The 498,557-nt window shown below is 38.7% G+C and overlaps 18 protein-coding genes across 36 annotated transcripts; 11 read left to right on the forward strand and 7 right to left on the reverse strand.

Annotated features, from left to right (window-relative positions):
• Nucleotides 1-2,238: 2,238 nt before the first annotated feature.
• LOC306987790 (stonustoxin subunit beta) lies at nt 2,239-8,183 on the reverse strand. The gene is made up of 4 exons (XM_079592353.1): nt 8,046-8,183; nt 6,521-6,687; nt 4,629-4,694; nt 2,239-4,410 (listed from the first exon to the last, which is right to left on the reverse strand). The coding sequence occupies exons 3-4, from the start codon at nt 4,684-4,686 to the stop codon at nt 3,863-3,865; spliced, it is 606 nt and encodes a 201-aa protein (XP_079448479.1). The 5' UTR covers nt 4,687-4,694; nt 6,521-6,687; nt 8,046-8,183; the 3' UTR covers nt 2,239-3,862.
• Nucleotides 8,184-35,368: 27,185 nt separating this feature from the next.
• Nucleotides 35,369-41,018, forward strand: dusp5 (dual specificity phosphatase 5). Its single transcript, XM_079592272.1, has 4 exons — nt 35,369-35,914; nt 36,957-37,099; nt 37,466-37,685; nt 40,306-41,018. Exons 1-4 carry the CDS (start codon nt 35,551-35,553, stop codon nt 40,698-40,700), a joined length of 1,122 nt encoding a protein of 373 aa, XP_079448398.1. The 5' UTR covers nt 35,369-35,550; the 3' UTR covers nt 40,701-41,018.
• Nucleotides 41,019-42,994: 1,976 nt separating this feature from the next.
• smc3 (structural maintenance of chromosomes 3) lies at nt 42,995-64,757 on the forward strand. Its single transcript, XM_079593204.1, has 29 exons — nt 42,995-43,235; nt 43,769-43,844; nt 43,967-44,005; nt 44,510-44,577; nt 44,725-44,796; nt 46,464-46,543; nt 46,634-46,712; nt 46,959-47,076; nt 48,840-49,015; nt 49,171-49,251; nt 49,704-49,868; nt 51,680-51,801; nt 52,106-52,319; nt 52,435-52,538; nt 52,800-52,899; nt 54,999-55,159; nt 55,256-55,397; nt 56,126-56,276; nt 57,887-58,039; nt 58,608-58,759; nt 58,851-59,009; nt 60,546-60,653; nt 60,741-60,849; nt 60,934-61,181; nt 61,895-62,107; nt 63,030-63,218; nt 63,301-63,478; nt 63,769-63,875; nt 64,048-64,757. The coding sequence occupies exons 1-29, from the start codon at nt 43,221-43,223 to the stop codon at nt 64,117-64,119; spliced, it is 3,651 nt and encodes a 1,216-aa protein (XP_079449330.1). The 5' UTR covers nt 42,995-43,220; the 3' UTR covers nt 64,120-64,757.
• A 6,885-nt stretch (nt 64,758-71,642) lies between these two features.
• On the forward strand, nt 71,643-140,182 carry rbm20 (RNA binding motif protein 20). Of its 3 annotated transcripts, none has more exons than XM_079593655.1 (14): nt 71,643-71,867; nt 114,798-115,812; nt 116,614-116,675; nt 117,083-117,180; nt 118,161-118,246; nt 125,853-125,996; nt 127,495-127,626; nt 127,703-127,782; nt 128,918-129,539; nt 130,267-130,347; nt 133,002-133,551; nt 134,411-134,518; nt 134,894-135,015; nt 137,764-140,182. In XM_079593655.1, exons 1-14 carry the CDS (start codon nt 71,776-71,778, stop codon nt 137,830-137,832), a joined length of 3,261 nt encoding a protein of 1,086 aa, XP_079449781.1. In that variant the 5' UTR covers nt 71,643-71,775; the 3' UTR covers nt 137,833-140,182. The 3 variants fall into 3 exon arrangements, with proteins under 3 accessions (XP_079449781.1, XP_079449782.1, XP_079449783.1); XM_079593656.1 differs by lacking the exon at nt 71,643-71,867 and adding an exon at nt 74,662-74,690; XM_079593657.1 differs by lacking the exon at nt 71,643-71,867 and adding an exon at nt 106,401-106,529.
• Nucleotides 140,183-140,295: 113 nt separating this feature from the next.
• Nucleotides 140,296-152,236, forward strand: pdcd4b (programmed cell death 4b). Its single transcript, XM_079593658.1, has 12 exons — nt 140,296-140,565; nt 141,008-141,086; nt 141,373-141,675; nt 146,404-146,501; nt 146,584-146,697; nt 146,867-147,088; nt 149,728-149,825; nt 149,912-150,029; nt 150,133-150,240; nt 150,311-150,421; nt 150,501-150,640; nt 151,447-152,236. Exons 1-12 carry the CDS (start codon nt 140,314-140,316, stop codon nt 151,505-151,507), a joined length of 1,704 nt encoding a protein of 567 aa, XP_079449784.1. The 5' UTR covers nt 140,296-140,313; the 3' UTR covers nt 151,508-152,236.
• bbip1 (BBSome interacting protein 1) lies at nt 152,095-153,550 on the reverse strand. The gene is made up of 3 exons (XM_079593659.1): nt 153,480-153,550; nt 153,329-153,392; nt 152,095-153,113 (listed from the first exon to the last, which is right to left on the reverse strand). Exons 2-3 carry the CDS (start codon nt 153,372-153,374, stop codon nt 152,941-152,943), a joined length of 219 nt encoding a protein of 72 aa, XP_079449785.1. The 5' UTR covers nt 153,375-153,392; nt 153,480-153,550; the 3' UTR covers nt 152,095-152,940.
• A 1,332-nt stretch (nt 153,551-154,882) lies between these two features.
• Nucleotides 154,883-183,356, forward strand: shoc2 (SHOC2 leucine rich repeat scaffold protein). Of its 3 annotated transcripts, none has more exons than XM_079592358.1 (9): nt 154,883-154,960; nt 173,305-174,281; nt 175,217-175,354; nt 176,972-177,102; nt 177,212-177,400; nt 177,602-177,724; nt 177,835-177,972; nt 180,174-180,291; nt 180,410-183,356. In XM_079592358.1, the coding sequence occupies exons 2-9, from the start codon at nt 173,642-173,644 to the stop codon at nt 180,616-180,618; spliced, it is 1,686 nt and encodes a 561-aa protein (XP_079448484.1). In that variant the 5' UTR covers nt 154,883-154,960; nt 173,305-173,641; the 3' UTR covers nt 180,619-183,356. The 3 variants fall into 3 exon arrangements, with proteins under 3 accessions (XP_079448484.1, XP_079448483.1, XP_079448485.1); XM_079592357.1 differs by lacking the exon at nt 154,883-154,960 and adding an exon at nt 157,082-157,235; XM_079592359.1 differs by lacking the exon at nt 154,883-154,960 and adding an exon at nt 157,097-157,246.
• A 773-nt stretch (nt 183,357-184,129) lies between these two features.
• Nucleotides 184,130-296,552, forward strand: pdgfba (platelet-derived growth factor beta polypeptide a; the record flags this gene model as incomplete). Of its 4 annotated transcripts, none has more annotated exons than XM_079592362.1 (7): nt 184,130-184,297; nt 289,463-289,559; nt 291,131-291,202; nt 291,756-291,949; nt 293,640-294,522; nt 294,800-294,923; nt 295,156-296,552. In XM_079592362.1, the coding sequence occupies exons 2-7, from the start codon at nt 289,499-289,501 to the stop codon at nt 295,166-295,168; spliced, it is 1,347 nt and encodes a 448-aa protein (XP_079448488.1). In that variant the 5' UTR covers nt 184,130-184,297; nt 289,463-289,498. The 4 variants fall into 4 exon arrangements, with proteins under 4 accessions (XP_079448488.1, XP_079448486.1, XP_079448487.1 ...); XM_079592360.1 differs by lacking the exon at nt 184,130-184,297 and adding an exon at nt 281,721-282,203; XM_079592363.1 differs by lacking the exon at nt 184,130-184,297 and adding an exon at nt 282,180-282,203 and having other exon boundaries at nt 289,463-289,555.
• Nucleotides 184,736-187,702, forward strand: adra2a (adrenoceptor alpha 2A). Its single transcript, XM_079592777.1, has 2 exons — nt 184,736-185,124; nt 185,305-187,702. Exon 2 carries the CDS (start codon nt 185,413-185,415, stop codon nt 186,568-186,570), a length of 1,158 nt encoding a protein of 385 aa, XP_079448903.1. The 5' UTR covers nt 184,736-185,124; nt 185,305-185,412; the 3' UTR covers nt 186,571-187,702.
• Nucleotides 296,553-320,688: 24,136 nt separating the features above from the next.
• Nucleotides 320,689-328,271, reverse strand: LOC306988255 (uncharacterized protein). 4 transcript variants are annotated; one of them, XM_079593058.1, is made up of 14 exons: nt 328,137-328,271; nt 327,938-328,044; nt 327,484-327,604; nt 326,536-326,699; nt 326,325-326,422; nt 325,208-325,340; nt 324,977-325,112; nt 324,751-324,902; nt 324,487-324,617; nt 323,087-323,276; nt 322,902-323,007; nt 322,762-322,828; nt 321,607-321,704; nt 320,689-321,489 (listed from the first exon to the last, which is right to left on the reverse strand). In XM_079593058.1, exons 2-14 carry the CDS (start codon nt 328,026-328,028, stop codon nt 321,126-321,128), a joined length of 1,851 nt encoding a protein of 616 aa, XP_079449184.1. In that variant the 5' UTR covers nt 328,029-328,044; nt 328,137-328,271; the 3' UTR covers nt 320,689-321,125. The 4 variants fall into 4 exon arrangements, with proteins under 4 accessions (XP_079449184.1, XP_079449183.1, XP_079449186.1 ...); XM_079593057.1 differs by having other exon boundaries at nt 326,325-326,425; XM_079593060.1 differs by having other exon boundaries at nt 320,692-321,489; nt 325,022-325,112; nt 326,325-326,425.
• Nucleotides 328,272-329,029: 758 nt separating this feature from the next.
• ncf4 (neutrophil cytosolic factor 4) lies at nt 329,030-357,358 on the reverse strand. Of its 2 annotated transcripts, XM_079592176.1 has the most exons (11): nt 357,242-357,358; nt 356,762-356,775; nt 355,820-355,904; nt 355,346-355,499; nt 351,237-351,307; nt 350,554-350,681; nt 349,092-349,140; nt 337,306-337,404; nt 334,139-334,314; nt 333,889-333,954; nt 329,030-331,713 (listed from the first exon to the last, which is right to left on the reverse strand). In XM_079592176.1, exons 1-11 carry the CDS (start codon nt 357,344-357,346, stop codon nt 331,506-331,508), a joined length of 1,155 nt encoding a protein of 384 aa, XP_079448302.1. In that variant the 5' UTR covers nt 357,347-357,358; the 3' UTR covers nt 329,030-331,505. The 2 variants fall into 2 exon arrangements, with proteins under 2 accessions (XP_079448302.1, XP_079448303.1); XM_079592177.1 differs by lacking the exon at nt 357,242-357,358 and having other exon boundaries at nt 356,762-357,156.
• A 691-nt stretch (nt 357,359-358,049) lies between these two features.
• Nucleotides 358,050-370,343, forward strand: pvalb7 (parvalbumin 7). 2 transcript variants are annotated; one of them, XM_079592184.1, is made up of 5 exons: nt 358,050-358,119; nt 365,828-365,896; nt 367,786-367,918; nt 368,945-369,054; nt 369,208-370,343. In XM_079592184.1, exons 2-5 carry the CDS (start codon nt 365,836-365,838, stop codon nt 369,231-369,233), a joined length of 330 nt encoding a protein of 109 aa, XP_079448310.1. In that variant the 5' UTR covers nt 358,050-358,119; nt 365,828-365,835; the 3' UTR covers nt 369,234-370,343. The 2 variants fall into 2 exon arrangements, with proteins under 2 accessions (XP_079448310.1, XP_079448309.1); XM_079592183.1 differs by lacking the exon at nt 358,050-358,119 and adding an exon at nt 363,669-363,795.
• Nucleotides 369,677-381,455, reverse strand: baiap2l2b (BAR/IMD domain containing adaptor protein 2 like 2b). The gene is made up of 15 exons (XM_079592181.1): nt 381,318-381,455; nt 381,132-381,192; nt 380,668-380,743; nt 379,182-379,268; nt 377,868-377,929; nt 377,717-377,788; nt 377,528-377,617; nt 375,550-375,681; nt 375,321-375,425; nt 374,272-374,353; nt 373,417-373,624; nt 373,272-373,334; nt 372,797-373,199; nt 371,030-371,076; nt 369,677-370,716 (listed from the first exon to the last, which is right to left on the reverse strand). Exons 2-15 carry the CDS (start codon nt 381,183-381,185, stop codon nt 370,641-370,643), a joined length of 1,557 nt encoding a protein of 518 aa, XP_079448307.1. The 5' UTR covers nt 381,186-381,192; nt 381,318-381,455; the 3' UTR covers nt 369,677-370,640.
• Nucleotides 381,456-381,978: 523 nt separating this feature from the next.
• On the reverse strand, nt 381,979-400,648 carry pla2g6 (phospholipase A2, group VI (cytosolic, calcium-independent)). Of its 3 annotated transcripts, XM_079592178.1 has the most exons (18): nt 400,541-400,648; nt 398,684-398,898; nt 398,141-398,356; nt 396,532-396,712; nt 396,260-396,447; nt 396,073-396,169; nt 394,032-394,214; nt 392,706-392,814; nt 391,330-391,446; nt 390,238-390,328; nt 389,995-390,158; nt 389,680-389,830; nt 386,841-386,977; nt 386,603-386,677; nt 386,258-386,412; nt 384,488-384,655; nt 384,328-384,401; nt 381,979-383,126 (listed from the first exon to the last, which is right to left on the reverse strand). In XM_079592178.1, the coding sequence occupies exons 2-18, from the start codon at nt 398,890-398,892 to the stop codon at nt 382,982-382,984; spliced, it is 2,460 nt and encodes an 819-aa protein (XP_079448304.1). In that variant the 5' UTR covers nt 398,893-398,898; nt 400,541-400,648; the 3' UTR covers nt 381,979-382,981. The 3 variants fall into 3 exon arrangements, with proteins under 3 accessions (XP_079448304.1, XP_079448305.1, XP_079448306.1); XM_079592179.1 differs by lacking the exon at nt 386,603-386,677; XM_079592180.1 differs by lacking the exons at nt 386,603-386,677; nt 391,330-391,446.
• Nucleotides 400,649-400,922: 274 nt separating this feature from the next.
• On the forward strand, nt 400,923-410,463 carry cbx6a (chromobox homolog 6a). Of its 3 annotated transcripts, XM_079592780.1 has the most exons (10): nt 400,923-400,972; nt 402,456-402,532; nt 402,639-402,733; nt 402,838-402,872; nt 402,949-403,146; nt 403,758-403,801; nt 405,039-405,104; nt 405,475-405,541; nt 405,692-406,687; nt 407,172-410,463. In XM_079592780.1, exons 5-10 carry the CDS (start codon nt 403,072-403,074, stop codon nt 407,172-407,174), a joined length of 1,251 nt encoding a protein of 416 aa, XP_079448906.1. In that variant the 5' UTR covers nt 400,923-400,972; nt 402,456-402,532; nt 402,639-402,733; nt 402,838-402,872; nt 402,949-403,071; the 3' UTR covers nt 407,175-410,463. The 3 variants fall into 3 exon arrangements, with proteins under 3 accessions (XP_079448906.1, XP_079448904.1, XP_079448905.1); XM_079592778.1 differs by having other exon boundaries at nt 400,924-400,972; nt 405,692-410,463; XM_079592779.1 differs by lacking the exon at nt 400,923-400,972 and having other exon boundaries at nt 402,448-402,532; nt 405,692-410,463.
• A 7,696-nt stretch (nt 410,464-418,159) lies between these two features.
• On the forward strand, nt 418,160-433,034 carry gtpbp2b (GTP binding protein 2b). Its single transcript, XM_079594014.1, has 12 exons — nt 418,160-418,583; nt 419,300-419,326; nt 419,430-419,614; nt 420,458-420,563; nt 422,326-422,523; nt 422,679-422,853; nt 423,010-423,229; nt 424,612-424,747; nt 424,837-424,895; nt 426,602-426,773; nt 426,860-427,024; nt 429,430-433,034. Exons 1-12 carry the CDS (start codon nt 418,407-418,409, stop codon nt 429,616-429,618), a joined length of 1,809 nt encoding a protein of 602 aa, XP_079450140.1. The 5' UTR covers nt 418,160-418,406; the 3' UTR covers nt 429,619-433,034.
• A 164-nt stretch (nt 433,035-433,198) lies between these two features.
• tp53bp2b (tumor protein p53 binding protein, 2b) lies at nt 433,199-476,173 on the reverse strand. Of its 3 annotated transcripts, none has more exons than XM_079594012.1 (19): nt 476,073-476,173; nt 474,386-474,601; nt 448,409-448,556; nt 447,864-447,977; nt 444,244-444,320; nt 443,605-443,706; nt 442,983-443,160; nt 441,981-442,165; nt 441,531-441,695; nt 441,248-441,422; nt 440,598-440,726; nt 440,210-440,289; nt 439,712-440,105; nt 437,941-438,686; nt 435,590-435,727; nt 435,336-435,469; nt 435,084-435,250; nt 434,785-434,984; nt 433,199-433,796 (listed from the first exon to the last, which is right to left on the reverse strand). In XM_079594012.1, the coding sequence occupies exons 1-19, from the start codon at nt 476,145-476,147 to the stop codon at nt 433,755-433,757; spliced, it is 3,465 nt and encodes a 1,154-aa protein (XP_079450138.1). In that variant the 5' UTR covers nt 476,148-476,173; the 3' UTR covers nt 433,199-433,754. The 3 variants fall into 3 exon arrangements, with proteins under 3 accessions (XP_079450138.1, XP_079450137.1, XP_079450139.1); XM_079594011.1 differs by having other exon boundaries at nt 441,248-441,425; XM_079594013.1 differs by lacking the exons at nt 474,386-474,601; nt 476,073-476,173 and adding an exon at nt 458,622-459,158 and having other exon boundaries at nt 441,248-441,425.
• LOC306988847 (uncharacterized protein) lies at nt 475,896-482,798 on the forward strand. Its single transcript, XM_079594015.1, has 8 exons — nt 475,896-476,280; nt 478,470-478,538; nt 478,687-478,808; nt 479,235-479,333; nt 479,441-479,637; nt 479,952-480,015; nt 480,110-480,172; nt 481,305-482,798. The coding sequence occupies exons 1-8, from the start codon at nt 476,271-476,273 to the stop codon at nt 482,436-482,438; spliced, it is 1,758 nt and encodes a 585-aa protein (XP_079450141.1). The 5' UTR covers nt 475,896-476,270; the 3' UTR covers nt 482,439-482,798.
• The last annotated feature ends 15,759 nt before the right edge of the window (nt 482,799-498,557 follow it).

A 498,557-nucleotide genomic window follows, 5' to 3' on the forward strand; every position in this document is an offset into this window, starting at 1 on the left:
TGAGCATCCCTCAGTCCCTTACCCAATAGATCCATGACACTAACTGGTCTATCCTTTATATTATTAAATAACTGACTTCGTTGCTCGTCATATTTATTACATTTAAAAAATACATGCTCTACTGTTTCTAAAACATCACATTCATCACACATACCATTTTCATGCTTACCCATTATTGCAAGTGTTGAATTTAATCCTGTGTGTCCTAATCTTAATCTAGATATCATTACTTCTTCCTTTCTGTACCTTCCATAAAACTTTTCTTTTCCTACAAATTTTTCAATATTATAATACCATCTCCCTGTTCTGCTATTTCCCCACCTATGTTGCCATTTGTTTTTGGGTTATACAAATTTATAATTCTGATTATTTTCCTCATTCCCATTATTTGTATATATATGTATTCTGCATTACATTTTTTATATACTCTTTTATATGCAATGTTTTCTTTAATAAATGTTGCGCATCCTCCTCCTCTGCTATTTTCCCTATCTTTCCTCTCTACTACATATCCATTGATCTTAAATTCCAAGGAACTGTTTAGCCATGTCTCTTGTATACAGATAATATCTGGTGTTTTCTCCATTTCCATAATACTTTTCTTAAATTCTTGTCCATTAGCTATTAAGCTCCTGGCATTCCAATGTAGTAATAGGAAACACATAGGATTTATGTGTTATTATTCGGAGTCAAATCCAGAGCACCATTTCTCTCTTTCACGTTTAATATCTCATGGACTTCTTCTGCTGAGATTCCTGTTAGCTTTAGGAATTTATTAGCACATCCCACAATTATCTTCAACTTGTCTGACTTCCTCTCTACTTGCGTTGTACCATTTATCACTGCACATATAAATGCCACAAACCCAATTTTATTCATCACAAACAATTCATCTGACTCATTTCTTGTAGGATTTGCATTTTTCTGCTTGGAAGATTCCGCATTGATTTCTTGCACCTTTACTCTCGTAATTTCTGCTCTAGCTTTTATCTTACGGGTAGCTTCTGCATATGTTATATTTTGCACTGTTTTTATTTTTTGTATTTCCCGAGCTTCTTGTTGTATGGGGCATCCTGCATAAGCAGCGCTATGGCCTTGCGTTGGCACTTAAAACATCTCAAAGGTGGAGGTATATACTCTCGTACCGAAAAGCTTATAAATCCTAGTTTCACTTTTATTGGTAGAGTATTTCCTTCAAATTGAATCATTATGCTCATGCTATCACTCCTTTTGCTATCTTTCCACATCTGCAATCTTCTGGCAGATACGACTGTGCCACCATCCAAACTTCCTTTGATGTCATCCACACTTACATTAAGAGGTACACCTGAAATGACCCCTCGGGTTTTTCCGCCTATTTCTGTGCATTCTACCTTTCCTCCTGCTAATGTTTTCATTTTGAGAATCTTTTGTTTCTGCTTTTCATCCATGCATTTGATCATTAGTCTTCCATTAGTGAGACAAGATACAGCTTTCACTATTCCTATCTCTTTCTCAATTGCTTTTGATATTTTAACAGGATGTTTCTGTTGTTCCGTTTGTTTAGTAAAAGTAACAATAACTTTGATCTCTCTTTCCACATTCTCCTTACTGGCTTCACTTCTTATGTTTCTCATTTTACTAATTGTTTGTTCACTATCAGATACATCACCCATGCTGTTTTTCTTTTTCCTTTTATTATATCTCACTTCTTGATAATCCATGCCTTGATCTTCATCGTCGTCATCCGATTTGTCTCCCCACGCCGATTTCCCCGACGCCATTTCGACCCAGTCTACCTCCGTTCGGGAATGATACACAGCTCCCGCTCGAACTCCCAGGCAAGTTCCAAAACTGCAGCTGAAACTTCGCGTGCCGAGTCACCCACGGAACTCCATCACGTTTCCGGGTTTAATGGGCGGGATTTTTCAACTTTGTGCATGTCCACTTCCGGCGCAGTTCAACAATGGCTGAAACGAAGGCTAGATGTCACTGCTCTGTTCCACTTTGTCAATCAAACAAACAACCCCAACCTCATTCAAGTTTCCATGGATTCCCGACTGAACTGAGTCTAAGGAAGAAGTGGATTAAAGCTCTCGAAAAAGAAACCGTATCCATTGTCCACTTTGGAGCGGGCTGTGATGGAGTGTTGTTCAGTTGGTCGATGTAGGCTACGTCAGAAAAAGTTATTTTGGGTAAATTTACCAGGGATGCAGTCAGGGTGCTATTTGTGAAAAAAACAGAGAGGGGGGATTTTTTGAAACATTTTTATTCAAACAAATAAATCATGAGAACATGAACTTCATCACTGCATGTGCAGGAATTGTAAAATCTTTTTTCTTATAGCCTAAACTCATGAAGTAGGCTACGTTAGCCTAATGCAATATTTTTCTCTAATCTTTCCCCACACGAAACTGTGATCATGCAATAACGTTAACTTTACATCGCTCGCGATGCTGAGCTACAGTGAAATGATAGAAAAGACATTATCTGTGTTAGCAATTCGCATGAACTGGAGGCGGGAATGAGCCTCGCGTCTACCGCGCCGCAGGACGAATGTGTTCAAACAGCCACAAAAGACTCTCTCCGCCTACTGAACTAATGAGTAAACATTATAAGAAGTGCACTAGCCAGACGGGATTTAAACTTTGTCGGCTGAAGACACAAGTTTGGTTTGAAGATGAAAAACATACCAAGCACAATGTTCTCTCACCATTCCTGATTTCTAACACACACATTCGGCGTGATCTTGCGGCTGTCAGAGCAAAAGCAAAAGCTGACTCTCTCTGTATGTTTTCGGTTGCGTTTATGTAAATTTGCGTGACTTTATTCTGTCCATCAGATCGAAAGATATGAAAAAGCCCATCCATTTACCCGCCCATAGATCCTTCCCTCGATGAAATCAGGACAGAAGTGTTTGAAAGTGGATTGAAGAAACGGATTAAAACACCAGGTGTAAACGGGTATGTCTCCTACTTGTGCTCTGATTGACCAAAACGCATCTTAATACCAGGTGGAAACAGGGCCTGCGTCCTTTTTCATGCTGCGTCTTAGCAGAACCCCAATATTGTTTAATATCTAGAAACTTAAACCACAAGTGTACGCGAGCTATATTTCTTTAAAATAAAAGACACTTGACACTTTAACATTTTGCTATATAACATGTATACATTTTTTATTGTGTCTCAAGAGTCCACATACTTTTGGGGCCACTGGATATTAGAGGCCAACCGAATAAAACCGATCAATCGGCACCAATAACCGATTGCTGGAACTACTGGTTATAGACACAAAGTCATACGGATAGTTTTTCTAGGTTGGGTCTGTTGCTGGAGCGGCTGAGATGGGTGCGCTATCATTATACAGTACGAGAGCGGCCGCTAGAGGCCAAATAAAAAACATCAATGACGCCTTGTGCTGTTTGTTTTTACACTTACAGCTTCAGATTTAAAATGTGTCTAATTTTAATGCTATGGCCTTTGTATATATATATTTAAAGATGGCCATCTTTGAGCATGACTGTCTGTATTTATTTGAAATGGTGACACTTTACAATAAGAGTCCATTTTAACATTAACAAAGGTATTGTTCATTTGTTGATTTCAACATTTACTAACTCATTTTTACAGTTAAAGTTGTTTCTCTTAACATTAGTTAATGCACTATGAACTAACATAAATGATCAAGGTATAATTAATGTATTCATATTTCTCTATTTAAAAAGTACAGTACAGCTTCATTGTTCGGAACTATTTTTTATTTTTTGTTGTAAAGTTCAGCACAATTTTATGATTGTTTTCATTCAGAATCCATTTTAAATGTTTATCGGTTGATTAATCGGTTATAGGCCAGTGAGGTCCAACCTAGTTATGGGTAAAATCCACTATCGGTCAACCTCTGGTTCAACATCACACAGAGACACTGAATTAGTATAAAGCACAAATCCAGCATAGAGGGGTTCAGTGAATTTGGTGTTGAATGTGTGTAAGTGTCTGAGTGCGTGTGTGTCAGAGATGCTGTAGAAGGACAGAATGCCGGCCGGCTCGTCCACATACACTCCTACTCTGTTTAAGGGAGGTGATGGGGGAGGTATGTGTGTTCCCATATTATCATGCCAGGCGATCAGTTTCTCCCCAAAGCAGCTCAGAATCCAGGATTTTTCATTGGCTCCGAACCTACAGTCAGTACTTTCTCCTTTCCTGTTGATGCCTTTATATGACACTACCATATCACCCAACCCACTCCATTCAGCCTCCCAGTAACAGCGTCCAGTCAGACGCTCTTTACACAGAACCTGCGGAAGGCCGTCAAATCTCTCTGGATGATCAGGATGTGACATCGGTTCTGGATTACATACCAACTTTTTGTTGCCCTCTACAACGGAGAGACGATTGTGTACCGTGTTTGGATCCAATGTGAGATCGAAGAAATCTGCACACAAGAAAAGAAAATTAATAAGACCCCAAAATATGTTCAAGAATCAGATTGGCCTTGGATCTACTTTTCGGTTCCACATAAATATTTTGACCGCATATACACAGTCAAATAAAATTATATTTTAGACCTTATTGTAAATAATGACGTTATTAGACCTTGGTCAAATGTAAAATGGTGTCCTGTGAAGAAAAAGTATGTGTGTGTAGACCTACATTTTTGTAGTTCTGCTTTACTCATGGTCTCTCCGATATAATCCATAATCAAAGACATGATTCAGACTGTCAAAGAAAAAAAAAAGCATAATGTGCCATGTTCTATTCATCTGACTCACCAAAAATGTTGAAGAAATAACGAACAATATACAGTAAATAATCGTTAAATATAATCAATCATATTTTTCTGTCCGTCCTTTAATAGACTATTTTTGTAGTTTATTAAGGGCCAAGCACCGAAGAGGCACCTATTGTATCCGTTATATTTCTTCTTCTGCTACTGCTGTTGCTCTTGAGAGGCCCATTAAGTTATTGTGGGAAAGTTATGAAATTTGCAAACAGATAGAGGACAGTCTGAACATTAACCACAGCAAATTTTCAGTCTTTAAATCAAACCCTCTAGCGCCACCAAATCTCCAAATTTGCTCTTATGCTTGTGCTAATAACTTTTGAACTGTAAGGTTTTGAAGAAAAATTGCACCATATGGCGTCATTTTCCATAAAAAAATTAATAATAAAAAAAAACTTTTATCGAACTCATCCTAGAGGGTTGGTCCATTTTCACCAACATTGGCTCATATCATGTTCAAACCGTTCTGGCAAAAACGTATTAAAAGATTTCCGATAGACCAAACCGTTCTACAGTGCATCAACAAACTAGATGAAGAACACACCAAAATGGATGTAAAGCTATATCTGCAATACTTCAGTATATTCAGACCAAACTTGATGTGTGTAATGACAACCATGGCCTCAGGGTACTTGAACAAAGCATAGTATTTTATGTATTTTAGTATAGTAATAGTAGGCTATTGCATTAAAACTTCAGATGTCAAATCATGTTCTGATGCTCCCTGCCATGCTTGCTTAGCTCGTTACTTTGCTTCTGATGTGCTTGGCCCCCATAATTGCTGATTGCAGCTATATTTTTAATTTGATCCTAATAACCCTATTGTAATGGTGAGTCAGAGGCTTGAAGATCCATTTGTAGTATTTTATTCACACAAGTTATAAAGCAGAGAGAAGCAGACATGTACTGGTGCAGACACAGTTAAAGGGATAATCCAGAACTCGTAACGAAACACAGGCGAAGGTCGAGGCAGGCAGTCCAGGCGGGGATAAAAGGGACAGATAATAGACAGTCCAGATAAAGGGAAGATAATAATCCACAGGTGACAGTGATGAGAATGATATGACAAACTAGGCAGGGCTGGGAATAGATGATGACCGGGGGGAGAGAAGGGAATTGCAGTCCTGGAATTCCGGAGAGAGGGAGCGGATGAAACCAGAGGGAGGCGTAGCTGAGCGATTTGTGACACCTATATTAAACTTGTAATCCACAACTTTCATACATTTAGCCACATATATCTGAATAAACATGCACATTTAATTCTGATGGAAATATGGGGCCATATAGTCATAATATGACATATAGTCATAGACAATACTATCTTAAATAGCATTTGCATAGCACTTTATCTTTTATAAGGATAAGGATTTCAGCCAAATGTATTCAACGACAGGAAAAACTGAGCCCCCACATAAGCTAAAATGAACATTGTTAACCTGTACGTTGATGAAAACTAATGTGATGTACTTACTGCCTCAGATGTGGCTGGTCTAATGACAGACAAAATGCTTATCTTCTACATTAGCTGGCCAAAAACATTGTAACTAACTCCATTTGAGATTGATTTTGGTAAAATGTTAATTATATACAGTAATGGCTGACCATATGTAAAGCCACAATACCAACTTTGACAATGCAGTGTTTAATTATTTGAAAACTACAGGGTTTTTATTTTTTCTGAAAAGTAGCGGATTTGCACATACAAGGTTTCCATCTGACAGCGGAAATGTATAGTTTTAAAATGTTACTATTTTAAAATTACCTCAGCTATCTCCAGTTGGCACTTTGGACTCTTCCGTGCATCAGCTTCACTCCTGAATCTCTCAAGTTATTGTTACTCAGGTCCAGTTCCTTTAGGCAGGAGTTTGATGACTGTGGAGCTGAAGCCACACTTCACAAGACTGATCAGTGAACTTACAGATGGACAATCTGAAATAAAACAGTATATTATTACGTAATTGACCTTTATGTAAGCACCGCACCCTTAGTTACTAATACTTCACAAAACATTGCTTAAGAATTAAGCAAAGCTTTCAGCAAGAAGTGTGACTTTCAGTCAAATGTGTTCATAAAGTGGTACACATTTATTGGATATTATTCTTACTTGGACTAATGTTTCTTATTTTAGTAATTAATAATTATGCTCTAACATGATTAAAAACTATGGAGACTTAAAAAACTGGACATTAAAGTCCAAATATCAGAGTTTGATTATACATAATTGACCCTTATCTAAGCACCGCACCCTTTGGTTATTGATGCTTTACAAAATATTGCATAAGACTCAAGCAGAGCTTTTGGTGAGCAGTGTGACTTTAAGTAAAAACAAGTTTTTTTTTTATTGAATCTGAATTTGCACATCGTCATCCGTGTGTGTATCGCCTTGGATGTGTGTGTATTTTGAGACTTTCCTGGCAGCTCTCAATTCTCATGTGGGTACATCATGCTCTTCAGCCAATCAGGTGCCAGCTTATCATTAAACCAATCATAATAACAGCTGAGAGTGCAGGACTCAAGGAGCGCACCTTTTGCCTGATTATTGTTGTCAACATTCACTGCACATTATTACCATAGGCTGTAAAAAAGATGGATGTGTCTCCACTTCCACTGAAGAAAAGTGAAGCTAAAATTGGCCAAAAATGGCCACTGCCATCTAGCGCTTATGATGTCATTTGTAGCCAGAGTCTGCATAGTAGTGAACGAGTGGTGGAGCCACTGAATTGTATCAAGGTCCCACCCATACTCCCATAGACACAATCGCAACCACACAGACCCCAGAATTGTTTTAAGCAGCCTGACTGCTCCAATTTTGATGATTGTACAATCACAGTTATGGAAAATCTAAAGTTAAAGGTCAGTCTCCTCCCGAAGCTCCCAAAGAAGTATGCTGGTGCCTCTGTGACTGATACTTTGCTCAGAGAAGCTGTCAATCACAGCTGTCAATCATGACGCCACACCCCATTTTTTTGTATCAAATAGGCTAACTAAAACCAAACTTATTAGAAAAACGAACACTTGAACACACATAAGTGATAAAGAGCTAGGCTACCTAAAATGACAGAAACCATGTTGTATTACCACCACTCTTATTTGAACTTGAGAAAACTGTATCATTACAGAGAAAACTCTGTTACAGTGACAGTATTTTCTTAATTTTTGTTAGGAGGCCAAAAATCGGTTGTATTTTGACATTTTTAATATAATTATTCAGTCACGTCTGCTGAGGTTTAAAGTTCTTCACTAAACTACATCCATTATGGCTTTTAGTCCAAAAGTGATATACTTACACCACGTTTCATAATTCTTTAGACAGAATCACCACTTCTATCATCCACTGATTTGCGCGATCTGATGGGTGTGCTTCTCTTCCGCGATCGCTGTTGTATGACTCAGATAAAGATCATTCCCTGAACGTAGGCTATTCAACTCATATCACGTGTTCATAACCCCCACCCCTTTCGCTTTCTATCTCTGTAAATAACTAACCCAGAGAAACGTTTAAACATGAGACATGAAGCAAGCTACTAAACATACGATATCGAGAGTATGATTGATTTATGCACTTTGGGGTATTTTTTATTATAATAATCAACAGAAGTGCTAACAGGTGCAATTTGCGATTAGCCTTAATAACATTGGCCTAGCTATATCTACATTCGATCGCAATCGAAAGTCATAAAGACTGGCATTTAACGTTGGATAGGCTTTTTTGAGAGTTTTACCGTTTACTGCACTACAGCAATCTAATTGGAGAATGGCTTAGCTGCCTTGCAAAATAAGGTGGATCTTATGTCCATGAAGTTTAAAAGAGCCAAAAGTGTGTAATGTGCGTGTCCACCACTAGATGGCGCCCCAGCTCTATTACATTAGATTAAATGTCTGTTTACCCATCACTGAATAACACCTCCGTACGGCTCAAGTTTTTTAGCACAGTTGATTTGAACCTACAGTCCAACAGATGCTGCTGTACGATTTTCATATAGCATATTTATACATGCATTTGACATTCTGGGTTGCGTGCTTTAAGTCAGCGCAATAATATACTGGAATTGATTGACAGCTCCCCGCGTGACGTATCACTTCCTACAGAGCTCTAGTGTGATATGACTCACCGCGAATATGAGTTTAATATTCAGACGTGAGCAATATAACTGCGCGGGGCGCGTGAATCTACATGCATATATCAGTAATGCACGCGTCCTGTGAGTCATATACAGGCATTGACCCTTCACAACGCACGTGCGTGTTTGTGCTCTGACATGCTTTGAATAAATGACCCAGAAGGAAGCTAATATAATAATATATCATATTATTGTTATTATTCGGCTATTTATAATAATACTATTGGTTAGACATGTTGCACAATATCTCCTTTTGTGTTCCACAGAAAAAGCAATTTAGCCTATAGGCCTACTTGCAGTGACTGACAGATGAGATCATGCAACAAAAAAAAGTCCTGGCTCTTCCTCTTTGAAGAGCTCACCTGAGATCAAGTAGACAGCATTTTTTTCGGTCCACAAGAAAGAATCAATACCACTGATCCTGGACCAGCCACCAAAGCCCAGCCCAGGCCTGACTCACCCGCAGTGAACATGACATGAAGTGATGTGAAGGCCAAATACACTGTAAAAACAGATATGATCAATAAGTTATGAACACATGTATATTTTACATTACTTTAACTCAACAAAATAAGTTGAGCAGTTTTCTGCTATTAAAGTCAGTTGAATGTAATTTAAGTTGAAATACTTAAACAGCCAAGGTGATTGTACTTAAAAACTTTTTTTTTTTTTTTTTTTACATGTATAGTAACCAATGCTCAGAAGTTGTCCTCTGCATTTAACCCATCCAAGTTAGTGCACACACATTAGGAGCAGTGAACACACACACACTGCAACCATGTATATCTTTGGTCTGTTTTTGACTGTAAACTTTAAATGCAAAACAATTTGCATAATAAGCTCATGAAAATGTGAACAGGTAACATTGCACCACAATAAAATAAATAAATGTAACACTTTATGTTATAATGTCCTTGTTACACGTTACATGAAAAAAATAAAGTCTGTATGATTGCATGCGACTAACCTTCACCTTAAATGTATAACACCATAACAAGGATACCTTAAAATAACATGCATATATCATAAAGCACGCATCCTGTGAGTCACATGACCCTTCACAGCGCACGTGCATGTTTGTGCTCTAGAGACACTTTGAAGGACAAGACTGCTGATAAACGACAAAGAAGGAAGCTATATATGTATAAATATATAATATTATTGTTATTATTTGGCTATTTATAATAATACTATTGTTTTGTAGACACTTTGCACAATATGTACTTTTGTGTTCCACAGAAAAATCCACACTTGCAGTGACTGACAGATGAGGTCATGTGCTCATTGACGCAAAAAAAAAAAAAAAAAAAAAGTAACAAGGATACTTTAAAATAAAGTGTAACCGAAACAAATATATAATTTTAATTTCAGTTTTTAAAAAAATAGCACTTTTTTCAGCAAGGACGCAATAAATTGATTAAAAGTGACAGTAAAGATTTATTTTTCAACTAAACGCTGTTCTTTTCAAATGTTCTGTTCATCAAAGAAGCCTGAAAAAATTCATCACAAAAAAAATAAAAAGTCAAAGTCAAAATCAGAAATCTTTCTTGAGCAGCAAATCATCATATTAGAATGATTTCTTTGATCACAGGAATAAATTACAGTTTTAAAAATATATTCAAATAGAAAACATTTATTTTAAATTCCAATAATATTTCACATATAATTTATCAAATAAATCGCTTGCAGCTGCAAAAAGGGTTGCAATCGTGCTAAATTGGTAAAACATTGCTTGAAATAATAAAAAAAATAGTTTTGTTTATTTAATATACAAAATGTATTCAAATCTTATGTGTTTCTTGCGTACATAATGGTATGTATTTATTTTTTACTAATAAAACTGACCCATGTTGAAATCCATTTCTTGATCCAAAAAATGTGTCAGTCATGTGTTGTCCTTGAGACATTATTTTTTTATATTGATGTTCACCCATTTGTAACCATTCGGGAGAAAAAAACAGCTGAAATATCACAGAAAGATTAATATAATAAATATATATGCTTTTACTTTAACCCTTACTGTAGTGGTTAAGAAAAGTAACTGTAAATTGGCCAGTAAATTACTGTAATATACATTGCATCATGGGTATGACTTGGCATGAAATGGAAGTTGTGATATGCTGCGTCCGAAATCGCATGCTTCCCTACTATATAGTATGCAGAAAACAGTACGCCAACTGTACGTCCGAATACATAGTATTTGAAAAGTCTCCGGATGATCTACTACTTCCGGTGAGATTCTGAAGTGTGAAATCGATGGACACTTTACTATCCCATGAGGACTCGGGAGAGGATGCTGGTAGGTCACATGACAGTAACAACATGGCGGATGTAGTACGTCCAAATTTCATTCATATACACACTCATACTATGTAGAATAGCGTTTCTCTCAGGGGGCGTTCGAGCGGCGCTGGGAGCAATTTCTTCGAAAGCGGGACATTGAGTTGTTCTTGGGGAAGTTTGTTTAAGGCATGATTGTTGTATATCTACGAGATAACAATTTACGGTTGCGAAGAATTGTATACTTCCCTATTGTATATCTGAGTGAAACGGCTTTTTTATTTTTTTTTGTCCATGGGAAATTGATGGGATGGATGTGGTTTTCTATTGGTGGATTGCATGTGATTGACAATTTGGTGTAACAGGAAACCATTTTGTTGTCATGTGACCCTCATGGCCGAGTATCAAGGTCATGGTAACACCCATAGATATCATATACAGTAATAAAGGCTAGATGTCTCATCCGCGCTGCTGGCCAATGGAGGTCGACGTCCGTAACACTCGTTACGACGTTACGCGCTCACTCGTCGTAACATTGTGTTTTAATGTACTTTTTAAATAACCATAACTTGCTTTTTTTTCAAACGGTTTGGTTTGTTATAAACATCAGAGATGTAGTTATGACACTGCATACATATGAATAATTATATAACAATGGACTTCCATATGAAAATATCCTTGAACAGAACCAGATAGGTGCAATGAAACCAAACCGTTTGTAAATCCGTTCGTAAATCTCGCCAGAAAGCTTCCCTGTGACAAGATGGCCGCCGGTGATGCCGTTCGAGACTCCGCCTTAAGACATCTAGCCTTATATGGATTTATATTGTTACACCACTTGACTTAGAGTCACTAAATCCAAATTTTAGTTTAAAACCAGCAACATTGGTATCAATGTTTTTCAAAAACAAACATGAAGACGTTTTTGAGTTTGAATTGGAAAAGATTTCCAATTTTGACTGTCTATTTTGTCCTTTCAAGGAAGCCGTCTCTACTGTTACTGGATCCCAGAAAGGGCTATTTTTCACAAACACGACACACCATGTTCTGCATCACATGGACAGATAAATATGATGGACAGGAAATGTGTCTGTGAGGTTTTTTGCATTCAACGCACGAACCAGCCTCACACATAAACGGAGGTGCCATTTGACGTCACAAACCGAGACAGCAGTCAGCACATTCATGTTGTAAAAAAACAAGAAAAAAAACACCTCGTTCGCTTCTCTCGCTGTTTTTCCAGTTCATCAGGGACATCTTGCTAATGTGTGAAGAAACAGTGAGACTGAAAACTACTCCCAGTCTCGGCACACCGTTCTTAGACCAAACGAGAGAGGAACGTCTTTAGTTTGGATCTGTAGAATGGGATATGTGACTGTCACCCTTCTGTCCCATTACACAGCAAACAGGAAGTGACCCGTTTTCTTCATCATTACTCACAAACACACACACACACACACACACACACACAAACTGCCATTACTCACCTCTGAGGCCTCCATTACTAGCAGTGTTCAGTCTGATACCGCAGCACAGATTGTACCTTGTACTGTATTTGTAAACTTTCTGTCACCAAAAAAACATTTTTTGCTTCAAAATAGTAATAATAAAAAAAAAGGACTGTTAGTCCATGTCTGTTAGCTTTGAGGCTATAACAAATATGTGACTGAACTCCTCAAAGTTTATTGGTAAATCTCACAAATTCTTTATTTTGCTTAAAAAATGTTGTTGTTGTTTTTTGGATAATGACATTATTAAAAAACAAGCAAACTTTGTCATTACCGTAATGCTGCAAAATTTTTAAAAAATATATGTTTGGGATCGTAAGTTTATTAATCTCTAAATTGACCAATTTAGCACGATTGCAACCCTTTTTGTAGCTCAACCGCTAGCAGATGAGGTTAGCAATAGCAAGATCCTGGGTCTGATTCCCAGAAAACACATGACAAATACATGCACTGTGTAGAAAGCAGCAGGGACTGGATGTAAGATAATTGTTTTGTAATCAGAAATACAAACACACTTTTTTAAATATCTTATTATAGCCAGTAGTTTTTTGATATTATGATGATGAATGAATGATAGATAGTCTACATAAAGGATCAGTAAATGTTTGATGTGGAACTCGGTGTTGAGTCATTACAGTCCAACAGGATACAGACTCATCGAGCTCATCTCTCACAACAGGCTGTGCCATGATACTGTCAACCCACACACACACCCACACACACACACATCTGAAACGCTTCAGAGAATCAGTGTGAGCTGTCCATCTTCTACACCAACCAGAGGTTCAGGTTCACAGGTTCACTCAAAAATTAAAGAGTCTATCATCATTTACACTATTAAAAATAACGGTCCCTATAGGGAGGTTTTCGCAGCGATGCCTTAGAAGAACCATTGAAGAACTTAAGAATCTAAAGAACCTTCATCCACTATAAAGAACCTTACAGTGGAAGGGTTCCATGGAACGACAGATGCCAATAGAGAACCTTTGTTTTTAAGTGTGTACTGTAACAGATAACTTTACAGTTAATGTTAATGTTAATAGTGATGTTACATGATGTCCAGAGTGGGTTACAGAAAACATCTTAATCATCAGCAAAAGTAAAAATTAATGATACTTTATAAACTGTACTTTTGAAAAATGCTACATTTTTATCTCCTCCATATCTTCGCCCTGCTGACTCATTTTTATTCAGAAGAAATCCAAAATAACCAGTGTAATGGCCTGACAGCTATGGGAAGCGCAATGTGAGCGGGATATTTTGCATAAATCATGCAAATTTCTGTTAAAATAATTGTTTTGCTTGTTTTTCTGTCTCATTTTTACTAATTTTCCTCTCAATTCGGCCAGCTGGACGTGGAGAGTGAGTCACTGTTTCCATTCACCTATACTTTTATGCAAATTGTGGGATATTGCATAACATAGAAACGCCAAGATGTGCATTTATTCTAAAAATGCAAATAAAAAAAACGTTTTAAAAAAATTGCACCAATTTCTAAGGAAGTGACCATTTTGTTCTCTTGAACACAAGGGACGTAACTTTTGAGGGTACAGTATAGCTAGTGGGTGCTTTCTTCACAGATTTTATATCACATCTCCAGAGATTCTCAGAAAGTCTGATTTACAGTTTTTTCCAATTGCTAACACACAATTTTGCAAACTAGGCTGGTTTTATCAAAATACTTAAACAATTCACAAAACCACTCACCCAAACTGCAAAATACCTCATATATCCTGCAAAATGAAGAACTGCAACCAAAACTACATATCAAAATCAAACTTTTGCACGATATATGGCACACACTTCATTCATATTACCAGATCTTTTGTCTAAACAACACTGTTGGGCATAATGAAAATCACTCTCATCTTTAGTATGCTTTGCCATAATACTAAAATAGTTCAAATTGTAGAAAATTCTTCAGATTGTTCACATGCACAGAAATATTTGCACTTGCAGATACACACACTGTTGCAGATACACACACTGTTGCAGATACACACACTGTTGCAGATACACACACTGTTGCAGATACACACACTGTTGCAGATACACACACTGTTGTTCTTTTTTCACCAAACAAGTCAGTGCAACATATGCACAGCATATATATTTACATTGGACTGAATAGAAATATGCTCACAAAAAACAGTAAACTGAAAAAGAAAATTGCAGGGGAAAAAAGAGGCAAGAAAAATAAATGTTGTGAAAAATGTTGTGTTAACCATTAACCATTGAGGTGTTTGGCCAGGTGGCACATGTATTGGCCAATTAGCTCATGTAGTGTCATTTTGAATGGCAAACATGTGACTTTATGTCAGATTGTTGTGTCTTATGCAGAGAACCGTGTTCAGTGCATTTAAAAAGTGCCATTTTGAATGGCAAAATGTGTATAAAGCAGAAATTGTGTTTAGACTTTTGGAGACTTGAGATGAGGTTTTGCTCTCAGTTGAAATAATTGTTCAATGCATGTCATTTTAGTGTCTTAGCAATTGGAAAAAATTGTAATTAGAAATTTGTGTGTCCTGTGTATTTTTATACTTATTAGAATATCACGCCGTTAGCTAGCTTAGCAACATGCTAACGTCTGACTCCACTGAAATCAATTGTCAAGTCTCAAGTAGAAGCGTTATGAATATGAACTGACTAGCTTTACTAGCCCAACTTTGACAGCAAAGCAGCTCACTAGGTTTTGGGTCAGCGCTTGTGTATCAGCTGTGTGTGTGTGTGTGTGTGTGTGTGTGTGTGTGTGTGTGTGTGTGTGTGTGTGTGTGTGTGTGTGTGTGTGTGTGTGTGTTTGTGTGTGTGTGTGTGTGTGTGTGTGTGTGTGTGTGTGTGTGTGTGTGTGTGTGTGTGTGTGTGTGTGTTTGTGCGTTGTCTTTTAATGCTTCCGTAATTGCTGTCGTCAAATCAGTTCCCTTGTTGTCATCACACACACTTCAATTTCCACTTCCATTTCACAGTAATCTTCTAGAAAGCGGGTTTGTGTATTTGTGTGTGTGTAGTATGTCTTTGTTAATCATTCTTGTTGCGCACGCATTTGTTTATGTATCTGGGGAAAAAGCCTCAGCAAACTGACTGGAAATTGATGTTTTTCTGTAGTTTTAAGACCATTGGTCCAAATTTAAAGTACGTCAACATTTCGCTCATTTCAATCACCAGCCGTCCCACATTGCTGCTCTCTCTCTCTCTCTCTCTCAAACACACACACACACACACAAACACACACGGCACTTTATGAGATGACACAATGCTGTTATGGGGTGTGCGTCATCATTTTTGAAAATTCACACATGTCCACAACACACGTAACTGTTTGATCGGCAAGCGGGGCATGAAAATAGAGGCCCTTTCATTGACGTTTAGCCATACTGTGTGAGAAAGTGTGTGTGTTATGACTCTCCATTATTCACCTCGCATCCAGGTACTGATGCTTTTGAAGTGTTTTACCTGGAGAGTACAGGCAGTGTGACTCACATACACTGGCTCTGTTCCAGGACCTGCCAGCATTTTAAGGCATCATCGGTGCTCTCGACACAACGGAAAGTATGCAGCATATTTACGATACCTCGTTTTGACCAGTATTTTAAAGCAGCTTCGCATCAACATGGAGACAGCTATCCCAGAATACATTGCGACATGGTCAGTGAAAAAAATCAAGATGGCGGATGACGCAAGAGTTGATTAAAAAATATAGTTAATTTAATAAAGTAACGTTACTTGGATAGTTGACAAATAACATCCATACATTTTTTGTACTTAAAGTCAAGATTTTAGATACGATATATATATATATATATATATATATATGGTAAATATATGGTAAACTGAAAATTTTAATGTTGCGTTGGCAACTAACCGAAATGAAATAATTCAAATGACTAAAACTTAAACTAAAATTATGCTAAAATACTAAACTAAAAGCTAATTCAAAATGTTAATAAAATACTATAATAGTATAAAAATAAGACTAAACTAAAACTGATTTTAAATGCTGTAATTTTGTCCACCATTTTTAATCAGCTTTCAGTTTTGCAGTTTGTTAAAACAACACTGTGATGTGACAAATTAATGTTTAACAAATAAATAAATAAATACTCTAAACAATTATTTAAAATAGGTTCCTTTCATTAAAATATAACATCTATAACATATTCTAAAAATAAACATTTAAAAAATATTATTAAGTAACATATTAATGTTATAAGAAAATAAGCAGCAATTATATACAAAATTATAAATTAATTCTAATATTTATAAATGAATGTACAAAAAAAAATACATCGCATAAATATAAGCAATAACTAAGATCTCATAAAGAGAGTATATTTGAAAAAACGTTTCACTAATTTACTATTGTTATTATTTTAATCACTTATCAACATCAGTGACCTATATGGGGTCGGCCCTGATGTAGAGTGTTCCAATTCACTTTTCATGTTTCATTTCCGTTCCAATGCTGCCTCAGAAGTGCCGACGCTAGTAGACAGCAAGTCAGCTCAGAGAGCAGAGTCACTCCTGCAGGACAACGTGTTCGGATACACAAATACTGGATGGGAGGAGAAACCTAGATGACGCCACAGTGCGAACGGACCCACACACAATGGGTCAGGGTCCTTTGTAGCTCAATGTAACAACAATGGACAGACGTCAAAATGAATCAATGTGGCGCCCTTCTAAACATGTCAGTCTGCTGTTTGTCAGCAACATAAATGATTCAGAGAAACATATGAATCTTTTTGCCACTTTTATGCACAGTGATAGCGAGCCTGATATGAAATCATATTGTGAACGCAACTGCTAAGCCAATGCATTTTTCTGAAAGTCATTTCTGTTTATCTCCCTGATTTGTCTACTGTCTCTTCATGTTGCTTTTTTTATCTTTTATACGAGCAAACGTGTGTGTGTGTGTGTGTGTGTGTGTGTGTGTGTGTGTGTGTGTGTGTGTGTGTGTGTGTGTGTGTGTGTGTGTGTGTGTGTGTGTTCTCGGTGGGTAGCGGGGCGATGGGCAGGATGCTGCTGCATAAACAGTGGGCTCCAGAGCCGAGCCGTCTCTCTTGCGTTTCCTTCCCTGGCTGGGTGGTGTTGCCGGGGGACTCTTTTGCTCTTTTGACCAGCCAATGCACCATAGCACTATCCAGAACACCCTAACATCCACATATAAGTAACATGCTAAAATCACCCCCTAACAACAACGCCCTGGCAACCACTCAGAACACATTTAAACCCCTCGGAAGATCCCACCTAAACGTTCTGGCAAGGTTTTCTCAAAGTTATGAACAAACTTTCTTTCAGTAAAATTAAAATAAAGTTTGTTCGTAAGTTATCTGGTCTTTAATGATGTTCTCAAACCGTTGGGCCAAAAATATTATTTATACATCGTTCATGGAAAGTTTATTCTGAACTGTTTTTGTTGGACGTTCGTCTAACATTTTTTTAAATGTTAATGCTTGTTTCAGGATGTTCAAAGAAAATTCAAAAGTAACGTTCCCACAATGTATGCAAAATGATCAAATGGAATGTTTCGCTAATGTTTGCATAACCAAGAAAGACATTAAAGAAGTGCCTTTAAACGAGCAGCATTATTCAATGTGTTGAGGTAATTTCCACTGAAAGAGGAAGACAGGGCGGGACATATCGATCAGCTCCTCCCCTTTTTAAAAATAGCCAATAGCGTTTAGTTTATATCACAGCTCGGCCAGAGCTGTTGAGCTCAGTAAAGCCGCAGTTTCCTACTAATCTCCTCCATATCGCTTTATAATACAGCATTCTGTGCAGAATTCAAATGGGTCCGATATGTTTTGGTCAGCGGCGACTTGATCATATGATCCGCTCTGTGTATCGTGTCTCTGGACCGGAGCTGCGGGGGTTCATGTGACATTAACATGAAACCACACTTCATTCGGCCCAATGGAAAGCATATTTACACTGTATGAATCGTTCACTGTCCCCTATATAGTGCAATATGTGCCATTCACCATGTAGAAAATAGTAAATGTGTGAACAAGTGACTGATTTCAGCCGCAGCTTCAGCGTCTATTTATAATGTAGGCTTACGATTCTAGAGAGCATTTGATTGGACAGAAAATCTGATGAGATGCTAAATGCAGAGTCATGTCATCAAAATCATTGATCCATATTGGCAGAAGTGAGAGACGGTTTTGAATGCTTATATATATCTTCTCAATGCGAATTTCGTCATTGTTTTGGAGAAAAATAGCTTATAGATAACAGTAAGGCTAACATAATCATACTACAAGCCAAAAAACTTTAAAACATTTAAAAAACTGTATATTTTAAACAATCAGGGAACATTCATCAATAATGTTTTCATGACTTCATATGAACATTAGCTAAATGTTCACAAAATTAATTTGTTTTCCAAAGATGTGCTTATGTTAACAAAGTATTTGAATGCTAGCATAACATTTGAGGTCAATTAGCCTACAACAACTGCAGGAACATGTGCTAACATGTCACAGCTTTGTCAGAGAAACAGACAGCTGAGTAAAAGCTTCCCACATCACACACACACACACACACTTCGGCGAACAGATGAGAAGATTAGTCAGTGGTTCATTAGTAATAGCCACTCACAGACACACCTCAAACACACCCTGCGCACCCATGCAGTGGAATGGGGGTTTTACGCCGCGCTGGTTTCATTCTCACTCTTAATGGAAAGTGTGGTTGGACTCCCCCTTTTATATTCACACAACCTATTTTGTGTAAGATATCTACTAAGTGTGACATGACCAGTAGAATGTGATGTACAGTTAAAACGATCTCTGTTTTTGTTGAGTCCTCGAGGTATGGGATGGGCTAGCGTTGTTTACATGCCCTGAGGATGTGCATTGTTTCTGATGCCTGGTTTCGCGTAGCAGCCCCTCTTTGCCAGTCTAGATCTGCTGAGAGCTGTTCCCATTTCCTGTTAAACAGGAAGAGCCAACCCCCCTCCCCTCCCCCCTCGCCTGGTCTTTGTCACCCAGAGAGACAGGAAGAGGAAACGGCCCACAGGAAACGGCTCCCCCACTTGCTCCGAATCATCCCGCTGTTCGCTACATGAACTTACATGCACAGACCGTCCTCAGTCCGTTGCCCAACGGTAAAATACACTGTGAAAGTGAAGTGTTCAGAGCTTCTGGAAATACTTTCATTGTTGTAACACAATGCAATCAGGATGATTTAGTCGTATTAAAGAATTAGATTGACTTGAATGAAAGCAATTTATTTATATGTCGATGTAGCAACATTATAGACATCTGGAATTAAGTTCTCCCAAACTGTTGTATGAATAGTGTCAAATCTGAGCATGTGCGTGTGTGTGTGTGCGTGCGTGCGTGCGTGCGTGCGTGTGCGTGTGTGTGTGTGTGTGTGTGTGTGTGTGTGTGTGTGCGTGTGCGTGCGTGTGTGTGTATTTACAAACTTTTATGTTAGATGCAATTAATCGTGATTAATCAATCTGACAGCACTAATAAATATTTTAAACATAATATGTATATTAAATTATATAATTATATTATATAAAATTATATATATTTTATTTTCATTATTTTACACATATATATGTACACAGCTACACACACACACACACACATTGCGAAATTGCGCACATTGCGTCAGATCAACCCGAAACCTTTGAATTTATGGGACAATGCTCACTGCCAAACAATCATGTTCAGTTGTGTTTCTTAAAGTAGGGCTCATTCCTAACACACACACACACACACACATATAATTTACAAACCTTTATGTCAGGTGAGATTAATGTGAGATTAATTGTGATTAATCAATTCAACAGCACTGATATATATATATATATATATATATATATATATATATATATATAATGACAATTATACAACTGGTATATATATATATATATAAAATACTACCTACTTAAAAAATAATGACAATTATACAATTCGATATATTCATTGTCAGACATCTGTGGCTGCAGCGAGCGCACGACGATGGAGAATTCAACTCAAACAGTTTATTACAATAATGCTCAGAATCGCAGGCAATTGCAGGGGTAACCAAATTATAAACACAACCCCATCAATATAAAGACGCCGAAGAATGAACAGAAAGAACTGAGGGTTTAAATACACACTGGGATAATTAATGGAACAAAAAACAGGTGCAGCTCAATCAGAAACCATGCAGACAAAGTAGTTTCAAGAACAAAAACTGACAGGGAACAATGAAAATGAAACCAAAACACAATGAAAACTGAACATAACCCTAACACTTATATGTGTTTTATTGACTTGAGTTTTATGGGATGTAGGTAGTGGCTAATGGGGATCAAAATAAACAAATAGATCAACAAATATGCTGTTTATTATACACTCACTGGGCACTTTATTAAGTACACCTTGCTTGTACTGGTTTGGACCCCTTTTTTACCTTCAGAACTTCCTAACTCTTCGTGGCACAGATTCAACACGGTGCTTGAAACATTCCTCCGAGATTTTGGTCCATATTGACATGACAGCATCACACAGTTGCTGCAGATTTGTCATCCGTGATGTGAATCTCCCGTTCCTCCACATCCCAAATCTGCTCTACTGGATTGAGATCTGAGACTGTGTGAAGGCCATTTGAGTTTAGTGAACTCACTGTCATGTTCAAGAAGCCAGTTTGAGAGGATTTTGACGTGATCCTGCTGGAAGTAGCCATCAGAAGATGGACATAAAGGGATGGACATGGTCAGCAACAATACTCAGGTAGACTGTGGTGTGTAAATGATGTACAGTTTGTACTAAGAGGCCCAAAGTGTGCCAAGAAAATATCCCACACACCTCCCACCAGCAGCCTGAATACAGGCAGGATTGATCCACGCTTTCATGTTGTTTACGCCAGATTCTGACCCGACCATCTGAATGTTGCTGCAGAAATCAAACTCATCAGACCAGGCAACGTTTTTCCAATCGTCTGTTGTCCAATTTCGGTGAGTAAATGTGAATTGTTCCCTGTTCTCAGCTGACAGGAGTGACACCGGTGTGTTTTTCTGCTGCTATTGCCCGTCAGCTTCAAGTCTCGATGTGTTGTGTGTGTTCAGAGATGCTCTTCTGCAGACCTCGGTTGCAAAGAGTGGATATTTGAGTTGCTGTTGTCTTTCTATCACCTCAAACCAGTCTGGCCATTCTCCTCTGACCTCTGGCACCAACAAGACATTTTCTCCCACAGAACTGCCGATCAATCCCAGTAGACCAACAGTTTCTGAAATACTCAGACCAGCCCGTCTTGCACCAACACCCCTGCCACGTTTAAAGTCACTTAAATCACCTTTCTTCTCCATTCTGATGCTCGGTTTGAACTTCGGATAGTCTTGACCATGTCTGCACGCCTAAATGCAATGAGTTGCTGCCATATGATTGGCTGATTAGATAGTTGCGTCAACGAGTAGTAACGATACAGTAGTGGCCAAAAGCTATTTTGTTAGCATATTGCGTACACTCTAAAAAATAATTTTGGGTCAAATATGGACAAACCCAGCCGTTGGGTTAAATTTTTTAATTACATTTTTAACCCAACGGCTTTTAAATAAAAAAATAAAATAAAAAAGACTTTTTTTAAATTTAAGTTGAAACAACCCAGCATTTTTTAGAGTGTAGTTTTGCATGGAGTCAGTTGTTTTATATATATATATATATATATATAACAACTGACTCCATGCAAAACTACGCAATATGCTAACAAAATCACTTTTCACTTGGGGGACAAACCCCCAAAATTTAACCCAACGGCTGGGTTTGTCCATATTTGGAAACAACCCAGCATTTTTTGAGTATATATATATATATATATATATATATATATATATATATATATATATATATATATATATATATATATATATATAAGTGAAAAGTGATTTTGTTAGCATATTGCGTAGTTTTGCATGGAGTCAGTTGTTTTATATATATATATATATAAAACAACTGATATATATATGTATATATATATGAAGACTTCAGATGCAAAAGCCTCTAAGTGCCATCTGCAATTTTCTTCTAAAATTTGCATTTTTATCAAGCTTGAATATTTAAGTTCAGTATTTTCACTTTAATGACAATTAATAGGTCATTTTCATTGCCATTCAAGTGAAATAACAACATAAATTACATACAGGCTTGATAAAAATTATAATTCTAGAAGAAAATTTAAGATGGCACTTAGAGGCTTTTGCATCTGAAGTCTTCATATAGTATGACCTTGTACAAAATGAGAAATAAAAAAGACTAGAATAACCCCTATATTTGAAGAGTATTGTTCCGAAACTTATACATATACGAGTTCAGGACACCCACTGATTGCATGTTGTAATGTTTCTGTAATTTTTATACTGTCATACAGGATTCTTTCTTTTAAAGGGAAATAACACAGGTGCAGTGTCACCACAATCTGACCAGAAAGAAATGGGCACACATCTGTGAATGACGCACCCACCACCACACCGCGCCGGCAGCCGTTTCTGGACTGTGAGAGAGGGTGTTCGTGGTTCGTTTTCAAATCCACATCCCCATTTTGATCTTGAAAGCGATACTGAGGGAGAAACGAAGGTTGTTTCTGCCTCATTGTGTGTGAGGACAGAGACTGTCATTGAAACTCCTCAAACCAAATGTCAAAAATGGATCATCAACATTTGTTCTCGACATTTAGAAATAAGGAAGCGTTATTAAAATGATGGACATTCACAGATATCCTTTATCAAAATCTACATATCATCAGTTTATGTTACTGCACAGTAAAAATCATTGAGCTAATCTAATGTTTATATGGTTTACCACAAATAGCCTATAGTTAACGTGCTTTGCTACAAATTTGATTATGATTAGATCATGATCATTTGTTGTACAGGTTTATATCTGATATATGTTTGGCATTATATACAATACTATTAATACAACTTCCCCTTGGCATTTTTAAGATTTAAATATCTCAAGCGTTATCATATGTCAGCACCCTTTGTTTCAGAGAAACGAGTCTTCAAATAGGCCGTGTGTGTGTGTGTGTGTGTGTGTGTGTGTGTGTGTGTGTGTGTGTGTGTGTGTGTGTGTGTGTGTGTGTGTGTGTGTGTGTGTGTGTGTGTGTGTGTTTGCGTTTCGACAGTCACATGAGTCATCGGCATGGTACTTCCAGAAACATTATTCAAATGCTGCAAAAACTGTTTGGTCAAACACACCATGGTGTATGTTGTAAAAATAAATTCTCTATAAATGAGGGGAGGGGGGATTTGTGTATACGGCAGGCCTATCAGGTCTCAAACACCCCGCTTCATTATTCCAGTGGTGCTTTACTCATATAGCTTGTGTGATTCAGGTTTGGTATTTACTTTTAAGTGGTTGACTCATTGTAATCATACTTGCATAGTTTTAATAAGATAGCGGATTTTAGCACTTCACCAGCAGTCCTCCCACTCTGGGTCTGTCTGCACCGAGACTGTTCATCTGCCGTTTTCAGACAGTGCTGTCCTGTGATATTAATTAGCACCAAAACAATAATACGGTTATATAATCGTACACGACTCGAGCACCACAAACTGCGCTAAAAATGCTATTTTAAGTGGGTTCATTTGACTTATGATTTTCATTTATTAAAGGAAGAGTTCAGTAAAACAACAACAACCTTGTTTTACACCTGCTTTTCATTCTCTTGAACACAAATAGAGTTATTTAGCTGAATGGGGACTGTAAAAAATAACCCCACCTATTTCAACTTAAAAAGTTAAGTTCTCTAAACTACCTCAACTTCAGTTCTCAACTTAAATAGCTTCAGTTCAGTTGCTGCCTTTTTCTTTTTAAGTATAACTTTTAAAAAGTTGAAATTGCTTGAATTAGTTTGATGAGTTGATGTAAAAAAAACTACAGTATTAATAAATAAATAAATGGAGGAATAAATAAAAACAAACAAATAAATGACTCACCTCAAGCCCATGGATCCTCATACAAAAAAATACATAAAGTTAGTTTTTAATAAAAATCATTGATCAAGCTTAATTTGACCGAAATAAATGTCTAGTCATGTTAAACAATAATGCAAACACCTGGCAAAAGTTTTTTTTTTTTAAGGGGTTAAATTGATATTTCAAATTTATTCAATTGATAATTATATTCAGCAAAGCAGAAAATTTGCTGTGGAAATTTTATCTTTTATTAAATGTAATGCTACTTTTGTATAAAAATATTTCATATATTATTTCATAATCATATATATATATATATATATATATATATATGTGTGTGTGTGTGTGTATGTTAAATATGTATTTTAAAGCAAGAATAGGCTATCTGTAAGACAAAATTCAGTAGAAAAACAGATAATGTTCATGTAGCAGAAAATTACCAGTACCATTTCTGTTAAGCTGACGGAAAATTCCTTCAAACCTAAAACGCAACACAATGCAGTGAGTAATTCAAAACTGTGCCTTATTCATACAGGCTTTTCTTAGGAGTGTTCAAAAATGAACCCACTCCAGTTATTCAATATTATTGGTTTGAAATCACCACACACACAGCCTGGAGCGTAATTCATGTTTTTCTCGGTGACACACATTTGAGACTTTTACAGTTTGTCAGAGCCACCAAACTCGTTCTGAAGAATGTCATCGTCACCCAGAAACACATCCAAACACACTCGCACACAAACACACATGTGTGCGCCCACGCGCTTATCACACACACGGTGAGTCATAGCAAGAACATGCAGACGAGCAACCATCCTTTTCACTTCATCTCATGTAGGTAAAGGTCGATGCATGTTGTGTTTGGTAAAACTGTATTGCACGTTGTGCGAAGAGTGTGTTTGTGTGTATGGGGAGCCCTGTCTGGTCTAATGAAGGCACTAGGTTACGATATTTTTAGATTCTGCCTCAGAGGAGGGGAGAAAACCTCCAGCTTAGAGATGTCACTCGTCTGTTGCCTTCGCCTTTCTCCACAACACCCACTCCAGCTCTCCTTCCTCTGATTCTTCATCCCTCCTTCCCTCCCAAGGGATCTCAGATCAAGAATATAGAAAAATGAGTCATTCGCTTCATATCGTTTCTCCAGTGAATGTAGGGAGGTGGGATGCCAACTGCAAATATGAAGTATACAATCCATAACAGGCTTTCTAAAAATACACAGAAACTTGCATATGTTCAGGGTTCAAAACAAGTTCAAAACACTGTCGCCGGCATCTGTGGCATCTTGTCCCTCGGCATGTCAAAATAAATAAAAATCATGGTTACGGTAATCCGCTTACAATAGAAGGCTATGGGGAAAGACATTCTGAAGGCTTGAAAAGCAGAAATAACAATACAAAAATGTGTGTATGGTTGTCTAAATCATCCAAGTGTTGGAACTACTTTTCCGGGACGGATGGACATTTGGTTATTCATTAGCCTACTGTATATATAACAACAGAATTGGGCAGGCTATTCAGAAAATGTTGCTACCAACTGCATTTTAAAGACATCGTCTACATCGTTCTTTTAGTGGGGGAACTACTTTTCTGGGTGGATGAATGTTCGTTATTCAGAACATAAGACTGCTATTGGGCAAGCTATTCAGATTAGCTAGCTAAATTACTACTGCACAATAAAAAATTAGCAAAGATTAGCTGACAGCTTTAGCAAAAGTAGCTTAGTGGTGGGACTACTCTTCCGGGCGGATGAACGTTTGGTTATACATAATGAACATAACAACGGTATTGAGCAAAGTATTCAGATTAGCTAGCTAATCTACTAACTAAAAAGTATCTTAGGGTATGTTTACACAACAACGATGTACAAAAAATTGGAAAAGTGTTTTCTTTGTACAGATGACAGCGTTGTCAAAACCATCCCGTTAACATGGATCTGTGGAAACGACTAAAATTATTAATGCCAGGCCAGTAGATGGCGATGTCACTTCGTAAAGAAACACTACACGCCTATAGACTGAACACTTAATACGCATGATGTCACTGGATTTGTAGTTTACACAGAGACGATAACGATAACAATATCATATTCAAAAACTTGCACTTGAAACCCATTTTCGTGTAAATGATTGGCCAAGCCCTCAAAGTTTACAGTTTTTAGTTGAAAACGGTGTCATGTAAACGGCGCCTTAGATAAGCTGAAAGTTACACTTTAACAAAGTAGCTAGTTCCAGTTCAAGCTGTATGTAGCAAAACAAAAGTATCTTGCTACATGGAAGCAACTTCATAATTTTTTCATATATGATACAGTAAAAATAGAAGGCAGGATGATGAAATGCCTATTTGGTAGATATCATCTTCGGGAAAAAGGAATAAAAACATTACAATATTGTCATTTGTTGTAAACACGAGGTAACATCAACAATGCTAAAACGCTAATTCTATCGGCTCACTACTGTGAAATAACTAAACAAATGGCTAATACTAATAGCTTTACTATTTTTAGCGATGCTACTGTCCATCGCTATGCAAACACAACTTTGCCATTTCTGGTATAATTTTGCACATTGTTGCAGGTTTTTTGGCTTTAAATGGTTATTTAAATATAGTTGAGAAGTGGATAACTTTGCTCGTAAACATTTGTATCATCATAGTCTCATACATGTACTGTAGAATTGGTATATACTTTCTGACTGCAGGGTTGTGCCCCATTGACTTCCATTGTAGCCTACATACATACTGTCAACATGACTTGAGAGTGAAACGATGAAACAGTTTCTGTGGTAAATGAAAACATGACAAGGATGCTGTCAATAAAGCTTAACTTCCATTGAACCCGAAACATTCCTTCAAGCAGAGTCATTCCCTGTGAAAGTATGTCATGAAGGATTGTAAATGGTTGTCATAATAAGGGTCTTCGGGTGGAGAAAGTAGGAGGGCCGTTCAGCCCTGGCCTGCAGCAATCTCCCGCGGCATGGGGTGAGATCCCAAATCCCTCGGCCTCTCATTTTCCCTGTTTTCCTCTTTCTCTTCCCCCCTCCCGTATGTGTGGGAGTCAGAAAGCCAAATCCACTCAGCTAGAATTAAAGACGGTGATCTGCAGAGACGGACGAGGAGGAAACAAAAGACTGAATCAGCTTCATCTGTGCCAGAATCATCAAAATCGTATAGCTGTCTGCTTTCTATCGCAACTGTATAATAAAATAACAGGCTAATGAAGAAATTAAGTATTTATTGTCACCATGAAATCAAAATGGACCATTCTTTTTATTTTATGGAATATTGCAGCATTTATTATAAATGAATACTCCAGCCCGATCTCATCCCAAGGCGTCATATACTGACGCTTTTGACATATCGTCTACATCCAACGCACATGGCACCCTTTAGCGTCAATATGAGACGCAGGTAGATATGGGCCAGAAGGCGCCTCCTAGCGGTCTAACCCTAACCCTACCCCAGACCTAAACCCAACCATAACCGAACAAAGCTCGGTGTGTGTCATATTGACGCTAAAGGGTGCCATGTGCGTAGGATGTAGACGAAATGTCAAAAGTGTCCGTATATGACGCCCTAGGATGAGAATGCGTTGAATACTCACATGAGATCGACCAATAGCGAACCACAACCATCCAATCAATTCCCAATGGACAAAATCAAGTCCCGTCCTACATTTGTTCTTGTTCGAGAAGCAGTTTCACTCATGTCACAATAGGAAAGAAAAGATCGCAACTTCCGCTTAGTGCCGACTTTAAATAAGTCAATTCAACAGTGAATGACCAATAATTCTGTTTTAAGGGACATTGGCAATACTGGCTTTCTAGACACGTGAATATAAACGTGACAATCCAAGTGTCTGAGGTCAGTATGTCTGTAATGAGAACAGCTGTCATCACATTGAAACTGGACAATAAGTTCATACCAGGTAGAACAATAGGGTTTTTTTTTACATTAGAGTTTGCTCAGGGAAACCCCTGGAACCCTCGAAACTTTCCAGACTAATGTTTTTGTCATCTGCATATAGATGATTGTCTCATATGCTCATACATTTACAGTAAGGTATGAGAATGTGCTTCCGTAAACAAAAGAATGGACTTGCAGTGAGGCAATACAGAAACAACTAGATTTACAGGTGAAACTCGAAAAATTTGAATATTGTGCAAAAGTTAATTTATTTCAGTAATTCAACTTAAAAGGTGAAACTAATATATTATATAGACTCATTACATGCAAAGTGAGATATTTCAAGGCTTTATTTGTTATAATTTTGATGATTATGGCTTACATCTTATGAAAACCTTTTTACAATATTCCAATTTTGAATTTGGGGTTTTCATAAGCTGTAAGTCATAATCATCAAAATTATAATAAATAAAGGCTTGAAATATCTCACTTTGCATGTAATGAGTCTATAATATATTAGTTTCACCTTTTAAGTTGAATTACTGAAATAAATTAACTTTTGCACAATATTCTAATTTTTCGAGTTATAAGTCTTGTAATACTTTTTGGTATTGATTGAAGTATAATGATATAATGTACATATGTTCCATCACTCAAAGTCAGCAACTCTGTGCTCCAAACACAATTGAATCCAGTAGAGTTTGATGTTAGCATGCAACAACGCAAGTCTGACGTCACGCGTCACAGTTTCCGGGTCGAACAGATCCCAAAAGCAAAATGGCTGTTGAGATTAAAAGTTATATTAAAGGGGTCATGAACTGGCTTTTCATTTTTTTTATATATTGTTGTCTGAGGTCAACTTATGACATTCGCTTGGTTTTTACATTAAAAAACATCAAAATGAATAAGTAATAGGCCATTTTCTACCCTGGTTTTGAGCCTAGCTCCTGAAACGCTCGGTTTTTATGGGCGTGCCGCATTGAAGACTTGGAAGTAAACGCCCACTGCTATGATTGGATAACAGGTTTGCATATTATAATGAGTTTCATGTAATGCGTGAGTCGGTGGGCGGGGCTAAACAGGCGGTGTTGAAGTAGGCGTTGATCTTCTTCTGCGGAGGCGGTGTTTGATACCCTTTGACGTCATAGTCATTTGCTGTGCCTGGTGTCAATAAAAGCTTTCATTGGACTAACTATACAGAATATATTTTTATAGTATGATGACCACTTATATGTCAAAAGCTCAAGGAAAAAAAATTTTTCTCAGTTCATCACCCCTTTAAAGTGGTCCAGACTCCAGAACATTAAATTCAAGGCCATACGATAACTTTTGTTTGATGATCAGACCACAATTTACTTGCTTCAAATTCTTACCCTCCACTCTTGCTCTCAACCGTTGTTTAGGTAGGCTATATAAATAATAATAATAAAATGTTTTGCCTTAAATTGAGTGCAAAGTTTTACTTTAAAGTGGTCTTAATTCAATCTGCTCATATTGCATGAGTGAAGCTCAAATAAAGTCATACAGGTTTGGAACAACATGATTTGGGTTATGTGAACTATTATTTTAATTGCGACATAACAAGACACAGTTCTCCACTGTTGACACCGACTTGACCCACTGTGCCACACTCACAACAACGCGATCTGATTATATGTAATTCTTAAGCTCTGCTGGCTGCCTCATGTTTCATTCTTAAACCGTTACTTATGGTTATCTGCTTGTGCAAGTAAAAATAAACAACTGAAGCTCTTATTCTGACTTATATGATCCGGCTCTTGGCCTTAATGAAGAAATATTAGTGAGAGCCTGTGAAGAATCTTGTGACTGCATCTTCTCCACTGAGGTGGAGGTTGAGTTTTGTGCCACTTACTCATCTTGACGTCGATCCGTTTACAGCGGCCAGTCATTTTCCACCCTCCCTCGCTCAGACACACAGAGATCCTGACTGAGAGGAAGACTTTAGCTCCGATTTCAGTCAATTCCAATAGAGTTGGTTGTTAGCATGTTGGTAAGCTAACAACACAACACTAATACGCACAAATATATATATCTCACATATTGAGTCGATTTGGTCCAAAATATTACATTTGGATATTTTATAAATACTTTCCTGGTATTAATCAAATATAAGCAGATTTACACTCAACGTTTCTCTGGACTTGTCCGCCATCTTGAACACATTTTCCATTCTCTGTGACATAGTATGCTTCAAAATGATGCCAAAACACGGTAGCTATCTTAAAAATCCTTTGCATCAGGCTGTTGTTCCCTAAAAATGCATTATCAAAGAACAGATAACTTTGAACGGACCCTCTATTAACGTTATTAGAAAAGCGTTTGTTCCTAACTTTGAGAAAACCTTGCCAGGATGTTAGCCAAAAGTTATGAGAATGTTCCCTGTTAGCTAACTAGGTAATAATAATAATAAAGTAATTCTGAAAGTGTCCACCTAAATCCATGTGAGAAGACGCAGCTTTCAAAGTCTGGCTGAATATTTCCCTCACATGTGACAGAAAATAGACACATGCTGAGGCGCAGACCGCGATGTGGTTTCTCGTTCAATCAGACAGCGCCTGCGAGCACCTGGACTCTGTGCTATTTTTACTGCTCCTGACTTAGAGACGCTTTGTTCTTCTGAATAGAGAAGGCGAGGTACATTTATATATATATATTAATATCTCTCTCTCTCTTTCCATGCCCTGTAGCACTGTAACATTAGAATGATCAGTAATACAGTCAGAGGGGTGTGTTGTGTGACTCAGGCCTGTGTGTGTGTGTGTGTGTGTGTGTGTGTGTGTGTGTGTGTGTTAGGAATGAGCCCTTAAGAAACACAAATGAACATGAGTGTTTGGCAGTGAGCATTGTCCCATAAATTCAAAGGTTTCGGGTTGATCTGACGCAATGTGCGAAATTTCAAACATATGAGGCACTAAAAGCAACCAGCCATTTTAGTCTAAAAAATGTATAACGCGGTGTTCCTGGAACACTAGTTCAAGCTCCTGGAACGTTTCCATGTTTTCCGAAAGTCTTTTAACGCCTCTGCTTTTTCATCTCCGACTGTTCTTGAGTGTCTGTTATTGATCAGAGCTGAGATGCATGGTTTACTGCGTGTGTCATAATGTGACCCACTGTATTACCGGCACACAGCTGTGAGTCTAGGAATATTTACCACTGTCAACATCATCATCATCATCATCAGCGTGGGGGCGGGGCTTATACCAGGTGCCCTCCGTCCACATATATTAGATTAGTGTGAAGCTAATGGCAAAGAGCCATGACGGAAGAGTGTGTGTGCGCTGCATGGTACATCATTGACGGTATATATTAAGAAATGCATCGGTCAGCGAGGAATTTGTGTCAGGACTGCAGGAAGCACCTGCATCTGTGTCTAGAGCACAAAACTCATTGTGATTTTTTTTTTTTTTTTATCCTACAACGTGCATACATCAGGAAGGCATTTTATACACGCACACACACTCATGCTGTGGATAGAATCGGGAAGAAAGGGAATGACTCACACAGGGAGAAGATCATCAATGTACAGGAATGTTGTGTGCGGGCCTTCTAAAATGAGACAGACCCTTACATGGTACAATAACTTACCATGGTATTTTGAATATTTGAATCGTAATTATGACATAGAAATTCATCTATTCGACTTTTTATCTCATAATTTTGACCTTTTGTCTCATAATTATGACTCAGTATGTCAAAATCTCTACTTTATCTCATAGTTATGACGTAGTATATCAGTTTCAACTTTATCTCATAATTTTGACTTTCTTTCATAATTTCAGTTTTTAAATCTTATGATATAACTTAGTATTTTATAATTGACTTATGTCGTAATTTTGAGTATCTCACAAAAATGACTTAGTATGTCAATTTCGACTTTATTTCATAATTATGACTTGTCGTAACTTCAACTTTTATCTCACAACTCTGACTTAGTATGTCGGTTTCAACTTTATCGCGAAATTTTGACTTTCTGTCATAATTGTAGTTTTTTAAATCTTATGATAACTTAGTATTTCATAATTGACTTAGTTATGACGACATCATTTGGACTTTATCTCACAAAAATGACTTAGTATGTCAATTTCAAAATTCTGACATTTTATGTAATAATTCATAATGTTATTTTTTTTATCTCATATATCTTAGAATTTCAGAATTATGACTTAGTATGTCTCAAGAATGAGTTTATCTCATAATTATAACTTAGTATGTCGTAATTTTGACTTTATCTCTCAAATATGACTTAGTATATCATAATCTCGACTTAATCTCACAATTATTAGAATATCGTAACTTCTACTTTTTTATCTCACAATTATGACTTTTTATATCACAATTCAATTTTTTCTCATAATTATGACATTTTATGTCATAATGACAAAATGATGACTTAGTATGTCATAATTTCAACTTTAATCTCAAATATAATCTCATATAATTTAGAATTTCATAATTATGCCTTGGCATGTCTCATAATTATGACTTAGTATGTTGTGATGTTGACTTTTTTTCTCACAAATATGACTTAGTATGTCAATTTCAACTTTATCTTGTAATATGGACTTTTATCTCATTGTCAAGTCAAGTCACCTTTATGTATGTAGCTCTTTTTACAATACAGATTGTTTCAAAGCAAGATCTAGAAGAAAATGGCACCATAGTCCAGTTTAAGTAAGTTTAGCGATGGTTCATTTCTGTTGTAAAAAAGTTATTAATTTAGTTCATCTTAGTTCAGTTCTCCTCTGGCCAACTAATGAACAGTGTATGATTATGATCCAGGCTGCATTACAGAAGTCAGATTGGATCAAAACATTCAGAATATTATCCAGTTCCATCTGGTTGAAGATCGGATTCATCCCGCCGGTGGAGACGGGTTGAGGATCAGTGCTGATGGCTGTCGTTGCTTTGGCAACTAACTGAAAAAAGATGACTAAAACTGAAATACATGTAAATTAAAGCCATATATATATATAGCCTATATAAAAAAAATATAATAATAAAACAGACAATCCTGTTTCAGGGAATTCAGACTCTATTGATCCTCCTCATTTAACACACACTCACTCATGTGCACGCACAGTGCAATTACACGTGATTTTCGCCTCCCAGCCTTTATTGCCATTCATTTTCGAGTGTGAGTGAGAGCGGGCCGTGTGTTACCCCAACACACTGTGATGTCATCAGCCGAGAGATTACACAGGGCCATATGGGTGACGGCCTGCCACAGTAATCCTCCAACTGCCTGCTCTTCCTGTCACACACACACACACACACACACACACACACACACACACACACACACACACACACACACACACACGCACACGCACACACACACACACACACACACACACACACACACACACACACACACACACACACACACACACTCTCCTCGCTGTGGGATGCATTCTGGGAAATGTTGGGCCCTCATACCAGTAAAAACCATTACTCATAAGCTAATAAAACAATATTTTGATTATGTTGCGTAATCTGATGCAGTGTACATGTACACGGTGAGTGAAAACAAAGGTCTGTTGTATATTTCCTTGCCTGGTGATGTATAATCGCATTAGTGTGGGATTATGAAGAACGAATATAGGCCAGGTGGATAGAGTGAAGCGGAAGTTTATTACGTGTAATTTGCCGTTCACCTGCGCTGCCAAGAAAATGTTTTTCACTATATATTGATGTCTGTTTTGATACTTAATTTTGTTTATTAAACTGGTAGAGATCAAATACAAATGCAACCAATAAAGGGCCGAAAAGGACGATAACTATAACGATAATTACAATTTTAATAAGCATTATGGGAATAGGAAAGTCCACCCCACAACTGTAACGATAACGACAAAAAATAATAATTGGATGTTGGAACAAATTTTTTTCAATCAGAATCATTCTGCTTTAAAGAGCTGAAGACAAAACTGCTGCGCTCGCTTATAATAGACAGAACGATATTGTGCGCTGGTTTGTACGCTAATATAGTTATCGTTAAGGGCAATTCACACCACGACAATAACTATAAAGTTTTATTCATCTTCTAATTCTTTGAGAATACTAGGGAAGTCCATACACAACTATAACAATAAAGACAGACGATATCGGCGGAATCACTTTCAGAACGATTTATTCTAATGAACGATAATCAGCCAATCAGAATCCATATCCTGTTTAAAGAGCTCGAGCGGCAAACAGAACTTCATCATTACAGTGTAAAAAGTGATCAGTTGACTTAACTTAAAAAAAAGTGAGGAAACCCATGCCTTAAAATTATTAAGTAAATAAAGTAAACTAGAAAAATTAAGTTGGAATTGTCAAGTTCACATAACTTAATTTTTTCAATTATGCGTGAAGTTTTATTACTTAATCATTTTAAGGCAATTTTTTAAGTTAATTCAACTGACCACTTTTTACAGTGTGCTAAAGTTAGTCACTGTAAAAAAGTTGCTGCCTTAAATTTTTAAGTAATCAACTTGGATGTTTAAGTCATTTCAACTTAAATTGCAAATAAATTGGCTTTAAAAACATTTTTTATAACTTATTTAAAAAGTTAAAATTTGCTTAACTTATTTTGATGAGTTAAAGCAATGTAAAAACATATGCTGTCATAATTTATAGATACTTTTTTACGGTGTAGTTATTTATTTATGTGAAAGGGCCATAAGCCCACCAAATAGCTAAACACTTTTAAATATTTGCAAGGATATTTAAAGGATTTAAAGGAATTACAAGAAAATGACACACTGTGTGGAGAAGTGCCGTGATGAACTGATGATAAATGTTCAGAATTTGCTTCTTTCTTACTTTCAACTCAGGGCGGGTTCAGTCGACAGAACGTAGGCGCGCTCTCGTGTCGGTGTGTCCATATATGGTTCGTGACGTCAAGCGCCGGAGGTTCCATTCATATAAAACCGATCGGACGGAATCCCCTTGGAGGAAATGTAGACTCAGGCACAGTACGCAGGGCTTAGTAGGCAACCTACACCCCTGAAACATCCACATCCCAAATAAAAGCAGTCCTCCACATTTCACTTTATCGCTTCAACATGAAGGTCTCCAGCATAGACTGCCGACGCCTGCGGAAGATCATACGGAAAGAGAGTGGAAGTTGTCTTATTGTGGACTGTAGACCGTACTTCTCCTTCTCCAGCTCGAGCATCAGAGGATCCGTCAATGTCAACTTGAATTCGGTGGTGGTCCGGAGGTCCCGCGGCGGTCCGGTACCGCTACAGTTCGTCATCCCGGACGAGGAAGCTTTGTTTCGGCTCCGGGAGGGCAGCATCTCCGCGGTCGTGGCTCTGGATGACCGCACACCTCATTTACAAAAACTGAAGAAAGACAGTATCGCTCAGATTGTCATTAATTCTTTGTCGCACTTGGCGAGTAGCGCGAGCATCTGCTTCCTCAAAGGTGAGTGAAGAATGCTCGATGGTTCGACTGTTTTGTTGAAAGTTTTCTCAAGAGGACGTGTTAAAATATTTATAACTTTTATTTAATTGTTATGTATACATTTAGACTGATGTCAGGGCAAAGAAAAACCAAAAAAAAAAAAAAAAAAGAATCAATATTTTTTTATAATGATTAAATAGGCTATTAGAGATATGAATCTCTGAATATAGATATGCTCCGAATTGTACGGAAATAATAACATTTTAATACCGAAACTAATTGGCTATGTACTTTTTGGACACACACACACACACACACACACACACACACACACACACACACACACACACACACACACACACACACACACACACACACACACACACACACACATGTATACATGTATATATATATATATATATATATATATATATATATAATGTAATGTAGCCTATTTTCCGATTCAAATTAAAGCTTTTAGATCAAATAAATCAATTTAGAATCCTGACATTCTAAAAGTAATTACATATATATTTATACAGTAAAATTATATATAATAAATAATGATGAAAATTAATGTGAAATAAAACATTTTTATATAGGCTTTATTATTATTATATAACACTTTTTACATTGAAGTTCAACATTCATTGTTATGCTGTTGAATGAATAGTTGTATTTAGTTTGATACATCAGATCATGCTTTTTGTCTGGTTTTCAAGAGATAAATTCTCGTTGTGCGTCAAAGGACGGATGAGTCAGAGAGGGAAGTATGAGAACCAACACAGTAATATTTATAGCTATACCATACCATATTATTACTCCTTCCAGTGATTCAAGCGTACTCGGATTTTCAAATTGGCTTATTATACAACGTGCAGTTTAAACTAGGAGATTTTGAAGAATGAAAAGGGCTCATGAACACGCTTCCCTTTGTTGGTGGGATTTGCTTTATGCCTCTCACACTCTGATCGGCTTGATCTGCTACACGAGGCGCTCTTGATAAGGCGAACGACTCAACAATCCTTGAACGCTCATAACAACTGCGCATTTCTCATTGCAGGAGGCTACGAGAACTTCCATTCCCATTACCCCGAGCTTTGCACTGAAACCAAGTCTGCGGACCCGAGTGAAGACAAAAGCGAAAGAGGCGTCAGCAGTCACTGTGACAAATTGGCTTCTCACCACAAACCAGACTATGATCAGGTAAGAGAGAAGAAAGCACACTGTTGTTTCCTCATTTTAACCAACTTCCACCGAAACCACTTCCCCTTAACTGTGGGAATTTCTGCAACAACTCCCACTCAAATCTGAGTCGGAATACAAAGAACAGGCCATGTTGTCAATGATAATGCTTTTTATAATGTAAAATACATGTGAGGTTATCATCTGTTGACAACTATCCGTCATACCCATGAGTCAAAGTTTCAAAGACACCCAGCGGACATCTGAGGTCCTTTTATGTCTGACCTTTGCTCATGCAATTCAAACAGTGCCTGATGTGCACCACCTGTTGGTCTTCCCCCGAGAGAGTTTGAGTTCTGATATCTGTGTTTTATTGTCGTTGTTCAGGGCCGGCCGGTGGAGATCTTGCCTTTCCTGTACCTGGGCAGTGCCTATCACGCCTGTAGACAGGACTATCTCAGTGACCTCCGCATAACAGCGCTGCTGAACGTCTCACGCAGGGACTCTCGGCCCGCCAAAGGACAGTTCGACTACAAATGGATCCCGGTGGAGGACAGTCACACGGCAGACATCAGCTCACACTTCCAGGAAGCCATAGATTTTATTGGTAAATATTGTATATGTACTGTTTGATAGAGAGAGAGAGAGAGAGAGAGAGAGAGTGAGAGAGAGAGAGAACGTCAACATCTTCAGTGTTATGTAAACGTCACACGTAAAACCATTCCCAGAACTTAGCACTGACCTATAGATAGGGCAGCTTATTTCAGGTTGTTTAAAAATAAGACTTCCCCTGCCTCACTAACACATAATTTCCATAATCTGACCTGACTGTACCTTTATTTACACCTACAAATTCCATGATATGCTTGTGTTCTGGGAAATGCAATTAAGAGCAACTCTATCAGAAACAAATAAGATGAGACATGGACAGTGATAAATGGACATGTCACCGTGAGTCACGGGTTAGACTAATCCAAGATATTACGTATCATAGGCGTGGCCAGTGTGTCAGTGGATGAGTCGATGATTAGTGGTGTTAGGTGTGTGTGTGTGTGTGTTCTATATGAAGGGACTGAAATGTGTTTTGGAGGTTGTGCACTGCTTTATTATCAGGCAAATGTGTTTACACAAGGATTTGACAGCTTTTAGAATCGGAATTAAATGGAAGTTGCGATAGTCTTTTCTTCCCTTCGTGATATAAGAGTGAATTGGCTTCTCGAACAAGAACAAATGTAGGACGGGACTTGATTTTGTCCATTGGGAATTGGTTGGATGGTTGTGGTTTGCTATTGGTCGATCTCATGTGAGTGACACGTGGCCCCGCCCTCGCGCCAGTAAACGCATCATCAGAGAAGAAAAAAGATGTCGCTGAAAGCAAGCAACCAAGCAAATTTTATTTATTAAAAAAGGAGGGGAAGTTATTTTGAGTGAAGATTATGATGCCGCATGAATTAAAAAAAGAATGATGTGCACGGATAAACCATTTATAATAAATACTGCAATATTACAATAAATAAAGACAAGAATTGCCCATTTTGATTTCATGGGGATTTTAAGGCGATCTATGAGTGATTCTCAGGAAACCTGCCGAAAACATGTCCAGGTTCACCATAATAATGTATAATATATTTAATTATATCTTAATTTAATAAAAAATAAAAAATAATATAATTATATAATATGCATAATTGCTATACTGCCTTACATTTATGCTGATTTGAATAAAAAATAATCGTATTACAGTAATTTTTACTGTATATTGTAAAAAGTATAATAATAAATTGTGCAGTAATGAGGGAAATATTAGACACAATACATAATGTCTTAATGGTCCTAAAATAAGCTGATTTTGGGGTGAAATATTCTCTACACATTGGTTTTGTGAGACTCACTCTTATTATTCGTCACATATGAGTAACTTAAAACTATAAAGCTCCCTGTGCGACCTGTATTCATATTGCAGCTCCGGATGGGGCTTTAACATGTAACCAGTGTCATATAGCAACATTTCTTTTACATTTACCTGAATATAGACAATAATACGGAATAATTTGGTCTCTCGCAGGAAAGCGATCGCAGTGAAATGAAAGAATAATGCATCGAAAGCGTCGGCTAATGAGTGTGTGGTAATATTTAGGCGCATTAGCGAGTGTGATAGTCATTATGACGCCCACAGCTCGGCCCCGCTCCGCTCCAGATGGGCTTCAGGCGTGATTCACACCAGCAGGTTTTGCTTTAAAGAGACCAGCAGCGAGGGATCTCGCATGAACACGCGCAACACTTCCCCATGTGTGTGTGTCGTTGAGAGAAATAAGTCTGGTATCAGTGTTGAATTAGAAAGAAATACGCAATCTAAGCTTTCCATAATGGTGTGAGTGTGTGAATATATGGATTTATGAGTCAGAGCCTTCGAGGTGGAAATGAAACTGATATGGCATTATGATAAAAAAAGGGTCAGGGAGGAAATGAGCTGAGCGATAATGGACTGTATATCAGAAAATAACTGTGAAAAGATAACCAGATCATTATTTTACTCCATCCCACTAACAAATATGCTCAGATATGCTCGTAGGTTGTTTTCCCCCAGAAGTCTGAACATTTTTGTCTTTGGCGTATTCAAAACATTGGCTGCATCCAAAATCGCATATACTCTCTTCAGTAGGTACTTATTTTAACCGCTAAAAAAGTACACTCTATATACTATGAATGTAATCTGGACGTACAACATTCACCATGTTGTCATTATCATGTGACCTACCAGCATCAGTTACATTGCTTCACTGACATTCATAAATCCTCTCCCATGGCCTCATGGGATATTAAAGTGTCAATCGAATGCACACTTCAGAATCTCGCAGGAAATAGTAGGTCATCTGGGTATTTTTTGCCTACTCACTGTGAATTCAGACATACTTATTTGGTCACATACTGTTTTTCGCCTATAGTAGGGAAGTATGCGATTCCGGATGCAGCCAATGAGTTGTTTGTTTGAGTATTTTAACCAGCCCAGCATAGCAACACTGGCTTAACCAATGGCATCGTTTGGGGCGTGGCTTAGTTGCTTGAGTGGCAGATGAGGGGCTTGATTTGGAAACTTGTTTGTAAACTATTCTTCAAGTAGCTCTTTTGACTTGAAAAAAAGTCTGACTTGAAGCTTGACTTAAAAAAAAAACATGCTGTTTTTTCAAGAGCTTTCATAACGAATTCATGTTCTTTTCTCTCCTCAGAACGTGTGAAAGAAAAGGGAGGTAAAGTGCTGGTCCACTGCGAGGCTGGAATCTCTCGTTCTCCCACCATCTGCATGGCGTACATCATGAAAACCCAGCGGTTGCAGCTGGAGCAGGCTTTTGAGGTCATCCGAAAGCGGCGTGCCATCATCTCGCCCAATTTTAGCTTCATGGGTCAACTACTGCAGTTCGAGTCGGAGGTGGTTTCTTCCACGCCTCCATCCATGACTCCTGCCGCTGAGGAGACGCCCACCTTCTTTAGTGGTGACTTCACACTCGAAACTGAGAGCTTCAAGTCCTCGGTTTTCACCTTCCCTACCTCCTTCCTGACACCAATGCCCATCCAACCATCGGTTCACCAGTTCAAACTGAGTCCAATAACTGCGCTGCCTTAAAATGGCTGCCGACTCACTGCAGTCTCAGTGTACTTGAAAAATAAAAGGACGAACAGAACAAAGCAATGGACTGTCACAGGGAATAAAAATGTTTTCATATTTTGGAAAAAATCATGGAAGACAGTGTTAGCTTTTTGATTTTTTTTGCCTTAGAGAAAACCACTGCACAATGATTACACTGCAATACCTGCCTTAGCTTGATGATGTTCTGCCTATCAACAGCGCCTATGGGCAAATTAAATTATTGTGTTTTTTAAACAGTTTCTTTTTTATGAATTGTGGATCTGTTAATAAACAGTGTAAATTTTGTTCAAATTTTGTTTGTTTGGCTTATTATCAGCAGGTTTGATTTACTCTCTGCTACACACATGTTTTAAGCACATTCTGCAGATATTCCCCCAAAACCAGTGCCAGGTGAAAAAGACGTACTATTAAATGTATTAAAAGTGTACTTGAGTATGTTTTTAGTACAATATAATATACTATATAATTCATTTTTAATACATTTAACAGTACGTCTTTTTCACCTGGGAAAGTCATTAGTAATTCACAGAAACAAGCTTTTGTCATGAAAGGATCAATATACCTCACCATGCCATTGTTATTATACTGACAGATAGTCCTAAAATACCCTCACGAAAAAATATGAGCTTTAAAGTGTTAGTTCACCCAAAAATGAAAATTATCCCATAATTTACTCACATAATTTACCCACCTTCAAGCCATCCTATGTGTAGTTTATGACTATAATTTCAGCCAAACACAATCTGAGTTATATTAAATAATATCCTGGCTCCTTTTTGGAGTTTTTGAAGCTCCAAAAAGTGCATCCATCCATCATAAAAGTAATACATATGACTCCAGGGGGTTAATAAAGGCCCTCTGAAGCAAAGAGATGGGTTTTTGTAAAACAAAATCCATATTTATAGCTTTATAAACTATAATCACTGGCTTCCGGTAACGGCCGTACGCGAGTCGAGCTCCGGACGAAGAGTGACCTCTGACCCGATGCATGACGTATATGTAGGAGTAGCGTAAGCTTTGGTGAGAGTTGAGTGAGTGAACTATCCCTTTAAAGAGCCATAGTAAAAAAAAGACACAACAGTGACCTCTGCTGTGATAAATACTGCATCAGTATAGATGTATAAAACCTACTAAATACCTTTTAGTTGAACATAAGCCCCTTTTCAAAAAAATAAGGCACATTTAGGCCTATTTCAGCCCACATTTAAGATGCACGTCGAAAGTTGATTGCCTTACAAACATTTTCCTCAACAAAAATAATTTGCAATAAAGGCTCTTGTGATGCAATATTAAAATGTAGAGCAAATTACTCACACATTTGGGGGAAAAAATGGTAGACTGACTGGATATTAATGTAAATACAGTATAATGCAAATCTCATGTGGATCAGATCAGTCTAAAATAATGATCACCATTTTATTATTATATGTTTTAAGAGAAATACTGCAACCCCAGTAACTGTAACTGGTAGTAAACCAGAATAAATTGTCAAATTCAGTTATGCAGGAAAGTTTTGTTTGAAAGAAAGATTTTGAATTATTTCATATTCATATGACAGCTACTTAGCTAAGTACAGCTAAGTACATAAGTTGGAATTACGACATTAAAAGTGTCACAATATGAGATAAAAGTCGAAATTGTGACATAAATCATAATTATGACTAAATCATAATTATGAGATTAAAAAGTAGAAAGGTTGAATTCTTTACCATAATTATAACTGTTCATGCCTAATGTAGAGGTAATAGTTTCGACTTAGTATGTCATAATTATGACTTTGAATGTCATAGTTTTGACTTTATTTAATAATTTTGACTTTTTATGTCATTACTGTGACTGTACGATCAACTGTAATTTCATACAGTCTATCGATCATAATCAATATAATTAATTATTTTATTATGTGGTGGAAATGGGCTTCCATACTTTTCTGTGAAATAAAGAAAATTAAAATAAAGAAAAATGTAATAAAAATGAAAAAGGGAATATAAATAAATGAAACAATACAATAATATCAAGAGTTTATTCTACAGCAGCTGTCTTGGCGCCCAATCTCTTCCACGACGGACTAATCTAACTTTACAAAATGGGGGTAACGTTATGAACGAACTAGATATGAAACTAAAGTAAAGCAATGAGTTAATTAACCATTCAATTAGTAGAGATTTAATTGATTTATCTTGAAAATCTGAGGCTCGTGCGGTCCATTTACTGCTTCTTTAAACATTTATTTTAAATTATACTTATATGTCCCCCTAAAAAGTCAAATAGACTCGTCCGTTCGTCCCGCCTCTGTCGCCATTTTGATTGTTATGTCTGCTTCGTGAGGGGAGGGAAAATAAAATTTGATCGTACAGAAGAGTAAATATCGGACAAATTTATTCAGTGTGCAGACATACTTATCTTCACTCAAGCCCTTCTTCTCTCTGAGGAGGAGGGTGTTTAATTCAGCTTTGTTCGGCTGGTTTCTGAGGAGAGTTTTGTGCATAAACCGCCATGTACATTAAACAGGTGAGTGAGTGAGATGCGACTCACGCGTTGCGTGTACAATGATGATATATAGGTTGAATAATGCTATTAAACTACATATTTACATTTTTAAATATCAAATGTGCACAAACATAAGTTTTGTTAATTTTGAGCTCGATAGGTTGCAAGTTTTAGCGAGTGTATGGCCTTCAATGAAGTTAGCATAAGCTTTAGCATTAGCTGTCAAACCCCCCCAAACATTGCAATAAATATAGAATATTTTTAAACCTATCATATTGAAATCAACTTTAATTTGCTGCTGTTCATCATATGTGAGGATACTGCTAGTAGAAAAGTAAGCTATTTCTCATGTAAATACTTGAACTCCGTTATGTATTATGTAATTCATAATACATAGTGTTGTATACATAAACATCTCTAAGTTGTTGTTTAGATTGCACTCTTTATTTGAGAGCAGGGTTTACTTTCAGTATATTTGGAGGAAAAACATTCTAGCAGGTTGTATTGCTATAACACTAAATGTTGACGTTATATTTAATATAATTGTGTTTCAGGTTATTATTCAGGGGTTTCGCAGCTACAGGGATCAGACTGTGGTTGACCCCTTCAGCTCCAAGCACAATGTCATAGGTATGGTTTTCATCAGATTTATACATTTTGAATCACATTGTTTGCTTTTTACATTTATAAACTTTCAAAAAAATGTTTTAACACTTGTTTAAAACACTTTTAAATCACTTTTTTTTTCACAGTTGGAAGAAATGGATCAGGAAAGAGTAACTTCTTTTATGGTAAGTCATTATTTTTTATAAGAGTGCTCCGATCAGGATTTTTGGGGGCAATAATTGATCACTGGGAGCCATATGGACAGATACGATCACTGATATAGATCACCAAAATAAATAATAGCTACTATTCTTAACAACAATTTTAAGTATAAAAGTATCATGAATTGACAACTCTGTATTTATTGGCAAGCAACATGTTCAACATATTCCATTCCCTCTCTTAGAGGAGATTAGGAACAGCGGAGAGATTAACAAATATAGCATTCTTTATTTAATTTGCTGCAAGACTGGTGAATGTAGTGAAGCAATTTTAGCTGCGCATAGAAAAATTGTCTTGTGTGTGTGTTTTGCATCATCTGAATCAGACCACCGATCGAACTATGTAAAACTATTATCGGACAACAATGATCAGCGACTGATCATTCGGACACTTGGTAATTTAATATATCAACTGACAGTGTTGGTGAATAGTTTGTCACGAGCACTTTTCATTTGTTCCCCCATCAGCCATACAGTTTGTGCTCAGTGATGAGTTCAGCCATCTTCGACCAGAGCAACGCCTGGCTCTGCTTCACGTGAGTAACGTTATATTTTGTTTCAATAATTTAAAAACTCATAAAAACACCTTTGTATGATGATTGATCAGTTATTTTATGTAAAAACATTTTATTTTAGTACATTCACTAACCATGCTAAACCATGTATTTCCATGTATTTTTTAGGAAGGCACTGGTCCTCGAGTCATCTCAGCCTTTGTGGAAATTATATTCGACAACTCTGACAACAGGCTGCCGGTAAGAAATGTGTCCTAAATGCCCTGATATACTCAACAGCGATGCTCTTTTTCATTCTTTGTTTAGGAGTAAAAATAAGTTTTAAATACTTCTGCATAGATATATTGTTAGGCAACATCCCAACGCCGTCCACGCTGCGGAGAGTGATGTTTAGTTGAACATGTAAATATGTGATGTGCAAGAAAGCATCTGATCATAGCGACGTGGATATGTTTGCATGAGCTCTGCAATTCGACACACCAGTGAAGTATATCAGGGGTGAATGAAGCATATGATGGGACGTGGCAAGGTTTCCCGCAGCACTTTGGAACTAAGGCGGTCGTCTAAGGAACACACACCCGCCTTAACTACGTTGTCAAAATCTTTTACATAAGCGATATCCGCCGTGTTACTCTGTCCTGTTTAGAGCTTAGATTCTCTGCCCGAGCCCGATATTTCCCGCCGTTATCCTCGGGCCGGGCCTGTGATCTAGAGACGTGCGGCGCGGGCTGCGGGAGAATAAAACGATTAAATTGAAATATCTATGAATAAAACATATAAAAACTAATAAATTGTTATTCATCTGTTGCAGAAAAGCAACAAGAACAACTAAAACAAAATAGAAACGATTTACAGGCCAGAGTTTCTATTTGTAACATGTTTGCAGCGTTGAGCGATGTAGCCAATCACAGACATATGTGTTGATTTCTTGAACGCAATGGCCAATCAGAACCATTTAAGATAGATTCCCCTCACCGCTCAAAACAGACTTTTTGTTCAGTGCTGAATTCTGCATGCTGGCAAATCCTCTGATAATAACAAACAAAGTGTAGATATTATGAAAGATTCATTATGCAGTCAGCTTCATGATAATAACAGAGATGTGTGAGATCACGATGAACTGATGTCAGCTTTTTAGGAGTTATTAAGGGAGCGCGCATTCAGTCATGGCAAACCATGCACGCAGCCTGCTTGCTTTTCTGTTAAATTAAAAGTGGATTGTGAATGTTAATGCTTTAATAGCAAATAATTTATCTGGAGCATTTATGCTGATGTGCATGGTGGTGACACGTAGGTTAACTTGAAGGTATTTCATGGAGGTACAGAAAAATAGAACGTCAGTTATAACGACCCACGTATTAAAAAATGGTCGGGTTTAAATCGGGCTCGGGCTCATAATTACAGGTAATGTGTCGGGCCGGGCCGGGCTCGGACACAACGTGCTCGGGTAGGGTCGGGCTTGATTTTTTTTTTTAAACTTGTGAACTCAGAGTAACTCAGAAAAGTACTTTTACTCAAGTAAATTCCCATCTCTGCATTTTGTCAATGTTGTTTTGCACTTTCAGTGTTTTCAGTGTTTTACAGTTTGTATAGTGTTTGTTAAAATTCAGTTGTTGTTGTTTTAGTTGTTATGTTGTTTTGCACTTTGTTGCACATATTTTTAAATGTTTGTATAGTTTGTTAAAATTGCACATTGCAACTGTTATTTTGAAAAGCTGGTTATTTATAAATTAAAATTAAATTTAAATAAACTTAATATTTAGTGTTTAATAAATAATTGTTAAATTTAGTACAGAGCCTGTAGTCTAATACACAAACCCCAGCACCTTAACTAACACATTTTCTGTGGGAAACCCTGTGTGGACTGAAGTAAAGGCAGGTGAATAACATGACCTCATTGCTCTCAGATCGATAAAGAGGAAGTGTCTCTGCGCCGTGTCATCGGAGCAAAGAAAGACCAGTACTTCTTGGACAAAAAGATGGTCACGTAAGTTTATTTCTCGTAACGCATCAGAGAAGCAGCAGACTGCTAATGATTAGAGCTGTAACTGAATGCACTGTGCTCTGTGCGTTTCAGGAAGAACGACGTGATGAACCTGTTGGAGAGTGCTGGTTTCTCCCGCAGTAACCCTTACTACATCGTCAAGCAGGGAAAGGTATGCTAGAGTCTCTTGACACGTATTCATGATTTTATTTAAAGCGCATTAAGATGTTGCTGCAACAGTGTTTTCCAGCCCTCTTGGATTGTAGCAAATAACAGCATCTCTCATTAACATTAATGGTGATTTACAAACAAGAATGTGTCTCTTGGGATTAAAGTGGTGCTAATGCTGTTGCTACTCATTCTAAATGAATTTGCTCACTTTGATTTGCCCTTTTGACTGTCTCCAACATGATAATAGATCAATCAGATGGCGACAGCGCCGGACTCTCAGCGTCTGAAGCTGCTCAGAGAGGTGGCAGGCACCAGAGTCTATGATGAGCGCAAGGAGGAGAGTATCTCGCTCATGAAGGAAACAGGTAGATCCTTCTCTGAGATTTTTCTGTTTAAATGTATGATTAGAGTGAAATTACACTTTTCATTTCCAATCTGTATTTCTCTGCTAATTTTAATAGAAGGCAAAATATTTTGCAGTTTATATTTTTCTTTACGTAATTGTAGAGCCGCACGATTAATCGTAGAAAGATCGCAATCTCGATTCAAACACCCACGCGATCTTTTTTCTAAATGAAAACGATTCAGCTGTGTCTATTAAACCTTTGACATCTACGATCACAACGAACATTAAAAATCTGAGCCAGAGAGAGCAGTTGTCATGTAAACGAATGAAACGCTTCACAGTCTTTTCAACCACATGTTATCATTATTTCTGTTACAATAATTAATTTTTTTATAGTTCTTAAATACTGATGTCTATGGTAGCGATCAAAATAGAGCAGATCACCTTTTGAAAGTAACTTGATGCTACAAATAAAGATTCTATCGATTACATTTTAACAGTCTCTTGTCGACACCTACTGGTGTATTAATGCATTTTGTCATTGAATCATTCATTCAAGAGATTCATTCAAAAACGCTGATTAATCAAGTGTTAATGAGTGAGTCATTGAATCATTCTTTCATCTATTCAGAATCATGGGAGATTTGTGATCTCTATTTTAAACAAATAAAATCATGATTCTATATTTATTCAGAATTGTGCAGCTCTACTAGATATAATGGCACGCTGTAATGGCTCAATGTGGTTTTGTCAAAATAAATGTTGGTTTAAAAGATGATTTAATGGTCGAACATTAAGAAATGAAGACAGCCAGAAATATTAGCATTGTATTTGTACAGTTTTAATTTTATGTTTAATGTAAAATAAAACAATATATTTTTTTCTTAAATTGTTTTTGCAGTGAACTATTACAATAGTAATGTATTCTTGTTTTAATTTAGCAATTTTATTTTTTTACTTACTAATAATAATTTTATAGCCATATTGATATATAATCATAGCCTGGGAAAACCCAGACCACTTCCGGCAAATTTAGATTTGCTCTGCAAGTGGGTCTGGCAAAGAGCCCATTGAAACCCATTTCCAATCCGTCGAAATCGCGGCACCAATCAGAAACGTTGGGGCGGGCTTTACACGATGACGACAGAGCAGAGACGGTGACGCAGATTTTGTACATTACAAAGATGGATGTCGCCGTGGATCATCACAACATCACTCGTTCGAATCAGCTATCGCGTCTGTTTCAAGCGATTTAAAATAGTCATTTTCGTTAACACAAACAGAGAATTGCTGAGAGTCTCGAGATGTTTCTCCGTCGCTCTGCATACGTCATGTCATTCATCGCTTTGATTGGTTTTAGATCTATCCGACGTCCGTTGGTGACGCCCCTGTGGAAATGAATTGTCTATGGAGCTTTGCCAGACCCTAACTCAGTTACAACTGAGAGTGGTCTGGGTTTTCCCAGGCTAATATAATCACACAATTCTAGCCAAATTGTGCGACCCTACAAATAAGAACAGCAAACCTGGAATTTATTTTAAACCGCAATTGCAATATTTATCAGAATTTTCATTTGCTTTCCCCCTCTAAATCGTGCATCCAACGCAATATGAAAATGTGTTGTCTATTTATTATCTTTGTATTATTTAGTGGAGCCAAATCCTTTAAATGAATCACAAAAGCTGTGCAGAAAACACTGCAGTAGATGCTTTACTGTTGTTTTTTTATAGTCAAAGGTTTGTGACATGCAGATCTCTCGTGTGTGTGTGTGTGTGTGTGCAGAGGGAAAGCGAGAGAAGATTAATGAGCTGCTGAAGTACATTGAGGAGCGTCTGCACACTCTGGAGGATGAGAAAGAGGAACTGGCTCAGTACCAGAAATGGGACAAAATGAGGAGAGCTCTGGAGTACACAATCTACAACCAGGAGCTCAACGAGACCCGGGCCAAAATGGATGAGGTACACACACACACACCAATTCTTACTTGTCATCACCTTCTCGAGTTTAATTCGGTTGCGACAGTAAATAAATTAGTTTTCGACACACTGTAGTACTTTGTTGCTGATGTGTGATTAACATGATCATTTATAGAAGCTGTGATTCCCTCCTCTAGTTGTCCAGTAAGAGAGAGACCTGTGGAGACAAATCCAGACAGCTGCGAGATGCCCAACAAGATGCTCGAGACAAAGTGGAGGTAAACTGAGCATCTCTGTGCATTAATCAGTGATGTTTATTCATGTTTCTTGTTCTGTAACATCATGATGAAACGTTTTGCATGAAAATTTGCCACAATTTCTTTAGAAAATAAAAAAAAATCTAGTAGATTACAGCTTCTTTTTACCTGCCTCTGCAGTCACACATCAAAAGCCATTTCATGGAAGAATTATACAAAAAGAAACTCCCTTTTCCTTTAGATTAACATGCACTGATGATTTGTGCACAATAAACCAGGAACAATGATTGTAAATGGGGTCAATTTTGATTTCACGTTAACTTTTCTTCCAGTGTGTCGGCCCCAATAATTTATAATAAAGTAATGAATATGTGAAGATTCCCTAAAATGTGCTTTTGAAAACTGCTTTCACGCGTCACACAGCAGCTTACATTGGGTCATCTTATCTAACCTCTCTCTCTGTGTCTCTGTAGGAGACGGAGCGTGTGGTGAGGGAGCTGAAGGCTCGAATCTCCGCCATGAAGGAGGAGAAAGAACAGCTGAGCGCCGAGCGACAGGAGCAGATCAAACAGAGGACCAAACTGGAACTCAAAGCCAAAGATCTGCAGGACGAGCTGGCAGGAAACAGCGAACAGAGGGTGCGACTAGCAGACGCACACACGCTAACACATGCACACGCTACAGGCACACATATGCACACATTTAAGAAGAAGTTTTTACAGGCAAAAACACACATTTCGAAGAAGTGCAATCTTACTGTCTATAAAATATTGCTTTGATTTTGTCAAATACATTTTAAGCTGAGTTGTTTACGCTACTGTTCATTAACTAGAATATTTAGTCTTATGTTCATCAAGGCGGCATTTATTTGATCAAAAATACAATAAAACCAGAAATATTGTGAAATATTACAATTTAACAAATCTGTTTTCTATTTTATGATATGCGACCATGGACCACAAAACCAGTCACATGGGTAAAAAAAATGTTAAATTGAGGAGATATACATAATCTTTAATATAAATTGAGATTTATACATAATCTGAAAACTGAATAAATAAGCTTCCCATTGATGTAGAGTTTGTTAGAATAGGACAATATTTGGCAGAGTTACTATTTGAAAATCTGGAATCTGAGGGTGCAAAAAAATCGAAACATCGAGAAAATCCCCTTTAAAGTTGTCCATTTATGTTCACGATTGTGCAGCATTCACTCACAAAAATAAATGCTTTATATATTTACGGTAGGACATTTACAAAATATCTTCATGGAACATGATCTTTAATTAATATCCTAATGGTTTTTAGCATAAAAGAAAAATGGATAATTTTGACCCATACAATGTATTGTTGGCTATTGCCACACATATACCCGTGCGACATGTGACTGGTTTTGTGATCCAGGGTCAAATATTTTAAAATGTTTTTTTTTCAGCATCATTACTCAAGTCTTCAGTGTCACATGATCCTTCAGAAATCATTCTAATAGGATGATTTGCTGCTCAAGAAACATTTCTTATTTTAACTTCTTATTAAAAAACTAATCTGAAAAAACGAATTTCACTTTTATTCATCATAGACACATTAAATTGATCAAAAGTATTAATTTCTTTCACACACAAAAAATAATGTACCTGTAGTTATATCAGCTTAATTACATGGAGTAAAGTAAGTTAAGACAAATTATCCAATGATGTTAATTATCACAGCTCTAGTTGAAAGGGCTACATTCAATAACATGCCATTTTCTTTTTTACTTTCCTTTACTTGTGTGGAGTACATATAAACATTCATAAGTATAAGCCGCATTTCCTCAAACAAATACCCACCTGCTTGTTCTTTTCTTATTGCTGAATGCACAAACAAAGCGATGACTGAATTCACACACACACAAACACGCGGGTTTGATACACATGCTTGCAAATGCAAACACACGCATTATACACACTGAGAGCCAGAGAGCTGCAGGAAATGCTGGCAGGCACTAGTGAACAGAGGGTCTGCAGTGTCTCCGTCTGCGTCACTAACTACACACACTCACTCCAGCTCGGGCTCGCAGCCAGACGCAAACACACACATAATGCTTGTGTATCCCTGTATGTGTGAAATACACACTTTTGGTCCTCCCGCATCCCGGCTTGGCTTATAGAGGGATTAGCCCCACCTGGCCAAGTGTGTGTGTGTGTGTTTTCCTATGGAGGAGAGGCAGAAATGCGTCATTTGCCCTTTGATTGGTGGATGTAGGTTTGCTCAGATGGAGATCCCCTTTGTTCTGCTCATGACACTGAATCTACACACGTTTATGCGCATTTCATTCTTCTTCATTTAAATATAAACACCTCCTCACGCATCTGCACAAAATGTTTTTAGTCTTTCTATAAAAAGAGGAGAGAATCATGAATTGATGTCGCTACTTGTGATTAAATACGGTCTCGCTTCCTGTCCAACAGAAACGTCTGCTCAAAGAGCGCCAGAAGCTTCTGGAGAAGATTGAAGAAAAACAGAAGGAGCTGCAGGAAACAGAACCCAAGTTTAACGCCGTGAAAGAAAAAGAGGAGCGAGGAATTGCCCGGTAAACTTTTTGAAGCATTGAAAGGGCCAATGAAGTAGGAAATAATGGTTTTCCCTTCCTGTGTTGATGTATTTCCTATTAAACGGGAAGTTTGGGTGGGATGTGTTAAAGTTATTTGTGGGACATATTAGGTGCGTTTGGGACTCAACTAATATTACGTTACATCACAAAACCATAATTTATTTACTACATTATCATTTTAGAGGTTTGTGAAACCTTTGAAGGAAGACACGTGCATTACAAATGCTGTTTTGTGTTTTTAACCAATAGTTGAAGTATGATTCATTTGTTTGTGTTTTTTCAGACTGGCTCAAGCCACACAAGAGCGGACAGATCTGTATGCCAAGCAGGGCCGAGGCAGCCAGTTCACCTCTAAAGAAGAGAGGGACAAATGGATCAAGAAAGAGTTGAAGTCTCTGGATCAAGCCATCAACGACAAGAAACGGCAGATCGCCGCCATCCACAAAGATCTGGAGGACACAGAGGCCAATAAAGAGAGAAATCTGGAACAGTACACCGTAAGATTCATTAAAAGCTTATTTTGGTATTGAACAGTAGAGAAACAGAATTTCTTTTTACTTTTGCAAGATTTATGGATGGTTTTGAATGTATGCCGCTTGACTTTGGTCACAGAAACTGGACCAAGACTTGAACGAAGTGAAGACTCGAGTGGAGGAGTTGGACAAGAAGTACTACGAGGTGAAGAACCGAAAGGACGAACTTCAGAGTGAGAGAAAGTAAGACCCTCCTTTTCTTATTCACAATGCATCATGGGAAATTGTCTGGCTTTGGCCCATTTTCCAGCATCCCCACCCTTTCTTATTACCTGAACAAACCGTTCCTCTCCTCACCTGGCATTTTGGTTATTAATAATCCACGAGCCATAGGTTTCCCAGCACGATGAGGCTTGACGGATGGGCTATAGAATAGGGTCTCCTGCTGAACCCAGGTGTAGTGTTTGTGAGCCAGAGCTGATGGGTGTGTCTGTGTCCCTGCAGTTACCTGTGGAGGGAGGAGAACGCAGAACAGCAGGCGCTGGCAGCCAAGCGAGAAGACCTGGAGAAGAAACAACAGCTACTGCGAGCAGCCACCGGAAAGGTTAGAAACCAACAGACACTGATGAGTGTTGATCTGAACATTATTTTATTTTTATATACATGTGTATATATATATATATATATATATATATATATATCACCCTGCTGTTGTTGATGTAAGCCAGCCTTTATAATGAAACCTAAAATATGGCCTCAGAGTAGGGATGCACAATTTGGAGGGAAAATGTAATTTAAAATCACCCCCCCCCCCCCCACCTTATATTTTTTCTGTTGTTTTGGAATACTTTTTATTTTACAGTACAACAGTAAATTACAACTCTAATATGCATGAACTCATGACATGTCTAATTTTCTTCAATTTCAAAATTCAAACCATCAAGCTTAATTTTGCAGTTATACCCATACCTGTCAACATTTGGGTACTAAAATACGGGAGATTTTTTTTTTGGGGGGGGGGGGGGGGGGGGGGGGGTTTATTGGTTAGAAATAAAAAAATTATGTGACTACTCACGATAAAAACCTTATGTTTTTAATATATTTTATAATGTCATAATTTCACATTTAATCTCCAAATTAATGTAGAAACAACAAAGACAGTATATTTTAAATATTTGTCTAAAAGGTAGGAAATATACAGAAATTTAATAAAGTTATCAAACAGTTTGCACTGCATAAATGTTAAATTATACATAGATAAATCCTTATTAAAGTTACAAATGTTCTTTTGTCAAGAGCAGTGAGTGTTTTTCTCTGTTCCCTTTGTTCTTTGATTAACTTTACTGACAGAAAGCTTTATTTGGCTACTGTGTCTTTAAGAGCAGCCGCCGCTGACAGAGACGTGGATCTCATACGCGCCTCATTCTCTCACAACTCTTCTTTATGGTCATTTAACTGTATTCATTTAGCGGTTCATGACTTTATTTAACTCATTTAAGAGTGTTCAGTCTGCTCTTATGAGGATACTCGACAAAACTGACATTTTTGCAGAATTGCGTGTTAGTTCGGTCAACTTCAAGCCGAAAGAGAACTCGATTCTGGCACTCAATTTGTCTTTGAGTGAATGGTTTAAAAGCATTTGCAAGAATAAAAGCGCATCATATAATGTAACGCCAGCCAAAGGATGACAGAAAAAACAGATGCTGTGTTAATTACGTGAAATATTTACCACGGAGTTTTCTTCTCATTTCTACCAGTGATCGCTTTATTCAATTTCCAACGTCGATCTGCGCACGTCAACAGCGCTACTGAGTTGTAGGTTGCCAGGTTGAGCTCACAAATGGGTTGAAATGTGAATGATGTGTTGATTGCGCGAGTAGAATGGGTTTCATACAAGATCTGGCAACTGGGCAACCTTGGAATAATATATTGATGTGATTATTCATATAACAACGTTTGGGAATACAAATTACGGGAGTTTCACGGGAGAAAGGACAAAACGGGAGGGGGGCGGGAGATGGGTGTGAAATACGGGAGACTCCCGGTGAAAACGGGAGTGTTGACAGGTATGGTTATACCGTAGTGGGCCCTTAAAGCTTCTGTTTTGTTGACAACAGTCATTTTAAAAGCATTTCTAGTAATTATGGGAGGATGGTTGGTACTGGCACGTTATGTTCCCAAATGCATGTTAATAAGCAACCCCAAACTCAAAGCACATGCAGAGGTGGAGTTTGTGTGGAGCATTATTTACTGCAAACCGAGCCTCTCTGAGACGCTGAAAACACTATGATTACCGTGTAAAAGAACACAGTGCTGTGCTTAACTCTAAAACACAAGGCATTTATTTTATTTAATCTCAACCTTTGCAATTTGAAAATCATGTAATTTCTGTTTTATTGTGATTTTATCGTGCAACCCTATCTCAGAGTTCATTATATGTAACCAACATGCATATGTATTTAAAATCAAATGCCGCCCACACCGGTACACTGTGTATCGGCTGAACTGAACCGTATCTGCTAAGCTCAACTTGGCTGCTGGATCGTTTCTCATGGACTGAGTCAGTCACTAATTATAGCAGCTCTCCCACGTTACAAAAATATACATCAGTATAGATGAACTCAGATTATCGTCATCTGGGCTTGAAATGAAAATACGAACTTAGAAATGCAATGTTTTGAATGTTGTTTGCCTTTCCTCCAGGCTATCTTGAATGGTATTGACAGCATTAATAAAGTATTGGAACATTTCCGCCGGAAGGGCATCAACCAGCACGTCATCAACGGTTATCACGGCATCGTCATGAACAACTTCGAGTGCGAGCCTGCCTTCTACACCTGTGTGGAGGTGACCGCTGGCACCAGGTCAGACACACACCGTTTTATTATTAGTGTTTCCTGCTTGATGTCATGCGTCACACAGATGTTTGTGGCAGTGTGTTGACAGTTGTGTTTGTTTAGGCTGTTTTACCACATTGTGGAAACCGATGAAGTGAGCACCAAGATTCTGATGGAGTTTAATAAGATGAACTTGCCTGGAGAGGTCACCTTCCTGCCTCTCACCAAACTGGACGTCAGGGACACCGCTTACCCTGAGACTAACGTAAGCTGGCCACATGGTCACCCTACACCACTGACACGACATTTAAAATGGACCCTTAGTGTCAGCATGAAATGAACATTCAATCTGGATTCTAAATGCATGTTATTAATCTTAATGCAAGCGATTCATCCATGTACGTTTCACTTTTTTAAAGCATTTTTTGAGCTTGTAATTTAATCAACTCAACCTTCCAATGAAGAGATAGACTTCTTTCTGTTGACGTCGGTTTAAACCCCACCACTTTATGATCAACTGCAAGCTCGCATTCAGATCTGCCTCCATCTAATGAACATCCGATGGATAGAACCAAGTCCTCACCCTGCTTTATTTTCTCAATGATCCGTTTCACTCGGATGCACATCACAACACGGAATAAAAGATCCGTTGCTATGTCTGTAAACATTGCGAAATGAAAGTGACTTCAGTGTTAGCAGTGCTGCTCTATTGACAATGGGCCATTTTTGCATGCGAAATGTAGGTGAAATTATGCTAATATTCCCAACAACTAAAGTCTGGCTTCATTCTGGAATGCCCACTTTAAAATATCCAATCAACTTCAGATGGATAAAAGCTAGTCCTGTGTCTTTCTTTTTTTCTTCACATTGCGTGAAGTAATTAAAAAGGGTTTGACTTTAAAAATGAAGCTTATTCATCTTCTATTTCTTAATTATTAATTTATTGCAAGTTTTGGCTATTCTATTAAGTGGAAATATACACATTTTCTGTAGGACGCAATCCCCATGATCAGCAAGCTTCGTTACAGTCAGAACTTCGACAAGGCCTTCAAACATGTGTTTGGGAAGACTCTGATCTGCCGCAGTATGGAAGTGTCCACTCAGCTGGCTCGAGCGTTCACCATGGACTGCATCACTCTGGAGGGTAAACAGATGTGTTCCTATATTAGGGCTGGGTAAAACATTTATTTCTCGATTTTAATCGATTCTCATTTTTACGAACCGATATCGATTCTTAAATCCCAAGAATCGATTAGGCTAGTCATCCTGTTTTTTAGTTGATGAATGAATGGAACATTGTAGTGCGCGTCCCATCCAATAAATCGTTATAATCTTTGTGCTTTGTTAGTATTGATATTAAACAAAGTCTCAGATTTCAAATTATGTCCATTTTCTTACGAAATTCAAAAACATAATACCGCTTTGGCGCTGTGGTGTGAGATCACGCTGACGCAGCTCAGCTCAAGAGAAGCAGCAGCAGCACATGATCTTCTCTTCCGCCTTATACCAGTTACAGCGCAAAATAAACATGAATGAGCATCTGAAAGTGTGTTAAAAGATAGAGTACAACTTATCGAAATCTGTATCATGTCACATGGAATCGCTCAATCAGTGTTTCAATCGTGGAAAGACATCAGTAAAACAGCTTGTAAACAATGTCATGTAACATCACATTTACCTCAGAAAAACCATATCCAGTGATCATAAACTCGTTAGTCAGCTAGAAAAATTAACTCTAGAGAGGAGCATTTTGCTAAATATTTGCACCATATTACATATTGTAATGGATTTTTCCCCTAAACCTGACTATCTAGCATCTGCAAATCGACACTTTAATAAATAAATCTGTCTCGTCTAGAGCCGGGAGTTCTCGAAAATTTCTCTGAGAATCTCGACCCAACAGAAGAATACAACAGGCTTTATAGGATAAAGCCAGACACATCAAAATATAATCATCATGACTAACATGTCACGCTCTATCAATATGATTGTTAAATTGTTTAAAGCAAGCCCCCCACCCCTTTCATTAGCCGTTGTTAGTGACATCAGCAAAATATAAAAAAACATTGTAAAGGGTTAATATTTCAGTAAATCATTTTACAATACAGTCAAAGAACAGAACATTGAGTCCATTTTCAAAGTTACATTTGACCAAGGTTACATTGAATCAAAAGTTTGTTTGAAGGTTAGATCATATCGAAAGTTCGTCTGATGGCTACATCCTAAATAAAAGGAAGTAAGAATTATTTAGTTTTATTGTTAGATCTGGAATGGAAAGTTAATCACCATCACACATGAAAAAGGGAAGTGTGATGAAAGTTTATCATAAGTTCAAAATCTAAAGTCAGATTTATATGGTTAGTAACATAATTAATCTTACCTATATTAAATCCACCACAATATTCATTATCATTTTTACTGATCTTCAATATTTAATGCATATTTGATTAAATCTGCCAAGTTTTTATGACAGCCACCATTTAAATGTTTATATTTCATATAACTTTATTATAATAAAAATAAATTAGTGTAATTTAAGTGTTTGTATGCAAATCGGTTAATTTTTACCTTCAATATTATAGTAGGCTAATGATTGAATATTCGAATAGGAATCGAATTGCAAGCTTGTGAATCGAAATCAAATTAAATTGTGAAATTTATGTCAATACCCAGCCCTATTCCTGTGTGTGTGTTTTTTCTCATTCAAATTATTTCTGAGCCCTTGTCATTGTGTTGTTTTGGTATGTGTAACAGGTGATCAGGTGAGTCATCGTGGCGCTCTGACCGGTGGATACTACGACACGCGTAAGTCCCGTCTGGAGCTGCAGAAGGACATGAGGAAGGCCGAGGAGGAGCTTGGAGAACTGGAGGCCAAACTCAACGAGAACCTGCGTAGAAACATTGAACATATCCTCCACGTTTACACCTCACACACAGGGCTACTTGTGATGGAGTGGCATGAAATCCGTTGCGTTGTAAAATTCTACTTGTGTGTTTCTTGGCCAGTAGGGCTTGCTGGTCTAATCGGCCTAGATGACACAAGGTCACTGAATGAGTCAGCTAGTCATTAACGTGTATGTGGTCATGTGTGAGCTGCACACATGGTATTATATTAGTAATGGAGGGATGAGAATGTGTAGCTGGATTGGAGGATGTGATTCTTAAGGCCTCGAGTGAAATTCATTTCAATCACACTAGATTTGCGTGGCTCATACTCTGACTAATTCAGAACTAATATGATGACACAACCACCTTTTCAGCTTCAGCAAAAATAGGCCAAATAAAGTATTTAACCGTTCTTCAAAGAAACATAAAAGCATTAAGAAAATATAAAAATTAATTCAAAATATTAATAAATACTATACAAATAATACTAAAGTAACACTGTCAAGAAGCAGATTATCTCAAGTGATGCAGCTTTTCAGGATTAAACTGGATCACAAGTTCTTGTGGGCTCCTTAACTCAGTTCTTCACGTATCAATAATGAAATTGACCAGCTGATGAATCAGATGCAGCAAATCGAGACCCAGCAGAGGAAGTTCAAAGCATCCAGAGACAGTATACTGTCTGAGATGAAAATGCTGAAGGAGAAGAGACAGCAGTCAGAGAAGACGTTCATGCCCAAGGTAACGCATAGTGTATTTCCAAGCTCTAGTACTAACTACCATTGTTTCTCTATCAGGTCTTTTCATTTGGTTTCTCTACTGTTTCCCCCAGCAACGCAGTCTTCAGAGTCTGGAGGCCAGCCTGCACGCCATGGAGAGCACGCGGGAGTCTCTCAAGGCAGAGCTGGGAACGGACCTGCTCTCTCAGCTCAGTTTAGAAGACCAGCGCAGAGTGGATGACCTCAATGACGAGATCAGACAGCTGCAGCAGGTTGGGCTGCGCGATTTATGGCGAAAGTCATGAACATTTATTTTGGTCTATATTAAGATCACGATTGCATATTGACTTTGGAACCGTCATGAATTTATTGAACTTTGTAATTTAAAAAAAATATATATTAGACCAATAATAATCATTTTATCGATAATATCTTGATTTCACAATCGATGGAAGCCAAAATCATAAAATCATGAAATTTGACCAATTGCCCAGCCCTAACAACAGCATGGCTGTTTGTGTGCAAAACGCATCTTATACCAGGTGTCAACAGGGCCTCTGATTAGCAAAGTGACCAAGTGATGTTTACAAGGTCCCAGGCCACACGGAAGAACTAGTTGCTGTGACATTGCATGTGTATAATTAGAGATGCACCGATTGATCGGCCATGACCGGCGACCGACCGGCCGGCCAGTCTGACATATGCCGATTTTATGCCAGTCAAATGCACTCGGGTGCCGCATGATTAACATCGCGCAACATCAGCGTCACACGTGCACAGGAATGCACATGTAGGAAACCTCGTGAATTACGTCCGTTTCACACCGCAAGCGCGAGCAGCGCGTATTTTTCCGGCGTGCATGGTAATCAATGAGTGCATTCACACCGCGAGCAGGAGCGTCGCGTGAGCAGCAGTGAAGCGTGGGTTTCGGCTCTCACACTCAATTAAAGTAATAAAATAAATATTTATAAAATAAATGATTTTATAAAATACTTTTAAACAGTAAAATAGAAAAAATAAATATGATTTCACACAAAAAGTGTACAGAATTTGCATGTGTAGTGTGTTTTAACAAGAACTGGAGTAGCTATGTCAGAAAAGAAAATGAATTGACTCAAAAAATATTTATAGAAAATTTACCCATTTAAACTTGTTTTTATTATTCAGTTTGGGTAAAAGTATATGGTGTTTTATAAAAAAATGTATAGAAAATAAATATTTGCGTGTGCTGTAAAGTGGTAAGAAAAAATTAAATCGGAATCTGCTAAAATCGGTATCGGCAGGTCAAACTCAATGAAAAATCGGAATCGGCCAAGATCAGTGTAATCGGTGCATCTCTATGTATAATGACTCCATACAGAGGCTGTAATCTCATCTGAAAAGTTAGTCAATGTGAAGCTCTGTTCGATGTGTGCGAGAATAATCGCTGGAGCCTGAGGCCACAGCTGCAGCTCTTTACCACCTCCAGCCTGACACACGACACACACAGCAGACAATTAAAAAGCTACTTTAAATGTTATATAACCGACCCACATCATTAGCCTTTGTTTTGTTTTTTTGTATTGCCTTCCATTTGGTTTGCTAATTTGTCTGCTTTTGAATTTTCAGGCAGGCTTGGCCTTTAAACGTATGCATATAATTTTCACTTGTTCTTTTAGATGTACGTTCACGTGGCCAAAAGCCACATCATCTGTTTTTTTTAGACTTTATAATAAACGATTAAAACCGGACATGTTTCTTTTGGCCCTTCAGTCTGGGGTCAGTTATAGATGTTTGTGTTTCATGTGTGTATTGTTTTTTTGCTATAGGACAACAGACAGCTGCTGAATGAGAGAATTAAGCTGGAGGGAATCATGACCAGGGTGGAGACGTACCTCAACGAGAACCTGCGCAAGCGTCTCGACCAAGTCGAGCAGGTGAATATAGCAGTTTTCCCTTTTGGCAGTATAACCTGTAGGAAATACAATGCCATATAGTGCACTAAAAAGTGTGTGTTTGTGTAGGAATTGAATGAACTGAGAGAAACTGAAGGAGGAACCGTCCTCACTGCGACAACGTCAGAGTTGGATGGCATTAATAAACGCATAAAGGACACTTTGGCTCGCTCTGAGGGTGAGTAAAGACTCAAATCATTGTTTTTTTGTTTGTTTGTGTTTTTATTATTGAATTGTTGCATTTTGTTTCTAATTTTTTCAGATTTGGACACCCTCATTGATAAGACGGAGGTGGAAATAAAGGATCATCAGAAGAGTATGGAGCGCTGGAAGAACATTGAGAAGGAGCAGAACGAAGCCATCAACCATGACACCAAGGAGCTGGAGAAGATGACCAACAGACAGGGCATGTTACTTAAAAAGAAAGAGGAATGTATGAAGAAGATCCGCGAGCTGGGCTCCTTGCCGCAGGAGGCCTTTGAGAAGTACCAAACGCTCACCCTCAAACAGGTACACAGCCATTACAGAAAACACACTTGAAGCTTTTTTATTTTTTTAACCTGAAATACAAGATTTAAGGTCAAGTTGCTAAGAATTGTCCAGTGACTCATTCAGAGTGATATCAAACCATTTTTGTCGCAAATGTGGTCATAAACGAGTATTACATAATGAAGACCACGATTTTTCCGGATACCCTTTTACCACCTCCTCGGCTCATGTCTGGCCTTGATGTCTCCTCTCATCCCCCTCCAGTCTTGGAGCTCTCCCACCTGTCTCATATGCTCTCTCTTAGTTGATCTTCCTCCTCTCTCTCCACCTCTCCAGTCAGGGGCTTTATTGTGTGTCAGCCCTCCTACACCGAGGTGACTCATTCTTCATTACCCCATGCGTGCGCTCATGTTTTTTCACCCTGTCTTGGTGAACTTGAGTGCGTGGAGTTGAGGAGGGAGGGTGAATTGTGCCATATCTGTCGGGTTTCTTTAGCTATCTTCTCTTGTAGGTTCAGAAGTTGTAATAATGCCATAACATTTATTCAAGTGATTTTGTTCTGGAGTTTTTTTACATTCCACTGATAAACTACATTTGCTTGCAAAGAACGCTACTTTTCTTCGGTGAACGCAAAGCATTAAAATATATATTTTCCTCCCATCTCAAATTGTTTTCCATCATCATGTCCCCTCGATACTATTTCATTGGTTGCGTGTGTGTGTGTGTCTGTGTAGTTGTTCAGGAAGCTGGAGCAGTGCAACACAGAGCTGAAAAAGTACAGCCATGTGAATAAAAAGGCCTTGGACCAGTTCGTAAATTTCTCAGAGCAGAAAGAGAAGTTGATTAAGAGGCAGGAAGAGCTGGACAGAGGATACAAATCCATCATGGAGCTCATGAACGTCCTGGAGCTGCGCAAATACGAGGCGATCCAGCTCACCTTCAAACAGGTACGACCATCAGACTCACTCAAACTCAAATACCTTCTGCTGACAGGATTCTTGTATGTTGATGATCTTGATAAGTTCCTGTAAACTAGGGTTTAGCATTTCAATTTTTATTTATTTATTTAAAAAAATAATAATCTAGCCACCAATGACAATGTAGCTCTCGCCCTGCCAAAACAATTTTAATCCGCAAGTTTAACCCTCTGGTGTTCCTAACATTGTCAAAAATGACAATTTGTTTTTATTTCAATAAAATTAATGTAGTGTACTATATTTTAGTTTGATAAATGTTTTTATTTTAAGGTAATAGATTATATTTATGCAGTATTAATAATCCATTTATTACCTGTTAACCACTGTTTGAGCATAGCCCTGAAAATGAAATTTCCAACTTAAACGGTCATAAATCTTGAATGCTTTGGAGCACAGACATAAGTCTGGTCTCTTTTAAAGAAGACAATTGGCAGATAATTTATATTTTAAAAAAAAAGTGAATTTAAAGTAGTAGTTTTAAGTTTAGTGTTATAAAAAATTCACAAATATACTATAACATTTTTTTTATATGAAATGATATATATTTTCCAAAACATGTTTTAACATTTTTTGAACGTGAGGATTACAAGTGTGACTATTTTATTCTGTACCATTCAACCGTTTTGATTGAATTATATCCATGATTTTTTTTTTGTTCACATAGCAAGTGCCAAGACCTTTACCAAGTTGTGGTCAAAAATGACTGAGCACCAGAGGGTTAAAAACACGTGCAAATTATAAACTTCAGACTGATTGCACCTTTCTTGTCGAGCCATGGCTCTGTTTAAAACACATTATCAGTGATTATTTTATTTTTATTTAAATCAAAACCAGCACAAATAAAAACACACATTCTGTATCCTGTTTAATAATGTGCTCTGTCTCCCGGCAGGTGTCTAAGAATTTCAGCGAGGTGTTTCAGAAGCTGGTTCCCGGTGGTAAAGCCACTCTGGTGATGAAGAAGGGAGACACTGAGGGTGGACAGTCTCAGGACGAGGGCGAGGGAGGAGACAGCGAGAGGGGCTCTTCCTCTCAGAGCAGTGTGCCCAGTGTAGACCAGTTCACTGGCGTGGGCATCAGGGTGAGGACAGCATATGTACTGCTTATCTACGCACAGTTATTACACGCTCAAACTTGACGAACCGTGTGTGTGTGTGCGTCAGGTGTCGTTCACAGGTAAACAGGGAGAGATGAGAGAGATGCAGCAGCTCTCTGGAGGGCAGAAGTCTCTGGTCGCTCTGGCTCTCATCTTCGCCATCCAGAAATGTGACCCTGCTCCTTTCTACCTGTTTGATGAAATCGACCAGGCTCTGGATGCCCAGCACAGAAAAGCAGTGTCAGGTACCATCAGCCAATGCATTGTTGACATTAAAAATGCAGTGAAATTTCAGCCACTGAAAGGAGAATAAAAGGCAGAAAATCTGGACCAAAAATAAACCACTACATCAAAAATAAGTGATCTGGTGTTAATCAAAATAATGCTTTTTTTCTTCTTTCATTCTACCATATTGGTCGTTTGTTTTATCTTTTCACTACAAACGAAATGTTTGGTTTTGGGAGGTTACAAGCTTCTGCTTGGAGTGAATAAGTGGTTTCGCAGTGCACCAATGGTTTGTATTGCTGTCTTTCAGACATGATTGTGGAGCTGGCTGGACATGCTCAGTTCATCACTACGACCTTCAGACCTGAGCTTCTGGAGTCAGCAGACAAGTTCTACGGCGTCAAATTCAGAAACAAGGTAACGGGCATCATTAACACCCCGATGTGTGAAGTAATTAGCAAATGCAAACGAGAGTCGTGTGCATAGAAAATGAGCTATAAATGGAAGTCTTGTCAAGCTGCACAGATTATGATTTTCCTAGACTCACTCTCTCTCTCTCTCTCTGTGTGTGTGTGTGTGTGTGTGTTAGGTGAGTCACATCGATGTGATCTCGGCAGAGCAGGCCAAGGACTTTGTGGAGGACGACACCACTCACGGCTGAGAGAAACAATACCCCGCTATCACTCATTTTCCTTGTTTCTCACCACCATCTCAAGTGGTGTGTTTTTTTTTAAAACCCCTGTTGGAATGAATGAATGAAAAGCAAAAGTTTGTTTTTCTTAATCGGCTTGCATTCAGAACAGGATATGCTGACTTATTGTTGTTTTACAATTTTATATATTCTTTCCTCTTTGTTGATTCTCGTATTTCAAGGATAAAACACTGAAAACATTTTTTTTTATATTTGATGAAATGTGCCGTGCTTCACACTTGGCTTCAGCAGCCCGAGTTATTTAAAGATGAGTTCAAAGTTAAGCGTCAGTAAAGGAACAGTTGTAGTATGCTAAGACTGAATACACAGGTGTGTGTGTGTGTGTTAAAGAGCTGTGGTTTGCAGTCTCCCGTTTGACACAGTTCTCTCTTCCTCTACTAATAAACCAGCATGAGCTGTTTCATCATACGCGCCTTTTTAAGTGGCATATGAAAACGGCTCGTTTTGTAGGTTTTCCGAATGAGCCTACGTGTTTTTTTTATCATTGTTTTGTTGATGTTTCATTTATTCTTTAGGTCATTGTGATTATAGTCTTCTAATGTGTATTCTGTTACCCAAAAAGAATAAAATTACCCTGGTCTTTATCAAAGCCGATTCCACTGGTTTCTTGTCACTAGAGGGCGCCGTGTCACACATTGTACAGTTTTGACATTACATCATTATGTGGTTGCAAAGAAATCAGCGATTTGGAGGCTGCTTTTGTCATGTGCAGTGCAAGTAAGTTATTTTTATTCATAACTTATGTAAATATAATATGTAAATATATTTTATGTGTGTGTAAAATAATATATATCATTTTTTTTTAGGTTTTTTGAGAAGTTCCTTATTAAACAAATCTCAAGGTGAATTTTAAACACAGCCTACCATTTCAATAAATATTCATAATCTAATAAATATTTCTGTTGTGTAATGCTTCTGTCATTGTTTCCATCCCAGTGTCTTTCAAAGCTGAGCTTAAGCAGATCAGAGTTGAGTGAGGAGATCAGGCTTTGGGAATGATCGTGCGTGTCTGTAATAGGTTTGTAGTCGTTCTGTTGAAGGTGAGTCATGTTCACTGAAATGATCGGGGGATATTGGATCCTTTTTCCATCTGCCAGCAACACAAACACAGTTTTATCTGCCAGATCTACTCAGCTGATCACTAAACTGATCCAAGAGTGCTTTGGGCCTGTCCATCTCTCCTCTCTTAACCGCTCACGCGCTTCTCTCTGCCAGAATCGCTCTCTTGCGACCCTTAACATAATCAACAGATGAAACCACCCCATAATCACGGGGAGGCCACGATAAACCTCGCATAAATCTGTCCCTGCTTTACAGTCGTTCACCACACAAGTTAATTTGTTGTCTGACAGGTGCCGTGTCAAACCTATAACCACCATGTGCCCTTGACTCTGTGTGTCTCTGTGAATAGTGTTAGGGTCCCATTAAACTTGTCAGTTTTGTGAGCGGTGGCCTGCTGGGAGAACAGATGCTGCTGTCTCAATGGCTCTTCACACAAGTCACTTCACTGTCACGGGATGAACTTTCAGCTGCCAGTGCAATCGGCATCTTTGTTTGGGTCATTTGTTAAAAAAATGTTTAGGCTTAAAGAATTAAATAACATAATTTGTTTCATATATACATATATGGTAACACTTTATAACTGCACGCTATTAAGCATTAGCTAAGCATTAATACACCGTTAATTCATCATTTATAATGCATTAATTTAATATACATTAATAAGCAGTTTATAAATGCTTTATTCTTGCATATCTGTAATGTTTCATAATGTTAATTTCACACTTTATTAATGATCAGTTTATCATTTGTAAATGAAGTATTGCTTTATTTACAAACCAGATATTTAGGAGTTGTCAGTGGTTCATAAGACCACTTAGAAAGTGTGAGTAAATGATTAATAAACTATTTAAATGTACATTCATACATCTTAAATATTTCTGTGTTGTATCACTGTTGTGTTTGTTTCCTTTTTCTGTTTAGAGCCTTTAAATCTCCTTTATAAATGCTTTGCAAGGCATAAATAGTCCTCACTTTAGATGAGCTCACAAAAATAGTTTACTGACCAATACTAAATGCTTTATAACTACCCAAATTAACCCTTAATTACAGTGGAAATACATGTTAATAAAGCATTTATAAACGCACTTAGTAACTATTACTATTTGTCTGAATGGTAAGATATATGAATGTACATTTAAATAGTTTATTAATCATTTACTCACACTTTCTAAAGCCGCGTTTCCACCGCGGGAACTTTCCCCAGGAACTAGGAACTGTGGGCTGGTACTCGGTGTGTTTACACCGCAGGAATCAGGGTCTAAATGAAGTTCCGGGTAAATATTTCCCCCTCCGAAAGTCCCTGCTGGCGAGGTAGCACTTTTTTAAAGTTCAGGAACTTTCGGGGACTTGTGCGCTGAACATGCTGATTGGTTGTGTTCACGCCGCATTTTGATTGGATGACTCCACGGCACGCAGCATTCTATTTTAACCGTGTTTACACTGTCTATGATTTTAACCAGAATTTTTAAAAATCTATTGCGGTTCGTGGCTTTATGCAGTAGGCTAAGAGCTGTCTGTCTGCAAATATGGAATTTAATTTAAAAAAAACCCCAGCTGGACCGACGACGAGGTTCAGGCTTTATTAAGCGTATTTGTGTAACAGGAAATTTTCTGCGTGTTCGTCCCAGCCGTCTCACGGTCAGTGTCCGCATCGTTTAATTTTATAGCATTACGAGCTTTCTGAACACGCTTTAGTATCAGTGCTCGTCTCTTTCTGCCGTTTTGTTAATTACCTCGTTAGTAAACCAATACATCACAAACAACCTCAGCACAGTTTGAATCTCCTCCATATTTATTATAATGTGGCGATCAAAACTGCTTACTGTCCGTCCAGACTGGGAGGTGCAGACGCGCGCAGTTTATAATCTTCCCGGTACTTTAGACCGCGGTGTAATTTCCGTGTAATTTCGGTGGAAACGCGGCTTAAGTGATCTTATGAACCACTGACGACTCCTAAATAACTGGTTTGTAAATAATGCAATACTTCATTTAGAAATCATAAGTTGATCATTAATAAAGTATGAAAATACAATTATTAAACATATTATAGATATGCTTATAAACCAAGAATACATATTTTATAGCTGTATTCATAAACTGCTTATTAATGCTTTATAAATGATGAATTAACTGTTTACTGATCCTTAGCTAATGATTAATAGCGTGCAGTTATTATAAAGTGTTACCATAGTGTGTGTGTGTTTTCTAAAGTAAAAGCATTGTTTGAGTGTTTTTGTTTTCTTAGTGGACAAACATTTAAATTCCTATTATGAACTCGCAAGTCACTATATGTGACCAGTTATTCATAAATGCCCCACTTATTCTATCATAATTTCATGTGGTTGTTTTTTGTACATAAGAACTGAACACAAAATTAAAGCGATATATCATTATTATTTTTTGTAGCAGAATCCACCAGCAATCAAATAATATACTTCAAAAAGTAAAGTACAGAATGACTTCTTAACTTCCTCTCTGGTAATTGCCACAAGAACGTGTCTGCCAAATGTCATATAAACTTTCACATCGTTATTTGCATATTTATTTGTTTCGGTTGTTGTATTTACACTGGCTCGGCTGTAAAAATGAGGTCACACACTCTCCTCAACCGGCAGATCCTTTAAATTTGACCCAGCAACTACGAGCTCTACATATAACCACTCGCTGAGGCGTCATTGTGTCATTGCGATCCATTTTTACCCTTGTAAAGCGTAACCGTATGTGAAGAGGCATTTACAGCCCGCCGCTTTGAGTGGGAACTGCATTCGTTCCTTTTTTTAAAGCAGTTTTATGAGGTCATGCAGGAGGTTTATGGGAGCAACAGCAACAAACTGGAAGTTTTTATTATATTATATGCATATTTGAGCCTTTATTGTTTCCCTGATGAGTAATGTTTGAGCGTTTAAAACCCGTGTGGTGTAAACAGCGGGACGTATAGTGGCGAGTTATCGAGAATGGCATTCGCAGCTGTAGCTGAACCGCAATCTAGCGTTATGACTTGGCACTTAAACAGGGAGGATCGTCACATGGGTGCTGCTCTCTGCCCTTTTTCCAAAATATTCTCGTAAAATACTTTTTACACTACTAACATTGTCCATGACGGCCATTTGTGCCATATTTTTTTGTTTAGTTTTAAAAGTCATTTCCACCAGAATGTTATTTTCAACACTCCTCTAATTATGTATGGTGTTAATATTACTCTGACTTAAACATTTATAGAATATAATAACTGACTCCTTTGTCTTGCTAGGGAACATTTCACTGCTAAAATTATATTTATCTGAATTGCAGTTAAATCATATTTTTACACCTTTTTGTTTTTTTTATTGTTGAAAAACTTGTGGAAGTGATGGCACAGTTGAGGGACAGTATTTTTTCATAGTTAAGATTGAAAGTCGTTTGAAAAGTAAGAGAAATGAACGGCGGCGTGACGGAAGGTGTGTGTGATCCTCTGGATGAGGTGTTCATGCGCAGCTCCACCTGTCGCGGTGGCCTGACGGTTTCTGGGGTTTCTGTGTGCAGTTGTCCTGCTGATGTGGAACATTTTGTCCAGCGCTTGCGGGTTCAGTGCCAGTCCTTCTCTAAACAGGATCTGCTTTCCTGCAAGTCAAGAATACTCTGGGATTGGGAATGTCACACGTCTGCAGGTGGTTAATGAGCGGCTCCGCTAGAATCTAGTGGATATTTTGTGCATTTGCTGTTCATTATTTAAGTCATTAAGAGGCAAATTAAAATCTTTATGCCTACATGTATATTTTATTTAATTAAAATCGATCTGTGTCTGTCACTATATATATATATCGCTCTTATCTATCATTCTATCATCTGTCTCGCTCTATCGCTCTTATCTATCACTCTCTCTGTCTCGCTCTATCACTATCTATCACTTTATCTCTATCGCTCTATCACTCTCTCTATCGCTCTTATCTATCACTCTATCCTGTTTCGTTCTATCACTATCACTTTATCTATATCGCTCTATCACTCTCTCTATCGCTCTATCACTCTCTCTATCGCTCTATCACTCTGTCTCGCTCTATCACTATCTATCGCTCTATCGCTCTTATCTATCACTCTCTCTATCACTCTATCCTCTGTTTCGCTCTATCACTATCTATCTCTATCGCTCTATCACTCTTATCTATCACTCTCTCTATCGCTCTATCCTCTGTTTCGCTCTATTACTATCTATCTCTCTATCTCTATCGCTCTATCACTCTCTCTATCGCTCTTATCTATCACTCTCTCTATCACTCTATCCTCTGTCTCGCTCTATCACTCTATCTCTATTGCTCTATCGCTCTTATCTATCACTCTATCCTATTTCGTTCTATCACTATCACTTTATCTATATCACTCTATCGCTCTCTCTCTTTCTATCGCTCTTATCACTCTATCCTGTCTCGCTCTATCGCTCTATCTCTATTGCTCTATCACTCTTATCTATCACTCTCTCTATCGCTCTTTATCATTCTATCCTCTGTCTCGCTCTATCACTATCTATCACTTTATCTCTATCGCTCTATCACTCTCTCTATCGCTCTTATCTATCACTCTCTCTATCACTCTTATCTATCACTCTCTCTATCGCTCTTTATCATTCTATCCTCTGTCTCGCTCTATCACTATCTATCACTTTATCTCTATCGCTCTATCACTCTCTCTATCGCTCTTATCTATCACTCTCTCTATCACTCTTATCTATCACTCTCTCTATCGCTCTTTATCATTCTATCCTCTGTCTCGCTCTATCACTATCTATCACTTTATCTCTATCGCTCTATCACTCTATCCTCTGTCTCGCTCTATCACTATCTATCTCTCTATCTCTATCGCTCTATCACTCTTATCTATCACTCTCTCTATCGCTCTATCACTCTTATCTATCTCTCTATCTCTATCGCTCTATCACTCTTATCTATCACTCTCTCTATCGCTCTTAACTATCACTCTATCCTCTGTCTCGCTCTATCACTATCTATCACTTTATCTCTATCGCTCTATCACTCTATCCTCTGTCTCGCTCTATCACTATATCGCTCTATCACTTTATCTCTATCGCTCTATCACTCTATCCTCTGTCTCGCTCTATCACTTTATCTCTATCGCTCTATCACTCTATCCTCTGTCTCGCTCTATCACTATATCGCTCTATCACTATATCGCTCTATCACTATATCGCTCTATCACTCTATCCTCTGTCTCGCTCTATCACTATCTATCACTCTCTCTATCGCTCTTATCTATCACTCTATCCTCTGTCTCGCTCTATCACTATATCGCTCTATCACTATATCGCTCTATCACTATATCTCTATCGCTCTATCTGTCTATCACTTTTATCTATTATTCTCTCTCTATCTGTCTATTCATTGTCTAACTCTTTCTATTGTCTATCGCTCTGTCACTGTTGCTCTATCTGTCTATTGTCTATCTATCACTCTATCTATCTGTCTATTGTCTATCTATCACTTGTATCTATTATATCGGTCTATTCATTGTCTAACTATCTTTCTATTGTCTATCGCTCTGTCACTGTTGTTTTCACTGTCTATCACTCTATTGCTCTGTCTATCATTCTATCTGTCTATTGTCTATCACTCTATCTCTATCTAGCGCTCTGTCACTATTGCTCTATCTATAATTCTGTCTATTGTCTCTATCACTCTTATCTATCTGTTCACACAATCCATCGTTCTATCTGCCTATATATCATTCCATCTATCATGCTAGTGTACTATATATCTACCCATCCGTCATTCTATCTGTGATGTAAAATGACAGATTGGTTCATTAACTCCTTCTGTAGTGAAAATTAATTATTGCATGTGCATTAATTGTTGCATGTATTGCAATATTATTATGTGCATTTCAAGTTTCAAACAAATTGCGCCGACTCCCCAAAGTCTGTTATCCAAGCATCCAGATCTCCAATAAATCCCGTACAGTTTTGTGTCTGGGACAGACTCTCAGCCAGCAGTTAATGCTCCAGAGCGTTACACTGAGAGAATCAAAGGCTTTGCACAGAGTCGTGCAACAGGGGCCTCTTTGTGCCCCGCAAAATGTTAATGGTCGGAAATGTTAATAATATGCGCACGGGGGTCTGGCCTTTGATAATCTGTTGACGAAACTGATCCGGCACTTTTGAGTGACTGGCTAATGGCATTCCTCACACTTGCTCTATCATTGGCTGGAGAGAGAATGAAAGTGTCCGGCTGCCCTCGGGGACTCCCAAATGGTCAAGTGCCTTTAACGTCCCTCTTCCTGTCGTATTCCTCCAGCCCTCATCCCAGCTTTACCACCAGCACACTTCTTTATCTGCACTTTTTTTAGACTACTTTTGAAGGTCTGGCAGAAGCTCAGTGAGAGTGCGCGAGTGGGCTAACTTTCATTACCGCGGTTGATCCCGGATTCACTGGAGGCCGATTCGTAACTGCACAGAAAGACAGGACCTCAGTCGGGATTCACTGCAGACAAACCTCCTGCAACTTTCCGGGGAGTGACTCATTGGATTTTTCCCGTGGGTAGAAAGTTGTTTCTACCATGAACCAAACTTGGGACAAATGTGTTTTTGAGAACGGACAGTCAAAAAATCCAGGGAATGTCGGGAAAGCGTGCGCTGAGCACCTCCAGAGGTAAGGAATGTGCTGCTGTGGGAAAAGTCGTTTGTGTTGCATGGAGATGTATGAAAAATCGATTTGTTAGCGAGCGTTTCGTTCCCGTTTTGGGGGATAAATCACGCTTAAGTAGCAAGTACAGTGAGAAATCATCTAAATGCTTGAAGTGGCACGGTTCCTCAAGACACAGGGATGATGGATGGGTTTGATGAGTGTAACTTTTGAGTTCTTTGCCAAAGTGTAATTGCACTGCGATTCAGCGCTGTATTATTGTAGCCACAGATCTCCAGCATAAAGCGTCATCATTCCTCCTGCTTATTCCGTCAGGCTTGGTCTCATCACAAATATAAACATGCATTTCTATAGATTTAAAGCAATATAAATGTAATATAATCAATTGATTTTGTGATTATTACATCTTTTTTATTATTATAAATGATTGTATTTGTGTAATACTCATTTTACATTTAAACTGACTAAGTGTTATTCTTACTAAATTTACTAATACTGAAAATATATGTATTTGGTTCATATTTTCCAGCGGGTAAACCGTTTGTTAAAACAGTTAACAGGACTGTTAAGTGTTGGGGAAAAAAAAGATCTATAAATAAAAGCAAACAATAAAGGTTGTTAAATGTGATTATTGTTAGCACTCCTTACTGATAATTATAGCATAAATAATAGTATGTATTTATTTTAAAACTGACTTTTTGGGTTTGTGTTGAGAATAGTTACAGAATTTTTGTAAAATTAATTTTGCGATTTAGTTTACTGGTCCCCAAAATTTACCTTTTCATACTTTTAAAAGTCATTATATATATTTTTTTTTATTTTAGCTGTAAATCATCTTAATGAACTACTATTGTAAACGTTTTTTGAAAATACACTTAAACTCAAACTCTTTGATAAATGTTGATAAATGATTCAAACTTAAATTTCATGTCTATTGCAACATTTTAATGTTTCAAACACAGAAGTGACTTTTTAATGTTGTATAATGTAGGATATGACGGCAGATAACCATTCCCTTCATGGTGAATCAATTATGAAGAAGAAAACAAATTGAAATTGGATGAAATGCTGAACTTGGGTCTCCACAGTCAGTCAGCACGTGCGTTTGGTCCCAGTGAATGTTTCCAGCAGATGTTACTGGTGACACTGCTATTTGTTAATTGTTGATAAATGACACGGCTTGACCAGTGCTGATGTGCACATAAGTGATGACCACATTCCTGCAACATGCCTCTTTATGAAACCACTTAACACTAGTCAAAATATAATGCTAATTATGCTAGAAAAAACACTTGTATTTTATGCTGTGGGAGTTAATTTATATTTTTGATAATAAGCAGTCTTGCAAAGTCTAGATGGTTGCATTGGCAAATCGTGTGCAGAAAAGTTTTCACTGGTGTTCGTCAGTTGAAGTGCTATATAACTTGCTCTAGTACAGGCGAACAAAATTAGCCCTCTAAACGGGACGAATATGGCAGTGATCTTCAGTCTTCAGGACACCCTCGAGTGTCACCAGAGATTGACGTATAGAATCAGGCACTCTTCCGTGTGAGTTACTGACAGAAATGTGGACGCCAATTTTGTTGCAGCGTTACAAAGGTGTCCAATTATGGACATGGCGTCCACTCTTTCTATTTTAAAACATTCTCCGTTTTTGCACAACACCTCGTATGAGGAGTATGTCCACCAAATTGTGCGTACATCATTTCTTGCTAAAAATTATGAACGAATGCAAAAGTGAGTGAACCAATGAAATATTAATAATTGATTGTTGTCTGAAAAAAGCCAGATAAATACCTTAACCAAGAGTTTCGTTCTTCTTTCATATTTATATTTAAAAAAAAATTTACATCTTGACTCATATTTTTATGGTTTCATCGAACTTGTATGGTCATTTAAAAATAAATATCCCTTTTATATATATATATACACACACACACACACACACACACACGCATATATATATATATATATATATATATATATATATATATATATATATATATATATATATATATCTATCTATATATATACACTTTTTTGTTATAGATGCATATGTTGAGATAATAGAAATTAAAAAAAAAAAAAATCTGCAACAATTGGGTTTAGTAAATATGATATTTGTGTGTTTTTAAAAAAAAATAATTACGCAAAAATTGCTGTATATAATTTAAGTAAATTTTCATATACATTCCAGAAATATTTGATAAGGAAATTAAGTGTTTTTGTGCAGTTAAAGTGTATTTGTGAACACTTTTAATCGAGAGTAATCCTGCAGCATCGAGCCAATGCCTGTCACGGTGTCACTTTAACCGTTGCTATTATAACTTTGTGACTTTGTTTGAGAAATCTGTCATACGAAGTCGGCTTAATTGTTTTGCAGTCGCTTGCATGTTGGCTCCTGCATGCAACGGCGCTGTGCATGAAATCCTCAGCTGCCCGCGTGAAGCGTTTCACAGCCAGCGAAAGGTCGTGGGCTCTGACCGTGCGGTGAAAGATGGGGCATTTTTGATGGATTGTTTTTAAATAGCACAGTGGGCCACAGCATTATGACTGGTATTGTCAGGATGTGTCGGGTCTGTTGCGTTGGCCTTTTTTCCCTCTCGTCCGCCACGGTGTATCGCTCCCTCTCTCTTCTCCCAGCATATATCCCTCGTCAGCTGCTCTCTCTATATCACTCTGCCAGCCCGAGCCAGAGGGGGAAGTTTCTTTGTGCCCCCGGGGACGTGAGGCTGATGGGAGTCCCAGACGCCATTCTGGGCTACAGCGCTTCTGTTTCCCCCCCGGACACTTTGGTGTAAACGGCCGTGTGAATATGACCCTGGAAAGGTATATTGTGTTGTTCATTTTCATTGTAATATTTCACTTTTTTCCACAGCTGTCGTGGTCTTTGGTGTTGTTTGACCTTTGAACAGTTGGATCTAGATGTTTCACGCACCGTATAGAGCAGTAACCGTTTTATACTTGTTTCTTAGTGAAGGCCTGAGCGCTGTGTTGACCTTGGTTCTTCATAGCATGCGTGTTTGCTGGCATTACCAGGGATGCTTAAAGCACAGCTGGGAAATATGTTGTGAATGCCTTTGTCCCTTCAGCTCTTAAGACTACCGGCTATTCGGTTGCCTTTTGTCATTAGTTTCATGTCTATGCGCTCATGAATGACACGATGCTCTGTGGAAACATGTGTTTTGTGCGTTTTTATGTGTAGATGCGGCAACCGAGGCATGAGAAATGTCTTTGTTTTTAGTCCTGGAACAACATTTATGACAGAGTCCTAACTAAATATAAACTACCTATAAAATCTGACGTAACATGTTTTAAATGGTGTACTGACCCCCTACCTTTGTTCAATTAAAAAGGGGATGTGGGATATCCAACTGGCCTATCCAATCGAAAGCTTGGTAAGAGAACGGTAGTTTTGTTTCTTTGTACGCCATCGTACAAATGTTGAGCAACACTTTATGGAAGTTGGGAATTACTTCCAACTATAGATTTGCTCTTAATGTTCACAAAGTCTTGCCTGACAATTGTATGATTGGGTATAAAGAAGCAAAACTAGCATTGGCTTAGCAAGTTTTCAATTGTCAACAAAGATGTTGATAGTAAACCAAATAAGGGAGGATTTACACATCTGATTATTGGGGAACCAAAAAGGTTTTAGCATAAAATGCCCAGAAATAGAGCGGCAATGCTAACATTAGATTTATATTCGATTTGTAAAGTCATCAAGGAACCAAACTGTGGAAGAAAAACACTGCAATGCTAGCTTCATGCAATTTAAGAACTTCGACTCATTAATTAAGTTTATTAGTTTCAAACTATCTATGCCACCACCTTTATGTGATCCTGGCAAACCTGAAAACCAGCAAAACTCATTTAGTCATCTTCTGATATCTTTGATTTTTTAAAATTGTAATTGCCACAGCCAAATAGTTCTGACGCCATTTGTCTAAATTGTGAGTTTCAGACAGTGTGTTTGTATGTGCCTTGTTTCCTCCTGTGGCTTAGGTCACATGACAGTTTATTCAGGAAGGTGTGATCTCTCAAATATCAACACTCGCCCTTTCAGCAACCATAGCACGGGTGCTGTCAGCTCCTCTGATCGATGGACGCTGGTAAAAACTGAACGGCCATTAACTATCAAAACCAGTTTGGTTGGTTACATTTGTGAAGTGTCAGTGTTTGGAATGAAATAGGACACAAGTTGCTGTTTTCTTCACGTTCACACACAAACGTGACTAATACAGTGTGAAAATATTTGTCTACAAGGCGCCACGTGAGCCTGGTGAAGAAGTGCGAGGCTTGGCCCTCAGCGGGTGTCAACCACTATCAGCCTATTTGGTGACACTTATTTGTTTCCATCTTTGTCGAATTGTGGGTTTCCTGCTGTGCTGTTCTGGCCTCTCAGCGTGTGTTCACTGCTTTGACATGTAGAAGTAAATGGGCTAATCTTTGTTGAAAGTATGACAGTTTTAAGGAACCAGCAACTTCTGCTATTTCACAGAAAGGGAATTTCTGTATTAATTTTATCAGCTTTAAAAAAAAAAACATTTAGACTGTCCTGTCAAATGTACTTCATAAAACGGATAGTTCCAGTCCTTGATTCTGATTGGTTGAGCCGTGTTTGAAGCCGTTGTAAATTACTCTACAAACACACACCGGTGACCGCGTTACATTAGTATTACTGCACAACTGCCGTCTGTGATTCTTTGTTGCTGCATGTGTTGCTTAGCAACCTCTTTGGAACTACATTGTTTGAGGGAGGAATAAATGTGTTATAACGTTATATTTTTTTGTTACTGGTGTTTATTTTATGGATAAAATGAATATTTTTATGGAGTAACCGTTTTATAAAAGCAGTAAGTCCCGCTCCGTGCCGTTCTTAACAACGCCCCTTAGCTGTTCTAAATCCACTGTAAAACGATTGCTTTATTATAATTTTTTTATCATATTTAGTCAAACAAACAAAAAGACTGTGTCGTCACAGAGGTCGTGTAACTGCATTTATTCAGCATCAAAAATCCCAAGTATAGTCTAAAATAGATCCATGTTTGGATTTTTTACAGTTCATCACTGAGAAGGTTTGATTGTTAAGGAACAGACTGACTGAACGACACAGAAAATCTCAAATGGAGATCGCTAAACTCCAGCTTGCTTTTTTGTCAGCGTTTTCAGATCATCCGCTCTTCTTCCGCAGTTTAAAGAGTGCGCATGGTTGCCAAATTGCAAACATGAAGTAAATCGTTGAGTAGAAAACGTGTCCTTTTAACTGAAAAATTCTGTTTGATGGATTTAAATTCTTGAAATCTGGCTACCGTGAGCACGAAAGCTCCTCTTTTATTCGACAAAAACAAACAATGATGTTGGTTGTTTTTATTTTTTAAACTACATGTTAGTCTCGTCTTTTTTCGTCAACGATATTGCATGTTGATAGTCACAGTTTTTGTTTAATGACGTTGGCTTCGTCTCGTCTTAGTTATGGGGAAAAAAAGGTCATCACGAAAAATTTTTGTCATAGATTTCATTAACGAAATAAAGCGTCGCTTCACTTCCATTCATAAATCCTGTCCCGTGGCCTCATGGGATAGTAAAGTGTCCACCGAATGTGCACTTCAGAACAATTCTATTGAATTAGAATCTAGTAATTGATAATTATCATCAATTATTTATTCAATAAATCATTTACTTTGACAAAAACTGAACAGCCAGGTTCATGACCTTGAGGTCTGATGACTTCAGTGTATCAGAGCAATTTTTGCCCGCTTGTACATCCATTTATAGCTTAATCAAATAAATTGTGCCATCTCATCAGCACGAGTTCACATTGGATGTAATTAGAAATGGGAAGTCAGCCGTATGACCACCGCTTCACACCAACCCCGATGCGGTTTCCCTTTTGAGAAAGTGCTCGATCTGACGTCACCGACAGCTCTATATGTGTTTGATTGAATTATATGTAATGAGCACTGCTGTATCGGCACTGTAACGGCAGGCCCGCTGTGTGCCGGACATATGCTGAGAACACGTCGGCCAAGTGTAAAGGTCCCTGGGTAAACATGGTCTAAAATTAAAGAAGGTGTTTATCTGAGTTTAATTGGACGTCTGTCCCTGAGCAGAATCAAGGCACGAGGCAGATCTGCTTATAAACTAGATTTAGCCTTTATTTGATTGTTAAAGTACAAGGTCCTGGATTGGCCCTGGCACACACCAGCACACCCGCTTTTGGCCCAACAGTGGAAACACGGCTAATGACCGTATCTGTTTTTACCCCAACCTTTTTTCCCCTTAATATCCCAATCAATATGCTCAAGTGCCCCTTTATTCAGGTCCAAATCATTTCTTTTAACTCCATTATATTATCCTTCTTTTAAAAAGGAAATCATACAGAAGCTGTATGCTGCTATTTTACCATAGAATACAAATATTTTATTTATTTTACTCTCATTGTATAGTGCTGAGCACCGTCTTAACGGATTATATCAAGTTTACCAATCCGTTCTGAAGAATTACACAGATTTTTTCCCCAAAATTAGAAACTTTATACATAAAACAAAAATATTATACTGGATGTCATTATGGTTCATATTATTAAAGTCACCTTTAAACAAAAAAAGTCAATACTAATGGTAAAAAAAGCCACCAAATAATGGAAATTTAATCAAAATCTTACAGCGGGAGGACACTTAATGTGATAGGGACAACATTACTATCAACCAATCAGATTTTAGGCTTAGTGCTCGAGGCATATATAGTTGTGAATGATTAATTGTTCTTTCTGTGTACTAATGTATCATGCACAACACCAGAAGCATGTATAAAGACGGTAAACAGGCTCAGTTTTGAGTTCATGTTGACTTTAATGGCGTTTTGTGGCGCTCGCTCCCCCCTCTTTTCACGTAACTAACATATCACAGACCTTTGTCAACAGCCCCGTCATGCCTTAATGCCAGGAATGTGTACGGTTTCTCTCCAATGACTTTGAAATCTCTTGCTTAAAGCTCAGGGTTGCACAGATGCTGCTGCTCAGTGTAGTGCGAGTAGTTTTTGTAGCATGTGTGTTCACCATAAAGGCATTTTGCTTTCATCTATACGGTCATCTCGCGTTTAACCATCTGGCATGTTTCTTTTTACAACCTACCTCAGTTGTTCGTTTTGTGCCATTGTACAATCCTTTATGATGTCTGTAGTCATTTTATAGGCAAATGACAAGGATACAAGGCATTTTTTTTGTATAGCACCAAGGCACAGATATAATGCCATATGAGTTTCTGTATTGTAAAGCCAAAAGAGTCCTTATGTATTAATAGATGAGAACATGGTGTGGCGCGAGAGCGCCGGGGCTTGTCGGACATAGTGGCAGTAACTAAAGGGGCGGGTCTTTGCGAACGGTCAATTGTAGGTAAAGTTTTCTTTTTTTGAGGATTCCAATCAGCCCAACAGAGCAACGCTACAGCCAATAGCATGAGTTTGGGGCGGAGCTATCTCTGTTTCCCCAACCAATGGCAGACAGCCTTTGAGGAAAACCCTTTTTGAAAACAATTATTGCGATTCCATTACATTACACATTTCAACGTTTAAATTATACGATATAAGTTATATATTTACCAATGATATTTAATTACGTTTAATAATTAAAACTATTAATATAGAAACTCAAATTCTCAAGCTCGTCTGAGATTCAGGGTGATTGTGACTAAATATGATTGTGACAGTTTTAATTACAATTATCAGTAGGTTCTCTGATAAATATACTTGACACCATCACAGGTTGAGAATAACTGTTAGCCATTTTGTTTCTGCTTGAGGTGTAGATTGAATTCTCAGTAGGTAGCGGTAGGGATTTCTCAATGAAATCTTTATAGGGTGTAGTGTAGGCTCGTAAGTGTTCAGGGTGCTAAGTACTCTGGTAAATAATCCTTTCATTGATTTCAGCTTTATGGCATTTCACACATTCTTTCTTCTCAAGTCTTCAGTAAACCATAAAATGGTTCTTTAGGTCCAACTAAAACACATGTGGCCTGTTCAAAGAAAGGTCAGGGGTCACAAATGTACTTTTTTTTTTTTTTTTTTGGCAAACAACCCAAGGGAAGAAGAGAGATCTGTCAAGTTTTTAGGGAATCTATCAAGTAAAGCTTTTGAATGAGCATCAATGGGGGAAGATGCTATTTAGGCACAGATAGTGTAGTTATAAAAAGAAGAGTTTGGTATCAGTAATTGGCACATTTAAAAGGGACACCTGTCTAAATATCGACATTTTTTTTTTTCTGTCTCCGCCTGTTTCCTTATGTTCATATAAGGACCTAAATTCACGGTTTATCAATCATCTTTCCTTCAAAACGTGACGTCGAGAGTGATCTGTGGTGTATTAAGATACTGATCAACATACTATATTGGATGAGTAGCTTTCTTTTTCCATTTTGAGCCAGTATAAGGTTCAATCTCATCTGAAACGGAGACGAGTCTGCTAGCTGGTTGCACTGTGGGGTCTCGTGGCCTGGCCAGGTGCTCGGTGTATAAATTACCAGGCATGGCAATGCCCGCATTTCACCAGCAGGTGTGCTGAAGGGAAGAGAGCGGCAGGGGTCAATGTATAATTTTACTAGTCACCATTTGTAATTTTAGATGCTAACTGCTGCCGATGTTAATGGATAGCAATGCCTAATATTCCTCATGGACTAACAGCGGTGTTCGTCTCTGATCATGTGACCTGGCCCGGCCTATAGTGTGTGTGTACTGTGTGACCGACATTTTGTTGACTTGCTGACAGTTGAAAATAGGTCGCCTTTCGATCGCTGCCAAGACTGCAGTTGCTGGTAACTATTGTTCAGCAAGATAGATAAATGAGGAGGATCGAAATACCTGGAATAATTGCCCCATAATCTACTGGTGTCGGCACCTAGAAGCTTCTTTTTTTTTCCGTCATGGCCGGTCACCGTTGGACTGCTTTTATGCTCTTTAATGGAAGTTTCTTAAAGGAATTAACATCCATGGGTTAAGATCACAAAATAAATGTCCAGGCCATATTTCTATCTAAAGTGGAAAGAGAAAAACAAGAGACAAAATTAGTTTTTTTTTAAGTCTTTTGCATTGCACATTTTTCAACTGATTTGTGTAATTAAAAATATATATATTGATAAGCAATAGTTACTGAGATAGGATTGATCGGTAACATTTTTGAGTGTCTTCACAATGCAGAAACCTTAATTGTATTAAATCCTCATTTTATTTAAGCAAAATATCTTATTCTGGAGTGAAATATGATTTTGTGGGAACAATTGCACATAATTTTTTCAAGTTAACTGCTAACACAAACACAAAACCAGTTGCCACACATGCGTACAGCCTCTGAGGGCTTCAAGATTAATTTAGAGGGCACGGTGGCAACAGGCTAGGCATGTTTTACAGACACTTTACAGACCCTGTAACAGCTTGTCTTTCTCTAAGACTCCATATGATCTTCCTCGTAACACAAACCCATCCAGCCATGCCAAAAAAAACTCCTCACATTATTAGCAACAAAATTAATAGATGAAGGGATGTAGTAGTAAAGCTCTGGAAAAATAGCGGACACAACATGCTTGTCAGCTTTGCTCAAGAATAAAAGTTGTGCTAATGTTTACGTGTTTGTTTAGTCCACTGTGTAACAAGGTTCTAGATAAGGACTCCAAACACCACAAGGACTTGAGTTCATGTGCATGGCAAAGTAGCTTTAGCATAGTAGCATTATCGTTCGTGTGTTTTAGGCCTGGTTTCACAGAAGCCAGGATTAGGTCTTAGTTCAATCATGACATTTAAGTATTTTTTATAAAGTTGGAAGAGCAAGATCTGATGAATGCGGTTTCCTTTTTTTATTTAATTTTTTTAACCATTTTGATTTTACGATTCCTGGACGAAATGTCTTGCCTGAGATCAAAGACAGTGAGAGCTGATGTTGAGTATAGCCAAATTCGTGCTAAATTATTTGTGATGCAGTCAAAAACTGTCCAACTGCTTTTAAAGGGGTCATCGGATGCAAAATTCACTTTTATATGGTGTTTGCATATACATTTTTTTTTGCAGTGTGTGGACACAACCACCATACAATGAAAAAAATCCATTCACTTTTTTTTTAATCCTCAAAAAGCCAAGAAGTTGTTGCTCATTATCATTTAAAGAGACATGCACCGAAACGGGTCGCTGTGAACAGAGCTGTTTTTGAGGAGGTAAAAAGGGTGTTGTTTTACACAACCATTGAGGAATTTTAACCAAAGATGTTACAAACTTTACATGAAGACCCCAAAGAATCATACCAACCTGTGGAAAATGGGCATCCAATGACCCCTTTAAAGGTGACCGGTTTGAGCAGATTTGGAAGGCTGTCTACGATTGCCAAAATGGTTTTAATTTCCATTTGTGCTGGTCAATTATGAACAATAGGCAAAATTGAACTGCTAGCAAAAATTTAAGCGAATTTGGTGGGGCCGAGGGGCCCCTGCTGCAAATATTTGGGTGGCTCCTCCCCTAACAGATCTCTCTCCAAACTTTTGATAAAACTTGAGAGCCCTGAAAACCCATTAGAGATTTTTGCTTTCCAGATTGGCCTAAAATTATTGCTGTACTAATTGATACTATTTTTATTTTATAGAATTTTGTACTTTTCTTGGATGACATTCATGTTTAAACAAAGAAAGCCTATATTTACATTCCCACACGGTGTCCTACAGGTCTCTTCCGCAGTATTTTGCGACAGATCTTTTCTATGACACGTCTTTACTGACTCAAACTCAGTGGGCATCTGCCAAACATTGTTTGTTTCGTTTAACTCGGTGGGGAAGCCAACCCTGTGCTTCCGGTGTCATTAGCTGAACTTGATGAGATGACAAGAAACCGCTAACGTTTCCCTCTGGAGGCAGTCTGAGTGGATGACACAGCTGCAGGTTGGCGTTGATTGTCTGTGGGGTGGGACGTGTGAAGGTGCGGGGCTATTTGTGTTCATTCACAATGTAAATATCAGGCAGATTTATGAAGAGTGAGTCATGTAGACATTTTAAGGGTCGAGGTGACTCATGTCCACCCACGGCCCGTCTTACATAACACCCTAAACATCACACACTCCAACAAGAACGCAGGTAGACCTGCCGTTTCTTTCAAACACCACCGCAATGATACAACAGCAAAAGTTATGCTAATGCTTTTAAATTAAAGTTGTGACTTTATGACTCTAGTCAAGTGGTAAACATCAGACGTCAAATTAAGTTCTTTGTTTTTTCATTTTATATTTTTGAAATGTGTGGTCATTGGAAATTTGAATGTGCCAGGCTTCCTGTGTTGTTCTCTTCCAGTTTGCATATTTTACCTGTACTAAAACTATCTGTAATGCTGCAAACTTGTATTAATCATATTTTTTTAAATCATATTTTAATTCATTATCATAATCATGAACTCAATAGTTTGTAGCGCAAATAGTTTGACAGTTTACTGTACTTTGTTATTCTTAGTTATTTACTAATGCATATAAAAAATATACTAATGAATAAAAATATATAGCTAATGAATCTGAAGTCTTACACATTAAACACACACACAAAACTTATTTGTTGCAAAATAAGGTACCTTGTGCATGTTTGTTCGATCCTTGGCAGTATCCCCAAGACTTGGCGCACATAGCCTATCTATATATTATATTTATATTACGTTAAAATAACAATGCTTCTCTGCTTTTTATATTTATAAATAATGTACAAAATAATATGCCAAGAATATCAGTCTTAAGGTCCTTGCACACCGAGTCTGAAATTTTCGTATGCGTATTTTCGCATTCGTGATTCGGTGGCTCTGAATTGTCAAAACACAATTCAAATACTTGCTACGGATGCGAAAAACGCAGAAAATCTAACCTGATCCAAAAAAAAATATGACGGACGAAAGCTTCGGAGGCAGTGTGTAAGCGTGATTTGCGAAAATTACACATACAGGCACGTCTGCTTGATAATATGACATTATAAAACGATCTTTGTAGGCAAACGGGTTGCCCTTAACCTGTGGTGGCTTGGAATCACAAGGGGAATTGGATATACGCGTTTAGATGTCGGATTTGATTCTGATTTAAAAACGAATTTGAAAGTGGCTCAGAATGAATGCGAAAATCTCGTTCGAATTTTCGTATTTACACGTGTGCAACAAATTCCGATCAGTGTCAGATTGGCTAAAAAAAATCAGATTTTTTACTCGCGTGTAAACAGCCTAACGGTACTGATCCACTTGTCCGACACGAATGTCGTGTGGTGTCGCGCCGCCTCCCCGTATTTGTACGTTGATGGGCGTTCCTCTAGTTTACCGCTATGGGCGTGGTTTTGAGCCAGCGGCCAATCTAGAACAAAGGACCCGCGAGAGACTTCCCCCACCCGTCTCCATGTGCGTGCTTCTATTGGATAGCCGCGTCGCGTTCAATGGAATTCATTTGCATAAAGATGGGCATCGGCCAGCTTTTTGACGCACGGCATTTTTTTCAAATGAAAAAATGTCCTTCCCGGAATTCTTTGCGAGCGCGTCAAAGTCGCTTGACGTCACCCATATGAATATAGTGGAGTGCAGCGCGACAGAAGTGTCGCACGCACAAGTGAATCACCGCCGTAACACCATGTTTACACCAGACGCGACAATGACGCGACGCGTTGCTCTGCACCGCAACAGCTTGAAGCTGTTTACACTGGACACAACAAAACGACCGTTGCAAATCCATTTGTCCTGCCAATGAGAAGTATCGCCAGTGCTCGGAATAGGCATCAGTTTACTGTCGTAAATTTGTTGTCAAGTCGCACCACATCCAGTGTAGATACGGTGTAAGTCATTGGATCCTATTAACAAACAGTGCATGCATACGCACAATATTTCAAAAACGCCGTGTTTATTGCTTGCTTGGTAGCTCGATCCGGTTTAGCAATTATCACCTCGTTGGTACATTTTATTTAGCTATTGCATGTAATGTGCAATGCAAATCGGTGGGCGGGGCTAAACAGGCGGTGTTGAAGAAGATCATCTTCTGCTGAGGCGGTGTTTGATACCCTTTGACGTCACAGATCCCCACTTTGAAAAACCTGTCGTTCGCTGTGCCTGGTGTCAATAAAAGCTTTTATTGGACTAACAAGGAAGTTTCCAGTTTAGAGGATGGATACCCGACCCGAGCCCGACGGGACCCGCCGGTACCCGACGGGCCGGGCCGGGTTCGGACAGATATTTAGAAATGATGTTCGGGTTCGGGTCGGGCTCGGTCACATCAGCGCGATAAGGCATTGAACATTTTAAATTTAAAACAGCTTATGTAGGTAGCCGATGTGCCTGATGCTTTCACTTGATGCAAACGTTCGTTTTTGTGATTAAAATACATGTAAAATATTACCATAACATCCGTCTTCCTGTGTGCGGACATTTGTTTATGTAGCCGTGACAACGAAACGCGTGCATAATGTGCGCGCGCCAGGTGTTAAGAGCGCTTGTTGCTCCGCGCGCTGATGCGCTTGTCCTGTTGACATTTCCGATTGCCTTCCTACAGTTGCTTAATAAAAGCGGGCTTTCCACACAAACAAACGTACAATTGTCATTAGTATGTGAAAAAAATGGGATTTTAACTGTCGGGCTCGGGTCGGGCTCGAACATAAATATATTTATGCCTGTCGGGCTCGGGTCGGGTTCGGTTACTGCTCTGTCGGACGCGGGCCGGGCTCGGACTGAAAAAGTCGGCCCGATCCGCACTCTATTCCAGTTCTGAACCTTTCAAGATATTCTTATAGTATGATGACCTCTTAAATGTCAAAAGCTCAAGGAAAATTTGATTTCTCAGTTCATCACCCCTTTAAGTATTTAAATGGGAGAGCATAAGAAGAGAATAATTCAGTTCACTTGTCACTGAGTTTATGATATTAAATCAGTTATCTTACTCAGTAAACGACCCGTTGCTCGACATGTTACAAGTTCGCTCGCTCTTCTCTCAGACACTGCGCGGCAGCAGCGGGAAAACGTATTTTGGCGTGGTCAGTCTGTCACTTCGGTCCAGGGTGACCAATAGAAAAGGGCCTTTCATCCTGGTTGATAGAGACCGCCCACTGAGACACTGCTTCATTCGCTATCAAAACTTTTCAACTCGCAAGCAAAGATTTAGACCCGCAAAAAAGACAAAATTTGTGTTTGTGATGAAAAAGGTTTCGAAATGCACAAAGAAAAATAAACGTTTTCAAAGATTTACACGCACTGCAAATCATTTTATTAAAACTTCTTTATTTTTGAGCCTTAAGAAGATTTTTTTGCAATCTTTTATTTTATTTTTTTATTACAAAATAATTTGTTACGTACATTTGATTGAATAAAAAAGACACAAACTCCATAAAGAACAAAATAACGTCCTTATGCCCCTGCCGTGAATAATTTTGCGTGAAAATCGCGCTTGGGAACAGTTGTACGCAATTTAGTCAACTTACGGCTAAGAGTTTCATTCGAAATGGAGCTAACCTGATGTTGTCGATTACCATTATATCTTCTGTACTCCTTTGTTTCTTCAACCACCGGCCCAGTGTTATCAATGGAAACACACAAGCCGTCACTGCTCTATTCTCAGCTGCTGCTATCAGCTCGGCTCACGGCTATCTCATACGAGCTTTCACAGAGACATGGACAGACCGCTGGAGGACGTGTGTCTAGGAGAGGGTGTCCACTTTCATTAGCCTTTGTTGCTTGCTCGTGTCCTCTGATCAATGGGAAGAATCTGTATCTTCGCAATTTTGTGGATGATGGGAATGATGTGTGTGAATGGGACAGAATGTGTTGTGTGTTCTTCAAAAGCGTATTAATAACATCTCATAACCCGGGTGGCCATAGCACAGCGAGGTCTGGAAAGTGTACAGCTGTCATCGGCTGTAACCTCTCATCGGATGGTCTTGCTTTATCAATGGGCCCAGTGGGGAAGAAGTGATGCCGGGGCCTCTCTTAATGGCCGGTCGTAATTAAATGACTGCAAATGGGCCCCAGATGCAAAGTTAGTGTCGCCCCTCGACTGTGATGCTACATTCAATTTATTAGTTGAGCACAAGGGATCACGGTTGGATTAGATTAGCATGGACAAGTTTGCCCCTGCTGGTAGATATGATAACAACACCGTATGGCTGCAAAAAGCATCTTTCTTCATTGATGGCAATTCAGAAGTAGCTACATGCTACAAATAGAGGTTCCCAAATGGGGTTTTAACAGCAGTGCCATTTAAAAGAAACATTTTTGGTTCCCCCAAAGAACCTTTCAGTGAGCAGTTCTTTAGGGAACCGTGTTTTCTTAATGTGAAGAACATTAACCACTTTCCACTGTAAAGAATCTGTTGTGGAATGGAAAGTTTCCATGGATTATTCATGGTTCTGTTGATGCCAACAATGAACCATTATTTTAACAGTGTAGTTAACAATTAACTGTAGGCATGTACGACGCGTACTGCACAAAACCAGGGACATCCTCATTTTGTAAAAACAATATATAGATGTAAAAAACATGATTATTTACTATGTTATTTTATACATCTAAAAACAAATAAATGTATTTTCCTTTTTGTGTGTGTGTGTGTGTGTGTGTGTGTGTGTGTGTGTGTGTGTGTGTGTGTGTGTGTGTGTGTGTGTGTGTGTGTGTGTGTGTGTGTGTGTGTGTGTGTGTGTGTGTGTGTGTGTGTGTGTGTGTGTGTGTGTGTGTGTGTGTGTGTGTGTGTGTGTGTGTGTGTGTGTGTGTGTGTGTGTGTGTGTGTGTGTGTGTGTGTGTGTGTGTGTGTGTGTGTGTGTGTGTGTGTGTGTGTGTGTGTGTGTGTGTGTGTGTGTGAGAGAGAGATATTCAGATATGGCTGTTACTGGACTAAAGCAGGCGGCCTGCCAACCAGTGATATTTTCAGGCTTTACTGCTGCACTAACTTTATTTTAATATGGCTTATTTAAAGAAGTGCAAAGTGCAAGCTCATTGTGTGTATGTGTGAAGTTCACCAGCAAATATGCCTTAAAGGAATAGTTCATCCAAAAATGAAAATAATACAGTAATTGACTTGCACTCAAGCCGTCCTCCCAGCTTAATAATGGTATTGAATAATACCAAGTTTTTGAAGCTCCATAAAGTGCATCCATCCATGCAATAAATGTAATCCAAATGGCCGTACACAGAATGAATTGAGAGTTGATCTCTGGCGTAAGGGTGACCTCTGACCTGACAAATGTAGTTCTTGTCTAATATCGAAGTCCTCCAATATTTTTCTTTTAAACTTCTCGTTTTAGACTCTTCTAATTCATGACCGGCATTTAGTTTTGCTCTCTCCTCTGTGCTTCAGTGTTCGTCAGTTCTCAGCTAAGCTTACACTTATGTCATACGTCGGGTCAAAGATCACCCTTTCACCAGAACTCGATTATCTTGTGATCGTGCGTACGGCCGTTGCCGGAAGCCAGTGATCAGAGTTTATGAAGTTATAAATATGTATGGTTTTCCTTACAAAAACGCATATCTTTGCATCAGAAGGCCTTTATTAACCCACTTGAGTCGTGTGGAGCACTTTTATGATGGATGGATGCACTTTTTTGGGCTTCAAAAACTCTGGCTCTATTAAATGCCATTATAAAGCTTTGAAGAGCCTGGATATTATTTAATATAACTCTGATTGTGTATTGGCTGAAATAAGTCTTATACACCTGGGATGACTTGACAGTGAGTAAATTATGGGATCATTTTCATTTTTGCGTGAACTATTCTTTTAAAACGGAATAAAAAGGCATTTCATAAGCCAGGATGAATTCTGATTGGCTGTCAGTGTTTTTATCATTCATCCGCTTGAATAATAATTCTGAAAGTGGTTGCAACGATCTCATTCCTCAGTGCTGTTATCGTTATAGCTGTGGCGTGAAATCTGCTATTCTTTTAAATTTACAACGATTTAAAAAACCATAACCAACCATGAACGGACCTTTTAAAGGGATACATTTTACCATTTTACCCCTTCTAACCCTGTCCAACTGACTTATTCTGCATAACTCAAAAGAAGATATTTAGAAAAATGTCTCTGTGTCTTTTTGTCCATATAATTAAAGCTAATGAAGTGTCCCAAAACAACATTGTGTGGACACATTTTTTTCAAAATATCTCCTTATTGTGTTTGTCGGAAGAAACGAGCTCTTGACGCATATCCGTGATAATATGAAGTCTACTGGAGCGATCTCTGTGCCGGCTGCTTACAGCTGTGGTGTCTTGTCTTTTTGCCAGTGTGTAATGGCTCAACAGCGGAAAAGTCACAGTAGTTTCATCCTCCGCTTCCTCATTTGTCTTCTCTGATAGTCTGCATGTCTTTATTAAATCCAACAGGGATATAACACTAATGCGGCCCCTTCTTACTTTTGATTTTCACACAGATCATCCAACTTCCTTGAGTATGTGGCAGCTGTTCACAGCTTTTCTGGACTCTTCTGTATTTGCAGTCATTAATGTAATGGCTATTTGATGAACTGTTTCCGTTCTGTGGAGCGCACATGTGGCCACATGCTTCGTTATTTTTTTTTCATAATTGCATCTTGCTGAGAGAAAGTATAGAATAGATATTCTGTAATGTGGGTTTTGGATTTGCCTTTAATGCATCCAATGTTTAGAGTTAGAAATTAAGCCAGTATTTTCCCATTTTGTCTTCACTGGCAGAATTTAAACAATTACGCCAATTACAATTACTACGCCAACAATCTAAAGCTAACTTCCACCATCCCAGCCATCAAACTGCTATCATAACGCCAAAAAACTCAAAAGTTTGGGGTCTGCACGATTTAAAAACCCCCAAATTAATTTGATTCAGTGAGGATGCACTAAAGTGATCAAAAGTGACAGGAAAGACATTTATAATGTTACAGAATACTTCATAAAATGTGTTAAACATTAATAAGAAGAAATGTCTCTTGAGTATCAAATCATCATATTAGATTGATTTCTGAAGGATCATGTGAGACTAAATTACTTTTTACAATGTTCACATAGAAAACAGTTATTTGAAATTGTAGAAATATTCCAAAATATTACTGGATTTTATTAAATAAATGCAGCTATTGTGAGCATTAGAGACATCATACAAATACATAATGAATATTTATACATGCATTGCAATATTTTGTTTACCATGTTCATAACAGATTCTGCGAGGGCGGGAGATAAGCTGAAAAAATAAGTAATTAACAGAAAACAGCTGTTGCAATGGCAGATTTGGTTTAAAGGGGCGCGTGACCAATAAAGTTTGAGAATCACTGGGTTGGTTCAATATGGCGATGTACCTTTTCTACATAAATTTGATCATATAATTTCAAAGTTTATGTTTAATCAAACAACATTTGTGATGAAGTGTCAGCGAATCGTTGTAATTTGGTGCGTTTAAGTCCTCCGGCGAAGGATGTATTTTTGGAGATTTGGAAAGTCGTAATCACTGATAAAAATGATTCTGTGGTGAACTGAAAAAACAAATGGGATTTCTACCTGAATACGTCAATTCAGGCAATATTAAAAATTAAAATTCTAACTCTGTTAATTCTACAATAGTACTCATATTTAAACGGATAGAAATTAAAGCAAAAATATCAACGTTATAAAAGTAAAGTAAAACCTACTCAACTTTCTGATACTGGGGATCCCATCATGCATTGTTGTTTTTTTTGTTGTTCGGTTTAGCAACTTGCTGTTTTGTGACATTTGGAGTTCATTTTACACTCAGAATGACATTAATACTCAAAAGTGATCCAATAAATGTTACCGTTATTGTGAATTGTGTACCAAGTATTGAGACCGTTCTGGTGGATATCATATCACTTCTATCATGTAGATGCGTTGCCTATTATTCACTTAGATGTTCTAAGTAAAAAGCATGCTTACTTCAGTGTTATATTGTTTGAGTTAAATGTACTTGAAACTGAGTTTTGCCAAGTAAACTTCAACTAAGAACTTACTCAACACAAAACTTACTTATTTTTTATACTTATGTAGGCGGTATACTTACAAGTAGATTTAACTTAATTCCATATATGAAATTTACTTTAAAAATGTGACTGAAAACTTGCAAAATAAAAAATGAATGATGGTGCTGACTGTAAAGTGAATCATAATATATGCTACCGTAATTGTACAATACTATGAAATTTTGTACATAAAAAAAAATTATACGGCCACTGCGACTTTGTAGTGGTGTTAATCAAATCATAAATACGATCTTTCTGACATGACTTGAGCACACCATTTGATTAGAGTTGGATCTGAACTTTGCAGAAATGGGATTTTAAGTGTTTTTTTTTTTTCATTCAAGCTCAAAAGAAATCCGAAGAGGAACTTGCGTCTCTGAACTTGCATTTGGGCAGGCATAGATTTCCATGTGAGGACAGAGACAGGTGTATGAGGCACTGGATCCTGATTGGCGGGAGAGGACATGTTTCTAGGTAGTGCTTGGCTGCGATTGGCTGAGGAAGGCGTGTCACTGGGGAGTGACAGGGCGTGATTGGCATCCACAGGCTGGTGGTGCTGACAGATGGTAAAATGCTACGCAAGCTCGGGACAGATCTCGCTCAGGGTGGTGGTAGTTGGGGCGGTCAGGGGGCGTAGTGTTGGGTGGCGGGGGGCAAAGTATGTTGGGTATGTTGCCCTGAACTCGGATGAAATCTGCTTATGTTTGGAAACATCACCCAAGGCTTGTGAAAGTCATGCTTGTGAAGTCCACTATGAATACAGAGATGAAAATGCTCTCTTATGTCAACTTGATTCACTGTGACATTGCAATGAGCTGCATTTCAAAACCGGTTAGCCTGCAAATCGGCCAATTAATCTATTTTGGTTCTGCCTAGTCAACACGAAAATTTACACCCTGCCTCAGGGACCTCCTTTAAAGGAATCGCTCACCTAACAATTGAAATATTATTTATTCATATTTGAAAAAATCACGTGGTGCGACCAGCATGTGTAGAGCATGAGACCCTCATGACTGTGTGTCAAGGTCTCTAAAATATCAGATAATTTTACCTTTTTATAACAAAGCAAAGTTGGTCCAGGTTGTTAAATGTCAAGCGTTCCATAATTCTGTTGTATATTTTTTACTTTCTAAATTTCTATTTTAAAAAAATGTATATATATATTCTGAGGATTGATTTAGATGCATTACATTTTATTCAAAAAAAGCATGCCTAATTAATTGAAATCATAATGCTTATACAGTTTAACAACACTTTATTAAAAGTTTAACAAAATACATTTCGAAACCCAATGAAATCTGTTGTAATTTTGTTTTAATTTATTGATTCTGTTTTAATGGTTTAATTTTAACAATCAAAAAAGTATGTCTAATCAATTGAATTCATAAATCTTTAACAATCTAGTAACAATTATTATAAGTATTTAAACTTTTACAATAATAGGGCTCTAAAATAGTGTAAAAGAAATTAAATTAAATGTCTTAATTTTTCTATATAAATAATTTAATAAAAATGAATTATTAAAAATGGTGGTTTTTAAATAAAGGCACAATGTAAAAATCCTACGGTGACAAAAAAAGTTAATTGGTTTTAAGTTTCTGTACATTATACAGTAAATGTACAGTTAGATCTACAGTTATTCAATGTAATTTTATAGTTAAATACCGTTACATTTACAGTTTTTGGAAGAGAAAAAGAACTAGTAATTTTATAATTATAAAAGTTATTCTTGTGGTCACTTTTTAAAAATCATTAAAGATTTAACATCAAAATACGGAGCCCTTAAAAGGGACATGGTGAAGAAGAAATAAAATTAGATGGGAGGAAAAATGATTTTGACATTGCCTTTTGTGTTCTCTTGCAAATGTTTGTGTCCCCCTGAGAAACTGTGAAAGTTTTTGCAATTGAACGCAAAGTTTCTCCGAGGAACGCAACAGTTTTTGCGAGGGAACGCAAAGTTTCTCTGGGGAACGCAAGCGGTTTTGCGAGGGAACGCAAAGTTTATCTGGGGAACGCAAAGTTTCTCCGAGGAACGCAAGCGGTTTTGCGAGGGAACGCAAAGTTTCTCTTGGGAACGCAAAGTTTCTCTGGGGTACGCAACCGTTTTGCGAGAGAGCGCAAAGTTTTTCTGGGGTACGCAAGCGGTTTTGCGAGGGAACGCAAAGTTTCTCTGGGGAACGCAACCGGTTTTGCGAGGGAACGCAAAGATTCTCTGGGGAACACAAAGTTTCTCTGGGGAACGCAACCGGTTTTGTGAGGGAACGCAAAGTTTCTCTGGGGAACGCAAAGTTTCTCTGGGGAACGCAACCGGTTTTGCGAGGGAACACAAAGTTTCTCTGGGGAACGCAACCGGTTTTGTGAGGGAACGCAAAGATTCTCTGGGGTACGCAACCGGTTTTGTGAGGGAACGCAAAGTTTCTCTGGGGAACGCAAGCGGTTTTGCGAGGGAACGCAAAGTTTATCTGGGGAACGCAAAGTTTCTCTTGGGAACGCAAAGTTTCTCTGGGGTACGCAACCGTTTTGCGAGAGAGCGCAAAGTTTTTCTGGGGTACGCAAGCGGTTTTGCGAGGGAACGCAAAGTTTCTCTGGGGAACGCAAAGTTTCTCTGGGGAACGCAACCGGTTTTGCGAGGGAACACAAAGTTTCTCTGGGGAACGCAACCGGTTTTGCGAGGGAACACAAAGTTTCTCTGGGGAACGCAAAGTTTCTCTGGGGAACGCAACCGGTTTTGTGAGGGAACGCAAAGTTTCTCTGGGGTACGCAACCGGTTTTGTGAGGGAACGCAAAGTTTCTCTGGGGAACGCAAAGTTTCTCTGGGGAACGCAAAGTTTCTCTGGGGAACGCAAAGTTTCTCTGGGGAACGCAAAGTTTCTCTGGGGAACGCAAAGTTTCTCTGGGGAACGCAAAGTTTCTCTGGGGAACGCAAAGTTTCTCTGGGGAACGCAAAGTTTCTCTGGGGAACGCAAAGTTTCTCTGGGGAACGCAAAGTTTCTCTGGGGAACGCAAAGTTTCTCTGGGGAACGCAAAGTTTCTCTGGGGAACGCAAAGTTTCTCTGGGGAACGCAAAGTTTCTCTGGGGAACGCAAAGTTTCTCTGGGGAACGCAAAGTTTCTCTGGGGAACGCAAAGTTTCTCTGGGGAACGCAAAGTTTCTCTGGGGAACGCACAAAGTTTCTCCGGGGAACGCAAAGTGTCTCCGGGGAACGCAAAGTTTCTCTGGGGAACGCACAAAGTTTCTCTGGGGAACGCACAAAGTTTCTCTGGGGAACGCAAAGTTTCTCTGGGGAACGCAAAGTTTCTCTGGGGAACGCACAAAGTTTCTCTGGGGAACGCAAAGTTTCTCTGGGGGGGAACGCACAAAGTTTCTCTGGGGAACGCAACCGGTTTTGTGAGGGAACGCAAAGTTTCTCTGGGGAACGCAAACAATGAACTATCATTCAGACAACATGCAGTATATTTTGTATATATTCAAGCAAAGTTTTAATCACGTTGATCATTTAGAGGCCACATCAAATAGGATACAGTAGGCGTTATAGGGTTACATTTCTGCCTGTTCCAGATGTGGTCACCATGCCACATATATATTTTTTTTAGAAGCTGGTGGAAGAGCACATCCTATAAAAAGTCCATCTTTTCAGGAGAGAGAGTGAGTGTGTGTGCTGGACTTCAGAACGTGCTGAACAGATTGAAGGCCGTCTGTGTTGGCCTGAGTGTGTGAATGTTGAATGTAGTCCACATGATGATGTGCTGAGCTGGCTGGACTTAGAATATTCTTAGGCTGGTGGTCCCAGAGCCAAACGCTCTGCAATCATCTGGCCTCTGACCTCGACACGTGCTGTAACATGTACTGTCAGCAGCCTGCAGGTAGGTGGGCGTCTTTTTCCTGTGGCTGTCAGCACAGGGGTCGGAGCCAGACCTAAACCGGTGTAGTGTGTCCAAGAACACTCAGACAGAAGGGAACATTGGACATGCTGTTAGGAACTCCAGTCCAACACCTAGTGAGTACCCGCGGCGCCTACAGTATATAGGCAGCATCCTAAACTGGAACCTCACAAGTGACCGATTTAAAACCGCCTCACAAATAATCTCGCAACTGATTCCAGTGGATGCTAGCATGTTGCTAAGCTAAACAACAGTCAAATTAGAGCCAGGATTTCCACAATATGCTAAACATGGATGGAATCGCAGAATCCAGTCATAAAAATTTAATTTATCGTATAACGAGTAATGCCACAGAATTTGGAAATTAATTTCGGATTAATAAATCAAAAGTATATCTGTACACTTTTAATTTTTATTTTAAATTTACTTTTGGCATTTTTGCTATTTATTGGATTGGACAGTAGCTAGACAGGAAGTGAGGTGAGAGAGAGATAGAGGAAACGGGATTGTGAAAGGTCCACAAGCCGGGATTAGAACTCGGGTCGACCGAAGCGCGACGGCGCTACATGTGGGCACTTGCCCACGAGACTATCGGTGCCGACAGTATATCTGTATACTTAATCAAATCCCAATATAGACTAGTGTTTGTGAACGTACAGTCACTTATAGCATTTCACCATTTTATTTGGTAAAACTATCATCAAATACACACATTTGGTACACAAATAAACAAAGGCCAGATTTTCTAAACGGGGCAAATTAGCACGAGCGCGCAATCCTAAAAAAGCGCAGATGGGAGTGGAAAGTTCTGCGCGTGATCTCCTGACGACGCGCATATTGAAGAACACGGACGCAGCTGGAGCAGCGCAAATTAGCGTCTGGTTTAAGACAGGATTTTTTTGGGCAGTAAATAATGGCATAAATACCAGTAAATTGACTTGCGCAAAAAAATCACTGCAACCAGTGCAATAACCAATTCAAATTCGTAACTATTTTACTCTTTGCCGAATTGGTGGCGATTCGTATTCATACGGATTTAAACAATCTGCTTATGCCCCACTGAGGGCTCGGTTACATGTATGGACCTTCATGCTTGCTTTTTTCCTAAAATTATTACATTTCCATATGAATCACATCGTAAAAATTCATACAAAATCGCCACTTCTTAAAGTCCCCCTGTGGTGAAAATCAAGCTTTTAATGTTTTTTATATGTCTATGTAATGTTTTTAATATGCTTTAAGACAAACCATGTGTAAAGTCATAAGTCAACACCACTGCTTAGTATTTTCTCTTTAAAACCGCAGTGAACCAAAGACAATCTCAAAAATGCGTCACAAACTACCTTGTAACCAATCAGATCCAGGGACGTGCAGAGAGTTCCACAGGGGCAGGGGCTCAAATATAAAAAAGGGCATATATATATATATATATATATATATATATATATATATATATATATATATATATATATGTGTGTGTGTGTGTGTGTGTGTGTGTGTGTGTGTGTGTGTGTGTGTGTGTGCTTTGCATCACAGAAATAAATTATATTTTTAAAGTATATTAAAAATAGAAAACTATTATTTTAAATTGTAGTTTTTTTTTTCTGTATTTTTGATCAAATAAATGCAGGCTTAAAGTGCATAAGGCTTTAAGCAAAAATGTTAAAATAATAAAGTCACCATTTCGCGTGTTGTTGTCAGGCAGCCTACACTTCACATAATAGGCCTGCAGTAGGCCTGGGCTTCATTTAACAAACTATGATAGTTTCATAATGGTAAACGGTGTATCAATATAGACTAAATACAAGTGACTTGAATACTATACTTACCATTAATGCTACTTTTGGTGCTGGTTTGTAGTCAATTAACATCCATTAGGTCAACGACGGAGATTCAGATCACTTCAATGTAAATTCTGTCCATGTAATTTTTCAAATGATTTATTTATAAATGACCGTCCAATGATATTTGAACTTCTTGTGCCAGATGACGATTGGTCGGTGTATTATGCATGACAAACAGGCTTCAGCGAATTAAGTAATATTTTAAAATATGTGTTATGTGGATTTTTAATTGAATCGACACGCAACCTTTTATTATAAAAAATATATATATAATAATAAAAAAAAACTTTTTTTTTTTTTTCCTGCCGTCGAGCCATAACGTTACTCACTGAAAGACGCTCGAGAGCATCGGTTCCCAAGCAGACTGTGTGGGATACATACGTGTACACTAAATAGTACATTTTTATTTTAAAATGCATAACTTTTGCTACGATATGCCTGCCGCCCACACACTACTCCGGAGTTTTAGAGCCTCGAAAATGGAGATTGTCAGTCAAGACCGAAGCAAGACACGCACAACTTGACGCAAGTGACGCAACCCATAGCAACGCGTTATAGCAACGACACCTCAGACTGACAGAAATGTAAAAATAAACGTGAATTTAGGCTACTTTAGTCTTGTACACATTGTCATGTAAATTATAAGCTATTGGCAAATGCATTTTGTTTTATTGACCACAATATTATCAATGATATTTGTTTGAGAAGGGCACTTTTGATTCATTTTGAAAAAGGGCAGGGGCTCGAGCACCCAAAGCCCCCCCCCCCCTCTGCACGTGCCTGATCAGATCAACGCGTGTTCGTCAACGAGTGGATCTCTGAGCTGGTGTGAGTGAGTGGAGGCGGGCTAATTTGCATATTCATAGAACCACGTATACTAAATGAGGCAAGGGAGTTACATTCAAGCTATTTATAGGCATGAAAATAAAATCGTTTAAAGATGTCATTTTGGTGATCAAAGATTAGTTTTAAGGGGTGAAATTATTGACTGCAGGACTTTTAAAAAACTTGGTTTTCTCTTTAGATCGCCTTGGTTTATGAAACACAACCTGTGTTTCTTGTCCAAAGGCCGAAAGCATATAACTCTGAGAATTTAATAGGCACTAAACCAGTCTTAAAGTTTTATTTCTGTGCTGACAGTCACAGTTGCTAGGCTGTGCGCGAACACACTTACACATTTGACGCACAATTTTAACACGTTTTAGCTGTCTGATCAAGGTCAAATTTGTAGTTTACATTTATAGCTTGGTATTATTATAGAATCAGAATTTGTATGTGTGAATTACGTGATTATACATGTGACACACAATGCCCTATTTGTTCACGTCTGTTTTCTTCCTTAGGAAAAGCTTGTAAAAGTCACCATATGGTATGACTAAATGTGGACCTTTTAACAAATGCTCTGTCGGGTGGTTGTGACGCTACAGCAGAACATGAATCACATTCCAGATGCCCGTGATATGGTGCGCTCTTGCACTAGACTGTGGTTTGGGTCACACCAGACCAGGACACCGTAAATCACTCTCTCCTCAACTGGGTTTGGCTCAGACACTCCCTACAGCCCGACCGGCCAATCCCGACACTCTGATGACTTGGCTTGAGTTGACTAGGTTGTTAATGTCGGAGTGATTTATTGAAAGCTATACTTCAAAATTATTTGCGTACTTCACATTTCCATTTACTACATTTTATTTTATGCTATGGTTGTGCGTTGAACCACAATGTTTATAAAGCTAGAAATCTGATTGATTGAGCCACAGTTGAATGTATGCACAACAAATGTCAATTTAGATTTAGTAGAGAAAACTAAAAACCTTTAGGCCGTCAGGTCCAGCTTGAGAAATTAGAGAAATTAAAGTTGGTCTGTGCTTTCATCAAACATTAAAAAAGTTTAAATAATTATGTTTTTGCTTGTGGATCAATAAGCTTGCATTACATAATAGCATTATAGAATTTATCTAACTTGTGTCGCAGTTTGTTTGAAGCAAACTTAAAGGTTTTAGTTACTTTCATAAACCATAATAAGTTAAATAAATGACTTTTAAATGGAAGACATTGCACGACTTTTACAACAATATATAATCAAAAACACTACACCAACGTTAATATTTACTAAAACGCTTTTAAAAAATTGTTAATTAAAAAAGCTGATAAATATTAGATGAAAAATTTGAAAACTAGAAATTTTGCTTAAGGAAAAGAAATAAAACTGAACGAAAACTAAACTGAATAAAACCAAATTGCACAAAAGCACAGCATTATTAATTAAAATGAAAACTTAAAATATGAAAATAAAACATCTGTTTATTTTGAATAACAAATATTTGTCATCATAAGCCAATTATGCAAGTGGTCAACTGAGTTGCTCATACAGAATGGCCTAAAAATTTTTTTTAATTCATGTGTTGTCCACCTTTTCTGATTCGATAGTTCAATCACCCTTTAGCCTTAATAGTGGCAAAAACAGTGCTTGTGCTACGAACACCTCAAAATGAGGAGAGATGTGCTGTTACTTTTCTAAGCAAACAGATTTGTGATTTTAGCGATGACTTGACATAGATTTACACTGTAAAGGGGAACCTGAGCTATATAGAAGCCAGCAGTCGGTTGAAGTGTGAGATTTCTCTGTGTGTGCAGCCAGCAGATTTATCCCCCAGTACACACTGCCCTCATTAGGCCGTATGTGAGTCCTAGTTCACAACTAATGTCTCGGATGCTTTGGTGAGTGAGAAATCTGTCAGCACCATCTAGTGGATTTGCCTTTGTATCTGCTCACGGCAAAGCATGAAATCAGTCATTTTGAAATGACACTGTCAGGGATCAACTTAAACCTTGATGAATGACTCTTGCTATATTTTTATCACATGATGATCAACTCATTAAACCCACTGATCGTAAACTTTTATTGAAACACGTTTGTTTCAAAACTTGCAGTAATGTACGTAAATGAATGAATAAATATAGCCTGTACTTTTTGAGGTGTGTGCTTTAATTTCCCTCACTTACTTATTTTTGTCAAAGCATGTTGCTTTAAATCCAGTTTAGTCAACAATGGGTTGCTGGTTTACCTCCTCTCCATTGTTTTGGCATCAGAGTGAAGGTCTAGCTTTACATCAGTCGTGTTGTTCCCTGTCAGAAGGTTTTGGGAGTCACTGTGGCCCTGTGTGGCTAAAAAAGGGGAAAGAATCTGAAATGCTGGTTGTTGTGCCGTCCGTACTATGCCAACAGATGGCTGGTTGTAAATCTGTCACATTGGCACCTCGCTGGGAATTGGATGCTGGGCCACTTGTGTACAACAGGCTGTTTATGGCAGCCCATGAAGAGCATTACAAAACTACCACATAATATTATAGTGGAAAATAAGAAATAAGTGAGTTGTGAAATTATCAAAATCACCTGTAGTTTAAATTTTTTAAGAAAGTGTTTTAGTTGTCATATAAAAGTCCCCCTATAGTCAATAATTGTATCCCTTAAAACTAATCTTTGAGCACAAAAATGGCAGTTTTTCCTGAGAATTTTTTTTCATGCATTAAAATAGCTTGAATGTAACTGCAAGGATCTATGAATATGCTAATTAGCCCCGCCTCCACTCACGCCAGCTCACACACAGATTCACTCCGCCAACTTACTGAGGTAAACACTGCACAATGCAATGGTGTCGCTCTTTGCAACGTCGGACACATAACGGTAATTAATATGATTAGCCTTTTGCTTGACTATGTTATCAAACAGCTAATAATGTGTTGCTAATTTTACACAAACTATGTTCCTGTTCGCCTTCTAACAATAATCATCAGAAACGCTTTGAATAACTCAGAACGTCAGTGGTGAAAGGCATATAGTTCATCATAATATCGTAATATACAACATACACGCGCTATATTGCTAAATTTATCAGATTTTTCATATCAACAGAAAAATATACTGGTATAACCTGGCATCTCTTGAGACTTCCCTGTAACAGAGCGGTCATAGTTAATGAGATGCTAAAGCCCGCCGGCATGTTGACCTGATTGGTTACAGGGTAGTTTGTGACGTCAGAATCGTCAGCGATTTCAAACCTGTTTTTGAGACTGCAGTTTTAAGGAGGAAATACTCAGCACTGGTGTTGACTTATGTACTTGCACATGGTTTGTCTTAAAGCACATTTAACACCACATATAAACAACATTAAAAACTTGTTTTTACCACAGGGTGACTTTAATGACTAAATGATGTGAAACTATTCATTAACAAACAGTCATTATCAATTTTTTTATAATTCCAAAAGACCAGTGGTTCATGTGCTTTCACATGAATATCTATATAAAAACAGGCTAATACACTCTTAGAGGCTATTCCATTCCAATGTGCTACTTTGTTATAGGTTTTCTATGTAAACACACACTAGATGGACGTGTATTGCGCTCACGTCTTGCGTCTTTTTGCAGTGTCTCGCACGAGCGCCACGTTTTTAAGACTCTGTGTCAAGTTAAAAGAAATATCACGTTTACACGGACCTCTGCTTAATTACCCAAACATTTCTTTCCTGTCTCAAGGTCAAAATAATGCCGTTATCGCTTTTTAGACGCTGTGTGAACGGCCCCTAAGGGCTGGTTCATACAGAACACATTTTTCCATTCCACTGCGCTACTTTTCCATTGTTTTTCAATGTAAATGTGCTAGACGGACGTCTTTAACCGCTGCGTTCGCATCTCGCTCATGACACTGCGTTCTAAAAACGCAGCGCTCAAGTTAAAATAAGTTAAACTTTTAAAAACACATCTTGAGACCTTACGCTTTTTTCCCGCCATTCCTCTGCCGCCATCTCGCGTTTTTCAAAGCAAAAAAGCGTTGAGTGAATGGCCTCTTTTAGGGCTGGTTCACACAGAACGCATTTTTTCATTCCACTTTTCCATTGTTTTTCAATGTAAACACGCTAGACGGACGTCTTTAACCGCTGCGTTCACAACTCGCGTCTTTTGCAGCATCTCACGCATGACACTGTGTTCCAAAAACCCGACACTCAAGTTAAAATAAGTTTGACTTTTAAAAAAACACGTCTCTAGACCTTGCGTTTTTTTTCTTTCCACTTATCCGCATCTCTCCCCTTTAACCGCAAAAACATGTTCTGTGTGAACCGGCCCTTAGAAGAAAAGGTTCTATATAGAATCTTAAAAGGTTCCGTCAGGCGCTTCATAGAACCTTTTAGGGTTTTCCATCATGGGATCATTTTATGGATTTATAGTTTAATTACAATTTTATTTAAAATTTAGATTGAAAATTAATCATCAATTGAGCATTGATCAATTGAACAATTGACCGTTCGCAAAGACCCGCCCCCTTTAGTTACTGTTGCTATGTCCGACGAGCTACGCTGCTCTCACACACACCATGTTCTCACGCAATGAAAAATACATACACAGAGAGGAGACTGACAAAACACTGACAGACAGGACAGACCAGGTTACTTTTGGTTTACTTTTGATATTAAACAGTCTCACCTTTCAAATTTTGTCATTTTTAAAAAGAAATTTAAACAATAAAACCGTTTTGTGGCTCTTTAATGTGTCTGACAGATCTCTGTAGAGCATCAGTTAAAGCTGCTCGTGAATCGTTCATCTCTTCCTTCTAGTTCAATTATAGCATCAAATAAATATGATGAACATCAGAAGGAATGTTGTTTTAACCGTGGAAAGGCGTCAGTACACTCTGCTTTTCAAGTTCAAATCCTCTCATGTTAATCTACTAACTCCTGACTGCTTTGTCGGACAAAATGGCGGATGGCGAAGTATAATTGGTCAGATCACCTGTCAATCAAACTCCCTGCGAAGGGTCAATTGTGTTTAGAATTATCAGCAAACTTTTAAACATAAAACACAGTAACAATGATAACTGCAAATGTAACATAAAATATATGTTATTTAATATTTGTATAATTTTATAAAATGTAAAAAAAATGCACAATATAGCCTACATCCAGATTCCTGATCTAAAAATACGAGCTTGACTGTTGTCTCAATGTATGCGGTGTGATGCATACAGTAGCCTACTGTTTTACCCAACAGCAATTGCAAAAATATTATTTATGATATTAACATTTAAGTTAGGAGGACTAAATTAACTATTCTCAATCATCATGCAAAACCACTGTTAGTGAAAACAGCTTATTCATGTGTGCTTTTGACAGAATTTTTAAAAAACTATATTTTCTCTTTGCAACTGAAAGCATCTGTCTTGTGTTTGAGGGTTGAGTTTGTGATTGGCTGGACAGATCTCTCTCACTTTCCGCTCTGGTATTCAGTCCGCTGCTCGCTCGACCACATGTGTTTGGGGTCAGCCAGAGTTGCCAAGTCCACGGGTTTCCCGTGTAATCGGGCTACTTTAAAACCGATGCCGACGGGTTGATTTGTTTCGTCCTGCAGGTTAAAGGTTAGACATTTTGCATGAATTATATTTGACTGAAATATGATATATTCTACCAATGGTTAAACTGTGCGGGATGTTAAGTTTTGTCATGACGGAGAGTGAGTGGTGGGGAACCTTTGAGCGGTGTTTATGATCACTATAGTTGTTTTTACAGTGACTGTAAAATGTATTTGAGGTATGGGAATGGCATATCTTGAGGTTTGATATTTGGGATATGGAAATTAGGCTATTTTTGACTGGACATTGGGCTAGTTTTGTCACGCAGAGCTGGCAACCCTGGGGTCAACATATTTGAAACTGCTGAGGTTAAAGTTTCACTGGTCTTGAATTCAGGTTGAATTAATTCTGTTTTATTAGTAATTAAATATTGTTGAATTTAAATCAGGAATTATGGATGGAATATCTTGCTGAGTGCTTACATGAACCAGGATCGTACTCTATTTAGAAATGAAGTGAGACCGCACTTAAAACTAAAATTTTGCTGCTGGCTTTGAATTTAATTCAAAATGAAACCATAAGCAATATTTAATTTTATTAGAATTAATTTAAATTTGATGAATTAAAATGAAATATTCAGAGAAATTCATAAAACTACTTTTTTTTCTTTACTTTTTTCTTTTTCAGTTAAACGTGCCACCAATAGAAATTTAAATTTCATTCATATGAAAATGAAACTCAAATTTCTATTGGTGGTAAGTGTGACATCTTGTTAATGGGTAATTCAAGTAGAAACTGAAATATGATATGAAATATGAAACTGAAATATGATGTTTATTTTATGGATCATGTTGGAAGAACATTTCATGGCTCTAATTTACCTCAAATTCTGATTTGATTTGAGTAATTAAATAATCTATAGAGTTATCTGAAATCAATTTGGTGCACAATTATACCAAAATTACAATATATTTTGATGGTGTGCATTTTTGACAATATCAAATTTGATAAAACGTAATATTTATATTATTGTATAATATAATAAAAGTTTGTTTCGTCACTAAGCTTAATGCAATTCTATTGATGAATGTTGAATTTCTCTGAATGGAAATACAGTAAATTCCTGTGTTCATTCTTGACATCGATAATAAAATTTATGATAAATTTAAAGGACCTGTATTGAGACCTGCATCATTTTTAAAGAGTGTTTTTGTTTAGGAAATGTTTCTTATGAATATAGTTTATCTTATTGCAGCAAAAATTCAATTCAATTAGTGAATTTCCCACTAATACACATGCATTGCATTTTATATAATGTAGGCATATATATATAGAATTAAGGCAACAGCGCGCACGCACACACACACACACACAAATAAAGAACATTTAAAATCTTAAAAATAAGATGATAAACAAATATGTTTAATTGCCTACAGGTATTTGTAATATCATTACAATAAAAAAATAACATTTTGCTCACAAAAAACAGCAACTTTTTTAACAAACAAAATTAAGCAAATTAAATAATTTATTTTGTATTATTATTGTGTGATTATATATTATGTATTTTAAGATTTTGTCAGTAATTCTGTCCAATATTTGTGGCCAAAGGTTCGACATGCTTGTGGTGCGTAATGACGTCCTGTTCTGTTAATATTCCCAATAGTTTAGCAGATCTGTCAGGGCGTTGTGTTTTATCCCACATGCTGTCAGCGCTTCCGTTCATCATGATAAGCAGGTGATACCACTCATCTGTCATTACAACTCTCTGATGTTGCTAATTAAAAATGTGAAAACTAGGACACAGAGAAACTGGACGTATGAGGTTCAGAGCCAGGTGGGCGTCTTGGCAAAGACAGAATGCTGTCAAACAAGGATCGCGTTTAGGATTTAATACTCGCACATTATCCCACAAACTCCGGCGTGACTCCTGCAGGACATTTCTGCTGGATTTGGGTTGCTCATGTTTCACTCCGACTTAAATTTAATTCTGTTTTAAAGGTCCTACTGTTAACATGCTTGTTTTCTACTTTCTTAAACTTGCGTGGTTCGCATTTTTGTCGGGCAATCTAAAAATGAACTCTGTGTTATATTTCAATTAACTTTTTAATTTATGTAAATTTAATTAAAATTGTAAGTAAAAAAAAAAGCCTTTTAATATGAATATTTCAACCTGACTACATTAGATTACACCAATAAAGGTCATTTTTAAGAGTCAGAACAGATGAAAAAAAATCCACTTTAAACGATTAAAGATATAAGAAAGTTTTATTACACAATACGCAAGCTCAAATAGAAGTTAATATTAAGAGTTAATTTTAAGTTTCGCTCTTGTACATGATTAATATTTGTTTATATAGCAGTGTTGGGTTAGTTACTCTAAAAAAATTATTAATTACTAGCTAGCTACTAATTATATCTTCAACCGTGTATTTAGATTATTGTACTAATTACTCTCATATACTGTAGTATTGGATTACGTATTACTAATTTCTAAATCCTATATCATTATCAACTTTGACCAGTTCAACAATACAAGGATAGACGTGAAACTGCTCTTTTAATTCTTTCAAATAAATAATATAAAATTGCATAAATCATTCTTGAACTGAGCAGAATATGTTTAAAGGAAGAAGGTTACATAAAAAACTTACATTTTAACATTAGACGTTGAATTTTGATGTTAAATCCACTATTGTTTTATATAGAATTGTCAGTCTATACAGTATTTCATGCAATTACATCAGTAACTTGAACTAAATTACAGAAAAATGTATTATTTTTTTCAATTTACATGTGTGAATGTGATATTTTCCCAGCAACATTACCATATTTAAAAACAGGGTGTTTCTCAAAATTAAGGAGTAAATATTATTATTTTTCACTGCAGCCCTTAAACACATTCACCCAAAATTTAGAGGTAAAAAAGGCTGAAAAACTTCCAAGTACGCTATGGAGACAGTTTTTCCTAAACAGGATTTTGTAACAAGTGTCTTTGGAGCAACAGGGTCAGTCTGAGAGTGTTTTAAAGATACCATTGTAAATCAATTTCTTACACTTATTGTCGAGTCAATTTAATGGATCCTTGCTGAATGAAAGTGTCCGTAGAATTGTACCGTCCCCAAACATTTGTATGTAATAAGAGGCCTAATCATTTTAATCTATTTTAAATCAGCATATAGGCTATACTTACTAAAATCAAATTAAAAAATCAAATCTTTTGGTTTAGTTGTTTCTGCTATACCTAAATATCCAAATAGGCAATGCATATTAAAAATCAAATCTTTGGTTTATTTTTTTCTCCTACCTCATATAAGTTAAGAGTTCAAATGAAAAGGGTAGTAGGTTAAGTTTTTCGTCCGCACATCTGGTACACAATCATGCCTAATGAAAGTATGTTTGATGCATCGGATGGGGAGGCACATCCCATTTGGGAATGGTTTCATCCATAAGGTGTAAGTTCACATAACATCGCCCTCCCTGTTTTCCCTTCACTCACTTTTGCGCAGCACATGTGACGCTGAACTATTCCAGGCCGAATGGAGCAGCACACATTCGTGGCAAAGGGACCTACGAGCGGCTAGTGTACACACAGCCCTGGATCTGAGCAGAGAGAGAGGGAAGGGATTGGGCGAGGTAAGAGCCAGCGGCCTGATAATGTGGTGACAGTGTGTTCTGACATAGATTAGCAAGTGGCCGCCAAGTTTTTGTGATTTCATACATCTCAGGAGGCTAATTTATTGTTTCCTCTCTGGATGCATATGGAGTGTGTGTGTGTGTGAGGAGAAAAAGAGCTTCGATGTTTGTGGTGTGGAGGCTGGCGCGGTTGTACGGCGAGACAAAGATGCATGTTGAATTTCGAAGTGGTTATTAGAAATGTAGCGTTGAGAAGTTGTTGAGCAGTCAAGGTTGTTTCAGTTTTTTTTCTTTTGCGTTTAGTTGTGTTTTAAAGATTTGTATTTTTGGAAATCTCAGTTAACCTGAAAACATAAGTAGCCTACTTGATGTGGTCAATCTAAAGTATTTGGTTTCATTGAAGTCAAAAATCATATTTATTATAAATGTATCAACCTCACTAAACTGTAAAAAAAAAATGTTTTTAAATAAAACAAAAGTTTCTGGGGTATGTTTTAATATTTCACTTTTTCTACTTCAAAATGTTGTGTTTTATTCAAAGTATTACTTTATTTGGGGGAAATTTAAAAGCAATTTTTGAGTGAAAATTCTTTCTACACCAAATGTTTTTAGTTTTGTTTTGTTTTTATTTAGTTACACCAATTAATACAGAGACCAGACGATTATGGAACAATTGCACATTTCCACTTTTATAGTAACATCATTTATAGTAAAATATAATTCAGTCAGTTAAATGCTTAAAATATAATTCATTCAGTATAAAAAAATATATGTTTTTGGTAGTTTTGGTTTGTCATTTTTAGTAATCAAAGCAAAAAATTGCATTTGAAATACACATTGTAAAAAAGTTGCTGCCTTAAACTTTTAAGTACAATCAACGTGGATGTTTAAGTTATTTGAACTTAAATTACATTAAACTAACTTAAAAAAATGAGTTGAATCTTGTATAACTTTTTAATACTATTAATACTATTAATTAAGAGTTAAAGCAATGCAAAAGCAAATGTTGTCATAACTTATTGATCATATCATTTTTACAGTGATATTTATATACAATTTAATAATTTATTATGTCTAAACAAAATAAATACAGTCCATATAAACACCAGTTAAGTTTTCCTGGGAAAACTAGTCAATTGTGGTCATATAATTAGGACATACTACATTTGCAGATCATTTGTAAGTTTACACTTTATGTACATTTAAATCCGATGGGAAAAGAAACCTTGTGCATACAGTACGTTACATGTGAGACACAGATGCCCGTGTAAGCAGTAACTGAATATGGTACTATACTATACGCGCCCCTTACATATGTCGGGATAGACGGCTTCTGATTTCCTCGTCAAAATGTGCATTAGTAATTCATGTTCAGGAGTACATTTAATGCACTTTCTGTAACACTTCATTTTAAGGTGATGTAGTTACACATTACTACATGTACTTACATAGTAATAACAGTAAATTATGCATACACTAAAAAAATGCTGGGTTGTTTCAACCCAATTTTGGGTCAAATATGGACAAACCCAAACGTTGGGTTAAAAATGTAATAAAAAAATGTAACCCAACGGCTGGGTTTGTCCATATTTGACCCAAAATTGGGTTGAAACAACCCAGCATTTTTTAGAGTATAATTACAATTAACTAACCCTAAACCAAACCCTTACCCTAAATACTCTACAGTTAGTACATGCAGTTATTTATTTATTATTCAGTACTTATTTGAGTAAGTGCAATTCAACTACCGGTACGTCACCTTAAAATGTAGTGTAACTGCACTGTATATTATAGTTTGGACCTTTTATTTCTACAGCAGGTTTTTATTATATAACTAGATGTATAGATTATATAATCTATCTATAAATGGATGATTAAAAGTGGAAATGGCCAAAGTTAGTTTACAATTATTTTAGCATTAAATCACAATAGCCGAATAGAGCAATAAATCAGTGTCAGTGTAAAGTTGGCACTTTAAAATGAGAACATTTTGTCTTTGCAGCAGCACATGGTCACACACACCACAACATTTAATACATAAACCTACGATAAATAAAATGAATTAATACAGTAAATACAGCAACATACAACATATCATTCTCTCTAATTAAAACAATAGCAATAAAAACCCATTTTATAGGCTTGCTACATGAATATATGATACTATTGAACATGCGTTGTAGCTTTTCTTACTTCCCTGCTGTTTAAAGCGGTTTGGGTAATATTATGAATGCAAATGTTTTTGTATAGTCACAAAACTGCAGGGTTAGAATTTAGCAGATATTCATTAGAAATAATTAATGGATTTGACAGATTTTTTTTTGGATGGATGGATGTTGAATGCAAGTATTAATTACCCTGGAAATCCAGAGTTCTCGTGAGAGCACAATCTGAATATGCTCAGCGAGTTCACTCTGGTGTCGAGTAATAATGCTCATTAAATATGCCCCTCGATATGAGCTGCACCAATCACATCGGGTTATCTGATATAGGCGGGCGAGATGTCATTAGTAAACATTGCAAGATGGCTATGGATGAACACCAGTTGTTTGAAACGGCTTTGGGCGCTACAATGAAAGATTTAGACTTGCCTTTATCTCTAAAAGAGGAACAGAAGACGGCGCTCGAATCGTTACTTTGCAAGAAGAACGTTTTTGCTGTTTTGTCGACCGGTTACGGCAAAAGTATAATCCACCAGTTAGCTCCGCTCAAGTTCGAACCCGAGGACAGACACGAGAGGCGGGAACAGAGTAGACGTGATAAATGTGAAGTTGCAGAAGAAATAACGCCGTGGATCAGGAGGTGAATTAACAGACTGCAAATAGCCTGGACTTTTCAAATGTAATCAACATTTTCCTAAGTACTAGATGTGTTGGGCTATTTAACATGACATTTTAATTATACGCTGAAGTGAACGAAATTACTCGATAAAAGATTCGTTTATTTTGCTGAACGAGATTCAAAGATCCAAGTCAGTAAAATGATCCGAACTTTCCGCTACTACTCTGCTGGTAGCTAAGCGTATGGGGCTTAGTAATACGTCACCCCGTGTATTGTTGTGATTGGTCGTAATTGTTAGCCAACTGCGTGCAGTGAGATTTTCAAATGCATGCTTGGTGCCGCCCCTCGAGCTGGCCGATTTTCATTAATCGACACCAGACCATTAATCTTTCAGATTTAGGTCTGGATTTCCAGGCTAAGTATTAATTACATTTTCTTTTAATCTTACTGACTCCAAGCCTTTGAATGATAGTGTGTGTATATATATATTTCCATAATTTTCATTGAATTTTTGTTCTATTTTAAACGATTGTAAAACAATTTCAGCCACTATGCTGTTTTAATGCATCAATAGGTGTTGCAGAGGCAGACGCTGCTCAGGCATGATCTCATGCATTTCCAGGCAATGCGGTTCGGCCCTTATAAACGGGAACAGTTGCTTTCAGGACATAATTTGTCCCATCGTGAGGTCAGGGGGCGTGACCTCTGTACTCGTGCCAATTTATCCGTGGATTAGCTAGAAATACACAAAGCTTGTACCTTCCCACGGACCAGATTGGTGCAAAGACATTGTACATCCACAATAGCGTATAATTATACTCTGCACATTTCCTGCCTTAAGACGGGCTTGTATTAATTGGTGAAGGGCATTTGACACCTGGATCCTCCGCTTATGCGAGCCGACTCGAGTGCAGAAGCGGGCAGGCAGCTGTGAGAGCCATATTGGTTTTCGGTGTTAGCCGAGCGTGCTGTGTTGTGTGTCACTGGTGTATTTTAGGCTTTTGAGTCATGAAAGTGGGACGATACTGGCGTAATGTCCAACAGTCCTCTTTGATATCACAGACATGCGAACGGAATAGCTGACGAAAATGTTTGTTTACACAGTTTTCGTCCATGATAATCAAGACAAACCATTTTGTTTAAAAAATTGACACAACAACAACTGAAAAGTTACACTGCAATATATTAGCTATTGCGCTAATGAAGAAAAAATATCAAACCAACCTCTGGGCAAATGTGCTTTAGGTACTTAGTAGTACTTAGGTGCTCCTAACGTTACAGTATTTTTGAAATCTAACCTCATTACGTTTGCGTGCACTTGCAGTGTGTAAGATCATTTTATAGCATGCCAACCATAAAACTAGACTTTTTAAATCCATTGTTGGCTCAATTTCTGCGCTCTGAATTGTGGTATGCTACAGTTGACCAGCTGTTGGGTCTCAAAGGCCAGTTGTACCATAAAATCTAATTTATGTATGTTGTGTCTTTGCCCAAGATTTCCATTACAGTTTTACATGCCGTTTCACATGCCAGGTTATATTGTACTGGCGAATGCCTAGTAATGTGGTAATATACACCCATATTTAAGTACCAGTTTACTGCCCTTACACTGCTGCTACTGCTTATAATAATAATAAAAGAAAAGAAATAAATCTGTATACATCTTGTCCACAAAGATATAAAGTGCCTTTCTAAAGTGCCATAAGAAGCCAATTGCTACATGCTAACATGCTAACAACAATCAATTATTGAAACTAACATCTCTGTTTATTTCTGATCTGAGAAATAATACAAATTAATAACTAATCAAGCTTTTCATGTATTTCTTGACAGACACAGTGCCTTTGGATGTTCTTGGCTACATGCTAACGTGCTAACAACAATTAAACTAATATGTTTATTTGTGGTCTGAGAAACATTAAAGTCAGATTTAAATAAAACATGACATTGTTTAGTTTCTAAAAACACATTGTTCTCCCAAAGAAATGTTAAATCTTTTATCAAAATGCAGCCTATAAGTAGCTTCTTTTGCACCTGACTTAAAAAAAAAAAAAAAAAAACTCTGAATACTCATGAGAGTCTACTTTTCATAATCCAAACAATTCCTCATGGATAAAACCAAGTCCCACCCTACATTTTAAGTGTATTATTATAGTGGTATCCGTGTATGAACTGGAACAACGTCTCACAAGCCCATCATTTCACCAACATATGGAAGTTTTATCAGAAAACGAATCAAAAGGAAATCACTGGAAAATCGAGATCGCAAAACTAACACGATAGTGGCTGTTTGTTGGCATTTTTGTTGTTTACTTAAAGATGTAAAACCCAAGCAATCGATGTTTTACCACAGTTTTACAATAATATGTGATACATTGATCATAATTAATTAATTTGTGTCAAGATTGCACATTAGTCCCGCAGAAATAAAGTGGTTTACCGTTATTTCACAAAAGAAAGCGGACACATATAGTACTTATTCAGTTGCGTCTGATTATTTGTAGTCACAGGACATTATGTTTACATCAAATTTAGAAAGAATGATCATTTCTATAAATATGCCACCAAAAATATGATCGGGGGAGCTTTAGCAGTCTCTCCAGCGACAGTCCCAATACACTTATATTTTCAGTCAGAGAAACAGAGGAAGTTGTTGCATCATTTTATAAAAATAACATTGCTGATGTTAACTTGTATAGGTAACTTGCTGATGTTAAATAATCCGGCGCTGCCATCTCCAGACTGAGATAAACTCTGCCTTTGTTCGTAACTCTTCCTCAAGCCTGAGTTGGCCCGCTTTGGACCAATGTACTCAGCGGGCCAAAAAACCCTGGCCGTTGCATGGCCCCCGAGGAAGCCCTGTCAAGGCCCGATCAAGCCCCGGAAGTGACAGTGGATACGCGGCCATTGACAGATGACAGTCACTGTAACCCTCCATGAATATCAGAAGTGCTTGAAACAGAGGTGGCCTGGTTGCCAATTTCCCGTTCCAACTCTATATTCATTAGATTAGACTAATGCTTGAAATACTGATGTAGCCGTGCATTGGGTATAGATATTTTGGTTTGTCCTTACACATTCACTCTAGAGTTGTGTTCGAGTTGTTTATAGTGCCCTGCGAAGGACTTCAAAGTGTATTCGGCCAACTTACGTGAGACTCAAAATCAGGGTCAGAGACACCTTATACCACAAATGGAAGAAATCCATTAGTATATCACTTCACGGGAAGTGGAGAGCTAAATTAACCCACAAGTCATTGAACACGGTGAACTGGAACACAGCAATGGACTGTCGCTTACATGCAAATCTTTAATTAAATGTGTGTTGTAAATATGAACATTTGTGTAATGAGTAGAAAAACAGCCTATTATCTGATTATTTTGTGGTCTAAAGAAAGAAGGGATAACTTATTTAGAGCTGGTATTGATGTGTGAACTTTACGATCTGGAAAGGCTCCTGTAAGACCATGTCATAATCTTAAATGTCTCCAGCACTACTCTGGAGAGGTGTTAATCCCCCCAAAAGATTCAGTTGCACAAATTCAGATTTGAGAGGATCTGAGGGCCTCTCCTTGTTCCAGTTGTTTCTTGACCGCTCATGCATGACCTTGGTTTGTATTTGAAACACCAGAACACCTGGAATGTACCTCATGAAAGAGTCCCCTTATTAGGGCCTGTACCTTTGAGAAACAGTGTTGTTCCCTCTTTCTCTACTATTACAACTCTTTCTTGGGGCTTTGGCACTTATGTCAGCTCTTGGATTGGAGGGTGTGTGCTCAGCGAGAGTGGTATCAGGCTTGCTCAGATATTTTGATTGATAGTAGTGCTTGCTAAATTTAGCAAGCATGTGAGCGCATTAATCAGTCCACTCAAACAGGGACAGGGAGTTTACAGTTTCTGTACTCATGTCTAGTCAGGAAGAATGTTTCGGAGCAAGAAAAAAACCCATTTCAGCACCTTGAGGTTTTGCAAAACAAAAAACTAAATTTCAAGAGCTTTCGCTAAAATAGTGACCCATGTAACCATTTTTGGTTCCTGTAATGTTCTGTGAACATTTAGTTTTGGGGTTTTAGAAAGTTCCTAGAACAGAGCTTTGAGTTGTTGTTGTTGTTTTTTTTGAGTAGCCAGAAAAGTTTTATGGAAAAATTAAGCAATTCTACCCCCTACGGACAAACTGATGCTTGAGTCGCCAATGGGTAGTAAAAATTTTTAATTTTACTCGCCAGACTTTTTACATTGAATGGAAGAACAATACAAATAGAAAAAGAAAATCTAGATAAATATAATATAAATATACATTTCAAACACTATTAAAGTCAAGTAAACAGTCTGTAGGGCCTGTACCTACAGCTTCCTATGTTTTTATCCCATTTTAATCTATATAGCCTATATTCCCTTTTGTATCTTGTATTATTATGATGTTTTCATTTGTTTTGATGTTTTTAAAAATTATTTTTTTTCTTGTAAAGCACATTGAATTGCTTCAATGTATGAATTGTGCTATATCAATACAATACATCGCATCTTCTTGTGCTTGAATGGTTAAATTGACAAGGCTTAAAAAACATTTTTAATGACGACGTAGCACTGGTCCGATTGGGACAGTGATAGTTCTTGTCAATGAGCCCTGCATGTGCTCATTGACTCTTCAGCGTGTGTGAGAGAAAGCAACAGAGCAGGGCGCTCTCAACCAAGCGACGGTGCATAAAGCTCAGCAGGCAATGAAATTATATCTTAACTTAATTACTAGCCTGGGAAAACCCAGACCACTTCCGGCAAATTTAGATTTGCTCTGCAAGTGGGTCTGGCAAAGAGCCCATTAAAACCCATTTCCAATCCGTCGAAATCGCGGCACCAATCAGAAACGTTGGGGCAGGCTTTACACGATGACAACAGAGCAGCGACGGTGACGCAGATTTTGTACATTACAGAGATGGATGCCGCCGTGGAATATCACTCGTTCGAATCAGCTATCGCGTCTGTTTCAAGCGATTTAAAACTGTCATTTACAAAAACAGCAAAACTTGTCAGAAGCCATTGCTACATCTTCCTGAAAAACACAAACAGATAATTGCTGAGAGTCTCAGATGTTTCTCCGTCGCTCTGATTGGTTTTAGATCTATCCAATTGCGCCCAGAGCCATTTGAGCGACGTCCGTTGGTGACACCCCTGTGGAAATGAATTGTCTATGGAGCTTTGCCAGACCCTAACTCAGTTACAACTGAAAGTGGTGTGGGTTTTCCCAGGCTACTTAATTACAGGCGACTGTAATCGTTCAATTTACTGCCCATTGGCTAATTAAAAAGACATTTTTTAGTCGCCTTTTGTGAAATTTGGCTGTAGAGGGTTGCAATTACTTGCTTACTAAATCAGAATCAAATGGTAACCATACACTAATGTGGTGTGTTTGCTGATGCCTAGTTTTTACTGTGTACATTTTCCGTGGCACATTATCATTTAATTGACAAAATGTTATGTGTCTCCACAGTACCTCAGGAGAAAAGCTTGATAATAAGTCTGCTCCTCTGGGAGGAGCTCATGGTGGAGTGGGTCAGAACCTGCTGCTGAGTCCTGCAGGTCTTCAGCTGGCTCAGCTTCAGGCCCAGCTCACCCTTCACCGCCTCAAACTCGCCCAGACCACTAATACTGCTGCCGCAGCCACTGTCCTGAATCAGGTCCTTTCCAATGTGGCCATGTCCCAGCCTCTCTTCAACCATCTCCGGGGTTCAAGTATGGCCCAGGCCCACGGCAGAGCCTTTCCGCCTCCACCCATAGCCTTCCCACCCCCAAATGCTGCCCTAGGACAACTGGTTGGAGGTGGCTTTAACCCAAATCCCACTGGGATCAGGCCCACTGCCTACAGTGGGGTGTCCAACCAGAAAGCTAGTCAGCACAATGATTTCGGCAAAAAGGCTGGAACATATTCGGCGGACACGGACCGTCGCTTGCAATTTGGATATCTGGGAGGTAATTCAGTGGTCGCTAATAAACCATGTGATGGAGGACAGTATGGTGGAGCTGCTACACAACCCAGGAACAATGTCCACAGCAATTTTCAGAGAGACTTCTACTCCACAGAAACCCCAGTACAACAAACTTGTTTCATGGGAGGAAGCAACGATCAGAATCTAGGATCTGTTTCTTCATCAGCCACTAAGGAGCAATGGAAAGGTCCGATCAACTTGGGGAAGATGGATATGGGTACAGGACCAGGTCCTGGTGGTTGGGTACCACCCGGACCAGGGTTTGTGGGTCAGAGGGCAGAGTTGTATAACCCTGAGGAACCCACAGCAGATCCTAAGTTTAACTCTACATGTGGACCAGGGACTGGCCCACCCATCGGGCAGCAAGGGGGATTTCAACAGCAGCCACAGGTTTCCCAGGGGGAAGAAAGGGTGACCTTGTCGTTACAACCCCACCAGTTCAATGACTATCATGGGACGACACCTTCACACCTACCCCATCAGTGCACCATTTGTGAAAAGAAGGTTTACAACTTGAAGGTGAGTAGATCTGACTTGTTGGTTGAGATCAAAGTAAATGGACCATTCGCACCAACTTCAAAGATGGATTAGCATTTGCACTGCAAATTCAATGTGGTCACATTTGTTAATGAATACTCTGAATGTTGATTGGATAAGAAACCATTTAGCACTGTCCACTTGAGATCGGATCAACCGAGATTGGATCATAAACTGTTTTCGACCCGCTGGACCCTGTTTAATGCAGAATACTTGTGATCGGATCACAAAGATAGATCTTAATACTAGATCAAATATTTGTAAGAATACAAATCTCACAAGAATTTGCTACATGTGCCGAATGTATGCTAGGCTTTGAATTCTGCTTATGAACTCTGTACCGTACCTACATAAGTCTATCCAGATGTCTCAGCTGCAGAACTCAGCATCCAGTATCCAGGATTGAGATCCAGTTGGTCTCGACTCCAGCAACTGTTTTCCCCAGCTATTTCTGCAGAACTGAGAGGGTTTTCGTGATACTCTGCTAAAATGGGCTCATTTGTTAGGGTGTAAATGCTTTTGTGGCAGCTGGCATGTGTCGAGTGGAGGCAGGTTTAGAAACGGGGGGGAGGACGCAGTTGTTCTGCAGGAGTTTGTCGTAATCGCATTCGTTCTCAACTCTTGCTCGCCCTTTCTCTGCGGTGAACTACTAGCTCTCTAATTGGCTCAGGTTGTGGCAACGCCAGGGGAATCTTTCTCTCTCATAGAGAAGGATCGTAGTGAAGTCTATCTGACAGGCGTATCGTGTTTATGTGTGTATTTGTGTGTGTGTGCTGTTTTCAGGACTGGGACCAGCATGTGAAGGGCAAGTTACATCTGCAGAACTGTTCGCTTTACACTGAAAGGTGAGTACTGACAAAAATACCATTTGTACCATGTTACAACCTTCATCAATTGATGTACAGGGCTGTTTTAAGTGTAACTTTTAAGTGTCTACAATGTTGATAAACCACCAACTCTGATTCATGGGAGGCTAATCGTTGCTAACTTGGTGTAGAAGCAAGATATTTTTAAAGGGCTTGTTTGTATGTGGTCTATTTTGATCCTTATTACCTACAGGTCATCGCCTGTGATACTCTTGTTAAGCATTTTATGAGTACAACCAATCTCTGTATTAAACAAGAGTTATTTTATAAAGAGTCTTCTTCCATATAGAGAGAGTTATGACTTGAATTTGAGCGGTGTCATAAGATATAGTCAGACCAGATGCACTGGGATTTAGGATCTAAATGCAGTGCTGTCCCCCTCGCAGCCCGCCGCTCGGAGCAGTGCACTTTCCTGTGTCGTCTGAAGGATGTCTCAACATGGCATTGAGTAACACTATGGCATACACATCAGCTGCCAGTCAAGGTAAGACAAATCTCCTAATTTGTCCCTCAATGTAAGTGCTGAAAATTCAGGAGACAGAAAACTCTGGGACGTGATTTTAGAGAGGACTCTATTTTTAGGGCTGTCACTTCAGTTGCGGGGGAGTGTCTACAGTCTGGCACACACTTGAGTGACGTGTGTTAACACCACAGTTTTTGTTTTTGTCAGAAACAACTGGGAAACAAAACTATTCACTGATCAGTTTTTGTTTAAAAAAACTTTCTTTCTAAAAATATTGATGAATCATCTTGTACTCAAGGGGTGTAATCACAGTTTTGTACAATATGTTGATCGTCTAGCCTTGGCTAGCATTAGCAAGAAGCAAAACGTGTACGTGTTACTGTCACGTGACTTACCAGCTTCATTTGCAAACCTTCACTTCCGTTAATCCTCTCCCGTGGCTTCATGGGATAGTAAAGTGACCATCGAATGCCCACACCAGAATCTCGCCGGAAGTAGTATGTCATCCGGGGACTTTTTTATGCTGTTTTTCCAATACTATGTATTCGGACATACTACTACTTACTGTTTATCGCATACTATAGGGAAGTAATCGATTTTGGACGCAGTGATAGTTAATCTGTGTGTCTTCGGTTATGCTAACGCACTTTTTTTTTATTCAATGTCACATTTTTTACTTCACATCCTTTTCCAAAAAAATTGGTTGAAAAAGAAATGGCTTTTATTTGGTTTTGTCGGCTGGTATGTGAACTAAAGGCTATTGGCTAAAAACTACAAGCCCTAAATAAACTAAAATATTCCCTGCCCTAATTTCAATAGTAAATACATCAACACGCTTACAAAAATGTCTTTAGTCAAACTATTTCATGGGGTGTGACTTTTTAGTGGGTCCTCAAGTAAGGTGATGTGAACAATTTGCAACATGGTTGTTAAAAATAGATGTATTCCTCAAAATGTATTATTTATAATTAATATTTGGATATATGTCCTGTTTTCTACAGATGTTTCAACTGGAAATGCTTCATATTTGCCTGTCACAGCCATGTCATTTCCTCTCTCAGCGCCGGGATTTACTTCAGGAGCAAAGGTTAGTAATGGGGAAAGACCATTAAAAAGACATGGATCAAGGAATAAATATTTCGACTGGTGTGGATTTGTAATCCTGAAAACTTCACCCAGCTTTTTTTTTTGATGAGGTCTTTAATTCTGAGTGTTTGTTGGCTTATCTCATAGCATTGTTCTTTTAGCTCACATGGTTTGTAAAGAAGCCAAGAGTGTTGAGATACAGAGCATGCGATATTTTGGTCACACTATTTCAATGACTGACAGATTACTTAGTGCTTATTATCACAGTCTAACGGTTATTATTCAAAGGACAACTGAGCCATCTTCACAGCTAGAGCTCTTTGAGAACAGGTGGAAGCGATCAGTATTGTACAGCTCGGTCATTGCTTACTAGGAAAGGGTTTCACGGATAAGTGTGGTTCAGAAGCATAGATAGGAGGATCGTTTCTGTTGTGAATATACAGCTCTGCAAACTCTCGAGCACAACTGTATTTTTTCAGTTAAATGAACAGGGTCGGCTCAGCAGTTGTTGTGTTGTCATGCTGTTGTAATGAGGTGGGAATGCACCAGGCTAGACTGATCTGGTTCCGTGTGAAAACTGAACACTTGTGTTTGTTGTGCAGGGACTTTATTCAGCTGTGGGATCAGCCTCCAAATTAATCTTTTTGCTAGACCTGCCAGTGCTAAGTGATTTGAAAAAAACTATGTTTCTTAAACACTATTATATATAATTGCTAGCAAAAAAATTATGCGCATATATGCAAAAAAAAAAAAAAAAAACGTTCTGTCAATTGTAGCAATATACAGTCTCTCAGTAAAATATCACTGGAACCACACATTTTTTTGTGACTTCGCTCAATGGAAGAACGTCTCATCACTTAAAAGATGAAAAATAAATTTTATTGGCTTTTTAGCTAAAAGATCTGATGGTCTGATCAATTGTAGATTGATACATTGTAGATATTCCACAGATTGTTTTTAGTAGACGGGCTACTTTTGAATCTCAAACATCTTCTGACTGCAGTCGCTTTCACTGTATTTCGTTGTAATTAGCGAATGTTACAAATTAACAGTACATTTTTATATATAATCTTACAACTTTACAATTCATTTCTGATTCATTCATTCATTTTAATATTCTGTCTCACTTAAAAAAAAAAAGAATAAAAAAAGAATAATAGTTTCTTGTATACGTGAGTACAGTGTAGTAAACCAAAGCATGGCCATTTTGAGGTCAAGGACTGAGAAGAGACGGAGATAAACAGAAACGGAAAGCAAGTTACCAAGAGAGAGACACTGTTACGGCATTTGCAGATGACGAGCATATGACTTATGCGCCTTATAATCACAGTTTACATTGTCATCAATGGAAACGACATTTTTAATATTTCCTTGGTTAATAATATGTGTTATTAGACTAAAGTGCAATGCATTATAACACCCCGATTAATTTATCATGTGTTTAATGTGTCTAACACATTTTACTCTTTGAAGATGTACACTGTTATTCGAACGTTTTGTGATAGTAGGATTTTTACGTGTTTTTGAAATAAGTCTTACCAAGGCTGCGTTTATTTGACCAAAAATACAGCATATTTTATTACTTTTTATTACGGTTTTCTATTTGAATATATTTTCAAATGTAATTTATTCCTGTGATGTCAAAGCTGAATTTTCAGCATCATTGCTCCAGTCTTCAGTGTCACATGACCCTTCAGAAATCATTTTAATATGACGATTTGCATTTATTATCACTGTTAAAAACGTGGTGATGCTTCATATTTTTGTGGAAACCGTGATAGTTTTTTTTTCAGGTTTCTTTGATAAATAGGAAGTTCAAAAGAACAGCATTTATTTGAAATAGAAATCTTTTGTATCAATTTGAAAGTCTTTACAGGCACTTTTAATCAATTTAAGGCAAACTTGCTGAATAAAAGTATTATTATTATTATAATTTTTTTTAAATCTTACTGACCCCAAACTTTTGAACGGTAGTGTATCCATGATAGGTACATATTATAATGGATTAATTACTGTGGCTACAATTACAGACATATATTATATTTCATTCATTGTTGTAATGCATTTCTTCTTCATTACTCTTGTCATCGGTTTATCTTCTGACAGTCTATTTTTCATTTCTTCTCTCATGCTCATTCTTTGTTTGCGTGTAGTGTAGTAACGCGAGTAGCGCTCGGACGGGCGGCTGTTTGCGTGTCCCGAGTGCGACTGATGGATCCTCGCATATGGACGGCGTGAAGCATTGTTTTGGATTAGATGCTCTGACCTTGCGCCGACGTCAAACCGTGTCCTGTGCAGGATGGCATTTTATGCAGTTGCCAGCTTGTGGATTCAGAGACTTGCACAAAGATTCTTTACGGTGGTCTTTTTAGCCAAGTTATTTATGATTTAGTCCACTGGAGCAGTGAAGGCACGGGCTAATGTTAGCTCCTATAAAACACACCTGTTATACTGCAGCTGTACGGCGGCGGCGGCGCTTTAATAACTCTTTTAGGCTTTTTTTAGTTTAGGATGCAAAAACTCTTGTTTTCGGTTTAAAAAATCAGTCCACAAAAATGGATGTTGTATTTTCAGCATCGACAGATCAAACCGTCTGTCCGAGTAATCAAGATGTGTGTGTCGTTCCGGGATTCTCTGGAGGCTCGGAGGCTGGGAATTCAATTTCTGCCCACAGAATCGTAACCCGATCCGTGGGGATAAAGGCTTCCTGACGGGAGGAATGCCAGGAGATCTATGAAATTCAGAGAGTGCATGCTATAGGTTTCAGATGAACCTGTTTCAGGGCTTGTGTAAAGCAGTTTAAACCCTCTCTAGATAAGCAAACAGACGTGAATACATTTGTAGCATGACATCACTGGATCTCCAAAGAGATTGCCTTTCGTTGTCCTAATTTATGATGTGTTCATGACAAATCTCATCGTGCCTCAGTTGACATTCGTATTACAGCGCTATGCATTTCACTGCAATTCTCTGCAGTTACATAACCAGATGCAATCAATTACCAATACATTTTTTGTTTGTTTTCAAACCATTGCAATGACCAAAAACCAAACGGCTGAAAAATATTGTTTGCTTTATGGAAACTTCATTTGAACACATTATAAATGTTACATATTGCAACATTAATCTTTCTCTCTTGGTCAGAAATATGCCAGTATTTTTTGGCGTATTTAATTAATTATCTTTTATAACTAATTTCTCTTGTCGTTATTTGCATATGTGGCTTTAACCCTAAAATGCATGATTGTTTCGCCGATCATTATTACATATTCGGGTCTTCAGCGACCCAGATCTATATCGAACACGGATGGATCTCTATCTGTCATCACGATAATATAAAACTCTCCTGATATTAGAGTAACAATAAATCTTACCTTTTGGAGCTTGGATGGGTTCAAGTTTGAGCTGATGTTTTATATCATCTTCACTGTCAACGTCACTTCATCATGTGTGTCAGATATGGCCACCTTGAGGAATAAAGGTGAACTGCACTTCAATTATTGTTGTGTAGAATTTTTTTTTTTTATTACAAATACTGCATTAGACTAAACTGGAAAGGGTGACAGCACTTGCATATCGTTGTCCTATTGTTAGTTTAACTGCTTCTATCGCTCTCCTCATTTGTAAGTCGCTTTGGATAAAAGCGTCTGCTAAATTATTAAATGTAAATGTTAAAGTCGCCATGAAATCAAATTTTACAATTCGTATTTTTATATGTAATATTGTAGTTTTTATTATAAATGATTTATCTGTGCACTTCATTCATTTTTAAAAATTAATGTACCCTTATAATCTTTAAATACGTTATCCTTCCCTCCCCCTCGAAACGACTTCTCTGTAACTTCCGGTTCACGGGGACTTTAAATGTAAATTTCCTATCTTGGGTCGCAAGTGACCCTATACACTTTTTACATAGAAAAATGTATTAAATTTATTTTTCTTATGTTGTTTATAATGAATTGATGGAGGAATACTAAGAGTGTTGATGTGTAACTCGGAAAAAAACAAATTAATGAGAAGGAACCCAAGGTATGCGTTTAAGGGTTAAGATACTCCAAAAGACTTGCTTGACATTGTGTGTAACTTTTTTGGGAATTAACTATATCAATTCTTAACAGGGTAATTAACAGTAGTTAACTATAACTAAACCTAAAAAAAGCACTGTAAAATCTTTACAACAAGGTTACAATGTTATGTACAAATGTTATGTTGTGTACAATGTATGAACAATGATAAACCAAAATTTATAATAATTCTTTAAAAGCATTAACTAATGGGACCTTATTGTAAAGTGTTACCAAAGCATTTTTGTTACTTTGTAAATAAAATAAACGTTAACTGAAAAAAAAAATATATATATATACATTTTATTTCAGCTAGTTGCCAAGGCAACATTTCTCTTTTAACTAAAACTGAAATAAAAGAGCAAAAATACTAAAACCTTAACTAAACTTGAAAGAAAAATAAAATTAATTTAAAATATGAATATACACTATGTTGTATGTTGATACTATAATAAAGCTGCAACTTAATATACGCAGACAACTTTACGCCATTAGTAGGTTTATTTTAAATGTTAAAATGTGGCTTTGTAGCCATCCAAGCCCAGCATGGCAACACTGACCAATGGCGTGGCTTTGGGGGCGGAGCTATCCGTTTGGCCAACCAATGACAGATAGGAGGTGTTTAGGGGAAACCTGTTTGAAGATCTTCTTTTTTGCATCTCTCTCTCTCTCTCTCTCTCTCTCTCTCTCTCTCTCTCTCTCTCTCTCTCTCTCTCTCTCTCTCTCTCTCTCTCTCTCTCTCTCTCTCTCTCTCTCTCTTTATTCAGGAATTGATTCTGTCCATCTCTGCAAACAAGCACACATATACTTTGAATTTCAGCTGCTTTGGTTGACCAATCATAAAAAAAATATATATTTTGAGGGCAGTCCTTACCAGCCAATCAGCAGCAGCCACAGCCCCTCAGGGTTTCACTGCTATGCCAGTTATGCTTAACCCAGCGTTTCAACATAATCACCTTGATCATTGCCAGAACCTCGAGCTTTGACTGCTCACAACAAGCTGAATGAACTCCAAAACACCGGTGTTGCGGTTTACTGTCCCGGCACATAGAAGCCATTCAGAGTTACATTCAGACTAGCATAGCCTATAGCAGAGGCATAAACCGCCTGTTTGGGGGGCTATTTTGGTATGTGTTTATGGAGGTAGAACTAATGTGACCTTTTTTGGCACATTTGGGCAAAGGGAAAGTCTGACAGGATGCCATTCATCGAATGATCACAAGCTCTGCTCAAACTGTTACAGCCGGCGGCCGCAGATAAACCCAGAAATCAACCGTGTCCAGTCCAACATTGATTTAAGACCTTTTTGGCTCTACTTTGAGATCCGGTCTGAGAGTATGATGGTCGAATCATTTACAGGAACTTCATTCACAAGTTTCTCTACTTTGATTCTCACAGTCGGCAGATCATTAATCGTTTCTCACGCACTCCGCAGATCTCTGTGGTCCTTGCACTGTGATACTGTTCGTACGGTGTGTAAATTGCAGTGTAAACACTGACCCTGGTCTCTGACCCTGCGCTGATGTGGGCTGAGCGCCCCTCACACTTGCTGCTGTCAATCAAACACCCTGTACACATCACACCTCACTGAAGCTTATATTACGGTTAATCATAATAATACAAGACATCATTTTGACTTAGTTATTTTTAGAGTATTTAGATTGTGCGATACATACACAGGTATAAAAAGATAATGTTGAAAATGTAATTTTACATTTTTTATTGTTTGTAGAATGTGACGAGCATAATATAGAATTATTTATGCACATTTTTATTTTAGATTGTGGTATACTGTAAAATGTTGCCATCAGTATTTTTTTAATAAATAGTTGTTGTTTTTTTACACACACATATTTAGCAGCACAACTGTTTTCAACATTGATAGTAATAATAAATGTTTCTTGAGCATTAAATCTGCATATTAGACTGATTTCTGAAGGATCATGTGACTGAAGACTGGAGTAATGATGCTGGAAATACAGCTTTGATCACAGGAATAAATTACATTTTTAAATATATTCAAATAGAAAAATATTTTTTAAATCAGAATAATATTTCACATTTTTACTGTTTTTACTGCATTTTTGATCAAATAAACGCAGTCGTAGTGAGATTAATCTACACTACCGTTCAAAACTTTTGAACGGTAGTGTAGATTAATCGTGGATTTTTTCTAGATTTCCTTTCTAGAATCTTTAAATTAAGATATAATAATATAGAATGATTATACAATTTCTATTATCTGTTTTAGTAGTTAGAAAGTCTTTATATTGTGTTTTTGTACTAGGTTTAATTTTGTGAATTTTTCTTTTTATATATATATATTAGAGAGACTTTATATATGGAATAAATGTAATATTTATTATCCAAATTTCAATTTTTTTAAACAATTTTTTTATCAATTTCAAAATCGATTTCAGATTTTTGGTATTTTATATATTTTAATTTTATAATATGGATTAATTAGCTAAATGTATGTATTCATTCATTCATTCATTCAATTTCATTTCAAATAATACATTTAAACATGGGTTAATTTTTATTAACATTTATGATATCCCACATTGATATCTCTCGTTTTCTGATCAGGTTTAAGTTTTAAGTGCGCTTATGCTTTTAAATGATCAATCAGATCCTGATGATGTAGTGTGTTAATGGCCATGCAGACCCTCAGCTGCTCCACCAGTATTACAGCACCAGTAGGGGGCGGTAGTGAGCACAGCAGGGGCCAGGTGTTTAACAAACTGTGTCCGGTATAAAAAGATCACACAGTAACTGCTAGCCACAAATACGTTCACATATATTTAATTGATGTATTCAAATGCTCTTAAAGGATAATTCCGGTATTTAACACCTTGAGTCTATATTGTAGTTTGTTTTGGATGAACGAGTGGTGGACAACATTTTTTTGACAATGGTTCCTCTCTCGAGTTTTTGACTATATAAGAATTGGCCATGGACCCATTTAACATTGGAGTCAATGGGCATGTCCGAAAATGTCATTAAAACAACCTTTAACATTAGTTTTCAAAACTGTGCAACTCACCGAGTGATTAGTGATGTTAGTTGATGTTCCAGAAACAAAAAGCGTTGCGAAATACAGTTTCTGTCGTGTTTTATTCGTCATTGAGCGGAAGTTACACGGTTGTGAAGTGTCTGAAAAAATAGTTCCACTATAGCAAAATAAACGGATTGGAATCATATATTGCAACGATATATTGTTTATAATCATCAACGAACACCACTAACCACTCGGTGAGTTTAACAGTTTTGTAAACGAACATTATTGGCTGTTTTAATGACATTTTCGGACATGTTAAATGGGTCCATGGCCAATTCTTTTATAGTCAAAAACTCGAGAGAGGAACCATTGTCAAAAAAATGTTGTCCACCACTCTTGTTCATCCAAAACAAACTACAATATAGACTCAAGGTGTTAAATACCGGAATTATCCTTTAAACATTTCCCACCATTGTTGATCAGATGAAAAAGTGTGTATAATCTAAGGACGGTATGTTTAATCGTGTCCCGTCCTCTCTCAGTTTCTTCAGCGTAAGGCGTGTCCCGGCCGCGTGGTCCACATCTGTAATCTCCCAGAGGGCAGCTGCACGGAGAATGATGTCATCAATTTGGGACTGCCCTTCGGCAAAGTGACCAACTACATCCTCATGCGCTCGACGCACCAGGTATACTTCAAATCCTGATTTCACCAAACACAACATGTTCCTGCATCAACGTCTTTATCGTCAGGATCCTGATTTTGCAGAGTTAGACACGTTCCTGGGTCAACATATATTGTTGAAATGATAGTCTTTTCTTCCTTTTTGTATGGAAGCTTGTTTGCGCCACAGAATAAAAAATAAAAAAGTAATTGCAACTTTTTCTCTCACAGTTCTGGCTTTTTTTCTCTGAATTGCGAGATATAATGTGACCCTGGATCACAAAACCAGTCACAAGTCGCACGGTTTATATTTGTGGCAATAGCCAACAATACATTGTGTGGGTCAAAATTATAAATTTTTCTTTTATGCCAAAAATCATTAAAAACCGTAAATATATAAAACATTTATTTTTGTGAGTGAATGCAGCAAAATCGCAATTTGCAAACATAAATGGACAACTTTAAAGGAGATTTTCATCATAACCTGAGATGCAAATTAGCTTTCGCTATACTCTCTATGTGCAATACATATTTTCCAGATTTGACTGGGATCATGTTTTTTGTACTGTCCCTATACAAATAAACGTATTAATAAATAACAAGGATCACATATAATCAAATTCTGAAGGGAATATATTGTTTTTCTCAGAATTGTGAGTTTATATCTCTATAATAATTGTGAGTATATATCTTATATTTCTGACTTTATAACATGCAAATTTGTGAGTTATAAAGTCTCGGTATATAAACTGTGAGGTATGAACTCGCAATTCTGAGAAAAAAGTCAGAATTGCGAGATAAACTAAAAATTGCGCGCAAAAAAAAAGTCAGAAATGCGAGTTTATATCTTGCAATTCTGACTTAACTCACAATTGCGAGTTTATATCACACATTTCTGAGTAAAAAAGAATTGAGAGATGTAAACTTTTTATTTTTTATTCAGTGGCGGAAAAAAGCTTCCATGCTTTTGTGAGTGAAACGGCTTCTCGAACAAGAACAAACGCAGGGCGGGACTTGATTTTGTCAATGGGGAATTGGTTGTATGGTTGTGGTTTGCTATTGGTGGATCTCATGTGAGTGACAGGTGGTGGCCCCGCCCTCACGCCAGTAAAAGTTTGCAAGCTGTATTACTCAGTTAAATAACAGTTTTACCTCATTTGAAAGGAAGATAGCAGTGTCCGGAGTTGATTTATCGTACAGTTTGTTGTAAATAGTGCCAGGCTGGAGGAGTACTGCAGAAATAGATTTAGGCAAGCACTTCATCTTTAAACCCTGACACCGATGATGTCTCCGTCACCACGATTCGTTAATCACATTTGATTGACTTTTTGATTGGCGCTGTTAGTACCAACTGGATCACATTCTGGGTCCAGTGCCAAGTTTGACATGTGCCCGAAATGCCTGGCGTTGAATCGATCTTGTAACTGTCTTAAAGATTTATTGCGCAATTAAAAAGAATATCTTAAAAGATCTGTTCGGATCCCATTTGACAGATTTTATGTTTCACGCACGCTTTCTGTCAGGCTTTTCTTGAAATGGCGTACGTGGAGGCGGCCCAGGCCATGGTTCAGTATTACCAGCTGCAGCCGGCCACAGTCAACGCACACAAACTCCTGATCCGCATGTCCAAGAGGTACAAGGAGCTGCAGCTAAAGGTATGTGTCGCCTCGGCTCGTCGTCCTCACGCGACTTGAACAAACCCAACTCAGAGTGTTTTGCTTTCTGATCCAGAAACCAGGTAAAGATGTCGATTCAATCATCCACGACATCAATTCCCAGAGAGAGCGAGATGAGATGCAGGAGACGGACAGGTAAGCAGGTTTTAAAGGGACTCTTTTGGGTTTGAAACTATACATATATTCAAAAATACATTTTGTATGTACAATTATGTGAATACATATTTTCTATTACGAGCATGATTTGAATTTCTAATTTCTAAAAATCCTAATTTAAATTTTGGAGGGTATAAAGTCAAAAGTGTCTGGGTCAGTGCAACTGTCCTGGTATCATAATAAAGAAAAAAAGTATTTGGCATAAAAAGTAGTTTGGCATTTTCTTCTATTATTATTTATTCTATTGTTTGTTTTATTATAACAGTAAAAAACAGCTTCGCTGCTTAACATTTGAAAAACTTTTGGCCTCCAAATCCAAGTCATGTCGTGCAGAAAAAAAAACATTAAAAAGGAAATGACATCATAGAGAGGACCCCTGCAGACCCTCGGGACTTTTATTATATTATTATAGTCAAGTCTAGTATGTAACTACCTTGAAACTAATGAAACTTGTCTTTTTTTGACAACTGATGATAAATAATTGCGCTCCTTTGTATTCTGATGACATTGAACATATTGTTAATACATGTTGTGTATTGTATACATAGTTGTATATCATATATGTCATCTCTGTATGTTTTGCAAGAAATAATTAAGTCATTTAAGTAAAAAAGTTCAATACATGCTCTGAAAAAAAAGAAAAAAAGAAAGAAAAATAACCGTCCTCCGCTCTCGACCAGGTTAAGTTCTTCTTCTTCTTCTTCTTCTTCTTCTTCTTCTTCTTCTTCTTCTTCTTCTTCAAAAAAAGGTTCAGTTCTTCATGGCTAAATTAGCGGTGTCCTACCAAGTAATGAACGTAGCTTACAGCTCCCCCTGTTGGTGAAAATAATCACTACACGACTGCTCTGTTACAATCTGCAAATACACAGCAAAAAAGCCCAACCATCAATAACCTGCTGGTTGGTTATGATGGTTGGGCTATTTTTGCTGTGTATTTGCGGGTTGTTTTGAACGTGCTGTAAAACGGGGACAGTCCTGTGTTTCGGTGTCCTGTCCTCGGAAAAACGGGGACGTCTGGTCACCCTAATATAAGAAAAGTGAAAGTGAGAGAGTGCATTTGTGTTTTTAAAAATGTTCTTTATCATTGTCTCAAATCCGCTGCTGGTTTGTGTAGGTACCTCCCAGAACGCGCAAGATCCCGCAGCCCAATCAGCCGTTCTCTGAGTCCGCGCTCCCACAGTCCGAGCTTCACTTCGTGTAGTTCTGCACACAGTCCCCCGGGGCCGCCCTGCCGGCCCGACTGGAGCAACGGCATGGGGCCGCGCCGGGCCTCTTGGGACTGGACGTCCTATTCCCGAGGCGACGAGGACCCCCGTGACAGAGACGACTGGAGGAACGACGAAGAGGAGAGAGCCAACGGGTGGCTGTCCGAGCGCAGGAAACCCTACCTTAAAACCGGGGACCGGATCAGCCCCCGTATGGGGCACGGGGACGAGCGGGGCAGGGACTGGTACCCCCGCGGGAGTCCTCAGGGTTCCTCCTTCTCCTCCTACCACTCCATAGATGACTTTTACAAGAAAGACTCGCTGTACAAGACTGATAAACCGAGCAGGCCGCAGCATCACAGACATGAAGGGAAAACTAAGAGACGGGACGGTGGAGACCATCACAGGCCGAGACACTCGGAGTCAGACGTGACGGACGACACCGGCACCAACCGGATCGATGAAGACCGAGGACGCAGCAAGAGGTCGAGCCGGAGACGAGAGGAGGAGGAGAAAGAGTCCCAAAATAAGGCATGTCCTACACATTTCACATCATTTTAGGAACAACTGTAATGTAATACAACTGCGTATAATGTTTCATCTGATCACAAAATATTAAATCATACACTAGTAAGAATACTAGATATAATTAGAATTATATAATACATCTTATTTATATCAAAATATTTTTTTTTTTTAAATATTATACACTCTTTAAAATATATACACTTAAAAACTTTAAATATTTAAATGTACTGCTTTATTAAACAAGATTTCAACTCCAAATCCAGAAAAGTTGGGACAAACGTGATCTGATATAGACCTTTACCAATGTTTCATAGTCACGTTTTTAACATGCAGTGACCTGTAAAACTTAAAGAGTTACTAATGCAAGTATGTGTTAGTGGATACATGTGGTGCGTTACTGACCTTCATGACCCTAGGCACAGTGACCTTTACATGTCTTGTACAGTCATGAGAACGGCAAAGGGATAATGAATAAGAACGAATGAGGATTGCATGAAGATCAAATGAATAAATTACAAAACAATTGCATATTTATTCTGTGGGCCTTAATGAATAAACACTTCCTCAGTTACCTCTCAGTTACCAACTACATTGTTACAGTAACAACAGAATAGACGCTATAGATTTAAGAAAACTATGATTCCCTATTCGTTATATAATAAAAGGAGTGGAATGTAAATTCACCCGTCAACACAATATTTTAATAGCACTGCTTTTTTATGCATTACAGAAGGAAGAACATAAAGCCAAAGAAAGATCAGTGTCTCCTCATAACAGCAAACCTGAAGAGTCCTCGAAGTGTGGCAGTGAGGTAAACACACATTTATTCATTTATCTATAGGGTGGCCACCTGTCCCGACATTGGGAGCTTTCCTCATAAGCAGTGTCCCGCATTTCAATTATGCCTGTATTTTTTTCTTTCCTGAAATTACAATAGCACAGTTAATAAATATAATAATAAACTGTGATTGGCATTTAAAAATGTTCTAGCTAGATCGGGAAAAATAACCAAGCCAAATGCGGATGTATTTCAGCAGTGCCGTGTAACGCAGTCACTCCTACTAGCCACTTTGGTGGGTTGAATTTTATATATAATATAATTTTTTTGTCAAAAATATTGATTTTTCGATACATATCGATACTGAAATACTAAAAAAAAAACACTGAATAAATACGCGATACCAGCTGCGCTTTCTATCTCTCATCTCTCCGACAGCAAGTTACACACAAACCTTCATTTGGTCCCGATGAATATTGTTGGTGTTAAAGGGCTTGAATTTCGGTATGGGATTGCGCATAATTTTACCCATTCTCGCAGATTTTGTGCTCACACCCAAAGAGCGCAAGCATAAAGCCGCCTCTCAGTACTAAATATAGTTATTTTTCTCTATTTATTGCGCTTAAACAGTCAAAAACACAAAATAATGTGTTGGGTCTTAAGGCTCCTGCAGTGAGTCCGAAATTCGCGAATGTTTCGCGCGTAAAAAATAAATATGACCTCACGCTATGTCAATCACGCTTGCACACTGCCTGCGAAACTTTCGTCCATCATAAAAAAATTTGGATCAGTGTTTAAGGACCTTTAGAGTGACAATTTATTATTGTTAATATTATCTCAATATATAATAATATATTATTGTTAATATTGCTACAATTATCTCAAATTGTAGGTAATTAAAAAAAATATCTATATATCTATAATATCAAAACTGCCAAATCCAAGATGCACTGAATCTGGTAAAATGCATTGAATGTTTGTATAGTCTAATAAATGAACATAACATAGTCACTACTTAAGGAAATTTATTTTAGTATAAAATGTGATTTTACTGACTAGTCTGTTATTCAGTTTAATATATTTATCATGGCATTTAGGCTTTCCGACTAATGTGAATCAATATTTACATAGTCTAATAGTAGTACATTTATCTCTCTCCCATGTGTCCTGCGTTGTCCAGCAAAATCCCATCAGCTGTCCTGCAACAGAGCAATAACCAGGTGGTCACCCCATCTATCTTCCTGACTGCGTTTTTACTTACTGAAATGTTATGATTCAGGAAGGGAGTTTTTGAAAGAAGTCTCTTATGCTCACCAAGGTTGCTTTTTTTTTTTAAAGCAGTAAAAAGTAATATTGTGAAATATTATTACAATTTAAAAACAACTTTTTTTCTATGTGAATTTATTCCTGTGATCAAAGCTGAATTTACAGCATCCTTACTCCAGTCTTCGGTGTCACATGATCCTGCAGAAATCATTATAATATGCTGATTTGATGCTCCAGAAACATTTCTTTATATGATCAATGTTGAAAACTGTCACTTTTGACCCAGTTTTCTTGTGTTTCATCGATTGATCCTGTTGTCCTGTTAATTAATCTCATTAGCTCTTTTGTGTGCTCTGTGTATTTAAGCCTTCAGTTTGAGTTAGTTCTTGGTCCTGTATCGTCGATGTATGCATGGTTGGTGTTCTCTGTGTTATTCTCCGGTTTATTGAGTTTGAAGTTATAATTAAAGACTATATTGTTTATTCCTTCGTCGTCCGCTTCACTACAGCCACCAATCCGTGACAGAATACAGGACCCCACACACTATAGATCTGGCTGAACGAAAGAAACAGGCTAAAGATCATCCCCATCCTATAGAGCAGTTGGCCTTTGGAGCAATCTGTGGATGATATTTTGCAGTATTACCATCGGGTGAGCTGGAGCACTCACATGCTCGAGGCCTGCTTTCGGTAGGGAGTGAATGACAGACTGTATCAGTTCCTGTCTCCCGGTAGATTCAGTTCGTCATTGTTGGAATATATTAACTATGTTCTCTGACTGAATGGTTCAGATTTAGTTGAGTAAATTCCCAGAGTCTGTTCCAGTGAGTAAAATTCACGAGTCTGTTCCAGTAATATTCACAAGCCTGTTCTTTTGAGTGAAGTTCAAGAGCCAGCTCCAGAGAAAGCTGCAGTTCGTGAGTCCAGTCCAGAGTCTGTTCAATTTCTGCATTAACCGCAGTACAAAGGAGGAGGCTGAGGAAGAAGAAACGGTCCTCTACATGTCCAGCCCCTGAGCTGTAGGGGGAGCTCGTTGAGAAAACATGCGACAACAAAAGCGAAGAAATGGCGAAGTTACCGCGTTCCCCTTTAAGCCCTCAGTTTGAGTTGGTTCTTGGTCCTGCATCTTTAATGTTCTCCATGTTATTCTCCTGTTTATTGTTTTTGAAGACTATTTTGTTCATTCCTCTGTCATGCGCTTCACTACAGCCACCAATCCGTTGTGCTTCTTAAAACTTGTGTGGAAACACTGATACATTTTTTTAATTTAGGATTCTTTGATGAAATTCTTTTGATAGAAAGTTCAAAAGATCAGCATTTATTTGAAATGGAATTCTTTTGTAACATTATAAATGTCTTTACTGTCTCTTTTGGTCAAATTAATGCATCCTTGCTGAATGAAAGTATTAATTTCTTACCAAGGGACTGGAAAGTGGAGAGGAGGAGAGCTGGTATCCTAAAAGCATGGAGGAACTGGTGACCGTAGATGAAGTCGGCGGAGAGGATGACTCTATAGTTGAACCTGATCTACCCGACCTTCAAGAGGAGGACCCGAGAGTTGAGCCCGGCCGGTCGACGTCAGAGAGCCCTAAACCAAATGCAGAAACCCCAGCAAAAGTCGAGGACACAGTGGTGGACCCTCCTACCCTTCCACCGCTGGATTTGGTCCCAGAGGAAACCTCTGGAGGTGCTCAGTCCTGCCCCGGAGAGACGCCCCTGAAGGCACCTGTCCCAGAGCTGCCGGTCTCTCAACTCAACCAGTTCCCGTCCCACGAGTTCAAGAGCGCTTTGGAGGAGACCTGCACCGCCACTGATATGGATACACAGACCAACACAGCCACACCAGCTGGGCCTCCAAACCACAGCAGCACATGTGAAAGTGGAAAAGTGACAGACGTGAGTAATGATGAAAGAAAGGCGACAGAGATGGACAACAAGGAGCCATGTCTCAAACAGGACAGTCAAAAGAAAGGTACCCACGGTCATATAAGTTTGTCAGTAAATGCATGTATAAACCCACATAGTTCTTAATAGTTCCTCATAACTACGGTAGCCGTCATGTAGCTCGAAAAGTAGAGCATGGCGCTAACAACGCATTCATGGGTCGTTCGATTCCCATGGAAAGCAGGAACTGATCAAATGTGTACCTTGAATGCAATGAATATCGCATTATGAATATAATGCTTTGAATGCCAAATGCATAAATGTAAATGTCATATAAATATAAATGAATAATCGCTTGATTAAGATTGCTGTTCAGATTCACTGACTGGGTACTTCAAACCATTAAATCACGAGTGAGTTCGACAAGTGAATCTGTTGACTCATTAAAAAGAGCAAGTTCTTGAGAATCATTTTTCCGCTTATACCTTGCTTGTTTTTGCGTGCACTCGAAAGTAACTTATAAATGAACTAATGCCACTGCACAAGATGATATCCGCTGAGCCCGCATTTGGATTTTCCGTTGCATTTGCGATAATTTTTAGTTGCACTCTGGAGAGCTGCTAATATTTGTTTTGTTTAGAGAAGCAAAAATGAAACTTGATTGCATTTTTGTTGTGTGGAAAAGCTTTGACATTTTGATCACTTTATTTTTTGGACTAAGGTAGGTAGATGATGACAGAATTTTCTAAAATGTGGAATAAAAAAAAAAAAAACTAAAATTCAATCATCAAAGATTTTTTTAAAAAGTTGCATTTAAAATCTACTTGCTATAAAATCTCAGAGGGCATTTTTGAACCTTTAGTGGCAGTTTAATGTGATTTACAGGCTGTAGATAAAATAACATGTGCTTAATCTCTTGCATCATTCCACCTGTTTTTCTCTTCTAGATATTCCTGACTCATTAGCGGCCCCTTCACCTCAGGCGACAGACATCTGTGCTGCGTCACCTTCTCAGGATCAGGAGAAAGCCATTAGTGAACACAGCATACCGTTAGGTACGTCCACCAGAGTCAAACGATTCGAACCACATGACGTAAAGCCGTTTGGTCCGGAAGAAGAAAGCATGAGCAAAAGTAATAGCGGCGCTTTGAGCAACTCTGGCTGTGATGTCGGCTCTCAGTGGGTAACTGAAGCCTTTAAGGCCGGCTGATGTCAGTGGAGCATTTGTCATCCTGTTGAGTGAGGTGTGAATTGCACCCTCGAGGCCTGAGCTTGTGTACTCATTACCACACAGCTAACGCACTTGATTCCCTCACAGAAGAGCTGACTTTACACCCCTGCACACACACACAGTGTACGAGAACGTGGCTCAGAAAATGTATCGGTTTGGTGTTGTTCTGATTTCTGTCTGGTTTTGTTGTTTCTGGCAGGTGTGGAGTTCATTGTGCCAAGGACGGGATTTTATTGCAACCTGTGTGGCTTGTTTTACAACAGCGAACAAACAGCCAAGACGTCACACTGTCGGAGTACAATTCACTACAGGAACCTACAGGTCATAAATACCAACATGCAGCCTCTTCCTTTCTCTTTCCATTCAAATATGAATGTTTTCTCTTTCTTAAAGGAGTAGTTCACTTTCAAATAAACATTTCCTGATAATTTACTCACCCCCATGTCATCCAAGATGTCCGTGTCTTTCTTTCTTCAGTCGAAAAGAAATTAAGGTTTTTGAGGAAAACAGGATTTTTCTCCATATAATGGACTTCAATGGCAACCAACGGTTTGAAGGTTCAAATGTCACTCAATGCAGCTTCAAAGGTACTACACGATCCCAGCCGAGGAATAAGGGTCTTATCTAGCGAAACAATCAGTCATTTTCTAAAAATAAAATAAAAATGATGTACTTTTTAACGACAAATACCCGTCTTGTACCATCTCTGAGATGCGTCACGCATTACGTCATCATGTTTAGGTCACGCGTGACGTAGTCAGAAGTACCGACCCCGTGTTTACAAGTTTGGAGTAGGAGGACCGTTCAAAGTGTTTGTATGTTGAATGACACATATTTATATGTATTTGTGTCAGTTTATTGTTTAAAATGGTCCTTACGTGTGCATATCCTGGATGTTTAACGATGTCACGGTTGGCGCACGTGGCGCATCTCAGAGATGGTACAAGACGGGCATTTTTGGTTAAAAAGTATATAATTTAATTTTTTTTCTAGAAAATAACAGATCGTTTCGCTAGATAAGACCCTTATTTCTCGGCTGGGATCGTGTAGAGCCTTTAAAGCTGCATTGAGTGACATTTGAACCTTCAAACCGTTGGCTGCCATTGAAGTCCATTATATGGAGAAAAATCCTGGAACGTTTTCCTCAAAAACCTTAATTTCTTTTCGACTGAAGAAAGAAAGACATGGAAATATTGGATGACATGGGGGTGAGTAAATTATCAGGACATTTTTATTTGAAAGTGAACTACTCCTTTAACCTTTTTAAAGTTAAACCATAAACGACTGTCAAACGATGATTTAAACGGCTTTAACTCTTGTACAGTGTTGAAAATAAAGCTGAAATAAAATAATATATGAATATTAGTTAAAAAACTAAATGAAAATTAAAAATGGTGCATTGGCAATAAACTGAAATAAGTTTAAGTTGAAGCACTACAATTATTAACTGAAAATTAAATAAAAATAAAACTTTAACTGAAATAAAAATGTATTAAAGCTAAATTAAATTATGTATGCAATATTTGAAGAAGAAAAAAACTAATAAAAGGACAAAAGCACATGACTAAAAATTCAACCATAATTAACATGAAAGCTAAAAATATACAAATAAAAGTTTATTCAAAATTATATATATATATATATATATATAAAAAAAAAAAATCTCTTCCCTAACAAACTGATTCACAAAAATGAATCCGAGTTTCCAACGGTACATGAGATTTGCTAAACTACAGACTAAATAACCACAGTTGCACATGGACGCTGCTTGAGCAACTCGATTCAGTGAATTGTTTCTCACAATCTCTTCCTGAATTAACCGATTCACTAACATGAATCAGACTTTCTAGCAGAACATATACCATTAGCTAAACTACAGTCTCACTAACTACATGGAAACTGCTCAAGCAACTCAAATCAGTGAATTGTTTCTTTGCAAGAATCAGAGTGGACTGAGAGATCCACTTAGCTATAGTATTTGCTACATGCAAACAATGTGAAATTCAAACAGCGATGTAGCATTGGGCCACACTACACTGCTACTTGTTGGAAATAGTACCTTGTTACTGAAACGGCTACACTTACTTAGTTACTCACCACCACTGGTGACGGCAATGTAAGACTGACTGATCTAAGGAGCCCGGTCCTCAGGGTGGGATACGGTTTCTCATTATAACCCTTCAGAAACACACACATACAGACAGACGAACACACTTTCCAACACAACACTCGGAGCCGGACATTCCCCGTCGTCACAGTCAGACCACAGCCAGTTGTCACGTCTCTCACACTAGAGCGGTCGGCCAAACAGCGTCACCTCATACTTCACTTCTCCGGCTCGAGGGCTGCCAGCTGTGTCGAGTTTACAAGAACTACAGTGAGAATTTAACACCAGAAGAGCAAGACAGGTGAAACCGAGCGAGCGAGAGAGAGAGAGAGAGAGCGAGACTGTAAACACTACAGGAAACACCTGCTTTCCTCCCACATTTTGACCTTCTTCTTTTTCAGCTCTCCTTGTTACACTGGTAAACAAATATGCTTTTTGGTAGGAGTTTCTTCGACTAAACGCACTTTTATGTCTTTATAACAGACCTCAACTTGACTCAACAGTCAAGTCCATACTTATCAGCACAACATTAGTGCAAAATAATTTCGCACCTATAAAATGTGAAAGACGGTTTTGTCATATTAAGAAAAAAGTGCGTCAATATTATTTAAGATGACTAAATAAAAAGCTAGCTATAAAATTAGCCTCGGCAAGTCAACGTTTTTTTGTCATTTTATCCACTGATGGATATTGCCAGTGGACAATTTACATAAACTTATGGGTTTGAAAAGTATATTTTAATAGAGTTTGGTTTCTGAGCCAAAGGAGCTTAGAAACATGCAACCTCCAATTGTAGCATAAACTTAAACTTCAGTATAACAGTCAGGTGCTGTCAGTCAGCCATTTTAGTCAGAGAAACCAAACTGTTGCTCTTCGAGGCTGAATGGCTGCTCCTATGCCTGTAATTTCAGAGTAAACTGACGTTTGTGTAATTTAATGAGGGGTTGTTTGTGTTTTTCTAGAAGTATCTGTCGCAGCTGGCGGAGGAAAGTCTCTTGAACTTCCACACGGAGTCGCCAAAAGCTGAGTGAAGCTCGCGTGAGACGAGCATCCCTGCTGGGACACACTGAATGAGACGCATCCACGGAGAGACCGAGAGACACAACACAATGAGGAGAGGGAAGGGACACAACCGGGGAACCGGGGCAATTGGATCCTCTGTGTACTCTAGTTCATAGCAATGTGAATTGTATGAACGTTTTTACTAATTATTATTATTTAATTTTTTTTTAAATGTCATATTTTAAAGGAATAGTTCACTGGAAAAAATGTAAACGCATATTACTTTTTTTTTTTTTTTTTGTCAGTGATTTTTATGCTGCTATTTTTCTGTACAATGCAAGTGAATGGGGACTTTGGCATCAAAATGTAAAAAGCATCATAAAAGTAGTCCATGTTCATGTACATACAATCTGGATTACATAATCAATTCCTAAAAAAATTATATAATTAGATTATATTACATTTTAAAATACTTGCAATCCGACTACTTTTTATTGATCACATGATTACTTAATCACAAAATGGCAGTAAATTATTCAGAATTCAATGATTATGCCAAATTCTCCTAACTTTTCTAAAAAAAGCCTATTGCTTATATGTTGAGAAAGTCGTCCAGTTTTGTGGACACACAGGAACGGCCACTAGAAAATTGAGGCCACACACCATACACAAGTAAAATGTTTTTTAGTAAGTGTTATATTTTGATTGTTTTTATTTTAAAATAATTTTTTCTTTTAATTTAACATTTTAAGATCTAATTAATGATTTGCTTTTCGTCATTTTACTTCACGTTGTTGATAAAGAGTGGAATATATATTTTTTTCTATCTTTGTATTTTTATATCAACATGCTACAAGATTATTCTATGCAAATCAATGTGATTAAATGATATGATATCGGCCACCATATCGGTACCGGCCGATATATGTTAATTTTTAATGTTATCGTTATCGGCCCAATAAGAAAATGTTGCCGATATATTAAAGCTGATAAATGATAAATTATTTCCTTCAGTTAAGACACTTCAGATGTGCACTGTTCACCATGATGGCTTTAAATTGCTTGAAATTTGATTAGAATTACTTCAAAAAAGGAAAATACCAAATATGCAACATGTGCATCGCAAGTCTGTCACATAAAACTACATAATATTATAATGAGAACATTTTAATTGTGTGCTTGGGACACAGCTTTTAATGGCGAGACTTTAGTTTTTGTAATTAGGCACTCAGAAATTAAATACAAATGTAGATTTATATTTATCGGCCTTCATATCGGTTATCGGCTTTCAAATATAAAGAATTATCGGTTATCGTTATCTGGAAAAATGTTCATATCGGTTTCATATTTGATTTTCTAGTCAAAAGTAATCAAAAAGTAAACCTAAAATGTGACGTAATTGGTAATAATTACAATTTTCATAATGTAATTTGTATTCAGTAATGGATTAAATTTTACCTGAAACGAGTGATCGAATAAGTTATCTTCTTATAACTTAACAAATATCGTTTTCCCCCCCACATGTCATGAGTGAGGCTTTGAAAAACCACTGTAACCGCCTCAGTTCCCATTTATTTTCTTTGTATGGAGAAAAAAGTAAGCAGGAACTTTCTGCAAAATATCTTCATTTCTGTTCTATGGAAGAAAGAAAGAATGTCACAGAGGAACGTGGTTTTGTTTCTCAGTTAACTGTCTCTTTAATACACTGCCCTTAATCGTAGGACACAAGGCGCTGTGTATCCGCTGACGTCCAGGAATTTGTATTACACTGTGAAAAATATGTATCAGAATGTGAAATGCACTGGTAAGTGTAGTGTTTACATCATTTGCATCTGCCTCATTCATACTCCAAAGCTTGCGTATGTGTTGATTTTCCTCTATAGACTTCAGATGTGCCTTATTTAAATTTCAAGAGGTGTAAAATTATCCTCAGGTTAATACTTGTGAATATTCTACTGTTGTTGTTTTTAGTCCGTGTTCAGGTCTTGAATCTGTTTCATGCTTGAAATAATCACTTTTTTAAAGTGCCTTTTTGGTGGTGAGGTATAGTGAAAATCTCAAAATGCTAAAATGCATTTCTGTGTAATGTCTGTCATATTTTGCTTTTCATCATTGCTGTACACAGAGCTCAGACTATAGGGATACTTGAACTGGACCATGCTTATAATTATCACATTTATTTGTTTAAAGATAAAAAAAAAAAAAAACTGAGTGTGTGTGTTATAATGCGAGTATATTATTGGAATGGTTCTGGAAAAAATGTTCTCCTCTGTTTTATATTCTGTTAATAATAGCATCCCATTTTCTGGAAGAAAAATCTGTATAATTATTTTTGGGTTGCATTGATGCAAATATTGAATAAACATTTTGGAAAATATCATCATGGCCCTGAATGTATTGGCCAGCACATTATGAAATAACCCTTGCGTCTTTTAAAAAAAATGCGTCAGTTGAATAATATAACCGAGAAAAAGTGACTTCATCCTCACCCATGCGCAGTGTATTACATAATGACATCACTTCTGGTCCATCGTCGGGCGGCGGAAAGTCACGAACTTCAACGAACGCCTCGTAGAAAATACGAGAAAGACCTGTTTCGTCAGAACTCAATTTTCATTGGTTATTTTGTTATCCGCCTCTATTACTCTGACCAATCAGAGAGCTCGCAGGGCAGCCTTACACTATCGAGTTGCTGGGCAGAGAACACAAGATCAACATCAGCGGAGATAGTGCGTACGAACTTGGGCTTCGCGATAAAGCAGGTTAGTAGGCTTTGTTCTTTATCGACTGAATGTTGGGAAGAAACTTATTTTCTATGTATAACACTTTTGAAGGCTTTACCTTACACGCTGCGTCAAATACAGGCAACAACGCATTTGTTCGCTGCACGTCCTGAGGCTTTGTTTATGTTTATGTTGCGCTCGTGCATTTGCGCGTGCACATAACGCAAAACATGAAATGCGTGCTCTACGTCAAATTTAAAACACGTTAATAAAATTCTTATAAGGACTAATATTGCTTTGCCAAAACAATTTTGTTTTAGAGAGTGGAGATCTTCTGTCTTGTGTGGTAATGCGTCCATTCATTGCATCAGGCTTGTGTATGAGCCAAATGGACGCTGCTGATTGGAGCAGCTGACATTTTTTCATTTATTAATTAATTTCTATTTTAGAAATGTTAACGTTAATTTTTCTGCATTCCTAGGTGCAAAGGCACATTTCATACGCTGTAAAACTAACCATGGCAACTGACTGTGAGGCATGGCTAAATGCAAACCCTGTTGGTAAGTTTTAGTTGATTTTTATGGCGTGAGATAGTGATTTTATATCACTAACAGTTAAATGTTTCTAGGTCAGTGTTTGAGAACTATTTGCCCTTATTTTTGGTATTTAATATGATAAGTCTTAGCGAAGTTGCAAAGGTCAGGAGTATCACTTGATTTTACTCCCTTGTGTGGAACAAAAAGTCTTTAAAGGTGCCCAAACTTTGGCCCCTAGTGCTAATGCTATTTGTATGTATATTTAGTCTATATTAAGTTGTCATGCATATTCACAAATTGTCATCCACAGAGGCCGGAAATCTTAGTGATTCCTTCCCCTCCGGGGACGAGGACAGCACATTCGCTGGAAATGTCAATAACGAGATCAACGGAAACTGGATATTGGCCCCCACCGGCAGCATTCACGAGGCAAGACTCAAGGCCAAGGTGAAGAGACGTCTGCGGAAGAACTCCTCCCGGGACTCGGGCAGAGGCGACTCGCTGAGTGAGAACAGCGATGCGGTCCGGTCCACGGTTCCGCCCACCAGCCCAAAGGGCAAACTGCTCAACCGGAGGTCCAGGATGGGCAAGGGACGAGGCTTGCCGAAGAAAGGTATTAGTGCTGTTTTCATTCCTTAAAGCCCGTTCACACAAATAACCACAACTATATTCACGTCCACACCCAACAGATGAAAACATTCTGGACTTTAGATTTAACTGATCTTGAAAGTGCATGTAAATACAAATAAATTGCATTTGGAATTCTGAAAGTTCCGGAACAAATTGCATTTGGAATTCTGAAAGTTCCGGAACTCCGAAAGTTCCGGAACTCCAGTGCGCTTGGGCTTCGTTTATATGTTTTCAAAACAAATCAAGTGTTGACCTGGATCTGTTTCAGCATCCGCTGCTTTATTTTAGCCAATTAGATTGATAACAAACGTTAGAGTGAACGGACTGACACGCTACATCTACCGAACTCCACCCGTATTCACACATACGTTCATAACAGACGATCACTCCCATTCATTCAGATGTTGTTTTACACAGTGCTGGTCCTTTGTAGAGGGTTCAACGTCTCTGAGTGCAACAGACCTGAATTGATTTGGAAAAGTCTGGCTTGCATAAACGGCCTACATACTGTCCGACTGGCTCCGTCAAGTACGCCATGTATGCTGACTTGCTAATGTAACGCCAAACCTGCAAAAAAACAACACTCGACTCTCTTTGTGTCTGACGGCGACCATTTAATCGTCTAGATTAGCGTTTTAGCTGAGATTATCGCCCCTCCTGACCTTTCCACCTCCCCCATCACCCGCAAGATGACTTAATGGCACACTTCTCTTTCTGATTCCCTCTGCGATGGCACAGACGGCCCTGTTTGTGTTATGTAACTGCTGGTTAAGTCAGCCCGCAGGGCAGGGCAGGAGATCCTGTTAGCTTTTTTTTTTTGGCCAGAATCCTTCAGATGTAGGCGTTGCAGTGAAAATGTAGTAGGTTTGGAAGTCCCCCACTTTATCCAAATAGGCCTGAAAAGTGGATTACAGTAGGGCTGCAACTAACGATTATTTTAATAATCAATTAATCTGTCGATTATCTTTTCGATTAATCGGATAAAAATAAAAAAAGCATTAATTTCCAACCCTTTATTCAAAAACAGAACTGACAGTGCAAATTCACAGTGCAAAAAAATCTTCAGAAAGTGCACAAACAGGTTGCTCCTTGAACATCCCTGAGCTGTTAAAGTCATTAAAAAAAAATTATTGACTAACACAAAAAACATACACATGTGCTTTACATCTGCCAAATATATAGGACTTTTTTTTAAAATAAAGTGCACAAAAATATGTATATTTTTGTTTAACCCTTTGACTGTCACCGTCCCACAGGTGGGACGTTTGCCAGTATATTTTTAAAACAATAATATCTTAGTAAAAACCTTAAGTAATATTGACAAACTATATATCATTTGAAAGCTTACAATCTCTAGTTTTCATATTTGGTGACTGATTTTCAAAATAAATTACAGAGGAGCTGTAATTTATCAATTTGCAACAATAATATTTTCATACTCCTAAGGTGTTCAGTCCTTTATTTTGAAATAGTGATGAACATGAAAAATCATGAAAAAAATGGTAGAAACCTCAGTTTGTTTTCATGCCAAGAGTTCAAAAGATAGCATTTGTTCAATTATTTTAGAAAAAAAGGTCTGAAAATGTTTTAGAAATAAAGAAAAACCATATATGGAAATGGAGGCGCCCTTATATGGGCAGTAATGTCAACTAGTGAAAAAGTGTGGTACTGCGCCCAAACAAAATCTTACTGAAAGCTCATTTTTTGAGATATCAACCTAAAATTTAAAACACAACTTGTTCAGATTTTTGGCTTTGATTTTTGTGCAGTTTTAGAGTTACCCAGGTTTTGAAAAAATATATTTTATATAAAATATGAATAATTTTTTTATTTTATTTTATATTTTCATAAACTCAAACTTCTATAACTTTTTTTCTGTTACACTTTCTTAATTTATTTCACTTCTACAAAAATCTGCCAATTTTCTTCTTAAAAACAAGACCAATCTTACATCCATATTCCAAAGCATTCTTGAGTTACAAACATTTAAGTTCGGAAAGTGCATTTTCATGTATATTCAAAAAAGGGGCGTGACACTTAAAGGGTTAAGGGACTTGAGCTGTCAGAATAATAAAAAATAAAATAAAAATAAAGAAAAATACAAATCAGAAAACTTAACAGGATTTGTTTAAACGTCAGAACTTGTTCTCCACACTACACTCACAGACGCACACACTCACAGACGCACAAATTCTCACACTCGCAGACGCACACACTCACAAAAAAATGCAATGGATTGACCACCTCGTATGGTGTGTATTTTGCAGAGTCATTTAGACTTAGAGTAAAGAATGAAAAATTCAGTGCTGCTCGGACACACTCTGTCTCTCTTTCGCGCAAATAGACATGGTCTCTATCGCGCGCTCTCAGATGCACAGTGCATCAGTGTGCGCAGACACACTCGTGCGCAAACACACTCTATATCGCGCACTCTCGGACACACTCGGTCTCTCTTGCGCGTGCAGACACACTCGCGCGCAAACACACGTGTCTCAAGCGCAGTGTCGCTCGCGGAGTTCGCTTCGCTTTTGTCCAGTCCGGCGCCTCATAGCTCTGCGCTCAACTAATTATTATTATTTTTTTACATCTCCGCGTCGCGCGACACAACGAATCGATAATGAAATTCGTTGCCAACTATTTTGATAATCGATTTTTATCGATTCGTTGTTGCAGCCCTAGATTACAGCATATTGACAATCGTCTTAACGGTCAGGCTGAGCAGAAGCCAAGTGTTGTTTTGCCCTTAAACCAGAAATACGAAAATTGGTGACATGTTTTCTTTGTCATTTGATCTAGTTTGAGCAAACATAATACTTTTAAAGTCTGCATTCACCCTGTATATTTTCAAAATGCATGTTGGTCTTGTGTACGATTTATCCCTGCATGTGTTTTTTTTAAGAAAGGGGCGGGGTTTAAACTGACTGATTGGATAACTCTGTCATTCACCCGAAAAATCAAATTACGTAATTTTGCTTGAGAATTACGTAATTAGATTTTTCGGGTGAATGATAGAGTTATCCAATCAGTCAGTTTAAACCCCGCCCCTTTCTTACAATCGACTGCAAGCTCGCTTTAGGATCTGCCTCCATCCAATCAACAACCTGGAAGGAATCAAGTCTCCACCCTGCATTTTATTTTCACTTGTGTCACAATAAAAACAGATCATTTGATACTTGCATTTCATTGTGACTTTAAATGAAATGAAGCACAGTTTATTTTAACTAGAGGGACGTTGCAGCCCAGTAAAAGCTGGAAAGGAGGCCCCTGTCCCAAATAGCATGGTTGCAAAAATCATCCTAAATATATATAAAAAAAAATGTAATCTCTGCAATTTTTTTTATTAATTTTATGATATTAGGTAAATTAATTAAATTAAAAACCTTAAGCAAATTACGGCCCAATTTTTACTAAACCTTATTTATTTTGACCTGCGATTCAGGCCATTTAAAGGTATTTTCAAATGATTATTTCAGCACTTGCATACTACAGCCTTTAACTCCAGCCAAAAGTGAACTAGTTTACTAAAAGATTGAAGGGACTTTCACACGGAGCGCGATTAAATGACACAAATGTACGTCATGATGACGCTTTTGAATCTAAACAATAGATCACTATCGAGCTATTCACACCGGGCGCGATCAATCGCAAAGCAAGCTTTTTTTTTTTTTTTTCGTCGACCCGCGATGAAACGAGCCGTGATTATTCTTAATATGTTATTCTTACATGTTATTTATACAGATTATAATTTCTATAAATTTTCCACTGATTTATGCGATCTGAAGAGCTCATTCGCTCTAGAGCTGTCCATCATATTTCGTGATCATAACTTCTGAATGATGACATTCTGCGCACAAACAACTGAGAGAAACGTTTCTAAAAATGACGCCAAAAAAATTATGACAAGATATGATGTGTCCTGTTTGTGTTTTTATTTATTTATTTATTGTAATGTATTTTTATAACAAAGCATGAGAAATGCTTAGCAGGTGTAGCATTCAGTATATTATAAAACACTACAAATAATGCACGTCTGCCCATTATTCAGACATGAGGAAAAATGTGTTCTCGGTCAGCGCCACCTAATGTGCTGGTGTGAAATAGCTGGATTGAAGGAAATCAATCGTGTTGTGTTCAGTGGAAGGTCCGTCCAGCTTTATCGTGTCGCGGGTCTCTAGTCAATCAAAATGGAAAATTATTTCAAGTTGTTCCAAACCTGTAACACAGAACAAGATATTTTGAAGAATGTCGGTAACCAAACAATGTTTGACTTCCATTTTATGGTAAAAAATAACATCAAATATCTTCCACAAAAGTAGTAGTCATACCGGTTTAGGGCAGCTTAAGTGTGTAGCAGAACATCTACACCACGCTAAGGCTTGCGTACACAAACTTCTTTGAACCAAAAAAAAACAGAAACTGAAAAATAATAATACCAGTGTCAGTTTGACGCTTGTGGTCAGAGCCCAGCACATATCGAGAGATGATGTCACAGGGGCCCACACACAATTAAAGGGGCCCAGCCCTGTTTATGGGAACCGTGCGGTTACCATGACAATGGCAAGAACAGTTTGTACTTTCGTGTGCTACAGCAGAAGGAACTGAAAGCGTCGCATAGTTTTCGTTCTTCAATCCGTTCTGGAAACATGACGTCACGAGTTCCTCCAGTGCTTCTGATTGTTTTGAAGAGAGATGACGTGTTTTGTGTCCATAGGTGGGGCTGGCGGTAAAGGCGTATGGGGAACACCTGGGGAAGTTTATGACGATGATGTGAAAGTTGATGTGAAAGATCCCAATTACGATGCGGAGCAGGTAAGAGCCTCACGATGCGCTCGCTTTTGGTTTTTAACCATGAAATTGGCACACAAAGGCATCAAACTGTGTGTTTCTCCAGGAGAACTGCGTATACGAGACGGTCGTCCTCCCTCTGGACGAAGAGACGTTTGAGAAGACGGTCACGCCTATAGTTCAAGAGTACTTTGAGCACGGGGATGCTAATGAAGTGGCGGTGAGATTTATGACTGTTGATGAATGAGGAGACGGCTTTTGACCTTTCATATCTAATCGGTGTCATGCAGTCCCATAAAAGCAACTATTTTTATGAGTAAACTAGCCTGTGCAAACCTGGGAGCGGTGCGTTCTCATTATAATCAGAACATCTCACTCTGTTCCTTCAGGAACTGCTAGCCGAGCTGAACCTGAGTGGCATGCGCGGCGACGTGCCCATGCTAGCCGTATCACTAGCGCTGGAGGCGAAAGCCAGCCACAGGGAGCTGACGTCCCGACTGCTCAGCGAGCTCTGTGGGCGCGTGCTCACGGCCGGTGACGTGGAGGCGTCCTTCCACAAACTGCTCAAAGAGCTGCCCGACCTGGTGCTGGACACGCCAGCGGCTCCACAGGTACACACGCTAAAGCTAGCGCACCTGAGCTTAAGGGGTCCGTCACTGTTCAAACCCCTTAACCCTACGCATTAAACATTAAAATATATTATTAGCATTCATATATTTTTGCAATTTACATTAAATTTAGGCCTGGTTTCACAGACAGGGCTTAGATTATGCCAGGGTAATGCCTAAGGACATTTAAAAGAATAGTTCACCCAAAAATGGAAAATTACCCCATGATTTACTCTCACCCTCAAGCCATTCTAGGTGTATATGACTTTATTAAAAAAAAATATCTTGGCTCTTCCCAGCTTTATAATGGGAGTTTTTAAAAGCTCCAAAAAGTGCATTCATCCATCATAAAAATAATCCATATGACTCCAGGGGGTTAATAAATGACTTCTGAAGCGAAGCGATGGGTTTTTGTAACAAAAATATCCATATTTATCACTTTATAAACTATAATCACTGGCTTACAGTAAAATATTTGACCTTTGATCACAAAACCAGTCACATGTCGCACGGGTATATTAGCCAACAATACATTGTATGGGTCAAAATTATCGATTTTTCTTTTATGCCAAAAATCATTAGGATATTAATTAAAGATCATGTTCCATGAAGATATTTTGTAAATGCCCTACCGTAAATATATAAAACATTTATTTTTGTGAGTGAATGCAGCACAATCGTGAACATAAATGGACAACTTTAAAGGTGATTTTCTCAATGTTTCGTTTTTTTTTTTTGCACCCTCAGATTCCAGATTTTCAAATAGTTGCATCTCGGCCAAATATTGTCATATCATAACAAACCCTACATCAATGGTGGAAGCTTATTTATTTAGCGTTCAGATGATGTATAAATCTCAATTTAAAAAAATTGACCCATGTGACTGGTTTTGTGGTCCAGGGTCACATATTAGTATTAGACTATTACTGTAATCATATATTGGTATTATACTTTGATTAATACAATTATTATTATATATATATATATATATATATATATACTTATAATATTATTATTATAATAATAATAATATTATATTCATGACAGTGTAATTGGAAAGTAGACCAGGTTGAACAAAAAGTGAAATATTTTACGCGCATGTGTGTGTGCATATAATAATATTTGTATTATTTATGGCAGTTTTCAAAGCTTTAATAAAAATGACAAATGCTTATTTTATTATGAATCACATTTAAATATGAATAAATCATTTCTTGAGGTAAATTGGCATGAACAGAATAGATTAATCGCAATTATCTTTATGACATTTAATCATCAGCTAAAGTTCATAATCATGAACCGCTCTCTCTCTCTCTTTAACTTTTGCAGCGTAACATTTGGCACAGTTTCTAAGCTCCGGTGCGTCCTCATGTTTGCTTTGCTAGAAGCGTGTTTGATAAGCTGCGGTTAACAATGAAAGGCCTGTGGTCGGAGCGCGTCTGGTGGTGCAGATGAACCAGTCAGAAGAAACTTTCAGCTGTTTCCTTTGGCTTCATACAAACACCAGAGCTTGTGCTTTTGTGTGTCTGTGTGCAGAATGCTGGGTCAGCGCTGTGCCTCCAACACACTCTCTGCTGTACAAACACATTTACCCAGCTCTCTCCTGTCGGCCCTCGCTCCATACACTACAGCAGATGTTGTTTGAGCGCTAGAATGGGGCAAACACGACACTTTCTTCCCTTCACACCCCATACGGTCCCAACACAAAGGGTAGATGTGCCAAAACAGCACGTGTACAAACACTGACCTCCTCCATCAGTGTGAACTGCTGTGTGTGACTGACAGTGTGTTTCCTCCAGCTGTGCACACCACTGCTCTGTTTACACGCATTTCACTGGAATTTCAAAAATGTTACGATGAGGAACTCGGGATATTTTATGTACTTTTAAATTCAATATCTGCGGAGTTATCTGATTTCTGTTCCTTATGGATTCTGTGAAAATTGTGAGTTTTGTGTGTGTGTGTAAATATGAAATATAATGCTTTCATTGGAAAACTCTTAGTATGAGTGATCTTTCCCTGGACATTTTAAATTTAATCTTATTTGTATTATGACAGGATGAATAAAAAATGGACCAAGAAATATGACTTAATTTTTATTTATTATTATTTTATTTTTTAAATGGACCTAGATTCGAGATGATCAAAAAGCTACATTTTATGTGAAATTTTACTGTTTAATAATATTTAATATTTTGATTATTTGTACATTTTTGCAGCTTAAAACAGCTTAATTTAGGCCTATTTTAATTACTAGTTATTTCAGTTCCTTTTTTGGTGTCAACAAGAAATATGGAAATGCTTTCTGTGGAAAGCTTTCAGAATGAGTTAAATTTACCTGGAATTATTAAGTAATACATGCATGCATACAAAGTGTATATATATATATATATATATATATAAGAATTGTATTCATGACTGTGAATAGAGAATGGACCAAGAAATATGAATTAATTTTAATATTTTTTTATTTTATTTGTTAAAGCTTTTAAATGAACTCTAATAGGCCTAATCATTAATACATTTCTCTTTCTTTTGTGTATCCTGTGATCACTGGTGTTTTTCACGGAAAAGCTCTCAGAATGAGTGATCTTAACCTGTAAATGTTAAATGGCTAATTCCCATTGGCTGTTGTCTCGTAGATGCTCGGCCAGTTCATCGCTCGAGCCGCCGCAGACAACATCCTCTCAAAAAGCTTCATAGACGGCTACAAAGGACGAGTGGACTGCGAATACGCCAGGTATGTTACGTGAGTGTTTTACACGCTGTGTGTGTGTTATCCTGTGTTCCCCTGCGAGTGTGACGTGTGTGTGTGTGTGTCACCAGAGCTGCTCTGGATCGCGCGGCTGTGCTGCTGAGAATGAGTCGATGGACCGGCCTTCGCATCGACAGCCTCTGGGGTTCAGGCGGCGGCCAGAGACCTGTCAATCAACTCATCAAAGAGGCAAGGACACGTTACGTAACACCAGAAGACTGGCAGACTTCACGGCACATTAAGCGTCAACGCATGCTAACTCTAACGGATTGCATAACCGCTGTTGTTGCAGGTTAACCTCCTGTTGAAGGAGTACCTGCTCTCAGGTGACACCGTGGAAGCCGAGCGCTGTTTGAGAGAACTGGAAGTGCCACATTTTCATCATGAGTTTGTTTATGAGGTAATAACGGCTATAAAACAGGCATTTCAAGCCTGCTTCGGCTCTGCCTGATGATCTGCTTTCTCCTCAGGCGGTTATCATGGTGCTGGAGTCTAAAGGCGACAGAACGCTTCAGATCGTCCTACAGCTGCTGAAGAGTCTGTGCGCCTCCACCGTCATCACCGTGGACCAGCTGAGACGGGTATGAGCATCGCCTGCTGGCCGCTTTGAGCTACTGCAGCTTTAAAAGTGCTTCTTATCAGAACGGTGTCCTCTTACAGGGATTCGAAAGAGTCTACCTGGACATGGCAGATATCAGTATTGATGTGCCGTGTGCGTACTCGCTCCTGGAGCAGTTCGTGGAGCAGAGCTTTAATGCCGGGGTCATTGATAAAAAACTCCGGGACCTCTGTCCTTGTCGGTGAGTGAGTGAGGTGTTTTGTTTTGTTATTATTACATAAAATATGCATTGTTATAATTACATTTATTATGAATAGCAGTCATGTTTAAAAGTATGTATAATTTAACATAAATTGTTACTATATCAAACTTTTTTTTTTCAATATTACAAAATGTATTATTACATAAAGTATTTATTGATATATACAAATGTATTTATTGATATATACAAATATATTTAGTTTTAATATATAAAAAATATTACATAATGTGATATTACATAAACTATTTGTCATATACCCAAATTAAATATTTTCCTTGTCATATTTCCTATGAAATGTATATTTATTACATAAATTATTATTTATGAATAGTTGTAATACATTATGTAATATTATATTAATATAATATATAATTTTAGTACGTATTTATATATTTTAGTCTTGTATCCAAATTAACTTTTTTTTTAATATTTATAATTAGTTGTAATGTATAATTATTATTATTAGTAGTATTATTACATAAAACTTATTTGTCATGTACCCAAACTAAATAGTTTGTCTTTTTGTCATATTTCTTATTATATTTATCAATAGTAGTTATAAATGTATGTATTTATATATTCAAATGTATGTATTTATTATTATTACATAATGTCAATGACCCAAATTAACTTTTTGTTTACTTTAAAAAAATAATTTGTCATGTACCAGTACCCAAATAAAATAGTTATTTGTCATATTTCTTATGAAATATATATTTTATTATATGAAAAAGAATTGTATGTACCCAAATAAACGTACTAATAGTTCGTTTTGTTGTTGTCAGCGGCAGAAAGCGGTTCATGAGTGAAGGAGACGGCGGGCGCTTCAAACTGGAGGGCTTCTGAGTTCAGGAGTCCCACAAGCCCTTTCCTCTGATGCTCACTGGAGTCCTGTATTTCTTTAAGTTGCTTGTATTTGTCATGCAAGTTTAAGTACTAAAAACGTTCCTCCTGTCAAACACACGATGTGACCGAAGGGCCAGGCACTTTTCAAATCCGAAGGATGTGATGTAAACCCCCCCCCCGATCCTTCTGATGCGACTTTATAAGCTAATCCTGAAAGTGCCACACTTATGACTTAGTCATTCCATGTTTTGTATTCCCGAGTTCACTGCCACTCCTGTGCTCCAGTGTTTGCAGAGACTTGCGGATGTGTGTACATAGCTTTATAAGTGGGAAGCTCTTTCTCCCTCCTGGGCTGCTTTTTGTATGACTGTGCTTGTTTATTTTCTCCTTGACTTTTCAAAGGTGTCATTTCTGATGGTCACTGACGGAAGGACAAAACTGAGCAATGCACAGCAGCTGGGATCATTTCACAGAAGTGTCAAGAGCATTTATTTTTATATTTCATATTTCAGTGGACTGGTGGATGTGAAACGTACTTAACTTACTTGCTCTTTGTTTAAAATGGTTGATAATAAATAATAAAGTTTGTCATTACTCACTTGGGAGTTATTTATTGATGGATGGAAGGAAGGACAGATAGACTGATGGATGGTCCGATGAATGATAGACAGAAAGATATTTACAGATGAAACTCGAAAAATGTGAATATCGTGCAAAAGTTAATTTCAGTAATTCAACTTAAAAGATGAAACTAATATATTATATAGACTCATTACATGCAAAGTGAGATATTTCAAGCCTTTATTGGTTATACTTTTGATGATTATGGCTTACAGCTTATGAAAACCTTTTTACAATATTCTAATTTTGAATTTGGAGTTTTCATAAGCTTTGGAGCTGTCATAATCATCAAAATTATAACCAATAAAGGCTTGAAATATCTCACTTTGCATGTAATGAATCTATATAATATATTAGTTTTACCTTTTAGTTGAATTAAATGAACTTTTGCACAATATTACAATTTTTCGAGTGGAACGTAGTTTTTAAAAAGACAAAATATAAAGGCCTAATTCAAGGCATGATTCCAATTTCATGTATTAATTAGCTGCCATTATTTTATTCAATGAAAAAAACAAATCACACCGACTTACAGTTTTACAATAATTATATGAGAATATAGCCATTTCAAACACAGCTGCAACTGTTGGGAATAAACTTGCTGAAGTTTAATAAAAACAACATATCTAAAACTGAACTTCCTCTTTTAAATAAAAGTGATTTGAACATATCTAAATGATTCTTAAAGTGCCTATGCCGTCTTATGAACTGAAGCATACAAAACCTCATGCATAAATATAGATTCTAGCAAAATAACAAGTTGGCCAGATATTATGTAGTGGTGGAAGTGTGCACTTGATCAGAAGTGTACCCTACTCTGCTTTTTCAGTCTGTTGTTGTTCCTTTAAAGCCAGTTCTTGTTGTTTAATGATCTCCTGAGCGTCTTGCTGCATCTTCTCCAGTTTCTCCAGCGTCACGGACTTCAGAGGGAGGAGTTTGGGTTTGCACAGGACCATGGTGGGCACGTCCTCCATGGAAAGCTGACCTGCACGGAGGAAACACAACACTGACTGATAGACCTGCTATATGTGTATAACCCGCGTGGAGTAAAGCTGAGCTGTGGACTGCTGCAGTGATGCAGTTGTTCATCTCTGGCATGTTCACTCGGTCTGTATAGGGGTGAGGGTTTGGAAAGTCCCGCACTACATCGACCACAAGCCTGCTAACAACAAACAAAACTACACCAGTGGAAAAACTCACCTTGTTTAGGCAGAACCTCTCTAAACATTGACTTCACTTCAGGCATTGTGCTTCCGCAAGGTTCCTGTTAATGTAACGCAAAAGACTGTCACATCCATATAGATAATGCACTCTAAATAAACATAAAATATGCTTCGGTGCGTGGATTTACCGTTTATCTCATCAGCTGGTGTTACACGCACTTCCGGTTCAGCTCAGACTCGCACGTTTCTTTAGCGAGACAAATAAGCCGTTGCTGCCGCCTAGCGACAATGACGTTGAATTGTTTTGGCTGATGAAGGTGGAAAAATAATTCATACGATTTATTAGATAGATAGATAGATAGATAGATAGATAGATAGATAGATAGATAGATAGATAGATAGATAGATAGATAGATAGATAGATAGATAGATAGATAGATAGATAGATAGATAGATAGATAGATAGATAGATAGATAGATAGACAGATAGATAGATAGATAGATAGATAGATAGATAGATTGATAGAATTAACGATAGATAGATAGATAGATAGATAGATAGATAGATAGATAGATAGATAGATAGATAGATAGATAGATAGATAGAATTAACGATAGCTAGATAGATAGATATATAGATAGATAGATAGATAGATAGATAGATAGATAGATAGATAGATAGATAGATAGATAGATAGATAGAATTAACGATAGATAGAATTAACGATAGATAGATAGATAGATAGATAGATAGATAGATAGATAGATAGATAGATAGATAGATAGATAGAATTAACGATAGATAGATAGATAGATAGATAGATAGATAGATAGATAGATAGATAGATAGAATTAACGATAGATAGATAGATAGATAGATAGATAGATAGATAGATAGATAGATAGATAGATAGATAGATAGATAGATAGAATTAACGATAGATAGATAGATAGATAGATAGATAGATAGATAGATAGATAGATAGATAGATAGAATTAACGATAGATAGATAGATAGATAGATAGATAGATAGATAGATAGATAGATAGATAGATAGATAGATAGATAGATAGATAGATAGATAGATAGATAGAATTAACGATAGATAGATAGATAGATAGATAGATAGATAGATAGATAGATAGATAGATAGATAGATAGATAGATAGATAGATAGATAGATAGATAGATAGATAGATAGATAGATAGATAGATAGATAGATAGATAGATAGATAGTGTTCATATTACTCCCCCACCAGCAAATTTCCCCAACAAAACTTTTGGGTCATGATCATAACACGCATATTTCTGGAACATTATTGTTGTTGTTATGCACGTAGAGTATTTTCACAACCTTTAGGCACATTTTTCCTCAATTTCATTGTGTCACTAAACCGCACATTTATTACAGAAAATCTTTTTTATATTTCATGAATTCTGTTAGGATATCTCCGTCCTCCAATTCGCCACTTTCTCTACTGATCACTGCCAGGGTGTTTTATTGCGTCTGTCATTGCTGCGAAATTTCCCAAACAGAAATAAAACTGGAGCTCCAGAAGTCTCGTGACGCGTCAGTGACGCGCGCTGGGGAGGGGAGCGTCGCGCGCGAGCTGCAGCGCTGCTGGACAGGAGGAGGAAACAAGGATGGCGGAGTCACACCTCTCAAGGTAAAGCACTTTTACGGCTCTGGGCGGCTCAGAATCGCACCTTCCGCGGCGCAGGGTTTATCTTCGGCGCGATAGACGCGCGCGTTCGGCGGTCGAGCGCGACAGACGCGGCGCTGTGCGCGTTCGGTGGGTTTAAATGCGCTCTTTTGTTCAGTCCCGGAATGGCCGCTGCTTTATGTGCGTTCGTGTGTGTGTGCGTGTGTGTAGAATGTGTTTGTGTGTGTGTGTTTTCTTTTTTCACATATTCCGTAGGCTTGCGAAAAGAAAGAGAGAGTGTGTGGGAATAAAAAGAAAGGTGCCGCGAAAGCCAAGTATGCGCGCGCGGAATGCGTCTGAGCCACCAGACAGTAAACAAAAGACTGATTTGTCCCAAAATGGTCATAAAGTCAGAGTCAACAAAGCTTTATTGGCATGATTGTTAACATTCACAATATTGCGAAAGCATATAAAACATTTATAGCACCGTAACAGCACACACATATTTATTACAGAATATAAATACGTTTAAGTAAATAAAGAAATGAAGGAACAAGAAAGACATTATTTTAAAACATTTAAGAAAAAATGTACGGTGTCAGTTCAACAGACGGTACGGCACGACTGCTGCTGCGCGCTCACGCAAACACACGGTTCTTTTGAATCGGTTCTTTTCAATGAATCGTTTGAACGCATTCACAAGAGCTAAACTTTGCTTTTTTTTTTTTTTTTTTTTTTTTTTTTTTTTTGATAACCTGATGGCAAACACTTGTTTTAAAAATGCATGTCATTTTTTTTCTATTTAGTTTTCTTTGCACTTATACAATAAACTTATAATTGCCAGTTTAGAGGTTCCTGTTTAACACATTAAACTATTTAGTAATTGCACTAATAAAATGTAAGACACTTTACGTTTACTCACAAATTATAGACTATGTAATACCTAAAAATGTACTTTAAAATGCATTCACATTTGTTTTTGCGTCCAAAATCTGGAATCTGCTTGTTCCGGAATTTCACGCGAGAGTGAAAAGGTGAATGATGGGAGTCGCTTAACCTCAGAAATCTCTCCGAAGCAGAGGTAGATTTAGTGTGCATTCAAGACCACTGAGCTTTGCCATTTTTCAGATCGGGGACAGCCTTGCTGTCGCATACACACGCGCTCAAGGGGCCAAGACCACAAGTGTGGGTATTGGGACAGCGACAACCAACTAAAAACGAGTCCTGAGTCCCAATGCCTACTTCCTTACTATTTAGTTGGCTAGGATTGTGTAGTGGATTGTCGTAAAAGATTAAATGTGGGGCTGTGTTTGAAATCGCATACTCTTTTGGCACTTATTTTGAATAAGTAGCCTACTTACTTTGTGACCATTCAAAAAGTATGTTCTTTATATAGTATGAATGTGTTTATGAATGTAATCTGGACGTACTATATTCACCATGTTGTCATTAACATGTGACCTATCAGCGTCGCTTCACTGTCATTCATAAATCTTATAACCGAGGCCTCATGGGATAGTAATGTGTCCATGAATGCACACTCCAGAATCTCACCGGAAGTATAGTAGGTAATGCCTATACTCTTTGATGAGTACTGTGAATTTGGATACTTGTCCCGTCACATACTGCCTTTCGCCTATAGGGAAGTATGTAATTTCGGGTGCAGCCTAGGACTGGGAATTGGTTGAATGCATCAGTGATTTGGTGTTCTCAAAAATGGAGGCAGATGTGCACGTGAACTTGCAGGGGAGGGGTTTAAAGTCAGCATGATTAATCTTTTCCCCCCTATTGGGACGTATATCCGAAAGAAACGCTTCTCGAACAAGAACAAAAATTAGGGCAGGCTTGATATTTTTTTTTATGGGGAATTGATTGGATGGTTTTGGTTTGCTATTGGTGTGATCTGATGTGATTGACAGGTTGTCCCGCCCTCACGTCAGTAAACACGTCATCATTTTGAATAATTGTTATGATTATTTCGAATAAATACTGCAATATTGTCAGATTCGTTGATACCTTTTAACTGATTCTTTCAAACGAACTGTTCGAAAGAACCGACTCGTGGAAAAGAGTCGGACTTTCCATCACTGACGGACGCGCACACGCACGCACGCGCACGCACGCACTCGCTGCGGATTGAGCTCTTCCCGCTTTGAGCTCGAGCTGATCCGAGTGCCGTTTGGCGGATGACAGTTTGTTTTCACAGAGGGCCTGTGTGAAAAGAAGAACGAACATTTAAGTCCTCGACTACGGGACGGTCGTCGTTTTGTCTTCAAGATGAGGCCGGTTATTCCAAAATGTACGAGTTTGGTGAGAAGTGTGAGGTGACATTTGTGTTTTGTGGTGTTTTATTGTTGTGGGAGCTCGCGCAGGGCTAATGCTGCTAGCCTGTTAGCCGCAGCTGAAGGGTGGCTAATGCTAGCAGAGAGATTTCCTTAGCCAGCTTTCAAGCTATCCGTATATGCTGTCATATATCACGACACAGCGAATGTGCTCATATTATTTTCTTTTTTTATTATCTTTTGAAACCTATATAATGTTAGTCGGTATTCATGACATTTATGGTGTTTCTGTGGTTTAATAGCAAGGAATGTTGAGCTAGTTAGCCATATAAAAACAGACGCTTTGTACTCTGAGCCCCCTCACTCATCAGATTTTATATTGCTTACCATTTTAAACGTTTTATTATACATGCAAATGTGCTGCAGGATGATAATCTGGTCTATTGGTATAAGGAACTGGGCATTTGCATCTTTTCCTGTCCCGTTGATGTGCAGGGATACATATGTATCTTAGGCCCTAATCTACATTGAAATACATTCACTATAAGTTATAAATCTTATTCAAAGCTTTTGATTTGCAATGTTTTGTTATCGTTGTTGTGGCTTTATTGTGTACCTGTGTGCTGTCAGTTCTCAGAAAGACTGTTACATTGCATAGTATGACACTTAAATTGTTGTTAAAAATATGTCTCATGCTTGAGATTGAAAATTTGTCTTTTATTTAGGGATTTATTTGCTGCAATGTCAGGAAAAATGCCCTGTTCTGATTCGACTGTGTGTGTGTGTGCGTGTGTGTTATTTGTAGCATGTGCATCTGTAACCTATTTAGCCAGAATTCTGTGGTTTGGTGGCCTTGTTTTAAAGCCAACATCCTCCAGCGGAGCTGAGCAAGTGATATTGTCATATTTAGCTAAATAAATATGTCATGAAGTAATGTAGACTTTATACATCATCCCAGCACATCATGCACTCAGCCATGCAATTTTGAGCTGTGGTAAACAGTTGTCATTTGCTTCTTCTGCCTTAGTTGGCATTCATGTGCATTTCAGGATCTGTTTTATAAGTATCAGATGCATCATCTCTCGGAGCTGATGTAAGTATGTTAGATGTGTGGTAAAGGGAGGAAAGATGTATTTTTTCCTGCAGTCGGATGTAAGATTAGGAGAAAGTTGTGCACGATGACCCCTTCCTTACTGTGCTGTCTTCGCCCACCACACACACACACACACACACACACACACACACACACACACACACACACACACACACACACACACACACACACACACACACACAATCTCTCCGGTTTTCTCCATATTAACTGTCCTGGTTTGTTTCCTGCACTTTGGATGTTTTATTTGAGATGCACTGTCCAACAGCTGATAATTATTATGGCTAGGCTGATGATCAATATAATAATATTTATATTGTTTTGTCTTTTGTGCAGGTACAATGAGTTTTCAATCTAGACTTGTAGTTTTACAGAATGATTGATTACCGCGTGGTGCTTTTGTAATTGAACTATTTTGATTTCAGTTCTGATTTCACTTAAAGGGATAGTTCAGCAAAAAATAAAAATTCTGTCTTCATTTAAGCAAAAAAAAAATTTTTTTGGGGGGGGGGAAATCTAGTATTCACTGCCCTCTCAGTCTGTTGTCAAATGTTGATGATTTTGGGAGACTGATTTTTTTTTTTTTAAGCAGTTATGATATTTCAGAAATAGCCTAAGTTAGGCTGTCACGCGCAATTGTAAGAGCCACACTAGCTATGTTCCTATCCAAAGTAGCATATTTAACTTATGTGCAAAATTGGAATATCGCATAAAACATTTGCAAATAAAGGAGCATCTCCATCCCAGGCGTTCAAGAGAACAAAAATGGTCACTTCCTGGGAAATTGGCGCAAAATATCTGTAATGAAAATGGAAGTTGCTGCAATCGGAAAGCCACTGCGACTCTCTTTTTTTCCCCCTAAATCATAAAAAACGAAACGCAATAACCGCTGTCATGTTGTCATGCGTTCGGAGGCGGATACCTAGTGTTTGGGAAGTGGAACGCAATCATGCGAGACCGATACTAAGATAGAGTAGGCGATTTATTTATGCTGGGCGATTTATTTCTGATTAATTCAAATGTAATGTTTTGCCACGATTTTTAAAATTGATGAATTGAGGTTTTGAATAATTTAAGCAAACGTAGGGCTGGGCGATAAAACGATAACGATAATTATCGCGATATAATTTTTCTCGATAAAACGATATCAAGAGTTCGATAAATGTTCGATAATGTTTTTGCGCCAAAAGCGGAACGAATCTCATTTGAACCGCGCGCGCCACACGGACCGTTTATCCGCTCGGCGAGAGGCGGTATTAACATTAAGTGACATGGCATCTGACCCGCATCTGACGCACAGAAGCCAATGGCACATGTCACTATGCGTATTGGCACATCCGGTGGCACATCCGGTCTTCATTGGCATGTGCCAGTGGATAGTGGCATGTGTCACTGACACTATTGGCATGTGCCAGTGGTGGAGTGGCATGTGTCACTGAAATCGCGACACGCTGACACTGACATGACACCTGACTGACACCGAGTCGCGGAACATGTCACCGTGTAGCGACACTTCCAGTAGTGACGGACAGATTAATCGAACTGACGTAATTGTGGCACGAAATCCTAAATAAATTGCCTAATTTTGTGATATTTAAAATATCAATTAAACGAATTAAAGTGCATTAATATTTTTTCAAACGTGTTATTTGTGTCACGTCTGTATTTGATTGGTATGTGCCACTGAATGTTTTGTAATACCAGTGCTACTTTATGTTGTTTATCTCGCAAAGTCACAAACTGGCCATTCTAGGAAAGACATGAAATAAATCTATCATGGGTCACTACGAATAACGCATCCGTTACTGTAACCTTTATTTTTGCATGATGCTCCATGCACGCCAGTAGGTGTCAGTAAGTCCACACTGGCTAGCGCAAAATAACCTAAAACTTGCGACAGTTGAGGAACATCTCCATGATACAGAAAGAATGCATGTATACATTTATTTCTTATTACATAATTCCTTAAATGTATTTGTAAAATATTAAAGCCAGATGAGTAGGCCTTTAAGCAAAAACATGATATAAATAATAAGTTAATAATTTATTTATGTTTTATAAATTAATTAGTAAATTTACTTACATAAATTATAGCTCGATGATATATAATTTATATTATATAAATTATTAACTAATTATTTATATCGATATCAGACTCTGATTAAGATTATAGTTTTTTTTTTTAGTTTTTGCTAGCGTCTTCTCGCAAACAAATACACCACCACCGCCAGATGTTCCTCAACTGTCGCAAGTTTTAGGTTATTTTGCGCTAGCCAGTGTGGACTTACTGACACCTACTGGCGTGCATGGAGCATCATGCAAAAATAAAGGTTACAGTAACGGATGCGTTATTCGTAGTGACCCATGAGAGATTTATTTCATGTCTTTCCTAGAATGGCCAGTTTGTGACTTTGCGAGATAAACAACATAAAGTAGCACTGGTATTACAAAACATTCAGTGGCACATACCAATCAAATACAGACGTGACACAAATAACACGTTTGAAAAAATATTAATGCACTTTAATTCGTTTAATTGATATTTTAAATATCACAAAATTAGGCAATTTATTTAGGATTTCGTGCCACAATTACGTCAGTTCGATTAATCTGTCCGTCACTACTGGAAGTGTCGCTACACGGTGACATGTTCCGCGACTCGGTGTCAGTCAGGTGTCATGTCAGTGTCAGCGTGTCGTGATTTCAGTGACACATGCCACTCCACCACTGGCACATGCCAATAGTGTCAGTGACACATGCCACTATCCACTGGCACATGCCAATGAAGACCGGATGTGCCACCGGATGTGCCAATACGCATAGTGACATGTGCCATTGGCTTCTGTGCGTCAGATGCCATGTCACTTAATGTTAAAACTGCTACTGCGCTCGGCTCAAAGTCCAAACGGCAGCGCGAGCGCGAGCTCACTCGAGCAGACGCATTTCTGATCGGTCTCGGTCAGTAGATCCAGTGAGAGCGCTTGAATTCAGTGAAGAACACTAATGTCTCAGTGATTTAAACCAGTTTAAAGGCAGATGAGACCGCGCTGACGAACAGGAGAAGCACTGAGCGCAACGATACAGTCAGAAGGCTTCTCCGTCTACACATTCCCATCATTTACCACGGATTTAACGTTACTGTAACGTTAGCCTAGTAATATTAACTGCACCATGAAATGTGGGATATATATATATTGAATTGTATAATATTATTAATGTAGACAATGTATTAAAGGACTAATGGAATATAATTACAGTTTTTAATAATGTATTTAGGCTACTGGTTTTCATAAATACCATAGAAACCATAAAGTTACATTTTATCTGTGGTTATCATGATCTAAATGCATGATGCTGGATGTCCAATGGTTAATTTAAATAAAACTAAAGAATATTACATTTTACCAAATAAAAATAATGTTGTTACTTTTTTTTAACAGATGTTACTGTTTTTGTTTTATGAACATAAATTGTATATAGTTAAATCTGCATCCTAACTCAAGCTAATACTACTGAAATAAAGATATTTATTTTGTTAAGGAAAAATGTCAAATGTTTGAATGTTCTACCTCGGATTTGTAAATGTTCTCCTGTTTGGCAAGTGTTTGTCATGATATGTTCTGACAATAAAGAGTAGCCTAGTTTAAAAACACAACACTCTGGTTTATACAGCTTTCACTTAGGAGTAAAAATCTGTCTTTAAACTTGAAATAAATAAAGATTTGACATTTATCGATAATTATCGATATCGACTGATATAAAAAAAAATATCGTGATATTTTTTTTTGGCCATATCGCCCAGCCCTAAGCAAACGTTATAATTAGACATGTTGACAATTCATCAATGATAACAGTTAAGACAAGAAAAATGATCCGACCACATGATGGCGCGCCTGATTAACCGTACGTGTGACGCTCTATGAACGTAGAACTCATCACTGTTGAAAAAAAACGAGACGCTGGCAGTGGAATGGGGAAAATTTGATATTTCATGTTTGCATGACGGGTTCTGTCATTTTCTGTTTTTACAAAGCATTTGCTGTTAATTATAGCCTATTACTGGTGTTATTTATTGCTTATTAAGGTTTGGCTAAGAATTATTTAGCATTTTTCATTTGATATTATTTCTGAGTATATAGTAGGGCTGCACGAATAGTAGCAATTTACATGAAATCGCACTTAAACCAGTTTTGCTTATCGCGATTATGAAATCGCAAAGGCTGTGATTATTTGTTATGCGCAGCATCGATGTACGGCTCTGTAAAGACTTCTCCATCTGAAAGCACTGAGTTTGAGTCACTTATAACATGCTTTTGAAAAAGCAACACGCGTCAATCATCTTTCCAGACATGAGAAGCATTTATGAACCTCTTGTCCGACAAAAGACAACATTTAATAACATGCTTGCTTTTACTCCAAACTCACTTCATAACGACAGTTCAGCATCCTTCTGTGAGATGATGTGGCTTCTTGCACAGAATAAAGCAGTCGTGTGTTTATTAGTCATGTTTAATCAAAGCAATTCAATCCTCTGTTTATTCAGCTACATAGTATGATGCCCGAATCCCTAATTAATTTCCTGGAATGATGTGTGTGTTATCGATCTTCTTGGTGGGGCATATTTGGTGTGTGTGTGAGAGCGCCCTCTGGTGTTCAGATGGAGCAGCATTTACTACCGATCAGCCGCGGTCAGGGCCGGATTAAGAGTTCAGAGGACCCTGGGCACAATGACTTGTAGGACGCACTATTATAAATTGTACATGGATTCTTATTAAAGCTACTATTAAAGTTCTCAGTCAAGAGTGAGGGATTTGCTCTTTGTATTATGTTGTTTTAATAACAGGGATTTTTTTAATTGTCATCATTTAGCCTACTCTCTCAAGCTGTTTCAAACCCATAAGTCTCCCTCTTCTGTTGAAAATAAAAGTTATTTGGAGGAATGTGGGTAATCAAACAGTTGATGTACCCCAGTGACTTCCATAATAGTTTTTTATGGTCAATGGGGACCAGCAACCGCCCGGTTAGCCACACTCCTCAAAATATCTTCTTTTGTGTTCAGCACAAGAAAGAAATTATACGGAACAACATTAGAGTGAGTGAGTAAATAATGACATCATTTTTATTTTTGGGTAACTGTCCCTTTAAGGTCAAGCGGCTGCATGTTTTCTATTACTATTAGTTTACTACTGTCTCTTTAAGATCTGCCCGCGACGAGTCTAATATACACACATTTGACAATCAGATTTTTTTTCTTTTTTTTTTCTACTGTTCTTTCACTTTAGACATAACCAACTTTGTTTATGTAAACCTTGTGTGTATTTGACAGTATTAGAGCAATAAGACTCGAAAGATAACTTAGTCCAGTAACCAGGCGCTGTTAGACAGGCTTTTAGTGCATGTGCGCGTCGGCGGGTGTACCGTTATTGCGCTCAGAAAAGCGCCCGTTAGAACAGCGCCTCAGCAGCGAATGACATGTTTAACCGGGAAGGCTTTAAAGCACATGCAAATAATTAATTTTTATGAACTACAGTGTCCCGTTCCTCTGAATTTCATGTGGATATACGTCGCGCTGTACAGTATGTTGAGACGGAGGCGCCAGAACTGCAAACTGATAGAATGCACGATCCTACGATATTTCTTCAAAAGCAGATCGTGGAGACATTTTAATCATAATATTTGACATAATATTTGACGGTGCCCAGGGCCCCTTAGATATCCTGGGCCCCTGGGCAATTGCCCAGTTGCCCTAATGGTTAATCCGGCCCTGGCCGCGGTGAACTGACAAACTGCGCATAAAATAATCGCAGCCTTTGCCAAATCACGTGTGGATTTATTCATTATGATTAATTGTGTAGCCCTAGTATATAGGATATGTTTAATATTGTCTGCAAAGATATTTAACAAATAAGTCTTTTTTTTTTTTTTACAGTTGCACTATGTTGATCACTTCAGGTGTGGTGCACTTAGAATTGACTTTTTTTTTTTTAAACCAGATGGTTAATAAAGAGAACGTTACTTTAATTATATTGTAGTTAAGTCTTTGTTGACTAGTTTAAACATAAAAAAATCTAAATCGGTCAATCGTTCTGAAAAATATCCAGATTTTATTTTTTTACCATATTGCCCAGCCCTGGTAGAGAGTATGGGTGAAACGGTTCTCCGTAAAAAAACGGACCATACCGTTTTCCTCCCATGATTCGGTACGCATTTGCACAACGGTTAATTCTCAAATCTGACGACGCATCTATATATGGTTTGGTGAATAGATACAGAAACATAGAAACAGATTGACATAGTTCTAATGTGTGTTTCTGCCGATGGATACGCTCTGCATGCTTTTTACATGAGTAGCTGTCCAATGGACTGTTAGTATGTAAATCTGCTGTTGACATCACAGTTCCTCACGCATGTTGGTGTGTTGCAGTTCAGCATGGCAAGCGAAGGAGACGAGATGCTGATAGAGCCGCTGCCTGCATTGTATAAATCTCTTGTCGAGGAACATCCTGGTTTCCCAATGTTACAACAGAGATGGTAAAAAAAAAAAAAACTGGATAAAACAGTCACTTTGTTCGATGCGAGTTCCGTATGCTCTAATATGACCATTTATTAATGCCGTCATCTCCCGGTGTTGATAGTGCTAATTCGGACAGGCACATAACAAAAACAAAAGTGCTGGGCAGGGCTCAACGATAAGGACTGCTTATGGCCCCGGGGCCAGTCCAAAAAAGGCTCAGGACTGCGACAGTTCGTCATGAAAGTTTATTATTTGCATGCGCGCTGTGTGAGAAGCTTTCTGTACGCACACGGACAGCTGTGTCTCAGAATACTAAATTGAGCTGTTTTTCATGTCGTCTTGCACTTGAATGGACAAATTCACACAGAATGATGTCAAAATGCAAACATAGTCGGTTATATCTTAGCCTAAGTGAAAGTAAACCGTCGAGAAAGACATCGCATGTGTATCAGTATATTGGATCCGTGCATTAAGTTTCGTGCAGACATTTGGCATTATCAGGACCCACAAATATTCCACCATTGCATCTTTATGCATTGTTCAACATTATATATAGTAGTGTGACGTAGTACTTTTACTGAAACTCTGTAAACTTTGTTTTTTTCTCGCACAGTACACTCAGTACACTCAGTACACTCAGTACACAGTACTCACAGTACACTCAGTACACAGTACTCACAGTACACTCAGTACACAGTACTCACAGTTAGTGTTGTCACGATACTAGAATTTCTAACTTCGATACGATACCTTGAAAAATATCGATATTCGATACCATTTTCGATACCACAAAGAAAAAAACTGCCACAATATTAAGGGGGTATTTTTTTTATTTAAAGCTAAATATAAAAACTCTAGAACATGACAATGAGGTATATTTTACATGAACAAAAATGTCCTGAGTTCTATCTGTTAATTTTTTTAATTGGACCAGGGCTAACATGACCCGTTGTATTTGTATAACCTACTGTTATCAAAGATTAAAATATAGCCTACTGTAACAAAAAAGCACTTAACAGTATCAAATTGGAGGATAGAGTGTCAGTAATGTATAATAATAAGATTAAACATTAAATTTTCAGTTAAAGGCATTTCATTATTGAATTCAGAGATGCCATTGTCTAGCTGTTTAGTTTAATTAATATCTGTGTAATCAAATTGATGATAATCGCTAATGAAGGCAAATTGCAGAATTAAATAATAATTTTCTGAATAAAGTTAAATAGGCTCAAGTTAATTTACATTTGACCACAGTTAAAATATTTACTTGTCTAAGATTCCTCAGTCAGATTATGTTAACTTTAAGAATTACGGTGAAAAAACGTATCAACAACAATACTAGGCCATCTTGGTTAATGTTTCAGAAAAGTTCAAATGAGAAGAGTTAGTTTCCTTTAGGTCTGTCCAAACAACAAACACCCCTGATGCTGAGCGTAGCCTATGCTTGCTAAATGGTACCCCTGGAGCCTGTTCCTTAAGTCTGTTTTCACCTATAAAATAATTTTTAAAAATGAGTGATGTGAGGGATTATTGATTGTCAAACAATCTTTTCGGTGCCCGCAGCCCGCTCGCAGTGTGAAGCGCGTGTCCGCGCTATTCTCCGACAAGCCCGCTCGCGGTGTGTAGCGCGTGTCCACGCTATTCTCCGACATGCCCGCTCGCGGTGTGTAGCGCGTGTCCACGCTATTCTCCGACTCCGACATGCCCGCTCGCGGTGTGTTTTTACGCGTGTCCGCGCTATTCTCCGACATGCCCGCTGTTCTTTATCAATCAACCAAAGCCGGTCGCGGGGGCGCCGCCCTCGCCATCTTTCCATTCACTTCTGCTATTTAACCAGAGCGAATGAGACGAGTGCGTCACGTGTGGTGTTTGTCAACGCGCCTTTGGAGAGAAGTGAAAGTGACCGCTCGGCTAGTATCGATACTTCGGGAAATTAGTATTGGTACCGTTCAGATATTTCAGTATCGATATTTATCGAAATATCGATATTTTTGACAACACTACTCACAGTACACTCAGTACACAGTACTCACAGTACACTCAGTACACAGTACTCGCAGTACACAGTACACTCAGTACACAGTACTCACAGTACACTCAGTACACAGTACTCACAGTACACTCAGTACACAGTACACTCAGTACACTCAGTACACAGTACTCACAGTACACTCAGTACACAGTACTCGCAGTACACAGTACACTCAGTACACAGTACTCACAGTACACTCAGTACACAGTACTCACAGTACACTCAGTACACAGTACTCGCAGTACACAGTACTCGCAGTACACAGTACACTCAGTACACAGTACTCACAGTACACTCAGTACACAGTACTCGCAGTACACAGTACTCACAGTACACTCAGTACAGAGTACTCGCAGTACACAGTACACTCAGTACACAGTACTCACAGTACACTCAGTACACAGTACTCACAGTACACTCAGTACACAGTACTCGCAGTACTCACAGTACACTCAGTACACAGTACAGTACACTCAGTACACAGTACAGTACACTCAGTACACTCAGTACACAGTAGGGATGTTAACCGATGACCGTTTGACCGATGGTTGACCGTATCAACGTTAACCGATCAAAGTTTTCGGCAGTCGGTAAAAAAAAAAAAAAGTGATCTCTAAATTAGTCTATTAGGCTATAGAAAGTGGACTAAACGCTACTACAGTTAGCATCTCATTCCAATATCTTTTTGTGTGAAGTGAACAAATCCCTCTCACTCAATCTTTCATAACTCGCCCGTTTATACTTAATAAACCAATAAAAAACATTCGGCGCGAGGTCACAGCGTTTGGGTTCGCGCGCTCACAAGGTTTGCAGAAAGTAAAGGCTACAGGCTAACACACTCGAGGTTAGAGCCAGGGCAGACGACAGGAGGAAGCGTGCAGAGAAGAGTAGTGTGTGGGACCATTTCACCAAACAGAATGACACAGATGTAACGTAAGTTGCAACTTGTGTGATACAGTGCTTAAATATGAAAATACATTACAAATACATTTCAGTGGTAACAGATAAGGTGATGATGATCATCATCTTTCTTTATTATTGTTAGCACTACCTCAAACTAAAGCGGCGTCTCTTCGGTTCGGAGCTGTCATTTTCTGAAATGAGCCGCGGCAATGTTTCAAATGAGCTTCTAACGCTAGACAAACGCCTTTATTTTCAACGCGATCACCTTGTACCCGAACCATTTCGAAACTAAGGAGCCATTTGTCCTACGATTACATACAAGCTCCTCGGCGCCGCGTTTGCGGGACTCATGTTTCACGCTGTTGGGGATTTTAAAAAAGTGATGTGAGTGGAAGGGCGGCGCCGTGTGTGTGTGTGTGTGTGAGCGGGAGGCAGAGCGGCGGAGAGATGCGACAGTTGTGAAATTGCAGGCGCAGCTCGAAATGGCTGTTATTTCAAATAGCGTAGCATATTTTAAACTAATCGGTTAACCGGTTTCAACCGGCTAATGAGGCTCGGTGGTCGGTCAAGAATTTTTTTAGTTTTCGCCATCCCTAGTACACAGTACACTCAGTACACAGTACTCACAGTACACTCAGGCGACCTTGAGTGCCCAGAAAGGTGCCAAATAAATAAAATCTATTATTATTATTACTCGCACTTTCAGTGCAGGCATTCGTTGCATCACAGACAAGCCACGCACAAACAGACTCTATATGTCCTGTCTCTCCCTCTATTAATGCACTTACATAAGAAACCACTTTAAAAAACACTGTAAATCTTAATAGTTCCAAAACTAAAATTGTGATATGGTGATTTAAATGATGTTTGAGTGCCGCTCCAGTGCGTATGCTCTTCAGATGATCAATGCAATCCATCATAGTTCTAATCGCATAGCGTGTCAATGACTGACTATTCCCAAACTTTAAAGGGTTAATTCATCAAAAAATTTAAATTATGTCTCCATTTACTCACCCATATGTCGTTCTCGCGCGTCATGCACGCACATTCATTTCAAAGTTTTAGGGACTTTTAATAGAGGGGCAGAAATCTCTCAGGTTTCATAAAAAATACCTTCATTTGTGTTTGGAAGATGAACAAAATTAGTTTAGGCTAGGTTTGAAACAACATGATCTTGGATGAACTATACCTTTTATACAGTAAGCTGAATCTTGGATAAAGCAAATTTATTTCGCAATTCATTGTTCGCATCTCTGTTTTCCGATACATATTGTCACAATTTTATTTTGCGATACATTGATATAACAATATATTGTTACACCCCTAGAGAGTACACACATGCGTTTTGGTTATGTCTACTCGGGTAGGTCAAACTGTTGGTTTTGATGCTTTTTTCAGGATCTTGCACCACCCGTGGATCCAAATTAGCTTCTTTTTGACACATTTGTGCATTTGTTGCTGATAATCAATTGGTGTCAAATATTAAGAAAAGCTGAAAAAAATCCCACACTTAATGCATTTTTATGGTCAATCATTGCTGTCACTTTTTAGTGCTTCTGCCCATCCCTGTTAGAAAGAGAAGAGATGGCAACCATTTTACAGTTTACCATTGCCCATGTTTCAAAAGCCTTTTTTGTTTTCTGTATACCTATTTATTTGGATGGGGGTTCTGTTCATATTTGGATATTGAACTGCACATGTTTGTTTTGTTTTACTCTTCCCTCATAGCAGACGTGTTCTGCGAAACCAGTGTCTTGCTCAGAAGTGGCTTTTCTGCGAAACATCACAGCCTTGGGATTTCTAGGGAGCTTATCTGAAGTCGTGTGGGCTTACCTGCCTCTGATTTAAAGGAGATTTCACGCTATAAGAGTGTCAGCATCTAAAGTTGACAGTGGAAACATACAGATCCCACAGTAAATCAAAGGCTTCAAAGTGGCTTACAAAGTGACCTGTTTACAATTCAATCGAAGCATTTTCCATGGACACAGGTCAGCAGAAACTGCTGCAATTCACTCTGGGGACTCCGCTCATCTCAAGAAGTAAGCCAGATTAGTAGGTGGAAGGTCACGAAACTGAAAGTTATTTTGTCTTATCTTCAGGTAACCTCCGTTGCACATTCAGTGATCGTGGAGGTCAGTTAATGTATGACACATTGCTGTCTTAATGTGAGGAGTTTGGTGCATATGCCATCTGTCAGTATCTGTCTGAGTGTTCATCTGCGTACACATTGCTTTATTATTATTATCGTAGACGAGCTGGACTCTTTGGCCGTAAAGGTCTTCTGACCTGCGGGAGGCCTGAGCTTTGAAGGGCACTCCCAAAGATTATTCCCAGCGGCATTAACCTTTCTGCAGCTCTGATCTGAGCTTGGACTCTGCACATGCACACTTCAACTGCACATTGAATTTCACAATACAGGGCAGAGGAACACATGCGTATGCAAAGATAGCATCTAACAGAGTACAGAGGCTTTACTGATTCGATTTGGTTGACGTTTTTATTGGGATTACTGAGTGTTGAATGTCATTGGTGATTTAATGACACCTGGCATCTCACAGGTAAAGGAGGTTGATGGAAACCCGATGCAAAACTGCTCAAATATCATTAAAAATGCTCATTCTTCAGGCTGGAGCAGCTAGTGCGCATGTGCAGTCACCGGAGCTTCTAACGGCAGCTCATCTCTTAATTGTTTTATACTTAAAATACCTTGTTGTTAAGAATAGTATCTATTATTTATTTTGGTGATCGTCCGTAAATCAGAAACGGACGGGTTTTCGGTTTATTTTTTGCCTGTTGTTTTTGTTTTGTAAGGTGTGTTTTATGTAGCATAATTTCACAAGTCTAAAGTCTGGTCGTTGTGGTTTTGAACGCGGGTTGCCTTGTGCACAGCTATGGCATATAACACAGCGCTGCACACAAAGCTATACAAAACAGCTTATTTTTATCAGTTCTTTTGTCTTTGGGTTTCTCTGAAACGTCTGTCAGCGCGGCGCGTTTTCTCTCGCGAGCATAAACTGCTGGCGGCGCCCCTGCATGTCATCCTCATTTATATAGCGCTTTTAACAATGTAGATTGTTTCAAAGCAGCTTTACAGTGATAAACGGATAATTTAAGGTAACAGATTGTTTTTGGATAACACAATAATTTTTGGATAGTCACAATTAGAGGTCGACCGATTCATCGGTTTTGCCGATTAATCGGCACCGATTGTTGACTGGTGGAACTATCGTTATCGGCAAAAATATATACCGATAGTATTTCCTGGTTGCGTCCATTGCTGGAGCGGCTGAGAAGCGCACGCTGTCATTCATTACACAGTGTAAGAGCTGAGAAGGGTCTGCTGGCATGGTGCAGTACAAGAGCGGCCTCTAGAGGTGTAATAATAACTCGTGCCTCGTGTTGTTTATTTCGACACGTGATTCTGCGTGCTGCACTGAGAGCACATGCTGCGTGGAGAGCGCTGACATCAGATGCGCGTTTAAACCACCGACAGCTCAAATGTATGTATACAGTACATTTTGTCATATCATTATAAAGTGATTAATTTGTTGACTAAATGCTGCATTAGTAGAGAAAGAACAGCACACCAGTATGTTTGTTTGCCTTCGAGGCTGAGAGGACGCTAACATTAGTAGTACCTCAAGCGGTTAAAACACTGACAAACATAAACGTAAGTCCGACCCGAATGTTTAATGTCACAATTGTTACCTCTATTTGCATTAGTTCATATCCAGCTGGTCACTTTTATGCATTAAATATGCAGAGAAGTTGCATATTTAAAGCTAGAGACGTAAGCAAACTGATATGTTCATACAGCCGACAGAAACAAACGAATCAGAAAAGCATTCGATTTCGGTTATTTATTTTTTTCATCTTCACTTTAATACAAATTTTGTTACTTTTTTATTAATTAAGTTGGCTTGAAAAGAACAGTTAAATAGTTACATTTTGAATGTAACTGGTTTTATTTGTTATTTAGAGTATTACTTTTTGTTTCAGTTTGAATTAATGTATTTTATTGACTTAAATATTTATTCACATTTATATCATTTCATTTAGCATGTTTTCATGGTTCAATACAGTTTTATTATTTTTATAATAAAGTTCAGCACTGTTTTACTTGGAGTGTTATGTTTGTTTTTATCCAGTATCAATTTTAAAAACTATCGGTTCATTAATCGGTTATCGGCAAGTATGGCCCAACCTAGCTATCGTTATCGGTAAAATCCACTATCGGTCGACCTCTAGTCACAATAACATGTGGATCTTTTTGTTTTTCTCAACATGAACGAGAAACAATATAGCCTAAACATGATAATCATATGCTGACTTGAGTGTATGTACGTTCTGTACGATATCTGGCGCAGTCTGCTACTGCTTTATTGGGCGTTTTTTTCCGTTCGCGTTGCTTGAGCTTAAATCCTTTTTTTTTCTTTATATATATTTTTTTTTTACACAGGCCAACTGTTTAATGTTTTATACATATTTATATTGTAAGCTTGTTGATATTGCCTAATCGTAAGCTTGTTCAGAAATGGTGACAAAAACATAAATTTTTTTTTTCGTTAAATGCCATTTAAATAAACAAATATTCAAATATAATTTTTTTTTATGAGGCCGAATATTCGAATGCAATATTTTAGAAAAATGCCCATCCCTAGTGTGAACGCAACTGTATTATTCACAGAATATGTGGGTGACAACCGTATTTTAGTTATTTTTGAATTGCGCATATATACTGTTATTAGTCAACAGGGAATGAATGTTGTTGAGCATGATTTACTTCAGTGACACTTGCATTATACTCATCATATCATATTAGTGTTCAGCGTCCTGGGGAGCCGAAGCCACCATCTTTTCTTATTGGATGAATGTAAATCGTGTGATGCATCGATGCATTCCACGCAAATTATTTTTATCCAATCGACGTCATCGATGCGCCATTCCACTCAACCTCATAGAAAGAAAATATTTTCCTGATAATGTTTAACTATTTGCTTTAGTTACAATTTAAAAAAGCCAACTACCGGTATATTATTTCAGGTCCAGTTGTGCTTTCGGAAGAAACTAGCCTGATTTTGTCCACACCCTTAAAATGAATCTAATGCATTCTTATCAGTGAAACGCTTTAAGGCTTTTCCCATTGTGGAAGCTTAGCACCCTATATAATTTTTCTTGCAGGATAGTTAATATGTTCCCGCACATCCACCAGTAAAGCAGAATCTGATGCATCGCCTAAAGAGATTTGAGATTTAATTGCCCTTAATTGCCTCAAGTGGTTGACCATCGACGGCCTGAACGACTTGATGCCGCTTCTTCCTGAAAGTGCTTGTGGTACAAGCATACAGGAAGGAACTGTATGTTTATTAGATAGCAGCTCACATTTGCGTCATTGAGGGAAGCTCTTAAAGATCTTTCTCACATCTGAAATTTGAACGACACTTTGTCCGTAAGTGTCGTCTGTAAGTCATTCTCGTCTTTGGAGCATTGCGTGGTTTAACTGAAACTGTTTGTTTTGTTCAACAGCCAAAGGATGTGAATCCCGGCGACCTGTCTGTGTAGAACAGCTCTAGCCGAGCCGAGGGAAAGAGTGCAGTTCAAACAAGCATGAGGCTGCTGGCCTCCTCGCCACACCGACTACAACACACACGCGTCGCCCCTATGGAGGTTTAACCCCTGCAGGAGTACAGGCTGCCTCGGTCCACCGACACTGGTGAAGAAACACGGGTATGTATGAGCACACACAGATATAACAGCCCCTCCCTTTGGTTCTGCCCTTGAATAACGAGCAAAATACTAGAGCGATAGAAAGAGAGCGAGAGACTGAGGGTCCCATGTGCCATTGGGCAGTGGGGCTTTCGCCATGAGCAGTACTCTGGGCAAAGATAAAGACTCTAAGGAGAGAGAACCCAAAGCTGAAGGGAAATCCAAAACCAAAGGGAAAGATGCCAAAGACGGGAAGAAAGACACGAGCGGCGCTTCGCCCGCGGTGGCCTTCACGTTGGACAGCACGATAAAGCGGCCCAACCCGCCGCCTAGCACGCGCAAAAAATCCAGCAACGCGGAGGTCATCAAGGAGCTGAACAAGTGCCGGGAGGAGAACTCGATGCGCCTGGACCTGTCCAAGAGATCCATCCATCTCTTGCCCTCTTCCATTAAGGAGCTGACCCAGCTGACCGAGCTCTACCTGTACAGCAACAAGCTGCAAAGTCTGCCGCCCGAGTTGGGATGCCTGTCAAGACTGGTGACGCTGGCGCTCAGCGAGAACTCTCTCACCAGCCTGCCCGACTCACTGGACAACCTGAAGAAGTTGCGCATGCTCGACCTGCGGCATAACAAGCTGCGGGAGATCCCGGCCGTGGTGTACCGCGTCACCTCCCTCACCACGCTCTACCTGCGCTTTAACCGGATCACCACCGTGGAGAAGGACATCAAGAATCTGTCCAAACTCACCATGCTCAGCATCCGAGAGAACAAGATTAAACAGCTGCCCGCGGAGATCGGTGAGTGAGCTGCTGCTGCTTAAAACTATTCCTTTTGTACTTTTTAAAGCCACATAATGCACATCGAAAACTATACATAATGGGTGTATTGATTGATATTGGATACTGTACATGCTCATCTCCCATATTTTTTCATATGCCATCATCAAACGCTCACTTACATTTTTATTTAAACTTAAAAACATTAATATTTTTTCATCAAATCTCAAAATTAATATCCATTTTCATACTGTACATTTATAATTTTGTGATGTCTAAATCAGTGTTATTGTACTGTAATTTTATTATAATTTTTATATTGTCAGTTTTTGTTTTGAAGTAAAAAATTCATGTTAATTTTATGCGCTTTAGTGTAGTAAAATAAGTTATTTTAAGTACTATAAGTCTATTTCAGTTAGTTGCCAAGGCTATATATATATATCGGTGTGTATATATATGTGTGTGTGTATATGTATGTTTTTTTTTTTTTTTTTTTTTAGCTAATATTTATAATTTATTGCATTTCAAATAGTGAAAATGCTGCTTTTATTAGTTTGTTTTAGTTAATAACAACACTGGCCTAAATTCACTCTTGTAGCATTTAAAACTAGTAATTTCTTGTTGAATTATTTAGACAAAATGGTGTGTGTGTGTGTGTGTGTGTGTGTATATATATATATATATATATATATATATATATATATATATATATATATATATATATATAATATTATTATTATTATTTTCATTGATTTATTGGTTATTAGCCATAACATACAACTAATTAATGACTTGCTCTGGGAGACTTTTGAGTCTGGGTCTTCTTATTGGTTAACAAATCTGACCATATATATATTATATATATATATATATTTGTGTGTGTCATTCTATAAAATGTCTTGCAAGTATAAAAGTTGAGTGTTCATTTGTGATGATTCTGGTGGCTTGTGTTATAGGTGAGCTCTGTAACTTGATCACGCTGGATGTAGCCCACAACCAGTTGGAGCACCTTCCTAAAGAGATCGGCAATTGCACTCAGATCACCAACCTTGACCTGCAGCACAATGAACTTCTTGACCTACCTGACACTATAGGTGAGGATCTGCTCAAGCTGGGATCTTTATTGTTGGAGGCTAAACAGAAATTGTACTCTACAGTTCTGCTTTGGGGGAATTTGTTTGTTTTGTCAGCATTATTAAGTATAATCTGATCAGTGGAGGAAGTATGCCTCTTTGCTCGTGTAAAAACCAGATCAACAGTTTTGGACCATAAACTTATTTGGACCACAGACAACACATTTGGGACTAGATTTAGGTCCATGAGCCGGGACTCGGAAGTCGGGTCTCCTGAGGCACATGTCGGTCCACTTGCCCACGAGGCCATCGCGGTGTGATATATTCGAGTAAAAAGTGTAGGCTCATTAATAATTTTGGCTTATTCCAAATACTACAAATTGCATACTTTGTCTTTAATAACAAATGTACATTATTAGACAAATAAAACTTAGCTATGCTTTGTACAAAATACTATTGTATACTATAATGTATTTTGAAAGTATACTTTAAATTCATTGTTACAATTATCATTTCCAGCACAGTTAAAATATACCGGTACCTAAAATATATTATTAATAAAGTGCAAATAAATACACTTTTTAAAAAATAAACCGAATTTTCACTTCAAGTATATCTTTCTAAAATATATTTTTAGAAAATATACTAAAGTACAATTATTTTAAAGTGTTAAAAGTTGTATTGTGAAAATGGGGAAAAGCATGATGCTAATATACTTTTAATATATTCAAAGATAGTACAAATTTTGTTAGTATATTTGCAATGTACTATTGAAAAAGGGAATATAATTCAAATACAATAAAGTATACTTTTTTCTCTACGGTTTCCTCCCATAAATACTGCGTCTGAAAGGGAAACTCCTTCAAATGCATATGCAATAAGATCAGCCGCAAAAACAACCCCGTCCAAGCCTCTTCAGTGCTAATTTTTCACTGCGTGTCTTTAGTAAATCCTGACATTAGTTTTTAACGCCAAAAGAGGGTTTGCGCCGGCCAAGCTGTTACTAAATATGGCCCTTTAGGGCTCTAGTGTGCGACTAAAATTTGTCCTAGGTCGCACCGGTGCACCTAACGTCCTCGCATCCGCTGCCTCTCCACGAACTAAGCGTTTGTTCTCCTTTGACGGAACTCACACTCATGGGAACTCACACTCATCTCTCACGCGGTGCCACAGCGCGCACAACACGACAGCCCTGCTTAATGAGTGACGACGGAGGACAGAACTAAACATTCAAACGTAGCCTGGTTACACTTTAGGTCTGTGATATTAGTCTGATTTTATTTTAGATTTCGGCTTCCAAAGATTATAAAAATAATAGGTAAAACCATTAAAAACTAGCCGCATTCTGTCCAGCGCAACTTCGCAGCAGTACGCTGTCATTTCTCCCTAAACCTCTAACTTAACGACAGAATCAGCACGATCGGTGATTGTTGTGAAATGCAGTCTAGCTACTGTTTAGTAGCCGAGGACGCGAGCCGAGGAAAAATGTGGGTGCACCCAAATTTTGTGCAGGTGCACCTAAATAAAAAAGTTAAGCGCACCAGTGCAACCAAAGCAAAAAGTTAGCCTGGAGCCCTGCCCTTGAACCATAAACTTAATCATATCGGTGGCATTTCTCACATTAATTTACTGTTTCAGGTAATTTATCGAGTATAAACCGTCTGGGTCTGAGATACAACCGCCTATCAGCAATCCCTCGATCTTTAGCGAAGTGCCGAGAGCTGGAAGAGCTCAACCTTGAGAACAACAACATCTCCGTGTTACCAGAGGTGAGGCTTGCTTCTGCTCATTCCAGCTTTTAATCATTTTCAGTCTTGTATTATTTGCCAGGGTCCCGTTTGTGTTTATTTTATCGATCAACTGTCTGTTCCTCCTCAGGGGCTTCTGTCCAGTCTGGTGAACCTGACGAGTCTGACGCTGGCGCGGAACTGTTTCCAGTCTTACCCAGTGGGCGGCCCGTCCCAGTTCTCCACCATCTACTCGCTCAACATGGAGCACAACCGCATCAACAAGATCCCCTTCGGCATCTTCTCCCGAGCCAAAGTGCTCAGCAAGCTCAATATGAAGGTGAATGTTCACATGAGGTCACTGCTGAAGATATGTAGGAAACTTTTCAGGACATGGGCTTTAACTACAGAGCACAATATGGTAGAGGCTTGTGGGTGGGCTGTTTTGTCCTGGACTGACATTGTGGCTAGTTTTGCACGACCAAGTATGTAAAGGTGAAAAACGGTACCATTCAATGTTTTTTTGTAACTATATTTACAGGACAACCAGTTAACATCTCTTCCGCTGGATTTCGGGACGTGGACCAGTATGGTGGAGCTGAACCTGGCAACAAACCAGCTCACCAAGATTCCTGAGGATATCTGCGGACTTGTGTCTTTAGAGGTGACATCATGTTCTGTATTTTAACAAATCACTGAGTTTCATGATGGCAAACCCTTTTTTGTCATGTAGTTAGGTCTGTGTTTTGACTGTTTTTCCACTGGTTCCTGCAGGTCCTCATATTGTCCAACAATCTCTTGAAGAAGTTGCCTCATGGGATTGGGAACTTACGGAAACTACGAGAGCTTGACCTGGAGGAGAACAAACTGGAGTCCCTCCCGAATGAGATTGCCTACCTTAAGGATCTGCAGGTTGGGCATTTGTCTACATAGGCAGCTGACTTTTAAGGCTACCAATGGAGTCTTTTGTTAGCATGTTACTCAAATATTGTGTACATTTTTTTTAGTTGGGTCAAACTTTTATATTGAAACTTTGCAGAACTGTACGGAGCACCTAAGGGGACATGATGATGTAAAAATAAAATAAAAAATAGATTGGAGGAAAAATTATAATTTTATGCATGTGATGTATTTCGTTCCCCCTTGTAACTTTAGCTCACAAAAGCATTGACGTATAGCTCTTCCTCCCACCTCATATTAGTTCTGTGAGTGAAGTTTCTTGGGGAAATACAAATGCTTTATGTGAGAACACAAACTTTCTCGAGTGTGCACAAAGTTTTATGGGGGAACGCAATTTTTTTTTTAAGGAGAACCCAAATGTTTTACAAACAGCCGCAAACTTTTTCGAGGGGAATGCAAATGCTTTGCGAGAGATTGCAAAAGTTTTCCAAGAAAACGCAAGCATTTTCCAAGAACCTGAACTTTTAAGAGTGATTGTAAAGCAGGGGGCTCCAACCTTTTTTTTTTTTTTTTTTTTATTTGAGAGCTACTTTTTAAAAAAATGAAAGCTAGACATGTTATACAATACTTAAATCACAACTCTCATATTAACAACTATCCAAACTGTGTTGTTTTTGTAGCCCTATATACACGTCACTCTTTAATGTCACAGGACAGAACAGAACCAGAGAATTCTTTATGGAAAAAAATTGTACTTGCACAACTATATTTTCATATATAGTGCATCATAACTAGAGATGAAACTATGAATATTTCATGATTATAGTTACCAAACTGATCACGGTTATCAATCACGGTATATCGTTAAAATGTGCTGGAAATGTTCAGAAAGTACTGATGCTACACAGAGAAATAAGTGCACCGAGTTTTATATCGAAAACCAACAAATCAAATTAACATTAATATGCACTTTTTGTTTGCATAAACATTCAAATAATATAAAAAATTATGGCCAGATTTGAAAGGAGTATCTTCTTTCAATATAACATGTTATGTACTAAGTTAAAATAAGCTTTATAAAAAGATAAACCTCAAATTTCAGCGTTTAGTCAAAATGATAAATTACTGTCATTTTATCTGCTTCATAAACAAGGCTACCTTATTATCCGAAGTGTTAAGATTTTTAGAATGCACAATAGATTATTTTCCATCGGTCTTTCAAAAATTAACAAAAAAATTCATTTTTTCACACTGTCTGAAGAATAAAGGCAGACCGACTGAATGTAAATGTGACTCCACTCTCTGTCAGTAGGTGGCGCTTATGGAACAGCAGAAATATTGCAGCTTCTCCAGTAACCTCTGTAAACACGGCAGTGCTGTGCTTATAAACACTGCTTTATTAGGCATTACACAGAGAGAAGATGAAAAGCAAATGCCATCGAAAAGACAGTTGGTTCCCCCTTAGAGACGCTTTCAAATAATTTCTCTCATTATCTCTCAGAAAAACCCTACAAATGCTGTGTTAGGCGTGGGACTACTGCTAACTTTGCTTGATTGAAACTTTGACGTCCCGATTTATTTCTATTTTGGTTGTTTTCTGCTATATAAAAAAATAAAAATAACCTCACGGCTGATGTCAAACTTGATTTGCGTCGGAGGGTGTGTGACACCGGTCTATATTAGCTCACTCTGATTAGATGACAAGTACGTCTTGGCGAGCGACGTGTTGGTGTAAAGGTCCTTGCACACTGAGTCAGACATTTTTGCACGTTAAAAAATTAATATCTCACATTTTGTCAATCATGTTTACACACTGCCTACAAAACTTTCGTCCGTCATAAAAAAAAATGGATTGGGTTTGATTTTCTGCTTTTCTCGCATCCTGATCAAGCATTTTAAGAGGCGTTGTGACAATTTAGAGCCACCGAATGATGAATATGAAAAAACGCATACGAAAGACTTGCGAAAGAACGCAAAAGCATTGAAGTATAATTTTTCCTTCCATCTCGATTGTTTCGCATCACCATGTCCCATTTAGGGGGTCCGTACTAAAAACTACAAGTATGTTTAGATTATTTTTTTTCCCCTTCGGTTTGTTTGTGGATTGGGCATTCCCAGAATGCACTGCAACAAAGGACACATGATGAACCGTATGGATGCTGTTATACTATTTGTTTTGATTTGTGAAACTCATTTCAAGCATTTATTTGCAGAAACTTGTGTTGACCAATAACCAGCTGACCACTTTGCCGAGAGGAATCGGTCACCTGACCAACCTGACGTACCTAGGCTTGGGAGAGAATCTACTGCATCAGCTACCAGAGGAGATCGGTACGACCTCACCGGCCACACACACACACACACACACACACACACACACACACACACACACACACACACACACACCTATACGCAACTCACTCACAGCCTTTCTCTGTCCATCCCACAGGCACACTGGAGAACCTGGAGGACCTGTACCTGAACGACAACCCTAACCTGCACAGTCTGCCGTTCGAGCTGGCCCTGTGCAGCAAGCTGTCCATCATGAGCATCGAGAACTGCCCCCTCAGCCACCTCCCGCCGCAGATCGTCGCCGGAGGCCCCTCCTTCATCATCCAGTTCCTCAAGATGCAGGGTCCCTACCGGGCCATGGTCTGAGACGCTCGCACACCGTACAAAGAGGAAACCCAATCGCCGCGTGACGCTACCGTGCCGTCGTGCTCATTATATCTAGGACAAGAAACTGCGCAACTGGGTTCCAATTGATGGAGGAATCATAGCCAATTAGGTCCCCTTTACCCCCCCGTAGAAAACAACATCTAGACTTCTGTTGCCAAAATTAATGTACATTAGTGATTCTGAAGAGGCGCTCTTAAAATGTTCCAATCATTTTGCCAATTTATTGAAAGTCTTTACAGGGGTTTTCGATGCCAGGAAACAGTTGTATGCAAAAACAAAACATTTCTACAAGGTCATTTTTTTGCTGCTGCTGCCGCCGCCATACTGTATGCGACTTATTTGATTTGATTTTTTATCATCCCACAACCAAAAGTTTTTTGTTTTTATTATTGTACAGAGGACCTGTTTGGAAGCAGTGAACAAAATTTAGTGCGTTTTTCTTTTCTTTTTTTTAATTGTTGTTTATTATAGAATTGTGCCTATCCAGTGCAGTTGGGTGGTTTGTGTCTGAACATAAATATCCAAGAGGTTTTTAATACAAAAAGGATGAATTTGCTAAAGTATAATTTATTCCGTAATGATTGTTGATCATTTTGTCGGTCCCTTTTCGAAATATTCATTCCCGTTCGCTATTCGGACGCGTTGACGTTTTAAAATGATAGATCTGCAATTTTTTCTTTCTTTCTTTCTGCGATATAGTGAAAACGAAGCAACGGATGAATCAAAAATCACTTTTGACAGCAGTCACGTCATGGGTTTATCAAGCTAGTGCGTCGCCCTTGGTATCGGGGGTCTCTGTTCTGGAGGCGGGGTTTGTAATTGTTTACTCGTTTGCCATATCCACAGTGTTGCGCTCTGCTTGTGTCCTATTGGTGAGAGTCGCATCTACATATCATATCAGGTGCTGAACAATGCTAGCAGTTAAAGGCCCACGTTTACTGTGAGGAATGCCAAACGCCCATTCAACATCTTCAATCCTTTTTTTTTTTTTTATATAATTCCGCATTTGAAGGACTTCCTGGTTCGTGTCATCGGACCAGTTTTAAAGCTCCAGAATATTAAACAACGGTTGGTTACTGTTTTTTTTTTGCACCGTTCGACCCACACACCGCCCCTCTAATGCTGCTGCCTTTAATGCACTTTGTACTGATATTTGGCATCCTCAAGTAAAAGGGTCGTTATATTTCATGTTACCGATTTAACACATGGATGGGGGCATTTATTATTATTATTATTATTATTGTTGTTTCTGAAGTATTTTATCTTTTATTTTAATTCTCTATCATGTATATTTTATAGCAATGAATGAAAAAAATTTGCCTCCGCAAATTCGAACGTCAACATTCTATTAAGAACCTTATTCTTCTTTCTCTTTATTAAATGTTTTGATTTAAACTTCTGTCTGACTAGTTTGTTTCTACACATTTAAACAACAAAAAAAAGAAAAACAAAAAAAAGAGTCATATCACTTTGGCATGGTGCAGATCAAGTATTGCAATTAAAAACCGAAATGTTTTGATTTCTATGTTTTGTTTTTTATTTCGCCTTTTTAAACGATGTAGTTTTGTTCAAGAAAAGATGGAATTTTTTTTGGTTAAGTATTATATCAAGTGACTGTAAATGTCCACCTCCACTAGTTTCTCGAGCCAATATTTTGTTGGTGTTCTGTCCACGCTTTTCCATGTTCCCTCTCGCTCTTTCCTTTGATCCGTAAAGACGTTGTGTGCATTGGCAGCAGTGTAAAGGTTTCGGAGAGGCGCTTGGCATTCGCGGGGCCATGAGAAAGGACACAAATCGCTGCTTTTTTATCAACCAGCAGAACCTGTTGCTGCTTACGGACCTCCTGGAAACGTACCGCTGTAAGAGAGCCGGCCCGCGCGAGACGCTACGGACTGGGTTCTCGGGCCGGTTCTGCTACAGACGAACTCCCTCTGGACCCGCTCGGCCGAGAATAAAAATACAAACATTGTAAAAAGGGCTTTCTCTGTTCATGCTTAACTATACACCAGAGGCATTGCATTCCTGGTTTTGTATAAGCTTAGAACTGTACATTTTGTGAGCGTGTGTGAGGGAATAGTTAGATGTTAAAAATGGAATTATGATGTGACAATAAATGCCTTTGAGTACTTCAAGTGAGACGTGCATTAGGGACACGGCCTTGTGACGTGTCCCATTTAAGTTTTTTAATTTTTTTAGTTTGTTTTATTTATGTGCCATTTATGCAGGAGAGAGGCTGGTTTTTATGGAGGGTAATAACAGTATGATCGGTTTTGGATGAGAATGCATCACAAATCAGGAATGTAGTCACAAAAACAAAGACAATGAAAACAATATTGTACTTTTGATGGTGAATAATGACAGTGCAGTTATAATCAGCCGCGGTGGCAGTTTTTGATTTTGATCTTGTATTGTTCTGGTGAATCCTTATGATTTGAGCTTAAGGGTATGGTTTGTTTTTTTATATTGTCTGTGCATTTTGGCCATTGAAGCTGTATAAATGAAGTTCATATTCCATGTTTTTTTTTTGTTTTTTTAAACATAGGAATGTTATGTTTCCTGCTTTTATTTCTTGCCTTGCTATGTATAGGAAACAAGCATGTTGATTTTTATTTCCTCTTTTTTTTTCTTTCTTTTTTTTAAGATTCATATTTGTCTGGTTGTGTGGACAGGGATGTAAAAAAGTGCAAAAGATAAAAGTGTTGCTCTTTCGTAACTGCAAAATGTTTCTTTTTTTACTCTTCATGGGGTATCAAGTGTTGTGCGGACATGTCTAGCCTACTTTTCTCTAGAAGAAAAAAACAAAAAACAGCCTTAAAGGTGACTCTTGATTTCTCTTTCTTTCTGACTCAGCCCGAATGAGTAACGGGACCCTCTTCCATCAGATCGAGTCTTTGCTTTGATAAGCATTCTTCAAATAAATGCTCATTTGACTGCCGTACGAATGTCAAAGATGCTCCTCTCTCACCCGTCATACCTTTCCAGTCCAGATCAATAATTTTTGCTTCTGTCAGAGAGAATATAAAACTATGAAAACTCACTTCTGCTATTTGTTTGCCTGTTCATCTATCTATATATCTGTCTATCTGTCTATCTATCTGTCTATCTATCTATCTATCTATCTGTCTGTCTATCTATCTATCTGTCTGTCAATCTATCTATCTATCTATCTATCTGTCTGTCTGTCTGTCTGTAGTCTCAGTAAAAAAAAAAATGGCTGAACACACTTGACCTAAATATATCATGATCATAAAAAGAAGGTCTTAAAAAGAATCAAATAAGTTTAAAAATGTAAAAATTGTATCGATTCGGTTTAAACTATGATAAACTAAACTACCGGTAAGCAGAAAAAAAGAGTGTCCAGCGTTCATGTGAACTCCGTCAATACTGCTGTGGAAACTGAGTGTCCGCGTTGATAGCGGTATCTTATATTTCCGGCAGGTGTCGCTGTTTCACCGCTCCTGACTCAGTACTTCATTTGCGTTGGTTATCGGTTTCTCATTATCCCTTTTGCCTGGTCCGTGAAAAAAACTATTTTGTAGTAACGTTTTCGGATAATTTTAGGGTTCCCACGGCCATGGAAAGCCTGGAAATATGAGGGGATTTTTTTAAATAGCTGATTTTTAGCGCTGGACACGTCATCGACCGAAGTAGGATCTCAGTGAGTGCAAATCTTTTTTACTTAGATCTACAATATCGAATGAATCAGATAGCCTAGATATTTCTTTACTTTTAGGGCGACATTTGGTTTGAAATTCACCTCAGCGTATATAAAACGATCTACTTAATGGTCATAAACTACTGCATAATTGAGTTGTATAGCAATATTTAAAAAGTATGTGTATTTAGTCTAGTGTTTGCACGTTGTTCATCGAGTTGATGATTATGCATCACCAATACACAAGCACTTAGTTGAGTCTCTCTTATCACTAAAACAGACAAATGGTTTAATTGATTTAAATCAGGCAGGCACGTATAAAAAGTGTTATAGTGGTTTTGAATGTTTCTGGCGGCTGCTGCTGCTAAGCAACGTCACGAGCTACGAGAAAGAGGGCGTGGCTCAAGGACAGCAGAATATGAGGAAAGTCGTTTAGAGCGCGAGCGAGCGCGCGCACTCACACTCTCTTCAGTGGCAGTGCAAGTCTCTCTCTCTCTCTTTCTCTCTCTCTCTCACACACACACACACACACACACACACACACACACACACACACACACACACACAGCTAACACGAGCCAGACTCTCTCTCTCTCACACACACACACACACACACACACAGCTAACACGATTATGGTCCTGCGCGCGCACAGCTGAGTTGAGCTGATGATGATGCGCGGTCCTCACACGCTCCACCAAGAGATGCGAGGAATTAATCATGCCGATTTTGTCGCACCGAGCGACTTTAAAAAGAGAAGTTAACACTCTGAGGAAGATTTCTTGGATGGCTTAAAAAGTTTGTGTCGTATCAGGCTTTTCTCCCCACTAAGGTAAGGTCCATTCCTGCCTTACTTTTATGCTGTTATAATAATATGCTAGCCTATTTCTTAAAGTATTAGAACACTTTTTTTAAAATGAACTTTGTCCTTTTTAAAACTCCTTTACATGCTTACTAAATACATTCCGCCTTATTTATTTGAATAATACAATTTTCCTCCTCATTTTTTTAGATGTCAAAGTGACCAAAAATGTCACTTTTGCCTTCAATAACACTGAAAAAAATGAAGTGCCATCAACTGAATACATAATTTCAGAGGAAGCGATTGTGATTCTCAGCAATGGAGTGTGACAATGCGACCAATGGGACAGAACAGTCGTACACCCTGCTAGTGGCCCTTCCTTTGAGCGTTCTGGTAGGGCTCCTCATCCTCCTCATCGTCTTCGGGAACGTGCTGGTGATCATCGCCGTGTTCACGAGCCGAGCTCTCCGGGCTCCCCAGAACCTGTTCCTGGTCTCGCTGGCCTCCGCCGACATACTGGTGGCCACTCTGGTGATGCCGTTCTCGCTGGCGAATGAGCTGATGGGCTCCTGGGTCTTTGGACAGGTGTGGTGCGAAATCTACCTGGCGTTGGACGTCCTCTTCTGCACGGCCTCCATCACTCACCTGTGCGCCATCAGCCTGGACAGGTACTGGTCGATCACGCAAGCCATCGAGTACAACCTCAAGCGCACGCCGAAACGAATCAAACGCATCGTTTTTATCGTTTGGGTCATCGCCGCCGTGATCTCCTTCCCGCCTCTCATAACCATAGAGAAGAAAGAGGGGAACATCTGTGAGATCAACAAAGAAAAATGGTACATTATTTCCTCTTCAATCGGGTCGTTTTTCCTGCCCTGCATCATCATGGTCCTCGTGTACGTCCGAATCTACCAGATCGCCAAGAAGAGAACCAGAGCGCCTCCTGGTGACCGGAGGAAAAAGGAAGCGGGGAAGAAGGACATCGACCCTCATGAGAAGCTTAACGGGGATCCGAACGTCGATCCGGACGACAAGGGCGAGTTAAACGGCATGGACATGGAGGAATCGTCCTCGTCGGACCACAAGGTCTCCAATCCGTGCTCCCTCAAGAAGAAGAGCTCGAAGGGAAAGACCAAGCTGAGCCAAATCAAACCGGGGGACGTGGACAAACTCGAGGCCTGCCAGTCCGTCAAGACCAGCCGGTGGAAGGGCCGCCAGAACCGGGAAAAGCGCTTCACGTTTGTCCTGGCCGTGGTCATAGGCGTGTTCGTCATCTGCTGGTTCCCCTTCTTCTTCACCTACACGCTGATGGCGTTGTGCGACTGCTGCGTTCCCCTGACGCTTTTCAAGTTCTTCTTCTGGTTCGGCTACTGCAACAGCTCCCTCAATCCCATTATATACACCATCTTCAACAATGACTTCCGAAGATCCTTCAAGAAGATCCTCTGCCGGAGAGAGAACAGGAGAGTGGTGTAAATGGTGCGTTTCCTTCATCAAATGTAATACGTGTGTACTGTAAAGCCGACATGTCGTGTTTCATTATACAACAAAGCCGAAGGGGGAGATAAAAAAAAAGACTCACATGCTTTGTACAAATGCATGGTTATGCAAATACAGCACAATATGTGGTGGATTCGTCCATTTCAGAAGTGTATTGTGTCGTTCTTGAAGTGTGGTGAAGTTTCGTAACTGTGATATTTTATCATCTTGCCGACGTGGAGGGATATTTATGCATCAAACCACGCTGAATGTGAAAAACTATTCAAAAAAAGTGCCAAAGGAGTCAGAGCTGCAACTGCAAATCTGTCCAACTACGCCACAACGTGCATGTCGATGTCTTCTCGCAGGGCCTGTTTATTTCCCTGACATGTTGTATAATTAATAGTGAAGGTGTTGATATTGTTCGGTGGACAGATTGTCCTTTTTTTTTTTTTTTTTTTTTTCTGCCAGTAACGGTTCATTTCAAAATCTTGCTGTGGACCATTAAGCAAAAAGATGTTGAGCTCGTCTGACTGGAACCTGACATGCCGGTGTCAAAACAAATTTCTTTTGCTCCTGATGTAGATTATATATGTCAGCCTAGATATAACGGATGGGTCTTTAGTGCCACAACACAAATTAATTACAGCGTTAGTTACAGACGGTGTGTCAAACAGGCTGTTGGTTTAGCTGGCCGAATTTGTAGTGACGCACAACAAAACAAAGTTGAATATTCAGCAAGATATCGAATGACTGACAAACAGAGCTTCTCCAGGTCAAGGTGAGGTCAGACCTCTCGTGTGCTTTCTGTTTTCTTGGGATGCATGGAGAGACAAGAGAGATCCAGATGGAGTGAGTGTCCAGTCCAATTGCTTTAACGCACCAAATGGTTCAATGGCCGAGTACAATGGTTCAAAACAAAGGTCTTGGAATGACATCGACAAACTACCCGTCACTGTGCGTTATTGCCATATCTGAAAAACCTTGTTGTGGTGTATGACTCACTTCCATATATTTTGACTGTTTTTTCGGTTGTCCTGGTTGTGTCTCAACATGTTTTATCATTGAGATCCAAAAAAAAAAAAAAAAATTGTATTTGCACTCACTCTGACAAAGAGAGAAAACACTGAAAAAAATAAAAAGTACAGAACATTTTTTTTTTTTGTCTGTTATCATTCTAGAAAGGCAGCTTATGTCTTATGAAAAGCAAAATATGGTGGCAAATGCTTCACTTCTGAGATATAATACAAGCTGTATCTTCACAGAAGCTAAATTGTTTACAGTAATGATTTTGGGGCAAAGTATGGACTGGGATCAATATTAAAATACATGCTGTTTCAAAAGTATAGCCACTGAAAAAAAAAGGGTTGCAGAAGCAGTTTTCACTCACGAAAACTGTAAAAAAATGATATGATCAATAAGTATGACAACGTGTGTTTTTACATTGCTTTAACTCATCAATATAAGTTAAACAATTTTCAACTTGCAACTAATTTTTTAAGTCATTTTATTGTATTTTAAGTTGAAATTACTTAGACATCCAAGTTGATTGTACTTACAAATTTAATTTTTTTTTACAGAAATTGCTAGTAAATTTCCATAATTACCAAGAATCAAAAAAGATCGAATTAAATGACATTTTGAAGTAGAAAATAGGGTTACACTTTATTTTAAGGTGTCATTGTTACAGTATAATTAGCCTATATATTTAAGTACAGTGTAATATTAATCAACTACATGCATGTACTTACTGTATAGGATTAGGATTTGGTTTAAGGTTAGTTGCATGTAATAATTCATAATTAACTGTTATTACTATAGTACGTACATGTAACATATGTAACAAGGACACTGTAAAATAAAGTGCTACCGCAAATAGTATTTTCTTGTAAAATAAACTTAAATTCAAGTTTTATTTACAGCTTCGAAACAGATAGTAGCTATCAACTGCACTGCAGATTATTCTGGCCAAGACCCGCCCAATTAAAAACAACCCCGGTTTGATTGACATGGAAATTGGCCAATCACGGTTGTTGTTATTAATTAATTCGCTCGTGTTCGAGAAAGTATTCCTTTAACGTTCTTAATTCTGAACCTTCGAAGTTACTAAAATGACACGCAACTGCGCAAACCCCTCGACTTTCACAGGTAATGAACACAAAGGAAAAGTTATCTGTCAGCGATTATCTCGTCATAATCTGCCCGTTTCCAGTTCAGTTTGACTTTAAGGTGTCAGTTGACCGGCGTTCACCTCAGAAACGTCTCTGTTTGCTCTGAATATGCTTGCATGTTCAGTGTAAGACACTGCCTGCGGTTTAAGTTCCCCAGTGGCAGCAATATACATTTATAGCCGGAGCGGGAGAGAATGTACCGAGACCTTCATAATTATGATGGATCATGATAATTTCATCTCATCTATAATCATCGTTAAACCGTCAGAGATAGCGGGGTCATAATTGCGAAGTTTAAAATAAGGTTTTTATAACACGAAGCTGTAGCGGTTTCCGTGTCCTTTTACGAACTGACATAAAGCATTAAATGGCAACTTTAATAAAGATATGGCAGCGCATATGCATAGTTGAGACACATGAGGAGTGGGATCGAGGGAAAGACTGCGTGGAAAATAATACTGGCCGTCCTGAAGTGTGAGTGGGAGATCGGTGAGATGCATGGACACATGGTGAGGGACATTCAGTGGGAGTGCAGCAGGGGATTGTTTTGTACTTTGAAGTGACGATGTTCACTTCAAAGTGTGAATGAGAAGTGCAGAGAGTGTGTTGGTCAGATTCGTGAGTGGAAATGACTGTGAGAACAACCGCTGGCAGGTTTTCCAACTGTTTGGCAAAAGACACCCTTCGAGTTGGTTACGTCTTTGAAATAATTGGTGCTTGTACTTTTGTGTTGACCAACAATTCTGATCAAAGTCTAAACCTTGATAATGCTCATTTCCTGGGTGTTTATTTAAAAATAAAATATATGTATTAGAACAATTACTATTATATCAACATTAAATTAAAATGAACATAATAATGATAACAATAATACAATATTTAAAAACATGAATAATAATTATTATAGCAACATTATATCAATTTTATTACAAAAATAATATCATCATTATTGTTATTCTCTTATTTTTTTATTTAATTTATGATTCTTTTTTATGAAAACCCCCAAGTTTTTATTGTTTATCTATGTGGTGTTTTTAATATACTTTAAGACGAACCATGTGCAAATGCATAAGTCAACACCATTGCTGAGTATTTCTTCTTTAAAACTTCAGTGTATAAACAGTTTTAAAACGTGTTTTGAAATCACTGGTGTTTCTGATGTCACAAACTACCTTGTAACCAATCAGGTCAATGTGCGAAGGGCATATAATTAACTATGACAACTCTGAAACCTTTCTCCACTGACGCTCTGAGTTGTTCAAAGCGTTTCTAAGGAACATTATTAATTGACCCTTCGCTAAGCCACGCCCGAAAACCGCCACTGGCTTAGCAACCGTAACTAGGCGTGGGAGGTCTGGCAAGCTTTCGAGCGAGGGAAACATGCCGAAGCGTTGTGCGTATGAATTGTGCAAATCTGATACCCAGTATCCTAAAAGTTTGGATGGGGGGGTGGAATTATTTTCCTTGCCGAAATCTAAAAGCCAAGGTGAGAAATGCTAGGCGGGGATCAAGCAGTGTGGGACGCCCCATTCACAACTAAATGTCGACAGGATTAACAAAAACAACTATTGCTTGGAAATAATGACGGTTCTTTGTTCATAATGCATATATTTGAACGTAAAATAAGACGATTAAAGGCAAGACGGAGGCTCACTGACATACTTTAAAATATATTTCAGCATTTTGTTAATCGACAGCCTACCCCTGAGTAACTTTAAGGTTACGTTACCCCAATCCGATCGCGGCTCTCCCGGTGTTACTGTTATTCCACAAGATTTATGGATAAGCTGTTTGATTTATAATTATTAGATTATTTTCACATTTCACTTAGACCAAAAATTTTTGGTTCTCAGACCAAAAATGACTAATTATCTCATTGGGAATGTCTGACACTGGTGCATACACACTGAAATAGACGTGCCAGGCGCGAAAGCTTGCCAGGCGTAGCAACAGTTACTGGGAGGGCGGGGCTTAGCGAAGGGTCAATGGACTTTATGCACAGCTGCACTACTTCCTGAACTTCAGCCAGCTCCTTTGTTTCCTGTCTGTCATTATTGGACAAACTGATTAATCCAGGTGTGTCTGATTATTGTTGTTGGTCAGGCACACCTGGATTAATCAATTTGTCCAATCATGGCAGACAGGAAACAAAGGAGCTGGCTAAAGTTCAGGAAGTAGTGCAGCTGCGCATAAAGTCCATTCAAACCATTTTAAAGCATGAAGACATTTTTGTTGCAGGAAAAAAACTTGTAATTTGTTAAATGTAACTTGTAAAATGTAATTTTGGTGATCAAAGATTAGTTTTAAGGGATACAATTATTTGGGGACTTTAATGATAATCATGCTGACTAAATAAAAACTAAGAGAATAATAATAATGATAAATATTACTTGTTATTATTACACGACTCTGTGGAATACTTGATTCTGATTGGTCAATCGTGCCATTCAGTGGTGTTATTCCCCTATAACAACCAGTAAAAAATGATAACACAGGCTCATCCGGGTAACTGAAGTCGCGGTGTATGCTTGCTAGGAACGTTTTTTCTTCGTGGAAGTTTTGCGTTTGGTGAGCTAATATTAGAACTCAAATCAATATTTCGTGCACAGTTATTATATAATCCGGGTATCACAGACTTGTTTATACGCATCTGATTCTGCTGCCATTTCACGACGATTGTTTTGTACACTGTAATGGATTATAAGATAACAAACAGGTAAAAGAGTTTAATCTCAAATCAATATCTCTTATCCCCATTATTATTTATGTGATGAAATGCCATGTAATAAGCGGTATGACTGTATCGTATCCCTTACATTTCCGTCTAGTTTGAACGTGACGCTTGCTAGACACAAATTCTTTGCGGAAGCTTTGCGTTTAAAGAGCTAACAAAATATTTCAAGTCAACATTTCATGTCTAATTACTTATGTGGCAAGTAGCCCTGTAATAAGTGGGATAATGTACATCCACCCGGTTGTTATCACAGAATAAACCCCTTCAGAGTGATACAAGACCTGATACAGGGCTACACTATCCCTTACTTATATTAAACATGAATGATCATTATTATTTTTCATTATCTTACAGGTCTGTTTGTAGTATTATTAACTTTTTTTACCTTTTACTTCTTCTGACTTCTCATATTATGGATTTGAAATGGGCCAAAAGTACATAATTAAATGATTGTTCTGGGTATAAAATAAGCATTTGTGACATTGTATTGATTACCATTGTTTGTGAAAACAAACAAAAATCTCATCTACAATAATGAACTTACAATGGACATAATAACAGAAAGTGGGGGCCTTCATATTGAAACTGGAGCCTTGGGCCTCTCAGGACCATAATCCAAGCTTAAACAGGAGGCAGTCTAGATAAAATGACTGAGAAAATGAGCGTCACATCATGGGTTATGAGATCTGGCATATGTTGCACTGCTTGATAAACTTTATTTGTACCGAACGCTGCTTCATCGACACAGACGACTGCACCGAATGACAGAACCAAGAAGCAAAGTGCTCCAGATGCTGTCTCATTTTGAAACTTTTAGACTTGGCTTGCGGCTGTCTATCCGTGTGAGTGGAGGTGCAGTGGATTCGTGTTTGTGGCGCTTTTAATCGGCACCAGAAAGTTGCGAAGCCTCAAAGGTCAAGCTTAAAGAGAGGCTGAGCGCTTTCTACAGAGTCCCCACTGTGTGTTCTTCATGCAACGCTGTTGATCAATAGCTGCTTCTTCTTTTTTTTACAGCAGGCAAACAAAAAGGCAGACATCTTATTAAAGAGTGCGATGGGAAGTGGGAGGGAGCGGAATAGAGGAATTTGTTTGCCCCATCCAGCGTGTTTCCTAGACCCTACTTTCCCCTCACGATCCACCCTGTGGGAAATCAATTTATGTTTGTCAAATGAGCAATACACTTAAAGCCACTGAAATGCAGCTGTGTGCCAGGAGCCATCGTGTACATGTGTTTTAAACACAGCCATGCGGAGTGCATTACAGGAAAAACAAATGGCAGAAATGCAGCGCTACGAGTGCTTAATTACAGAATGCGGTTTATAAATTAGCCTGCGGGGACACAAACAACATGAGATGAATGCTGATGGGCTCCGTTATTTTGCAATCCAGTGTGCAAAGTTTAAGAGTGATCCCAAGGAAAGAAAAAGTCCACCAATGGGATTATATGGTGAGCAATGGAGAGTCTTTACCGGTAATCTTACACGTGTCTTCTAGTAGTCTAGTGATGTCAACAATGTCTTAAATCATGCATAAATTTGGCAAAACATCAGAAGTCAAAGGAGGGAATACACCAACAACAACGATTTGCTTTTTATTTTTTTTCAACAATTTTTTTTACAACGATTTGATTTGAGTTTACTTGCTCTTAGTTTTGTTTTAGCATTATTCCCATTATGCAAATAAGCGGACAGTGCAATTTTAAGATACACAATTGTATGTACGGAAAGATACATTTACATTATAGCCACAGGGCTTTGTATTGTCATCAAATCTTTTTATTCTGTATACGAACTTTGAGTGTCAAAGTTATGAGGAAAACTGTCATGTTGTGAAATATGCAGATGATAGTTTTTTTTATCCTTTTTGTCAAACACAAAGGTAGATGATAATAATCAAGTTAATCAAGTTTTTTCACATGGTGCGATGATGCAGAGCTGAGGTTGAATATAACGAAAACGAAAGAAATAGTGATTGATGTCAGAAAAAAATGCTTCAACGGTACAACCAGTGTTTATTCAGGATAAAGAGTTTGACAGAGTAGGAGAGTAAAAGTATTTAGTAACCATTTTTGATACAACCCTAAAGTTTCTGCAAAATACAGAGGTTATTCTTAAGAATTCCCATCAGAGAATGTTTGTTCTGAGGAAATTGAACTCCTTTAGTGTTAAAAAAAACCTATACTATATACATTTTATAATACTTTTATTGAGAGCGTTTTGAGTTTCTTATACAAATTATCATGACTCCCCATGAGACCAGGTTGGACATTCTGTGTGCGGTACCCGTGTTATATATTTTGTGAATGTGTAACGTACATAGGACAGTAAGAGCTGTGTGTGTAAACCTCACTCCCCTGGCCTCAAGAGGCACGCCAGCGAAAATGCTTGTTCAAACCGGGGTCTTTGCGGCGTGCATTAACAAGGACGCTAAAGACGCTAGTACTCCTCTTGAGGCCAGGGGAGTGAGGTTTACACACACAGCTCTTACTGGCCTATGTCCGTTCCTTTTTAGCGCGCTCGCCTCCCACGCCGGAAACCACGGATTGAATCCCGCTCGGAGCAGGTAGAGTTGGAAAGGTTACATTTGGTGCCGTGACCCGGATGGGAGTGAGGTTAAGTGGGGTGAGTGTAACTATGCATGTAAACCTCACTCCCCCAGCCTCAAGAGGAGCGCTAGTGACTGACGATAGAGGCTGCGATCTTTAGCGTCCTTGTTTGCGCACCCGCCTCCCATGCTGTAGACCCCAGTTTGAAATCCCACTCGGAGCGGGTCAAGTAGGACAGGTTAGATATGTATTTATATATATATAAAAAAAATTCAATTTAATTTGTTCATTAACGTGTTGATACTTGCCAGCTGTTGAAATGGGTACTGCAGTCCAAATTCCAAATATTGGAGAGGTTTGTTTCTCCCGCCCCTCCTCCTCTTGATGCTCTTGCTGGTTGCCAAATTGAGGACACGCAACAGGAATTGACAATAGAAACCGAAAAAAGTGGGCTTGCTGGGCTTTAAGCTGTCTCCAGCTCTCAAACTCATCTCCAATATTTAATATGCTTCTGATCATAGAGCTTTTCAGATGTATGCTGAGGCTTTTTTAGGTTGGGTAGAATCTGCTATCTGTGACCCAGTTCATTTGCTGGCTTCCATAGCTGCAATACGCTGTTTTCTGCCAAATGGCAACCAGGGGTGTCGAGATATTATTGGGTATATATTCAGATTGGGTAAACATTGGGCAGATATTCCGACACGGAAGCACATTTCAAAGAATAATTGGCTGTAGCATTGCTTTTCTGAGAAACAAGTATTTGAACTATCTCTGCAAACATATGGTAATTTTATGTTTTGGTACAGTGAAAACATTTTTTACATACAGGACCTTTAAGTCACCTCAGCTATGAAAGCGCAAAATCTCTGAGCAATGAAAGTTTCCTCTGGGGATGTTTTACTTTCATTCAACAACAAGGTGATTGAAAAAATACTAGTTGTCACTTTGAACTGAGGAAAGCTTGCGAGATGAGATGCAAAAGCAGCATTTGACCTTGATGTTCTACTAAATCAGCATGATAAAGTTATAGTCCCTAGAGAATATCTATGATTTCTGTCACATGAACTGAAAATGGCCCAGAGGTCAGATAGCTTCATGCCATTATAAAGATGTTTGGGTCGGTGAGGACGAGGAGGGCCACAAATGTCATGAGACACTTAAACAGTAAGTAGTTCCTGCGGTGAACAAATCAGCATGGAGTGAAAGCAGGCTCCTCCGGTAGTCTGTTCACACAGGGTCCGCTGGGAACCAGTAGCCAGTGTTTCGGACGGTTTCCTCTTTGCATCTGTTGCCCTTTTCCCTTGTGGCTGTTTTGATAAGTGGAAATTTGATGCGGAAATTTGAAGACCTGCCAGACAGAGCATTCATGTTTGTGTTAGAACGTACGTGCATGTGTGTGAGTACATACTTGTCAATATTAAAACAGAACAAATTGGAAATTGAGGCAAACATTGACTCACTGAGGGAACACAAGCAGTGAAAAAAATACTCTTTTAGTTTTAATGAGACAAACTAAAGCCACTGAATAAAATTAATCTGAAGTTTCTTCCTTTGATTTGGATGTTTTCCAAAATATGAAAAATGTCTGGAGATGAATTCCTCTCAAAGAGATCTGTATACCTGGAGAAAACTTCTTTTAGCATTCCTATTCATTTAAATGCCAGAGACATACCTCGTTCTGCCAACGAAACGCTAAAGATATTTTAAAGACTGTTGGTAACCAGACAATTGATGGCACCCATTGTGTTCCACAGTAGGAAAAAAAATACTATTGAAGTCAATGAGTGGTTTCTGGTTATTATCAACATTCTTTAAAATATCATATTTTGTGTTCAACAGAAGAGAAACTCATACAGGTTTGGAACAACTCGAGGGACATTCACAACTTGGAACAATATGATGTTTTTTGGGTGAACTATCCCTTAAAGAGCAGCCGAGATTTGAGAGCGTCAAAAAGTTTGGCAGTTCTTTATGCAAATATCAGACGAAAACAACGTCTGTCTTGAGCATTTAGTGCGTAAATCATATTGTTTACACGCTTTGCAGTTGTTTTGTATGTTGAAGGGGTCCTATTATGCTTTTCCCCTTTTTCAACTTTATTTAGTGCGTAATGTTGCTGTTTGAGCATAAAAAAGATCTGCAAGGTTACAAGTGGATGAGGCCTGGTTGAACTGCATTAGAAAAAACAGTGTTGTTCCTGTCAAAGAGATGTTGTTGTTATTTTTACATTAAAATCCCAAACATGTATCTGTGTTCTGCACATTTTACAGAGAACAGCTTCCAGAACCAGGGTAATGCAGGCTATGCACACAAGCTTCTCCTGAAATGGAGCAGTTCCCACTTTGTCGGGACACTCTGTTGTTTGTAAGTATGTCTTATTATTTGTAGTTGCGTTTTCTTTTAACAATTCCAATTTTATGTTGTTGCTATGATGTAAACAAAAGGCAAAGCTTTGCCTCCGTTCGCCTGCTAGCCAACATTAGTGTTGATAAAGTGTTTATATATTTGGTAAGCTCTCGCTTTTGTAAGACTGTTTCCCGCCCCTTAGGAAAATTAACCATGGTTTTGTGATCGATTATGGTTTGTATTACTTTGTTTTATTAAATGGTGGATAGCATCGTATCCATAATCTATAAGAAAATGACAAAAAAAACATACCAGTCTGTGAAATCCGTGCTTGCAAAGTTTGTGCATGAAATCCGTTCTGGATTATCCTCTTGTTTGTTAACATTCTTAAGTCTGAATCAGGCTTAATTAGGTTTAAAAGTCACTCCATCATTAATATTTACATCTGAGTAGAGCTGACAGTTACGGTAAGGTGCGTAACATTTCCTGAATACTCGCTAATCACAACACACTGGGCCAACCAATCACAGTACATTTCGTATTACGGAAGGTGAGGCTTCATCGAAACCAAAATTAAACTCGCGTTCGGGACAGACTGGGGAGAGAGGTGCAGTAATAATGTAATAAATTGTTCAATAAATTGATTAAATCAAGTATGAATGCATATTCTAGTACACCCCAAAAACAAAATCAAGACTTCATAAAAGGGCATAATATGACCCTTTTAAATATTGCAGTTTGGATGCTTTCATTGTGATTATACTGGCTGAGTGGCTGGTTTTACAAAAGTTTATAAAATTGACAGAAAATCTTTACTTAAAGGGGTGGTTGATTATGATTTCACTTTTCTAACTTTAGTTAGTGAGTAATGTTGCTGTTTGAGCATAAACACCATCTGAAAAGTTCAAAGCAAAGTATGATATTTGCTTTTAAAGAAATCGTTTTTTAAGGACTACAACAAACGGCTGGTTGAAACTACACAACATTCCTCCCGGGTTAGTGGGAGTCCATCCGTCACCCCCCCTTCGCATCCGTCTTTTCACATGCAATACAATACGTAATACAAATGCAATAGCATGTCACTCTGTAGGCATTTTTACAACAGTTCCCACACAAGTGTTTAGAGATTATCATGACAGAATATACTAATTGCAGATAGTTAAATTCATCAACTAACCATTCAGAAACGTCCTGTTGCATTCTACATGTTGTCACTTCTTCTTGAGTCTCTCCATCATTGTCCGACTCCAGTTTAAACATAAAAGACAGAACAGTTACTGACATTTTAGTGCGCGTCTCCATGAACTAATCGGAGCGGCTAAGCTCCGCCCTCTGTGCCGGGAGCAGCAGCTCATTTGCATTTAAAGGGACACACACGAAACTATGCGTTTTTATTGACCCTAAAAAATGGACAATTTTAACATGTTGTAAAAAATAATCTGTGGGGTATTTTGAGCTAAAACTTCAGATACACACTCTGGGGACACCAGAGACATATTTTACATATTGTAAAAAGGGGCATTATACCACCCCTCTAAGGCGGAAACAAAGAGCGAGAGCTCATTGGTCCAAAATCCCTCTTCGCGTAACTGTATATTAAACATCAAATCTCTTGGCTGTGTCACCTCAAATTACATAATATTTTAAATATTATGACAGTATATAAAATAGACTGTCACAGGAATTAATTTAAATTCCCTAAGTTTGAAAAAAATGTTTGTCACACAGCGTTGACACTTTCACCCGTATAGTGGCAGTCTGTGTGGGCAGTTTTTGTGGTTTGTTGGTTAATTTTTACAAACTGATGTATGTGTTTAAATTATTTCCTGTGTAAATGACAGAATTTCACAGATACTGTCGATACAGCTTAACTTTTATTGAACCCAGAACATTCCTTTAATGTTTTACTTGACTCTTGGTAGAAACATTGATCCCACTCCGGCAGTATTTCACCACTGGTTTTATTAAATTCTTTTATTTGCTTTCATTTTGTCATAAAAGTGAGAAAAGACACGGCGCCTCGCACATATAGTCTGCCTAACACAGAGTAATGGTAATCTAATTATTAAGAAAAGGGCTTCTGTAGTAGGCCAACCGTAAATCCACACCAGACAGTTGCCAGACCTGCATATGTCTCATTCAGTTTAATAATGCTACGGCTAAGATGAACAAATTTAACCATTCAACCCGAGGCATTAGTCTCTTCTGTCTTTATGTCTTAATGCTGAACAAAATCGAATAAAAAAAATGTTCTAGAGCAGAGACTTATGAATTGAGAAGGCAGTCTGTTGGTCCAATGTCAATTTATATTCAAGGTGCATTTGTTGTTTAGTAAATTTTGTTTCCTGTTGATGAAGAATAACAAATTAATTCTACTTGTTGAGCTGGTTTATGAGCTGGCATATTTCCCATAATTCTGTCTGGCATACAAAAAACTTCAATTACAAAATTAAAATTTTGTTGTCTTAGTGCTAGAAAACCTTAAAGGGTTAGTTCACCCAAAAATGTAAATTCTGTCAGTAATTACTCACCCTGTTGTTCCAACCCCGTAAGACTTTTGTTCATCTTCGAAACACAAATCAAGATATTTTTGATTAAATCTGAGAGCTGGCTCAATCCTCCATAGGCTGCAAGGTAATTTCACCCAAAAGTTAGTAAAAACATTGTTTAAATTTAAAACAGTACCTTAAGTTTATCAAGCGACGAGAATACTTTTTGTGCGCAAGAAACCCTAAAATAACTATTTTATTCAACTATTAATTTTCTTCTTTGTGAGCCTCTGATTGAGTTCACGAGAGCGTCACGACGTGATGCGCGAGGACTGAGTATATCGTGTCTAAAAAAAAAAAAGGAATATGAAATTGTCCGTAAATTTCCAACCACTATTACTTGAATGCACATTAATAATGTCACCCATATTTCCCTGTTCACCCTCACATAAAGTTTTAAAGAGCAAGTCGGTTAAAATCACGATGAGCAAGTCTCTATGTACTTGCTATGCAAATCATGCCCCAATCCATTTTAAAACCATTTTTATTGAATATTTTCCATTTCACGCTTTTGTTAATGCCTTAATATATCTCGGTCCCTTTGTGATGTCAGTCAAATTATTGCAATGTTCCCAATCCAACAGATGAATCATGTAGGACATTATTGAAAAATACGTTGAATTAATGCAGGTGAACAAGGTCTTAAATAACAAAATATAGCATTATATAAATTTGGAACATGATTCATATAAAGGATTTTCATTTCAAAATAGAAATAGAAAAATAATTGTTTGGGGCAGTGGTGGCATCAATTTCCCTTCATTCTTTCGTGCCCCCCTCTCCATGGCGCTTACTCATAATTGATGTGCAGGTAATCCTCTGGGGTCCCTGAGGGACAGATATACTGAACGAGAGAGCAAGAGAGTCGACATGAAGAGGATGTTGTAATCTAAAGAGGAAAAAGAGCTCAGAAGAAGCATTATTTGAAAATAGTGAATAATATAATAATATAGAATTATAATATAATTCTGACTGGTCTTGGCTCACAGTCATGTTCAGTTTGTTTTGTTTTCATTCAGTCACATGTGTTTCCTTTGTCTAGTTTCCCGCCACTAATGAGTTGTCATGGTCACTGATATAATTAGTCCTCTTAGTTCAGCTGTGTCTCCTTATTAACCTTGTTTGTACCACTACTTAAGTTCCTTTGGTCCCTCAGTTCATTGTTGGTTGTTGTCTGTGCACTAGCACACTGTTTTGTATGTTGGCTTATTCTTCTAAATTCATGATAAATCTTATGTTCTTTTAAAATCGTCTTCTGTGGATCTAAGCGTTACTGTGCGTTCACATCGGACGCGAATAGCGCGTCAAATTCAGTTTGACGCTTGAACATTTTGAATGCATTCGTGTTCGGAGCGAAATTGACGCGCGTCCGAGGCGAAATCCGCTTCTTCTGGGAGAGGCAAGTGCTAGGCGGTGGTCTGTTTGCAAGAAAGGCCGCGACATTTTAAAATACTACTGTTATTGTGTCACGAAATGTAGTTTTAAGAGTTGTTCAGTTGAGAATAGTTGTTTAAAGCTCAAATCTGTGGTTTGTTTATATAAAGATAGCGCCTATTTAAAGAAATGTATCTGACGTTTCAGAGTTGTGAGATCCAGGCGATCACCGGGCGTTCAGCGCTCATGTAACCCGCCTGGAGCAGCCTTACCTCGGCTAGTCCTCCTGACGTTTGCCGCTGGTAAACCAGAAATGTTTAAATTCACAATCTAAAGCTTCGGTTCTATTATATGAAACATATAAGTTAAAATACATTGAGTCATTATAACGTAGTTCAAACGACTTCTTTAATTCTGTGAGTTTTCTTATGACTGCAAGTGTTCAGTGTCACATTCATAGTTAACATCTGAACAATGTCATTTCCTTCTTTCACGCCTGCATTTAGTCATTACAAAATAATTTATTGAGGCCAAACATATAATTTATTGAGGCCAAACATTTAAAATGACATTATAATCTGAAAAGCGGGTCTGCCCCCGTTTATCACGTCACTTCACCACGTGACAGCAGCAAGCAGGCTCCGATTGGTTAACGCGGCGTGAATTGACGCAGAAGTTCAGATTTTTCAACTCGGGCGGCAGACGCGAATTTGCGTCAAACGTGTGAATGCACAAAAGCACTACATAAAATAATTTGCGCATAACGCGCTTACCGCGCCAGATGCTCAATTCGCTCAAACGAGGCGTATTCGCGTCTACCGCGCCGCACTCTACGCAGGAATTTTTTACGTGCGTAACGCGTCTTTGTATTGACTTAACATTGAAATCACTCGCGCCTGACGCGCTATTCGCGTCCGGTGTGAACGCACCATTACACTTAAAGGGGTCCCATGATGCTTTTTTACATGTTCAGCTTTCTTTCACAAAGTCCCTCCAGCGGGAGTTATTCTCTATATCAGTGCGCACTATTTCTGAACTCCGTGAAACGCCTTCATTCTAGTCTTGAGTTTTCTTCCGGGAATGAACACGTCACAATATTCCTCGTTTAAATAATTCCCGCTCCAGGCATAAAAAAAAAAAAAAGGTGCAAGGCCTGGTTAAGTTGCGTTAGTAGTTTGCTGAAACTCACGGTTATGGTAAGGTGCGTGATATTTCCCAAACACGCTCAAAGCGCTTGACCAATCACGGCACACTGATCCTGCCGACCAATCAGAGAACACTGTGCTTTTCAGAAGGAGGGGCTTCATAGGGACAGGAACTAAACAGAGCATCAATGACAGACTGAAAAGAGAGGTGCCGCATCAATGTGAAATATGTGAAAAATTATGTGTCTTTTGAACATTCAAGCATGCAAACCTGTCTTGTAGAGCTTAAAAACAAATTCAACACATAAAAAAAACTGAACACTATTAATGTTTCAGTATGTTATCGAATTGTGATTCATACGTAGGAAGATACAATGTGCATTTCATTAGCAAAGTACAAGGTGTCCAGTACTATTGCACCATTCAATCACTTTAGTTTACTCAGTGCTGACATACACTTCCTCTTTATGTTTCCCATATCAGTCAACGTAAGATGTTGATTCACAAGCCAACCCTAATGTTCTCACTGTGTGAGACCCAGACCTCAACCTTCCCCCGTAATCACACACACACACACAGAGAATAATTGACTTGAGGGTGTAAAGACAGAGGGCAGTCATCAGCAGAGATGGGCCCGCAAATGTGCCGTAACCCAGAGGTCAGAATTGCTCCATTTTGGAAATTAATTTTCCACAAGCAATTAGTTTTTCTTTTCAGATTTATCTTTTTCTTTTTTAGGCATCAAATGATTCAGCACAGAAATGATGCATTTATTATTTCTTTTCAGATCTTTTTCTTTTTTTAAGCATGAAATGATTCAGCACAGAAATGAGGCATTTATTATCACCAATCAGTTACTTACAGAGTTTTGAAGGACTGTAGTTGATTTAAAGCTAAATAAAGGATTGATTTTGCTGTAGTGCTCAACAGACGCTGCCGGCTCATCAGGCTTTATGTTGTGGCTCGCATCATCATGCCTAGTTATGAATGTGCTTTTTTTAGTTAGTCCTAAAAGTTGCCTGAAAATGAGACATTAAGGGGCTAATTATAGTATGAAAAATGTAGGCAGCCTGCTTTTAATTTTGGGCTTAATCAGTATCATTCTTACTGACAAGAAAGTTACTTACCTCTTTATCACGAGAACTATTAGTCAAAGTGTGTGTGTGTGTGTGTGTGTGTGTGTGTGTGTGTGTGTGGGGGGGGGGGGGGGTTGTTATTAACACTGAAATGAACACCCGTCAAGTGCCAAATGCCAACCCTAATTCAAAAAGCTGTGTAGGAACGTCCAAAGGGCTCGCCCCCAAAAAAAGACACACTGAATTAAGCTCAATCTTCTTGTGCTTGAATGGAAAAAGTTGAAGTCATTGAAGTCATGACTTCAAAATTAAAGTAATTGAAGAAATTTGAAGAAAAAAAACCCCTGCTCTGGTAAACATAGTCAGTTATGTCTTAAGTGAACGTAAACAGTTGAGAAAGATAACGCATGTGTATCATTCCACTGGGTATTAAAGAGACAGCATCCTAATAATCCTGATGCCATCTGTGTTTATAATGTTAATCAAACAACAAATTACAAAGAAAAAATTACCCCCTGCTTTCGCCTGAATAACTTTTGTAACTTTAATAAGGATTACTCTCTGTTTAATTAATTTGTGAATACTATGTAGTGTTATTTTATATTTGATTACATTTGTCATAACTGTCTGTTTTAGCAAAAATAGTTTCATGGCCAGTAAAAATATACAGTAAAATTGTTTTAGGGCCTGTTTATATATATATATATATATATTTTTTTTTTTACACACATATATATATATATATATAAATCAAATATTCTATATATTCGTCTCATTTATATAGACGAGTATATATATATATATATATATAATTGCCATCCATTATGAATTGAATGTGGCCCTCTTCATTTTGAAGTTGAGTACCTCTTTTTTTTCTTTTTTCTTTTTTGCTGTGCAGCTGAGGAGGGCTATCACAATAAACGTGTGATTCTACATTAGACGTTTTAAATTGCGAAGAGCATTTTTTTGCCGCCTCTGTAGCCCACTCTGATTTCCGAGGCACTGTTGGATGCATTAGTACCTTTATGCTTTCCAAACCCCCAACCACCCTTTTCTGCCAAACTAGAGCCATTTTGTCAATTACGTTCTTCCAGAGTCACTTTAGCTAAATCCACACTTTACAGCTAATTAAGAAGAGCGCTGCGCTCTTGTGTGAACCGTGCATGGTAAAAGAGTCGCATTTTGCATGCCAATGCATATGGCAAAAGCCTTTCTTTTTGTTTCCAGTAAAACATCTAAATGTCCGTAAAGCAAGACAAATTTACTTGAGAACTATTTGATTAAATGGTGTTATATCTACCAAATTCGAGCTAAACCAATGCTATGTTGCGAAAACATGTTAAATAACGATATGGCACCAGGAATATGCATTCAAAAAGTAAAGAGTGTCATTTTTGATTTCATGGATATTTTTTAAAGCTACATGATCTGTTTGCCTAACTTGGTTATAGCCTTTGTTTTTATCTAGCCAACAATGTGTGTTGCTAACAGCCGTTGCTCTATATTCACACTTGATTGAAGGTTTAGTCATCTACATAGTGTCATTAGGTTGTGATTGTGACGCAGACGCTCTCTGGAAATCCTTTTGGCTGGTATTTTTCAGCTGTTGGCTCTTCAGCTTATTAGCGCTGACGCATTTGTGGAGTATCTGGAGCTCAGCATCCCTCCGCCCGCCAGAATCATTTCCTTTTGTCTTTATCTTCTGACAGCACTCATACATTGTGCGTTTAATCGCATGAGCTAATATCTAACTGCTATGCACAGCTTCCCGAAACAATATTAGTTAATCAGCCCTCCTTCGCCCAGAGCACTAGTTACAGCTACTGCACATTACACAGAGCTCTCATTCAAATGTAGACAAAAAAGGCTAGACATTTTTTATTTAATAAGCATGATCATTTTATTAAAAAGAACACTCCTATTTGTAATTAATTCAATACTAATTTGAATAAATTATATTTTAGGGAATACATGAACAGCAGCATGTTTATTCAAAACCTGATGATCCATGGTTTTTAGAATAATATTATAATTCATATCTTTTTATTATGCAGTTTTTAATTCATTTGTTATAAACTTGACATAACAGTTAAATAAATGAAATATATATACTATACATATATACAGTGGTTGGACGATGAAACTGAATCAGTGGATCAGTGGTGGTTTGGGCTGCAATATCATGGCATTCCCTACTGTGCTTAAAGGGCACCTATTATGACATTTAAAATGTTCCTAATGTTCCTAATGTTGAGTCCCCAACAACAGTTTTACATGCATGCAATGTCAAAAAACACTTTTGTTGTCGTATAATATGCATTTATTTTTACCTGATTTGCTCACCGACTCCCAAATGATTCGTTCAACGACTAATTTTTCCAAACCCCTCTTTTGCGCGACGCTAATCTGCGTTGATTGGTCAGATGACCCAGCAGTGTTTACAGAGATAATACTTATTGTTTAACACGAGTACAATGATGCTTTTATCAATTCAATTGTGTTATAATAATGATTATAGTCCACTACTTTGTAGTTTGTTGTAAAAAACTAAAAATAAGATTAGTTTTTAATGTCATGTTAGCGAGCATATCCCATAGTTCATATTGTAAAAGCACAATCAGTCTTAGCCCGATGCATAAACATAACGTTTTTACAAAAAAAAAAAAAAAAAAAAAAATGCAGTTACGTTACTACGAGGTATTGGGTATTACTCTATTCTTTAAGACAACTCCGAAAACAACGACAAACACTTCACATATCTCAATACAGAAGATATGTGACCTAGAAGACCTAGAAGCTAAACGGTGCTTACACAACAAACAAAATAATTATTAAGCATGCTACATAAAACATAAAAGCAACAATTATTAATAACACAATTATTAATAACACTTACAGGTTGTGATACGGAGGAGGAAGCTGATGAAAATACACTTGGAACTGAACCTTCCTTCAATATCAGCGGCTCGCGAATCCAAGTTTGATTGCATTTAAAAAGCAATCGTCTTCAAAATGGCGCGAACAAAGCACAAGGCTCGGACTACACTTCTGTGGTATAGTTGTATATTGTAGCCACTTAGTCTTCAAATGCTCCTCCTTGGGCAGATTAAAAAAGTTGGCTTTTGAGTCGCACTTCAGAACACAGCGTCTCGTCGCCATGATATTTTCCCTGGCTTTGGAGCGCAATAAGTGGGCGTATCGTATTCAAATAACTTGACAAGTTGACGTCATCTAGTCAGAGAAAAAGCTTCGGTCTTCTAACGATTCATAAAAATGACTCAGAGTCGACTCTTACTTTTGAAAGACAATAACTTTATATACGGTGCACTTTCATATTTCAAACTTTGCAGGATGTTTTTGTTCACTTAGATCTATGTTACACACTACATGAAAGGTACATTTCAAAATTCCATAATAGGTGCCCTTTAATGGGCGCATCATTGGACTACCGAACCATCCTGGTGGACCATGTGCTCCTAATGGTTCAAACATTGTACCCTGAAAGGGGTGCCGTGTGTATCGGGATGATAATGCACCAATACACACAGCAAGACTTGTGACGGATTGGTTTGATGAACATGAAAGTGAAGTTGAACTTCTCCCATGGCCTGCACAGTCACCAGATCTAAATATGCTTGAGACATGTTGGGGTATTTCGGAGGAGCAAGTTAGAAAACATTTTCCTCCAGCAGCATCACGTAGTGACCTGGACACTGTTCTGGAAGAAGAATGGATTAAAATCCCTCTTGTATCTGTCATTCCCAAGATGAACTGATGCTGTATTGGCTGTAAAAGGAGGGCCAACACTAGCCTGGTCCTACCAGACTCTCATTTGTACAGAGAGTCTGACCTCTCTCCATTGACAAGAGTTAACTTCCTTGAAGGCGGGTACTCTGTTGAAGTTTAAAACTATTGGATCGGCCCAGAGTCACTCTGGATCTGCCATGACCAATCACTAACGTTTGGTCGTGACGAAACTTCAACTCAAACTAGCGCACGACCTCAACCTCATCGTTCTCAGCCACTCCCTCTGTTCGCTGATTGGACCGGTAAAAAAATTGACCGGAGAAAACCCAAGAATATACTGCAAACCCAGACGACGTACTGAAGGAAAATGAAAATTGAGCGGAAGTACTGTACGTAGGAGGGCGGAGCCAGGCTAGGCCAACACTATACTTATAATTTATTGTGGGAAAGCTGGTGTTTCAGTTTCATTGTCCAACCCCCTGTATATATATACAAAAGTTTGTTCTGGTTCTTGAAATGATTGGCTGAGAGTCTTTTCCAGCCGTGCGATATTCCCCCAGTATCAGCACTGTAACTGTTTCACCATTTGTATCACTCTGCTTGCAGCGACTGTCATGGCGGTCGAGCAAATCCACCCATACCCCCTTTCCACCAAAGCAGAGCTGGTGCTGGTTCGGAGCCAGAGCCTAGTTTCAAATCGGTTCTTTGTTTTTCGACCACCAAAGCACCAGCTCCGAACCAGTAAAAGTGGTTCTTAAGTAGCACCAAAACATTGCTGGGCTAGAAGTAAGAACCGCTTGCGTCAGGGGCTGGGGGCTGGGTTACCGTGACCAACAAGACGAAAAGAAACTTGTGACCGCCATTTTTTAAATAGCAGCTAATCGAGCTAATAGCTGCTCGATTGTAATCTCTGTCTATGCAAGTTACGGCGAGCTGCACGAACGCGTTTGATTCGCCGTGTTTGGATGCAAAGCCATGAGCATGAATAGTAACGCAATATTGCCATTGTTGATGTAAGACTTGTTTGAGATGCTTCGGAGCGGCGCGGACCGATCGGAGCTGCGGGAGTGTTTGGAGAGCAAACGACTCCTTGTGCTTTTGGATCGCTTTCGCAGTGCTTTGATGTCACGCGGCGATCGGTCTGCGAGAAGCCGAACCATCTCGAACAAGCCTGGTGTGGTTTTGTTTGGCGCTGCCGCGCTAGCTTTGCTGGGCAACATGAGATGTATACACAGTGACGTAAGATCTGGCTCTGTTTTGGCTCTCTAGCCTGTGGAAAGGCAAACCGGTTCTTAGAAGACCCGTCAGTAGAACCAACTCCGAACCGGCAATAGCTCTAGCTCTGAACCAGCACCTGGTTCTTGCTGGTGGAAAAGGGACCATATTTTTTAAAAATACTACTGTTGTTGTGTAACAAAATGTAGTTTTAAAGGTACAATATGTAATATTTGTGCATTAAAATATCCCAAAACCAAGGAAACGGGGCGTGTGAGCAGGGGTGAGCTGGGAGTCTCCAGTCAGTGGCGTCATATCCGCGTCACCCTTGGTTTCCGCTCGTACTGCGTGGAGTCCTGGACAAATGCGGAAGTTGTAGTTGTAGCGTCTATCAAGCAACAAACATTAGCTTGTTTCGCGCAGTTGTTATGAACACAATTATTCTTTACCGATTGCAGCTGGTTCTGTCGACAAAGACAAGTCCGTACGGGTCAATTTTATATATTCCAAATGTAGCATTCTGTAATAGTTATGTTTATGTAAGGAAAGTATTATTGATTTAGGCTTGTGTTTAGTTTATTGACATTATTGTCTGGTGTTTATTGCCATGTAAATAAATATAGCATGTGTTATACATAAAGATTAATCAGTCTTTTGGAAAATGATGTGGGTATGTTCGAATGTACTTTTACAACAATTGTTTAGAACACATAAAACGGCGCAGCGTTATCACAACAATGAATTCGACAAATACAGTAACATGATAACCAATTTAGTATTAAACTGTACTTTTCTTGCGGTTAATTCATTTTAATGAAATAAAAGCATGTCATTAAACGCAACATTTATAAAAATAGAACTTTACCTCATCCATGAACATGATTTTTCGATTCCCGTCTGACTGATTTACATCCACGGTGGAGTTAAAAACAACAGTTCCCATCATTCCTCGCTCCTTCACATCGTCATCAAGCTACGCTGTTGTTGATGTTTGGAATGTAGCGCCCTCTAGTGGCAGAAACTATTACATATTGTAACTTTAAGAGTTTTTTAGACTAGAATGTAGTTATTTAGACCTCAAGTATTTTACTCATATATAAACATAGCAGCTCTTTTACAATTTGTTTAGAAGTTTTCGAACATTGAGCTCCAGGCCGTCAGCAGGAGTTCAGCGCTCATGTTCCCGCAGAGAACAGCGTCATCTCGGCCAGTCCTTCGGGAATTTGCTGCTGGTTCTTATGTAGATAGTGGTTATATATGAGATATAATTAATTTGAGGTATATCAAACGGGCAATCTTTGGTCTTATTAATCTATTACTTGTTAATCGATTTTGGTTAAGGGGAAAATTAAGATCTTTATTTTTAGGCTATATTTAACTTAAATCATGTACTAGAGTGCTGCTTTTTTTACGTTTAAGTTAATTGTTTGTGGTACTTACTTTCCTATTGCCTTTTCTATGATTGTTAATTTAAAAAAATATTATTTATAAATAATATGCCGTATTTGGTATTGAGAAATTGTCCGCTAGTGATCGTGATATGGTGTTCAGTGAAAGTTACATTATTACGCCATTAGATGGCAACAAAGACTGTTATTATGAGCGAGTCTGAAGAACAAGGAAGTTGTTTTAGGGCTGTCGTGGACATCGCTTTTCTCAGCGGACATTCAAACTGATTTTTCATAATGGATATAATATTATGGACATCGACTTGAAGAATCAATGCTATATTAGATGCAGGTAATGTCATTTAGTCGATCTCTGTCTCATAATACTCTACTCTACATAATAAAACAACAAGCTTCAATGAAGCGACTCAACGGTCCACAAAAAAGTGACGTTTTAGACTTCGTAACTGAGGCTTGAGCTCAACTGTCAAACTGTCAACGGAAGTAAGTAGTTCGGCACAAAAGAGGGGTCTTATTTATTTACTCACTTGTGCCGTCGAACGGTTGTATAAACTCAATATCACACTGGTATCGGTGCGATATGGTTGTATATCAGCACAATATGATTACCTACGGCCGAATCACAGCCATGCTGATATACAGCCAAATTGCACTGCTACTCGTGTGATATTGCTCATATATTCTGTTCAATTTCATTCCCTTGTTTGTTGTACCTTTTCTTTTCCTGCTCCGAATGGGTCCACGAGGGGACATTGTGTTGCATGTATTGCTAAATTGCGACATGGGTCACCTGACCTCTATTACAGTCCTTCATTTTCTTTGTACTTTTCACTGCCAGCCATTAAACTGTCTGCTGTTTTCCCTTAACACGAGTTTATCTCTCTAATACAACGTGCTGGATGCTTTATGATGAATTATTAATTTATTTAGACTAGAGCCACAGAAACATGTCAGTCATGCTCTCTGAATTGAAAAAGCGTCACCAATGTACATTAAAACAACTCTTGTGCAAGTTAAACGGTGGTTAAACACGGAGGTGAATTACACATAGCTTCAGGCTAATGTATGTCGCTAAACACTGGTCTGAATAATTGAAGAATTAGAAGAGCAGTGAGCCCTTAGCTACTCTTGATCTGTGTGTTTTATTAATATTTAAACAAAGCTTTGCGTATAACTGCACAATCATCCTTCAAACATTTATCCTCAAATAACCTGTCAAATAAAGTTGAGTTAAAGACAATCCTTCAAGAAAGTGTTTGTTTTTGTCACAAAATGTTACAGTTTTTGCTAAATTAAGTACATGTAATATCTAAAAGAGACACTAACCAATTTCATAGGAAATAAAAAAGCAAACTTATTCGCAAATTTTATTTATTTAGTTTTATTTGTTTTTAAGTATATATATATTGTGGAATTATTCTTTTTTATATATAAAGGGAAATACCAGATTTAATTATTTATTTTGAAGTACATACATATTTAAAATAACCAGTGCATCAGTTTATTTAATCAAACATTTCACAACCATTTATTTTAAGTATTCATAGTAAGTGCAATAAATGTATAATTGATGCACATCGTGGAGCATTCATATCTGACGTTTCACATCTCCATCGATTGAAGTAACAAAACATTCAAACATGACCTTGGCTGTGCTAGCTTCATGACGAGCTATGCTTTATTCAATGTAACATATTGAATTTAGTCATTGTGTAAATTCTCTGAAAGTAAATGTAATTAAGTATTTGGCTGTATATTTCATTGCATTGTCACCTCCGCTCAGTTTCTCTTTAAAAAGTGTATAAACAACAGTAAACACTATAATTAATTAAAAAAGAAATATTGATGTCCCAGCACACAAACACTCACACACTCACACTCAAACTCAGTCGCTCTCACTCACAATACGATTTCTCACTCAAGTTTGTTTTCCTATCCTTGTGAGGACACTCCATAGGCGTAATGGTTTTTATACTGTACAAACGGTATATTCTGTCCCCTTATACTAACCCTATCCCTAAACCTGCCCATCACAGGAATCATCAACCTTACTTCCCCCAACCTTTCTTCTAAACACAAACACATAAACATGATATAAGCTGTAGGAACGAGAAAAAAAATTCCCAAACAGGTAAAACATTTCTGGTATTACTGTCCTTATAGGGACATTTGGTCCCATAACGTAGGGTTTACTAGGACCACACACACAATGTTTTAAACAGCCCTGTCAACATCATATCATAAAGTACATAATCGTACAATTGAATCCCCAATCCATGGAGTTGTCCTAGACAAAGCCTGGTGAAAGCGCTGGGCGTTAAGAGATGAGCCATCACCTGGATCCGCATCCCGCTACAGATGGTGTTCTATTTATTGAAAAGTCCCTCTGAACCTCCGTTACCCACAACAGGATCTGTCTGAATATGCCAGTACTCTGCGTTAATACCCTCTGGCTCCTGTCCACTTGGGAGAAGTTTCTAGTTTTGTGCTCAGCTAGTTTGCTCCTTTGACTTTCAATAGTAAAGTTTAAACTATCATATATATGTATAATATATATATATAAAAAAATTTTTTTCAAAACAGTTGAAGTATTTAAAAACCTGTTTTCTTGGTAATGTTTTAATTGATAATCAATTTATAGATTTTCCTGTGTCCTCAATTTTACTTTCCATCCTCTCAGTAGAGTCACTTAACAGGCTCACAATCACAAGCAGACAGAAGATCCATGTCAGATGAGAAGATGAAAAACACTTGTTTGGGGCCGTTTACACGACACCGTTTTCAACTAAAAACGGAAAACTTTTTATTTGTTTTGGCCGTTCATTACACAACAACGGCATTTTCGGGGCCTGAAAACGGGATTCAAAGTGCAAGTTTTTGGACGACGTAAAAAACACACGGAGAACAGCAGCTTTCGTTTTTCTGCTCTGACAGCCACAAGACCAGCCGAACGCTGAGTGTGTGTTATAAATCAGGAATGGTGAGAGAACATTGTGCTTGGTACGTTTTTCATCTTCAAACCAAACTTGGGTCTTCAGACGACAAAGTTTAAAGGATAATTCCGGTATTTAACACCTTGAGTCTATATTGTAGTTTGTTTTGGATGAACAAGAGTGGTGGACAACATTTTTTTTGACAATTGTGTTCTCTCTCGAGTTTTTGACTATAATAGAATTGGCCATGGACCCATTTAACATTGGAGTCAATGGGCATGTCCGAAAACAGCCAATAATGTTCGTTTACAAAACTGTTAAACTCACCGAGTGGTTAGTGGTGTTCGTTGATGATTATAAACAATATATCGTCGCAATATATGATTCCAATCCGTTTATTTTGCTATAGTGGAACTATTTTTTCAGACACTTCACAACCGTGTAACTTCCGCTCAATATTTGAATCTGAAGCGTTAGCACACTCCCGACCACTTGATGGCGATAACCGATGTTTATGTCTCGCGGGACACTCACGGTCACAGTCGAGTTCAACTTCATATTGCACTGGTCAGTGCAATATGCGTTTACACTACGAGAGCAATCCGGTCTAATGTGTTTTCGACTACCTCTGGAAGTGGTCAAAAGTGGACAAGCTAAAAGCGTTTTAGACAGTTTACACCTGTATTTAGTGTCGTCCACTTGTGAACCGATCGACCAAAATACATCTTAATACCTGGTGTAAACATCTGTGTAAACTACAGAAACGTGAAAACAGTGACATCATGTGTATGTGTATTACGTGTTCAGTAGTCGTGTAGTGTTTCTTTACAAAGTGACATCGCCATCTACTGGCCTGGCATGAATAATACAGCATTTTTAGTCCTTTTCACAGATCCGTGTGAACGGGGATCGTTTTTGACAACATTGTCGTCTGTTTTCGTTTTTAGTACATTATTGTCATGCAAAAGTGCCCTTAGACAGAAAATTTAGTAGCAATCTCTTTGATTTAATTTGCTCACAGTTCTTGCATCAGGCAAAACGGTGAGGGTCAGACTTCTTGCAATTTGAATCACTTATTTACAATCAATTTTATTCACTTGCTTACATTTTTTTACGGTCATTTGGCACGTGGAGAGTCTTAATTTTGGACCCTTGGCAGACCAAGAAAAGTGCATTTGGTAGATGAAAAAATACAAAAAAATGTAATACTACCTTAAATCCCAACTTTGATTTATTTATTATTATTTTAAATTACAGAATTCAAAAGGTGCACTACATAACAGGAATGAAAAACACCATATTTATTGAACTTATGGTGTGAAATAGGCTAGATGATAATAGGCTCATTAACAAACTCCCGTGTGGCAGAAAAAGCAGTTTTGCTGAACATAGAAGAAAAATAATTTAGTATGACAAGATGCAAACTTCGCTCATTACCATGGTGGCCATGTCTGCACTAGATTTAATGGCTTTGCAAGTGTTTAAATTCACAGCTCAACCTCATTGCTAATGCATGCTGGTTATTAGAAGAACGAAGGCCTTGGGTTGTCAAAGTGCTTTTAACGTCCACATGGGATTTAACTTCAACTCTGGTGTAGCGCACTTCTCTCAGGGGACAGGAACAATCTGGGACATCAGGTTTTTAGAAAACTAACCCCTTTTCCTCTCTCGAAATCGCACATTTAAATTAGTAAAAGTGATTTATGATTGTAGCTCCACTTGTGGCGCACGCATTTGCTTATTATGAAAATTGCAGGTGAGGCATTCCTGAAGTTTCTTTTAAGAAGGTAATCAACACATCTGAAAATAATTTCAATATCGGTGTGTTATTGTGCATTGGATGTTGTTTGGAGTTTTCATAACATCTCTATCCCATTGCTAACGGCAAAAAACTCAATTACACGGTCAGGGCCAAGCGCTTCAGACTCCAGTGTGGCTTTAAACCATTTCCGTGTTTTGTCCACAAACTGTTGTCGTAAATTGATATCAGTGAGGCGGTAATTTTGTTCTGCATATTGAATGTAAAACGCAACTTACTGTTACAAAGGGGATTTGCGTTTCTGCTGCAACCTCTGATACACCCAATGATTTCACATGGTTTGTATCCAGGCAACCCACAGCAACGTAATTATCATTCAAGTAGGGAAGCATCCACGTTTTTTTTTTTTTCATGCACGCTCAGCCATTCCCATCGTTTATGGATGAAACTACAAACAAAGGGTTTACAAACCCTGTCACATCCCACTAAAAGCACCTAAAATAGCCACAAGTCGAGAACATTTTCTTCTAATGTTTTTTCTGCCTTCCGCTCGTATTGCAGTTGAACTTGTGCGACACACTCCCGCGGAAAACCCTCCACATTTACAGCCAATTATGTTTAATTAAGTCTTTGCTTGAGGCGCAAGGATTAGTGCTCAAAGAATTTCTGTCAAACTTCCTTGTTTAATCTAGTCTGTTCTGTTTGAATGCGAGGAAAGCGAGAACACCATGTCAACAAAGTTGACTGATAGTATTAGTCCACAGTAATAACATTTCATGCACAGCACACATATTGGATTTTGTGTGTAGATCATATCGCGATCTTGCATCCTGGGCAAACGGATCTCACTCATTATGTTTCGCGGCTCTATTAGCTTCCATTCTCTGTTCATTTTCCCGTAGCTCAACGCACACGTGCTCTTCTTTTCTCCAGTATAGGCCTGTCCAACAGGTCGTAAAGTGTGTTTCAGGGCTGCAACTCAAACATATTAGCCTGCGCATGGCTCATTTGGCAACAGGAGTTGGTGTGCATCCTTGAGCTGAATCGGGTCGTGGGCGGTCACATCCTGATTACTCAGAGTTGGGTAAACACATCGGCAGACACATCACTCAGTATTGGGGTTAGGATGTTCAGTACATAAAAACACAAAGACATGCACACATTTCCAGAAACATATTGTTAAGAGCGCGAGAGTGTGGAGTAAATAATAAAATATGGAATATAGTTGGGGAGGGGGGTTTGGTAGAGAAAGAGCTGCGCACTAGTTCAGGAGTTGTGTTATTAGACTGACATCATGAAAAACACGGTGTTCCCAGACTCCCAATCTATTGTTGTCGACTCAAAGCCACAACCAGAAGCTCTCAGAGCAGCAATCCTTAATCAAGCCAGGGTGGAAAAAAAAAACAATCGCTATTGCTCAGAGCGCGGCCACCACAGGAACTAATAATGGGAAAATTAATGGAGAACAATGTGAAGTGGATGATGACAGCTCTTAGTCATTCATTGAACACTCTGCATTAAATCTGTTCAGAACACACTACGTGTTTACACATTAAAGGACACGTTCGCAGTGTAACAGTACAAAGCTATAAAATCCACTCTACAGCCCTATTCGGACCATAATTGTTTCTCACCTTGACATCTGTGAAGGAACATTCGCTCTTCCGTGATAAAACTCAAGTATTGAGGAGAGTTACAGGTTCAAGTTGAGCTCTATACAGACTCCATCTTTGTCGATTACCACAGTAAATCATGATTGTCCACAGAGCTGAACTTTTTTGAACACTATTTTCAACCTCAGGGTCCATGAAGGTGCTGCAGAAGAAAAATATAGAGAAAAATCATATCAATCCCTTTACAAATTTGAATGACATCTAGTTTTGAATTATATACATATATATATATATATATATATATATATATATATATATATATATATATATATATATATATATATAGGACTTATCATAAAATATAAATAATTATATAATAATATTAGTGCAGTTAAATTAATCATGATTAATCGCTTTTAACATAAGTTTGTAAATATTATATAGTACATACATACACACACACACACACACACACACACACACACTATCACTGGTGGCAGCTAACAGGAAGCGCACGACAAAGGACAATTCAATACAGGTAATCCAAAAAGCATAACAAGAACATATAGGGAAACATAATAGAAAACTCTCAAACACTGACGACATAGGAGAACAAAAAAGCTAATATATCAGGCAACAGGTGAATGGGATGATCAATCAAGAGAACAAATGGGCACACACTGGGAACCTGGGCCACACAGGTGAACAGAATCAGAATTTAAACAGGGTAACATAACCAAAACAGAGCATAACTGAATATAACCGTTACAGTAGCTCACCCTCCCGGGAAGGCACATCCTTGCGCCATAAAGAGTCCATCTGAGGAGGGGTGAGCTGGAGACGGGTGAAAACAGAGACCAGAGACAAAACAGTCCATGGGGGAGTTGAGGGTGGGAGGAGCCAAGCGGAAGCAAGAAGCGGGAGTAATCAGGCAGGGACCCAGACCACAGCCAGCATGATGGTCCAAGGCGGAGTCGCAGAAGGGAGTCGCCATGGTGGAGGCCTAGGAGAAGGGACCAGGGATGCGAAATCCTGCTACAGGGATGCGAAATCCTGCGACGTAGCTGGTCGTGGTGAAGACCCAGACGGAGCCGAGGAGACACAGTGCCAGGGCCGAGGTAGAGCTGATGGCTCATGGGAGCAAGGTGGAGACGGGGACCTGGAGGAGCCGGAGCGACTGAGGACAACAGAGGGAAGGTGGAGCCGGCAAACCCTGTGGCGGAACAAGGGTGGAGCCTAACCAAGGCGGAGATGGAGGGATGAGGGAGCCCGGCAGAGCTGGTGGGATGACGGGCAACAGTGGAGACTAGGGAGCATGGAGCCAAGGCCGAGGTGGAGTCTGGGACTCATGACCGGAGGCGGAGACAGGGGATCCTCACACCAGGATGGATCTGGGGACTGGAAGGCCTGAGGCGGATCCACCCCACCACATGGAAGCAACTGAGGATGAGCCAAGGGACAGAGAGAAACCAGCGGTGGCAGGCCTGGGGAACTGGCTGGCTGCGGTGGAGGGAGGCTGGGCAGAAACTCTGGAAAGACCAGAGACGCAGGAGACTTGAAGCTGGGCTGGACCAGCATAAACAAGAGATCCAGGGGTATATCCTCCTCAAATGCCTCTAAAAATGTCCAGAGGTCAGGCACAACTCATCCACAGCGGCGGGGGTGTGGGTGGAGCTTCCCTCCATGCCTTCAAACTCCACCAGCACTCCCTCGATGACGGACGTTTTTGCCGACTCATTGGGCTCAGTCTCTGGGGCGGAGTACGGCTCAGTTGGGCTCGCTGGCACATTATCTACTGCAGGCTCAGGCTCCCTGTCTACGGTGAAATCTGGCTGATTCTCCGTCTGGCGGGGCGAAGGCTGACTGGGCTCTGGATCCGGTGGAGTAAGGCTAGTTGACTCAATGGAGCAAATGGTGAAAGGCGAATCGTTGTTCACCAGTACCCACTCCATGAATGTGGTGAAGTTGTCTCGGGCCACTCCCTGAGAGGCGTACCTTGGCTCGCTGAGGCTTGAGATGTAAAACACACAGAGCAAACAGTCTGGATAGTGCGTTTAGCATGGCAACTCCAAAAAAATCCCTTGTGTGATACTCCAGGGAGCGGGACAGGAACAGGAACCCTCAGGGAAACAGAATAGCAACACTAACACTGACGACACTGAACAAAGAACCGAAGGAAGACAAGACTTAAATACACAAAATAACAAAAAAGTTAATTTATAGGGCAACAGGTGAATGGGATGATCAATCAAGGGAACGAACAGGCACACACCGGGAAACTGGGTCACTCAAACTAAAAGACAATGAAACATAGCCAAAGCAGAACATAACTTAATATAACCATTACACACACACAGAAAAGTTATATATTTACAAACTGTTATAATATATTTGACAGCACTAAATAATATATATGATTAGATATAATTTATGATAAGATGTTACCAGGAAAATGTATAGGCCATATATATATGACAGAATTAAGTTTTTGGCAGAATATGGGAAGTTGTGTGATTGATGAATCACAGTGAAATACGAGTTGCATGGTGATGCTCCAGATCAGTCTTTTCGAAAATCTACTGAGAAATATAATAATAAATGCTTCTCTAGCACAGTGAAGCAGAGACTGTGTCATTGTGTGAGGAGCCTTTTAGCTGCTTGTATTGGTGAGCTGCTTCACTTTGAAAAGTCCTTTAAAGGGATAGTTCACCCAAAAATGAAAATTAGCCCATGATTTACTCACCCTGAAGCCATCCTTGGTGAATGTGACATTCTTCTTTCAGACGAATACAATCAGAGTTATATTTAAAAAAAAATCCTGGCTCTTCCAAGATTTATAATGAGAGTGAATTGCTGGAGAAAATTTGAAGTGCCAAAAGTTGTCTGCAAGTTGGGGAAAGCTTTACTTTATCTACAGTATTTATGCAATTTCTTGCTAATTTCCTGACCAGTGGTTTGCGATTAAAATGGTTAAGACTATTAGAAGAATATTAAATATTTTGCCAATTTTGGCTTGGCCAATTTTTTATTTGCCCAGGAGTGTATAAATATATATTCCATATATTTTTTTTAATTAATTTGTTTTGGCTTGCAAAGTTTTTTTGTTTTTTTGGCCTGTTCCTCTTTGCAAACTCAGAAATGTTGATTCAGACAAGAATGTATTTACCACACAACTCTGGTGTTTGTAAAGAATTTGTAATTGGATCATAAGATTTCCCATCCAAAATACAAGATGTGCTGCTCATCGCCTATGATGATATTTTCAGCAGGGTTCCAATCTGGAAGGCAATAAGTTGTTAGCTCACATCCCCATACGAAACAATTATCATCATGAATAGGCCTTATTCACTGTCGACTGCCCTTTTAACTCATATATTCTCTAAATGGATCTGTCTTGTGTAGTTGTTCATCCAAGGATGGATTATGGACCGGGTCAATGAAGCCAATGTCTGACAGTCAGGGACCTCCAGCTAAGAGGCCAACAACAGGAAACAAGCCACTGCGTATGTAAAATTTGCATACCTTGTGAGCATTTTAAGGCATCATATGTGAAGGCTCCTCCTATGCAAACAACATATAGATGAATTGCATACATCCTTTGCAGAGAAGATACTGTACAAAAGAAGATACTGGCTCAGTACAAAAGTCGCGTTTCCACCGCAGAAACTTTCCCCAGGAATTACTCCGTACTCAGTGTGTTTACACCGCAGGAACCAGGGTCTAAATGAAGTTCCGAGTAAATATTATCCGGTCCAAAATTCCCTGCTTGCGAGGTAGTACTTTTTCAAAGTCCAGGAACTTTCAGGGGTGGGACTTGGGTGCCGAACATGCTGATTGGTTGAGTTCATGCCGCATTTTGATTGGTTGACTCCACGCAGCATTTTATTTCAACCACCATCTGTTGGGGTACGTTCAGTAATAGTTGTTTGCTATTCGAAACTACAATAGAGTTTAACAAATACAACCGATGGACCGACGACAAGGTTCTGGCTTTATTAAACTTAAATTCATAGGATGAAATCCAGTGGGAACCGTAAAGTCGCGCGCAGTCCTACGTCATCAGACACTATTTGCCTAATCTTCACGGTACTTTAGACTGCCGTGGAAACGTAGACAGCAACAGGTCTGTGGGGAAAAAGTTCCTGGGATAAACTGTTACAGGTAATTTCGGTGGAAACGCGGCTAAAAATGTCAAATAATGAATCCAGTCAATTATTGTCCATCTTGGATTGATTTATATGCTTACAATTCTTTTTACACTGAAAAGTTTAACTGAATAGTTCAGTGCAATTAAACAATATTTACAGCTGTGTTTTCACCGAAATTACCCGGAACAATTTGTCCCAGGAACTTTTTTCCCCCTGTTGCTGTCTGCGTTTCCATCGCGGTCTAAAGTACCGTGAATATTAGGCAAATTAGTCCAGTGGGAACTGGAAAGTTCCAGTTTGGAACCTCCTGGGGAAGGTTCATGCGGTGGAAATGCGGCTTATATTACCCAATGTGTGTTAAATGCCTAAGTAGTGTTTAGTCACCACCGATCAGTTCCATTTCAGTTTATTTATGCTGCAAGTGATTAAAAATTATGTATTATTAATTAATCGATTTATTCATTTATCATAGATAATGATCAACAATTTATTAAAGAGGACCTATGATACTTTTTTACATGTTCAGCTTTCTTTAGTGTGTAATGTTGCTGTATGAACATGAAAAAGGTCTGCAAAGTTACAAAGGACAAAGTCACTCGTTATTCTCTATATCAGTGCGCACTCCGTTGTAGTCTTGAGTTTTCTTCCGGGAACAAACACGTCACAATATTCCTTGTTTAAATAATTCCCGCCCAAGGCATACACAAAATAAAGGGGCGGGGCCTGGTTGAGTTAGTAGTGTTAGTAATTTAACTTATGGTAAGGGGCGTGGCACTTCCCAAACATACACTTGAAGTGCTTGACCAATCACAACACACTGATCCAGCCGACAAATCAGAGCACACTGCACTTATACACATACACAATATAGCAATATAAAAGTTATTCTCCCAAGAGTTGCTTACCCTTTATTTCATATTTTAATTGCCACTGGTATAAAAGATTGTTCATACACATTTCTAAGATATTTTGGAACCTTAAACCTTCTTCCAGATGTGTTAAGTGGTTGTGAGGACTGAGCAGCCCTGCCGTCCACTATCCTCTGCAACTTATTCTTATTCCTCACTTATAAGTTACCATACCAGGCTGTAATATTAAACATTAAAACCAACGTGACCTTTTTAACATTATTATAATATTATGGTGTAATTGCAACTTAATTGCAACAGACCCCATTCTCCAGGTATTATAGACCTCGTCAAGGGGTGTGTGTAGTGTGTGTGTGTGTATGTGTGTGTGTGTGTGTGTGTGTGTGTGTGTGTGTGTGTGTGTGTGTGAGGTGACAGCAGCACCTGTTGAGACAGTTTAATATCCTCTCTACCCACAGAGCTCTGCTGAGGAGAGATGGCACAGGACACAGCTAATGTGGTTGTGTCTGCTATTAGCCTCTGGGCGATACAACCGTCCTCGCTCTCTCTCCGTGACCATTAGGAGAACAGCAGGGGTCCTCGGCATTAGGCAGAGTGGCAAGAGTGCAGCACCCTCCCCCATTTTTGTCATTAAAACGCATTAACCTCCTCTGAACAGACCGCCGTGTGAGGAGAACCTCACCTGATGGAAAATACTTTTACACATAGACTCATTCACAGCTCTTTGATTACAGGGCGCCTCTCCTCTGAAGGGTTGGTCTGAAAGCAGTCCTCTGATCAGAATGCAGTTTGCTTTCCATACAGGCACCTCGGATGCATCTGGAATATCTTCTGCTTTCATTTAACCATCAGACGCAGGCATTGTCATGGAAACGATTCCCTCCAGTCTATGGTATATGGAGAAAGAGGAGATAATTGCGTGTGTGAGTGTTGGGGGTGGGCGGGGTCTGCACTTCAAATCAAACTGTTTGCCATCTTTCATTTGATTTGCTCACTGGCATCTCAGATTAATGCTACGCTTTAGGACTCATATATAACCAGATCTCCACAATAAAACCGAGAACTTCAGAAAGCATTAAACTGACAACTAATGTGAAAAAAAAAAACTCAACTAGCTGCCTCTCAGATTTCTAAGCCAAGTGGTTTGTTTAATGAATTAATTTGTTTGTTTATTTATGTATTTATTTATCATGAGTAATGATCAAAAGTCAATTATTAATTTCTTTTTTGTATATGTATTGTATATTGATTTTTTTTTTTCAAACAAAATCAATATACCGCTGCATCAATACATCGTATCGTTTGTCATTTAATCGATGTATCAATCCATATCGATGTATAGAGGGTATGCATTGACGTCACTTTCCCGCGGGAACACGACCCCTCAGCCGGACTGAGTGGCAAAAGAGCTGCTTCGTGACTGGATTTCATAGGGAAACTGTGGAAACAAGAGTAAAACAAATGGTTGGACTCAATTTAAAGGGATACTTCACCGCTGGAAAGATGAATGTGTATTTAAATTGGGTCATGTATGTAGTAGAAATGTGGAATTATTTTAGAAGTTGGTGCCTTCTAGACTGAGAAAAGCCAGAAAATTTATTTTGGGCTCATGTGAATGAAAGACAACAACTTCCAGAATGCACTTGCTTCGCTGCCCTACGAGGCCACCCCTACCGGTTACAGAGGCCAGTATCTAAATAATTGATACAAATAGGTTACTAGTTGACTCGAAACTGAAAAGACGCCGTTTTATCGTAAATCTCGGCGACGAGTTAGTCCGCCCCAGCTCGAGTCTGCCCGGCGGACGGGTCTCACTCCTCTGCTGCAGCGGCTGCTCCGGCCGCCTCTTGTTCCTCCATCGTCCGCGGCTGTTCCTCGCTGTGTTGCGGCTCGTGCGGGTGGCCACGAGTGTCGGATTCGTGCGCCGGATTTTGGGATGTCCGAGATTCGGCTTTTGGTTTCTGCAGTCGCCATTCATTATGTTTACATGCACACCTTTTGTTTCAATCGGACTGAATTCATTCCGATTGGTGAATCTGAATGTAGTGTTTACATGAAGTTCGCTAAACAAGTGATCGGTTTATGTGCGTTTTAGCATACGTAAAGCAAATTTGCCTGTGAACGCTTTATAAAAATACAATATAGGCAGGTTTAAATCTGGGTGATCAGTCATATCAATGTTATATACAGTATAGGCTATCATCATAACGTCCAGCCCTAAAACGTGCAGCCTATTTTTTTTGTCCGTTTATTTAAAAAGATCTGATTGTGCGTAATAAGCCGACAACGCACGTGGTCATGTAAACACGGAAACCCGTTTTCTTTTATCGGAGTAGGGTCATAAACGGCTTAAGCATAAACCGGTCGACACAGGTAGTTTTTTTGCCTCTTACTCCGATTTCACGTGGTATGTAAACGCATTAACCTGCTTTCTGTCGGCTTAATGAAGTGCGCATGTGTGAAATGTGTCAGAAACGCATGCTTAGTGGCCGGTTATTTTCTCCGTTTTCAAAAATAACATCGTGCACACCTGTCAGTTTTCAGAAAAGTGTTTGTTTACACAATCCTGTGTATATATGCCATCAAGAGCATGCCAAACCTGTAGGTGGCAGTGTAACAAGAAGCTCAAGCCCACATTAGCCAATCAGAATCCCGAAAATAGCAACTACAGCAACAAATCACTTCCTCTTTCTCTTTTGAACATATAATTGAATTGAATTGAATTGAATTAAATTGAATTGAAATATCTTTAATGTCCCCAAGGGGCAATTTGGTTCACAACAGGTATAGCCAACACATACACATTCGCACAAAAACACACAAAAACATGAGATAATAAATAGATAAAAACATAAATACACATGTACCTATAGTTTGTTGAAAAAACCCAACAGCTAATGGTACAAATGATCTCAGATATCTGTTGGACCTGGCACGTTTTCAGTAGGTAGGCCTATACCTCCTTCCTGATGGTAGGAGGCAAAACTCAGAGTGTAGTGAGTGAGTGATGTTAGCCAAAATGGCCATTGCCCTCTAGCTCTGGCCTCGTACATATGCTCAATGCTGTTGAGATCAGTGCCAATTATTTTCCGACATACAGTTTTTCCCAGTCTGTTTTTGTTAATTACACTCAAACTGCCAAACCAACAGATCATAGCAAAGGTTAAAATTGACTCAACAAATGATGAATACAAAGCTTTCAGGAGTGATCTATCAACATTAAACCTCTTCAACTTTCTTAAGAAAAAAGTATCTGATTAGCTTTTTTACATATATAGTCTGTATTGGTGTCAAAGTTCAATTTATCATCTAAAATGGTGCCCAAATACTTGTATTGGCTTACCACATCTAACACTATGCCATTAATCAAAGTTGAAGCTGTGGTTGGGGATTACGCCGAAAGTCAATAGACATATCTTTGGTTTTAGAGATTGGTGATAGAGTTGAGTTGGAGACATGAGTCCTTGCACCACGAGATAAAATTGTCAAAACTGGTCCATGGCTCTCCTCGTGATCCTGCAGAAGACTAATTATCACAGAATCATCAGCATACTTAATGATATGCCTTGATTCAAACATACTCTGACAGTCATTGGTGTAGAGCGCAAATAAAAGTGGTGACAAAACACACCCTTGAGGTGACCCTGTTGAACACATGAGGACCTTAGATAAAGTGTTATTTACCCGGGTCCTCTGTGACCTCATAGTTAGGAAATCAACCAGCCAGCGTATTGTACCAAAGTCAATATCAGGAAATTGCAATCTGCAATTGGTGCAGATGGGAAATGTCTCCATTTTTCAAAACAACCATGTACGTGTAATCGGGGCCTTAAACACACCCAGACAGAGTGAGCGTTTTGCAGGAAAGGAAGAAGGAAATATATCACAAACGCAGACTCTTTCATGACCCAGAAAATGATAAAAATGCCCTCTCATCTCGTGCAGCAGAAGTAGAAGTGGTTCAGTCAGAACGCTGCATCTGTAACTGCATGAGAGGATTATATACGAGCTGGAAGTTTCCCGCTGACATGTCGCAAGCTTTATTTAACATCAACCGACATAACAAATGAAATACTCAAGAGTCAGATACGCAAATTTTTGTTTGTTTACATATTCATGGCCTGATTTATTAATAAAGTCATGTAAACACGGTTTACTTGCGTTGTTATGGTTAATGGTTTGCGTGTAAAATGGGGGAAACTGGTTATTTCAATAAGCTGATATTTGTGAGTTATCAGCTTACTGGTGTGCATGTAAACTAACATGCTCAATGATAACTGCAAATCCAGCTTTCACTGCCTGGAGTCAAGTTGTTTCTATGAATTCTGTTTTTATTCTTCTGTTTGAAGTGAAAAATACATCAATTAGATGCAAGAGAAGAACCTCGGAGTGACTTATTGAAGCCAAAATGAAAGGTTTTAACTGCGCAAAGCAAGATGAATTAAGTTGAATCTAGAATAAGTGCATAAATTCATCTTATCTCATGTTTAAAACATTCAGAGTGGCACCTTAGTGTGGAGGGTTGTGCAATAATGCTTACCACTGAATATATAAATTTAGTGTTAAATACCTTCTTTAAAGCCAAAGAGAGCTAATTCAGGCAGAACGGGGAACAGAGAGAGTGACAGATTGATGAACTGGTGGAATTAATGAGATGTTGACATGCAAGGGGTCAAACTCTTGCTGTGGAAGTTTAAAGGCAAAAGCGATATGCAAATTCTACATGAATATTCTCCATCTTTTTTATCTTTCATGCTTAATGGTAATGGATACCCCAGGGGAAACCATAAATCTTGATCTTCCTCTGCCTTATGGAAATATGTTCACCTTAATGAACTGTTTATTTTCCGATAGCAAACACGAAATGTGTGACTGCTAATCTTGATGAGTTGAAAAATGTTGTTTACTTTTCACTATATGCAAAGAGGAACCGTAGTTATTTTTCAGTATTAAGTAGCATAATCTCATGAATGATGCAAATAATGCAAACATTTTCAGATGTTTTATTCTGAAGGAGTGCCACAGAAGTGCTCAGGACAATGCATTCGTTTGACTACTTAGTATTCTATAAAGGAAAAAGGTGTGTTGCTCATGGCTCATCGGCGGCAATTTCACAAGATTGTGCCACCGTAAATATAAAAATGATTTTCCTCAGAGAAGGAAAAACACAATGACTGACACTCAAGACTGACCCAGTTCCTACAGTTGGGACAGAATAAGGACAAGGGCTCCTTATGTGTACCCTTAATCTGTCTGTCTTGAATTTAAGATTCATGCCTCTTAAACACAAAACTTGTTTTAATGTTTTACGCCTGCTTACCAACATGTAGGGCTCAACAATAAGGAAGGCCCAGGAACAGTGCGAAAGAGCTGACAAAACTGACTCTCTTTTTTTTTTAGTTAATGCAAAATAATGTACGTAGTAGCATAATCATTTTTTATTTTTCATTTTAGCTATCTAGTCAAATTGATTTTGAATACCAGGAGATGGTGTTTGGTACTCACCGACCTAAAATGATAGAAAAAAATTATTTGAAGTGTTATTTGATTGTTCAGATATATTTATTTGTATAAATTAAATATAATTAATTATTATTAAAGATATTAAAGAGCAGTGAATTTTCTCTTTTTATTTTGTTGTTTGATCAATATTAAGTGTACAGAAGAGGCATTAGGTGTATTACGCACTGTCACTTTAAGACAGAGTGTGCAGATCCAATTGCACGGATGGACTGTACGTTCTGTAAAGACAACCGACTGTGTTTACGTGAATACTCTCCAAAACGGACATTTAGACACAATGTTGTGTGTATTTGTCCATTCAGACGTGAAAGAGAGCTCAATTCAGTTCTTGCGCGCTGTGTAGCTGTCTATGTGCAGAGACGTGGTCGTGTGTGTGTTCGCACAGAAAAACATACCGGATAAAGCTCTCTTTCGCATCGTCACTCTTATTCAGATCTGTTCATATGTCTGCTCTTCTCTTTCTCCCAGACGTTTACATTTTTTAACGATTTGAGACATGCATCATGCGCATGCCAACTCGTTTGCCTCCGGGAGATCAACAATTCAAGGTGCGCATCTACCACAAACCCAAATCAGTTCTGACTGGATCACTTCCCCAATGTCAATACATTTTCGTCACAGTGGTCGTCATTTAAAACGGGATTTTATTAAGTTATCGCCTCGTTTTCGTCTGTGAATTTTTTTTAATTAACACTGCCTAGGTTGCATTTTGGCGACAGTTAAGGCCATTGCACACTGAGTCCGAAATTTTCGTGTGTGTTTTTTCGTATTCGTGATTCGGTGGCTCTGAATTGTCAAAGCACCATTCAAACACCATTCAAACTGCTTGTTACGGATGCGAAAAACGCAGAAAATCGAACCCATTTAGATTTTTTTAATGACGGACGAAAGTTTCGGAGGCAGTGTGCAAGTGTAATTGACATAACGTGAGGTCGTATTTATTTTTTAACGTGCGAAAATTTCGGATGCGAATTTCGGACTCAGTGTGCAATGGCCTTTAACCTTAAAGTACGCAAAGGCGCGTAGTAACACAAGTGGCATTGCGCATTCCTGATTTTTGTCCCGCATGTGTACCAGTTATGTGCACCCCTGGCAATAAGTTCATTCGTGAAATTTCCTTAAAACTAAATATTCTACGGTCAACTGTTAGAAAATGGAAGCAATTGGGAACAACAGCAACTCAGCCATGAAGTGGTAGGCCATGTAAAATCACAGAGCGGGGTCAGCGCATGCTGAGGCTCACAGTGTGCAGAAGTCGCCAACTTTCTGCGGAGTCAATAGCTACAGACCCCCAAACTTCATGTGGCCTTCAGATTAGCTCAAGAACAGTACGAAAGCTTCATGGAATGGGTTTCCATGGCCGAGCCGCTGGATCCAAGCCTTGCCAACCAAATGCAATGCAAAGTGTCGGATGCTGTCTGGAAAACCGATGGACGAGTCTGGGTTTGGCTGTTGCCAGGAGAACGGGACTTGTGCCGAGTGTAAAGTTTGGTGGAGGGGGGATTATGGTGAGGGGTTGTTTTTCAGGGGTTGGGCTCGGCCCCTTAGTTCCAGTGAAAGGAACTCCTAATATTTCAGCAATACACTCTTTTTTTCACACACTGTGAGACATTGATCTAATAAACTTGTAGTGATGCACCGATGTGAATATTGTGGCCGATACCGATAACCGATATTACTATTGCTGTTATGGCCGATACCGATATTTACCGATGTCGATATCTCTGTATAGAAAACAAATTTTTATGATAATCAAATAAAGAGCTATTTTCCAAAACACTTTTTTTTTTTACTTTTGTAATTTATTTTCAATAATGACTGATATTGGGCACCTTTACCTGTGTGTACCAGACGTGATGCGATAAGATCCAGTGACAAATAATTAGTCTGTCCACTCTAGCCGCAACGCGACTTTGAGATGCGTACAAATCAATCAAAACCCAGAGCCAATCAGAACAGCGTGTGGATGGGCTCTGGCGTCAAGTGCACAGCACCAGAGAGTAGGCTAATCTTGACGGCAATCGCAAGAAAATGGACAAGTAGCTACATAATCAAATTCACAAATATTACACCATTTAAACAGTATTCAAATACATAGGCTACTGAGTTACTTAAACAATCTTTGTCAAATAATACATTTGTTTCTTCAGTTTGAACGTTCTTGTTTCCATTTAATTTCAAGATCTGAGGTGAATTATCCATTGTTGCTTTTACAGCTGCAAAGCTGGGAGCACTAAATTATATTAAAAGTCACATTACACGCTTTTAACATTAAATAAAGCACATAAACAGTGCCTGAGATTATCATTGCCACACGTTGTGTTTGTTGTTCCAGCTCGACGTCGGAGAAAAATAGAAACAGTTTCTAAATTAGAATCGTCGCGTGTCGCCGTCGCGGCTGGTTAGGACATAAACTCTGATTAACATGGAAAAGATACCTTTAATCGCGTGTCGCGGCGTCGCGTGTAGTTAGGACACGGTGTAATGACTAGTTTGCGCGCCCACAATGAAGTGCGCGCCCCTACACACAAACACGGATACAAACCTCGCCCCGTCCAGCACGGGAGAAATAACAAATGTTGATCGTGTGCCGGGTGCCCACTATAAAGTACGCACCACTACACATAAAAACTGTTCCCACAGTATCAGTTATTCCCCTCGCTCTGACGAGAGACGTGATAAAGGGTGCACCCCCTGTAAAGCGCGCGCCCCTACACACGAGCGCTGTTCACAGCGCTGAAATGCGCTCGTGCATAAACAAACATCCCCGCCCCCACACGCACGTCAAATACACAGGAATGATAATCGGCCTGTTCACATCGGCCCTATTTTGACATCGGAACGATACCGATGTGTAAAACAATGACCATATCGGCCGATATTATATCGGCGGCCGATATATCGTGCACCACTATAAACTTGGGTACGAAATGTATTTAGACTGTACGAGGATGACACCTATTGAATCATAGGCTACGACGCAAGTTAGTATAGAAAATCCATGCGCTAGTGGTAAATAATTAGAGATAGATGAATCTCATTTTGGCAACTGTTGTTTTATGTGCACCAAAAAAAGAGGAGGAAGCGAAAAAAAGAGAGTATGGACATGGTCATGGCTAGGGAAAAGAGGCTATTTAGTAAGTTTGCAAAACGCCAACTTGGCATTTTGCAAATGGAGCTTGAGGAAAGTAGTTAAGTTTTAGCGTATCTCACGTTGAACAAAACGCCATTTCATGTTGCATTTCTATAGGCTAGTCAGTTGACGTAGGTCGTAGCACAACCCATTCTCACTCCTAAAGCGCCAAAAACTGAAACGTGGTCAAAAGCCCCAGGCGTCACAATGAAGATGCCAAAGGCGCCCCTTGGCATCACTCTATGGTCGAATTAGGAACTCCATTGCTTTCAATGGGAAACCTGTGGAGTCAACAACAGACGCAAATTTTATCAGTAGAAAATCACGCTAAAGAAGTTAAATTATGAACACATCACGATATTTGACATCAGTTCACGTGTGCTAGATGTTTGTAAGTAGTCGTAAATACACTATTCAAATAATGTTTGTTATAATGTCTTTTCTGTTTGTCGATATTAATCAGATTAGCTCTCTCATGTTCAGTCACTGCATTATATCTGTCATCTCCACGGAGACTTTGCGTTTCATTGCTTTCTAATTCAAAACACCTTACTAAACTAGGATGATTAAACACTGTCCGTCACGTGGCGTGCTATAATAGGCCTAGACCTTCAATCAGTTAATCATGTTCATAATATCAGGTTCAAAGTAGTACAATTAGTTCCAAAGTGGTATTTGTAGTAGAAGCACAGTAAAAACAACACTTACCATGCTTTTACCTCAGTAACCTTAGTTTTACTGTGATAGGTGTAGTAAAAGGACAGTAAACACAAAACTTACCATGCTTTTACCACATTATTGTCAGTTTTTATGTTTTATTTGTTGTTAATGCACAGTAAAAACAACACTTACCATGCTTTTACCACAGTAACCTTAGTTTTGCTGTGATAGCTTTAGTAGAAGGATAGTACCCACAACACTTACCATGCTTTTACCTCAGTAGCCTATTGGTAGTTTTAAAGTTTAAAGTAATAGCCTATTTGTTGTCATTTTATAGTAACCACACACTTACCATGCTTTTAATGCCTAATAATTTAAAATTCAAAAATTGTAAGGGAAATATGTACTTTTTCCTTTAAATAATCCTATATATTATACTTAATGATATTTTCTTTTCTCTTTTTTTTTCAGCTGAAAAGGGCCTTTCGGACTCAGTCGGCCCATTATTGTTTGAGGAGAAGTAAACAGAGGATACGAAAAGCTGCAAAGGCAAATATTCGCAATGGTATGTGTGTGTTTTAACCCATATCAAACATTTTATCAAACATTTGTTGTTTCTTAAACCTTTTCTTACAAAACCCATAGCCCAATCAGTACGAACATAGTCTCAAAGTCTTAATAATTCACAAGATTTAACAAGTTGTCAAATTCGTACGATACTCATACCTATTTGTATACTCGTACATAATCCTGCAGCTTTTACTCATAGTATTAAATATTATTCTTGTATTGATCCATATGCTTTTTTAATATCATATATTAATATACGGTACTCATAGTTATACTCAGATTTATGTGTTATATTACCCATGTGTTTAGTTTTACATGAGATGGTTACCTTACCTGGAATTAAGGTGAAGCATAAGTAAACTATGGTCTACCATAGACTGTAAAAAATAAAAAAAGGTTTAGACATGATGGAAATACTTATTTGGCCATTCCGGCTTATGACTGGTTCACACAGGAAGTGGTTTTGCTTTGAAGAAAGTGAGACGCAGGCAGTGGAATGGGGAAAAAACGCAACGCAAGGTCTCGAGAGAGTAAACTTTTAAAAGTTTCGCCGTTTTAGATCACCGTGTCATGATGTGTGAGACGCTGCAAAAGACGCGAGCACAACAATCATGTCTGTCTAGCGCGTGTTTGAAAAATAAAGTAGCGCAGTCCAATGGAAAAACATGATTTTTCGGTACAGGATGAGAGCTTATAAATTACGAAAACGATTATTTATTTTTGATAATTATTATTTGATTTCAGTTAGTTTTTCAGTAGGCTAACTGTTGTTAGTTTCGTTTTATTTTTTCATTCATGTTGAAATTTATATTTGATTTCAGTTTGCGAAAAAATTTTTTTGACCAATAGTTTTAGTTTCAGTTTTCGTTTACGAAAATAACCTTGTTCACTGTATGATGTAGGACCATGGTTTAGGAGTCACGGCCACAGAAATCGTCACGATTGGTTATCTTTCGGACAGCCCAAAATCATAAAATGTGTACCGGCATTTTCCGTTGATCCCTGATAAACAGCTTTAAATTGCAGCGTGTGTCTTTGTCAAAATACTAGTTTTAAAAGCCTGGGGCTGGGTGAGTAAATTGTACAATTAGGCATTTCCAACAACAACAGGTTGACATGTCTAAACAAACCCACAGGAGTCTGAACACATGAGCTCAATAGCAGGCATGCGAATAGCACTGCGATTAGTGACATAAACAACATCAACGATCGCTACAGGATTTTACACTGCTCTTGCTGTTGTGCCCAGCAGTATGAATGGATTTTGGGAAATACATCAGAACTCCATTTCGTTTCGAGAAACAAAGCTGAACCACTGACCTCCGCTCTCCTCGCTCTCAATTTTCTCTTTCTCTTTTTTGTCCTGCCCAACTATGGATCGATTGAGGCTCTCAGGGAAATATCCAGCAGGGTAGGTCTGCTACACTGACCCTGTTCTCTCTTTCTTCCCATTCTTCTGTATTATATCTTTCACAGAGTATCCTATCTTCCCCAAAATACCACAGCAAAGGCCTTTTACTGATGGGTCAACCAGGATAAAGGAAGAGTTTCCAAGGCTGGAAAAGCAAGTGAATTGATAGATAGACAAATAGATAGATAGATAGATAGATAGATAGATAGATAGATAGATAGATAGATAGATAGATAGATAGATAGATAGATAGATAGATAGATAGATAGATAGATAGATAGATAGATAGATAGATAGATAGATAGATAGAGTCATTTTGTTGTTTACAGTCTGTGGGCCACATGTCTACCGATGTTATATTAACATGTATGAATGCAATTCAATAGAAATTCAATGAAAAGTGTAGTATAAACACCTGGAGAGACTGAGCTGTCAACACAAGGACAAATGCAGATTAGACGGGTCTTAAAAAACTGTTTGTTATGGAAAATAGTAAGAAGAAAAACTAATTAAAAATTAAAAACTCAAAAGCTACAGCATAACAAAAACATCTGTGATAACAGTTTAGGCTCACTATGAAATTTCACACTCCTTTCTAAGACCAGCATATATTATGATCATATCACTGAACCATCCACATAAAATCCCTTATTCTTTTTAATGTTCTTAAAATATGGTTATTTGAATACTTCATGTTTATCTTATTAGTGGTGTTTTCTAAGGCAATCGTCACTATTATTATTGTTCAAATACATTGGGTTAGGGACAAAACCTTTTTGGTTTTTGGCATACATTTTAGCAGGTGACTTATCGTTTCTTCGAGATGTGTGATATTACTAATTTAAATATTTTCATCTGTTGGACAATAAAATAGGCAAAGAAATCCCATAGACTTCCCATAGCCCTTATACAATGGCCAAGAATATCATATTGGCTTTTTGACTTGGGCCAGTAAGTAAACCCAGAGCAACTAGGACACCCTAGCAACTGCAATATGCAATCAATAAAAAAAAAAAACCAGAAGACCTACTGACCAACAGATCAACAAGGGCATGTCAACCACTCAGACCCAAACGCATAGTAACACCCTGGCAATCACCATAACCATGTTACGCGTACTAACACCCGATCAACCATCTACAACTCCCTAACAATTCCACAGCAACTTGTTAGCAACACCCTATCAACCATCAATCATCCTCATCCCTAGGCATAAAAACATTTAAATAAATAAAGTTAGCCTTGACATTTATTAAGAAATCGCTTAGCAACACCCTGTCAACCACTCAGAGCACCTTAGCAAATACATTAGCAACATAATACATCCACAACATAATAAATGCACAGCAACACGTTAGCAACACCCTGTCAACCACTACTACATAGCAACATGCTGAAAACCTCTCATCCTAAGATCGCATAAAACATGTTAAATAAAGTTAGCCTTGACATTTAAGTGAAATGGGTGTCTCACAACACCTAAGCAACGACTTAGCAACACCCTGTCAACCATTCAGAACACCTTAGAAAATACATTAGCAACACCATGGCAACCATCCACAACACCTTAAATCTGCATAGTGACATGCTTAAAACCCATTTAAAATACTTTAGCAACTGTCTAGCAACACCCTGGCAACCACTCAGAACACCTTAGAAACACCCTGGCAACCTCATGCTAAGAATTACTGAACAAAATTCTAAAAACAATTTAGAATATCTTAACGTATGCATATAATCCTGACAACTCCATTCATAGCAACTGCCGAAAACCACTCACAGCAACTTGGCAACCACATAGCAATGTCCTGTCAACCATAATTGCATAGCAATATGCTAAACACCACTCACAACACTGCATAGCAACACCCTGGCAACCATTTACAACACCCCAATGATTGCATAGCAAAATGCTAAACAAATAAATTTAACCTCAACATTTAAGTTGATTTGATAATTCACAACACACTGTCAATGGCATAGCAATGGCATGTCAACCACAAGTGCATAGCAACATAAAACCACTAATAACCACTCACAGTCACAACTGCATTGCAACGACTTGTAAATCAAATTCACTTAGCAACCCCTTGAAACCACTTTAGCAAGCGCATAGCAACAGTGTGTGAACAACTCCCATAAGTTTCACATAGCATTAGCAACATGCTAAACTTTAACCGAAGCCTCAACATTTTAATGGATTTGGAGACTGACAACACCTAAACCGCATAACAACACCCTGTCAACCATCCACAACACCCTAACGTAACATTTCCTTGAGAATATGTAAAAATACTCCTGTTTTAAAAACAGAGCCAGGGTTTCTTTCCCCACTGTCTAGATTTCACATCCTGCGCAAATGTAATTTGAGACTGATATTGCGTGCCGGTCCACGCACACACCTGAGAAAAGTAATACATGTGTATTAGCAGAATGAGAACTATGGGTTGTGCGTCTGTATTAAAAACTAATTTGCCAATTTGAGAGCTGATCTTGGATTGTGTTTCTGACAGTCTGGATCAGCTACTTTGAGCAGTTTGGCGATGAGCGAAGCTGATCTGGTTCCAGCACCCGCAGACGGCTTTGTAAACACGGCCTCTAGTCTCTGGGTAGCAGTTATTCACAACGACAGATGGTGACACTCAAAACTCCCTTAGTCTCTCTGTTCTACTCTTCCGTTGAGACGAGCCCCTAGTGCTCTCTCTCTGGATGTTTGCAATAATTAATCGGACTAAATGTCAATGCCCACTGGCTAGAGAGTGTGAGATTACAGACACCATCATTTAGCAGGTCATGATTTTGATAAGGGCAATTAGGCAACAAGCTGCTGGAGAAAAATCAATGTGCCGTAGCCACGGCCTGGCTCGAGAGCGGCGAGAGCTTCAGACCACCCTTGCGCTCTAGCTAGCGAGGTTACGCCACAAGGGGCTTGATAACACACACATGGAAATGACACTGTTTGTCTCCCACAGCTTCATAGCACAAGAAAATACAAATGCAACTGAATATCATTCTTCGATCTTAACATTAAAGGTGAAGTGTGTAATTTCTGCACCACCAAAGTTAATTGCAAATACAGTTTTTTTCCAAGCAGGTTTCTCAAATGCTTCTACCACTCTATTTTACATTGGTTGGGAGAAAAGGAAGTCTCCTTTTTGAGAATGAGCTGAATGAACATTTTTGAATACTAATCTACAATCTGACAATCTTGTTCGTCTGGCCGGAGGAGAACTGGTTTCCCGACTGAGCCTGGTTTCTCCTAAGGTCTTTTCCTCAATTTATATCACCTGATGGAGTTATTGTGTCTTCCCAATGTCGCCTTTTGCTTGCTTAGTTGGGGTTTAAATAAAATACACTTAATATTCAGTAATATTATCTATTTAACTGCACTGACAATATTGGATGAGAACAAAACTCGAACTGAATTGAGCTGGATGATGACATCACTGATTTCACACAATAAAAATGACAGCGGTGAGAAAACAGCAGTTAAAGGATCACTCCACTTTTTTTGGGAAATAGGATAATTTTTCTACTCTCCTAGAGTTAAACAGTTGAGTTTTACCATTTTCAAACCCATTCCGCCGATCTCCGGGTCTGGCGATAGCACTTTTAGCATAGCTTAGCATAGATAATTAAATCTGATTAGACCGTTAGCATCTCTCTCAAAAAATTACCAAAGAGTTTAGATATTTTTCCTATTTAAAACTTGACCCTTCTGTAGTTACATCGTGTACTAAGACCGACGGAAAATGAAAAGTTGCGATTTTCTAGGCCAATATGACTAGGAACTATACTCTCATTCCTGCGTAATAATCAAGGAACTGCTGCCGTACCAGCAGCGCAATGATATTATCATATTGGCCTAGAAAATCGCAACTTTTCATTTTCTGTCAGTCTTAGTACACAATGTAACTACAGAAGATAGGAAGTTTTAAATAGGAAAAATATCAAAACTCTTTGGTCATTTTTTTTTAGAGAGATGCTAACGGTCTAATCAGATTCAATTATCTATGCTAAGCTATGCTAAAAGTGCTACCGCCAGACCCGGAGATCGGCTGAATGGATTCGAAAACGGTAAAACTCAACTGTTTAACTCTATGGGAGTTGGAAAATGAGCCTATTTCCAAAAAAAAAAGTGGAGTGCTCCTTTAAGAAAGCATCTGATCATAGCGATGTGTATGTTTGTACAATCTCTGCAATTTGATACTCCAGTAAAGTCACGACATGTTCATTCATATAGCACTTTATATAATTGCTTTAAAATAAACAGCTTTACAGTATTAAACGTGAAAAAAATTGTAGCGTCTCTTTCAATTAGAATTACACTTACATTTTTACTGGCCAGCTCTCCAGTGTGTTCATGTTTTTACTCGCTGCTTCTGTCCTCGACGGACTCAACAGAGGAAATGAACCGGAGAAGATTTACAAGTCAAAAAAGGAGGAGCCTTAGAGCCACACCCACCTATTACTTCATCACCACCGGCACCAACCAATGGTAGTTCGAAGGTGTTTACCAGCCGCAGAAACTTTTCCGGAAAGTTCGCTTTGGCAAGCTGTTTCGAACTCCAAACGAACTTCAGTTTGGCTTGATTCTGTTCAAAATTACGTTACACCAGGTAATTATTCGATTGCCTCAATAGGCAGTAAAGAGGCCTTTATAGATGAATTTATACTTTCATAATTGATGAACTTTATGCAGTTATTGAACTGAACTGAATCAACACTGAATTGATTTGAGCTGAATAATGACTATTGTTTTCTGTAGAGCTGCTTGACAGCAGAATTTGAATTTATTTCATATTTGATTTGAAGTTGGCATTATTGATTGTTATCCTGTTTATTATCGTGGAGCTGTTTGAAACAATCTGTATTGTATAAAGCGCTAAATAAATTAAGGTGACTTTGACAACGTGTCATCTTTACATAACCAATAAGAGACCTTAAATTTACATCAAAGTCTGTATTTATGAAAATGACAATTAACCCAAGGGTCATGACCTCTTGAAGTCATGCATCATAGGTCATGACCTTCAGAATGGTAGCTTTGATAGGCCATGTCCCAAATGGCACCCTAAGCACTCGCGGTCTTCCTACGAGTCCGAACTTTCGTGACGTAACGCCGCTTTGACTGTTGGGAAGTGTGGGCTCGGCAAAAGTGCGCAATGAGGGCACATATATCGACTGCAGAGGGGGCGCTCGTGAGCACCCTTCTGAAACCCAAAATGACAAATGGGACAGCCTACAGACGGTCTCATGGACTTAACGGACATGTGCACACAGCAGCCATTGTAAGTCCACAAGACCGAAAGTGCATATGAAGTGTGCCATGTGGGACTGTGAATTTGCAACATAATTGTTTTGGTCTTGGATCTTGGCTATTCCATCTGAATGATAACGAAAGCGAGACAGATGAGGTTTTTTGTTTTTGAACGCAATAAGCCCTAAGTAAAGCAGATCAATAAATCCACTCCGCTGACATATTAATTTCTGAGCTCCAGTATTTCAGCAGCCGGTGTAATCAATTCAGCAGCAATGATTCAGGAGAGATAGCCGACACTAGATTCGTGTGTAATGAATGCCAAGTCGGTACAATAGAGATTTTATTGCATTTCGCTAAACCTCTTCATCTCTTCACCCCTCTTCATCCTAGAGTCATGCTTTACAAAGCCAAGCTTAACCCACTGGTTTCATCAAACTAGACTTCATGTTAGAGGAGAAACTTCCACTGAAATGCACAAGTTCTGGAAAGGATTGCATTGATATTTAAGTGTATTTAGTGAACTGGCAGGACCATCTTTGGATCTTTTAGCCGTAAACTTTCACCTTCTACTGACACATGCAAAAAATGTTTTTACTTTTTTTAAATAAAAGGACTCACACATTCTTAAACTCACGAAGAAACCTATGCATACATACATGGTTGAATTTACATGAAGCACCATAGCAATGCCCTGGCAGTGATTAACCTAGAAACCACATATTAATTGTAATGTAAAAAAAAAAATATTAACTGCATAGCAACACATTGACAACCACCCACAACAACATCCTACAAATGATATACTGTATAACATGCTTAACAGCACCCAGAACAGCTTAGGAACTGCATAGCAACACACTGGCAACCACCCAAAACACCCTAACAATTAGCAACATGATGAAAACCACTCAGAATAGCTTAGCAACTGCATAGCAACACACTGGCAACCACCCACAACAACACCCTACATATTATATACTGTTTAACATGCTTAACAGCACCCAGAACAGCTTAGGAACTGCATAGCAACACACTGGCAACCACCCAAACACCCTAACAATTAGCAACATAATAAATAACACACAGAACAGCTTAGCAACTGAAGATTAACACCCTAGCAACCACACACAACACCCTAACAATTAGCAATATGATACAAAAAAAACACTCAAAACAGGTTAGCAACACCCTGGCATCCACCACAACACCATAACAATTAGCAACATGATAGAAAACCACTCAGAACAGCTTAGCAACTGCATAGCAACACCCTGGCAACCACCCAGAAAACCCTAACAATCACAGAACATGTTATGCAAATATAATTAGCCGTGACATTTAAGTGGATTTGGAAAAATGTCTTTGGGTGTTTTTGGGCATAATCCTGTTAAAACTTTGGAAGTCACCTTCTGTTGCAACATACGAATGTGGATTTGTTTTTTGTATGTTTTTGGGACAAAAATGACACACATACACACACTCAAAAGCATTGAGCCGGTCTAGAGCAAATTTCATCCCATATTTTCTTTTACATAAAAGTATATTCTACATAAAGAAAACGAGATGTCTTTTTCTTGTTCGTGCGAAAAGTTCAGAGTGATTTATCGAGGCTAAACATGCCTGTGTTTAACATTCAGGGGTAATTAGATCCTAATGCAACCGATGTCAGCACAAACATGTTCTCCTGTTTCGAACATGGTAACCGCACGTATGCTGAACATGTCGAGGGTTGCTGAGCAGGTTTGTATGTAAAGGTCCACTGAGACATGATGGGACAATTGGATAATGGGTTTTTATTTTAATGTACACACACTAAAAGGACCGAGCGCTTATGCTTTCAGAAGTGTGTGGAAGTTCAGACAGTACGTCTGCATGTGTCATCGCCACTGCGTGTGTGTGTGTGTGGGGGGGGGGGGACGTTCACACATTGTACATCATGCTTTCGTCCCTGTTGCTGGAACAGCGTCGGCCCATTAGTACATTCTCCTCCATCCAGCTTGAGGAATTTTCCCAGCATGCATCTGAGAATGATGGGACATCAGCTGGTGCTCTTGTACCAGTAAACTCAACTCAATGAGTAGAAAGCGAGACAGACCGAGAGAGAACGATGCGCTGAAAAAGACCAAATGCATTTGCCACTGCGTGACGTCAGTTGTGCATCTACTGCAGAAGAAAATATTCTGGAAATACACTCTCGCAGAAAAGCCAATTGCTTTAGTCACTATATTAACTACAGTAACTGTCTCATCTTTTCACATACTGTTTTTAAAAATGCTTTTTAATCCCAATATTTTACTAGTTACCGATCTGTTATGTTCTATAATGCATTTGAACTACAATTATTAGCATAAACAATTTCATAAATATTATAACATTTTTGGTAGACACACTAAAAGGACAGAGCGCTTATGCTTTCAGAAGTGTGTGGAAGTTCAGACAGTTCGTCTGCATGTGTCATCGCCACTGCGTGTGTGTGTGTGTGTGGACACACACACACACACACACACACACACACACATCTACAGTAAGATGGCATGAGAAGCTATTAAAACAACCATAAGCATGACCACGCAGGAACCCTTATCTTTGCCAGACTGTTAACAGCTTTAACCACCATGAGAAAAGCTTCAGGTGTTCTCATTGAAAGAGTCCAAGTGCTGTTTTTGTTTGGTGCAGTTTGATAAAGTTGAATTAATCGTTTAACTTCATCTTTATCTTCTATTTTGTTTTGTTTCGTTTTGTTTGGGTTGGCTTGGCGTTGTTCTCTTTCGTTTAATTTTTGTTTAGCAAACAAAACAGTTCAACTGCTTTTGTGCATTTTTTTCAGACTTTGATATAATTTTTAAAAAATTGTCTGCTACAAATTAAAGTATGGGCTAGCTTAGAAATAGTAATTTATCCCTTATATTCTGTAGATTAGTCTAAAGTACATTATGTTACAAAGAACCCCAGTGTTTTTGCTATTTGTTGTTGCATAGATACTTTGGGTGACAATCATGCCAATAAAGCACTTTGAGAAATTGAAATTTCAAACATGGAGAGAGCGTGAGAAAAGAAGAAACGAGAGGTCAGTCACCGTCTTACTTGCACACGCACGCTGAGTTACAGAAGTGTGCCGAGACCAATGAACAGAGCAAAGCTGAGAGGATGATTGTCATGTCACCCATTCCCTCCTCCATCTTGATCTTTCGTTCTCTCTTATGTACTGTGCTCTCTCTCTCTCTCTCTCTCTCTCTCTCTCTCTCTCTCTCTCTCTCTCTCTCTCTCTCTCTCTCTCTCTCTCTCTCTCTCTCTCTCACACAGTTTTTGAAGATGACTCAGGTGTTAACGTGGGAGGAGTGGCACATGAGGTCAGTATCTCTCTGCCTTCATTACCGATCACTTACACACACCACTGCTCACACAGTACACACACACAGACAATATACAGGTACTCACACAGCCGTGTACACTTTATACAATGTTGCATGCACGCGTGTCTCTGGGCCTATATATATATATAATTTCCTGTTTTGTTTCATTTTGTGTTTGATTTAGCTTTGTTTTCAGTCTTTTTGTTTAGTTTACCGGTAGTTTTGCTATGAAAATCTCTGAGTGGAGTTTTTTTTTTGCAAGTGACCCCTCCTTATGTTAAATAGGGAATATACTTTATAACAAGTAAATATAGTGTAAAATACGTTATTGTTTAATTTCTCCAATTTCATGTTGGTGTAAATTACATTATATTATGCTTATTTTGGTATTGTATTACACAGCCTGTTCTCTAAATAAAAGTTCCCACATCCGCTACTAAAATACAGATAAATAAGTCACTTTTGTCATGGCGGTGCTGCAATTTAATATTTTTAGTCAGACGAATAAAAGTAAGTATAATGGATGACAGGAGGAGGGGGTGAAAGTCTAGGGCCCTCTACTGTCTGAAACAAGTACTGCATCGATCGTAATAAAAGGTCTACACCTGGTGCTTTATCAAATTCATTCTATTACATTTGCTCTTTTGGTGTCCTTTTTTCTTTGAATGACCAATCAAATATCACAATTCTCTAAATCGTTGTGATCGTATGTGAAGCCATTTATTTTAGTTACATTTATACTAACCTTGTTAAGCTCAAAAGTGCAAGCCTGTTAGGGGGAAACACACATAAATGACCTGCAAAATATGTTTTAGTGTAATGCCATGCAATTCAAAGAGAACACTGGTCAGGAAAGCATGAGTCATGTCCGCCATAGCAATAGCTAAATAGCATTGATTGTGTTGCAGTGCAGAGGCTTTGAACCTTGTCAATGTCCATTTCTACTTGGCAACTAAAGTACAAAACACATCGCCTAGCGCTGTCATCCTCTGTTGCCTTGTTACCGAAGCATGCTTCCCTGTGCATCCAGTGCAGACATATGGTGAGGCTGGAGTAATAGCTGCAATTTAGCTTATGAGGACATTACACAGCATGATCTTTACTAAGAAATGACAAACAACATTTATGGAAAACTGTTGAGACAATAGTTATTCATATACGGTCATTGTGAAGAGAAAATGTGGGCCATCCGCAACCGTAGGGTCATGGTGGAACATAGACAACCATAATATGTCAAAAACATGGGTCATATTTCACCCCAAAAATACAGAAAGAAGCAGAAGAAATCATAAATTAAGGAAATACAGCTTATTTTACGACCATAAATATGATTTATTTTTTATTTTTTTACTTTAAGCACATTTACTCCCCAACATTCTTAATAAATAAACAAAAGTCATTACCGTAAAATAATAATAAAATAGTTTATTTATAAATATATCTGATAAACATGACTTGAGTAATATTTCACCACAAAATTAAAATAATAATAAGAAAAAACAACATAATAAAGGAAGAAAATAATTTAGAATCATAAATATGACAATTTTCTCATTACAATTGAGCACATTTCCCCCCGAATTGCTATTATGCTATGTATATATATATATATATATATACACTCTAAAAAATGCTGGGATGTTTCAACCCAATTTTGGGTAAAATATGGACAAACCCAAACGTTGGGTTAAAAATGTAATGTAAAAATTTAACCCAACGGCTGGGTTTGTCCATATTTTACCCAAAATTGGGTTGAAGCAACCCAGCATTTTTTAGAGTGTATATATATATTATACTAATTTTTTACACACACACACACACACACACACACACATATATATATATATATATATATATATATATATATATATATATATATATATATATATATATATATATATATATAAATGTGTAAAAAATTTGTATAATAAATATGACTCGGAGATATTTCATCTCAAACTTAAGATAATAATAATTGTTAAAAGAAAAAAAAAAGCTTATTTTAGGATAATAAATATGACATTATTTTCATGACAATTAAAAAAACCCAAATTACTCTAAAGCAAAACAACAACAACAACAACAACCAGTCATTACAATAAAAATGTATTATGATCTAAAAAAGAATATAATATTTAAATCGTGATAAAAATTGTGAAATGCAGGCCTATACTTATGAAATCATTGATGCAAAAACACTGGATAATTTTCTTTAAGCAATAAATATGTATGTATATATTTTTTAATATGACTTCAAGAATTCTTCACAAGAGTTTCAAAAGCGTGTATGTACTGTAGCTCACAGCGAAATGATGAACTGATACAAACATACATTAGCATACTAACAAATAATTTACATCTAATTTACATCTAAATTTGAAATTCTCTCTCGCGCTCTCTCTCCAAAGGTCGTACTCTAATCTCATTTTTTTTTTCTGTTTTAAATGTTGCCATTATTTACGTTCTGTGGCCTGTCTACACACCGGATGACAGATTAAACATCTCTGTGAGACAATGTACACAATGTGCATACATGTGGGATTTTCCCACAGCTTATGTAAACAATCCTTCGTACTGGCTCTTCTCCGCATGTTTACTCGTCTCGGCAGTAATGAAGAGTTTTCATGAGTCTGTCTGAACGGATGTGAACGTGATCGTGTGCAGAGCTCAGAGTGTGTAGGGGGTGATGATGGGACACACATGGCCGAATATGACTGTGTGTTTTCGGTTATATACATGACAGCGAGAACTTCAAGCAGCCACCAATTAAATGAATCGCTTTCGAAGTAGCGAAAGTAGTAAATAGGTCTCCTACAACAGATTTACACGCATCCAAGGTCATAAAACACTTTAATTTTGTCATTGCAGCATCACTCCACTTCTCACAGTGTCTAAAAAACGGTTCAATAAAGGACTCAGTCTCTCTAAACCCTTCTTTCCGAGAGCCTGCTGTCATGAACTGCTCCGAGACGCAAAGGTTGAGGATCCAAATGCAGTAGGCTATTTATTTAAAGGATTATCCACAATCGTAATCCAAAGCCAGGCAAAGGTCATACACAAACAAACAATTTAAACAATAACTGAGTTAAGGGCTGAGGCGAACCAAGAGGACCAGGACACGGGAGGAGCCGGAGACAAACGCTCAGAAATGCAGCTCAAGTCCTCCTGGGAAGTTTGTATGTACGAGTTGAGATGGCGGTGTACTTTCTCTTAATTACACTAAAATACAGCAATGTTTTTAAACTCTAGTTTTAGAAAATGGAAAACAAAGAAATGTGCACCAGGTGTGCTTTGCTTTTTATGTTTTTTTTATTTATTTATGAAGCCACTGCAAACTTTATCGTCACATATTTATATTGTTATATTATAATGGCATCATATTCTGTGCAGGCAATTAGCTTAATAGAAAAGCCTGACAATATCATTGCTAAATAAATACTTTTAAGTATTGTGGTATTCCACAGTGTTGTTCACTGACACGCCACCAACTCGTAAAGATCGGGGCTTATAGAAAATCCTGAGCTTCCCACTCGAATTTACGACATTGTGGCGGCGTTCATGTGCATCATAAATAGGCTACAATCTTTACAAAATGACTTGAACGCACCATTAGACACATACAAGACATCGCAGAATAACACAATAAACCTGGCTTATATAGACCTTATGCGCCAGAGAATCGAGGGCGCAGCATCTTTAGGATATTGTCCTTGAACTTCCGTTTTGCGGTCGCTCTGTGTATTTCTATGGCATTGCTGTCCAGGGGTAATTAGCTTTTGAAGTGGATAATGTAAAGTTAACAAAAGTTGTAATGTTTAAAGCAGATGTCTTAAAAAGGAGCCGCTCATTCATAAATATGCAAGATCACTGTAAGAATACAGGTCGGAAAAGACAACGAGTGCAGCGCTGAAAAGGGGCGGGGCTACATAAGGTCTATAAGGAGAGATAAACAGGATAATGAGACACAGCTGAAAACAATCATGGTTGATTAGTCTGGGCAATGGGTTATGGGTAATGTAGTCAGAGATGGTGTGGCAATAGTCCGGGGTGGAGTGCCTTCTGTTGGCTATCAAGGGCACTCCAGCTGGTGATCGTGAAACCTATTCTAATATTCTGCTCTGATTGGTCAGATGGTTCAGTCTGTTGTGATTGGTCTACTCTGCTCTGATTGGTCAGGTGGCCCAGTCTGTTGTGATTGGTCTACTCTGCTCTGATTGGTCAGATGGCTCAGTCTGTTGTGATTGGTCTACTCTGCTCTGATTGGTCAGATGGCCCAGTCTGTTGTGATTGGTCTAGTCTGCTCTGATTGGTCAGATGGCCCAGTCTCTGTTGTGATTGGTCTAATCTGCTCTGATTGGTCAGATGGCCCCGTCTGCTCTGATTGGTCTGATGGCCCAGTCTGTTGTGATTGGTCTACTCTGCTTTGATTGGTCAGATGGCCCAGTATGTTGTGATTGGTCTACTCTGCTCTGATTGGTCAGATGGCCCAGTCTGTTGTGATTGGTCTACTCTGCTCTGATTGGTCAGATGGCTCAGTCTGTTGTGATTAGTCTAATCTGCTCTGATTGCTCAGGTGGCCCAGTCTGTTGTGATTGGTCTAGTCTGCTCTGATTGGTCAGATGGCCCAGTCTCTGTTGTGATTGGTCTAATCTGCTCTGATTGGTCTGATGGTCCAGTCTCTGTTGTGATTGGTCTACTCTGCTCTGATTGGTCTGATGGTCCAGTCTCTGTTGTGATTGGTCTAATCTGCTCTGATTGGTCTAATCTGCTCTAATTGGTCAGATGGCCCAGTCTGAGGGTCAAAGTAGACGTTCACGGGCAGCAAATGAAGACCATAGGCTGGCATTATGCAAATTTGTTACAAACTTACAAAGGTTCTAGCAGGAATTACTGACGACTTGTTTTTGTCAGGGTTCTCCTGGCAGCCTTGTCTGTTTTGTCTGTTTCATGTTTCTATGTTTGTCTTGTGTTTGAGCACATGTCTCCGTCTTTGTTTGTGTTTGCAGTGTGCTCCTCTTCTCCCGCCTCCTTGTTTCCTGTTACCACATCCCCTTTGTTTAGTCGACGTCTTGTCCTTGTTTCACTAATTGTTCTCACCTGATCCTCATGTGCTCTGGTCCCTTTATATTGTGCCTCTTTCCCTCATGTCTTTGCTGGTTTGTTTTGTGTGTTGTCTGTGTCCAACGTGTGCGTTCATTGTGTGTATGCGGATATCACAGAAATTGTCAGTCAGTGCTACTGTAGATTTAGTTTTCCTTGTTTGATTATTTCTGTTTTGTTAATTTCTAGTTTCTTTGTCCCTGTGTATTTAGTCTAGTTCTAGTCTTTATTTACTTCTAGTTCTCTCAAGCCTTGTTTTTACTTCTCTTTATTTTTGTTAAGTAATCTTTTTATTTCTAGTTCTCTGCGAAGCTGCAGTCTTGTTACATTTATTTTTGTAGTACCAGTTACTTATTTTGAGAAATTATCTATTTTATTTACTTTATTTTCTCCTTTTGCTACCTCCAGTTATTTAGTTTTTCTAGTCATTATCAGTTTTCTTTTCTTTTTTCTTTCTGTTATCTCTTGTTGTGTGTTCGTCTTGTTGGTTCTTGTTCTTCCTTGGTCATCGAGTCTCCTGTCCTGGAAAGCCACTCTGACTAGTGCGGTTTCATCTCACCTCATCTTCCTTGACCTGCTGTCAAGTTTCCACTGTTGCCAAAGAGCCTGGAGTTGTCTCTTCCCTGACCAACCTGTTCTCCACCTGTGTGTCCTCCCCTATTGTTTGGACTGTTCCTGCCTGTGTTTTATAAATATAAATATCACTCCCTGTTCATTCTGCGCCTGGGTCCTCCCATCTCTGAATCCTGACAGTTTTAGGCAGTTCAGAATCGGTTCATTCATCTAGGACCCAATAATACCATTTATGCACTTTGATCTTTGAAACTTTGCAGACATTTTGCATTCAAAAACAGCTACACACTGCGAGAAAGGTAATATTTGAAAAAGCATAATAGCAGCACTTTAAAAGTTGGACGACTTTTAACTTCTAGTTCCCCTGCACTGCCTCCCTTTTTTTCTTATGTAAACGTGCTAGACCGACATTTATAATAATTAGACATTTTGGTCATTAAAACCCCTTATTAAAAATATCCTCCATAATTAAAAATTAATTGATATCTGCACATCTAAACATTGTCAACACTAGTTCTTGTTTTGCAGTAATCACCGGCTGTCTGCAGTTTCCCTTATATACTGTATCAATGATGAATTGCTTTTATGTTAGCCAGTGAAAGGATTCTAGATATGTACAAGTATCCACCCATCTATACTTATATGAAAGCAGAGATTGCATATGTCTCCTATTTCAAATATCTGAAAAGATTGACATCACGCAGATATAATAAAGTTATTCCAACCTCATAATTGGTGTGACTGACGGCAGCCTCCCTGCCTCCAGTATCCAGCAAATACTTGTTGTGACATGGAAAATGTCTTGCAGATGTGTTACATTTTCTTCCTTTTGAGAATAATGGCTATTGGTCAGGTATTTTGGGGGGATACTATTTATTTAACATGTCTAGACCTTCTTTGAATCTATCTTTGAATTATGAAATATGAACCCTTATATAATATATGATAATGTCCCTAACATGAGTGAAGCCGTATTAGTGATGCTTGCTGTCGCAAATGAATGCAATAAAATGTTGTTTATTCATCGTACACAAGAGGGTGCCATTGAGCTTCACATGTAACTGCCTCACAACAGGACATTAATATATCCTGTGTGTGTGTGTGTGTGTGTGTGTGTGTGTGTGCGTGTGTGTGTGTGTGTGTGTGTGTGTGTGTGTGTGTGTGTGTGTGGTGTGTGTGTGTGTGTGTGTGTGTGTGTGTGTGTGTGTGTGTGTGTGTGTGTGTGTGTGTGTGTGTGTGTGTGTGATGTTGAATTTGGTGGTGTGGTCTTGGCGTGAAGATGCTCGCAAGTTTATGTTAGCAGGTCAGCAATCCAGGAGGCCACAATCCACAAATAACCACCGGAGACAGACTGGAGCATTCACTCATACCTCCACCTCTGTATGAACTGCTCCAACATCTACATTTAGGTACTCATTGAATACATTAGCCAGGTATAATATGCTTCATAAATGAGTATGGCGGAACTCTTAATGTGTAAACTGGAGCTTAGTAACACACAGCAACTCCCGGACAACTACCCAGAACTACATAGCAACACCATAGCAACCACCCAGATCATATCAAAGTTATAGAATGAAAATAAAGTCACAATTTACTCACCGTGGTGTTGTTCTAAATGCTGCATGCCTTTCATATGAAACAATTTCGCGCTCACGCTTTGGTTCACAGTTCTCACCAGTTGTGAGAAATCAAGATTAACAAAAACGTGACAAAACACAATTCATGTATACCGTATTCTCTGAGGTGAATATCAGTTTGGTCCGTCATAACAAGAGGCTATCACGTTCACATCTGTCAACTGTCATTCTGACTATCCGTCCGGTGATATAGCTAGACTTTAGGTATTAAACGTATTAGATATTAGGGATTTCTAGGCATGGTATTTCATGTCGCATTTTTTAAAATCTTGATTTCTCACAACTTATGTGCTTTTTCTTGACGGTGAACTGTGTTAATGGAGTCTCGCGCACGTCCTCTGCCGAGCAAAGAAGACCAACAGTCAAGACTCAAGGTCGAGAATTCCGTTAGGCTAAATAATAAATTAAACATCGGTTTGTTTTTTCACAAAACCATATCGTAAACCATCAAAACAGTTGGAATACCCGGCTAGAATCTTTTTCAAAAAGCTTGAAGCTTGTCACTATTCACTGCCATTATGGAGGAGCACGAGCTGCACATTAAAAAAATAAATAATAATTTGTCGCCCACAAAAGAAAAAAGGGCAAATGGCATTAGAACAACACCAGAGTGAGTATGGCTTAATTTTCATCGTAGGGTAAACAATCGATTTACACCTCTGAGAACAGCTTACCACATAGTAACACCCTAGTAACACCAGTAACATAGAGTAAAGTTTAAAAACACTCGGAAGAACTTATAACCACATAGCAATGCCAACACTCCACAACAACTTTATTGTAATGTTTTCAAAAATGATAGTAGGCAATAACACTTTTTATGTCATTACTTCTGAGTTCAATCTCAGTCAGTAGCTACAAAGAAAAATCCATTTCAATGTTTTTTTTTCCTCAAAAAGACAAATGTCAGTAAATAATGTGGACCCCCATCCTACATTCCAGCTGTCAGTCAAAAGTTATTGGTTGCAATTGTGCAATTGTCTTCAAACAGACACATCTCAAACTCTTCCAGCCTGTATTCTGTCATCAGACAATAACTCGACGTGGGCCCGACAGGCTTCTGGAGATTGATGCAGGACGCAGAGCTGGATATGTGACCTTCTCAAGTCTACCTGCTAAACTGTGTAGTCTGTGTGAGGGAGGACGACGTGCGCTATTTTTACACAACGACAAATTGTGAAGGAAATGAATAGAAAGGGAGGGCTGAGAGTGGACACTGAGGCCTGTAAACCCTAAAGCAAGACCTATAAAAGAGAAGTTACACCAATGCGATCTCTTAAATATCTCAAACACTTTGCAGGCTTTTTGGCGAAGTTTTCTGCTTTCTGATATTCTAATTGAGTTTCAGAAGAGAACTCAACAATCTGTTAATCAGACAGGAAAAATCTGCTGTCAAAAATCATAGATCTCAGTATTATCTCATATCCCAGATAACTCAAATATGTCCTAAGAATGTTTTGCCAATGTTCCCATTAAGTTATGAACATGTAATTTCTGAAAGTAAAAAAAATGTCTGTAAAATGTTTTTTTCTGATTATGCGAACGTTAAGGGAACATTCCATTTCATAATTCTTGAAATATGAAAACGTTCCTTTTGAATTTCTTCAAGCATTGTAGCATTTAAAAAAACGTTAGACAAACATTTAAGAAAAAATGCTCCATGAACAATGTATAAATAATGTTTTTGTGCTAACGTTTTTAGATCATTATTAAAGACTAGATAAACGCTATAACGGTTAATGTTAGCTGGGATATTTCTCATTATTATCTGATCTGTTAAATCGAATTGTTGTTATGTTTATGTATTTTATAATGCTATAGTCTTGTCTCTTGCCTAATCAAACATTTTTTTTATAATTAAATATTTTATTAGGGTATAGGCTGAGCTATCAGGCTAATCAGTTAGTGGTATGCTAAGCTAACATATGCCAAGCGGTTAGCTTGCAAAACCAAATTAAACTTAAAAAAAAAAAACATTATGTTATGGAAAACATTTCTATAACAGATATTTCAAAGATTATGCGTTCTCTCGCAAAAGTTTTGCATTCCCCCGAGAAACTGCATTAGCTCGCAAAATGTTTGTGTTTTCCCGAGAAACTTTTGAGTTCACTCGAAAAACTTTTGAAAATCACCTTGCTCAGCGATATTTAACCACCTTGCTTAAAGGGATACTTCACCTCTGGAAAGATGAATGTGTATTTAAAATGGGTTATTTATATAGGCCTAGTAGAAATGTGAATTTTTCTACTATAGTTAAACAACAAGGCTAGGCTACTAGTGAGTCTCCGTGACAAGTATGCCCGGGATTTTGAGACCGCCCAAAATGTCCAGGATTCGGCTTTTGCGTTCTACAGTCGCGTTCATCATGTTTACTGTGGCGAGCAGGACGAGGCTGGCGGCCGCGGGAGAACGACACGAGGCCGGTGGCGTGATTACTGATGAGCGGCACCTGTGAGACGCACCGGTCTCATATCTCTCACGGAGGAGCGGGAATTTTCTTAGCAATGTTAAAACGCACATCAAACGATCACTTGTTTAGCGTTCATGTAAACACTAAATTCAGATTCACCAATTGGAATGAATTCAGTTAGATTTAAACTAAAGGTGTGCATGTAAACAATGAATGGCGACTGCAGAAAGCAAAAGCCGAATCCCGGACATTTCGAACGAGCTCGACGGCCGGACATGTCCGGGGAAAAGAGGATGGTAACCCCTACTACTCAGCTTTCTCCACAGAACAAGAGCCTGTTAGCTTAACTCCAAAAAAAGATGGCTGACACTATTTGTACATTCTGTGAGTGAGATCCCACCCTCTATCGGTGGTTGAAAACATGCGGATCTAGCGCCTTCTACTGGCTGTAGTTTTAAGCCTCTGGTCAAAAAAGCCTCCGATGACGCAAAATGGGGATTTTTGCGTCATCTGAGGATTTTTTACTGCAAAAAATACATAAATCTCTTGTCTCAGGGGGATATGAGGGAGGGAAGCACGGTAATTTGGAAATACAGGTTTTCTACTGATACAAAGCTTAATGCTAAATCCTGAAGTATCCCTTTAAGAACACTTTCTTGAAACTGCTGAAAGAAAAACAGGACCATAGAAGAAGACATTTTATGCTAATATGCAATAGCTTTTGTATGTTTCAGACAGGAACTCCCTGACATACAAAGACAGAAATAAAGATTGCCTACCTAGATGACACCTACGAATAGCACAAAACACACACACACACACACACACGCACACAGGGCCAGAGCTATATCTGGACGGTACCCAAATCTCTCCCAGTGGTCGGCTCTCTGCTCGGGTGTGTCCAGTCGCCTCGGTACGGCACAGAATAGGCTATTGTTAACCTCAGAAGACACAAATATTTCAAACAATTCAACACACACACACACTCACACAGCCTGACGTAAATGGCGAGAGTGTGTGTGGCAGGAAAGATTGGTAATAAAGGGCTACAGAGGGTAAAATATATCTCATTGTTATCAGTCCTCAAAAAGCCTTTGTTCTGCTGCTCGTCCTCTCTGCTTTGTACGTGTGTGTGATTTGGTTGAATTGTAGATGTGTGTTTGTGCAGTATCTGACTGTTCTTTTGTAGATCACACACTGACTGTAATCATATGGATTTGAGTTAAAGCGAGCGCCCTTGTGTGTCGCAGTTTGATTTGTGTGTCTTTCAGCATGACTGCAAAGTCATCATCAAAGCTGTCTTAGAGCCCGCAGAGTCAGTCGACACACACATACACACACTTTGAAGTCAAGCCAGGTGACTTGCTGAGTTGCTGAGTGTGTGAGAATGAGTGTGGCGTATATAACGCCTGATCTCAGCACATCCTGCTATTCACATATGAACACTCGAGACTCTAGAGCCGTCCTCTCTCCCTCTCTGTCTTCTGAGGGTCTGACGGTGTCAGGACAGATGGAGTGTGTACTACACGGTTATATAAGGGTGCTGATACTCAGAGCTTGTGTGTGACATGATTACACCTCACATTATATTCAGAATATATATATTCACATCATTCAAATAATCATATATATATTATTATAATAAATGTACAATAGCAATAATAATATATATATAAAATGTAATTTAAATGTATTTTAAACATAAAATTACATTATATTTTATATTATGATTAATAATAAGATATTATATAAATGAAACTAATAATATTTTAAATTGTATATATATATATATATGGCTACTGTTCAATGGTATACATTTATATAAACTGTTATACATTTTTATTCAAAAAAGTTATGATAGATTTGAGATCTCTCTCTCTCTCTCTCTCTCTATATATATATATATATATATACTGTATATAGAGAGAAAAAGATAAACATAATCTTAATAAAATTAAATGAATGAATGAAATAATGAAATGAAAATATAAATGAAAATAATTTGTAAATTAAAAATAATAATATTATTTAAATGTAAATGATATATCCAATTACATTATATTTTATATTATGAATAATAAGAAATTCTATGAATAAAATAATACATTATTGTGTGCATATATATAGATGCATATATGATAATAATTATATGATATGAAGACTAAATTATTATTATTAATGTATTATTATTTTATTCATATATTCTATACACACACACACACACTATACACACAGATATATATATCAGAGGTCGCTTTAGACTTCCGCATTGTCCGTCATTCTGATACATTACTGATAAAATAACATTAATAATTTACATAGTACATTAATTTATACATTAATAATACAAATGCATACATTAATAATACATTTGCATTTATTAATAATAATAATTTTGCATGCTTATACATGCATGCAAATGTATTATTATTAATGTACTGTTATTTTATTATTATTAATGTATCATTTTATTCATATAATTTGTTATTAATTACATATGTATAATAAAAATAATGTAGCTATAACATGTTTATAATTATATAGTTATATAATATATTATTTATTATTCCTTTTCATATATACATATAAATAATTGGATGGATATATATATATATATATATATATATATATATATATATACCGGTATATATACTGTATATATATTCATCTATCCATCCCTCAATTTGTAAATACATTTATTCACTGATCATAATCCATAGTGTGTTCATCTTCTAGACAGAGATCTGCTGCTGTTGACACTGACAGGACCGACTCCGTTCTCCTCTGTTCAGTGACCGCTCAGAACAACATAGGAAAGTCTGTCCCAGGGAAAAACTTAGCAAGAATTTCACACAGAAGAAATCCCCGTCTCTGCTTGACGTCATGTTTCTTTATTCCACATTTATGCAGCATTCTCAAACACTGCTGGCATTTCCACATTGTTCCATGTCTGTCTAAAAAGGCCATCTGTGTGTGTGTGTGTGTGTGTGTGTGTGTGTGTGTGTGTGTGTGTGTGTGTGTGTGTGTGTGTGTGTGTGTGTGTGTGTGTGTGTGTGTGTGTGTGTGTGTGTAAGCCTATTGTCTGTACGCCTGTTATCATTAGACTGCAGTTTCCTATGTTGTAAGGGAAGGGGAGAGAAACTTGTTAAATATATCTTTAGCTTTCAACACAGATAAACCGACTGCTGCAAAACGACCAGTTAATGTATTGCAAACTGTTGTTTTTCTTCTCTGCTAAAAAACACAAAACAGACAGTCACGTTCACAGACTTTATAAAACTGTCTGTCTGCAAACACACAAACACAAGACGTCACACACCCTGTGACCTCAGCAGAAAGGAATTCAATCGAAAATAGAAAGAGATGCAAGAGTGGGGGGGGGGGGGGGGGTACTTTTGAGGTGAGAGACAGAGAAAAAAAAAAGAGAGAGAGAGAGAGAGAGAGAGAGAGAGAGAGAGAGAGAGAGAGAGAGAGAGAGAGAGACAGACAGTGAAGGTCAGACTTAAGTAATAATACAGCGGACTGTCACTCACGGAAGGAGGGGTCACACACATAGACACTAAAAATGACACATATACAACTGAGTCACTGTTAAGGTTCCAGTAAAAATATCATTTCTGCACAATAAGTATATTATGTGCCAAGACACTGATTCAAAAGTCAATAAAGAGCGATGAGGATAAGAACTTTAACAGTCTGATCAAAAATCGGTTTTCTTAAAGGAAAAGTGCACCTATAAAAATATATATATATATTTTTTATTCACCCTCATATCAATACAAATGCTGTGCTTGACAGGTTTAGTCAAGTTGACTAGAGTTTCTTTCTTCTTTTGAACACAAATGTAGATATTTTGAAGGATGTTGGTAACCAGACAGTTGATGAAACCCAATGGCTTCCATTATATATTTTTTCCTACCATGGAAGTCAGTGGGTTGCGTCAACTGTTTGATTACCTTTTTTTTTTTAATATATCTTCTTTTGTGTTCATCAGAAGAGAAATCATACAGTTTTGGAACAACTTGAGCAGTAAGGGATGACAAAATTTTCATTTTTGAGTGAACTATCCCTTTAAGAGCTCCAGTCCCCATCCACTTTCATTGTAGAGAAAAGCGAATAGATAATCTGCCTCCCCTCCAAAAAAAATGTAGGTTCCCAGAACATTCTGGAAGCATTAGTTTATCATTGACATCAATTAAAACCTAAAAAGACCATTGCTAGAATGTTTTTAATGAATTTCCATAGAAATAATCCAACAGGAAACCATAACCTGATGTTAGGGAAGCGTTCTGGGTCACATCTCCTTTCATGTTCCACTAAAAGCAGGAAGTCAGACTTGTTTGGAGTGCAAATATTTGAATCAATGACAGTATTTATTATTAGAAAATCGCTAGTCTTTGTATTAAACTGTCCAAAAACTCACTGACCTCTAATAAATCCAAACCCTTGATATGTAAATATTGCTGCATTAGTCCAATAACACCAGACTGAAGGTAAAGCTGTGATGAGGCACAGGTAGTTTCCTCACTGTAGACTCATGATGTCATGCGTGTGTGACTCAGCGGTGTCCCTAAATCCTCAGGGGCCGCATTCCCGGACGGGCCACTCATCCGAGGCGAAGAGTCCCCCTCCCCCTCCCTCTCCTTCAGTCGTCTGAGGGCTTCGTCACTCATTAACTTTCTATTCATCCGTCAACAAGCGGGAGTTCTTAACCTGTGACATCATCGCGGAAGGTGAAATCTCCCGCGAGTTTTCGTAAGCTCGTGTTTTTAATGCCCAACATGGCTGTTCCTGTCTCCTGCGCACACATGTTAGTCACGCGGGATTTGGCTAATGTGTTTAGCAGCTGAGATGCAGGATTGTGAGTGATGGATGGATTCACAGAGAGATGTGGAAGAGATGATGTGTGTCTGACTCATGCGCAGTAAGTCTGAGTCTAGATCCTGACTTTGATCGCTTTACCATTTTGCTGAATGTTTGGCCTCGTGCACACATGGCTATTTTGTCTGAGCAAACCATCATCATTTTTATAATAGGCCTATATGATTATGATAATATGATAACCACAAGGAAGAATGAGAGAGAGACTCTGGAGATTAAGGCTCTGGAGCCTTCCTAAATATCTATCTATCTATCTATCTATCTATCTATCTATCTATCTATCTATCTATCTATCTATCTAACATTTTTAATTAACTTTTTAATTTTCAGTTTTAATTTTAATGTAATTCTAAATAAAATATTAAAAAAACGAATACAAACTAAAGGAAACTTGGAAATGTTGCAATGGCAACTAAATACAAGTAAGTTAAATTATTAAAATGACTGAAACTGAAATAAAAATAAATAAAATTGAAATGATTAAATATTAACTAATATAAACATAGTTTATTTTTATTGAAGTTTCATAGTTTTAGTACTTCAGATTAAATTAAATGTTGCCTTGGTAACTAAATAAAATAAATAGGTTAATTTTAATTAAAATGACTTTTAAATAATTTTTATTACTAAAAATAATCAAATTAAAACTGAAATAAAAACAAAGCTAAATAGAATTATTGATTTAAAAAATAAAAATAAACAAAAAATAAAGCTAAATAGAAATATTTGACAAACGAATAAAAGTTGTAGTTTTAGCTATTTTGGTAATTCAATTTAAACTTAAACTTAAAAAACTTAAGTGAAAATTAGAAATGTTGCATGAAATAAATAGGTTTAATTTGAATTACTAAAATGTTGTGCTGTCAAATCGATTAATCGACATAGGCCTGTGTGTGTGTGTGTGCGTGCGTGTGTGTGTGTGTGTGTGTGTGTGTGTGTGTGTGTGTGTGTATGTACAGTGTGTGAGTGTGTGTTCAGGTATTCCCAACAGTGTGGGGACAAAATGTGTACTAAAATCATGATGTATTGTCATTTAAGTTTCAGTTTTAGAAGCACACTTGTGTTGTGAGCGGAGGTTGCAGTGAAGTTCAGCTGTGTTTCTCTGTGAGGGAATGTTTCCAAGGCCAAGCCACAGTCCAGTGATGACCAGTGATGACCCCACAGACACTCGCTCAATAGAGCCATTGATGGATGAAAGGGTGGAAGCAGAGCGAGAGATGGACAGATTTACAACGGCCTGTCAGACAAAAGTGCAGTCACTGATTCAGAGGCATCATGAGCGTCTGAGGTCAAACACGCAAGCGCTGGAAAACATTACACTCCTTCGTCTGTTTAGTGTTTGTGTCTGTATATTTGTTTATTTAAAAAATATATATTTAATAATCAAATTATATATATATATTTTTTTATTATTAGTAGTATTTTTTCTTTATCAATGGCATCCCAATCTGCATGACTGTGCTATACAGTATATATATATATATACTTAACTGTAAAATGACGTGATGTAGTGGTGAATGAAATGATGTAGTCGACAAGCACAACAAACTCCTCCTCTTGTGTAGCCAGGGGTTGTGGGAAATTTATATACTCAAAAAGCATGCATGGATGCATTCCTCAAAAATGATCCGCCACCTTTGTCGAACTATCTTGCACGCACAATGATCTGGGACACACTAATCCTAATCTCGCCGCACACTATGTGGGGCGCATGCGAATTGGGTCGCAGTGCATTTTCCTCTTCCAGCATTGCTATAAAGAGCATTTCCATGGCGACATACAGAACTTTTACTGATCCAAAGCAGCTGTTGTTGTTGTTGTTTTGATAGTGTTATTACACGTCACATGCGTGTGTGTGTGTGTGTGTGTGTGTGTGTGTGACCATTTCATGCTGTTCAAACAAGTCTTTAGTGATAAGGTCTCGTACTGACAGCGATTCTGAATGAGGAGTAATCAGTGATTCATTGGACAGAAAAAGTGAGAGGTCTATAAAGTCGTGATATGTTTGAACCTGCTTTGAGCCGGAATATTTCAGATGGAAATCAACTATTTCTTAACGGGATTAACCTGTTTGTGGTTTAGTAGTTGGCACATTATTAGACTCTGGCTCTTTTGTGAGGAAGTAGGGTCTCAAATAGGTTTACGCTCCATTATATCAGATTATTTATATAGGATTAGGGTTTAAAGCGGTTTATTTCCCTTCTTTTGCTTCCCAAAAGTTATAACAGCTACTGGAGATTTCAGACTTCACATATATAGTTCCTAAAAGTTGTTTTATTTTTGTATGTTAAGCATCGTGTCTTGTACCCGTGTGCTCTGCATCACAAGTGCAATGCTAAAGCACACATATCAAGTGAATGTAGACAGTATTCATATTGGTCCTGTGCATTCAGTCTTAAAGGGGCAGCAGTCTAATAAACCGGCTGCTGTGTTATAAAGGGGTGGGTGATTATGATTTTACTTTTTAACTTTAGTTAGTGTGTAATGTTGCTGTTTGAGCATAAACAACATCTGCAAAGTTACGACGCTCAAAGTTCAAAGCAAAGGGAGATATTTTCTTTTTAAACATTTAAACATAAAAGGCTAAAAGTTTTAGAAATTTTCAGTGCATGTGTGTTTGAGGTACACAAGCTGTTGAAGCTCCGCCCCCTGTGCCGTGGGCAGCAGCTCATTTGCATTTAAAGGGACAGACACAAAATCATCACGTTTTTACTCACCCTCAAAAAGTGACAATTTTAACATGCTATATAAGGGGACAACAGAGATTTTACATCTTGTAAAAGGGGCATTATACCACCCCTTTAAAGTTGATCAAACAAAGGACAAAGAAATCACTCACTGCTCTTGACTGAACAACTTTTGTAACTTTATAAAGATCTATATTTAATTTATACAGTAATTAAAATGCAGTGTTATTTTACACTTGATTACTTTATTAAAACTTCTGTCCCTGAAAACTACTGTTAGACCTGAAAAACACTGTTTATTTCATTTGTAGCCTTTCTTTGCTCTTTTGTATTTATTTGTGCTATTTGTAATTTGATTATTTGTTCTTATTTTATTACTGACTGCTTACTTGTGTCTTTAATATTGTTTTAAATTTACATTAATTAGGCTAGTAGTTTTGCTGTAGTGTCAATTTTGGAATAGAGAATTGTGATATGTCACTGATATCTAAACATTTGAACCACTAACACAATATCTGTGTCAATATATACATAAAGATAAATTATGATAGAGCAATATAATGAACAGTGAAAGTAACAGAAACCCATACAATACATTTTAGCCGGCTTAATTTTAAAATATGCTGCATGAAACATCTGCGGTGGAAAGTAATTGACAATTCATAAATGATAGACACAGAGAGAATGATATTTAATGAATCCCTCAGGGGAAATTTTCCTAACATTCTTCTATACATTTTTGCATAAATTTGGCAGGAAAGCCCAGACAGGTCGCTCCCACATTTTGTTGGATCTCGAGCCGTATAGTTCTTGCCCGAGCTTATCGCTTGCTTCATTGTAATCATTTGAGTTTCATGAAAACTTCATGTTGACGTTTATATGAGTTAATAGCTAAACCCAAGGATAAAGTTTGGGCTTTAGAAGCCTTTGAGCGCTCTGAAGGCCTCCTGTAATCTTCCAGATGTTGCTGAGGAGTTTGGCAGCGGCAGGAGAACTCGTGTGCCTCAGTATGTGTCATCAAAGGTGCGAGCGTTAAGAACCAGCATTGTTCTGCCCCTCCTGCACCACAAGAAAGAGAAAGAGAGAGAAAGAAAGAAAGAAGAGGGGATACCCTTTTCAGCATCTGAGTCATGCTGGAGCAGTTGATGCAGAGTTTTCCGATCCGGAACACAACAGCGGAAAAGGAACGGGAAGACACCTGGGAATTTCAATACAAACAATAACAAACACAGCTCAGGAAGAGCTAAAGCTAAAGACGCTAAGCGAGTGTGTGTGTGTATATAAAATATGAATGAAGAGGAGTGTGTGAGTACATGGCAGAGGGAAGGAGAGTATTGTGTTTGGAGGAGGATGTCTTTGTTCCGTTGCTCCTGATAAAGCAAACATAACTCTCCTGTTACCTGGAAGCTGAGATCCCATAAAGGATGCATGTCCTTTGCCCCAAAATAACAATTAGCCAACACTTACTGCACTGTAATCCCACATCAGCTCCTGCACTGCTGCTTCCTCCAATACACACTCATTGGCGAATTGATTCAATTAATGTTTCTCCCTGCTACTATCCATTCATCCATCCATCCATATTGCCAAAAATATTGGGACACCCCTCCAAAACATTGAATTCAGGTGTTTCAATCACTTCCATGGCCACAGTTGTATAAAATAAAGCACCTGGACATGAAGACTGCTTCTACAAACACTTGTGAAAGAATGGGTCGCTCTCAGAAGCTCAGTGAATTCAAGCGTTGTACCGTGATAGGTTGCCACCTGTGCAATAAGTCCATTCGTGAAATTTCCTTACAACTAAATATTCTATATGGTCAACTGTTCATTCATTCATTCATTCAGGCCCTTAGCGTCGAGGACGACGATTGGCATGGCGCTTCAGTCTTCTACTGTTAAGGAAGTCTGTGAACAGCTGGCAAGATCTTTTGGCGACAGATCTTATGGTGGCATGCCACATTGCTCGGTCGCCAGCAAGCGTTTCCCAGGTTTCGCTAGGAAAGCCGAACGACTGAAGGTCACGCTTCAGGACTTCCTTGTAGCGGAGTTTCGGCCGGCCGACTGGGCGTGGGGCATCAGCAATTTCGCCGTACAGAATTGCTTTCGGTAATCGGTTTTCATCCATGCGGTAGGTGTGGCCAGCCCATCGTAAGCGGCGGGTGCGCAACATAGTGTAGAGGTCTGTGCTCTTAGTCGTGGAAAGGATAGCCAAATTTGGAACATGGTCCTTCCAAGTTATGCCAATAATTGAGCGCAGACAACGAAAGTGAAAAGTGTTCAGACAGTGTTCATGTCTGCGATAGGTGCACCAAGTTTCAGTGCCGTACAGGAGAGTGCTGAGAATACAGGCCTCGTAAACTTTGATTTTTAGGTGGAGAGACAGTGAATTGTTCTTCCATACTCTCTCACTAAGCCTGCCGAAGGTTGTTGATGCTTTCCCAATGCGGATGTCCAATTCGCAGTCTAGACTGTTGGAGGTGTCGACTGTTGAACCCAGATAAGTGAACTTTGTGACGTTAGTCAGTACGCTGTTGTTGATGGTGATTGTGGGTGAGAGCATAGCAGGTTGGGCAAAGATCACCGTTTTTCCCAGGCTGATCTTCAATCCAAACTTCTCGCAAGCAGCAGCAAAGGAGGAGCACGTAGCCTGCAGCTCAGTCTCAGAGTTGGCAATGAAGGCGGCATCATCTGCATATAGGAGTTCCCGGATATAGACGCGGTTGATCTTTGTTTTTGCGCGTAGTCTTGCCAGGTTGAAGAGATTGCCAGAGCTGCGTGTGTGAAGTAACACTCCAGATGGAACAGGGAATGCTCGGCGCAAGACAGCGGAAAAGAATATACCAAAGAGAGTTGGAGCTAGTACACAACCTTGCTTCACACCACAGAAAATTGGAAATTCCTTAGAGCGAGAGCTCTCAAACAGTATTGTTGCCTTCATATGATCATGAAATTCTTGTATGATTTTCAGGAGTTTGGGTGGACAGCCCAGTTGACGGAGGATGGTAAAGAGGCCGAACCTGCTGACGTAGTCAAAGGCCTTTGTCAGATCGACAAAGACTGCATACAGGGGCCGACCTTGCTCAATGTATTTCTCTTGGATTTGGCGAACTGAGAAAATCAAGTCTATGGTAGAGCGTTTACATTCATTGAATTCCGCATTTCCGCATCACTTCCGGACGGTAGCCGCATTGGGAGTATCCTATTTGGATACTATGACCTGCATGCGTGGGAGGACAAGGCGGGCAAAGACCTTGCCAGGCTGGGAGAGAAGGGCTATACCACGGTAGTTGTTACAGTTGCAGAGATCCCCTTTGTTCTTATACAGAGTAACTACAGTATGTTAGCATTACGTAATTCATCGGGGATGGTGCCTTCATCCCAGCAGGTTGAGAGAGGTGATGGAGTTCACAGCAAGTGTGTTGCCACCGCTTAAGAAGATTTCAGGTGAAAGCCCATCCGCACAAGGGGCTTTATTGTTTTTCAGGAGGCTGATGGTTTTTGTAACCTCATTTAGAGTGATGTTGTTGTCAAGCTCGAGCAGGATATGGAGTTGGGGAACAGCAGATACTATAGCAGCTTCACTAGCTGTTACAGGCTCAGCGTACAGTGTTCTGTAGTGGTATTATAATAAAGTGGAAGCAATTGAGAACAACAGCAACTCAGCCATGAAGTGGTAGGCCATGTAAAATCACAGAGTGGGGTCAGCGCATGCTGAGGCTCACAGTGGGCAGAAGTCACCATCTTTCTGCAGAGTCAATAGCTACAGACCCCCAAACTTCATGTGCCCTTCAGATTAGCTCGAGAACAGTGCGTAGAGAGCTTTATGGAATGGGTTTCCATGGCCGAGCCGCTGCATCCAAGCCTTGCCAACCAAGTGCAAAGCAAAGCGTGGGATGCTGTGGTGTAAGCTGGACTCTAGAGCAGTGGAGATGTGTCTGGAGTGACGAATCACGCTTCTCTTTCTGGCAATCCGATGGACGAGTCTTGGTTTGGCGGTTGCCAGGAGAACTGTACTTGCCTGACTGTAATTTGTGCCGAGTGTAAAGTTTGGTGGAGGGGGGATTATGGTGTGGGGTTGTTTTTCAGGGGTTGGACTTTGCCACTTAGTTCCAGTGAAAGGAACTATTAATGCTTCAGCATACCAAGACAATTTCATGCTCCCAACTTTGTGGGAAGAGTTTGGGGATGGCCCCTTCCTGTTCCAAAATCTATCTATCTATCTATCTATCTATCTATCTATCTATCTATCTATCTATCTATCTATCTATCTATCTATCTATCTATCTATCTATCTATCTATCTATCTATCTACTGTATCTATCTATCTATCTACCTACGTTATCTATCTGTCTATCGTTAATTCTATCTATCTATCTATCTATCTATCTATCTATCTATCTATCTATCTATCTATCTATCTATCTATCTATCTATCTATCTATCTATCTATCTATCATCGTCTGTCTGTATATTGAACCGTTTGATGAGATGAATACACATAGAAATGTGTTCGCTGAGTATCCAAGGACTTGACCTGCTCATGCGCTGACTGTATGTGAACTCATCACCTCATCGGTTCACTGTCGGCAGTTACCGGTCACATGTTTACATCGTTCTGGCCTTCCTTCCTAGAGTAAACAAACAATATACCACATCAACACCCTTCATTAAAGCTCATCACCTGTGTGCATTGTTTTGAGCAGTAACCTTCACACAGTAATTCTGTCAGCAGGATCATTTATCTACTCGTCTTTACTGCAGCTGTAGGCCTAAACATACACTTATGCAACCTACACTTTCACACACTTTCACACACTTTCACACTGAAGCCAAATCTTCTTTCATCATCAAAATACCTGCGGTTTTACATACATTTTCATCAGGTCCATAGAACTAATCATTGGATGGAGTTAAGTGCTACTCAGGGTTGAGGGTTTAAGTCATTAATAATAGTAATTAAACATATTTCAATAGTATTATTATTACTTTATTCATCATCTTATGTAATACAGATTTACGGTAATTACTATAATAATAATGCATTTATTATTAATCATATTAAATTAATTAATAATTATTTAAGTACTTCTAAATTACTTTTTTCAGTCTTAATTTCATTATTATTGATGTAATTACTTTGATTATAATTATATTGATTATTATTATTGATTATTATTTCATGTTATATTTTTCTTAATTTTACTATCCTTTTTGAATATTTTGTATATTTTTTTGTTTCCATTATTTTGCACCATTTGTTGTTATGCACTATTTTTGAACATATATGCAATAATTTTCATAGCAAAAGTGAAAAATGCTGAATGTACTGTAACTGTGTTTGTGGATGTGAGAGAGAAGAAGCAGAGAATGATATTTGCACTATTTCTTCTTCATTTTTCCTTTAGTAGAGGAGAGAAAGATCTGTCTGCACCATTTACACAACAAGAGAGAGAGAGAGAGAGAGAGAGAGAGAGAGAGAGAGAGAGAGAGAGAGAGAGAGTGAGAGTGAGAGAGAGAATGACAAGACTCAGCCAAACCCATGGCTCGGCCTGAGGCGGCGTCTTTATGTGGTTTAGGTAGGAAAGGTGGATTTTCCCATCTCCAAACATAAATATACCTCCATCCACACCTTTTCCACATCCCTCGCTCTCAAATTCTCCCACACACCGCAAACATTATCATATCACGCCGGCTGAACACATCTTTCCAGACCTGATGTCACTGGGCGTGAGTGGATGTGAGCGTTTACTGTTCTAGATCGTAACTTCTGTCCTTTGTTCTTGAACGCTGGTGTTGTATTGGCGCGTGACATCACGTACCCTTCACATTTTCCAGCATCTCACTGAAGATACCATGACAAGCATAAGCACGCACTCACAAAATGGACCATTATGCATTTCAAAAGAGTTCTGTGGAGATTGTGAATATGTCCTTTTTTCACATTTGATGCCCACATAGGCTAGTGGGACTACAAAGAGCTCCACAGATCTTATGCAGGGCTTTACACATCTTAAAATGCTCAAATGATCAGAGGACACCTGCGTCCTTATTAAAGCCAAAGAGGAAAGAGACAAAGCAAGAGAAAGAGTGAAAAAAAAGATATTTCTTAGTAGTCATGATATTGTATGGACACTCCAATAAATCTCATAAGACTTAGATATTAAGGAACCAAGACCACACATACTGTACATGTTGAGTTTTCATGGTTTTTGATGACTTTTCATACACTCTAAAAAATGCTGGGTTGTTTCAACCCAATTTTGGGTAAAATATGGACAAACCCAAACATTGGGTTAAAAATGTAATTGAAAATTGTACCCAAAATTGGGTTGAAACAACCCAGCATTTTTTAGAGTGTATAGACATAATTATTTTTTCACTGGTCAAACTGTATATTCTATCCCCTAGCCCTAAACACAAATACAAAAACATAATTTAGTATGATTTAGAAGCTGACACCAAAACAAGATTTGTCCTTTTAAGGACATTTTGTCACCACACTGTTGGGAATACCTGAACACACATTCACACACTGTACATAGACACACACACACTGTACATAGACACACACACTGTACATAGACACACACACACACACATGCTTTTGTTATTTGTTTTGAGTATATTGTTTTCTGTCTGATACACTAACATCCACGCACCAGGCAGACATTACTGATGACCATGTTGTTTACTTGTTTTATAAATATTTCGATTTATGTTAATAAATGCTCATTGTTTCAAACAACTTCAAAATGTCCTACTTTCATTTGTCACGGCTTTGAGCCAGTCGTGACAAATGTGGGGGCTCGTCCGGGATCTGAATCCGGGAACTTTCGCACACAAAGCAAGAATCACATTATGAGGACATTCCATACTGTATATGTATATTCTGTCCCATTACACTGCCCCTATCCCTAAACCTGCCCATCACAGGAATCATTCTGCATTTTTACATTTTTAATAAAACATTGTTTTTTATGTTTTTAAGCTATTTGAATTATGAGGACTCATGAAATGTCCTGAAATTTAAGTTGTAATACCAGTGTAATTCACATGTCATTATACAAATTTGTGTCCTCATAAATCACATAAACAAGACACACACACACACACACACACTTACAAGCTTTTATGTTATGGCGAGTTCACACTGAATGATTTTAGGCCCAATTTTCGCTCGCAGACAGGTTTTGTGAACGCTGACAAATTCATTGGTTGTGAAACGTAGTTTGCGGACCAGACAGAAGTTGTCACGATTCTTTCTTTTGGAAAGTCATGCAGTGTGAAACCTCCTGTCACCGATCCACCATGCAGTGTGAACACACCAGCATCTGAATGTTACACCAGATACTGTAGTCATGCAGTGTGAAGAGAACTGTGACCCGACTACTTTGAAAATCGTGCAGTGTGAGCTCGGGATTAGATGCGATTAATCACGATTAATCGTTTTGACATCACTAGTTTAATTCAATAATTATTCAAAATAATTCAAAATTCTTTGTGAGATTTACAAGCAATTTCTGAGTGAAAACTGGGTTACACTTTATTTTGATGGTCCCTTTTGAACATTCCGTTGATTTTAAGTAACTTTGCAACTACAAGTCAACTAACTCTCATTAGAGGATTAGTAGACTGTCTGGTTAATATCTGCTAACTCTCTATTGTGATGTTCCTTCAACAGACATTTTACTACATGTCAACTTATTCTAACCCTAACCCTACCAGTCTACTTATACTCTACTAACTCTCATTGGAGTGTACGTTATAGTCAACAGAATAGTTATAGTCAAAAGTCATTTTTTTAACCAAGCAGCTTTCTGTTGGTCAATGCGACGAATTCGTGTGACCAACATGACCAAAATCTGTGTGGGAATCTTTCTCCCTCAAACTAAATGACCAGTCTCATGGATTCCTATTGAAATGACTGGATTTCAGCCATGAAAATTCATCAAATGGTAATTGTGCCTGCACCTTAATGCATTTATGCATATATATATAATATAGACTGCATTTGGAATAGCATATTAGCATACTACATAAGAAAAGCATTGAAGGCGATGTGTAAGGGGAAGCAGGTTGCTTTGCGACAGGCAGAAGTTGCTCCATATGTCTGTCAGCTAACTGCTGTCATAGTTGATTAATGTGAGAGAAGAAGGGAGAGAAAAAGAGAGGGAGAGTGACATGGATAATGAGCTATTCAAGGAATGCTCACATTGAACTCAAATACAAAAGAAAGCGAGCGAGTTTAGCATGTGGTGCAATTCCCATTTATCCCAGTGGCAGTGTCTAGAAGTACACAACCTGCTAACTGTTACTTATGGATTTGCGCAGTTATTTTAATCATAATTTGGGATAGAGTAGAAACATTTTGGGGAGTAGTAGCGTTTCATGTTGTTAGATTTTAATGCTGATCTAAAATAGCCTTTTTAAATGTGTCGTGACAAACTGTTTGGGAGGTTTTAGTCTTTCCTCATTCAAGCTTCCAAATTTCCAAAATGGCCGCCAAGTGAACTGACTTCAAGTGATGACGTGTTTAGTGGCGCGATAGGGCGGGGCAACCTGTCAATCACATGAGATCCACCAATAGCAAACCGCTACCATCCAACATTCCAATCAATTACTGATGGACAAAATCAAGTCCCGCCCAACATTTGTTCTTGTTCGAGAAGCAGTTTCACTCGAATATACAGATTGTCACAATAAGGAAGAAAGTAGGATCGCAACTTCAGTTTCCTGATGACTTTAAGGACTTCATTGTTAGCCAACCAACAACTTAAACCAACGTTGAGGATCATTTCTGATTTCATATAACATTGTTCATTCTGCAAAGTATAGCAGAAATTTAGAATAAATTAATATTTTAACACATCAGATGCTCTCCCCACTCAACTCTCCATTGGAAACAGTAATTTCTTGATTGTTGGAAGCAATGAGGGTCAATAAATGTATATTAATGGCAGTCTGACCTCTTTCTGACGGTATTATCCGATGAACAGGAACTTCCATCTTACCAAGATATTAATATCATACATGCTGCTGCACGCATCACTGAATTTCTGCCAGGGAACACATTATTCGAAGAGAGAGAGAGAGAGAGAGAGAGAGAGAGAGAGAGAGAGAGAGAGAGAGAGAGAGAGAGAGAGAGAGAGAGAGAGAGAGAGAGGCCTTGGAACTACAGAGGAAGAAATTATGGAGTGAAAGTTATGATGGGGGATTTGATTACTGAGTGAGAAAGCAGACAGACAAAAGCACTCAGACCCTGATCAGCAGGTGACCAGACAGAACGTGTCTCCAACACATCCAGTGTCCCTTCCATTTCCTGTTTGTGTAGCTGACCGGAGCATGTTCACACGCGCAGCAGGACTTCAGTTCTCAAACACCAACATGTATTTTTAGATGAATGTAAATTCAGAACTGAAAATTATTATTTGTAGTTATATTATAGGTTATAATGCATATATATTATAAAAAATAGTGTAAAGTTTATTATAATTTAGTGCTAATAAAAGGCATGTGCCGAGTTATTTACAGAAATTAGAAGTGTGTGTGTGTGTGTGTGTGTGTGTGTGTGTGTGTGTGTACACATAAAATATATTTACAAACGCTTGTTAACTGCGATTAATCGCGCTTCGATGCGATTAATCGATTTGACAGCACTAAATTAAACGTGAAATTTTTAAATAGAAAGACTGAAATAACATTTTTTGAAAAAAATCTTTGTTACAACATCAAAAACTAATCTTTACAGTGTGTGTGAAGTGTGCTTCATACAACACTACACAATTGACAATGGACGTGTTTGCCTACAAAATTTCACAGAAATTCGACCACACTTTAAGTTGTATATTATTGAAGCTTGCATCATAGGTGAACTAAAGTAGGAGAGGTTTTTAGTTTGCTTAGGAGTAAAGATGTAGGGGTTTGAGTTAGGGTTCATAAATAAGCAGTGGGCATTTCTTGTTGCTGGGGATTTCATATAAATGCAGAATGAGGGTTACTAACTAGTCACCACCCTGCTTACATCACGCATATCTGACTCCTAGTTCTAGCACACGTAAATAGCCATGTGTCCGTGTGATCTGCTCCATATATATCTTCTTACGCTTGCTTGTTTGAAGCTGGAACATCATGCGAAGATGGAAATAAAGACTTCATATAAACTCATTCGCTAACAGCATCTGTACAGGGGACTGTTGTCATGGAAACACACGCGTATATATGATAAGACGGTGACATTCGTAGAACGGACACACTTATACTCACCCACCCACAAACACACACAAGACCCTAAATAGTCTCTTCACACCCTTGACACACGTTCACACCTTTTTTTACTCCATTTTTTTTTTTCTCAGTGTGAACCAGAATAACTCCAGTTCTTCATTTTCTGCCTGGACACACCCACACTTCCTGTATGATCTGGGTGGTGCTGTCACTAAAGCCAACGCCACACCATCTTTGTTCCCTTTTGACACTAAATACCCACTGGAAACAAGAATACAAGTTATATTTAGTTGATTTGGCAAAGCCTTCCTTTTTCTGAATAAGAATGTATAACCAAACTTCCTGTTCATGCTTTATTTAGCAGCGGGTGACTCCAAATGAAAGCAGAACATTTTTAGGGGGAATACATGTTCTTTCTTTTATATATATATAATATATATATATATAGTCTATATATATATAATTTTTAAAGACCAGAGATAGAAGACAGCACATTTCCTGTGTACAATCTCTGGACGTCTTGCAAAGAGAATAGAATAGAATAGAATAGAATAGAATAGAATAGAATAGAATAGAATAGAATAGAATAGAATAGGTGTAAAAAAAGAGAATGAAATACAATTTACGTAAATATAAAACAAACAGGGCTGTCAAATTATTTCATTTATAAAAACACCACAATAACAACAAGGTTGTCAGTTTAACACATTAATTTAGTATGATGATAATAAATTATAAAATGATGAAAAAAAATAATACAATAAAAACATTAGCACAATTAATCATGCCCCTATATATCATCTAAAACAGTTCAATAAATGACAATTGATTTGCAACTCTACAATAAATAGACAAAAACATATAAAATGTATACAGTGTATACAAAATGTAAACAAAATAAAATAAAATGTATACTCGAATAGTATAGATCTAGATTGTTGTTTTATTTTTAATGGGAAATGCTGATGGACAGAAACGATTTTAAAATTCAGTTAAAAGTGAGCTGAATAAAAAAATAAATAGCACAAGTCACTGTTTAAAAAAAATACACAAATAGGCCTGATAACATAAGCACATACGCACGCACGCACACACACACACACACACACACACACACACGGAAAAAGGCTGCAGGGTGTGAAGGCAAGAGGTGAGGGTGGATTGGTAAAGTGTGTGTGTGTGTGTGTGTGTGTGTGTGTGTGTGTGTGTGTGTGTGTGTGTGTGTGTGTGTGTGTGTGTGTGTGTGTGTGTGTGTGTGTGTGTGTGTGTGTGTGTGTGTGTGTGTGTGTGTGTGTGTGTGTGTGTGTGTAAGGCAGGTGTTCATTCTTCTAGCCATTAATTAACTTTAACGACGGAAAGCACATCTGTACTAATTGCTGAACACACTCGGCTATCACCTCCTGCCCCATTCCACATTATAGAGCCATCAAGCACAGTATAAACTGAAGAAATGAGTTCAATCCTGTAGGACAGACACTCGCGAAGAAGCCTGAAACTAGTAAAGAGAAATTCAATAACAGAACACTGAACAATTATCTTTATATCTTTACATATTACAATTGTGACTTATTTTCTCATAATTGCAAGTTTACTTCTTGTAATTGCGACTTTTATATCTCACAGTTGTCTTCACATCTTACAATTGTGACTTCATTTCTCTCAAATATGACTATTTAGTGTAATTGCGACTTTATTTTAGAATTGTGACTTCATTTCTCATAATTGCAACTTTATTTCTTGTAATTACGACTTTATATCTCACAGTTGTATTTACATCTTACAATTGTGACTTATTTTCTCATAATTGCAACGTTAAGTTTTGTAATTACAACTTTATATCTTACAGTTGTCTTTAAATCTTACAATATTGTGACTTCATATCTCACAATTATGACTATTTAGTGTAATTAATTACGTCTTAAAATTGTGACTTAATTTCTCAGGAAGGCAATATTATTTCTTGTAATTACAACTGTCTTATGCTTGCAACTTAATTTTGTATAATTGCACATTTATTTATTGGTAGTTACGACTTTATATCTCAATATTGTCTTTATATTTTACAATTGCAACTTCACAATTATGACTTTCTTGTAATTGCAACTTTATAACATATCTTACAATTGCAACTTTTTTGCAAGAAAAACTGACTTGCGACTTATATCACAATTATAACTCAATATCACAATTCACATATTCATATCACAATTATAACTCAATTTCTCATAATTACAAGTATATATTTCACTATTTCTACTGTATTTTTCAGAATGTGACATATCAAAGTTTTCTCACAGTTGACTATTTTTGCAATCGCAACTTCATATCTCAAAATTATGACTTAATTTAATACAAAATCGCAACTTGATATTTTTCTATAGCGACTTTTTTTCCTCTAGCAATTTTTGTGCTGTTAATTGCTTGTCGGAGACAGGTCAAGTCGATGAAATAGCTAAAGTTGTCAGGTAAACTATTGTAGCATCAGTGACTACACTAACTGGGACTTTTATTTGAAGACGCCTAATGTAAAAGGCTGATGAGATTCTCTGTGAGAAATATTTACATACACACACACTTCCACAGTATATGTGATTATGGGCTGGTTAGCACACAGACAAACGTGTTGAAGCAACAAGCGCTGACCTGTGGGCCCGACAGAGGAGTTCTGGGACTGTCAGGGCAAGTCTTTCTCTTTGACTGTACAATATTTATGACAGGAGGACAGTATATGAGAACAAGGGAAAGACTGAGATGTGTGTGTGTGTGTGTGTGTGTGTGTGTGTTTTAGAACGAGTGAGGGCGGCCAAAGTCCCTGTATTCCCCCAGGTACCATTTTCCTCAACCTCTGATGACTTGGAGCAGGAAAGGAGAGAACAGTGGAACGGATGCTCCCAGAGTTTTCATGATTTGAGAGAGAAAGACCCTCCGAGCTCTGGGAATTTCCCCAGAACCTTAAAACACACCTCTCAGATCTGAAGTCACACATGCCTCCAACACGCAGCCAGCTTTGAGAGTTAAAACCTTCATCCAAAACAGTTCAGGGAGGGGACCATATAAATTACGCATGAATTCTACAGTTCTGAATCGGACAAGTTCATACTTCCACTTTTGTCTTACGTCTGCCAAACACAGCAAATCAAAAAAGCACATGCTCTCTGAGAGAAACAGTTGAGATATTACATGGCGATTTTCTTCTTCTTTCCCACAGAATTCCAGAGCGCCGTCCTCAGATGAATGCGCTGGAATGTTTGGGTTCCTGGGTTAAGTTGGGAGTTGAATGGTTAACTTGTCCACCTGCTTTGACAAACAGTTGGTTATTACAATAAATCTTCATTATGAAGGTATATGGGAGTTTTCTTCAACTATAGGTTGTTCAACTTCAAATATAGCTTTTGACCTCAACATTTCTCACACTCTCACTAGTTCACTTAATATGTCCACTAATATTCAATATACATCACAGAAGAATTCTGTAGTTTATTTTGTGGTTTATTTTTTAACAGTTTATTTTGTTGGTCCCCCAACAGACATTCTACTGACTAGAAGTAACTTGGCTAACACAGTCTCACCCCAAAACGTCACATACTGACGGGTCTTGACCATACGGCAACATACGACGAAAAGGGTACCCTTTAACGTCCATGTGTGACGATTCGGGTATGGTTGGGTTTAGGTATGCGTTAGGGTACCGCTAGGAGGCGCTGCTGGTGCGCTTATGTCTGCGTCTCATATTGATGTTATAGGGGTACCCTTTTCGTCGTATGTTGACGTATGGTCAAGACCCGTCAGTATATGACGTTTTGGGGTGAGACCGGCTGACTTGGCATCTACAAGTCAACTTGTTTCTCCTAACCCGAACCATAACACCTAACCATAACCTACCAGTCTACTGACAGTCTACTAATACTCCAATGAGAGTTAGTTGACATGTAGTTGAAAAGTTACTTATAGTTAGTAGAATGTCTAAAGTGGACTATCGAAATAAAGTGTAACCAAAAGCCTAAATTCATAGTTTCACACATTTAGCATTGATATTTCTTTGTTTTCTTCACACGTGATGTCTATATTCCTTTCTCTTCTTCTTTTTGATAAACAAGAAGCTTTTTTGAAGCACTTTCATCTTCTTTTTTGCTGTGGTGAAAATGCCCGATCTTCCAGCAAATCGGACGTATTTTACGTGGTGTCTAATTCGTACGAATTTATACGAACTCACGCGTCCGAATTCGTACGATTTTTGCTAAATCGTACATATTTTAAGTGTTGGCCAATTCGTATGAATGACCAACCCCTGACCCCGCCCCTAAACCTACCCATCACTGGGGTTTAGACAAATCGTACGAATTCGTCGTGAGATAGCGTTGAAATACCGGCAGAGATCTGAGATCTGCATATAAAAATAAAAATGTCGCATTCTGTTTTAAGGAATATAAAAGTGCCATGAATCTCCCGGGGTTGCTTTATCTATATGTGCTCAAGCTATTTTCGAAAAATTCCAGATAGCCTATTATACCATTTTGAGCCCAAAACGTTTTGTCAAACTCATATTGTTGGTATGTGAGGTTTGCACTGAGTTTCATTGACAGCAGGTGTCAACAGTGCCGAATTACAGCCAGCCTGAGTTTCCACTTCCCATCCAATCAGCCTCCATTATCTCTGCAAGAAAGCCTGTGACCCTGAGGCTAACCTTAGCCATAAACTTCAACTTGGACCAGCGTCGGCTCGTAATTTGACCAATAAATGCCTCTTTACCTGGGCGTACCCTTGAGATCTGATTACATAGCTGGCTCTGCGCTCTCAATTTGTTCAATTACCATCTACCTGTGTTCTCACTTGAGTAGAGAGTGTGTGTATAGATCTGACCCCTGAATATTTGCAGTTGCCCTCCCATTAGCTGTGAACATACCTCTGGGACAATTCCTTTGACAGTGGCCCCGGCTCTAACGGTAAGACCAACCCCTCACTCACAGAAAACACACCTTGGTTTGCCTATTCATCAAGAACCTGACACCATTTCATCAGTCAAAGCTATAACCTTCCAAACTAGCATGACAAACGTTCATTCACAAATTCAGCAAGAGTTTACTAAGTAACTAAGTGACTAACCCATAAACTCTCCCATTTACTGTCAAATATGCATCACAGGAAACAGTGGAAGTCTGTTTCCTCAGAGCATAAATAAGAAGATAATTGACTATTTCTTTTAATTGACTTTGCAACATTATTTTTTGTAATTGCGACTTTTTCTTATAATTGCGACTTTGTACATTACAAGTACCAATTATATCTATCAATTGTGATTTTATTTCTCATAATTTTGCCTTTATATGTTGCAATTGTGATTATAATTTTTTTCACAGTTGCGACGTTTTCCTTGTTGTTATTTATTTTTGCAATTGCGACTTTATATTTCACAATTTCAACTTTATTTCTTGTAACTTCTTGTAAATTATTTTTCTTTGTCATACAGTTATTGATCAATAATTAAGGAACCTCAACGTTTCTCATAATTTATGTCTCAGCATTACCAACTTCATATCTCACATTTTCAACATTGTTGTAAATTACCAGTTAACAATTGCAACTTTATGTCTAACAATTACAGATTTATTTCTCATAATTGCACCTTTATATCTCACAGTTGTGACTGTACATTACCTCACAGTTCCAACTTAATTTCTTACAAGTCCAACCTTTCAATTGTTAATTTTTCTCACAATTGCGTCTTTATATTTCACAATTGTGATTTTATCTTTCATTGCAACATTACTTTGCAGTTGCAACTTTATATCTCACAATTGAAACTTTATTTCATATTTAACTCTTTCCATGCCATTGATGGAATTTTCCGGCTTTCCGTGTTTTCACTGTACAGTAGTCTGATTTTTTTTTTTTTTAAGCTTTTTTTATGAAATGTACCCACATTCAAGTGTTGATAAAAAAGAATGCATGAAGCTAGAATATGCCAAAGACTGAAGCGTTAGAGAATATAATCCCAATTTGAGTCTTGAATCATCTTGCATTAAGCATTCGACAATGAATTTCAGAAGTCCAGGTGTAAGAGATCTACATTCGTGTAACTCAACCAGTATCTTTTTAAATCTGATTGTGTGTGTGTGTGTGTGTGTGTGTGTGTGTGTGTGTGTGTGTGTGTGTGTGTGTGTGTGTGTGTGTGTGTGTGTGTGTGTGTGTGTGTGTGTGTGTGTGTGTGTGTGTGTGTTTGTGTGTGTGTAAACAAGCACCTTTTGATTGCCAGAGGTTTGCTGCCTGTTCATGCAATGGCCGAAGTGGCGGAAAGCCAGATATGAAGATGTGAGAAATTTGATATGACAAGCTCAAGCTAGAACAGAGACTGGAGTGTCCTTTATCAGAGGAGTAGATTTCATGTTGGCTTTGGTTTAATCGAGGATTACAAACCACTAATTTAAAGATATCCTTGAAATTTGACCTTAATGTTGCCAAACTTTCCAAACCTCAATGAAACAAGAGACCGCTAATAGGAGATTAAACTACACCTCCAGGCTTTACCAATATACAAGACTGCATTATCAAACAAAGTTCATTAAAACATAACGCAGGTTAATGCGTTTACATGCTGGGAGAAATCGGGTTAAGGGGCAAAATCTATTTTTTTCCTGAAGTTGTTTATGATTTTACTCAGATGAAGTAAACCGGTACTTTGTCGCGCATTGTCGGCTTATTAAGCATAATCGGGGTAAGAATGTGCATGTAACGTAGCCAGAGACTGGATGTTATCTGAGGCAGGACAGCAACAGAGGAGATTCACCCCTAGATGACCAACACTGTGCGGTCACTCTGTGGAAAATGACATTAAGTTTCTGTTTCAAAAGAGGAAGCTAATGAGGGCTGTATTTATAGGGCCTGCATAAATATTTGAGAGTGGAAATTGTAATAGTATTCTGGTACTAATACTGTGGGTGGTAATACTAAAAACAGCATTGGCATGGAAAGACCATCAATGATCACAATTAATCTGTTTATATGACCAAGAGGGACATTTAGATAAAGGGTGGACAGCATATGGGTGGAACATTAATTGATAAGAGTTCTGTTTTAATTTAGATAGTGAAAGTAAGTGAAGCTTCACTTCATCTAGAGAGTCTTGCATTCCACTGACCACACATTCAAGTGTTAATAAAAAAGGAATGAATAAAGCAGAGGGTCTGTTCTTTCTTTTGATATACTGCATGTTTAGATATTCATACAACAATATATTCTGGGGGCCATGAAACTTATGTCTTCCAGAATTTAAGGGCTCCTCAGCCCTTAAATTCCTCCGCTGGTTCCCTTCAGCCCCTCTGCGGTGGATCCCCCGGCTCTGCCTCCACCACGGTTCGTCTAACTGTGGGTCTCCTCCTTGCTCATTCCACCAGATTCCATCGTCCTTGCGGCTCCACCCGACTCCATCATCCCTCCGGCTCCGCCTTGGCCCCTCCTTGCTCCACCAGATACCATCGTCTTTGCGGCTCCACCCGACTCCATCGTCCCTCCGGCTCCGCCTTGGCCCTTCCTTGCTCCACCAGATACCATCGTCCTTGCGGCTCCACCCGACTCCATCGTCCTTCCGGCTCCGCCTTGGCCCCTCCTTGCTCCACCAGATACCATCGTCTTTGCGGCTCCACCCGACTCCCTCGTCTCTCCGGCTCCGCCTTGGTCCCTCCTTGCTCCACCAGATACCATCGTCCTTGCGGCTCCACCCGACTCCATCGTCTCTCCGGCTCCGCCTTGGTCAGATGTCACCCTGTCTGCGCCACGGACTTATGAGCCATCTGCTGCGTTCTGTCTCTCCACCCCTTCGGCTCCGTCTTGCTCCGCCTTCCCACCGGCTCCACCTCTGTCCTTAAACACCCTGGTTTCACCTCTGACCCTCATCGCTGCGGCTCCGCCTCGGCCTCCAGGACCATCAGTGTCGCCCGGGCCCATCAGCCCTCCATCTGCTCCATTTCCATCGCCCTCCTTTCCGTCAGTCGTCCCCTGGGTGTCGTCAGCCAAATCTCCTCCATGGCTCCTCCCTCTATTGACTCCTCCGTGGTCCCTCATCTTGTCTGGGCTTTGTATTATCCTCCTGTCTCTGCCAAGACTCTACCTTCTTCGCCTCCCTGGTTCCTAGGATCATTGTCTCTGTGGTGTCTTACTCCAAAGCTCCCGTCCTCCCTTCATCCTCAGACATTCATCAGAGCAAGGACGCACCTTCCTGGAGCGGGAGCTACTGTCACGTTCATGTTCAGTTACATTGTCTTGTTTAGTTTCTTTGTCATTATCACTGCCTGAGTTCTCGTTAATTAATCATCATTAATCATCATCCCGTGTATTTGAGGCCTTAGATCTCCTCGGTTCTTTATCTCGTATTGAAGTTATGTTTGTCGTGTTTTTGTATCGCCTTCCATGATTATTAAATACTGTGTTTATTGTTCATTCTGCGTTGTGCATTTCTGATTTTGTATTTTCTACTCCAACATCTGACACTTCAGGCTTTGGTGGAAAGCAATTGAGTAAATGACTAATTATGGATGTTTTCTTGGAGACAGCTGCAATGGTAATTATTCTGTCCAGGTCAGCGTGAGGAATACAGTGAGGCTTTCTGTGGCTTTCTATGACCACTGGGTCGAGTCCAGAACCTCAGGTTCACATTAACACTAGTTAGAGGAAAAAAACCATCAGCACAGCTTCCTGTTTTCTCCTCCAGCCTGGAACGGTGATTCCCTTATGACCTGCTGCTATGATGATCACATACAAACACCTAAACACAGTGTCACTGTTAGCAACCGATCGCACAGCGTTTCATTCACCTGGCTCTCCACTCTCTCCTTGACCTCCAGTTCAACATCATCAAACTATCCATCCGTCTATCTATCTGTTCGCACTCGTTGCCAGATCCTCATATCCGCTGGCTGTCTTCATCTGCTATTATACTCATTGCATTAGTCTTCCCGCGTGCAGCTGCTATTCGCTAGCTCATTGTGATGTTTGTATATTTAGCTGCTGCGTTCATTTCCTCTGCTGTTGACTCGGGAAAACACATACAATGCACAAACAGATCCCCCCCCCCCCCCCCTCGCTCCCACCCGTCCGTTTTGCCGTTTCTCTCGACAGGCCTCCTCCCTCCCTCCGCTACCCCTGCCACCCTTCAGTTTTAAAAGAAGTGGGTTGAGAACGAAAGCAGAGCGAACTTCACAGCATGGAGGCCATGAGCTCGCCATTGTTCAGCCAAAACTCCCAGACAATCAGGAGATCAAGCCTGAAATTCCCCACCAGCTCTTGTATCCTTCAGAAGAAGAATATATATATATATATATATATATATATATATATATATATATATATATATATATATATATATATATATATATATATATATATATATATATGGAAATTCTGTTCCCACCACAAATGCTACTAATACAATAAATTCAACTACTTTTTAAAACTTTTATAATTATAAAAGTTTAGTATAAAATATTTATTTTACTAATCATTATTATTGTATTTGTATTTAATAATAATAATTATTACTATTTTTGTTGTTGTTGTTATACCTTTTAATTGAACAGTTATTATACCTAATCATTTATTTAAAATATTTATTTTATTTTATTTAGCAACTATAATTACATTATCATTACTATAGTATTTTATTTTATAATCATAATAATAATAATAATTATTACTATTATTGAGTGTTGTTGTTAAAATATATTTTATTATATATTATATATATTAATTATTAATAATATAATTATTGTCTTTTTCATTCAATAAAACCAACAATAAAATGTATAACGATTATTATTATAATTATTATTATCTTGTTGTTTAATAACAACAACAATAATAAATAAATAAATAAATCATAATAATAATTTATAATATTAGTAGTATAAGCAGTAGTAGTATTGTTTAAATACAAATTTTATATTATTATTATATTTATCATTTAATAATAACAATTATATTTCTAATATTGTTGTTGTTAAATAAAAATATAAAAATATTACTATACTTATCTTTTTATTTAATAACAGCAACAATATTATTATTATTTAATCTAAGATTTCTGCCTGCCGAATGATAAAACTGGCTAAAAAAATTATGAATTCACTTTGAAGAAAGGACCTGCAGTGGTAAACTCCTCTCACACTTTCTTATAATATTTTTTGTAATAAATTTGGTTATGCATTCATAATTCATTTTCATAGTGCTTTGTTGTATTCATTATGATATATGAACTATAAATGTTACATCTGTGTCCTCAATCCTGCCTTATTCAAGCATCTGTGCTGTGTGGCAGACCCTCCCTCTGCTTCCAGATTGGATTTCACTGAAAAATTCCTTGAAAAACTTGGATTCTTCCAGTGACCTCTGTTGAGAGTGAAGGAAAGGCAGGAACGGCCGCTGGCGGGGTGGAGGGCGGTCGGGGAGGGGCGGGGGACGTTCTTCAAAGCCTGCACGCTGAATTCAGGAATTTTGGCTGGCCATCTAATGGAGGATGAAAATTGGCTTTATCAATCAAATCAGACAACCAGACAGGACATAATCTGCACAGACAGCAGTGACACACACACCAGGTCTGACTGTCTGCACAGCACACACACTAGAACACTCTGACATTGCGTGTCACAAGTGACTAATACTGTTTTTCAGATGTTTTTATCATAATGACATCACCTTGTATTTGTTTTTGCATGACTATATACTACTTTACAGTACACTATACAGCAATACTGTAATCCCTCGGTGACAATAAACCAGTAAAGGTCAGCTGAGGTCAGAGGTGACGTCAGGGTCAAGTTTCTCTCCAGCTACGCAAATTGCCTTCAGCACAGATTTTGTGGTCATGTTTTAGGGTACGTTTACACGACAGCGATGTATTTTTCACGTACAGACGACAACATTGTCAAAACGATCGCCGCGGATCCGTAAAAACGGCTAAAACGCTGTACGATTCATGCCAGGCCAGTAGGTGGCGATGTTAGTTTGTAAAGACACACTACGGCCGACTGAACATGAGATACACATGCGCATGACGTCACTGTTTTCACAAATTCACATTTTTGTAGTTTACACAAAGACGATAACGGTACCGTTTTTAAAAAACGTGCACTTTGAACCCCATTTTCAAAAGTTTGCACCGTGTAAACGAACGGCCAAAACACATCAAAAGTTTTTAGTTGAAAACTGTGTCGTGTAAACGGCCCCTAGTTTTCTCGCCCTTGTGAAAAAGATGTACACTTCAGTATACTTTTAAAAAGTTTTATATAGAAATCATATTTTGTGAACTGAATATTGGTGGACACTTATGGTGGAGAACTGTATCTTAGTTTAAATTTATATTAAATGCAGTTAGTTGCACTTAACATTACTTTTTCACCCATTTAAGTAAGATTTAAGTACATCTTTATATGTAATTTCATAATTATGCCTATTGTCTTATAAATTCGGTTACTGTAACTTATAAGTTAATATGCTAAAGGCACTGACAAGCATTTATGCTAAACTCAAATAAACTTTAATGTTATTTCCATTGAAACTTGATTGAAATATATTTATAATTACACCTTTGAAATTATGAAATTTATATTAACTTTAAACGTAACATTAAACATAAAAACAAGTGTACTGCTTTAAAGCACAAAATATTATTAAAACGATTTAAAATGTGCTTTAAAGGAAATCTTTTAAGTTGAGATTATTACAAAGTGCGCTTTTTAAAAGTGTGCTTAAGTGCGTTAAGAAATAGGGTTACACTTTATTTGAAGTTGTCCTTGTTACAGTGTAATTATATATTTATACATTCGGCCTATAGCTATAATAATTAAGTACACAGCATACTCACTATCAGGTTAGGGTCAGATTTAGTTTGGTTTAGTGTTAGTTACATGTAATTGTGCATAATTTACTGTTATTAATATACACATGTAACAAGGACACTGTAAAGTAAAGCGTTACCAAGTATAGTCATGAAAGTTTATTATTTATGTACACTTAAGTGGCCTTTTATTTCATTGATATTATATTATTTGCAATAAAAAAACGATATTGCAAACAATATCAATGAAATAAAAGACATACAGATTTGACATACAAGATTTTATAAAAGTAGCCTATTTGAATGTGCACTACAAGAAAAATGTAGCCTAGGCTACTACAAGTACACATTCAATACAATTAAGCGCACTTCTTTTTCACAAGGGCAAAGCAATATAAATATTGTTATCATTCCGGGTAAATTGAATTCTCTGTTGTTTCTCTCCTTCTCTGAATCGCTCTGCACTTGATCTGTTCATTGCTGTACTTTAGTGTCGGTTCAGGTGATCACGACTCCCGCGGATCACAATAACGTGTGTCGTGTCAATCACTCGCTGCATGCGGACAGAAAAGGTCAGCGGGTTTATAAATAGCCCCCTTGAGACGCTCAAACGCCCGTGTCACTTCCTGCTGCTGCAGCAAAGGGGGGGTCACCGTGTCCCAGTGACCTCTGACCTCCCGGGATATGTGATGTGCGATATTCCATGAAAGCGGAAAATCTGGCGAACACTGTACATACAGTGAGATGGGTGGAGGGTTTCAGAATGATAGTGTGTGCTAATATAGTTATGGTTATAGTTATTGATCTTGGTGTGATCGGGCCTTTGGTCTCTCAGGAGATGACTTCAGTTTTTATGATGTCATCTTTCAACTGGAAATCTCGAAACAAAAAAACCTTGTGAAATCAGTGGATTATTTGCTGATTCATTCACTTTTTCGTTTCTCTATTGGGTAATAAAAATATAATAAATGTTAACACACATCAGCAAACTGATGTTTTCCCAGGATCTTATCGGACGATTCTCACGAAGCTCGACAAAATTGGGTATGAGTCATATTTCAAAATCTCGATGTATGCATATATCTGTCTTTGATGAATTAAATGTGAAAAATGAAAAATAATAGTATTGTTATCATTACACTCTAAAAAATGCTGGGTTGTTTTAACCCAATTTTGGGTCAAATATGGACAAACCCAGTCATTGGGTTAAAACATTTTATTGCATTTTTGATCCAACGTTTGGGTTTGTCCATATTTGACCCAAAATTGGGTTAAAACAACCCAGCATTTTTTAGAGTGTATTATTAATACTAGCCTACTACTAATACAAATTATAATAATTATTATAAGTTGTTATTATTATTAGGTTTTATTTTATTATTATTATTAGCAGTAGTAGTACTTTATTAATATTATTTTATTTTATATTTAATCATTTAAAAACGTTAACATTTGTATTATTTGTATTAGTATTATTATTAATAATAATAATAATGTAATATGTATATGTGAATGAATCCAGTTTTAGACCCATTTAAGATTTGGTTTTGTGACATATTTTCATAAAATGAATTGTCTTAAAATAAACTATAAAATATTGCTTATTGATACTTTTTTTAAATCAGCATTGAATGAAGTAAATTTTAACAGTGCAAAAACACTTCTTTTTTTTTGCAAAAACTTTACAAATTTAAATAATATATCACTTTGTGTGTGTGAGATGAGACATTTTCAGATTATAGTAATGAGAATTTGGGAAGGAAACATGCTTTATTTTTATGAAAATTATGTCACAAATGTAGGATACAATATTTTTTTTAAATTGTAATGGTCCTAAAATAAGATTAATTTTCTTTAAGAAAAATACATTATTATAAACATTTTTGTATTATTTTGAAGTGAAATATATATAACCCAGACACATTCTTGACAGGTTTCATGAGATTCAGGCATTTATTTGTTACCACCATCATCAGTTTGGATTGTCCAATACAGTGTGACTCCCCAGTTCACAACTATTTGCTATAACCTCCAGTGTAACAAGACAGAACAGGTGGCTGTGGGGAAAACTGTTGCCGTTTCTTCAAATAAAAGTCACACTTTGAGAATGTCAGGTCATGTATGAAGAGTGCAGAATCGTTTCTAATCACTTGCCTTATATGGAAGCATCAGTCCAGCCTCGAGCGGGCAGAGAGCCAATCAGAGCGCAGGGGGGCGGGGTTTGTTGTTTAAGGCTGAAGCCAGAGCGAAGTGCACAGCGCGGCATTAAAGCACCTGAGAAACACGCTATAGCACGCGCACAACCGCTGCTTACTTACTAGGGACAGTTGCACACTTGCAGCGCTGGAATAGTTACGCATGGGCTATTTTCTGGAGTCAACACACTGGACATATTTTGCTTGGATATTTAAAGCTGATATTTCAAACTGAAGTGGAGTTTTTGTGTTTTTTTCCTTTCAAGTATATCATTAATATGCGATTTGTGACTTGAACACTTCATTTCCACACTGGAGATTTCGGATACGGCGTTAAATGTCAAAAGGGATCAGCTGGTGCGGTGTTCAAAGTGACTCAACCCCTCTGGAATAAACTTTCCTGCAGCTGAGAGCGACTGTGTGTGTGTGTGTGTGTGTTTGACACAGAGAGAGAGAGACAGTTGGATGTGCGCGCATGATGAGCTCGCGGCTTCTGCTGCTGGTGCTCGCGGCGCTCGCGGCGTGCCTGCGGTCTGGTCGCGCGCAGGTAAGCTTCACCTGATTGACGTCACGCTCGGTTTCTCTGTCTCTGCTGGAGTTTAATTTATATGTCTCATTTAACAATAGCTGCATTCACAGATCACTTTTAACTGTCTTGATTTCGAGGATGAAATTTAAGCAAACTGTAACGAATGCCCTCATGAGCACGCCTGACTGCGTATTTTGGCCCCAAAGTGGAGGGCCCCCACCCTTCAGGACCCCGATAACAGAGAAACTCTACTAGATTTGATGCTTAATCTATCTGTATTTGTTTATGTCTGCAATTCTAAACTCAAACAAATCCACAGTTCGTGTTGCCAGCAATAATGTGCATTGGATGGATTCCCAGATGCTCCACTGCCAAAACCATCACTCAGTCCAAGAGCATCACTGTCACGGCTTAAACCCCAATTATGTTGTCCATTTAACACTACAGTACGCCTTTAGCCGTATTAAAATAGTGCTGTGAGTTCCTATTGAAGGTCCTCTGTACACTATAAAAATAAAGGTGATGTCATAGAATAATGGGGTTTTTGGTTCCTCAAAGAACCTTTCAGTGATCCGTTCTTATGCGAACATTCCATGGATGTTAAAAGTTCTTGATGGAACCATAAATGCCAATAAAGAAACTTTATTTTTATGGAACTTGAAATTGTATTTTCTAGACTAAAAGTCAAAATAGAAAATGTTCGACAACTAATCAGAAGTCATAGTGAAGTCTGATGAAAGTTTCAACGAAGATTATTTTGTCACAATCAGACTAGAATAAATTATTCGTTAGTTAGTCAGTCTGAAAAAAAAAAAAAAAAAATCCATTCATTGATCCATTCAATCCTGGTAACAATAAAAAAAATAAAACAGTATACCAGTTGATATTTGGCTGCCCCATCACTGGATAGTGCACATTTTCTGTATTCAAATTAGGTGGGTGATCTTCCCAAAATTTCATATCACGATCTTATAACAAACAATCACGATCCCTGATCTCAATCGCGATCTTCCCAATTTTGAGATGTAGGCTAGTTAATATCGAGAATGGAGCAAGCTTTATACTTTTATTCTAGCTTTATGCATACTTTTTTTTTATCAACGTTTGAACGTGGGTAAGTTTAACAAAACAAAAAAACTAAATTTTTAACAAAAAGATGAGATAATCGTGTTTTGTCAAAGACTTCTTCCAGATCTTATTCAGAATGATGATTAAAACGAGTAGATTGAGTCCATCGACACCCTCAAAGCTGCACAGTCCTACACATCTTCCTGGGTCAACATTTCATCAGTAACATTGGGCAGTTTTGATTTATATGCTTCAAGAAGTTATTTTACATGTGCAAAAGCGATGTTTCTATCGCTTATTTCTGCCTCTTTTTCGCCTGTGTTTTTATCCAACAATTCTGTCATAGCGCCTCCTGCTGTATAAGGCCATGTGTCCTTCAAAGCTAGCCAGTGCTCTGCTGAAAACTTCTTGCTGTGGGCATTTGAGAAGGTTGAGTTCAGTTGAGATGCTATATGTACTATGATGCTATTTATACTATGAATGTAAAAATGTCATCACAATGCAATGTACTTGCTCTGGCAGGTTAGTATGGTATTTGTCCCGCCCCTCCTGCACTGTGATTGGACGGCTGAGTAAAAAGTGACAGTAATGAGTGCTGCTTTTACTCAAAGTTGAATATTCTTCAACTTTTGACTAGTAAAAAACACAGCACTTAGTGTTCAGTAGTGGTGTCAACAATAATCGATTCGGCGATGCATCGCAATGCGGGATATGCTCGATTCAGCATCGATGCGGCAAAGTGCCATAATCGATTATGTCACTGTTTATTTTCTGGCCTTGAGTTGGACAATAAAGTTACTTTCGTGGGCATAACAACAACAACAATCAAGACGGCTGAGGCGGAGGGAGATGACCGCGATAGACGGGTAATTAAAAACGCACCCAAAGCTTGGAAAAGAGGACATCTGGGCACATTTCGGATTCTACGAAGTTAATGGGGAAACTAAACAAGACGAGGCTGAACACAGGAGCGCAGCTTCACGGCTGAGACACGAATAGACTATTAACATAAAGCTTTTACTCTTAAACACAAAAGGCACGTCCATTTGAATAAAAAAATAATATTTATTAAACAAACCAGATCAAGAGCAAAAACGAAATAAAGTGCATAACTGAAAAGTAAAGCATAGGCTCAAAACAGTGGCACAGCGCACTGCGCATTGGGCTCCAATAATTATTTTCCGTCTTCTAAAAAAAAAAATGCTGCCGATGTCTTTGTTGACATGGTAGAGGAGGACTGACTATGAATTAAACGGTCTCTCAATTAAATAAATAATATTCAGCAAACCTTCTAGTAGCCGTCTCTCTTCTCCGGTGGGTTGGGATAATCCAAAAGAAGTGAAAACAAGGGGGGTGTTCTGAAGACACACTGTTACCTGTGAAACAGGGGTGCTCTGAAAACACCCCCATTTGCAATTAGTGCTTTCCACCTGATGAAATGAACGCGCAAAGCGAATAAAATGAACGCGGGAAAACTGATGAAATGAACGCGCAAAACGAATGAAATGAACGCGGCAAAACGAATGAAATGAACGCGGCAAAACGAATGAAATGAACGCGGCAAAACTGATGAAATGAACGCGGCAAAACGAATGAAATGAACGCGGCAAAACGAATGAAATGAACGCGGCAAAACTGATGAAATGAACGCGCAAAACGAATGAAACGAACGCGGCAAAACGAATGAAATGAACGCGCAAAACGAATGAAACGAACGCGGCAAAACGAATGAAATGAACGCGGCAAAACTGATGAAATGAACGCGCCAAAAAACGACCAATCAGAATTTTGGTCAAGCCAGAACGTATCGACCAACAATCGACTGGGAGATTACAGCCCTAGAAAGCAGTGATTTATGTTTTCTTTTTCAGGGTTTGAAAATGCCATATACAATACCCTGTTTAATGACATTTATGTCAAAGATACAGGAGAGTGATAATACACACATAGCAGCCAATAAAATCTGTTGTTCAATATATGACTGCTTGTATTGCCTCATGACTGATGAAAAAATTGCCTTGTTGTGTGCAGTAGAATTTTGATGCATCGCAATGCATCGTAGAATCGAATTGAATCGAATCGTTACCTGGTGAATCGTAATCGAATCGAATTGTGAGGGCAGTGCCAATGCACACCCCTAGTGTTCAGCGTGAAATGACCGCTCAGAGCCTAAGGCGGCGGCCGTGTGTCCACCATAACGTTTTTAACGAGGCTTGCGTATTTTTCCAATTGTTTTCAATGAAAGCGCCACATTTTTTAAACGTTAGCAGCGTGACGAGGCTGTTTTTTTACCAGTCGCTGAGAGTTGAAGTAGTATGTTCAACTTTGGGTAAAACAGCTCTTGTCACTTTTTACTCATCCGTCCAATCACAGTGGAGGAGGGGCGGGACAAACACAACACTGACCAATTGCCACATCCTGCTTGTACAATGACAGCAAATGACAACAACAAGCACATCTCTTCAACCAAAACTTGTGCTAGAGCAAGTGCGTTCAATTTTGTCTACATTTTTAATATTCAGAAACAAACTATTTGCAAAATCAGATACTAGTAACCCTTCCGCGGATATTCCATATCATAACGCATATAGCGTCTAAAAAACAAAAAACGCTCTAAAACGCTGTCAACTGGCTAAAAACGCTTTAGTGGACACATTAACAATAAAAACATTGATTGCAGGAAAATTCAGTCCATGGCAGAGACGCGTTCCGTCATAAAAGACGGTAAATTCGTTAATGGCGGGTTGCAGATATTCTCACATATGTGTCCTGACCTTTATGAAAAGGTCTTTATGACATGCACATCAATTGCCATCCACACACACACACACACACACACACACACACACACACACACACACACACACACACACACACACACACACTATAAGACCTAAATCCCCTTGTGATGTTTCTGTAATCCGTCTCTTGAATATCACCATTGCATCATCGCCAAACTTAAAAACAAAAAACACAAACCATATGTTAGGCCTACCCTCTAAAACAGAGCACTCGATTCGGAGTTTAAAAGGTCACAGCTGATGGGATTTTGGTCCTCCAGCTGATGCCTCATAAGTCTTGTGTTTAAGTTATATAAGAGAGGAATAATCTAGGCGGCACGGTACAGACGTGTGGATGGAATCGCAGAAGATGATTGGGCTTTGAGTTGCTCTCATTAGGCGTGTGTCACGGCCTGAGGGATTAAAAAAAAATCAAAATTGCTTTTGCAGACATGACTCAGGATGCGAGCGAATGAAAGCCGAACACCTGAGACGAGCGTGCTCAGATGTGCATTGAATTGATGACTCGGTTTTGGAAAATGGAAGATGGATCGACTTTATTGTGCTTGTGCTTATCCTTTCATACTTAATCTCTCTCTCTCTCTCTATGCAAGCATGATTATTGAAGCTTGCTCAGACTTAAAAAAAACCTAAATAAATCCAGTTTTCATCTTTCTTTCAATACATTTGTTTATTCGACCTATGTGTATGTGCAGGTGTGGGTGTCACTCCATGGATACAGTATTTCTTTATGTCTCAACTCAGTAATGGCTGACTGCCATGTGCCCGGCCTATAAAGTTTCGTGTGTGAGTGTGTATAGCAATCCAGGTCGATAATTATACCCCATTCCTCCTCAACTTTTCCCCTGGATGAACTATTGGCATTCCTGCGTCCCATGATTCATTATGGCATGTGGCAAATGGGAGTGCTGTCATCCTAATGGGATCAGCGCTACACACACATGCACAGTGGGTTGATATACTGCTTTAGTGTATGTTTGTTTCACTCTGACATGCACTTCTTCACACCTGCGGATCCATCATGAATTTTACTGTCATGAATCACTCCGCCCAAGTAGCAGTGCTTCGCCTTCTGAGAATATAGTTCCCGTGTGTATACGGTTAGAAGATGGCTGTGTCTCACGTGACCTTGTTATTTGTCACAACATGTAAATAGGAAAAAGTTGGGGTAATTTTGTCACTTATTGGGAGCAGTATGCTAGCTGGAGCCGTTTACCTCCAGTCTTTGTGCTAAGCTAGGCTAGCGGTGGGTGCGTCAGACAGAGTTACGGCACGCACGGAGATGAGAAGGGTATTTATGGACTTTTCTAACTCTGGGGGGTACGGTGAATAAGTCCCCAAAACGTCAGCGTGTTCCTTTAAAGTGGCAGGACAACAAAACAGCAGTCGGTTTATAATAAGTGGAAAGTTATTGTGCATTTGGACACTAGTTATTGTTACCGTTAACTTGTTAGTCATTGTTCTTGGTGTGAACAGGCCTTTAGGGGGATTTTTGCACCAGATATACAGTCATAATTTAGTTTTCCATGACTCTTTTTGTACCCCATTCCCCCCATTCTTAAGTTAATAAGGCTATTGGTACTGTACCTTTAAGGCTTCTATGTAATGGAGGCCAGAGTAAGAGTAGACTGACATTAGAGACTGAAGTCTTTAGCCTTCTTGTTAGAGCGCCCGCCTCCCGCGCTGGAGAACCGGGTTCAAGGCCCGCACAGAGACAGGGCGAGTACCTGAGAGTTATATATATATGTAAATCTTCTTGTTATGATTGCTTGCTCAGTGACATTCTCTTCAAACTGTAACTCCGCCATTACTGTATTTGACTTGAAAAACATAACTGACTGTATATATGACCCCATAGAACCTATGCACTAGACTAGAGAAACAAGCGTGTAGCCATCTTTAGGATATTGTGTTTGAACTTCAGTTTTTGCGGTAGCTCAGTATATTTCTATGGCATCACTGTCAAAGAGTAATTAGCTAGTGAAGTGGATTTACTTATTGTAGAGTTACCGAAAGTTATCAGCATTGTAACTAGACGGGAAGATTTTATAACGAGCAGTTCATTCATAAATCTATAAGATCCTCCCTTCATGCTTTGGAAATAAAAACCGGAAGACAGAAAGGGGGCGGGGCTACAGAAGGTCTAGTAATAGTGCCCCTTGTGGCCACATTGAAAATGCACCACATAAGGGAGTTATAAGTAGTTATGAGCTTATTTTCATTTGTGATCATGCAATGTACTGGATACTCCACGGCTAGCTGTGTATTAAATTATTTTAATGCACAACATGGAGGCAAAGAACCGCCCAACGCAAAGTGCATTAAAATCGATTAATGCACAGCTAGCCGTGGATTATCCCGCTTATACAATGGTCATTTGCCAACATTGACAACTTAAAGCTGTTATTTATGTTTGCAGCGCAGATCAGAAGGGTAACATTGACGGTTATTTCCGTCAGTTAGATCTAGCATATTCTACCCGCTTTGAATCAGACACAGAGATAAAGCAGTGTGTAAGATTACGTTTATTTGAATGAATGAATTATAGCATTTATTTGAGAGAGAGAGAGAGAGAGAGAGAGAGAGAGAGAGAGAGAGAGAGAGAGAGAGCTGTGAGTTTAACTTCTTTAGAATAGCGATGTAAATAACCCCCTCGTTGCAGAGAAATATAATGTATGTTTCCAATGTTTCAGTAGCGAAGCTATTTTATTGATAAAAGTCAAATCTGTGCTCCTGAAAGTTTCTGTGTGCACTGTGTGCGGTTTTATTGCACACCTTCCAGCCAATCAGAATTTTATGCAGATACGTGATACAATTTTATATTTTGGAACTGAAACGCAAAGGGGAACTACTATTAGAAAATTGCCAAAGACAAAATATCAGCCAATTAATCAGACTGAAAAACATATCTATCACTTGTCTATTTATAAAGTACCGGTATATGAAACTTTGTTTTAATGACATTCCCTTTAATGAGTTTATTCATAATAGCATAATTGTTGTTTGTAAATGGTCTGAAAAATGGTCTGAACTGAAGTACACTGTATTTACCTGTAAAATATAATATAAGAAAGTCTGTGTGGAGGTGAAAAATGGATGGTTGGTTATGGCAATATGTTTTATTTATGTATTTATTTTCCCCATTGTGTGTCGGCCACATGACACTGACCACATCACACACACACTGACCTGATTATGAGTAATGCCGCTTAATAAAGGACAGCGACTCTGCACACATGCTCTCTGTAACTCTGCCGCACGTGCTCAGCCAGGTGTCTGTCATTGCACCGAATACGTCGGCTAGACATGGATGTGTGCATGTTACTGATATTCAGACCCAGACAGGTGAGTGTCTGTTCAGAAACCTGTTTGACCATCTCTCTCTCTCTCTCTCTCTCTCTTCATAAGGGTGACCCTCTTCCTCCCTCTCTGGTGGATTTAGTGATGAACAGCCCGATCTCATCCGTAGATGATCTGAAGAGACTTCTAGACGTAGAATCCGTAGGTAAAGCTGATCCCATACCTTATCAGATACCATACAACGTAGGGTTTTCATGTTTTATGGCGACTTTCCATTGACAATGATTTTTATACTGTACAAACTGTATATTCTGTCCCCTTATACTAACCCTAGCCCTAATCCTTCCCATTACTGAAAACATTCTGCATTTTTACATTTTCAAAAAACATTGTGTATGATTTATAAGCTGTTCCGCACAAGGATTTTGGATATTGCCATATTCACATTATATATATATATATGAAATAATACAATATATATCTGAGATAATACAATATCTGACCAAAATGTTTCCAAAATCACCATTAAATACTTGAAAAGCAAAATTATATAAAAAATATATACACATTTATTCAAATGTATTTTTTATATAAATTTGGCATTTACTTATGAAAATTTGGGCATTTACTTTATACTCATTGCAAATGACTTTTGAAATTTGGCTGCATAGTTATTTATTCTTTTACATATTGTCTTTTTATCGTGCATTGGCTGTTTTACGCTCTACATATAATCATCAGTCATTGAATACCCCATATCAGAACTACTTCAAACAAGTAAACGTCTCGTCATTTGTGGAATGTGTGTGTTTTCTGGGGTGTGCTGGAGTGGGAAGGTGAGGCAGGAAAGAGTGAGGGGTCTGGAATGCAGTGTGTGTGTGTGTGTGTGTGTGTGTGTGTGTGTGTGTGTGTGTGTGTGTGTGTGTGTGTGTGTGTGTGTGTGTGTGTGTGTGTGTGTGTGTGTGTGTGTGTGTGTGTGTGTGTGTGTGTGTGTGCATGTGGATAATGGTAATATTTACATGAATGGGCCGTGTATAGTCCCTCACAGGCACAATAGCAGTGACCTTGAGCCCAGTCCAGCTCTAAGTTTACAGAAGGGACACAAACACAAGGCTACACTATTGTTCCCTACACCAGAATCGTCTGTGTCTGTATGTGTGTGTGCATTTTAGCCAGCTCTAACAATGTTCTGACCCTTACTACGAGGACTATAATACCAGTCACTCATTACACTCACTACAATAGATTGACAGGCCTTGATCAGATTTACGGGAAGATGTCAGGACAGTGGACTCAAGAGGATTCAAATGGCAACTCCAGGTCTTTAGTATGAGACATACAGAGAGACAAAGCACAGTTGCGCAACTGAAATGCAGGTTTGCTGTCATATGTACAGGTTCACATTGCAACAAACAGCGTATGTATAGTGTAATATGAAAAAAGCGGACTGTGATTGGTCACTTCACTACTGTCTGATGTAACTAGGTGAAAATATGTCCTTAGTCCTTCATCCTGATAAAGATGAAAAAAAAAACACTGAAATTCAAAAATACAAGAAAAGGAGAGAGGAAAAAAAAGAGAAAATAAACCATATACAAGTAATATTTTGAAAATATCTAGATCTGTACATTCCTAGACCAGACGTAAGGCCTGATCACATCAAGAACAATAACTATATAGATAACTATAAGATAACTAAAGTCAACCAACTACTCAAATTGCTGAGCGATGTTTCATATTTTTTGATCACTCCTTGGTTTCGTCTTTCATTTTCAGAGGAAGACGATGAGATACCCCAGAATGAGATGCACTCTAACGGAACACACAAACGTCTTCCCAGAAGCCTCAGTGAGTCTCCTAGCATTCCCTCCCTTCCTCTCTTTGTCTCTTTTCCACACTCCCGTCTCTTCATCTTTGTCCTCTTGCAGAATTTCAATGTATTTCCAGTCTGTGGCGATTATTTTCAGACACTGTGGCATCTCCATTCCACAATGGTGTTGTGGCTTTGTTGTGTGTTTGTGCGAGTGTGTGAGATGTGCGTATGTGAGCCTGGAGTCTGCTGTTGCGTCTCCATGATTGATTCTGTCTCGCCACATGTCCTTAGGTCACCCTCAAACACACACACACACAAGTTTCAAAGCTCAATTTGACCACCCACGCTTCTTTCGCACATGCACTCGATCTATTTCTCTCTCTCTGAGTGCTCACTTTCAGTCAAGTGCGCCTTGAATCTGTCCACACAAACACACTCTGACAGAGCTGAGGGTGAATTATAGTGCGTGTCTGTAGTCTTGTTAGTCTGGTTTGTCTAACTTCCATGCAGGTTGGCTTCTGCAATGTGGGAATGATAGAGAGTATAAACGTTAAATCAACCAGTGTCTTTTCTCTCTCTCTCTCACAGGTGTTCAGGTGGCCCAGCAGGCCATGTGCAAGGTGAGGACAGAAGTTATGGAAGTGACCCGTGCGATGCTGGACCGGCGGAACGCCAACTTCATGTTATGGCCTCCGTGTGTGGAAGTGCAGCGCTGTTCAGGCTGCTGTAACACACGCACTGTACAATGCGTGCCAGTCATCATTGAAACACGAAATTTACAGGTATTCGTTTACAGTTGTAATGACTTTTTAGCCCTTTCTGAACAACAGCAACGTATTCTAAAATATATTATAAGGCACTATAATAATGCCTTAAAATATTTATTTTGGCAAAATTCGATCTGTGAAAAAATTCATCCAACAAGATGGTGGTCAAGAGTTAAGAGATATCTTAAAAGTCCCCCTGTAGTCAATAATTGCATCCCTTAAAACTCATCTTTGATCACCAAAATGACATAGCTTGACTGTAACTCTACACCCTTGCTTCATTTAGTATACGCGGTTCTGTGAATATGCAAATGAGCCCCGCCTCCACTCACTCACTCAGCTCAGAGATCCACTTGTTGACGATCACACGTTGATCTGATTGGTTACAAGGTAGTTTGTGACGTCAGAAACACCAGCGATTTCAAACCGTGTTTTTGAGACCGTCTTTGGTTCACTGCAGTTTTAAGGAGAAAATACTCAGCAATGGTGTCGACTTATGAATTTACACATGGTTTGTCTTAAAGCACATTCAAATCACCATATAGACATTTAAACAACATTAAAAGCTTGAATTTCACCACAGGGGACTTTAAAACTAAAAATGTACTAATATTTCATTCAATACCTTAAAATGTCAATTAAAAAGACTATTTACAAATGTAGTATCTTACCCAGTATTTGTGTGTACTACATTTGTATACTTATTCGTGTGTCACTCTGTTAGTGTAGCAACATGCTTACATAAAAATGGTTAAATCTAATTACAAATACACAATTTTACCCCAATATTGTGTTTTTTTTATGCTCATTAGTGTATTATATTTTTAGCTTGTTAACATGAAAATATATGTCTAATTAGAAATACGCTATTTACCCAAAATGTATGTTTTTATGCCATGTAATAAGCGCGGACAGATGACAGATTGACAGATCAATGACAGATGCTTTGCTAAAGCTGTGCTGGGACGGATTAAACTACGGCGGGTCATCATAAAATCAGAAATAGACATTTGATATAGAGTGCAATAAAGCATAATCAATCAATTTACAAAGGCTATTATTCAACTGTATGTGATTAAGGTCTTTGACGCAAATAGTGTTTTAATCTATAGTTTGCATAAACTACTTGCAAAGTTTTACTAACCTTTACATACAAACTTTTACTAGTGTAACCTTTACTAGTCGATTCATGTGAGATATCAACCACGAGCCACAATATGCGCGATGAAACAATAGATGGCAGTAAAGCACAATTTTAGTTTGTAATCTAATAAGAAGATGACGTTGTGCTGCTTCAATCCATTGCGCAAAATAAAGTGTAGCTTTTGGTCGCGATAAATCGCTACTTGCTGTAAAAAGTAGTTAGTCACTGGAAAAGCTACACTGTTTTAAAAGCCACTGAGCTACTGAAAATGTTAGTTAGTAGCGTCGCTACTTGTAGTTAGCAACTCCCCAACACTGTAATTAGTGTATCACATTTTTAGCTTAGCAACATGCTAACATGAAAATAGTGGAGTCTAATTAGAAATGGACTATTTTACCCCACATTTATACTGTGTATTTTTATGCAAATTAGTGTTTCACATCGTTAGCTTAGCAACATGCTAACATAAAAATAGTTAAATCTAACTAGAAATGTAACAGTGTTCTTGTGTTCAGAAATGAATGGATAGCATTATTTTGATATCTCTTTTTGTTTGTTTAGATGACGAAAATCCAGTATATCAACCGACAAGCAGTCTATGATAAGGTTGTCATACCCGTGGAGGACCATGTGACTTGTAGCTGTCAATTACGCGTTTCTGCCCTCAGCCCACGGCTCCAGACCACACCTCTTCCTCCGCCCAGACTCCACCCTAAAGTAACGCAACCAAAGACCCAATCAAAAGAGGAACTACATCGCCATGACGAACTTAAACATAATCAAAGGCTCCATTTGGAGGATAAAGAGAGTCAGGAACTACAATTGCAGTCCAAAAACACCGTCACACACACACAGGGCTACCGACAAAGCCCATACCAACATACACTCACACACACAGCAGTTTATGTGAGCGGAGGAGATGTTCCCACCAGACAAACCACATTAGGAGATCCACACATGATGAGTGACGCAACACAAACTGAGGAGGTGAAATCTGAACACAGTGGCGACAGCATGGCGAAAAAGACGCAACAGCATTACGACAAACATCTGCAAGAGGATCAACAGCCAGAACCACAGCAACCACAGGATAAAACGACACCACAGCAACCAAAATACAATGCTTCCCACAATCCCGTCCAATCAGGGCACAGCATGCCACACAGTAGCCAATTAGACACTTTTAGTCGCACTTACAGCCACGTTGAGGTGATCGGCCAATCCAGTGGCTTATCTGAAGTGCTAAGTCATCACTCTGACCAATCAGAAGTTAGAAAACATCACCACCACCTCCACCACCAATCAGAAGCAAATAATCAAAATATGCAGGAAAGGGAGCAGCACCCAGAAACACAACATCATCTTCGTCACCAAAACCACCGGCACCATCACCAACATACAACGCAAGCAGTTAGCCAACAACAGACAAGCACACAAAAAACAGGTCAGTGTCTAGATTGTCTATTGAGTCATTGTGTGTGTGTGTGTGTGTGTGTGTGTGTGTGCGCGTGTGTGTACACATTGTGCTGTGATTAGTAACTTATGCTTCCTGTTATTCTTTCCATTTCTTTAACGTCAGAGGTAGCATATAAAGTCAAGGGTCAACAAAGTAATGTGATGCTAATATTATGATGGCTACCATGAGGTTAATGTTTCATCGCTGATCCTAAATCCCTCCTAACGCATTCCATTTGTCTTCTGTTTTCTTCATTATCCCATAGTGCCGGACACTCCTCCCACCACCCCCTCCGCCCCACAGACTCCGCCCCCTCTCCAGCCCCCGCGGAAGCGACGGCGGAAACATCGGAAGAGGATGAGCAAGGCCTCCATGAGAGCGATGATAATGTAATGCTAATATTATAGTATGGTTATTGAAACATACTAATAAGCAATGATTTGCAGCTGAATTGTGCCATTTCTGCGAGGGTTTTAGACCTCGTTGGATGAGAACACTCAATAGATTGCAATTCAGATTGATGACGTTAGTGGTGCGGAAATGACACACTGCAGATTTTCCCAAACTTTTATATTTTAAAGTGAAATCTAATCAATCTAATTCATCTCTATCCTCTAACAGGGTCATGTCCTGAAGAAGACCAAAGACTCTGAATTGCTGCCAAAGTCCCAGGAGCTGAGAGTCAGGGTGGAGACACACAGGATATAGCAGAGACACACTGGAAACCTTTTTATAATAACTGGAAATGTCTTTGATCTTTGCCAAATAAGCTCCCATGAACTACATTTCCCATCAGCCATTGCAGTCGTAGCAGGCCACCAGTTCGGCGATCTTCGCACTACGGGAGCTGGCCGTACTCAGGATATCCTGTAAGCATGGACTTAAAAGGGATTCCATACAGACACAAACACAGCCTGCCAAATAGCGAGACCGTATTTAAAACACGACACAATTACGGTCTTCCAGATACGCTTCATTCAGCTCAACAACTGCCAAATGCGGTGCAATATTGACTTGAACCACTGGTTGGGGCCAAGGATCTGGCTCAAATCAGTGATTGGCTACTTGGGGAAAGTCAAAGTAGCCTTCAATTGCCAATGAATGATGTAGACCCACTGGTGGTTGGGTTGGAAAACAACTGTGGACTATTTATCCACTGGAGGAACTGCTGGAATAGCAAATGGAAGAAGTTGAAACTGGAATATATGCGAGGACTTTGAATTTGGACTCTCAAAGAGCAAAACAACTGGGGGAAAAAAAGCTCAGGACTTCCAGAAAAGTATAAAATACAAATAACTTTTACAAATTCATCTCAAAACGTATAATCTGTACATTTTTCAAGCTACTTAAACACTCCGAGTTTATTAAATGGCAAAATATCAGCTGGCTAGATATGAAATCGAGGAGTAAAAGCACTTACAAAGCAGTTTTTTGAACATGTATCATGGTAATATGATGGTATTTATTGAAGTACTTTGGAGTACCATATATATATACCATGGTATATGAATATGGTAATCTATCTGATACCATGGTACCGCCTCAGTACTTTCTTGTAAGGATCTCTCAGTATCATGCACAATATTTATTAGTGCAAAAACACTGGAATATCGTACACTGGAGATTATCCAATATTAAGTGCTGAAAGCACAAATGTTCGCATGTTGGTAGATGCACGGTCAAATAGTTCCTAATTCAATATTTATATGAAAACAAGAAGATTGTGTTTAGCCGTAATGAGGTTACAGTGAAATACTCCCATCCTGTAGGGGGCGGTATGGAGTGCTCTGTCATTTTATGCCTGCTGTTCCCCGATGTTCGTCTGTGCATTCAACTGCTTCTGGAATCTTGTAAAGCTATAAAATAACTGTTTGTAAATGATGAATTTCTCTTCTTGCTTTTTACGTAACTTATTTATAAAAGGTATAAAAGAGTAATTAATTGTTATTTGTTTTGATGGAAATTATTGTTAATGTAATAATAATATTTTAATATAAATATAAAAAGTGTTAAATTTATCATTGGTTTGATGTTTTTTATAGCATTTTGTGAACGGCAGAATATTCATTCAGAAACCTATGGTTTCGTAAAGTTGACTTGAAATCAAAATTGACCCTATTTACTTTGTTAGCGAACATTACTTTCCTAGTGGTAAACAATTCATTAGTGCAAGTCAATCCACAAAAAAAATAAAAAAAAATAATGGAACGCCTACTTTTCTAGATTCAATCAATATCAAATGAGACAAAAAACAAGCCACGCCCTCTATTTTACTCATTTAATATTGTTTCACTCAATATTGTTTCACTATTGACAGAAAATGTCACAAAACTGAAGTAAAGTCGGTCACAACATCCAGTTCACGCGGACTTTAAGGGGCATTTGTCTTCCAGTGAAAAAACAAAACATTGAATACTTTTTAGAGCCTGGCTGTTTGGATAAAAGTGTATTTTATTAGACAAAGTTGATGAGCAGTGCTTCTCAGAAAGGGTTTTAGCGTGCTAATAGTTTGTTACAGTTAGCATGCCCTCTCAGAGAAGTTGTATCTCTGAATTTCTCCACCATATAAACATATAGACAAACTCCACACTAAAGGCCCGTTCACACTAAGGACGATAACTATAACAATAAAGATATACTTCTAAAAATCGTTCTAAAAGTCCAAGCCACAAGTAAAATGATAACAGCACAGAGAAACAATATTGTTGGAATCACTTTCGTAACGATTTTTTTCCCAGCTGATGAACAATGAAAAACATTGACAGCCAATCAGAATCCATCCTGCTTTTAAGAGCTTGAGCATTTAAAGTGGCAGACGACAAAACTGCAGGATGAGTTTATAATGAACAGAATGAAAGCGTCCGCCTTGTGGACACTAACATAGTTATCATTCTTGGTGTGAAGTGAACAGGCCTTAATGCTAACTAAATGACTAGTTGGATGACTAGTTGACCACCCTGAAATCATCCCTACTTGCTTAAAAAAAAGATATGACATTACACTGTGATTTTTCTTTTTATAGGAAAGCCATAAAGCAAAACAGGACATAAATCCCTTGGCTTGAAGCCAAGTCATATTTGGCGGCCATCTTGGAAAAGCCCCACATTCTCAATGTAGTTTTAGCTGTATCATACAAGTAGTGTATTAATCAAATACAGCCAAGATTGTCTTTATCTCCAAAACAATCTGATAAACATATCATAAATTGTACTTCTTTAGTGCAAATACAAACAATTTGTTCATGCTAATGAGCATGCTAATGCTTCCACAAAAATCAGTGTTCGCAACGGCTTCAAAATGTTGTGTCTGTGTGTGTCTGTATATATGGATGAGTCTTTCTAAGTGTGTAGCGTGTGGTGGTCACATTACAGTTGTGATTTGTGTGTGTGAGGGTGACGGGTCGCAGTGGTTACAGACGGTCGTCATAGCAGCACAGATGGACGTGTACGCAGAGGGAGATCAGGTGGTGTAACAGATACGAGAGGCCTGGCCCGGAGGAGATGAACTGATAAATGTTACGCAGACAAAGCAAATAGACGGGAGGGCAACAGAAGGCTGTGGGTCTAACGGCAAAGTGAGAGGAGAGGTAGAGGAAGAGAGGAGTGTCTAAGAGAGGGAGTGTGAGAGGAAGAACATGTAGGGAGTGAGTCTGCGTAAGTGATAAATCTTTACGAACACAGGCGGTCTACTCTTCACAAGTGCTCGGTAACCTCAAAGTGGGAGGTGTGTGAGAGTCCGGGGCCCCCAACACAGGGACTGCCTCGCCAAGTGTGGGTCCAAGATGAGCTTCAAGTGTTAAAAAATAGATTTGAAGTGTGAAAATGTTTAGTTTTGACCAAGATGTTAAAAATGCACAATGGTAGAATATTAGCCACATGAAACTAGTCCTATACTGCTTACTGGGCAATCGAAATTATGCAATTCATGACATAAAAAGTTTATGAGATTAAAAGTCATAATTATGACTGTCGAGATTGTGAGAAAAGTAAAAATAATTACGTAAAATACATTTTTAAGATAAAATGTTGACATTATGAGATGCTAAAACATAATTATGACAGCTGAAATTATGAGATAAGTCATAATCATGACAAAAAAGACAAATATAAGATAAAAAGTTGAAATTATGAGATAAAAATAAATAATATTGAGAGTTGAAATTATGATATGCTAAATCATTATCACTATTATGGCATACAAAGTCATATTTATGACAGTCAAAATTATGAGATAAGTCATAATCATCACATAAAAGACAATTATAATATAAAAAGTTGAAATTATAAAAATGCTAAATCATAAAAAGCCATAATTATGACAGTGGAAATGATGAGATAAGACATAATCATGACATAAAAGACAATGAATCGAATTGAAATTATGAGATGCCAAATCATAATTATGACATACAAATAATATTTATGACAGTCAATATTTATATAAAAAGACACGTTGAAATTATGAGATAAAAAGTAAAAATTATGATAAAGTCATAAAGTTTCATAATTGACATCTCATAATTTGACCTTTTATCTAAATTATTTACTTTTATGTCATAATTGTCTTTTATATAATAATTATGGTGCCTTAAAAGCCTGTCTATGAAGGCAGCTCACTAGGTTTTGGGACAAAGCTTCGGTCTTAAAAGTAAATTTTTTCTTCTTAAAATTCATAAAGCTACTCTGGAAAGTTAGCAATGCCTCTAAAGATGAAAAAACAAAAACAAAAACAAAAACAAAAACAGGTAGAATAGACAAGCTTTTCATTCTTTGCCCTTCATTCAACCCTGAGAGGGAAAAGGTTCAAACTAGGAGGAGGATGCCATAAAACAGTGTGTTTGTGAGTGAAAGCATCTCCGCCTGTACGTGTGTGTGTGTGTTGTGATGCATGGTGTGGTTTTGGTGTGTTAGCGTGATGTGAGAGCTCCAGCTGACCCCTGGCACACCCTGCATCTTACCCACACTGAACTCACTCACACCTGGGCTCCACCTGGCCTGATCTCCCCTGCCCCGGTCAAACCTCCATCCATCTACACTGCTCAAACAACCCGGAGAATTAACAAGTGCTTGTGCATTTAATATAAACTGCAGATTTAACCACAAATGATGCATCGGTTTGTAGCGTTTACACACCAGAAAGAGAAAGAGGGGGTCACAAGTGCTCCACAATCACTAGCTAGGGGTCATAGTGTTGCAAAGTGCTGTCCAACTGCACATTTAAAGTAAATTATTAATGGTTTTACATCTAAATCAATTTATTTTATAGAGATGTCATCAAGGCCAGGTAGGCTAATTGGCTAATGCTAACCGAATAGCCAAAAAGCTATTGTTTTCACAAACTACCATCAGAGCTGGCTCCATTTTTGGTGCATAAAACGTCCACAATTCCTGATGGATAAAATCAAGTTCTGGACAGTTTTTCTTGACAGATAACTCTGATATTTATCGAGAAATCATTGTAAAATGCGGCCAAATCTAGCACCATTAAATCTAACTCATGTCTCGTGTGTAACAGGTACCGTAGTGCTGAATCAGCTCGATATGAGTTCCTGGACCAGTTGAAGTGTGTTTTGGCTAGGATTTTCTGTGTGCATCATTTATATATTTCTGTGCCGTGTGTGTTTTGGCTGGCACTGCTGATTCAGATTGAGCTGATAATGCATGGGTGGAATAAGGCCTAATGTCTGAGTGTCATAATCAGCATCAGATCGCGCAGGGCTGGTAACGCTACACACACGGACCTGTGCCAGATTTAGCAGCTCTGTGTAAGGACACACTCTTAAAGGGACAGATGCCCTGAGAATACACATGGGACACAGACTGGCACTCAGAGAAAGATCGGGACAGTGAGAGAAACTTTACCTGATGATAATACTGTAAAAGTCTATGGTTACACTCATGTCCAAATGAAACTTTATGCCACTATTGCTAATTTCTGTAATATGGCCATAAATAATTTCTTCTTACGGGCAAATTTTAGCCCTAAAATGCATCATGCTTAGTGCATGGTTTGGACACAACGGTTTTAAATGTACCTGGATTTCCATCCTCATTTTTAATGTAAAATTTGGCATATCAAAAATGCAAATTAAAGAACAAAAAATGCTTCCCAGAACTGTCTGACAGATTGACGCTACTTAAGGCACTGATCTTTCGCAAACATTCAAGTAATGTATAACATGAAAAGCAGAGATTATTTTGTTCTCATGAACTCATAACATGTAAAGTGTGGAAGCTTGTTTCCGCCACAGAATGAAAAAAAAAGTTTCATCTTTCAATTCTGACATTTTTCTCGCAATTGCGAGTTTATATCACGCAATTCTGACTTTTTGTGTGATATAAATTCGCAAATTGACCCTTCGCAGGGAGCTTGATTGACAGGTGATCGGACCAATCATACTTCGCCATCCACCATTTTGTCCGACAAAGCAGTCAGGAGAGTTAGTAGATTAACATTGGAGGATTTGAACTTGAGAAGCGGAGTGTACTGACGTCTTTCCGCGGTTAAAATAACATTCCTTCTTTTGTTCATTCATGTTAATTTGATGCTATAAATGAACTAGAAGGAAGAGATGATCGGTTCACGAGCAGCTTTAACTGAGGCTCTACAGCGATCTGTCAGACACATTAAAGAGCCACAAAACGGTATTTATTGTTTACATTTCTTTAAAAAAATTACCAAATTTGAAAGGTGAGACTTTGTTTATTATGTTGAATATCAAAAGTAACCGAAAAGTAACCTGGTCTGTCCTGTCTGTCAGTGTGTTGTCAGTCTCCTCTCTGCTCCACGATGTGTTTTTCACTGCATGAGAACATGGTGTGGCGTGAGAGCGGCGTAGCTTGTCGGAGATAGCGACAGTAACTAGGGGGTGGGGGGGGGGGTCTTTGTGAACGGTCAATTGCGAGTTATATAGTCGAATTCTGAGGAAAAAATACTTTATTTCTCAAAATTGCGCGTTTATGCCACGTGATTCTGATTATAACTTACAATTGCGACTTTATATCTCACAATTCTGACTTCTTTTCTCAGAATTGTGAGATATAAACTCGCAAACGCGAGTTATAAAGTCCAATTCCAAGGAAAAAAAGACTGACTTTATTTCTCAAAATGGCAAGTTATGTCACGCAATTCCCGATTATAACTTGCAATTGCGACTTTATATCTTGCAACTCTGACGTTTTCCTCACAATTGCGCAATTCGGAGGGAAAAAGTCGGAATTGTGAGCTAAAAAGTTGCAATTAGCAAAGCTTAGCAAAATAGTGAGCGATCGCCAACATGTGACCAAAAGTACAAATCTTATTGGCTGGCTCGTTTCTTCACAGTGAGTTTAGAAAGAAATGAAAACTCCTCTTAATAATAATAATAATAATAATAATGAATCCTTCGTATTGACGACATGTAAATGTTTGTGTCATTCTGAACAGACGCATTAACAGTCGTTGTTTCAAATCTTTCACCGATCATTGGCACCAGATTTCCGCACCGAATATTCGGTTTGAAGTGAACATTCCTTAATTCCCTTGTTTTTCTGCAATGTTCAGAACTACTGATTATTATTTTTGCAGCTTGTAGCCTATAGGAAGCTATTGCAAATTTAAACCGTGCAATTCCTAAAATCTTGCCATTTTGACGAATATCATTTTGCACCATGTTGGTGTTTTCAGTGCTAAAGAAGTCTGGATCCAACACACACGCATACTATTATGTCTGAGCGCTTGTAAATCAGTAATCTCAAGATTTCCAGCGCATGAGTCACATGTACACACCAGAAAACTGAAACCTCTGCATACTTTTTCACAAATCAAATGAGCAGCACTCTTGAATCATGCAGTTTCCACCGCAGTTTGTAATCATTCATCCCAGAATTCAATCCAACAGTTAATCTGAACAGTCTCTCAACTCTTTAATCGGTTTTGTGTCGTGACCTAATCTCGGTGTGTGTGTATGACTAATGTCTTCGTCTCAGACAACATATCTGACACATATCGCATGACTCAATGCCTGCAAGGTGCTCTAGCAAGCATGACGGACTGTTCAGATGTTCTACTTTCACACTTATTTTTTGGTTACCGTACATTTTTTCTGATGTTCATCCGATCTTGGGAATGAACTGTAGATCGAATGCTTTCTCCCACTCTGTACTGTGTCAATATTGTCTGTCTGTCTCCGCCGGGTGGAGAATTCCTCCCTTCAGAAAGTGTTCAGTAGAGGGAAGCCCACCCAACTAGAGTCAGAGACCTCTCAACTGTGTGTGTGTGTGTGTGTGTGTGTGTGTGTGTGTGTGTGTGTGTGTGTGTGTGTGTGTGTGTGTGTGTGAGTGTGAGTGTGAGTGCGAGTAAGTGTGTGTGTGTGTGTGTGTGTGTGTGTGTGTGTGTGTGTGTGTGTGTGTGTGATCACCCCCACTCAAGCATCCGCTGTGAGGTATGTGTTGTTTTCACTATGACTGACAGGTGACAGCACTGAAAATACACACACACACTGACATCAGAAGCTGTATTTGCAAGAACCTCTAATAGACACAATGAGTTTGATGCTAAAATAATGATGTTTAATATAGTTCACCCCTAATCTTAACCCTAAAATGACATATTTTTGCAGGCACTTTAGCACTTACAGTTCCATCGTCCCGAAGTCAATGTTTTTTTTTAATGGGTCTTTGGTTAAATGGCTGAAAGAAGGTTTGTTGTGAACACAAGCACAATTCTACGGTATAAAATACTTTAGTAATACCTTTTTTACAAGCTTTTACTTGTCTTGAGAAAGGTTGCTATAGTGGCTAAATGGGACACCAGGGGTTGTCGAGGACATTAAACGTCATCAGCCGAACAGGTAAACTCATTTACTCGCTAGTCCTCTTTCACAACCTCGTTGTGTTTATAATAACGCTCTTGCAAACTATTATTTCTCGAACTTCCAGAAGAGTTTTTGAAGCTTAAAGTCCCTCTGTAGTCAATCATTTGATCCCTTAAAACTCATCTTTGATCACAAAAATTACATATTCAAAAATATGTACGTGAATTATTTTTTATGCTTTAAAATAGCTTGAATGTAACTAAGTCAAGTCAAGTCAAGAATATTTGTATAGCGCTTTTCACAATACAGATTGTATCAAAGCAGCTTCACAGTATTAAATTAAAATAATAATAAAACGTCCATGTTTGGTAATGCTAATCAATAGTAATATTGATTGATTCATTAAATTGAATATCCCCAACTGAGCAAGCCAAAGGCAACAGTGGCAAGGAAACGAAAAACTCCATCAGGTGACCCAATGGTGACCTAAAACTCCATCAGGTGACCTAATGGAGAAAAAAACAACCTTGGGAGAACCCAGGCTCAGTCGGGGGCCAGTTCTCCTCTGGCGGTTATGAACTAGAGGCCGGATTTAACTGTAAGATTAAAACATTTATATGAATGCCTGGCTGAAGAGATGCGTCTTTAATCTAGTTTTGAACTGGGAGAGCGAGTCTGAGCAACGAACAGTATCAGGAAGGCTATTCCAGAGTTTTGGAGCTAAATGTGAGAATGCTCTCCCTCCTTTGGTGGACCTAGATATCCTAGGTATAACCAAAAGCCTCGAATTTAGCGATCTTAAAGAGCGCGATGGATTATAGGGCGATAGAAGATCCGTTAAATAAACTGGAGCTAAGCCGTTTAGGGCTTTATAAGTCAGTAACAATACCTTATAATTAATACGGAACTTTATAGGTAACCAGTGTAGTGATGATAAGATCGGTGTTATATGATCATATTTTCTTGATCTGGTAAGAACTCTAGCGGCTGCATTTTGGACTAACTGTAGCTTGTTTATTGAGGATGCAGGACAACCAGCTAATAAAGCATTACAGTAATCTAGTCTCGAGGTCATGAATGCATGAACTAACTTTCTGCATCAGAAACTGATAGCATATTACGTAGCTTAGCAATGTTTCTAAGGTGGAAAAATGCCGTTTTTGTAACATATGAAATATGATTTTTTAAAGACAGGTTGCAGTCTAGTATAACACCCAGGTCTTTTACTGTAGAGGATAAAGTAGCAGGACATCCTACTATGTTAAAGTTGTATTGTGAGAGGTTTTGTGGGCGGTTTTTTGAACCGATGAGTAGTACCTCCGTCTTGTCTGGATTTAATAGAAGAAAATTACGCGTCATCCAATCTTTTATATCTTTAACACACTCTGTCAATTTTGATAATTTAGCGTTTTCATCCGGCCGTGATGAAATATATAATTGAGTGTCATCAGCATAACAGTGGAAACTAATTCCATGTTTCCTTATAATATTTCCAAGTGGCAGCATATATATTGAGAATAATAGAGGGCCTAGCACAGATCCCTGCGGCACTCCATAGTTTACTGAAGTTATGATCGATTTTTTTCCATTTAAATAGACAAAATGGTAGCGGTCAGATAAGTACGATCTAAACCAGCTTAATGCTTGTCCTTGAACGCCAGTATAATTTTGTAGTCGATCTAAGAGTATTGTGTGATCTATAGTGTCGAACGCAGCACTAAGATCAAGTAAAACTAGTATTGAGATACAGCCTTGGTCTGAAGCTAAAAGTAAATCATTAGTGATTTTAATGAGCGCAGTTTCAGTGCTATGGTGCGGCCTGAATCCAGACTGAAACTTTTCATAGATGTCATTTTCTTGCAAAAAAGAGCTCAGTTGAGCGGACACAACTTTTTCTAATATTTTAGACATAAATGGAAGATTTGAAATGGGTCTATAATTTGCTAGATTATGTGGGTCTAATTGTGGTTTCTTAATGAGTGGTTTTATAACTGCAAGTTTAAATGTTTTTGGAACATGACCTAAAGATAGAGACGAGTTAATGATATTGATGAGAGGCTCTTCCACTGTAGGTAACACTTCTTTCAGTAGTTTAGTTGGTATAGGATCTAATAAGCATGTTGTTGTTTTAGATGAAGTGATAAGTTTATTTAACTCTTTTTGTCCTATAGTTGTAAAGCGCTGTAGTTGTTCTTGCGGGGTGATAATTGAGGCTGATTTATAAGGCGCGATTGAAGATTGAATGTTTACAATTGTGGTTCTGATGCTTTCTATTTTCTCAGTGAAGAAGTTCATGAAATCATTACTGCTAAACTGTAACGGGATATTTTGGTCAGGTGACGTTTGTTTATTTATTAGTCTAGCCACGGTGGTAAATAAAAATCTTGGATTATTTATTTTGTTTTCTATTAGTTTGCGGAGATGCTCAGCCCTTGCCGCTTTTAGGGCCTTTTTATAACGTGACATACTGTCTTTCCACGCGATTCTAAAGACCTCTAAATTAGTTTGTTTCCATTTACGCTCTAATTTACGGGTTTCTCTCTTTAGAACATGCGTAGCACTGTTGTACCATGGTGCTTTAGTTTTCTCTCTAACCTTTTTTAATCTAATGGGTGCAACAATATCCAATGTTCTAGAGAGAATGGTGCTCATAGTGCTAGTTACTTCCTCTAGTTCATCTGTTTGTTTGGGTTCAGGCAGTAACTGAGACAAATCAGATAAGCAATTTGAGAAATTATCTATGGTGGATGGAAGGATTGTTCTGCCTGGTCGGTAACGCGGCGCAGTATGGCATAGTACTGTAGTCCGTAATATACAAGTTACCAGGAAGTGTTCACTGACACCATCACTTTGTGGAATGATATCTATATCGGTTGGATCGGTTCCATATGATAAAATTAAATCGAGTGTATGATTAAGACGATGAGTTGGTCCGGTGACATTTTGCTTGACCCCAAAGGAGTTTAATAAATCTGTAAACGCAGCTCCTAACGCATCATTTGAATGATCAACGTGTATGTTGAAATCTCCAACAATTAATGCTTTATCGACGTTGACCAATAGATCTGAGAGAAAATCTGCAAACTCTTTTAGGAAATCAGCGTAAGGCCCTGGCGGTCTATATATTACGTAGCCAAGGCTAGAGATAATAGGGATTTTTTTCTTACATCTGGGAGCGTAACATTTAATACAAGTACTTCAAACGAATAAAATTTGTCACCTGTTTTCTGAGTAACATTAAGAATATCTCTGTAGATTGTTGCAACACCGCCGCCACGACCAATCAGACGGGGCTCATGCTTATAACCGTATCCTGGCGGAGTGGACTCATTTAGACCGAAATAGTCATTTGGTTTAAGCCAGGTTTCAGTAAGGCAAAGTACATCGATGCTATTATCTGTGACTATTTCATTTACAATAACCGCCTTAGGTGTGAGTGATCTAATGTTCAGAAGACCTAGCTTTAGAAATTGTTTTTGTTCACTAATAGCGAGATTTTCTGTTTTGATAACAATTAGATTTTTCCTAGATCCTACAGTAGATTTATTATTTGATCTCACTAAACGAGGAATAGACACAGTTTCTATTAAATGTTCTACACTAGTATTTATATCAATTAATTTGGTGCAGCAGAGACTGTGATTTGGATTTTTGGTAACTAGTCAAACGGTCTTTAACATCTTGGTTCATACATAACTACACCCTTGCTTCATTTAGTATACGCAGTTCTATGAATATGTAAAAGAGCCCCGCCTCCACTCACTCACTCAGCTCAGAGATCCACTCGTTGACGATCACATGTTGATCTGATTGGTTACAAGGTAGTTTGTGACGTCAGACACACCAGCGATTTCAAACCGTGTTTTTGAGACTGTCTTTGGTTCACTGCAGTTTTAAAGAGAAAATACTCAGCAATGGTGTTGATGAATTTGTACATGGTTTGTCTTAAAGCACATTAAAATCATCACAAACCACATTAAAAGCCTGATTTTCACCACAGGGGAACTTTAATTTAATGATGGTGATATCATGTGACATGAAGTTCATTCATAGCCTACGTTTAGCTTTTTACTTCTGGCGACTGTATTTACGCTTCAAAATTCGTAAATGTGTTAATTTGTGAAGATTATCATGATGAACAAAGTTTGGTCACAGAGCCTATTTTCTAGAATAATCCAAAACCCAGTGGGAAAAAATCTATTTGTTTTTTGTCGAGGAAACCAGAGTGATGCAAACTTATAGGTTGGCCAACAAAAATACATGATTACTGAAGCGCTGTTTTAGGCCCCGTTTACACGATGGGAAAACGCAGATATTTCCCTGCGTTTTGGCCTGTCATTTACACGAAAACGCCGTTTTTATCCCAGGAAACGATTATTTCTAAAAACTCCGGCCAAAGTGGAGATTTCTGAAAACGCCGGTTATGTGTTGCCGTGTCAACTGGGAGAAACGGGGTTTTAGGTTCTCTCTTGTCGATTATGAGGATTCTGATTGGCTTGCATGGCTTTATCCTTCTCCCTACACTGCCGCCCATAGGTTTGGCATAGTTATGATGGCACTCGACGGCGTATTTATGCGAGTTGTGTGCACGATGTTATTATTGAAAACGGAGGGGGGGAAATATTTGTTTCTCTAAATACCTGGCTATGTGTAAATGTGGCCTTAGATGTGAGGCTAAAGCGAAACATGAATTGGCTAATTTATGTCTCTTTCTAATGGTTGGAATAATTTCAAATGTCGTTACAAGTAGGTTTTTAACATGTTTCACTATATTTGTGATGATATTTTAAAGGGGTGGTTGAGTATGATTTCACTTTTCTAACTTTAGTTAGTGTGTAATGTTGCTGTTTGAGCATAAACAACATCTGCAAAGTTACAACGCTCAAAGTTCAAAGCAAAGGGACATATTAAAGAAAAGGACTACAACAAACGGCTGGTAGGGACTAACGTTAAGTTACACGACATTCCTCCCGGGTTAGTGACATCAGCAAGCCTAATATTTACATAAGCCCCGCCCTCGGGAACACACAGTCCATGTTGAGAAGAGGAAGAGTTGTTGTATAAGAGTACATTTGTGAGTCAGCTCAAACTTTAGCATCCATCTTTTCACATGCAATAGAAAGTCACTCTGTGTGCATCTCACAATAGTTCCTATACGAGCGATTTATAGATTACCATGACAGAATATGCTAATTGAAGATAGTTATCTCCACATCAGCAGCATAATTTCATCAACTAACCTTTCAGAGACGTCATGTTGCATTCTACATGTTGTCACTTCTTCTTGAGTCTCTCCATCTTTGTCTGACTCCGTTTTAACAATAAAGACAGAACAGTTTCTGTCAGTTTAGTGTGTCTGCGTGAGGTAATCGCAGCTGCTAACACACATGAGCTCTTGAAACCCTGCCCTCTGCAGCAGCTCATTTGCATTTAAAGGGCCAGGCACAAAACGCTGCGTTTTTGCAAACCCTCAAAAAGTGACAACTTTAACATGCTATAGAAACATATCTGTGGGGTATTTTGTGCTAAACTTCACACACACATTCTGGGGACATCAAAGATTTATTTTACATCTTGTGAAAAGGGCATTTTACCAGCCCTTTAAAAGGCCCTTACTAGTATGGCTAAGACTGAATACATCAGACATCCAACGGCTCCCTGATGCCCGCAAATTACATACAATATCCCAGAAATCTAGCAAGCGAGAGAAGCTTAAGATGTGTTTTCGATGATCCAATCACAAGTGTTACGCCAAGACGTGGCATTATCGTTTACAGCTGGTATTAACGTGTTAATGCGTCTTCTGTGAACACTTGCGTTCGGATTTCGCCACACTCAACATTACTGTCACTTTTGAATGAACAAATGTTATGCAGCTTAGGCATGAATATGAAAGGGTGGGTGGAGGGGAAATTAGTGTTTGCAGACTGGGATGTCTGATACATTCTTAGCAATTTGCTAAAGCTAAAGCTAACTTATCGGCTATGATTGTACACACACCTGCTTCACACCTGCTAACAATAGCTTATCACACTTATCTATCTCTCACACTCGCTGACGTTTCCTCACACACTGTGCATGTCTTCAAAGTAATCTTGATCTGTGGGGGTAAAACTGTGTGTGTGTGTGTGTGTGTGTGTGTGTGTATGTGTGTGTGTGTGTGTGTGTGTGTGTGTGTGTGTGTGTTCCACTTTAAAGAGCCATCAAGCACAGTATAAACTGAAGAAATGAGTTAATTACTGTAGGAAAGACACTCGCGAAGAAGCCTGAGACTGGTAAAGAGAAATTCAATAACACAGAACACTGAACAATTATCTTTATATCTTTACATATTACAATTGTGACTTATTTTCTCATAAGTGCAACTTTATTTCTTGTAATTGCGATTTTTTTAATCTTACAGTTGTCTTCACATCTTACAATTGTGACTTTATCTCTCTCTGTGTTTGTGTTTGTGCGTGTGTGTGTGTGTGTGTGTGTGTGTGTGTGTGTGTGTGTTTGTGTGTGTGTGTGTGTGTGTGTGTGTGTGTTTGGGTGTGGATGGCCTTTTTCCTCTTTTGCACATGTTGGATGTCACAATCATTCACACCCTCCATCAAGAAAAATGCTGAATGAAATGTTTTACACTCAACATTTTCCTTTTTCGTCCGCTTTTAAAAACATGCAAACTCATTCACACTATTAGCCAAACAGTCATTCAGAACTAGCGATTCTGCAGCACACCGTGAAAACATCTTCACACACACAAGACCCCTGATGCCATTACGTTGAAATAACTTTAAAAAAAAAAATACAAAAATTTATGTTGCAAAAATTAGATGTGCTTTGAAAAAAAAAAAAAAACTACCTCATTAGCTTGCTTTTAGTTGCAAACACAGTAGTTTGTTTCATTCTAGGCTATTCTATTTTATTTCTGTTTTATTTTAACTCCGTTAACGACTGAGAAAAATATACTCGACTTCATGTAGGCTACTCAGTTCTTACAGTTGACAAATATCATGGATGGATCTGATCGCAACGAACATGCTAGCTATCTGTCAGGATGAGCTACTAATGCTATAATTATTGTTCAGGATAGGGTTAATCCTTTTTGGTAAAATGCGAGGAAAAAAAGCTTCTTTAAATGAATTGAAATTTGCTTGTATAGTCGAAAGTAAGAAGGCCACCTACATTTCCTTCTCATTTTAAAGTTTGGAGAAGTTAAAAGACATCATATGCTTCTACTCTTCCTTTCATCCTGCCATCAAAATGAAGGAGAAGCCCAATCACCCAGTAAACAAATGTCCTGTATGCGGAAAAAGCGGAACGTCTCCTAATAAAAGCCACGGGGTTCCGTGAAAGTCTTTCGAAATGTGAATTGTGAAACGTCGTGTTGTCCCCCCGGTCCTCGGCTGTTGTTTTATTTAGATTGCGGTTGCCATAGAGGTGTCTGGTGTTCAAATCTGCTGATGGTTTGAGATATATTAACCCGTCTCAGCGCCGAGAGGCTGACAGTGTTAATTGGATCCTTGACCTCTGACTTTCTCTCACACTCCCTGGCTTTCTATATCTCGCGGTTTTCGTTTTGTCTCCCAAAACCCTTTGCACACCTCTGTTTAATCCTGAGCCGTCAACGCTACTTCCTGTACGCAGCAACATTAGGCTTTAATTAACTCTCCCGACGTCTTTCAGTTAGTAGGCCCTTTCTCTCTATTTCCCTTGTTCTCATTTGATCATGTCGGGATCGTGTGTGTGTGTGTGTGAGAGCTTCATCAGTCCAGTGAATCAGCCCAACAGAGCTGACTAATGAAGTGTCTGTTCCACAGCGCGTTTATTACGGCACAGCGATTACAGACACACACACACACATACATAGGCCTACATACACAACCGACACACCACACGGGGGACAACATCAGACAAAAACTACTGGAAGTGTTTTATTCACATGCTCAGCCGTTAGGGCAAGTAAAGGTCGCGGGACTAGCAAATCAAGAACTACCTGTTAATTTGTAAATTGTAAGTTACCAAATGCTTAGTTTATTGCTTAAAATTTTTAAGCAATAAAATTGATTATTTTTGCTTTATAAACATATCGCTGGATTTTTATAACTTATGGGAAACACATGCAGCTGCCAGTTTTTTTATTATTATATCATACAATTAAATAAAATAGATTAACCATACAGTAAAAAAAAAAAAAAAAAAAAATTGAAAGAGAAAATAAATGAACAATGTTAATTAGTTATCTGATAGACAGATAGATAGATAGATAGATAGATAGATAGATAGATAGATAGATAGATAGATAGATAGATAGATAGATAGATAGGTAGATAGACAGAGAGACAGAGAGATAGAGTGACAGACAGAGAGATAGATAGAGTGAGGCAGACAGACAGACAGACAGAGAGATAGATAGAGTGAGACAGACAGACAGACAGACAGACAGACAGACAGAGATAGATAGAGTGAGGCAGACAGACAGACAGAGATAGATAGAGTGAGGCAGACAGACAGACAGACAGAGAGATAGATAGAGTGAGACAGACAGACAGACAGACAGACAGACAGACAGAGATAGATAGAGTGAGGCAGACAGACAGACAGAGATAGATAGAGTGAGGCAGACAGACAGACAGACAGACAGACAGAGATAGATAGAGTGAGGCAGACAGACAGACAGAGATAGATAGAGTGAGGCAGACAGACAGACAGAGATAGATAGAGTGACAGACAGACAGACAGACAGACAGACAGAGTGACAGATAGATAGACAGACAGAGAGATAGATAGAGTGACAGACAGACAGACAGAGAGATAGATAGAGTGACAGACAGACAGACAGAGAGATAGATAGAGTGACAGACAGATAGAAAGACAGACAGACAGACAGATAGATAGATAGATAGATAGATAGATAGATAGATAGAGTGACAGACAGACAGACAGACAGACAGAGAGATAGATATAGTGACAGACAGACAGACAGACAGACAGATAGAGTGACATACAGACAGATAGACAGACAGATAGACAGACAGACAGATAGACAGACAGACAGATAGAGTGACATACAGACAGATAGATAGATAGACAGACAGACAGATAGACAGACAGACAGATAGACAGACAGACAGATAGAGTGACATACAGACAGACAGACAGACAGACAGACAGACAGACAGATAGATAGATAGATAGATAGATAGATAGATAGATAGATAGATAGATAGATAGATAGATAGATAGATAGATAGATAGATAGATAGATAGATAGATAGATAGATAGATTGATTGATAGATAGATAGTGACAGACAGACAGACAGAGAGATAGATAGAGTGACAGACAGACAGAGAGATAGATATAGTGACAGACAGACAGACAGACAGACAGACAGATAGATAGATAGATAGATAGATAGATAGATAGATAGATAGATAGAAAAATAGATAGATAGACAGACAGACAGAGAGATAGATAGAGTGACAGACAGACAGAGAGATAGATAGAGTGACAGACAGACAGAGAGATAGATAGAGTGACAGACAGACAGAGAGATAGATAGAGTGACAGACAGACAGAGAGATAGATAGAGTGACAGACAGATAGAAAGACAGACAGGCAGACAGACAGACAGACAGATAGATAGATAGATAGATAGATAGATAGACAGACAGACAGACAGACAGACAGACAGGAAGAAAGAAAGAAAGAAAGAAAGAAAGAAAGAAAGAAAGAAAGAAAGAAAGAAAGAAAGAAAGAAAGAAAGAAAGAAAGAAAGAAAGAAACAGACAGATTCCAGCTCTTTGAAGATTCATAATGGTTAAGCAACCAATAATTTATGACCAATGACTTCATATTTCTGAAGACTTGATCTGGAGCCCAGGCTTGAAGACATGATCATCAGCATTGTGTAAGAAACGACAAGACAGTGGAAACAACAAGAGCAAAGCTGAACTGAAAGCTCTCGGAGGAGAGTTACGCAAGAACACAGGTGCTACTGTTCAGCACTCTTATCTGATGAGCACACACACACACACACACACCTCCTGGCCCGTCTGCATCACATATTTACACCAACTTTAGAAAAACAGGAACATCGTGCTCATGAAAATATCTGCTTCCCTTTTCTCCATCCCCTCCAGCACAAGACAAAGGCATTTTTCATGAGTGAGCATGAAGGATGTGTACTCAGACGTTTGGGGAACTCGGTTCCGATGGGAGAGCTTGAATGTTACACCGACAACATGAAAAACTAATTTATGGGTGACCCCATTTGTGGCCGTGAGGGTCACGGTGCCGCGACGTGCCATAAAACTTGTTTTGTGGCGTGTTTGTGAGTGCATGCACGTGTGTACGTGGATATTTAGTGACTGGATCCCGTGTTTTCCGTTTCTTGGACAGGAAATGGTACCTAGCGACAAGATGAAAACACAGGAAGTGCAAACTGCGTTCCACACATTCCAGCATTGTCTCCGTGTGCGGACACACACACACTTGTAAACTACAGAACAAAAGCAGACACATGTAGCAGTTGTATGATGATAAACATCAATTTGGATATGAATACATAAATATATAATATACATATATATATAATATATACAGTATATACACATACACAACATATAATATATATATAGCCTAGTTTTGTTATATATGGTATATTATAACTCTAACTAACTAAGCTGTTAGCCATTTAACTGCTAATCTACTTATTGAATTTGGATATAATTGACAACATTGTATTAATAAATATATATATATTTAAATATTTCAGCATCTCTAATTCGCTTTTATGTGAACCAATGATACTCGACTCGAATCCTTAAATTTGCATATCATTGACACAGTATTAGCATACAGTCCTTATTATAATAATCCCTCTCTAGATCTTTCTGTTAACGCAGTCGGGTCATCTGCATAACGAACGGATGATGTCACGTTTAAACCTTTTTAATGAAGTTGACCCCGAGTCTGTCTTGCCACACACACACACACACACACACACACGTTTCGACTCATTTTAATGGAGAGCAAATCTTTATGGACTTGCATAAGCCTCTGATCTCTCTCTCTCTCTCTCTCTCTCTCTCTCTCTTCTGAGTACTGTGAGTGATGTTATTTTCTTAGAAAGCCTCCAGTGAAGCATCTGTTCTCTCCTCATTAATTTCACCTTTTCTTTCTGTGATTTACAGTAATTCATTATAAATTTTGTAAAGGACATTCAAATCAGGACGCCTTTGGGTTGTTTATATGTTGATAACCATTTTAAAAACTTTTTAAGAAGGATCAGTGTACTTGGACTGCCTAAGGTCAGTATCGCTAATACTATATGTTCATACTTAGTGTTAGTGATTTGAACAAACTACTAACGCTAAGTATTAAAGCTTCAGCACAGCTTGTCCTGCACCGTTTGCTCTATGGATATGACTGTTACATCAAATTGTGTGCCCAGAACACCCTAGAAAAACTGAAGCATATGATAAAAAAAATAAACTCCTTGCACCTGTGTAACTGAGACCGACAAAGAAAGACTAACAAAGCTAACAAAAGACCGAAGCCGCTAGCATCAGTCGCTAATGCACCTCTTGAGATCAGGGGAGTGAGGTTTACACGTACAGATCTTACTGGCCTACGTCTGTATTTCATCATGCTAAAAAACACTAAAGGGCTTTTCACACTTGGAATTGTTAACACTGGGTCATTCTAAACCAATTCTAGAATTCTAAACGGAATTCTGAATCATCTTGTTTAATCCATACACTGCTGTTTCACACTGTGCATTCCTATACCCTGTGTTAGCGCTCTTATTTGTATATTTGCGATGTCACTGTCATCCTCATATTACACATTGCCGACTGTACTATCAAGTTGATCCTGAATAGACTTTTTTTCGAACTAAATGCTAAAAATGAAACATGTCCAATTCACGTGTTTCCCATCACCGTTTGACATTCATCTTATCAAACGCTGAAACGAATGTGTTTCCATGACTGTCCACAGCATGCGATGTAAATATGAGGCTCGTGACTGGTTGTTGGATGTTAAGCGTTTAGCCGTAACATTCGAACACCACATCTTTTCACACTGTACACGTTTGGCACCACAATGTAGGGTTAACACCAAAAAAAAAAAAAAAAAGCAATTATTTTCAATGCACAGCTAAAGTGTTTCTAGGGATGTCTTGCACCGCATCGTTTAACATTGTACACATTTGTCACTGCAATGTGGGGTTAACAATGAAAAAAAGAAAACAAGCAGGGTTTGATAACCCCAGGAAAAAAGCAATGCTAACCCCGCTTTTAAATTACACGTGTGAAACGTTCCTTTACCAACAGTAGCAACAACTTAGCAACCAACCAGAATAACATAGCAACAAAAAATCACTTCATGACATATTTTTACAGCACAGCAATGAGCTAAAACCCGTTTAGAAGAACCTTGGCAACTGCATAACACCCTGGCAACTATCCAGAACAACCTAGAAACCACATAGTAATGTGCTTAAAACCAGTCAGAACATATTTGTAACTGCAAACACACAGCAACACTTTGGCAACCACCCATCACAATAAAAAAACTGCATAGCAATGGGCTAAAAATCACCTATAACACCTTAACAGCCGCATGACAGTCTGTTAATCCCCAAGAACACCTTAGCAACTGCTTTTCAACATACTAAATATCACTCAGAATGTGTTCAAAAACACATTATACCCTGACAACCAGCCATAATACTCTAGCAACCACAGAGAATTGTGCTTAAAACCACTTAGACACTTGCAACTGCATAACAACATGCTAAAAACTATGAAAACACCTTATCAACCACATAACAAACCTTGGAAACCACCCAGAACACCCTAGCTACTGAATAGCAGCGTGCTAAAAACCACTTAGCATACTTTAGCAACCACATATCAACACCCTAGCAACTGCATAGCAATGTGCTAAAAAAAACATTTAGAATACCTTAGCATTCACATATCAATACCCTGGCAACCCCCATGAACACCCTAGTAACCACAGAGCAATGTTCTAAGAAACACTTAATACCTTAGCAACCACCAAGAGCTAAGAATCATTCGAAACACATTCCCAACTGCATAATACTCTGACAAACACATTCAACTCCCTAGCAACCACATAACAATTCTGAAAACAAATAGAATACCCTAGCAACCACATAGCAACACCCTGGCAACCACCCAAAACCCCCACCACTGAAGTGCATTTTTACATATAGGGTTTTTGCACAGAGCCTGACATCATGATAACACTAGCTGGAAAGATCATTAAGTCATTAGTCTCATGGCTAATTGTGTCTTTCCGTGGCAAATGGACCCATTTACATGATGAATCACATGAACACACTCACAGTGAGGAGGTCTTGCAGCACCAGACGACCCTCATCAGTCGTTCTGCAGCTATATAAAGAGCTGTAGTCCATCACCATGATGGAAAGCGGGCATTCATGAATACTGCATGCACACCCTAACTTTAGCACTGAGCGCAGCTATAAGGAGAGTCCGATCTCAAATTTGGCTAAAAGCAGAACAACATCAAGCACAACAAAACCATTAACAAGAATCGCAGACAAAACAACAGATAAATATTTTATATAGCATATTTTCATGAATGTGGCCTTTCGCGTCTAAGGGCCAATCCGAGACTGTTGCTAAGTGGCTAATGTTAACTCAACTTGTTGTACAGACATGAACCTCAGTTTGTGCAGTTTGTTGATGAGGTATGCTATTACTTTTCAAAATGGTCAGATGATAAATAAAGTAATAATAATAACAATGACCACCTGCAACACCCTAGCAACTGCATTGTAATATGCTAAAAAAACACACCATAGAATACCTTAGCAACCACATAATGAAACCCTGGCAACCACCCAAAACCCAGTTGCTACTGCATAGCAACATGATAAAAAAACACTCAGAACAACTTAGCAACACCCACCAACTGGAACACTCTGGCACCTGCATAGCAATGAAAAAAAAAACACTCTAAACACCTCTGCAACCACAGAACACCTTGGCAACCACCTAAAACCCCATTACAACTGCATAGCACCATAATAAAAAACACATTTAGAACAACTTAGCAACACCCAGGCAACCAACTGGAACACTCTGGCACCTGTATAGCAATGGTGAAAAATACTTAGAACACCTCTGCAGCCACATACTGTAACAACATGGCAACCACCCAAAACCCTGTTGCAACTGCATAAGACCATGATAAAAAAAACACCCAGAACAACTTAGCAACACCCTGGTAACCAACTGGAACATTTTGGCACCTGTATTACCATGGGGAGAAAAAATCACACAGAACACCTCTGCAACCATATAACACATTAACAACCACCCAAAGCCCCCTTGCAACTGCATAGAAACATGATAAAAACCACTAAGAACAATTTAGCAACACCCTGGCAACCAACTGGAACATTATGGCACCTGTATAGCAATGGTGAAAAACACTTAGAAGACCTTTGCAACCACATAACACTATGGGAACCACCTAAAAAAACCTTGACACTGCATAGCAACAGGATAAAACACCACTCAGAAAAACTTAGCAACACCCTGGAAACTAACCAGAACACTATTACATTGTAGATTTTATAATTTACATGTCTTCATTCATTATATATATATATATATATATATATATATATACAAACTTAGAATACCTTAGCAATATCAACACCATGGCAACCAGCTAATACTCTAGCAACCACAGTGCAATGTGCTAAAAACACTTAGGACATGTTAGCAACAGCATGACACCTTGGCAACCACCAAGGCGTAAACTCCCACCCTGATGTCAACCAGTCATCACTAAAACAAAAGCAGGCTCTCAGAAAACAGCGAAAGGAATGCAAAGTGAGTTGAACGAAGGCCCGTAAAGGAACATCAGAAGATATTCTGACTGTCACTACTTGCTTGAGTTTGGAGGTTAGCCAAACTTAAAAAGATAGAGCATGAAGGAATGTATTGCTGAAGGGGAACTTACACTCATTACCCCAGTGAGGTTTATTTACAGTATAATGTTAGACAAGGTTTTTTGCACCATCTCCACGGACCTTCCTGACGACGAATATTACGTCGCGAAACGTGGCCGGCCGAAGTGTATGGTCTTAAGGAAATGGCCTTGTTAAGATTTCAAATCAAGTAGCGCCTCTAATCGAGTCAATCATAAAGGGGGTCTATTATCCTCGTGGTTGTGACCCAATAACCATAGCCATTTCTAATTGGTCCATTTCTGCAGCGTATTTTCAATTAAATGGTGAGCTGGTGAGATCTTTACATTGTGGAAATCCTGTTTTTCGTGATATCGCTGTAACAAGCTTTAGGTGGCACAGAACAAAGACAGAAATGGAAAAAAGGCTAAATGTATGGTGGTTGAAGAAAACAGGGTGAATGAAAGACGGGAGAGGGCAAAACAGATGGGATGAGGGTGGTAGTAGAGTTCAAGAGGCAGTTGTGAGTGAGAGATCTGAAACAGGTCGTGAGAGGCATATAGCGGGACGGGGGGAAATTAAAGGAAGGTACGATGAGGGTCGAGACTTCGGGAGATCAAGAGACAGAGATTAAAGACGGAGAGGTGCATGAAAAGGTGAAAGTGTAAGTGTAGGAAGCGAAATAGCTGGGAAGAGGATTGCACCTGATGGAGGAGAGGAACGAGGGATGAGTGAAGGTGTAGAGAGGTGGGCCATAAATCCCGAGGAGGCCGCGGCAGACACAGCTGTTTCTGAACGAGCCAGATGTGGAAGAAGTCCAAGAGGGATTTGAACTTCGGCAAGTAACTTCTCCTGGCAATTTACAGATATCAATTTTATCACAAATCATGCAGGATATTGAGGAAAACTCACATGCAACTAGTAAAAAAAAGTGTGTATTTGTGTGTTTTGGCCTTCAGCCCACAGCCAGGTGTGGAAGATACAGGTGAGATATCAGATTAGGTGACACACAAACATCACCTTTTAAAGATTATTTTGATTGAACTCACCCTAGTTTTGAAAGGGAATCTCTGTTCTGTCGTTCATTTTTAAGGAGCGTGACGGCGCATTTCTCCATATCTCTACCTCTTTATTTTCAGTCGCCCCGTTGCTCAAATGACAGCTGTTTCCTTTGACAAGCAGACCTTCACTGCCCGGAGAAACACATACACTCGCACATAACATCTTGAAATAAGAGAGCGAATGGTAATTACTCATTCTTTAGAGTCAAACAGCTGTTTGCTGCACGCGTCTAAAGTCATTCAGAAAACACACAATGAAAACAGCCGTGAGGGTGACAACACAAAGTGTGCTCTCTACAGTGGCGGAGTGAGATGTTTGGAAATCAAACGAGTTAAGAAAATACAAACACAGCAAATTTTTATCCATGAATCAAACTCCTTGGCGTTACTATCTCAACGCTGTATCAGCTGAAGACACAAAAACAGCGACACCACCATTTTCAATGATACATTTTTGAGTTCATATTGAAATCACCAACTCAGTGTTGGTCAAGATGGACCTATGATGATTTTTTACATGTTCAGCTTTCTTTAGTGTGTAATGTTGCTTTTGAGCATGAAAAAGGTCTGCAAAGTTACAAATGCACAAAGTCCCTCCAGCGGGAGTTATTCTCTATATCTGTGCGCACTGTTTCTGAACTCCCTGAAATGCCTTTATTGTAGTCTTGAGTTTTCTTCTGGGAACGAACACGTCACAATATTCCTCATTTAAATAATTCCTGCAAGTCATACGTAAAATAAAGCTAAGAGGTCTAGTTGAGTTGCGTTAATAGTGTGTTGAAACTTGTGGTTATGGTAACGGGCGTGGCATTTCTCAAAACAATGGGGAAAATAATGTGTTTTTTGAACATTCAAGCATGCAAACCCAAAAACAAAATCAAGACTTTGAAACTGGGCCTAATAGAGCCGCTTAAAAAACATTTTTAAGTAAGATAAAACCAGCATTAAAATAACCTAAACATTTTTTTAATTCACCTGTTTCCCACAGTCTTGAGGATATTTTGCGGCAGCTTAATTTAAATTTTAGTATGAATTCTAGTACCGGAAAAGTCATGCAAAATTAAACAAAATGGTAAAACTCCATGGGCATTTTTATGATGAATATGCCAAGCTAGAAATTGTGAGAAAAAAATATTTTAAAAATCCTTTTCCTTATCCTGAATAAACTACCTGACAGATTACGGATTTAAACAACTGTCAAAAGTTGAGGAGACTTTGATTTTGTTGTGGACAATGGGGGTTCATAAAGTTTGAGAACTGCTGCTTTAGAGGAGACACAATTAAGAATAAGCAAAGTATTTTCCTCATGGGGAAAAAAAAATCTGAGAAACAGGAGATGTCATGAGCTTTTTATTTACTATCATAGCTGTCTATGAGAAATAATTAGTATTTTTCCTGTCATACAGGTACTGAGGGAAATATTTAGTAGTTATATAAGACACAATATCAAAGATGGGGTGTCCAATCCTGCTTCTCGAGGGCCAATGTCTTTTACTTACACACTTGCCTAGAGATTCCTCGTAATCCTGGAGATCTTGACTAGCTGGTGTGTTAACTGCAGAACAGTGGCCTTCCATGAGCAGGATTGGATTGGACACCCCTGGCGTCATCCAAAGTCTCAAAATATAGAAGATAATGTAATACTGCACCACCCCCTGGTGGTCACTGTGGAAACAGCAGCCCAGAGTTTCTGTGATTTCTCTTCCTTTTGTTATTCAGTGTCCTTCTATGTTTGCTGAATAATACACCACTAATATTCTTCCTGGAGCACGTCATGGAGAAGGTGGACGGAAAACATTTGTGTTTAAATCTTGTGTATGGAGCAAATTAGGATTTGTGCTTCTGTTCAAATCAGGCTCAGGGCAATTCATGTACCCATCATCCATTTCTACATTCAGAGAGCAATCTTCTTGCCAAGCTTTCTGGGTAGTGCTGACAGAAGTTGCAGGATTCGGCAAGTATCCCTCTGAACATGGGAGGACTGGGTCATGGAAGTTGGGCTGGAACGTACCATCTATTCCCATCACATTCCCAGAGGACTGAAGGCATGGATCATCAACATGCAAAACCACTCGATCACCCTCGATTTCCCGGCAGCGGCTGTTTCCATCGGAGGTCAAGGTATTTTCTGAGTCGCTGCATGGAAGAAGTCATATTCATGTTCTGATCTTCCCTTTTTATCTGTTACTTAAGAATTTTAGGACTTCCCATTCCCAATATTACAGAGCACTCCAGAGCCTATAGTTGACTTACAATGAGGAAAACTGCGGACGGACATCTACAATCTGAGCGTTGCTGATTTCTGGATCCTTCAGTTCGGTACAGCAGGGTAAGTGGTCCATCAAAGGGTGCTAGCAGAAAACAGGATGTTCTCTATGTTAGCTTATGATTGAGTACTGGGTTTAAAAGATCATAGGCATCGTTTACACCTGAGATTATTGATTTGACAAGAATTGGAAATCAACAAATTCAAGAGTCCCAAGAAAAAAATCTTGCTCAGTCAATTGCATTCGGAGGTAGTCAGACATAGGGCCCTATTTTAACGATCTAAGACAGTACATGGTCTAAAGCTTGCGGCGCAAGAGCACTTTCGCTATTTTAACAATGGGAAAAATGGTCGGCCATTTTCAGATCAGAGTCTCATCTCCCGTTTCCTATAAAAGCCAGTTGCGCTCGCGCCATGGCGGATTCGCTATTTACATGACGGAATCGGCAAGCGGAAAGACTGAACGTTTCCTTTAACGAGGAAACGGATCAGCTCGTGCGCGAGGTTAAAACGCGCAAGCAAAACCATCTAGCAAGCCGGATTCCACTGTGTATTTATATACACAATAATAATCTTACATTGTAATCTTTTTATTTTTTATATCTGGCATGTTTGTGTGCTGTTGCGCGTTCCTGTGTGTGTATTAGTAGAGTGTATGAGCGTTGTGCACCCGCCTATAGCGGCATATTATTAACGCGCTCTTTAAATAACAAATTAAATAACAAATTCTGCGTCATTGACTTAAGACGAGGTTTCAGTGGTCAATGGCGCTGTCTATTTCTTTTGAACACACCTCGTTTTCAGACCAGCATGCCCATGGGCGCACATGCATTTGCTATTTAAGCAACGTGGTGCAGGACGTGAAAATGATAACTGCGTTGGGCTGAAACTAGCAAAAAACACTTGCGTTGCACCAGGCGCTGCTTTGCGCCGAGTGTATGATAGGCCCCATTGCATTTTTAGCGTAAATTCTAATGCGATAAGTCGAAAGGCCGCTCACTTGTCTGTCAATCATCTTTTGCAACCAATCAACAACCGATGGTTTCCACCGGATGAACACTCGGATAAAAAACCATCATGAATTTGATGCGAGGAATGGCCGAATGTGATGTGGTCTAACTTAAGTTACCAGGTCAACCTACCTGTGACACCTCCGAGACTTTGCTGTGGACAGGAGAGGGAAGAGACACGTCCCATTCTCTCAGTCTTCTGAAGAGAGAAGAAAGACTTCCACTTTCTGTCTTTGCAATTCATAAATTGAAAGGAATCAAATTTGATTTACCTCTGAAGAACAACCAGAACGAAGAAAACTACGATGGAGGCGGCTGACGCGAGGGTCGCGATGAGGAGATACAGGAGAAATGCAACTAGATTGGGCGCAAGAGGCTCTGAAGCAAAAACAGACATTGATAAGGTTTGTATAATCATGGTTTCTTGTACTGTAAAACACTGTAGATATGTAGAGACCAGGCCGTGTGGTCCAGTAGAAGGGGTCGGTCCACTCTGAGGGATATCCAGTGTAACGCCATCCTGAACGTCTGGTTGAGCTCACGTTACAGCGAACCCGAGCCTGGTACTCTGAGGAACCCTTGAGAGAACGCTCTGATATAGCAAACACCATCTCTCCATCAGAGAGAAAGATGCTCTTTACATCCTCCTACAGACAAAGAGGAAGTTAACATGCATGCACTCGAGAATGAAAGTGGGTGTTTATTCAGCTACAGCACTTTTGACCTTTTAGAAGATAGACTCTCTTTGAAAAACACGTTTTACACACTTCTGCTAATAATGTCCAAAAGTGTATATATGTATACACACATAATTCTGTCTTTTTCCCCATAATTTTGGGAAAGTTGCAAAAAGGTCTACCATAGTGTCATTTTCAGACATGTCAAATGTATTGTTTAACTGTTTTCCCGCGATTGATGGAATTTTCTGTCAATCCATGTTATCACTGTTATACGGAAGGGGGAGCTATTACGCATCTTCTGAATCCAAAAACAAGAGAAGAAGAAGCAGAAACAATCCATAGAAGCATTGCCTGCGCATATGTAATCTAATGCGATCATCAAACATTCAACAGCATATAAATCAAAACTGCCTGACAACATTTTTTTTTAAAAATGCTGCCAGGGAACAAGTTAATAAAATTCTGTGATGGAAAGTACGCTTTGAACATTTTTGGCATAAAAAGGCTAATTTCATAGCTATCAAGTATCGTAAATACACGTAATTAACTAATTTTCAATGTTTTTTTGCATAATTTAACCAAATTTCACTTTGAATTTAATTGAAGTGGTATTTTCCTTGATTTTAAGTTGTTCTCTTCACATATCACAAGTCTCATACATATGTTGTCTCTTTGATAAACAAGTAAAATGACATTTAAAAAAACTTTATTAATTGGTTAATTGTTTTTAAGTTGTTGTGGAAATGTGGAATGTGATTTAAAATTTTATATGAATAATATTTACACAGTAAAAGTAGTAATTAATAATTCATAAATATTGCACAGACAAATAGTATTGTGTTAGCTTGTATTTTATCGTGCATATATATATATATATGTGTGTGTGTGTGTGTGTGTGTGTGTGTGCCTAAATCAAAACAGTATGTAAAAACACTGTAAACCTTTTTGTAATATTTATGTTAACAGTAAATAAAAGTAGCAAAATAAAACATATTGAGACATGTAAAAAGTATATGAAAGAATGTGACCATCAAAAAAACCTTACATTTTAATTATAAATAAAAAATCAACTCCTAGGACATAAAATTGCCAGTTTAAAAGTTGAAGAAACACCCTTAAAAATTAAATTACATTTTTTTATTATAAATATTGCCTAGAAAAGTAGTCAAATACTCACAGGAGTTAGTGTGCTCCAGTACTGGAGTTCAGTAGTGAGAGGTACAGTACGGTACTTCGTCAGAGTCCAGTTCAGGATCCAGTCTCCTCCTCTCAGTTCAGCGCTCAGACCCGTGGGACATGCGGGCTGGACTAGACCGCAGACACAGACCCGGATCAATAACAATTTAATCAGTGCAGCTTTCTGGAATACTTGACTGTGATTGGTCAATTGCAGCATTCAGCAGGCAAGTATTTCTCAAGAGGAGGGGTTATTTGTACTAACTGTGTTGGTAAGCGCGGATCACTTTGGTCACCGGCGTTGGCGTGAGTCGCACCTGCAGCACTCCAGGCTCAAAGACGCTGAACACACCTACCGTCCTCAAAAAGCCTTGTTCATTTGTGACCTGCACCTTCTCAACGCAGTGCCACTCAGCCCTGAAAGAGAGAGATTACACCTGTCAGAGTTAAAGACATCTTTCACACCATCCATAACGCTCTCAAACACTCACAGCGCAGTGGAGTGTGTCCGGTAGGACAGCGTGTAGATGATGTACCGGGTCAGATCTGTCTTGAGATCCCAGCTACAGCTCAAATTCTTCCCGCCATTGAGCACACAGTGCAGGTTAGATGGACCAGGGAGAGCGTCTGAAATAAATAAGGGTCTCTAGTACTCCAGGACACCAGGGGGCTCCACTTGCCTAAACATCACAGACTTTGACTGGGTTTCTCTTTATACTCACACTCGGATATTAGTTCTGGCCCTTCAAACAACACCTCGGTTTTATTCTCGCCGCCTTCCATGTTTTTCTGTGTTGATTTGGTTTGTATTTTCCCGCCTTTCTGAACCTTGACTATTTCATGATTAATCTCCACCTCCAAAAGCGCAACATATAAGTCGGTTAGCTTTAGACAAACAACAAAAGCACTTTTTGTTGAGATTAAATCACAAAGAATTAAAAAAAAAAGAAGTATTTTTAACATGCTCATGGCAATTCGTAACTAGTTTACGTTTTTCAGAATTGGTGGCTAATTTGTATGAATTTGTACAATATTTTTCGTACGTTTTTTCATACAATCTGTTTACGTCCCATTGATGGTTAGGATTAAGGGTGTGTCTTTACTGTAAAAAAATTTTTTTTCTGCCTTACATTTTTAAGTACAATCAACTTGGATGTTTGAGTCATTTCAACGTAAATTACATTAAACTGACTTAAAAAAAATGAAGGTGAATCTTGTATAAATTATTTTAATAAGTAGTGCTGGGCAATGATTAATCGCGTTTAATTGCATCCAAAATGAAACTGTCTTTGTGTACTGTCTATAATTATTTTGTATATATAATTACATAAACATGCATGTACTGTATTTATTTAAGAAAAATGTGTTATTAATATAGAAAATATTTATATTTATAATATAAATTATGTATAAATTTATATACAGTATATACATGCAAATATTTCTTAAATAAATACATGCATATGTGTGTATTTATATATACAAAACCATTATACACAGCACACACACACATTATGTAAACACAAACTTTTATTTTGGATGCGATTAATCGCGATTAATTGTTGCCCAGCACAAAAAAAAAGTTAAAATAGCTTAACTTAACAATGCAAAAACACATGTTGTCATAACTTATTGATCATATATTTTTTCTAGTGTTGATGTTTACTTTTAATAAAAAATAAATAAAATAAAAACATCCACATCATATGAAATTGCCACCTTGTAAAATAGTTACGTTTCCCCGTAAGAACAGGGTTGGTCTTTTTGAAAAAGAAAAAATAATAATGAGGGAAGTTTAAAGTGACTTCTGACTGAAAGCGTGGACATGTTGACACTCACTGAGCGCTCTTGTTCATGTAGTCTGAAGGGGTCAGAGGTCAGACGTAAGGGAGGGGGGGTGTCGTCTAGCTGGTCAAAATTCCAGTCTGGATCCGCATCTTCTATAGAGAAGTTAAAAGTAGACACAGCTTGAGCTTGCGTAACACAAATGGCCAGTGCTTAAGTATGTCTATGGTTTACGTTTACTGGACGTTTACTGGACTAATTGTACCAAATGTTGTGAGTCTGAAGGCTTTGGAAATGCCGGAAGAGTGCGGCGTGTGGAAGAAGAACACGTCGTCGAAGCCGATGGCAAACAGAGATGTGTTATACCGACAACTAACTCTCTCCTGCCCAGGAGGATTCTGGGAAGGAGTCTGAACACAGGGAGACACTCTGGAATAAAGCAAAAAAAATCATTCGGTATATTTCACAGTTATAACTTGTGCGTTAGTGTATTTATTGTACATGTCATGCATTCATTTTTACTCATTTAGAAAATCCAGCACATCTTTAAGCACAAACTTGGGCCTAAATCATAACAGCAAGTATAAAACAGTAAAAAAAAATTACAGTGTTTTTTTTTTTACTGTAAAAAATATTAGTGGAAAAAATTCTGAGAAGGCTTTCATACTTTTTACATAGAAAAGTAAGAAAATATAAATAAAATAATTGACAATAATTTTAACTGTACTTTTTAAAAATGTACTTACTGTAAACGTACTGTAAAAGTTTATCCACTGCCTCAGTGAATATAAATGAATTTTTTTTTTATATATATATATGTATATGGTAGCTTATTTTTAACCATTTTAAATAATTTTTCTGATAGAATTTCTAACATTTTAGTGTATACTACTACTCAATTATGACTGATTCACTATTATCCATACAATACTGACTACTATTACTAATAATTACTATTATATTTTGCTACTACTGAATTCATATTGTTTTACTATTATTACAATTCTACAACCACCTTATTATTACTTTACTATTAAAATAGTATAGATAAATTAACTAAAGAATATTTAGGACAGAAATTATGTTCCTGTTCATTATTGTAAAGCTGCTTTGAAACAATCTGTATTGTAAAAAGCGCTAAATAACGGTGACTTGACTTGACTGACTATCACTGATCACTGTAGTGTTGTGCTATCTGATGTGTGGGTCTCACTGGTGGTCATCCGGGTCCATGTGGATCAGAGCGAGTGGGATTTGAGGATCGAGTCTCCAGCTGCAGTGGATCTGGGTGCGGTAGTCATTACGGCACGCCAAAGACTCCAGAGCAGAGGATTCTGGGAATAGAAGACGTAGAAAAAGCTGAAAATGCGCTTATGCTGCGTTCACGCCATGTCGTAATTACCGTGATTTTGAGATGACAACACATGATGTTCCACTCAGAGCTGTTCACGTCCTCGGACTGGGAATTATGCCTTTCTATTGCAACACTGACTATCAACGCCGACATAAATCTGCAGCAGTCACATGGTACAAGTAGGAGCTCAGAAAATTCCCAGGTTACAAATTGTAATTACGAGCTCTATGAGGACACTTTTTACAAGTTGAAATCTCGTAATAATTACGACATGGCGTGAACTCAGATTTAAACACAGTAAAACATATCTCACCTGGAGCAAACGTGCCATGTTGAGGACATCCTGTGAGGGTTGGTGTCCACAGTGCAGTCAGAGTCAAGAAGAAAGAGGCGTCTGGACTCATGGGGAACTCAGTACAACTGCAGGTGAGGAGGAAATGTTTGATATTTAATAACTAAAGATGAGTCCGAATCGTCTGTGAATGGACATCAGCAGAAAGAGTGGAGCTCACCATCAAACGCCCGTCTCAGGAATGATCTTCACTGCTGTGTTGAACTCCAGGCTCTGCTGGTCACGCCGACATCCTCGAGTGTTGTGAACTTATTTCAGCCTGTGCCAACTTGACCGCAAATGTGTTTACTTTGCCACATGAGTCAAAACTGCTTGGCTTGCAGATCTGAATGTGCCATATGATTCCTTCCCCAAATTGAAAACTACATAAAAATATATGCTAGTGTTATAATCTATATCTAATATATTTTATTCTCTATGCTATTTTTATATTTAATATAAAACATTATTAAAATACTAAAATATTAAATTCATAAGATATTTTATACTATTATTAATTAAATAGCTTACCTTTTTAAATATAATCATTATATATGTATATATGTTATTAATAATAAATTTTTACCTTGTTTGTTTGTTTTATCGACGTAAACCAATATCTTTGAGTGTCTAGAAAAGCGCTATAAAAATTAAATGTATTATTATGTTAGTATTATTTATTTAATAGCTTCAATGTTTTAATTATGAAAATGATTAAATGTGAAATACATAATCAGTATTACATCACTATATTAATTTATAATATCTTAATTCCTATTTATAATGTTATTTTATAAAATTAATTAAATCAATAGTATGTTTTTTGAAAAATAAATAAACATTGAAATATTAAATGGAAAATAAATATATTATATATTTATATACTGTATATAAATATATGATGTTCTATTGTTAATTTAACTTTAATATTATTAAATATTATGTTAAAAATAGGTTTAGAGATATATTATATTTTATATGTTTCAATTTGTGTTGTTGTTTTATGATTTTAGAGACAGATGAAAAGTATTAATAAACAAACATTTTGAAGCATCATTTTGTTGTACAGTTTTGGGTTACTCTTTATTTTAAGGTGTAATTATATATTTAAGTACTGCGTAATAACAATGAACTACATGTAGGCTACTAACTATAAAGGGTTAGGAATAGGATTTGGTTCGGTTTAGGGTTAGTTGCACGTAATTATGCATAATTTAATTACCATAGAAACTACATGTAACTAGGACACTGTAAAATAAAGTGTTACCCAGTTTTGTGGTCAAGTTTAATACCTACAGCTAGAGGTTTGTTGAAATCACAAACCCTGACTAATGTGTTAGTGAAGCTTTATTTCTCACACTGATTTATCTGTCCGATCAGGCTCCTTCTACACACGAATGTATCAAACTCAGACTAGCATAAAGAGTAATCACGTGTATCTTTAAGTGTGTGTGGGTTTGTGTGTGTGATGTAAATACATGCGTGTGAGATATCAGCAGCATTCCCTTTTTAACTTTAATGAATAACATTTACATATTCACAAGAGCATACATCATATGTCATTAAAGTCAAGATGCGCCACACATCAAGTCACCCATGGTTTATGAAAATACTTTTCCTGCAAAGAAAGGAATTGAAAGAGGAAGTTGGATAAACACTTCAAAAAACCCCAAAAAGTGAAACGCCACAGATGTCAAACCACCATTAGGCCTTACAATGCAGAAGAAAATCTGTATTTATAAGCACTGAAAATGTATAAACTATATTCAGCATTAGATTCCACTGTGAAATACTGGTTGTGTTAAAGAAGTAGACACCCAAAAATGAACATTTTGGCAGTATTTTCTCACCCTAGGGCCTAGGCTATCCACTTTCTGTTGGTTGCGCATTTCCAAAAAACAATAAACAAACTTTTAAACTTCAAATGCGCCATAAAAATTGTGCAGATATTCGATTTAGTAGTTATTATGTAAGCAATACGAGAGGCTGTGCTGTATCGAGAGAGGCTGTGTGTACTCCGATTCGCGTCGTGCCTAACGCCCTTCAGCCGTGACTTATTCAGATACAGCACTAGCCTCGTATCTTATTCATTTTATAAAACGGTTACCACATACAGTAATACAAATATTAAAGCCGAAAAATATGTATCTATGCAACTTTCATGAAGTAAAATCACTAAAAGCCTTCCTTCCGCTGGAAAAATAGTCCCTGGCCGTAAACAGCAACAGAAGTTACATACATTATTTCGCCAATAGATCAATAGATGGAGGCAAAGACTGTCTTTATGAGCGAGTCAGTCAGTAGAGAAGACTTTTACATTGAAAGGACTCAAACTTGTGATCACGGTGAAGGAAGACGAGACATGACTATGCACGGGAAAACCCCTTAACTGTTAAAAAGATATTAGCGGACATTCAAACGGATTTTTTTTATTATGAATATAGGATTGACCTGAAGGAAAATGCTATGTCTACTGTAAATGCAGGTACACTCGCTTACTCGATCTCTCACAATACTCTAGCTTCAATGAAGAATATAAATGAGATCAAACATGTGTTTAAGTTGCTAAAAGTGGTTGCTATGGGTGTTAGTACAACTTTTTCTCACCTGGCAAATGTTCTTTTATTTTATTATTATTATTATTATTATTTTTTACAAATGTACTTCACCGATAAGCATTTAGCTTTGATCAGTAGAAACCCGGTAGTATTTTGGAATGACAGTGCTTCCCCCTCGTGTCCTCCTGAGACCAGAGATTTCTGTATTGTGTGTTTGGGGAAAAAACTCAGATGATGCAAAAATCGTAATTTAGCGTCATCGGAGGCTTTTTTGGACAGAAGCTAGAGACTACACCCAGTAGTAGGAGCTAGTTCCGCATGTTTCAACCCGCCCATAGGGGTTTTCCGCAAAACGGATATAAATCCGATCAGTATTTAAATTAAATTATCAACTAAATCGTCACGGAGACTCACAAAAAACGGCATCTTTTCAGTTTCAAGTCAACTAGTAGCCTAGTTGTATAATTTCTTCCGATACTGGCCTCTGTAACCGGTATGCGTGGCTTGGGAGTGGCGTAGTAGGGCAGCGAAGCAAGAGCATTCTGGGAGTTGTTGTCTTTCATCCACATGAGCCAAAAACATTTTTTCTGGATTTTAGAAGGCACCAACTTCTAAAATAATTTCACATTTCTACTACATAAATGACCCAATTAAAATACACATTCATCATTCCAGCGGTGAAGAAGGCCTATCCCTTTAAAACCAAAAGTACAAATGCAAAAGTAAATTCAAATACACGCATGTACAATAGAGGGCGCAGCTCAACTAAACTTCATCGTGTTGCCAAGTCTGCAGTTTTCCCGCATGTTTTCCCCAAATATAAATAGTTTTTTGTCACCCCTAACACTGTTCAAGAGCAAGTAAATAATGCTAGAATAATAATTTTTGGGCGGACTATCCCTTTAATAAAACAAAAAAATTGTTTTCAATTTGAAAACCACTTAAAATAATGAAGAATGTGCATGAAGAGGTGGTAGAAAAGCGAGCTCGTCTTAATACTCGGTGTTGTAGACCGTCAGATCTTTGGCATGTGTGACCAGCAGCTCCCAAGGATACTGATTCACGGGTCGTTTGACCTTTGACCCTGTGTGTTTGCTCTCTTGCACCATGAGAGCGACGTCTTCATTGTCTAATATCCGTATCAGATCGCCCATGGGGTCCCGGTAGTTCAAAGCAATATCTTCCACATGAAAGACGTCCCTGAGGGGAAAACAGAAGAGAAGAGAGAAAAACAAATTGAACAATAGTTTAGAGGTCATGACAAGGGCAAATATAATTAGTATAATGCAATTTGAGGCCTCTGTGTTGTATCAGCAGTCATGTGACTCATGTGGTAATTATTTAACACTGTGCATGCGGCACTCAAATAACAGATGCATATTCAACATAATCATGCAAATGAGGTTTATTATTAAACATTAATCCAGCCCTGCTCAACAAATGGGCCTTGGGACGTTGTTTTGTGTGATGCTTGTTTGCTGAGAGAATAAAATCTGGTGTTAAGATGTCTAATGCTTTCTCATTGAAGTAATGTGGATCAATCTCTTGTTTTTGAAGATTTCATTAAATGTTGACAGTGTGATTAATTTTGATCTGTAAACAAATCTGAACTGTTCAGATTGACATTAGCATGTTGCAAAAAATATGTAAGCCTATCTCTATGCAACTTTCATGAAGTAAAATCACTAAAAGCCTTCCTTCCGCTGGAAAAAATAGTCCCTGACCGTAAACAGCAACAGAAGTGTATACATTATTTCGCCAATAGATGGCGGCAAAGACTGTCTTTATGAGCGAGTCAGTCAGTAGAGAAGACTTGAGTTTCTTGACTTGAGAAGACAAGATATGGCAGCGGACATTCAAACGGATTTATATTATGAATATAGGACTGACCTGACAGAAAATCACTCGGTTAGTTGATCTCTCACAATACAGTGCAAAACAATGAACAATATCAATGAGATCAAACATGTGTTTAAGTTGCTAAGAGTGGTTGCTATGTGTGTTGTGTAGTGATACATAGAACCGTTGCGTGAAGCGGTCACAGCCTTGTTTGATCATAAAACACAGCTATTGACCAATCAGAATCAAGGATTGGAACTAACCGTTTTATATAATATAATATAATAATTTCAGCAGTGGCGTGTGACACAGTCACTCCTGCTAGACACTTTGACGGGTTGTATTTTATATAATATATACATTTTTCAACTGTAGACATTTAAAAAGGTTTCTGAAATAATAAACTAAGTGCAATGTAGTGTTGTCAAAAATATGGATTTTTTGATACATATCGATAGTGAAATATCTGAAACGCTTTCAATACTAATTTTTCGCAGATACACGATACCAGCTGCGCTTTCTCTATCTCTCCGACAGCGAGTTACACACAAACCCGCCTCTCCTCACTCACTCGTTTCATTTGCTCCGGATGAATATTGTTGCCATTACAGGGCTTGAATTTCGGATTTTGTGCGTATTGTGCATAATTTGACTCATTCCTGCAGATTTTGTGCTCAAACTCAAAGTGCGGCACATAAAGCCGCCTCTCAGTAGTTTTTTTTTGTTTGTAGTTTTTATTGCGCTTAAACAGTCAAATACACATAAAATAGTGTCAAAATGGCGGCCTTAGTGAGTATTCATGTAAACACAGTCAGTTATGTTTTAACGTAAACCGTTGAGAAAGAATACGCATGTGTAAACGTATAATGGATCCTTCCATCAGGTCTTAAAGGGACAGCAGCCTAATATACCTGCAGTCAAATTATGAGTAAATATAAAAAAAATCTATATCTATCAATGTCAGCTACCATTCATTAGAGTAGACTAGTAGACTGTTAGGTTAGGGTTCAGGTTAATAAGTTGACATGTAGTAGCAAAGTTACTTCTCGTCAGTAGAATGTATTAAAGGGACCGTCAAAATAAAGCGAAACCAAGATTTTTGCTAGATGGTCTCTAGGTGGGAAATTTGAGAAAAGCTATTCATAACGATTACACTTTACAAAACCTGGCAACAACAAAACAATAAGGTGTGTTCTTGTTTTCTCAGAAATATTGACATTTAAAAAGACTGTCTTTCCCCTCCTAGACGTTTTTCTGTTGTTCCTTTCTTTTCTACTGCGTCTTTTTCTCCCCCTATTTGAAACAAGGCATGGGACGTGGTGTGAATATTAAAGAGAGACGCCAGCTCTCCTCAGTGAAAAGAACAACAATATTAAAGATGCTAATGAGAAAATAAACGCAAACATAACCTGATTAGGTCGTTTGACGTTGTATTAAATGGTAGAATATTTAAGCGATGAGGCGTTCTTTTATTCAGGAGTCAGGACGCATTGTGTGTCCAACCGGAGAACGTGATTAGGACAGGGATGAAGTTACCTCATTCGGGAGAGCAGATCTTCATGAGACGGTCGAATCGAGAGATCTTCCTCAACGCAAATGTCCCTAGAGCAGACAATAAATACACGTACAGAAGCATCACATTAGCTGGGAAGTATTCATATTCAAAAGCTAGGGTGGTTGCCAGGGTGTAGCAATCTGGTTGCTAGGCATGACAGTGCAAGATGCATGACAAAAGATGTATGTTTAGATGAACTGATATGCACATGTCTCTTCAGGAGTCTCCGACCTTGTGTCGATGCCCTCTGGCTGCAGGAGATAGCAGCGCAGGCAGCTGTAGGAACCCGGAGCATGCTTCCCGTTCCTGGAAGCTCCGCCCTCTTCGTCAGAGTCACTCCCGGGAAGAGGTTTAATGATATTCACAAACGACTCAGGAAAGATTCCGGTTTTGTCCCTCACTGTGCCCTACAGAGAGGACACACGGTATAAGCAGATGAAGACGTCCGCTACTCTACTCTATCTGTCTGTCTGTCACTCTTTCTTTCTTTCTTTCTTTCTTTCTTTCTTTCTTTCTTTCTTTCTTTCTTTCTTTCTTTCTTTCTTTCTTTCTTTCTGTGTCTGTCACTCTTTCTTTCTTTCTTTCTTTCTTTCTTTCTTTCTGTGTCTGTCTGTGTCTGTCATTCTTTCTTTCTTTCTCTCTTTCTCTTTCTTTCTTTCTTTCTTTCTTTCTGTCTGTCTGTCGCTCTTTCTTTCTTTCTTTCTCTCTATTTCTGTCTGTCTGTCCATCCGTCCATCTATCACTCTTTCTTTCTGTCCGTCCGTCCTTCCTTCCTTCCTGTCTGTCACTCTTTCTTTCTTTCTTTCTTTCTTTCTTTCTTTCTTTCTTTCTTTCTTTCTTTCTTTCTTTCTTTCTATCTGTCTGTCACTTTTTCTTTCTTTCTTTCTTTCTTTCTCTTTCTGTCTGTCCATCTATCTATTGATCTATCTGTCACTCTTTTCTTTCTTTCTTTCTTTCTTTCTTTCTTTCTTTCTTTCTTTCTTTCTTTCTTTCTTTCTTTCTTTCTTTCTTTCTTTCTATCTGTCTGTCACTTTTTCTTTCTTTCTTTCTTTCTTTCTTTCTTTCTCTTTCTGTCTGTCCATCTATCTATTGATCTATCTGTCACTCTTTTCTTTCTTTCTTTCTTTCTTTCTTTCTTTCTTTCTTTCTTTCTTTCTTTCTGTCTCTGTCACTCTTTCTGTCTGTCTGTCTGTCTATCTATCTATCTATCCATCTATCTATCTCAGAGCTGATGGTTTGTGTAGCGGGGGAGAGCTGATAACATAAGTGGAGGGGACACAATAAAGCAGGGCATTAATGTCCACAGAAGGGAGAGGAATAATGATTGCTACGCCCCTGATCTTCAGACACATTGAGTGCATTCAAGCAACAACAAAAAGGAGTTTCGGTGGCAATGACCTAGCGAGTTACGGCTTGATCTTTCTCTTTCACCCACTCTAATCTCGATAATGTTATTTGAGGGTCCATTGCATGTCTAAGCAATATCCAATTTTCTCCCTCTCTGCAATTCAATTCAGGTCAAATCTTTCTCCTTTATTGTCATGGGCCGAAAGATTGCAGATATGTAACTCATAAAAAGTATGTGCGTCTGTTCAGATCAGATCAGACCATCTCACTCTCAATGTCCCCCTCCTTCACACACACACTCTCTACTGTCTCTCATCTTTTCTCCTTTCCACCATCATCCTTTGTTCATAAGTGAATCGTTCTAGTGTTCCCTTCCCTCCCTCAATCACTTTATCCTTAAAATGTTTCCCTTCTTCCTTTCTTTAGTGAATCCCTCCATCCATCATGCTCTCCTGATGCCGTATCCCCACCCAGAGAGGTGTGTGTTTGAAGGTATTAGTATGTAAAGTGTACACACATTTTTGTTTGGATAGATGTTCTTTGATATGTGTAATATCAATGTATTGTTTAATTTTTAATATTTTATGTACAAATCTTTGTGAACTGAAATTGTCGAAAACTCTTTTATTAGCCTTTTTATGGCAAATTTTTAATGAAATCCAGATGGGACTATTAAAAGTCATATGCAATAAATGTATGTAAAACACTGGCCATGTCATATTAATCTGTTTTACTAATTTACTTATTTGTGTGTTTATGTTACATAAATGACATTCCTATAGCTCACAGTAGAGTTCAAGGTCATAATCTCCAGGGGATTTATGAACTGATCACACCTTTAATGCAAAGTAAGTTGCTTTGAAAAAATAAATAAAAATGTAAACGTGCCTCGTGTAAAAAAAAAAAAAGTAAAAAAACGTAAAATGAGGTTAAAGCATTCAATAAATGTATTAACGATAATCTCATATATTATAAAGATAATAAAATAACCCTTTGAATACAATATACAATGAACATTTTTATGTCTCTGAGGGGTGGGGCAACCTGTCTCTCACATGACATTGACCAATAGCAAACCACAACCATGCAATCAATTCCTAATGGACAAAATCAAGTCCCGCTCCACATTTTTACGTTTAACTCGGAAATATACATCACAATAGAGGGAAAAAAAGACTGTCGCTTTCACAATTTCTGTTTCATGCTGACTTTAAGGAGCTCTTTGTACCTGATATAACACTTACATTTAGTTTTCTTTGTTACAAAATGTGGTTAAGGTTGATTCAGAGATTTTAAATTATATTTTTGACTTAAAATGATTTAATTTAGATGTTACCACAAAAAGGTAAACATATTTTCAGTGTAGACATCACACGTATATAGGCCAGAGTTACTAATTTACTAATCAGGGTAATTTAGCGTGAGAGCGCAATCCCATAAAAGCACCGATGGGAGTGGAAAGTTCTCCTCGTGATCTCCTGACGACGTGCGAATTAAAGAACACAGCCGGATCATTTCCTTAATGACCAACACAATCTACCAAGAGCAGCGCAAATTAGCATCTGATTTACATGCTTGTTTGGGCGGTTAAATAATAGCGCTAAAAAAACAGTAAATTGACTAGCGCAAACCTTAGTAAATCACCTTGCATGATCCATTTAAATACATTCCTCCCATAAATACTATGGAAAGTCCTTCATATGCATATGCAATAAGGTCAGCCGCAAAAATAACCCCGTCCAAGCCTTTTCAGCGCTAATTTTTCACTGTGTGTCTTTAGTAAATCCTGACAGTAGTTTCTAACGCCAAAATAGGGTTTGCGCCGGCCGAGCTGTTAGTAAATCACACTTACTCACAAATACCTCCAAACATAAATGTGATCACGTTGCTTCATTCTTTTTCTCTCTCCCTCCCTTATCTTACAAACCTCCCTCCCCTCTCTCCCTCTCTCTCTCTCTCGCTCTCTCTCTCCTCTCGCCTACCTATCCTCTTCTACCTTTCTCTCTGCTTCTATCCTGTTATCCTTCTCTCTCTCTCCATCTCTCCCTCACCTCCAGCCAGTCAGCGTTGACTCTCCGCAAGAGGAAGATCACGTCTCCAGCCTTCAGACTGAGCTCCAAGCGTCCGCTGCCGCTGAAGTCAAACACCGCCTAACACACACACACACACAGCGAAGACACGCAAGCGGGAATCACACACACACACACCGACGGAGAGACAGAGAGAGAAACACATCCTGAGTGAGACCGAGCTGCAGGTAAGAGATCCTCACGCTTTAAGAACTTTGAAGAGAATGAATGAGATTAATAAAATAGGATGAAAAGATACCGGTAAGAAAAAAGAAAGAAACTAGAGAAAGTGACTGAGAGATTCAGGAGTGAAAATGCTATTCAGAAAAGTGGGAGAGATGTTTTAATTGTACTTTTCTTTTATAACACTTGCCAAAACTAGCAGTTTTTTCCTCTTACTTTTTATTATTTAGCCTAGTTATAGTGTTTGGACTTGCACTATGTTAATTTTAATGAATACCATGGGATTCTTCTAAGTAAACCGTCTCAAAATATATGTCCTAAATCTGGCTCTGGACATAGTAACAGATGGAAATGCCATGTTTTGTCGAACATGTGAAATTGCATAATCTCTTGTGAACATATACTTTAAAAAAATACAATAGTTTTACCACAGTAAATGTACTAGAAAACATGTATTGCATATGTACTATGAAAAATCACATATTCTGGACATGCATCACGGTATTCTTAAACATTTACCGTGGTCAAAGTACTTTTGGATATATATGACGACAATTCCACGGTATTACCGCGGTATTCTTTATCCTAGTGTACACCATGTCTAAAAAGTACACACACACACACACACACACACACACACACACACACACACACACACACACACACACACAGCATTAAGAGGACCAAATATCAATGACGCAGTTAAAGGGACCATAAACTAAGAAAAAAGGAGAGAACAAAAAGAAAAAGTGACGCAAAATAATAAGTGGAAAGATATGTACAGCGAAGAGAGATAGTCTGTGTCCTCCAATATCATTTGTCCATGTCAATCCCTCAAGTTTAGTTAAATCAAAAGAAACCAAGGTCAATTACTCCACAAAAGCTCCTTCAGAGCTCTCGATTATGATTCGTTCAAGCATCAGCTGTGCGTCAGATTTCTTTAGAGAAACAGACACATATGAATATGCTATAAAATTATAGTGCAGCTCTGATAATTACTTGTACATAACATACTGATATGTTTGAGACCCCTGACATTTGTGTGTATGTATACTGTATATTTATATATATACACACTAGATCCACTATGGCCACGGATCACTGCAGGGTATACTGGTGTTTTAAAGCTCTGTGTGTAACCGTACGCTAAACACAAGTGTATGAGTGTGTGTGTGTGTGTGTGATGGGCATGAGTGGGCATCTGTTCTCACACCACCATCTCTGTATGTTTAGATAATGCTGTAAATCTGCTGAGCTGTGGGTTGCTTGGTTTGTTTGCATGAGTAGGAGTGTGTAGGTGAGACGTGTTAGATGTTACCAGCTAATTACATCTTGGCAGTTGCTGTAAGTGTGAGCACGCATGTGTTTATGTCCGTGCGCGCTCGTAGGCAGCATCTGAACAGAAAGACACAATTTGTGCCAAAACTCGATGTGAAATTCTCCACAAAGTCAACGGTACAGAGCAAGCATCTGAGTGCAGGCTCAGTAACATCAGATGAAGAAACTATTTCAGTAGCACTGGCTGCTGTGAAACCCTAAAAATGGCTTTTGGGTCATTTGTGTGGGCTAACTTTGTTATATAGTGCAGGAAAGTAACTCGGTACAATAATTGGCTTCTTCAGCCACACTACGGTAAAGCTGAACTATTTTAGGCGACTGGAATTTTGTTTGATATTCCTTACAAAAGAGGACCACACAAATTAACACCTAGATATGTGACACAGCTGAACAAAACTTATGACCAACACACACTGCATGATGTCGGACCAATATAAAAAACGAACAACAAAATAACACCTTGTTGAGCGAGTCCTCATATTGGACTGCGTTTTCTTTTGCGCCTTGTCTCTTGTCTTTTTATTACGTGGTTAAACCACACTGGAAATTAAACAAGACTTGGAAACGTGTGAGAATGTGCAACAAACACACTCTGCTATCTGGAAATGTGACAAAGCAATTTCCTTCCCCCCGTTTTCCCAATGTAATATATGTGCTAATTAGCCTAGCGCTGAGAAAAGCTCTCAGTAGCATTAGCATTGCCACGACACCTTGCAAGGTATCTTTTTATTGTGTTTTTATGTGTTTTATAGTCTTCTGGAATTGATCCGAACCACTAAACTCACCGGCTACATTCAGGCTTTGTAGATCATTTCCATCTTAGCTGTGCTTACGAGTTTGGCAAACATTATACTTAAAGGAACAGTTCGTCCTAACATTAAAACTCGGTATTCATTTAGTCTCCCTCATGTCACTCCAAACCTGTATGACTTACTTTCTTCTAAACGCAAATTAATGTTTTTGTCTATACAATGGATGTCAATGGGGTCCAAACACGAACCATTTACATTGAAAATTTGACTTACTTTGTAGGATGTTCGCTACTTAAAAAACCCTACAGTGATGATGCAATTGTAATATTTCCATACTGAATACTGACTGGTCTTCTTCCCTGCACTCATTTACATACTGAATTGTGATTGGTCTTTATTCTATCTTCTATAGTCTATCTTGTACAGGAAAAAATGGTGTCGCATTATCAAGCCAAACGAAAACAAGATGTCCGCTGAATGTCACGACAACAGCAATTGCGTAATTCTTTTACAATGAAGCAACGCATAAAATCCAAGCTTTCCTAAAAATGTAACACTATTAATTAGGGCTTTCGTTAATTTTATGAATTATTTATGGAAAAAAAAAATGCGTTAAATTGATTAATGCTTTTAACGCACCCGCCCCAGACCTACGTAGGACTTTAATTGATTGGTGACAAACATGATGCAGGGGATTTATGTCTCATATGTAAATATAGTATAATATAGTTAAACAATATGACACAAGTAACGAGTGCGATATCACACGAGTGATATTTTTGTGCAAATGTGATATTGATTTTTATACAATAAGAAGTTAATATTGTGTTGTATTTTAGACAAAATATTGTCTGTTTTTGCTCAATTTTGCCAACCAAAATATTACCAATAAAGCCAGAGCAGAACTGTTGTGCGTCTCCGAGCAACACAGCGGTGTTTTGTTTCTGAACGAATCCGCTTTTGAGCGAATCAATCGGATGAACCAATGATTCAATGGCCCATTCATAAAGAGAGCCATTTACTTCACTCCTGAATGAATCAACAATTTGAATGAATGAATGAATGACTCACTCATTTCGAGATTTACTGCCACATACTGGCAGCTTTATTTTAGTCTAATTTAGTTTAGAGAGACTCATTTATTAAAAATAAAAAAACATATTTCTATATTAAAAAACAAACAAACATTAAAGGGATAGTTCACCCACAAATGAGAATCCTGGCATCTTTTACTCACCCTCACGTCATTACAAAACGGTATGACTTACTTTCTTTTGTGGAACTTTTTGGTTACCACTAAAAAAAAAAAAAAAAAAAAAAAAGGAAAGACATTTCTCAGAAATCTTCTTTTATGTCCTACACAAGAAGGAAACTCATGTTTGAAACGACATGAGGGAGAGTAAATGATGACAGGGTTTTCATTTTTGGGTGAACTGTCGCTTTAATACCCTTTTAAAACCCATTAGTTATGCAATTGTAATTGCAGTGTAAATGCATTTATGCCACCTATACAGACAACAGAAAGTCTGTAAATATATCTAAATACCAATTCATATGCAGCTTATGAAAAAAATCATGGCCGCTGAAACCTAAAAATGTGTGTGTGCTAAATTCCATGTTGAATAAAATAAAATATTTCTTTCTAAAGCTACTTTTTGCAATGTCTACAGCCCTGCTATTAATTTGATTTGGAAGCACTAGCGTATATCTCCAAAGACATCGATTAAAGAGCACCTCATCTGGAAAGCAACACATTACATCTGATAAATGTTCTTAAAAGAGCAGATTTACATTCTACATCACTGAAGTTAAAAAGAAATGTGATCTTTAAAAATGTACCTGTTCTTCCAGATGAAAAAAGGAAGTTTCATCCGGTATGCCGACTAGATTACCTGATAGCACGCATACGTCATCCAGGTGTCTATTTAAAGTGCGTTTTCATCTGGAAGAACAGGTAACATTTTAGAGATCACATCTTCCAGATGAAAACACACTTTAAATAGACACCTGGATGACGTATGCGTGCTATCAGGCAATCTAGTCGGCATACTGGATGAAACTTACGAGTTAAGTGATATGAAGACCTCAGGGCTCGCGCTGCACTCGATATCGAAGAGAAGTAGGTCGAGAACAAACCGAGATAGATCGACTAAAAAGGTCTAAAAAGAAGTTTATGAAGAAGGAAAGCGTGAGCTATGTTGGCCAAGTATATTAACAAAAGACAACTATTTAACCACATTCAAACGCAATAATACTCAAATGGCTATCAATCTCTTTCATTTAGCTGCGCTCTATTGAAGGGGTCTTTGCTGTTTGGTCATATTCGGAGAGTTATTTCTGCACGGGATCAAGGGGTCGGAGAACATATCTAATTATAGAGTGACTCTGGGGGTCACAAAGCACTCTGATTTCAATTAAGGAGTCAATGACCTCTGAAATGAGCTCATTAGCACATGGCCAGCCAAAAGGGAGGAGAAGGAGGTGTTTTTTTCCTACCTAAATGAGTGACCCAGTTTGGCTCTTCTCAACTGGGGGAACAGAGCAGGATATAAAGAGAAGAGATCAGTCTCTGGGGCCGTGACACATGACAAAGGAGTTTAACCAAGGAGGGCCGTCAGTTATTAACCTGCTTATCAGTGCTTATAAATGGACAAAAGTCCTTAACTGGCAAATGTAATGGGAGAAATACAAAAAAAGGATAATTGAATCTACAAGAATATGCTAATACCTCTCTTATTTCAGACCGAAAACCCATCCAAAACAAGAACTCTGGGACTCTCGCCCCCAAGCTTTCAGCCGAGATCAGGTGTGAAATAGCCGTCCTTTGTGAAACAGAAAATGAAAATAACCATGAAAGTGCAATAATGCGTAAGTGTGAACGCATATAATCAGTCATAACTGACTTTAATGCTTAAATGTTATTATATGTGACTATATAGTGCTTAAAATATCTTCTCTCACATTGTTCGCATGCACCGGTAACAATGTTTCTAACAGCCGAAGTGCAGGACTTGAAACAGTATCTCCAATCTCTCTATAATGGCTCTCTCTTACGGTCTAAACTCCTTACAGTGAATCAGTGATGCAGAAGAAAGAAAAAGCTTTGGTTTTCAATCAATTGTATCTTACGAGTCACAGGAAATGGCCATATTCTTCTCAGAGCCGTCACACGGCAAATGGACCAATAGATTTGGTGATAATCTAAATGACACTTTTATCCGAAGTGAATTGACATGCATTTTTACTACAGTTTCAGTCCCACTTGAGAAACTAATTCATTTACTCACCTTCATGTTATTCCAAAACCCTTTGACTTAAAATAAATGTTACAGAGTGTGCATGCTGCTCTTTTCCATACAACAAAAGCGGATGGGGACCAGCTCCAGAAACGACAAAGAAGAACCATAAAAGTAGTCAACATGACTTGTGTACTATATTCCAAGTCTTCTGAAGCAATAAGATCATTTTGTGCCGAAATCCCTGTTCACTGGAAATCCAGCTCTCGAATTTAACATGCACTTTCATATATTACATTTTGGATTCGGATTCTTCCTGCCACTCACTGTAAACCTGAATAAGTTGGCAGAACTCAAAACATTTAAGGCAATCGATTGCCTCAAATTTTTTAAAGTTCTGAAATCCAAAGTTTAAGTAAGCAGAACTAGCAGATTTTTATTTTGTACTTAAACATTTCAAGTTAAGAACAATTAAAATGTATGAGTACACTAATTCATACAATTAACTTAAAGCTTTCATGTAGTCTCAATGTGAACACTTTTATTAGTTTAAACTTAGAAAGCTTTAACAAGCTAATCCGCTAACACACTAATTTTCTAATATTAGCAATAGTAAGTTATACAGAAGCACTTGCTGTATGAGCACAACAATATAAAGGTTTTATTTGCTGTCAAGTCAAGCTCATGCACCACTCGTCACCATGATGGTAACTATCCTAAAACCAACATTAACAGAAATTCTTCTAAATTAGCATAACAAAACATGAATCACTACTAAATCTCCCACTTAACATTAGTCTGGCACAAAAAAACCATTATATTACTTAATTTTAACATTTACTCTCCCTTTCGAGTGCCACCGGCAAAGCATGCTGGGAAATAGACAACCCAGCCATTTCAGTTAAACTCAAGTTTGTCTAAATTAAAAGAAATACTTTCATAAAACTCAAAACAATTAAACAGTTCAGTTTACTTAAAATATATCAGTTCTGTGAACTTAAAAGAAAAAGAAAGTGCTAAATACTCATAAAAGTTAATTTGACTGAACTAATTAGTTTAATTTAAGTTTGTCCTACTCAAACCAATTAAGTATTTTGAGCATTAGGGTTTAGCCCACATGTCACATGGACCGCTTTAATGGTTTTATTTTGTTGGTAGCCTGTGGTCACTGTATGCTTTGTGTTGAACAGAGCAGCGTGGACATCTCCTTTTGTTCTCTATGGACGAAAGGACTAGAATGACACAAGCGTGCAAAAGCCATTTTTGGGTGAATTCTTCTAAATAACAGCGTATTTCTCACGGCTGCAATAATGACCGCACATGAATCGCCCCTTTTGAAGTTCGAACCTGCAACCTTTCCCAGATATTCAACCGCAAAGCGACACCACCCACATATCTATCTATCTTTCCTGGTCTTGCTTTCCAGATCTGTTGTTGCTCTATCTAGTGTTATGAGAAGTGTAATCTGTCACTTTCTCTCTCGGCCGCACATACACAGCAGAATAAGGCAGGAGTCTCTACCACTGTGATCTTCATGTGGAGAGCAGCGTGCTTTGAATCATGTGCTCTCACATGAGCATATGAAGACAAATGCCCAGCACTGTGTGAGATTTATCAACACACCTGCTACATCGATCTTCATCGGGACGAGACATGATGGGAGAAATGTTTTGAGGAGATAATAAAAGATCGGCGTGTGTATCAAGGTCAACAAATGGGGCCGAATGTGAGCTTTTGGCTCAACCAATGGCATTTTCAAGTAATTCACGATTAGCTGTTTGTCCAAATAATAGAAAGAGAGAATTGGAATTACTATAGAAATCAATCAACCCGATTTCCTGAGATGTAACTATTGTATCGTGGCAATTTCGTATGAGTTCAGACTGAGGGGCGTCACAAATGAGATTCATACGAATCCGCCAAACCGTAAAACGAATTGGCATGAGAGTGCGTTGAATCAATCGCAAAGCTCTGGTTTATGTACAATAGCTCCACCTTTCTGAGCGCAGAATCAGATAAACATGATTATATAATATTTTGTTTTCTTTTAAATTGTTGCCCTTTAAACTGACTCGCACACATTCAGATGTGTGTGAATGGAATGACAGATAAGCGATCTGGTCTGACAGCATCAGGAGACACAAAGACAGAAATGAAACTGTCTCGAAAGAGTCCAAGTACTTCACAGGAGGACAAAGAGGGAGAGATGCATTAAGGGATGGCGTGAGAAAGCGAAAGAAGGAAGCGAGACTGATGGGTGAACTCAAAGAGAAGAGTGGGAGAGATTAAAGGAGGACTGGAGGATAAAGTGAACAGTGGGAAAAAAAGAACAGAGAATATATTAAGACGAGGAGAAAGATAAGAGAGAGAGGCTGAGGGAACGTGACTGAGATGTAGGTGGAAGAGAGAGCGTGAAAGGAAAGCATTAAAGCGATTGTTCACCCAAACTTCATTTATTCAACCTCATGTCATTCCAAAACCGTCTCTTTCTTCCATGAAACGCAAAAGGAAAAATTGTGAAGAATGTCCTCGTTGCTCTTTTCCATGCACTTTACAATAAATGAAGTTTGAAGTTTTCAAGTTTTATAAAGGACGCAAAAGCACCCTAAACGTATCATGGTACATTAGCCTGACGTCGTCCTCATAATATGAGTCTGTTACTGCTCCATTGGGCTGTGATTATGGGGCGTGTTTCGACCGAACCAGGAAAGAAAATGCCTCTGCACTTAATTGGATAGACCTACAACCAATCAGAGCGTCGGAGTAAGTGACGTATGCTGAGCGACTTGCCTTGATCGCGGTTCTCTGTTCCTCTTTTTTGTCGATATCTACTATAAAAGACGCGGTGGTGGAATCCACACATCTCAATTCTCCAGCGGCAGCCATCTTTGTTGTAAACGAATTCAACCCAAGCGCTCTTTGGTGACGTGGATGATTACGTTACTGTTAATCATCTGTCCATCATCATATAAAGCCCGCCCTGACAATTTGACTGGTCCAAACAGTTCGGCTGGCATCCAGGCTAATGGTACATATGACTAGTTCATTATGACTAACAGTAAACTGAACTTGATCATTCCGATGTGTGAACAAATTGTTCATACGAATTAATGTACAAATCACTGTTTTTGAGTCAAATCTTTTTAAATGATCAGTCTGTTTCACAAACCCAGTGTGAATGATTTGCTCACGAATCGAACAGATCTTGTTCACAAGTTTAACTCACTGATTCAATGATTCAGATACTGTATATAATGCACTATATGTGTCATCTGTACGATTACAACACTTTCGTGTAATTTTGAAGATTGAAAATAAACATTGATTGCATGGAAAAGAGTTGCACAATTAATCTTTAAGATCTTGATTCAAACACCCACACCATCTTATTCCTAAATGACAATGATTCGCCTGTGTCTATTAAAACTTTTGACAAAATCCCACCAGAGCATTCAGATCTGTGTTCGCACTGCTGCTGATCCAGAGAGAGCCGTTATGAAACAGCTTCACAAACAGTCTTTTCAACCTCGCAGTATCGTTACTTCTGTCTTACAGTAATTCAAATGAACACAGAAGTACTGGTATATATAGTTTACAGATTTAAACACGTATTTCTATGGTAGTTATCAAAATAGAGCAAATCCCCTTTTGAAAGTAACATGGTGCTTCGAATAACAATTGTGTCACTTACATTGTTACACCAGTAGGTGGCGATAAGTGACTCGATGTATTTGTTATTGAATCATTAATTCACGTGATTCATTCAAAAATGCTGATTCATCCACTAATGAAACAAGTGAAGTATTTATGATAGAGTCATTGAATCATTCATTTAAGAGATTAGTTCAAAAACGCTGATTCATTCAGTAATGAAACAAATCTTTATAAGTGAGTTACTTAATCATTCATTCAAACTATTTAAAAAAAAACACAATTCTAATTGATTTTAACATTTTTTAATAGACTGCAGAAATATATATTTTTTCAGAACCTCTAGTAATTTAAGTTTTTTTAGTTGTCTGTTCAGAATCGTGAAAGAATCATGATATCAGTTTTAAAAAAATATCTACTATTGTCTTCCACATAAAAAATGAAGTCATACAGATCGATAATGACATGAGGGTGTATAACTGATCATAGATTTTCAAATTTCAGGTGAACTACCCCTTTAAAAAGCAGCTCAGGAAAATAAGGTGATGATGAATAAAGAAATTAGCAAAAGTGGAACAGGGCAGCAACCATTAATGGGGCAAAGATTTGACCCAGAAAACAGAGATGCACATGTCTCTTTTTGTCTGTATTAGAGGAATGTTACAGATTTAGTGTCCTCGCTGTAAATCTACCACAGGACGAGTAATCAATATCACAACTACAGTTGTGCCACTACAGTGCCTCTAGATTTCGACATCTTCTGAAGAAAATGTGTGGTGTGGTGTTTGCCGATACGAAACTCGCTGCTGTGGTGGTGGGGTGTTTTGGGTGGTTGCCAGGGCTTGCTGTGCGGTTGCCAGGGTGTTCAGAGTGGATTTTAGTGGACTGCTGTGCGGTTGCTAGTGTTCAGCACGGGGTGTTGTGGGTGGTTTCTTACTGGCCTAAGTCAACAGATTTCACCCTCAAGCCTCTTTCTGGTCTCTAAATATAGATTGGGTCCTTCCTTGAATCTAAGCCTATTTCTGCATCCCAATTCGCATATCCGTCCTAAATAGTTTTCGAAATGATAATTAGTGTTCTAAATCGTGGTATGTTGAAATGAGTGTTCCAAAGTTATCCGGATGTTCTACTTTTCTCGGTTAGAATCCGAAGTGCAGATCCGTGCGCACTCTAACGGCTAATATTGCCCACAACCCATTGCGCGTTGGATGGCGATTCGATGAGAACTACAAACACGAATAAAAAGTGTTATAGTGCTGGGCAAAGATTAATCGCATCCAAAATAAAAGTTTGTGTTTACATAATATATGTGTGTGTACTGTGTAGAATTATTTTCTATATATAAATACACAGACATGCATGAATATATTTCAGAAAAATGTGTTATATATATATATATATATATATATAAAATATGTATATTTATATATAATATAATGTATGTATAAATATAAATACAGATATGCAAATATTTCTTAAATATATACATGCATATGTGTGTATTTATATATAGAAAATAATTATACACAGTACACAAACATATATTATGTAAACACAAACTTTTATTTTGGATGCGATTAATCGCGATTAATCTTTGCCCAGCAACTACAAACATTGCGAATGTGCGAGTCACACGGTTAAGTAGAGCGGTTTAGATAAAGGGGTTTGAGTGATTACTAATCAGTATCTGACCTGACGAAAATATATTTATTCAATGTTGTCCGCATTATAGTTCATCTGCAACAGCATTTTTGTAAACATACGTTTAACTTTTAAATACATCATTATGCAAATTGCAAACACAAGAGAGTATCGCATGAAAGACCCACGACTGGCAGATCAACATGCTACTACATTTCTCTCCGAAATGGTAGGAAATTAAATTAAATTGAATGTGGAGGATTTTAACATTAACAAGATGATTGACAGGGCAGTTTAATCTGTGACCGGATGCCTGTAACTAAGCGACAGAGTTGTCCGTTAAAGATGAAGTAGCGTTAGTATTTCCCAAAGCTTGCCTACTCTTCTGCTACACATTCAAAAGTATGTACTTTTTCTTCACAAAAACAGTACATACTTTTAGGGCATAGTTAAATAGAAAAATTGGGATGCAGCATATGATTTTTTTTTTTTTGACAAAACAGAAAAATGTGTAGAAAAGTAACAGCACACTTCTCAACAAACTGCATCATTTGAGGTATAGTTCCTTTTCGTAACACAAACTATGTGGGACAAGTTAGTGCTTTGGTCAAATCCCTTACCAGAAGCACTATCAATATTTTCTACATCAGTCAGTGTAAATTATATATACATATTCAAATTCCTCCATAAATAGAGCACTTGGAATCACAAAAAGCAAAGTGTGTGTATGCGATGCTGTGAGTCTAAGCCTTCGCAGAGTTTTGTCATAATCTTCTGACAAAATGCGAGAGTTTTGTAACAAAAGTTTTTTTGGTGTTTGTGTGTGCGTGCGTTGTGTAATAACCTCAGGATCAAATGTCAGAGCTTTGTGTGGTGCCTGCACACTTGAGTATGTACTGTCAGTATGTGTAGTATGTAGTGTGTGTAGGCTGTTACTGAAAGTGTTTCCAAGGAAACGCTGATGTACCTCTGCTCTGGGTGCGGAGAAAAGGTCCGTTTTGGACTTCACGGTTTTTCTAGTGAGAGAGAGAGAGAGAGAGAAAAAAAAGAGCATTGTGAACTTCAGATGAACAGAAAAAGAAGTGGTTTCTACAACATTTTATGACAGTTTTTAAAGACAAGACAGTCAAAGTGAAAGGCTGACAAACCAAATCCGAGCGGGATTTGAACCGGTGTCTCTAGCATGGGAGGCGGGTGTGCTAACAAGAACACTAAAAACCGCAGCCGCTAGGGTCAGTCGCTAATGCACAGCTTGAGATCAGGGGAGTGAGGTCTACATGCACAGCTCTTACTAGCTGGCCTCCGTCACACTCCGGGTCACGGCACCAAATGTGACTGGTCCTACTCGCACCGCGTTAGAGCGGGATTCAAACCGGTGTCTTCGGCGTGGGAGGCAGGCGTGCTAACATGTGTGCTAAAGACCGCAGTCGCTAGTATCAGTCATTGTCATCTGTTACACTCAGATTATTTGGTCTTAGAATAATATGATGAGAAATCTTCGAGAGGATGGGTTAAAACTCCAAAATTACATATTTAAATGTTTTTCCCTGTGAAACTAAAATGATCCATGCCTTAAAATAGCTTGAATGTAACTCTACACCCTTGTTTCATTTAGTATACACAGATATGAATATGCTAATTAGCTACACCTCCACTCACACAATCTCACAGATTCACTCCGCCAACTTACTGAGGTAAACGCTACACAATTGTATCACTCTTTACAACATTGGACACATAACGGTAATTAATATGATTCACCATCTCAGAGTCAGTCAGCTGCCTTCTAACAATCATCATGATCAGAAACGCTTTAAACAACTCAGAACGTCAGTGGAGAAAGGCATATAGTTCATAACATCGTGCTATATTTCTAAAACTAACCGATTTTTCATATCAACAGAAAAATATACCGGGATAACCTGGCATCACTCGAGACTCTCCTGCTAGTTCAATGTTAATGATATGCTAAAGCCCACCGGCACATTGACGTGATTGTTACAAGGTAGTTTGTGACGTCAGAAACACCAGCGATTTTAAACTGCGTTTTTGAGACTATTTTTTTTTTTCACTGCAGTTTTAAGGAGAAAATAGTCAGCAATGGTGTTGACATGAATTTGCACATGGTTTGTCTTAAAGCACATTAAAACACATAGACATATAAACAACATTAAAAATTGATCTTAACTACAGGGGGACTTTAAGCAAAAGTCTCCAATTAAACACATTGCTGTCTGGGAGAAACAAATAAGAAATTAAATAGATCTCCTTTGTGGTTTTCCTTCCTTATGTAAAGAGCTGACTGACAAAGCCACACAACTTTTCTTATACATAATGGCAGTAGGAAAAGTTAGCACAACAGAAGTAACTTGTAAAGTAAGTAGTGAAGTGCTGGAAGGAGAATTGAGGGATTGTGGGAAGGCTCCTACACTCTGCGTGTGGGGGGCCGCAGGCGGCGCAGGGCCCGGGGGACCTGTTGGCTGTCCAACTCGGTCTGGTAGAAAAACATCCGTATCAGATCATCCAAAAGTACCCAGGTAGGCAGACAAAGCAACCTCTAAAGAAGAGAGAGAGTTAAACGGCATGTATAGTAGGATGGTTAATGAGTCATGTTTGTTCCAGATGAATGTCATATTTAAATCCAGTAATGAATGCTATTAAACACAAAACGTCATTTGAGATGTGGTGAAACCGACACTGGGAATTTCCATGATTTTTTAAAATAAAGAACAAATGAGGTAATTCACCGGTCATGCATGTATATCTCCTGTACCACACACATATACAGTATATATATACATATATACACACACACACAAATGAAATTAGTGAGAGTGCGAAAATAGTATTTAAGTCTACAGGGTCAAACGTGCCCAAAGTTGAAGAAATACCCTTAAGTTAAATCAGAACTGACAAGTTAAGCTGACAGACAGTGACTGGATGTACAAAAAAGAGAAGTATCGAAAACAGGAACAGTTTCCTGGTAATTCAACAGTGCTGTTTTACAACCACCGAAGCACATGAACGCAACAATTACCAAACACAACTCCCACCAATACAACATGACCAGGATGCAACCGTAAACATTCACGAAATTTCAAGATTGACTCACCTTCATGTAATTGTTGAGCTCTGGGATCCTGCTTTCTGCAATCTCCTTTTTGTTCCCCATAAATACCTTACCTGAGGCGAAACAAACAAGCGGAAGAAATAAGTATTTAAGTCTCAAAACAAATTAGTTTGTAAGCTAAACAATCAAAAGCTAGCTGAAGGGTGCATCTGAATCTCTTTACTGCTAACGCTAATCAGCACTTAACGTAATGTGCGCCCCAAATATTACGCTAAATTACTTTATCATTTCTATTTTTGATTTCACCCAATGGAAATGTTAATAATGTGGGTGTTGGGCAATGATGCGAGTAGCACCAGAGTGTCATTCTCAAACGCATTTAATGGGATCTGATTGGGAGAAGAAAAATGAAAGGGGATCCATTCATACAAGTTGGTTGAATCAAATTTTAATACCATTTTAATGGCTATGCAATAATTCCCTTTCATCCTAAATAAATCTCCTTCTAATTCTCATTGTGGTCTCACAAGTTGACTTCTCTTTTCTAATACACTTCTTTATTATAAATACACGTTGAATAAGCAAGGAGTGCAAGCAAGGAGACGTCCCTTTATACCACATCAGAGCAGACACTGCTAATGTCCTCGTTTAATCTTTACTTTGCATGATACTACATAATCATATTGCTCATTGACTCACGCAATCAATAGCCATGAAGACAGTAACATCCAGGGCTAATTTGTAATATAATTGGGCTTGATTAACATGGCTCCATTGGGTTCAGGTTTAGCTGGAAGGGAGCTTTGAAGAAGCTTTGGTGGAAATTCAAGGAGAGACAGTGAAGCCTGTCGGCTCACAGTCTTTTAGGTGACCTTAATGTGTAGTGTGCCAAAGAACGACCTCTCCTTCCTGCTCAATTCAATTATATACATATTTGTTTGGTCAAAGACAGAGAAAGGGACAGACAGGGAAAAAGAACATGAAACAAAGAGAGAGAGACAGCGAGAGTGCTGAGACATAAGGCTGATTAAAAAGGGATCAGAGATGACGTTAAAGACTAATGAAACTAGAGTAGATAACACTACTACGATGATGCAGAGGACGTTACTATTTCTTCTGTTGGGTTGGTGTTGAATCAAGTACTGGTTTTTAATCAGACAGTTCCATTTTAAAAAATGGTTTCAGACATTTGTGAACTTTCAAACCAATTCAAACAAGATTCTAAACTTCTGTTTTTCTTTCTGTGAAGATAGATAAAGCAGAAGGATATGAGGACGGTTAAAAGGATGCTACCCAGCTCATTTTCCTAACAATGCAATGCTGTCCCTTTCTTCTGTCTTTGCTGTTCCCCCTCCAAATCTTAGGAGTTCTGGTTAATCGGTAACTTTGTGGGAAACACTTCAAGTATTCAAAGGATAAAGTCCACTTAAGGAATGAACTTTGACTCTGAAGGAACAGCATTGGAGAGAATCGGGATAACTGGTGTGGGACAGTGGAATTGGGGTATTGGTTAGGCCTAAGGGCAACCACCACAAGGAGTGATCTATGATCTGGTGTTTTGAGATCTTTCTTCCAACCCTACGACTGGTTCCCCTCTCAAACCCATGGGTTTCCAATCCTGGTCCAGGACAGCCAACAATCATGCCAATTTTAGCTCCAACTTGTTAAGATTCTAGTAATCCTGTTCATTACCTTTATTTAGGTTTGTTTAATTGAGGTTGAAGCTAAACTCTGCAGGAAGTAGTTACGACTTTTTATCTCTTAGGTGGTACTTGTCTCTTCCACTTTTACCTCATCCATGTCGACAGTAATTCGAGGTTGAATGTCAAGTTTTGGGACTTGGGTCAGATTGTCAGAGAGATGACATCAGTTTGGTGACATTCCCGATTTATTACCATTGCGCCCTTGAGCGAGTCACTTGACCTCAGGTTGTTCAAGGACCTGCGTGTCCAATCCTGATCCTAGAGGGCCACATTTCTGCAATTTAGTTCAGCACCAACCGTAAGCAAACACAAATCAAGGTCTTGAGGATAATATATATATATATATATATATATATATATATATATATATATATATATATATATATATATATATATATATATATATTATCCAAAACTTCCATGCAAGTCTAGAAGGGTAGCCCTCTAGTAGCAGGATTGGAAACCCTTGCTTAATGTGGACTGCTCCTGCAATAAGTTAATGGTGTTGTTGTATAGGGGTCATATGATTTTTTTTTTATGTTTTCCTTTTCCTTTAGTGTGTAATGTATCTGTTTGTGCATATATGAGATCTGCAGTTACAAAACTCATACTCTCCCACAAAGAGATTTATCTCACAGAGAACGATGATCCAGACCTGTCTAAAACAACTTGATTGAGGTCTAGATATTACTTCCTCAAATATCTACGTCACAATGTGCAAAAAGGCATACGCAAAGAAAGAAGACGAGGCTTTAGTGAATTGTAATGTTGTCGTAATGTTGCCGAGACTATTGGCGCTTTTCCATTACCAGTACCAGCTCAACTCGACTCGGCTCACTTTTCGCTCCGTTTTCCATTGCAGATAGTACCTTCACAATAGTACCTGGTCATCATAGCGACGCGACACACACCCGCTACCCACACACACAGGACAATGGAGGAAATCAAGTGTATGCTGTTTTACATAATATTAGTGATGGGTATATCACGCAATCTCTGGCCAAACTATTTAAAAATGTCGGGGTTATTCAGGATACTCCGTCTGGCGCGTGCAATAATGACGCAGTGAATAGTGACGATTCTCTCTGACCAATCAGCAGTCTGCCGTGTTTCATGTCTCATTTTAGTATCGCCTCAGCTCGCTCAGAACCTCACCGAAGGTGATACGTAAAAAAGTATCTGGAAGCAGGTACCAGTACAACTTTTACACAGTGGAAAACCAAACAGAGTCGAGGTGAGCCGAGGCGAGCTGGTACTGTGTAGTGGAAAAGCGCCATATGTGTTTGTATTCCCTTTGTTGGGAATCAATGGTTAAGATTTATTTATAAAATTGTTCCGGAGCAACACGACCCAAACGTTTGCTTGTGCTCAGTGCATTTAACAGAGGGCAGCTTCATTAACCTGTAAGCACAGCAACGGCTATATAAAAAGACCACTTTGAAATGTTCTGATCAAATCGGGCTTGCAAAGTTGGTTCTGATCGATCGGCTTGATCATTCGCATTTTCAGAATCTGACCCTGGCTCGAACTGATACGGTAAAATACGGTATCGACATTATTAAATGTGTGTTTGCAATTGCTTAAAGTCCCCCTGTGGTGAAAATCAGGCGTTTAATGTTGTTTATATGGCTATGTGGTGTTTTTAATATGCTTTAAGACAAACCATGTACAAATTCATAAGTCAACACCATTGCTGAGTGTTTTCGCTGGTGTCACAAACTACATTGTAACCAATTAGGTCCATGTGTGATCGTCAACGAGTGGATGAGCTGGTGCGAGTGAGTGGAGGAGGCGGGGCTAATTTGTATATTCATGTGGAAATTCAAGATTTTTAAAAAAAATATGATTGGGGACTTTAAAGCCTTGGAAGCTGAAGCACGTGACTATGGTAAGGGGCGTTACATTTCCGACACACGCTTGAGGTGTTTGGCCAATCAAAATGCACTCGGTCAGCTGGCCAATCAGAGCACTTTGACCAGGCTTTATCGAAATCAGTGCATTTCAGACAGAGTGGGAATAGAGGAGCTGCAATAATTTACAGTATGTGAAAAATAATGTTTTTGTTAACTCGTTATTATACCACATAAACAAAAAACTAACTTTTAAAATATGACCCCTTTAAGCAAGAACTTTCAATGAAAATTTACACAATACATCTAACTATTAGTTAGAACAACTAACTAGTTGTTCAATTCAGTTCTGTTCACACTGCACAAATGTAATGAAACTTCGCTCACAACCTGAGCTTTTCAGGAGTTGAATTCATTTATAGAATGTGGATGTCATTCTTCATGGGATTAAGCACTCACAGTAGTGTAGAAGCGAAAACCGTATTTAGCTTTTTATTTAAACGTATTTGTATGTGGCATGTGCTAGTGAACCTAGATTTCCTCAGATCTCTATCACACTGTTATTTAGTGGAGGCTGTGCAGCTGCTTGGTCACAGACCTGGCAGGACAGGTAGTTGGCAGGTGTAGGATCCCGTCGGGGCTTCAGATGAGTACTTCAGCTCCAAACTCTGGTGCAGAGCGAAGAACTGTCGATACCTTCTGTAGATCAGGTACTTACTGTTGCCTTTGGTCTTCACCTCAATCACGAATATCTGCAAGAAGATGATAAAGAACAAACAAATCAAAGGTGTGTAGTGATCAGTTAAAAAAAAAGATGCAATACAATGGCATAAGTCATCAGTCGGACACATGTACCAGGCAAACAATTAAAAAATCATTCCAGAATGAATCCCCCATAGGACAAAATTTAAGAAAATATTTTTTTAGATATCTTTAAACTACTAATCCTTTGTAGGACAGGTGTATGCTGTTGGGTAAACATAAGCCACAGGTTCATTTAGGCAGTCGAGAAGGCAGATCAATTATAAAAGACAAGAGAAGAAAGATTTACTACAGGGTTCAGGGAACTCACAAAGTAAACAATGAAACCTTTCTTCTCCTCAATATCAGCAATGGTTGCCGTGACTGGGATGTTGTCCGGAAGCTGGTCGAAATCACTGTAGGACAAACAAATGTTACAAACATTTTGATTATCACAGAAAATATGTTGTTGCGTTTTTTTTTTTAATCAAAAGTTATTTGTTTTTTGCACACATACTGTATGTGTATGACTTATGATTCTTTGTTGAGACACTTACATTTTATTATTATTATTAAGTAAAATTTGTTTATGATTTAAGCTTATATTAAAGTTGTCTGAACATACTTTTTGAGATGGGAATACTCTACTAGGTGGATAAATCAGTTTCTTTAACACAATTGTATTTTTTTTCTGAATAATTAACATTATGCCACTAATTAGCTTAGTCTGAAAACATTAATTTACCCCACTTTGGATGTACATCATTTTTTCTAACATGATTAGTAGGCTACTGTAGCCTACATCATACAGTAAAGCATGAGGTGGACAAGTCTTGACTAGAATAGCATTATTGTTCTACACTAGACTGAGTAGTTGTTTAATAGAATAAACGGTGCACTATAGGCTACTATAGATACTAGCTAGGCATATTTTAAATAATAGCTACAAGATGAACTGCGGTTGCACTTTATTTTACAGTAGGCTATGTGCACTTACAATGTACTTAGAAAGTATACTGGTAATATGAGGTGTTACATGTTCAACATGGGTGTAACATGGGTTAAAGGTAGGTTTAACTGGTTATTACCCAGTTATTGTAATAGTAGGCTATACATGATCGAGGAACAGGAATGTAAAAATAAAGTGCCACCATGAACTGAATAGTAGGCTACACAAACACTACGCCCTGAAAGTGTGATTCATAGACTCTTCTATGATTTCATGAATATTCATGAGTAAATAGTAAGATAATAAAGACATGATTCCGCTCACCTTTCATCGCGCAGCTGTTGAGGGAGAGACATGCTGGATGATGGCAGATTCAGAGCTCTTCAAACCCTCACAGAGAGAGGCAGACAGAGAGACTGATCAGTAAAGTGGAAGTGAAGCTGCAGGTGGTTTTTTGAGGCGGGTTTACAGTTGCACGTCAAACGGGAACCGAAAGAGTCTTTAGTATAATGAGTTCACGCGCTTTTAGTGGGTTCAGAAACAGCACGCGACGGAGCTCAAAAGTATGGAGACGCGCTTGAAATGTTTCAAATGGAAACAAACTTTTTTAAAGTTTTATTTTTATTTTTATGACGCGTAAGAAATAATAAATAAATAAAAACTCAGCGAAACGCTACGCAACAACCAGTGCAAGGTGCATTATAAGAACGTGTCCAGTAACGCCCACTTACCTGACAAGATGAGAGAGAAAGAAAGCAACCAACATGTATAATAATATATTAATAACAATTATATTATTTAGACCTGTCGTTGGTTCATTCTCGTCGAGTGTAGTTGAATCTCTTTCAGATCAGTAGATGCTCGACCTTGAGTATGCGAGGAATTCACTCGCAGCTTCTCAGACTGCATGTCAACAGGTGAGACCAGTACACAGTTGCATACTACGTGCTACGTGAACGCAATAGGTTCATGAAATCATTTAATTTCTTCCACAGAATCATTTAAATGAGTGGTTGATTATGATTTCACTTATCTAACTTTAGTTAGTGTGTGTAATGTTGCTGTTTGAGAATAAACAACATCTGCAAAGTTATGACGCTCAAAGTTCAAAGCAAAGCCAGATATTTTATTTGACAGAAATCACTTTTTAAGGGCTAGAGACATTCCTCCCGGGTTGGTGACAACACTTTCCCTAAAATTTACATAAAGCCCGTGATTTATAGATTATCATGACAGAATAGGCTAATCAATGAGGAGGAGAGTGTACATATTTGACTGACAGGGCTTCTTTGAATTCAGTTTTCCACATCCAAACAGTGGTATGTCCTTATATTAATTGGTAGGTCGAGGACGTTGCCTACACACGTTCATAAAGTGCTGGAAATACGGTTTGTATTTTTGTATGCTTCATATGTATGCAGGGCGCGCGATGTAGCAGGGAGGAAGCAGCACCCCCTGTTTTCACAGGATTGTAAATGCAGCGCAATTTTTTATTTATTTACATTTATTAATATTTATTTAGTAATTTATTTATTGTAAACACTTTAAGTTTGTTATTAAAACGTGTTATTTAAATAATGAATTATGGGGGGGGGGGGGGTTAAACCTACGCGCGGGGTGTGACGTCATATTGTGACAGTTGCAGTTCAAAGAATTTGCGTGCTCTAACTGTTGTGTATAAGGTAGGCAGGTTTTTTGTATTAATTTTAAATGTCATTTTTATTGTATATTACAGTGTAAACAGCTCAATAACTCTTTTATTTAAAGGCTTTTTGACCGTAGACCTTTACCTTTAGGATTAACTTACAAGTAAGTTAACAGTTATGTGCCACATCATGCGCATTGGCTAAGCCAGAAAAAAAAATCCGTTTTTGTCATGATCTGAGCATTTAGAAATAACATTGTTGTCAGATTTTATTGGTGTAAATATGAAATTGTATCGAAAGATTGGTGAACAGCTTTGGAGAATTTGATTTCTCCTCGTATGAGCTGTAACGTTACATTACTTTCGTGAGGTTTAACGTATTAAAATGGCCGTCGCGCCGAGTGAAGTGAAGACTTTTAATCAAGATCATTATGAATGAAGCTGTAGACATGGATAATGGCAACAGTTTTACCACATGATTCTGTTGGTTGTTGTTCTGTTGTAACGTTAGTGGGGGGAATTAACAAAAAACACGCTTTTGCGTTAAAAGTTTAAACTTGAGCGCCGCGGTTTTTATTTATTTATTAGGCCGTGTGTCCACCAAAGCGCTTTCCCCGAAGCTAGCGTATTTTTCCAATTGTTTTTAATGGGAGCACCGTCACATCGTTTTAAAAAATGCCAGCCTCGTACGAGCATCTACTGTGCAGTTAAAGGGTAACTAAACACTAAACCAACTTTTTTTAGTTAATGATCTGTACGAATGGAGCTTCATAAATGCTGTTCATTGATTCGAGTACTTTTTTTAACATTTGAGTATAAAGTGTTTTAATTTTCAAATATATGGTGTAAAAACGTCTGAGTGCTTCCCTCTTCAGGTTAAACGGAATCTCCTGAAGTAGGGGTACTCTACTCTCTGACGCTGCGAGCTCACCACGCCCCTGGCAGCCGCTGGTATAAAAGCATCTGGTTCCGTCAACACCAGAGCGAGTCAGGAGCTGGAAATTGGAATTACGAGTTTTGAAAACGATCAGGATAGCGTATTTTAGCATCTAGTTAGCATAGCATTTATAGTTATTTAGATTATTTTGTGTAGCCTAGGTAGTTATTTAGCATAGTTGTTAGTGTTGTTAGAAGCATAGTTAGTTAGTAGCATAGTATTGCATCAGTTAGGATAGTGTAGATTTTTAGCATTAGCTTTATCTGTGTTTAGTACAGTGGTTAGGCTGGTGTATAGGTGTAATGTTGCCACCAGACTTAGAAATTAGGCGCCAGTGTTTACATGCACTTGTGTGCCAAACGCTGCTCTTTCTGCATGGACTCCACAACCGCCGGCGCGTTTTGCTGGATATTTTTTTTCACATAGCGGCAAAATATGCTTAACGTAGGTCAATAGTAATAATAATCCACTCAGATACTGGACCCATTCTCTCTAGCGCGGCTGCTTCGCTAGCATCGTCGGATGCCGATCCCGCACGATTAATGCGATGCGACACCGCAGTTTGAGCTCGCGGCTCGAATTGATATGATTTTAGCTCTGTGTCCACAGACAATTCCTCCACTTCAGGTGAGAAAAGTCCTCAACTTTAAATGACCGCTCTGTTGCAAAGCTACTTGCGTCACTCTCCATCTTAGCGAGTCTGACAGCAGCTGTCAATCACTGCGGGTCTGTCAATCACCCGCTCAGCCCCGCCCTCGGTTCGTCCGTTGGGCTCTGCCCACTTTTCCAGCATTTTTCAAATATTGCCAGTGGGTGGAGTCAGGCTCTGACCAGGGGTTTAGTTACCCTTTAAAGAATGTTCAACTTTGAGTAAAAGCAGCGCTCATCACTGTCACTTTTTACCCAGTCGTCCAATCACAGTGGAGGAGGGGCGGGACAAATACAACACCGACCAACCGACACATTCTGCTTGTACAACATCAACAGATGACAACAACAATAATTTAACTAATCCTTCCCGAAACTCTTTTTTTTTTTTTTTTTTTTTAGTGTTCATCAGAGGGGTCCAAGACCCCAGGACTTTTGTTGCACTTGAACCACGAATACACACAAAACAGTTGTGGTTGAAATGTAAAAAAAATTAACAAATACTTCCCTCACAGGTCAATTTGACCCCTTGGGAATTAATGAAATGCGAGGAATGCGCCAATACACATCAGTACATCAAAATTCAAACTAAAAATATATTTTATAATGTCTACATGTGTATCTGAATGAATGCATTGCATACTAAAGAGAACTGACTTTAGGACTCAGCGAAACAGCTCCAAACAGAGCTATAAGGTCATCTAGTGGCAATAGTTGTATATCATGTTGAAATATCATGTTATATATATATATATATATATATATTTGTTTTTTTTTCATCCCACAAGAGGTCGGCAAAGACACCCAATGTAAGATATTTTGAGCTGAATTAAAAGGGTTATGCATGAAATTTAATTATTTTGAATTTAAGTTGAAAGAATGTGAGGAATGTGCTTAAATTACTATTTATTTATTGATCAAATCTAGTAATTTAAAGGTCACTAAAATCAAAAATTGCCAAAAAAATTACATATATTTAAAAAAAAAAATATCAAAATGAAATAAAATAAGCTTTCTGGACCAAAACCAAAACAAATTAAGTATACTTTTAGGGCTTCGGGTCATTTTGACCCGTGAGGGAAAGCGGTGTTACAAAGTGCAACAAGACGAGCCAGAGCAAATACTTTACATTGTATTAGAAACAATACAGAAACAAACTATCTGTGAAATGAGATACTAGTAACACTTCCATGGATATTCCGTATCATAGCGAGCAAAGCATCTCGATTGAAAAACCGCTGCGCTGCCGAAGCCTTCTCAAGCGGCCACAGCTAGGCGTTTTCAGATGGATAAAAACGCTTTGGTGGACACACGCCCTTAGTGCAAATAGATTAAAAGGCGTAACGATCCGACACGTCCGTCTAGCGCATGTTTACATTGAAAATCAATGAAAAATAAGCGCAGTAAAAACACGTTCTGTGTGACTGACTGTTCTTTCTGACCAATCTCCATGTACATCCTCCCTTTTCTGGCCTCTCATCACTCCTTATTTATTAGGAGAAAGACAGTCCATTTGCAGATCTGTTTTATTTATATTTCCGTCTCTCTGTCTTTCAGTCTTCGTAATGCTGAGGCAGGGTAATGTAATAGGGCCGGTAGACATAGTGAAATGCATGGTGAGAGAACAGAGGGTCAAACAGTACAGAGAGAGAGAGAGAGAGAGAGAGAGAGAGAGAGAGAGACCCTTTATTAGTCATGTGGGCAGGTTCAAGCTACAATTTTTCGATTTCTGACAGATGGGAAGTGCTGTGTAAAAAGGGAATCCCTGAGAGGAAGACAGATTTTTGACTCGTCAGGGCTCCTACCAGAATATAACAGAGCAATGTCCCGTATTAAATAGCTAGAATACAATGGAAGCAATGTCCAGTATACTATCAAATAAAATAAAATAAAATAATAAAACATAAATAAACACATACAGACTGCATGGGAAAACTGAAAATCACTGTGCCGTTGGCATATGTGTGTGAGCGTTTATGCTGTAAGTATTTCCCATCAGTTAGCCGAGATGACAGGATTGAGTGCCACTTTCCGAGGTGCCAAAGAGTAACTGCTGAGAGTTGACAAGCACACAGTCATTCACATTAATCTCGATATGACAGGCTGTGCTGTGACTAACACTGTAAAAGTCACAATACATAAAATATATATAGTAATAGACAACTAAACTTATGCTCACACCAACTGTCCACAGCCCTCTGACACTGTCATAGAGTGTGGACTGGAGATGGTCATCTTGACTGCCACCAACATGAGTAAAACCAATACATTTAGTCCCACTAAGAAAGAGGTTAAAGTGCAAAGTATACGTGAGAAGCAGTGTGAGGCTGGTGATTTATCGAAGAATAGCTATAGAAAGTGATTTACAGGACGAGGGAAATCTGAAACCCAGCTTGTTTGATATATAGATGCTCTTATTAATACAGTGTCACATTACAGGGATCACGCAGGGCTATGTATACCCACCACTGGTGTTGTGTGTAAACATGTGTAAAGAAGTTCTCCCTGTCTTTCGTCGGGCGTCTTAAGTATGCGTTAAGTATGAGTGAAACCCATCCTGGGTCTTTTTTTCGGTGGGGGCACATGGCTCAATCACCGTAAATATCGGACAAAGATATTTTAACACCAGGGCTTGAATGGCGACGACAAGCGCCTGGAAATATGATTAACGGCGTGTTCCATAACTTCCATTCGACTCTGAAAGTCTGAATACGCAACTCCCTACTTGATCAAAATTCAATTGAAAGTCACTTCATGTCACACTAGGACTCTGATGTCACTGAGATGTAATGATGTGACGTTAAGCATTTGGAACATTCTAAAGCATTCTACGGCATTCTAAGGGCAAAAGTAATCTTTCTCGATTGAAGGCAATTCCAAAGACGTAGCCATTCACATGCCATCATTGAGACTGATTGTATTATTTATTTATTTTTACAGAGACTGCTCTCCATCACACCGAAGAAGAAAAAAAACTGGCCAAAATAGATTTGTGCTGTTGGTCACATGCCCAGAGCATTTGAAACCATGTAAATACTGTTTGACATTTTTCTCCATGACAAGCAGGTGTCAGAAACGGAGAGTTGTGCAGCTCTTCGCGTACTGGGGTATTTCTGCTTTTTTTATTATTTATACGTGCCACCTACTGTCAGAAATGTCATTTTCATTCAGGCCATCTGCCATTTTTTTACGCATCGCATTGGTCTGAACAGACAATCCGCATGCAGACCGAGTTTTCATACTAAACATGCGTGAACATGACTTAAGGTTCATATTGTCTTTTATACTTATGATCACTGACTTGATAGTTTTTGAAGTTGATAGTTTAATCATCATTTTTTTATTCGATTTTGTCATATGCAATGCTTTGTGGGATGAGTAGTTAATTCAGAATCATTTTCTTTCAATGTTTGAATAATTTTTGCTTCAAATCAAATGTTGTAATCGGATTCAGTTCAGAGCTGGGCTGCGTTTCTCAAAAGCATTGAGAGTAAAGTTGATCGTAGAGAGTAGAGACCAATGGTGCCACTGGTTGTACGATCCGCTTTTGAAAAACACATGGTTGGTTTGGTTCAATGTCCAGGAGTGTTGGCGTAAACATTTTCTGACATGCTTTCGACAAAAATGGAGCCAAGTTTGCTGAATAAGTGGGCGCTCGGCCGCTCGCTCACTATTGAGCTCCATTGGAATCAATTGCGAGTCAATTTGAATCTGCCGAGAAGAAAATCGAGTCTCCTGCGGCATGTAGAGTTGCTGTATAGGAGGAGCATTTCAAATCAGTCACTAACATTTCAGTCAGGAGGATGTAGGCAGTTGACAGCAAGGCACTTCACAGAGCTTTATAAACTGAAGAGAGAGAAGTGTACAGTGATTTACTAAGAGGACACAAGAAGTCAAATGAGACCCGATTATTAATAGTAGCATTTGATTCGTTAGGCCACCAAGAAAGTGATCTCTCTCAAACACACACACAGGGACTCACATACAATGCATTATGACCCAGTCTATCCTGAAATAGACATAGGGTGAGCCAGAGTATATAAGACACCAAGTGGACCCCCCATCTCTCACCTTGGGCTCTCTCTCTCTCTCCAAGTCTCTCCTCCCGCCAGCTTTCCCTCCATACAGGTATGGATAGAGTTTAGGCATATCGTTTTCTTGGATAATTCCCTACAAAAACAGATATTAATGAAACAATAGCTAACATAAAGGAAGAGTAAATCATTTGGTCTTGAAATAGTCTGATGAGAAATGTTTGAGTTCATACGGTGATCTCTGAATTTAGATTCCGGATAGTTATCTTGGGAAATCCATGTTTTGAGAGGAGAAACAGATTATCGGGGTCTTTTTCTTCAGGACTTGATCACCATTTAATCTCATTCCTGTCAAGGAGGAACGTTTTATTATAATTTCTTTCTTTCTATTGGGTTGTTAGCATAACCTGGCTTACCATATAACCAAAATCAACCACTGTAAAATGTAAAGATACGTTAGGGACTATTAGGGGTTCCTCAGATCTCCAAACTGGCTGAACCTCAAATATCCTAGTTGTGTTTTTGAGGAACTTCTTTGTATATTTCAAATGACAGTTGAAAGTTCTTGCAAGAACGTGTGGGTTTTTTTAGTTCCTCAAATGTCAATTCTTTGATTCATACAAAGGTGTCTAGAGGTTTCCACTGGTGTGACCCTCAAATGGTGGCTCAATTATCTTTATTTCTACAGTGTAAAGTTAGCTTGTGACTTTTTAAACCACTTGTAATATGTCAAAAACCTTACAATCTTTCTTGACAGTCATGCATCAGAACGTTCTGCATGATTTATATCTATATGTCTAAGTAGTTTCCTCTGGCGAAGTTACTGTAGCAGCTGCATAAATAGTAGCATAGAGCCTGTAAACACCTGCTGCGCAAGGAAGAAGCGTTAAGAAAACACCATCTCATCTGTCATGCCGTGTATTTTTACATTTGAAATTGAATTCTCCTCGTTTGTTGTGCTAGTGTTAGCTAGCCAATGGTTTCTCATAGCAGTCTGTCATTTCTTGTGACTTACTTGCAAAGTGTAAAGTTAACACTTTTGAATTGGAAAGCCTGGTTCAACATCTGGTGTTAGACACAAGCTCTGATTGGCTGCTGCAGTTGTGAAGTGTTAGGTGAGGTTAAGCAGTCAGATCTCTTAGCGTTACGAGGGAGACACCTCAAATGTCACTTCACTTTATAATCTGTGATCTCACACACATATATAGTTCAGACTACAGAAGGATAGAGTTTCTCAAGAGGGCAAACACATTCTTCTCCGAAGGCCTGTCCGCCCAACCCAACACACTTGGATGAAACATACCTTAACTTAAATAGACAAACATACAAACACATACACAGCTGTCATGCCTTATGCATGCCACCTTTGCAGCGTATGAATGCTGTAAAGTTATTTACGGGACGACAGGAACTCTTGCAATCGTATGAAGCCAAGCAATCGAATCTGTTCTCTTGGCAGCGGATCTCATTGTTGGTTATAGTGTTCCTTACAGCAGTTGCCTGAACTCGGACACTAATGGATCTGATAGTAAGATGATACAGCAGGAGGAGGATTTTGTTCAACATCAGTTCCTTTGGATAGAAACTGCCATTTGCCATTCGACTTTGACACATCAAAAATCACTGCTAGAGTTTGTGTTCATGTACTAACGTAAAAGTATGTTTCAGATCTTAGAGAAGGTGATAGATAACCTAAAGTGATAGAAAACCTGCATGTAGCTGTTAAACTCTTCGAGAAAGGCATGACTAATCTTGACAGATAAACAGAGACAACACAATAAATTTAGCTCTGGATTAGAGACTTGACTGTTAAATCCCTGCCAATAAAAATAAACAAAACCTACTTCCATTTCATAAGACTACAATTGCATAAGTGTAGGCCTATGTTGTGATGTATTTCACATGCATATATGGAAAAACAGAATGTAATGATTTTATATATATTTTTTTTTTGGCATTTAACTGTAAACGAAAAAAAAGACTAAATGTGTCCCTGTGCTGATCAAAGTCTGCTGGGAAATCCTGTAGTCTTGATTCACACACACATTTTGGCACCCATACTGTTTATATCAGTTATTAGCGCCTAATTTTCTCTCTCTCCCTCTCTCTCTCTCTGGCTCCTCTAGCTGTCAAGATGGCCATGAAAAACCTTCTGAAAGATGACGATATCAAAAAAGCCCTTGAGCAATTCAAAGGTGAGTTTTAAAAATAAATAATTGGTAACACTTTATGCCTGGTTCAGATTACACAATTTTTTTGTTTGTTACAATAGTCACTGTGTCAGATTACGGGTTTTTGACCCCTTAAAATCTGGTAGTGTCGTGGACAAGAAACATCTCAGACTACAGGTTGCTTACCAGTCATCGCGTGTCGTCTCACACATACATTCACTCGCACACATACACACACACGCACTCACTCACACGCACACACTCACTCAAACTCACTCGCTCAAACTGTCACTCACTCGCCCACACACACTCACTCACTCACTCGCACACATACATACACACACTCACCTGCGCACACGCACACACACACACTCACACTCACTCACTCTTGACGGAACCCGTCGTGGAGGACCGAAAAAAATAATAAACATTCTAGTCTTTTTATCATGATGTCGTGAAGCATCGCAGATGCTATAACTATACGAGATGAAACGATCAAATCTTGAATCGTAAACGCCCGTTGTCGTTTACGAATCCCCACGACACCCTTACAATAATAAAATAAATATAATAATTACACTTTCTTAAGAATAATAATGTTCCAGGAATGGCACAGGATATGGAGTCAATTACCACAGAAAATTAAATCAGTGCCTCAGTTTTTTAAAAACAGCAAAAATTAATATTTAAATTGATGCGCTCGCAATGGAAGTCTATGGAGTAAGACATTCTGGGAGGTTTAAAGTGGAAACGTGAAGCTCATAAAGGTTTGTTATTTGAGCAGTATAAGTCATCCTTTAAACGGGACTACTTTTTAGGCGGATAAACATCTGGTTATGAGAATATGTCATTAAAATATGTCAGCCTTTTCACAGTTCCTAGAACTATTGGCGGAAGTACCCGGATGTTGGCATGATCGCACCGCAGGAACTAGGAATGTTTATTTTATTTCTAGGAACTCCTTTTGGAGGAACGCATTTACTCATACTTCAGAGTCGGGTCTAAACCAGCACTAACTATCCATGACTTTAATATACACTGATTTGCTGAACGCACGCAAAACACCAGAACCCGCCATTTAAAAAAAGGCTGTTTAAACACACAAATTATAGCCTATATAATAACTACAGACATTTGAGTTTGCAACACTGGACATCAACCTCACGGCATACGCGTATAACTTTTCATTGCCGTCTACTTTCTTTGTGTAACAGTTCTATCTAGGAACGTATTAGACAGGACTGTTCGACAGAACGTAAACTAACGAACATGGAGAATCCGATCACTGTGTGCTCAGGCTGACGTTCTCAGCGCCATCAACATAAAGGTCCGCCGCGCCGTCAAAATAAAAGTCACTACAACAATAGTGGCTTACGTCACTTCAGAGTTCCTACTGGCAGTGCGAATGCAACCAGGAAAACGTTCCTAGGGGAACCATTAGTTCTCGGGGAACCATCCTGGTGACTAGTTCCTAGAAAGCCCCTATGGAGATCATCAAAATTCTTTTTTAGATGATGTGAAAAATTATAGTTCAATGCTTTTGCGTTTGTTTGCGTTCCCCCGAGAAACTTTGCGTTCGCTCGCAAAACTTCTGAGTTCTTTGTGAATATTTTTGAAAGAGAATGCAAAAGCGTTGGTATCCTTGTACATATCACGGGACAGTTCTAATAATTATGAACTTTAAAACTTTGCATTGACAGCTTTGAAAGTGCTTTAGCACAATAGCCTCATGCCTACATGTATAATGTTTTCATTTTGTGGCTATAGCCTACTTTCCAAACAGTGTGTACTAAAACAATTATTTTGGTGTAAGACTTCCACTGTGCGAGAGTGTGAGTCAAATTGTTTTCTGTGGTCGACAGTGCTACATAGCAGTGAATGTCATCAGCTGAAGTGTGTTTTCTTATAAACAGCTGCGGACAGCTTCGACCACAAGAAGTTCTTTGATGTGGTGGGACTGAAGGCTCTGTCTGCTGACAACGTGAAGTTGGTCTTCCAAGCTCTGGATGTGGACGCCAGCGGCTTCATCGAGGAGGAGGAGCTTAAGTGAGAGACTCTTTACAGGCGGCTGCATGTTTTTATGTTTGTGCCAACTCTCCGAATGAAGACCCATAAATTAGTTTTATGGACCGCGAGCGATTCCCGTTTGCATTGATTTGCTATTTATATATATATATATATCGCCTCTGGCAGAAGCCTTGTCCACCTATTACTTATTATTATCAGTACATGATTGTCCATCATTGGTCAACACCAGGGAAGTGCAGGGTTGCCAGATTGAAATTAAAGGCCCGTTCACACCAACAACAATAACTTTATAGATAAGGATAACTTTATTACTCACACTAGTGGACGATATCTTTCTGTTTATTATAAGCACGTGCTGCAGTTATTGCATCTGCCGCTTTAAATGCTTGAGCTCTTTAAAGCAGGAGGAATTCTGATTGGCTGTCAATGTTTTTTATCGTTCATCAGCTGGAAGAATTGTTACGAAAGTGATTCCAATTATGTAATTTCCATGTGCCGTTAACGTTACAGAATCTGCTGCTCTTTTATATTTCGAACTATATTTTTATCAGTCTCCTCCTTGGTGTGAATGGGCCTTAAAGGGATAGTTCACCTAAACATTTAAATCTACATTTACTCATCCTCAGGTTGTTCCAAACCTGTATGAGTTTCTTTCTTCTGCTGAACACAAAAGAAGATATGCTATAGAATGTCGGTAACCAAACAGTTGATGGACTCTCTTGACTTCTATAGTAGGAAAAAAAATACTATTTTTTTTAATGTTAATCGATATTTCATAAATTAAATGAATTCAATTAATGAACAATTCATGATACAAATTAAAACAGTTTGGGTGGTTTAAACCTCTAACTCAGTTTTACCACACCAAAGTAAGAACATTAACTATAAACTTAACTATATTAGTGTCTACAACACACAACATCTTTCTGTTTATTATAAGCTCTGTCGTCTCGTCTGCCACTTTAAATGCTCGAGCTCTTTAACGGTTGTGTTCAAGCTGTGACCTGGGTTGCCAGATTGAATTTTATCTCCTCTCTTGGACAGGTTTGTGCTGAAGGGTTTTGCTGCAGATGGCAGAGATCTTACCGATAAGGAGACCAAAGCATTCCTCGCTGCTGCCGACAAGGATGGAGACGGGAAAATTGGCATAGATGGTGAGAGAACAAGCACTCTTAAAGGAACAGTACCTCTAAAAATTAAACTCTGCCATTATAAAATATTGTCCCACATACTTGAACTTGAACATACAAGAACTTGTCAAGAATGAAAAAAAGAGTCTAATTCTGTCACCTGCTACTTTCTTTCAGAATTTGAAGCTTTGGTGCACGAGTAAATCGTCAATATTTGGCAACCCTTTACACCACTACTCTCCTGTGAATACCTACAGCCAATCATATTGTACATCTCTACACATCCTTCCACGAGCCAGGAGCACAACCGCCTCCTTTTACCACATTTATTTATTTAAGTTTTCTTTTTTTTTATACACAATCTCTGCAGATTTTAGTTAGCTAACAACATCTCTCATAAAAACCTGGAGATTCCTGTACTGCTTTCACCACCCATCTCTTTTTTTGTTCATTATGGCACGTTTCTTTCTGTTTATGCCTCAAAATGCTCTTTTCTTCTTCTTATCTCGCTCCATCTGTCATCCCTTCCCTGTTTCGCTCCTCTCTTGTGATAGAGCCACTGAACACGATGAATATATGAAGAGAGGAATTAGACGAAATGAGAGAAAAAAACATTGCAGAGAGATAAAATAAAGCCATGCGTTGAGAAAAAAAACACTGTGGTTTTCATTTATTTCATTGACTCCTCTAGTGCAGAGTATTACATTCCATCTCTTAATCTTGAATTATTTGACAAAAGTAGGGCTGTCAATTCAGTTAATTTAACTAAATTGCGGCCATGGAATTACAGATTTTATGTATGGGTCAGGGGACATTAATTCTGCAAAATTTCCAATTAATCGCATTAAATTAACAGCCCTAAAACGACCAAAATCACTAAATATTAATGCTCACCTTGAGAGGCACACAATCCAACGCAAAAGTACACACAATAAATACATGATTTCTTCCTTTGTAATTAATAAATAAATAATTGTGCTGAAAAACACCTAAACACCTGAAATTTGAGCTAAACCTATAAAAAAACACTAAACGTATACAGATTATAATACCGATCAAATACACAACATTCAGACAGATGCACACATGAAAACTAACCTAGTGATCAGACTTAACACCATAAAGCATAACACAATCTGAAAGTATTGGGAATTTAAAGGGGCCATATACTTTTCTTACGATTTTTTCTCTTATGTTAGCCAAGATGTTTTGTTTGAAAAACAGTCAATTTAGTTTTATGACCATTTTACCTTCTTTTATGTATTTGTAAGTGTTGTTGATGTGTCGATCTAATATAAAACATTTTGGCCTTTTTTGAGGATGTTTTAATGTTTTAATCCTGATAAAACCCCTTTATATGATTAAGCTAACTCCATTAAGCTGAAAGAAAATGTGAATAATGCACTGAGAGAGTGTCGCTACACAACTGGGTAATGCCATCAAATTAAATACTAAATTTAGTTTAAAAAGTGCCTTTAAATTAATAAAAAAAAAATCCTTTTCGTTCTAATATTAAAGTTGACTTTAATTGAATACTTATCAACAAATCAAGTTAGTACAGACTCTGAACCAGTCAGAGTGCGGGTGACGTTTTTTTGTGACGGGTGTTGTCAGTGAATCCGTGGTCCTGATCTGTCGTTGGTGACTGTGGGCCGCAGCTTCACGGTGGCAAAAGGATTTGATCCTCTAGAATAAAAGAAGAAGAAAAAAAGGTCATTACTTAATTGCCATTAAATTGTGAATTTGGCACATTTGCACCAAAATTCTCGTGACCGTAATGTAAAAATATAAAGGACTGCTTAATTGTGACTTAATTCATGGTGATTCTCATTTTTTTTACATTAATAATACTATTTATTTTAATCAGTATTTTACTGAAATATTCCCCTTATGTATGAATACACATATATATAATATACATTTGCATTACTTGTCATGAAACTAATTTCACAAATGTTCTACTCTTCAGTTGAAAATGAAAACGTGTGTTTTCGAATACCTGGGGAAAAGAGGATGCTCTGGTGGTTGTCCATGAGTAGTTGGCCTCTGCGGACATGGAAAAGGGTTTACAAATGGCACTCAAATTAACAAAATATGACAGGGTGCGTTCACACTTGTAGTTCGGCTTCTTTGGGTCCGGACCAAAAAAGAAAATGAGGGTGTGTTTACACTTGTCAGGCGTGATTGGATTAAAACGAACTCTGGTGCGATTGCTCTGTTAGTGCGGTTCATTTGAATAAGTGTGAACCCTGCCATCTGAACCCTGGTGCATCAAGAGGACCGAGACGCTGAAAAGATGGGTCTCACTCTGCTTCCTAACACTCTGGTGCGGTTCGACTGAAATATAAACGCAACACGGACCAAAGACATGTGAACGAACCAAAAACAGGAAGATGAGACCCTAAAAAGGACAATGCTTAGTCATACTTGTTTTATCTCATCATAGTTGTTATGTTGTCCATCACAGTTCAGAACAGGCATCAGAACCACGTCTCCTCGCAGCAGATCATGTGTGTGTGTGTGTGTGTGTGTGTGACGGAGGGATTCCTGATGCCGTTTTGACTCCTTTACACATTTTATAAGCTCTTCACGAGTTCTCGGCTGGTCAAAATACCATCATAAGTAGCTACGCACAAACAGCGAGTGCATTTAGCCCAGAACACAGCATTAATTTGGGTGTTCGGTAAGTTCTGTCGCGATATATACGTCATAAAAGCCGACCAATTAGGTTGTGAATGTATCCCTATGCATTCAGGTTCGGCGCTAAAAATGCCAATGTGAACGCTAAGCGGACCAGGACCAAATTTACAAAGCGAACCAAACTACAAGTGTGAACACATCCTGATACATTTAGTTCTGGTTCGCTTAGCGTTCACACTGACACGGAGCCTAAAGATACCATACAAAAACAAAAAAATGCTTTTATGGCGTATATTTTGCGTCTGAACTTACCGAACTCCCAAATCAATGCTGTGTGTTGGGATAAATGTTGTATGTGTGTAGCCTATCACGATGGTATTTTGACCAGCTGAGAACTCGTGAAGAGCTTATAAAATGTGTAAAGGAGTCAAAACAGCGTCAGGAATCCCTCCGTCACACACACACACACACACACACACGATCTGCTACGAGGAGTCGCGGTTCTGATGCCTGTACTGAACTGTGATGGGCAACATCACGACTACGATGAGATAAAACAGGTATGACTGAGCATCCTGTCCTTTTTAGGGTCTCATCTTCCTGTTTTTGGTTCGTTCACATGTCTTTGGTCCGTGTTGCGTTTATATTTCAGTCGAGTCACACCAGAACTTGTTAGGAAGCGGAGCGAGACCCATCTTTTCAGAGTCTCGGTCCTCTTGTTTGGTGGCACCAGGGTTCGGATGGCAGCGTTCACACTTATTCAAATGAACCGCACTAACAGAGCAATCGCACCAGAGTTAGTTTTAATCCAACCAAACTTGACAAGTGCGAACAAACCCTGAGACATCAACTAAACTTTAACCAAGAAAAAGTCAATTGAGAGTTTCCACAAGAACCTGAATCTGAATGAATCGGCAAATTCTTTTCCAAACTAACAGCACATTCCATGAAAATTCCCTTTGGTTTCTGTTGCATTAACTATTATCTAACATAAAATGAACCTAGCATGCAAAGAAGGTCGTTTTAAACGCATCAAATATTTCATGAATTTTATATTTTGGTGACATTTTGACATTACATTAAAAAAAAAATCTGGAAAACTACAGTGTGGATTTCGCTTAATCACCTCTGAGGTTGATTCGGTCTTTCTCTCGGGGAGAGGAGAGTGTAGAAGGGTTGGAGACGGAAGCGCGAGTTCGTTAATATTTTTGTGCTCTACTTTGCTCTCAAAATGAGACTCCGCCCTCCTGTCAGGGAGAGGGGATATTGGTCGAATGTCAGCCGATCCACGGCGGAGTGGTGCGGCTGGGGGCGGGATCTCATGGTAGGTTTTCTGGCTGGTCTTGACCTCGTTGTTAGACTCCGCCTTCTTTTCGGGGAGGGGAGAGTTTGAGCGAAGATCCGCCGACGCTCGACGCATCGGCACCGCTGGGGACGGGCTGTCACTGTAGCTCTGCGTGTCTGAATGCTCTGATTGGCTGGTTGGCTCCAGGAGGTTGTTCATGCTGTGGCTTCGGTGCGACGTACAACTGAAAACGTCAAGATGTTAATCTCAAAATGTATCAATTTATAAGTAGCTACAATTTAATACTCAACCTTACCTTGAGCCCAAAGGCACAAAGTCTTCAACGGATGCCACGTAGGCAGCAGGAAACCAACCTTGACTAAAAAGAAACAAAGAAAAACAAGACTAAGGAGTTTCCAGGGACTTAGCTTAGCCATGATACTGACGGTAGACGCTCTCACCGGAGGCTTAAGTCGTGGCGTCCGTACAGCCAACCGTTGCGTGGTTCTGGGATGAGCACGGTCAGCACGTCACCGCGGGAGAACGGCAGCAGGACCGGGTTGGACGAAGCGGGGTGGGACACGATGGCCTTCATGGAGCGCCCGCCTCCCAGACCCAGGGACTCTCCTACAGAGCTGGAGCGGGACCGACTGGGGAGAGGAGACGGGGCTGGGAAGAGGTGTAGACAGAAGAACATTTAAACCACTCATTGAGACCCAAAGGATTTTAATAACTTGAAAAAAAAACTGGGGGGGAGGGGGGGGGGGGGGGGGGGGTTTGGGGTGGATGATATCCCCCGGATCTAAAATATGATACAAATCAATCTCAGCAGAACATTAGGATCAATTTAACACTCTTAAACTTCCCCAAGCACTTCCCCACCGCCATTTTTAAATTTATTTGGACGGTATACTCAATATGTAACACTTGAGGCAGATCCATAGACCACAATGCAACACAATTGTGAGGCTTAAACCCCAACCCCACACAACTCTAGTGTATGATATTGGAGTTATTTTGACATTTAACCACAAAATACTTGTAGCTGCCTTTTTTATTTTTTTACCCAGAGACAGTATATTGTTCATTTTCAGCCTAAGCATCTCTATATAATGGAAACAAATTCATAATAATAAACCAGCTCCATTGCGGACTCAAAAAAGTTCAATTTAAACACATTTCAATAGTTTCGCCAGTAGTCGGCACTCGTCCAACGCAAGTAATGACGTGGGAACGAGACGGAGGGAAGTGCATTAAAAAAAATTGGACTTAAATGCAGCTAAAGTTCGGACATGAGCAGTTCTGAGTCTCCAGACCTCTAGAGGGCACTCTGCCCAGCGGCTCACGGTCCATTCCTCGGTCTCCAGTCTGCAGCAGAGAGCCCAGAGAACTCTTCAACTGCAAGAAACATCCAGACAGACGTCGATCTTAGTGTTACCAGGCTTCTAAACAACACTCAACAAGCGTGAAACAAGAGTAAAAATTGGTTTTGCAGCGTAAATGGAAGGCAATTCTCTGGACACTTCATGGACCCTTTCCCCATTTCTGGGGTCCCTCAGAAGTGGAAGTTGTCATAGACGGGTAAACTTATATTATATAGTGATGAACAGAAACTACGACAAATATAATTTTTGCGTTCCCATTTGCTCCAACAGTTTCTTTACTTTACAAAATATATTTTTTTGTATTATAACAGAATAGTGATAAATATGTACATTATTTAACAAAAAATAAAACGACTTGTTTGTTGCGATGTTAAAAACTGTGTAAATGGTCCATTAGTAATGGAAACAACATGCATACGATACTATTAACAACCCCCAGTTTAACATTTTACAGAAAATCAACATAAAATGTACTATTTACTTATATTTTACAGTGTCCTAGTCACATGTACACCATAGCAATAACAGTAAATTATGCATAATTACATGCAACTAACCCTCAACCAAATCCTAATCCTACCCTATCCCTATAGTAAGTACATGTAGTTAATTAATATGACTCAGTACTTAAATATATAATTACACTGTAACAATGACACCTAAAAATAAAGTGTAACCCATTATTCCGAGTAAACACAACAGGCCTATTTATCTCTATAATCTTTTAGTGGAATGAGAAAAAACTCTATTTGTGTGCTGCAAACAGCGTTTCGTTACTTTAAGTAATGCAAAACACAATTTCACGGCTTGTAAATTCACCCACAATGAACAGATGTGATAAAAAAAAAGGTAATTTTGGACTCACAAAGCTACCCATCTGTTCCATTATGTGATTGTGGAAATGTCTTAGCCGAAAAGAGCATGGAAAAGTGGGGGGAATATGGAGTATTTACTCCTCATTCCCATCATTCCAGTGTCACCTGAGCTTCTTGATCTGATGGAGTGGGCGTTCGAGGTCTGGAACTTCTGCTCTCGCTGACTTTTTCTTTCCATCCATCTGCTCTCTGCTGGAGAGATACTCCCGTCTGTCAACACATGGAGAAGCGGGTGTGCGGTCAGTGGGCGGATAAGCTTTTGGAAGGAACTGGGAAGAGGATCTGTATGACTGAGTGGACACTGCTAATGAACTCCAGAGGAAAGCAGCTGTACCTTGTTGATAAGGTACAGTAGTGACTGTGTAAGTCCGCAATGCTTTTCAGCCAGGAAACGATACCTCCTTTCCTCCTCTTTGAGGATTTCATGCTGGCTCTGCCTCAGGTACTGCATGTACTCGCTGCCCTCCTGCAAACACACACATACAAGAACTGAGACACAGATCCTGCTCCAAAACCTAGTCTTCGCTCACATTGCGGAAAAAGTTGAACTCGAATTTGTCACATTGCTAACGGTAGTTGTTGATTAAATTGGTCATTTGTGACCCTGGACCACAAAACCAGTCACATGGGTCACAATTTTGAAATTGAGATTTATACATCATATGAAAGCTGAGTAAATAAGCTTCACATTGATGTAGGGTTTGTTAGGATAGGATAATATTTGGCAGAGATACAACTATTTGAATATCTGGAATCTGAGGGTGCCAAACATTTTTAAACATTAAGAAAATCTCCTTTAAAGTTGAACATTTATGTTCGCGATTGTGCTGCATTCACTCACAAAAATAAATGTTGTATATATTTACGGTAGGAAATTTACTAAATATCTTCATGGAAATTGCAGTGTTAGTGTTTTGTTTTGCATACTATGATTTTTTTTTCAGAAATACATTACAGTAAAATACTATCATTGTAAACGACTGTAGAATTAAATTAAATGCAGAAACCAATTATTTGGAGCAAACTGGCATCACTCAAATGTGCGTAAGAGTGATCTCGAGTGTGCATAGATATTTTTCTTAGCTAAGAACAAATCCAAGATAAGGAAACATTAGTGAATGTCAGATTCTTCGTAAAAAGTGCGTAAGTGGGGTTTAAGAAACATTTCTTCGGAAGAACGGTTGGTGAATGAGGCCCATTGAGTCGTTAACGTGACATGATAACGCCAAACTCAATTAGAATCAGTTGAGATTGGTAAGAGTTTGTTAGATTATTGAGTTGTTAGCTTAGCAACATGCTAATGTAGGATTATTTTGGACTCAACTGAGATTAAGGGTACGTTTACACGACAACGATGCTACACCCAACTACTTGCATTTAAAAGTGAAATCTGGCAATTTCATTAAAAAAAAAACGCGCAATGAATTCTGGTGTACGCAAGGCCACGAGGGATCCATCTGTTTGATCAATTTCACAGGAAACGAAGGACGCATTTGAAGGAGCCTTTGAATTGGGGCAGTCTTCGTCGCGCCGCGGTGACACAACCGGCCTTCGATTTAGGCCTCCAAAGGATGCAGCCTCTGAATTGGGACACAGCTTATATTACAATTAACTGTTAAAAACATAAATATTTGACATTTCACAAAAACAGAGCACAAATAATGGATGAAACGGTGTATTTTTATTTATGTGGAACTGTTTTCAAACAATAATTTGTATCAAGTAAGATATCGTAGACATAAAAAATTCACCAAGATAGTTTTATTTTCAAAGAGAGTTCACAATTTCCGTCGTCATGAACAACATTGACCACTGATAATGTGCAAATGCACACAAAGACCTGATCACATGACCTGATGCAGCGACAACCACGATAAAGACCGTAAAGCTAACATGATTCGCCTTCTGATAAAATTGGATACTACAGTAAAATTAGCAACTAACAATACAGCGAAATGGTGACCTTTAGCGATAAAAACACTGTATATTTACACTATCAGCAAGAAATGTAATTCGGTTACACTTTATTTTAAGGTGACGTAGTTACATTGTACTTACTCAAATAAGTACTGTGTAATAATAATTAACTACATGAACTTACTATAGTTACTTGTAATTATGTATACTTTACTGTTATTACTATAGTAAGTACACATAGTAACGCGTAACATCACTTTAAAATAAAGTGTTACCAGACTTTCAATTAACGTTGAGTGCAATGCTTGGCTAAAATGTTGTAGTGAATGGAAACTAAGGCTGATGACATCCAAAATGGCATCAACCCACAAATACACACAAACTTGAGGTCTTACCAGTGAGTCTCTGAACGCACCCCGTCTCAGCTGTCGCTCCAGAGCCGCGGCCTGATTCCTCACCTCCAATTCATACACTCTACGACTGCCCTACACACACACACACACACACACACACACACACACACACACAATACATCAGCTCCAATATATATGCACACACATCTCAATAAATGGTTTCAGACTCACTTCAATGTATTCTTCATCCAGTTTCACGTTCTTGTCCATGGCCTGCAGAACCTCCACATGAAACCAGCGGAACTGGACCAGCGAACAGACAGTAAAGTTGGAGACGGTTTCTGAATCCAATCAGTGAGAAAGACTTGCATTTTTAACTTACCACACCCTCCACTTCAGCCGTCAGCTTCCGCTGGGTCTCTGATATCTGAATCAACACGTCGCCTGGGAAACAAACAAATACATTCATTCAATAATTCATTGAGAATACATATTTAATAAGTGCAGAAATGGAAGAGTAGGTTTTTGTAAACGATGTTAATATCATACGGTATCATTGATCGGAGACAGTTGTGTTTGTTCAGTCAGTTGTGTAAGTTAATGCAGTCGAGCCGTAACAAACCAAGAGACTAAAACTAGTAGTTTGCCACTGAATTTGATGATCATAAAAAACCTGTCATCATTTGCCGTCTTTCTGCTGCAAAATATTTAAAAAAAAGAAGAGATTTTGAAGAGCTGTTTTTGCCCATAAAATGAAAGTCAATGGGGTCCAAAAATGTTGTTTTGGACCCCATTGACTTTCAATGTATGGACAAAAATATAAAAACACAAAAATATTTCTCCAAATATCTTCTTTTGTGTTCCTCAGAATAAAAAATAATAATGACATGAGGGCGAGTAAATGATTTTAATGACTTTATTAAAGAAATAAATTAAATATTACAGTGATTCAATTGAACTGGTAAAAATTCGTGTAAGTTAATTAATGAATCATTCTTATATTATGATTTTTTGGTTAATTATAATGATGATTTATTATAATTACAAATATGTATAATTATACCTAATTATATTAGTTCATTTTAAGTCCCAACATTTATCATGTAGCTTGTCCAAAAAAAAAACATGGTACTTTTTAGTCTTTTTTTTATTAACGTGTGCATCGTAATGATGAGTGTAACGCGCTGAGGTGAATCGATGAATTTGAAGGGGTGAAAGAATGAGACCATGCATCAATAATGTATGTCTCAATGCTCACATGGACACCTGATCTCTAACACACACACACACGTTCGCACACACACCTGTCTTTTCCGGTCACATGCAGGTTTAAAGGCCTGTAGTAATTTTTTAAAGATATTTACTCTTTATTTATTTTATTCATGCTGTTCCATCTTTAAGCCCCTACATTTTTTTTGTTCTGATGCTCCTGCCATGGCGCGTATGACTGTAATGAAAACTCATTACATGGGCAGTGAGCCGAGGGTTTCGCTGAGCCAAATCTTGTGTTTTATGACAGAGGAGAGGAAGCATCTGCCACTGGACACCATTTGCTGAAACATCTATTGTCTGAAGGACAAACAAGCTCGGATACAGCCAGAAAGTACAGATAGGAACTCTGTGGACATCTTGCCGCACAATCTGCCCAACTGGCATTGATTTAGAGACACAAAAACACACACATCTTGAGTCTTACCAAGTGATCTGGATGATAATGTGTTGAGAGCTTGCTCGCCCATCTTAGCAAGAGCGCTGAAGTAGGCCTCACTCGTCAGAGTCAAAGCTTTGATACACACACATACACAAAAGTATAGTAAATTTAGACAATTTATCCAGCATTCCCTGATGATAATAACAGCCTGTGGTGGTTTGCTGGTTTTCCAGCCTGGTCAAGTTGGTTTTTGGCTGGTCTTTAGCCTACACAACTAATAAAGTGTCCTCTAAAACCATAAAAAACAGACCAGACAAACTACGCAGACTGGGAGACTAGCTAACCACTACCATAGGCTGGTTTAAAGGGGTGATGAACTGAGAAATCAAATTTTCCTTGAGCTTTTGACATATAAGTGGTCATCATACTATAAGAATATCCTGTAAGTTTCAGAACTTCCTTGTTAGTCCAATAAAAGCTTTTATTGACACCAGGCACAGCGAACGACAGGTTTTTTAAAGCTACACTGTGTAGGATTTACTCCCATCTAGCGGTGAAATTGTATATGACTACCAACTGAATATTACTTTCGAGCCCCTCCCATTCCAGGGCGTTTTAACTCCTACGGTGGCCGTATTATTTCAAATCTGCCGGCAGTCGCGAGTAATCTCCCCCTCGCATTCGTCACGGTGCCACTGGGTGTAAAAACGCGAAAGGCGAAGCTTGAATTTCCAGGTATGTCCCTCTTTGGCTAATGTATTTTCAAGATGGAGGCGCAACATGGCTTCTGCCATTCGAGCAGCTCACCCGTATGTATTATAAATAGCAGATTATACGCTTACGAGAATACCTGATTAGTTGGTAGAAGTAATTATACATTAATGAGCACATATAATTTTGAAAGAACAAAGTGGTTTTTGCTAAGAATCAACTTAAAAAATTACACAGTTTAGCTTTAAAGTGGGGATCTATGACGTCAACAGGGTATCAAACACCGCCTCCGCAGAAAATCAACGCCTACTTCAACACCGCCTGTTCAGCCCCACCCACCGATTCGCGCATTACATGAAACTCATTATAATATGCAAAACTGTTATCCAATCATAGCAGTGGGCGTTTACTTCCAAGTCTTCAATGCGGCACGCCCATAAAAACCGAGCGTTTCAGGAGCTAGGCTCAAAACCAGGGTAGAAAATGGCCTATTATTTATTCATTTTGAATGTAAAAACCAAGCTAACGTCATAAGTTGACCTCAGACAACAATATAAACATTTTTAAAAAGCCAGGTCATGACCCCTTTAAGCAGAGTTTTAAGCAGGATTGCCATTTCATTACATAAGAATTTCAAAGCATTTTAAAACACAATATTTAACAAAAAAGAAAAACAAAAAAAAAGAAAAGAAAAACAAAAACAAAAGAAAACAGAAAGAACCCATAACAAAACACAAAACAAAACATCAATACCTTCAATAAAAAAGCTCAATACACTTTCAGGAGTCTATTAGAAAACACACACAAACAATATGCTCACCTTGAAAAGCGTTGATGTAGCTGTTTCCTAAAGTAACCAGCTTTTGCAAGCCGGGATTAAACTGATCCATGAGGTTCTGAATAACCCAAACAACACCATCATACTGTCAATATTATTAAATATAGTAAGTGATGACTGATGATGTACAGTTAATCATTACCTCTAAATAACAGCATCAATGATTTCCTGCTCATTACACGGCTAATAAATAAACATCAAATATTGAGTGAGTGTGATAAAAGACTGAAGTGTGATACGAGAGACATGACACTAGCTCAGATACGTTTGAAATCGGTGGCCTGGGAAGATTATTGATTATACATTTAAGTGCTTTTCATTTACAAAACATCGACTACAGAACGTCACTGCCGACCAATCACAATGAAGTATTCCAGAGAGCCATGTAATAATGTTAATAATTAATGAGGATTCTCATTTGAACTCAAGAGTAACAGAAGACTCACATTATAAACACTCAAAGTTGATCTATGCAGAAGGTCACTGTTCGCACCAGCCATTCTGTTTCTGTTGGAAAACACACACACACACACGTAACACCACGCAAAGCAACGATGAACATGTACAATCAACTCCAGAGGAGAACATCGAAAACATTTACAGAGAAACGCTGAAGAGACAGCTTTACGTACCTGTGACGGGGGAAGTTTTCACGCTGTAGTTATTGTGTGTGTGATGACGCTCTCCTTATGTCCGTAATGGCTTTTTGCAGGTCCTTGTTAATGCCTATTATAGGGCGAGAGAGGGCGAGTAAGAGAGAGAGAGGAGTCCACATCTGATACGGCCTGAAGTTTTGAATTATTTACCTGTCCCATGACAGAACATGGAGATGGGCGGGCAGGAGATACACACTTTAACCGAGAGAACAGCTGTAGAAGTGACACTTCATCTGCTTGAAGTGCCCTAAAGAGACACTCGACTACAGCCAGAAGCGTGTAAAACAGCTCCACCAAATATGCGCAATAATTATTGCAGATTTTCCTGTGACTAAAAGCTTTTACAGGCTTATATTGAATAAAAGTACATGCTACTTCACAACTTTTTTTTTTTAATGCGATATATAAGAATAATTTTAAATAATAATACAAAATATGACAGTTTTACATGATAGTTTTAATAATAATACATTAAACTAACAGTAATTTTTCGCCTGTAAAGCCTGTTTATAACACTATATACTATAGGCTTATTAATTTTATATTAGGTTACATTAGTACTTTCATTTACTATAATATTAGTCAAATCACATTTTATACAAAAGGTTATTTCACAAATCACACGCCAGAACTAATCCCAGTTTAAATAATCATCTGTGCTTTTTTATTTCAAGGTTTATATCACGTCAGTAAAGGGTTTCAAATCAGCGCCACAGCAGCAGGTTATAATTATAAAGTGAATTATTGCTTACTTCGGACTCTGAACAACATATGTCAAGTATAAGCTTTGACCACATCATGATAAGACTAAGACTAACGCATTGTAAATACAAGTTGTCAAGAATAAACCAAACAAAAACACAACAGGGCTAATGCAGGAGGTATTGAAGTTATTCTTGATACATATGTGTTGTTAGTAAACATCAGTATATTATATTCTACAATATCTTTGAGCATAATTTCTATACTTCACAGACCGAGATATCACCAGTTGCAGCTTTATAATGTTCAAGTATGCAAGGCTACACATGACAGATTGCAAAAAAAAAAAAAAAGGCTTGTCCTTTAAACTGCAAATGACACGAGACAGAAAACACACAGAAACTGTTCCGGATGAATGGATGAACGCATAATAAATGGTAAACGCAAGGAAATGCAGTGGTTACATTTTGACCCTTCACTTTCGGTCACATCGCAAGTGCAAGACATTTCCAGAAAAAAAAAAAAAGTGCCAGAAGTGTCATCATAAATGACATGATAAAGATGCACACAAAGGATGTATAGAATGATAAATAATAAGTAAAATCATAGCTTCAAAAGAAGCAACTACTCACTTCCTGTGTAGGCCATTTTGATCAATGCAAATGTAATACGTAGATTTAGCATACATAAAATATAATGCAATATAAAAATATCTCCATAGTTCAAATATTGGATTGAAGTGTATGTTGTTATATTAACCTTGGTCCAATTTGGTCTTTATGACACATACAAAACATATGGGGAAAGTATGTTATGTTAATATATTTCTTCCTTTAAGTTAATTAAACATGTCACAACAACATACACACGCTAATGTAAACAGAATCCTTCTCTGTATAGGATGAATGAGTTGTGCATATTAAGTGTGTGTGCTGCTGTCAGAGCTGCAGGAGCTGCTGGCAGAGTGTGTGTATGACTTCTCTGTGCTCATACAGGTACATCTGAGTCTCCCACAGCATGTCAACCAACACAGCGTCACTGACCTCGTCCAGCATCACCTCCTGAGACAGCTGAGGACTCAACCTGAGGGGAGGAGAGACGGAAGTTAGCAAATGACAGATGGAGAGAAGACGTTGAACGAAAAAGGTACAAATGAAAGGAAACACAATGATGACGGGGAAGAAATGAAGAGAAATTAAACGCATAGAGGTCAGAAAGAACAGGAAGGAAGGAAGGAAGGAAGGAAGGAAGGAAGGAAGGAAGGAAGGAAGGAAGGAAGGAAGGAAGGAAGGAAGGAAGGAAGGAAGGAAGGAAGGAAGGAAGGAAGGAAGGAAGGATTAAAAAGATATTAAGAAGGAAATTATATGATAAAAGATGGGAAAATTTAGGTTGATTAAAGGAGGAAAGGAATTCAATTAAATAAGAAGGAATGAAAGAAGGAAGGAAATAAAAAAGGTATTAGAAGGAAATTAAATTATAAAGAAGATAAATAAATGAAAAAATCCAGATAAATTCAAGGAGGGAAAAAAGGAAAAGGAAACAAGGAAATGAAAAAAGGAAAGTAAGAACAATTTAATTATTTGAAGGGAAACAATGGAAGGAAACAAAGGAAGGAAGGAAGGAAGGATTCAAAAGGAATTTAAACGATAAAAGAAGGGGAAAATTTAGATAAATTAAATTAAAGGTGGAAAGGAATTCAATTAAATAAGAAGGAAGGAAATTATTGTGGTGAATGGAAAAAAGATAGACAGGAAGGAAATTAAAAGGTATTAGAAGGAAATTAAAAAAATGAAAGGAGGGAAGGAAGGTGGGAAATTGTTTAAGAGTAAATTAAAAATGAAATGAAACAAAGGAAATGAGGAACAATTAAAATTATTTAAGGGCGGAAATGGAAGGAAATAAAAGGAAGATTTAGATATTATAGAAGGGGAAAAACGGAAGGTGGGAGGGTAGGACTTAAATGAAAGGTAGGAAGGAAGAAATAAAGCAGGGAATTGAACAGAAGAAAGAAAGGAAGAAAATTAATTACATGAAGGAAATTAAAGAAAAAGGGAAGAAATGAAGGTACGAAGGAAGGAAATAAAGCAAGCATGTAAGAAACGGATGGAAAAAAGGAAACCAAACGCAATTCAAGAAGTGGTGGGACAGTGGAGACGAGTCACACAAAGAAAGAAACGATAGGACACAACAATGTAGAAAAGAAGCGCGTGAAAGGAGAGGAAAAGAACATCAGCGTTTCCTCGCAGAACAGAGCGAGTGCAGAGACGAGTGTCAGTCAACTGACCTGTGATAGTTTATATCGGCCATCTCACACCACGCTCGAGCTCGGTCCACTGCACAACCATCCGAGTCTGTACACTGACATAAATAACACCACCAATCACGCCAACATCACACGAAGAGTCTACGATGAAGGCTTTTACGAGATTTGTGTGTAAACTCACGCAATCCACGAGCATCTTGCCCAGTTCTCGGGCGCCAACGAAGGTCTTGGCCAGTTCCAGCGGGTTTGAAGGCCTAAACACGTCCACAGAGTTGACCGCCACCTGAGGAGGTTTCCCCGTGCCCAACGAGAGGACCACACCTAACCGGCTCACGTCTGCCTCGCGGCCCTGACAGAGACACACACAGACGGCTGTTTAATACCGTTACAACATTTCACCAATGTCCAATGGATCTTATTCAGGAAGTACAGTACACTCTATCTACCATAATGTGCACCCATTGTAGGAAATATTGTTGGCATTACAAAGAAATATATTGCAGTCAATTACATTTTTAGCTAAAAGTGAGTCTTGAACAGGTCATTCTTAAAGGGAAAGTTCACACAAAAATTTAAATGGTCCCATACTCACCCTCAAGCCATCCTAGGTGTATATCACTTTCTTTTTTCACCCCAACACAATCGAAATTATATAAAAAAATACCCTGGCTCTTCCAAGCTTTATAATGGCATTGAATAGCAGTCGAGTTTTTGAAGCTCCAAAAAGTGCATGCATCCATCATAAAAGTGCTCCATACGACTCCAGTGGGTTAATAAATGACTTCTGAAGCGAAGCGATGGGTTTTTATAAGAAAAAGATCCATATTTATAGCTTTATGAACTATAATCACTGGCTTACAGTAACGGCTGTACGCGCGTTCATGACAGATCTGACGGAATGCTCCAGAAGTCATTTATTAACCCCCTGGATATGCATTACTTTTATGATGGATGGATGCACTTTTTTGGAGCTTCAAAAGCACTATTCAATGCAATTACAAAGCTGGAAAGAGCCGGGATTTTATTTAAAGGAGCACTCTACTTTTTTTGGATATAGGCTCATTTTCCAACTCCCCTAGAGTTAAACAGTTTTACCGCTTTCTGATCCATTCAGCCGATCTCCGGGTCTGGCGGTAGCACTTTTAGCATAGCTTAGCATAGATCATTGAATCTGATTAGACCGTTAGCATCTCTCTCAAAAAAATGACCAAAGAGTTTCGATATTTTTCCTATTTAAAACTTGACTCTTCTGTAGTTACATCGTGTACTAAGACCGACGGAAAATTAAAAGGAACTATACTCTCATTCCTGCGTAATAATCAAGGAACTGTGCTGCCGTACCATGGGTGTAGCAGGCGCAATGATATTACGCAGTGCAAACACAAACTTAGTGCCGGTCACATTGGAAGTTACCTAGCTGGGGACTATTTTCAAGCGCCGCGTAACATCATTGCGCTGCTGCACGCATGGTACAGCAGCAAAGTTCCTTGATTATTAAGGAGGAATGAGAGTATAGTTCCTAGCCATATCGGCCTAGAAAATCGCAACTTTTCATTTTCGGTCTTAGTACACGATGTAACTACAGAAGAGTCAAGTTTTAAATAGGAAAAATATCGAAACTCTTTGGTCATTTTTTTGAGAGAGATGCTAACGGTCTAATCAGATTCAATGATCTATGCTAAGCTATGCTAAAAATTATCTATGCTAAGCTATGCTAAGTGCTACCACCTGACCCGGAGATCGGCTGAATGAATTCAAAATTGGTAAAACTCAACTGTTTAACTCTATGGGAGTTGGAAAATTAGCATATTTCCAAAAAAGTGGAGTGTTCCTTTAATGGGGAAAAAAGAAAGTCATATACACCTAGGATGGTTTGAGGGTGAGTAAATTATAGGATAATTATCATTTTTTGGATGAACTATTCCTTTAAGTCTATATTTGTGTATCAGACCTGTGCCTTCAGGGCTTTGCTGTATTGGTGTATTTCTGTCATGGCATCTAGCGTTGGGTTGTTGGCCAGCAGCCCTCCATCCAGAAAACGCCCCATTGGTCGAAAATAAGTGGGAGCTGCTCCACTGGAGCGGGCGGCACGCCAAACTAATTGCTCTGAGAGAAAGAGAAGGTGAATGAGCGAGAGAGCATAAAAGAGAACCAAGCGTGCAAAACATGATTAGCCTCCCACAAACAAACTAATGACCGATTACTTCCAACGTGAGGTACGATTGCGCAATATAAACACCAAAAGCCTTGCACACTGTGACCTTTCCATTCCACGCGCACTCTTTCTCACACACACCTTCATCCGTCACCTTCCTACGCTTTCTAGGAGGTCGAGTATATCCTACAACCAAAAGATCTTCGTCCTCCCACCCTGAAACAGCGACAGTGAAGCTTCACGCATCATTTGATATTGAGGATAACTGAGAAACCCAGAGCCCGTCAACATGCTCATAAAGAGCACGAGGGGAACATGAGTGTTTTCACCGGCACAAAGATAATTAGCGTAACGATATCCCGAAAATGAAAGTATTTACCCTGTGGCACAGTGAGGGGTTGAAATGTGGCAGTGGATGTGTACGGAGGGTCTCTTTGAAGGACCGCTGGGTCGTAATTACGAAACAGATGCAGTTCTCCAGGGTGTCTGTCTGCAAGAACGCTAGTCACCATTACTCTGAGAGAAACAGACAGGAGATGGATTAAAAACAAGCATTTTCTGACAAATAGCGAGCTCATTTTGTGTTCAGGGGTGTTGCAAAGCGTTAATAGGCAGCTGGTAGGGTGTTCCGAGGTATCGCTAATGCATTGCTTAGGAGTTCTGGATGTTTGCCAGTGTATTAAAAAGGAATATTCAGGTGTTGCTACACAGTTGCTGGGGGGTTCAGAGTCGTTGCTAAGGAATTGTGAAGAAGTAAATTGCTAGAGCATTACAAGGGGGTATGATATGGCTGATATGGCATTGCTCGGGTGTTCTGGTGGCTGATATGGCATTGCTCGGGTGTTGTTGTGGCTGATATGGCATTGCTCGGGTGTTGTGGTGGCTGATATGGCATTGCTCGGGTGTTGTGGTGGCTGATATGGCATTGCTCGGGTGTTCTGGTGGCTGATATGGCATTGCTCGGGTGTTGTGGTGGCTGATATGGCATTGCTCGGGTGTTGTGGTGGCTGATATGGCATTGCTCGGCTGTTGTGGTGGCTGATATGGCATTGCTCGGCTGTTGTGGTGGCTGATATGGCATTGCTCGGGTGTTCTGGTGGCTGATATGGCATTGCTCGGGTGTTCTGGTGGTTGATTTGGCATTGCTCGGGTGTTGTGGTGGCTGATATGGCATTGCTCGGGTGTTGTGGTGGCTGATATGGCATTGCTCGGGTGTTCTGGTGGCTGATATGGCATTGCTCGGGTGTTCTGGTGGCTGATATGGCATTGCTCGGGTGTTCTGGTGGTTGATTTGGCATTGCTCGGGTGTTGTGGTGGCTGATATGGCATTGCTCGGGTGTTGTGGTGGCTGATATGGCATTGCTCGGGTGTTGTGGTGGCTGATATGGCATTGCTCGGGTGTTGTGGTGGCTGATATGGCATTGCTCGGGTGTTGTGGTGGCTGATATGGCATTGCTCGGGTGTTCTGGTGGCTGATATGGCATTGCTCGGGTGTTGTTGTGGCTGATATGGCATTGCTCGGGTGTTGTGGTGGCTGATATGGCATTGCTCGGGTGTTGTGGTGGCTGATATGGCATTGCTCGGGTGTTCTGGTGGCTGATATGGCATTGCTCGGGTGTTGTGGTGGCTGATATGGCATTGCTCGGGTGTTGTGGTGGCTGATATGGCATTGCTCGGGTGTTGTGGTGGCTGATATGGCATTGCTCGGGTGTTGTGGTGGCTGATATGGCATTGCTCGGGTGTTGTGGTGGCTGATATGGCATTGCTCGGGTGTTGTGGTGGCTGATATGGCATTGCTCGGGTGTTGTGGTGGCTGATATGGCATTGCTCGGGTGTTCTGGTGGCTGATTTGGCATTGCTCGGGTGTTGTGGTGGCTGATATGGCATTGCTCGGGTGTTGTGGTGGCTGATATGGCATTGCTCGGGTGTTGTGGTGGCTGATATGGCATTGCTCGGGTGTTGTGGTGGCTGATATGGCATTGCTCGGGTGTTGTGGTGGCTGATATGGCATTGCTCGGGTGTTGTGGTGGCTGATATGGCATTGCTCGGGTGTTGTGGTGGCTGATATGGCATTGCTCGGGTGTTGTGGTGGCTGATATGGCATTGCTCGGGTGTTGTGGTGGCTGATATGGCATTGCTCGGGTGTTGTGGTGGCTGATATGGCATTGCTCGGGTGTTCTGGTGGCTGATATGGCATTGCTCGGCTGTTGTGGTGGCTGATATGGCATTGCTCGGGTGTTCTGGTGGCTGATATGACATTGCTCGGGTGTTGTGGTGGCTGATATGGCATTGCTCGGGTGTTGTGGTGGCTGATATGGCATTGTTCGGGTGTTGTGGTGGCTGATATGGCATTGCTCGGGTGTTGTGGTGGCTGATATGGCATTGCTCGGGTGTTGAGGTGGCTGATATGGCATTGCTCGGGTGTTGTGGTGGCTGATATGGCATTGCTCGGGTGTTGTGGTGGCTGATATGGCATTGCTCGGGTGTTGAGGTGGCTGATATGGCATTGCTCGGGTGTTGTGGTGGCTGATATGGCATTGCTCGGCTGTTGTGGTGGCTGATATGGCATTGCTTGGGTGTTCTGGTGGCTGATATGGCATTGCTCGGGTGTTGTGGTGGCTGATATGGCATTGCTCGGGTGTTGTGGTGGCTGATATGGCATTGCTCGGGTGTTGTGGTGGCTGATATGGCATTGCTCGGGTGTTCTGGTGGCTGATATGGCATTGCTCGGCTGTTGTGGTGGCTGATATGGCATTGCTCGGGTGTTCTGGTGGTTGATTTGGCATTGCTCGGGTGTTGTGGCGACTGATTTTGCATTGCTCGGGTGTTCTGGTGGCTGATATGGGATTGCTCGGCTGTTGTGGTGGCTGATATGGCATTGCTCGGGTGTTCTGGTGGCTGATATGGCATTGCTCGGCTGTTGTGGTGGCTGATATGGCATTGCTCGGGTGTTCTGGTGGCTGATTCAGCTTTGTTTGGGTGTTGTGGTGGCTGATATGGCATTGCTCGGGTGTTGTGGTGGCTGATATGGCATTGCTCGGGTGTTCTGGTGGCTGATATGGCATTGCTCGGGTGTTGTGGTGGTTGATAGGGCAGTTGATAGGATGTCTGGGTCTTTGCTAGACAATAGCTTACAATGTATGAATAGTTGCTATGGTGTTCTGGTGGGGAAGTTGTTGTTTGGTTTAATTAAAATCCCAAACCTTAAGTATAAGTACCTGGGGTGTGTGACGTCCGTCATTTTGGTATTTTCTCCAAACTCGTTCTTCAGAAATTCCTCCAGAGGGCCAGACTCGTACGGTCGAGAACCTTTAAACACCTGTTCCTTCATCCTGAAGTACAGACAGCGCAGATACTCCATCGACTTGCCTGCTCAAGTATACAATAAACAGAATTATGCTATTGCATGTACACGCTTACAGTAACCAAGAACATATTTTTACGATTATAAAATGGATAATTCTGTTCCTAGATGCTGATAGGTCAATACAGTTTTATAAATCTACTTAAATATTATATACTAAATCAAATACCGTGTACAATAGCTAGAGCCAGTATGCCACCGGTGCTAGTCCCAGACACCCAGTCAAAGAGTTCCCTGATGGGACGTCCTGCCTCTTTCTCCAGAGAGATTAACATCTGGATCAGAACCAGGCCTTTAATTCCTCCACCATCAAGACACAACAATCTGTCCATTCTTGAGAAAAATAAAAGCAAATGAGTGATTAACTCTTTGTAGGCTTGTTTTTAATCAATGTTCAGTTAATGCAACATACTTCTTGCTTCCTGTTTTGAGCCCATCAACCTCTACAAACCCACGAGTCATGGCCGTGACAGCTGTCGCCACATACATGATGTCATCAAACCCTGTGGACCAATAGCAAGATGTGAGAGCAGTGAACCAAATTATAGGCAGGTTGATTCTATCATAGATACGCAATACCTAAATGCCGCTGGTAATAAGTGTGATATGCAAGCATGTCCGTCATTTTGGAAAGGTCAAGTTCTACAAACAGATTAAAGTGATGATGCGACAAGATCATGCTTCGCCAGCATTCTCAACCGTAAAAGACTAGCCTCTTTTGTCTCACAGGTTTGTACAGTAGGCTGCACAATTTTGTGGCATTTATGTTGGTGTAATTTGATTAGGTTGTTAAGTGATTGCTTGAGTTCAATCCAATAGGTTGACCTTTCCAAGATGACGGCTGCTGCTGAGAAATCAGGTTTAGTCAAATGGTGCGTTTAGATATTCAAGATATTCTAGTATGACATAAGAAAGCTTCAAATAAAAGTATTAGGTTTAGAAATACAGGCTGCACAGAAGTGAACAAATACAACTTTAGGGAATGTCTGAAAGAGTGCAGAAAAATAAGAGGACATTAAGCAAAAATGTTAATCAATATTTAAATATTTAAATGTAATATTTCCAAAGAGTATGCAGCATATTTATTCTACTTTATAATAAACCTTGATCCTTTGTGGAAAAAATTCACACCCACAAAGCTCTGCATTGAGCTCAGCAAAATAATGCATCCAAGATGGTGGATGAAATCAAGAGAAATGTCGATTTACTTAAAAAATAAAATAACTTACTGATTTACAGAACATTAGTGTGTCAATTTTATGCTTATTAGACCATCACGTTGTTAGCTTAGCAACATGCTATGGCCAAACTCAATTGAAATCAACTGTAAATTGAGTCTTCACAGCTCTTTATATGAGGAACACAGTTATACAAGCCCATGTTCAAAATCGGCCACTTATCAGGTACCATTTCAGTAAAAACATACTGTAAAAGCTGCAGAAGAAAACTGAGGGACAGAGGTGAAAGATTGCCAGGATATCGAAGATTGGAGGCGGGGCTTTACCTATGCCAGGAGGCGGAGCTTTGTTGATGCTGGGGATAGGGCTGTTGAGGGATGGGGGGTGACACCGTTCGGCCCCTACACTACACAGCATGTTCAAGAGCACCTTACGGTTGGGCCCTTCAGTGCGAGCGCAGGATTAGACACATGCACGCGGCCACACCCACACCATGCATGCGCACAAAAGAAAGAAAGAAAGAAAGAGTACATGTTGACAATGCATGAATGAGAAAACAAGAGCATGAGTCATTCCTGTAGTTAAACACACGCATATGCAAAAACCATCATGACACGTAAGCGCCGCATGGTTTGTGCCGATAATCTCACAAGAATAACAATAGCCAATCAAAACATCAGGACCCATCAGACAGCTTCTGCCGGTTTTTCCAGAGAATAGCTACTGCACACTTATGATGATGAACACATTTAAATAAAAGATTAATAAAGATAAATACAAATATTTTAAATAAATCCATAAACTAACTTTTTTTTAAAGGGGTGTAACGATACCCTCATGTTAAGATTCGATACAGAACTCACGATATGATATTATTGCGATACTCCAAGACATATGATAAAAAGTTAACATAAGGGTTTTACATTGTGTGTGTAAATGAATAGGCTTGGACTTGGTGCTGGAAACCCAATGTGACACCAGAATAAAAATATTCATGATTCTGAAGCTGAAAACAAAACATTATTTTAGACGAACATGCTTTGTCATTGTCTAGATATATTTCAAATAATGTAGGCCTCTTTTTACTGGTGACATTTGCCATTATCAGGACCCACAAATATTGCATTATTATACATTATATATATGGTAGTTTAAAACTAAAACTCTGAATTTTTTTTGCTCACAAAGCAATTTCCATTTTGGGTTAACTATACACAATATTGTCACTATCCACAATACATATTGTTGCATTTTTGTATTGTGATATATTGTGACATGATATATTGTTACACCCCTACTTTTTTTTATTTTAAATAAATGAATACTCAAAAAAATATAGTCCTTGTGGCTTTAGAAACATGAAACTTGGAACGATTGGCTGGGAAAATAAAACACTTCCCCTTTAAGGCAAAAACAAAAGCAAATCATTAGTGCGTCAACAAATGAACTTTACTTAAACTTGCATAGTTGTATTTATATATATATATATGCATATCAACAAAATGTATGGTAGTATACAGTTAGAAGATAATATTATGCTTGCATGCAAACACCCCAAATTATGTCATGCAAAAGGCTCTGGAAACTGTGCAACTAGAAATTGAAAGAGTTTGAACACATTGGAGACTAGCCTTTAATCACACATACATGATCTCTGATACATCTCTCGCTCTCTCTCTCTCTCTCTCTCTCTCTCTCTCACCCTTGCTAGTACGGGCGGCGATGAGTCCTGGTGTCTCTCCCACGTCATTGTGAACCTCCACATCTGCTCCAAACACCATGAGAGCTTTGATCAAGTCCATGTGGTCCAACTGTGAGCCCAGAGGATACAGCATATAAGTGAAAAGAAACTAAATAGAAAAGATGTCCGCTATTCCTACAGGGTTCCTACACATTTTCCATTTCAAACTTCCATACACAATTATCTAGACCTCCTTACAAACTGTTTCATGTTTCAGACCATATTTAACATGAATGGCTCATACAGCATTATAATTGTTTTTAAAGTAGTCATCTGTAAATATAGATTTTTGGTTTTCTTAAGTGATCATATGCTCTTGCATGATGAGAAAAACCTAAAAGGCTTTATAACCTGCATAATCTGCATATTCACACTCAAACATCAGTTTGATACTATATTTGTGGTTTGATAAATGTAATATTAGAGTTAAAGTCTTATTTTTATATTTTAGAAAAATGAACAAGGGCAATAGTCTGAATTCTGTAAAACACTGATATTTTTCCATACATTTCCAAAAATTTTAATTATTTCAATCAAATTTCATACTTTTCTGTCTAGGAAACCTGTGCCCACATTTTCTGTAAAATTGTTTCAGAAGGAAAATTGTTAATTATCCTGTCGATTAGTGTGATCACGTTACGTTTTGAAATATAAGAGCTTTGAATTGTTTTTTTGTATGAAATGTATATTTTGAAAACCAAATGTATTTAGCTTATTCTTGTACATAGTTTTGTTTTTGTTAACAAAAAAACAAAATAATTAACCATTTTCGTTAATTGAAAAAGCTAAAATAAAATAGAAATTTTAGATGACAAATGTAAGCTTAAAAAACTAAAATGAACAGTAACTGAAGTACTAAATTTACTGGAGTTAAAACTAAAATGAAAGCTAAAAAAACAAAGAGCATAAAGACTGAAAAGAAAGAAAGAAGCTAATTCAAAATATGAATAAATACCATAATAGTAAATAAATAATACTAAATTAACACTGTTTTTACTAGATTATTTTACTATTTTTTTCATGACAAACTCATTTTGGTATTTTCAATAAATTAATTACATTTTTAATTGTTATAATTGAATAAAAAATAAATATTATTTATTAGTTATCTATACTTATAATAATTATTTTATTAAAAACTGCACAAATTAAAGGCATTCATTATTATTAATAAATATTTAATTTAAATTAGTTTTTTTTATATTTTTATTTAATTTAATTACACATATTGGGGTGAACTATGAGCCAGACGTGTTCTTGACAGGCCTGGTGAATTCCCTCTCATACCTTCATGGCGAGGTGCAGTGCTGTGTTTCCGTCCTGGCCCTTAATGTTGGGGTCGGCTCCATGTGTCAGCAGTGTCATCGCGGCCTCAAAGCGGCCCCTCTTGGTCAGGATGTGTAACGGACTCTCTCCGGTCTTACTCAGGTAGTTGACGTTACATCCGCGGTCCAGCAGTACGCGGCTCATCTAGAGAGAGAGGAAACGCAGGATGGTCAGAACACAGATAGTCTCGGCCTCAGACGTCACACGCGCAGACCGTCAGCTGACCGTCTGATGCACAAGGCACACAAAATGGAAAACACTTCGGGAGTTTCGAAGGCGTCATCTGATTGGTTGAACTCTACAGGACGAACGTGCGTGTCGTGCTCTTTAATGCCAAACCCTCTCATGGAAGAAGAATCATGTTTACAACTGTGACAATGAGCGCTTATCAGGATCAACTTTACGCCGGATTTTCAAAAGTATGTGAAGGTCGCGGCGCCATTGTTGCAGTAAACTTGTCTTTTATCGTAGGGACATCGGGTTTACATTTTCACGTCCTTAAATATGGGACAAAATTAACCTCTCGGACGGCCAATGAAAGCTGCGGCCGGTGTCCAGACCTTCTGCGGTCATGCGCAAGCCTAAAATGCAGATCATTCCTCAAGTAACGGTGTGTTCACACTTGTAGTTCGGTTCTCTTGGTTCTTTTTTGGTCCGGGCCAAAATAGAAAATGATACATTTAGGCCACATTTACACATAGCCGGGTATTTAGAGAAACGAATATTTCCCCCCCCCCCTCCGTTTTCAATAATAACATTGTGCACACAACCGTCGAGCGCCATCATAACTATGCCAAACCTATGGGCGGCAGTGTAGGGAGAAGGATAAAGCCATGCAAGCCAATCAGAATCCTCAGAATCGACAAGAGAGAACCATAAACCCCGTTTCTCCCAGTTGACACGGCAACATATAACCGGCGTTTTCAGAAATCTTCACTTTAGCCGGAGTTTTTAGAAATAATCGTTTTCTGTGATAAAAACGGGGGTTTCGTGTAAATGAGAGGCCAAACCACAAGGAAATATCTGCGTCTTCCCTTCGTGTAAACGGGGCCTTAGTCCTGGTTCGCTTAGCGTTCACACTGTCATCGTTAAAACGGGAGTCTAAAGATAGAAAACAACAACAACAAAAAAACGGCTTTTATGGCGTATATTTTGCGACTGAACATCCAACACAATGCTGTGTTCTGGGATAAATGCGTTTGCTATGTGACCCTGGACCACAAAACCAGTCACATGGAGCAATTTTATGAAATTGAGATGTATACATCACATGAAAGCTGAATGAATAAGCTTTCCATTGATGTATGACTTGTTATGATATGACAATATTTGGTCGAGATACAACTATTTGAAAATCTGGAATCTGAGGGTGCCAAAAAAAATCGAAACATTGAGAAAATCTCCTTTAAAGTTGTCTATTTATGTTCATTGTGCTGCATTTACTCACAAAAATAAATGCTTTATATATTTACGGTAGGACTTCACTAAATATCTTCATGGAACATGATCTTTACTTAATATCCTAATGATTTTTGGCATAAAAGAAATCGATAATTGTGACCCATACAATGTATCGTTGGCTATCGCCACAAATAAACCCGTGCGACTTGTGACTGGTTTTGTGATCCAGGGTCACATGTGCGTAGCTGCATATAAAGCTGCATATAATCCCTCTGTCACACACACACACATCTGCTGCGAGGAGACGCGGTTCTGATGCCTGTACCGATCTGTGATGGGCAACATCGACTATGACGAGATGTCTTTGGTCCGTGATCCGTTCATATTTCAAACCGCACCAGAGTTTGTTAGGAAGCGGAGCGAGACCCATCTTTTCAGAGTCTCGGTCCTCTTGTTTGATGCACCAGGGTTCGGATGGCAGCGTTCACGCTTATTCAAATGAACCGCACTAACAGAGCAATCGCACCAGAGTTCGTTTTAATCCAACCAAACATGCTCAAGTGCGAACACACCCTAAAGAAGCAAAGGAAGTACCCCTGACCTCGGGAGTCTTAACCCAGTGGAGAGGCGTTCCGCCATAAACCGGATCCTCCGCTAGAAGTTGATTGGGATTAGACGATAAAATTGCTTCAGCACAACTAAAGAAGAGAAAACGAGAAGAATAAGATTGATTAATTGAAACTCGCAAGTGAATTATCAACGAAGCAATACAGATTCCTGGTCCGCACCTCTTCTCGCTAAACTTCATGGCAGCGTGGATTGGATAGCCACTACTTCCCATGATGTCACAGCGGGCTCCGCCCCCAAGCAGACCCTTGACCACCTCCACCCTCCCGAGACGGCACGCGATGTGCATCGGCGTTTCCCCGGAGGCGTTCAGCTCGTTCACACCCGCGCACAGTTGTGCACACAACACCTGGCGGAAAGGAAAATGACAATCATGGAGATCTGAATAACGGAGTCAGTCATTCAGCGAGTGATCCCGGAGTTGACCTCTCACCTCTATGATAAGGGCGGAGTCTTGTTTAGCGGCGCAGTGCATGGGCGTCTCCCCGTTCTTGTCCTTGATGTCCGTGCGCGCCTGACACTCCTCCAGGAGCTCGCGCACGCAGCCCACGTCTCCTCTCTCGCACGCCAGGTGCAGCGGCGTCTGGCCCTGAGCGTCACGGGCGTTCATCTGGCTGTGAGGGACCACAACAATCTGCATTTCGGAACTTCTTGATATTCTTAATGCGAGACACGGCAGCCAAAAACATTGGTTTTTTTTTCACTGGTCAATTTTGAGATTTTGGGCTATTTGTCTACAATAACATGTCTTCTTTCAGACTTGTGGTGAAAAAAAGTCCAAAATACACATTTAGGTCTTTATTTTACTACACTTTGTCTATTTGCGTCTGAAGACTTCTCCTAAATTCAACAAAAGTTGGCGTTCTAAATCAACACGCTGCTCCGCGATCTCTGTCTGCTCCCTGTCATCACACACACCGTTGGAAAGCGCTCTCTCTGCTATACATTGTTGTCGGATCCAATTATCCAAATATGGTAATTTCCTTTTTATCAGCAACCAATCGTGAAAGTACAATGGGCATTAAACTCTAAAAGCGAAATCTCATTGGCTGATGTCAATTTCTGACAACGTGATTCGTTCAGATGCATCACGTGACGCGCTCTGACATTTAGATGTGTGTGACAGTTTTTCTGTTCAGTTAAAGGCCATAAATGCTGTGTTTATAAGTTTTGATCTGATTTAGGTGGTTTGTATTGCTGTTGCTAATGATTTGATGAGATATTGTGTCTGTAAATAGTTGTTTCCACTAAAAAAAGTATGAATTTTTACATTACAAATCTTTAAATGCCGTTTTCTCAAAATGGGTTTTTTGTCATTCTCCAGTAGAAACATCTCAGCCTATGTAGCACCGATGTACACCAAACTTTCCAGTTATACACTTAGCAGAATTCTGAAGATATGTTCAGAGGGATTTGTTAATAAATCATTCCTGGCCTGATTTATGGGACATTTTAATAAAAGAAATATGGTGAAAATTGATTTAAGGCTATGGACAGTATATTTTGATTTCCTAGGTAATGAAAGTATGTATCCTGAAATCCCTCTGAAATTATTTTTTCATCTTGTGTGTAAACAAAACGAAAAAATTATTTTGCACCTGGCTTTAACATATGTTCAGATCCATCTACTGAAAATATATGCAAAATTGCGCATATTTAATGAGATAATGCATAATTTGCATAATTAAACATACAAATTTCAAAAACTTGTAATACATTTTTTTTATATACTTGTGTAAGTAATTAACTGAGGAAGTTTCATGGTGATATCTATTATTTCAAAATTTTACCTTATTCACCTGTAGTGTCTCGCTTTAATGTTTATTATCGGACTGAGAAGTGATGAGATTTTTTAACATGAGGTTGGTTTAAGGTTTTTATCTCACTTGTGCATATTGTGATAACGCTGCATATTGCACAGCTTCTCACATGCCATACTTATTTTAGCCACATACTGTTTTTCGCCTACTACATAGTAGGGAAGTATGCGATTTCGGATGCAGCCGTGACCTTTAAACTTAGTCCTTCTCTTGATATCTCACCTCAAAATGTAATTGTGCTTGAGACAGTCTCTCAGTCCGATATCCACAGCGACGTGAGCCGAGCTGTAGTCGGGGTGATTCCGCACACAGTCCACGATTGGCTGGAGCATCTCGGGTTTCAAAGGTGGGCGGAGCATCTCATAAAACGGGCGGAGTTTGAGGGTGTACTGAGGAAACCAATTCATGGCATCTGCCTCTGAAGAAACCTGGAACAACCTGAGCACAAAAATCCCAATTCCTTTCGTTCTTGAAACCCACATATGACAGGCTAATGAAATTGTAGTTGATGACAATGAAACGCTGTATTCAGGAGGGGTGGCGTTATTTAACAAGAGCCTGGATCCACAATGGTTCTTTGTGGCCAAGGCTTCCCACTGCTGGTTACAGTCATGCGCTGATGGGAAAGCAAATCAATTCGACAGACTGGGAGTCTGAAGCAATATGGGACTTTTCGCAAGACCACTACGAAACCACAAGGAAATCAATTTATTGACTGAAGAGGGGTCATGCTGTATTGTGAATATCTTGACTAAAGGGTCTCACCTGAGGGCCACAGAGGAAGACTCAGGGCAGAGAAGCAGGCAGTCCCATGACTGGCTCTGTTGGTTCCTGTACAGGACCAGCCGGCCCTCCTGTCTCAATATCACTTTCCCATTATATTCCGACAGCTGCACATCCCTCACACGGTACGGGTTGGAGAACAGGTTTGACACGGAGCTCACCGTGTCCAATATACGGCCCAGGAACTGCATGGTGAGCTGGGGGAAGAGAGGTGATGACGCGCTGATAAGGGTTTCTCATTTTATCTGACCAATGAATTTTCAGGGGTTGATTTAATGTTTATTATCAGACTAAGAAGAGATTCGATTTTTGAAAATGTAATCATTAAAAATGATCAGGTTTTTATCTCACTCGTGCATATTTTTGTAACGCTGAATATTATGTATTTTTTCACATGCTTTTTCACTGGTTATTTGAGATTACAGTTTAAGAATTAAATATTTATATATACACATATATCGTTTTTAGTTATTTTTATGTTAACAATATTATGTTTAATTTATATTTAAATATATAAAGGTAATTATATCATAGGATTTATAAATAAATAAATAAATGTTATTTTCCTTTTTTATATTTCTCTGGTTTATGTAGGCTACAGAATCTGCAGTTTACATTATATTTAAAGATTCAGAGGTCATAATATATATTTTTTTAATTAAATATATATGTACACACACACATATATATAAATATATATATATACACACACACACACTGTTTTTTGTTTTTTTATGTTAACATTATTATGTTTACTTTATATTTGAAGATATAAAGGTAATTATATCATAGGATTTTTCATATATTTCTTGTTTATATATATATAAGAGTACAATTAATTTTCCTTAATTTTATATACATTACAGAATCTGCACTATTTACTTTATATTTAGAGATACAAAAATGTCATATTGTAGGATTTAAAAAAAATAAGTTATTTTTTATTTATTTATCTGGTTTATGTACAGAATCTGCAGTTTACTTGATATTTAAAGATTCAAAAGGTTATAATATTAGTTTTTGAAAAAAATTACACATAGTATACATATGTACACACATACATATATATATATATATATATGAGTGTGTGTACATATGTATGCTTATGTATGTATGTGTGTGTGTGTGTGTGTGTGTGTGTATATATTATATATATATAATATATACACACACACACACACATACATAAGCATACATATGTACACACACTCATATATATATATATATGAGTGTGTGTACATATGTATGCTTATGTATGTATGTATGTGTGTGTGTGTGTGTGTGTGTGTGTGTAATATATATATATATATATATATATATATATATATACACACACACACACATACATACATACATACATAAGCATACATATGTACACACACACACACACTCATATATATATATATATAATATGTGTCAATATAACCAGTCAAAATATATATATATATATATATTGACTGGTTTGATAAAGAGGCAAGAGAAACTAATGGTTTATTCGCGTGCAGTCAATTCATTCATCTCGCAACCGAAACTCTCACCTAAGCAGTTAGCATTTGACAGCTCGCAGTTTAATGTAGGCTTTTCACAATCACTAGCAAGTAGCAACTGACAAACCCCCCCACAAAACTTGCTTGTCAAAACTAGACGACACAAACCAGTTTAACAGTCAAAAGTAACAATGTAACGTTAGATGACTGTCATCCGTGCACGAGACTTTGATCAGAGCCACAACAGTCAGCACTCGTTTTAAACGAAACGCCACAAGTGTGCATTAATCCTCACTAAAATATAAAACCTCTTTGTCATTTATTAAGTCGTAACCCATGCTTAACGCCTTACCTTTGCGCTATTTCATTATCCCGTACGGTTATTGGTGTACTGAGACGCAGCAGATCGTTGACTTTTGATAGGACATCAACAATCACTGCATTACAACCAACCTTGAGTAAGATTGTCTGACAGACGCAAGAGCCAATAAGCATCCGAGTTTCCAGCACCCATCCGCGATTCCAGCCAATGAGGGCGAGGGGGCGTTTTTTCTTCGACAAGAACCTCTCTTCAGGATTCACGCATATTAAATATTTAATAAGGGATATACGAGCAAGACTTTTTAAATAATCGAACAGTCCTTTATTTAATTGCCCTGTATGCTGTTTTTGGAGTAACACATATCAATGTTGGAAAAAAAGACCTAAAAAAATAACGGGGACCGTTCGAGGTTCCCTTTAAAGTTGTCACAAAAAACCCTCCATGCAACAACGTTCTGGAGAGGTTAGTTTTTTGTCTGATCAAACCAAAATAGCAAAATTATTCAATTCAATTCCCATTTACTTGTGTAGCTCTTTTCAAAGCAGGTTTACAGAAAATGCATGTTTCTACATTACAATTTAGAGTAATTTGTTATTATCAGAGGTGTCTGTGTCCAAGTATTTCCATTTAGCAGACATAAGTTTTAAGATAATCATGCAGTTAGCTAACATGTATTAATTTAGGTAGAAACATTAATTAAAGGAGTTAGTTGTGACAATAATAATTATTATATAAAATTTGGCAGTTTTGTATGTTGATAGGGTTGGTGTCACATGAAGTCTTTGCAGGAGTTGGCACCATCTCTTTACAGAATCTAGAAGTCTTCATAAGAGGCTGGATCCAAACTGGAGCTGACAAACATACTCAGTTACCTCAGGATGGGCATCCCGAAATAAAACAGAAAAGCAAATGCAAAATTACATTTCATAACATTTCCGGCAAAAGATAATCATGTGCATTTGATCTGATATAACTGTATAAGGTTAGGAGATGCATTATATGAATCCTTCGCTAAAGAGATGTGTCTTTCATCTAGATTTAAACTGGGAAAGTGAGTCTGGGAACTGGGAACTGGGAACATTATCAAGAAGGCTATTCCAGAGTTTAGGAGCCAAATCCAAAAACGCTCTCCCTCCATATATGGATGGATTGTAAGGTGATAGAAGATCTGTTAAATACACACTAAATAATTTAGGGCCTAATAGGTCAGCAGCAATACTTTATAATTGATTCAGAACTTTTAGCCAGTGTATAGATGATCAAATTGGTGTTATATGATTATATTTTCTTAGTAAGAACTCTAGCAGCTGCATTTTGGACTAATTAGCTGTTTATTGAGGATGCAGGACAATGCATTACAGTAATCTAGTCTGGAGGTCATGAATGCATGAACTAACCTTTCTGCATCAGAAACAGAAAGCATGTTCCGGAGCTTAGCAATGTTTCTGAGGTGGAAGAAGGCTATTTTTGATTTTCGAAAGACAAGTTGTTGTCTAATATAACTCCCAGGGTTTTAACTGTAAAGAATTAAGTGACAGTACATCCTTCAAAATGCACATTTATTTTAAGAGATTCTGTGCACAGGTTTTTTGTTCAAAAAGTAATACATCAGTCTTATCTGAATTTAATTGAAGAAAATGACTGGCCATCCAATATTTTATAGCTTTAGCACATTCAGTCAACTTGAATAATTTGGAGATTTCTTCTGGTCGTATCATCGTCATAACAGTGGAAACTAATTCCATGTTTCCATAGTTAATAATATTACCAAGTGGCAGCATATATATTGAAAATAGCTAGGGCCTAACACAGACCCTTGTGGCACTCCATCATTTACGGACTTTAACTTGGATAATTCACAGATAAACAAAATGTAATGGTCTGAAAGGTGGGATCTAAACCACCTTAATGCCTGTCCCTGAATACCAGTGTAATTTTGTTGTAGATCAAAGCGTATGTCATGATCAGCACTGAGCTCAAGTAAAACTAGTATTGATGCATCCATGGCCGGAACAGCTAGAAGTAAGTCTTGAATTTGTAATTTTAACAAGTTACTGTACTATGATGGGGTCTGAACCTGGACTAATATTTCACATAGATATAATTATTTTATTGTATTTTTTTGCAGGAAGGCATTAAACAGAAGTTTCGATAGTCTTTTCTTCCCTATTGTGATGAGTGAAACGACTTCTCGAAGAAAAGAGACGTCGGTGCAAGTGGGAGGTGAATTAAAGATATAAAATACTGTAATAATTAAAAACAAGAATCGTTCATTTTTATTATGGTGACTTTAATAATTAAACACTCACTCTGTTATTGTGATATAGGAAACCAACGGTTGTGGTTTACATCTTTAAAAATTGTGAGTTTAATAATTTATTCTATATATCAAGAAATATATTATGTGGAAATGTTCTAATATTTTACTACCTTTCGAGCCGTTTCCAGGACTACCGGGGCTAGTTGACCCGGATCACGTGACAGCGCGTTTTGTTGCTGTCACAGATTTGTAAAAGTGAAGAGCCGCGAGACAGAGCCGTCTGGAGCGCGCACACTAAAAGATGGAGCAGGAGCTGTCGGCGACCGGAGACCGGGTTTTCGCCGCGGAATTCATCCTGAAAAGCCGCGTTAGGAAAGTAAGTAAGACAAAATTAGGTTTAGGGTGGCTGGGGGTGTTTTTTTACGACGTAAAGTACACAGAGGGGGGTCGTCTTTCGTTTGTTTCGCGATGCGGAGCTTCAAGGCGCCTGCAATGACAAGAGGGGGGCAGGCCTACTTGCAGATGTTTCCCTGTTTAGCGACCCAGTGCGTTTATTTACATTGTCAGATTGGAAATAACAAGGCAAATGTGGGTCATTATGGATATGCAACTTGAGTTTATGTTGTAAAATTGGGTTGTGCTGTGCTGGGAACTGACAACAGCCCGCTAAAAGAGCAGCAGGGGGAGGCTAAAAAGGGACAAAGTGTCTGGCATAAGTCCATGACAAAATCAATGCATGCTGGCTGACCCAAGATTCAAAAATCTCACCAATGCAGGAGGATCGAGTAGTTTAAATACTGCACGGTGTCATGCCACATGGTTTAAAGTGTCGGTTGTGCTTGTATTAGGTTATATTTAGATAAACACACTTTACTGACCCCCAAAAATCAAATAATGGGCATGAGGTTGAAATAGAGCATGCATTGCTCATGCATTCTTTAGTTCGAGTTAAATAAAGAGGATTTTCCATTGTCTTTCTCTTTGCAGGGTCGAATCGAGTATCTGGTGAAATGGAAAGGTTGGGCTCTAAAGTAAGTGTGTAAAAATATACATATTGCAATGGATATAATTTCACATAGAGTTGCAATGCAAACTGTATTTTAACTTTTTCTGTTTTTTTGGATGGAAAATGGACTTTCTTTTTTGGGTTTCACTTTGAGGCTTTTTTTGCATTTTCTGCACAAGTAGTGTGTAACAGCTGCAGCTCTGTAAAGAAAATAAAGGGATTTGTATGTTACGGCTTTGAATAATTTATTTAATAACTGGTATAATTAAAAACGATTATGGGAATTATTTTAAAACTTGAGCGTCAAATCTAATTTACATGAGGAGCATTACATTTACATAATGGTAAGTAAACCACAACAAATTGACCCAAACCGCAATCAATTTGTGAATTAATTCTGATTTAATGAAAAAGAAAGTGTTTGTGTGCCTGTTACAACATGACACTTGCACTCGAAATAGGCCTTATCATCGCAGAAGTGTCATTTGGGTAGCTAAAAAAGGTCAAGTAGTGTTCTGACATGATATACTACATCTAAAACTATTTTAAGTTTAAAAAATGTATTCGTTTTTATTATAATGCATGCATTATTGATGAACTATTATAAATTAAGAGCTAGGCTATATATACGAATGTATTTATATTTATTTATATATATATATATATAATATATATATAGATATAGATATATATATATATATATATATATATATATAGAGATATATATATATAGAGATATAGATATATATTGTCACACCACAGCACTATTAAAAGGATCTGTAACAAGAAAAAAAACGAATAAAAAGAAAATATAAGAGATGCAACAGTGTATTGGCCAATAATCCGTACCGGCTGATAAAAGCAATTCTTTTCACCATTGGCCGATCAGGATTATATCGTGTCAATCAAAAGCGAAAAACCGTGTTCAGACTGCAACCCATACTGTGTGGTAAGACAATCTTGTGTTGAATTTAAGGCAAGTTAACGTGAGAATAACGCATTAACAGGTTAAAAATAGCTATGTTAAATTAAGATTCCCTTTATATTTTGCAGCATTATTTGGGAGAGATTTTTTTTTCCTTAGGAAAATCAAACTATCGGCAGATATCATTCTGATTAATCGGCTATCGGTTTGGGTAGTATCGGTGCACCTCTAATAAATTCGTCCGTTTTTTTAAAACTGAGATCTTGATGGGGAAATCTTGGACCTTTAAACCTTGTATCCATAACCATTTTAAAGATTCAAATGTTTTGCAATATAGACACAGCACATGGGAACCAGAGGAGAACATCCTGGATGATCGTCTCATCGCGGCCTTTGAGCAAAAGTGAGTGTCTCTTAAAGACTTGCCTTTACCTCTTAAAACATAAATTCTAAAATTAAGTAAAGTTATTAAAATGTAAAGAACCAAAATATGTATTCTATATGTGTCTATATATATGTCCCACCAGTTTTTATTTTCAGTGTAAGAGCCAGGTAAAGATTGTTTACATTCATTCTTTTTTCTTTTCTTGCTTTCTTTTTGCAGCTTTTTGCTGCCAGTCAGTCTGGAAACTAGCCTCTATGAGGAATTTTTAAACAAAGAAGATTTGTATTACACTTCAAAGGCTTTCATTTTGATTGTTATGGTTTAGGCTTGACACTAAAATTATGTCATATTTTCCTTGGCTTAAATGGTGCTGTCCCACATTTCATAGGGAGCGGGAGCAGGAACTTCACGGCCCAAAGAAACGTGGACCTAAACCAAAAAACTTTGTGCTAAAGGTTTGAGTTTATTTAAAATGTTCTTAGAAATATATGCTTTTTTATTTTAAATGTTTTAATACAAGTTTTTGCCTTGAGTGTTTCAAATCGTACAACTTCCTGTTTGATACTTTGGTACTTCTCGGTCATATTTGCTTTTTGCCTGTCTAGGCACGGGCACAGGCGGGTGATAGACCTCGAAGCTCAAATCCCAGACGCACTCCACCTCGCACCGCTGCGAAGCCTCCCACCTCTTCCTCTTCTGCAAGTTCAGCTGCTCCTCAGCCGTCACCATCCTCTTCCTACTCTACCGCTCCAACCCCCAGAGTGCACTCTCTCGCTAATGCTCATAAACTGAAGAAAGACATCCATCGTTGTCATAGAATGTCTCGACGACCTTTGCCACGACCCGACCCTCTGGCCAACCCCACAGGATCCACATCTTCACCCCGTCCTCCCATCTCTCCATTCTCCGAAACTGTCCGCATACTCAACCGTAGGGTCAAACCTCGGGAGGTTAAGCGGGGACGCATAATCTTGAACCTGAAGGTCTTTGACAAAGCTGAAAATGGTGGAGTAGCCAGTAGAAGGCCAGCGCAGTCGTACACGGGGCGGGCGAAAGTCCCATCCAGGAATCGCATCATTGGGAAAAAGCATGGAGACATGCCTTATAGGCCATTCCAGCATCCTATGAAGATGTTGGGCTTCCCAATGTATGGCCAGCCATTCGGGCTTCACCCCTGTGGGCCAATGTCCTCCATGGCCAATGAAGGGTCCAATACTGGAGCCAATCAAAGAGGTGGAAGCACCTGTGGTTGCCATCCCTCTGCAACTGCGCAGAAGTTTCAGTACCAGCCTCCACCTTCTCCATCCAGCTCCAGCGGGTCTAACGGCAGCTCCCCTTCATCTCAGAAACAACTGACCCAACCTGAAGCTCCTACTTCAACTAAATTGGGCTCCCCAGCCTCATCACGTTCCCGAGATGCCTCCAAACCTCACCCAAAGTCCAGCCTGACGCCATTCCTCCCTTCCTCACCCTCCTATTCGTCCTCCCCATCATCCTCTCTTGAAGACGAAGACCAGGGCTCTCCGAATCTCAACACTTCTCGGGGCCGAAAACGGAAACTTCGACATCGAACCCAGCCGGGTCAAGCCTCGGTCAGCCAGGTTAGTGACCGCAATACTGCTCAACTTCATGAGGAAAACAGGGTGCCAAAAGAGGGGGACCCCGATTGGCACCCTGAAATGGCACCCAGCTGTGCCAATGTAGTTGTGACTGACGTCACCACAAACCTTCTCACAGTCACCATCAAGGAATTCTGCCATTCTGGAGCGGGTTCTGAACCCTCCTCCCCTTGCCAGGCTGACAACCCACCCACTCCCACCACAGCTGCCTCTTGAAAGTCCCCCCTAAATGCCCCCAGCCAAAATATCTGCCCTGTTAACCCCATGAGAACTTGCCATAATGATATTAACGCACCCTAAAATAGTTGCCGTAATTGAAATTAAAATGTATTTTTGGTGAAGTTAAGAAATATTGAAGTAATACTTAAAGGCAGGGTTGCTTCCCTTGACATATACTTTTTAAACAGCATGTTATGATGGTTTTGTAGTACTTCATGCCTTTCTTCCCCCTCTTTTTTTTCCCCAGTGATCCTGTCTTTCCACAGCCTTTTTGCCCAGTAATTGCACCTTGTCTTGTCACCACCAGTGCTGTAGAGACCGCCATTCCCATATCTCCAGACCTAAAGTTCAGAATCCACCCAAGAAATGTTGATCTCAACAGCTTTCTTGGACTCGAGACGTTTTTTTTTAAATCTTTTGAGGTGCATTGTTATTAGGATACCGACCACAAGATGCTTCACTCCTGCTTTGGAAGTTCAGCCAGTGTGGGTGAAGATCGTGCATCCGCACACACACTTGTTAGATAACACTTATTGTGGCAATATGCCCATTTAGGCATCCAACCCATACATTGATCTCGCCAACTGTCTCCTTTGCTAACGAAGAACCATTGCTCATGAAGAACCCATGTCATCATGGCGCTCACTAGATCACCTGGGCGTAGACGTGACTCTATTTATATGCACCAAGCTGCGAAATCCTGAGGACAGTTAAGTTATTTCCTTCCACTTGAACGCTTTGACCCAGATGTCTGCCGAGACTAAACTGACTCAAGTGTGAATGCTGAGGACTGCATCTAATGTGTGGTACTGTACGGTAAACCTTCCACACACTCAACAACCCACTTTCCTTATTGGAGAAGTTCCTTCTCATATTTGCCTTCTGACTACAATAGTTTGTGTTTCATGTAATAGTTACTGTATTTTTTGGGGGTTGGTAACCAGAGGTAACTTCTCTCAGAACTTGATTGAAGGAGTTCAAATTCCATTTTAGAGACTTTTAGAGTAAGTGGGTCTCAAACCTACCAAATATAACAGATTGCCTTGGTTGATGAAACCCTCTCTCGCACTCTCAAACGATACAGTCCGGGACCGTGTTTATGGCGAGTGTTATGTTGGCGAGCTTGTCTGCAGGTCCGACCAGGTGCTATAATTGCCAATACAGACCTGGGATAAAGCTAGCTTGTTTAGTTAGTAGGTGCTTGGGATGTGTCTGTACCGATATTGGTATTGGTCCAATCATATCTAGATCTCTATATAGTTTTGAAAACGGTATCTGTGCATCGGTAGCATATACATAGGTATACATACCGCTATACTGAAGCCGTCCGCCATATTGAAACGGTCAAAGCCGGTCCGTGAACATTCGAGAGCAAGTTAACTGAGCGTCTGCAACCATAGTTAGAAGCATGTATGAATATCTATATCTGCATTAGACTTCAGCAGATGATTTTGCTAAACTAACACAATACAAGAGGAAGGCGTCAGCTAACACAACATTGAAAAGTTACCATAGTAAAAACCTGTAACTGTAGTTAATACATATAAAAACACAACCAGCACATTCTCACCTGTGAAAGGTTCTTGCAACTAGAAGCTGCACAATGTTGTGGCATCATTGATTCTTACTGTAAGTAACGACACGCTGACCGTTACACGATGGCAGGTGCGGCGCCGTCTCTGGAGCAGTCGAATGTGGCATCTACGTATATATATATCTATGAGCAGAGACACCGCTTATGTCTACTCCGCTTTTACATGGGTTGTAGAGTAGTTACAAAAGTTAAAGGAATAGTTAATCCAAAAAATTTACATTGTCATCATTTACTCACCATCATGTTGTTCCAAACTCTTCCGAGAATGTTGATGCTATTTTCCATTTAAAGAAAGTGGATGGGGAACAGCGGCTCCAAACTGGACAAATGACTCATGCGCTGTATTACGTTATATGAAGGCATCCGATAACTGTGTGTGAAGAATGGACTAAAACTAAAGTGATTCCTTAGAAATCTGTACTAGAAAAGTTAGCTTGACAGCCTTGGTCCCCATTCACTTTCATTATAAGAAATAAAGAGGAGCTTGGACATTCTGCTGAATACCTTATTTTAGGTTTCGCTAAAATAATAAAGAAAGGTTTGAAAATACAAGAAAGGGAGTACATGATGAAAATGTTTGAGGGGAATTCATTTAATATTTTAAACTTTAATGAAAGCTTAATGGTTTAGTTGCGTTATGGTGTAACTTTATTATTTTAGAATTTATTTAAAAATTGTGGGAAGCTTTTCACAGGCTTTTTTTGGGAGGCAATCCAGCAAGCAATATTAGAATCCGGCCTAAAGAAACAGGTTAACACCGTTTATGGCAGCTAACTTGGTTGTACTGAAGGATGATATATTGTCACTCTTCCGGAGGACAAAAGCAAACCTCATTATACGTTTTAATTATAGAACACAATTAAGTTCCACTTGTAGTCATATAGCCATCCTCTAATAGAGCACTTTTACTCTATCACTGTGCCTTTAGGGAGAAATGAACCTTAGAAAAAATATGGCTTTTTTAAAAATAGTTTTTCCCAAAATGATTTACAAATATTGACAATTTTTTTTAATTTTTAGAATGTGAGTGTGTTTATATATGAGCTTTTTAAATAACTTTAAACGGCTTTAGTTTACCGGCTTCCAAACATTAATGTGAACTCTTATTTCTTTTCAAAGTCCTTTATTTTTGTTGATCAAAGTCATCAAACATTTATCCCAGGTCTGAAATAATTCATGTTGTCAACACATCCCTGGTGCTGCCCCACGATGGGCGCCACGTTTGGTTCATATGTACAGTAATATCTAATATGGAAGCATGTGTTGCATTTAGCTGCTCTGTTCGACCCCATAATGTTGTTCCACAAACAGCCAAGTCTTTGTTTACCTTTATATCCGTAATGTTAGAAAATAGATGTTGCTATGGTGTGAAACAATGCAAGATGGTTTCTCTTAAAGAGGTAGCTTAGCACTAAGATAATATGTGGCCTACATTTCATGCAATAGGGCTTGTGTTTTCTGGGATGTAGCCACCAGGGACCATCACGGCACAGACAAGAGATTATGTTTAAAAAGGTAAGGATGAAGGTATACTGGAGGTTACATCCTCAAATATCAGTCTGATGTGTTTTTTGTTTGTTTTCAGAAATTGTTCATTATTATTATTATTAATAATATTTTTTTTCCGTGCCGTAGAAGTGAATATGTGCTGCCTTTATTTTATAGCCATTGTTGTTCAATTTTACTAGTCTAATTTGGGTTTGAGAGAGTATAAAACCCTAAAACAGAATTAAGTGTGATTTATATGAGTCATCTCTATGGTAATGTGTAAGGTTAATGCCATTGATGAAGCTGATTATGATAATTAACTTGATGCTATGACATTGTAATGTAACGGATGCATGATTTGAGAACCCTAATTGTACAGGTCATTTAAATGTCATACTGTTGTTGCTTTGTGTGTTTCTTGAAAGAGGCTTTTAATAAAAAAAAAAACTTAAAGACACTGTCTTTTTGCCATCCACTTAATTATTTGTTTAAATTACTTCGTTGAAGGGGGTTTCATTGATTCTGAATTGTTTTTTCATCCCAAATTATCTTTTACTTTAAATGCACAAGAATAGTAGCCTGTGAGAAATCGTAATAGTGATGTTTTCCTAAAGGCCATGCAAGCAACATGTTTTCAACCACTAGTCTAGTTCTCACGCGAGATTTTCCGTCTGTGCACCTCTGCTCTCTTGTGGGCTTCACCCAGGACGACCACATGCTATGAATAGCTGAGAAGTTTTTGGACTAATTATATGCCTTTATTTCTTACTGTAGAAATGCCACAATCATTATTTGATTTTTAATGGGAGCACCGAGTTTGATTTCTGAATGACCACAGAAACTCTAAAATTAATCATAATTTTGGAGAGGCAAGAAAAATAATATTCTTGCGCCTCCTGCAGGACCTGGATATATAACGACTACTATACATCGACAGACAGACATAACGAAACTGCCTACATGAGAGATAGACAGACATACGGTTGCCTACATAAACTGTCTATATATAGGCCTAGATAAACGGACATAAAAAAACTGCCTATATAGGCCTGATACATAGACACAGACATAAGGATATATAAACTATATATATATATATATAGGCATATATAGACATAACGAAATAAGCTGTATAAATAGGCTTAGTTAGATAGATAGACAGACAGACATACATAACGTTATAAACTATACAGTATATAGGCTTATAGACAGACAAACATAACGATATAAACTATATATATATTATACATAGTATAACGTACTCGGTTACTAACGTAACCTCGGTTCTCTCTAGGAGAGGGAACGAGTACTGCGTCGAAGAACGCTACGGGAAAGATATTTCTTTGTCGAGATTGAAGCCAAAAATTAATCCTTAATTTTGTAATATTGTAAAACGCTTTTCTGAAGCATACAACCTAGGCGGAGCAATACAGCTCACCCATTGGCTGCTCTGCCAGAAAAGCACAGCCTATGCGAGGCCAGGACGCTGACCAATGAGGACGCTTCGCGCCCTTCTGCGTCACCTCCCGCCCAAACAGGCGTGGCCTAGGCCTATAAATACGAGCATAGCTGTCTAACACGCCGATTTTCGTCACTGAAGCGACGCAGCGTGGACACGCACGGCATGAGACGCAGTACTCGTTCCCTCTCCTAGAGAGAACCGAGGTTACGTTAGTAACCGAGTACGTTCTCTTACGTAGAGTTCTCTCGTACTGCGTCGAAGAACGCTACGGGAACCCTATGCAAACCGCCGTGCGTGTTCTTGGATCGACACAGACACCTAAGGGCGCGCGCGCCCTGGTATACAAGCGCCTACCCCAAGAAGTATAAGGAGAGCGGCTAAAATAGCATCATCCCTTATAGTAGTGCCTCTTAAGGCATAATAGCATATATATGTAAATATAGATATATATGAGGGGCAATAGCATGCTCATGGGACACATTGTCAGTGAGTGATGCTTAAAACATTGAAGTGACCTGGGCCGCAGCGCGGGGCAGGAGCACTTATACATATTAGACATTGAAGTGACCTGGGCCGCAGCGCGGGGCAGGAGCACTTGTACATATTACCATTGAAGTGACCTGGGCCGCAGTGCGGGGCAGGAACACTTATACATAGTCTTCTAGACCGAGAGCAGTTTAGCCTGCAACGCAGGAACCTCTAGGTTATAGAACCTAATAAATGTAGACGGGGAGGCCCAGCCTGCCGCCATACAGATATCTTGTAACGAGATTCCGCTATACCAAGCCCATGAGGAGGCCATGCCTCTCGTGGAATGTGCTCTGATGCCCAAAGGGCATTCCAAGCCTCTAGATGCGTAGGCTAGCGCAATGGCGTCCACTACCCATCGAGACAGACTCTGTTTCGTTGCGGCTTGTCCCTTGGAGCGCCCGCTGAACGAAACGAAGAGCTGCTCCGTCTGTCGAAAAACAGCGGAGCGGGACACGTAAGCTCTTAATGCCCTGACCGGGCAAAGGGAGCTATTTCCGTCCTCTGAGGCCGGCAGGGCCGACAGGGAGATGACCTGAGCCCTGAACGGTGTGTTGAGGGACTTAGGCACGTACCCATGCTTCGGTTTCAATACGACTATAGAGTCGTTTGGCCCGAACTCCATACAAGAAGCTCTCACTGAGAGCGCTTGCAAGTCTCCCACACGCTTCACTGAAGCGAGAGCCAAAAGAAACACGGTCTTGAGAGACAGGTGTTTCATGTCAACTGAGTGAATAGGCTCGAAAGGGGCCCCTTTCATAGCGTTCAACACTGTAGAAAGGTCCCAAACGGGGACTGAAGGAGGCCTTGGAGGGTTTAACCTCCTGGCGCCTCTCAGGAAGCGGACCACCAGGTCGTTCCTGCCTAGTGAACGGCCAAGCGTTGGATTAACGAACGCTGATATGGCAGCCACATAGACTTTGAGCGTGGATGGGGTTCTTCCCTTATCCAATAGCTCTTGCAAGAAGGAGAGAATCTCCGGTTCTCCACACTGAAGTGGTGACAGACCTTGATCTGAACACCATCCAGAGAACACCGACCATTTGGAAGCGTAGAGCCGTCTAGTAGACGGAGCCCTAGCTTGTTCGATCGTGTCTAACACTCCTCTTGGGAGGTTAGCGGGTACCCGTTTATGGCCCATACGTGTAGGGACCAAAGCTCGGGGTGAGGATGCAGAATCGAGCCCTTGGCCTGTGAGAGGAGGTCTCTCCTCACTGGTATCGGCCACGGGGCAGTACTTTTCAGTCGCATCAAAGCTGGGAACCAGGTCTGATTCGTCCAGAATGGAGCAACTAGCAGTACTGAGCATCCGCTCTCCCTGATACGCTCCAGCACTTGAGGCAGGAGTGAGACAGGAGGAAAAGCATAGAGCGGGCGGCGGGGCCAGACTCTGGCCAGCGCGTTCGTGCTCTTCGAAAAGAATTCTGGGCAATGAGCGTTTTCCTGGTTTGCAAACAGGTCTATTTCCGCTCTGCCGAACGTTTTCCACAGCAGACGCACTGTCTGTGTGTGTAGGGACCACTCTCCAGTGGGAACGTTGTTCCGTGAGAGTCTGTCCGGGCCTACGTTCAAGTGGCCTGGCACGTGCATTGCTCTTAACGAGCGCAGGTTGTGCTGGGCCCACACCAGTATGCGTTCCGCTAACCTGAATAGGTTCCGGGATCTCACGCCACCCTGGCGGTTTATGTAGGCTACTACCGACATGTTGTCCGAGCGGACCAGGACGTGGTGTCCTTTTATCCGGGGACAGAAGCGCCTCAGCGCAAAGTCCACTGCCATCATTTCCAGGCAGTTTATGTGCGGTAGTTCGGCTCGCTCTGACCACTGGCCAAAGAGCGGACTGCCGTCGAGCAGTGCTCCCCAGCCTGAGGTGGACGCGTCCGTGGACACCACCTTCAGGCACGAGGAAGTCCCCAGGCTTACACCTGACCGGTACCAGTCTGACGCTCTCCATGGTGTCAGGGCTGAAATGCATTCCTGAGTGACCTTGAGGCGATAGCGACCGTGTAGCCATGCTCGGCGTGGTACGCGCGCTCTCAACCAGAACTGTAGTGGGCGCATGCGCAGCAGGCCCAACTGCAGCACTGTTGAGGCTGAGGCCATGAGGCCCAGCATTTTCTGAAATCTCCTGAGTGGCACTATGTGGCCGCTGAGGAAGGATTTCGCCATTTGCAGGGTATTTCGCCTGCGCTGTGATGACAGCTGTGCTGTCATAGACAGTGAGTTCAGATCCAGTCCTAAAAAGGAGATCCTTTGACTGGGAAACAGTGAACTTTTCTCCCAATTGACCCTCAGACCTAAGCACTCGAGGTGATCGAGTATTAGTGTCTTGTGGTGAGCGAGTTCTGACGGCGATTGAGCCAGAATTAGCCAATCGTCCAAATAGTTCAGAATTCGAACGCCCCGGAGTCTCAGGGGTGCCAGCGCCGCGTCCATGCACACTGTAAATGTACGAGGTGCTAGGGATAGGCCGAATGGCAGGACTGTGTACTGATATGCCCGGCCCTCGAAGGCGAATCTCAAAAATCGCCTGTGACGTGACGCAATTTGTATGTGAAAATACGCGTCTTTCAGATCTATTGCCATAAACCAGTCTTCTCGGCGAATTTGCGCGAGGATACTTCTGGTCGTGAGCATTCTGAACTTCCGCTTTGCAAGCGTTTTGTTCAGACGCCTTAGATCTAAAATGGGTCTGAGACCCCCGTCTTTCTTCGGTACCAGGAAATATCTGCTGTACAGGCCCCCTTCGCTCTGAGCTTGAGATAAAGGCTCTATGGCCCCTTTGCTCAATAGCTTCGCTATTTCGGCTCGAAGTAGATGTGCTACTTCTGTTTTTACCGTGGTTTCGACTTTTCCCGTGAAACGGGGAGGGCGTCGATAAAACTGTAGCGAATAGCCTCTTTTTATAGTCTCTAGCACCCATTCTGAAACCCCGGGTAGTCCTTCCCATGCATCTGCACGTGTGACTAGGGGTTGAATGTAATCTGGGCTCTGGTCGCGAAATGGCGGCGACACGAGAGCAACCATGTGCTGTGACATGGACGCCGTGGCGTCTGAGGCGGGGGACATGTTTAACACAGTATGCGTCCCGCGCGCGCTCGACTCTCTGAGTTGAGAGAGAGCACGCGGGGCGAGCCCTACGGGGCTCGTTATGTTTGTGAATAAACGTGGGCGCTTGGTGGCGGGCACATTTATAACACCGGGGACACTGTGTTTGTGTACTGACTGACCGTTCGTTAGTTTCGTTTTTACAGAAACCGCGGAACGTGCAGTGTGTAGTGGTTGTGGGCACTGGACAGTGGGCACGCTCACTACACGTAAAGCACAATCAGTGTGAGCCGATTTTATGTGTGCAAACCCTGTGTTGAACGGGGCTGTGCTTGTGTGAATGAATGGGCACTGGGTGGGCATTGCAGTTACACACATTACACCATCGGCCTTGGCCGGAACACCAGAAATTAAACTCTTTTTTAGATTTATCTGGGTCGCCGTGAAAACGGCGTTTGTGTGCAGGCAAACGGGCTTTACGGCCGGTTTGTTGGCTGCTGAGTACACTGGTACAAACACGGAACTTAGGGCTGTACAAGCGGGAATCTTTGGTGGAAGTCCGGCCGCAGCGGGACCCGAACACCGTCTTTTTCCTAGCAGGGCTAGGATGGCGCCGAGGCCTCGGGCTTGATTGAGATCTTGGGCCGAGGACCACGCGGTGGCGGGCGGCGTCCGGCGGAGCGAGACCGTGGTCTCTCTCGGGCCTGTTGCTGCTGGGCCGGCGCGGCGGGCGCGGGGCGCTGCTGAGTTCGGGCAGGCGGCTGTTTAGGGCGGCCTGTTGCGGAACTGGAGCGCTTTGGCAGGAAATGTCTCATGGCCTGCGAAGTTTTCTGTACCTCGGCGAATCGGTCCGCGAAGTCCTTCACGGAGGATCCGAAGAGGCCAGCCGGTGAAATGGGGGCGTCGAGAAACGCAGAGCGCTCGGATTCCGCCATTTCAGAGAGAGTCAGCCATAAATGTCTCTCAGAAACAGTAGCTGTGGCCATAATCCTGCCGATGGCGTGTGCGGCGGACTTTGTAGCGCGAAGAGCTAGGTCTGTGGCGCTACGCAAGTCCGGAACACTGATCGCGCCCGGGCCTTCCTCGTCTAGCTTGCAGAGGAGGTTGGCCTGGTGGATTTGAAGCACCGCCATGGTGTGCAGCGCCGATGCAGCTTGTCCGGCGGCGGAATACACGCGACCGTTCAGAGCTGAAGACGTGCGGCAAGCTTTGGATGGTAGGACTCCCTTAGCCCGCCGTCCCGCAGAGGGTGGGCAAAGGTGAGTCGCTACCGCCTCCTCGACCGGAGGGAGAGCGTGGTAGCCTCTGTCTCGAGCACCGTCCACTACGGAGAATGCTGGCGAGGCAGAAGTACGTACTCTGGCTGAAAATGGCGCCTTCCATGATTTCGCTACCTCTTCGTGAAGCTCAGGAAGAAACGGTGCGTGTCTGGAGGGGGGCGCAGCGCGGTCTCCAGAGAGGAAGCGTCCATCCAGCCGGTTGAGTGCAGGTTGTTCGGGCGTCGACCAATCGAGGCCGAGGCTCGACACGGCCTGTGTGAGCAGACGCATCAGTTCCGCCTCGATGCTGATCTTCCCTCCTCTGCGCTCTCGAACAGCGGGGGAGGGGAGGTCCACAGAGCTCGCCCAACCCTCGCTCTCCGAAGCGAGAAGCGAACAGCAATCATCATCTCCCTCTGATACAGCTTGCTGGTCGTCATCCATAACGGACAAAGCGGCGTGCTGCGGCTGTTGTCCGTCGGTGAGCGACTCGAGCGAGACGTTGAGAGGAGCTAGCGGCGGCGGCGGCGAGCTCCTCGTGGAGGGAGGTTCCGGGACCCGCTGAGCACGGCGCTTTTTACGGCGCGGCGCTACAGGGGGCGGTTGAGCAGCTTCGGCGAAAGATGCAAGGCGAGTCCGCAGAGTCGCGATTGGCATCATGTCGCAGTGATGGCAGCCGCCATCACCGAGAGCGATAGCTGCATGTTCCTCGCCCAAGCAGGAAACACATAACTCGTGGTGGTCCCCGTCGATGAGCGCGGCTCGGCAGGAGCCGCAGGAAAAGCGAGACATCTTTATAAAGACGCTCGTGCTCTTTTGTGAGGAAAAAGCGTGTGACGCGGTAGGCGAACACACACACAAAACACACACAAAACTGAAAGGATATATCCACGCCGGAGAAGCGCAGCAGGGAACGGCGGCTGAAGGCGGCGAAGACCAGCGGCTTCAGGTAAGGGCTCGTCCTGCTGAGGTGCTTGTATCCAAACGGCTGTGGAGGCTCGAATCAATCCAGCGATGCGTGCAGCTTCGTTGAATTTAAGAAAATCGGCGTGTTAGACAGCTATGCTCGTATTTATAGGCCTAGGCCACGCCTGTTTGGGCGGGAGGTGACGCAGAAGGGCGCGAAGCGTCCTCATTGGTCAGCGTCCTGGCCTCGCATAGGCTGTGCTTTTCTGGCAGAGCAGCCAATGGGTGAGCTGTATTGCTCCGCCTAGGTTGTATGCTTCAGAAAAGCGTTTTACAATATTACAAAATTAAGGATTAATTTTTGGCTTCAATCTCGACAAAGAAATATCTTTCCCGTAGCGTTCTTCGACGCAGTACGAGAGAACTCTACGTAAGAGAACCTGTCTATATGGATGGATGATAGATAGATAGATAGATGGATAGATAGATAGATAGATAGATAGATAGATAGATAGATAGATAGATAGATAGATAGATAGATAGATAGATAGATAGATAGATAGATAGATAGATAGATAGATAGATAGATAGATAGATAGATAGATAGATAGATAGATAGATAGATAGATCGATAGATAGATAGAATCAGTCAGTCAGCATCCCACATAGTAGATAGATAAACAGACAGATTTTTTTTTATTGCATTGCTAAGAACATACAAAATCAATACCAGGGGTAAATATAATTGAGAGTACAATTACAGGTTATAAAGTCAGGAGAATATCATGCAAATTACACAGTGAGACAGTTTTAAGGGCTTTGGAGTTGCTGGATGTGCTGAGAGTGTCCAGGTAGGATTTAAGTTCCTTACAAAAAACAACAACAAAAAAATTCGCTAAAAAAAATATTATCAAACAATATTGGACAAACAGACAGACAATATCTGTTATTGCTTGACAGGTTGGATGACGAATGTTTGACGAGTGTCGGAGGCGGGGCTTCTACTGAGGAGGATGTTGCTGCGCTCATGGCTCCCAGACCGCGTATCCCAGTGCAATACTAAATAACTTCAATGAAAGGAAAAGCATTGCCTCTGTTTATAGCAGAGAAGTGCATTTAAAAAAAAATACATAAATATATTTACATTTTTAGTTTAACACCGTAGCTTTTTAAATCTCCCTTATATGCGTGCGAGCTATGGATGTGCAGGTTGCAAACCACTGCAGCGTCAAGTCTGCAGCGAAACCGCAGAGTGCGGCTGAATGCGGGGCAGAAAACGCACCAAAGAAGAAATCCCGGACGAGGAGAGGCAGAAGAGGGAAGAGACGGAGGGGCAAGAAGGCCAACGAGCCTCCGCCGTTTCTCCCACCGGAGGTAAAGTGACGTTAGATGTCGGATCATGCTAACATTAGCCGGCGGAGATGATTCCTACTGTACGGGTATCAATAAACACAATATCAGACAGAATCTGGTGTATAACATAGGCCTGTTCTACATACTAGGGAATCAGGATATCTATAACTGCAAATGTGCTAAGATGCTCGCGAAGTAGCTATTGATATTTTAAATGCAAAAAAATTGGTAACTCGCCAAAATATCTTTCAGTTATTGATGCTAATGTAAAATCATAATAAATTAATATTAGAGCAATTTAAAGTGTAATAAGTTTTCTCTGTGTGTTTTGTTTTGTTACATTTTGTTTCCTTTTTGATGACAGGTTGGCTAGCTAGTGAATACTAGTTTACCACAGTAGCCTACTAATAATTGCATGATTTTAGTTGGTTAGAGAAGGCCGAGACATCTGAATTAACAGGCCAAATTATACACGTTTTAGGCAAGAACAGATATATTATAATATTAATTTTGTTAGATAATAGTTTATCAAATCTATTTGACCAAACAATTAATAGTAAATAATAACGCTTTTTTAATGCAGTTTCAAAAAAAAAAAATTGCGGTTATTTTTTGTTGTGTTTTTTTTTAGCCAGTAAAAAAAAAAAGTTATGTGCAATAACTGATTTTTGCAAGAATTGATTTATATTTTTATTTAATTGATTGTTTTTCCCCCCAAAATATCTTCATGTTTTTAGGCTGAAGAGGGGAACATAGAATATAAGGTATGCAAACCCTACATTTAATCACAATCTAATTAAGTGAAATTGAAGTTCATTCTGATTTTTATCATCCCAGTTCATCCAATCCTTTCTTTTTTTCACCCAGCTGAAGCTGGTAAACCCCACGCAGTATCGCTTTGAGCACTTGGCCACGCAGTTGAAATGGCGACTGCAGGAGGGCCGGGGGGAGGCGGTGTATCAGATTGGGGTGGAGGATAATGGTCTGCTGGTTGGACTTACAGAAGAAGATATGAAAGCATCACTTAAGACTCTTCGCAGAATGGCCGAAAAGTATGTTTTATTTTGATTGGTTTTAATTTGAAATATTTATGATTTAATTACGTAATATGCTTTTCATTGAACTCATGAACACCCTGCTATTTAATCTCCAGTCTGGGAAACCCTGACGTAATGTAATATTTAATGCACTTCATGTTGTCGATAACATAGAATGTAATATATTTTCTTACTCTTTGTATTTTTATATCAACATGGTACGATATTATCCTATTCAAATCAATGTGGTAAATGAGTTAGGTCAAAAGTAATCTAAAAGTAATCCAAAAGTAGTCAGATTATATTTCCTTAAATGTGTAATGGAATGGATTACATTACTAACTAACTTTTTTGTCATGTCATTTTTGAGTCAGTAACCGACTACAATTTGTAAGTAATCTACCCAGCACTTATAAATATGTCACAATATTCTTCATTTAAATAATTCCCGCCCAAGTCATACGGAAAATAAAAGGGTTTCCTGGTTGAGTTTGTAAGTAGTTTGTTGAAACTCGTAGTTATGGTAAGGCGCGTGACATTTCCCAAACACGCTTGAAGCACTTGACCAATCACAACACACCGGGCCAGCCGACCAATCAGAGCACACTGCACTTTCTGAAGGAGGGGCTTCATAAAGACAGGAACTAAACAGAGCGTTACTGACATACTGGGAAGAGAGGTGCTGCATCAATGTCAAATATGTGAAATCATTCAATCATTCTAGCAGAGCCCAAAAATAAAATCAAGACTTTAAAAAAGAGACATAATATGGCCTCTTTAATTCTTTAATGTCGACGTGTTAGAAATGGCTTACTAGTGTGTTGTGACGTGTTGGTAAGACTCTGTGACTCTGCGCAGGGTTGGAGCTGATATCACGCTTCTGAGAGAGAGGGAGGTGGACTGCGACAGAGCCCGACGGAAAATCGCAGAAGTTCTCGTGAGGAAAGTCCCAGATGACCAGCAGGTTAGCTTGTGATGCTCCTCAGTTAGTTTCCATTTAATCTTCATTGTGAATTGTGGTTGTTGTAATTTTAGTCATACATTAAAAAAATGTAGCTCGCACATACAATGACCTGGATTTCCCGAATACAACTGTTTTATTATTTAAAAAAATGTAATAAATATTTTTTTGTCATTTACTAAAGTTTTTCTTTTGCGTTTTTCGCGCATATGAGACAGCATTGTCAAAACGATCCCCGTTCTCACACGGATCCGTGAAAACGGCTAAAATGCTGTATTATTCATGCCAGGCCAGTAGATGGCGATGTCACTTTGTAAAGAAACACTACGTGCCTATACATAGGCACCAAGATACTTCCGGGTGGCAGAACGCTATCGGCTTCTACTGACTAACTGAAGAGATCCAGCCGGGAACATAGTTACATAGTTATTAAAAATATTGTAAAAATATCAATATTGTTGATCAAAGTTGAAACGATGATGAAAGCGTGTTGTGTTTGGGGTTGCGCTGCCAGATATACAGAAAAAGGTGTAGGGTTTTATCCATTTTCTGTGGGTGAGGAGGAGGTTACAGCGAGTGGACGTTGTGTCGTTCTGAAGTACTGTAGTGCTAAAAGTAGAAAATCTTAATGATCCCCTAAATTATATGATTCATCCAATGTTTACCTTTCTGCTGCCAACCCTGCTTGCCCTTCAACTCTGCTTCTTGTATTCTCAAAACGGTCCATCTACAAAATTGTAGCAGAGTATTTATCTTCAGCCGGGGAAATTCGAGACTAATATTAGTAAACTTGTCTATTATGAAGATCAGACTCATTGCAGTCACTGCCTGAAGTAAAAGAGAGCTGCCAACTCTCACGCATTGATTGTGAGACTCACGCAATTGTCACTTTTCACACGCTCTCACGCCACACATCCATTTTCTCATGCAATTTACCGAAATGTATATTCCTCATACATAATACCGACCAATCAGTGTTTTTCAACCACGCAAATAGGTCAATATAACAGCTGGAGAACAGTTATGTCACATAACATTTACCTCAGGAAACACATTTAATGACCATGATATATAGCACGTTATTTTGGCTAGAAAAAAGAGCTATACACTGTAAAAAAATATTTTCATGAACTTTTTATCTTTTGTCAAATCAACTTCGATAACTAATGTGTGAGGATAACATACTATTTTGAGTTTTTCTGTTTATTAAACCATTCTTCTTCATTGTATTAACTCAAATTTTTAATTACAACGAACTCAAAATTTGAAGGCAACTTGCTTTTTTAAGTTAAACCAACATTTTTTTTGCGTAGAGAGTATTTTGCTAATTATGTGTAGGCCCACTATATTACATATTTATTATATTATTTACTTATATCATTAAATACAGTTGTTATTATGATAAATAAAATAATGCATTATATTTAATATTTTTTTTTATTTTTGATTACATTTTAACTGCCGACGGTGGGTCTCCTTTCAAAGCAATTTACCAGCGTTGCCATAGGAACGCTTCTGCCACCCGGAAGAACGTCAATTACTGTTGTGACGTCACTGCGACTGAACACGTAATACGCATATGCATGACGTCACCGTTTTCACAAATTCGATAATGGTGTCGGTTTCAAAAACTTGACTTTGAAACCCGTTTTCAGGCCCCCAAAACTCCATTGTCCCAAAACACTTGGGAAATGGAAACTAGTTGAAAATGGTGTTGTGTAAACGGTCTCTAATGTATTATGCATTATCAAATTGGTGTGTGTAGTTCCTGGACCTCCGTGTGGCGGTTCTGGGTAACGTGGACTCAGGGAAGTCTACTCTGCTGGGAGTGTTGACTCAAGGCGAGCTGGATAACGGACGTGGCCGGGCGAGACTCAACCTCTTTAGACACTTGCACGAGATCCAGACCGGACGCACGTCCAGCATCAGTTTTGAGATCCTTGGCTTCAACAGCAAAGGAGAGGTGAGACAAATATTTAAAACCCCACAAAAGTACACGTTCATTTCTGGTGCGTTTTTCTCTCTCTCGGTCGAGCATTAAATGGGATTTAAATCAACTACCTCCTACTAGCCAGCATATACGCATGTTGTTTTGAGAAATAATTTTCATCGTTTTAGGTTGTAAACTACAGTGACTCCCGTACAGCGGAGGAGATCTGCGAGAGCTCCTCTAAGATGATCACGTTCATTGATCTGGCTGGTCATTATAAGTACTTGAAGACCACCATATTTGGCTTGACAAGCTACTGTCCAGATTTTGCCATGCTGGTGGTGGGAGCCAATACTGGCATTGGTTAGTATTTATGCATATATATTTATATTGATTTAGAAGTTTAAGAACATGTTTAATGAATAAGCCATAATATGTGGAACCAAACTATGAAATATTTACATTAAATGCAATAAAATATAGTTGTTTATTATTCTCATGCTGTAAAATTCTCTCTAGCTGGCACAACTAGGGAGCACCTGGGTTTGGCGATGGCGCTGAAGGTGCCCATATTCATTGTGGTGAGTAAAGTGGACCTCTGTGGGAAAAGCACAGTGGAGAAGACGGTGCGTCAGCTGGAGCGAGTGCTCAAGCAGCCCGGCTGCAACAAGGTCCCCATGGTGGTGGCCAACCCTGATGATGCCGTCACTGCGGCACAGCAGTTCGCACAATCCTCCAGGTACATGTGTGTGTGTGAGAAGAGAGAGGTTATTATTAGGGCTGGGATTCGATTGAAAAAATTAACTAATTAATTGCACAATTTGCTGTAATTAATTGCAATATATCGCATTTCCTCCAAGCTTGTCATCATCAATATTTAACTGTAGAATCACCTAATTAAATTAAACACAGAAAAAAAGGAACAGAAAATAGCCCTATATTCAAATAATATTAAACATCAATATTCTTTTTTTTTACTAATTATCAAAATAAAGTATAGTCCTACAAAGCTATTTACCATTGTTGCCCAGCATGACTATACCAGCTCAGGGCTATTTCAAACAGAAGTCTAATACTATACAAATAATTTCCCGTTATTTGAGCGGACTTTGCTTTTCCAGTGCGTGATCGGTTCATGATTGGAGCGTTTGGGCCGTGAACGACAGAGCAGAACGTGCAGCGCAAACAAAGAGGGGAACATTGAACACAGAACAGAGAGCGCGGTGCACACACTGAGCGGAAAAAACCCGCTCGTGAAACCTGATCGCCGAACACAGAGGGGCGGGGCAGCATATTTTCGGCTTATATTTTCAGCTTATATTTTCAGCTTATATTTTCAGTTTATATTTTCAGTTTATATTTTCAGTTTATATTTTCAGTTTATATTTTCAGTTTATATTTTCAGTTTATATTTTCAGCTTATATTTTCGGCTTATATTTTCGGCTTATATTTTCAGTTTATATTTTCAGTTTATATTTTCAGTTTATATTTTCAGTTTATATTTTCAGCTTATATTTTCAGCTTATATTTTCGGCTTATATTTTCAGCCTTTTTTCTCTTTCGGCCAAAACCCGAAAATGCCATTTTCTGCCGATAATTTTCGGCGGCCGAAGATTCGGTGCATCCAGCTTCTATGGTATTTGAATTCAGCTTTGCTAATTGTACACAGCATCTTTGTTTTGTCAAACGCGCCATCAGACATTTTTTAATGCAAACATTCCTCCTAAAACTCCATCCTTGTCCTTCTCCATCATGACAGGGTGACTTGGTTCGGCACACTCACTGTAGCAGCTGCAACAGGAAGTTATTAAAACGACAATTGCGTTATTTTTTTAAAAATGCGTTAAACATCTCAAATTAATCGCAAAAATGAACGCGTTAAATCCCCCAGTCCTAGTTATTATACACGTTTATTGCTGAAGTCCACTTATAAACGTATTCCTGACCACTTTCCACCTTCTCTCCGAGCCTTACCATTGGACAGGCTGTTTTTAGTACTGTACCTTTAAGATTTAAATATGTAAAAATTAGTACCTTACAATCTACCCTTCCACAGTTGTTCAACACTGTTTGTGTATGTGTCTGTGTGCGTGTGTGTGTAATGACGTATCTCCCCACAGTGTGACGCCCATCTTCACCCTCTCCAGTGTATCTGGTGAGAGTCTGGACCTTTTGAAGGTCTTTTTCAACATTCTTCCTCCTCTGAGCAACAGCAAAGAGCAAGAGGAGCTCATGCAGCAGCTCACAGAGTTCCAGGTACCGGTACACTTACACTCTAACCAACACCCATATGTTGACTGAACTCTAGTTTGTCACTTTCATGTCAAATGGATGTGTTCTTACAGGTGGACGAGATTTACAGTGTTCCTGACGTAGGGACAGTGGTTGGTGGAACACTATACAGGTCAGTCCACATCTGTTGTGTCAATCTTGACTGTCTGTCTGTTTAATTGCTGTGTAACAGCCACCTAGCAATACACTAGCAAACGTTCAGAACACTTTATGAAACCATAGCAACACCTTAGCAACCACATATTAACACCCTAGCAACCACTCGGAACAATGTATATACAATATAGCAATGTTTTAGCATAGTAGTAACTGTTCAATTGGCACCCACATATCAATGCCATAGCAACCATTCAGAACACCCCAACCCCAAGCAATGCCTTAGCAACACCTTTGCAACCACCCAGAACACACTTGCTACCACTTATCAATTTCCTTGCACCGACTCGTAACACTTTACCTGTGTCCTAGATCTGTAGCAGCAGCTTAGCAACCACATAACAATGCCCACACAATCACTCAGAACACCTTAGCAATATCATGCAATGCCTTAGTAACCACCCAGTGCACACTTGCAACCACTTATCAATGTCCTTGCAACCATTTATAACACTTTAGCAATGCCCTAGCTATGTAGCAACAGCTTAGCCTTAGCAACACCTTAGAAACCACCCAGAACACCCTAGTAACTGCTTAACAATGCTCTAGCAACTACTCTGAACAACTTCTTAAACCCTAACAACCACATGGCTACACCATTGGAACCACTAAGAACAGGTTATCTGCTAACTAGCAATGTTTTAGTATTGTAGCAATACCCACATATCAATGGCCTAGCAACCATTCTGAACACTATAGTAGCACCCTAGCAACATCTTTGCAACCCCTTAGAACACTCTATCAACCGCATAGTAACATCTTTGCAACTACTTTAGAACACATTACTCTTATCACATTCGCAACCACTCATAACACTCTTGCAACTGTCATATAACTCTCTATCAACCACCCAGAACACCATCGCAACTGCTTAGCAACAGCCTAGCAGCTACATTTGCACCTACATTTCAATGCCTTAGAACCAAAACACAACAGCTTAGCAACCACTCAAAACACTACCCAGAACACTGTAACAACTGCTTAGCAACACCCTAGCAACCATTAAGAACAAATTATCTACTACCTAACAATGTTTTAACATTGTAGCGACTGCTTTGCACCTACATTTCATTGCTCTAGCACTAAAACATCTTTGCAACGCCCCAGCAACACTCTTGCAACTCTTATAACTTTCTCACAACCATCCAGAACACTCTATCAACTGCTTAGCAACACCTTAGCACCCACTGCTTACCACCACTCTAGCAACCTCCCAGAACACCCTAGCCACAATCGAGCTTTAAAACTTAATCTATACTCTGTAAACACTGAATATCTCTTCCTATAGTATTCAAACTCCATAATGATGTGATCACATTTGCAAACATTTGCAGCAAAAAAGCTCCATTGTCTATTGGCAATAGTGTAGCGATGTGTGAAGCACAGCTAAACACAGATAAGACACTTTCAAACCAAGCAGCTTTCTGTTGGTTGACATTGCAAATCCGTGTGACCAACTTGAACCTGTTGCATGAGGAAATCTTCCTCCCTCATGCGAAATCTCAGATCGAATGGATTCCTATCGTTTTAATTACAGCCAATTTGACCACAACTTAAGGCCTATATAAGCTTCATACTTCAAGGCTTTTTCAAACCAATCAATATTCAATTTGTCTTGACAAACTTCCTCTTCTAGTTAATTGACTTTCCTATCACACGCAGTGGTGTGTGTCGTGAAGGAGACCGGCTGGTTGTTGGTCCCACGGATGATGGGAGGTTCCTGAGGTTGAAGGTGTGCAGTATTCACAGGAACCGCTCCGGCTGCCGCGTGCTGAGAGCCGGACAGGCCGCCACGCTTGCGCTTGGGAACTTTGATCGCTCTTCACTACGGAAGGTCTGATCTCAAAACGAGATTACATAGTCGTCATATGATGGTCTTTCACTGTGATTATCTTTTTTAAAGAGTGTTTATGTTTTTAGGGCATGGTTATGGTGAGTCCTAAAATGAACCCTACAATTTGCTGCCAGTTTGAGGCCGCCATTGTCCTCCTGTTCCACGCCAAGACTTTCCGCCGTGGTTTCCAGGTCACGGTGCATGTGGGGAACGTGAGGCAGACCGCCACGGTGGAGTGCCTCCTTGGGAAGGTGTGGATTGTTTGTTTCCTGACATTAAAGCAGGGATGGGCAACGTCCGTCCTGGAGTGCCGCTCAAAAAAACTCACCTGCCTTTAGCCTTACCAGAGATGGTCTTATTATTGGGAGATAGGAGGGTCTTTGGCTCTACCATTGGAGAAAGCGTAATGGCTAACTTGGATCACGTGTGCCTAATCACATTACAGCCTTGACGTCATTGAATTTCGTTGAGAGTTGTACGACAGTCAATCACTGTTTGCTATGGAAGCTTGTTTCCGCCACAGAATAAAAAAAAAGCAAAGTAATTGCAACTTTATCTCACAATTCTGACTTTTTATCTCGAGAAATAAACCCGCAATTGCGAGAAATAAACTTGCAATTCAAAATTGCATGTTTATATCTCGCAATTCTGACTTTATAACATGCAATTGCGACTTTATATCTCCCAATTGCACGTTATAAAGCACGCCAGAGATATATATGTGAGATATAAACTCGCAATTCTGAGGAAAAAAGTTTGAATTGCGAGTTTATTTCTCACAATTCTGACTATAACATGCAACTGGAAGTTTATATCTCACAATTCTGACTTTATATCACACAATTGTGACTTTATATCACGCAATTCTGAGAAAAAGTCACAATTGCAAGTTTATATCTCACAATTCTGACTCGCAATTGTGAGATAAAAAGTCGCAATTATCTGTTAAAATGTTTTAGTCTGTGGCGGAAACAAGCTTCCATAGTTTGCATATATCTTAGAAATGAATGAGAAGTGTGGTAAACTGAATCATACCTATCACGCAATTTGTCTGTGACTTCTCTTATAAAACAGCATTTCTTTCAGTGTAAAGTCTAAAAATAGATCAATCCAAAACAAATGCTGAAGAACAAACATGTTGAAGATTAGCTGATGGGCTGTCGATTCATTAATTGATAAGCCGTTTTCCCACAAAAGCAGTTTATTCTGAGTAGTGAAGCCTCCATTAAAAAAATGCTGCCTCTGGACTCCTTCCCTGCGTACCGCAGCGTTAGTAGGCTTTTTTTCTTGCAAACCTTGCAGGCTTCGTAATCCTGAAACATTAATTAGCTTGTTCCGGTATGTTTGATTAGGGTTGGATCTAAACTCTGCAGGACATCGCCACTCCAGGACCAACATTGCCCATTTCTGCGTTAACGGCTGTGTCTACCTTAATCCACATACATTTGAAAACAGTGTTTTCGTTTCAAAATGCTCTCCTTCCTTATAAACGTTTTTTAAGCATTTTCCAAAAGTTTCTCATTCACACTGAAACGTCTGAAAATGATAAATTCATGCGTAAAACCTTATAAGATGATACAGATGAAACAGACATAATAAAGTTCTCATGCTATTCTTCTGGCAGGATCATTTTATTTAGCTAAATAACCCACCATTCACTATGTCGAACTCACTCACCATTAAATGTTTGGTCTAAAACGCAACTGCCTTCATGTTTTGACAGCAATTGACCCTTCGCAGGGAGCTTGATTGACAGGTGATCTGACCAATCATACTTCGCCATCCGCCATTTTGTCCGACAAAGCAGTCAGGAGAGTTAGTAGATTAACATAGGAGGATTTGAACGTGAAAAGCGGAGTGTACTGACGCCTTTCCGCGGTTAAAACGACATTCCTTCTTATGTTCATTCATGTTTATTTGATGCTATAAATGAACTAGAAGGAAGAGATGATCGGTTCACGAGCAGCTTTAACTAATGCTCTACAGAGATCTGTCAGACACGTTAAAGAGCCACAAAACGGTATTTATTGTTTACATTTCTTTTAAAAAATGACCAAATTCGAAAGGTGAGACTTTGTTTAATATGTTTAATATCAAAAGTAACCTGTCTGTCAGCGAGTTGTCGGTGTGCTCTCTGCTCCGCAATGTATTTTCCACTGCGTGAGAACATGGTGTGTGTGAGAGCAGCGTAGCTTGTCGGACATAGCGACAGTAACTAAGGGGGGGCGGGTCTTTGCGAACAGTCAATTGCCAGTACATCTGTCATCTTTGCAGGTCTGCGATATGAAGAGTGTACAAAGTTACATCTTTAGCAACAGTGTGAAAGTGAGAATAACCGGCTGAATCTATCGGTTCAATATGTCACGTGACTAAACATGCGTCATCGGTTTCAAACACCTCTTTTTTAATAGTCCACACTACAACACGGAAGTTCAGGATTCGTGAGACAAAAACGCAATCTCTGTGTAGGCAGAAGCCAACAACGGAGAGAAAAAGATGCATTTTCAAACGAAAACTTATGATTGTGGACGAGGCTAAAGAAATAATTTCTTTACAAACCCATTCCTCTCTGGAACACAAACAGTGTTCTGTAGAGTGTTGCTCTGTTTGCTTATCATCACGTATACATGTGTGTGTTACTGTGTTTGTCTTCTAGGAGGAGCTGCGGACAGGCGAGAGAGCCGTAGTGTGTTTCAGATTCTTGAAGCACCCCGAGTACTTGCGCGTGGGAGCCAAGCTGCTCTTCAGAGAGGGGGTGACCAAAGGCATAGGACACGTGACGCACCTCCTTCCGTCCACCCAGAACCACGTGCCTGATCAGAACCGCAACCAGAACCACAGTTAGACGTGGCGGGAGGGAAACCATACGTCAAAAGAGGACACTTTCTGTACTTGCCTTGAGTTTGCATCCCCTAGTTTTATCACACACCTTCCATTGCCAAGCACATTTGCCTGTGTGTAAATGCTCTTCATTCCTGTGACATTTGGAGGGTTGTGGTACAGCGATTTAACGATTAGGGTTTATGTCTGCTGGGTGTAATGGTGCTCGGAAACCTCTCCTATTTTTGCACACGTGCGTTTCACATCTTAGCTTAAAGCTGGCTGACCTTGAGGAAAGCATGTGGGATTTCCAGTCGCTAAGTTGGGTATCTGGAGCAGATTTCTGCAGGAAAAGTCTCCTGCCTGCAGACCGCATTATAGATAAGAAAACAATCATAGTAGATCGTAGAAAATTCGTTTTTTTCAGCAGTAGTATTACTTCTTCAGATCCTCGGTAGTATTAAATATGTACAGTGAATTTGGTGCACACACCTCGGATTTGTTTCTTTTTTACAAAGATAGACACAGAAAGGCTGGGAGCAAGAATCTAAGGGGTGGTTTAACACTGGCAGTTTAGTTCAAAACGGTTTGCATGAAAAATTGCAAATGTGAAAACTGTCATGCGAACCCGGGTCCGTAACAGGGTACCGAACCCAAGGCCCTGTCCTAAATGGAACCTTAAACACTCGCGGCCTTCCTACGAATCCGCACTTTCGTCACGCGGCGGTCATTGTAAGTCGACAAGACCGTGGGCCCTATTTTAACGATTTGAAACGCATTTATCAAACGCGAAACGCAAGTAACTGTGGGCTGATCTCAGTTGCTATTATACCGGCGGGATAAATGACTCTTGCGCCCGACGCAAATGTAAAATGTGTTGGTCTGAAGTAGCTTCATTACTCATAGGTGTGTAACGTGCAATAAACCAATCAGAGCGTCATCTCACATTCCCTTTAAGAGCAGGCGCGCTTGTTCCATGGCGGATTGCTATTATAACGGCGGATTTGCCAGGCGCACGCAACTTACATGATGATGGTAAAGGTGATTTCACAGTCTTCAGAATTTTGTTTCCTGGTTCCTGACGGACAACCCACTTTGTCAGATGTCCTTATATACCGATGTGTCTTGCCACTATTGATCAAACAGGTTCGATCCGTCATTACTACAATTAGCCTGAATAATTTGGGTAAAAGTAAGCTAGATTTATGCCTATTTTTCCACATCTTCATGGACACCACAATGATTTCCCTCGTGTGGTAATATTTTTCCTTGTAATTATGTATGCTTTGCAAAAATATGAAGTGCTGCGTCTGTGTAGATGAGAGAAGCAAAGTGTATGCGCGTTGTGCACACGCCACATTATGGCCAAGCATGCGCCCTTAAAATAGCATCTGAATAACGCGCCACTGACTTTAGACTTTAGGTCTGTGGCGGAATTGTTTTTTTCAAACTGCAAAATAGCACCAGGGAACGTTTGCGCCGGAACACGCCTCCTCTTTTTCGCTGAACCGTCACCAGAAAGCCACCTTTCATGCGACACACATACAGTAACATACAGCAAGATATACAGTGTGTGCGCTATTTCTCCTCAGAAGTTTTGACCAATAAAAATGTTGTTTGTCGGGTATCTCTTAACCCCTCACACAAGTGCTCATCAGCACAGGTGTCTATTGATTTTTTGTTACAGGAGTTGGACCATGAAACTGAAACAATTTTAGTAGTATGGTGTAGGGCAGGACCTTCTTTTGCGGCCAATAGAGCATCAGTTCATCTTAGGGATGACAGATACAAGTCCTTGACAGTGGTCAGAGGGACTTTGATCCATTCTTTTTCCAGAACACTGGTCACTACGTGATGCTGCCGGAGGAATACGTTTTCTGACTTGCTCCTCCAAAATACCCCAACATGGCTCAAGCATATTTAGATCTGGTGACTGTGCAGGCCATGGGAGATGTTCAACTTCACTTTCATGTTCATCAAACCATTCCGTCACAAGTCTTGCTGTGTGTATTGGTGCATTATCACCCCGATACACACGGCACCCCTTTCAGGGTACAATGTTTGAACCATTAGGAGCACATGGACCTCCAGAACGGTTTATTAGTCTTTGGCAGTGACACGCGTCCATTAAGCATTCGGGAATGCCATGATATTGCAGCCCAAACCACCACTGATCCACAACGTGCTTTTCCAAAAAATCAAGCTGCACACATACAGTGAACGTAAAGTTATTTTCGTATTTTAGCAAAGTAAAAACCAGTTGAAAGTATACTTTGGGCTGTAATCTGAGCTCTCACTGTATGATTTTTATGGTTGTTGCTTGTCAGACTGTACGATATTGTAGCGAAGAGTTTGGTTGTCCTATTTAGCAGTTGGGATGATGTGCCAGAACTTTGTTGGAGGCTAAGATTTGTCAGAAAAGCAACTAGTAATGATTCCCAAAAATTGTCGAATGGAAGAATCGTGGCCCTTATTTTACAGTGCGACGCTTGCCGTAGGTTGTAATGGACAAAAGTACACTCCATTTGATATGTTGTAACAAACTAAATGTGATAACGAAACAAAAAACGCCAATTTAATGAATCGAACAATTCACGAATGGTTTCATGAACAATTTACATCGATTTTGTTTGCGTTTCATGAATAAATTACCACAGCCTTGCTATTGTTCACGTTATTTAGTTTCTTTTCAGTGCGTTTGTTGGTGTGATGGGATTTCCCCCTCATCTTCAGGACAGAAGAGGGAACTTTTTGGAGCTCTGGTGTTGTAAGACCAGTGAGGCATGACTGGGATTTTATAATCCTGATGACATTGTGCCTAATTATACATTTATCTTCACTGATATGACTCCAAAAAACGAATTTGTGCATATTGCATATAAGCGAGGTTTAGGTCATTTCAGATTGGCTTATAGGCAGGACCATCCATGCTTGGGACGGCCCTGCGTAGAGTAGAGGGTTAACTGAAATCTTAAGGCAGATGTGTGTGATCGCATGTACAGGAACCCAGATAACGATTGTGTTTTGCGTCTCGTTCACCCGTGCAGTCCTATTTGTGCAATTATTAAAACATTGAATGTATTGATCATAGATATGAGTGATCTTTTAAAGTTACTAAACTAAAAATGTGACCGCTAATGTATAAAAGCTCATTTCATTCAACAATGTTGAATATTTGGCATCATTCATATTGGTTCTGCTCGTGTTTCATAAATGAGGCCCGATTTCTTTCACAAATTCAGCTTTTGGTCAACAGTGCATGTTGTGCTTACACAAATAATAATGAATATTGTCTGATGTGCAGCTGGTTGGCTTTATTATGTTTGGGATGTATCTTCATTTCATGTAATGAAGAAAAAAGGCTTCAAAAGCCTTCAAACCCGATATCTAACGCTTTGCTAGTAGTTCCTATGTAATAAAGAATTAATGTTTTATTGTGGAAACCCTTTGTTGTATGTAATTATTTAATTTGATTAAATACAATAATTTCAAAACTAGTTAAGCTCTTCTCAGCATACCAATATAGATGATTTTAAATCAATTGTGGATAAAACATTCCTATAGAAACCAAGGGGGGAAAAAGACCAAATAAAAACAGCAAGTCAAAAGTTTTGACAAGTTTTATTATGATAAATGAAAGCTGTCTTTGCGCAATAAATTGTTAATTGTTCACAGAACACACTGTTGTAGCGTAGCAGCAAGCACCATAAGGTTTACGCAAAATGGCGTTATGAATAAAAGAAAGAAAAAAAAATATTATATAAAATCTTTTTCTTACCTTCAAAAGATGAATGCTTTTTGTTTTGCACTTTGTGAAACAAATCAGCATTTGTGAATACAGAAAACTTCAGATGGAAAATTACCACTAAATCTGACATCCTTCATATGTGATATAATACTCAGATGACTATTAATGCATCTGTACCATTCATACATTCATCATCCTTCCTTCACTTAACTATACATGCTTGAAATGTGCATCTAAGTCTACCTGTTCTACCAAAGCTTTTGACCTTACAAACATGTATAACATACCAACGTGACACTATTCATAGCTTTTCACAATGTAAATGTGATGCGTTCATCTTCGAAACTTGCTCTGCAGAACTAAGCGACTGTTGAAATGATGCCTCTCTGGAAACGTCAGGATTTGGACATGTTTTACGCAAGGCTCCTCTGCCTGGGCTTGATTCTGGGGTACAGCTACAGAAGAAAAACAAATATCAGCAATGCATCAATCATAAAAAATTTAAAAAACTTAAAAATAATCTAGTTCAGAATGTGTCAAGTTCGTAGAAATGTAATCTTTGTATTTGTATTGGTATTAATACATTTTTGAAAGACATTTATACCATTTAATAACCCTTCAAAGTGTCAAGTAGTGTAACTATTTAGTAAAAAAAAAAAGCACTGACATATTCCTTATACAATCATAATTTACACAAAAATACTTCCTGGATGTTTGGTACACCCTACTAACTGGTTTGAATGACAAGTTTTTCAAATGAGCATCCTATAATTTACCCAGATGTATGCAAATGCAAAAAAATAAAGGCATTTCAGTAGCACTTTATTTACAGTCCTGTTCCCCATGTACATACTATATACTTATTATAGTAATTACAATAACTGGGTAAACCTGAACCTACAGGGAAGTCCCCCTGTAGTCAATACTTTTATCCCTTAAAACTCATCTTTGATCACCAAAATGGAACATTCAAATGTTTATTTCTTGAAAAAAATGTTTTATTCATGCCTTAAAATAGCTTGAATATAACTCTGCACCCTTGCCTCATTAAGTATACGCGGTTGTATGAATATGCAAATTAGCCCCGCCTCCACTCACTCACGCCAGCTTAGAGATTCACAAGTTGACCTGATTGGTTACAAAGTAGTTTGTGACGTCAGAAACAACAGCGATTTCAAACCGCGTTTTTGAGACCGTTTTTGGTTTACTGCAGTTTTAAAGAGAAAATACTCAACAATGGTGTTGGTTGACTTATGAACTTGCACATGGTTTGTCTTAAAGCAGATTAAAAACACCACATAGACATATAGACAACATTAAAAGCTTGATTTTCACCACAGGGGGACTTTAAACCTAACCTTAACCCATGGAGTTACCGCTCTTAGGCAAGTACGCGTAAGTGCACCTACTGCAAAAAATAAAGTGCAACCGGCATTTCCTTACCCCGAGAAGATTGCGAGGTATGTAGCCCTCATTGTCGGCACATCTTGCCCACCACCACTCGGTTTCTTCACTGTCCTCTCTTCGTAGGACGGTCAGGCAATCTCCTTCATTAAAGGACAACTCATCTGGGCCCTCAGCATCATAGTCCCACAGGGCATAAACTACGCCCCTGTTCATGATGCCCATCTTCTCCTGCACACCTGTGGAAAAACACCAGATTTATTGCGATACTCCACCGGTTGAGCTACAAAAAGTCCTATTTTTCGTACGGCTTCATAATGGGAGGACTGGTTTCTCACCATAGAGAAACTGAGAGCATTGGGCGTATCCTTCTTCCATCTCCTCGCACTTGTCTGCCGCCGTCTGCATGTCGCTGTAGGTCGTGGCGTATACGGCAGCTCCCGATTCCACCAGGAACTTACACACTTGCACGTTATTACAAGAAGCAGCGCAGTGCAGCGGAGTCCTAACAGAAAGAAAGAGATGTTTCGATGAGTTGCATTAAAACTCGGGGCGGAATTATCCTGTGCTTATAAATGTTTTCCACTCACCATCCATCGCTGTCCGCGGCATTCGCGTTCACTCCAAACTGCACCAGGAACTTCACGATTTCTGTGTGTCCAGCGCACACAGAGTTGTGCAGAGCAGTGATGCCCTCGTCATTGGGCAAACTGGGGTCGTCCACCTGGATATGACATACAGACATAAACTTGAAATCTAACCTGCAATACATATGTCTAATTGTTATATTACTAACTAGTGGACCAAGTATGCAATTGATCTTGACCTACTCCTCAGTCCTCACCTCATATATGATCCTCTGGACGAGGTCGTACTCGCCCTCTAAAGAGGAGTCCAGCAGGAGGGCCAGGGGGTTGAAGCGCACACGCATCCCGTGGTTGATGCGCTCCGAGCCGGTCTTACGCAGATTTGTTCTTTTGCCCTGAGAAACACAAGAGGGGATGGATGGATATTTGGTTATATAGACCTTCTGTAGCCCCGCCCTTTTTCAGCTATCTCTACAATAAGTAAATCCACGTCACCAGCCAATTCCTTTTCGACAGTGATGCCATAGAAATATACAGAGCTCCCGCAATAACGGAAGTTCGAACACAATATTCTAAAGATGGGTGTGCGCTTGTTTCTATGGCGCATAAGGTCTATACTACAAGGAAATTCTGTATATATTGTATAATTTATGCATTTCTACATTAATTAAGTGGTAAAGTTCTTGGACATGAATTAATAATACTAGGTGTTAGCCAGACATGAACCACTCTTTCATTCCGCATATTAAAAGCCAATTGAGGGTCACTGGTTGCCACTTCTGCTCCATTTAAATGTTTAATGAGATCTGCGGCGGAGTGCTCGGAATCTTAGTGTGGCTAGTTGCTAAGCAACAGCTCAGAATGGATGGTTTGAATGGAATCTACTGACCTGACTTGTCTTCACCCTCTCTCTGTCTCTCTCTCTCTTTTTCTATCTGTGGCCATACTCAAATCTGTAGGCTAAACGGCTAGAGAGTGTTCTATAAAGACGAGGAACCTTTCCCAAATATCGTCCTCGTCCTTTAAGGGTCTTTTTCCCCAAGTCTACATTTTGGAGACGTAACAGCTTATTGATTCATAAAATGACAAAGTGGACACCCTAAGGTCTTGTACACTTCATGGACACATACAAATAAAGGTCAAGAGAGCATAGGGTGTCCTAATTGTCATTTTATGAATCAGCAGGCGTCCCATTTTGTCCCATGATACACCTTCTATGGACCCTTTTGTCGGCCAAGACTACCTACACACTCCGGGCTCTTTTGTGCAGAGCGTTCGACTGTAATGGACTGCTCAGTGTTGAGTCAGTACCTGACTACGCTGAAATGCTTGCACACCTTAGCACAGCAAAAAAAGATATTCAATTTTGAGCCATCCATCAAGACCAACCCTGCTGCTGGGGTAGTCCCAACAGTGTCTACCTTATCTGTTGGATGTCTACCTTATCTGACACACCCATTTGAGGTCTTGGGAGTCTTTACTATCGAATTGATGAGTTGAATTAAGAGCGTTTGATTAGAAAGACATACGAAATGTGCAGCGTTGGGCAAACTCCAGGATCAGAGCTGGAAAACACTGATCAAGACATAGATGTTTTAGTTTTATAGCTGTATGTTTACAGATTATAACCAAAGACTATCGAATAACACAAGACGTATTGTCACTCGTATTGTTTAAAATGGGGAAAAGTGCATTGCTCAATATGGTGGAATAAGTCCCGCCTTCTAAATAAGAGCCAACCGCTGATTGGTAAAGTCATTGCGTCACTGCAGCTGCCATTAGAAGCTCTGGTTCCTATAGAAACAGCTTGAAATTAGCTTGATCCAGCCTGAACAATTTTTATTTTCTGTCATGATTCAAGCATTACAAGCGAAACAAAATGTATGTTGTCAGAAATCACCAAATATGAAATTAAATTGTAAGCTTGGCAAACAGTTTTGGAGAATTTGATGTTTCCCCATTCAAAGAGAGAGAGGAGCTGTACTTGCATGCCCGAGAGGCGTTTCAAAGATGGCCGCCGAGTGAAATGACTTGTCTTAAGGGGACTTTGTCATAACGCCTAAATCAATTAGGCTAAAGTTTCCTGATTGGTAAAAACATGCCCGTTAAGGTTCACACTGACAGCAAAAAAACAGTGATTAGACTTTATAAAGTTTAAATATGGATATTTTTCTTACAAAAACCCATCGCTTCACGTCAGAAGTCCCCACTGGAGCCATATGGAGCACTTTTATGATGGATGGATGCTCTTTTTGCAGCTTCAAAAACTCGACCGCTATTCAATGCAATTACAAAGCTTGGAAGCTTTGTAATAAACTCTGATTATGTTCGGCTGAAAGAAGAAAGTCATATACACCTAGAATGGCCTGAGGGAGAGTAAATTATGGGATAACCATTGGGTGAACTATTCCTTTAACTGGATTGAAAAAATAAAAATAAAATCACAGCTCAACTTTGTCACATCAGTCACTCATGTCATCTTAAATTGACAACTCTTGCTGAAATTGAATGACTTTGGGCCACTTTGGTCGCTGCAATTCGCTGTCAGTGTGAACATCCCTTCAGTCCTCTACATGGTTGTGCCTTTAGGGAATATAGTAGTACCTACCGGTGGTAGCGTGACCTGTCCTGTGACCTCTGGAGCCTTCATATTAACACTGTCCTCCCCCGGCCCCTCCTGCTCTGTCATGCTGGGATATGGAGGTGGAGGGTAAGGTGGATACTCCTCAACATAAGGCTCTGGAGCAGCCGGGCCATAGACTTCCTGTTCTTCCTTCAGCTGGGGTTCCTTCGGTCCAGTGTCATCCAGGATAGGCGATCGAGGTGGAAGCGGTGGAGGCGTCAGCTCCTCCTCCTCTCTTTCACACTCCGGTATCGTAGTATCATGGTGTCCCTCCTGTGGTCTAGTGCCCTCGCCAGCTACCGACCTGCATCCGTCCTCGCCTTCAGCCTGAAAGAAGCCAGCTGGGGTGATCGCGGTCTCCATGGCTGCCAACGTGGTCTTCTGGTAGAGGAGCTTCTGGATGTTGGGTCCGCCGGGCCCCTCGGATTCTGTTATCGAGCCACGCTTTTTAAGAGGCCTGGGCGCATGGTGCAGTCTCTTCCTTAGGGCCTCCAAGTCAACGTCGCTCTGGAGCCGATGGGAATTTGAGAGGAACGGGAGAAGTTTGGTTGGGCTGAGGGGCCGGGGAGCACGTTCTACCTCCTGGCCATCGACAGAGGAGGATACAGGGGCCATGTTGTTGCCCTGGTCCACTTGGTCACCATCTAGACCTCCAGTTTTCTCAAGATGACTGCTGTCCTGAATAAGGGACTGCTGCCCCCCACTGGATGGGATGACTGGTTTACCGTATACTGTGAGAGGAAAGAAGCGAGGATCAGGTACTAATTGCAATTCCTGAGCGACCACTAAAATAAGAACATAAGGTACATTACTTAGCTTGAATCTAACCAATCCAATGGTACTGAGTATATTAAGCATACATACTAATGATAATACATTATATTTTAAGACTATGTCCTCATTTAACATTTGTTTCCGTGCCTGAGCCACAAAGTGTACCTTTGCAGACAGATCAATTTGACTATGTGCTCCTAGTTTTTAAAGATATGCAAACCAAAGCTGGAACCAAATGACTAAGTTATGTAACAAAAGGAATGAGTACTTTCCCTTTGTGAAAGGTGAGCATCACTATGAGCCCTACTCACTCTGGATAAAGCTCTACTTACATTACCATATGTACAATTTTGGTACACCCTAAAAGCACACATCACACTGTACACACATAACCTTGCTACTGTTTAAGCAGAATACATGTGTACAGCTGTTAAGATTGGTGTGGCAAATTACACTTTTATGCCAAATACAGTCTCCTAGTGTCTTTAATTCAAATTTATTCCAACTTGCGTACTGTCTCTCCATCTGGTGTCAGCTAAAAAAGTGAATAAACATCAACACTTGTAAATATATAAGGAATAAAGTGTAGCAGAGCAATGTAGTGTCTACTTGCTGCTGCAGAGTCAATCTAGGGCACAAAATGCTTTTTTGAATTTCCTCAAAATCAAAAGTCCAGCAGACTTGTCCAGCAGACTTGTTGAAGTCTGTTGTAATAATTAAGCTGCTTGATTTAAATACTACATCCAAATCAGAGCCTGTGATAAATCCTTTTTTTATTATGGGAGAATTATTGGTTTTGGGTGAACCATTCCTTTAATACTAGATTAAGTTAATCAATGTCTTCTTCGAAGGTGATTCTATGTGCTTTTGTTGATTTGCAAGTCCCGTGTAACATTACATCTTCTGAAATAGATACTTATCAAATTTAATCATAAGATACCTCTAAATTTGTTTGGCTGTCTGTTGTGGTGACGGTACTCACATCGAGGCTGTGAACGGGTCAGCGTACTTTGCCCTTGGTAACCCTTCCCAAGAGTGTTCTGCTGGGTGTACATGGAGTAGATGGAGCTTGCTGCCACCGTCTGGGGCTTGTGGAGTGTGGTGGGGGTGGACGTCTCCTTCCCAGCTGAAGCATCTGTTGTGAAAGGACGTACTGTGGCAGCAGGTAAGGTGTCCGGTTTGGGGGGCAGGGGTAGGGGTAAGGTGTTGTTGTGGGATGGAAGGGGCATCGGGGGTTTCTGATTGGCTGATCTGGCTTTGCCAGGGAAGGTGCCCGTGCTGTAAGGAGGTTTACTGAAGGTGGACTGGCCTGGTAGAGCAGGTTTGGGCTTGCTGGGAACAGGAGGTGGAACCTTCCCAAACATTCTGCCTGCAGACTAGGATTGAAGAGGCATTAGGGTTTATTTACTACATAATACCTATACATACATTGGCATTCATTTATTGCAAATCTCTGAAAACTGTTAAATTCATGCAGTACCTGGGCATCCCTCAAGAGGTCCTCACTACTCTGGTTCTTGCGTAAGGGCAATGGCGGCGGTCTCAAATCTGCCTCAGGATCTACCAACAGACATTTAAGAAGACAGCTTAATTATCTCTTGAAATGTAAACATTAGGATTTCTCACTGGAGTAACACACTGTCTGTGGGTTTGTACTATATAAAGTGTGTAGTGGATGTTAAATACTTTTGCTTATCCCATTTTAATGGAGAGACAACTTCAAGTAAGCCATTAGTGGTTGGCTTCCTGAAGAGTGTAAACACTGTGGCGCTATCAAAACATTGGTCTGACATGTCAACTTCTGGCTTAACCAATGGCTTGAGTCTGAATGCGTGTTTTGAAAGGCTGGAGAGAGAGGTCCACTGCACCTTTTTCCTGGGATCCGTGGCTGGTCATACGGGGAAGGGTGGAGGAATGGCCATGGGTGCTGCTGTTGGTTTCTGTGTTGGAAAACAAATCTGACACCTTGGAGATCTTACTTGTCAAGAAACCAATACCTGGAAATAAAATTAGGAAAAGATGAATCAGGGGTTATTAGTCCAATAGGGAGAGGCATGATGGTATATACAGATACAGTGCTATGCATAAGTTTAGACACCCATGCTAAAGTTGCCTAAAAATAGTCCCACATCATCACATACCCTTCACCATACCTAGAGATTGGCATGGTTTTATTTCAGTTAGCCCAATAGCTGGTTTGATTTGCATTGAGAACTTTATCAGGATGCATAGTATCCTAGGTCCATGAAATAAAAAATAAAAATCTGCCTGCCTCTATGGGAATTTAACATAGGGGTGTCCTGACTTATGCACCCTGTATTTTAAGGAAGAAGATTTATTCATTTACGATACATTATTCATTCACAAAGAAAATTGGTGTCCTTAAAGGTTGGATTTTTCCAAATTTTTAAAATTAAGGCATTAAGATGAATTTCCAAAAGATGATTTTTTATTCCTCTTTTTAGTCAACTTTAGCATGGGTGTCTAAACTTATGCATAGCACTGTATATACACGCACCTGTGGTCGGTTTGGGGAGGGGTTTGGGAAGAGTGGCTGTGCCGTCGGGATAAGCAGGCTTCACCAGAATCTCCTGCCTGGGAGGAACTGGAGGAGCTGGAGAGGTCTGGATGTACGGCCCGACAGCAGCAACCCTGGCCGGGCCGATGGGCTGAGAGCTCTGCCCTTCAGGTGGCTGCTGGAAGAGGAAGAGACAGAATGAGGGGGAAGTATTTCTGTGCGTCACAAACTAAATTTGTGCCCCAAAAAGAAGAAGAGATGTGTAAGTTATAGAGGTGCTCACAGGCAAGTTCTCTTTCTGTTGGAGAGCAGCTTTTTTCTTCCAGAGCCTCTCTCTCAGTTCAGCCACTCTTTTGTCCATGGTGGCCATTTCTCCGTTCTTCTTGTTCAGATTCTCTCTCTGCTGCTGGAGTTTGGCACTTTGCTCCTGATTCAATTTATTCCTCAGCTGTTGTAAGGAGAAAAGCCCAGAACAAAAGAGGGACTGTTGGTTTTCGTGTGCGAGACTATTCACTTTTTTCTTTAAAATTCTTTCATTTTTTTTTTTTCTCAATTGAAAAAACAAATTTAAAGCCTGAAAAGTGTATTCCTGCTATATTTCTTTCAAATAAATGCCACTTGGTTTGATATTTTGTTATATAAATCAACATTTTAAGTGTGTTCAAATACCACTGCATGTGTGAATAGTAAGATTGTGTTATAGTAAGCTGTAGGCCAAGAGGAAAAAAGCTACCTGAAGTTCTTTGTACAGTCGCTCTAGTTCCCCACTGGAGCTCGGTCCAGCCTCGTGTGGGACGTCCATTTTGCCGCCCCGTAACATGTCCAGTTGTCGACCCAACTCCTCCACCCTGCTGACGGCCACCACCAGCTCCCGCTGCTTCTGCTGGAACAGGCCGTTCATCTGCTCGATTTCCTCCACTGCACAGGGAGAAAAACGAGGTTTATAATTCACTTGTTAATTAACTTCTCATTCCCATAAGCAAGAACATTTGTTGTTGTCTCTGTTGATTAATTGAACCACTAATGGCAGTTTTATATAACAGAAACAGCAGAATTAACTTTTCCATTAGTGGGCAAATGATCCACATCTTCTTAAGTGATTTTGGGAAAAGTCCTAAAACTTTTTTTAAAATCATAAAATATGGATGAAATTATACACCTCAATATAGATTATATTTAAAGTAAATCTGAATTATTCAGTGAAAAACCTAATTAGCTGATCACACCAATTGGCTTATATATATATATATATATATATATATATATATATATATATATATATATATATATATATATATATATATATATATATATATATATATATATGCAAAAATCTAACCTTTCATTGAAGTAAAATAATTAAAAGTGGGGGGGAAATCACATTATGAAAAATTCCTTTCTCCAAAACACGATATATATATATATATATATATATATACATACATACATATACACGCAGACTTTTATGTTATATGCGATTAATTGATTTGACAGCACTGATAATAGTCTATAATTTTCTTTATGTATTAATTGCTTTAATTTAGAAAACAGATCATTTCTGCACCACTGCACCAAACAAAACAGCAAAAATAAAGACTATTTTTAAACCGGCATCCCAAACACTCTCCCTCTAATTTCACCTTGAACCAATATCCTTCAAAGAAGGTCAATGTTACAGCGCATGCAGTTTCAGCGTTTCTAACCTACTTTCTCTAGCGAGTTTACTGGTTCTGACCTAGTTTACTATTGCTGATGCGTTTCTGTTCCACTTGTCCCTTCAGAGCTCGAACCCTGCGCAGTTTGGCCTCCTGGTTCTCCGCGTTCTCCCGCAGCATCCGCAGTTTCTCCTGCTCGGACGCCTGCTGTTGCTGCTGCCGCTGGTCCTGCAGCTTCAGGAATCGCAGTCGCTGTTCCTGTGAGGAGGCGTCAGGTCACTATCTCAGCGAAACTCATTTTCAGACATCATTAAGTTTCAGAACTATGTGCCTGCTGTTTTCAATCATGCTGATAACAATAAACAGTTCTGATATGGAGAACATGACAAATATGATGATAACTGCGTTCACTGTATGATACTATGCAGTCGTTTTATTCAAATGCTCAACTTGTGACACCATTTCATGTATGACTTGGTCAGGAGATGGTGTTCTTTCCATACAGTGTTGGTCTCCATTTATTTACATTGTATGGAAAAGAGCAGCTTGGACATTCTGCTAAATATCTCCTTTTGTGTTTGATGGAAGATAGGAAGTCATATAGGTTTGGAATGAGAAAATTACTTTAAATTTTGCACAAAGTGTCCCTTTAAGTTGTGATAAAACACTGACTAGTAATTTTTGCCAATGGCGCAGTTCTACCTTTGTGGCCAGGAGCTGTTGTTGTGCGTTGATCTGTTGTTGTTGCCGTGACGCCATCTCTTGCAACTCGCTGAGGGTGATGTCCATATGAGGGGCCGCCATCTAAAACAATATCAGATTTTGTTATTTTATATAGGACAGCTTTATTTGAAATATTCTAAATAGGGATGCATCGATATGAAAATTTTGGCCGATACAGATAACCGATAATTCTTTATATTTGAAAGCCGATAACCGATATATTGGCCGATAAATCTAAACCCAAATTTGTATATAATTTTTGAGAGCCTGATTACAAAAACAAAAGTCTCACCATTAATATCCATGTCCCAAGCACAAAATTATAATAATATTTTAATATATAATTGTATGTATTTTAAGACCATAAAATATAATTTTAGGTATATTAAAGTCTCCTCAGTTTTAATCACGTTTAAGGCTTAGTTAAACAAATTCTCTAAATTATAAAATTGCAATGTCATAATTCATTACAGCCCATTTAAGAATATTATCTATTTAATCTTTACCAGTATGTGCACATTTTACTGAAAGTTTCTCATTTATGCCTAAGTTAGCAACCGTAACCAAGGGGGGCGGAGCTTAGCAGATAAACAAATCTTTAAGGGAATTCATACTCACTCCATTTTCCATGTGTCTGTCCATTGTCCCCTTCACTGCGTTTCTCTTGGCAAGAGACTCTTGAGCTCTGTGACCTCCTGTAGTCAGAGAGAGTTAGCATTGTTAGCAGCATGTTAGCAGTTATTGCTCATACTTAGGGTTAAGGATGTATATTAAGCTTTAACGGATAACTGGTCAAGAACCGTTTTTGCAAAGAACATGAATGATACCTCAAATCAAGCAGCTTGTTGAGGAGAAGGGTATATGAAGACTTTGACTCAAAGCTCAACAGTTAGCATTTAGCAAACTAGCATTTGAACACACTAACAATAAAGGTCAGGAATAATGGATTTAGCCTGAAAGAGAGTGGCTGTGCTTGGGTGAACCTCATTACATAATGACTGTTTGGCTGGGGAAAACAACTAGTGCTCAATTATCCTGCATATGACTGCCTGTGCCAGGGTCCCACTTACATAACATCAACACTGGCACTGCTAGCGCCGCTTATGTGGGTTACTGGATAAAACCGTCTAGGAGTGAAACAATGCCCAAATAATGCTCTTGGTCACAGTCTGACACCACAGGGGTCCTAATCAGGGCTTACTGATTACACAAGCATAGGGTTTTACCTCAATTCTGTGTGAAAACAAACCACAAACACCACGGATACGAGTCAAACTGCGTGTAATTGACATAATTATGCTCGACAGAAAAATAAGGAACTCTTTGTGGGGTAAAGCCAGGCGTACAGAGCCGATATCACTCGCATTGTTGTGTAACAGCCGGTCTTTGTCCGGCGAAGAAGGCCAAAGTCACTCAGAGAAATCTGAAACCTCACACATGGTTTCACATGACTGGGATGCTTAAACTTCTCAGGGGAACAGGGAGGATTCACTTCAAACACGCTGTGTAAACAAACTACTAGAAATTGCGATAAAAGGAATTTATGAGTTAAAAAAACATGCAAAATAACTGACAAAAAATGTGTTATATACTGTATGTTATATATGTGCAACTATATATAAAAAGTGTTTTGAGTTATAAATAACATGCAAAATAACTGACAAAAAATTACTTGAAATTCAGAGAGATTTTATATATTATACATTTATACATATTTCTAATTACAAAAATATTATATAATATAATAATAACAAGAAAACTTCAGTGGTGCCAAAACTTAAATATAAATAGCAAATAAAAACAATAAAAATATTAATATATAAATAAAAAATATAATAAATAAATAAATAGATGACAAATGGTTTTTATGAGTTAAAAATAACATGCAAAAAAAAACATTATTATATAAAATAACTTAATTCCAAATAAAAACAATTTATTAATAGTTTGTGGCACTTGTCACATGAATCATGTGCTATTTATGCATTTAATTATTGTGGCAAAGAATTAGAGAAAAATTGTGTGTGTGCAGGACATGTGTGTGTATTGGATGTGTGCGTGTGTTAATGCGTGTGGGCATGTGTTAGTGACTGAATTCTTGGATGCATTTGCATGGATGGACACACACACACACACGCACGCACGCACACACACGCGCACACACAAAATAAGTGTCAGTGTTTGAACTACACCGGTTCATTACTTTCACACAGGTGTTGCTTCACCAACTGCACTCTGCAGTATGGGCTGTATATGTCAATATTACCTTAATTGTTTCTGTGATTAAATGGATAACCAATCAGATTCTCAGAAGTTGCTTTTTTTCTGTGTTTGTTTTCTCACATGTGCCTCCTCTGGTGTTTCAGAACATATCGTCCATTGTGTGTGCATGTTTATAGGACACAAGATAAAGATCCATTCTGATCTATTCCCAAGCCCCCCACCCTGAGGCAGTGCCCACAAAACAAGCTGTTCTGCAGTAAATTATTCATGCCCCAACACAGCCATAACCACGTCAAATTTACAACCTCTCTATTCACAGTCTCCTATAAAAGCAAATGACATTCACGCCTACCCGCAACAACACTGACAGCAGACCGCCGACCGGGAGAGGGTGTAATCGAACGTGCCCGTGATTTGGTATGGAAAAAGAGCCGGTCTATATTCAAATGGCCATCCAAGAGATAATAATCCAACCGTACAGTAAATAATACACACCATCAAACATTCTCCACCTCTTTCGCATTGCTAGTGTCTTCAGTATTCAAAATCAGACATAGAAACTAAAAGTAGGTAATTAGGGCCTTTTGTAAATCCATATTTTCAAAAGTTAGATTAAAAAAATTCTAATAATAACATTGTGTATAAAATGCACTGCACTTTTTCAAGCTAAATTAACCATTTTCAAATGTAAGACATGCTTACAGAAAGGTAACAGGAATGATGGTTACAGGGTTGACAGTTATACAGTTTCATTTAACATAATGAAATACAATATGCTTCTTGGAAGGAGAATTTAATCCTGACATTTCTATAAAAATAACCATAATTCCATTCCATAATCATTTATCATGGTAACAGGGTTGACATTTTAAGACAATTCCCTGCTGACAAACATAATCAAATTTAAGATTATGTGACAAAAAAAAAAGACTTTAAATTGTCTGTAGAGCTTTACGACATTATAATAAAGTTATTTATTTATTTATGGAATGGTTAATTACTATCAATCAATCAATCTATCAATCTATCAATCTATCTATCTATCTATCTATAATGGTAACAGGGTTGACAATTATACAGATTACATTGATGGTTCATTTCATTATATATATATATAGTGAAACTACAATATGCTTCTTAGAGAATTTAAGCCTGACATTTCTAGGTACCTCTTCAAATATCACTTGTTTACTATACAAAATCACGGTAACAGGGTTGACATTTTAAGACAGTTCTCTACTGACAAACATAAGATAAAGTGATAAAAAATTGAGGCTGTCTTTCAAGAAGTGAGCTCTACAAGGACAACTCAAAGTTTTATTTATTTATTTATGGAATGGTTCATTACTTTAAAAAATAAATATATATCTATATATATATATATAAAAAATGGTAACAGAGCTGACGCATTACTTTTAAACAATTAAATAAATAAATGGTCACACTTCAGTTTAGGGTCCAATTCTCACTATTGACTACAACTTTTACCTCAATAAACTCCTAATTACGGCTTATTAATAGTTAGTAAGGTAGTTGTTAAGTTTAGGTATTGGGTAGATTAAGCATGTAGAATATGATCATGCAGAATAAAGCATTATATGTGCTTTATAAGTACTAATAAACAGCCAATATGCAAGCTAATAAGCAACTAGTTAATAGTGAGAATTGGATCCTAAAGTAAAATGTTACCAATAAATAAATAAAACATTATGCCATTTAAAAACATCTAAAAATATGTATATATAGACAGAGGTATTAAAGAGTAAGACAAAATTATAACTTTTTCTTTTAGTTTATATTTTCATTTATAAAATAAATCATATTCACTAGGAAATACACGGGTGCCAAAAATGCATCCTCATGATAAAAGACAAAAGTTGAAATGTATACACTAGCATAAAGTAAACATGCTTTTTTTTTTTTTTTTGCACGTATGCATATGGGGAAGAAAAGTGGCACCAGTTTTGTAAAATGACTTTGTGACTTTTGAAAGCCTTGACCTTCCTCTTTCTCACCTGTCTCGTGGCCAGGTGCTCGGTCATGGCGCAGGAAGAATCGCACCTCCGCCCTTTGCTGACCCCAGCGCTGCAGCACTTCGATAATTCGCTCGCTGTCACCAATCACACGCTCTGAGAGAGGAACCCACCAATAGGAAAGAAGTGATGCAAATTAGGTGGCAAAGATCCATTCTAGAGTGATGCATCACTGCACATTTAAACCACAGTCACATGGACAGGTGCAGCAAGATGATTTCTATCATCTTTATTTCTGTAATGACTTTGTTAAAGGAATAGTTCACCCAAAAAACGAAAATTCTGTCATTTATTCACATTCAAGTCATTTCAAACCTGTATGATGTTCTTTCTACCGTGAAACACAAAAGGAGATATTTTGATGAATGTTCATGCTGCTCTATTAACCGTAAGTTTTAAACTTGATAAATAATGACAGAATTTAAATGTTTTGATTGTTACCTTAACGTCACATCAAATCAAAGCAATTATTGGAATGAAGTTGCTCAATACGATTAAAAAAACACAAAATGCAAGTCAGCACATACCAGATCCTCTCCACATCTCGGCCAGATAGCAGTCCACCTCCCCCGGCTCTTTACACATGTCCACCACATCTCGACACAGCGTCTCCGGCGTGATGGGAAGCTCCGTGAAGTGCTTGTCGCTGTTGCTGAGGTACACCGTTAGGAACATCTGAGTCAGTAAAAAAAGACAAAACATGGGACGTTACAACAGAGGACACAAAAACGTTTTTTTTTGCTCCTCAGAGTCAGTGAACTTTGATTATCTAGTTCTTTATAAAGCCATATATGTACTTGTGTTTTAAAAGAAACCGGAACAGATTTCAATACTGCCAACTGAAGAAGTGTTATTTTAACCCTCTGGTGCTCTTCGGTCATTTTTGACTTTATGTTTGTTTTTTTTTACTTCAGAATTGTACGAAACTTGGTAAAGTTTTTGGCATTTGCTAAGTGAACACACAAAAAAAATCATGAACATGATTAAAAAAGGGTTAAATGGTCCTGAAAAAAAAAAAAAAAAAAAAACTTATACTCCTTACGGTCAAAAATGGCCACATTAGAAATGAATTGGAAACGAATTTCATCTCTTTCATTGCCGAAATAATTTCATTATTCATTATTTCATTCGTTTTTTACCTCGCCCTACCAAAATCTTACTGAAAGCTAATTTTTTGAGATATCAATCTCAAATTTGGAACGCAACCTATTTAGATTTATGGCTTTGAGTTCCTCGTAGTTTCAGAGTAAAACTTAAAATATATAAAAGTAGGCCTACTTTTGTGCAATTTTCATAACAATAAACTTAAACTTCAATAACTTTTTAAGTTTACTTTTTTCTCACTTCAGCAATAAATCTACCAAGTGTCTTCTTTAAAAAGACAAACTTAAGTCTGTGCTCCAAAGCATTCAAGATTTAGGACAGTTTAAGTTGGAAACTATGCTCAAAAAGTGAATAAATGGATTAGAACTAATGCATAAATATAATTTAGTACCACAAAATCCCCTAAAAACACTAAATATTAAATTAAAAAACATTATCGAACTAACATACAGTACATTAATTTCATTGAAGCAAAAAAGGAGGCGCACCAGATAGTTTTTTATATTATTTACATACTATTAAATCATTTATTCATATTTTAAATGACCTTTTCATTTGATATTTTCATAGTTCAATGTAATTTTAAATTCGTTTTTGTTGAAGTAATTTGATTTGTTTTTGTAAAATTTCTATGTAGCCTAGCCTTTAATTTATTTTCATTTCACTTTTAGTTATCAAACTTCAGTTAGCTGCCAAGGCAACATTTCTAAATTTCATTTTAAGTGCAAGTTTTTTAAGTGTTTCATTTAATATTTATATTTTAGTTCAGCTTAAGTTTTAGTAATGTTGTTACATGCTTCTGTAATGTTTTTTATTTTATATATTTCACATTATCTTTGATTTATTGTAAGTTTAGTAATTTTAGTCTGTCAGCTTTAGCTTTTTTTATTTTAGTTAGCCTAGGTGCCAAGGCAACATTTCAATATATATATATTTTTAAATAGTTTTAGTGTTAGTTTTATTTAATAATAACAACACTGATCTGAAAAACTTAGAATGTAACAAACAATTACTTGTTTTATCCATACAGACTCAAAATCCATATACAGCAGAATAAAGTTTCTTGAAGAGGTTCTTCATTATGAATGCTCTCAACCATCTAGACCTATTATTATGTGACATTGTGACTATGCAACCCATTCTCACAACTCATTACATATTGACGCTTGGCCAGGACCCCTCGGCGTCACTTTTAAAGGGTAGCCCTTTAGCTTCATTTTTCAACTCCATTGCTTTCAATGAGAAACCCTTGGCGTCATATTGGGATTGAGAGCGTGTTGCACTATATGCCAGATGTGCACGTAATGTTATAATACAGCAGTGCGTGTGGGTGAAAGATGGATGGTTGACAGCAAAAGAAATGCTGTATTTCTGTCTTGGCACTTTAATTGCAGCCGGCACAGATGGCTGTCACATCAAGAGGGTTCTTATCCAGAAATAAAACACACGCATAGGGTCATAATTAGTCAGAAAGCAAGGAGGTACCGTAATTGATTTGTAATTCCGGAGGAGGAAAAAGACAAGGTCATTGCAAATGTGGGTAACAGCATGAATCAAAAAATACTATATTTTAATAGAAATTCATGACGACATGAATGTGATTTATTTTTAAATAAACGTAAAAAAACAAATGAATAACGAAGACAAAAATCTTCACCAATAAAGAATAAGCATATTTTTTAAGGACAATTCTGCTAGTGTGTGTTTATTTTCAGACTATCGGCAGCAGAGTTATTATCACTGTTGATAGAGTGCAAAAACACTCAGCAGTTCTCTGTTACTATGTGTGTGTGTGTGTGTGTGTGTGTGTGTTTACATGCTTTGGCAAGCGAAGCTGAGGTACTACTGTCACACCAGATGGGTAGAAGCGGCTCTTCAACACCGGGACAGGAAACAGTCCTGCATGAGAATTCCTGAACGCACATATTTTATTACACGCTTCTCTGGGATACTTGATTCTGATTGGTCAATTGCGGCATTCTGCAGTCAAGTGCTCTTGTATAATGGCCGCTACTTTTTTCTGCCAGTCGATTTCTTACACTGTGCTAGTTTTATGTAATTTATATCACTTTACATGCATCTTTCTTCCATAATAAAATAATTGTAAAAAAAAATATATATATATATATTTTCTTTTATTTATTTATATATATATATTTTATTTATATAGGTTTTTCTTTATTTTTCTATATTATTTTATAATATTGAGATGTAAATTTTGCAAGCTGAAATACACGGCTTAAAAAAACCCTGAAATTCACAAACCAAATTTGAACAGGGGTGCGTTTCCCGAAAGCATCGTTAGCCAAATGGTCGCAAGTTCAGTCGTTATCAGCACAGTTCAACGATTTGGTGTTTCCCGAAACCATCGTTCCAACGAACGTTCGCAAACAGCATCGCAAACTTGTGCGGTTGGAGCGACAGCTCTCGAGCTGTGGTTAGAAGCATATTTTCTACATGAGATGTAGACTGAATAAATCCTTATCTTTAGCAAAATAAGCAAGCTGACATTCAGTACAACCCGTGTTATTTATTTAGAATACATACAAATGTCATTTACGTCTTTTAGTTTGTCAAGAGATTTAAAGCACCGTTTTTGAAGACTGCGCATGTGCGAACGTGCCCTACTATGTAAGAACGAGCCAAATATTGAGTCTGGCAATAAAGCAAACTGTAACTTATATGACAAAATCTAGCGTTAATTCGATCTCAAACAGATTAATTAAAATAAGTTATTAGTCCACCACGTGCGAGATGTCATAAACCAACGTGGTTGAACGATACTTTGCGATACGGTTTCGAGAAACAGTCATGACTAGATCATCGTACTATGGTAGTTAAGCAGCGAGCTATATAGTTGTACGGGAAACGCACCCCAGATCGGGTTTTAAAGTGCAAGTTTTAGAAAACGTTACCGTTACTGTCTCTGTGTAAACTACAAAAACGAGAATTTGTGAAAAACGGTGATGTCATGCATATCACATGTTCAGTCTATGTGTGCGTGGTGTTTCTTTACAAAGTGACATCGCCAACTACTGGCCTGGCATGAATAATACAGCGCTTTTAGTCGTTTTCACGGATCCGTGTGAACGGGGATCCTTTTGACCACGTTGTCGTCTGTACGCAAAAAATGTGAAGGAAAAACGTTTCCGTTTTTAGTACATCTTAGTCGTGTAAACGTCCCCTAGAAAAAAACTAGAACTATTTAAGATTGTTCTCGTTAATTATAATTAAGGTTAAATAAAATATAATTATTAGATGAAAACCTAAAACTTAGTAATGTTGCCTACTAAGTACTAAAATTACTAAAACTAACAACTGAAAAACAAACAAATTAAAGCTAAATGAAAAAAATGTAGACAAAAATGAATACAGATGACAAAATAAAATTAAACTAAATTTAAAATGAATACTGAAAATTTTAAATAAAAGCTAACTCACAATGCATGTTATTCTTATATTATTTTAAATTTTTTAATTTAAGTTTCTCTAAGCTTAGGCTAAGTTTTTCGCTTAGATTTCAGTTTTATTTCACTTAACAAAGTATATTTAGTTTAGCTAGCGTTTCCTGAACGCGATTCTCGATTGCGAGTCGGATGTTGTTGCAGAACGCCGCAAACACCTGTCATTAATACATTCCTTACTGCAGTTTTTAAAATATCTAGACTTTTTCTAAACAGTTATCAGTATTCCTGATCTGTGCAACACCGGCGTCGTGACATTCATCTGCCGTCACACACAGCTGTGCGAAAAGGGTTTAAGAGGCTTTCTCTCCCTTCAATGCGCACACACACTTACACACATCAAGTCTAATCTGGCTTTGGATGCGCACACGAATGCTAAAGCACTTGTATCCGCGCCTACTGTCATGCTGAAAGCATGTATAAATAAATGTTTGACAAGATTCAGTCAGGAATATCTGTGGTTAGGCTTGTAATCCAGCAGTCTTTTAAAAACTGTCCGGTTCATCCAAAAGGGCCAGTAAAAAAATCCGGCCAGTTAAGGGCTGCGGACCTCCACAGAAATGGCCACGAATGACAATAAAGGCTTCAAAAAGTCATCAAATAGGATCCAGTGAAAAAAGATAATCTTAGTGTCAGCATAAAGATTACTGTCTATATATTAAGCAAATATGGAATTTGGCAAATAAATTACAGATGAAAGATTAAGAAACGGTTGCTACTCTTTTAAAAATAAAGGTTCTTTATTGGCATTGATGGTTCCATGAAAAACTTTAACATTCATGGAAACTTTCCATTAAACAAAAGGTTCTTAATAGTGGAAAAAGATTATTAAAAAAAGTAATTTTAAGAACTGTTCACTTTAAGGGTCTTTGGAGAACCTACAATGGAACTTCTATGCACTCTTTAAAAAAATGATCTCGCAACGATGTCATAGAAGAACCATTTTTGGTTCCACAAAGAATTTTTCAGTGAACAGTTCCTATAAGAACCATGTTCTCTAAAGTGTGAAGAACATTTTAATAATGTAAAGAAGAACTTAAGATAATCTTTTGTGCAATGTAGAGGTTCCATGCATGGATGTTAAAGTTTCTTCGTAAAACTTTCAATGCCAATAAAAAACTATTATTTTTAAGAGTGTGGCATCAAAAACCTCCTCTTTAAGAGTGTAGGCCGTAGCCCTACAGTTTAAGTTAGATGAATGAGTATATTTCCGTCAGACAATTCTGTATGAATCTCTTGGGACGACCAATGAAAGCTTTTATTAGATGAATGTTTGCTGGGAATGGAATTTCATTAATCTCCCTTTAATGTATATCTTCTTCTAATGCACTTATGTTGTAAATTGCATACGTCTAAATCATGCTAAAGACTAACCTAATTTGTCTCTGGGTTATGGTTTATATGATGAGCTCTTAAAAGATCCTAATTGAATTATGGAAGGAGCATATTGTCTCATGCTGACTTGCAAACGGCAGACCTCTTACGTATTATTTCCCTTTTCGGAGGGAAATTCAGCAGAATTCTTTGTCGAATGCATATGGTGATGAAAATGTAGTCCTGGAAGCCATTGCTAAAAATGGTAAAATTATGTTAAAATGTATTAAACGCATTACACAAGACATACCCAATAGCTGACGTGACTATTTTCCAAATTTCAAAGACAGTACCCTGGTTTCCATTACAGATTTGCGCAAAACTTTTACGATATTTTTCTAAATGTCGATAAAAAACGATTGCGAAATGATGGCGTTTCCATTAACTGATGTTATGAGACTAAAACATATTTTTTCCTCTCGCGAAAAGTCATTACAAACATCATGGCAACGGATGTTGGTAGGTTTACGTATATCGTAGCCACCACAATAGCCATTATTCTTTTGTCCCGAGTTTAATAAAGAACTCGGTGTCGTCTTCTGTCCAAACATGCGTTATCTTTAAAGAATTATCGACTTTTACATACGCCAGGTGACCTGTAAATGCGAAAAACTGTTTCCATCGCAGTTTTACAAAATATTTCTATTTTTGAATTGCCTGAAAAAAAAAACTCATGTGAGCGTAAAAACTTTTTCGCGATGTATGGAAGTTTTCGCGAAATTGACGTGTTTCCATTGGCCGCATTTTCAAATCGCAATTTCAATTTGCGCAATTTGAAGGGCAATGGAAATGCAGCTAGTGATCAGTCTTTGTGTCCTCCTGTCAAAGTAGGACGTGTGTCTAAATGTCTGTCCGCATGACGAAAAGTGCTTTTGAATCAGCGTTTGCTTCCATAGGGCATTAAATCCTAGAGAGATCACTGCTGTAATAGAAAAGCCCTTATTCCAAAGGCTAGCCCGAGGCGGTGATCCCAAACTTGATCCCTAGAGTAATATTTCTGAGAAATCTTAAATGACACGATGCTGTCCTAGGGCATGGGACAGAGATTTAGGATTACAGTATTATAGCACTTTTTTGCAACAAGACACTGTTTATGTTGCCACAGGTTACCACAGCTGATGTCATGGATTTGAATAGTCAAATATACTGGCATTTACCATCAGCTGACAAGGATTAAACTCTCATTGAATATTCACAAAATGTCCTGGAGACTTAGGCCTATACAGATTCATTTAGGTAATACACTTAATTTAGTTCAAATGTTTAGATAGAAAGTAAACCCCAAAATGATATTTCTCTAATTTATTCACTTTCTTCAATGCTATACTACACACAAAAGACATTTTGAAGAGTGTTTCAGCTTTTTGTCCATACAATGAAAGTGAATGGGGTCCAAAACAACCCTGGACCACAGTCACATAAAAACACTAAGTTTCAACAGGATTTTTTTACACTGGTTAGTGTTGTTATAGCTGGTCAAAGCTAGTTAAGCTAGTTAGGCTACCCAACAATGTCAATTTTCTCACTCTATACTGTCTTATCTCCAGTTAATATTGACATAACTTCTCTAACTGACCTGATTTTATTTATGCATCGCCTTTTATGTGTTCCCTACACGTTTCAAAAAGCAAACAGTATGTAGGCCAGTTCATTGGGCCATTTTAAGTGGACAAGAAAAAGGACGTCATTCTCTTGCAATTGAAAGTCAAAGGCGTAGCCCTGGGCAACTTTGCATTTCGTGCACCAAAAGAATAAACATTAAACAAAAGGTTTTGATGACAAAACCATATCTTTGTCAACAGTGCATTTGCAATTGAGTGCGTAGCTTTGACGCAATGGCATTCAGGTTAACGCCTGTACTCATTAACCCTAAAGTATCTAACCAAGCCACAAAACCTTGTGAATTAAATGGCATTTTCAAGATATATCCATAATATGAACCATTCTTCTTGTTGTCAAATGCTAAAAACAGTAGATGCATTGTTCAAATGAGATTGTCTGTTCTACAAATTACAATGTACATATTCACAGCCCGTATTGCATGGTTTTCATTAACTGTAAAGGTTCATTGCCTTGACTATTGGAGCTTGTGCAAAGGTGGGCAGTAATCACATTCGACAGGATGAATGAAAAGCGGTCAGCCACAAAGTCGAAGAAAAGCCACTAAGCCAACACAAAGAGGTAATCCAACGAACGCCGAGAGCATCAATTATTCAGTCTGATCACTACAAGAGCATCCATCAATACATGCTCTGATCGGACACGGTTTATTCGATAATGTGCCTTTAATTCAGGCTCTCGTGCTTTGTTAGGAAGTAGCTGTTGGTGCTTCTGTAAGTCACAGGACAGAACCGCAGATTCAGCAAGCTGTCAGTCTGTAGTGTGTGTGTGAGAATACAGGCCCAGAATCAGCCATATGGCCCCTTGCAGTGGATTGACACAAAGCACGACTAATATGAGGATTAGTCTTGAGTTCATACACTACAACTCCAACCCACACACACACACTAACCCTCCAAAACCCTTTGGCCACCAGGAGAATAAAGGTGGTTTAATAAAAATGCTGAACCTTCAAAAAATATAGTCAACTCACTCAAGGTTTAGTTTAACCTCTGCTAGTCTAAAGGACAGGTGAGCTGACTTCATATGCGCTCTGTCCAGCAGTACATACCCTATTTATTGTAGGTAGAAACATCTTAAAGGTCAAAGTTAAAACATTTCGAGTGCCTGATTACCGGTTGGTCCTTGGGAGCCGAGTTTTCCAAACACACTTCTCTGCATGGCAGCAATGTTGTCGTGTGGAATGTGATCTTGACAACAGTTGCCGTGGCAACCGGCCGCCGCAATCCTGGTCATTGTTTCCCACCGAGGCCTCAGGTGGCTGAAAGGGCCCGACAACAATCAGCGATATTTATAACTCCTAATGCACAGCCTTTGAACTGAAGTGGGATACGGAATTAAATTACTACAAGCTAATCTTATTCCACAAGTGCCCCCGGCCCGAGACATCTATTCACCTGTCAATTCAATTTAGAGTCTTGAAAATAGCAGCTCTGGGTACTTTTCTAATCGACACAAAATGCATGACCACACAAGGACCCTTCAATGCTTTTCAACAGAGGGAAGCTATGCAACCCGAATCAACTTCCTCTAGGGGAAGTATAAACAATGCCTTGATATTCTCAATGCAGTTTTAGTTCAAAACGCACTGAGGAGGACAATGCAGGTTACTTCAGTAAAATGTCTCACTAAGAGGAATATCCCACTTCTACTTTTTTTTTTTTATCACAATTGTTGTTCCTTTGAGACTTAAGGCAGCCAGTAATTCACAGCAAAAACAATGAACTCAGCGTCTGAGGTATACGGAAAGATTTATGGGGTGAACAAAGAACAGTCACAATTCAGATAATTCAGACTCCTGAAAGAATACGCTTTGCAACAAGCTCAAATACACTGCGGTTCTCTCAAACACAGTGTGCGACTTCAAAATAGCTGCTTTACTTAAGTTAAGATCATCTAGGATCTAAAACGGACCATGACTCAAACTAAAATGATCATCTATGATCTTTACAAGCTAAACATACCACGCTGTTGCATCCACCTCAAACACACAACAATGCTACTGACCAGTAAAAGTGTACAAATACAACTCAATGTTGTCGTATATTAAAACCTATGTCTCAGAATAGTGTATTTCCATTGAAACAATTCCAAACGAAATCAAAAAGCTTAAAGAGGTTGTGTCCGCAGGTCATTAATTTCATTATTTGCATTTGGAAATCCGTAAAATGAAAACTCATAATGTCCCATTTCATTATACACAGGGATTATAATTCACATTAACGGTATAAATCCATGGATACTGACGGTTCATCCAGATTGAAGGCAAACATCCGGTGACAAAGCCAGTGGAGATTAAGGACTTTCTTGAAAATGAACCCAAAGAGCAATGAGTTTTACCCAGAACTGCATCTTCATTAGAAATTTACTATAATGGAAAAGATTAAAATGACAAATAGTCCTTGTGATCGTTGTGGACAGAGGTGACAGGATCATATGTTTTTACTGTATGAATGTGTGACTCACCAACACACACCATTAGTGACTCACCCATATGAGTAGTGACAGCAAAGAGATGGCAGGTGCTTTAGCACGCTAAAAACTCATTTATATATTATAATCTCAAAACATATAACCATACGTTAACATCAAATGACTCTTTGCGCCAAAAGCATTGCCTAACCTTAAGGGTCTGCCAGGTAAATTATATTGTGCCACACATCTTAAAATCATAGCTTTGCTGAACGATCTTGATTATTTGGATACATTATTTGTTTATACAATAATAGTCATATTTGCATATGAACATTCCATGGAAACTTATTTAATCCAAAGAGATGCTAGTAGAAAGTAATCATTCTTGCATTTCACCCTTCCTCACATTTGTTGATCAGTTGTATTTAATTGTTTCAACACTTACTAAAATTAATGAAAAGATACGCAATATTCTGGATCAGTCTGTGTCTATTATCAAATAACAGGATATGAAATCTAAGACAAACAGGCAATTCAACCTCTGCCTCCTATTTAACAGAATCCCCTTTATCACCATTATAACACTGCAGCCTGGGAATGTTTATCTGTTATCATCCATCTGAATCTGATCAATGCAACTTGGATGAAAAAATGACATTTACCTAATGAAATTGAGTAGCTCAATGACAAAGAAGCAATGTTGATGCATGGAGATGAAAATCATTGTACATCATCAGCATTACATAGCTTGATCTCGACTTACCGGCATCATATTGAAAATGACCTCCAGATATTGTATATCCTTATATTGTAGAAATTGGTCTCCAAATAAGTGTTCTTATTGTTGCTGTTTTACATGCAGGTGAATGGAGCACGTATTATCCTCTTCTTTTACGTATCATTATTTTAGATTAGTCTCCTCTGATCTTGTCCGACAATATTGCAGTGTTGATTTATTATAGAAACCTGTTGCAGAATGAACCCGAGATGAACTCGGTAAATACAGTAAAGTTTCTTGCAAGAATTGCTCAGACTTAGGGAACCGCAGACCGCTGATCACACCGAACCATTTGTGTACGCAGCGATTCACTACCGCTATACGATATAAGCGAAATAAAACATAACGGTATTCCGCGAACGTCTTGTATCATCTACTGTCCGCTAAGCTGATTGCAGGTCCACATTATATCCGTGCGAGCGAGTTTTTTCGCTGGATCAACAAACGCAACCCAACCCAAGATGACGCTGTGCGAGATTCCGAATATCCCCGGCGCGTGCATGACAAACTCCGCCTCGCGCCACCCGCGCGCTTCCCGCCCACTTCATCATAATTATCATCTCCTCAGGAGCCGTTCAGCGCTCAACGAAGACACGGTTTGCGGATTTTATTTGTCTAATATGCCCCCACACGATAGAAGCCTTTTTAGAATAATAATGCGAATGACATTTTTAGTAATATTGAAGAAACAAACGCGCGTTACATAGACTCGATCAAGACCATTGCTGTCTGTCGTTACAAAACATTTCATTAAGTTTCATTGCACAGTATAATTATATATAAGATAGCTATATCTATAACAAATACTTATAAAATGCAATAAAAACGTATAGAAATACTCATATAGGTAGCCTAATAGATTAGAAATGACAAAAAATAATTAAACACTCACCAGATTACCTAAGTTGAAGTTGAATAAATGTACCAGAAACAACCATTTGTGTTGCTGAACATGGTAATTTATGACAATACTGAAATGACCAGGGAAAACTAAGAATAGGAGAATAAATTAACATAGCCTACGCATATTAGATATTTGACAAGAATATATTGTGTCGACTGACCTGGGCTGCATTTCTCAAAAGCATCTTGAGCTAAGTCATTTATGCCAAAATGGAGGTTGCGTGAAAAGAGTTTAATCGTAGAGACCACTGGTGGTAATATGATCAACTTAGGCTTACGGTATGAAAACAGCAGCCCTGAAATAGGCTACTCGGGAAAGGGCTGTTGTGGTACACCAGTGGGAAGTCTGTAATGGCAGGACTGGAGGAGATAACTAAAGTATGGAAATACCTCTGGCAGATCTGTTATCTTAACTATAAGTGTAATGTCTTTTCAGCACTGCGCTTGAGATGAGAGCCAGGTGGTGGTTTGCATGAAAGCATGGTCTGAGAATGCAGTTAAATGGTGTTACAGTATGTGGTGCAAACCATTGCCATAAAGACAAGAAACCTCTTGAGGAAAAGCTACTATAATCGTGGTTTAACTCCCTGAAATCATGGGAGAAAAACTGCAGGGAGGAACTGCCTTAGGAGAACAGCGATAATCAAATGCACTTATACTGTCTGATCCAATTTGACACTTTTCAAAGCACTTAGATGATGGTGAAACCTCATTTGTCCCGCTGAGGGAAATTTAGGCGTAAATAAATATAATAACAAATATAATCACACAGTCATGTCTTGTAACAGTCAAATTTGTAGCCAAAGGAACCAAAGAGTACTAGTTACAACAGTTGTATCCAAACCTTGGGGGTTTGAACAAGCCCTAATTTGTGCTAAAAATAAGAATTAAACTTCAAAGTTTGTAACTTGTTGAGAAGAACTATTACGTTTCTTAGTAATATGAAATTTTGATCTGGCAAATAAAAAACACATAGACTTGTCATGAGATTCTTATCATAAGAATCCACCAAGATACCACCTAAAAACCCCATAGCAACCATTTAGCAATGCCCTAACCTTCCAGAACACCCAACGTGGATGCAGCTTCTGAGTGGAGAAGCATTTCCTTTGGAAAAAGTAAAACATACAGTATATAGGCCAAAGCTAAAATCACACACTTAGAAAAAAGGTTCAATGGGGTTCAATATAGAACCATATAGGGTTCTTGACAAGATTTTAAAGAACATTTATGCCAAAAAGGTTCTACTGTATGTAAGGAGAGATGTCATAAATGATTGCATAATACTTTCAAGTTCAATGGGTCATTTCATATTTTTTCCACTTTTAGTGCTTGCAATGCAATGTCTCTATTTCTCTTTACTTCCCGTTTCTTTTGTCCTTTCGTATCTCTCTTTCTCTCTCTGTCTTTCTTGACCTTGCGGAGCACCCATGATTGATGGGTTGGGGACAATGTTATGACAGGTTCTGGACGTTCTAGATGAATGATGTTTGGCTCAGATTTACAGGTATTCGGCTGTAAAACTGCCTCTGTTGTATGGACATCATAGATTTTTGTGCAATTTTCAAAGTAAAAGCTGTCAAAAGGTTGTTTAGGATGTAAGAAAATACTGAATCTGTTTCTTTTCAATATACTGCTGATTTTCTTCTTCTTTTTCCCCCCTCTTCTTTTTTGTGTTCATTCTGTCCTCTACTGGACAAGAGCAGTTATGACAGACGTCTAACCACTCCCCAAAGAAAGGTCCCATCCTGTTAGTCAACGTTCACAGACAACACATCTCAGACAAATATTGCTGATCTAGGATTAGGTTGGACCTGTCCTTTGTTTCTTTACCTTAAAATATAAAACTGAGTCAGAAACTGCTGTTGTAGATTCACAGTCACCAGGGGGCATGACATCAGACCTTATTTAGTATGAGTTTCAGACAGGGCGGTGTATGTTGTGACGGATGGTCTGGTCTGGGCTGGGCTGAGGCAGGTGGAGGGATGTTGTTGACTACCGCCAGACGACACTTGTCTCTGAATCTCCCAAAAAAGCAGGCAAATGACCTCTAAAAGCTTTAAGTCATTTTATATATTGCATATTATAATGTCTAAACCAACATTTGCAAACATTTTTTACTTATTTATCAGAAAATTTTCATAGTTTTCAAAGGATCAACTTGCATTTATGCTGTAATTACAAAAGAAAATTAAACTGAGTGCACTTGACTGAACTTTTTTTCTTGTAATCTTAAAAACCTTTTTAGCGTAACATTATTTAACTGCTTAATTAACATTCGTTTTTTAGACATGCAAAATGTATCAACAACTACCTATTTCTTAGGTAGTATGAAAATAAATGATTTACTATAAGAAATTAAAATGACTAAATAAATAATTGAAACAAAATCTTTATATATAAATGCATTTTTAATAAAAATTAAACATAAAATGTAGCAGCGTCCTCTTTAATACTGTTCTAAAGCATCAAGCCTGCAAAGGTGTAATCCAGACAAAGTGTGGCTATTCAGGTAAAGTTTTGTTATACTATATATAATTTTTAAGTATTTTACATGCATATAGTGTACTAACATAATACTGACAAATATGTAAATAATCTTTTTTTTTAGATAAAACTGAGGAAATTACTATATTACAGTCCTATTCTTTGAGGTGAGCCATAACTATTCAATTATTATTCAATTAGTGTACAAATGTTATTGTGGTTGGTTGATTAGATCAAGGTGTTGTAATGTATTATTTATTTCACTAGATGGCGCTGCGGAGAAGCATTTAATACAGTGGAATAGAATGGGACAGCGCTTCTGAATATGATGCAGACTCAGTGAACCTGTGGCCATGGTTGCATGCCATGTGCAGTAACTCACTGCTACTCTCAAACTGTAATGTGCCATTATCTTCCACGCAAATGTGTATTTACTATGCTTGTTGTGATTGCTTGAGTGTGTGAAGGCCAAGGATCTTGCTACACTACTGTGGTACGTACATGCTTTAAAACACAGTAGGCATATCTACTTCATCATTTACATGTTTCATAATTTCTACAAAATCTGTAGACGTAAATGCATTTATTCTATAACCAGAAACGTTTTATCAGGGGTGCAAAGCAGAGTTATCCGCTCGAAAGAAAAAGTGTCACCCCAATTTCCACAGAGCGTGAACCACTGCCCATTGTGCTTGGTGTGCTTGTGTGTGTGAGGGAGGGAGTGTTTTTTTATAAATCCGAAAAAAATCCTTATATTTCATGATGTGCGCAAGAAAAATGTCCAAGTCAATGATGTGAATGAATGACTTGAATGCATGACATCATATATGTTTCCTGATGCATGTTTTGTCTGTTGCCACAGGGAAAGGACAGCAGAGGACAAGAACAGGGGAAGGGAAGCGAAAAATAATAGGAGTGTGCTTCTTCTGCTGTTTAATCTCCAGACAGTCCCTAATTTCTCTAATTATCAAGCTGCTAAGCAAACAGAGGCAAGCAGGCAGGAATTGGCCGTCTCCTGCGGCTTACACTTCAGGGGGTCGTGTCTAATTTGAGGGAAGACCTGGTCCATCTCTTGCACGAACACATCTAGGGCTAACACATCCCAACCAGCGCGGCCCCTCCCTTACAACCCCTACCCACATGCACCAGCTTTATGGCAGATGGCGTAGTTCACCCTCCCTCTGAACCTCCATTCCACCCCCACCCTCGGCAGCTTTTGTGCCCCTGTGCGTGCAGTGTTAGGGGGCTGCGACAACAACAGCCCTCCCCACTGCTTCCTTCCGCCCTGGCCCTATTGTAAATGGGGTTCTGGCTTCATGCATGGCGCTGCGATCAGGTGCCCTAACAGGGTTGTCAGCGCCCAAAAATCGTTTTAATCCCAGCGGTGGCGCGTCAGGGCCACTGGAGTTCGTAGTACTTTCCTGACACACTTGACCGGGTTTGATCCCGAACCATTGGGAGAATCTCAAGAATAATCTAAAGGCCTGTTGCAGTTTGTCGCTGTACTGGATGTTTTCAATAACTTAGTATTGACTTGTTTGCTTAAGTGCTGAACATATGGTTGCACATTTTCATAAATTACCAAATTATACTTGCCAGTACATCAATTTAAGCTTTTTTTTACGAAGGAACCCAGCTACGAAGGACGTAGCTTTTTTTTTTTTACGAAGGAACCCAACTACGAAGGAACCCAGCCTTTGCCTGGGTTCCTTCGTAGTTCTTCGCTGCAACTAAATACCCAATGTAGGTAGTGCAGCGGGCAAATATTCTGCTTGGTCAAGAGCATTGAGATGGAAAAACCTTGATCAAAGTCAGAAGTTAAAAAAATATACTCCCTAGTGCTTTAATTGAGGCTTCATCTAGTGTAATTTCTTTGCCAGGGTTTGTTCCTTCAAAGCCCTTTTTTTGCAACCAAACACTTGACAAAAATGGCAAATACAAGCAACATTCTGCTTGGTCATGAGTGTTATGTAACTGCTAAGGGACTTCTGTTTCCCTGAGGTCATCTCCATGACAACAGGGTTCAAGTCTCTTGGGGCCTTTGGCACACGCGACCCTTCTGCAGGGCAAGACCCCTGGGGCCTGGGGGTGGGTGCATGTGTGGGTTAAAGGTCACTGGACACTACGGACACTGAAAGCGAATTGGGAAAGGGTTACGGTGACACGGGCCGAGGCCGCCTCAGAAAATGCCTTGCATCTCCATAGCATTAGTTGCGGTCAAAGAAGTCCTTTCTGGCCGTCAAACCCATGATGACCCTTGGAGCGGATGGCACACGCCACCAATTTAATCTGATAGACCGCTAACTCACAATCCTGTTTCACCCTCTAGTTTCTTTCTTGAATAAATCTGTGATCTACATCTCATGCCAAGTAGGTGAATCTTTGCTTATGTTGCATTCTGCTGCCCCTTGAGATTTTAGCAGAGATTTGAGATACGGCCTGCCACTGGTTTTCGCACAGATGCCCCTCTCTGAGGCCATAACCACCCTCGACTTTAAGGAGGACACGCATGACTCAATATTAAGGATAGTGGATGATTCTTGAACTTTTACTTTTTTGGCTACATCCTTGCCACCTTTCCCTTCAGTTTCAGGCTACTTTTCATGGTGTGGTCCTTACATTGTAGGCAACAGAGCAAAGAGCCAAATAGAAGGTGGACAGGGAAAAAAATCAATACTTAGCGTGTCCAGTGGCATATACGGATGACGAATGCGGCAACAGAAGACGCGAAGATCAGTTGGCCAATGTGGAGAGAGAGAGAGAGAGAGAGAGAGAGGGGAGAATGAATCAAGAATAAAAAAATACAGGGAATGAGTTGGGGAAAGAGTCGGGCCCCCACTCTCTCCTTCCTCTTCTCTTTGTTTTTCCCTTTTTCTTTTCTTGTGAACTGTAACGTGTTCCTCAGTTCGCTTTGTTATTGCCTGACAACCTGCTGACACTGACCCACCAACTCCCTGAAATTCTTGTTGCCTCTCCCACAGTCGTTCTTTTTCTGGTTTCGCATCCATATTTCTGTCTCACATCCTCACCATATCATATTGTTATAGTTACCATTTATTACTTTCTCAACAAGTTAAAAGAGTCTGGGAAGGGAAAGAAGAGAGAAAAGAAGGGCGTCGGGATGAGATTTGTGGCTGTGGTCATTCCAGCAGCTCTTGTCCCACCTGCCATCCGTTCATGATGGAGGGGGTGAAAGAAGAGTAGAGTGGGGAGCTGCATCTCTCTTTCCCTCAGCTAACTCACCCTGACAGGCGGGAACGCAGACTGCAGAGAGGAGGAGGACGGGGAGGAGGCGCCTCAGCCCACACCCTCCAATCAAATGCTCCCTTCTCTCTCAGCCAGTGGCAGCAGGGCAAAAACAGTAGCAGGGCTAAAGCTAGTGGTCCTCTCTTCTCCTCTCCTCTTTTGCCTTCTCTTTTCCTAACACTCTAGGCATGGAGTACTATTCCTCCATCTCCTGGGCGTCACGCCTCTCTCCTCCACCCTGGCTGACCACTGCAGTGCATCCACGAGGTACTCTCTCCCTCTCTTTCTGATTTTCTTTCTCCCTTCCTTTGGCTCTCTCTCTCTCACGTACATTCTCTTTGGCTTGTTGCTATCGTAGATTGTTCAAAATAACTTTTTGGTGAATCCGATGCTGTCATCGTACTCTGTTTTGTCCTACTAATGAAACAGGACCTGTAAATGTTGGAAATTACTAAATATTGAATTGCGAAAAATGCAACTTTCAGTGCAACTAATTATCCTAAATTCATTATGTCGCTCTCCTAGGTTAAGTTCTGCCTTGCATAATTTACGCACCGCATTGCTCTCTGGGTTGGAAAGTAGTAAACAATCATTTATGTTTTGAGCATCCTGTGAATAGCATGTGCTGTGGTGCAAAATATTCCCTCTCATCACACTTGATCGTAACACGATGGAATTCAGTTGCACAACTTTTCTTTTTCAACGTTTTAATTTTTTTAACGTTTTTACTCTTCTGCCTGTTATGTATTCAAGAAAAAAAAGCTGTAGAAACGTGCATGAAATAAGCGGAAGAGCGTTATGCAGATATTCCTTCACAAATGTATTTTCTGCTTTTATTTTTCAACAGAGCGTAAACGATTCAACAGAGCATTTCTTTTTTGTACTACCCCTACCAAACAAAGTTCAGTTTTTAATAGCCAGATATCTGTTTAGAGCAGCATGGCACACTTATCCATGGCCTCTCAAATGGAGAACGCATTTCCAGGCTGCACATTTCTAAAACCAGTGTGTCCACCCCCTCTTCTGTCTCTTGTATTGATTGGTTAATGGCATTATTTGTGGAGTGTGCCTCTCTGGACGTAAGCCCTTTTTGGCCCCCTCGCTGTATTTGTGTGTGTGTGTGTTTGGCAAATAAAAGGCCATTGAGGCTTGACCGATGGTCATCTTTCAGCGTTATTTGCTTTCACACCAAAGGTCAGGGGGGGTCATAAGAAGTCAAAGAGTAATAAGTTTAACCCTGATAGGGCCAAGGTCACTCATAGCGTGACTCCAACGACACCTAATCAATACGCCCCTCACACCATCCTCTTCCTCATATTCTGAGCAAGACTCTTTCCCTCCAAACAGACCTAAAGGTGTTTCAAATATTCCTTGAAATACCTTGTTTTATTTTCAGTCTTATGCCATTTGTTTTGCGTCAAATGTTTTGTGAAGGCTTTTTACAATTTCTTTTTGGTTTTAAAGCCATTCAAAGATGTTCGTGTCGTCTTAGGTGCAGCGAGCCAATTGTTGGAGGCAGCGCAGGGCAACACCCACCCGACAGATTTGTGAACCTTCTGGAAATTATTCACTCTGTGCTTCTGCACCTGCACATGTCGTTCTTAAACCTCACTCTTAAACTGATAATCCTTTCACAAAATCGAATATCACTGTTAAAATTCCGTATCCAAAAATGGTACGGCCATAGAAAGTCTTTAGACAGTGTTGCACTGCAGTTAGGTGTGGATTTTGACTTTACGTCACAAGTCCTGAGAGAAAAACAGCAGGTGTTTGTACACCATACCTTGCGATAGAGACCAACTAAATGTTTAAACATGAACCAAGTATGAAACACGTTAGTGTGGGAAGGCCACCGTCTGGGCCACTGCGTACGATAAGAGCCTCCATCTTCACTGAGTCAGCCATTTTACTACAGTACTAATCATCTTTTGGGCATCCAGTCAACACATACTGACACAAATCCTGATATTTGTACTTTTTGTAACAAAGATTTTCACTCAATTTTGCAAAGTTATTGTAAAGTTCTCAATCTAGTACACTCTTCGCTATTTATGAAATCCGAAAGGCATGATCATACAGTACGATCACAAATGCAAGTGCAGATTTACGATTTTGCGCAATTTTTGTGTGAGTAAATTTTAATGACTGTATTCTAGAGTAGCAAATAAACACTTACCATAAAAAATGTTTAAAAAATTTTCTACTGTCTGTATTGTCGTAAATATAGTCATACAAGGCAAATCGACTGTGTCGGATTCATTTTGTAAAGTTTTCCTAATTTATTTATTTGCATACTGGTAAGCAGAGGCATACGTATGCTCTGATCTTGTAGCATTAAAACCAGGTTGACAAAATTTACAATGACAGAGTCTACAAAAAAAAAAAAAAAATGTTTGTTAACTCACAGACTTTTGTACATAACTAATAAGCAAATGCACAAGCATCCTTTGATCATCTTGTAATGTTAAAAACAGGTTGATGAATTGCAGTCTACACAAAAAACGTCAAAACGAACTAAAACACAAACTTTAAAAAGAAATTGAAGCGAGCTACTTTGTAAAATACTGATTTAAACACGCATTGTATGTGTGTGTAAACCATGCTGTCAAAACATGCGTTATCTCATTAACCTGAACCTGTCTCAGCGAGGGAAACTTTAGAAGAGCAGCGTTATAACACAGGCTATATTTCTGTAAACACAGCCCTACCGAACAGTGTCACCCCTTCAACCAGGCCACATACACTCAGTGCTCTTTAACACGCACATACTACATTCCTCCTGTCCCGCCGGACAGAACAAGGGGAAAGAGGGAAAAGGGAAGTGCGTTTTTCACATCTCTCCGTCTGTCTCTCTATCTGAAAAATAAAAAAATCTTTATGATGGCAGCTCTTTCAAGAAAACCAAGCAATGGTTAAACAGGAAGAAGTGACCTGCAGGGTGGAGCGCCTATCAGGCAAGCTGAAGATAGATCAATGAAGGGGGGCCATTGGAAGAAGGAGAGCCGTGTGCTGCTTACAGTCAGAGAGATAGGGTGGGATTTCACAGGCTAGCAGCACATGCTCTCACCACGCCGAGAGCTGAAAGGCGTATAGTACACGTGTGTGTGTGTGAGTGTGTGTTTGCACTAGAAGGCCCTGGCGTCTTGGGACTGTTGCTTTTGAGGAAAAGGCAAGGTAAGATGCTTTTACGACAATATACTGATAATATCCTGCTGTTGCACATTTATCTTCGGACAGGGCTCGAATGGTAGGTTTCGAAAGCAAAAAGTGCGACGCAAAACGTGTTTAGTACCTTGGCTATGTTTTATTCTTCAAACGACATGATATCAATGTAAATTGTACGTCTTGCAAATTTGTTGAGTTGTTTTTTCCCAGTAAAAATGTGCTTTGTCACCACGGGCCCCTTGCCCATATGGCACCGCCAGCAGTTGATTGCAGTAATGCATTCATTGATTGATTACTGAAGCCTCTACTGTACAAGCACATCTGCTCACTTCACAACGAGACGAAGACTAACCTTAATAGTATGACGCAAATTTTTTAAATATGATTTTACTTAATATTATTTTAAAATGGTCAAATAAAAAAAATATTCAAAATAAAATGTAATTTTTATAGACAACTAGGAGTGTGATTAAATAAATAAATAAAAGTACACATGTTTTAGACTGCAATACGTTTTGTTACCAATTTGCCACACAGCTGGGCTGGTGGAAATTGTCGAAGGTGCGGCTTTAAAAACATACATGTGGCAGGGTGTGAATGTGTAAATGTGCAAGTTACTGTGTGTAATATACTATATAGATTGCGTAGTACATGTTGGAACATTTGTTTGATTATAGTACGGTTAAATTTAGGCAGGGGGTCTATCACAAAAGGCTTCTTTCGTCCGTGAGCTATCACTAATTAAAGATGACTATTGCTCTAATTACGAAAACGTCCAAGACGTCCAGGGTACCAGAGTAGCAAAACTTCAGAGAACACAATATAACAGCCCTCATTAATGAGACAAGTGCAACACCATGGATCCTTCTGTCAAGGTCTGGTCATATTGTCTTTTTTTGTTTGCAATTTTCTACCAGACAATACGGCGACAGAGGGGGGTCCCAGGCTACATCCACTGCCAAAGAAGCTGTTCCACTTTTTCAATTGTTTTTTTCCCCTCTCGCCCTCTGCCCCTGGTGGGAAAGTATTTAGGACTTTAGGTCTGTGACAAATAAAAATGTCATTCCTGCTCAAGTCTGCCGTGATTGTTTGTGGGCAAACTGGTGCTCGGAGGTCTTGAGATGTTGCCTTACAGTGAGGGCAGATGCTGGGAATGGCTATTCCCCTTCACACGCCACCTTTGGTCAAGCCCAAGTTCTGGAACACCGCTGGCCGTTCCTTAACAATACCACTCTCGGCACAGGGGGTCTTCTCAAACCCAAAGCTCAAACAAATGCACATAGAAACACCATTGTACAGTAGAAGCCTTTTGAATATGACCACCAGCTGACACATCTCATCTCAGTTTAAGGGAGGAAGAAAGTGGTTGGAGAAAAGTGACTCAAAAACGAGAAACCGTTCACACAGATCGTGCTTTTCCATTCTACTGGGCTACTTTTCCATTGTTTTTTCAATATAAACACACTTGCGTCTTTTGCACCGTCTCATTTATATATAATTTATATAACTGCATTAAAAAAAATGCTGTTCAAGTTAAAAGAAGTTCATCTTTTAAAAGGCGTCTGTAGATCTCGCTTTTACTGACCTGCGGCTCACGTTTCTAACAGTAAAAAAAAAAAAAAAAGAGTGTGTATGAGGTGGGAATTAGACACAATAAAAAAAAAGACAAGAACAACAGAACAAAATCCAATTCAAATTATTTCCCCCCCCATTAAAACAACTGATTTTGGAAAATATCGATATCCATAAAACATGCGCCACTAGAGATTTAATGGGAGGGGCACATTTTTGTTTTTGAAAGGACCAATTCTGAGATACGACATATCATACAGACACAAATGAAATAGTTTATGATAAAACTGTAATATGTTTTCTCGTATGGTTTTAATATGTAAAACATAACTAAAAAATAGCCACATTCACACCTATGTGAAATCTTTTTGTTGAAAAACAAAACAAAAACACATTAGACGACTCAGCATTAGACGACTCAGCTTATCAATTCGGTTTAACATAAAAATGGCAAAAATCATTTCACTTTTTGCAGACATATTCATTGAGCCAAAGACAAATAGTTTCATCCTTTAACCCTTTATTTCCGGCTCAAGCTGTTGTTGTCCTATAGTTATGATAGCAAATATCTTAATTGACTGGATTTTGCAATTACAACACACTTGCCATGTCAGATGTATTCGTTTGCATTTTTAGGTAATGTGTATCCCCCCCCCCCCCTTAAGACAGTGAACATATTCAATAAAAAAATATATATATATATCTTGCTACATTATTTAGAAATGAGCATGACACTTTTGATGCTCTGAACCTTAAATTAGCGAACAGAGCATTTTTAATTTTTATTAAAGTTTCCAAACAGTCAGATAGATAGATAGATAGATAGATAGATAGATAGATAGATAGATATAGATAGATAGATCATTTTTCAGTTTAGGGTGCATTAAAAAAGGCTAAATAACTAAACTATAACCTACAACATACTGAAGTGCTCATGTTTTCCATTTAGATTCGTTGGTGGGTATCAGGTGTTCAGTAGTAAATCACTTTTTCAGCAATAGTTGAAATGGTCAGTAATGCAGTAACTTCCACAAAAGCTAAGCCCCTCATGCTTTGTAAAAGCTCTACTAGTTTTGGAAGAACTGGCCTTTGATCTGGCCTACACGACTTAGTCTAGCAAACACACAACGGCTACTCTCTCCCTCCCTCCCTCATTCCCTCTCACTCACTCCTTTCTTCCGTCTTTCTCAATTTGTTGCAGTGTTCAGGGGTGTCAAAGGACCCGAGCTGTGACTCTAAAGAAGAGACGGCGAGTGGGACATACACATCGGACGCTCTGACAATACAGGCTCGGGTTCCTGTGAGTTTGCCATGGCGACCAGCGGGCCCTGACAGCAGCGGGGATCACAGTCTTGCTAAGGAAGGGTGTGTTTATGTGTGTGTGTGTGTGTGTAGTTGAGGGGGTGTGGGGGTTATTGGGGGACACACGCCAGATGCCTTGGGGAGACGCCCTTCAGCTCACCAGCTGGGAGAGGCTAAACTGCCCCTCACGCGTCGGTTCTCGGCCTTAACGGATTAGAGTGTTTGTTTACGGCACACTTCGACTATCATGCGCTCACAGACACAACAACAACAATATATAACACAGTGCTTCCCAATTGGATTCAGGACCTAATACTGTAGCAAAACTGTTTATCGTAAAACAAACATTTTCTTAAAGTCACCATCTCTGGGAGTACTTATTTATGGAATATTGCAGTGTTTATTATAAATTATTCATCCGTTTTGTTTACAACATTGTGTGCTCATAACGACATCTCATCTCTTCTCTCCTCGCCTCCAGCCACTAGTAAGTCAGATGAGATCGAAGTAATAGCAAACGACAACTATCTAATCACTTCCTCGAGGATTTTTTTTCTCGTCCGAGAAGCCATTTCGTTTTAATATACGTCACAATAGGGAAGAAAAGACAATCGTGACGCCCGTTTCATGCCGACTTTAACTCTTTCCCTGCCATTGACGAGTTAACTCGTCATTTATGAGAAAACTCTTCCTCGCCAATGACGAGTTTTTACGGCTTTCCGCGTTATCACTGCTAAAGGTAGGGGGCGCTATTATATGGAGTTTACATCTCGCAATACCGACTTTATAACACGCAATTGCGAGTTTATATCTCGCAATTCTGACATCTTTTCTCAGAATTGTGAGATAAAAACTTGCAATTGCAAGCAATTATAAAGACTGACTTTTTTCCTCAGAAATGCAAATTTATATCTCACAAGTCTGGCTTTATATCTTCCAATTGCATGTTATAATGTCCAGAATTGCGAGTTTATTTCTCACAATTGCGACTTTATATCACTCAATTCTGAGAAAAAAATTCTGAATTGTGAGATAAAAAGTCGCAATTACCTTTTTTATTATTTTATTCTGTGGCGGAAACAAGCTTTTATACTATTACGCCTCTCCTGATCGAGTACAGAATCTCCAGATAAAAACACAGCCAAAGAAGAAGCAGAAACGAGCGATCGCATATGTAAGCAGATTTATATGAAAAATAATGTGATCATCAACAATAAACAGCATATAAATCAATAGGACTGTGCAAGCATGGGTTTTGATGATCTTTCTGAATATGATCCAGATGTAGTCTTTGACAAAAACGTGATTTTCTCAGCTTGTTGCTTAAAAAATTAGCTTTTTTTAATTAAACCCAGATTGATTAAAAAGAATGCATGAAGCTAGAATAAAACAGATTATTTTTTTTAAAGCAGAGGGTCTGTTCTTTCTTTTGATATATTGCATGTTCAGATATTCATACAACAAAATATGCTGGGAAACTTTTGTGAAAATGACTAAAAATGCTGGCATAGGCTGGGAACATAAACATTTTTATTAAAAAAAACTGGCGGGGAAAGAGTTCAAATCAAACATTGACATTTATTAATATTAGCCTGAACTGTCCAACTCGATAGTTTCATGCTCAATTCACCACTAACAAAGCGCATGTCTATACCGCAAACCATGTTCATCCTTGCTGGAGACAATATTTAATGTAGTCTGTGATGTATTTTATTAACCTTGCAAAATTTTGAAGATGAGGGCATCATGCAAACTGTCTAACCGTCTCTACCAAGTCAAATTTGCGCTAATCTGAATGCTCTGAATTTAAAGTTGCCATGAAATAAAACTTCACCCTATCTGCACGTTATTGTTTTTATTGCATACATTTACAAGTGCATAAGTTCCAATTATTTATAAATGTTTTGACCTCGTGAACAAAATGTCAAACATAACCATGCTAGACTTCTCCAATGATTAAGTCCGCTTAAACCCCGCCCCTTTCTTACAATTTAGTGGTGCAGGTATGACGTCAGATCCCGGGAACACGGGTTTTTGGGGTTTAAACATTTTATTTAAACATTTAAACCAACGGTTGGGTTTGTCTATATTTGACCCAAACATGGGTTGAAATGACCCAGCATTTTTTTTTAAATGGTCTAATTCGCCGCTGCTTCCTTCGAGATTTTCTAATGTGGTTTTCTAATGGAGATCTTCGATTTATGTGTAAAATAACGTCTGTGGTAAACATAACTTAACTGTACTGTCTTTGATGTTTTGCTCTACATAAATTACACACCCATAGTGAAAACGTGAATTTTGAAGCAGTTATGTTCATTTTATCAAGTAACTAAGGCAGTTTGGGGTGTGTGCAGTGTATGTTGTAGAACAAAATTTCCAACTATAGTCAAGAAATGTTTACCACAGGCTTTATTTTACACATAAAAAACATAAAAAAAAAAAACATTATAAAACCCCATAGGAAAATCTCGCAAGAACCAGCGGCAAATAAGACTTCCGGGTTCTGATGTCATTCCTGCCCCTTTCTGTTGACTGCAAGCATGCATTTAGATCTGCAATCCAATCGACACAACCAATAGATAGAACCAAGTCTCGGCCCACATTTTTAATTACGCACTTTAATTGGATGTACTTTTGACTTTAACATAAAAAAAGATATGGAAAAGCTATCATTGAGCAGAATAGATCTGCAACCTATTTTTGGGCCACAACCCACCAGTTGAGAACCACTGATAATGCTCAGTTCAAATCCAATCTCTTTGTTATTGACTAGCATCACAACAAACAGCTAAAGATGCGATGAGCCGACTGGGTAATCTCTGCAGGCAACTGTGATGTGTTTACAGTCTCACATTGACCTGTAGAGGTTGAGTAGTCTGTTTACACCCAAAACCTGAGAGAAAACCACCTCAACTGCACCTGAATCTGACTTTTACTTCAACACTACATCTGTGCTAATAATGCTAAAATGCTAATCTGTTATTTTACAAGAGCTGCTTCACTTTTACACCAAAGTTGATTGATCAACATGAGCTTATAGCTCTCGAGTAGCTAAATGAGTTTGAATGTGTTACCTTTTCTGGGACGTGAACATCTGTGCGCCCCCTGCTGGAGGACCCCGGCGGTCTCGCGCGGCTGAGTTTTGGCATAATCTCAGCTGGCAACTGTGAGTAGTGTGTCACCCCTCTCACAGGCGCTGCTGGGGTTCTGTCACACACAGCACCCGCACACCATGAAGAAATGTCAGCAGACTTCATCGGATACAATAGAGAAACCTGTGGAAAAGAAACCTGTGGAAAAGAAGCTTTAATTAAAAATGTGAATGTTTGTGTTTGTTATTCATCTGATTTTAAATTCACTAAATGATGGGTATCTGCTGAGGTGGTGCCGGAGGAAGTTCAGTGTTCCTGATCTGAGAGAACTTTCTGATGTTGGTGATACTGCATCAGGAACTGATTGGATGATATTTAGGAGCCATCAGTTCTTGATGCACTCCCTTCAGCATCGAAAGAGACACCTATCTTTTCACAATTACAAGCCAGTGAACAGTACTAAACTACAAGATAAACAACTTAATATTGTAATTGTTCTGAGAAGTTTGTAAAGCTGCCGCACTAAACATTTACAATCTGTATGTTTGAGTGGCAAGATAGTATTGCTGTATTATTGCTGTTGTTATTATTTTTTTATTGTAGCATTGCTTAAACACATATTGTACAATCAATAACTATAACATATTGTACATTCATTGTTTTGTGCTTTGTTTTTTAATAACAAGTTGTTCCACTGTCTTAAATAAAGTTATAATGATACTTTGCATTTATTTCTGAATAGAAATGATCTCTGCTCTGACACCAAACCTTTCACTTATAGCTACTATAAACTTTAAGATACTTACCTATTTGCTTTGTATTCTGACCATAGACGATTCGGACACAGTCAGCAACACTAATGGCCGGTTTCAAAGGCTTAGTCTCAGACTAAAATGCATGTTTGAGCTGTTTTAAATGAAAGCAATTGCACTTACACATCTTAAAATATGCCAGTGCTATTGTTTTGTCTCAAGATGCACATCATTGATGGATTTTTAAAGGCACATTTTAAAAAGCTACTTAAATGTCCTAATTTAAGGGTTAATCCTGGCTTAATCTAAGCCCTGTCTGTGAAACCAGGCCTAGAGAAGCCACACTAAATGTCATTGCATTTGAAAAAAAATATGGATAAATATTTAATATCTTTAATGTTCTTAATCTTTAATAAATACCACTTGGGTTGATATTCTGAATGAAACGACATCTACACATAAATATACCAAATATTTTGGAGGATACAACGTGGCCTGTCACCACAGGTTTTGGCGCCCTCTGCCGATTAATTCATTGCAGCAGTCTGAGCTGAAGAGGCCTTGTGTAAAGATACAAATTAAACATTTTGAACAGTGACGCTAGTATATGGTATAGAAAAGAAAAGTAATATTTACTAGCGAAAATCATCTAAAAAGTTAAGATGTATGGCATCTGTCATGAGTCAAACTGCTTGATAACAATGAGCGATACTTGTAAGTAGCTTGTGCTGCTCTCTAGTGGCCGTCAAATGCCATACCATGGATCAGCACATGGAGTAACTTTGCTTTTTTCTCCCCGAGCTGCAGTTTCAGTGCTTGTTGCATTGTCCTTAAACCAAACCAAGCTACTTTTTGAGCAGGTAACAAAAACACAGGGCAGCTAATATGAGCTCGAAGAAAGGCAAATTGAAACGTACCAAAAATGTGCTTAGTTTGGATTCGGGTGATACGGCTTCACTTGCGCGATCAATAATCGATGAATATCCAAACATTGTACCTGTCGGGCGACAGTTAGAGAGGACACCTCCATCCAAAATTGAAAGAGTCACAACACCTCGGCATCTCAGCAAACCAGATGATTCTCCAACATCAGAAAAAGTGGTCAAAGATGAGCCATGTGGCCAGGTAAACAAACAAACAAACAAACATGCACACACAACGGAGGTATTAATCAGCAGGCTATGTTTTTTTTACAAATACAGGTGTATAAAAATTACTTTAACAATGTGTTAAAAATGCGTTTGCTACGTGAAAATGTAGACATTTTCTTTTCGTTTAGCCATAATTACTTTTTTTGGCCTGTCCTCAATTCTGTTTCCAACTTCTTGATGTATTAGCAAATATTGGAAATAGACTGATGATAGGCTTGACTTCTTCTACTTATTGTCTTTTTCTTTTTATGACCCATGCGAACAATTTTTTTTATTTATTATTGTTTTGTATGCTTTTTGACGTAATGATGAAATGACAATGACACTGCAACAATAAAAACGTAATGTGTTTTTTTTATGTATGTTTTATTATTAATATTTCTGAATATGTATAATTATAAATAAAATAATAAAAACAATGTAATATTTACGGTGGCAGAGAGCGCTCAATGCTCTGCAACTGAAAAAAAACATGCAAATTAAGAAAACATCTTTATCAGTTTGACAACACGTGTGCTCCAAATACTCAAAACACAACCAAATACAGAAATACGCTGCAAAATACTCACAACGCAACTAAAATACAGAAACGTGCTGCAAATACTCACAAAGCAGTCAAATACAGAAATGCACTGCAAATTCTCACAACGCAACCAAATACAGAAACGCTCTTCAAATACTCACATCGCAACCTACTACAGAAATACTCGCAACGCAATCAAATACAGAAACGCTCTTCAAATACTCACATCGCAACCTTACTACAGAAATACTCACAACGCAACCAACTACAGAAATACTCACAACGCAATCAAATACAGAAACGCTCTTCAAATACTCACATCGCAACCTTACCTCAGAAATACTCACAACGCAACCAACTACAGAAATACTCACAACGCAACCAAATACAGAAATGGAAATACTCACACAACCAAATACAGAAACACACTGCAAATACTCGCAACACAACATAATACAGAAATGCGCTGCAAATACTCACAACGCAACATAAGACAGAAATGCGTTGCACATACTCACAATGCAAACAATTACAGAAATGCGCTGCAAATACTTACAACGCAACATAATACAGAAATGCGATGCAAATAGTCACAACGCAACCTAATACAGAAACACACTGCAAATGCTCAATGCAACCAAATACAGAAACACGCTGCAAATACTCACAATGCAACCAAATATAGAAATAATCACAACGCAACCAAATTCAGAAGCGCGCTTCAAATACTCACAACACAGCCAAATACAGAAATATGCTGCAAATACTCACAACACAACCAAATACAGAAGTGCGCTGCAAATACTCGCAATGCAACAAAATGCAGAAATGCACTGCACATACTCACAACGCAAACAAATACAGAAACGCTCTTCAAATAGCCTACTCACAATGCACATACGATCAATAGGATAAAATGAACAAAAAAATGACTAACAGTCCCAGCCAGGTTTGTCACTTATTAGGGTCCCCTTGAAGCCTTTCAGTTGTAGTCTGTGATATTTGCAGTGTGTTTCTGTATTATGTTGCGTTGTGAGTATTTGCAGCTCGTTTTTGTATTTGGTTGCGTTGCGAGTATTTGCAAAGTGTTTCTGTACTTGGTTGCATTGCGTTGTGAGGATTTGCAGCACATATAAATTGTTTTTCTTAAACATAAACTTTTTCTATTTGCATGTGTTTTCTTCAGTTGCAATGCGTTGAGCTTTCTTGGCCATTGGAAATATAGTTATAAATGACGATTAATAGTACATTCTTTTTTTACATTGTTTCTTTTTTGAGTGAATTTAGATTTTTTTCGTCTAGTTTAATAAAGCTACACTATCACATGAGAATGAGAAAAGTGTAATGATTATTAAAACAAAATATTTAATCATTTGTGAATAATATTGTTGAGGTCTGTTCTTTCGAAGTTAGAAAAAAAAATAGAATGATAACATTCATATTAATAATTAGGAAGTAAAAGCTGGCATTTTGTCTTTATCTTTAGATTTTACTTGACATTATTATATTATTTTAGCTTGCGATTTATGCATTTTATTATTGTTTTAGAATTGTCACATTTTTAAGGATAACATTTCTTAATTAGTTCATTCTTTCCAAGGAAATAACTAAACACATTTCTTCCAATGGATCAAATGAAGTTCTCGAGCAGCCCAAAGTTAAAGACGAGAGGATGTCCATCAGGAGGTCTAGTTGTACAGCTGCATCAGGTGATTTCATTTGATCACTGACATAATAAATCATATTCACTTGTTTCTCGGTTTCTAAATGTGTAAGTATTGATATCACACCACATATCCACTGGTTCTTGTTGAGTATCAAATTATTGCTTTAACATTTTCTTTTATGGACATCCAGCAATAACTGGGAATGCAGACCCTGAAACCTTCATCCAGGGAATGCAGGGATACCAGTGGACAGACACAGACCTGGAGTTTATCTATCAAACCAAATTGAAAAAGCAAGTTCAACAGGCGCAGGTTAATGAATGCATATTTTCAAAAAAGAAAATTAGTGCACACTAACCACTGCCTACTATTTACCTAACAATACACGTTATGCAATGCTAAACCATTCCAACTGTAGCGAGTGGTGTCATTGTAATCAGACAGAAAATATGGTTATTTACTATGTTTAATCCAATGTTTATGTAAAAAATAAAAAGTTTATATATTACTTATTAATTTGCATGTGCACATTTTTGCAAATATAATAAGTCACCTGGTATTTTTTGAACATAGAAATGTTGCATACTGTGAATGCATACTGCATAAATTAGTAGTATGATATTTTGAACATCCTCCTATTTTTCACATTTATGCTTGTACTGATCATCTGAATATTATCATCGTAAGATTTTCTTTTTCAAGTATTGAATTGAACCAAGAGAACGATATTGTTTACAGCAAGAGTTAAGCGACATGCAGAAGTCTCTGAAGAACACGAAACAAATGCGGGACATGGCCCTTGCTGCACGTGACAAAATACAAACAGAGCTCTCTAAGGTCTCTGACACATTTGCCATGCATTTTTCTCTTCAAATGTGCCATTTTAATAATGTGATACCTGTGAAACACGTCTGATCTCAATATTTGTGGCTCTGGTGTTTCAGGTGCCGTCGTGCGAACGGATACAGCAAATTTCCATGGAAATACTTCTGAGGTCCCACAGCTCTAGTCAGCTGGAAGGGCTTGATTTTAAAGCTCTTATTGCTAAACTGAAGGTTGCTGATGTGCATTGTACTACTGCTGAGGAGAAGACAGAGGTCAGCAAACTCAAGGCGGAGGTGGAAAAAGCACAAGTAGTGAGGTATTAACCCAACAGCTTGTACACAATGGTTTTGACATTTTCGAATGGTACTTACTTATGCAAAACTCGTTAGCATGATGCTAGGATATTGCCATGTGCTTGCTAACATGTTTTGGATGGTTTTAAGAAAGTTGCCCACCCCAAACCCTTCTTGTCTCGTTCAGTCAGTGTATGTCTATGGGATGCTCTTTCCAGTTGTATATGGTCCACCAGGAAACTGTTAGGTCAATTGCTAATTTATCAATTCTACACTTCTCCTCAACAAGCTAAAGTAGATTAGCAGCATTTTAGATTTACATTTATTTTGTGTGTAGGGAAAAGGTGGAGGAACTTACGAAGGACATTGAGAAGGACAAGGAGAACATCAACCAAATCAAGGTGATTGCTAGCAAGAGCATGTCCTCATTCTTTGAAATTAGTATGTTTAAAGTGTTGAAAAAAAGCACTAGAGATGTTCCTTTTTTCCGCAAAGGTAAATGTACATGCGCTTACATCAGAAATATCTGCACTGAAATCCAAGATGTCCGGTGAAAAGGTCAGTAGATCACTTTTGACCACTATATTCTAGTGATATTTTTAGCACTTTCAGACATTCAAACAAAATAAGACTTAAAGGGATTGTTCACCCTAAAATTAAGTTGTCATTTACTGACACTGGTGTTGTTCTAATGTGTCGCCCAGAAAAAGCACACAATTTGTGAGAAACGCGACATGAAATACAATGCCTAGAAATCCCAAAAAAGTATCTGTGTACTTTCTTCACTGAATCCAATATCACCGAACTGGAACTCCGTTGACAGATGTAAACACAATAACTTCTTGTTACGACAAACACAACTGATATATTCACCTCAGAGAAGAAGGGTTTCTGGATTGTATTTCATGTCTCGTTTTTGTTGTTAATCTTGATTCCTCACAACTTGTGTGTTTTTCTGGGCGAGTCTGAGTGAACTGTGACACTAATGGAGTCTCATGAATGCACAGTTGAGTACAGAAGACCCAACAGTCAAGGTCAGGAATTTTGTTAAATAATACATTCAATTTTGGTTTGGTTTTTACCAAACTCTACCGTATACCCCCAGAACACTTGGAATATACAACGTGTCGCATGGGATCATTTTGTGATACTTTTGCCTTTTTTTTTTTTTAAAGCTTGATGCTGGTTGCTATTCATTGCCATTATATGAAGGAGCGCGAGTGGGAGATTATAATTTTTTTCTTCTTTTGTTGTTCATAAAAGAAAGAAAGGCATATGGCATTAGAACAACACCAGGGTGAGTAAATTATGAGTTAATTTTAATTTGAGGGTAAACTATTTTATCAATCCTCCAAGGACTGTTTACACCAAGGACAATAACTATAATGATAACTATAAAGCTTTAATAATCTTACTAATTCTATGAGAATAGTCAAGTCGACACAAGATTGAAATATAATGACACAGAGGAACAATATCATTGAATCACTTTCAGAACAATTTTTTTAACAATAAAAAACATTAGCAGCCAATCAGAATCTACACGACTTTAAAGAGCTCGAGCATTTAAAGCTGCAGACAACAAATCTGGAGCTCGCTTATAATACACTTTATTGTTCTTGGTGTGACCGAGCCTTTAATCTGTAGCTACAAATTTATAGTCATTGACAAATACCTTTGGCTCGCATAGGAGGGACTTCAGTCAACTAAACCAGGGCTAAAAGTCCACAGAGGCCCTAAAGGCTCCGCTGCTCCTTCTGCCCCTAAACCCTTGAAAACCCCTGCAGCCCCAAAACCCTCCAAATATCCCGCTGCTCCTTCTACTCCAAAACTCTCCAAACATCCCACTGCTCCTTCTGCTCCAAAACTCTCCAAACATCCCGCTGCTCCTTCTACTCCAAAACTCTCCAAACATCCCGCTGCTCCTTCTACTCCAAAACTCTCCAAACATCCCGCTGCTCCTTCTGCTCTGAAACTATCCAAATCTCCCTCTGCTCCTTCTACTCCAAAACCCTCCAAATCTCCCTCTGCTCCTTCTACTCCAAAACCCTCCAAATCTCCCGCTGCTCCTTCTGCTCTGAAACTCTCCAAATCTCCCGCTGCTCCTTCTACTCCAAACCCCCCTGAATCTCCTTCTGCAACTTCTACTCCAAACCCCCCTGAATCTCCTTCTGCAACTTCTACTCCAAAACCCTCCAAACATCCCTCTGCTGCTTCTGCTCCAAAACCCTCCAAACATCCCTCTGCTGCTTCTGCTCCAAAACCCTCCAAACATCCCTCTGCTGCTTCTTCTCCAAAACCCTCCAAACATCCCGCTGCGCCTTCTGCTCCCAAACCCTCCAAACATCCTGCTGCTCCTTCTACTCCAGAACCCTCCAAACATCCCACTGCTGCTTCTGCTCCAAAACCCTCCAAACATCCCGCTGCGCCTTCTGCTCCCAAACCCTCCAAACATCCTGCTGCTCCTTCTACTCCAGAACCCTCCAAACATCCCACTGCTGCTTCTGCTCCAAAACCCTCCAAACATCCTTCTGCTCCGAAACCCTCCAAACATCCCGCTGCTCCTTCTGCTCCAAAAACCTCCAAACATCCCGCTGCTCCTTCTGCTCCGAAACCCTTGAAAACTCCCGCTGCTCCTTCTACTCAGAAACCCTCAAAAACTCCCGCTGCTCCTTCTGCTCAGAAACCCTCCAAACCTCGTGCCACCCTAAAGGCACAGACTGCCTCAAAACCCTCCAAAACCACCACTGGCTCAAATACCCCGGAGGCTGATGTCATTGGCCTCCGCCGCTCTAGAAGAATCGCTGCTAAGAAAGAGAAGTGAAGAATTTGCTCAGAAATGCTCAATATGACTAAAGTTTAGCTTAATATGATTAAAGTTTAACTTTATGACTAAAGAAGTGTTCTTACTCTCATTTATTACAAGCCTTATTTTACACTGCAATGACTTAGTTTAGACTTTTTGACCTAGAGGAAATAGTGTCGTGCCCTCTAATGGATAATTTGGAGTTTAGCGTTTATGGTTCACAAATCGGATGTACTTCTGTCAGAATTTACTTTACAGTTTAATGTAACTAAATGAAAATGTCTTGAACCTTAATGTGTTTTTTTGTTCTTATCTCCCCATGTTAAGAGTGTGTTTTCTTTTACAATGAATAAATGTTTTTCAAACATCTGGGTTATGTGTTGTAGAAAGCCCTGGCTTCTTTGGAACATGGTTGCTTGAACTGCATTTTCCAGCAGGTGGCCTGCTTTTATCTACAAACTGTCTGTTTTAGCTATGTAGACCTTTGACCAGGTCCTGCTCCTGCAGAGCCACTGCCCTGCAATATTTAGCTCCAACCCCAATTAAACACACACAAACCAGCTAATCAGGGTCTTGACAGGCATACTAGGGATTTCCAGATGTGTGTTGAGGCAAGTTGGAGCTAAACTCTGCAGGACATTGGCCCTCCAGGACCATCTTTAGACACCACTGCCTTAGACAAATACTTTTTTTAATAAGATCTGGACTAACTAATTTATTTGTGGTGCTTTCCTTTGCAAAAACTCACTACCACAAATAACTAGCATGATCTGGTGGCTGTGAGGACATTGCTGTACAATTGCTGAAGTGTTTTTTTTTTGGTTGTTAGCATGTTGCTATTTTCCTGTGGCAGTTTGGGCGCTTTCTAAGCTGTTTTAGAGTGTTGCTGTGTAGCTGCCATTGCATTGCTGTGTGATTAATAACATGTTCTATGTTGGTAGTTGTTAGTGCATCGCTATTTGGTTGCTTCTGCATTCCATGTGGATTCTTGGACCTTGTTAAATGGTTGTTTGTGTATTTCTTAGTGGTTGCTAGTGTGTTCTGGCTGGATTTTAGGGTGTTTTGAGTGGTTGCATTGTATTCGATTAATAAGTTGTTCTGAGTAGTTGTTAGCGCAATGCTAATTTAATTATTGTGGTTGCTTACCTACCAAGTTCTTAGCGTGCTAAATGAGACTGTTTTCATCTAGTTTGACCATTAACTTTGTATTACTACAAGTCAATTTTGTTTATTAAAGTTTATATAAAGTTCCCTCTATCTTCTTAAGTGTGAATGTCTCCTTCAAAACTCATAAAGTTAGTTTTTATTGAATGTTGTTGGAGATTATATAATGTTGATTATTTTGAAGTGAGTTTTACCTCATTATAATGTTCAGACTGGAATTGTACACACACATAAATGGTTGGAACAGGGAAGGACTGTAGAGGAAACACATTAACGCTTTGCTGACTCAATCAGAGTCACCCATTATTGTTGGCTTAAAAAAAGTGGATGAGAAACCGAGAGAAAGTCCAAATGTGGTTAACATATCATACGGCAGGGAACAACTTCCACAGGGCTTACATCAACAGATTTCTGCTGGATCAGTTAAAATTGGTGTTGAAGCGGAGTATACTTTCAAAACAGTTGATTTTGGAAATTTTGTTTAAGTTTTCTCAACGCTAATGTCTTCCAGACACTAAATGGTTTCAGACTGTTCTTCAGCATTTCAGAGAAAAGACAAGTTTGTATCTCACCAGCTTTGCTAATCACTTTCATAACACATAATTATAAGGGCCTTCGATCAATTAAACATTTGAATGCAGACATTGAGGGAAGGAAGTTTCCCCCAATAATTAGAAATGGCCACACTAAACAATATTTGATATCCTTGATACTGCTACAAGAAGTTTTAAAAGTTGAATTTTTAGGCTGGTCTGCCACAGTGGTCTAACAGCGCTTGTCAATGTCAAAATGATTGTGATGGCTAATCAGATCAAAGGAGGCGGGCCTTACTGTTCACAGAAGAGTGCAAATTTCAACACGGCACTTTAAGTGGTAAAAGAGTGTGGTAACATGTAAGTAGCTAATTTAAGTTATATTTGACAATTAATTATAGAATATTTGACAGCAAACAACAGTAATATCCAGTGATGCAAACTACTCAACTTTTTTTATGCAATTTTACTGTTTCCAATTGAACAGATGCTATTATTTTTCATGATTTATGTAATTCCAGAACCTTCCAAACCTCCTGCTGCTCATTCTACTCCAAAACACTCCAAACCTCCTCCTCCTCCAGAACTCTCCTAACCTCCCGCTGCTCCTCCTACTCCAGAACCCCCCAAACATCCTGATGCTCCTTCTGCTCCAAAACCCTCCAAACATCCCGCTGCTCCTTCTACTCAGAAACCCTCCAAACATCCTGCTGCTCCTTCTGCTCAGAAATCCTCCAAACATCCTGCTGCTCCTTCTGCTCAGAAACCCTCCAAACATCCTGCTGCTCCTTCTGCTCAGAAACCCTCCAAACATTCTGCTGCTCCTTCTGCTCAGAAACCCTCCAAACATCCTGCTGCTCCTTCTGCTCAGAAACCCTCCAAACATCCCACTGCTGCTTCTGCTCCAAAACACTCCAAACATCCCGCTGCTCCTTCTACTCAGAAACCCTCCAAACATCCTGCTGCTCCTTCTGCTCAGAAATCCTCCAAACATCCTGCTGCTCCTTCTGCTCAGAAACCCTCCAAACATCCTGCTGCTCCTTCTGCTCAGAAACCCTCCAAACATCCCGCTGCTCCTTCTGCTCTAAAACCCTCCAAACATTCTGCTGCTCCTTCTGCTCAAAATCCCTCCAAACCTCCTGCTGCTCCATCTGCTCCAGAACCCTCCAAACCTCCTTCTGCTCCATCCACTCCAAAACCCTCCGAATGTCCTGCTGCTCCATCCACTCCAAAACCCTCCAAATATCCTGCTGCTCATTCTACTCAAAATCCCTCCAAACCTCCTGCTGCTCCTTTTGCTCCAGAACTCTCCAAACATCCCACTGTTCTTTCTGCTCTACCCCCCCCCCCCCAATCTCCCGCTGCTCCTTCTACTCCAAAACCCTCCGAACCTCCTTCTGCAGCTTCTACTCCAAAACCTTCCAAACATCCAGCTGCTCCTTCTACTCAAAAACCCTCCGAACCTCCTGCGGCTCCTTCTACAGTTAAAGTTAATTAAATGCAATACCGACAAAAGAACCACTGAACTTGTACAACATATTTATTGTAGGAATGTAAAATCCTGATGGACAAGCAGTGAATTTCTTTTATGGTTGATTATTATGGAGAGCTTTATTTTATAACGGTAAACCCCAGACTGACCCTCAAGATCTGTCATAAACCCCGGGCTACACTCAACATGTGCAAAGACCAGGAATTCACCTTTTAACCGGGTCTGTCTCAATGTTCCTCAAAGTCATTCAGATTCGGAATGACATGATGGTGAGTAATTGGTGACACTATTTTATATTTTTGGATGTACTGTGCATTTAAGATGTTAGAATGGGAAGTTAGACTTTTTCAAGCCTTTTACAGACAGACATTGGACAGTCTTCACATGATAGACCAAGGATAGGTCCATAGGATGCTTAAATATTTGAGTAAGAGATGCCTGCAAAAAAATGCCCAGCTGTACCAACAAGCTGTTTCCATGTGTCCAGACCCATCGAAGGCCTTTATAGGGAGACAGGACAGAGGGAACACACACGGGCATTAAATCATAGTCACTGCTAGGTGTCCTTCTGGCCAGTGTCTCAATCTAAAGCAAACTTGAAAGTCACTGGTTAAGATGGAAAGATTTCTTTCTCTTTGCTTTCACGAGTGCAGCCATCTGCTGTTCGCTCTCTGATTTCATCAGTGGAACATTGAGACAGACCCGGTTAAAAGGTGAATTCCTGGTCTTTGCACGTATCGAGTGTAGGCCGGGGTTTATGACAGGTCTTGAGGGTCAGTCTGGGGTTTACCGTTATAAAATAAAGCTCTCCATAATAATCAACCATAAAAGAAATTCTACATTCCTACAAGAAATATGTAGTACAAGTTCAGTGGTTCTTTTGTCGGTATTGCATTATTTTATTTACTTTAACTGTCGCTTAGATTATTTAAATCTATGCTTAACCTCATATATATAGCTATTAGAATACTTCTTTGACATCTATCCTGAAATATTGTAACCAAGGCTCCACTGCAGCTGTAGTTCTTTTTTTGTTTTTGTGCGTATCTTAATCAAATTTGTAGTCAGATTTAGTGCAAACAAGGCCTTAATGTGTCAATGACAAATACATCAACCTTAAGTTTCAGGATGAATCCTGTTTACCTTGCACATTCTGGTGCAAGGAATCGTGGGAAACATACTGTAGGACTCACCAATTGCTCCAGAATTATGCCGCCTTCAATAGTCTGGTCAGATGGGTTTCACTTTATCCCTGTACTGAACCTGAGGAATATTTGACCAAACAAATATGTTCTTGAAACATGGCCAGTATTGGACTCAGTGAGCTGAATGACCTCGTGTTTGCTTTTTATTCTTGTAATTTTAGTTCTCTTGTCAATTGAACCTGGAACATGTATAGGTCATTGACAAAGAGAAATAAATGAAGGAATCATGTGATTGCGAACAACCACCTTTCATATCTTTAACGGTCTCTTTTGGTCTGCAATAGTACTTCATTTATGAGGCCGAGCTAGTTCAGGGTGCTGTTAGCATGCTAGGTCCTCATGAAAGCCTATTATTATGATGATAAATGCACTGAGCTGGAAGCCACATATGTTGGTGTAAGAGATTAGCTTCTGTTTTTCTAGTATTAGCGGTGAGTCCTCAGACAAGGTCAGCACAGGAGATTGTAGGCCCTCAGAAAGCCAGCTGTCCTTCTAGTCCGATGGATACCACCGATCTCATTTAAAATCCATTGCGCCATTAAAACTAACTCCTGTATTATGAGACGACTAGCTCAGGGTCAGTCCTTGATTAATCAGCCACGAACTGTGATTTACTTCCAGCCCAAATAAAGCATGTTCCTTTGTTTTGGCTAGCAAGACCTATAGGTGCTTGTATTAGAACAACCCCAACTTCTTTGATCTCATACACTGATCCTTTAATTGTAGTCATTGTGCTCAAGGATTTCAAATTGACATGTTAAGGAATCCAAACACACGTTTCACTGAACCACACTGAATGCACTTCCCACTGCAGCCACTAGAGGTCAGTGTGGTGCCAGAAGGGGCTTGTGTAAACTTTTGATAATTCAGCTAAGGTTTGGCTTGTTAGCATGGCCTTAGCATCAGGTATGACATGTTACAGAATCCATGTATTTTGATTAAGCAATTTTAGAAGCAGCAAATTGCTGTTATTGCATTATATTGCAGTAGATATTTTACCAGTGTGCAATTTGTTTTTAGAAGCCTCTAAAAATGTGAAATAGACATTGTTCATTGTACATACATTTGTGATTGGTTTTGGACTAGGGCTGAATTCAGAATAGCATTTTAACAGTTTTGGGGGAAATTACTTTGAACGTAATGTTACAATATTGCATTACTCCCTGAAAAAGTAACTAATTGTGTTTACCAGTACTTTATATATAAAGTAATATTCGATTACTTTTGCGTTACTTTTTCGGCTTGTTTGTTAAAGGGGTCATGACATGAGAAACCAAATTTGCCTTGATCTTTTGGTATATAAGAGGTCTTTGTACCATTAAAACATCCTGCAAGTTTCATAGCTTAAGACGTCCTCCCCATTATAAACGAATCATTTATTTAATCAAGCTCTAAATACAGCTCGTTCTGGATCCATGGTAAGAAGTGACGTCACGGTACGAAGTGACGTACCCGCGTTTGCATACGACCGCCTCCGGCACAAGGCAACTACGCTTAAAGCGCAAGGCAACTACGCTCATTTCGTATCATTGTCACGACCGCGCCCACGCGCCTCACAAGTGTGTTCACTTCAGTCGACGGACAGCGAGTGGGTCTCTGTACAGGGAAATGACGATGCCACGCAGATGTGCTGTTCCTGGCTGTGGACAAACAACATCTTTGAATACGCTGCGAAAGATCCAGTCGTCAGGGAAAAATGGATGCACTTTATTTGTTTGCCGACGTCCCAGTCCATTTGAAGGATGACTGTATTGAGAACAAATCCCAAAATGATGATCCTGGCTTTGCCAGAAAACTGTTGCTCAAAGATAAGTCCGTGCCGACTATTCTGGGCTCAACAACGACGACGCAAACTGTAAGTAATGTATTAAAAACTTTAAACTACTTTTTAAATACGCTGAATCCGCACAGGTTCTGGCTGGGGGCGGTAATAATTGATGCATAGGCACTGACGTTAGCCAATCATAACAGTGGGCGTTAACACTGAACTCTTAAAGGGGAAACACCCCCAAAACAGACTGTTTGAATCAGAGGATGAGAAACAGGGTGGGAAAAGGTCATAAATCACTACATTTGAAAAGTTTTTTGTAAAAAAAACTATAGTAATACTATAATTGCAATAAAATAAAATAATAATAATAAAATAAAAAAACCCATGTCATGACCCCTTTAATAAGTAAGAAAAGTTCAAAAGGCCCCCTGTGGCAGGGCCGGAGTGGGACTCATTTTCAGCCCTGGAGTTTCATGCCTTAGACCGGCCCACTTTAGTTCCCGACTGACTATATTAAAATAATGTAATTAAACCCTCAGTATATAAGTCTGCAATAGTGCACTGTTCTGTACAGCCTTGTAATTCATTGTATTTTTCAAAAATATAATTTTCTATTCAGTGCAATAGCCGTACACAGGGTTTTATAAATACAAAGGTCCCAAAAGTGATCTGGCTAGGGGGTTCGGGGGCATAATAATTTTCCACTGTCATTGTCAAAGAACATAGGCATATCTGTGTTAAATAGGAATCCATTGTAATAAAGTTATTCTCATTCTGAGCACAGTATGCAATAGGCTATTCCTCTACATGCTCTCCTCTCTCTTCTCCATCTCCTTCTCTAATTCTTCTTCTCTCAGTCTCTTTATCTTTAGGCTACCTGTAAAGCTCCCCTTCCCGAAGCTGAGCTTTGATTGATACAGTCTTTGCAAACTGATTATTAATGTCGGTCGTTTAAAACTTCGTTAAACAGCTGTTTAGTTTAGCCACTTGCATCTTATCTCGTGAAGCGTCGCGTGGCTGCGGCTCGCGCTTCTGTGAACATAAATCCTGCTTGCTTTGATCGGTCATCTCAAACATTTTGCCATTGCCGACGAGCGGTGTTTGAGTGCTGAAGCAGCTCAGATGATGAGGTCGGTTATCGTCGCGATATGCGAATCATTGCAGCACCAAATTAGAGTTAATATTAGGCAATTATTTCACAACGTTATACACTCAGAAAAATGACCGAGGTCCGGACCTCGGAGACCTCAATGGTGGGTACGGCTCTGACTCGTAGGCTATTTGGCCGCTTGAGTTTCTAGAGATTTGTTATTATTCTGGCCTTTTTAGCGCCGCCTTTGCACCTATTATCCAAGTTTTGTATCTCTTATTTTTTGTGGGGTTGCGAGAAAATAATAATGAAAAAATAGTGGGCCTGCGCTGTAACTGGAGCCTAAAGCATTCAGCAGTGCCATGACAACACTGGCCCTCCTGGCCAATAAAACAGACCGGCCCACCGGGAATTCTCCCGGTGCTCCCGATATCCGGGCCTGCCCTGTGGTGAAAATCAAGCTTTGTTTGAAGACAAACCATGTGCAAATTCATAAACACCATTGCTGAGTATTTTATCTTTCAAACTGCAGTGATCTAAAGGCCGTCTCAAAAACGCGGTTTGAAATCGCTGGTGTTTCTGACGTCACAAACTATCTTGTAACCAATCAGGTCAACGTGTGATCGTCAACGAGTGGATCTCTGAGCTGGTGTGTTCATAAAACCGCGTATACTAAATGAGGCAAGGGTGTAGTAGAGTTACATTCAAACTATTTTAAGGCATGAATACTTTTTTTTCAAGGATAAAAAAAAAGTCATTTTGGTGATCAAAGTAAATTTTTAATTTTTGCTTATTCTTTGTATGGTTTAATTGGGTCATGTAAGGTCAGCATGGGGACAGGGGAGCTGTCAGTCAATAAATAAATAGGAAAACAAAGTAACTTGGGTCACTTATTTGAAACAGTATCTCTAATATTTAGTTGTGAATTGAAAAGAAAGGCATTACTTTATATAGTTACTTGAAAAAAGTAATCTTATGTAACTCGCATTACTTGTACTGCATTACCACAACACTGCATATTACTCTGACTTTTTCTGCCATATCAATGGATTTTTAATGGGTATTTTAGCTTTTTTATTTTTGGTGATTGTACTGTATTTATAGCCTGACTTCATCATACTCATATTCTAGGCAGAATGTGAGTCTGATACTGCTCCATAGGGCTTTGATTATGAGGCGTGTCTTCACCAAACCAGGAAGAAAAAAACCCCTCTGCACTCAATTGGATAGACCTACAACCAATCAGAGCAACACATGTTGAGCGACGCATAGTTGTCTAATTAATGAGTGTAAACGATCTTTGCCGTTGTTGTAAAAATAAGTACTTACAAGCACGAATAGCATTTTTGAAAGAAATACAAAAGGTGTATGTATATACGAACAAGTTCTCCGTTTAGGATTAGATCTCGACACTAAAGCAAATAAATCTTCTCGCATTTGTCGGCCCTGTCTCAACTTTATAACACGGTTGCAAAGCGACTTGACTGATTTAAAAAAATGGAAAGACGACGAAAGAGACCAGGCTGAAGAAGCGTGTTCATCTGAGGCTTCAGAGAAAAGAGATCGTGAGCCCATCCCTTCCATTGGTTTTCATTGCGTCCCATCTTCTTAGCGACCATCGGAGCCAGCTGATAAATTTGACTTTGGCCGAATCCTGTAGGAAGGACGGCAAACACATCTTTCCGATCGACAAATGCCTTGATTGCGGTTCTCTGTTCGTCTTTTAAAATTTATGCGCTGTCGATTTCTTTTATAACAGACGCGATAGCGGAATCTAAACATCTCAATTCTCCAGCTGCAGTCATTTTTGTGGAAAACCAATTCAACCCAACCGCTCTTTGATGACGCGGTGATTACGTAACCGCAGATCACCGGTCCATCATCAATTAAAGCCCGCCCTGGCAATTTGATTGGCTCGGCCTTCTGGGAGCCGAGCATAATTACTCCTCAACGGATCGAGTCCAGACCGAACTTCCCGACCAAAAAATGTTGTGGGCGGGGTTCGGGCTGGCACCCAGGCTACTGTATTTAGGCTTCAAAATTCATAAAAGTTGCGCTTATTTGTGAAAATTTTCAGAAATCCTAAAAGACAAAATCTTTTGTTTTAGGGAACAAGGGTGAGTTAACTTTTGGCTTGCAAAAATACATCATCACTGCAGCGCTCTATTGGCTCCAAAAACTGAGCGCTTAATAGTAGTGTGTGTATTTTGATTCATCCCACTTAAATCTTTTGAATCCTCTAAACCTATTCAGATTCATTCACTGATTCAGAGATTCATTGATTCTGATCCAATCAGAAATTATTTTTGCTGAATATGTTATGCCAGCAGGGGTGACAAAAGTGAGTCATTGAATCATTCTCACTCATTACTCACTAATTATGAGTGAGTCATTGAATCATTCTCAACTGATTTAAACAAAGTTGACTAAAACAAGTTGTACAAGTCTACTAAAAACTCAAGAAAGAGTGTTATGCATCATAAATGCTTTCCATGCAAAGGACACCAAAGCAGATTTACACATTTTACCTCCATTTTGTTTGGTTTGCTTGACAGTAGATCCTTGATTTGTTCATTTATAAGACTTGTTTAAAACACTCTCCTGTTTAAAGTTGCAATGCCCTAGTAGAGACAGTAACTTTAGACCAGTCATTCCACTGCATAAAGCCTGCCCGTCTCCCCATGTAATGTTTGTTGTTTAAGTTTGGAGATGATCTATAGTCATCTCTTGATGCCAAGAAAAATCTCATAAAAGTGTATTAGAGGGATGAAGGGGCTTAACTTTTGAATGTGGCGGCGGTCGCGTGAAGTCTGGCCAGGCGGTGTGAAGCATGCATAGCTGGTTCTATAAGTAAGCGAAGTGTGAAACCAGCCGTGCAGATGGCCCTGCCAACCCTGATACAATCCCAAAAATGAAAGCCCTGGTTCTGAGAGACTGTCTGACAGGGTTTTTTGATGGTCTTCTAAAGTATCCCCCAAACTTGAAGCAATATTTCACTGGAACTGATTATTTTTAGTCTAGCCAAACACACTGCGGGTGTTACATTCAGAATCAGACAACATTAAAGGAGTAGCTCACCCAAAAATGAAAACTTTTTGGACTCGCCCTCTGAATTTACTCGCCCTCATGTCATTCAAAACCGTTGAATGGCATCGTGAAAGTGGTCCATACAACTTTTGAGCTATTTTCTAAGTCTTACGAAAGTCATACGATAGATTTAAGTGACGGAATTAGTCATGAATCACTGATTTTTATGCGTGAAGGAATCCTTCAGATCAGTTTTGTGAACTAGGTCAACAGATTCACTGAAAAGATCCAGAATCATTTGTTCACAAATCGATCATTGCTATCTCTCATTAACTTTTAGGAACATACCACAAACAGCTAAGCGGATATACATTTTTCCTCAAATATTTGTATTACTTTACAGCCTGGTTTAACAGACTTATCTTGAGACAAAACAATGGGACTGACATATTTTAAGATATGTAAGTGCAAGCTGCTTTCAGTTAAAACAGCTCAAACATGCATTTTAGTCTGAGACTAGGCTTATGTTTAAATCAGGGGTATAATTTTATTTCTTTTTTATTTTAGATTCCACAGTCCCCATCCACTTTCATTACAGTGAACTGTTGAAATTCTTCAAATTTCTTTGGGTGAACTGTCCCTTTAAATCCACGCTAGTCCTCCAGCAGCATTGAAAACATTCTTCTGCTTGTTGCACATGCGTGAGTTTATTTTCGCTTTAAATCAGAATAGGCATTTATAGTGGAGATAGTAAGCCTGCAGGACATTTATTACTCCAATATTCATATGACAGGAAACACACTGATATGTCAACAAAAAGATCTGCTTTTCTCAAGATAAGCTCATATTAATGTCTGTTTTTATGCTGAATGAGTTACGGAGCTAGCACATAGCTCCATAGTGAACATGTCAAATAATGTTTATATTCCTCTCTATCGCAAATATATTTCATTTATACTATTTATGAAACGCACAGTATCACGTACAAATATGGTAAAAGAATTTAAGTGATATAATTATGCTCTTAAAGGAACAGCACACCCATAAATTGAAATAATTTACTCACCTTGGTCTTGTTCCAACTCCATATTTCTTTGCATTCGGTTTGTTCCTCACACCGCATGGCTTCCGAAGACTTGTAATATTGCGCACAAGTCATATAAACTACTTGCATGGCACTTTTCTGCAGGGTGAATCACCGTCCACTTTCATTGTATGGAAAAGAGCAGCACGGATCTCCCTAACTTTGTGTTTCATGGATTAAGGAAACCAATACAGGTTTGGAACAACTTGAGGGTTAGTAAATGATGACAAAACAGACATTTTTGGTGAATTATCCCTTTAAATTCTATGTAAATCATGTTCATCTATGCTTTTCAATTGCATAAAAGGCCTAAACGCGAGGCAGCAGGAAAGGCCTGAAGTCATTTGTTTTACTGCTCCATGAGGAATGCTTTCAGGAAGAAAGTGGTTTCAGGAGGAAGGGGGAAACAGGAGTGTTGAACGAAGTCTCAAATGTGCACTGGCAACAATTTGTAGGGAAGGCAGTAGAATAAAGCACATGAGACTAAACATTTGGACAGCGTCTAAGTACACACTCTGTTCAGGATAGGAAGAGGGTGATGGGGGTCACTGGTCCAGCTGAGAAACTCTGAGACCTTGCATTCTTCAAATCCTCAGCCTGAAAATTCATGAGGTGCGCTTTGTTGCGTTGCGGATTATTTGCTTCCCAGTTACTCCGGAAAAAATGTATTGTAACATACCAGGCACTGAAACCCGCTATCAGACTAAACATGTGAACATTTGGCCTTTCAGAGATACACAAACCAGTTTGTATTAAACATTGTTCCTCAATGGCTATTAGATCTTGAACACTCAATAAGCATCAACTGGAAACCCTGCTATCTTTGCCATGAGTATCAGATGTAAACTGAGAGGTTGCTGTGGTTGTGTCCTTTTGGATGACGCTTCACTAGTGGTCTTGAGATGAGATCCCATGATGCACTGGGTTATGGATATCTAAAGAACTAGTAGTTTTCCTTTTTCTGCTTTAACTCCTTCAGCTGGTGCAACTGCAGCTCCATAGGAAAATAAGGAGGGGGTGTCTACACAATACCGTTTTCAACTAAAAATGGAAAACTTTTTATGCATTTTGGCCGTTCGTTTACACGACAATGGCGTTTTGGAGGCCTGAAAATGCTAACATTTGAAAACGGCTTTCAAAGTGAAATTTTTTGTTGAAAACGATACCATTATCGTATCCATGTAAATTACAAAAACGTGAATTTGTGAAAATGGTGATGTTATGCACATACTGTATTTTCCGGACTATAAGTAGCACTTTTTTAAATTGTTTGACTGGTCCTGCGATAGTCAGGTGCAACTTATAATTTATTATAAAATTAATTCATACTGACTGAGATGAACCAAGAGAAAACATTACCGTCCACAGCCGCGAGAGGGTGCTCTAGTTGGCGGAGTTGTTCAGAAGCGACACCGAGGAAGAATTCAATGGATTCGGTGATGTGGAATGAGACCGCGGGAGCTTGGTAAACTTGCTGACCGGTAACTTGTTGGACTCGCTGGCTAATGTTAATTTAGCTTATTCAGCCTCCCAGGTAGGCTATATGTTCTTTATGCTATTGTGTATCTGAATAACTGTTAATGTGTTACGTTTACATACCGGACACATATTCAGCCTGTTGTTCTGTGTGCAATTGTGTTGTTGAATAACTTGCCTTTCCAGATTAAATGTCTGTTCTTGGTCTTGGATTTTGTGAAATAAATGTATAAATAAATGCGACTTATAGTCCAGTGCGACTTATATATGTTTTTTTCCTCTTCATAACGCATGTTTTGACCGATGCGACTTATACTCGGGAGCAGGGCCGGCTCTAGGTTATTTGGTGCCCAAGGCGAGAGTGATTTCTGTGTCACCGTTTTTTTCACTCAATCTGTTTCCATTTACCTATAGTCACATTTAGGTTTTAGCCATACCTTATAGCTTTTCCACCTCCACCTATGAATTTGCAGGGTTTCCATCCAGATGTTTGTATGCACATTTTCAATTTATGTGTAAAAAGCAGCTGGATGGAAACATGACTATTGTTATGTTGAGAATTTCTATTATGCTAATTTAATAAATTTTTCGTATTGAAAAAACATTTAATAAAACAGATTGACATTGGCAATAAAACATATTCTAAACAATTCAAGTTTGTACTGTTGGGTTACTTTTGAAACATTTGATGAAACTGTTAATTTACATTTTCATTTTAAATTGAAATGTTTTGCAAAGATAAAGGCCAAAATATGTTTTCAGTTAAATGTTAACAAGGTCATACTCGGGTATATTTAGGCTAATAAAAACAAACAAACAAGAGTAACACAAAAAATCTACCTTGTATATTTTTGTGTTAATTTTGACCCACATGTGTGTTACTTTCGTCCCAACTGACGGGGTCGAAAGTAACATGAGCAGTCTTAAGTTCAAAGTGAAATTATACTGAAGTTGTACATTTTTGCAAAATACCACCTTTCGATTTATCTGTTTTTTTGCTTTGGTTTTTTTACATATCATTTTTATTGTTTATATAAGGGGCCAAGCATCTGTTGGCCACTATTGTATCTTCTGGTTTTCTTTTTTTATTATTATATGGCACCCTTATGAACCGTACATCGGAAAATTATTAAATCTGGCACCCTGATTCGATTGTGGCTTTCCTGAATAGTAACCTGACCAAATTTGGGGTTTCTAGGACCAACTCTATAGCGCCACCACTAGTTAAAAAATGAAATGAACTTTTGAACCCTTTGTCTTAGAAACCGTTTTAACAATTCTAATTTTGGTAACACTTTATTTTGATGCTCCCCAACAGCAGAGGTGGATAGTCCAGGGGTCAAAAAGTAAAAGTCCAGCCATATGTTTATTCCACCCATGAACTCAGTCAGCTGATTTCACTAATTAGTTCTATCTGAGGAGGACTTTTACTGTCTGAACCTGGACTTTTCACCTCTGCCCAACAGACATCCCACTGACTAGAAGTAACTTTGCAACTACATGTCAGCTTGTTTTAACCACAACCCTAACCCAACAGTCTACTAACAGTCCATTATAGTCTACTTATATTTTAATGAGAGTTAGTACACATGTAGTTGCAAAAGTTATTTATAGTTAGTAGAATGTCTAAAGTGGACTATCAAAATAAAGTGTAACCTTAATTTCACATTCAATCAATACAGTGGTCGACAATGTGCTGTGTTTAGGGTTTTCCACCCCATTACTTTCACTATTCATTTAAATTAAAAATTCCCAAAATTGGCTCAGATGATCATTGGACCAAGCCACACTGAAATGACCAAAAAAAATATGCATGGTCAAAAAAGTTATGATGACGTGAACTTTCCGATGTTGACCAAAATTTGGATGCAAAATTGGAGAGTGTATCTCGATCTATTGAAACATAAGTAGGTATGATTCATTAGCACTATGAGTGTACATGCAAATTTGGGAACAGTGTAACCTATTTCTGTTGGCAGCTACTGTATATTTATTATTAGGGGTCCGAGCAACGCAGGTCTTGAAACAAAATTACTTTTTTCCTTGAATCTTTGAGTCAAGGCCTACAAAATGTACTGTTTATCTTTAATTTAATTTCAGTTTATAAAACTTTTCCACCATTTGTTTTTTTTTCTAACTTTTTAAAAGGGCCGTTGGTCCGATCTTCACCAAAATAGTCACACAGCAGCAAAGGATGGCGATGAAATTTTTATTTGTTGAAGTGCTGCAAAGTTATTAGTGAATTAAGCAGTGTGGCATCATTAGTTTTTCTCAAATTTACCTAATCTCCTGACGGCAATGTCCAACCTTAACGAAAATTAATACACACAGACCACATGACATTTTCAGGACGCACACCAAGTTATATCAACATTGCTCCTATAGGGGGCGCTACAAGCTGATTCCATATAAAGCGCCTTTATAATGCCGTAACCGTATAATCTGTGAAGTCGAAAATTGGTGTGCATCTTATCTGGTGGAAGAATTAACATGTCTTTCAATAAGACTCAGATACTTCCAAAAACATGGCCGCCAGCCGTAGTAACTTGGCCGGTTGCATGTCAATGTGATATGATAATATGTCTAATAACTAATATGTTTCATTTAATGTGGTTGAACAGAATTTTAATGAAGTGATCTTCATTTCTTTGTATAAAACATTTCATAAGTAAAAAAATGACTGTATGCTCCTTTAAGAGCAACTCATTTGGCAAAATTTATATTTATTCACCTTTTTTCTCACAAGCCTACTGCGTTCTGAATTATGGGAGGCACTTCCGGTTTGGGAAAGTTACACTCAAAAAGAGCGAAACAAATCATTTCAAATGATAAGGTTATAATCATTATCTGTCAGTTTGACGAATAAGCTGCAAAATTTCCCTATAAAGAATAATGTAACGTTTGGTATTTTAATGTGACCGGGTATGGCGAGAATATCGATGGCAAGAGCTCTTTTCAGTCACTGCGTTCTTTTCCTCCGGATTATTTCCTTTTTTCCTTTGAATTCCGCTGTAGCGGTGTGAAAAAAGACAACATATATTTCACATTTGTGGTCTGTTCTCCTGATTTAATTTATGAAATATCCCAATAATAATTAACTGGAATGCACAAAGAATATCACGTTATTCTCCCCAAGTCCTCGCGTCTCTTTCCAAGTTTGTTTTCATAGGGATGCTTTAAAATGTAATTCTCTCCCCCTTTCAAATTCTAATCATATTAGCAGTACTGGATTGTTTCTGAAGCAGGTAAATCTGTCAAAATGACGGAAAGCACTTTGAAGTATTCTCACTTAAAG

The sequence above is a fragment of the Phoxinus phoxinus genome (genome assembly GCF_949152265.1).
Source record: "Phoxinus phoxinus genome assembly, chromosome: 20".
NCBI classification, from domain to species: Eukaryota; Metazoa; Chordata; class Actinopteri; order Cypriniformes; family Leuciscidae; genus Phoxinus; species Phoxinus phoxinus.

Bases quoted from the DNA above. Each gene is read 5' to 3' on its own strand.
- LOC306987790 (XM_079592353.1), bottom strand. From the start codon at position 4,686: ATGTCTTTGATTATGGATTATATCGGAGAGACCATGAGTAAAGCAGAA. The intron at 4,411-4,628 runs GTAGGTCTACAC...TCTTGTGTGCAG, and splicing joins TAAAGCAGAACTACAAAAAT to ATTTCTTCGATCTCACATTG.
- dusp5 (XM_079592272.1), top strand. From the start codon at position 35,551: ATGAAGGTCTCCAGCATAGACTGCCGACGCCTGCGGAAGATCATACGG. The intron at 35,915-36,956 runs GTGAGTGAAGAA...TTCTCATTGCAG, and splicing joins GAGCATCTGCTTCCTCAAAG to GAGGCTACGAGAACTTCCAT. The intron at 37,100-37,465 runs GTAAGAGAGAAG...GTCGTTGTTCAG, and splicing joins ACAAACCAGACTATGATCAG to GGCCGGCCGGTGGAGATCTT.
- smc3 (XM_079593204.1), top strand. The intron at 49,869-51,679 runs GTGCGACTAGCA...CCTGTCCAACAG, and splicing joins CAGGAAACAGCGAACAGAGG to AAACGTCTGCTCAAAGAGCG. The intron at 60,850-60,933 runs GTGAGTAAAGAC...TAATTTTTTCAG, and splicing joins CACTTTGGCTCGCTCTGAGG to ATTTGGACACCCTCATTGAT.
- rbm20 (XM_079593655.1), top strand. From the start codon at position 71,776: ATGAACCAAACTTGGGACAAATGTGTTTTTGAGAACGGACAGTCAAAA. The intron at 129,540-130,266 runs GCATGTCCTACA...TATGCATTACAG, and splicing joins AGAAAGAGTCCCAAAATAAG to AAGGAAGAACATAAAGCCAA. The intron at 130,348-133,001 runs GTAAACACACAT...TTTCTTACCAAG, and splicing joins CCTCGAAGTGTGGCAGTGAG to GGACTGGAAAGTGGAGAGGA.
- pdcd4b (XM_079593658.1), top strand. From the start codon at position 140,314: ATGACATCACTTCTGGTCCATCGTCGGGCGGCGGAAAGTCACGAACTT. The intron at 146,698-146,866 runs GTGAGATTTATG...CTGTTCCTTCAG, and splicing joins GGGATGCTAATGAAGTGGCG to GAACTGCTAGCCGAGCTGAA. The intron at 150,241-150,310 runs GTAATAACGGCT...CTTTCTCCTCAG, and splicing joins ATCATGAGTTTGTTTATGAG to GCGGTTATCATGGTGCTGGA.
- bbip1 (XM_079593659.1), bottom strand. From the start codon at position 153,374: ATGCCTGAAGTGAAGTCAATGTTTAGAGAGGTTCTGCCTAAACAAG. The intron at 153,114-153,328 runs GTGAGTTTTTCC...TCCTCCGTGCAG, and splicing joins AGAGGTTCTGCCTAAACAAG to GTCAGCTTTCCATGGAGGAC.
- shoc2 (XM_079592358.1), top strand. From the start codon at position 173,642: ATGAGCAGTACTCTGGGCAAAGATAAAGACTCTAAGGAGAGAGAACCC. The intron at 174,282-175,216 runs GTGAGTGAGCTG...CTTGTGTTATAG, and splicing joins ACAGCTGCCCGCGGAGATCG to GTGAGCTCTGTAACTTGATC. The intron at 180,292-180,409 runs GTACGACCTCAC...TCCATCCCACAG, and splicing joins TCAGCTACCAGAGGAGATCG to GCACACTGGAGAACCTGGAG.
- adra2a (XM_079592777.1), top strand. From the start codon at position 185,413: ATGGAGTGTGACAATGCGACCAATGGGACAGAACAGTCGTACACCCTG.
- LOC306988255 (XM_079593057.1), bottom strand. From the start codon at position 328,028: ATGAGTCCAGACGCCTCTTTCTTCTTGACTCTGACTGCACTGTGGACA. The intron at 321,705-322,761 runs GTAGGTTGACCT...GTTTTCTGCTAG, and splicing joins AAGTCTCGGAGGTGTCACAG to CACCCTTTGATGGACCACTT. The intron at 321,490-321,606 runs GTAAGTCAACTA...TCTTCCATGCAG, and splicing joins CGTCCGCAGTTTTCCTCATT to CGACTCAGAAAATACCTTGA.
- ncf4 (XM_079592176.1), bottom strand. From the start codon at position 357,346: ATGCAGTCTGAGAAGCTGCGAGTGAATTCCTCGCATACTCAAGGTCGA. The intron at 349,141-350,553 runs GTAGGAGCCTTC...CTCTCTCACTAG, and splicing joins CGGCCCCCCACACGCAGAGT to AAAAACCGTGAAGTCCAAAA. The intron at 331,714-333,888 runs GTAACTTCATCC...TTTTCCCCTCAG, and splicing joins GATCTGCTCTCCCGAATGAG to GGACGTCTTTCATGTGGAAG.
- pvalb7 (XM_079592184.1), top strand. From the start codon at position 365,836: ATGGCCATGAAAAACCTTCTGAAAGATGACGATATCAAAAAAGCCCTT. The intron at 365,897-367,785 runs GTGAGTTTTAAA...TCTTATAAACAG, and splicing joins AGCCCTTGAGCAATTCAAAG to CTGCGGACAGCTTCGACCAC. The intron at 367,919-368,944 runs GTGAGAGACTCT...TCTCTTGGACAG, and splicing joins ATCGAGGAGGAGGAGCTTAA to GTTTGTGCTGAAGGGTTTTG.
- baiap2l2b (XM_079592181.1), bottom strand. From the start codon at position 381,185: ATGGCTGGTGCGAACAGTGACCTTCTGCATAGATCAACTTTGAGTGTT. The intron at 380,744-381,131 runs GTGAGTCTTCTG...TGGGTTATTCAG, and splicing joins CAACTTTGAGTGTTTATAAT to AACCTCATGGATCAGTTTAA. The intron at 377,930-379,181 runs GTAAGACTCAAG...TTTGTTTCCCAG, and splicing joins ATTATCATCCAGATCACTTG to GCGACGTGTTGATTCAGATA.
- pla2g6 (XM_079592178.1), bottom strand. From the start codon at position 398,892: ATGCAGTTCCTGGGCCGTATATTGGACACGGTGAGCTCCGTGTCAAAC. The intron at 396,170-396,259 runs GTGCGGACCAGG...TCTCTTCTTTAG, and splicing joins ATGAAGTTTAGCGAGAAGAG to TTGTGCTGAAGCAATTTTAT. The intron at 386,978-389,679 runs GTACTTATACTT...TGTTTCTCTCAG, and splicing joins ACGGACGTCACACACCCCAG to AGTAATGGTGACTAGCGTTC.
- cbx6a (XM_079592778.1), top strand. From the start codon at position 403,072: ATGGAGCAGGAGCTGTCGGCGACCGGAGACCGGGTTTTCGCCGCGGAA. The intron at 403,802-405,038 runs GTAAGTGTGTAA...TTTGCAATATAG, and splicing joins TGGAAAGGTTGGGCTCTAAA to ACACAGCACATGGGAACCAG. The intron at 405,105-405,474 runs GTGAGTGTCTCT...CACATTTCATAG, and splicing joins ATCGCGGCCTTTGAGCAAAA to GGAGCGGGAGCAGGAACTTC.
- gtpbp2b (XM_079594014.1), top strand. From the start codon at position 418,407: ATGGATGTGCAGGTTGCAAACCACTGCAGCGTCAAGTCTGCAGCGAAA. The intron at 419,327-419,429 runs GTATGCAAACCC...TTTTTCACCCAG, and splicing joins AGGGGAACATAGAATATAAG to CTGAAGCTGGTAAACCCCAC. The intron at 422,854-423,009 runs GTTAGTATTTAT...AATTCTCTCTAG, and splicing joins GGGAGCCAATACTGGCATTG to CTGGCACAACTAGGGAGCAC.
- tp53bp2b (XM_079594011.1), bottom strand. From the start codon at position 476,147: ATGTTTGGATATTCATCGATTATTGATCGCGCAAGTGAAGCCGTATCA. The intron at 442,166-442,982 runs GTCAGAACCAGT...CTCCCTGTGCAG, and splicing joins CATCAGCAATAGTAAACTAG to TGGAGGAAATCGAGCAGATG. The intron at 441,696-441,980 runs GTAGCTTTTTTC...TCCTTACAACAG, and splicing joins GACTGTACAAAGAACTTCAG to CTGAGGAATAAATTGAATCA.
- LOC306988847 (XM_079594015.1), top strand. The intron at 478,539-478,686 runs GTGATTTCATTT...ATGGACATCCAG, and splicing joins TAGTTGTACAGCTGCATCAG to CAATAACTGGGAATGCAGAC. The intron at 480,016-480,109 runs GTGATTGCTAGC...TTTTCCGCAAAG, and splicing joins AGAACATCAACCAAATCAAG to GTAAATGTACATGCGCTTAC.